At 40.0% G+C, this 467,288-nt stretch overlaps 4 protein-coding genes and 1 long non-coding RNA gene across 18 annotated transcripts; 2 read left to right on the top strand and 3 right to left on the bottom strand.

The window, feature by feature from the left end:
• Positions 1-29,342: 29,342 nt before the first annotated feature.
• NEK7 (NIMA related kinase 7) lies at positions 29,343-97,478 on the bottom strand. The gene is given in 13 exon segments (XM_077182093.1): positions 29,343-36,541; positions 42,795-42,908; positions 47,335-47,429; positions 54,508-54,615; positions 56,853-56,961; positions 70,380-70,490; positions 71,057-71,119; positions 81,767-81,907; positions 86,648-86,732; positions 95,655-95,804; positions 95,806-95,847; positions 97,254-97,303; positions 97,305-97,478. Coding segments are annotated over 13 exon segments (1,341 nt in total). The 5' UTR covers positions 97,467-97,478; the 3' UTR covers positions 29,343-36,430.
• A 41,415-nt stretch (positions 97,479-138,893) lies between these two features.
• Positions 138,894-164,741, bottom strand: LHX9 (LIM homeobox 9). Of its 12 annotated transcripts, XM_077182086.1 has the most exons (9): positions 164,604-164,741; positions 159,797-160,203; positions 158,452-158,549; positions 158,076-158,193; positions 152,479-152,597; positions 150,586-150,788; positions 149,472-149,827; positions 144,051-144,253; positions 140,086-142,892 (listed from the first exon to the last, which is right to left on the bottom strand). In XM_077182086.1, the coding sequence occupies exons 2-9, from the start codon at positions 159,918-159,920 to the stop codon at positions 142,635-142,637; spliced, it is 1,479 nt and encodes a 492-aa protein (XP_077038201.1). In that variant the 5' UTR covers positions 159,921-160,203; positions 164,604-164,741; the 3' UTR covers positions 140,086-142,634. The 12 variants fall into 12 exon arrangements, with proteins under 12 accessions (XP_077038202.1, XP_054494116.1, XP_077038201.1 ...); XM_077182087.1 differs by lacking the exons at positions 140,086-142,892; positions 159,797-160,203; positions 164,604-164,741 and adding exons at positions 138,894-139,577; positions 159,493-159,765; XM_077182084.1 differs by lacking the exons at positions 159,797-160,203; positions 164,604-164,741 and adding an exon at positions 159,493-159,765.
• A 40,127-nt stretch (positions 164,742-204,868) lies between these two features.
• On the top strand, positions 204,869-355,916 carry DENND1B (DENN domain containing 1B). Of its 2 annotated transcripts, XM_077182083.1 has the most exons (23): positions 204,869-205,340; positions 208,160-208,224; positions 244,327-244,370; positions 259,652-259,701; positions 267,741-267,860; positions 276,983-277,052; positions 278,050-278,130; positions 280,716-280,775; positions 282,555-282,608; positions 285,626-285,736; positions 298,851-298,951; positions 304,495-304,540; positions 306,051-306,152; positions 313,913-314,038; positions 321,961-322,062; positions 325,852-325,942; positions 329,894-329,934; positions 330,787-330,855; positions 333,017-333,073; positions 333,870-333,980; positions 346,033-346,112; positions 347,163-347,376; positions 348,597-355,916. In XM_077182083.1, exons 1-23 carry the CDS (start codon positions 205,324-205,326, stop codon positions 349,146-349,148), a joined length of 2,364 nt encoding a protein of 787 aa, XP_077038198.1. In that variant the 5' UTR covers positions 204,869-205,323; the 3' UTR covers positions 349,149-355,916. The 2 variants fall into 2 exon arrangements, with proteins under 2 accessions (XP_077038198.1, XP_054494303.1); XM_054638328.2 differs by lacking the exon at positions 280,716-280,775 and having other exon boundaries at positions 204,870-205,340.
• A 12,142-nt stretch (positions 355,917-368,058) lies between these two features.
• CRB1 (crumbs cell polarity complex component 1) lies at positions 368,059-465,283 on the bottom strand. 2 transcript variants are annotated; one of them, XM_077182078.1, is made up of 12 exons: positions 464,541-465,282; positions 437,347-437,931; positions 431,125-431,320; positions 426,391-426,530; positions 424,823-425,002; positions 402,453-403,400; positions 398,478-399,028; positions 397,920-398,085; positions 394,888-395,794; positions 393,508-393,636; positions 390,444-390,570; positions 368,059-368,777 (listed from the first exon to the last, which is right to left on the bottom strand). In XM_077182078.1, exons 1-12 carry the CDS (start codon positions 464,614-464,616, stop codon positions 368,562-368,564), a joined length of 4,221 nt encoding a protein of 1,406 aa, XP_077038193.1. In that variant the 5' UTR covers positions 464,617-465,282; the 3' UTR covers positions 368,059-368,561. The 2 variants fall into 2 exon arrangements, with proteins under 2 accessions (XP_077038193.1, XP_077038195.1); XM_077182080.1 differs by having other exon boundaries at positions 368,771-368,912; positions 464,541-465,283.
• LOC143694635 (uncharacterized) lies at positions 443,591-459,878 on the top strand. Its single transcript, XR_013183225.1, has 3 exons — positions 443,591-443,958; positions 450,534-450,696; positions 459,805-459,878. It is a non-coding gene; the product is annotated as an uncharacterized LOC143694635 (long non-coding RNA).
• Positions 465,284-467,288: the final 2,005 nt, after the last annotated feature.

The following is a 467,288-nucleotide window of genomic DNA, read 5'->3' as shown; positions in this document are numbered from 1 at the left end:
GCATTTCAGGTGCTTACAGTATGGGGTGCTGCCTCAGGTGCGCTGTGGTGCCAGAGCCAAAGCTTGTCCTGACTCCTATGCAAAGCTTGGAAATCCCCACTCACAGAGAGAAATTTGCTGCCAAGGCCAGCTTCCCCTGCCAGCTCTTCCATAAGAGCAGGAAAAGGGACAGGCTCTTCCCTCATTGGGGCTGCTCAGTTTCAGATGAGGTATGGAGATCAGCTGGATGTTTGTGCCAAAGCCCACCCCACTGCTCAGCTGGGCCAGCCAGCTGCTGCCACCACTGGCACAGCTGGGACAGCCACGGGGCATGGCTGACTGCCCAAAACACTCGAGAAATCCTCCTCAAAGCTGGTACAAAATACACCTGCTCTCCTCTCACACACCAGGAAGTGTCTGGTCTTGGCAAGGCCAGAGAAGGGGATCCTCAGCATCCTTCCTCTGCCGTTTGCCTAACACTGCCACATACAGCCTGACTTCCCACCCTCCCCCACAGTACTTCTGCTCAAGTTTCAAAAGATGATATTATTTGCTAAATTGAGCTGCTATCCAGAAAAAGACACTCAGAGTATTTCTGACGCATCCTTCAATTTCGTCAGGAAGTGCCCTTTTGATTTCGCAGGGATTGGGGACATTTAAAAATGATTAATTCCAAAGACATGATAATAATCAGATAATGAAAAACAAACAGCATCCAGACTTAAGTCATTGAAAAAAGAATTGTCTGTAGATAGATGAATGTATTCCAGCAAATTTGATTGTTGCTTTTATATTACTGTCATCAACTCTCATACTTTTCTGGAAAAGGCTTTAAAATAATGCAGCAATGAGCCCTTAGCTCTATATCTTTTCATTTTAACAGTATTCCCAAACCTTTCAACTCAGATTCCTCCTCCCAAATCTTTTTTTTCATTAAACAATTTGTTACAATACCAAGGGGGATTTGGCAAAATAACGTATTTAGGAGTCACTGTACAAAAAATATGAACCATCTCTTTGATTTGCTGTGTAAACCTACAAAGATGAGTTAATATCAACATCACCCAGCCATTTGAATTGCAGTAACAATGCTTCATGAGAAAACTCTAAGACTAAAAACAATTTGAATTCCTTGGTTTAATTCACATTTTAAATTGGGTTTTAAAGACAGCATAAACAGTTTTTTGCAGTTTTGTTATGAGCAAAAGACAAGAATAAATATTATAGTTAGAAGCTTTGTTTTAGTACAATCAATTTGAACTAGTTTATAAATGAAGCATTTCACATTCTTGCACAGAAATTTAGGCACTACACACAGAAGACATGTGTTTCTTCCCCCCTTACCACATATGAGCACCATACTGTGTGTTTACCCCCTTTCATTGTGCCTTAGACTCCACAGCTTGGCTGTCACACCGAAAGGACAATACACATCTGTGTGCATCACAACAGCCTCATCAATAAGGCACAGAGTAATGCCTATGTGTACCTCCACTCTGCACCTCCAACCATTTCATTTAAAGAACAGGATGGGACTCTGTCACAGTCCCATGAGTAAAGGAGAAAGGCAGCATGAGAATTTAGGAGTTATACATATCTAACCACAAAAAGAAATCAGCTGCTAAAACACCACTTCCTTTTCTAATGAGCAAATTTATACAGCAATGAATAAAATAAATTTGAGGGCTGCTATTTATTACAAGCAAATTAAAAATGCTCAGAGCACACAGAAAGTGAATTTATCAGGGTAGACACTGCATCCAGTTTTCAAATGTATTAACCCCTGACTGAGACACGGGAGAAATGTTCAGCTTTTTCTTTAACCAACCTTGGTCCATGTTATTAAACACTCCCCACACTGTTGATAAAAACCAGTGGCACAGGAGACCCCACACTGGCTGTCCTGCCTCTTTTCCACCCCAAGCATGGCTCTGCCTTTGGGAGGCTCCCAGCCGGATCCCACACTGCCAGGAGCATGTGTACGCCCGCTCTGCTGCCAGACACACAAAACCTCATTGCAGCTCCTTTGATTCTGTACTTTCTGTCCCTGCCTAGATAACTTTTCAGAAGCTGACAGAGCCTTTACAATTTAATTGGTGTTGACACCTTTTGAAGCAATGCCTTGAGGCGCTGAGGGTCATTGTCTACTTTATCCTGCTTTTCTGCGGCTGCCTCCATTTGGCTACCTTGCAGCCTGTGGTGCTGTGGTGGCCCCTGCACTCTTCATTCATGTTTGTACTTGTACTGAGTCCCGTTACAAGGACCCTTGTTAAACGCCCAGCAGGCAGCACTGAATAGAGATTTTGACTATCTGGGATTTGAAGGCCTCCAGCAATAAGGGAGAAAGGCCTGTAAACACAAAAGTATCCCAGTAGCAGTGGGGCGTTAACGTAATCATGCATTTATGCCACAGGACCTCAGGACCAAGCTCCTTACTATCGATTCACTGGCTATTAAGCCTTGGTAATTAGGTGGTTTCCCGTGACTTTTCTTTCCTGGCATTCACCAAATATCATTTTCCATATGTCCCTTTTTCCCAGAGCAGCTATACACCCTCACACATTCAATAGGCCAGGCAGATGGTACCACGAACCAGGCTCTGAGCAGCCAAAGCCAATTCAGAACAAGAAAAAGGATTCAGCGTGGCATTCCCAAAGCTGCCCAGGAAACCTGGATCCAAAAATCACAGAGGTCACACAGCCTTGTGATGGCAAACTCATCTCTCCAGGTTCAGCCCTGCAGTGCCTGTAACCAGTGAGAGATGTCTGGGCAGTCACAACCCTAAAGCAGCACTAGCACAGAAGGTGAACAGGACAAAACACTTTGGGAACCACACTTCATAAACAACATTTAACATTAATTTCTCTGATGTTTTCCAGGTTTAGATAATTAAGTCTCACAAATTTCCTACTGAAAATGCAAAGGACTCACTCATTTCTTTTGGACCTAAGTGCCAGTCATCTTGGGGCCACATCTCAGTAAAACTCAGCCTCAAACACAGTATTAAGACAGTGAATGATGAAGACCATAACCAAATAAAACGGAAAATAATATTTTGGTTAAGTAAATATTTCAGTTAAGCAAGGTATTAAAGCATGGCCAGAATTACCTCAGTGGCAATTTCCTACTTGAAAAATTCCCTGCCCTCCCAAAAAAAGTCTTGCTCATCAAACCCGATGGCTGAGCTTTGCATTTTCCACCATTCTCTCTGCCACATTTCAGACTCTGCTTTTCCACAGTCACTCCAAACTCCAGCACTTCACCTAGAGAACTCTGACAAATCAGACCTATAATTCCACTACAGGGCTGACAAATCCTCCCACATTCAATATCATTTGGTCCTTTGCCATCTGGGGGATGCTTGTCCCTGTATCCAAGATCCCATCAACCCCTTGTTTCTATTGTGGAAAAAAGCAATCAGAAACAGGCCCCGTGCACACCTGCATCCCATGGAAACTGGGATCTGACTCCACATCTTTACTCCTTGTTACCCTGCCCACCCTCCCAGCCTCTCATTTACAGCCCATCTCCTTCCCTCTGTCCTGCTTGAAAGGAAGCTGCAGCTCTGGGCTCTGTATCTGAACCATGCCACAATGACATATTTCCATTTGCCCAGTTAACCTGTGACCACAAGTGACCAAGATTCAGAACAAAAGCTTTTCCACACACAGACAAAGCTGCATTCAACTGCCATAAAGGACTTACCTGTCCCATGCTTTATTAAATCCCTCTGCATCTTTCCATGTGCTTCTCCAGCACAGCACATGGAGCTTTATGGAAGTACCTCAAAGTCCAACAAACAGGGCAAAAAACACCCTGTGTAGGCACAGTGGAAGAAAGGAGCAGGCCTGGAGAGGCCAGGCTGGCCTGGCTATGAACACAGGATACAGAGATGCACACAAACCCCCTCCAGTGACAGATGTGCTCATTCAATGAGCTGAATGTAAGTAATGACAAGAACAGCTTCCAGCTCAACTCACTTCAGGCAGCTCTGCCAGAGGAGTTTTTCTTTGGCTGACAGAGGCAAATGCCTGGTACAAAGATGAGTGTCCACCAACAGCATGAGCAGTGACACTTTGCTCCCAGGCAGCAGAGAAAGTCACTGGAGGAGAGTTGGTTACACCCACCTGTGCATCTGCTTCCTTGAGGGCTATGGTCAACCCAAAATTCATCACAGCTGAGAGCACATGTTGGGGCAGCCTTTCTTCTGTTTTCATCATCTCATAGAGTCTGCAGGCAGGGATGCTGGCTAGGAAATAGAAAGTAAAGAAGGTGCTCTAGCTGAAGTTTACATAGTGCACAAGGTAGCTGAAGTTGTCATTTGCAACAATTAAACCAAAGCCCTAAGTCTTTCTTCATGGAAGCTAGGGCTTTACAGAGTCTACTGCAAGGTACAGGATATTATCTGTGTACAGTAACAGCCACATGTCTGGCCAAGGGAGAGGCTAACCTCCCTTTTTCTGAGTGACTTTTGTGCCCTTCTATTTAAAAAACTTTAGTGATGCTTGCCTTCCATTATTGCACTCAGACTCTTTCCAAGTCCCCCTACTAGATACCCACCCATTCCAGAATTATGATGCTCATTTAGAATATTTGGTGTTTCCCTAATGATTCATTCAAAATAGCACAAAGCACAGGTACTGTTCCCTCAGAAGAGTTTTCTGTTGTATGCTTATCTTGTTACCAAAAGACTGTGGAGAAAACATTAATCGTATTTCTGAAACATTCAATATCCCTATTTTGTTGCTTTTTCCTTTGTTTGGTTTTGGTGATATTTTTCTAAATCCCCTGTATTCTCTCTGAGATGGGAAGACTGTGTTCTGTTCAAGGACTTTGACACACAGAAGGTGTTGAGCCAAAGGAGTCCCCATGTTTCCCCTTCCTCCAATACACTTCATGTGGAAGCTCTCTCCCACACCTTCCATGCCTCAACCACAGGCAGGCAGGAAGGGCTATCCCTGCTCTTTTGAGAGCTAGCAGGGAGAGGTTTTACTGAGGTACAGCCCACATCCAGCAAGGCACAAAGGCTCCTCCAACATCTGCTGCTCAGACTTATATCCTTGGGGCTAAATAGTCATGCTGATTACAATGAGCTCCAAAATCTGCTCATTTTAGGGAGAAAAGAACTAAAAAAGCCTAACTACATTTACAAGGGGACTTTACTCTCCTTTGGGTTAGATTTATATCTGTCCTGGTTGTTGTCCAGGAGTTTACCTCTGATCTCCAGCATGCTGAGGATGAAACTGTCCATCTGACTCTAGTTACCAAAGAAAGCAATACTGATCCTACCAGGCGTCAGAGGGGAGATTACAAATGAGAGAAGGAGACACCCCAGCTGATTGGATACACTTCTAAATCCTTTCCTTTCCGCATCCTGCATTTGCTCTTTATTAAAGCAAAAAATAATAATGCACTGTTTACATAGTGCACAAGGTAGCTGTAAAATTTAATTAATCACTGTAGCTTAGCTTGCTGAGATTTTTCAATGAAAACCACTATAAAATGTAATGCTTGCTATAAAGAAAACCCCTCAAAATTGCCTGACTTCCTGCTTTGGTATTGTACCTTATGGGACCAGAGACAGGACACTGCTGACAGTCCTGATTCAGCAAATTGCTTGGAGGTAAGAACATAGCTAAGCCAGTGGACACCAAAGTGTGCATTGATATGGTTGACTTGGGATGATTTAAATTGGTGCCCTATAGACTGGCTGCTTCTGAATTTCCTGCCCCCCTCCAAGGGAGTCTGAATTACCAATGAATCTTTCCTTTCTCACTTCCAGATTTCCAAACACAGAGTCAAAGCATGACCCCCTGTTTAATAGTACCTTACTTCATGAATATCCCATAGGTCTGGATGAGTAGGTGCTGTACAGTTACAGTGTTATTGTAAACAACAACTATATTTAGGATTATTGACCTAGGAAAAGCAAGATTTCTGACTCCACCTCAGCCTTGTCCCTCCCCAGAATTTGCCTGTGATTTGCCCCAAGGTGTAACATAATTATGCACATGGCGGTACTAAATATCAATGCTGTATCTCAAGTGCCTCTTTTGTCTTCTGGGTAATTCAGTTTTATCACAGGAATACATACTCTTACAAGCTGATAATCTCTCCAGATCTCCCTTCTTCTAAATCACATATGCTAGAAGACAGAAAATATTCTTTTTTTTCCCCCTAATTTACAGCCTTAAATAAAGATAAGGACATAAGGATGGGCTGAACACACAATGTTTCCTCCCCCTGCAGGTACTATTTTCCCTGTTCCAATCTGAAAAAAAAAACACCTCATGGGTTAATTTTTTCAGTTACAAAGAAAGGCAGAAAAGAAGAGGGCCCTTAGTGAGGTACAATAACATGTGCGGGTTTTCTTGGATCAATTGCCAGCATTGACACTGCATCCTTCAGCTAGCAGTCTGTGATGAATGGTACCCTGTAGCATTGGAGAGAGCAGCAGCAGCCAGGCAGCATGGGTGACTACGTGCCCTCCTAACTGGCTGATGAATCAGGAAACTCAAGAGAGACTCTGAGTGTGGGAGCTGGAGCGGTAAATGTTTTCATCTTTCTCTTTTATGATCTTCCCTTCTCCATTTATATAGGACATTTTAGAGATTGAGCTTTGTTACAAACTATTAGCCCAAGGCAGTGGGCTGGGGACGTGAGATCTCATGGAAAGACAGAGCACAAGAAAGCATGAACAACTGGAACTACATGTGATATTAGTGGTTTGTTGTTAGAGGAATTTCTGTTTGGATTGTAGTTCAGACAGTTGCCTTGATGTAACTGGAATGAAAATCAGCACCCAATGTGCCTAGAGACAAACTACAGAACTGTCAAAAAATACTTGTCTTTTTATCTCCCAGAATCTTCAAAATGAAAATTCCCCATTCACCCACAGCACAAAAAACACAGCTTGGTACTCACAGCACTGGGCGGTACTAAAGGAAACAAGAAAAAACAACAAAAAAAAAAAACAACCCCAAGAGCACCAAGATGAGACACTGGTGTATCTCACTGCCCACATTCCTCTGGCACACTCTGTGACACCAGAGAGGCCAATTTCAAACAACCCCACCTCTGGTCATGGGCAAGAGCCAGGGAAGCACCCACTCAGATTGACCAAATTTTAATTTGGAATTCAGTTTTTGTTCTGCATTTTCCTCCATGCAGTAGAGAATACACTATTTGGTAAATACATCATGACCCGTATGTGAGCAAGGTTTTAACCTGTGCATGACCAGTTTGTTCATCTGTGTTGCAGACTCAGCTCAGGCTGGTGTAAACTCATTATTCCCTGGGAGCCACAGATCCACACAGGCAGAGGGTACAGGCTGGTGCTTGCACACCAGGCTGAGCTGGAAGCAACACCCTGTTTGTCAGGTGCTTAAAACACCCAGCTCCAGCAGAGCTTGTGTATGGAGGTTGTGCAATGGTTTCCCAGAAAACAAAAATACCTACACAGGTGCTCATTTAAATAGCTGTAGGCCCCCCTATGAGTGCTAGGAATTTCTCTGGCCTCTTAACTAGCAAGATGAGAGAGTGGGCACAATGAGAACAATAACTTTCCAGGCTGCTGTGTGCTTGGGATGGCCACACAGAGGCTCCTAGAGAACACAAACACAAAAATCTACGTGGAGTATCCATAGAAGGAAAGGAATACCTGGGGACACCCCAGGAACATTTGATTTCTCTGATGGTATGGCAACCTCATTCAAATACTTTAATTTAACTGAAAATTAGTAGTGATACAATGCTATGAGGTAAAATATTTCCTTGGGTTTGCTACCACACGTCAAGGTGGGAATTACTGTGGAACTGAGCTCATTCCATAGGCACATTACAGAACTGTGTTAGATGGCTGATAAGTATTACAGGAGCTCTAGTACTGACAGAAATTAAAAATATTGTCTATAGATTGTTTTAAAAGCCCTTTTTGTCCCTCTAATTGTGAGATTAGTTGTGAGATTTCCTTCCTGCCAAATGAATGGTTTGTTTTCCACTTGAGGCAAACCAAACTGCTTACTGGGAGAGCCCTGCAATGGAAATGGCTGAGGATCAGAATTCCCAGTTGTGAGGAACCGAGGGCTGTAACCAAAGGGAATTGTTGCTTCCTTATTATGTTAGTCAGTTTACAAAATATGAGACCATAAAAGAAAAGGGGAGTTCCCCTTGTTAAATATTTACCACTAAATCTCTGCAGGACTCCTACCATAAGCCAGAGAACAAGAGAAATCAAGTCCTTTGTTTCCTGCTCCATGGTGTACATGATGCCTGCAGGATGGGACCAAAATCTTCATCCTGAAGGGAGCACTAAGGATGGAGCTGTCTTCTCCTTCTGAGTACATCTTTGATAGGTGTAGTTTCCTCTCCTCTTTTGCTCTCCTTCATTATTAAATTACTTCATAGGAAAACTTGAGATCTGTGGACAAAGCTTTTAATGATGGGAAACTGAGTGAAGCAAGGCCAGGTTGGATGGGGCTTTGAGACACCTGGTCTAATGAAAGGTGGAAGGTGTCCCTCCCCATGGCAGAGGAACTGGAACCAGGTGATCTTTAAAATCCCTTCCAATACAAATCATTCCATGATTGTGTGAATGTTCACATTTAAATATAGAATTTGATTTTCAAAAGCATAGGCTAAAATTAATGAATGTACTAATGCAGCTTTGTTTTCTAATAAATTTATTTTTGCAATGATTTTTAGTTTGTTTTTTGAATATTTTTAATATTCAATTTAATATTTTGTCTGCCCTTGCTTATGGGAGTGGGAAATTTTGAGACAACTGAATAAAAGTAATTCTAGATTAAATTGAACATGTATATTCTACTGGGGAAAAAAAAACCAAACTAAGTCACAAAACTACAAGGAAAACCACCATTTTCACACTTAGGAAGAAAAGCATTTGAAAAATTGTGATAGTAAATCCCCAGGGATTGGAACAACCCCCAGGGTTGTCAGCAATTTAGGAGACATTCAGTGATGGACTCTTGAGGGAGATAATCCCACATTAGAGATTATTTGACTGCACAGTCAAAAAAATCATACAGGAAATCCTTTGAGTCCATGAGGATTAATGACATACCTTTCTATTCTACCTCAACAAAAAAAAAAATATAACAAGGAAAAGTCTTCCTTGGTCAACCACATCCATCAGAACATTTTCCCATCACCTTCCTAACACTCTAACAAAGAACCCATTGACCAACTGTGTTCATCCAGTGGAGCAGCAGCAAGGAGATGGAATGAAGACATCAGGGAAGATAACCAAGGACAGGCACAACATCCAGTGGCTTGGCCTGACAAATTGCAGGTCAGACTGCCTTCAACAAGTCAGTATTCTCACTGGTGTGGGTAACTCCAAGTAAAGGTCATATTTTGTTTATTTCTACTCGAAGAAGTGTTTGCAGAGGCCAACAGAAGAACCCGGCAAGAGTGATAAATGTTTTGGTTACAGCTGCAAGTTGCTCTGACAACCATGGGACATTCCAGGAATGTTTGCCCATAACAAAGCCTAGACTTGTCTGGAATATATTGAAGTTTCTTATAGTTCAGGCACACCTCATATGTAAATAGTCTGTGTCACTGTTAATAGAAATACTAGGGAAACTTGTTCTCTAAACAAGGCCAAATAAGGTTACCAGAATTACTTCAGACAGGATAATCAAGCTTTCCTATAATTCCAGTAGATGGTAAAATTCTGTGGCCTTTAGCCCTCAAAGTCTGGTCCCTGAAGGAAGTCACAGTGCTGCAGCACTAGGGTGATGAAAGTAGCTGTCAATGGTTGAGTCCTGGAGTGTCCCAACAGCCACAATGCACAGAAGTTCTGAGCTTACAACACAACATGAGCTTAAGAATCAGTGCCAGACATGACCCATCTCCTCTAACCTGACTTTTGCCTGGTGGTACCCCACCTACTGGTTCAGTCTAGGAGCCAGGTGAAGTCCATGTCTCTGTTAATTAACAAGAAGGTGCCACAAGGAGGGAAAAGGTGAAAACATCCTCATTGACCTTGTGAATCTCTGTTACTGTGATACAAATCCTGGAGAGAGTAGGGTCAAAACACACCACTGAAAAACTATAAATTTCCAGCTTTGAACTTTAGCCATGCAAAGACCACCTTTTCACCTCCAGCTCTCTACAATTTCCAGCCAGAGGAGCCTGGTTTTGCCTCTTGAATGGAGTGGACAGAAATTCATATTGAGCAAAGCTCTTATGCAGAACAACCAGCTGTCCTCATGGCCTAGAGACCCAACACAGTGCATGTGAAAAATGCAATAATGGCACCATTAAACAGTCTCAAAGGCTCATTATTCCAAAGCAAAGATGAGGCAGAGTAAAAAATGAGTACTCACTATACTTACTTTAACAAGCAAAAGATATCAGACTTGGCAAGGTCAGTCCTGGATCTTTTCGACGCACTTGGAGCTTGATTTTTTCTGCTATGTGTCAATAAGATCAAACTTCCAGAGTTAACCTCTCAATTTGCATGGCAACGAAACACAGGAGATGTCATACATTCATCAATATAGCTTAGAAAAGATGATATAATAGAGAAATATTCGACACTGAAAGTAAAACAGAAGGACTAAATAAAAGGACTCCACCTGCTTTTAATTTGAACCCATAACACAAGGGAGAAGTTAAAACTCAAATAGGTACATACGTTCCTTTGAAAAGCTAGATCTGTGCCTGAACAAAAGAAAGAGGCTTTTCACTTACCTCCTGTGGTATCAAAGAGCCCATTAAAAACCAATAAAATATTATGAAGCTTTTTCCCTTTGTGAAAAAGTGCAATTAATATCCTTCAGCAGATGATTATTGATTTTTATAAAGCAATTTACAGGCTTCTAAAGTCATGATTATTCAACCCTCTGGGGGCCAAAAAGGAAGAGTTTTCAGAAGTAGGAATCATATTCTCATTTCCACATCAGCACAGCCAGAATTTACAGACTTCTTATTAGGTTTTTTTGTTGTTTTTGTGGGGTTTTTTTGCCCCCAGGATATTTTTGTTGTTGTTGATGTTGCAGTGCTCCAGCACAGGATTAACCCTTTTATTCTCTCCCACCTGAGACAGATTTCTTTCGTGATCCGTTCTTGAAGTATATTGCCTGTCAGATATTTATCCGCTGCTCACGGCTGGTGGGTTGGATGCTCAGCAGAGTAGACTTTGTGTCAGAAAACCAGCAGCTGCTCATATATCACAGTGGTCATTAGCAGAGGATCATTCTGGACCTTTGCCCACAGCACCTTGCTATGGCAAGAGAAAGGCTATAAAACCCTAGGCCCTGTCAGCTGTTGTCATTTAGGTGAGAATTTATCAGGTCTCAGAGTGCCCTCTGACTGGATTATTATGAATAATGAATGAAGCTTTATGCCACACTGAGGCATTAATAAGACTGGGATGACTGGGAGAAATTCAGTACAACATCATAGCAGTAACTTTCTGTGAGCGAGTACACAGCTGGTGGGCTCACTGGATTCAGCCTGTGCTAGACACTGCCCCTGAAATGAGGAGCTCATTTAATTATTGAGCAAGGAGCACAATGCTTTTAGTTTAGCCTATGGGTGGTATTACTGACCTGCTCACAGAAAGCTTGCAACAAAAGGCTTTCTACCCTCTAACCAAACTCATTTTCTGCTCTTAAGAAGCTGCATCACTGAGCCCTCCCCAAAATAAAAACAGTGAATGTGAATCTTCATATTTACTATTAATCCAGCTTTAAAAAAAAAAGGATATGTACGAGCAACCAGCTAACAATAATGCCCTAAAATGTCCTGACACAGAAGTCATCTAACCTGTTGGTGGTAACTCTGGTGATATTAGCCAGGATTACCAATTTTCTTCCTTGCTTTTCCTCAGTTCATTCAATATGTATCCCTACAGTGCACAAATGAGAAACAGAGAAGGAAGGAAACAAAAAAGGCAGCCACTGACCCAACTTGGAGGGGGAAAAAAGCAACAACAACAAAAAAAGCAGATGCACAGCAGAGACTATTGGCAATAATCTACCTCCTGGTGTGGCAGTTCCAGCTGCACTCCAGAGGAATGAGCCCACAGAGCTGACAAGCACTCGAGGCTGTCATTTATCTTGGTACCAGCTCCACTAGAAAAATTATTTTATAGGGCTGGACACACTTTTACAGACTCTTTAATACCTTAGGTGCATAATATCGTTAAAACCTTAGGCTCCCACTATCTCATATTATTGTGCTCTAAGCAAAAACAAAAACTGCATGGCTTCTTTTGGATAAACATGTTCTCTAAACTAATTTTTGTTTTATTTTTCTCCCTTTAATTTAGCATGCAGTCTGCAGGAAATCCTTGATAATATCAGGCCTAATCTTCATTCTTCCAAACGGCCCTAAATAAGGAGGCAGGGAAGGAGGAGCCAGCCCGAAGACCACCAAGAGGTCAGACAGAAACCTGTAATTCAGGAGGAATATTTCAACTCATTCCTCACACACAGACAGTGCTAGGACCTGGCCTTACTCTCACATCAGCCTCTCCTTTAACTGTTTTTACAGCAGAGCCACTGATGCACAGCCAGATTATGAACAGAGAGAAACTTTATCTTTTTCAAAGGGAAAATGCCTTTTTGGCAGGGGCTGGACATAGGAAACACCCATTTGAAAAGATTCAGTTTCCACCTTGCTCACACAGTGACACCTGTAGAGCAGGAGAACCACAAGGAATGGCAGAGTGGGCACTGACACTGACCATGGGCAGCTCTGAGAGCCAGCCCCTGCCACCAGGGACAGCCTTGGGCACACAGCCCAACAGAGCTTTAACAGCAAACATGGCACACAAGTGTGAGAAGCTTTTCTCCAAAATATTATTAACTTGGGTACGATATTAATGCTACGAATTTTAAAATATATTCATACAGTAGGAACTCTCAGAGCAAACATTAGGTAAATTAAAAGGCCTTAACTTGTCCCAGCTCAGTTTCTGCTCTTTGATCCCAACTGTTTTCACCTCACTGACTCCCAGGTAGGACTCATTTTTGAGTATAATGTTCAAGATTTTGTTATTTAAGAAAAATCTGACCAGGAAAAAGGGGGAAATACCCACAAATACAATTTTTTTGAAAGAGACATAAATTCTTAGGACAGCAAATTTCATTGTAATAAAGGAATTCCAGTTCAGTCTCTATTTTGTAGTGGCAATATGGCCCTTTTCCCACACTTTTACTACTTTTTTGAGAAAAGCAAATTGTCAAAAGACAGCAATCTCTTAATTCCTTTATTACAAAGAAATAATGTAAAATGTTTCATTTTCATTATTTCAGTGCTAGGCAACTCTAACTAAAAAAAACTTGGTCTAATCTGGAACTCTGAAACCCCAGTGTACAACTACTGAAATAGCAAGATTCCTATAGACTTTTCACTTTACTAGATTAGAAATCATTACTGTCACTCACTGTATATTTTTTAAATAATATCTTCATATTTTTATGGCTTTGATCTAGAATGCCTCATATTTGCATCCTGCCACTTTTGTTATGTATAGGGAATTTAAAGATGACAGTGCAGTCATGTATGGTTTTTTAACTTGTGGATCTTTTCATTTATCAGTCTTTCTCACAATGAGTTAAGAATGTAAATAGTCTATGCTTGATTCACATGGGTGAAAAAGCTTTAGAAAGCCAGGAAACAAAAAACTGAGTTTTCTCCTTTTTTTTTTTAAATTTAATTGTCTTTGTGTCTCATGGTAGTTTTCATCTTAGTAAGAGGTTTTGTATAGCATTTCTTCTGTAAGGACCTCCTGTTTTGCTAAAAACAGACACCGTCCTATTTTGGAGGGGGTAGCAGCATGAATGGGAATAAAAAGCAGACTCCTACAATTAACTGAAGCTTCAGGCAGTGGCTGGGGCACTAACAGCACATGCTACTTTTCTAAGATTCTTAAAAGACAAACAAAAAAAGTGTTTGCTAAAAGCATATTTATAAATGGGGTTACCTACCCTTAAAAGACATCATCTTTCCAACAGCAGAATAGAGTCAGGAGAAACCTGCCCAGTCTTGGCAGCCTGAATCCTCCCCATGTCAAAAGAAAAATCACCAGTGGCAAGCATGTTTGCAGAACTTCCAAGAAGTTCATTTTAGTTACTTTTGTGATTTTTAAATAGCCATTTGGTATTATAGACGTCCTGCTGCAAAGTAACAAAGCCAGTTACATTTAAATTTTAAGAAACTAATGAAACATAACTATGCTTCTTTTTTTGACTTCTACTTCTTTTCTTTTTAAAGCTACTGGACCATGGTAGCAGTGCAGTTACCTGTGCAGTTACTCCTAAGCAGTTGTAATGCTTCAAGCTGTTCTCAAGTTTAACAAATGATTACCACAATTCACTGGAAAGTGATGTTCAGAGGCAATCCATCCCCCACTCTCCTCCCTGGGGTCTAAATGTCTAGGACTTACACGAGGCAAAACAGACTGATTCCTGAGGAAAGAAGGGGAGGAAAAAAAAATCTGTTATTTGTAACTAATGGCCAAAAATGCAGCCTTAGAAGCAGTGAAAACAATTTGTGAATTCAGCTGCATTTTGACAACTGAAAACAGCTGAATGCATACATAAATATATAAACAACTAAGCACATAAATTTAAAGCTGCCTCCTCTGAGCAATGCTGAATTTCCACATGGCACCTCTCCCACCTTTTTTCTAGTGTGCCATTATAATGGCAAAAACATTTTGGGGACAAAAACCCCACCCTCTCAGCAGAGGAACCCCAGCTCAGATGCCATGTTCACAGTAAAGTGTTCCATACAAAGTCAACCCTTTTCATTCCTTTGAGCCACCCAAGATTTGAGTGTGAGCATCAGAAACAACCTGTATGTCCACACATGCACCAGGCCCTTTGGAAGGAAGGATCCACTGGTGAAATTGTGAGAGCCAGGAGACAAACCTTCCCTCAGTCCCCATCCCTCCACACAAATCATCTGGTCCCTTATAGCAGGGGTGCTGCAGCTCCTGGCTCTCCCCAGGCTGGTTTTTGCTGTCAGGGCATTCTTCATCATTCCATGGGAGCTCCATGGCTTTCCTTCCCTAAAAAGGGAAGGAAAAAAAAAAGGCCAAAAAAATAGAGATGAGTCCATTTGAGTTTCACAGAATAACAGAGACACAGAAGGACCCTGTTGGAAGGGAACACAGTGGGTCACACCTGGTCCCACCTCCTGCCCAAGCAGGTTCACCCCAGAGCCCATTGCAGTTTTGCAGCCAGAAGGCTCTGGATTATCTCTCTGTTGTTGGACACACACTCCAGTTTTTGCCTTGGATGAAATCTACAGGCAGCCACATTCATTTTAAAATGGGACTCTGCATGCAAGGAAACAACCGTTTGTGTTGGCATTTTTTAGGTGCATAATCTAGGAACACTGTTATTTCCTACCTTTTGATTGCAGCTGAGTTAATGGACACATGTAAGAACACAAATACTGCCTAACCAGCTTTATTTTATTATCAGCAATAATGAGTAGCAACCCATTAATTTTAAAAGTTGAGGTATACACTGTAAAGTTAATGAGAACCCAGAGTCAATTAAAATAACAACAATTAGGCCACTTTATTGATTTTTCAGCTATCTTTTTCTGTAGCAATTTTGTAGCACATACCACAGATCATCTGTGTTGTATATTTCAATGCAGATGATAATTTCCATTTAAAAACTGTTTTACATTACTATGACTGAACAAGACATGCTGCTTTAATAATTCTGGTTTACTCTTATATACCTAAACTACGCCATTTATATGATTTTGTAAACCTTTAAACCATTTTTCAAGCTTAAAATTTCTTAAAAGTTGGATTAGGAGAGTCTGGGATAGGTAGAAGAAGAGAACAGTCTTTGCCACCCCATATTTTGTATGTGTTAATTCAAGGTTCTCTTCTAGAGAAGAACTTTTTTCCCCTAAATTTATTTCCAACTACTTTTGTTTTCCTTGAGGGACCTTTGAAACACTATATTGCTACTTTTCATGTTTTTTATTTGCCCTCTGGAACAATAAAGGCTCAAAGGTTCATAAATATGCATTCTGTAAATGTATTATGCTGACAAAGTGTTGCTCAGATAGCTGCTTTTGCCTTTAGGGAATGAATAAGTTTACAGCATGCTTAAAAAACAGTGTTAGAGGAAAGAGAGAGAGAGGGAGAGCTGTGTCAGCGTGTGGGCTGAAAATGGAACAAAAGCATTATCCTGAATGCACAGAAAAGAGAAAAGAAAGTTAGTTAAGACACAACAGTGAGCACCTTGCAAGCTGCAGGGGTGGGGATTTGAGGGTGCTGCTCATCAGTGATGCGCCTGAGAGGGCATCGTACCTTGTTTGCCAGGAGGGCTGCATGGACAAGACTTCATAAATCAAACTTTTTTTGCTAATTTTGGTACCTGAATCAGGGTAACTCCTTTGTTCTTCCCAAAACCTTCAGTTCCTGGCAGAGTCCTTGTCCTGGTTGGTTCTTATCTGATCAGACACAGATCTGCTTCAGTCACCTCTGAGCTAGAAGCTCAGGGCTGGTGCTTGTCAACAATTTTGGCAAGAAGAAAACATTTAGCAATTAGAAATAGCATTTAAACACATACTTCCAAACTGGCTTATTGGTGTTGATGTGACAGTAGGCTTTGACAGATGAGACTCCAGACCTGGGAACTGGGTTTGCTCAGCAAAGTTTTGGTAGGGAGACAACAGGTGGCTCCTGTGAGAGGCTGCTGGAAGCCTCCCCCGAGTCTGATGAAGCCAATGCCAGTCAGCTCCAGGCTGCTGGCCAAGGCTGAGCCCAGCAGCACTGGCAGTGCCATAACTGGGATAACAAATTTAGGGGACAGGCAGGAACTGCACAACAGAAACTTCAGCCAGAGAGAGAAGAGAGGAAAGAGAAAGTAGCAGCTCTGCAGACACTGAGGTCAGTGAGGGGGGAGGGGCAGGAGGTGCTCCAGGTGCCAGAGCAGAGATTCCCCCGCATCCCCTGGTACAGCCCATGGTGAGGCAGCTGTGCCCCTGCAGCCCAGGGCGGTCCATGGGGGCAGAGATCCACCAATAAACCTGGAGACAGGAGCATTGCACAGGGTTTCTTCTTGTCTCCCTGGGGATGCAATGCAGAGCTGAGCCAGCCCAAGCTGCTTCCATTCCCACCTGGATGCACATCCAGCAACATGCTCTGCCCCTGCCTCAACTCTTCACACCATGGAGACTTCTCCAAAAGTCATTATCTGTACTTGAGGCTGAACAAATATGCCAGTACTGCAAGGCTACAGGTGATCTCTTAGACCTACAAATTGTAAGTCCCTGACAATTCATATGAATAAAATCCAAAAGGATAACATAGCCAACCAGTTGCTACCCCCAATGTTTTAATAGTCTTTGAGTTACTGGCTCAATGTCTCTTAAACATGTATATTTTCCTACTTCATTATCTAGCTGTGTGTCTGGTTCTTTTCTTGGGGACTGTCATGGGGTCACCTATTTTAGACACCAATACTGCTACTAAAGTTATTCTTTGTGACCTGAGATTGTCTTAAGCTACCTTGGTCACTTAAAAACCAATTTTTCCTGTTCTCCTTCACTTCATTCCTTTATTTTATGTTACATTTCTCTTAGGCCAGCATTAAATATTTAAAGCTTCTTGATATTTTTTTCATAAGATTTTTTTCTATTCTTGCTTTGTTTCTTCTTCTCAACAGTAGGAAAAAAACAATTTCCATCTGAACAGTCAAAGGATGCTCCTTTAGCCATGTAAACAATTAACAATGGTCTAACGTAGACAGACTACAAAATCCCCATCAAACAACGTCAGGCATGTTGTATTACACTGCTCTCAAAAAACCCCAAAACCTCTTACTTGAAACCAAGTTAAAAATCTTGTATAACTACATACCATGAAGAAAAGTCAAGTTTACAATCTAAAGTTGTTCTCTTCAGAGAAGGCAATTCTTGGCAAAAATAATGACCAAGCTGTGCCTCATCACACCCTTCTCCAAATGCTGCAAAGAGAGGATTGCAAGATGTGTTTCTGGTACAGCTCTCAGGATCCATCAGTGGGGTGCTCAGCAAACCCCCAGGCACTGCTGAGGGCACGCCAGGAGTTTGAGAACCCGGAGCCTTCCTTAGCCCTCTGATGATCCCTGTGCCCGGCCAGCAGGGAGAGCCTGAGCTCAGCCCGTGCCGCAGCTCCCGAGCTGCCGTGAACGAGGCACACCCGCCCGCAGCCGGGGAAGGTGCCCGTGCTGGATAAAAGCTCCAAGGGTGCAGCCACGGCTGTCTGGAAGCTTTGCCCCCTGAGTGGGGATGAAGAGGCAGACAAATAATCACATCTTCTCCTGTGAACATGTGAACTGGTGTTCTGGCTTTGCCCCTCTCACACAAAGCTTCCAAGAGAAGCAGCAGGGGTCTAACAGCCTACAAAGCCTCAGCTTTAGCCTGAAACTCTCCCTGACAGGAGAGTAAAGTTTGAAACAGAAAATATAATTATTTCACCAGTCCTCTCTGTTCTTATGACTCCACTGCAGCCTAGCACAGCTCTGGCCACAGGCAGACAAATCCCCAAAACCTGAGAATTTTTCCTAATCTGCATCACAGGTCACTATATTGTTCCACTGCCACTTTTACCATCCCAAATTTGCCTTGCTGAAAAGCACTTCCTCTGTTTGAGCATATATTTATTTCTATAAAGCTCATTTTTTCTGATTTCTGATTAAAATGGTCATCTTTGATATATACTGTGTTCCTATATCTAGAATTGGAATGTTCACCCAGTTATTTCTCAGCCCAATTCTGGCAGAGACTCTGGATTCAATGCAAAATAAACTCACAAGAAAAAGCCTACTTGCAGAGCACAGAATTTAAAAAAAGAATTTCACTGCTTGAGACTGGACCAATCTCCCTCTGTCCCAACAATGCAGGACCAGTAAGTTTCTAAAAAGTTTTTCTCAAAACAATTATGAGATTAACTTGCAGAAATGGAGCACAGCATTCCAAGAATAAGTCTGGGGCAAAAGCATTAAAAAACTCCTGGTAAATATATTATTATTAAGGATAAGAGAGTAATAATCTATGTTTTCAGGGCAAATCTCAATACCCATTCAAGTGACAAATGAATTTAATACCTCCTAAACTCATGCCAAAGATGACTTTGACCCAAAAGCGGTTGCTGTGTAGACAGGATGTCACACAGATGTGTCACAGCAATGCAAGGGCCCTTTCCCCATGAGCCCTGAACTGTGCCAGGCACCTTCCCTGAGCCCTGGCTGCAGACAAAGCCACCATGGGCTGGGCACCTGGCATGGGCGTGTGCCATTTATTTCCCTGAAATGGCACCGATGCAAACAAGTGAACAAAGTCAGATTGTTGGCTACCAGTTCGATCATACCCCTGGACTGTGAAAACACATTTTCCTGGTATGGACCAGGCTAGGTTTTAAACTGAAATTGAAAGCAATAAATCTCTGGCAATCAATTAAGGATGAGGGAAGGGGGGATATAATAATCCAGTTGTCAGCCAGGTTGTTCAGTCTGCAAGCATTCATTGGCAGAAGAAAGGTGAAAGTCATAAAATGAAGAGGGGAAAAAAAAATTGGCTCCTGGGCTATTCAAGACAGAGACAGACACAGTGTGAGGGTTTCCAACAGAAAGATAACAGATCAAGACAGGGGATACAGATGCACACATGTTCTGCATCTCTCCCATAGATCTAGTTTAATAAAGCACAAATGATGATCATTTTTTTCCTTTTTTTATCTATTATTAGGGTTTTTCAAGTGTGTAAGTGTGTCTTAATCAAAAGAACAGTTCCATACAGCTCTTGACATCAAAGAAGAGCATTTCCAAAGCTATTACAGTATCAAAGTAATATTCTGTGCAGAATCTAAGGTGAACCATTGGAATAATCCTTCTGGGATAGAGATGAAAAAATGCTGCATTCAGTGTTGCCCAGAAGCATCCAAAGCAATCTATCAAAAAAAGACATAAAAATATTGGGCCACACTTACTTGATGCATGTACTCACCACTACTATTATTTTCCTCCATTTTCTCTTTGTCTGCTTAGCTACTAATCTTACCTTTGTCTGAAAGTTCCTGCTGTACATATGAAAGTACCGGAGCTGATTAGTGAGTCACAGGAGGAAATGACCTCTGATGTGCTTCAAATCCATGCACCTTTTATGTATTTGAATCACATTATGAAAAAAAAAGTGTTAAGGCAAAAATAGCATCATTGTAGCAGCTCTAAGGTGAGAGTGCTGGACATGAGCAATGCTTTTCATGTGCCCTTAATACATTTTCACTCTGCTATTAGAGACTTCTCTTCTGCTTATTGAATATACATTTAAAGGTAAACTAAATTTAACTATAGCAATTTATCTGGATAACCCATTTCAGTAAAAGACTTTGCTAATCTGAGCAACCATTGATTTAATTATATGCCCTGTACAATACAGAGATTTCTCCCTTCAGCTGTGTGAGTGAAGCAGCAGTTTCTTTGCAGAAGAGATGGGCAGTGTGGTTGCTGCTGTGGTCAAGAGAACAGAGGGGGTGAGGGCAGAGGGGGAGAGAAGGTAAGGAGAAGTTACCAAACACAAAAAAGCTCTTCCATCTGACAACAGTAGTTAACTTGCTCCTTGAACTTAACATCTGGTAGCATTTCATCTTCTGAAAACTTGTAAAACCTTATGGTACTTTAGACAGTGGGAGTTCCTCTCCAAAAGAAATTTTAACAGTACAAAGAGACCACAAAATCCATTTCTTACTGGGTATGGGGGTTTCTAATTCTCAACTCACAGCTTACTTCAAGAATACCCTTGAAGTTCTTCCTTTACATTGTTTTTTGAGAGCAGTTTTAGCATTAATTTTCAGCAGAGAAAATATGCATATATGGAAAGGTTGCCTCTATATTCCTCTTTATTAAGGATAAACGTGGGTAGATATAGATACTTTTTCTCCTTAACTGCCCAATAAGGCCAGCATGGGAACTAGAGAAAACTTCATTGCTAACAAAGAACATCTAAAATTAATATCCACAGAGGAAGATACAGTATTTTGTGAAACAATGGTTCCCACCTTTGAGTATCCGACTGGCAGTGCCAAGGGCCTGTAGGGGGTAAGGATCAGCTTCCCATGCCCTGGAAGGGGGCACAAGTGGCATGGATGCCCTCCTGCTGCCACAGGAGAGGGTGGCAGTGTTGGCATGGGATGCTCTGCCCCCTGTGCAGGCAAACACATCCAAGGAATGAAACCAGTTAGATGCTGCCACATCCTAATTCCTTCTTCCTTCCCTCACAGTACTGCTGAAGCTATGCTGGAAATGGAATTTGGGTTAAATGAAGACAGCAAAGATTGATAGTTTGGTATTGAATGAGCTCTAAAGGAACTCCACCACTGCCAATGTGCAAGAAGCACCAAGAGTCACCCAGCCGCAAAGACCAACACATCCATGCTGGGTTGTAGGAACTGTTTGCAACCAAGTTTCACTCACAACACAAATGTAAAAAAATCCCTTTAAAAGGGTTTCTTTCTGACACATTTGTCTATTGTTGCATGATGGCTGTCCTCAATACATGGAATTAACACCTGATCCTTTTGGGAAAGATTCTTTTCAAACAGCAAAGGATGTGATTAAGTGAGGATGCCTTGCTGACTACTAAGTCTCTGGAGCAGCAGTGCACTCGGCATTTGCCTCTCTAAATCAGCAGCACCCCAAAGCATGAAACAAGCCTGTGATCATAAGAAAAATGCAATCCAAACCTGCTGTGACCCAAAATGCAATGGTTTTGCCTCAGTCTATGAGACAGCATGTAATAAAGAGCAAACCTGGAATGAATACTAAGCTTTGCATAAACACTACTGCAATTAAAATAGGGTTGAAGTCCTTGCAAATACTACAGATTCATTAAGAACCATCAAATCAGAGAAAACTGTAAGGAATTGCAAAATTCATTTATCAAAAGAAAAAAAAGAGCAACATATACCAGAAGAAACAAATATTTTTTCACTATGGTCAAACATAAAATAATGCATTATAGAAAAAAAATAATGAAAAGCAGAATTCTTTTCCTTCCAATTTAGGTTTGTTCCAAAATTTATTTTAAAGTAACTGTAGAAGTAGACACACCTGAAGACAGATCATTAAAAATATTACGCTCCTAGATCAGATGAGCAAAGCTTCAAAATAAAGGAACCAGAGAGCAGTTTTAGCAATGCAGATGCAATCTGCAAGGCATAGATTCTGAACAATCTCAAGTACATAACAGTGTGCTGAATCCAAAAGTAGGGCAGGAGAAAAAGTCAGGAGAAAAGTTACCACACCAACTTTTGGAGGAACATTTGCAAGAACTCACAGACAAAACCGTCCTTCGGAATTTTCTACCCTTAGTACACAAAGGAAATCCTGCTTCTCAGCTGGGCCCTTCCTTTTCCTCAATATCATAACTGTATTTTCTTTAATTTGAAGTTTCATTTGAAGAAACCTCCCAGTGTGACCATTCCTGAGGCGCTCGGGCAGTCCCATTCCCAAGGCCGGGGCCCCTCAGGGGGCGACAGGCCCCATTCTGTTCCCGCACACCCTCACCCGCTCCGGCCCTTGGCAGTGCCTCAGCCTCCTTCCATAAAGCCATTTATTCACGGCACAATCACACAGAATGTGATTGCCCCAGCTGGGGAGGGGCACCCTGGGTTTTATCCCCTCACAGCCCGAAGGCGGGAGAGTTTTGCTTTTCCTCCTCACACCTGGGCCCTGTCTCCCTCACCTGGCCGCACCACCTCTCCGTGCCCTTTGTCATGCAAGGGCTCGGCAGCCCACGGCCTCTCATCTGTGCTCCCACCCAGAGCTCAACCTGCATCCCAACACGTCCCAGCCTGCATCCTAACCTGCATTACAAGCTGCATCCCAGCCTGCATCCTAACCTGCATTACAAGCTGCATCCCAGCCTGCATCCCAAGCTGAGTTACCTGCCCCAGGTGTGTCCCTCAGCCGAGCAGAGCCGGGAGGGGAAGGCACGGCCCTGCCCTGGAGCTGCCCCGGGAGCACCAGGCTGCTCTCGGCAGGATTCACAACCCTGCATTTGCTCCTTTACTCGTGCCCCTGCACACACACGTGGGAAAAACCATGCTGGACAAACAGAGGCTGCTCTTCCATCTCATCCTGTTTGCACCGATGTCTTGTGATGCATTTCACAGAGCTTTTGTAGAGCTCAAACTTCAGGAGAAAACAGATAATTTGAGGTAGACATTTGCTAAGTATTTGTCACCATGCTGCCCTAGAGATCAAAAATCAAGAAACATGCTCATAGACAGGTCCCCATTAAGTCCGTGCATACTTATTTGTACTTTTGAACAACTGGACAAATGATTGAGGTATGGCTCTGCCTGAAACAAAAAAAGAATAATCCCAGTAGGTCAAAAGCCAAGCAATCCCTATGAAACTGCAGTGAACAGAGCAATTCTTCAGAGCAGGCTATATGCTTATATACTGTATTTAGCACAGGCTGTAACATTAAAGATCATCATTTACATTTTTACTATCTTTAATGGGCTCTCATTTGCGCTACAGAGAGCAAAAAAGAATCTAAAGAAAAGTGAAATTATACATGGAGCTATTTATTACAGGTAAAATGTATTCCTTACTCATTTACAACACCTCAAATATGGTGTAGATAGAATACCACAAGAAACTGCAACATTCTGGGGAAAAGATGGAAGAAGGCAGTTCTAGAAAAAGATTTCTATCTTATGGAAGATGTCCCTTTTTTGCCTGCATATTTGAGAGACTCGTGTATTCTCTTATTTCCTCTGCCTCACTTGTCTACAAGATGACAAGTGATGCCCAACTACTTTGGCATATCATATTGCATTGTGTCATTCCACCACCTGCCAATGCCAGTGGCCCATCAAGCCTGAAAAATCAAAAGCAGCAATTTGTTAGAAACTGGGAAAAGGAAAAAAACCCCACCAACCCACCACATTTTAAGCCAAAAATAGAAACATTCATTTTGTATTAGTAAATAGACCATGAAATATTGATCCACAAAAGTAAGTGAGCATGAGTAATGTATCAATCTCTTAAGTAGATTCAAGGATTTAGAAGCATTTCAGTATTTGTGTATTGGTAGCTGTGTGGAAGACAACATCCATCTCAGATCAAATATGATTCTGCAAAATACTGCTGCTCTTTATATTTTCCTTTAAGGGCAGCAGATCTTGTGATGAAAGAAAAGCTAAAGAAACTACATGTTCTAATAAAAATATTATTATGGAACAATAACCAAACATGCAGTTATCTTTCCTGGCAACAGAAAAAGGCAGAGATATTAAAAAAACCAGTCTGCCTGGATCCTCATTTGTTCTTAAAGATTAGTTCGGAATCAAAGAGAAGTACATTTGTTATAGAAGCACAGAAAAATCCTTCTTTTTTATACAGTCCACATTTATCAACAAAATCATCTCTCAGGAAAAAAGAAATCACTATTTGCTTTGCTCTGCAGTGAATCTTAATGGAGACAATACAGACAGAGAAAACAGCAAGTTTACCAGTACTAGCCAAATTATAGCAATTATTTTGAAAGGTGCTATCCTCTGGGTAATTGTTTTGTTCCTTGTAATGCTGCACAAATACTCTTCACAAGAGTATTTGCATAAAATCCAATCCCACACTGTCCTGGAGCACAACTTGAGATCTTCACTCAGGCAAATTTTCAAAATCCTCCATACTGTGGCCTCTCAATTTTCTCAACAGCTGCCATGTGCAAATTGTTTGGTGATCATCCTTTGTGCTCAGCTGAGCTAACAAAGCCTGCTCAGAGGCTCCTAGCCCAGCTTCTACAGGACTCTGGCAAAGCAGTTTGCACTGTTGCCAGATTCCCAGAATGGAAATTGATTTTTGTGTCCCACTAGGAAGGGAATGACCAAAGCCATCTCATCCTCAAATCACAGCAGAGGTGGGTGAGAAAGCAAGCACAAAATTACTGGAGAATAAGAAAAGGATACAAAGCCAGGTGCTGTGAAAAGGGCATGACATGGAAAGAGAAGATTCTCAAAGCACAGGGTGGAGCAAAGCTAAGGGCAAAATGCAGAACCCCCAGCTAAGCACGGTGTCAAATGCAGGATCCCACAGAAATTTGGAATGCTAAAAAAAGGCCAGAAGCACTGTAGGAACTGGCTCCACTCCAGAAAGAGCAGGGACCAGGACTCCTGCTCACTCAGACAATTTGCTGTGAAGTGTTCTGCCTGGGAACATCTGTGTGGAACATGATGGAAGCCTGCACTGTGCAATTGCACACAAAAATGAAATGGAAAGTGAGACATAATTAGAGTCAAACTGTACAACACAGGTCATTAGGGTAAAAGTGTGCCATGTTTTTCCATCCTGAGCAGCAGATCAGCCTTTCCAATGACAGACAAATGATTTTCTCAGATACCCAGTTTAAAAGCATCTGCAACACCCACATCCACATAATAAATGCTCAGTACACGTGAATAATCAAGTCCCTTGATGATGGTCCATGGAGTTCAATGGAGCAGGTATTCCCATGTCACACCCCTCAGTGACCCAGCCAGCACTTCCCTGCCTGCAGAACAGCCCGAGGCCAGGCAGGAGCCGGGCAGAGGCTGCACAAGCTCGGCTGCTGGAGGGGGAGCTCATCCCACAGCCTGCCCCAGATCAGCCTCCCTCTCCAGGGCCCAGTGTCTGGTAGGGAATGGTCACACTGACAGTGCAGATGGACAGACCTACTGGATCTTAACTCTGGGCAGACTCAACTACCACTTTTACTCATTTAAAACTGAATAAAATGCCACACGAGCCAGAACACTGAAGGGACAATATTAATTCATGCAAGCATGATCTGTTAAGAGTTTGATAATTTTTAACAAATATGGCAACAAAAAGTAGTCCTTGGACTATGACAACATGGTTTTCATATGGCAATTATATAGCTAATTTCAAAAGAGGCATGTATATGTTTCCTCTCTATGTTCTGGAGCAGAGCAAAAATTATTCTGAAATACCTACAGCAGTCTGTGTTCATTTTAGGGGACACGTAAATTATTTTAAGGGAATAATACATCTCCAAGGACATTTTAATGGATTAAATGTCAGGAATGAAATACTGCATTTCAACTTAGCTAGGACCTTAAAGAATGAATATAAAGACAATTATTGAGAGGTCTGAAGAACACGATTGATTTCTTGCAATTTAAACTCTGAGGCACTTCATGCACTCAAACAGAATTTCTATTTCAAGTTTTCATTACATAAAACTATGAAGTATGTAAAGATATAATGCTGACAATATTTTAAAGTTTATGAGAGAACTGCAGAGTCTCTGATTTAAAAGGAAGTTGTGTTTTAGGACTGCATTTTAAGCACAGAATTTTATGCTCAATTACTGTGAAATAAATTACCATTATGATCTACTTGCTTTTTCTAGTTCTTTTAGCAGTAGCTTGATGGCCCTATACAAAGCCAGGAATTCAATATCATGAGGAAATAAAAGGGCCAAATTCCAACAAAAGCCCCATAAAGCAAGAAGTTATACATTTGGAAGGTGCTTTGCTGCAGGCAAATGGCTGCCAGCATTCCAAATCAAGCTGTGAGGCAACACACTGCAGATGTACCTGTGCTCAATACAGAAAATATTCTCACACACACACACCACTTAAGTTACAATGGGATTCTGATCATTATAATGGCACTTGGATACTACTCTTACTTTAAAAAAAAATCATACCACGTCTAATTTAACTTTCATACAGAAAAAGAAATATAAATCATTAATTGCAAAATATGCACTAAATTCTCATACCACCCTGTGTCAGAAGGCACAGTGTATGTGTAGGTTGCCTTTATAAAACCTGTGACAGTTTTTAGAGCTATCAGTGCTGTTTAAAGAAAACATCCAAGACTGAACGCAACAATAAATGGGAAGAATATGGTACCTATGAGAAGTAATATCTTCAATTTCATGGATATTACCTGAACATCCATCTGTTTCTATCCATTTCGGACTGTTGTCATCAACATGTGCACTCTGAGAAAAAAAATAAAGCAATTCTCCAATAAAATATAGTTTTATAAATAGATTGCTTACCATCATAAACACTTACTTAGCAGGCAGAATTTTTCTTAAAAAGCATTTTAGCTCAAAACCATCACCACCCTTTTGTATCATTACTGCTGTAAAGATGACAGCTTTCCAGTTATTGCACTGGTGGAGTTTCACAAGGTCTTCTTGGGATTTGTGACATTGTGAGGGATGGCCCAGGTTACAGCAAGAGAACACCAGCAACAGATAAGGGTCACCCACACAATCCTCTGCCCTTCTGCTTGAGCTGACAATTGACAGTGAACTGCCCACTGCTTCTCCAAACCCCATGCAAGTGGGTCATTCCTTCCAACTGGTTATCCCCAGGGAGGAGCAGGAGCTGGGGGAGGACAGGCAGCAGCCCAGAGGCCCTGTGCTGGCTGCTGGATCAATGGGCAGTGTCAGCAGGCTCCCAGTTAATGATGCTGGAGCCAGCGCCAGCCTCGCTCCGGGCCAGGCTTACCACAGGTACCCACACACAGGGCACGGGGCTCTGGAAAAGCCAAGTAATTGCCTCATTTTGCAGTATGAGGAGGTTTTTGTTAAAGGCACACACCTTGCATTTTATGTTCCTGGGATCAGCCCTTAGACTGGAACAAAGAAAAGATGTTCACATTCACAACGGTGCCATGTGACAGCCAAGGGCAGCCAAGAGCATCTGTGTGACTGCAGATCCACTTACAAAGGTTTGCTACAAGGAAGAATGCAGTGTTTTGTAAGCCTTGCTTATGTGTGTGAAAACGTATATAAATTTCACATTTATGGAACAATTTTTATTATCGTTTTAAGGAGAGAAGTGTTTGGCAAACACACAAAACCCACCAAAAAATAACAACCAACAACAAAAAAACACACCACAGGAAAATACAACCACAAAACAGGGGAACCATTGTCCTATTCTGTGATAAAAGGATGGAGCAGTTGAAGTCATCTCTGTATCCATGTATGCTCTGGAGTGGAACAACTGAATTATGGAAATGGGATAACTGTACAAGGTTCTTCAAATTACTGACTTATTATTATTGGATGTTCCATGCAAACTACCTACAAAAACTCTCCCACTCGAGGCAGGAGTGTTCAGCCAGGCTGTGTTTCAGCCCCAAACACACAGTCCAGACCTCTCAGCTAAAGGAGAAAGGACAAGGAGCTTTTCCTTTGAATTCAGCCCAGCGCATTCTCCAGCTGGAGGACCCCATATTTCCAAAGCCCGTCACAGAGGCCACAACACTAAAAACACTCTCCACAGTAACAACATTTTAGGATCCCTTTCTACCCTGCCAACTCAATAAAAGTTTTTAAGGCAGTCCTCAGAAAGTTGTCTTATGCCTGTCTAGCAGTGCTTCTGCCTTCCAGCCATAGGCAGCAGCATTTTAACTGCTCACCCCAGACTCAAGCAAGATATTCATCTTTGGAGGTTGAAATCAGTGCAACTCCACTGCCCAAACTTCTGGAAAACTCTTTCCCAGTAAGGAAAAGTACAGCAGGAAGAATTTTACTCCTCTTACATTACATTACGCAGAAATCAGAATCTAAAATAATGACTAGTTCCAGAATGAGGAAGAAAAATTATCATTTATAAAAACACATACTGAATTTAAAAGCAATTAAAAAGTTAAAAATGCACATCAGATTTGGTAATTACCTTCTCAAATATTCTCCCACAAGAGTAAAAGCTCTAAATCATCTGCCACTCCTTTTATTTTTTTTAACCTTTGAACACTTTTTTAGAAAGTGTTCAAAAAATAATTACACACAGCCACCACCACCCTCCTGCCAGACTGGTAACTGTTAAATGATATTTTATAACATCAATAAATTATTCCTAATTTACAGAAATTTTTTCCTCAAGGAACTTGACAGATTTGAAACTGAATCTATTTGTCATATTTTATATTTGCTCCCAAGAAATTTGTTGTCAGAAGTTTCAAGTTCTCATTTAATACAAGGCAAAATTTACCAAAAAAAACCCCTACTGCTCTGAAATCTGACCCTGCTCCAGTCATTTTCCTCCTCAAATTTCAATTTTGATAAATCTCTCCAAGTAAGTTTCCACCAACACTTGAGTTTAAAGTAAGGTTCCCATAACCAGCAGTCATCTGACACCTGCTGGCTTCATCCTCTTCCCATCCCATCCCAGTGCTAAGCTCCTCCCCCAGAGCAGGCTCCAGAAAACAGAGTTATCTTCAGGATCCCAACTTCCCTGCTTCACCATGGTGGGCACAACTGTGATCTGCCAGGAAACATTTAACAGATTTGAAAGGTAAAAACTGAGAAAATCCAGGCCATAAACACCAAGGAACATTTGTACCAAGTTTTACTGCCAAAAGTTTTATTTTACACTCGAGTTGCAAATGAATATGGTGTACACATCATACAGGAGCAGAAGTACTACATGAACATACTTGTTAGCAATAACAAATTTTCAGAAAATAAAACATCCTAAGTTCTCTCTTTGTCCCAGTACCTGACTTACCTTTTTGCAATACAAAGAATATTTGAGGAGTGGCAGAAGAACAAAGAATGGCCACAACACACAAGGCAAACAAAGTTTACAGCAAGGCACTGGAGCAGGCTGCCCACAGAAGCTGCTCACCCCTTGAGGGTTTCTGGATCTTGCTGAAGTCTGAAGCCTTGCTCTGAATTCAGCACTGACTCAGCTCTCAGCAGGAAGCTGGACTAGAGACTTCTCTCAATGTCGATTCCAATCTGAATTATCATAAAATTTTATTCAAGCACAATCGGCAGCCAAATACAAAAAAATCAGTGAATGCCTCCTGATTTCCCCACTCCCAACAAAAAACAACACTCATCTTTAATGAATCATCTTCACAACAGTCCAGCATGACTGAAATCAAAGGAACAAGCAGCAAATTAAGTCTACTGAAGACCAACACCACATTAAAAGGCCTTTGCATAATTTAAAATTCTTTTTGTAACAGCAAATACAGATTTTTTCAATTGCTCTTTACACATTTGCAATTACCAGCCATATAACAATACCAAATATATTCCTAGTCATCTTCAACTGGGAGATCTCCTGTCCACAGTGAGAAAGTTCCTATTGGCCCTTGATACACTGGCAGTGCCATATTCCCTGCAAGTGTCCCAGGGAAGCCATAAAAACAGGGACTGGGAGGTGGAAATGAAGTGAGGAATCCTAGAACATGTTTTGTCCTGGGGACCATTTCTCTTCCTGGCTGAGACCTCTAACTACTGCTAGGGTTTAAATGAAAAACAAGTGAAATTATCAGGAAGGACTCAGTAACTTACTATTTTTAATTCCATATGACAGAAAATTGCAATTAAACAAAAGAAGTAAGGCCGACACCCATCACTAAGGCAGCTGTAGAAGAACTAACTGCACAATGTGATACAGGCAGGCAACAAGGAATAAATATAAAACCTGAAAAGTACTAGAAATTTTTTTTTGTGCCAGCAAACACCTGATCCTCTAAAGCAAAATAATTACCCAGGTGTAAATAAAAAGTCAACAAATGTGTGTATACCAACCCCAAATGTGACATTCAGCTCTATAATCCCTAGATGCAAAACACCAAACTTCTCAGTTTTACAGAGATTTTCATTTCTCAATCTGTTCCAACTCTACAGTACTGAAATAAGATCAGATTTGTGGGATTGAGATCTGTTTAAAACACAAAACAAGTAGTAATTTGGTGGAGTTCCTTCTTCAGCACACAAAACAGTGAAAGACCAGTGACAGTTTAGTCCTGTCAATTTTGATACTTTGAAGGGAGAAAAGAAGCCAAAATGACACAGAGGTTAAATCAGTGAAGATAAAAGATAAGAAAGAAGATATAGTGAAGAGGGCTGGATTCTGATACATCTAACTCTGAGACATTTGATACGCAGGCATGGGAGAAGTGCCAGAGATAGAAAGGTTGTGGCCTTGGAAAACAGGCAAGTAAAATTGCCAGGGATGTTAGAAAATAGTCTAGAGGGAGTCAGAAATAAAAATTAGATCTTTGAATCTGAACAGGTCTGAGGCTGGCTGGATCCTAAAGGAATAATCCGGAGATAGAACCATGGGAGAACCGGACTAGGGGGGAGAAGCACTGGATTTTTGGGGCATTCAAATGAAGTGCAACATTAAAAAACCCAAAAACAAACCGGAGAGAGGATGTTTAGGTACATGAAATCAGATGACAGGGAGAAATGACAAAGTATTAAAAACCAGAAACAGTTATGATGATGGTGCCACCCCCTTAAAGATAGATGAAAAGAGAAACTTAGTTGCTACTGAAGGAAGTAATTCAATGAAAGGAATGAGAGGCATAAAAGATACAGAAATAAAAGGGGCAAACTTGAAAAGTTAAGAAGCAGAGAAGCTCAGCTCAGAAACAGATCCTGAGAATAAAAACAACTATGAAAAGGATCTTGTCATGCAACAAAATCAGGATTGAAGATTTTGTATAAAGAATGAATGGAGAATGAATATGAACAGCAGCTCTGCAAGCAAGCTCAACAAGAAAACAAAGGTGAGATAAAAGCGGTTTAAAAGTCCATTTGGGAAGGGCACTGAAGCAGGTAAGGCAAAGATGAGTCCAAAGCCGTGTTGTGCTGACACACTCTTCAGATATTCAGAAAGGCCAGAATGGAAATTAAGAAATTACAAGAGAATACATCTAGAGGGAGGAATGGAGACAGGGCAGTGTGAGAAGCAGCCAAAGAAACCATGTACAGAGAAGCAGATAGAGATAAAAATAAAGACCAGTGAGTAAAAAGAAGTGAGGCCAATGAAGGAAGGAGGCAGCAGTGAAGACGAAGGAGTCAAAAAGGTTAATAGACTGGAGATCCCAAAAGGAGTGAGTGACAGGGTAGAGGAGAGAGAAAGACAGATATGCTGAAAGAGAGCAGGTAGTGATCAGAGAAAGGGAATTTAGAAATGAGAGATAATAAAGTGAACAGTATTTAGCAAAGACAAGGTCATGGGAATGATTGAGGCAGTAAGAAAATCTATCTAAAATTAGAAATCACAGGCATTGGGCTGGAAAAACAGAATGAAGAACAAAGGATTAAAGTACTGATTGGGGAAAGGAACTGGCCTTGCCCATGGGGATGAAATTTGAAAACACTGAAATGGGCTGAGTTTAGCAAACACACAAAGAAAGATGCAAACTAATGACCACTAGGAAAACTAGACAGAGGACTTCAAACCAGGAAGAGAGTAAGGCTCACAACAGGATTAATAAAGCAGAAGCCAGGGGTTACAGAACTTTAGTGGTTAATATGAATGGAAAATACTTTTTAAAAAGCATCAGAGAAGGGAATAAAGTTTAAAAAACGACTCTAAACATCTATATTTGAGTAACATTCAGAAACGTAAGTAGCACCCCACCAAGCAGGGTCCACACCTCTACTTCCCTCCTTGCCAGAAAGATTTACTCACCCAGATCAAACCAGAGATCAGAAATTCAGAAGGCCACTGCCAACACTGCCACTAGCTGGGTAATTTGGAGAGATGGCTGGGTTGGGGAAAATTTTGACTGTTGAAGTAGATAAAGACTATTAAAAATTATGAAAAACCAGTGATTTGACCTCTGCCATCCAGCACCTTTATGTCTTCCCAAACAAGACCTGAAGGCTTTCACGGGCTCTCCCTCACATCACCTCCTGCTCCTACAGCTCACACAGCCAATGCAGCATTCACCAACACTCCAACTCAGCTGCTAAGAGTCTCACCACACTGTGTAACAGCAAAGATAAGAGATTAAGCAGACAGATTGCTGCAGACAAACATCACTGCGATTTTGGGTCCCATTCAGAGTTATCTGAGAACCACTGGCATAGAAGTTCTTCTCCATTTCCAAGCCTCTGTCAAGAATTTCACTCTACAGCTTTCTTAATCATGAGCATGAATAAAACACCAGCCTTCTCAGACACTTCTAATACTGCATTTCATCTTCTGCTATACTGGCATGTTTTTAAAGTTTCTGCTCATTACAAAACGACAACACACTTCTATTGCCTGCTCATACCATTGGGAGCTGGATCATTGGGAGTGCAATAAAACAGGGGAAAAAACCCAAATTATTCCCTGCTACCAAACCAGTGACACACAAAGAATACAAGAAGTGAGCTGGCACATCATTTCTACCTACCCTACTGATTACTGTTTATTCATGTGTGTAGATGTGGTTCACTCAAAATTACTGAAACTACATAAAAAACAGCTGAAATATAAACAAGAGCTCACAGGACAGGGCTGAGGCCATAACGGGAAATCTTTGTTATTTTGTTGCTTTATCGCATATTTTAGTATTGAAAATTATTTTAAATTTAGCTTAAAATTTTAGTTTAAAATTTCAATTTAAAACACACAATATATTGGATGTAGTATTTTTAGATAATCTTTTAACAAATAATACAAAAATGATTTTTTTTTAGTGTACTATCTTTTGTACACTATCTTACAGTCAAGAAATCTCACCTAGAATCAGCTACTGGAAGCAGTAAGTTGTCCACATGATAGGCAGCATCAACTGTAACATACATATATATCTCTAAAAAAGAAAAGTTTGAAAAAATATCATAGAAACGCTATAATTTTTACACTACATTTAATATTTGTATGTTTTATTTCTATTGGATTACGGCACAGCAGGTGAGCTTTTGAGACAAAGGGATTTATGCAATGTCATTCAAAGGACAAAAAGTTCACTCCTGACACAAGTTAATACTGGAGCATTATTGAAATAAAAGGAGGAGCTGGTCAGACATTTTGGGTAGAAATGTAACATTTTTTCTTAAAAGAAAATAAACACATAATGCCATAGCTTAAAATAAATAATGCCAAATGTTATCATCAACATATGAAAGATAGGATGGTGGCTTAGTAAAGAAAATATTTTATAAGCACTTAGCATACATTGGAGTGTTATAACAAGACTTATAATTTTCATGTTACCAGGTATTTTACTTTAGGGAGAGATTCTACAATCCTCACCTATATAAGCAGTTCTATTAACTCACATTGGCTTTTTAATTACAGAGTTTGGTACCAAAGTCAGGTGCACCATTCATTTCACATATTTTAAGTCAGGAACAACTATTTCTTTTCCTCAGCACAATATTTAATCATAAATACTAAAAAAACTCCACATTGCTAAAAAAATGTAAATGCTTAAGTATGCACATTTGCTAACTCTTAACTCATGATTCTTTTACTCAACATATCCTTCCAGGGGAGGGATGTCTATCAGCAGTTTCTGGCAGGAACAGTTCAATACTTTATGCATAATATTAGACACAAATAACCTCCATTGCATTTGGGGGCTTTTCGGTGACTTTTAAATGTTCTAGCACATTTCAGAAAAAAAAAATTGACTACTTGTGCATATTAAGAACTAATTGTGTGAGTCAAGCAAATATTGTGCTGCCTTTTTCAATATAAAGCATTTTGTTCTATGACATGTGAAACATTGTTACAGAATATAATCATCATGTTTTAAATTATATAACCATTTAATAAATGAAAACAATTCTAAAGGTTGCTAAACACAAACCAAAATTTCTCAAATGCTTCTTTCCAACAAACTGTTCCACTGAAGTTCTATAAGGTTAAGAGCACACAGAAGTGAGAAATAAAACTACAGTTTCATACAATTCATCCTGAAAAACCTGGAACCAAAAATTTTAAAAATATGTATTAAGATAAGCTGATGATCTGGCACATACCATCTAAAAACGCCCCTGTTTTTTTTTTTTTTACAAACACAATTTTCATAGTATTTGTAGTTTTAAAAAATACAAAACCGAAAATAACCCTGACCCCTCCCTTGAATACAAACTCCACAAATGTTTTTTTATTCTTTGAGCATTATATCAAATAAAAATTACAGCTGCATAGAGAAACAAACTAGGAAACAAAAAAAATCTGAGAATGCAGGGATGTGACCGCATCTAGAACCTACATATGTATGTACATACTTCTGCTTTTATCTGAACTAACTTTTTACCCACATAAAGAAAAAAACTGACACTAACAGCTCCCTAGCTGCTATCACTGATAACAATTACCTTTTGACAGTCCTGTAAAAAAAAATTCAGTCTTGAAACTCAAGGAATTTCATTTCACTCTCCATTTTTACCACATTTAAAAACAAGACACATTCCTTCCTTAACAATGAAAATATTATATAAGCATACCCCAAAAGGCACTAAGGTCTAAAAAATATATTCAGCATTTCCTTTTAAACTAATAAAGTATCTGTAAGATAGTTTGCATATATAATTATTTTCCAAATTAAGGCGTGGCAACTTTCTCTTAAACATAAAAGCTATAATCTACTTCTGCTAAATATAAAACTAAGTGTCAGGATATAGTATACAAAGATCATATATTTATGTAGAATACATTTTGTGTTATACTAGACTATTATATCTTTGTCAAAACATTTCAGTATTTAGAAAAAAAATTTAAAATTTAAATATACTGTAAGGTCACTCAAATTATTTTAACACAAAAATCTACAAACAGTGACATATACACAAACAGCTGGGAAGTTGTAACTTAAAGATCACATCTTTTAATCAGACCTGCTCAAAGGACAGCCACAAAAGAACCCTATTGGCTACAAGAAGCATCTGCATGTTTTTAAGACTGAACTATGCAGACTCCCATTGCCCCAGGGCAGTGCTGCACAAGTCTATTGAAAACGACCTGATTGCTGAATCAACACCTTAAATTTTCCCAGAAAATCTACAACAAATGTTTCGTATATTAAGAGAGACTAACAAAACAAAAGGGGATATTACAAAAATTTCAGCATGACAATTTTTCCTGAAATTATTTTTCCATTGCATTTGGCAAGCAGAGAACTAATTCTATTCCTTGTCTACTCTTACAGCAGCAACTGCAAACTACAATTCAATATAAAATACAATAAGCTCCTGTAATAATTATGTTCCTCTTGAAACAAAGATTAAAATAAAGTTAACTGTGCTGATTCATACTTTCCATAAATTACTAAAAAGGTGAGAGATTCAGACATTTTGCTTCTCGATAATAAGCCTAATATCTGTATCATGTGCAAAAGTGCAACTGTGTTTTAGAACGGAGGCCCAACTGAATACAATTTTGTTATTACAGAAAGTATACTTGAACCCACTAACATGGAAACAGCGGTTCACAGCATCTTAAAATTACGCTTTACATATTTAAACCTGTTGTACGACCACAAGTTAGTAAAAAATACAAAACCCAGAAATGAACAGAAAACAACAAAGCTTGTATATAAATCGATTTACAATTCTAAGCACAACAGTAAGCTTCAAATAATTACATTAGTGTAAGACACACAGGGAGGTGGGATGATTTATTGCAAGCCCTTGGTTCTGGCTGCTCCGTGTGGGGCTCGCAGGCAGCTCAGCTGCTGGCGGTGTGTGCGTGCATGCGCTTCGCCACATCGTACACGTAGGTGATGTCTGGGCGCTTCTCCGGATCCGGGTTGATGCACATATTCACTAATTGTCGCAGCTACGAGAGGAGAGAACATGACAGGAGCGTTGGCCTTCTTACAAGCAGGATTTGTGCATTATCAAATTCAAATTAAGAGAAGTGGCAACAATGAGGCAAACGGCGATTCTGCACAAGCACACGGGCAGCGCTCCCTCTCCGCTCACACGCTGCCTTATGCAAACACCTATGCAACGCACTCCCCTGATTTCTGCACTTTGCACTGCTGGCCAGAAAAACTGATGAGCAAATTGAAGTTCTAATGCTTTTAACATACAACTTTAGACATGCATTTAGTCCAATCCCATGTAATTTACAGGAAATTCCCTGTGTTTCTGGAGGGCTGTGCCTGCAAAGCCCAGAAGACTGAAAGGAGCACAGAGCGAAGGTAAACAAGGGCTGCTTTGCTCATTCAGTCCCCATACAGGAGTTAGCCAGCAATAAATGGCATTTCTTTCTGACAGGGCCCAACAAACAAAAGGCAGTGGTGCTCCATCTAACACACAGTTAACCCCCAGAACCTAATGCTGCCAGGAGCTACCAATACACACACATTCAATTCAGCTACTGAACAAATTAAACCCACTGAGGGCTACCTGTTACAAGGACTCCACCCTTGAGGAAATACCTGAACATAAAACTGGAAGCTGAGAAAGTATTTTGGGCAAGTAGCATATTATGCTGGCCCACTATGTTACTCCACTTGTCCCCTGCTGAAGACATGATACTGGAATAAATAAGCTTTGGGCTACATCCTGATATATATCCTTAGGATTAGATTGTTTATAGTGTTCTTTATGTAAAGAAGCACAGAACTAACAAATATTCACAAAAACCTCTATCTGGGAATAAACAAATCACTATGACCAGAAAATCCCATGTTTCCAGAAGCACCACAACCTTTTGGGTATTTTTAATAAACATATTGAGCATAGGCAACCCAAAAGAGCTTCCACAGCACCTCCATACTTTGCATTCCCTTCACAAACTGTCAAGACATTTGCAGGCTTTTCTCCCTCCAATGATATGCCTAAAAATTTATGACATTAGAACTTAATATATTGTATGGATAACCTTGTGATAGGGCATCTATTTCAAATTGTGTGCATTTCCTAAGCATTTTGCAATGTGGAACAAATCTCTTTCATAGTGACTTACTAAAATGTTCACAGTGCTTTGCAATAACATTTTAACCAACTCTGAAGATTTTCCTTTATGCCTTTAAGTAGCTTTGCCAAATCCTCCTGGACCTCCTTACAACATTGGGGAGGGAGGGGGAGACTCCAACAAACACATTGTGATCCAGTCTTCTATGACAATATATCAAATTTAGTTTGGTATCCCAGCCAGTACTACTAGGTAGGATTATTGCAAAAAATCTGTAATTATTGCAACTAACACTAAGTGACCTCATCACCCTCATTATTCAAAACTAACATAGGCTGCCTCTTTAAACCTGCCATTGGAGAGTTTCCTTCCTGCTTTTTCGAAAAAGAACAAGAAGGATTTTAAATTATAATTATACTCCTTTCGCTTTACTGAAGATTAATTTAAATGCACAGGAATAGGAATTCCTGAAGTTAAGGAAGAAGCACTGCCTACCACTCTATAAAGCTTTGTCCATTAGCCCTTGCAGATAAACTGTACATAATGTACAGTTTTTTTGTATTCAACAGTATAAAATCTATGTCATTAGACATACCATTCTTTAGTAAAAAGAGCTTAATATTTAAAAATGAGCTAGTTCTGAAGATAGCGGTCAGATTACTGGATTGAAAAGAAATGTATAAAATCAAAATAATCTGTAACATACTTGCTATTTGCATTTTAAATACATTAAGCATATTCTGACTAATGGAGTTATAAAAGCCATCATATTGCTTCTGGCAGTCAATAAATAAAATACAATGCCAGTGGCAATAAAAACTATTAGCCTGCAATAACTCCCAAACATTTGAAGAACAGAATGCTGGAAATCATTAGCTACTGTAAGAAATAATAATTGCCAGCATGTAATACCAACATGCAAGCCAAGCAATCTCCTGCAGAAGAAGCAGGTGGGACACAGGGTAAGCAGGAGGCACAGTGTAAGCAGAGATGAGCAGCTTGCCATGCAACACCTCAGACAGGCTGCACAGAAAACAGGAAAGACTGAAGAACATCCAACACCATCAAGCCTGAAATTAGAATCAAATAAGCAAACATTTTGTGAAGAGAATACAGGTATAATTTATCTGCAAAATACATCTAATCCTGAATGTATACGTTCTCTTTCTCTGTGAAGACTTCCATCTGTTCAACAGAACTGCATACAGTGAACAGTTTTAATAAAGGACCTTGAAGGGTTAAAACCCACAAAGCCAGCATCAGAGGGGAAGCAGAGTGGTTTTTCTCTTGTTTTTTTTTTCTAGCTGTTTATCAATACTTTACTGTTTGCAGAGCAGCAGAAATAGATCTTCAAGAAATTTACCTGTTGAGCACTTGAGAAGCCTTGTCCGACCTCTTTAAATGGCAGTCACTGCAATTACTGCAGTATCTCTATGCCCCTCTTCCCCTGGCAGGTCAGAATCTCACTGGTAAGGCAGGAATGCTGAGCTGACCATGCCTGGGACACTGCACAACAATAGTGCAGATTCCTGAGTAATTTCAAATTCCTTGAGCTCTTTTGAGCCTTGTAAGTGAACAGCAAACCCTTGGAAGAAGGTGAATCACTTCTGCTATGCAGGATGAAAAATTACATGGGAACACAGCTTTCAGTACTGAAACTGGGACACTGGATAGCACTGGTTATAGCACTGATCCTTTACTCCTACAGGAATATCCATTTCAATAAACCTGAAATCCATCTGTCAGCCCCTCCAGTAGTAATAAAATTCCCAATGTATCAGAAAAGCTCACCAATGTCATGGGAAGAAGCACTGGCAGTCTAAAATCAGACTATCATTAGAGATAGAAGTGATTTTTTACTACCTGGCACAGACTGGCCAAGAGGCAGAGCAGACTGAGCCAGAGGGACCTCCTGTTGCCTCCCCAAGCTGCAAACTTCTTTGTCTGCTTATTGTTCTTAACCTCCTCTGTGCACTTAGCACAGTGACTGGCTTTAGCCTGGAGCTTAGCCTGACACTGGAGCAGTGGGACACACTTTCTTTAACTTTAGCAGGTTTTTCAGCCATGAAATAAATAATTATCACTCAAGTCAGGAGGAGTGGGGAAAGACAGAAATATGACAGGCAAGTACTTTGCATTGTTAGCCAGGTGAAATAGAGAAATTTTCATATAGGGAAGTCTGGATTAAAAAACCACACGCAACACCATTCTTACTCTGAATAAAACCTTCTCGAAGTGTTTTTCTGAGTGCTTTTCTCAAGACCTGCTGGCAGCTAACACTACCATGGTGGACCTGCTGGCTCCTTCTGCTTTCACATCTGGGTAGGAGGTTGGCAATGGACTTTAGAAGAAATGCACCTCAATCAAAGGGAAGATTTTAAAACTTCATCATGAAAGCAATGTGATACTAATATTAGCTGACAAGATTTTAAGAGTATTGATTGGAGGTGGCAAGGGAGCCCCAGCTTTGAATTCCCAAAAGCAGCACAGCTTTCAGTAAATGCTGAATACTGACTTTGAATACCAGATGTTTTTGAGGTATATTAAAAAATTGAGATATCCAAAGTTATTAAGCATCTGAAAATCTTGGTTTATATTTACCACTGAAGCAATAGTTTGTGAAAATGCATCTCAGACTAATAGGATTTCTAATCAAAGGTTTTAAAAACATTAACCATCTGTCCACCTAAAGGTGCATCTTTCTGTCACACTCTCCTCTGATGACACAGATGTGACACAATTCTAACACATTACTCTTACAGGGATTTCAAAACTTAGAAAAAATGTCACACATTAAAATTCACTAAAATCTACTTACAAAAAGTTTACTGAAAAAGTACTTGTCTTATATTTCATAATGAAAGTATTTACACTTCTATATTACAGGATGCAGAGATCCACTCAGTGAAGTTTTAATTTCAGAAAATTCTTTTTCATAAAAAATGAAGTGGGTTTTAATATTCAGTGATCCTTAAGCTTTACTGCTCACTGAGTATCCTTCCCATCTAGTTAAAGGTTTGACATCTATATTTCCAGTACAGGTGAAACATTTAGCACAGTATTCTAATATGACAGATCACACTTGTTTGTTTCTCTTTTTTACAGTTCATGCCAGCACAAGCTAAAAATGGTTAATAGTGCAATAGGTAATAAATGTATGTTTTCCAGGTACCTTAGTGAAGACACAAGTCGTCTTAGCAGAACATAAAAAATATTCCCATTACAGTTTCCATAACTGAGGGCTTCTTTCAAGAAACTGTATTCTTACCTATCTTAATACCTATAATAGCTCTGATTCTCTCATTAAGAGTAACTTACATGTATTTTGCAGATAGCTGCCTTATCCAAGGTGCAGAAGTACATGTCTGCTTTGAAATAAATAAAAAGTAACATGTGGTGCTTTGCGTGTGTTTGCAAAACAAAAAACCTATGCAGATGTAGGGAAAAGCTGGAGCCTCTCTCCCCACCCCAACTCTAAGACCTTCTATCTGGGCCAGACTTTGATATTTGCCCCTTGGCTAGGAATCCACATCTCCCAGTTCACACTTAGCTGCAGCAAAGTAGCCTTGCAGGCAGGCCAACTTCAACGAACCACTAGTGGTATCATCATTAAAATCCTGCTGAAGGTCACCATGGAAACCGCCTGCTGAGGCTTCGCTGCTGCATTCGGCATCTCCTAATCAGCTACCATGTGAAATGCAAATTCAGACAGTCTGAAAATTAGTCAAGAAGAATAGAGGATGAGGATGCAGATATGTGAAATATTCATGTGCTTCATGGAAAAAGGAAGACAGCATGAATGACACAACAAAGAACGGCCCCTGACATTCTCGCTATCATTTTGCATTATTGTTCACACCCTACTGTATTTCCAGGCCTCCAGTTCTGAAGTTGGCTAGATGAACTGCCATATTTAGAGTCTACAATAAATAATAATTAAAAATGGCCAAGGTAAAATGACTAATCGGCAAACCCACAAAGAGCTAGAGTGTATAAATTACACAATAGATCATTATTTCATCCTTTGTAACATCATCAAATTATCTTTTTAAGTCCAGTTGGTTTCATAAAAGGGGAAAATTGTCACTATAAATACAAAACAAAACACTGAGCAGTAATCTTTTATTAATAGTCCAATCACTGTCTGTGAATGCAAGAAAATTTAAGGTTCGGAATTACAACCCCTACTCTATAAATTGTATAATGCCTTATGTTTATTAAAAGTATTTCAGTGCTTGTGTTTATTTGGGTTTTCAAAGTAATCTTTAATTCATGTACTCTGAATTCAGTTAGAATTGGTTACTAATAACTGTTCTTTGGTTTACAGCTTCTATCAGTTTGCCCTGTTCTTTTCAAAGTGGGAAAGTATTTCAAAACTGGCATCTCAGAACATTAACAAGCAAGCATTTATATTTTTTCATTCTGTTACACTAAGAAAAATATTTATTTTGTTTAGTTTCTTTTCATTTTAGAGCTTATAAAAGCAAGTACTTCCCCTTAAATACACTAATGACAGTAAGAACTGTTAGCTCTCAGCTTAAAACAAACACTGCTGAGATTTGCAGGAGTATATTGTTCAAATTCAATTATATTATGTCTGCTTGTATTTCTCTGAAATTTACTCTTAGTCTTGTCAAGAACCACTCCTTGCAAAAGAACTGCTGTTCAATTGCACCAAATAGCACATCCGAGTTTTATAATGCAGACAAATGGGACCTGAACAATTTGTTTTTACTACTGAGTTACATTATATCTATTTTAATGCAGGCCCCTAGAGGAACGGGGCCAGTGCACTAATTTACTGTGCAACATAAAGGTGTATAGTTGTGTTTTTAGAAAAACACCCTACAGATGTAAGGCTCTACCCCATCCTGGCATGTGGAACATATCATTGTGCATTCTGGGAAAGGGAAAGCATTTTGTCATACTTGCAAGGAAGCCCAATGAAATTAGGAATCTAACAGTGTGACGTTTCCATCATTAATACCCTCAAATATAAATCATGAGAGACTTGTTTTGACAGCAACATTTGAGTGAGTTCAACAAGCAAACACTTATAGGCATAATCTGCAAATAACATAAAATCACACAAGTTCATTTACTTCCCTGGAAGCGTGCCAGCTTACATAAACTGGGGATCCAGCCCATGAAAAGGAAAATTACTTACTTCCTCTGAATAGTGATCTGAAGGGAGAGGTGGGTAGTCACACTGTTCTATCTTCTTGCACAGAGAGTACAAGTTCATTTTATCACCATAAAAGGGACTCTGCAGTGCAGCCATCTGTTTAAAGAAAATGTACAGTTTTCTTTTGCGTTTTTAAGTAAAGCTGTTTTGTCATAAAATCTGTAACAGTAACAAATCAAAAGTGATTCTTAATGACTCTCAATGCTCTGCTTAGAGGGAGCCCTGCAGTGATGATAACAGAAGTTCCAAAACTATTCCTATAACCACTGTATGTACTTATTCAATGTCATACAACCATAGCTGTCACAATCCTTACAGTGCAATATCTGAATTGCACACTGTTAGTGTTTTATTAATAGACTATGAGGGGAAATTCAGTAGTTTACAATATTGCTGAGAGTGGAGGGTCCTTGCACCACAAGGGACACCAAAAAAATCCAAACCTGTGCTTTTCCTCGGAAGACCTTTTGTAAGAAAACACGTAACTTACAGGAAAACATTATCTAATCTAAAGCAATGTATTGTGTAGCTAACACTAGATAATCATAGCAGATTTTGTAACCTTCCACAGCCATGACACTTGACTTCAATGTAATTGAGGGTTTTGAAAGCAAGAAAAAGCTATCATCTATACTTCCAAAATCTCAGACCCAAAATCTTTGTAATTCAGGAGGTCATTCAAAAATCCTTAAAAAAAAAAAATCCCTAAACTTCCATCAGAAGCGCAGAACCAGCATCTATGGCAATAATCTACAATTACAATAGAAAACTGAGAAAATCTGTTGCAGAGCACTTATGTAATTGATCAGCTTAAAACCAGCATTAATAAACCTACCCTTTATTTCCTGACAATGTTACAACTTGACATTTGAGATGGAAACAAATGCTATGGCTAGCTGGATTAGAAATTTAAAAATTCATTTAAAAACTCTCCATTCTGTTCAAAGCCTAAGAAACCTTTTATCTGCAGCAGCACGAATGCTGCTCTGAGTGCAGAGCTGCCCCAAAGTCAGTCACCCTTTTCTACATGTGCTAATAAGTTTGATTTTGGAAGGACAATGTGTACATTCCCCAGACAGGCAGAGTGTGTGTGAAACACGCTAGTCCATGCTGTGCTACTCAGTGAGCTTCAGCAGGGACAGGACAAGCTGAAAATGGCTCTCATCTGTCTTGTGGTCTTCCAGATAGAAGTTTAACTCTTTCATGTCTAAGCATCAATATCACTGGGGGAAATGTATGAAAAGAATTACCAAAATTCCCTTCCATTTATTTTATCTCTAATTTGCTCTCAAATACTTCGGGACTTTTTCATATTACCTTCAACTAAGAAAAAAATTTTAAAGCTCCCGAAACAAGTATTATGCTGCAGCTCTATCCTACACTCCTCCCAATCTGTATTACCAAGATAATGTTTATTTTTGTATTTACATGACGTTGTCTCTTACCTTAAAAAGAATGTTAAAAATGCAAGCTGAAGACCAAAAAAGAAAAGAAGGAAAAAAAAAAGAAAAAAAGAAAAATCAACTGCAGGGTCTGTACGCATGCAGAAATTCTAAATAAATGCACAGATAGTCATTTTCATACTCTAGGTGTTCATTAAAAAGTACTTTTGTTTGAATGCTGCCGAGTGTTAAAAAAATTCTGAATGTCCCCTAAGGAGTTAAAACAGGAATACTATATTTTCATGCATCTCCTGCTTTGACAGATGAAAAATGTCAACTGTCCTGTTTTTATTTTCAAGCTTTTGCACTATTCATCTGGTTCATTAGTGCATCTCGCTGCTGCCCCTGACAGCTGCTCGCCCTCTCCTCCCAGCAGCTGAATTTTTCAGGCTAATTTGATCCTCCACACTGAGACGATCGCTAGAATGATTGACTTGCTCCCTGACCTCCAGGGTCTGACTTTGCTGATTAGTATTCTGGGGGTGTCTGAGGGACGAAAGCCCACTGTCTGTCTTCAGGGCTGGTGGCAGCTCGCTCTCTCTCTTTTTTTTTCCCTTTCTTTTTTTTTTTTTTTTTTTTTTTGAACTGTAAGCCACCAACCTACAACCCTGTAAGGATGCAATTGCTACGATGAACAATAAAAGGAAATGTGTAAGACCTACTTTTCCATGTAAAGGTCCATGTAGCAAAAGCACAGCATCTTGATTTTAATTAGTAAAGTCTACTTTGTTGCATATCAATTAAAACTCCACTGGTAGTGTTTTTGAGGTTTCAAAAATACCTGGGGCTCTAAAAAATTCAGACTTTAAAACATACTTCTGCAAAATCTTACTGGCCACACAGTTAGCATTGAATAATAGATTGCTATACACATGAGAAATAATAATTCTTAAAAACAAGTTAGTTTAAACCTAAATTAAAATGTAACTGAAGAGTTTAGTGACAAATAGGCATTTACTGAGATGCGATAAACTTGCCACAGCTTTTTTCCAATTAAGCTGGAGACAATCCAGAGTACATATGAATACACATCACCATGAAATCAACATAATAAAACATGCTAAGATGCAGGCAATAGACAAATCATAGAAAGACACCCAGCACAAAAGTGCACAGATTAAAAAAAAAACATTCATTAGTCCACACAAGTCTTGAAGAACCTTAAGTAACCACCTTCCAATAATTAAGAAAAAATACTAAGTGAGAAAAATGCTGAGCATATATTTTGAATTTGCTGTAACTGAAATTTCAAAATTAGAGATAAATGCTCAAGATAAACTTCCAAAACCAAACAAGAAAATCCACCACAAATATCTGGTATGTTGCAGAATCAACTAAATGCACTTCTAAAAGAAATTAAAAGCTATAGTTGAAGACAATGCCCAATACTGCAGCTATATATCAACAACAAGGGTCCTAATAATTATTCTATTCTTGCAATAAGGAAAACAAACACTATCCCATATTGGCTTAAATAGCATCCTGGTAAAACACCTAAAATCAAAGGAGAATGGTATTTCAAGATGCTGAGTTAATCAATGGGACTGAGTTTATTTAGGTATTTTGGGATTATCCACCACAACAAAGAAAAATGTAATAGTCACATTGGTGTTTAATATAGTCTACCAGCATTAAGGCAGCAAGCTTAAAAAATTCTTCAGAAAAGTAATATTGATTTATATCCAGCAATTTAATTTCATATAACATAAAAGAAAAATTAACCTTAAACTGTGGGGTTTTATATAACAGTAATTCAAAGGTTTTATTTATTTCCAGATTTTAAAAAATCCTCAAGTAAACCAACCAGAGGCAAAGAAATAGTAATACTGAATAATGCTCATCTACCTTTATGCTACCTTAGGGCTTGCACAAGAGTGCAAAGCAGAGCACTGAGATTCAAGGCAGCTGCCATGGTCAGTATTGAGGAATCCAGGATTAAGTTTTAGCTCAGGATTCAAACTTCCAAATACTTGCTAGCAGCTGGACTTCCTTCCTTGAATGATCCCCAATATTTAAAGCAACAGCTATACACACGTCTGTAAACTGCAGACTTGCAGTATAGCTATTTTTCCTTTTAATATTCAAGGCAACATGTCAGTGCTCAGAAGTAAACAAATATTACTGGAGATGATTCACCTGGCAGCAACATCCAACCTCAACAGGCTGCCAGTGTCTTCTACACAATCCTAAAATAAACAAGGAGGTGCTGATACTGCTGAGTGTGTGCTGAATGAGTTCTGCTGACCCACTGAGGCAGGTGGCTTGTAGGTAAACAAAAAATGACTTGAGTAGATTTGTTTCTACCTGGAACATGACTGGGGAGACTTCACTGCCACTGCTGGAACCATTTTTTCCCCAGCATCATTCAACACAAGTGTTACTTCTTCTAATCAAGAAATTAGATGTAAAGAACTTGGAATATGTATTTGTTTTAGAAGCCTACCTGTTCTTCACACCTTCATTTGCCTTCATTTCAATAAGCCCTGTACCTTTATTTTCTCCAAAATATAGCATTTAAAATTGTGTGTCACCTACCAATCTCGACTGTACCAACATAGAAACTAAACAATTGCAGTTTAGCCATCACAGGAGAATAACAGAAAAATTACTTGTGTTTGCAGCAGAAGTTGTTAAACTGAGAATTCATCCAAGTTAATAGCAGTAAGTACAACAAATAAATAAACTTTTTTCATCATTTTACTTAAGTTTAAAGTCTTTATAAAAATAAGAAATTTGTATTGAATTATCTATATTGCAGTTTTTGAAAGTATTACTTACATATTCAAATCAGTCCTACTACTTCTCAATGCATTTATTAAATAACCATATAACCATCATGGGCCATGAAAACACCTAGAACAATTTTTCATGCGCTTGCTATTATTCATTTACTAATCCTTCAGTCACAGCCAGTCCTCAAGCAATTGCTGTAAAATCTTTGTAGCAAACAGATTTAAAGGAAAGTCCAAGTAAAACACAAATAAAGGTATTTCACATGCTTAAGTTCTGTAAGGGGAGGAGGGCAGGGGAAGGGGGAAGTACAAGAGTGTTATTAAGTTCACTGTATATATCAGTATTACCTCATACAGCAGACAGCCTAGAGACCAGATGTCAGACTTGAAGTTGTAACCATTTTCATGTATTCTCTCTGGAGACATATAATAAGGTGTACCAACTGCAAAAAACCACAAGTATTTTTGAATGAAAATTTCTGTTGTTGTGCAGTAGTTAAATTACCATTTTCCCAGTAGAAGAATATTTTTCATCTTTCCCATTTTGCTACATTTAAAACTTCAACTCATACTTAGGACACTTCAGTTTGACAAAAATACACAAATTTGTATCTATTTCATCCAATGCAGCTTTATTTTCACTGCTCATTACCAGCGCTATGCAGCTGTAGAACACTTCCAAATTTTGCTTTTAAGGAACCTTATAAGTAATTTGTTTCTCCTGAAGAGAACCAAGGGCAGGTACTACACACAAACACACACACATCCCTGCTACTTTTCCAAACTGTTAGCACTGTGGCTAGAAACAACACTAGAAATTCTCTGCCACAGGCTGAATTTTTTGTTTCAAAAATTCTGTTCTTCCTTTGAGAATACATAAATCTGAAAAAGCTGGTTTTGGAACTAAAAAACACAGGCACTTTAAATAGCTGAAATTAAAGCTGAGCCTGAGATTCAGGCCCTTCAGAGATGAGGGCAGGAAAACCAGCATGCCCAACAGAAGCTGAGGTTCCTAAGGGCAACTCAGCCATCAGCAGGAGCACCAAATTCCACAAGGGCTTTGCAGCTCCCAAACCTGTGCCTGTCCCTGCTTAATCCTGCCTCAGAGCTGTGGGCTCTGGAAATGTCTGCTCTTGAAAAGCAGCATTTATTGGGGCTGTCCCAGAGTAAATTTATGTTAGATACTCTGGAACATCTCTCCCTTTGATTTTAATCAAACCCTACCCATCTGTGTCACAAGTTACTTGGAACAGAGAAATACTGGGAGACGTTTCAGCTCTTTAAAAAATGTTATTACAAGGAAGTAGCTGAGTGATGGTTTCATGTATGACAGAGCAATGAGTAGTTATGGAAAATAATGGTAATGGCAATTTTAGTGCATTGTTTCTGGACTTTCTCCCTGTATCCCCCAAAATGACTGCTTAACAGCAAAAAAAGGCACAGATCTCTACGGATTTTTGGTTTGATTTTGTTTGAATATTTTCTTAAGCACTGAATCCTGATGATAAAAATCGGCTGATTTCTGTCAATTCAAGTTGATTTGATTTTGAAACCAAACATCTTGCAACACCATCAGTGATTAAAATCAGCAATTTTTCATTTTTGTTCTTTGTGGTATGAACCTCACATATTATTGTAACACAAGGATCTGGTTTCACTTCTGGTCTTCTGAATAGATGAGGCTAATTCAGAATTGATCTCTGTATGAATACTGAAGACAGAGATACAGTGAACATATAAGTACTTCTACATCTGAATAATCAGGTTAAATAGCTTTAAGTAATCAGACAGATAATTTTACTCCCATAATCTCCAAAAGTTAAGGGGTTTGTTTGGACAGTGGAAGTAAGGAGGAGGGAGAATTACCTTCCTACTTGAAGGGCCCAGCTTAGATAGGGAAACCCAGAACCACCTATCTCAGGTCAGGCCACTGCTGCTGGTAACTCATCACTTCACCTGATCTGCTCCTTGGCAAACAACGTTGAAAACCCATATAAACTACTCCTGTAACAGGCAAAGATAGAGGTCCCCATGTGGTATCCTCCAAAGGATCTGGCCCCCTAAACATGCTGGGGGAGATTTCCAGTTCTGGAAAAAGCTGAGAGTGCCAGAGCCCCTGTCTCTCAGCACTGGGCTGAGCACTCAGTGCACCTCTGAACTGAGGCTGCCAATGGTAACAGCTTAAAAGGAAAAAGGCTGGGGAAAGGCAACTCCAGAGAGTACTGTGGGAGACATTTACTCTCACAGGATGTTTGCATCCACCTACAACTGTGAATGGTCTTTTCCCTGTGAAACAATATAGGCAAGCAGATAGGTAGACCACAATGCCAAAGTAACTGCCAAAATATCCAGAAGCAACTCTGGATATATCTGGTTTTCTAATGTATCACCATCAGTATTTTAATGGGCACTTAATGACAGATATCTTAAGATCAGAACTGCAACTAAGCATTTGGAATGACACAGGTTTCATATTTTTATCATCTTACTGGTTTATTTCCCTCTTCAATTTTTTTTTAACACCCCAACAACTAGTGAGCTTGGATACCTCTAAAAAATTTCAGCTGCATTTTGTATCCATTAATTAAAGCACTGGTTTAGTACATTCTGATGCTTTGTTGGCAGAATGCATCTAACAGAAATAAGTTGAATAGTGATGTGTTTGTTCAGTGGCTGCAGCAGCAGTGCCTCTGCTGCTCTGAGGTATCACACAAGTGGCTGGCAGTGAGTAATGTGCCAGAAAGAGGCTTCACAGAATCCACAGGGGGCAGCTGAAAACACTGAGGTTTGAAGGTTCATAGTCTACCAAAAGCAAAGGTAATTTTAACCAGTAGCTCTGGGAAGCCTGCTGATACATTAGGGGTCTGATATGACCGTGAAAGATTGATGATAGTGAAAAGCAAGAACAAATGTTCCCATTTTACAGCGTTTAGCCTAGTGTAACACCTCCACTGCAATGCAACCTGCAGCCCCCCATGGCCAGCTAGTGAGAGGAATTGAAATTAGTTCTGTTACTCATGGAATCACACAAACAACCTGAAGATTCAGACATCATTACTACTTGTAAACTGATTTTAACAGAACATGACACTAAAGATTCATTATTCTGACATTCAGGAACTACTGAAAGCATTGCAATGATCCTTTTAACACAGTGAGCACTCTCAGGACATAGCTGTGCTGCTGGTAAGTAACTACCAGTGTGATTCTATGTTTTATTTGCTTCCTGGATCTTTTTTTACTGTTAAGTGAAATACAGCATCCCAGTAGAATAGAGATATGCAACTTCCTCACTTCCTTTACTCATCTGAAGACATAGAAGTGGGATAATACAAGAAAATGAGCTAAATCATTGAGGTGCCTACATTTTTAAGAACAAAATAAGTAACTTCAGTGTTTTGCTTGCTGCATTTGCAGACCTGTGATAACCTGCAAGTCTGAAGAGTAAACTCCTTGAAAGTGGTCTGAGTCACATACAGTGTCTCCTTAGAATCTGCTGCTGCTCTGGAGCTCCTTGCCTCTAAAGATGCTGTAGATCCAAAAAGTGTTGATTCTTTATGCAAGCTTCATGTTACTGGCAGAGGGAGTAGATATAATGGAATTGGGGTTAATACAGAGCAGGGAGCTGATTTGAAGGATCAGAGGCAAAGAATCTATTACAGAAAAAGGAATTATGATATCAACAGTCCATCTTACTACCTGGATAAACATATAACTCACAATTCACCTGAGTGAAGTTAAACAAGTGCATCAAGGAGTGGAATGAAATACAGTTAAGTTCTGAAATAGTTACTAGCTCTAAAAGCTATTAAGCATTTTTAGGCTGGGAGAAAAATCTGCCTGGTAAATGTTAAATCTACTCATACAAAACAATGCAGTGGTTCATTCAGGACAGGTTTAACAGACCATAGTTTTAAAAATGGCCACATAATCATTACTGACATTTCATGCATTGGCATACATAACTATCAGAATTCAGGAAGGGGGCTAAAGAGACCAAATTTCAGTAACCAAAACACATGGTTTATGGATGACTCAGTGTCCATAAGACCACAGCAAATTTTTAATATAGAGTACAATACAACATGCCTAACAAGATGAATGTGGATGCTGAACACAGACAAACCTAAATCACAAACCAGCAGCTTGGAGGTCCTTTTCAACCCTACCGATTCTATTATGTTCAAGGTTTTGTACTTATTTAATATAGCTATAGGAGATGTCCAAGTCAAAATACTGCACTTATCCAAAGTAACTCTGCAACCTAGCCCACAATGTGCAAACAGTCCTTCTACATAAGTCAATCTATAAATATCTTGAGTTATTTTATAACAAGACAATCATTTCTTTTCAGCTTTCAAACTACTGTAAGAGAGCTCATGTTTCTGTACATAAAATTCAAGAGCTATTTTAACACAGCTTCCTTGATGACTGCAATGACTCAGCTGCAGATTTCCCTGCCAGCATTACTGTGCACTGAGGGTGCAGGTTCTGAGTATGGCTGGGTATTTAAGTGGAGTTTATTCTATTCACAGAATGGCGCTGCAAACCACCACCTCAGCACAGCCTCTACTGCATTAGAGACACATATGGGAGAGGAGAGTATCTGCACACATTTTCACAAGGTATTTTATACCCCACAACCTGTGTGAGTTTCTAGTCAAACCCCTCACATAACATAGTCTGTGCTGGGGACAGCAGTATCACAGAAATGACAGAAGATGTCAAAACACAGAAGACCAGAATTCCACACAGATGATTCTCTGCATTTGAGCCTTTTCAGAAGATTGCAGATCTGCTCCTTTGCCCTGCAAGAAGGGATGCCCATGCTGGTGGACAGTGCCTGCCTTACAGCACAGCCACAGCAGAGAGATCAAGTGATTCTTTTTGTAACCAAAATATGAAAAGACTTTTCTTTACATCCACTGAATGGCTAACAAAGAAAAAAACACATATTCAAGAGCTGGCCTTAGAACTGCCATTTCACCAAAGAGCATAAGGCCTGGCATTGAGCCATTAAACAACAGCAGCAAGAAAACCCTAACAGAGTTGTAGGGAAAGGAGTAGGAAGTCTTTGTTGGACCATATTCCCCTTTCTAATATAAAGTCTTCTGAAAACAAGACATTTTGTCAAGTTTGTATCAAATCAACAATGCCTCCATTTCCTCTGCCCTTTTGTAAGAAATATTTTCCATTTCCAAAAAGATATAGGCATGACAATAGTAAATTATTGATAAAGCTGTATAGAAAGAGCTAAGAACATGAAAAAACCCTGTCCAGTGCAGTTTTTCATTTGTTTCAAATGGACCATCAGTAAAGATTGTAATTAAATCAGTATTATTCATAATTAGCAGTTAGAAGCTGTAGCTAATTAAAATTTTAGTACATTTCTTTATCTCTGAAAGCCTGAATCTAGTTTGCTACTGAAATTTTTATAAAGCCTGTAAACAAGTATAAATTGCTACACATATGTTTGCTATTTACTAGGTTACGTGCACCAAAGGTTTATGAAATCATAAAAAGATACAACTTTGAAAGAAATTTCAAGAAAACCAGCATCATAAACTGCAGAAGAAATCAATTTAAGAAGTGGTATCTGCTAGTGACGACAAATCAGAAAGTCAGTCTCCTCTGTAGCCTAAGTTAACAGCTGACACAAACCTTTTTTCTAGGCTGAATTCTGACATTAGGCCATAATTAAGAGGGAAATAGGAAAAGAAGAGATAGGGAAAAAATAAAAAAATAACAACTCCTCTACCAAGACACAGCCACCAACAGAAGAAACAAAGATGCCATCCTCCCCTTTTTCCCCACTCTCTGGATGATTCTTGGATCTGTAAAAGATGAGCTTTAAAGGGCTCAGGGGTATTACACTGTTCTTAAATCTGGCACAGTCTTCAGCTTTTTTTAATTTCCAGCTCAGCCTTCACAACAATTCCCCTGTGAGGAGCCAAAATAATCCAGGGTTGAGGCAGTCTGCTCCTCTTTATCTTCCTGGCTTGTGCCTCAGAATGCAAGTCTGCACTCCCACCCTCACTGCTGACCTGTGCCTTATTCCTGAGCTCCTACTCCTCAGATTAGGATTTCCAGCTCCCTCTTCACAGCCTCCTTCCATCTGCAGGCAGGAGCAGAGCCCACCTGCAAAAAGCCAACCCAGCCTCCCCTCAGTGCTGCCAGAGATGGCCCCTGGCTTCCAGGGGCAGCAGGAAAGCAGCACTTTGGGTGCCACGCTGCGAGAGCAGCAGATCTTCAGTGTCACATGTGACTGACCCCCAGTGTGGAAGCCCAGAACATTTCCAGCCTGGGCTCTGCACCCCTCCTCAGCCTCCTGCCAATGTAGGGCTGCAATCTGTGGCTGGGGCTCCTATTAACATCTCACCACTGACTCATGGGTTTGACTTCACCAGTCTGCACCAAACATGGGAAAAACTGGGAGGCACATAGGAGTGACCAAAGGCTTTTTGGAGGACAGGGAAATAAGGAGTGTCAAAAGTTTCCCATCCAAAATATTATATTTTTAGCCATTAACACATATATCACTCACATCTCAAATGTGGTACAAACATGCAATCAAAAAACAGGCTTGAGTGCAGCAACCACCAAACACAGACAATTCACTGAGGGAAAAGAATGTTTTTGTATCTAAAAAACCTAACTTAACAGTATTATGAACAGTATTTCCAACATTTCTCTTTAAAGCAGATGTTACTCTATTTACAAGGTTTTTCTCTTCTACAGACATCCTCTTAGATTCTGTCATTCATCTGTTACCTACTTTTAAACTTAAAATATATGCCAAATATTTAATTTTTCTTCTCTAAAGGCCTCTTAATCATCCTAGTATTCACATGCTACTCAAAAGATGCACATTACATGAAAATTTTGTTTGGATAGAGATAATGTCCTGCTAGTTTTGTGTGCTAGCAAAGAATAAACTGAACATTTCAGAAAACTTAAAGACAAGAATAGAAAAAAGCTTTCTGGGAATTGGTTTTGTTAGTTTTATCTCCCCTCAACTACCTAAGCTTACATTGAGAAATGTCACCTTAAAAAATGGAAACTCCTCTGAGAGCCCTTCGAACCCACATAGCCAAGAGGTCATTAATGCTACTCATGCAGGCACACACAGAATTATGAGACTCCTCCCAACACTGAATAAAGTTCAAGTCAATTTTTTAAAAATTCATCCATATTATCACCTTATTTTTCCCTAGCATTTCTAGGCAACACTATTGTCTTAAAGACTTGTTCAGAGGTAGAAATGTACACTAAATTATGCAAACAAAGGAGGGGAAATACCCAAAGTATTCTGAAAGAAATGCCTCAGTGTTACAGTGTTTCTGTATTTGTCCACGGTGCTGACCATTTTTTTTATTAAGAACACCTTTAATATTTTTATTATTACTTAAGAACATCTTTAACTGGTCCTAACCCTTTTCTTCTTCCTCCTGAGTGGGCACAGTATTTCCACCATGTAAAATACTCTACCTGTCCAACACCTGTACCTCAGAGAAAGCTTACCTAAAGAATGTGCAGCTGTGGTTTTGGAGCTGAAAAATCGACCAAGTCCAAGGTCTCCCAGCTTTACTACTCCTGTAGCTGTAATGAACACATTTGCTGGCTTTATATCTGGAAGAAAAATAAATTTAAAAATTTAAAAGTCACAGTGAGGTTGCAAGAAAATCTACTCTTCTATTAATAATAGACCCAAAGTGGATTTTACTTACAGGTAATATTGGTAAAATTTGACAGTGCTACTCAGAAAGAATGGATCCAGAATGTAGAATTTCAAATCCACTATTTTATTAGTACAACTATCACTCAAGCAAAGAAAGCCTAGAGCCACAGAAAGTTGTTGTTTTTTTTTTTTTAAACAAGCAAACAAACAAAAAAAACCCACACCCCCAAAGTCAAGAAGCATATACAGGGGAGTTCATTACAATTTTATATAAGCTACATAGAGAGTCTTAGATTAAAACTAGAGAGTCTCTTTTGTTATCTCCTAAGTAACAGCCTAAATATGTTTTCAAGAACTATACAGCATTTTTCATCAGTTTTGCTAATCAAATTAGCCACAGTGGCATAACGTCATTTACTTGAAATAGATAACTGACTCTCTATAAGAGCAGGCATTAAAAAAGAAGCGAGTTTACTCAGGAGAATGGTTATTTGAACTCATCAGTGGAATTGGGCTAATCAAGTAGAAACAAAGAAAAATAATGATGTATACCCCAGACAGTTATTTTTCACAAGTAATATCCAGTTTAAGTTTTAATCCAATCCCTTAGAGGCAACACCAGAGACTCTTATTCTATGATTTCTAACAAGATACCTACCTTGTTAGTCTCCTAAATAAACTGACCTGTTATTTGTTTGGCAAGGGAATTTAGCTCTTACTCTGCTGAAGAGCAATACACCCTAGCCTTAAACTTAGAGAAGTCAGTTCATTTAGTAAGAGGGGATTACAGTTTGCATAAGATACAGGCACAGTAAAAGGAATGGTTAATAACCCTTCAAACACCAGCATTTTCAGGTTTCCAGTAAAAAAAGTTACAAAACCTTACAAGCTTTAGAGGAAGACAGAAGCAATTATGTTCTCCTGCTATCTGACCCAGTTTTCAGGAGTTTGGATAACCCTTTGTGTAATAATCCAACACAGATTTAGCTCAATTTAAAAATAGCTTTAATTGCCATTGCTTTTGGCATGTAACCATGGAATCACTAGATTTGCCATAGGTTTGCCAGAAGCTCTGAACTTAGTACTTCAGTTTAAGGAACTGAAATCCTTTCCTTATGAGCTACAATATACAGAAATTAACTGATTTAATTATAAACATATTAAAGGAAGATACTTGCACCCTATGGAAAGAATCTGTAATTTTTGTCCTCGTTTTATCATTCACACTTGCAGGCACCTGTACAAATGCACAAAGGGGGAAAAAAAAAAAGTAGAATCACAAGGGAAAGGCATTTGCAGGGGCAGGAGTACCTAAGCTCATCTGCTATGGGTGCAAAATTTCCAGCTGCAAATGACAGAGCTCAGCAGACATCGAGGGACTGTTCCTATCAGACATTGATTGAGCTGCATTCTAGCACAGGGAGCCACCAACCTAAGACAGGCAATGTCACCTGAACCTAAAAAGTGACAGCCCACACACAACTCACAATGCCATAACCAGAGGGATTTCAGAAGGGGGAAAAAATAGCAGATCTAAGAAGAAGCTATACTATGATCTGTTTCCTTTGACTCAAGAGTTATGAGGTGAAATGAAGACCACATCCAAGAAGACAGCAGCAGCAAGGTTTAAAATGGGCCAAGGAAATTTAGTACCTGACAGGGATAGCTGGCAACTACAAGGGCTGTTGGGACACAGAGATTGGAAATAGTGGAAAGGAGCAGAGAACTGGAGGAAATGCTCACACCTGCACATAATCCAATAGAGAAGGGTCTAGGAGAGGGGCCTGTACATCATAAGCAAGCAGGGCAGGAGCAGATACTCTTAACCAGGTGCAAGAGCTGTAAAGAATGGACTGACAGATCTGTGCAAGGCAGGTGGCAGCACTTGGGCAAGACAACAAGCAAATACAGAAGAATAAATACAAGGCAGAAGATAGGAGCCAGAAAAATGAAGTAGCTATGGCAGGGTATCCATTACTCACAGAACTATTCTTATTTTGAAAAACTTGCTATCAAACAAATGCCTACCACAACAAATGCACATCCACATACTTCTCTCAGTTTTCTATTACTTGTAAAATCTTACAGAAACATGCAATGTTTCAGCTGTCAAAATTTATTTCAGCCAGTTTAATTCTCACATAGTCAAAGGTATTGTAAGGACAAATCATCTTTGATCTTGTATTACCTCTATGCATAACACGACGAGAGTGCATATGTTCCAAGGCACTGCAAAGCTGAACAAAGTACTTCCAAACTGTTCTTTCAGGAATCAACCTCTTCTGTTTCTTAAAATGCTTAAAAAAAACATGGTTAGTGAATATTAAAAATTAAAACTTGCATAAAATTACTGAAAAAAGACAGAAAATCATTAATTAAAAAATAAAAAAAAATACAAGAGGCTCACAAGCTAATAAGAAAGGTTTAATAACATTTCTTGACACAGAAAACTTTCCCTTTAAATATTAATATATGTACCATCACTGCATGTGAATAAGTCATTCTACACACAGAGCCACAAATAACATTAATGAAATAAAATTCCTACCCCAAAAAAGGATTTATACAGTATTTAGCACTCCTCAGTGTTGGATTAATGTGGTCAGAGTAATTTAGTATAAAGCAGCCACAGAACAAATAAAGGCCAGATATAAAGCTATGTGCCACAGAACGTCCCAAATTAAATACACTTCCTTACACCAAAATTGATTTCCATACCCTCATTTTCTAAAACAAAGAAAAAAAAAAAAGAATAGCAGTATCACACAGTCACAAAGATCATGTAAGAAGAATTGGTCACATTAGTTTTAAAAACTTCTGCAGTACATGAAAGGGAATTAAAGGAACTGATTTCTGAAAATTTCACCGTGACCTAACTCCTGTTCAAATATTTTCTATCCTGTATAAAAACCCATTCCTGATCACTGGTAGCAGTTCACTGGCCTGTTAAAGCTTACACAAAACAATTACACTCTGCTCTACACATCAGCTTCAAATGTGGTATTCAGGCACTGAGTAACAGTCCTCCAAAGACACCTACAGAAAACCTGGAATTCAGCCAATCTTAAAATGTAAAAGTTTCATCATTATAAATTCTTCAGCTAAAGGGAAAAAGATGGAAAAATCGTTGCTTGTTTAGCCTGTGTTTCCAAAGAAATTGTATCGTGTCAGGTTTTGAAGTTCCACACAAGGAGAAAATACACAAATAACATTAAGACTAGCAAAATTTTAGATGGAAAGCAAAGCACTTGATGTATTTTAATTGTGGGTACAGACAGACTTCACACTCATGCACGCTTTAAGAAAGTTCACGTAACAAACATTTATTAAATTGCAAAAAAAAATTTCATACTATGTTAAAACATGCCAGTGAGAAGTTGACAGCTGCATCTGCACATTACAGACACACAGGAGCGTGAGAGAGAGGCTTTTAAACTACCTATAGCAAAATGCATCAGTCGTACAAAGGATCTTAACATTCCACCAAATGTTTTTCGTTATAGGCATTATTTCAAAATGCATTTTCATTTAAATGAGGCAAAGCATATAAATTACGTCTTTAAATATAATTTTTTTTCACTCTTGGACTGAATCCAAACAAACCCTGTGTATCTGTTCTCCCCATAGCTGGATTTGCATATCAGAGGATTGTTTGATGTCAACAGGAAGATGGAGACCAGGTTTCTTTTCATTTAAAAACAAATACACAATACATCTAAGTATGTGTACATGAAAGCACAGTTCCTTGATTTAAAATGCATTCTGAAATTATCATAATTATAACTAGGCACTTTATTTAAACATTCTGAATTATTATTTTTTTAACTGGGATGCGGTGATGAAATGCCATTCACAAAATGCCTGAAATGGGGAGATTTTCAATCACACATTCCCATTCCCATTTACCTAAAGTACAGCAGTGTACTTTCAAAGTATTTATGTACAAGTTTTCTTTTAACACTTTATTCACTTGCCATCTCTAGCACTGTAGCTGATGTACACTACAAAATTGGCTTCAGTTCTTACAGTGCAAGGATGCAACTTAAAGTGGTCTCACTCTGCTGAAGGCATTAATAATTTTGCAGGACAATAATTACCTCCTCCTGAAAGCATCAAAAATATTACTTAACCCCAGAGAATTTATCCATCTAAAGAGGATAGACAAGAGAGCTGCCACATTTGCTAACAATGTTTAAACAAAGAAACAGGCAGCATTTTCATTTCTATGGGCTTAAAAATAATTATATTATCTTTAAAATAAACTCAATTAACATTGTGTTGTTCGGTAATTAATTACTTTTTTTCCCTCAAAAATGTTCTCAATTTTTTCTTAGGCTGTTGTCTACCAGTAGGCAAAACAGTGATGAAAAGCCATCACCAAAATGATGAATTTTGCAATAACAGCTATTGAAACAAGTTGTACACTTTTAGGAAACAATCCAGCAGACACCGTTAGTTCTGAGGAAAGTCAAAATAAAAACTCCATTTCTGTTTAGAACCTTACCTTCTAACAAGAAATGTAAGTTGATGGAAAACACAGGCAAACCTATTTTTATGCCAAACAGCATAATTAAATTCATATAGCACACATGAACTGTATTCAAAGCAGGATCCTGTCCTTTCTCCTTCATTTTAAAATAGTCCACAATGCAAACTGCAGTTCTAACAATTGTGGTGTCTGCTCCCTCCCTACAGGGAAGCCAAAATGCAGAAGATAAGATGCTGTAACAATAATTTTTCACCTCTGTTGCAGCACAGCAAAGCAGCAGCACAGTCAATGCTGAACTAATCCACTGCCTGGTGCCTGAAGCACCCTGAGGTCCACAGCACCCAGTTAACCTCCCAGAGCTCCCTCCCACTGTACACAGGCTGGCATTACCTGCCCAGAGGAGGAATACAGCCTGACATACAGCCCTCTCTGAAGTGCTCTCATCTTCAAAACTTCATTATTCTCCTTCTTCCACCTGTCTTAGGCTCAAAGCACAGTCCTGATGTCCCTCAGACCACTGACCTTCTAGGGTGTGACATTAAAAAAACATGATCCTGTCTGAGGTGAAAGATCAATCTCAAACAAGCTGAAACTGGGCAAAAAGGGAGCTGCTTGTACATGTGCATTAAAAATTTGGGCAGTGCTGCAAGCAGTGCTTTGTCAGGTAAACAGAACACCAGGCATGCTTTGGCAGCAGGCTGGCTCCCTGAAACAACTGTTTGTTTCAAAAGGCACATCCCATGAAATTTCCATCTCCATCTGAGAATAGAATTACAAAAATCTAACTTTGAAGAGTCACCACAATGTCAGTACATTGTGGATAAAACTGCAATTCAGTCATTTAATACAACTAGACATTTTGGTGGTCATAAATTTGCTAATCAGATGCCCTAAAGAGCTTTAAGGCAGGCAGGCTGTATCACCAGTTCGTATTTTTATCCCTTTTACAGAATGACTGAGCAGTTTCATCATGGAAAAACAGAACTCTCCTGGTTCTCTAATGGATTGCTAAAAGAAAAATTAAATATTCTCCAAATGTTTGCATAATAATGAAATTAAACATAGCTGCCCTGCACCTAAACAGCAAATGCCATTCAGTTTCTTGACAAACAAAACAAAGGAGAGATGGAGAAAAAAATCTGAAGTCAACATAAAGGCAGGAAGTTATATTATACTGAGTTTCTGAAGATGATGCTTTAAAGGTCACACTCCAAAAGTAAAAGTGACAGCAGGTAGCAGCTGGTCCTACCTGGGCTTAAAAGGACAATTCAGACAATACTTACAGCAAAGACACAGGACTATGTTTGGATTTTCTAAGAAAACTAAGATTTCCTGCAGGTGAGTAGAGAGTGAACCCAGATGATTTCCACACAACTAGAAACTCAGATATGACTGCCTACATCTCAATAACCACGCCTGGACAAAATTTAGCATTCAGTTCTGATGTTGGTGTATTGAAGGATTTTAAGGTGTGATTTAGTCTGGTTTAGGTCTCACTGAATAGAGAAAAAAAATAGGAATAAATAAGAAAAAAGACAACACAATGAGTGTTAAGAAGCTAACTGAAGTAAAGTAAGCAAGATGTTTATGAGCTTCTCTTGCAGAGAGTTGATAAATTGATCATCTAAACAATTTTGCAGAGTCATTATTTAAGAAAAGAAAGGAACTGTGGAACTGTCAAACAAGCCTACAAGAACATATATCTGAATTTTCCCCTGCATATGCTGTAGCCTAGAGCTGTTTTTGAAAGATAGTATTTGGAAGAAAAGTAAAATGAGAATGATGATTTCATTACTTTAAACAGATTCCTTCCTTTCTTTCACAATTCCATTAGAATCTTGATCACATCTTTTTGTTCTCATGACTTCATTTACAGCTTACAAAAATATAAAGCACGGAAGGTTTTATACTTTACTGTACAAACTTATAACACAGTGATTCAATGACCAGATACAATTAGGAAGAAATCTGACCTGCATCAAGAGGAAAGAGATGCAAAATGATTACACAGAAGTTCTGAGTAACACAATAAAGCTCTTGACCACTTCTGACTGTGCTTCTTTGGGAGCTTTTTTTAATATGGACAAGCAGGAAGAACAAAGAGGAAAGAGGAGGTCAGGCAGCCATAATAGGAAATTATGGATGCACAAGCAAAAGCTTCCACTCTGTGAACACAACAGAAACAAACCACAACAGGCAAGGGCATCAGGGTCAGCAAGACAGGCCAGTGAAGATGGGTGGCAACATCCCAAAGTTCTGGAGACTCATAAATATAGAGAGGAAGTCTGTACCTAAGTCTTGTTTTCTATTTTAAAAGCTACATAATTCTAGCAGCAACACAGCATCCCAGGAGTTTTGTCTGGTTCTGTTCTTTGATTGATTCACCTGCCCATCTGTTTAGACCATGGCAAGTTTTCTGCCATTTTTCTTTGCTTTCTATGCAGAACAAAAATAGAACTTCCCACCACATCCTGATTCATTCATTCAGTTTGATATACAGTGTCATCAAATTTGCCTACATTTCAAGAGTAGCAGCTGTCTCTTACTTGTAAAAAGAGAACAAATACCAAAAAACCCACCCAAACTATTTTTCATCTATCAACTGAACATACCAAAAGCAGCCAATAAAGTGACAAAAATATTTATTCAGCCAATAAAGTGACAAAAATAAAAATATTTACCTGGTTTGTTTTCCAACTTGGATTAACAGTTGCTTATATCCCCCCTTACTGAAGATGCTATACATTTATTTTTGACCCTTTCAGAACTCACAAGAAAAAGAGGTTAAAAAAATTAAATCTGCCTTTATTAAGTCATCTTAGTATACTGCAAACTTTATTTCATGAAGAAGAACAAAAGACTAAGATACTGTACAAAAATTAACACACAAAATGATGGTACTAACAGAAGTTCCTATTAGCATCAGAAGGACAAGTCAGTAGAATTGAACTGTGGTCTTTCCTTTAAAAAAAAGAAAAAAGGAAAAAAACCCCAGAAGAATGCTGCAGGGACACCACAGGACTGAGACAGAAGCATCTTCTCAAACAGAATCTTATTTCAGACAAAATCAAAAAAAGGACATTCACTTACAAGAAATTATAAGCCTTGTAAAAAATGCAAGGAAAATTTTTCATGTTTTCCATTTTAGCATATATTCTTTCATGCTAATAATCAGACTTAGTAATACTTCTGGTTAAACTCATATTCCTTAGAAAGCTCTGGACAAAGTCACTTTACATAAAGGTATTTTTAGCCAACTTTCTCTGCAAGGATTCATTTCATTTTTCCTTATTGAGCAGCCCACCTACAGTCCCTCTGTTCCACCTAACATTTTTGCTGATGCAAAACAGCAAGGACATAGAGTGTTCAGAAATAGAGATCACCTACTGAAATCCGATATACTTGCAGAACCACTAATATAAAATTTCCAATACTGCATCATTTTCCTTGTCTCTGCTGTTACTGCTGAGTGGGGCTTCTTGAAACACACAGCCACATGTTTAAATTCAACAGTATTTGTTTACATGCATCTCTCTCCCAAAAAAATCCCCTTGGGGAAACTGGTACAGCATGAAGAGGTGAAACTCATGCTTGAATCATTAACTCTACCTCCTAATAAAAAACATGACACAGTATAATACAGAGGCTATCATCTTAACTTTATTTTTCTTTTCTCTACAAACAAGGCAGACTGATTTGAAGTCTCTACTCTGAGCAAGTTATCCACCTAGTGCAAACACTGACAGTGCTAATTTTTCAAATGCGACTCTGAAAAATGAAAATTAGTCCCCAAGTATTGTTTGCAGGTCATTTCAAACAATAAAAGTATCCAGAACTATTATTCAATAAAATCTTCCAACTCTCCCTGCTCTTTAAAGGCTCACAGACAATTTTAGAACCAGTGGGCAAAGGTGGAGATGAAATCTCCAAAGCCTGTGTAAGTTAAACGAAGTTTACTGTCAGGTTAATTTTTCATAGCTGACTGACACCATTATTCTCCTGTGTGTACAGCCCACTTCAACAGCTTCAGGTGTGATGTCTGTGAAGACAACTGACCACAAGACAAAACACTGCTGATTGTCTAATTATTTTAGCAGAAAACCTGCCCACTTATTCTTATTATTCCAGCAGCAGCAGCCACACACAATGGCTGACTCACAGCAAAACTAACAAGGCTGCCTGGCAATTACCCAGCCCAATTATCCCACTGATTATAAACTGGGGGACCAGCCAGCTCCCATTCTGCCAGCACTTGTATGTAACACACCCAAGGTAAAATGCTCCTGCTGCTGCTCTCACTGTGGGCACTGGTGGTGACAGCAAAGGTGACAGTGGAGCACCTGTCAGACACCCCAGTGACACACATGGATGGAGGAAAAGCTTACCACAGGCAGCTCTACCACCCTGCCAGGGCTCTGTGCCTTCACTTTTTCTTTTAAGACTTCACAGCTCCATCCACAGAGCAGCCACTTCCTCTCAGAACACCCCACCCTGCTTTTTTACCTGCTACACAGCTAACTAAGATACACAAAGTTGAATAGGATGAACTATTTTTTAATTACAGGACGTAAGAAAAATTTTAAAAAAGAAAAAAAAAAAGGTTTTTAGCAGCCTTAAAAAAGGTTAGTGGCAAAAATTAGCCTGACTGGTTCAAAGCCCCAGGTTCCTCCCTTAGGAAAAGGCACATAAAAATAGTTTAGCTTTGATCTGTAATTAGCACACTCTGTGTTACACTATCCTATTATATTAAAGGCTTCTTCAAGCTACACTCTATCTTTTGAAGCTTTTTTTCAAAAATGAGTAAGGAAAAAAGCTAAGGTACAGGCGATACAGAAAGCAAAAAATAAACCACTGAGGAAAAAATATTTTGAAGCTTTTAACATATATCAATGATGTAACTTCAGCAAAGTGCCAAACTGTTCTATATTATAAAATATAACCATATGCTCAATAAAAATACTTTGTATGAGGAGGTTTGGCGTGGGGGTGGTGGTACTGGGGTTTTTTGTTCTTTAATTTAAATCTAGCAGTCATGGAAAGAAAAAAAAAAAAACACGAGAGACACGGATACTGCTGAAAGCCAAAAGAACCAGATTCCATGTTTTAAAATCTGCAATTATGGATCAAGGTAAACCAGTATCGTGAAAAGAAACAAATTACAGAAACGTGCACAAAAGACTGCTTTAAAAATCCTTTTCCCAAAACCATTTTATCAATTATTTGGACATAAATATATGTATAAGAAAAATATCAGAATTAGAGCCACAATAATTTCTCCCCCTTGAGAGTGTGTGCATGCAATTTTCAGTTCTGTTTTCTTTATGTTAGAAGACCCTTTACTCATTCATTCATGACACTCAGCTAATGAGCAGTTTGAAAATGTCTCTAGGCTTTATTTACTGTGCACTATTCATAACCTATTATTAAATATAAGTTTCAGGGAGGGATACAGTTTCCTAGTATGCATTGTTGGAATATCAAATTAATAAAATATCTTCACAAATGGCCTTAGAAATGATGAGGTAGTAATATCCCCATTTTACAGATTAGAATGTGGGCCAAGAATAGAGATCAAAAGTGTTAATTAATTCTGGCACCAATTTAAGCACCTCCTTCTCAACATATATAGCTGTATGAAACAGTCCATCTTCAAAGCACAGTTTCCACCCAGAACGAAGCTGTGAATGCTCAATACTTCTACTAATCAAGACTCAGAGTTTTGCCTTGAATGTCAGAAGTACAGAATAAGCAATTAGAATTATCCCCAAAAAGCAGTGGTCAAAGTGGTTTATTCAGTATCCCTTAGGTAAAAAACAAGTAAAGATGGTCTTTGGAAAAACCTTGAACTGTACTAATCACAAAACCTTTGTCTTTCAAATTCCCTGCCTAGTAAACAACTATTAAAGCAAAGAAGGCAGCACAGCTGCAACCATGTCTACACAGAGTAGCTGCACCCTTAATAGAGTGAAATCCCATCCTGTTCCCAGCCAGTCTGACTTAACCCATCAGGCTCTCCCCCTGCAGACTGTCAGTTTGTCTGTCTAAGGGATCCCTGCCCCATCTGTCCCATTCTCTGACAGCAACACATCAGCTCTGCTCCAACCTCCCTGTCCCCATGTCCAGTACTGGAAATCCCATTTCACAATTTCCCAGTACACCACTCATTCTCTTACACTCCTCAGCCTCTCCTCCCAGTGGTACAAATTCCCTGCCTTCTCCCAAACCCTGCCAGCCAGCCCAGGTGTGCTTGTCCTCCTCCTTCCCAGGCAGAGGCTCTCTCTGCTCCTAAGGATCACTTAGCTCCTTGTCCCAGCCTACTCCTCAGTCTGCCTTGTCTTCCCTCTTCTCCACATTCATCTCAGATTACTCCCTTTCCCAGGTTGTTAGAAAGAATATAAACACCCTCCAGACACAGGAAAGCTTCAGCCCATCCAAAGCATCTAGAAAAAGCTATTTCTGGCAGTGCCACTCCAGTCACCCACCCTACTCCAGGTCTAAGCACTGACAGTCACTCAGGTTGTGTCAGCACCAACAGACACAGCAGGTTCACACAGCTCTGCATGTACAGAAATTCTCCATTTCTGGAATTATGCTCCAGCAATTTCTGTTAAGGACATATGTTAGAAGAATTGAAATCTAGGTAAATTTTCACAGCCATTTCTGTAAGAAAAATCCCCCGAGTTTTACATTTGTTTCAAGGCACAAAGGGGCTTAGAATATTTCAGATTCAAAGGCTGCAAGATATTATAATGAAGCATTGGCATCCAACATTTCAGTAGGAAATTGCTATATTTTGACAAACTGAAAGCATTCTCACACAACTAAATATTTGGCAATCCTAGCAGCAAGCAGTTAGTCCTGCTGGACATGTGTGTGCATGGCAGAAAACAGTTTCTGCAACACTGCCATTCAAAATACACAGGAAATAGCATTTTTCCCACCAGCTTTCAAAACAGGAACACCAACTATCTCCTACAACTGCTCAAGTTTTAGATCAATGTTTTGGATAATAAAAAGACAGATAACCAAATAATAATCCTCAGTTAATAGCTGAGGGTTACCCAGAATCCTGGGAAGGGCATGTAAAATTTAACACCTGGCCTGCTAAATTCTGACACTGCACCTCTTCACTACACAGATGCTTCCCTAACTTCATACTCCCAAAATTCTTGCAAATATCACAGCAAAAGAAAATTACTGCTATTACAACTAAACAGTCAAACTATAGCTACCATGAGTAGCAATACTTATCAGAAAATCCTGCTTTCTGCCAAAGCATCTCTACATTTCTAGCACATTCCCAGGACAGCAATCCATCAGAAAACAGTTGGGAAAAAACCAAGTGACTTCTCCATTCCCAGCAAGACAAGCAGCTTCACTGCAGAGGTGATGGGCAGTTCTGGGCTCTGAGGCTCCCAGGACAGCTAGCCCTCCCCAGGTAAGCCAACCTCAGCGGGCTGCACACAAGTCTCAAACTCCAGAGCTAATGTACTTTGGCATGGGAAGCAGGGGCTGCATTCCAGACCATGTGGAGAGGAGAAACTGCCTGATGCAGTTTCATACAGTGAAGCCCAAAATATCTACCACTAGTGAAACATTGAAATTAGAATCCATGAGATTTCAAACAAGTCTGAACAGAGCTCCAGCTCCTGCAAGGAACAATTTAGATCTGCATCAGTTACTTGGGAAGAAGTGACTATTCCTTCATTTGGTCTATCCTATAAAAAAAATAAGTTCAAGGACAAAGAATTCACTGGTCCTAGCTATAGAAACTGGAGATACCAATAGGACTTGCATACTGAAGTTTTAAAATATTTGTTATTTTACCCAGCTAATTATAGTAAGTTTATCTTTATTTAAAGTTGAAAAAATACACACAAAAAGTGCTGTCTGAGGAGTGACTGAAGTGCCTAGGTGACATTTTGTACAATTCAAGTTCTTTTCCATCTATCTTGAGAAGGCTGCACACACATTTTCAACTTTTCAGATGAAAGCTTTTATGCTTGTTTCCAAAACATGATCAACTTCCTTAAGATCTGTATGACATATTCAGTTTAAAGTCTGCAATTTTTTTCAGTGCACTAAGATTATTTGCCAGAAGAGCCTAAAACCTAAAAATAACTGCAGAAATTAAATAGACTTTGAAGTTTAGTGCTGAGTTAAAAAACCTCCAGGATTTTAGTGCCTCGATAACATCCCTTCTTGCAAGCCTAGTAATTTTTAACCTTAAATACTATGCTAATTATTCTGCACAACAATTCAAGTTCTCTTGTTCCAACATCTTCAGGACAGACTTTATGAACTAGCTCTTTTTACTAAATTATCATGTATTTTCCTCATTCAATTAGTAGATTCTTCTTTATCTGTGGCAATTTCTTTATCCAATATATCAACTGCTGCTTGAAAACAAGAAAACAAACTAAAAAACGCACAGAAAATTTTCACTTTGTCACTGTTTGTGGCAGAGGAGAACCATGACTAACAAGAAAAGGGACCAAGCCTCAAACTTGCCTTACTACATATTATTGTATTGCAGAAGGAGGTTGTATTATGAGGTAACAGCAGTTCTCATGAACTACCCTGAACCTTGGCAGCCATGCACTATCACATGTTCTGCAGTGGAGACCACAGACAAACAACAGACCATGAGCAACTGGGACTTAGCACAATAGCTAATAATGATTTACTTGTGATATCTTGGAGGTAATAGTATCCAACAATCTAATTCACTGGCAGAAAAATCAAGAGTTTTTCCTTCTTTCACCATGCCCAGAGAGGGGTTACACAGTGTTGAGGCACTGCAGTGCAAAACCAACAGAGTCAAACACAAACATTTCCCCTCACTCATGTTTCCCTCTCAGTTTTACTGATATGCCAATATGCCACATTGAAGAACCCTAACAGGCCATTAAAAGCTGTACAGTAAGAAATCCTCAATTTTGAACTCTCCTGCTTTTGAGAATGGAGGCTATATTGAAACATCTCCCTGTGACAGAGACAATTAAAAAATAATGAAGGTAAAGTGGATTAAATCTGTGTATGTACATACATAAACACAGAAGCAGAGAGAACACGAAATACCTCTGCTTTCATTATGTGATATGTAAATGCCAATGCACAGCTGCTTTTTTTTGGACATACAGCAGATTCTATGAATTCTATTAGAATACATCTGAATGCACCAAGTGATTTTGCTCAGTTGCCTACTCAATGGGGACAAAGAGAGCATTATCTGCAGGTGACAAGAGGGACAGTATGAAAGCTGGGGCAGTAGGGATGTCGTTCATTAAGGGAAGAACTAAAGAATTCATTAAGGTGCACTGTGAGGCAGGCAGCCTTGTAAGTATTCTCTGATGTGCCAATAATGTCATAACAAATACCTAAGTAAACTAATTAAGCAGTTTTCCCTCACATTAACATTGGTTTTAGTGTCATTCAAGCTGTGGTCATTTACAATTTCAGAAACATCCTTGATCCCCTCTACAAATCACACAAGCCTGGTACCTAAACACTGTTCTGAGGGTGTCTCCACATTCCCCAACAACTTAGAGCAACATTCTAGGAAGAACACTGGAAACCAAAGCAGATTGTCTTGGTAACACAACATAGTTATTTACCTTAATAGTGTGACAGGCAGCCACTCTTCTAGGAAGATTCTATACTACTACATATCGTTCATTTTCCAGGCAATTTTTAAAATACATTTTTAAGACTGGCGAGCCCCACATTTAAACTCATATTGTCAAAGTAATCTACCAAATCATTTCCTCCACCAGCAGCATGAAGACAGTGTATTGTGACACCTCATACATATTTAATAATAGCCTGATAGGCTGTCATTAACATCAAACAGCAATCTAAGTTTGCTACATTAAACATGATCCCTGTGTTAAGAGGACAATCACAAAGTGCCTCCAAGATCGAGCCTGTAAGAAATACCCACCGACTTGAACAAGGTGTAATGAGGCCAACTGCACTGAAAAAGCCACACATTGGATTTAAAATTAAATAATAAAAAAAAGCAAGGGAAAAAAGAAAAAGCTTCAGTGGGTCATAAGACCAGACATGCCATAAGGCAATCTGTCACAGAGTACTCATATTAGTAACTGTTGTGTCAAAACTGAACATTCAAAAGAAAAGACAAACCTTCCTTTATGTTTTATGAAATGTAAGCCCACAGAATTATTAATTCATGAGATGAAGAAAAATATCACATTTGGCTATAAATATTAACAGATGCTGTCAACCTGCTTAGAACTAAATTTTGACTGTCCTACCTCACAATTATCAATTTAGAAAGGAATATTCTTCAAAAGCTCAAAAAAAAAAATCAGCATGAAAGTCATTAATGAAGAAATTAACATTCTCTATTCACGTAGGTCCCAAGCAAAACAGCCCAACTGTGTTCTGTGCCTGGTGCTGCTGAGTGAACACTAATGGACTGGCATTGTTTGTGCCCACAGTGGTGCTGTGCTGTGTTGACAGCAATAATGCTGGTGTGCACACAAGGAAAAATGCTGAAAGGACATACTATACCCAAGACACAGTGGAAAAGGAAAGGGAACAAGAGGAAGTAGTTGTCAAATGACAAAGAAATTTAAAAAGGCAGTTAAAACTTCACAGAAGTTTCAGAACACAGAATTTTATACAATGGGTCTTGGATAAATTTTACTGATTAGCTAAACAGGCATTTAAATATTTAAAAAAAGCTGAAAACAACCCATAATGCACAACCACATATCAGTAAACTCACTTCATGCCATCTCAAAGAAATATGGAATACATTTTTAGCAGTTCAAGATCTAGAAGACACTTCTGCTGTATGGTCACAGTTCTCTGCTTTCTCACTGCTATTACTGAGAACAGAATACTGGAGCACAAAACAGAATTGTGCCAAAATATCCAGAATGTCATTAAAATGGATTGTTCTAAATGGTGACAGTGCTTTTCCTTACAGGCTTTTTCTTCTTCTCCCCAGCACTAATATAACTTCAGTCTACTTATGGCCCCATCTGCACTTACATTCTGAGCAAAGTGTTAAAAATACTTACATAAGCCTCAATATTGGCATACACTAAAAAAAAAACAAAAGATCAGGCTAAACACCTTACTTTTCTCAGATCCTGACATTTTTATTGCATTTCACCCAGCGATGATCACACGGAATGAAAAGTCAAAGCTGAACATTACAAGCTCTTCATTTTTAAAAAAAAAGATAATCCCTACCTTTATCATTCTAGAGAGATCTCCAGCATCTGCTAATTCCAACACTATGTTCAGTTCATTGTCTTCAATGAATGAGGCATAATATTTAATTACATTTGGATGATTCAGTTGCTAAGAAAGCAAAATAGTAATTACATTTTAGCGTAGAGCACACCACATTTTAAGACTAACATAAGAAACATTCTTATTTAAGCAAACAAAACAACCCCTAAAATCTATTTCACTATGATACAAATTAGAAAAGTATATGCTGATAAGAAGCATTTACAAATATTCTGCAAGAACAAAATGGCATTTTAGGATCTACATGGTGACTGACACTGCAGTTTTAGAGGACTTTTGCTTCAATGTATATATCCAATAGCATGCTAAACTTATCTGGAACAGTGAAGCCAATTTCTGAAGAAAACAGCAAAATCAGTTTCTGAAGTCAGGATTTTACTGTACAAAGGACACAATATTTTAATTTTGGCAAAAACTTTTATTAGAAGCGTTACTCATTATTCTATCAGATTACTTATCAATATTAATTTCTAAAGTAATAAAGATCACAAAATTCTTTAAAGTGAGGCATTTAAAAACTCTAAGCAAAAAACAGTGGACACCTCAATTATGTCTATGAAAAACATACCACATTTTTTGATGACAGTTGCACATTTTCTAAACAAATCTTTTACCTTAAGAAGATCTATTTCTTTGATGCAGTCAGCACGGGCTTTGGCGTCCATTAAATCAAATATCTGTGCACAAGAGATAAAACATTTTTATTAAGTGATAAAAATATAGTAAATTGAGTAATCATTATCATTATTTCATAGCATCCATAAAGCAACCTGAATTATGCATTTCATGGCAAGATGTAATATCACAGTAAGAAATATTTCTAATGCTCTGATGCACTGATTTACTGCTGTGGCCATTCTTTTAGCCCCCTCATAGGGAACAAGTCCATTTTAAGTACAAGCTTTCCAATGACTTAATCGCCACCTCTACATATCTGTTCCAACACACAACAATAATTTAGCACACCTTATACATGCTTCAAATCTCAGGCTCCTACCCCATTCTGCCACACCTTTTTCACAAACTGATTCCTCAGTACTGAGCATACCTTTTTACCCCTTAGTCTTGCTACAGTCTTCCATTTCAATTCTAAAAAATGCATATTATTTTACTCTCAGGATCAGAACTTCATTGTCACCTCCAACTCCTTCTCCCCATTTCCTTCCCTTCAGCCAGCAAAGAGAAGTGACTTGGGTTATGCTACCTGTATTAGAGCCCTTTTTTCTAAGCCCTTATCTGTCACCTTGATTTTATAGGCTTTTACAGTTAGACATCTTTGCTCTTCATTTTTCCCCCCACTTCATATCTACTCCAGATTATTTTGCAATGTGTCTCATTTTTGCCTTCTCCAGTCAGCCCGGAGAATTAGAATTACTCTTCACTAATTTCACTTTTTGTTTGAAGTACTTTTTCCCGCCATTAGAGTCTTTGTCCAAATTCTACACATCTATATTTAATGTAATGTCTGTTTTCACTCCCTTTTTCACCATCTCTGGGTTTTCACTCCACTAATGTGCACCTCCATACACTGACTATTTCCCTCAAAAATGACCAAAATGCTACTTCCTCTGAGAATCCTTCCTCTCTCATTTGTGATTACTTTGTGACTTAACAAAACAAAAATCTCCAACTTCTTTGTGGTCTGCAAATTACATTTGAACTATCCAGAAGAATCAGACACCCTCAGCTTTATTCATCATCACAACACTTACAAAATTACCTTTTCCAGTTAAAACTGCTCACGCATATCATGTTTCTAAATAGTCACCAAGAAAAGATATATTCTGTCCTGTGAAGATCACAAAAGCTCCAAAAGCTCAGCTCCAAAAGCTCAACAGCTGACAACTTCTATTTAATATCTTGCCACTAACTCCAGAAACCAAAACATGGATTAACAGCAGTGTCAGTACTGAATGTCTATGAAGAGGTCAAACAGACTGCCTAACTCTCAAACAGATTGCCTAACTGCTCACACCAACCACACCTTCCTTCCCTCTCCCCAAAGAAGTTCAGACACATCAGGGAGTCTGCAGATGATTTGCTGAACCTCACCTTCATTTTCTACACCACTCTGCACAGTGAGTTTGTCATTCCTTTAATCAACTGAAAGGAGAGGGCTGGAAACCTCATGTATGGAGCACAGACCTCACAGAGCACAGATGTGCCCTTGACTAACCACTACTTCTCTTTACACATCCCATCTTCTGTCCTCAGAGCTGGTATCAGAAATAAGAGTCTGTAGTGGATACCAGACTCACTTTTTGAAGAAGGGAAAGAAAAAGTAATGCAAAAAAAAATTTAAAAATCAAATACCAGACTTGCAGATAGTAAGAAAAGGGGTAGAAGAGAAGAAAGAAGAAGACAAGAAGAAAACAAAACTACTGAACAAGAAAGAAAGGGAATAAGCCACCACACAATTACTTTTATACTAATTCCAGGATGATTGGAAATAAAGAGAGTTAAAAGCAGATATTCAAGCAGGAGACTGGGGGGGACCTAACGAACACATGTTAAATCACAAGAAAGGAATGCTAACACAAAGAAAAATAAAGCAATTTCACATGTAGTAGAAGAAAAGAGTACTACATGTGAAATTACAGGTACAAGTATTAAAAGATAAGTAACACAAATGAAAATAAAAAAGAGCTTATGAGTTCAAGTTGGAAACTTAGGAAAGGAGATGAAATAGCCTGTATCTGTTATAGATCTGCACTTTGAATGAAAAAGCCTTGCTCTTTAATAATTCTAACAACACATGAAAGTGCTAGGGTTTGGTACAGTCATGAAGGAGTCTAATGATTTTCCTAGGAAACATTTTAGTAAAACCTAAATATTACAGGTGCACATTAACTGAGGAAATACTGAGAAGGCATGAAATCAAATATTTTTCCTTATAACCTGAGAGACCAGAAAACGGAAACATTTATACAGCATCTCCCAAAAACAACCAATGAAACTATACCAGGAAGCAAGGGAAAAAAGGGAACAGGTACAAGGGAGCATCTTGAGGGTTCAATTTTTCTGAGTTCTAGACAACAGTGAGATAAGATCATTCCTTATAAGTGATACAGAGATTCAACTCCAAACACTCTGGAAAACCTAATAAAAACTGGGGACAGAATTCCAGATTAAAAATTGTACACAAACTATCTCTTCGAAAGATTTGGAAAATGACCAGAAACAAAGTTTCAAGATTCAAACCAAATGAGCTTCATTGTGTGACAAACAGGGTAGCTTGCATCTGTTCATGCGTGTTCCAATGTGCCAAGTGGCACACTAATATACCTATTCCAGGAACAACCCCTACACACCTAAACAAACAGGTCTTCCAAGAAAAGCTTTTTTACAAGCTAAGCCTCTGCTAGGGACATAATTCAGTACATCTCATACAGCAATAACAAAACAACAAAAATAAAACCCTAGACCCAGGCCTGTGAAAAGCAGAATCAAGGCACAGGAAAGAAAGACAAAATTTTGTTTGCATATTCTGGATAGTATTCCCAGTACTTCTAATTTGTTATTAAACAGCATGGAATAGACTAGACCAAGCAGCTGCTCTCCCCAGAGGACAGACTTAAGTTTTATAAACATGACTCCCTCTACTTGAGTTGCACTTCATAAGCATCTTTGGAAATTTGTCACAGCTTCAGCTAAACTGAGTATTTCAGAAATTACCTAAATTAAATATAGCAAGGCAGTAAAAATAAGTCTTATCTGATCCATACAACCACAAATACAGATGATCTTAAGATTTACTGTTTAGCATTCTTGTGGTGCTTAGATTTTGATCCAGATCTAACCTCAAAAGACTATAAATAGCATTTCCCAGAAATCTAGAACTTCAGTTTCATGGACATTAACTTCCTCCACCAAGATATTTTAAAGATAAACAACTAAAAAAAGGTGAAAATATCATTCAATCCATGGCCTCTGAAGAACCTCTGAATCACACCAGATGCAAAAAGCTTTCAGAGATTTTTTTTCTCTGAATAGATCATCTTCTATTTTGCCAAACTGCTGCAGTTCAGACCAGAGGATGCCAGTGTAACAAGCCATGTCAGCTCACACAAGGAGGTTACTGTAAACACAAGGAAAAAACCTCCGTGTTCTTCACCAGCAGATGACTCAACACTGAAGAACGTCTCACCCTGAGAAATGGAAGTGGCAAGGAAGGACTTGAAGAACACCCTTTCTGTGTCAGCACTGCACAGGGCACCTGGCAGCACTGAGGGCTGCTCAGCAGGACAGGCTGCCCTTGGCCTGTGGTGTGCTGCACACTGGCCATCAGTGTAACACTGCAGCCATGGGGCAGCTGGTGTGTGCTGCACACTGCCATCAGTGTAACACTGCAGCCATGGGGCAGTTGGTGTGTGCTGCACACTGGCCATCAGTGTAACACTGCAGCCATGGGGCAGCTGGTGTGTGCTGCACACTGGCCATCAGTGTAACACTGCAGCCATGGGGCAGTTGGTGTGTGCTGCACACTGGCCATCAGTGTAACACTGCAGCCATGGGGCAGTTGGTGTGTGCTGCACACTGCCATCAGTGTAACACTGCAGCCATAGGGCAGTTGGTGTGTGCTGCACACTGGCCATCAGTATAACACTGCAGCCATGGGGCAGTTGGTGTGTGCTGCACACTGCCATCAGTGTAACACTGCAGCCATGGGGCAGTTGGTGTGTGCTGCACACTGCCATCAGTGTAACACTGCAGCCATGGGGCAGTTGGTGTGTGCTGCACACTGCCATCAGTGTAACACTGCAGCCATGGGGCAGTTGGTGTGTGCTGCACACTGCCATCAGTGTAACACTGCAGCCATGGGGCAGTTGGTGTGTGCTGCACACTGCCATCAGTGTAACACTGCAGCCATGGGGCAGTTGGTGTGTGCTGCACACTACCATCAGTGTAACACTGGAGCCATGGGGCAGTTGGTGTGTGCTGCACACTGGCCATCAGTGTAACACTGCAGCCATGGGGCAGCTGGGGTGCTGCACACTGCCATCAGTGTAACACTGCAGCCATGGGGCAGTTGGTGTGTGCTGCACACTGCCATCAGTGTAACACTGCAGCCATGGGGCAGCTGGTGTGTGCTGCACACTGGCCATCAGTGTAACACTGCAGCCATGGGGCAGCTGGTGTGTGCTGCACACTGGCCATCAGTGTAACACTGCAGCCATGGGGCAGCTGGTGTGTGCTGCACACTGCCATCAGTGTAACACTGCAGGGATAGGGGAGTTGGTGTGTGCTGCACACTGGCCATCAGTGTAACACTGCAGGGGTGGGGCAGTTGGTGTGTGCTGCACACTGGCCATCAGTGTAACACTGCAGGGAGGGCAGTACTTTCATCACAACTGGAACACTTCACAGCTTTGCTGGCAGATTAATTCCACCTTCAGTTCCTATGACTCAGCAAGTCCAGCTGAAAGGTCAGCCTTTGCTCAGCATGGGTGTTGCACAGATCTCTCTCTCACACACACAACTTTCACTGCACAGACAATACCCCCAGGGCCATCAGCAGGCCACAGGTCTCGCCCACCCCAGACACACACTGCCCAAGGACCTGTAACCTTTTGTCCAGCCCTCCCTGGGACTGCACTCATTTTCTGAGCTTGGTTTTAGCTGCAGCAGCACATGCCCTGCAGCTGAGTGACTTAACTGCAACTAAGTCATTGCAGTCAAATGACTTGTGTCTAACCCAGTTTTAGATCCAGTTCGGCTCTGTGCAACTGCACGGCCTGGAGGAAATTACAGCATATATAACCAAAGCCTAAAACAACTTTGGATTTTTGCATAGGCTTGAACAGTAAGCTTTTGGATCAACACAAACTGACTGCTTGAAATCACCCAGTAAAAAGTCTCACATAAAGACACCACCAGCATCTTCCTCCCAGCAGAGCTCAGGTCACTGATGATGCTCCACACATTGGTTACTGGAAACCAGCAGGAATTGGACAACCAGTGTTATCATCACTGTAATTGGCTAACAATAAAAACTGCTGTATTTAGATTAGACTGCTAGGGTACTCATCAGATTAACAATAATTCCAATTCTTGACTCCACTTACGAGGTCAGGACCACAGGGTAATTCTGTTTGGAGGTAAGCTCCTCTAGTCAGCACCAATTCCACTCAGCACAAACTGCACAGTGTAATTTATTCTTATTTAAACTTTTAAGTCTTTCCCCCCAGTTTCTATTTTCAAGGACTATAATAAGATCAACATTTCTAAAAATGAATTAGGATTGTTTTAAAAAAACTAATAAGCAGCAAACAATAGAGTAAATATTTTTATGATGTGACAATTTTCATAAAGAGTGTAATCAAAAAGTCTAATAGTGGTAAGCTTTTTACTTTAGTTAGCAATTACTGTGAAACTCTTGAAAACAATTAGGCAAATACAGCTGAAGAGATTTAAAGGAGCATTTTAAAAGCCCTTAGCAGTTTTTTCCCCACTTAGCAAGCACACTGAGTGACATAAACCTTTTTAGCTCTCAGTTTTTCATTTCATCCTTCAATCATCTGTGTACAAAGGGAGAGTAGAAGGACAAAGATATATTGATAGTTATCACACTTCTGTGTGCTATGCAACTAAGGGATCTCTGGTAACTTTGCACTCAATCTCTTCTCTAGTACCTTCATGTGAGCACAGATTATAGCCTTTTCTTTCAGCATTCCAGAAATGTCAGTTGTAAGTACTGTCAAGAGATACTGGTATTTTTAGAATACTTTCTAAGCTGTTAAAAGCTTCAGAGAGGGAACTGTTCCTGTGCAGATGTGTAAACTAAACAGAGGAGTTGCAATACTTGAGTTTAACTTCCTGAGTGAAGTTCTTATATACACATCCCCAGAAAGCTACAGGCATAGCAAAAAGGTTTAGAACCACATGGAACCACCTGATGGAGAACATCAAGGCCTAGCTTCTAAGTCCAGACTGTACCTGATCAATTACCAGCTACCAACCAAATTCATCATCTGAAGTGAAGAGCCAAGTTGGGAATCTACCCGACTCCACTTGCTCTGGACCATCACTTTTCCAGATTTTCCTTTTCAGCATCGAAAAGGATAAATTTAAAGATTATAAACCTACATCCGTACTGTTCAAAATTCTGTATACAGTAAAAAGAGCAAAAAGCATTTCCAAGCCAAATCACAAGCATGACTGCTGTAACATAAACCTTCAGAGAAGCAAGCAAAATAAAGACCCAAATGCACAGAAATATTAAGAGATACAATACTGAACAGCAACAAGCATTAGAGTATTTTGCCACCACAGCACTGCTGTGCTGAGACAATAGTGCTTCATAAAGTGTGAAATTACAAGTGCTTTTCTAAGATTAATTAACTGTAATTCAGGCCTGAAGTAGCAATCCACTGACAATGTACAATGAATAATGAATGTACATCCTAGATAAAAGGATTCATTGTCTGAATCTCTAACATGGGGCCTCCAATTCTGGAATGAAAGAAAAAGAAAGATGGAGCAATGTAAGGCAGAAGTGCAATTTATCCGAAATTTTGTTGAAATATGCAGCTTTACATACTTGAAATTTTGAGTAGCTAAGGTTTCCTTAAAAAATAGCTCCTAAAGTGAACTCATCCAGCCTTACAGTCACTGACTTAGATATTTACCACTCTTTTGCCATTTAAAGATAATTTGTGACCAGTAATTGCTTACTCTGCCCTTGGAGTGGCCCTTGCTCAGAACACTGCCTTGTACCCCAGGTGTTCTGCTGCAGGGGTTACCCAGAGCTGCAGGAACAGAAGCACTGCTGCTTCCTCAGGCATCATCTGCAGCATAGTTTGGATCTGAAACTTAGCACCTGTTAAAAATCTTACCTAGAAACTTTTCAATTTATACTGCTACGGTCATAGCTTACTTAGCACTGACCCTTTCTGATGTTTCTTTAACTCAAAATATAGCTTAAACATTTGTAAAAGTTCAGTAGTGAAGATATGATTTTATTTCTGTTTTTATTTAGGTAATATTTTAACAGCATCTCAGAAACACAGCTCCTTGCTGGAAAAAGAGAGAACATAATTATTATCTTCCTAATTACAAAAACACAAATCAGACATGGGAGGATGAAGCACAAAGAGTACAACAGGAAGAAAAGACCCAATATGCCATTTTGTGAATTCTGCTGGTTAAGTTACTATTAAAAAACCTGAAACAGTTCTCACTATGCTACATACCCTAATAAAAACCAAATCAAGAATACTACTTCTTGCTGTCATCTGGACTCAGCAGCAACTACAAATTCAGGAAGAGTGGTTTCTGTCACCATCTGCTTGTCCTTTCTCCCACAGCATCTTACTGCTACTTGCTTCTGCTCACATTTTATTCCATAAACATACATTTTGTACACATTAATATAACATTTATCAATATTGTACATATTTCAGCCAAATAAAATTTTATTAATGAAAAATAAACATTCTTGTTGGAAAGCTTTGTAAGAACCCAAAACTGGCAATCCTTTTGGAACAAATAAAGGCTGAAATCCTGCAACTCCAAGAGAGGATAACTGAAAGATTCTAAGCCCCACAAGCCCTTGACAGCAGAGACACACATGGGGTACCATTACCAAATACCCTTAAAGGGAACAGGTACACACCTAACCCAGCCAGGAAAACGAAATGGGGAGGGGATGGCACAGACATGACTTGCAAGACTGGAGAGGAAGGAGGGCATGCAAGATGTGAGAAAACGTGAGATGAGAATGGGCAGATAGTGAGAAAGTAGAAGTTCACATCTCAGTTATGTTACTTAACACATTGTAGAGCATTTAGAGACACTGTCTTAATGCAGAGAGTGAAATCCATGCACAGGTGTAAAACAGAGAGAATAAAGCCCCTCTCTCATAACTGAAAGAAGCATTTCTCCTGTTTTGTCCATGCTGAGCTTCTATTTAAAAGGCATCAGAAAAAAGGAGTATTTTAATTTCAATAAAATCCAACATGACTGGAATCAAAAGGAAGAAGCACTATCATAGAGCAGACCCATTTTTCAGCTCCTCTGAAAAGTAATTACTTCTCAATAAAAGACATCTGTGAAAATAAATTTTATAGCAAAATTACGTATTGTGACTATATTTACTAAAAATATTTCTAGACAATCTTAAGAAAGGTCACAGGAGCACAGTAACAATTTAGATGGTCTTCTGTCCAAAAAAAAACAGCTTTAGAAATCAACTGTGCAAGCTGGAATGGCTGTGCCAAACACCCTGTGCTGCCTTCTGAGCTGTCATTATGTGCTTAGGAATTTTCTCCCCTTCCAGGTGAAGCAAGTCTCACTTTCCATTCAGACAGCAGTGTCCTACACACATCCAGCCTCCACAAGGAAAGTGACTTTTCACAGAACACAGCCCCTCCTGATGTGCCCTAGGTAATAACTTCTACTGGAAAACCAACAACCTACGTTGGACACTTAAAGACAATTGGAACCCTGTCACAATGAAGCCATTTGGGAAAGGCACAAATTTTTAACACTATTTCCTACCAACAACCAAGTATATTCTTAGAAAATTATTAAAGGATTAAATAAAAATTAAGTAAGAAAGCTTTTCTGCTGTAGAAAGCATCACCTGCACAAGGACAGTATGACGTCATTTTCAGACATCCAAAAAATCTTCTATCAAATGGGGAAGTCTGCTGTGAGAATACAGCTACACATACTGACTTCTGAAATGCTGCTAGGAGTACACATGCTAAAATGCCTCTATTCTTAATGCAAGCACTGTTATAAAAATTTCATGGTTGGACTTTTATGACTTTCTTCAAGTACCCAGGCATTCCACATCCACCTTAATTGACATGCTTTTTAAGTCACATTTGACCTTTTTGGTTTCTCACACGCTGAAAATGAAGGAAGAATTAGCCTAATGTTTTAAGACTGTTGATCAAAGTTCTTAGAATATATTTCAGCTTTTGAAGTAGTATATATCTGGCAGTTTTCCCAGAAGGGGGAACCAAGTCTCCTTTTTTATGACTGCCAGGACTAGCCCTGCCTCCTGGTGCTGCAGCACACAGGAAATCACAGAAAGCGAACAGCAAGTCAAGATATGACAGAGAAATTTACAGTGCATGCATTTAACTCAGCAAAACCAAAACTATTAAAATGCAGAAACTCTAGAAAACAATCTACAGAATATTACACATATTGTCTTGCAGTCTATAAAGGTAAAAATACCCTTTCAGATCTGATGGCAGTACTTCTTCAAGTATTATACTAAACTTATCTCAAGATCAAAAGTGAAATGCCAGTTTAAGTTCTGATTTCAAAATTAAACACGTTGTCAGAGAACTTTCATAGTAAATCCAGAGGGTAATGGTCTTAAAACTAACATCTCTGAGTAGCTCCAAACAAAAATAGAGACTGGAAATGAGACTGGAGAGAGGCATAGCTCAAGCTGGCTTTTGCCTGTGTGACAGTAGAAATGTTTCAGTCTGAAAAGCTGTTTCCATTTCAACTGCTGCTTTTGATTTAAACATTTTAAAAATTGCTAGTTGCTAAGACAAAGTATCTGAACAAAATTAGTCCATTTCTTATGTTAAAATTAACAAGTGCTGGGCTTAATGTTTCTTGGCCACAGTAACTTAATTAGCCCGCTGCTCTTCCATCTTCTGTGACAACTGCTGTTTCACTACTGGCTAAATCATGAACCTTGGAAACACTCAGGCTCCTCAAGAAATATTTTTGACCAATGCAATTCACTTAGATCCACAGTGCACTTGCATTTAATTACCATGTAGAGTCCCACACAGATGTATTATTCATGAAGATGATCATATGAACTGAGCTGTATCCCAAAATCTGAAGGAAACTCTGAGCAATGGATTCAAGCACAGTTTTGGTTTGTATTTGTCTCAGGTAGTTTTCAGCCTCTTGAAACAGTAACTCCCCTCCTTTTCGCTATTACAATTTTCATTACATACAGACCTTATTTGATTTATGCACTTTTGAAGCACGGCTACTTAACTGAAAGATTACAGATGTTTATTCAATAAAAAATGCATGGATTTGAATAAAATATTTTCACATTAGACACCACTAAATATTCATATTATTTCTAGATTCCAAGCTTTGGTTAGGAAATACAGCTCATTTATATGTGTTTTCTTTTTCAGCAACTCTGGACTTTACTTTCAATTTCAAAACACTGGTTTGTGGAATACTATATAAAGTCACGTATGAATTTTCAAAGTTCTTAATTCCCTACTATCTCCAAACATTTAAAAATTTATTAAAATCACATCAGAATGCCACATGCCTTTCAAATTTAAGTGTACCAATCCTTTTAATATTTATACAAAAATCATCCTTACCTGAACCTTCTTCAGAGCCACAGGTACCCCATCCAGCAGGCAGGTTGCTCTGTAAACTTCACTGAACTGCCCACGGCCAATCTTCTTCTCTATTCGGAAATTGGCAAGGGTGTTGTAGCCCATGTCAGGTCGTAAGGCTTTCTAGAATCAAAGATATTGCAAAGAAAGTTTGCATTTAAGACTTAAATTTCAGTAAGACTAATCACACCAGTGTAAAGATACATATGAAGGAATATGGTTTAAACTATTAAAATTCCTCCATTTCAATGCATTAAAACCAAAACTGTTCCTGACTAATCACAAGATGTTCTAAAGAAAACATTCACTGTACATTTGTAGAGTGAGAATTGAAAATTATAAATTCTTGAGTGTATTTAGAATATTTTCAGCTTGTCAGGAGTTTGAGACACAGAAGAGAAGAAATCCTATCAGGCTTAAATTTGCCATGGTTCCTAGGTCCTAGCTCCTGCCATCCAAAAATTAAAAAAAAACCCTACCCAAACCCATAATAAAGCATCAGCTTTATGACAGTATTTTCATGTCCCTCTTTCAGTGGCTATGCAGTATATTTTTATATATCCTTCTGTTGCTCCAGAAATCAAAATATGAGAACTCTCGTTTTGACAAAAGTGGTGCAGCATTAATGCTCCAGTGCATCCCAAAGCGCAGGACCCAGCTTAATGAGGTAGTTATAGGCCTTTTAGGGAAAATGTCTGAAATTACACTTCAAGATTTTAAATTCTCTACACAGAGCTGCAAGATACAGACTCTCTAAATAGGCTATATTTAAGAAGTATTGTGTACTCCCCATTAGATTTGGGAGTTGCAGCCTCTGCACAGCAACTTGACAAATATTATCGTGAACTACTAAGGCAGTGTGACAACCGCATGCTGAGAGCAAAGTCTCACTAATGTGTTTTGGCATGCAGGTTTGTAATCACACATTTACATATGCAATGACCTACATTTGCATGTCAGATCACACACTGTCTTGCTTTATTAAGACCGGGCACCTCCCTGTGCTTGGCGGCCAGAGTGGCGAGAGAGGGCCAGAGGGCCGTGTTTTTTGGCAGTTGAGGGATGAACTGCCACCAAGGATTAGGCTGATATGGCCTGAGCATTAGACACTTCATTAGAGGTAATCTGTTTAACAGTGGGCAGTGTATGTAAACTTCACAGCCCATTTGCGGCACCTTTTCCCCCCCATGGCCCTTCTTCAAAGGGCAGCGTGGCTGACTGACAGCTTGTCTCATCTGCTCCCTTGTCCTGTCACACAATTTAGATGTGGAGATTTGACATGAGAAGCAACATAGCTGCACATCTCCAACTACCACTGGGTCTCTCCTCACCACAATGCAATTTGTGGGGAATAGGCTTGTGCAGGATAAAGATTTCCCTCGGTCTGAGACCATAACAGAACAGATTATACACACTTGGCTAATGATCACATTACATTGTACTGCCAAGGAAATCACTGAGACTCACAATATTACAGCTTCCATGGAAGAGATATCTATCTGACAACATTAAAATAACCAGAGTGGCTCCCTTTTTTCAAATTTATTTTTTATACTTCTGGCCAAACAATGTATTAAAACTGCAAGAATGTTTTTCTTTTTCCTGTCTGAACAGACTCCTGTAAATTTCAGATCTCAGCCATACATTCAGTTGTAATCCTGCAGAGAGAAGAAATGTGGGGAGAGGAAAGATAAGCTTAAACATTCCTACTAGAGGAAAGACAAACATCATAATATACTAATTAATTAATCATGGCATTAAGAGCTCATTTATACAACAAGCAAACAGAGACAATCTCAACAGAAACCATCATACTCCTTTTCAGACTTGTTTCAGTCTCAGAAAACAGCTGATAGACAATTTAGCAGAGGACTGCCAGGGAAAGAAAGCATCCACAGGAAGGCCACAGAAGTTAGCAGAAGGCATTCAGAGTTAACTTCTAAAAATATACCAGACAGTGGCTGTCACTGTAACCACAGCTCTCAATAGATGTTCTACTTCACTCTTTCTCCAAAACTTTCTATTTGCACTCAGTTACCATTACCTTTGAGATTTACATTTTCAAAAGCATTTCATGCCCCATAAAATACCAATGAACTTCAGTACTGACCTAGACAGGCACAAAAAAGACAGCCCGTTTCTCACATCTGTTAAGACAACACTGAAGAAGCCACCTAAGACTTTATTGACCAAAATATCCCAGTGTACATATCGGTGAGCCCAGGACACAGCACACCTCAGTTTCTCCAGTGAGCAAGACTTCACAGGAGGTCCTTGTTCTCTCCCACTGCAACCTCCCCAGTATTGCTCCATCGCTGTATGCCAGTGCACTATATCCAGCCAAAAATTCATCTGGATTGTTAAAATAAAGCTCAAAATCAACTTGATCATTTCTTTTTAATTACTTACAGATTCAGTTCAAAAACAAAACCAAACAAACAGTTGGATTGAAACAATTTAGAGATTCCAATAAGCAGTTAAGAGTGGAGTCAGACAGGTTTTTCCTAACTGGGCTTTTTTGTTGAAGAAATCACACCACACATTTCTAAAAATGTTAAGCCAGGTTCCTTCAGTGAGGATTCCTAAGCTATAAAACTAAGCTCACTCCAGTTGAGAGAGAACATTAAGGAGACTAACAGCCAGCTCCAAGATGAGAAACAGCAGCAGAAAAGTTATTTTCTTGGAGAAGTTACCAGTGAAATTCCAAAGGAAACTTGTCTATTTGATGCATATAATGCTGCAATAAAATTTCTTTAGATTCCAAATTTATCCAGAACACCAGCTGAAAACATGGCTGCAAACCCTTGCAGAAGATTCCCTTAGATTTTCACCCTGCTACTCAATACTAACATCTCAAGGTTACCAATCCAAAACTTAATGGGAGATACCACCCGAAAGACTGTGAATCATTGCTTTTACATTAGCTATTACCACACAGGGAAAAGATTTACACAACACCATGGAAAAACTTCCACGAAAAGTTAAACTGATTGGTCAGTTACCACTAAAAAGCAAGTCAGACATCTTTAGGAAAAGCAATTGAATGAAACAGACAAAATGTTTCACTACTGCAGTCCACTGTGTGTGCACTGAATACTGCACAGGGCTCTGAGTCCTCATTTTGAGGAGAATACAGGCAAACAAGGAAACAGAGCAGAATAGCAATGCTGAGCAGAGATATGCTTCCATATAAGAAGAGACTTAATAAACCACTGTTCTTCAGCTTTGGAAATGCCAAAACAAACAAAAAAACATACCCCAAACAAAAAACAAACAAACATACCCCAAAAAGTAAGGGATGTATAAGCTGCCTTCAGTTTACAGTTTTTCAGCTCTAGCAAGAAATTAATGCTTTTCTCTATTTAGATGCTAAAATGCTCTCATTCTACTCTCACAAAAGTTCTGGAATTTAAGAGTCTACTGCCTCAGACTGCTAATCCACATTTTTCTATCTTCCTCCATAACCTTTTTATAATGTGTAAGCAGTTTGGGAGTACTATCTGCACTCCCAAAACATCCTTGTGATGTAAGGGAATACAGTGTTTTAACTTCATAGATAACAAACTCTGATGGAGCTTTCAGGCACTTCATTCCAAATAGCAACTGAGTTTCTGATAGCACTGACTGTGGGTGGAGGACTGCAGCTAGCAGTGTACCTCAGCAATCAATAGTGGGTTCAGTCCAGTAGTGATCAACATCACCTGAAATGATCTGGATAATGGGGCCAAGTGTGATCTCAGAAAGTTTGCTGATGACACAAACTGGGAGGACTGGATGTACCAGAGGGTTGTGATGTCATCCCAGGGGACCCTGGCAGGCTGCACAAATGGGCTGCCAGAAGCCTCACACAATTCACCACAGGGAAGTGGGAAGCCCCATACATGGGCTGTGATAACCCCAAAATGCAGCAGGAACGCTGGACACTGACCTGCTGGAAAGCAGCCCCACAGGCCAGCCCTGGGGTCCCACTGGACACCAACACAAACAGGGGCCAGCAATGCACTCCAAGGTTGGACAGGGATGTCCTGGGCTGCATTTGGAGAGTGGTGCCAGGAGGAGGAGGAGGGAGATCCTTCCCCTCTGCTCAGCGCTGGCAGGAGCACACCTGGAGTGCTGCATCCAGCTCTGGGCCACCCCTAACACAGACTACTGGAGAAAGCAACCAGGGCTCAGCAGCACAGATCACAGGGGAAAGGCTGACAGCACTGGCAACATCCAGCCTACAGAAGAGAAGATTCAGGGGGAATCTCATCAATGGGCTCAAATTCCTGAAAAACACATGTTAAAATACAGAGTCAGGCTTCCTTCAGCAGTCCCTGTGACAGGACAAGAGGTGATGGGCACAGGCTGAAACACTGAAGGTTTCATCCAAACATCAGGAAAGATTTTTTTCACTGTGAGGGTGACAGCAAAAGGGAGGTGGCCCAGGGAGGTTGTGGAGTTGAAACCTGATGCCTGGTTTCAACCATTACATTTCTGTCAATGTAGTGGCAGAAATTCATACAGTATCACTGTCAGGAGGTGTAAGAAGATGTGGGTAAAGCCAACAGTCTGAAATAAATAGGGTATTTTGGACACAATTTTGAAACATAGTGTTTAACAACTCAACATTTCTTAAGGAAACAACTGTATTCCTCTTTGCTTCCTCCTCACACTACAACTCCAACTTCCCAAAGTCAGTGAAGCAGCAGGAGGCAAAAATTAAAACCAATTATTTTCTATGGATTACTGGACTGATATTGAATTCATTTCAAAAATCATGAGAATACTTCTATGTGTTCACAGTTTCACTGTTACCACAAGAAACAATGTTATCCCTATTTAAGAAATGATTTACAGTTGAAAAAACCCAGATACATGTACCTGTGGCTGAAATGGTGGAGCAGTAGGCCCCTGCATTCCTTGTGATTGTTCATCCATTCTATCAAGCAGCAATGTCCCTTATGTCCTGAAAAGAAAAATACAGTCATTACACTGTAATCCAGCCAGTATTTATGATTAATGAACATCAGCAGAAGAACAAAGGAATTAATCATCTCAATTGTAGCTTGAGTTTAGGAATTTAACTAGCTCTGCACTGTTTGGGGAAGGAGGTTTTCTTATGTTTAGCTGCTCTATGAAATTTAAAAAATCACTATAGGCACCTGAATTTATTATTAATAATGTGAATTAAAACTGCTTGCACCAGACAAATGACTATGCCTGATAAAAGCTGCATCTTCCCATTACTGTTCAGGGGCACCAACCACGTGTTTAACTATGTAGATGCCTGATCTACAGGCAGCAGGGCAAATAGCAGATCAGCAGAAGAGTTACAACTGCAGCACACATACTGCATTGCATTGATTTATCTGTAGGTTTTAGGGAATATGCAAAATTAGTTCCATCCAAACAGGAAAAAAGCTAAACATGTACACAGTACATTCTGACAAGCTAGTTAAGAGGCCTTTGGAATACTGTGAATTTCTCATTTCCCATTAGTAAGACGGGAGGACAGATGCCTGCCATTCCCAAGACAGACACACAAGGCTTTGACCAGTAGTAAGAGCTGCAAAATGCACTGAACCATTAGCAGTAAAAACAGGAGAGACAAAAATGCAAATGCTGATATGATTTTTACTCCCCTCAACTAAGGGCATCCTTTCTTAGGCATCCCTGAGGGCGAGCCGGTGCAGCAGCCAGTGCTACTGATGCCTACAAGGGCAAGCCCTACTCAGATGAAGACAACACAGAAGTTCACTGGCAGCTTCGAAGCCAAACAATGAAATAAGCTTTCATACAAGCAAGAGGCAAGGCCTGAACAACTTTTTCATCACACAAAGATGAAGTATCCCTGCCTATTACCTGGTCAAACCTGCCAAGGCCTTCAGAGGAACAAGAATCATGTGTCTGACAGGGGTGTTATCCTTGCTTTTCAATTTATTGTTTTCTTATTCCCTGCTCCAAATCCTGAATGTTCTGGAGACAGACAGACACAGAACTTGTTTTCTGACACCATTAGATGTTTAACATAAGGAAATTTCCTGTAATAAATTTATTCTGCTAAACCTATGTACTTCCACATACAAAGCTATTTACACTCCACACAGATTCCTACAGCTGTTAAAACACACAAATCTTCCCAATAATTCCTCTAGACTATTCAAAGGGTTAGAAATAACTCTCAACAGAAGACAGAAAACCTTAGAAAAGCTTTTCAAAGGCAATTGCAAAATATTCAAGAAACTAATGAATGGCTTGTGCTCGCTGCACTGCTGCCACTCTTACAGTATTGTTGTGGTAAGATCACTAACAGACAAAGGAGTCACCAGGCAGCTCTGCAGTTTCTCCGTGCTGCCCTTGTGCAGTAAGCAGTGGACAGCATACACAAACAAATCATTAGTGATCTGCTCTCCCTGGCCCATTGAAAGCAGTCACCCACATGCCACCCCAGCTCCATCAGCAATTCCTGACACCACACCACAGCCACACTCAGAGCAACCAAAGGTCCCCTTAGGCTTTGCCTTCCCATCCATTGTACTTCCACACAAAGCACACAGGCTGGGGCTTCCTGTTGTTCTGTATTACCTGTAACTGATTCAAAGGCAAAGGAGATCCAAAAAAAGCAATTTCAGGCAGGTCAACAGAAAAAAAAAATCAAATATCAAACTACAGTGAGAAGCAGAGAAGAGGAGGTAGTAATGCCAAGATTTCCAAGACTGTCAGAATGACCATGCTGAAAAAGGGAAGTCAGCTGCCAGAACCAGTGCACACCACCAACCAGGCAATCTTCCAGCCAGCACTAGGACACCAATACTGGGGATACAAACAACAGGACCAATGTTTCATTTGAAATCACAAGAGCACAGCAACTCCTCTTACTCCACAAGGCAGCAAAGGAGCCCTCACCAGTAAGTCAGACCATCAAACCCCAAGTGCCTGAAATGGGAGTAACACCTTTTCCTTCCTTCACAAACAGGCCCGGCTGTCCTCATTCACTTCCCCATGGCCACCTGTCAGAGCTCTGGCTCTCTGCCCACACATCTGAAGATCACAGAGATATAAAGCAGCCCAAGAGGCAAGAGCACACTCCCACACCCAAGCTCCCATCCCACAGGCAGCACTCAGCTTTCCAGGTGCTTTCCAGCAGGCTGCCAGAGGAGAGGCAGGACTGATTACCCACGGCTGTCAGGGCAAGCAGAGCAGAGGAGCCACTCCTGAACAGGAGCCAGAGCTCATTGCTTCCATTCTACTCAAATGTATTCTAAAATAATATTAAAAAAAAAAAAAAAAAAAAAAAAAACAAAAAACTAGGAAAAACTTGAAACCCTTGTGACTTAAATCTAGCAACTATGTCTTTAAAAACATGATCAGACTATTCCAGGAGAAAAAGATTAAATGCACTGCTTAATCACATGAAACATACTTTTTAAGAACTAGTTTCATAGCTCCAAGTCCATAAAGCATTCACACTTAATTCATACGGTATTTAGGCAAAAATGTTATTGCCTTAACAGATGGCAGTTCTTCAACAACAAAAAAATACGTTTTCCTGTAGAAAACACCATTAATAGTCCCAATATACATGGTTTCCATTAGCTACTTGCTATGCACTTGTTTGTCAATTTTGCATCTTAAGTGAGAACATACAGTAATCAATGTCAAAGCAGAAACAGCTATACTTTAGGAAAAGAGCATATACTTAAATGAATGCTCAGAATGTTACAGTTCTGCTGAGAATCTGAGAAGCTCAGTCCTTTTTTTTTCTGCAAAATATAGCTGTAGCTACTGCACATAATTGCTAACACAGAGTTACACTGGTTCAGGATGTGCTGATCAGGGACACAGTCAATTTGGCTGTTCTCAAAGAATGGAATGTACTATGTTTACTTCTGGATTACACCACCAATTAAGGCAGATATTTTCAGTTTTTACTATAACCATTTTTTTAGTTAAGTTAGAGACAAGGCTCTTCAGGACCAACTATTTTTTGTAAATAATTTTCTTGTAAATTTTGTGTAAAGTTAGATTCTTCAACCTAACATGGATTTAAAATGAAAATTTTAGATCAACAAACTTCTCATCTATCTTTACTGAATTTAAAGATAAGGATCAGCCTCAGCTGTGGGGTGGGGGGGAAGCCAACAACACGTATCAATTCTATGTTTCCATGTAAGAATACAAGCTAAAGAAATATTTCCATTTGCTTATATCACATGTTGAGTCTCAGCTACCCAAAAGCACAATTTAAACGCCGGTAGAACATTCAAACAGTGCCCCTGGTTGAACCTAAAAAAAGCAGAGTGCTGTGGAAACAGGGGTTTAGATTTCCAAGTGCCTTCCTGAGCAGCCGACACCCAATTCCTGTGCCCACCGCAGTAGTGCTAATCCAGCAGGGTGTGCCAGGGAGCCCAGGCGTGCCAGCCCCATTCCTGCCCTGCTCTCTGTCACCTGCAGTCACACTGCCACAGCCTCCCAGCGCCACAGACCTGGCGGGGGAGACAAACTTCACACCCAGCAATAACAGCGTGGCACTTCGGGGTAAAAAACAGCCACAGAACTGCTTTGTAAGGCAGACTGTCTTAAGTCATTCTCTACCTCTTTAAGGCAAAAACTTGGCCACTGGAGAAAGCCTGCTTGGTGGTCAAGCCCACACTTTGTCAGGTCATCAACACTGATCAACACTCTTCAGCACCCACTCACTGCTGGCAACTCAGGAGCAGGCTGCAGTTTATAATGTTTATATTTACATATATTTTTATAGGTGTGCATTAATAATGCAAAATGCATTTAAGCTGACACCCACTTGAAGTTAGTCTGCCCAGACTAACTGACAAGGGACAAGGCTGGAAGACCATGTAGTGGAAGACCAAGTTCACCATTATCACAATAAAACGTCACATATCCCTATTAGTATACATACATATACATTAACATATATATATGCATATTAAGATATATATGTGCACACATCTGTACACAGATTATGTACCTATACCTAACTGTGTATGTACATAGAATATTTCATTTTTACCACTGTCAGCTAATAGTAAATACTTGCTTCACGTTGTCCAAAAAACCCAAAATATCTTCTAAAATGTGGAAAACACATAGCATTTGTCAAATTCTCTGCAGAAGCATCCAAATCGGAGAGAAGCTGTATATGCAACTTTAATGTACTGAAAGTGATTCAGTTGGGATCCATATACATCTATATTCTAAAAGGATTAGTTTTAATTTTAGAAGCAGTTTCTAAAACCCAGATCAATACTCTCCACAGGATGCCGAGTCCCCTCTGTAGGCACAGCCTTGAATCTGAACAATACAAATTCCCAGCACTTGTTAATCTACAGGTAGATATTAACCACCTAATTGAAAATACTGCATTTTTAGCAAATTTATATCCAAATTCCCTACTCATGGGCAGTCCAGTCAAAGCAGTCAAAAAACACATGGAGAGTTTATCTGGGGTAAAAGTTGGTTTTAGCAAGAGCAGGAGTGGCCATATACAAATAACCCTTTTGGAAGAAAGTAAGGGAATACACTAAGAGTTTGTACACAATTTTCTCATCCATTTGGCCCAACTCACCGGCTTATTTTCACTCCAGCCCTGAAAACACACATGCCATTCACTGTCATTCCCCAGCTACTAAGAGTTTGCTCTGTCAGTGCTGTCTGATTAGAAGATGAAAGGCAAAGCTCTCCTGCTTCACAAGCCTGCTTCCATTCCTCTTCATTTGCACAATTTAAAAAGTTAGTTTGTTTACTTCTCCCTCTCCATTTCAGTTGTGTCACTCAAGTAAATTGCTTATCGGGCAAGGTGCTCCCAAAGGGTTATACATGCACTGACTTGCCCCTTATTAAACTGTTTGTTTGTTACTTCTTATGAACTGAAAAAGAAACAGGAACTGAAACTGCTTGAGCAGCAAGCTTCTACATTCTTCATTTAGTTTCTATTCACCTGAAAGAAATTTGATAACCCACTTCTTCATACTCAATAGCCAATTATAAAGGGCACAGGTAGATGATAACGTCAGAGTGAGAAGTATTGCAGGGAACAATGCACTGTGTTTAACCATGATACCATCTAGAAACAAAGCCCCAGCAGACACCACAGCAGGCTGTGCTCCTACATCTCTAAGCAAGCAGCTCTAAGGGTGAACAAATGATGTGATGCTGCCCCTTCCCTGCCTTCAGCCATGACTCCCAAACCCTCTTCCTTCCAGTGGGGCTGCTGTGGCTACCCAGACTCCTGGTAAGCAAAGTGAAACTCACTGAAAGCTACCCTTGACAAAGTGACTTTTTCCCAGTTCAGTTCCCAGAATGATAGCATTGCAGAGACAAGGACAGAACTGTGATGGCAAAAGACAGAGAGGAAGATACAGGACTGCTCTAGCCCCAGCTAACTTGGATCAGCTGAATCTACTGCCAAATTACATCTCTAACATGAAATTACACAAGTCAGTCTAACAGCTCAGCGACACCAAAGATATTTCTTTCTCTCACTTTCTCTGCCACATGATCCCACTTTGCCATCCTGAACTCTCTGGCCCTGTTGCCAAGCTGATCCAACTCCCTGGTGCAGCTGGGCTTCTGCTCTGCAAGCAGAGAGCAGAACCAGCACGTGGGGCACTCTGCTGAGCACCAGAGAAAAAAGTAAGAAGGGGAAGTTCAGGGATGGGAGATGTAGGAAAGGGACTGCAGAAGAAACAGAACATCTTCCCTGTGGCAACAGTGTGCTAGTAAGTTAGCTCACCACATTTTACTGTGCTTTGTCCTCTGAAGGGAGGTGAACGAGCACTTCAAAAAGCTGCAACGGCAAGGCAAGTGCCAGAACAGAGAGAAGGCAATTCACAGAGAGAAGGAAATTCACTCAATACCAACCCAAGAGTTTTGTCAACAAAATACTGTATGGGAAAGTAGAACTAAGAAACAAAATTAACAGAAGGAACATAAACAAGAGTAACAAGTTAAACTGGAAAAAGGAAAAGAAACTAAAAGGAGAAAAATCCCCAAAAACTAAGATGTTCAGATAAAGGAAGCTAAAACATTATTTAGAAACCCTTACAGGTACAAAACCTCACAGCTCTCACACACAAGAGAGGGAGCCTTAATGAGGGCACAACTTTAAACACACCTATAAAAGCAAATCATTCATAAAGAGATGCTTAAGAGATTTTACTAAAAGTGTAAACAGCTGATCTTCACACAAGAGTTAAAAACACAAGACAAATGAAAAGACTGGAAGCATTGTCAGATAAACCCATTGTGGCTAAGCACAGGGAAAATACATCCCAGTTAGAAGACTGGGTGGACACAAACATGCAACAACTCTGGCTGACAATGTCCATGTTGCTACAGGTGGAGTAGAACACATTTAATAATAAATTCCACACACTCCTCAAAAATCTCTCATTATCTTAGAAAGCAGAGCAAGACATCCTACTGCAGGCATTAGATGCACATTCTCAAGCTGAAAAAATTTATCCGTAATATCTAGTTTAAAATCTGCTACCCTAAAGATGAGAAAATGAATGAAGCATTCTAAAGAATCAGAAAAGAAACACCAGCCACATTTAACAGGCTTCCTGTGAACCTCTGAGCAGCATTACCCTTGACTCCTGAAAGCAGTGAGTAATCCAGGATCCCTGGGTCCAGAAGCAAGGCAGGCAGCAGCCAGCACACTCACTTCAGAGACAAGCCAACACTCCAGTCTGCAGCTGTTTCTATGTTTTACATCAAACCACCACTGTCTAAAAGCTGCAAGATGCACATGTGGCTGTGGAGCACCCTCAATGATCAGCACTCCATGGGACACTGTCTGCAGGCTGCTCCTCAGGTCCTGCAGGTCTCTGCAAAGCTCACACACAGCCCACATACCCAACACACAGTTCTGAATCTCAGTCAGGGCAAGGACTGGAAGTTCACTGCTGCAAAGACAACTCCTTTTTTGGATTTGCTCTCAGATGAGGACAAAAAGGGTACAGAAGAAGGGCCTCTACAGGGCAGGAGGCTATGTGTTTTCCCACCAGAAGTTTTTACTTATTTTTAGAAGTAACTTTTAGTTCACCTGTTACACTTTCGCCTTTCTGCTATCAAAGAATGAGTAATTTTCTAAACTCTGTTCTCTAACTACAGAAAATTGCTATTAACTGAGAAAGAGTGGTTCGTCAATACTTCACAGCACCTAATTCAAATATCTCCCAAAGGCTTCAGCAACAATCTCATCTACAAGCTCTACATGAACTTTTATGACATTGTAAAATAATTCATCTGGTCCAACATAAACACAGCTATTAAATAAGACAGCAATAACTTTGCTATAAATCATTCCAAGCAGTTTGAAGAGGTTTGAATGCACACTCCCAAATGCCACATGATGCAAACAGTCTATTTACTTTGTCACTATAAGCCAATACAAAAGTCACTAATATCACAAGATTAACCACATGCAATCAGGTTTTAACATGATCGTTCACAGTATTTTCTTACAAATTCCTCTTTTTAATGTGTTGTTTAAAATTTTATTTATGCAAGGGAATTTTTTATAAGTGCTATATGCCTAACACGTTACAATGGCACTTGAAATACTGCACACTTTCTAGCCACAAAAATCACAACTGAATCACAGATTTGTTTTACAATGCACAAGAGTCTGTTCACCAAAAAAGCAACTCATTTCCACAGCATTGCTTCTCTGCAGCTTTTTAAAACTAATGTGACAGGAAGAATCACTTTAATACTTATTAGGGAAACAAAAAGTGGGATTATGTACTTCAGTCTAGGGCTCAGTTCCTTCCCATTTGGCTAGGGAAGTGAAATGATTATAAATACAGCAAATCAGTGTTCTAAAGGCTGCCCATATCAGCCCGTATCACCACTTTGGTATTTTGGTCAGTTATTTTCATCTCATTTGCAAAGCACATGGAACGCAGATAAAGTGAACAAATTCTCTGGAAATCAGTCAGTTAACTCCTAAAACTATCTCCAGTATTAACTTTCACAGGATAATCTCATCATCTCTTAAATCCTAAATCAGAAGGGATTTTCAGATAAACACCAATTCACGAAAAAAATTCCTGGGAGGTAGAGAAGAAGTTAGTGCAGTTGGACTTTTCCTAGGGGACTTTCCAATGTAAGGTGAACTCAACCAAGCATCCAGCACAGATGTTTGGAACAATGTCAAACTTCAGAAGGCAGCGAGGCACTGATAGTGATAAGCTGAATTTAGCATCACTATAAAGACAGAGAGTATTGCACTAAGTTTATTACACATGGGGGGTGAATTTATGAACAAACTGCCTCAACAAATGTCACTGTGCACAAATACACAGGAACTGTTTTGTGCAACTGAGCTTATAGAGGGGTTTATATGGCTCTGTCTTACAATGCAGCAGATACCACAGGTCACAGTAAAATGAGCAACTGACTTCCTGCCTGACTCTATTTTTCATTTGACTTTCTTATTTCTTATTTGTTCACAGGCCTTCCAATGAACTCTAAAATCTTAGATTTTTTTCTTCTTTTGAAACAAGCTTCCATGGTGAGGATGGGAATCTACTTATCTAATTCATGTAGACCCTGGAAGACACTGTGATAAGTCCATCAAAAAAAAGATTTTTGGTTGAATAAAATTCCTTGAACTCAAATATTTTTTTTACTGCAATGACTATCTAGTATGTTGAATAAAAGATATATATGACAAAGGCAGTATCTCCATCCTTACAGTGAACAACTTCTAAGTGTGCTCTGATAAGCCATCTACCCAAACATCAGGTATTTCTAAATACAGTATCTTAATGTTTTGAAATTAAAGAAAGAACAAGTGCTCTCAACATTATTCTTAGTATCAAAACATTTAAAAATAACAAACATGGCTTTAAGTTCTTACTTTAAAGCTGCCGGACTTGCTTGTAAGTTTCCTTCTTTCCACCACAGTTTTCCTTCCTCTGCCTAAGTTTTCCATAGGCCATGAACTAATGACTGTTTTCCACTGCATTTCATCTCTCTCAAGACAGTGCAAGTCTGTAGTTTAAACAGACATTTCTACAGCACTGCAACACTTGAGTTCTCTCCTAAACTGCCTAGGGAAAAAAACCTTTTAAATTTCATTCTTCCCGATTTAGCCAATCTGTGAATCCAACCATCCGATCTAATAATCCAAAGTGTGTATCTTATGCAATTTCTTCATCTCAGGCTTGTAATACAACTTTATACAGGAAATACACCCAGTACATTCCACAAAATTACTGCTCACACGTAACCTTTCCTGAGAAGTGATGCCACCATTGCAATCTGAAAAAACACCTCTATCACTTCAAAAGGTGACAAAAGTTACCATTCAGTCGGTGCAAGAAGGGAAAAAAAACATTTAGAAAGATTTTATCTAATATCAAGAATTAAATAATAGTGTGATTAATGAAGAACACATGTCCCCTCATCATATTTTATTAGAAGTACAGTGATTATCTTACGTTGTTTTACCAGTACCCTCAAAAATGCAGAGCAAACCAAAGCACACTGCACTCCAAGAACTGCGTTCTGAAGCCTAAAACCACGCAGGATCAGTTCACACGAACACTGAAAGGAACTCGGGGCGGGTACCGGGATAAGCGAACCTGGATGCTCGGTAAACTGAAGGAGGGGACACTCACTCCCAGACGGAGAATGCCTCACTTCCAGCGTGTCCCACCAGGCCGCAGCTCTCTCCAGGCCCGCGGGCCAACCCCGCACCCGGCCGGGCAGCCCCGCTGTCCTCCCGGGACAGAGGCCGCCGGGCCCGGGCTGCCCCCCCTCACAGCCGGTGACAGTGCTGTTGTCACCGCTGCCGTGTGACACCCCCAGGCTGGGCTGTCCCGGGAGCATCTGCCCGACACCCACCCCCAAGCGAGAGGAGGGCACGGGAGCCTGGAGGAAACCCGGGGAAAGTGACGAGGAACACCAAGGAAAGCAGCTCCGCCTGCGGCAGGCACGCAAGGAGCCCGGCGCGGCAGAGGCACGGGGGCCGGCCGGGCCGCAGGCAGGCTGGGGCCACAGGCAGGCTGAGGCCGGAGGTGGCGAGGCCGCCGGGCAGGGTCCCCGGCCGCCCGCTCCTCTAGCGGAGGCGGCGCGGCAGCCGCCACCGGGCGAAACAACACCGGAGCGCTCAGGGCGCCGCTTGCCCTGCCGGCACACGGCGGCTCGGCGCCCCTCCGGCCGCGGGGCAGGTGCCGGTGCCCCGGACGCGGCGCAGCCCGCTGCCGTCCCGCCCCAGCGCCGCGCACAAACTTTCTCGCTCCGGCCCCGCGCCGCTCCCTCCCCGTGCGGCGGGCGGAGCGGCAGCCGCCGCGGCCAATGGCGCCGCGTGCCGCAGCCCCGCGGCCAATGGGCGGCGGCGGGAGGCGGGACCGCCGGCAGCCCCCGCGGCGGGGGGAGCGCGCCGGCACGGCCGCCCGGACCCCCGGGACCCCCCGGCTCCGAGACCTCCCGGCCCCGCCGCGGCCCCGCTCACCGAACAGCCTGGCTCCGTCTGCTCCTGGCGCGGGAGACCGGGACCGGCCCCCCGCTCCTCCCCGGCTTCTCCGGCGCCTCGAGCCCGGGGCCGCGCCGGCGCTGGCAGCGGGCGCCTAGCGGGGCTCCTGGCGGGCGGCGCAGGCACCGGCAGCAGCCCCGACCTGCTCTCCGCCCCCCGCCGCTCCTGCCAGGCCCGTAAACATCCCGGCATCCCCGAGGATGGGGCGGGGCGGCCTCCCGGCCCCGCCTCGCTCCGCTCCCCCCGCCCGGCCGGAGGCGCGGTGTCCGCTCGGCCGGCAGCGGTCGGTGCCGGCGGGCCCGGTCCGGCTGTGCCCGGGCAGCTCCTCTGGAAATGACCGGGCTGTACGTGCGGTGAGGCAAGGAGTGCTCATCGCAGCGTGCTCGTGCCGGGAGCACGGCGGGGCCCGAGAAGCTCTCCCGGAGCAGGAGCGGGAGGAGCACCGGCTCCGGCCTCTGGAGCAGGGACTGGCCCTTCTGCTCTGAGCAGCACTGCTCTGAGGCTTGGGCCCTGCCAGATTTAAAAACATGTCAGACTTGCTCATTTTGTATTTGAGTTGTGATAGTCAATCTGTGAGACATTGGATATTAACTGAGTACATCAACTGAAAGTGACACAAACTCCTTTTTGCTATGCTGGGAGAAATAAAAGTGATGGCAACAAAAAATACCAGACTCTTGCTGAGTCCTGTTCCACCAGCTTCTACTTTGCAACAGCACTGGGTTTAAGTAGATAAAAAATACTGAATTCCAGAATACTACTGGTTTTCAAGTTCCTGAAAGTCTACCCTGCTTCAGTGCAGGGAAGGGTAATTACCTACACAGAAGAGAAGTTTAAAGAACCAATGATGGGAGACAAGTACGAAAGCTGACCAGTTTCCCCAGTAAGGTTATGGATTACTGTGATCAAATTAACTTTTTTTCCTCAGGTGTAGAAGCCCTCTGTAAAAGGTGCTCCAGTAATCTACAAAGAGAAAACAGTAATTGAGAATTACCTTGAATCAGATGTACTTGATTTTTCCAAAGCAAAACTTAAATTCTCATAAGGCTTGGAGGTTTTGCTGCAGTTTTTCCCTTGTAACAGGTATAGTAATACTTGATTTAAGCCTTGCAAAAGAAGTAGGAAATGGGCCAGTGTGTCTGAAAAAAGTCTATTCACTTCCCTGTGTACAAAATTATATCTGCTTTTGAGGCAAACTTTTCAGCTTTGAGACATCTGCAGTGTTGCCAGTCATACAAAGTCTAATGAAAGTTGAAAGGAAATTATTTTTGTTGGCTCTCATTTCTCTGATTTGTTACTCTTTCTGCACATTTCCTCTGTAATAGCATTGGGTCATTTGGTGCCACTGGCCAAATACAGTGATAAGGTGACCACCCAGGCCTTCCCTTTTGATGTGCATTTTGTATTTCTTTAGGGTAGTCCAAAAAAATTCATTTGAATCGCGATTAAGAGAAATGGGGTTTTTTTGATAAATTATGTTGTAAATGCAGTTTCTTGAACAAGAATTCACTGGATAGTTTTTTGCAGAAAGTGCAATACATTAGGGTTCCCCACATACCACAAAGTGAAAACTTGATAGATCTGCCATACAATGTTAAGAAATTACTTTAAAGAATTGCAATCAGCAAATTCCACTGACTTCCATCTCCAAAAGTCTCTTCAGCCTCAACCAGAAATGGAGTTGTGTGAGGGCAGTCACCTATTAGCAAAACCTCTGATGGAAAAAGGAGAGATTGTCACTTGGTGTGTAGCTGACCATAAAATACTGAGTCTTATTAGGTCTCATGTTCCCACAGGTAAAGGCAATAGTACTGTAATACCCAGCTATTGCTATTTTCTAGCCTCTATTAGATGGAAAATGAGCAATTCACAACCTAGACTTAGGTAGCATTTGAAGGTTTCTCTACATTCATGCATAAAAAGAGAAGACCCAGGGCTTGCTTGCTTTTTTTTACAGTAGGTTTCTCACAGTCTCCCTTTATTTAATCTGATTGTATTTGAATTTTTTCTTTCATCCTATTTTTATACTCACTGCTCTTTCACTTTCATTAATTTTTGTTTGATTTTCTCCATGCTGTAATTTCACTGTGCAGTTCCATAATATTTTGACTTCTCACTTTAGACACCTGAATCCAATGGCTACTTTAGCTTGACATTACCAGTTGATGAAGCATCTTCTCTTTCCTGTATTCCAACCTTATCTTTCTTAGAAGACGGTTGTTTCTATTTTATTCTTGATGCTTGGGACTCAGAGATGCTAAAAATGAAGAATCTGCTTTAGTTAATTAGTTCATCATCACAACCAGGCAAACAGGCTTTCATATAAATGTGACTAAACACTGCCCCCATTAATTTTACATTTGCAAAGTGACACACCTTCCACAGAAGATCCTCTTCAGCCCTGAGTTGTACAAATGTTTATTCATAGAAGGATGTTTTTCTTTGCTTTTCAATGCACATTTACAGTTAAATAAATTTGTCTAATATTCCCTGTAATGGAGACTTTATATCAAACAGAATCAGAAAGGCAGAAGAGGCTCCAGAAGATCCTCAGGGATTGTTAGGGAGCAGGCTTATCTCTGGCTAAAGCTTCTCTCCGAGGCCAGAGGGGACACTGCCTAACCAGCTAGCAAAGGATTAGAGAAAATGGACAAAGACATGCTGGAATTGGGGATCTGTGAAGGACAACGTGGCTTGTTCCCTAAGTCTGCCAACTTCTGAAGGTGTTGGCAAGAAATGCTTTACACCTGGAATTGAACAGGCCAGAGGCAGAAGCAACAAGGACCTCACTCTTTGTCAGTGGATGCTAAGCTTTATTAGCCATGCTGTTATTAACTTATTTACATTTCAGCAGTGATTTAAGAAAGCTGCACCAATCTTTTTCTGATCATTGAAATCTGTGAATATACATAACTTATAAATATAGTCAGGGTTCAAGAATCTAAAAAAATATCCAGTGACGACAAAGGATATTACTTGGAATGGCAATGTTGCACCTGGATTGTCTCTGAAAACAGTGTCCTTTGTGAGGACTAAGCTGCTAGACTTGAAAGCACCTAGAGAGGGCTTGGTAACAACATAAAAATCAACCAGGAATTCAAACATTTAGCCCACCTTGCTGGATGGTTCCTAAGTTGCTGCCACTGTTATCCAGGGCTCTGTGCAGCTGGAGACTCTTGAATGTTCATTAACACAATAAACTGAAAACTCAGGAAAAATATAGATTTGAAAACTTTAAAACTTTCAGGCAGAAGAGCTCACTAGGACAGTGGAGGATGGGGATAGATGTCTTCGAGGTCACAGAGATAGGAGCATAATATAACAGCTCACTGGTTAACAATTCTTCAGGTTCTTCAAATCAATAAAGTACAGGAAATTAATCAAAAGGAGCAACTGCTCTGCTCTAAGTCCTTGAAGCCTGAAAAGTCTCCCTCTCTCCTGGTTCTTTGTTACTAACAGTAAAAAGGCTAGGATAGCTGCCTGTGACATGGATGTGGAAATGAGAAAGGCTGTGAAGGCAGTAGTAGAGAGATCTCCATTATATTTGCACTGGATAAATATTATGATAGGGCTTTATGCAGAACTTAATATTTTAGACAACATAAATCAATGGAGCAATCCAGGGAAGCTGGGAGAACTGATTTGTATCAAGCAGGGCACCAGACCTTCTGAATTGCTGTATCAAAGAACTGTTTTAGAATTTTGATCATATTATATTCAAATTCAAAAACCTTTAGAAGTGAAAAGTGAAATAAACCTACCATAGCAACAATGTTGAAAAGAGGACTATATAAAATCAACTAAGTTTGTTAATAGTAAGTTAGGAGAAAATGATCTGTATTAGTGTTTCTGAGTAAGTATCTATGATCTGTCAAAGTTAGAGGGTCTCCAAAAGACTAGCAGAACTCTATATGAGAATAAAGGATATTATTAAAAAGAAAAAGGAGCTCCTTAAAAAAAAGGGTGTTCAGATGAGAAAAACAGAAAATAGGAAAACCTCTGGCAGGCTACATGTGAAACTGTAAAAGGCAGACCAAAAGCATATGAAGGAAAATGTTAGTAATGGTATAAAACTTTATTGTAAAACCTCTTCCAAACACATCAGAAGCAGGAAGCCTGCAGGATAGAAAAACTGTTTGCTTATGTGGATATTATGAGACGTTCCTACAGGGAACCCCTTTATACCACAGAAACCTGTGAGAGTTTTTGGAAAGGTATGTGGAAACAGGGAGCTTGGATGACAGGAGATTCCTGTATTTCAGTAAAACTTCTCAACAAATTACTAAAATTGCTTAAAGAAATTAAGCTGCATTGCAATACAAAGAAAGGATCAGTACTGAGCTATACTGAGTGCTGTGCAATACCTTTTCCTAAAATTTGGTTCTATATACATAATATATAGATAATAATATAAAATAATCACAGTTAAATCACAGGTTTTTTTTCAAATTTTTTCTATGTTCTAGCACACTGATATTCTCATATATTATCATAATACATGTGTTATTGTTTAACTGAAGGAAGAAAATATTGTATATTTGTATATGTAGTGAGCACAGTTAGCCTAACCTAGCTTACTGGTAATAAAGAAAACTACATTTTGGTGCAGGTTAATTGAGCACCAGCTGATCTGTCTATCCAGACTCCCACTCCACTGCAGCCTGTTGAGCAGGCTTCAGGTTTGGCATACCCCAGTCCATCCACATCTTCCCTCAGCATGTCCTGGCATTCCCCACGTTCTCTGAGGGCCGCACTGCTAGCCCCCATTTTAGCAATGGCAGTACCAGAGCACCCAGGCAGAGAGCTCAAATGCAGTTTAGGAATAGTTCTGCCATTCTCACAGGATGGCAGAGACTGTTCAAGAACCAGCAACAGACATGTTAATTTGTATTATGTCTTACCTCAGTTCTTCCTGTTTAACAAATATTTGTCATAAATCCCAAACTGTTCTTCTCAAGAATTTTTTTTGCTAAGTCATCCTTTACATTTATCTAAAGGTCCAATCCATTTTAAACATCACAAATGTGACAGTTTCAGTAAGTATGTGCAATGAACTGTGTGACTACTCAGTGATGGCAAGGAATTCCCTTTACATATTTGTCAGTTGTTCACCTCCTAGGTTGATTACCCTGTTCTGAATGCCAGAATCTGAATATTAGTACATTTAATAATGGTAGAAGCTATGTCTGGTCATGGTCCTTCATGCATGAAGTTCTTTCACAGAAGCATAATTCATCTAAAAGGAGCTCCCACAGAAGTGGGTAAGACTTTCAGTTTCCAAATGATTGTTCTGTCTGTTTGTCCAAGGTGGTAGTGTTTACGATATGACACAGGATTAGAAGCTGCCTTCAAGTCTATAAACATGTACTTGCCAATAAAACTGTACACTGTACATCTGGTGTCACTGAAGTTCAGGCGCTTACCCAGTGTAAGTTGGTGTAGCTGCTCTGCCTTCAGTGGAGTGAGTCATGCTGATTTACACAGCTGAAGACCTGGGCCTTAGCTGTTGGATCTGAGTATTTTAACAAATAAAAAAGAAAATTTAGTCAAGTTCATCTTTTCCTTCAGTAATTTATAGCTGCTAGCAATTGTGTTATGCTGGAGACATTATTATATAATACTTCAAAACAAAAATGCAGTATTGTGAATGAAAATTCACAGCAATTACATTTTAAGCTAACTAAAGGAAGTATCTATGCATATGGATCCAAATGCAGAATCCCATTGGCTCCAGTCTGCCTAGGAAAGGAGGATGTAATATCTAAAAAATTACTAAAACCTTAGCTATACTTTTAATTTTCCTCTCCCACCTGACTACATTCCTGGGTAAATCAGACATCCATGCCATCGTACCCCCAGTGTTGAAACTGTGGGGTATCCACAGAAGCACCCTACCTTACATAGTAGCACAGATAAAATTTACAAGTTTGTTAAATATATTGGGATTTTTTTAGTGGAAAGTGATAGGTAAGATAAATGCATTTCTTGTCTATTTAGCACACAAGTCAATGAAGCCACAGACCTCATGGAGGTGCATATTCAAATGTGTTGTTATCCACTATCTCATTCCAGATATACACCTGGCAGCTATTCTAAATACACAGTTTGGGTCTTACCTGAGCTCAATAAAATGTACACCTTTGGGGAAAGGCAGCCTGAGGCTCATGATCAATTAAACACCATTTAGAGGCTACATTTAGTCCTGACACTAAACAAAAGTGTACATACATGGCACGCAGGCACTTTGCCCAGAGTCTAATATGACTTTGACCAATATGTTCTCAATTCCATTGTTACTTGATAAATTTAATTCAAATCATTTTATTCATTCTTTCCATATAAGCTTGACCAAATTTCCTAATCTCTCGTTCCAACCTTTCTGATAGAAACAAAATGAAGATAAACCAGCATTTGTTCTGCTAGCATCCTTTCTCTTAGCCTGTGTCACAACTGGTTAGAGTGCAATTCTTCCAAACAAGAGTTGTCTCTCACCATGTCTTTGCACTTTGCCTGGTAGAATGGAGCCTATGCCTGTGCTGCAATGCAAATGAATAATAATTTATGGTGATGTTGGAAGAATGTTGACAGAAATGAAGCTAACTGCATGAGTGGGGAATAACTGCATTTATCCTAAAAATAACTTGTCAGTCAAAAAAGCAAACTTAATTTCAGTGTCTAGCCTTTTTTAGCTGAAACCCCAGAAAGAACATGATTTTCAGTGGCAATTTTGCTAGAATGAGGTACAGACTTCAGAGCCAGCCTGAGACAAGAAAAATGCACAGAACAAGTGAAATAAATATCATTGGCATTTTACAATAAAATGGGGGTGCATTTTATAGGTGGCTAGCAGCTTGTAATTACCCTTAATAAAACTAATCCTTTCCCTGTGCTTATTAAAATGGTTCATGTATCAGCAGGCCATGAAAAGGACTCACTACCAATCTCTTAACTTGCACTAAAAGCGAGATGCCCACCTGAGTCATAGTTCCCAGTACCAGTCCTGTTTCTCTGCCTGCTACTGGAATTCAAAGCCTCTGAGGGAATTAAAACTAACACATTAGTTCCTAATTAAATCCAAAAGGGCTGTGAAATGTAACCAAATAACTTTATAGTATTTCTTGGGAACATGATCTCAGGAGGATAAGGAAGGAGCAATGGCTTTCGATTAATGATTTTCCCTCTTCTAACACACAGGAAATGTCTGCAATGTTCTTTTGACCCCTTTTAATTTCTTCAAGGGGAGCATTTGACTCTTTAAGCTTCTTCCTACAAATATATTTTTAAAAGTTCCTGCAGGTTTGTAATAATTTAGTAGGATAAAGAAGTACAGTCATTACTATAGCAGTCCTTTTTTCTTCAATTAGTATTTCTAATCACATTAGACATGTTTTCAGTATCCAGAGAGGATGCCTGATCCCTACAGCTATCGTGAACTATTAACTTTAATTGAAATTTACAAGTCTAATGTTGTTACATCTGCTAAAAGCATTAACTGCCATGTTAATTACCAAAATGTTAATGTTGCGTTAAAATATGAATGTTCCCTTTTGACAGTTCATCTGTGGTTTAATTATTTATTTTTGGTAGAATATCTCTTCAAAAAAAAAAAAAAAGGCATAAAAGCAAAAATGCTGACTGAAATAATGAGACATAATGGGAAAACTTCATCTAGGAAGAAAAATTAATACTTTAGAATACCAGTTGCTAGCAGAAATTCATTTGCATTCCTTGCTATTTCAAAAATAAATACATAGCACTTCTGTCATGTCTAAGATGTTATTTATAATTGCAGCACATTCTTCAGCTTTTACTTTTTATAGGGCTATCTAATGTGCAGGACAAGTTCTTAAGTCACCATAGTTCAGCAGTGTCATTGTGTTGGTGCTACAGTAGAAACTCCCCCCAAAAAGAAATTTCAGGGCTTCACATCAAAAACTTTATTGGATTTCTGAAGGTTTCCCCATATAACTCATTTGAAAATAGATTTACAGAAGGAAGTATCTCGAACTCAGTCCTGAAGTTACTGTACTCCCTATCCCAAGAATACAGGATCCAAGTGGAAGTCTTTTTAAATCAATTAGTAACAAGCATAGTGCAGTAGCTCATCAAAAGGGAACAGAAATGGCTGGTTAAAGTCAAGATGTCTCTGGCTATATTTCATGGTACAATACTCCTCTATCATATTATTCTTAAAGGCATTGTCACTTAATAAACGAGAAAGTTCTGACAAACCAATGTTAAATATAATTGTTACAGGTTTCTCTCATGCTGAATAATTATTTTAATAGCACAAGTTAACAGTCCACCAAGTAATTTCTTAATGTGATTGTAACTAGGTACTGTTAGATTTTATGCCATCCTCTATTTTTTAATTTTGCATGAAGAAACCTTAATTTTGCCTGTAGATCTTCTATGGTACATGTCAGAGGCACATTCCTTACTCTGTACTCTGTTGAATGTTGGAAGTAGGCAGCTGTTTAGTGGCAAGTGCATAATTGGGTTTGTGGGTGGAAGAAAATATATTTTTAGAGATCAGATGTCCAGTTCACAGATTTAGATGGTTTATTAGGACAACAAAAAATTTTTAAATCCCCAAGTGAGACCGCTGCAAGTTGTCAATGGACTTTGAGCTAGCAAGACAGCATGCTTAGCACCTCTTGCTTCACCACAGCATGACCTCTTCTATGTCCAGACTTTCTCTCCACTGTATAGGAATTAGTTCCAATCATAAAGCAGGAGTTTTCATATAACATATTTAGAGCTCTTGTTAGAGGTAGGTATTGTACCATGGTAATGGAATTCTAGATGAAAAGTTGCACTCAGTTGTCTTTTCAAGTTAACATTGTAGGAGAGTGCTGCAATAAATACTTACTTGTTTTCCACAGAGTTTGGAGAATTTGCCTCCAAATCCATTTGCAGGGCCTTTAATAAAGAAGAGCTATTGAATGAACTGGTCTGAAGCAGAGAAAAGCTCTGCAGTCTCCCAGATGTTCAGAGCCCAGAGTGGTCAGAGTTTATAGAATATATCCACACACAATCCCACCTTCCTTCCCAAAAAGCCCCAAACAAACAAACCCACTAACCCACACGTTTAAGCACAGATGGCTGGTTATGTTCTACGAGCCCTACTGCAGGCACATTCAGCAGGACTAGTGATAAGATTTACTCTGGTGTGCTCTGATCCTGAGGCTTTTTAAAGTACTATTTCAAAGAGAAAAGATTTCCATTTAAAAATAATAGTGGTTATTATTTTGAAGAATGTAGCAAGTTGCTAAAGAAATGTTTTCTAATAGTCTGCCAGAAGGCAACCTATCTCCTGGGCTTTGTTTGCTTGTATAGATTTCATTGCCTGCAGCAATACTTCTTTAAGTCAAGTTTACAGAAACTTGTCTCTCTTGGGGAGATGAATATCTTTCAAAGCTCATTATTTATTTGGGAATATTCAAGCACTCTAGAGAAGACAAGGAAATAATTCAAATGATTCATTTGCAATTAATCTGATACCAACTTTTGTGCTGCAGTGCTCAAGCTTACATAACTTCTTGCAAAGGTCTGTATTACCACCAGTCTTGGTGCATGGAATTCATCCCTCACTTTCAGTGTCACAGTTCTTACAGCATGGGGAAATTACTTAACTCCTTTTCTAAGCCAAAAAAAGAAACAGGGTTTTTATCTCATGGCTGGTAGCTGCTTGTTTGACTGTCATTGTAAAGCAGAGTGTGAAGGGTAATAATCCTGTACAGCCCCTGAGACACACAGACAAGCCAGAAGCCTCCCTATTCATTTTCAGAATTTTCAGAACTCCTTTTATTTTGTGAAATGGAAATAAATAAATTAACCCCATTGTACCATGCCCACTGAGTAGCTCCAGCAAAATGTTGCCTTTCCTCAGTTATTCTAATTAAGGTGAAACCAGATCTTATTCAAAGATGTAGCATTAAGGAAACACAGTTCCTCCATTCAACAGGTTTTGATTTGCCACATAAAAAAAAACCCCTAAAATAATTTGTGTTTAAGATCAATGTTTGCCTTATAATTTGCATGTCTTCCTTTATAATTTGCATATCTTCCTTCTCTGCCTACATTTTAGTCTTTTTTTTTCTGTAGTGCATACACTATTAAACTTCAAAATATTTCTGTCATTCCTTTCACCAAGCTTTTGGTGAAAGATGCTCTAATAGCTGGCAACTATCCTGGCACGTCATCCACTGAGAAACTCCTGTTGGACTCAAACAGTGCAGTCTTATTATCAATAGTTAATCAAAAGGCCAATGTAAGGGTATTATTTTATGTTCTCTTTCAAGATGTGTTCACAACAGTTTTTATCAGACAGAGCATCAAGAGGCAAACTGCTTGGTTTGTGCAGAACTTTTTGATAAGACTGACAGATTCAGCAGTAAACCTTTTTTTGACCTTTTTTGAAGACTTTATACATTCTTGAATGAACATGAGAAAAGCACTGCATTCTTAAAATGACAGCAGAATTCTGGAGCTTTACTTCAGAATCACTGCTGTTATAAGTCTAGATTTACTTTAAAGAGAGCAGTATTGACCTCACATACCTGATCTCGTCCACAGAGATCTCCATTGTGTGAGTATGTAAGATCATACCTAGCATCTAGGAGCTGATTTGTAGAGGACTACGCTATTCACATATTTTTATTTGGGCACATGATTTTTGTACCTTCCAGAACATTACAGGTTTCAGGTTCACTATACATATGGATCTGTGGGTGTATATATATAATGTATTATATGTAAATTCACAAATCAGAAGTAAATACAATTAAAGGGTTGTTTCAGGCCAAGGAATGCTGAAAACAAGACCTTAAATTTCAAATGTGAAATCTTGGCTCATTAAAGCTGAGGGAAATTTTTATTTATATCTCTGTGACCCAGATTTTCCTTTAAAAACTTAATTTCCACCTACCATCATGCTTTCTGTTCTAATTATTTATTCTTCTGCAATTATCCACTATAAGTAATATTATAGTAGTAGGGAAAAAAACCTGGTAACTTGATGCTTAGCAGACATCTTCCATCAGTCATTTTTAGATCTGAAGCTTATGCAATTGAATTGTAATTTTGAAAAACATAGCATCTGCTTAATGAGGCAGTGTTTTAATGTTAAAATCTAGTCTTTTAGATTATACAAAAATTTGTTGTTCTACATTTCTTATCTGAAGCATTGAAAGCTTTGTATCATCTCCTCGTCTGCCCTAAGCTGTAGAGACTCTCAAGGCTGTATGTGGGGTATATACCATGCCTTGTTTGTGTGGTTTCACTAAGGAACAGTGTTAATCACTCTCCTACAAGCATCTTACACCCAGTGTACTAAAAAATACTCTTGGTCTGCTCAAAGCTTCTTAGGAGATATTCAAGGACACATAATCCATGCATACAGTCCATTCACAATCTTGCTAATGGGGTACAGCAGCATTAATGAAACTGCATTGAACCAGGGCACTATTTCACTACCTGCAAACTGAACCTGTCACTAAGGGTGTTCCTGTTATTTACTTACGACAGATTTAATGTAGCAGAATGCTCCTACATCTGCAGTGTTTTAGGTAAACCTACACATACAAATTTAAAAGATGTCAAATACTTACTTTACAACACGAATACAAAAATAGGAACATACATATTATTACTAAATATTCTCATTAAATATCTAGAAAGGTACCGTTTCTTGTTCTATAAGCTTCATCCCAATGATCCCATTCCTAGTGCTTTTATTTCTTTTACCTAGCCAATCTCCCCCATCTTTGGTTTATTCTTTTAATTCCACCCTACAGAAGGAAAAATGGCAATCTGGTGGGGTTTCCTTTGTAAGTAAAAAATGGAATAATAGTTTTGTTCCAGGTACTCTAGAAACTACTGCTTCATCTGGCATGACATGACAGCTGAAATTGAATTTGGAGGCTTCATGGACTGCTCTCCCTAAAAAAATACAAGAAAATATGTATGAATGAAAACTTTGTTCCAGACTATCCAATTTACAGGAAGTCAGAGCAAGCCAACCATGATTCTCCTGCTCCTGTTGTCACTCACTTTTCACCTTTTTCCTAATAAAATAGTCATTTCAATTACACACAAGCTGGCAAATAAAATCTATACAGGTACACTGACTATCCCCTGCTGTTCACTCATGTTCAAAGTACACTGTTGTTAACTCCTTAGTCCATCTGATTTCATAAAGTTTGCAATAACATAGTCAAAAAATATTAGATTGACAAATGTAATTATTGTAGCCTATTAAATTACTAAAATATGAGTTTAGATCTATGGATCAATCCTTAATTAAGCAAACATCAAAGAACAGAAACCCAGAGGAATCAAACAGGGTACATTAATTTCCCCAGAAAAAGACTTTGCTGTTGTCAATATTTCCCGCAAGTGAGAACAAGTGATAAGTTCAGAAAAAAAAAGTTGCACAGAAAATGCCCAGTCCCTCAGTTACACTTTTTGCAAAACTTCAGCTAAGTAGGTAATTCAACAGCAACATGAAAAGGGTGGAGGAACCATCCTCATGTTCAGCTTCTAGGTCTTCTACAAGAATAGAATGAAAGGAAGACACAATTTTGGGCCGAAAGTCTGATCATCCTAAGTAGATCCTAATTGCCAGTGTAAAGGACTGTGTACAGAGCCTTTAATAATAGAACAGGGCTTTGAAGAAGCATGGGATGCAGAAATATTGTTTGTTCCCTCTAATGCTCTTCTACATCTCCCTTTCATACAGATTTGCTGTTACTGTAACAAACAGGACAAGTTTCTTCCTTTTGGAATGCTGCTTACAAAACCCCCCTCCAATACTCCTGAACCATTGCCACAGACTTAATAAATTCCAGAGACCACTGCGAGCAAGGTTTGGAAACACTTCAGCAGATAACCACTTTCAGAGAGAAAGAGAACCACAACCTTTGTTTCAAAAACATATTCAATACAAGCTGACTCACGGGAGGCCTGAAGTCAGAGCCTCCTTTTCTCTTCTCCAGACTCAGTCCAAAGAGAGAAAACTTGGAGAGAAAGGTTGGTGTAATGATCAGGATACAAATAAACAAAACATATAGGAAACATTGGTATGCATCTGCACAGGTACGAGAATAAAAAATTAGCATTCATTGAAAGCTGCTCTGCTTTCTGACAGGTAATAATGATTGTTAATGGGACTGACATTTCCACTGTACAATCAAAACATATTCTTCAAAACCTATTGCTTAATTAACATTACTTACACACAATTCACATCAAATAACATCAAATTAGAAAGACTTATGGGGCTGGTGAATAGCATCTTGAAAAACATCTTGTCCAGGTGTTGACTGAGCCCTGCTAACACTCACAGGGCTCTGCTGGGTTCTTCTCTCAGCCAGGCAAGTCCTCAGTATGTTCTGCCACTGCAAAGAGTAAAAGGCTGCACACATCAACACAGGACTCACAGGGATGCTTTTTCTTCCTGCACATTGTCCTGACAAGGACAGTGATTGATCAACCATACAGGAGACATGTTCCTGCTCTGTAATCCACATGAAATAGCAGAGAGGCAGGAACAAGGTTCCTATCTTTACCCGCCTGATTAATGGCTTGGTGTTGCCCAAGATTAGGTAAGACTATAAAGGAGTTCAGATTTTTAATTTCTTTATATCATTATTAAATCAGATACTTGATGCAAATTATATTTTTCCTCTCAATAAGCTTCTCACTCATTTTCTAGAACAGAGACATCTATGCACAGATGTTTCCAGAAACACTGCACCTACTACATATGACAGCTGTGTCCTCTTGGTCAGCCAGAGTTAACCATGCTCTCTTTGGTGAACTAGAGATGTGATGGTCTGCAACATCTTCCCAAAGAACAGTCAGGGAGAAAGAAAGCCTAATTACTTTTAATGTGATGTTTAGTCACTACATGAATGCCATTTTGAGCTGTAGTGCCCAAAAACATGAGCAGGGGTTTCCAACCTAGAGTTTGTATGGTTGGCAGGAACCTTGCAGACAACAACCCAATCATTTCCTCTTCTTGTCTTAGAAGAAACTTGACATATTTTGGGGGGTTGCAGTGGGAGAAGGAGAGGGAAAGGAGGCTGCTATCAAGCAGTTGTTAAAAACATGCTAAATAAAAGGTCTAGATAAAAAAAAAAAGAACCTTCTTATACAGTCTTTGATGTTGCCAAGCATTGATTGTGAATTGAACACGAAAAAAATAAAACAAGCTGAAAATGTGCTGTCAGGACTTTTATAACACCAAGCTTTTTTATGATTTTTTAATGCTCCAATGACAGATATATGAAAATGAGTGCAAAATGCAGAGAAGAAAGAAAATAAAACCTCAGTGTAGAAATTGCACAGACAAAGAAGAAAGTGTAATTTCCTAGCACTGACGACAGCAGAAGCATGGAGTAACTTTCAGGAGAATTATTTTTGCAAAACACCAGTATGTTTCACATGCTTTGGTTTCTAATATGTCATTGTTAAATCAAAGAGTATTTTTTTTTCCCCAGGAATGTAGAAGAGTTAAGAAATATGAAACAAATTGTAACACTACCACTAAGGCTTTAAAAAAGAAAATAAAGTTACCTGTTTATATTATTCATTTAGATCACACCAACAGATAAAATGGCCTACAGATTTCCAGGACAGTACATGAGCATGCTCAAAATGTGGTAATTAAATCTTGCATCAAAGTTTATGTAAAGTGTAATTGTACCTGGCATTTCAGTTTCTCAATTTTTGAGGATTTGTGCAGGAGATGGGTGGCACACAAGTCATATCGTCCTACTGAATCTGAGCAGGACTAAATTCCACTCCCTTTAATCTTTGTTACCACTTCTCATTTTGCATATCAGGTACTAAACAGCTCAAGCTAAATTTTAGGAAAATTGCATACTTATGCTTTCTTAGATCTTGTCTCCAAAATGTTTTTTCCAGTCTACCTATAGTGGAATAATCCACGTGTGGATCACTCAAGAATAAAGGAAATTAATTAGGATTCCTAAATAGGAAGATATTTTGGATTTTGTTATTTAAAATATTGCATTTATATCACAGAAATAGATCTAAACATATGTTTTTATTTGGACTTCAACAATTCACCTTCCCAAAAAGAAATATCCCATGCATCTGACCTCAAGTTGCCACTGGCAAAAACCAGCAAGTAGGTCGTAAGCAGGTTGCCAAACTCCACCTCCTGGATATTGGGAATGAGAAGTATGAGTAGCTACTAGAGTACATCACAAGTATATTTTTCAAACATTTCTAAAATTAGAAGTAGTTATATAAATTATAGAAAATAAATTCTCAATAAGGTAGAAACTGAGGACGATTGAAAAAGTTTTGTGCTACCATGAAGAAGAACAAACTTTTCTACTACTGGTTTTCTGAGTTTTAAACTGTCAAGGAAAAAAAAAAACTGAAATCTGTGGCCCAGGTCTACCTTCCTCAAAACTATCATTTAGTCTGTTTAACTAAAAAACCTTTTAAAACTTAAAGAAATTTTGATTTTTAGTGCCTGTGAAATCCAGTCTTGCATACCTGTCAGCACTCCAGGCTACCTGAAAAACTTGATGTAACAGCCCAGCCATAGCAGTCACTACATATCAGAATTAGCTATTTCCAGAGTGATTGAAGAGGCTCCAATGTAGTCTAAGCCCAGAAAGAAGCTAGCACAATGACACCTTAGTTTTTCCCCACTTTCATTTTTCAACACTTTCATTTGTGTTGTCTTATATTTGCATTTTTAACAGGAAAATAACTCCAAGGAGAAAATGTTCCATAATATATTTGTTGGCTGCCAAAAGAATGATTCTAGAAATTCGGTAATGAAAAGGATATAAATTCCAGAAGCAGCTTCTTGTAGTAGCTGTCATAGGTTTCAGTGTGGTAAAAACAAGCTTGGAAGTACTTAAGATCCACCTTTTGATTATGTGCTGTATGTTTCTCCTCCATGGCACTTCTCTTGCTTTGGGAAGCCTGGATGGATGGTCCAGTCTGTGATGGATCTCCCTGCCCAGGAGAGTCCCCTGCAGTAAAGGTCAGTCCTGTCCCTCAGGTCCCCACAAGCCTTTGTGATCAACAGCACTGTCCACATTCTTCACCATGACTTTGGTGAGCAGTCATCATTCTCTTGTCCTGTTCTGGTCCTTGGGAAGGGAACTTCCCACCATCCTGGCTCCAGATCAAGCCTTCCTTCCGAGAATCATTTTCCAAAACAGAGGCAACTCCTTATAGATTCCCAGAAGAAAGGAAACAGGTGGGCTGGAGCATAGCACAGAGAGACTCCAGAGGGTTTCAGCAAGCTGGGTCAGCACTGGGATCAGCCAAGGACTGAGTGCAGGCTCTTGGAGCCAGTCTCTGCACAGGCACTGCAAAGATGAGTAGTCAGTGATGTGTGGAGGCAGCCTGGCCAGGCACTGCGCTGTGACAGGCGACAGAAGGACCCACTCTGTGCTCTGTGCCTCATCTGCCTCATCACCCACAGCCACTTTGCCTCCTCCCCTCCTCAATCTGGCCCTCATTATGAGGGTGGGTTTTGGGTTTTTTTTGACAGGGAATGTTTTTTCACAGGTGAAATCCTGGATGTGCTGCAGTCAACAGTAAATCTCCAAGCTCTGGGCATTCCAAGTTTTAATTCTATGCATTCATAAAGAGTTTAGCATGGTGAGGGCCCTACTTCAGTTTCTAGGTGCAAACAAATTATACTTCTAAAGGATCTGTTAAATCATAATTTTAAAGCAAAGCAATGGAATCTTTCATAGGTAGGAGGGTGTGTTTATTTATCCATATATTTAATTAAATCGCCGTTACCGTAGAAAGAACAGCAATTTTTTTAGTCATAAAAAATATACATGAAAAACAGTTATTACATATTTCCCTTATCCCCTGACTAGGCACACATCAGACAGACCAACAGCATTTATTGGAAGCCAGATGATGTGAGGCATTTGGAAGAGGGAGAAGAGAGGTTAGGAAAAAGGAGGTAGGAAAAGCAGATCACAAGTTTGGACAACATTTGAGTAGTTTGGAATTGCTTTGCATTTTCTACTCTGAGCTGTTGAGGTATGACAAATTTGGGTTTTGTTGTAAACTGGCGTAGTCTGCTGTTACTGAGAATGCTTTTAATATTTCAACTCAAAGGTATCCTTTAGGGTGACATATTGCAAACATGCTTTCTGTTTTGTTTGCAATTTTGCTTTGTTGTTGGAGTTGCAATATAAATATGCACCATATTTTCCTCTGCATATTCCTCATTATATTCATTTTAAAGTCTTTTCTATGCAGTATCTTCTTCCCAGCACCAGAGCATACAGGAATATATTGTCTCTATTCTGAGTTTGGCAATGAAAATATTCTTACTGGTTTAATTATACAAGGGTAGAAATTGTGATGGAGGGCAACAATATCTGAAATTCATTAGCAAACATCTGAGATGAGTTCCTGAGTGGGCCACAATGAAGTGTGCAATGAGTAAATGATCTGCAGGGGTGGCAGAGGGGAAGAATTCCCAAGTATGATAAAAGCAAAGAAAAAAATGCACATTTGCTAATACAAATGTTTTCTTCACCATGATCCTGGTTTCTTCTGTGCAAGTCTCTTTTCCCCCTTTACTTAACATGAAAATTAAGAAACCCAGGATTCCTTTAACAACCTATTGCTCCATTTCACTCAGCTATCAATTCCAACAAGTTCAGTACCACGATATGTGCTTCCAGGAAAGTTGCTTCCTTATTTTTCTTTAATTTACTCTCAATTCACCCACTCAGCACTAACCTGTACCATCCTATTTGAAATCCAAAGATGAATTCATGATTCATGGTGGCTACCAGAAGCAAAAAAACCAGAAGAGTGCTCTGTAAGAAAGGAAACTGATATTATATTATGGTTTTATGCCATGTTTTTTCTAAATCATGCTCTTTAGACTGCAGCATTCTTCAATAGCTGTTATGTTACCATAGCAACTGCAAGTACTGGCTGTGGCCAACTGTGCCAGGGTCTCTACAGAAATGGTCCTCGTTGTTCATTCAAAAAAGTTTTAAGAGAGGCTCACAGATGCTTGGGAAAAAAAATACAGATTTTTGATACACAAGGTAATATGTGATATCACCATAAGAGCAGCCCCAAAGCTGGCTTATTTATTGTAGATATCACAGTGAAGGAGAAGTTTAATGAAGGATGGAGCCTAATACTGAAAAATTTTGTGTTATGCCTGTTAAAATTTATCAACAGTTGAGGGTTTCCACAATTCTGCAAAACTTTGTATCACTATGACCAAAAAAAAAAATCAAATAATTATTCTACCATACATTCTATAATTTGTACATTAGACATTACATTGACTTTAGGTGTTGAAATGAGGTGTGTTTTTTTTGTACTAGAGCACTTGTCATTGCTTTCCTGAATTTAAATTTGAGCATAAAATATCTGTCATTAAATTTTTAAACATGCTTAGGTTATTAAATTTCAAAACAAAGCAAGAACTGAATTAACTGCTAAAAAAACCAAAAAACCCAAGTGTTAATTCAGCCTGTCAGTTCAGAATTGTCAAATGCATCACTCTAAGCAGCAGTGGCTTTGCCATTTTCCTGTTTGTCTTTAATACTTTCTTTGAATAATGTTCAACTATATTTTTTCTTTTATTTTATTTTCTAGGAGAGACAAACTCATCTTTTATCTTGAATTTATGGGTACAAATCAAACAAATCTCATTGCTCAGGCATGGCATAGACAGAGAGAGGTTTTCAGCATCCCACTGCTAAATTCAGCAAATGACAATGTGTTGCATGTCTCAGGCTGAAATACTATCCATATATTTGTTTCTGCATTTCCTGGTCCAATTCTACTTCTATGCAGAGAGTAACCAAACTTCAATTTTTTTGAATGTTGTATTAGAATAGCCACTTTAATTTCCTGTGAAAACCAATGCTAATTTTAGTATCTGAGTTCTTGAAGGTAAATGAGACTTGCACTGGAGGTATGTTTTCCAACAAATTTCTTGAGATGCTCACATCTCTAAAGAAGCTGTTTTAATTTTTGGGGGGAAGATTAGGGGAGCTAATTAGCCCCTGCTAGCAGGTAGTTAATTTGTACTTACAAAATCATTGGTTACACACAGAATGTGGTGGGATTTTATGTTGTTGAGTTGGATGAAGCTTTTTTCCAAATATACACATTTTGAGAATTGAAAGTACAAAGTTTTATCTAGATTCTGACTGTTGTCATATTTGAGCAACTGTTCAGATGTGCCAGTCAGACTTTTGGAGGAAAACTGGCCACATTCTCCCACAGTTGTCATCTATCTGTCACAATGACACCAGCTAGAAAAATCAAATTGGAACAATTCTGTTCCAAGCTGTGAACATCCTTTGCAGCAGTGTCATTTGCACCACAAGGGCTGCTATTGTTTGCAATTGTCAATATTCATTTTAAATGGAATGAGAAAGGCAAAGCAGTCTTTTGTTGAAAGTTCCCCAATCATGAGTGCAGTGAGAAAACACAGACTGAGGCAAAAAGATCAGATGGTATTTAGATCCTTCAAGGGCTTCCATGTACCTTCAACCAGGACACTGTGAGTAGATACAGCTCTCATAAACTCACCAACTCTCAAAACACCAGCTAGCCAAAAGGCATAAACAGACATTGACAATGAAGAATTACAGTCCAGGAAATATCTACAGTCACTGATTTAATTTTTAAAGTGGCAAGTACTGCTAAAAGTCTTTCCAATGCTTGTCCTTTCAAATACCCATCCTTCAATCTATGTATTTAGAAGACAATTCTGTAAACTATTCATTCTTCCACCACTTAAGGGTTTTTTTCTCTTGATAAAAAAAGGACATTTTTAAAAAATTGAATAGATAACTTGACACACAGGAACAAGATAAAAAGTAATTCTCTCAAACCAGAGAATACACTGAATCATTTAAGAACTCTGCAGCAAAATTTGCTTCTTGGCATATTTCTATGACAGTGATTTGTCTGTATTCTTTCCACTGGCATTCCAAGATATGAATGGTAGATTTCTAGCACTTTTTAGTGTCTGATTGTTATGCTTCTTTATCATTACAATATAGACACACTAAGAAGTGTGAAATACTTGCTTGTACTATTTTCCTTCAATATCTTAAATTCAAACAGCTTTTTACTACCAGATATTCTAATAATTTGCTCTCACACCTATTTTTTTATTATCTCATGTATTCTAAACATTATTCTACCCATCCTGTCTGAATTCCTACTGCAGCAAAACAGCCAGGTTCCCTAACACATGATTCTGAATAACAGAGATGTATATTATTTATATGCAATATCTGGCTGTATTTGACAAATAGAAATTGCTTTCATGATCTCATTTGAAACTGGGAACTACCTGAAGATTGACCAAGGGTGGAACTCGAATGTTATGGAAGGAGGCAGCTCACGTGGTGTGAGGGAAAAATGACGTTAGGTGGATTTAAAGATTTGAGTCATGTGAACAAAATGAGAATGAAAAACATTTAACAGTGCATTGAGCAGACATAAACATGACAACTGAAAAGGATATTGACACAATTGAATATTTTAATTATATGTTCTGGTTGTGTGAATAAATTGAAAAAGAGAAATCTCAGTTATGGAAAACACTGCAAGATTCTACTATCACCTAAATCTGCAGATCACAAAGAGATGATGATAAAATAATTACTGCATAAGTGACAAAGTTTAATTTTGTTCACAGTTATTAAAAAGGAGGAAAGGAAAAACATGATGAAAGCACTAAGGGGTTTAGTCATCTTACACACAAAGTAAAATCCAAACAACCAGAAGATCATGTCAGAAGAGCTAAAGCTGTGGTTTGAATGGAGGAAAACAGGTGTGAAGATGAAAGAGTGAGAAGATGGATCTGCATGTCATCTCCACAGCAGCAATTGTGAAAAGACAGATTCCCTGGTTTATGAAAAGGGCTTAGACAGCACAGAATCAAGAAGTCCAGAGAGGAAAAGATGTAAAGGAAAGACATCTGGCACTTTCAGAAGGATAATACTACCAGTCATGAGATTTTGCTTGGATGAAGTAAGGACTTTGGCAAAGGTTTTTTCAATTATGGTTAAGGCATAAAGTATACTGGAGGAGGACTAGGATGAAATAGATGTGTTGTTCTTGTCTTTTCTAAGAAGAACACTTCTGGGTATCTTTCTATGCAAAAAAACTAATCATTCTCACTGTCTGTCTCTCAGATTCCCTAATCCCACAGCATTATATTGGAAGTTGGAGAATCCAAGATTAATTTTTATTCAATCCTATGATTTTGGAGTTCATTTATGATGAAAACCAAAGTCTGACTCTGAACTTGGCATTATTTCCAATGGGATCTCTGTATAGATGTGACAAAGTATACCCAAAGAATTTTACTGCAGATTTTAATTTCTAATACCATTCAAGTGCTCATTTGCAGGTCTAGACCTATAATGCTTAGTTAGCTTGAACAGCTGTGTTTTTATGGCTGGAGTAGGTTTGAATGAAAGTTTAAAAGCTTGTGTGTACTTATTGTATATATGCAATTAATCTTCACTCTGCAAAACTGAGGTTTTCCCTTCTTTTTTTGCTACATCGCAGTTCTTATGCTTGCTTTGGACTGCAATCCTGGCTCACACTTCAAGTTAACAAGGCTGTGGTACTGCCTAATAATCCCTAACATGTTTAAACAGATGTTTATAGCTGCTGGTGTACCTAAGCTCTTGTTTTAATTCGTGAGGTTGCTTGTTAAACCTGAGTATGACAGAAGGTTTCTGGCGATAAAGTGGGATTTTTGCTATATTTGATGGATGATATATGAATGCCAACACCTGAAGCATCTCAAACTCTTCAAAATAAATGACAAGTACAGAGATATGGGGTTTAAATCTCATAGCAACACAGCAGAATAATTTTATCTCAAACTGGAAGAAAACATCTAAAAGGAACATAATCTGACCAAGATCGCCACCATGTAACAAGATATTTTGTGATAAATTTTGAAGGAGGCATATTTAAAACTCCTGTTCTGGATTTATAAAATCCATACGAACTGGCTTATTCCAAAGGGGCCAACAGAAGAGTTTTGTAACTCCTCATTTAATTCATCAGATTGCTCTGCAGATGGCGGTAAAATTTATTTTCTATTTAAAGAGCGTCTCGCCTCATCATAATCAAGGAAATATACTTTCCAACTTAACAAAAAACTTGGCAAAGACAAAGTTCTGCACTGGCACCAAGTAATCCCATACAAAAAGCCTGTCTCCCATCTTACTTGTTTTGCTGTGCCAGAAATATTTTTAAAAGACCACAAAGTAGACCTTTCATATTCTACTGTGAAATATTCACACTCACTTTAAACACACACATGCTCTCAAGATCCCAGCAATTGGCTCAGCCTGGCCTGCACCACATGAAATAGGTGTTTCCCTTCCCCACAAACTGGTCTGTGGAAAGCCAGAGCATCTCCAAGCTGTCAGGACTGGGGCAGAGAAGCAGAGCTGGATAATTGCCTGCTCACACCTTGGGGTGTGAATGGGAAATGTCCTGAGAGGAAACCAAGGTCTTCCAGAGCAAATTCACACAACTCCCATCCAGCTCTTGAGTCATTTTTCCATGAAGGAGAGAAGGAAGAGGGCTTTCCCAGGAGACTAGAAAATCAGAGCTATCAGTACAGGCGTCAGAGAATCCAAGGCAAGGGATGAGAAGATAAAAGGGGAGGAAGACTGCAGTTAGCTCCAAGATGAGCACAGATCCACTAGGACATAGCACCCCATTTCCAACAGCAAGTGACGGTGGACAGCAAACCTGAAACATTTCCATGGAGCACTGGAGCAGCAACAGGCTGCAGACAGGATAAAATCTGCATAAATGGCATTATCAGAAAGGTAAACTCTGTATCTTACTGCACTTCCACACTAACACCTGACTGCCTTTTCTGGAAGTTCCTCTGGAGAAAATGGCCACAAGGATTATGCAGGAGATATATCAGGCTTGGGGAATTTGCTTCTTAGCTGTGTTATCAGTGCCAAGTGGTTGGAAAAAGTGTACTTCTCCTTACTTACACTTACAAGCTATTCCTGTGACTGTGAATTCAGGACATTTATCATTCAAATATTTGAGTAAAGCTGAAACTCTACTCAGGACTTGTCATCACTTGGAGGGAGCTACCACGACTCTTATTTGTGCAGCTCTCACTTTGCAAAACATTTTCACAGTAAAAGTTGGTGACAACTTCACGTGCCCTCTTGAGATTGAAAATTAGGTAGTAAGCTAAGAATCAAGATCTTGGAAGACTCTGAAGCATTTCTGGTGACTCTCCAAAAGAATACTTAACTAGATTAATTCATCTGCTCAGCAATTCAGCTACATATTTTCCTAATCAGGTGGTTCTTGGCTTTAAATGGATAAAAACTTCTTCATTAAATAATAAAAAAGATCTCAGAAGTAATTTTTCAAGTAATTCACAAAATACAACTATAAATAAGATAAATATTTCCTCACCTCCAAAATTGTTTCAAAGGCATATTTACAACTGCAACACATACAGCAGGAAAATCTTTATATTATAAAGTTTTCTAGCTCCAAACCTGCTGCTTGGAGTGAAACTCAAGACAGAATCAAGGCAGATCTCTGGGGAGGTAATGATAGGAGTACATATTGAAGGCTGGGAGCATGAATATGCATAGCTCAGTGAGGGCAAATGACAATGGCCTATTATATGCAGCTGAAATGGGTGCATACGTTTGTTCTTTCCTCATAAAAAGCTGAATTCACAAAAAAAAAAAAGGGCAACTAAAAACTAAATACTTACAGCTCTTTATTTAAGTAGGTTTCATCTCAGACTTTGTCATTGAATGTATTGAGATTTGAGGAATCTTGTCAGGTTTCATTACTGCAATATGGTAGCTTCTCCTATAGGGGAGATAGTTACAGGGGGATAGTTACAAACAGAACATAGAAGTACATTTTAAATTACATTTACCAAGCTTGATCATGAAGGAGGAAGGAAGGAAGCTAAGGTTAACACCACAGATCATAAGCTACATTGAAATTTAATTACTATATAATTTTATAGTATATAAAATGTTTACTTGACTTAAATGCCAAGTAATTATTTGCCAGTATCTAGCAGTTATTGGCACAGCTTCTCTTACTCAGTTGCTAAACAAAATGCAAAATGATAACCCTTAAGATAAAACGAGGATTACAGATGAAAACTACTCTTTTGTTAAAAGTCTGTATAATTTTAATTCTACTTGGTTTAAAACAACTTGAGAGATATAGATGCTTACGCCTGAGGCAGCAAAGAATCACAAACCTTGCTGTAAGGGTACTGCTGTAATACAGCAGCCAGGCTTCAGTGGGACTGTTTATCATCAAATATACATGAAAGACCAGGACCCCTACTTGACTAGACATGACAATTTAACTTTGCCTCTTCCACTGCAGTGACATGATCATAAACATATTATCAAGTCCTGTAGTGTGATCAACAACAGATGTAAAATTAAGAGTTGACAATTTTTAGCAGGTAGCTGAGCCTTATGTATTTTCTGCCTAATTTTAATTTCCAAAAATCTTCCAGGCAACTCTTTTTTAAAGACTTCAGAAACCACTCTTATTTTACTCTTCTATTCTTGCAATTAGTATTAGTGTTCTGAAAAGATAGGATTCAGTTGTGGTTTCTTTCAGGACAATTTGCCTTTCCTTTTTTGTTTGCCCTTTTTTTTTATTATTATTTTGTACAGAAAATAAATCCAGGAAACAGATTGCCTATATTTTTATTCACAACCTGAATGACAACAAGACTTGCTGTGGCAAGGAAAGCAAACAGGATGCTGGGTTGCATCAACAGGGGCATCACCAGCAGAGGTAAAGAAGGCATGATCCCACTCTACTCTGTGTTTGCCAGGCCACAGCTGGGATTCTGTGTTCAGCTTTTCTCCCCACTATAAAGAAAGATGGGGGTAGGCTGGGCAGGGTCCTGAGAAGGGCAACAAAGATCATCCAAGGACTAGGAAGCCTTCCATAAGCAAAGGCTGAGATGCCTTTGTTTATTCAGCCTTGAGGAAAGAAGGAGAGACCGTGTGTGACCATGTTCCAGTATTTAAAGGACTACAAGACTTGACTCAAAAAGTTGGAGACTGCCTTTTTACAAGGAGTCACATGGAAAAGAGGAGGGATAATAGGTACAAGTTACTCCTGGGTCAATTCCAATTGGACACAAGAGGAATAATTTTCACCATGAGAGCAATCAGCCATTGGAATTATCTCCCCAGGGAAGTGGTGGGTTCTCCAACAAAGATTTTGGCTGAGTCATCTTGTCTTGGCTTTTGCCAAAAACATCTGGACCAGAAAACACTTCAGGTCCCTTCCAATTGGATCTTCCATGGTTCTATGATAATAAATTAACAATAAGCCGTGGCAGGTAATTCACCTGTCATTTGAGAGTTACTCCCTTGACTTTGTAAAGTGTAACATAGCAATGTATGTGTCCTTTCCCTTTGGGTGCAATTATATTTCCAAAGCCATTTCCTGGAGTTGCTGGTATAGCTTCTCTTTGGTGAAAAGCTTCTCTATCTTCCATAGATTACACTCATTTTTCTGGAACTGTATACTATGATTGGCAAGTGCTGACGTGATGATTTACTTGTGCTATGTCAGGTTCAACGCCTGGTGCTCAACTTGATATGGCTTAACCATGAGAGCATTATATTGAAACATGAACAGCAACCTTCTAAACCAAGCTTTAGTCCAGAGACTGAGCATCATTCATCCTAAACAGCAAAAACTCAGAAACAGACGTTTCTGATCACTAATTCTTCTCCTGGGAGTTCACAGTTAAACCCATGCTAATAGGGTAGGAGCAATGGTGGTATAGCAATCACATCCATGAGATTTATTGAAGGTCTTAAATCTATTCAGTACCACTGTAAACGGTCTTTTTTCAGTTAAAAAAAAAAATCCAAATCAGAAGACAATCATCTGCAGCATGGTGAAAATAAAGGAGAAGGCCAAGGAGAAGGCTTACTGCCAAATGTTTGGAGCATTTCACCAAAAACATTATTAACACTTAAAACACAGCAGAAAAATGAAAGATGGACAACTATATCCCTGGATGATTTAAGTTAAAGTGAATACTTACCTTAACAGATAACATAAATATCTACTGTGGTTGATGAGGATTTTTGATGTAAATTCATTGCCTCTCAGTTAGTTTATTTGGATTTTTTTTTTAACTGAGATTCTTCATGTAAATATTCCCTGTCTTTGAAATTTCTATTTGCAACCTTGTATGAATTCTCCTGGTACATTTAAAGAAGTAATTTTTAAACTTGAAAATACCTTCTGTGCACTACCATTAACTGAGTATTTGCGAGTTGGGCCATAAATAGAGTTTAATGAATGTTTATGCCATTTAAATTTAAAATTTTCAGGAGTTTGAAAACAAAGCTCAGTTTTTTCATAAGGAAAAACAATTACTATTGTGTTATAAAGTACAGGTAGTTAAGTACTAAAGCAGATCAAAAGGTTATGAAATCAACTGTTATAAAAACGTAGTGATAACTACAGGCAACTAGGAGAGAATAGTGGAATGAAAAGGTGATAATCCAGCTTAAAAAGCCTGGAACAAAAACTCAGAATTGCAATTAATGAATAAAACAGAATTGAGGAAAAGGGGGAAGGGATAGCCATAAAAATCACATAAAATGAGTTTGTCACTTCCTCTAGTGAGTGATGGGGACTCAGACAAAAAATGTTAGGTTTGATCTGTTTTGCTATACTTTTTCTTCTGAAAAACAAAAACAGAAATCCTGCTGACAGATTCAGGGCACACTTCACAGCACTTAAAAGTGGTGATTGCTCTACTAATATTCCTTCCCATTTTGTTCTATTCAGCTATGACTTCTATGACCTCTGTCTACACCTTCCAAAAAAGGATTCCAGGACACCTAACACAGAAAAGCAGTCCTAACCAAACCTTTTATATACAGTTATTAAATAGCAGAACCACTACAACTACCTCAACATTACTATTCTTGTTTTTAAATATTGTTATACTGTATCAGTTTGTTCCTTCTTACTTCTTTTTCCTAAATTAACCGTTCCTGTCACTTGTTTTTTATATGCTTCCCTCACTTCTAAAATCTGGCATCATACCTCAATCATTCACTTTGATATCAGTAGTCCACAATGGAAAACTGCCAGCAATACTCTTGTTATTTTGAGATATTTCACTTCTTATATCCTAAATTAAATATTTTGGGCTTCTGCATTAATTTGGAAGATTTAATACAAGGGAAGTCTACCAACATCTTCATGATACTTTTCTTTCTCTAACCAGAGGCCTGAAAGTCCCTTCTCCCCCATGCCCCAAAAAAAGAAATTTTGTTTTCATTTCTATGAAACTATTTTGAAAAAAAATCTTTAATTTTTCCACCTTTATTTGCCAGATGTTGACTGCTCCAAAACTTTCAGTGTTACTTGAATGACAAATTTGTCTCAATTCACATTTTCCCCAAAAGAGAACTCAGATATGCCCATATTTGGTATTACCAAATTGAATGAATTATAGATGAAAATAAAGTTGCTATTTTATCCTTATTATGTTTAGGTTTTCCCAGTTGTTAGTAGTTATGGAGAAGGTTACGCAGATCTCAGACCTCATGATCTACCATGAGTTTTTATTTGTAATTCTCAAGCAAATGCAGCAAAGAGCACATGCTATAGCTCGTCTGCACATCAGGAGTTCTGTGAGCTGAGTCAGGTTTGTGCAGAGATCATCTCTCAAGAATCTTGCACAGAACAGGAATGAAGGGTGACAGAACACTGCTGTCCATGGCACGACAAACAGCATTAGTGAACAGCAACATTTCAACCACAGTGCCCTAACAAGGCAAAATCTGTTTACAGCAGCAACTCAAAAACACTCAGAGCATGGTTGTACCTTATAAAACCCATTCAGTTCCAAACAATAGGGTATGCAATATTAAATATTTCATTTCAATTTTCATTTCAATTAATTACATTAATATTTTCCTGCTGCATACAATTATGAACTTCAGTGACCTTAGTGCAGATACCTTAGAATCCCATATATTCTGTGACAACAGGCTTCATACACTAACAGACATCATGTGTCAAAGCCTGTATGATTCATTCTCTTAGTCTGTATTGCAGAAATACTCTTCCTACCTATACTACATCTTACAACAAAATTAAGAATTTGGGTTTTTTTCCCCCCCACCAAAAGTAAGCAAAAATACAGAAATAAGACTTGACAGTCTGCAATGGTTGCATTTTGAGTTTGTCTTATATAAGAGAGGGTTCTCCAAGAAGCTCCTTACATGTACCTGCATGTCTGAAGAAACTTACACTGTGGCTTAGTGTACAAGATAAAGGAGGTACATTTTCAGCATTAAGTATATTTTTTATAGAAATTTCAGTCAATAGCTTGATGGGTTTTTTTTTAAATAATACCTTCTCCACAAAAGCAGATAAATGTGTCAGATTCATAGCATGAGGGTTTTTCTCTGAGAAGTTTTCCTTCTGCTAAACTACCTTTTTAAAGTCTTTCTTCTGCCTGAAGCTGGATGTGGCTGGGAAAAGAAAAAAAAAATGGAATAAGAACAAAAAAATGTGTTTGTTGGGCTTTAACGTGAACCCCAAACAAATAAGTAAAAACATATTTCAAAATTCCAGTTCATCATATACAAACATGTTCAGAATTTGATACATTGTCTTACCATCTATTTCCTCTGGCACTTCCATAAGTCAAAGCCTGACTAAAAGTTTCAGATTAAGTTTATATGACAGGCATGATTTTTGTGATGTTACAATATGATCCAAAAATATAAAATAAAATCTAAGGTTTTGGAGTTACCCCCATTGTGTCTGTTTGGACTGTTTGTGTTCTGCTGTCCCAGTCATTATCCTTTGCTTACTGAGATTTCTCTCTCTCCTCTGATTCCTTAGACATTTGATAGCTGCTGGTTAGATGCTATTACCATGTGACATGTTCAACCTTTAAAACAAATAATTTACTGTGAAAGTTGAAAACTGTTAGAATGATGAATTTGAATGTGTATCACTGAGTTCTTCAGGCCTGAAAATACTGTCAAACTCTAAACCAAACAAGTATAATAAAATTATCCTTCTTTTCAAGGTCTCAGAAGGTGGATGGTAGGGTTTTTCCTGGCTCTTTGCTCAGTGCTGTGTAACCTGTCTGGAGGTGCAATTTGCAAAACAGCATTTTCAGCTTCTAACTGACAGCCCCATTTGAAATTAACAGCAATGAGCGCTGTGCTGCTTCCTGCCATTCCCACTCACATTTCTGTGGAGGGAACATCACATCAGCTAAAGCTGGGGCCAAGCCACACGCACAGAAGAGACAGAGCTTAGACAGGCAAGCAAAGTTCCCCAAATCCCAGAGCACCAAAGTGCCACCAAAGCAACAAGCACTTCTGTTCCAAGAGAGCCTGAGAAGCCGCTTTGCACAGTAGAGGACATGGAATGAAAGAAAAAATGGTGCTTAAGTGGCTGCTTTGACAGTGCCAAGCACCTCCTGCACACTGACACCCAGAACCTGGGCTGCTGAGTATGGTTTAACAGAGAAAAGGGCCGCGTTGGAGTTCAGGGGCCTGCAGCCCTCAGTGGGCGGCCGCCTGCTGAAATCCCACACAGCACAGGATGTGTCCCAGACCCAAGCTGCCACCATGTCCAACTCGAGCTGTCTTGACTGTCCCAAATGTCTCCTGCACACTGACACCAGGAACCTGGGCTGCTGAGTTTTGTTTCCCAGGGAAAAGGGCCAGCACTGGTGTTCAGGGGCCTGCGGCCCTCAGTGGGCCTGTGGCCCTCAGTGGGCGGCCACCTCCTGAATTTCTGCTAGCCAGTAAAAGTGCTAAAAGAAACCTAAAACCAGCCTTAACTGAGTTACTAATCTGAAGGAAACTGTAAAAAAAGCAGAAGCTCCTGGTTCCAACCAACCACCCCACAAGTAAAAGGTGAGTTTCCAGAGTCAGGCCTGGGCAGCTCATGCCTTCTACCACAGCCTGACAGGCTCTCCATGGCCTGCCCGAGATGTTTCTACTAGTTTTATCATGTTCATCTATTAGACAAGTTTAACAGAACCAACCCTCCCCTAAAACCCTTTTCAGGTGTCATACAGATGAGGTTTTTCCAGCCTCTAGCCTTTAGATTTGAGGAAAAGCTAGCAGCAATGCCTTCAAAACTGAGAGGGACCAGGGTTTTTACCTCAAGCTTTTCCTAAAATCAAATAATGGCTCAACTGAAGGGACCTTTCTGCTAACAAGATTTTGACACTGATAGTGTGGTTAAACGTAATGAGTTTAGTAATTGAATTTGATGTTGGGTCTGTCTCTAAGCCTTAGAAATTAGTAGGTAGCTAAGATCTAGTGGTGTTTCTGTAATGGAGGGAGATAAAAGCTGGACAGATCTCCAGTTTTCTCAACTATAAAAACTATGTTCTATGGTCCAGAAAAAGACTGTTTCTGTTGGATTAATGAAAACTGTTTGGATAGCTGCAAATCCTAGAGAAATCATCAAGCAGAAAGATGTTGAAGACAAAGTAGAATAAGGAACTGTGCTAAATATGCCAGTATTGTAATAAAAAAAATTATTGTGCTTTCAGCACTTCATACTTTCCATTCAGAGTAGCAAAACAATATTCTAACTGATTGTTCTGTGCATTTTTGTTTGTGCCTCCCAGGAAAGCTTTTGGATAGGCTTGAAGGTTAAAATTATTTGATAGAGCTCAAAATATCTTCTTCTGAAATGAAGAAAGCAACCATTGCCTCCAACTGTAAACGCTCTATTACTCCTATGGTATTTAGGACACTAAAAGAAAAGAGCCCATAGAAAGGGGCCAGGGATTTTTAATGTCAGCATGAGAGCATTTCATAATTTGTTTCCTTTCAGTTAAAATCCTAAAAAACAAAACAAACAAACAAACAAAAAAAAAACCAACCAAAAAAAAAAAAAAACCAAAAAAACCAGTAAGCATTCATTGCTCTACTAATGCCTTATTTAAAAAAGGGTAAATCATTCCACAGCTTCCCTGAAGTTACATGAATATTACACAAGAATCAAGAGTAAACCAACATTAACAGCAGAATTAAGGTAATGTTAAAGAGAAACCAACATGTTCCTAATCCCTGTTTATTTCAACAAGGTTCAATAAAGACTTGTTCTATACTTTAAGTAAGCAGGCAGCAAAATGTGGGTATGCAGCTAAGCCTGGGCATGAAGAGTTTTCAGGCCAGAAAATGCAAGTCCTGCATGCAACTTCAAACTCAAAGGTTAATTTCCCTAAAATTAAAATGATGCTGATAAATACAAAGCACTTTCAACAAAATTCTGATCACTCTGTAGCAGAAAACTGTAATTCCTAAACAAAGATTAATGCTGCCCTTTCCTAACTAGAGTAGAATCTCAAAATTTCACTCTAATTCTTGCCACAATGATTCACAGAAGCTGAACAAGTTACTAAAGTCTCTCAGGCAATAGTGTAGAACTGTTCATGATAGTTAATGTTTTCTTCTCTTTTGCCTCTTCTTCTACCACCACTTAGTAACACATCATTTTGTTTCTTCTGACCCTATACATGCCCTTTAGGATTTTTACAAACTCAAAGTCCTTCTTCAGGAAAAAAAGGAAAGATGAGTTTGGACCTTCAGATTGCTGAAGGAACAACAGAGTAACAAGGCAGCAGGCATTGTCAAAACATATTTAATGACAGAATTCTTGAGAGAGCTTTGCGAGATCAAAAAAGAAAAAAAAATACTTGATGTTACAATTCCCTGTGGGACTTGTTTTAAATTGGGATATATTGTTCCTGAAGAAACAGTGTATTGATTTGTTAAATCCCTGATTTGAGTAGCTTTTTAAAATAGAAATGTAAATGGCATCTTTTCTTTGTGACTTGAACTCTTCAGAAAAAACAATCTTCTAAGAGGATCTGCGAGCATCAAAACATGACTTTTGTAAAACGTTTGTAAAACATTTAGTCAAGAAACATTGGACTAAATGTTTTACAAATAAGTAAAACATTATGTTAGTAGGAATTAGTGCTTTTTGCCAGGACTAGATGCAGAGCCATACTAAACTACACAAAACAATTTATCTGCATTTCTGAAAGATACACCAGGGCAATGGCATCAGACTGTCTTGTAGTAAAAAGAAATAAACACTAGAAAAGCCAAAAATCTACAAGAAAACAGGTAAAATCTTCAGTATAGATAGTATAGTTCAAATGCAGCTAGACCCTTTTCACTAAAATGAACTAATTTTAAATAAAAAATAGCTCTTTCTGAAGCAGAACATTTTGATTTGGTACTTATATGAAGATCAGAACCTGTTTTTATAACTATGCCTCCCCAAGGTCCAAAAACCTATGGTTTAGATAGTGAGTTTTGTTCCACTGTTGTTAATTATCACAAACTCTTCCCATATTTCTTCACAGCTCTGGATTTAAGTATAAGAGTGTGTGCTGGGCCCGTGGTATGCTCCCTTCTCTCCTCAATACAAATAATCAAGGTCCTCTGTGCATATTAACTTCCTGTATTTGTACCTTCTGTAGGAAAGAGTAAGCCTTAAGTGTTTGGTTTGTAGTTGTCTCACCCTCTAGTGGCAGAGAGGCTTTAGTTCTCAGGGATGAAGAAATGGGAGATGGAGTTTTTTTCTTCTGGTCAACTGTGCTGTGTTTCCTATTTACAGCAGGCTGATAAAGAACTGAAATTGTTTTATTTGTTTATAAAGCCACAGATCATTGTCTACAATATGTGCCCATCACCTCTAATGGAGCAATGCAAAATATGCTGACCTACAGGCACTGAAATAATTAAAAAGGTGCTAATGAAGGGTGGTTGTATGCTCAGATGTACTCCTTCAGTTATGTGAAATGACTGCTATAAAAGCCTTCCTGTGCCACCACAATTAGTAGTAGTATAATGCTGCTGCCTGAAGACTAACAGAGATAGAACCTCTATTTTCCTCTAAATTCAAATTCCCTATTATATTTGCATTTAAAAGCAGAAGACAGACACCAGATCATTTTTGTCCCCAGAAAGACTTAAAATCGTAATGCACAGCTTTTATAAAACAACATGCTGACCAGATATTAGCTGACAAATTAGCAGTTTTCCTATCCTGTGTTTGGGAAAAAGAAACAAAAAATAAAAAGGGATAAAGAGAGTATTGAGTAATGTTGACTTTTGCAGAAATTTATCTGCTACTTTACAAGATTAGATCCTTAGAAACAGAATTAATTTAAAACTGTATCATTTAAGTTAAGTTTTGCTATTGCTATTTGGTCTGTACAGTTGAACCAAAACAGAAGAGAGAAAAAACTATGAGGCATTGCCAGCACTTACTGAGAGACAGCCCCTAAGTGAATGGAGAACTCTGGAGATACTAATCAGCTGTAAGGAAAAGCCTTTGGCCATATTTTAGAGGAGGATGTATAAAGTACAAAACTGCAGGGAGCAGCAGCTTAGCTGCCAGTACAGCAGCACATTTGTTAAAACAATTTTACCATTTTTAAAAAGCTTTTTGAAGGAATAATTCTTACTTGTAAATATGCTGTTGCTGATAATCAGGTAAAGTTCTAATGTCACCACTAGCTGTGATTGTTTAATTAACAAGTACAGATTATGGTGCATCATTCTGACTGTCTGAATTCTCCACAATGATATTTCTTACACTCTGGTCTTCTGCAGTTCAGCCAAACTTGGGAAGTTTGATTTATTTTTCACATGGCAATACATGACAGGTATTTCTGAAAATTGGGGTACAGAAAGCTACAGTATGTTTGCTACATCCAAAAATCCTACTGGCATTAAAAATGAGAACCCCTCCTAATAGAGCACAGAAAAATATAGCCATATTTATAGGACTGTGAAACACCCATAAAAGCACAAAATGCCCTTATGGTTGCTCCAAACACCAGCATCCTCAAGCAATTGCATAGAAATGTGAGCAACAATAGATTTGCTATATCCAAAAAGCCCAAATTGTAGAATTATGATGAAAATAAGTCTAACAATCCAAGCACAATCCCATACCAACACTACTATTTTAATACCAGCCATGAAGTAGCATTTTTATAAGGAAACCAGCCCACATTTGCAGTCATTTTGTAGATACAGAGATAACCGTGTCTTCCGAAACACTTGTAGAGAAAGCAAACCTTCAGAGAGAATAGCTGACAGTCACAGGGTGCAATGTTCAGGCTTCAGAGTGAATCAGTCTTCTTTGGTTACAAAATCCGAGTTTAACCTATTACCATGGAGCTTGCTGCAGTCTTTGCAGGAAAAATCTGAAATTGTGCAGCCCCACTGTCTCAACGTCCGAGACAGGGTGCAAATGCTGCCTTGGGTACAGCAAGCTCACTTAACCTACTGCCCTACACGGTCAGTACTTTCTCCATTTTCTTATGTACTTTAAAATGTCTAATAAAAATATTTTACTTAATGTTTCCTCATATATAGGTCTCAAAGCATACATAATGGGAAACAGATGACGTGAGCACATACAAGCAGGCTCATTTTGTATATATGAGAAGTAGCCTTCAGAAAAGAGATTGAATTCTTGTGAGCGGGATTGGTTTAATTACACCACTACTTTGATCCTGTTCACAATTCCAGTGTGAATTTCGGCAAAACTTAACTGAAATGTACAATTACAGACAAAATTAAAATAAGAAAAGGTATTTCACGACTCAGGGCTGCAATAGAACATCTCTAGCAAAGAAGATGCTATTAGACAGGGTGCAGAGGTCATACCTGTGTACCAGCCTACCACCCTTATTTACTGCAAAGTCCACATAATGCATATTCTGGTCATGTAAACAAGTCCCTTAGGAAACAAGAGTGCACAAGGAACAAAACATATAACAGCATAATAATAATGTTTTACATGTGTTACATTTGTCACCATATTAAGCATTTTTAAGGAATTTTGTGTAGAGTAGTGCTTTTTACCACTACTCTACACTGGATTTCACTTCCACTAGTAAATAAATGTGTTGCAGCAGTAGCACAGCAATGCCCACATCCCCCAGCCACCACTCCTTGCTGTTAAGGGCATCAGACAAACACCAGGTTAATGCCTGCTGCACTCCCTTTGACGGGCTGCTGAACCTGAGGGTAGCTGCAAATGACATTGATGAATTCCAATCACGTGCTCCATGTGTGTGATGGCAAATTCTCACCCATGATCCTATTTCCCTTTCAAACAAGGGGCAGTGCAAAATCAGGGCACATGGATGAGCATCACAGAGGCTGCAGTTTGGAGCCCACAGGTCTGCTCATCCTGAAAGTTGCTCAAGTGTAGTAACTTCCACTGAAGAATTCACACACTAGACAATACTGTCTTCTAAGGAGCTGAGCCACGAACCTTTCAGTTCATCACATGCTGCTGTTTGCATTTAAATACACAGCGTATAGCACTTCCTTCTGTGGAACACACAGATACATTTACCTGTCAGCCTAGTACTGCTATTCCTCATTTTGAACTTTAACAGTAGGGGATCAAAGTTCACCCTGAATTCAGGACTGACTTAAGTCTGTAGAGGACTCAAACCACCCATTCTGAATTCCATCTGTGCACAGCACAGTGCAAGCAGAACATGACAAAAGGAAACGGTATACACCCATACCTTTTTGCCTTCTGCCATTGGTAACCAGTCAGTTATCCACACAGTGCTCCTCAGGAGGAAGAGGAGCGGCTTTCTGGCGGTGTGCAAAGACACTTCTCTGAACAGGACTGCCATTAGCACTCCATTTGAAGCCCCAGCCAAGGACACAATGCCCATTAGCCGGGGAGGGGACGGCAGCCCGGGCTGTGACACCTGGCAGCGGCAGCAGGGAGCAGCGATGTGGCACCAGCCTGAGTTCCAGCACTGCCTCTGCGCCTGCAGGCAGCCGGCAGTCACCGCAGCAGGGATTTATGCTGGGGGCAGACCACTGTCCTGCTGAGCTGACCCTGTGGGACTGCATGTGGGGCATGGAACTGGGGGTTACACGGCATGGCTGTGAACACGTCGTTAGAGCCTGCTCCCCTTCCCTCCTCAGGCTTTGGCTTGCCTGGATCTTTTTACCTAAAGGGAAACCACTTTCACCTGTGAGCAAGAAACCACATTCACCTGTGAGCAAGGAAATGAGGATCAAAAAATCCCTAGAAACATCATAGGCCTGAGTTTGAAACAGTTTTCTTTTTTCTGCAGCTATCTAAAAGCTTATACTTGCTTATTCTCTTCATGGTTCAAACACAAACTAAAAACCCTGGTCCTTTGTATTTATATACTGGCAGTAAACCCCAAAATCTGGGCAAGCTTTATTGCTATCTCTGCCTCTCATATAGCTACTTTAAAGTTGTGCTGAATATTAAGCATCATAATTTGGAAGCACAGAAGAAATAACATCTGTTGTAACCTGAAATACCAAAAGTAGGCCTTTTCATTCCATGCCAGTCAGGAAACTAATAACATATGTGCAGAATGCATTTCATATATGGCAGTGACATATTTGCAAAACATTCAAATTATAGTTTCATCCTTTGACCGTTTGTATTCTTGACCATTAATCCATCTGCTTCCATTCCTTCTAGTGCTATTTCCTAAGCAAATGTAAGTAACTGACCACCATCAAGTCAAAATTCAGAAATTGTAGGGATATTTCACTGGTATTCTACTGACATAGCTGAAAATCTTCTGAATCATTAAGATAGAAACAGAGTTGGTATAAATTATACACTAAACTGTTATTTCATACCTCTAGTTAAGTCCAGTACTGCAAATAATCCCATTTAAGTACATGTCCTGTGTGATACAGTGGTATCACACAGGACAAGAAAATTCAAGACAAGCATAAATATTTTCACTACCAGGATCATAGCATATGGATGCAAGTTGGAATTAGAAAGTTTATTAAAGTAGTTTCTCCTGTGAGGGTTCTGGTGCCCATTAGCGCTAAGGTGAGTTGCATGGGATGGGTATCCCTGTTACTTTTCTTAGGAAATAAAGAAAAAAAGCCCGCACTTTACTCTTACTTCCGTAAAACTCTTACCTCCCTAAGATTGTTTCTTTACAGATGCTATTCACTACTTCATTTTTGAGTTTTTCTAAAGATCAGAAAGTGCAATAGGCTATTATAAAACTGAGGTTTTGTTTCAGCAGATCCAAATAAGGAAATCAAGAAAATTTAATCTGAAAGTTCCAGATTTCACCAGAATTCAGCAGTCCATGTTGGAAATAACAATTAATTTAAACAGTTTGAATAGATTCAAGAATGCAAACATACTTTTAAGCTCACTAGTTTTAATTTGTTGGTGTTATAATACAAGGGGATAAAAAGATCTCAGAATCTGGCTGTTATTTTAAAAAGGTCTGAGCACTACAAATTGTATAGTCATTAATGGTACTGTTTTAGTGGTAAATTGTGGCTTGAAGAGCTTCTCAATTTTGATCCATCCACACAACAGAAGTAGTTACAATTAGTGTTTTGAGCCACTGACTACTATGTAGTTGCTGTCAGGTTAGTGCTCTGTTATGGGTTAAAAAGGGCAGAAATTGATTAATTCCAGCCAATTCTAACATTAATGTATGTGCAGAGCAATTCTGGACAGATAAACTATTTCTAGTAGATCATAATGAACAAACTTCTTAATTTATCCCAGCCAGATTAAAAAAAAAAAAACATATCCTTCTCAAGGGTTTGATTAATAAGAGATGTTTTGACGAAATGGGGTAGGTAATTAATTCAGCTAATGTAGTTACAGCTTGTCTGTGTAATTTCAGATATAAGAGAAAAGGCATCTTCCAATTATAAAGCAGAGAGAAAGCAATCATATCAGTCTGTAAGACTGATTGAGTCTCAAAGCCGCAGCATTTTATATCAAAAGGGCCAGCAGGGACATAAAAGGCACACAGTCTCATTCATGTACTTTTCAGTGTCCATTTAACTTCCTTTTCTGTAGCCCACTCTTTCTTATAAAGTAAAAAATATTCTGCTGGACAGCCAGAAAAGAAAATGAGAGGCATTGTTAACACTTGTGGCTACAGCCCAAGCAGTAACAATGCAAGTTTCTTGGTGCATTAAAATATTCACCTCCAAGGTGCCAGCTTGGTTACTTTCTAGACTGCTCTCAGCTGTCCCTACTGACATTACATGCAGGGCTCCTTACTGTGATGGGGTAGGTATTTGTTTGGTGGAGGTAATTATCATCTAGGAGCTAAACAGAAATCACGAGCCTGCACATCTGTCTAGCTAAGATATAGCAGTAATCAGTGCTTTCAGCTTTCCTGAGGTTGCATTTGATTTTACTGATTTTAGGACCTTGGGCAACAATTTTTTTTTTGCTAGATAATAATTCCTGAAAAATTCTTGTTACACATTGTTCTCTATTGCATCTCAGTTCTGGAATCAAGGAGCATGTGGCAAAGCAAGCTACTTGAGCATTTACTCTGTGGAATGTCCAAATTCCTCAAAGAAAATGGTGAAATAAGAATTCATAGGGCGTTAAATAAAAAAACTACAGCATCTCTCCCAGTGACTACTTATATTTGCAACTTGATAACCACTGCTTACCTTATTCTTTCCCTTATTATTTACTTGCTATAAGCAGCATTCTCACAGATGCAAAATGCTATATATCTGTTCTGCCTCAAAAATCTATTCTGAAGTGTGCAACCGAGGTGCAAAAGGGAAGACTTTCATTATCTTGCAATGAAATAATTAACAGTATTTTTATTTTCTGTTAAAGCCTAATTTGAAAAGAGAGCAAACCAGAAAATAACACTGATTTTTGTCAAGCCAGAGCTGACCTTCAGTCTACCCTCTGTTCCTAGCAGAAACAAATACCAGAAATTTCAAAGGATGCTTTTTCACAATCTTATTTCCAAAAACAGAGGCAATCTTGAGCCAGAAAGGAGTACAGCTAAAAAAACCTATCATTTATAATATTAATCATGTTAGTTAAATTAGAATTGTCTATATTTTACATTGTTTGCTGTGATAAAATCCATCTGCAGAGGGGAAGACCTTACAGTAACATGCAAGCCAGGAGTTCAGCGATTACCATAGATTTGTTTTTCTAGATACTGCAAGAGAAGCTGGCAAAATAATCTGTACATTTAGATGCATCAAGCACTACAGTTGTGGGGTTTTTTATCCAAAGCTATGAAAAGAAAAAAAAGAAAAATAGACTATACAAATGTACAAATTTCTAACATAAAACCTACTCCAGAAAAATGTTTTACAGTAAAGGAGCATCAGAACAAAAATTATGACAACTGCCTTTGCTAGAACGTGGAAGCACGGAGAGTTGCTTCCTGTAGGTTTGAATGACTTAAATAAATATGAAAGTACTGGTTATCTGAAGGCAAGACAAGGATATGTGTATAGGTATGTGTCGAGATAAGTCTGTGTCAAGTGAGAAGCGCAAAAGAATTGTTCAACATTGCAGAATAACTGAATAAAGTCTCTGACACTGCAGTAGCTTCTGGAAATTCCAACAGTATAATTTGTGTCCTGCATTTGGCTGAAGGAGGAAGAAATATTTTGAAGTCAATTTAATGCATGTGCCAGGTGCTTGGATTAGCAGCTCTGAAGGATGAAGTCCAAAGCACAGAGCAGCATTGCTGTCCCATATATTCTGTCTCATTCTGAAGGTTATGCTTTCTTTAGAGACACGAGTGTAATTTAATCTCCATGTTCATTCAGCTCCTGGCTCAAAGCCCATGGAATCGGAGAGAGAATATTTCACCAATTGCAGGGGGCTGTGGTGTCATCCTTCTGTCACTTGACCTGCTCCTGTGAGCCGTTTCTCTGGTGAATAATTCTGAGGGAGATGTTCTAGGACTGAACAATTTGACTTCTTTTTCAAGACCAGGACAGCAAAGAAGTGCTGTGTCTAGACATGGATATGTATCCACTAGAAGGACCCCCAAGACATTTCTCACTTGTAACAATATTGAAAACCTACCTTTGTCTTGCGTTCTCTCAAGCCTTGTCTGAAATGTTTCCTTTTCTTCTTTCTCAGGTAATGCTTCCCTTCCAACATGTTTGCTTTCTTAATGCAGGAAACAGTTCTGTATCTTTAAAAAAATTTGGATTGTCTAGTCCCATTTGTCAGGTCAGAGCACTATGTGCAGGACTGTCTCCAAACAAAGCTAAGTGTTATTAAAAAAATCAAAATTTAATGTCTCGAATCAGACACAGAGGAATAATATTATTCTGGTTTTATTTTAGATTTTGCCAGTATGTCACCAGGATCATTTAAATCATTTATTTTTCTAATTTAAATGAAGTGAAAAATGCAGCACATGAACAAGACTAGAAATATCTCTGTTAGGTACTAAATTAGGGGGAGAAGAAATCCAGCTTATTGAAGAATGCAGTGATTTACAAAAGAAAAACTAAAATGCAAAAGTTTTTTCTTGGTCCTAAGCACCACCAAGTTCTTTACTGATTGGAATAATTAATGGCTGTAATATTTTCCTAAGGATAACAGGAGGAAACCACATTGTGGCTGTGACACAAATAATTGCTTTCCTACATTTACTTACTTTCTGCAGTAATAAATACACATAAGGCTCAGCTTAAGAATTTCACAATATACTTAAATTTCTGATCAAGCTGATTTGAATTAAGTCTACCATGCTAACCTTTTTCAATAGAACTTTACAATATACTATAAAATTGTTGTTTAAACAATTCTCCCCATAATTACCACCAATAAATGATACCTTTTTATTGCCATTAGAACACTCTTAGTAACTGGTTTCCAGAGATTGCTGCAGTAACCTGTACATAACTTTGTGCTATGTTGTAAGTAGTTGTATGGTTTTCTTTTTAGAATTCTGAAACTGGAAAGGTTTAAGAAAACATGCAAAATGCTGAGGATACACGTAAGTGAAATATTTAATGTCCATCATTCATAAAAGTTACATTGTTTACATAGGGTTCATTAGTATATAATAAAAATGTCATCTTAATGAAAGATTTTCTGGCAAGTCTTTTATATGTTAATTTGTTTAACATATGCTTTGGCTATACAGCTAAATAGGAATATATTTTAAAAAATCTTTCTGCAAATAGTTGCTTAACAGTTACAAAACCTCATTACTAAGAATTGGTTATTGTTACACTTGCTTGTTGGCTTGTAAAAATCATGTGTTTTGGACAGGGAATCTTAGGACCAACTTTATGTAGCAAATGTGCTCATTGCATAGTGACCATGTAAACAGCTCAGGGACCCACAGATTATATCCTTGTACTCTAAAGTCACTGTGTAAAGTACACACTGTACTGCTCGTGTTTTCTTATATTGATGAAGAATTTGGGGATTGTTTTATTGTTGATGCTGATGGGAATTTCTTTTTAAAACAAGTCAGTTTTATACAAGAAGTTAAAAAATTAACACCAAAGGAAATAATTTTACACTGTGCAATAGTATTGCTACCTCATTCTTTTTGATTTTAGATATATATATATATATATATATATATATATAGCATATTGGAACTGCACTGTACTGCTTCCTTTCAAAAGAAAAGTTTAAGTTAGTGGGAACAATTAGCTATGTGTTTACATAAAGTTAACTATGTTTGCATCAAATAAAATGTTTATTAATGAAAGGTATTATACAAGAAACATCAAAGAGAAATTCATCATACAGAAATGTACACTATATGTGACAGATGGAAAAGTGCATGCAGAGTTGTCTCATTTTAAAAAAATTAATTCTGAAACAATAGTACTAAAGTTACTGGGTTTTGATTCCTATGATCTCGGATGAGTGAAAAGTTCTCCTTGAATTTACAAAAATCCATTTAACAGATATGACTAGTACACATTAGCAAGCAAGTGGAATGAATGCACTCAGATTTTATTTTACAAGTACTTGTGCTTGACAAATGTGATTTTTTTTTTAAAAAAAGAAAAGGTTTCTTCGAATATGGGCTGGGTAGATTGCTGCCAGGTTGCTCTGGTTTTACACATAGGTTCTCTAAATTTGTTTTTGATACCACACAATTTGTTGAAGCCTTCAGTTCTGTTAATTAGACACCATAAAATAACGTATGTTTTGTTAACATTCAGGAAATGACATCGAGTCTTTTGTTTTTATTTTTGGCTCAATAGATTTTTAAATGTATGATTATCATAACCTAATATTGTCTTTGTCTTCACTGCAGTGGATTTCCGATCAAACTTTTCCCCTTCTTTTAATACTTTAGGGAATTTTCAAACGTCGGGATGTTTGGCTGTAATGCCCCATGATTTGTTCTCCCTGAAAGAAATCATAGTGACAATTTATTAAACTACAGAGCAACCTGGCTTTTCGGGGTCTGCAATTCTATTTTGTGCTCAATATACCTAGCATTAAATCTTGATTCATTTCATCATACTATTTAGGTTATATTTGTCATGCAATTACTTTAGCTCCTAGTTTTCTGGCTCTTTTAGAGGGCTAAGACAGGGTTTCAGTATCAAATCAGTGGGGCATTACTTTGCATGTTCAAAAAAGGAGGTTAAAAGGCTAAAATCTAAATTGTACCAGCAGTAGCATATACATTGAATATGAAGAAATTGAAAACCTAAGAAGGAACTGTACTTTAAAATATTTAAAAGGCTGTGTTTCTGTGTTTAATACCAATTGTTCATAGGTACTGTAAAAGCAAAGAGACAGACGGGTACATGTAGACCTTAAATTTTAAAAAAAGAAACAAAACAAAAAACCCCAACCAAAGAAAACCCCAACAAAAACTGATGGGAAATAAAACTCCTTAGATTCAAAATGGTTTATTCACACAAATTTAATAGGATATATCACAATTGTTTGGTCCATAAATATTTAGGGGAAATAGTTTCTATACAATGCATTTATCAATAAACAAAGAAACATGGACAATTTTGCTAGACCACTTACTGTACTATAAACACGAAGCTCAATATATAAGATTATTGGATTTATCAACTATATCTGAAAGAGTGCACAACTGCTTTCTATGACATGTTTGTCCCCTCTAACAGGATACACCATAAAAAGAGTTTCAGAAATAAGAGGTAAAACAGTACAAAACTAGTGAGGTGTCAAAAGGGCTTAAAACAGTTAATTTAACAAACAACACATATATCCTGATTTTTCACAAACTTACTCCCAAGGTATATCATAAGGCACATAGTAGAACTGAGTTTTAATTAGTCTACTTAATAAAGTAGATCTCTAGTACCATATATTGTTCTGTCAAAGAACAAAATTTATAAGTATCAATATTTTTACCTGTAAAAGTGTATTAATAAAGATCTCAGCCTTACCAAGGTCTTTTGGTCTGGTTAGTGGTAAATGCCCATAAGGTAATAGAAATAGGAAAAGTCAAGATTCAATATCCGTAGAAGATGATAACCATACTTGCTAAATATATAATGGCAAACACACCTTTCTTCTATTACAGTGTTAACATCTCTTCCGTCATCTTTTTTAAAAATAAGCTACTTTTCTGTGCTAATTTTCTAAAAACCCTGAGCAAAAATTACAATAATGCACTTTAATGTGGGCAGTGAACTGTCAATATGTAACCACACATTTATACAGCCAAAAAGGACACCTTTAAAATATATTAAATAGCCACTTTGACCACCAAAAAGAGATTTGATGGTGTCTAAAAAGTGGGGTATATGTGCAAAGTTATTCTTAACAATCCACTAAAAGCAAGACATAGATCTTGACTGGTTTTTGTTCGGTTTTTTTTCTGAGACTCTCCACAATCTAATTGGTGTTCAACTACAATAAAAGGATACAAATGAACATTCACCACTGCCCAGACCATTCAGACTTTTAGCTTAAATAAAACTAAAAAAAGAAAGATCACTATTGTAAACTAAGAAATGTATTCAGATCAGCATCCACAAGGCTTCTGAGTTTATCGGCTTTGAAGTTATTCACTGCCAATTCCTGGTTTTGTGTGATTTTTGCCAACATTTTTTTCTTTTATACAAAGTTTAAAAAGTTAAAGTATATGTTAGAGATATTAATTAACTAAAGATTTTAAGTTCCTGTGTTAAACAAAGTGTCTGATACAATCTCAGGAAACATCTAAAGAAAATTCAAAATAGTAATGAATAAATTGTACTGAATTTTTTTTTCCTTAAACATCTTAATAAATTATATTTTGCTTATTTCCATTTCCCTGAAAAAAAAAAAAAGGTAGGATTTGTCAAAAGTTCATTTGAATAGTACACATGCATACACCTTTTTGAAAATTATTTTTGTGCTCCCTAAAGTAACTGGGCAACCTCTTGTTTGTTTTGGAGGTACGGCATCGAAGCCACATCGCCAACTGCAATTTTTATCTTTTTTAATTCCAAAATTTCAGAGCTGCTTGACAGACAAAAATTAAAACCCCTCCCTAGGCAGCATTTCAGATCTGTAGGACTCTCCACTTGCATTGTTACTCTGCTATTGTTACTTTAATGACATTCCTATAGGAGTGAGTTCACTCTGGAGGGTTTTTTCCAGATCTTGCCTCCTTAATGTGGGGCACAAATTTGGAGACCAACGGCCTGGTCCTGCCATCCTCACCCACACGTGCTCTCATCTCTGGGTCTCTCTCCAAGTCCTCCATCAGGAATGGCTTTCAGTGGTGGCCAAGGACATCCCAGCTGGGTGCAGAACTGGCAGAGGAGAATTTAGCTATCCCAGTGAGACTCCCCAGTGCTCAGGGAGGAGCAGCTTGTGACTACTGCATTAGTAAAGAGCACTGGTACTTCCAGTCTGACTGTTTCCATGATTACTCTAATTCACTTTGTATTTATTTTCCAACATTTAAAAATAAATAGTACAAAACTTTTGGATGCATTATGAAAATAAAATTGAATTTGGGGTTCTTAAATGCTGTAAGTGAACATACAATCCTGAAGCAGCATTCTTTTGGCTATAATTAAAATGTTTTTTATCTGGTTATCAGGGAGGAATAGAATCTTCTTTTTTTGGGGGGAAACAATCAATTTTTTTCAAGGTTCTGGAAATAAGTAACATACAATTTTAAGAGGCACTTATTAGAATGATTCATCACCTTGTCTTCAGTCATTTGATAAATTTAAAGAATTTGAGTACAATTTACCAACAATAAATGTTCATATATTATAGCAACATATTACTTCAAACTCATTTGCCAGGTGGCTGCAGATGCTACACATCAAGCTGTTTATTTTCCCAAATATTTTGTGGGTTTGTTTGTTTGTTTTTTTAAAAGGCTTGAAAATAATAATAATTATAATAATAATAATTATAATAATAATAATAATTATAATGAAGAGTAAGAATTTAAAAAAAAAAAAGGAACTGTTAGAAAAGGTTCGTTAAGGTAGTTTGTGAGGGGCTCCCGGATTCGTGGCTGTCCAAGTTAGAGGTCACTGATGTCACTACAGTGATAGTGGGATTGGTCAGGTCTGTTAAAGTGGTCGCAGTGCCGGGTGGAGTGAGTGCGCCGCTGTCTGCTGAGGGCGGTGCCGGGAGCGAGGTGCCATCAGCTTTATCGACACCCCCATTCTCCTGCCGCAAAAGGTTCCTTCTGAATTTGGCTCTTGCGTTTTGAAACCAAACCTGCAAACCAATCCCAATGGATTTCTTTACCGATGCTTGTTTTGCTTTGTTTATTTTTGTCTTTGTTCTCGCTTTTTAAATTCATTTTTGATGTTTGATTTTGTGTGGCACATCACCTAAGTCATTCTATAGCTTTTCTTGCTACTGGTGGTACTGACTCTCTGTGTACAGGCCCAGTGCTACAGGTGCTTACAGCCCTCAGAGAGCAGCCTCGAGAAAAATCTGCTTGCTCACTTACCCAAAGAGAGCAACTCTCTTGATGGCCACATAGTGTTTCTTGAGTTGGGTAGCTTTGAGGTCAGGACACACAAAGACTGAAGCAAAGAGTGAGTGAGCAGATTTTTGCCAAGGCTGAAAGCTTGCCTTGATTATTTGAAAAGGCTGGAGAGGAAGGAGGGGTAATTACACCGTCCCTGTCTTACAGATTGTTGATATGGGTCATCTAGTCTTTCTGTTCTGTAAGGTTCACTGGCAGTGTTTGAGGTGACATGTAATACGGACGGGAATTGCCGCTAATAGATTCTCCTTCTACCTCACTCACTGCCCTTCTTTGGCACTCTGCATGTAATACACACCTCGTTTAAACTTCACTGAGCTATCACAGACCATATAGGGATTTTTAACATAATTTCCTAGGCTGTCCTTCACAGGGACTTTTGACTATGCAGGCCCTTAAGGAAAGCAGTCATCTAACAAGCATTGGGAGGGGGAGCCAGCTGGTCCTGGAGGATCATATTGGTCAAAGTTTACTTCAAACACATCAGGGATCTGCTTACTGAGGGGCCACATTAACTCCTTCAGAGGAGCCCAAAGGCTTCACCCATAAAATGAGTAGATTTGCCACCTCTATCCTTAGTGCAGTCACCACAGAAGAGACCACGCACCCCGGGAGTTCTACTGGGTGGGTGGACTCTGAAGACATTCTCTTCATGGTGAGGATGCAGCTAATCACAAACCACAGTTTGGTGTTTGGCTGCCTCGGGGCAATAAGGCACACACATTTGGCACTTCTGCCACGTAACACCATACCCCCCTGCACACCCACTAGGGACACACCCAGCAGAAGTATTTCTACATACATTGCTATAGTTACATATAAGGGAAAGGCTATTCACTAGCAGGGGAAAATTCTGTCAAGCCTATCATGTGGCTTCTTACCTGCAGAACTCTCTTGGTCAGGCCTGTTTTCTGGGCAAGCTGCTTGAGGTCCTTGGCATCTGGGTTGTGGTTGATAGCAAAGTAGGACTTCATGGTACGAAGCTGGTGGTGTTTGAAGGAGGTACGCATGCGCTTTGTTTTCTGGGATGGGGGATAAGGCTGCTGGTCTCTGTCCAGGTGATCTGCCTCATTCTCATTACAACCTGTCAAATAAACAAAGTGGAAAAAGGAGTTAGTGCCATGCATCATGTAGGATAAATTAATCAAGGCAAAAATCTTGAGTAACAGGAGGGAAGGCGGGAAGGAAGGCAGGAAGGCAGGAAGGCAGGAAGGCAGGAAGGAAGGAAGGAAGGAAGGAAGGAAGGAAGGAAGGAAGGACTAAGATAGTACAAGGTACAATGTACAGATGTGATAATTGATGAGACCAAAAGTGATCCAGAATATTGTCATTTCCTATACTTATCCTATGTCCCCCAGGCCTGTACCTACTGAGGGAAGACTTTGAAAGTTCTCTCTCCTTTGGTATTTATTTCAAACAAGTCTTTTCCCTGCGGTGATGGTTTTGCTTTGGGCACTCGAGTCATTTGAAATCTCATTCAGATTTTGAAATCTTACTCATTGAAACATTCTTAGCTTGAGAGAAGAGTTAAGGTCAAACCAGCATTTTGAATGTTCCTGAGCTTTTCCCCCAAACCACAAGCACCTATAAAAAGAGATGTACAGCAGGGAAGTTTGTTATGACAGTTCATCAAGAAAGCTGAGTTTCTCGCTGATAAAATGAATGCTTTTGGACTCTGCCTGGGAGTTTATATGAACTGCTTGAAGCCCTTCATCCATAAAACATATCCAGGAAGCAGTTGCATCAAGACTTGATTCAGACCCCCAATCCCAATCAGCAGTAGGTCTTAGTTAGTGCTGGTTTAGGATATTTCTACAAGCAAGCAGCTAGGAGCTCAAAACTTGAAGAGTTTCTCTTTTTTTCCTGATTCAGTATTTTCGAAGTGTCTATGACAGATAAGTTTGTTTCAGATTACACATTTTTGGGTGTGAATTGTACACAAGGGTTGCAGCTCTTTGGAGATGGTGGCATCATTACTTCATATTGGAGAAAGAAATTACAGCATTAGCAAAAAGAAAAGTAAAAAGTGCATCTGTGCTTTTCTTTTCAGCTTAAACAAAAGTGTTAGCAATTTCTAGGATCTCATTTTATAAAGATAGTTCAGTCACACAGAAGAAAATTAATGGTGTCATCATAGCAGGAAATATTAATTAAAGAAGAGCTAATTAAAAATGTTTCAGAATGTCTGCAAATTAGACAGTTTCATTAGTTGCTCATTTTGATTTTTGAACTGCTTTCCAATAGTTACTGGATTATTTGCAAGGCCTAGCTGATCCCCATTCCTAATTTAGAGAAAGAGAGAGAGAAGAGAAAGAGGGAAGGCACACAATACAGAGAGACTGATGTCAGCAGTGCTGAAAACAGAGGCAAAGCAACTTGAAACCACAAGAAAATAAAAAGCTTCTTGAAGGTGTTTTCTCTTTTGAATTATAAGGCAAGTCAACATGAACAGATGCTGGTAAGACAACACTTTGACAGAAAATCAGGTGAATATTTAATTATAGCTAGCTTTCCTCCTAGTCTTGGTAAGAAGTGTATCTGTACTTTCAAACAAAGTAAGATGACACTTCTGAAAAGACCAGGAGTTGAAAGTTGCCTTAAAAACAATTTCAGACCAGATTTGGATTGTATTTACTACTTGTTTTCACAAGCAATCACATTGCCTTCAGTCAAACTGCGTGGGCTGTAACTTATGAGCTGACATAAATCAGAGTACCAGAATTCAATCCTCAGGTTTTACTTCAGAGTTGCAAATCTCTTGTTTGTGTTGTTTTCCTTGGGCCACTCAGGCTTTTAGCATCAACACAAACTTCCTCAGGCTCCTCTGTCTTGCTTACTGCCTTTGTTTCTGTACTCTTTTGTCTTCTTTTTCTTTTTCTTTTTGTAGGTGGTCTACTTTATTTTGGTTTTTATTTTCAAGAGAAAATGAGAAGAGGGCTCCAAGTATCTTCAGACAATCCTGGTTTATACAATGATCATAGCTCACTCTGTTTTATACAGTGTTGTGTGGTTTGGCCACATCCTAGAGCAGAGTCTTAAACTATCTCCTGGAGAACTAAGGGAAAGCACAAAGTCAGGCAAGACACTGCTCATTTCTTTGCTGCAGGATTGGAGGGTTGTTTAATTTCTGCTTTCAAAAGAGCTAGAACAGTTTGATTCTTATTGCCAAGAATTCTTTAAGTGAACTCTTCATAGTTTTTCACACACACACACACACACACACACACACACACACATAATGAAATAAAGTAAATAGCTCTTTGAGGAACAGATGTGTAAAATATTTTCCTAAGGAAATCTTCTTCACCATCTTATTTCCATATCCTCTAAGCTCTAAGTCAACACAGTTTCCCTTAAAATATATATTAATTATATGATATAAGATGTAATATAGAGAAAGCCTTGAGTGTTTTAAGTACTTTTGAATAGTTTCTTCCATTTTTCACATTAATTCCAGACAGCTTGCAAGTATGAGTGATTTCTACCTCATAACATTTTGAGTTATTTATTGTTGTGTTTCCACTTTACAACTGAGGGGCTGTGAAAAAGAAATTAAACTAGCAAACAAAATGCAGAATAGGAAAGCTGTTGTAGATTCTGCAGCAGAGTCTGATTTTCCATTCTGGACCAGGGCTCAGCTGCCTTGTAACATAATGTGCACACAAATCTAAGCCAGGGCCTGCTGGATGGCTGTGAATGCACACATGCTCATGCTCAGCTGGGTGAAACTGTTGGCTCCATCGGAGTTTCGTTTTTAAAGCTCGGGGTCGTTTTCCATAATGGCTTGGCAATGGTATGGACACCGCGGCTGGGACTGTTTGGGAGGGAACTGGGCTCACTGGGGAGGTCACGGCCGCGGTGCCCCCAGCCCCGGAGTGCCCGGGTGAGGAGCTGCGGGCGCGGCTGCGGGCGCGGCGGTGTCCGGCTCGGTGCGCTCGGGGCGGTGTGCGGGGCAGGGCTGTGCCCCTGCCCGTGGCTGTCCCCATCCCCGCAGGGACAGGGCGGCGCACCGCCACACGGCCCGGACACCGCCGGCGGCTGCGGGGCCCGCTGCTCCCTCGGAAGGCGGCAGCCGCGCATCCGACATTGAATTCTGCGGACTGCTTGCCCTTTGTAAATGATTACGTGCAAGAGCAGTTACTGAGTCACAGGGCAGAGAACGAAAAATGTGTGTAGGGAAGTGGCTGCCAATTAGTTAGAGACTTTTTTTTCTCTCAAGAAGCGGCTTCATCTACTGCAACTCATTTCGTAGCTGTTCCAGATTCGCTTTCCTCCTCCTGGATTTGGGCCGCAGTGGGTCAATGGTCTGGAGCCGTTTGCACCGGATGCACGGTTTGGCTGCAAACTTTCTCGAGACCATGTGTCAACCCTGGACATAGCTAGATAATGCTTATAAAAAAGAATAAAATCACGGCCCTAACAGAAGGGATTTCTCAGCCATCTACCCTGAGTCCAAAGCATCAGAGCGTTTGTTGATTTGTTTTGGTTTGTTCTTTTTTCTCTCCATTGCCCGGAGGATTCTGTGAGTTCTGAATGCAATGAGCTGTGTTTTCATAATGGGTGGTGCTTTTTCATCTGATTTGGAGTCAGTGGTACATCTTATATGGCCCGTTGTTGAAAAGAAGGGAAGTTTTAAGACCAGCACACAAAGATTATGTTAGCATTCGCAAATAATGTCTCTCTCGAGTCCTGATCTGAAGTTTAAGGGGAGCTTTATCACATCCACAACTCTTCATTTTACCATAACTTCTGATTCTAATTTTAGCGCTAAATTGTCCCTAGGATTATTTCCCTTTAGAAATCTGAGGAATAGGGTGATGCTGTGTGGACCAGGGATAGAGACCAGAGCGGAGAGCGGGCACACGGGAAATCCACCATTGGAAGCTGGGGCTGAATGAATCCTGGCTGCGCTACAGGTTCCCTTTTCTTTAGCAGCTTTCAGGATTGATTGGAAGCCGCTCCGTAGCCAGGGATTCCAATGTCATCTTCAATTAACAAGGAACAATTAGCGCAGTGATTACCCTGGCTCCAAGGTCTACGCATCAGAGGAGATGAAATCGCCTTGCAGAGCCCCCTGGTTCCCAGCTAAAGGCCGTTTCACGAGCGGCCCCAGAGGAGGTGCCGGGGGAGGGGTGGCGAGGGCAGCGGGGCGGTGGAAGGTTCCTTATGGATCTCAGTGGCAGCGGGTTGAACTTGGTGCAGGAGAGAGAGCTCCGGGCCGAGAGCGGGGCACTGTTACCGACCCGCGACTGTCGGAAGGGAGGCCCTGACCCCTCTCCCGGCTCCCCGGTGGGGCCAGCGGTCCGCAGCCCTGGGCCCGGAGCCCCCGGCTCCATGGGGAAGCACACCTTGCATCACTCCTGCTTCCCACGGCTTTCTTTCCTCCGTTACCGTCCATGGGAAGCTTAAGGTTCCCCAAAACGATTTTGGAGTCGGGAGTTTGCCAATTCGTATTTACCCTTCCTGCTTTCGTCCTTAATCTAATGAAGCTCTGCCTCAACTGCTTGGTCATACCTGAAACTCCTGTACCTCTGGCCACTAGCACTGTTTATACACGATTTGGGTACTCAAGTGACTGGAGTTATAGAGGATATTTAATACAGGGCCACACTTGTTCCTTTCCTACTGTTGAGAGAACAGAAATCATTCTCCTTAATTACATTTGTTAGGGTTTAGTACAGGAAACAACATTTATTCGTTGATCTCTTGTACAGTTTGATCATTTATGTGTCAGTAAAACAGAATTATTCAGCCTGAAGAATTAATCACTATAAATTCAATATATAAATTGAGTTATATGCATACTACATTGGTGTTGTAGGAACCATATACTATAACTTTTATTCTAGTTTTTCTGATTCATTTAGTTACTCCTAATTTGAGGTTTAAGTGGTGAATATTTTTAGCTAATCAAATATGAATAATGATAACTGCATCTCTGAGATTCCAGCAGAGAAAGCTATGTGGTTTTTGTGGTTTTGGGGTTGGTTTGGGTTTTTTGGTTTTGTGGGGTTTTTTTTTTTCTTTTTTTTTTTTCTTTTTTTTTTTTTTTTTTTTTTTTTTTTTTTGTCTTTACCCTGGGAAGTGGCTAAGTTTGGGTGTTTGACATTAATAGGCAAAGACAGCCTTTGAGGAGGGCTGCTGTTAGCTTTCCTGCAAATGCTCCAACCCTCAGAGGGCTGTTTGTTTGATTTTCCAATGGTTAAGCAAGATTTGGCCTGGCTGAGTTATTCACGCTAAGGGGAAGCCCGAGAACGCTCTGTTCGGGGGAGCGGGAGGCAGACTCGGCATGTGTTTCCCACCTGAGTTGTAGCTGACGATGTCCACTCCCAAGGCAGGGCTCTTTCGTTTCCTGGGCCTCCCCTTCTGGACCGTGCCAGTGCCGTTGAAGTAAGGCAGGGCCAGCCCTCCGCTCTTGGCAGCCAGCTCGGTGTAGCTCAGCTGAGGGGGGTATTCTCCTTGCAAAAGGGACTCGAAGTGGGCCCTGCAGTAAACCAGGTTGTCCTTCATGCCAAAGTGATCGCCCGTGGTCAGAGTCTTGTTGCAGGTGGTGCAGGTGAAGCAGCTCAGGTGATAAACCGATTCCCTGGCTCTCATGACCATTTCAGAGGCTGAGATCCCAAGGTGGCAGCGGGCACATCTCTGCACGGAGAACCTTCTGAAGGAAACAGAAAAGTGGGCATCAACTAGAACGGCGAAGGCAGACTTGCCCCGGTGCCTCCCGCCTTCCCTCCCCGCCACGTGAGGGAGCCTGTCCCCGACAGAGTCGCGTCCCCCGGCCCCAGGACGGCCCGTGACACCGGCTGTGGCCCCTGGCCCGTCTGGTGTCGGGACAGCCTCAGGGAACCGGCCCCGAGGTCCCAGGGGAGCGGCTCGCCCTCCCCGCCGAGCTGACCCGTTCTCCCCGGACTTTGGCGAAGGCGCTGCCGCTGCCCGTGCGCACGGGGCCAGGCGGGCCGGAGCGGGGGGAATAGGGCTCCGCTCTCCTGGCGCTCCTGTCAAGACGAGGAGAACCGCGGGGCGCTGGCCAGCGGGACAGCTCTAACACACACGGACCAGCGGGGCCCGCTCCCCGGGCCCGACCGCGGGGCTGGGCGGGGCGGCGGGCTCCGGCCTCGGGAAAACCGGCCAGCTGCGCCCGGAGGGGAATTTCGGTCGGGTCTTTACGGAGGGAAACCGCCGAGCAGCGGGAGAGCCTTCGCCTGTTTGTGCACCGCCACACATGCTCAGTCAGCGCGGGCCCTGACGGCCCGTTCAGTTTGGAAACGTGCGAGACTTTTCTGAGGGAACTAAGGATTAAGGAATCGCTGACTGCGAAAAGCTACCTTTGAAAGCCCGTGTGGAGAAAAGAGCGTTTCTGTTCACAGTGCCTTTTGAGGGGATGTGTTTTGAACCCATGAGGACTGATTGCTGTACCTGTAGTAATCCTCCTTGCAGTAAATACTGCCGTCCTTGGCAAAGCAGGTGAGTTCTGACTCCAAAGCCAGTTTACATTCACAGCACTTAAGACACCTGAGGTGCCATTGTTTGTCAACAGCCAGCAGGTAATATCTGTCTGAGATCTTCCCTCCACAACCAGCACACAAAGCAGGCTTCTCGGGGCTCATGGGGGGCATGTTCTGCAAAACAACCACACCACAAGGGATGAGACAGGGAGAGAAAGGCAGGCAGGCAGGCCGGGCTGGGGACGGGTCCTGCGCAGGGCCCGGGGCTCGTACAAAGGCACGGCTCTCTGGGACCAAACTCCTGGCTCCCGGCGGGAAGTTTAAGGGAGAACCGGGACCATCCCCGCTAGTAAAGTGTTTACCGTGATTCACAGTAAACCTCTCCTTACGATCTCGTGTCATTTCAATACGTGAAAGCAACGGATTAGGCCGCAGTAGGAAAAGCAGAGCCCATTCTTTTCTGAGGTTCTGAACTTAAAGTCTGAGGCTTCCCCGTTTTTTTAGCGTTGTAATCTTAAAGCACTTCACAGGAACAGCGTTTTAAAGTAGAAAAATACCGGTTTGCTGTTCCTAAAGTTTATGGCAGAGGGTTCAGGCTTGTACTCATTCTATGGCAAATTTTCACCCGTATTTAAACGAGCCGCAACCGCGTCTCTAAAGATAGGCCTTTTAAAACAGGAGTAAGAGAAAGCAGACAGGTGGATAGTGTAAAGAGCAGCGAGTATGAACGCTCACCAGCCCGGCCAGGGCCGTGGGCAGAGCGGTGGCACGGGCTGGTTTCAGCTCAAACCAGTATCTTTTTCTCCGTAAACTTCTGCGAGTTCCCATTGATCTGCTCCCCACGAGGAGTGCCGGTCGGGACAAAGGGAGATGGAGGGACGGCGGAGACAAAAGCTCGGCCGTGAAACTTGGGGCAGCCTTTGCTGATAAAGTTACAGGGGAAAAAAATCCCAAACATCTTGTTCTAATGTCTCAACTGTTTTAAAGTGGTAACTCTGATTCGTTTTTCAATCTTTGGAAGTTGTGTTCCTCGCTCCCTTTTCTTTTTAGCAATGCAAAGATGAGTTAAATTTACATTGCAAATCCTCATGTAACAAAGCATGAGTTTATTTAAGAGAGGGGGTAAAGGACCCTCTGTCCCAAAACCTTAAAGCAGTTTTCCAGGCCGTTACTTTGTGTGCAGAGCCTTGTGCGCGATCGGCGGAAGCCCTACAAGTTGGAGAAAGGGAGATCTCGCTTTGCACAAAGCACAGCGTGACACTCGATTTCTCCGCCATCCCTTAGTATATATCCGAAAACTTTTGTCCTTTTGACTAAGTAAAGAGGAGATGTTACTTTCTAAGCAAAGTAGTCGGCCGGCAAAACACTCAGAGAGAGCAGTGCCTCTGTATCAATCACACACTTCAAACCAAAGACAGTTACGAAAAGTAAGTAGTCGCGGTTTGAGGTTTAATTTAGGAGGTGCCAGAAGCGCAGAATAAAAATAAAGCACACCTCGGGAGCTCCAACTGCAGCTCTGCTCGCAGGGGCAGAGCGGCCGCAGGCAGCCGCGGGGGCAAAAGGCTGCTCCGCCGCAAGGGCTGAAACCCCGTCCCTGCTACGGTTTGGAACAGATTCCCCGCTAATCCAGAGAGCACACGCAGCGACATGGATTAGACAAATGTACAACCGAGCCTGGCCAGCACAGCACCCAGCGGTACGGGTGGGTTTACAGGGAGTGTCGGAAGGGATTCCACAAGCAAGGGGTGGCAGGGAAGGGACAGAGGGAAGCAGCATCTTTCTCTTCCCCAAAGTCAGGGTCTGTCCCGATGCGGGTCCATGCTTGCAGGGATTCCCTTGCACAGAGCGCCAGCTCCATTCTTACCGTATCTCGGCCGTTCATCTGTCCCCCTTTGGCCAGGCGGGACTCGGTCTTGGATCGCCTCTCCATCTCTTCCATGATTCCTTGGATGTGGCCTCCGGAGATCCCGTGGAAAAGCATGGCTGGGGGACGGAAAGGACAAGTATTTTCTTCTGCTCTGCACCCCACTATTTCCATATACAGACCCCAGAGTCTTTAGATCATCCAAAATGTTTACACCGAGGCGCACAGCGCAGGGAGGGAGGTTGCAAATAGGAGCTTCTCTTTGCGCAAGCACTGAGGGCTTCCTGAAGATGTGCAGAAAACAAACAAGGGGGAGAAAATGTAATAATAATTAGTTTAAAAAATAAAATAATAAAAGCTAGCTAAAGGATCTGTTACTGTTCTGGAGAGCTGGGGGCTTCTGACTGGAGAGACTTGGACCTGGGGCAGTAGAATCAGTCGGGAAAGGATATAGTTTTGAATACAAAGAAAGCAAAAAGAAGTGCTATTTTCAGCAGTCCCTGGTTGCTTTAAAGTTCCCAGTGCCTGTAGGTTGGATTTGGGACTGCTGCTTTCCGGAGCTCTGTCCAATTTGTTAAGAGACTAAAGCCAGCCCATTTTTGATAATTTAGTAGGAGGAGTTCTCTCCCTTGAGCTGCCACTGATTTTTATTCAGACAACAAAGACCTGTCATACTCCTCTCAACCCCTAGTGATGGGCAAGCAGTGACAAACATTACGGTCGGGGCTGTGGGTGGGGTGGGATTTATTACCTCCCCCAAACACGGAGTCCCGGGAGTTGGCGGCGACGGCGCCTGGCGAGGGGCAGGGTGGCCCGCTCTCCCCCCCGGGGCCCCGCTCCCCCCGGGCCGCGCCGCGGGAACCTCCGTTCGGCGGCCGCTCGGGCTGGCCCCGCCGTGCCTGGCTCCGCCGCGGGAGCGGGAGAAGGGAGAGGAGCGCCGGTGCCGGGCAGCCGAGCCGAGCCGGGCCGGAGCGGCCGCAGCGCTCCCCGCGCCCCGGGCCCGCCGAGGGGCGCTGAGCTTGGGGGGAGCCGCGGAACAGGGGCGGCCCGGGCAGTTCGAGCGCTTCCCGGGGCGCTGCCCGCCCTGCTGCCCCGCGGTGCCCCCGCCCGTATCCGCAGCAGGATGCGGCCTCTCCGCGGGGCCGGTCCCGGCCGGCCGGGGACGCCCTAGCAGGACCCTCTCCCCTCGCCCGCTCCCCGGCCGCGGGCTGCGAGCGATCATTGTGTGCAGGGGACCAGGCGATACATTCCTTCCAGGCTAATCTCTCTGTCTGCTCTCCCTCCCCTCCGTTCCCGGTTTTCCTACTTACTTTTCACACCACTCTTCCTTGCCTTTCCCTGAAACAGCTGCTGGCTGTTTCCTGACACCTCGATCCCTACTGAAGGATCTTCCTGGCGGCAGTCCTGCGCTCCCTGCTCCCTGGGGAACACTCCACACCAAACCCTAGCGCGACTAGTGAAAGAAGTACCCCAGCCCCCACTTCCTTTCCAAAGCATCCCAGAGACATCCTCAGGGGCTCCTCGAGTCACCTCTTCCATGTAACCCAAGATTCAGGCAGCAAGTTTCCTCCCCTCTCTTTCCCATAAGTAGCTAAAATTAATGTTATTTGCAGATTGAATGTTGTTACATTCCTCCGAGTGCCAGAATACAGCTCATAAAACACAATTTCACACAAAGATGAAGTCAATCAAGTGAAATAAGCCGGGATTTTTTTTCTCTGTTGGCACACTAGACCCTGGACAGCAGGGCTGCTATTTACTGTAAGTAATGTAATTAGCCCTTTTGGATGGGAATCAATGTGTTGTATATATGTGTGTGTTTTAATAAGAGAGTAATAGCTATAAAACCAACGAGTCTCAAAAAGGGCTGAGGGAATCTCCCTTGAAAAGGGCAGATCCCTCCAGAAGCCGTAGTCTTCTGCAGAGCACTCCCGGACTGGAAGAAAAAAAGTATCTGTGTGTGTGGGGAAGGAGGAGGAAAAGATAGGCTTTCCTTGGAGAAAACAAGTCAATTAGCACAATAAGACATCAGGAAAAATAAACAAGGTGATTCAATCCGGGATACAGGAGCTATTCGCTCGGGATCCCCAATCCTCCTCCTCCTTCCCGCCGCCGCTCCGCGACGCCCCGGCTGCCCGGGGAGACAGGCGGAGGTGCTTCCCTGTGGCCCCGCCGGGCAAAGGGAGCGCGGCCGCACCCCCGCGGGGCTGCGGGGCCCGGGCCAGCCCTGCTGCGGGGCCGGCGGCTTTGTCGAGCGGCCCGGGAGGAGGGAAGGGAAGGGAAGCGAAGAGAAGGGAAGGGAGGGGCGGCGGCGCTGCGGGCGGGGACGAACCCCTGTGCGGGAGGGTTCGCCCCGCTCGCCCCGCGCCCGGCAGGTACCGCCGGCCTGCGCCCGCCTGGCTCGGGGAATCGCAGCGATGGCTGTCGACAGAGGTCAAAACATCTCCCTTAGAGACGAGTTTGTTTCTAATCGTTGCAATATAGTCTTTGCGCTCCACAAGCACGTTCAGGGTTTGTTCTGGGTGTTTTCCCCTTCGAAGGAAATTTTTCTGTATTCTCCTCCAGTTCTGTTGTCGGGGTAACTCACTCTGCCCCTGTTTCACGTTGCATGTGCTCTCCTGGAAATGGTCTGCATTTCCTGTGGCGTTCGGGTTGCCAAAGACACCGCGGCGTGTGCCAGGCAGGACCCTCGCCGACCCCCGCCCGCCCGGGCCGGCCCCTCAGAGCCCTCTCGGAAGCGCCGCCGCCGTCCCGCTGTGACCGTGTCCCTGCCGGGCTGAGCACTCATCGTGCCCGCCGAGAGCGGGGAGGGGTCTGGGGCAAGCCCCCGGCTGCCGCTGGGCCCAGTCCCATCGGAAGCTAAAGCGGGGATCCTGTGCCCCCCGAGCAGGGTGTGCCCCCGCCTCGGGTGCCTCGGGTGCGGGCACCGCTGCCCTCTCCCCCCACTTATCTCGCGTTTGCTGTCTCGGGTTCACCGAAACGCTCTGCAGGTGCGGCGTCAAAGCATCCAAGGCAGAGACACGGAAAATATTGCTTGCTAAATTCCCGTCTCTACCTTAGCTCGACGGCGCCGTTAGGAGTAATTGGGCAAACTCATAACAAAACTCAGAAATGACTGAGCCTCCTCCGGTTAGACACACTTAATTAATTAGAGGGTCCTTTCTTTCTGCTCCATCAGGTACGGTTAAGGATACGCTACTAGCTACTGCTGCTCCAGTAAAGGAGGCCAGGGGTTTCCAAGGCGTTTTCTGATTAACATCCTAATGCTGGCAGACCACTTCTTACCTAAAGGGACACTAAAAGTTTGTTGCTAGCATCAAACGTGACTTCTCCGTTTCCAAAAGGCCTGTAGGAGATCAAGGTAAATCTATTTCAATGTTCCTGAGATCTCATTCCTCGCTGTGAACTGGAGCTCCTCTGCTCTAAGGCAGGCTGGTAGCGAGAGCTTGCCATTATAGCACGAGGGATTCCGTACAGTTTTGCTGGTTTGCTTGGGGGGTGGGGGAGAGAAGAGCTCACAAAGAACACGACAGGGAACCTAAAATCCAAATCTACGAGCCTGCCCCTCATGAATCCATCGGCATTAGCACTTTTCCTGTGAACGACAGTTTCTCATCGCAGGGCTCTTTTATCTCTTTTTGCCGTAGCATTTGAGAAAGAATTTCTGATGTGCAATATTCAGAATATTTTAGTAACGTGATAGGCGCTCTCGGTCTTTTCCTTTCTGTAAGGCTCTACCCGAACTCCCCGAGCTAACGGGGAGCTGATGGGGAGGACGGGGGATACATCGCTGTGGAGGTTTCCACAGGTACAGCGTTTGCCTGCCCACACCGGGCTGGAGAGCTCCCGGACATCCCTCTGGCCGGCTGCAGCCCTGCCCGCAGCTTCGCGGGCGCTGCTGGAGCCCCTTCCACCTCCGCAATTATCGTGTGCCCTGGGAAGGTTTCAGCGTGCGGTCCCTGCCATCCGCTCCGCCACCGAGCCCGCGCTCTCCCTGGCCACGGGCTACGGGCTAAAGCCCATCGCAGCGTGAACCATCTCGCGTTTAGTTCGGAGGATTTAGGACAAGGTCTATATGCAAATTAATAATTGACCAACAATAATTAGGAGAAGGGGGAGGGTGTTCAGGCGGGGGGTGGGGGTGGGGAGGAGGAGGAGGTGTTCTTTGAGGAGAAGCGGTTTGGATTTCGCCTGCCGCATTTGAGGCCGTGGCGTGTCCGGCTGCAGGCGCGGGGCACTGCCCGGGCCAGCCGCCTCCCGCCCCGCAGGGCACCAGGGCTTCACACCCTCTCCGTCAGCACCTGAACTTTTCAAGACACTTCCAGTTTAATCATTTCCAGAAATTTAAAGCGCGTATTAATAACAGCAACAGGATTACGATCCTGCTGCCTGCAAGTCGGGTGGTTAAAGCCAGGTCTATTTTTAAATCCTAACGCTATTTTCTGCTCTACGAGCTTGTGGTGGAGCGCAGTGCTATTAATGATCAGTCTCATCTGTTTGTAAAGTCCGCGGGCACTGCAACCAATCTAGACACAAAGAAGGGAAATCTGAATAGAATTACATCTCTTGGTTGTGGCACCAAATGTAGCTAATATAGTTTTCAGTATTCAAATAGGTTGCGGTTTATTTTATCTCAATTTTTAAAATTATTTTTTATTTTAAAATACATTATTTAAAATTCCACTTCGGAGTCAGATACAACGTATTTTACCATCACCATCTTTCTCCTCCCTTGAGTCCTCTCGAGTGCTCTGTAAAGCAACTTTCGGATCGCTGCTGCGCTAGGGACGCGTTAAAGCCGGTGCATGGCAGCCAGGCTCGGGCACCAGCCCCTCTCCTCCCCTGCCGGGCTGCGCGGGGCTGGCGCTGCCAGGGACACAAGCGCAGGGTGCCTTTAACCGTAACCGGCATCGGATTAAAACTCCCCAAACCTCCAATGTGCTGTAGCTCCCGGTAATCTGAAAACATGTCAATTAAGACACGTATTCATCTGCTTAGGGAGATGATATTTAAATAAGAAACAACTAGGTGCTTTGCACAGTAATCCCAAACACCTATCTTCCATAGCCAAGCGCTGTGACTGACCACAAACAAGTGATCACACAGCCAGAAGAAAGCAGGAGAGGCAGATTATTGTCTAACATGAAACTGTTCACCGCCCAGGACCTCAGCACTGTCAGCTCCATAGTTGTCTGGTATTAGCTGTAATCGTATTTGCACTCCGCTTGTAATTAAGCCATTGGAAATTATCATATTTTGCTGCTTTTGAAAAGGAATCCCTTACAGACTGGATTACAGACAGGTGAAAGAAGCCATTCCATTAAAAAAGAAAAAAATAAAAGAAGCACAAAAGAAGGGGCATTTTTTTTTAATTGAGCTGAAAGGCTCAGGCTTCCCAAGCTGAGCTATTTTTCTAGATTAAAACATAGATGCATGAAATGTTATCTGCGAATACACCTGGGGAAAGTACCGTTCTGTGTTGTTAAAAAAATCCCAACCAAACAAACAACACAACGACGCCAAAGAAACACCCTGCAAATTACATCCGTGAGGTCCAAATAGCTGCATTGCTAGCAAAGACTCATGCAGGAGCTTACCTTGAGACCTTAGAAGCTTCTTCCAAAATGTACCCTCCTTAATGAGTGATGAGGGATGGGTTTTGAATGGAGAAGAGACGCAATGATCTAGCCAGTAGATGGAGGTTGTTCCTTGCTCCTAGCAGAGGATCCCTATGTTAATTAAAATAAACAAGCTGCTTGGTGGAAAGATTTTTTTTTCCTCCCTTCTCTCCCTCTCTCTTCCCGCCCTCTGCATAGCCTCTGATACAGAACTGACGTGAATTTCTAACCTCTGACCTTTCGCCAATATGCACTAATACCTGCCTTTTATTTACTGTTTGTTTCGAAATATTTCTGAAAACAAAACAAATAAATAAAGAAGAAGCCTGAATGAAAGCAAAAAAATAAATCCCACCTCTCGATTTTGGCTGGTTTGCTGGATTTTCTTGATTAGCTGTCTCAGCTCCTCAGTAATCAGGTGAGGTGTTAATGGGGAGCTGGTTGTAAATAAAACTAATAAAGCAAAGAACATATTAGGAAATTAAAAAAAGGCGAGGACCGAGAGCCTGTTAAAAATATTGTAGCGAGCTGAGCGCTTCCCCATCACGTCGTTTTTTTCGTTCTGTGCTTATTCACAGCTGAGCAGCAAACCCCGGGTTATTGCCATCTCTCCACATTTTTTTTTCAAATCGCATTGAACCAACCATGGACTGCATCAACCCTTCCCACTTTCATAAAAAGCCTCTCAAATGGAGTCGCTAAACAGCAAACTTCAGCCTGATCTGATGTGATATGATATACGGATTCATGGAGCAACCTCGCTTTGCCAAACCCGATGAAACTGTGAGTTGTCATGCAATACTACGCAGTCAAACCTGGGATAATTGTAAAAGTGAACCCAATTTAACCCATTAGAATAAAATCAGATGCCAAGATGAATCGGAATCATTGCTTCTTAGGTGACAGTACTGATGACAATTGATCCACCGGCTCAAAACAATAGAAGAATATAGAGTCGGGAGTCATTTCTCGTACTTCCTCCCAGGGGGAAGCGGGGAGCCGGCGGGGAGGCAGGACCCGGCTCCCGGCCGGGCTGCGGCCGCGCCTCCCGCCGGCCCTGGCGGAGCGGCTCTCGCAGGAGGGAGCTCACTGCGAGGACCCTGGGGCCGGGGAGCTGTTTCTGCAGCAGCCACACGAGATGACTTCTCGCTTTGGCTTTGTTTGCCCGTTCCTCTTAACTCCTGCGACAGTTTCTGTCCTTCTCCCCTGAGCCATGTGACCCTCGGGTCTACGTGGCCAGCTTGGTAATCTATCTGGAAAAAAAAAAAAAAAAAAAAAAAAAAAAAAAAAAAAAAAAGGCAAGGGATGCTAATGATCTTCCTTGGAGTTTGCCAGCGGAGCCCCGGCGGCGAGCGGAGGAAGCGGGGCGGGCTCGGCTTCCCGCCGGGGTGCGCACCGGCGGGTGGGGGTCCGGCCGTGCGCTCTGGGCAGAGCGGCGGGTCCCGGTCTGCTCCGGCTCTGCCGGCGGGCCGGTAGCTCGGCAGCAGCCGGGGAGCAGCACGGTGGCACCGGGAGCATCTCTCCCCGCCCCGGCTCCGTCCCGGCCGGCGGGGGGAGGCCCCGCGCCCGCCCTCCCGCGGGCAGGGCTGGGGAGCGTGGGGAGCGTGGGCAGCCCGGGCGCCGCGGCGGGTCATGCCCGTGGTCCCCGTGAGCGCGGGCGGGCAGCAAAGGGCGCATCCCACGCAACAGCAGCGGCTCACCTGGAGAAACCGGCCAGGGACGTGGGTCAGGGGCGTGTGTGTGTGTTTGTGTGGGTACTTCTGGTGGAGAACCTAAAAACCTAGTATGTCTCTGCAGGAGGAGTGGATTTAGGGCAGGGACCATGAGCTTTCATCACGCAGGTCTTGCTGTGCCAGCTCCGGGGCCACTGCAAACCCGTCTTGCTCCCGTGGTTCGGATGGCGAGAGCTTTTAGAATAAGGTTTCGTTAAATCCGCTGGCGACCAGGAAGTTTAAAGACATCCCGAGCAAAAGCGGGAGCAGCTCCGAGGCAGGGGTAGCTGAATCCGTCTGTCTGTGCGTGCCGGGAAGCGGCTGAGCGCGCAGGGATAGAGCGGCCTTCATGGGACTTGCTGTCTTCTTAACCTCCCTGAGAGAGCAGCCGCCATCTGCCCAAGGTACAACAATAAGAATTATTAGTATCATAATCACCACGGTTGTTGTCGCTGCGACTTTGAGGGAGAAGCCCAGCCCGGCTCCGGCTCCGGCCCGCTGGACGCCCCAGCCGCAGACTCTGCCCCATTCCTCCTCTTACTCTCTAAATCGCCTAAAATATATGTATTTTTCCCCCAATTACCAGCGCTCTGATGGGAGCAGGAGGCAGAGGAATATGCAAGGCTCATAATAAGCCACCTGCTGCGTCGTGCCTAACTAATGTAATGTTTTATTTCATGACTGCTGCCGCGGCAGCAGCACCGGCCCGTGCGTTACCAATTCCTCACGCAGCACGGACAGCCGGGACAGGACCCGGCACGCTGCGGGGCCGGCGCTCGCTCAGCGACCCGCACCGATGCTCGGATGCTGCGCACGGAACGCGGAGCCACGGGCGGTACCGCGGCGCGGGCCCGGGTCCCGCCCGCTGCTGCGGGGCGCGCAGCCCGCTCGGTCCCTCCAGAGCGGTCTCTCCCCGCAATGACCGACCCCCCTCTCCACCTATTTGCATGCCCACGCGAATCTATATAAACAGCAGTAATAGCCTCATACATTACATCAGTATTTGTTAGCACAACCATTCCGAGTCATTTCAGATATTTGGACTCGGTCTGTTCAGTGTAGCTTCAACCTATTGACTTGCCAGACGAGATGTTCATGTGGACCCAGTTGCTAAAACCATGAAAACAGACTTTAGCTCTAAACTGTGCTACTCTCCCATCTGACGGATGTTAACACACAAATGAAATCCATTTCGATGTTTTTTGTTACCAGAAGGCTGCGCTGACGTTCAAATGATCTAAATCTTAGCATCTGGAAGCCTGTACAAGCATTTTTACTTTTTTTTTTTAATAGGTTTCAAGACATTTCGTTCAACCCAAGCTGAGGAGGGATCAAAATGGGACACCAGGAAACTGGCAATAGCTTCCCATCTAAATGAAACTGTTTCATTTGAAAGCACCAAAAAGAAAGAAAAACAAAAAAAAACAAAAAAAAACCAAAACAACAACAACAAAAAAAAAACCCAAACCAAAACAAAAAAACCCCCTCCTATTTCCATTTACTTCATTCCCTCTGGGTAACCCAAATCCCTCCCAGCCAAGGTCCATCATGGAGCTGCTGCGAGGCACCGGGATGTCCCGAAGGCCACCAGGGCCTGCCAGTCACCCCGCTGGCAGAGGGCTCTGCGGGGACAGCGGACCAGCCTCATCTCAGGAATACTTTTTGGGCTGGGGATTCATTTAGTGTTTTCTAGGCGCAGCAATTCATCGACACTATGATAGAACATGTTGTGTGAGTGCCATTCAGCCTTAATGAAGATCTGTGGGAGAAGTCGTGCGAGACAATAAATACAGCGGTCCGGATGTCGGTGACTTTAGCAGGAAATAAAGGAGGGCTCCGTGTTAATGAAACAAAGATGTGGGAGCTCCTGGCAAGGGCCTCGAATGTACAGGAGTGCTCAGTACCTCCTGGGTGCTCATGAATATCTGCGGTGTGCTTTACACTTCGTATTATGTTTGCAAACCGAATTCTTTTGTCTTTCTAAGGTTTTACGAACTTGGATGCCAAACAGACCGATGTTCAATCAAATACAAAGAATTTAAATTATTCAGGAACCCAGGCGATTCTGTGGAGCCTTTCTTTCTCCCATCCCCCACCTCAGTGCCGGGGATTTAATCCTGTAGCAAGTGTGTCAGGGAGCCGCTTCGGCCCTGCCCCAGGGCGGCGGGATCATCCCCCGGGGCCGCAGGGCGCGGAGACCCGCGGCGGACCCGCGCAGCCCGGCCCGGCCCGGCGGCGGCTTCCCCGCCTCCCCTCGGGAGGGCTCCGCGGCCGGACCCGCTCTGGTGCCTGGGCATGGCCGAGCTCGCTGTGCAGAGGCGTCGGAGCATCCTCCGGAGCAGCCGAAGGGGATGGGCTTATCCCAAAGGGCGGATTTTCCCGGTACGCGGCGGGAGCGCTCCGCCAGCCCGGGCATCCGCCTGTGCCGGTGAGGAGCGACAGCCGGCCCCGGCCGTGCTCACAGCACACACAGAGCACACAGAGCACACAGAGCACACAGAGCACACAGAGCACACAGCACAGAGCACAGAAACACACACAGAGCACACAGAACACACAGCACAGAAACACACACCCACACAGAGCACACAGAACACACAGCACAGCACACAGAACAGAGAGCACACAGAACACAGCAACACACACCACAGAGAACGCAGAGCACAGAAACACACATCACAGCACACAGAGCACTCACAGAGCACACAGAGCACACAGCAATACACAGCAAACACCACACTCCACAGCACACAGCAACACAGCGCACAACACCCAGCACAACACACAATGTTGTCTGTCCCGGCTGCCCTCACCTCTCAACTGTTCACACTCCTGGGTATCAACGATTTTTGGCCATCATGTTGCTTACAAAAGTAATGTTAGATACACCTGTGGGATTTACAGATGGCATATGCTTCATTTCTTAGTTTCTTTTAAAGGGAAATTAATTGTATTATGGGATTGTAGCCCGTTACTTGTAGCACAAAAGAAAGTGAAAGGGATTCACTGATGCGCTGTTGAAAATACACGTTAGCATATGGTTCAGTTTGTGGTTTATGACAATTAAAACACATTCACTGGGAACCAGGATCAGGTACAGCAAATGCTACTAACCCAGCAGTGGAAGCCACAAAGAGATTATGGGCTTCAGTTTCGCAGCCACTCTCACAGAATGAAGAAAGCTAATAGTCATTTATATTAAAAAAAAAAAAGAAAAGAAAAGAAGAAGAAAAGAAGAAAAAATAGTGGAAACGCTTCTTTTTGGACTCATTTTCACATTAGCTTGCTCATATGGACACTGCAGAAGAAATAAAACAAGTCCTTATTGCATTACTTGGTAATCAGTATGGAAAAGCCCAACCCTGTTTATGGTTAACAAGAATTGTTAATGATATATAAATCATTTGATCTATCGTGCCCTCCAGTCTTAAAGGATAATAATGGCAACCCCAAGCAAATGGTCCTAATTAGTGTCCAAGAAACCACTTCCTAAATGTATCCTTCCAACTCATTCCAGTTTGACTGTCCAGAACAATCTTTTGTTCTTAAATCCCTTTATTTTGTGTGTAACTGCAAAAATGCTCTGCATACCAGTGCTCCAAAAATTGCTCATTTCAGGGTACAGACCAACACTGGGGGCACAAGGAAGGACGAGATGATCCCAGTCTCTTGCTGTTGCCTGTAAATTGGTCCCAACCATTTGAAATTATATTTCCCCGAAGCCTTGCCTCCTGACAAGTCTCCTTAGAGAAGTACCAAAGGGGAATTCATCAAAAAATCGAGTCACTGCTGCCACTCGGTCTGCAACACAAACTTTGAAAAGCCAAACCCAAAACCGGATCCAGGACCAAACCGTGCATATTCGAGCTGCCTGTCACATACTTTCACCCACTCTTTCAACCGTTTCCAAGTGTGATCTGCAGGTTAAATGTACCGTGGTATAGCCATAGATACCACACCTCATGTGGTACCCAGGTGAAGGTTCAGGCACACCCTGGAGGAGGAACAGAGCTTGGCCACTGGGTTATTGTGGCCTCGGTCTTGTGAAAGCAGCACAACTCTCACTGTTTGCTCCCTCAGGAGGCCTCTTTCTCGGATGTACAAAATACAAGCTGCCATTTCTCATTAGCTGGAGTACCAGATCCTGTTGCTTCATGAATATAATCCACTCTTCCACCGAGTCCAGCATCCTCTGCCACTTATCTATCCCATAACTACTCTACTCTATCACAAAACATTGTTCCTCAAGTTTGAAACACAGTGCTGAAAAGCTGAACTACATTGGACACAACGAATCTTGGTCCCTTGTATCTTGTCATCTTGTTGTTGATTTGGCGTGGTGGTGTGGGTTTTTTTCCGGTTCTTTTTTTGGGGGGGGGGGGGATGTGGTTTGTTTTTTGGCGTTTTTTTCGCTTTTTTTTTTTTTTTTTTTTTTTTTTTTTTTTTTTTTTAATGAAAGCTGGAAGGAAACAGGCATTCTGGCACGGGTTCTCTTCCTAAACGTGATGGACTTGCCAAGGGAAATAGAACTTCTATAAAACGACAGTCAATTACATAGTTGCTGTGTAGTGCTCTTAATGCTATTTCCAGGAGATAACGCTAATGGGAAATGCTGCAATATTTTAACCAAGAAAATCTGTTAGCGATCTTCCCTGGACTTAAAACGTCCTTGACTCATTTAAAGTCACGGTAAAACACATAAGATGGGTTGCCAACTCTTACTACCCCAGCATAAATAATTTTACTAAGTCGCGGAGACAACACACAAGCTGATGCCGAGAGGTTTCTTACTCACGTGTCTGCACGCAGAGCCGCAGCAGTCACCCCTCTGCAAGCGGGCAACTTCGGAGAGCACCACAGCCCCAGAAACTGCATCCATTGCGCTCTGCTGGCCAGCCTGAAAGCAAAAGCAACCAACCTCGGCTCTCTGGAGCCTTCAGCTCTTTCAGGTTTCATATTGCAAGCGAGTTTGATTTTGTCCTCTTTTAAGCGCTTAAACGAAACACGCTTGTTTGGTGATTCGTGATTAAATGCGTTTATACAGATATAGTCTGGTATTCACAAAGACTTGGCAAATCGGTGGACGGGGACAGGTTACAGAAGCGATTGCGGCAGCTCTAAGGTAACGTTTGAGTGCAGCCACAGCCTCGCCGTTGCCCCCGTCCCCTGAGGACACCTCGCAGTGCCCCGGCGAGCCCGAGCCGTCGGTGCGGCGGGACGGGGACGGCCCGTGGGCCCGGGGAGCAGCGGGGCTGTGGGGCGGCCACAGCAGCGCTCGTTTCGCCGGGAACCACGGGACATTCCCACCCCTTTAACTTGGGACCTTGTCCCCCCGCTAACACTAGTTCCTCTTCTCTTTCCAAATTTCAGCTCCTCGAATTTTACTTGTAAAACATTTCAGGCAGAAATACTTTCATACCAGAAAGTATTTGACTCTTTTTACTGCTTTTTCCTTGATCAAAAGCAATGTTTATCCCTCCAACCTCGCGCTCTAAGGTGCCCTGCGGTGCCCAGCCCGGGGCCACCGAGCCACTGCTGCGCGCAGGGGAGCATCGAAGGCGCCGGGGAGCGGGAGATGCCACCGGGGAGCGGGACCGGAGTCACTTAGCACATCTGCAAGCTGCTGCCGGGCGATTATCAGGTCATTTCTTCCGTAATGCAAACCATGCGCTCCCGTATCACATCAAACCGCTAATTGCAAATGATGCGTTCCGTGTCGGAGGTGAGCGGCTGCCCCCGGCCGCGGCTCGGGGAAGCGCCCCGGGCACAGTTTGCGGGTCGGCCCCTTCTTCGAGCCGCGCCGGCGGCTCCCGCGGAGGCCTGGAGGTGCCGGTGTGGATATCTCCGGCTGGGCACAGGCAGGCCGCTGTGGATATCTCCGGCTGGGCACAGGCGGGCCGGTGGCAGCCCGTGTCTGTCCCGCCGGCGCCATCCCCAGCCGCAGCTCCCGTCCGCCCCGCTGCTGCTCCCGAGGGAAGCAGCGCCCCGGAGCGAGAGTGACGGAGCCCCAGCCCAGGCCCATCTGTGGCCCCTCTGTCGGGGGCCAGTGGCCGTGCTTAGGCGTGTCGGGTACATTTTAGTGATGGGGTGTCTAAGGTAGCTGTGCGTCCCTGGGATCCAAATGCCACACATCTCGAGCCACTGCTAGCAAGGACTCCCTAGTCGGGGTCTGCCTGAAATCAGTGTCAGTGCAAACTTAATTTGTGCTTTGGTATATTTCGGTATCCCTTTAAACTGTACAGTCACACAGTTTCTCTTTTCCCATACCTGCCTCCTTAACCTATTTGTTCTGTGAGTCCAGTGTCAGTTTTCAGCACAATCCCAGACTGCACATGGTGTTTCTCAGGAGATACACTCTCACCTTCCAGATCTCCTTCTCAGGCCTTTTGTCTCAGTCCCATTCCCAACCGTAATGCCTGTGATGAAGCATTTCCTTGTCCCAGGTTTCTCAGTCTCAACACCACGAGTTTCACCACAGACAAGCATCTCCAAAAGCCCAGAGCAGGAACAGAGCGCCTCAGGCGCCTCGGTGGGATTGAAGCCCTGCAGCTGGACTCTTTGTCACCAAACTTTTGTTCCACCTTTTCTAGTTACCTACATGGATTTTGACCTTTCTGTGAAGTCGTGGACTCAAGGTGACCCAACTCCCTTTCTGGTTCCTTTCCTGTTGCCCATTCCGATGTAGTGATTACCTCCTCCCTCCTTTATGTTTCTTTGCCTTCCCAGACTTGATGGTTCTTCGGGAACACAGCTGCTCCTCAGATGTCCCTTTATTCCTCCTCCATGCTGAGTGGCAGTTTGTTGCCTCGGTTGAAGTCTACCCTCTGTTCTCTCCCACTAAAGTTCAACCCTTTCTGGTTCTGTGTGTAAATCAGACGCTTTTCTCTCCCACAAGCTCTAAGGCCAGCAGGAAGTGCAGACAGCACCAGAGAAAAGGCTTCTTTCACTGATTCCAGACCCAGACAGCATAGGAAGACCCAAGAAAAGTCCAGAAGAAAATCTGCAAATAAAATCGTGCTTTACCCTGAATCTGAGCATTTCCACTGGAAAAATCAGAGGATGTAGCTGCACGTAACCAGCAGGTACAACAGGACTCATGGGCACTTGCAGGGCATGGCTTGTTATGGTTTATGACTTGGTTAAATTAGGATACATTTTCACATATTTGGCAAAAGTCTTACTGCCAACACACAGAGCTCCTAGCACAGAATCTTCCTGCCAAGTGTACAACTGCTCCAGAGGAGGGGACACAAGTGCTGCTTAAAGTCCTCAGAACTACTAACATGAACATAACAAATTACTTATTTTTTCAGTCTTATATAAACTTGCATGTGCATGTGTATGTATATGTAAAGGCTATATCTTTCTTGGCTAAATTTTTGCAAAACATGTACCTTAAAGCAAAGAGGAGTCTGAAAAATAGGAGCTTAATTTATTAAATTATACCAGTTCTCAGGAGTTGAAAACAATGCAGCTTTACAGATAGTGAGATACTGACTACACATAAAAATTTATGAAAAGTATATTATTCAGCAGCAGTGAATACATCTAAATAATTCTCTTTATGATTGAGTGGCTGCATCAAATTGGTTTCTAGCATTTCTTTTTATTTATAAATTTATGTACTGTTCTGTGTGGTGCCTTGCAGGATCCAAAAATGTGTACAATATTGTGCCCAATCTGAAAGCTTATTTTCTTTCCTAGCACTGTCTTTACTTGCTTGATGTTTGCACCATCACTCTAGTTCATAATTTATATAACTCATGAACCTTCCACCTGATGTCACATTCCATGAATTTGTGTCCTTAAAAGTAGGCTCTAGGAAAATAATCAGGGAAATCAACATTTAACTCAGTGGTGCAATCTTAATTCACCTGACATTAACATCTTAATTTCTAAATGACTGTTCAGGTTGCCCTTAAGCACCCAGTAACCTTGCTGATGTAAATGCTGCAGTGGAAGATGTGACCCAACTCTCCAAAGCTGCAGCCCCACAGGAGTTCCCTGTGCCCTGCGGTTCAGGGGCACTTCTGAGCCAAAGCACTACACATTTTTACCTACTTTTCTCATAGTCCAGTTGCTTTCCCCTTGTTTGGCAGCTGGAACTCCTGTTCCTGACTTCAGTGCACACATCTAGTTCTCAACAGCCACAGAGATCTCAACTAACTGAAAATCTATACCTTGTACACTATATTATTGGGATTTATTTGGAAAAATGGTATTCAGGAGAAGCAGCTGAGTTTGGATGATGAAGAGAAGATTGAGAAGGCATCTGGTAGAGGGGGTGTTGATGGAGTGATGAACAACAACTGCTTGTTTTGTGCTTACAGAATGAGTTGGTGGATTATGCTGTTTAGCAGTTCTGACCATAACAACAAATAATGATTTAAGAAAATCTGTACATACTAAAATGCCACAAGCTGAAGAGACATTGATTTTCCAGCTGAGTAGCCTATTTTATAAGTGTGTGAGTTATATATTTCAGTTAACTGAATGCAGTAAAACTAAACCCACTTTTGCAGATGTTGGTCCCCGTTCCATCATCTTGGTAGGATTCAACTTCAGTAGCAGTTTGATAAATTCTCATTTTCTAATGAAAAAAATATTATAAAAATGAGGAGCCAGTTTTCTTCATTTGTTCCAAACCATCAAACCTCTACTTTATGAAATAGTTCAAAACACTCAGCAGATGTAGTCCTTATTTGTCCACAAGTGTCTGGAGGAGTGAGCAAATTGCTTATTTTCAGAGAATAACTGCTAACCATGTTCTGGATATACAGAGCAGGCTCTGACTGACTGGTGCTGACTTCAGTTGTTGCACAGGCAGCCCCAAAGGTGGGAAGGCAGAATGCTCTGTCACAGGCCTTAGCTGCAATTGGAAAAAATCTCATGGAGGAGAGTGCTTTGATAACAAGGATTTTAAATCAGTTTCAGTGGAGAAATTCAGAAAGGAGTGTTGTGATAAGAATCTGAACTCTTAATTTCAGTGCAATGGTGGTGCTGGAGCCTATTCTCACATGGCCATATATTCCATTAGGTTTTTGTTGCTGCACATGCTGAGATAGTTTTTAGGGCACAGGAAAGGGGCCCATACAAAAGGTCATATAACCCTGTATGTCTGAAGAATATAAGAGAATAAACTTTCTTTTGCAGTCTACTGAGTCCTCCAAGATAATGGGAATTTTCAAGAAAATTGTGTGGAATTAAGTCTTTAAAAAGCTGAGCTTCCTTAGACATGCAGCAGAACGTGCCACCTTTGCAGCACCTTTGGGAGCAATGGGAATCTGCGTGGCCTGTCAAAAAGAGCATCCTCTGCAGAGTCTCTGGTAGGGCACATTCATGGGAACACATCTTGCTTTGCCTCTTGGTACTTCCACCCACAGCCCAGAGAGCTGGCAGTTGTGAGAGCAGTGAACAGCCCCAGGTTTAGTAAACCCCTTGAACAGAAGCCTGGGATGCTGCGATTTCTCAGTGCCCATGGCAGGGGTTACTCAGGCACGAGGTGTGCAGTGTTTTGCTGTGACTAGTGCATGTTTATGGGCTTTCCATACATGTGACTTCTGAGCCAAAGCACTACACATTTTTACCTACTTTTCTCATAGTCCAGTTGCTTTTCCCTTGTTTGGCAGCTTGTCCAAGGCAGCAGTCCCTAAATAAGGACATGTTGACATGTTGCACATCATTCAGCCCTCTTCTCTGGATGTTAGGAGAATTTCAACCCTGAGTAATAGGAGCTCTTCCTACAGCTTTGCAATTTACTTGGTGGAGTCTGTTCCTTTCTAGTGGCTGGCTCTAATTTCCTTCTGTATTTTTCCTGTGTTCTGTGGAACACAAATCAGTATTTTTTTTCAAATCACAATTACAGACAGAAAGCCATCTGTGACAGACATTTGGAGAACATGCAATGTATCTTATTGAGCATCTTTTAATAGACTCTGCATTTTTGTATGGCCTAATCTTTCTTTGAAGAGAATTAGAAATTTTTGTGAAATGCTTTCTAGTGAACCTTCTCACATTCTCAGCTGTCTACGCTAGATAATATAGTCAGTTGTGAGCTTAGCAATGTCAGGTATTTTTAAACCCAGAAAGGAAAACAGCCTTTTAATTTCTATGTGCTGATATATTAGAAAAGACGTTATAACACTAAATGTAGCATGTACTACTGCATGGTGTGTGCCATTGTGACATCTCAGCACAGTAACAACAAGGTAATTAATGAGTGTGCAGACAATATGCAATTTAGCTTTATTTAAGATTATCTCTGCTATCTCCTGGTGTTCCCCTCATCACAACTGCATTCTTAACCAGAGCAAAACCAGGCAGCTACCCAGCTATAAGAACATGATGCCTGCTGACATTGCCTTACTCTATCATGATGTAAGGCAACCTTAGCAAAAATGAGAATTAAGTCTTGAATATCATCTCAGGCTCTCTGACTATATCAATATAAATCCTCTGCACAGCTCCTCATGAAAGATAACAATGTCCAGTGCCTACACAGAGCACTTTGAGGTCAAGGAAACTGGGGAAGGGAAGCAGTCTGAAATGCTGAGGGGTGTGAGGGATTGTTTTAGTGTTGAATTCTCCTTAGCAGTAACAACCACTGTGATTTTTACAGTGAGCTAGCAAGGAAAGGAAAGAGCATAGTAGTGAGACTGCCATTACATACATGATTACTCACTGCTGTGCCTTTTCCCTTGACTTATTTTTTCTTGTGTTTTGTAAACTTACCTCCTTCCTCATTTATATTAATGTACATTTATGGTACTTAACTGTTAATAGGAAACTACAATTTTAAGATCAAAGAGTAGCTGGTGAGTCAGAAGCACTTGTTCAACAGTTGGTGATTGCAGTAATTTGCTGTTATGTATTGCACGTGCAATCACCAACATACAAAATTATAGTATCAATATTAGCTAATTGAAATGCTGGATATGGTAGCATTTAATGGGAAAGGGTTGCTTTGCTTTAGCCTCTGTTTCCCTCTATGATTCATTGCTTTTTTTCTAGCACATATGGTGGGAGTTCATTGCAAGAACTACCACTGGCATTTCAATTGGCAATTTTGTTTGTACAAGGCATATAGGAATGTTAAGGGTTCCACTTGAGAAGAGAGTCTCTTTCCTCTGCGAGTTGGATGAAGATTATGCTCTCTCACAGGAAAAAAAAACCTTCTAAAGCTGTTATTTAAGGATTATAAATGAGGACACAAATATTTGAGGGTACTTGTAGAAGACTTAGAGTTATCATGTAGTTTTATCTCCAATAAGGAAAAGATAGAGCACTTAGGTTTTTCTGTCTTTCCTAGAACAAAAGAGTTAAGGTAATTATTCAAAATTAATAATAATTTAAAAAAAGCTAAAATCAGCATAATTCAGTCTACTTCAAACTAGCATTGAATTTTTATTTTCTTTATCTGTGACCTGAGGTAGCAATCAGCATAAACCAGCATTCACATAATACACAGGCAGACAAAACCCCACACACTTGTTTTTGTGATATGAGGGGGGGATTCTGTCAGGACTGATTTCTGCCAAGCTGGAAAGACCATTTAGAAGTGCAGACAGTAGACACATAATTCATGTGATCTAGAATCGGTTGGTTGAAGCCTCTTTGCTGCTGCCTGTAGAGATTGCCTATATGCTTGTCCATGGTTCCTTTCCATCCCTGAAGGCAGGAGGTGGGAGTATCCTAACACACCTTCAGACTGAAGGCTTTGTTACCTGTCTCTACTGTGACCTAAGGACACCAAGAAATATATTTTTACCAAGGGGTGATAGTTCTGCTGAAAGCTCCAGTAAAAAAAGGGATTTCTACCATGTTGTTCTTATTCCATACCACACATATGGCACCTCACATATGGCAGAAACCTCCAATTATTTGGATGAAGTCACTGACTGGGCAAGATAGCAAAGGCTTTCCTACAGGACAGAATGCAGGTGTATTGGCTGATTTCAATGATAGGCAGAGCTGGAGAAAGTGCTCTGGGGGATTATTCTATGTATGTATATATGGGATAAATATGCATCTTCCCCCTGAACCCAAGGAAGATGATATAAAGGATGTTTGGCAGCTAAAAGGAGTAGGACTGATTGCCTGGTCCCCCCCAGGGAACCACTAAAGCCTTCATGCCCTGAACAGCCCCACCTGGGCACCCTCCCACACCCTGCCCCTGGGCCCAGGGCTCTATTTAAGCTCAGCCCAGGGGGCCCTCTGTGTCTTAGCTCTATGATCTCTGGTGTCATCCTAAAGGAGCCATGTCAAGATTTCTACTACTAAGGCTGTTTTTGGTTAGTGGGCTTCTTTTTAATCACATTTGGAGGAGTAGAATATGTGCGTTGGTGGGTTTATTTCAGGAGAGAAGGTTTTGGGAGTAAAGTATTGTAAAATTATCATAAATAACCAGTTGAACTGAGCTGCCTTCTCCTGCAACAGGTGTAATGGCAGCCTACAACTGCCTCATGCATGCTTTTTGCCTTTAAGCAAAAGAATCTGGTAAATCCAGGTAAAAATACCAAGCATGAGGACTTTCATCTCAGCAAAAAGCCAAACCTTTTTCTCAGCTGCTGCCTCCAGTGGTAAGTTTTGATGGAATAAGTTTTCTTCAACACTATAGGTAACTTTCTGCATTGAACATGTGGGTACCCTCAGCAGTTGCAGGGAATTAGCTCTCTTTTCACTGGGTTTAACTTCCTTGCAAGACTGCTTTTCCCTTGCTGTAGCTCTGATGCCCTTATTCAAGCAGTTTATCTCTGCTGACACTGGAAAAGAAGAAAAATATCTTGAATGATGCTTGAAGCAGACTGATTGTTATGTATGAGGTGCTGCTGACTGTGGCTGGCACGGATCTGAACTGAGCTCTGAGGGAGCTGTGCCTCACACCTAGGGGGTATGGAACACTGATCCTGTCAGCAGTGGGACACAGCTTCTGGTCCCCATTTTGGGCTGCTTTTACTTTTGAGTAATTCTTCCCCTAATATTTCTGTGCTTTAAAATAATGAGTAATTAAGAACGGTTGCCTTGAGATAATTATCAGGTATTTGCTGATGACATGGTGATGATGAAATTATCGACAGTCATGCTGTTTTCACATAGCTCATTTTAGTGGGGATGTCACTTTTGAAGCCTTAGGAGCTAGAAAAACGAGCACAGAGCCTTTTCTGTAGCTCTCTTCACCCAGCCCTGTGCCAAACACCAGACAAAGGCTGTATGTGCACTGCAGGCTGTTGAGTGCAACTTCTTTTGAGTGCTTGTTTATGACTTAGCACTATAAACAATCATCTTCCTGTCACCTCACTTGATCAGTATTAACATTAACTTTTATTGCTTGTGCCTGGGAATCATCTAATAAAGCAAAGCACTGCTCTTGTACCTTCTTTTTTTTTTTAGTTTAGTCAAACTATAACAAGGAATTTGAAGGTTTTTTTTACTCTACTCTTCAGAGACCCAGAGTCGCTCTTGGGATGAAGAGCTTTGTTTGGGGTCTAGAGTCCTTTTATTCTTTCTGTGGCAGCTCTATTCATGCTTTCTCAGTTGCTCCTGTACTTAACTTGTGAGTCTAGGATCTGGCATATGCCTCTTCCCTGAGTTCTACCCATGTGTGGCAAGAGCTTTACAGAGCAGCTGAATAAACAGATGAAGCTGGGACTGTCAGGTGTCCTTTCTCTCTAGCCTATTCTGGATCCTTGTTTCTAGAGAGCCCTGCTCCCTTTCCTCATTGCACACAGGATGATAAGCCACCTGCCTGATTGGATCAGTGAAATTCACTTAGCTCTTGCTCAGAGGGATCAGTATTTGCCAGTAGAGTATGAATTTCATATGAATTTCATGTGCGTGCTGCCAGCTTGATACAGAAGAGTTTTTTTGCTTGAGGTAATGCTCCAGGGTAGTGTGCATCACGAGCTCTCTTGCTGTGTATATGAAGAAACCCAAACCAACCAGTTTTTCACAGAAATAGTATTGTATAACAGCAAAATAGGGAAGGAATCTTTAACTGTAAAATTAAGATTGTTGTTTTCCTGAGAAGCACAAGTCCTACCTTCCCTACTGCTTGTCTCTGCTGGTTTAAGAGAGCTCAGGCTCTAAGGTAAGGTTTGATTTGTTATTAAGAAGCACTACTGCATTTGTAATTAATCTTTAGCCTTTCTTTTTTCTTTTATTATTAGAGAACAGCAAAAAAACCCCAATTAAATAGAAATAAGTTACTTTATTTCTTATGCTGCAGAAAAAAACCCCAAACAAACAAAAACCCAAAAACCCATCAGGGTTAGGAAGAAAACAGCTCTCTATTTGCTTTCGTAACCAACTAAAAGCATCTACTAACCAGTGTGACCTCCGTAAAATTCCCCATATAGGGCCCAGTTTCAACTCCTCCAAGACCTCACTCTCATTGCCTTTAATGGGGTGAGCATGAGGAAGGACAAGGCCAGGCTCAGCACTGTGCCAAGGCACTGAGGGTTTAAAAGGATTAATGTGTCAACTTTGAACATCCCTTCTGTTTCTGGGCTCTGCCTCTTCATCTGTGGGACAGTGCCACCTTTGTATGACAGAGTTGCTGAAGAATCAGGTTTTGAAGAACCTCTTGATTTTTCATATCCAGTTTACTGTGTAGTAGCTAAGAACTGTTGTAAGGTTATGTTGCTCATAGCATGAACAATGTTACTTATTCCTCCTCCATAGAGAATGTGCTTTAAAAATGTCCCACGAGCATTTAAAAGCAATAGCCCAAATAAATTCATGTTTGATTATAGTCCAATAGATAGCATTCCAAAGCTGAGTTTTTAGTAACCCTGACTCTGCACATTGCTTAAATATGCAAGATTTGGACTCATAGAAATCCTGGATTACGCAAGTATTTGTATCCCTTTGCTAAGTGCTAAGCAACCGACTTGTAAGTGGGAAGCCTGGTGCTCTCTGGTTTGTGTGTTGTTAACTAAAGATATTTGATTTTAAAAGAAGTTCTCATTTCCACTATGCAATGTGTTACTGTATTACACTACTCAGAATGATGGGGAAAAATTCCCAGTAGAGAAAAACATCTGATGTGCATGCAGTGCAGGAGACTGAGCACCTGAGCTGACTGACCCTGTGTCCCATGGGGGCTCTAGCACTCCCTACAGCCAGGTAAGGCAGAGATGAGACACACTTGAAAATCTTAAGAGATTTTGGCAGTGAATGAAGTAAAGACTTAATGGAACACTTCTAAAATCAGCTCCCTTAAGTCTTGAAATGTGTGAGCATTTTGAGAGCTGGAAAGTCTTGGTTCACTTGCTCTTTAAAAGCACAGGTCACCCCCAGCATGGAGTTCAGCCTTGTGGTCTGGTGGGATGGGGCCTGTGTGGGAGAGCAAGGAGCTTCAAACTTCCCCAGAGATGGAAGAGAGAGGCCACAGCAGAGTGTCACCAGCCTGCTGGGAACTGGGGAGGGCAGGGGCTTGGCAGGCTCTGGTGTAACAAGATGGGAACGTAATTTTAAGAGAGATAATATTTGCTCTGTCACAAAAGCAAAGCCTTCATTTCAGATCTAATATTCATACTGGGCTGGTTGAAGACTTGGTGCAATTGGCTTCAGTATCATTATCTCCAATAGCAATGCATTCACAAAGGGAGAGACCTAGGACTACATACCTCAGTCCTGGAGCAGACTTGCCAATGATTCTCTTATCCATCTAAAATTATTACTGTTACCCATGGCAGATAAATACTTACCCAAAAAAAGAGATATTTGTATGTGCTTTTGAACTGCAGCTATCTCTGCCATGAAATATGATTGTTTAAACACCAAAAGCACAATAGGATAATTAAAATAGAACTTGATCTCAGTTCAACTTGGACTGCATGAGGAGTTGCAATGCAAAAAAACCCAACTGACTGCTTTTCAGAGGTGCTGGACTCATGCTTTATAGATGGGGAAAAAGGTTCGTTGTATTAAAATGTATGAACAAGGACAGGAGATGCTTGGGTTTGGTTTGTTTGTTTGTTGGGTATGCCAGTGATTCAGCTGGAAGGGGCCAACCTTCCTAAGCAATCTTCTCTTTCCAGGCAAAGGGAGTTGTCAGGTAGATGGAGGCACTTAGAACAAAGCAGCCAAAGTTCTCTTTCACAAAGGTTTGGGATGGAGTCAGTCATCCTTTTTGACTGGGTTTTAAATTCATACCAGAAAGATATATTAAAAATATGACAAGCTTTGAGAACCTAAAGGATCCAAACAAGTAAATGAGCTTATAAAAAGTTAAAAGAAGCAGGGATCCTTCTATATGAAAGGTAATGATTTCAAACTCCCTAGACTTCCTTCAAAACTCAGCTGTGGGCTTTGCTCTTGCTCAGTTCCAGAAAACAAACCTAGATGAGGTTAGAGTTTCTTTAGGACTGGGATTTAGAATACTTCTGTGTAGATTAACACTGGCAATTACACATGGTAAACTGAACCATAAAGGAAGTGTTATTGCTCTCTGATGAAATAATTTCAAAATCCATTCTTAGTTTTAAAGTTTTTAGAGTTGGCAGCAAAACTGCTTCATGGGATGGAAACATAATTTCAGCCTTTGAACTACATTTTTTCTGAGTTAGAAGTACAAATACAGTTTTTCTAGCAGAATGACATCTGGCAAAGCAAAAGGTCTGATCTTCCTGGCCATCTCTAGACTTGGTATATAAGGACTGTTTTAATGAAGATGATTTTTGAGCCAGACCTTGTGGTCAGGTGTTTTAATGTGTTGTTTTAAAGCATCAGGGCTAGTGGTTTTATTTAATATACATACTGTTCCCTTTGAGTACCATGAGCAGAATTGCTCCCTATTTAGGCCTCTACACTGTAGGTGCCCATACCTGACCTGCCAGCTACTCTCTGTGTAGTCGAGTGACTTTATTCTTCTGAAGTACAAATAATCTCTCTGAAACATCTCCAGTCAAGTTATTTATACTTTTGAGGTGCTTCTTTCTACCCCATGGATGATAGACAGATTCTCTCCCACTTTAGATGTGGGTTTTCTGAGTTCTGTATTTCAGGGAGATGTGATTCCACCCATCTTGTCCTTCCTATTTGTGCCAAGTGTGCTGACAGCCTGCTAATTTCAGTGTGCTGGATGTTTCAAAATATGCTTTTTTTGCTGCTGTAATTAAAACTTCACATGAAAATGAATATATTTGGTCCCCTATGTTACTGGGGAACTGTTTTGACAGCAATGCTTCAGCTGGGCATTGAGGCTTGGGATGAACATATAAATGGCCTCAAAATAAGCAAGATATCTTTAGCCAGTGACATTTTCTGCCTGCAAGGTTCCCTGGTTATTAGGGGTTCATTGGCCTAACTTCTTAATTAGAGGGTTGTTTTTTTTTTTTTTTTGATGCCTTGGAAGTGTCTGGAACCTAGGTAAAAAGCAGGGGCACATGAGCCAGATGGAAGAGCTCAGGAATGCCATGCCATCCATAAAGTGTGGGACTTGGAGCAAATTGTGGGACAAGCACAATAATGAACATTCAAGGCTTGCATCGTGATGCAAGAAGGAAAAAAATAGGGTAGGAAGGGAAGACTCATAATGGAAAAAGCAATATACTAACCTGCCAAAGTTAGCTTAAAAGGAGTGATTTTACAATGGCAAATATAACTGCACAGCAAAGCAGATTTCCCACTCTGTGTGGGAGGTTTCCATGCTGTGGTGAGACACTCTGAGCTGCATGGAATTACAGTCTGGATACTGTGTGTGGGGGGATTCCTCTAGCCTGTATTGGTGGGACTGAGATGATCTGGAGGAAAGACATACTGCTCTAAGTGTATATTCTGGGAGTCACAAACCGGCTTGTGAGTGCATGACTAGGACTTCAGCATGCCTTGACAATAATGAGAGAGACAAACCATGATTCAGCTCTAATTTATGCCAGTTCTACATTAATAAGTCAGCTGACAGCAGTGGACTTAGTCCTGAATTTTTGTGATATAAAATGAAAACTAAGAATAGTTTATGATCTTGCAATTTGAGCTTCCACACTCCATCAATTTGTATCACAAAGACTACATTATTCAGGCACGAGTTGTTTCATATTTAATATCATATTACATATGTCCCTTGATGAACAAAGGACTGTAATGTAATTGGGTTCAACCATCAGGTTAAACCCTCAAGAGAACAGAGTTCAAGCTGTTAATAAATTACTGCAGAATCCTGACATAAAATTGAAGGTTGGGAATTCCATCTGTTGTTTTAATAGAGAGAGAACGATTACTTAAATATTTTAGAAAGGCTTGGCTGAGTAATAACCAGAGAGATGAGGTAGGATAGTATTTACAAGTCTGAGCTACTGACTCACTGTGATAGCATTTTAAGACAAACAACAGGAAGCTACTAAAAAACATTTAGTTTTTCTTTTCTCAGTTCTTCAAGCTTCCCTAAAAATTCTCCATCCTGGAATAAGACATAGCATTAAAAAAATATGAAGTTGACATGGCCTTAGCTTCATTTCTGGAGGCATTACTGCTGTAAAATTGCAAGGTCTAACCTTGATTTAAGTGTCTTGAATCTGAAACATCTTGGTCTGAAGCAGTTCTATTGCATGGTGATGGAATGTAGGAAATGGCTGGCTGCTTTGAAGTTGAGTGGTAGGAGCTGGGTAGAGAAGGGAGGAATAATTGGTTGAGCAAGCAGAAGAAATTGTGGTATAAGACAAAGAAAAATACTATTAATGAGAGGACATGCAATTTGGGCATTTTTCTTATTCTCAGAAGGAACTAATGATGAAATCTGTGCCTAATTCAGCTTTGAAAGAGTATAGAACTGCTTCGATATGCAATACAGAAACTGGAGATGCTGCTCATAGAGCTGCTGTAGCTTGGCTGAGGGCTTGGAGGCAGCTGCTGATCCTTTCCCCAGCCTTGTCTTTGCAGAGGCTGTCACTGGAGCATTCAGAGCTCTGCGGGGTGCTGGGGACTGCTGGCCCCCTCTCTCCCCTTGAGCTCCTCTTTTGGGGTCAGCAGCAGCTGCTCAGCAGCAGGGCCCGGAGAGCAAAGGAACTGTGGGGGTCAAAACACCTCTGTGGCCATCAGCAGGTGCTGCTGCTGGGCTGAGACTGGGCAGGCAGCAGTGGGCACTGCCCAGCCAGCCTCGGAATGCCAGCTCCATTAGGACGTGTAAGCTCCCTTCCTGGGAGGAGGGTGTCAGGATTCCTTTCAATTAAACCAAACTCGTGTTTCTGTGTCAGAATGTGTCACATTTTGCATAACAGAAGGCTTCTTTATTGAAGTATATTCAAAGTATTAACATTGCAAGGTTTAAAGATACTTAATATTGAATTTTTTAAAAAGCATCACATTTTTGTAACTAGGTCATCTATCCATTAATTCATATCCCTTATTGCTCAGAGATATTAATATAGATATTTTTTCATAGCATTAATCTCCTGCAATATGAATGTCCTTATTTCTAAAATGAAACCCATTAAGCACTTGCTGGTTCATAAAAGAATACAATAATCTGATAGCCTGATTAGATGTTATTTAATTTGATAATGGTGTACCAGTAGCTGGGGGGAAACTGTTAAATAAACATGGATGCATTGCTCTGTTAAATAACTATTAAATGATCCTCTTGATCTATCCTTAAACAGCTCTCCCACTTTCTTAGCATTTTTAGGAACAGATTAATGAAATCTGTGTAATAACTTGCATATGCAAATTATAAATGCAATTACTTTTTGCAGTCACAGCAGACATAGGTGACAACACAACTGCCTTTGAGTTTTTGCCAAAATGTAGAGGTGTCCTATTGCAGTGGTAAGGTAATGGTCACATCTTCAGCTCCTCATGTCCAGAGGGAATGAACAAGAATGGCAAAGACATTCAGGACAGAGGCAGCACTGGGAAGGACTGCTCCATGTGTGAACTGCCCCTGCCTTGGCTGGTCAGGCTGGGAGCGCGGAGCTTTCCTCCCTCCTGTGCATGTGGAAGTGCTCATATGGTCTGACACCACCTCTGAGTCCCAGGAGGCTGAAAACATTGAACAAAAAGATGAAAAACCTGCTGTTAGTCCTGCCTATGCACGGGTTTAGGAAGAGGAAGGCTGGGAAGGAGGTGGGAAGTGGAGCAGGAGGAGCTGGCACAGGTGTCACATAGGATCTCAAGGAGAAGGATTGCAGCTTGCTTTATGGTGCTGGAGAAGTGATCCTAAAACAGGAGCTCTGAGATGTGTCAGGGCAATTTTTGGCTATTGCAGTAACTTGCTGTCCTTGCAGAGAGAAGTTGCTGCTGTGAAAGAGTGAGCTGGGATTGGTGTTTGTCACCATGGGTGGTGCCAATCCAGGGATAAAGGTGTGGGGAGCCTTTTCCCATAGCCCCAGGGGTTCTCCAGAGAACAGAGCCTGTGTGTCCATGTGCAGTGTGTGCCTTGGTGAGCCCTGCAGGGCCCAGAGCTGCAGTGTGTGCATCCTGTGATACCTCTGCAGCAAATTGGATTTGCTTCAGTGGACTTGCTCCAATTTATGCCTGAACAGAATTAGGCCTTCTACATGGTTTGGATTCAAATTATTTCTTGTCACAGCCACCAAAGTCATCTGATGTTAATTCATTGGAGTACTGTGGGTTGTCTGTGCTCTCATCTTCTCTTACTGTCAAAGAAACATCCCCAGCTGAAATGTACCCAGGCCTCATGCACAGCAGCTCTTCTCTTTTTCCTGCAACTCTGAGGAAAGGAGAAATCTTTTGTAGTACACAGTGACCAGAAACTAGCTTGTAAGTCAGGTATAAACTATAAGAATATTAAAATAGTTCTGTGCCAAAGAAATAGCTTATAAATACTCCTTGTGGGGATTGTGTATGAAACTAGTTAGCAGGAATTACTGGGTTTTAGGCAGCTGGAAAACATTGGTGTATATATTAAATGTTTTCTCTTGATTAAGTGCAGCCTCTCTGTAAATATCTCTTCTTATCTAGCTTGCTGCTATGTTGCTACTTTTTGCACTCTGCTATGGAGCTGCTTTTGCTCTTTAGGTTTTTTTTTATTTTTTAATTTTTCAAATTTTTTTTCCTCCAGTCTCTTGTGGGTGACTAAGAAGTCTTGGGAAATGACAGAATGTGATTTGTTTTACAAATCTGGAAGAGCTCTCTGTAGAAGGCAAGATGGGACCTGGAGTAGGGTCTTAGTTTGAGGATTACAAATACCATGTATAGCACCTGAAAACATATGTGGATCTCATTCAGTATGAGAAAATGTGGGATAATGATTTATTATTGCATAATAATAAATCTTTTTCCAAAAAGTGAAGAATAACTAAACTGGGAAGGTTGTTTTGATCCTTTTTTAAATTTCAGTTGGATTAATATACAATAGTTATATACTTATTTACAGTTTTGAGCTTATGCTTTGAGAAATTGTAAAATTCAAGTGTATTTTTTTATGTAAGTCTTTTCAGACATTGCTTCTGTTGACATTATCATTCACATGCCCCTGGCATGATTTAAGGGACAGTGGCTTGAATCTCATAAAAGTAAAATAGTTTTAAATGGCAAAAGACATGTCAAAAATGTCTATTTTATTTCACAGTGAAATAGTCTGATTTTCACAAGAATTGAAAAATTTATTTATTAGAACATATTGCTAGCTAATGGAGAAAAGGTTAGGTTTTTTATTACCTTAGTAAAATATGCTATTCAGATTAAAAAAATAAATTAGTGTATGTTTCTCAGACATGGATGAGAGAATGGCAATTTTGGATGGCTTTATTGTGCTCTTTTTGCCCTTTATTTCAGCAATAGGGTCTTGTGGCTTGAGCAGGTAACTCAAATATATAACAAATCTAACCTAGAATACTGATGAATGACATGGCCTTTCACAAGAAATAAAGAAACAAAAAAACAAAAAAAAAACCCCAAAAAACTTGTCTCTGAAAATTATGCATGCCAGGAGCTGGAACTTTGTGAAGGATGATCAGCTTTTTGTAGGGAGCACTCAGGTTCTTCTGCATAGCATTCTGTAAAGATGCTCACAAAATTCAGGGTGTGAGAACCTGGAAGCACTGCTCCAAAAAAGCTACTTTGAACTTTGTCATTACATGAGATGTGGAGAAAATGCCAGTGGGATCATCCAAGGCACAAACCTCTTTTACCTACTGACTTTCAAACTTCTTTTAAGGATGTTGTCTAGGAGATCCTGTATGTTTAAAGGTACAAGTGAATAGGATCCTGTATTTTGGGAGTTAATGCTTATTTCCAGCTTGGCTTAGTCCTCATCCCATTGACTTTGTGAGCCATTCTGTCACTGATCTTTGAGTTTTCCCAGAGCAGTTAGTTCTGCAGAATTAACTGGCTCTAGTTTGCTTTAGGCTGAGGTAATGGAGGTATTTGGTTTCTTGAATCCCCACAGAAGTTCACACAGAAGCATTGCCACTCTTGGGAAAGGTGAATCAAGCAGAGCTCCATTTTTTGCACCTCTCTGTTTACTTTCTCCAGTAAACATTGAACTTTAAAGACTGTAGTAACTACTTGAAATAATGGAATGTTTCAGGATTTGAACTATTTTGGCTGGTGGAGTTCAGGAGTCGAATTGGACACTCAGCCCAAGTATGATCAAAGCTAAGGTACCTTTTGCTGCTCCAAAAAACCAAAACAACAACTTGGCTTAGGTGATCTTCTCTCAGTGAAAGAAGTGCTTTCAAAAGCACTCACACCTCTGTTTCTAGGCCTTCTTTTGCTGAGCAATTACCTGTCTGAGTGGGCAAGCAAGGCCTTGAGAAACCAAGTGCCTCATGCCTGACTGTACTTATACTGTTCATCTGTCCATGAAAATAACATGGTATTCTCAAATATCTAAAAGCTTGACAAAATCTGTTTGTCAGGCCTGGAGCCAATGGGTTCTTAAGGTGGTTTTTTTGAAGCATCTTACCTAACATTAAGTTGTCGGGTGGAGAAAGGCTGTCTCTCAGGAGATGAGAGAGGACAGGGAGCTGTACCTTATCTGTGAATGTTAAAGGGCTATGGTGGTTCTGGGCAGCAGAAGTCAATAAGGTTCAGACAGCAGTATTCATTTCGATGTTCCCATACCATCTGGGATTAATACATGCTACAGAATGAATCATAAAACTGCACGGAAATGATGTATGTTTATCCAATACCTTTGGCACTCAGCACTATTCATAAAAGTGTAAATGTTCTGCTCCCTTTGAAATAGGGACTTGACAGTGTATGGGGTTCCCTGCTTCTTGTTAGCATCTCATCTAAGCTAGGAGTGGACAGGGAACATTTTAATTTTCCTGTGTCTCAGGGGAAGAGCAGATCAGTCTATTCTGCATTATCCTGCCTACCAGCAGTCCTAGCTATAAAATTATAAATGGTAATTTTTCTGCTAAAACTGTTCTTGGATGAGTTGAATATCAACTATGCAAAAGAGTTTGGTATTCACTATAGAAAAAAGTAAAACAACAGCACTAGAATTCTCCCTGGACTGTATTTAAGCCCTTTAAAACTACCACAAATGTTACTGAAACAATCAACCCCAAAACAGCCCCCAACATTTTAAGGCAAAACAAGCCCTGGGCAAAACTAAGTAGAGCCTCGGCATTCATTATACATTACAGGATGCTTATTCCTATAGCTGCAGGTGATCTAGGTACTCCATAGCAACAACCTTGAAGCATTTTAAAAAAAAATTGTATCATTAAAAAGTAAGAGTTGCTGGGACTCTTCAAACACAATTTTAATACTTGACAGACTATTAGAATTTTGGAAACTGAAGTTTATTTTTGTAGTTACTTTCATGACGAAGATTTTTAGCAGAAAATTTTACTCCAAAAAACCCATAAAATAATACTCCCCAAGTGAACGACTGGGGTTTCTTACAATGCTTTTTCATGCAAGCTAAATCCCAGAAGGAACAGCTACCCTGTACCAGAGGCAGCTTTGAGCAGCGGAGCTGGGGGCAAATGGCTGCACAACCTGTTGGTGCATTCAGACTGTGATTAGAAAATTGAATGAAAACCTAAAACTTGTCTGAATTAAGAATTTATGGGAAAGTCCTATCAAAATGAGCAACTCAGCTACAGAGTATTTCTGAAAAATCTCATTTTACAAGTCAAATTCAAAATCCCGCTTTACAGAACCACTTATGTTTACCATGGACGTTAAAAGGCATTGAGGGCCCTTTGTCAATAGCCTCAGTAAACAGAAGTGGGAGATTAGTCTCACACTTGCATTCCATACCCAGGGATCCAGAGTCACACTCAGCCTGACATGACAGTTTTCTGGTACCTGGTGACAATGCAGGAGCTGCCCTCAGGGTAGCTCTGTGATCCTGAGCTGTTTGGTCACTCATCCGGGATGCAGGAAACCGACTGCGACATCTCTGCAGTGGAACAAAAAGAAATGGGGGAAACTTCAATGCCTCTCATGAAATAGTTATGTTCTGCCTTGCTATGGCATCTGCTAAGCTTGTCCTTCTTCATTTGGAAAGTATGGATTGCTCTGCTGCTGGGGATTGAATTGAACCTGGCATGAGTCCACAGTATCCACCCTGGTAGGTGGGACTGGGGCTCTTCCTTGTGCATTAGTCCAGACTCAGGAGGCTAAAGTGGACACAGCACAAGTAATTGTGTGTGTGCAGAACAGCAGAGCTGTGGTCAGCTTGTAGCATTAGCACATGTTTGGTTTTAGTATAGGTGAAGGGATGCCAAATCAAGTGAGCATACCTCAGGGCCAGAAATAGGATCCTGCTGCTGGGCTGTAAGATGGCCTCACATAACAGTCATGTTATTGAGGGAAAGAAGAGTTTTTCTCCCCAAAAGTTAGATGTTAGGGAAGCAACTGCTGGAGCTGCATTGCTTCTGAAAGCACCGGGAGGGCAAAACCTCAGTGGTGGTGGCTCTGCTCATGAGGGCTGCCTCTGGTTCAGGTGAGTGGGAAAAACTCATCTGGAGCTGGTTTCTGTGATGGAGGGAATGGGGCCACCTTCCTTTCAGACTTACCTCCTGCTCTGTTCACTTCAATACATTTCTTTTTCTAGCATTAGTGTGCTGGACAGCCGGGCAGGGACGTGAGCACAGATTTTAAGTGTATTCAGTATGTACAGAACAGCTGCAGTGAGCAATGCCAGAGCCAGGCCACCAAGCAGTGACCCAGAGCATCTGCTCGGTGCCTCCCCTGAGCACCAGTGCTGTGCTGTGGCAGCTCTCTGGTACTGGGAACAAATGGCCCTTTTCATTGACCGAGGGGCTGATGCTTCCAGAAAGCCATGTGTGGCCTGGGGGAGACTGCAGTGACCTGGTACAGGTCTGAGAGGGAATGTTTGTGCCAGTGTCTCATCCCGCTCCTTAGTGTGTTCCTGCTTGCTTGCAAGCAGATGCTCTCTCTGTGCTTGCATATCCTGTTTGGGAAACTAATTCAGTGTCTGTAGGGTGGAAGCAAAGGCCTGAGACACTGAAATGAGAATGAAGGCAGTAGCACCTCCTCAAAGGAAGCGTGCCAAATGGACTCTTAATCCCTAAATAACTGGTCTAGTAGAACACAAAATAAGGTGCTCCTGAAACAGAAGTTCAGCTGTTGCATCAGAAAATTATCATTTACATGTTTTCTAAAGAAATCGCCATATACTGGGCCATTTCTCTTCAGCTTGCACTTCTCAGTAGCTGAGTTATGGTCCCTTCTAGCTCCTCTGGAAAACTTTCCCTCACCTCAGAGGTGGAGCTGCTGGCGTGGCCACTGGCCAGAGGTGATCCTGCTCTTCCTCTTCTGCCAGCTCTGGAAATTGCCTCACCATCTGTGGGGCTTGTTCAGAGCACTGAATTGGCAGAAAACTACCTCCTCTTTAAAAACGGAGCTTTTTAAAGGTTCTTCCAGATGAGCATGTTCATTTGCTACTAGGAAAGGTGTAATTTCCCTGTCCCTTGGCACTGTATTGTCTGACCAGGATGTGGGTGCCAGCACAAGATGGATGGGCAATGGAAGATATACAAGAACTCATCAAAATCATCCTTTTTCCAGACCAAGATGGGACTCCTTACTGAAGCAGCCCATAAGGATGGTGGACTGTAATATATGTATTGGTGTAATGAAAATCCTTGAGAATGAAAGATGAAATCCTGGCATCATTAAAATCAGTGGAAAAATGTGCTGAATGCCATTAAGGTATTTTACAATAAAAAGTAGGGGTCTCTGTTAACTCATCAGGCTGTTCATACCTTCAGCCCTTATGACTTAAGAGCAACTTGCTGGTGCAGGTTTTTATTTTGTTTTCTGGTATCTTAGAAAAATATCAAGCACCATATCCTAGACTGATGCTTCCCCTCACCTTCCCCTTTGAACTTATGAAGCAAATGTTGCAATCTATTGTCCCAGGCCCATAACAAAAGGAGGTGCTCTCTCAGTCAGGCACACTTTAAAAGTGAAATATCAAGACTTAAAGAGAAATATTAAGAGCATGTAGTTGTCACATAATGCAGAAGTCTGCATCTCTGAATGAATCATTATAAACCTTGATGTTCTTGCAAACCACCCCTTCTTTTCCCAAATTCAGAAGAGAGCTTGTCTCTTGTTTTCCTGTTAGACCATGGGATAAGACATGCTTACCCATGTGAAGTTTAGGTTTGCCTATGTTGCAGTTTGAGGCCATGTAGAAAATGTGGTCTTTCTGTTTTTTTGTTTAAAAAGCTGCACTCTTCCCGTTGGATGGGCTGGAGTGCTATAGAACCAAAGACACTCCAATTTCAGCTTCATGGAGGCTGTGGTGACAATGCAAATGCAAAAACCTTTTGCAGGATTTGAAATGTAGATTATATTGGTATTATATAGGACATTGGGGACATAGGAGTCATTTGGCATTGGCTTCATACTGGCATATTTATATTCACGTTTTTCTATTTATGATGGTTTAGGAATAGGATCAGGAAATGGATATTGAAGCATTACTTGCCAAAAGCAAAGACGACTGAAACAGATGACGTGATCTTTAGAGTAATTTTGTACAACTGGGGAAAGAGAGGAGTAAAGGAGAAAACCAGTTTATATGTCAACTCTGTGAACTTCAGAATAGAAAGGCCAGAAACTACAGTGAGAAATGATCTGAAACAGTCAGCAGCATTGCTTTATTGTGAGAAATGATGATGATAAACTTGGCTACAAAGACAGTGAGAAATTTTGTGGTGTAAAAGATCATAGTCCAGAGTTACCAGGTTCACAGGACTGAAATCAGAACTGAAACTGGATGCCAGCAGAATCAGACACTTTGGCTCCACAGAAGAAAACTGGGCAAGAATAAAGATTTTTTCATCCAAATGCCATGGCTCCAGTCCCTGAGTCTGAGTAAAACATGCAGAAGAGCTGGGTTATTGTTTTCCCTGAAGATGTCTTGTACAACTTGATAAAGCACAATAAATTGCATTTACTTATTAGGGTGTTTAGAATAGGGCAAAACTCTAGGCTAAAGATAGGAGCATGGGCTGTAGGTTTGGAGTGACCTTTTCAATTGCTGTTTTCTGCCCTGACACAAGAAGCTGCACTGTCATTATCCTTTTATAATTCACTTCTCTGAAAAGAAACCTTATTTTCTCTTTAAATCTCCATGAAGACTACTTTACTCCTTTTTTTAGCCCAGTTCCTTGAACTGTTGCTATTATAACTTAGCTAAAACTTTTGGTAGCAGCAGCTTCAAGGATAGTTGGGAAATTGGATCAGCTGCCCTCCTAGCCTTGGTTTCCCCAAGCTAGATGAACCACTTGCTTCTTTCTACCAGAAATCTCATCTGGCATGAGAATCTTTTGTTTCCTCTATTCTGTGTTGGCTTTACCAGCTTCTGTTCTTACCAGCTGTATCAGCTTGTGTTCTTAGTCCTAAAATACCTTTGGAAATGGTTATCCTGTGGCTACTTATGAAGTCTTTTCCCTACAGTTTTCCTCAAGTTATCAATTCCAGATAGTTTCAGCGAATTTTGTTTTAGAAAGTTCCAGGACTCTAGTGTTAATATTCTGGAGGACTTCAGGAAATTTTTTCACTTAGTTTCCCTTCCTTAAAATTTGCTCTTATGAAATGAAAATCATAGATACCAAAATTTGTTTCTTTATCCATTTAACTAAACTTAAGTAAGTTATGATAACTTAATTCAAATTTATTTTGCATGTGCAACTCTCTTATAGCATGATTTCTAAAAGTCTGATGTAACCTTGATTGTTAGTTTGATAATTATTTCATAAAGAAATCTGCCAGCTGCCACACTCAGGAATAATTTTTTCACATAATTTGTAGAAAACACTGGTCCATGTGAGCAAAATTAAGATTGCTCACAATAGATTTCTTGTTAGTGTTCAACTTCCTAATATGAGTGGGTTTCAGTAGTAAGTTATTGAAGTGATCTTAGCAGAACCTCTTCTCATGCTTCTTCTAGAGCATGGATTGTGGCCATAACTATGGGCAAAACAGAAGAGTTTATTGCAGCAACATTTTGAAAAGCTTTATAGCTTTAACTATGTTGGCCTTGCTTATCTCATTATAGTTTTTTACATCATTGATAAATAATAATTCTACCTCGCTGTAATAGGTTTCTTACACATCTTTTGTTTCTTAATGCTAGCTGTAGGTACCTGTACTGGGATGAGGGTGAGGGTTCCTTGGTTCTGAGTGCCTTTATAATGTCTTCAGTCAAACATTAGCAAGTTTCTCTTCATTTTTCTGTTCAAATTTCTTGTATTACACGAGACAGTAAGGGCAAGTATCCATTTTTTGCTACATGGAAGCTTTACACGAATATAAATTTGGATGTTTAGTGTCTATGGAGCAGTTGAAGCAGATTTCCACAGGTCCAGGACTTTATATGCCTGGGTGTATTGACTCAGAGTGCAGAGTGGTTGTGCATGTCCAGGAGCTTTGCTCTGCAAGTGAAGTGGTTACATCAGGCCTCTAGCCTGCTATCATCTGAAGTGCCCTTAAATGAGTAAATATTTATGTGATAATTAACTATTTCACAATTACTATTTTATGCCTTTTTAAAAAAGCCCAGTAAAGAACTAGGATATTGCAGAAGGATGGCTTGTTCCCTAAGATCTGTTGAATTGGACAAAACTGTCTTTAAACCAAGCAACAGACCAAGATAGTATTTGATCTGCAATACTAGGGCAGTAATGTTATTGCTGAGGTCTGAGGTTGCAAGTGTCTTGCTCAGTGCTATGCAATAGGTTATTTAATCTTCCAGGTTTTAGTTCTCTGCCCAGGAGATAAAGAATCATGTTTAGTGTTCTCATAATGGTAGCTTGTTGGGATTAATTTCTGCAGGCTGCTGAATTTGGCAGATGAGGATCTTCATAAATCAGACAATCTAGACATGAATTGCAATCTGGACTCCTCCTTTGGGACCCCTTTGGAAGGCAAGTACATTGAGACATTTTGTCTTGGATTATTCTACGGCAAAACTGCTATAGAAATACTACTCAGTTTAACTTTTTTAGCCTTTTCAGTATGTCCTGTCTCTTACAGAGCCTATTATTCCTGACAAAATGATCAGAAGGTTGCATTTTGAAGTGTGGACTGTTTGTTCCTCCCCACAGTTGTTCAGGATTCGTCCTGGCTTGCTCATGTGATCGTCTGCCCAGAGACCAGCTGCAGTTTCAAAGTGGATTTGCTGTGCAGCGGTAGAAATCTCTTGGAAAATAGGTAATCTGATATATTAGTTTGTATCAAACCATGAGGACTATTATTCATGCTGTTCCTGGTCTGCATCATCGTGGCTGTCAGCCTGATATCCCTTCAAATCAGCTGGGTAGACAGGGTTTAAAGCCTCAGGCATGTATATGAAGCGGAGAAAGAAGCTTCACTCCAAGGCTGTCTGGCAAAAGTATCCTTCTCTTGTCAATGGGGACAAAAAAGAGAAGGATGGAAGTCACACTGAGTGGTTTTTTTATTTTGTTGGGGGGGGGGGGGGGGTTGTGTGTTGATTTTTTTTTTTTTTTTTTTTGAGGGGGAGGGAGGGGAAGAAGGACAGTGGTGTAGCCTTTGCCTGTGTTTGATTTGACTTAAGAAAGTGCTGCGAACCTGTAATGTACCTCTGTGTCCTAAACTGCAACAGCAAACTGAGATAGTGCTAAACCTGACCCTGGAGATGGTTCATGTGGGACTGCTGTCACCCAGGTCCATTTCTTAGAAATACTGTTAGGAAGTGCGATTAATGTAGCTAAGTTCTTGATGATCTGAGCTAGTTGATTCTTTTTTGTCAAGTTTTGCTAACCACAAAATCTGCCAGTCACCACCAAAGCACATGAAATGCTTTTGAAAGAGAGATACATGCCAGATTATAAAGGTAAGATTTTAAATATGAAGCTATCTAGATAATTTGGAATACCGGAAATATTCCTGAAAATACTTATGCATATACTTAACCTTAAGCATACACATAATTCTATTGACTTCAGTGGGACTATATATATTTCTAAAGTGAACCACCTGTGTATGAGAAGACAAAGCCATTAAGCTTCTCTGCATGCAGAATTTGATCCTGTGACTAATCTTTGTGTATCATGCTGTAAATTTACCCTGAAGCTTGCCATAAAGTCAGTGCTTTTAAAGAGTATATTTGAAGAGCTCCAGTAGAGTCTCAAGGCAGTTATAATAGTGTGTATTTGATTTACAGCATGCCATTGAATTAGAAGGGTATTTGAAAGAGGATTTATGTTAAAATAATGTAGACAGTGATTTAGAGCATGGATTGTGGCCATAACTATGGGCAAAACAGAAGAGTTTATTGCAGCAAACAGCTCATTGCCTTCTGCGGGAAAAACACTGAAGTAGAAAATTTGGAGATTGTCATCTTGGCTGAGTATATCTGTTAACTAAAAATACTGGTCAACACATGGCTTTTCAAAGTACAGAGGACTTTCAACAACATTTTGTGTAACCAGCACTGGATAGAATTATCAATGAGCTGGAACAGTGATTTGGAAAGGAGAGCCATGGAATCAATAAACCAGCTGGGACAGCAAATCCAAGAAATATACATTTCTTGGAAAATGACAAAGCATTTTGGCAATAAGTGCTACAAAAGAAAGTCGATCTGAGAATTTTGCCAAATTCCTCAACAATACTGAGATGACTCCTGAATAGACACATGCCTTGACCTGATTAGTAAACATTTGGGTTTTATACAAAAATCTAGGAATTAAATCTTAAAATAATAATTTCAAATCTTTTTTATAACTCTCTTGATTGCTCTCAGTATTGTTTTCCTAATTTCTTATTGGAAGCTTAAAATGCAAGGCTAAAATATCAGCTGGTATAAATTACCTGACTTTTGTGAAGATGGGCTGGTATGAATGATATGGAGCTTGATCTGTCTCCTTCAACATGTCTGTTCCCTGCCTTTAATTACAGTCTGTTATTTTGGATTTAAGTGGATTTTAAGATACACGAGGCTTCTCTGAGAAATGACAGCTTATTTTCAACATAATGCTGAACTTTCCATACATGTGTAAGGTTAAAACGAAGAGAATCCCTTTGGACTGGACTTGCACTGGCAGACAGGCAAAGACCTCATGCCTCATTTGGTGACAGCTCATCTGAGTGAGCCCAGAGCGCTTCCTGTGGCTGGGCTGGAAGTTGCGATGGGTGGAAACGCTGAGATTGCACCACTTCATGGTTTGGATTGCCCTCTGTAATTCTGATACAAACAGCTGATTAGGGGGTTGCCAGGCTTATCAGCTGAATTCTCAGGTTCTGGTTTTGGTGGTTTTTTTAATGCTAAAACTCGGAAAACAAACCAGTGATGATCCTCTATGGATCTTCTATCCTTTCTATCCTCAGTTCCCTGCTGAGCAAATCTGGTCAGGCTGCTTCACCCATGGAAAAGATCATATTCATTCTTACAGCCTGAAGCCCATGGTAAAACCTTCCTGGATTCACTGGGAGAGGCAGCAATGCTTTCTGTACCAGCAGCCTCATGGGTGAAGTTACTGCCCAGGACTGTAAGGATCCAGCGGATAAAAACTGATACAGGACAAATGCCAAGGACAGAAAGGTCTGTGCAGTGAAATGATGCATGAAATATTAAGAGGGCGGTGTTTGGCAGCTTCATTAGGCCAGGGGAAGCATTCTGCACACCAAGAAAGGATGAAGGCAACTGTGTCTTGGAAACTTGACAAAGAGATCTTTGTGTTCTCCTCTCTTGTTTGGTTTAACATCGTCACACTCCTCTCTCTTTCCGGGAAAATGCTCTCAGCCACAGCAGAGGACTCTGTGTTTCTGTTTGGGTGGATGTGCAGGTCTCCCTCCATCCCCTACCCCTGACACACTGAATCAGTCTCCTGCTGGATCCACATGGATTCACACAAACTATGGGAGTGGACAGAGGGAGCTCTCCTGCTCTTGTTTCAGTCAGGCTGTATATTCAGCCAGACATTTCAAGATCAATTATTCTCAAATTTGAGTTTATATACAAGCTAGTGAATGAAAGGTTTTGAAAACTTGAATGATTTTTTTTTTTTAATGGGAAAACATAACTTTATCCCAGTGCTCAAGGGATGATGTGTGCCTCAGTCCAACATGGAGAGAGTTGATGGCAAGAGCACAGATGATGAAGCTCATAGATAAGTGGGAGCAGAGCTGCTCAAAAATAGCAAAAATATTGCTGGACATTGAAGAAAATTAACTTCCTGCAAAAAGAAGAAACTTGAAAACATAATGTGGAAGAAAAAAGTAGTCTGAAGAAAATTTTTTTGATGATATTTGGGAAAATAGAATAGATAAGGTTGAACTGGATATAATCAGATCACAATTCCTTTTTTGGACATGAAAATTCGAAAATTTCAAAACCATTTAGTAATATAAAATTCTTACCTGAATATTAAGAAAATGTTCTTTGAAACATAGAATTCTACTTAACATTCTCAATGTACTCTATTAACATTATAGACAGAAAAAATTTACAAATTGTAACTATTTCATAGACACAGATGAATAGGCAGTAAAATCTAAAGAGCTAAGGACAGAGAAAACCATTTTTAAAGCAAATTAATCATAATGCATTGAAGGTATTTTTCTATTTCTGTTGAAGCAGAAGTAGGAAACAGCATTGCTGCTGCTTGTCACAGAAAAGCATCCTGTTCATACGGAAACAAGAAAGTGCAGAAAGGCCTTTTTTCGTCAGAGGCCTTTAAGAAATTTCCCACCACTAGGACTCATCCTTCAGGCCCCTTTGTCTCTTTCTCAGGCACCTTGTTAGCTCCTTGATGGTTCTGCAGAGGTAAATCCCTGTGTTAGAAGGAGAAGACAGCAAAGGAAGCAAGGCAGCACAGTGACCTTGCCCGTCACAGCTCAACCAGTGCTTGTCCCAGTTGTTTAGGATCCTATTTGCCTTGCAATCCAGCTGCAGGACAGATGTTTTCAATACAGCCTCTTCTAAAGCTCCGAGAAGATTGCAGATTTCAATTTTAAGCTATCAAGAAGAGTATTCTCTGTTGGCAGACATTTTCATGGTCTGGTTCTAGAATGCTTTCTTTTGGATGCATAATTGTGAACGGTCACCAGGAAACAGGGATCCCTCACTTGTCCCTAGTTAATGCACCTGGGCTTAGTGCTTGGTTTTCCAGTGCAGGATGAGTTCAGCAAAAGAGTGACTATAGAAGCAGAACTGCCATACTTCAGTAATTATTTTGAGTGATGCAGATCTCCTGTGTAGCTGCATACAGCAGATGGACTGGAGGGATGCTGTTTGTTGCTTGCATTAAAGGTGGTTTGTGCTGATTCTTCTGCTGCAGGGAGTGAAAGCCTGCAAGTGTTTGGTTTGAGAAGTGCAGTGAGCTTGCTCTCTTTGTTTCTGAATGAGTCCAAAACAAAATAGGTAAGACAAACATCTTTACTGGCAGTGGATGACTGCTCATCTGCCATATGTGTGATGAAAGAAGATTTATGTCATGGGTAATGCCCAGATTTGTTGAAAATATTGGTTGACTTCCTCAGCAGGCCAGAAATCATCTTGCAATAAAACACAGTATGTTATTACTTCTCTGGGTTTCTGCTGTTACAAGTTGATGACTGCATGATGAGGAATTTAAATTTTTCAGTGATAACATTTAACAGAGGCAGTCTCAGGAAAACAGCAGAGGCAATTGCAAGCATTTGGGTAAGTGCATGGGCACTGCAGTTAGACTATTTCAAGAATCCCCTACTGTATCCATCATAAAAACAACCTCTATAATGTGAGATGATTGATAACACACTCCATACTGTAGGTGATTTTCATTCAGTCTGTAGATTCCAAAAGTGAAAATAAGTTGCATCACATCAGAATCACAGTATATCATGTCTCCAGGCTAAACTAGAAGTCTTTTAAGGAGGCTCTTCAATTCAAAACAAGTTTTATTTACTTCACTAATGCCTAGAAATACCCCATAGTTTTACTGTGGAAAGGAGTTCTTTCTTATCTATTTTTTTTTTAAATTTAATTTTATTTTTTAAATTTAAGTGTACTGAATGCTTGATTACACCTAATTGTCATCCCAAGCTTATACACTGAAGAAAGAAACTCCTTTTGCAAGATTCTGACTGTATTGTGTAACACATTAGAGGAACTCTCATATGGATTACATCTCCTGAGTCTGCTGGTGCCTGACATATGTTCTGTGAAAAAGAAAAATGACATATTGTTCTGTAAAACTATTCCCCGTGTCTCCCCACTTGCCAAGTTTACTATACATTATGTGAAGGGAAAAAAATGTCCAGAATATTTCAGAAAAAGTGGAACAAACAATTGCAGTTGATTGTGACAGCAATGAACATACTTGTAAGTGTAATTGCTGGTATCAGGAATATTCTTTAAGCTCCTTAAAATGCTTTCACTTGACATATTTCAGATTGCCTGGTTTGTACCCTTAAAACAGACCCAGCCCTGTTTATAGATATAAATTGAGTGTTATTAAGGAATACTAGGTGTGATGAGCAGACCATGAATTATAGATAACAGCTTTCACAATGCTTTTTGACATGCACACCAATGATGCTTTGCCATAGAAACCTGTGTACAAAATACCAAATTTAACAGCTGGCATTAAAGAAACTTAGGAGATGGAACAGAAAGAACATGTCCTTGGACTCATTTTTAGAGTGCAATTACATTTTAATGTGTAAAAGGTCCTTGAATGAGGAATTTTAGCTTTGTTTTCTCTGGAGATTGCAAGAGAAATAAAAAAATTGATCCTTGGAAATGAGGATTTCAAGACTATTGTATTCCAATATAGTCCATCAGATCTCATGTGCTACTTCTGATGCTGTTGGGATAGAAACATGCAGAGATTAACTACTTCAAGAAGTGGAGGTGATAAGGATGTAGTGATCCTCTCCTTCTTTAGGGTCAACACCAAATTCAGGACTTAGGGTGATGCCCTCTTGCTTGGTGTCTTGAGGTTTTAGGCTCAGTCCCGTGTGTCCATTCCCATTGTCTGGCTGACTGCAGTTGACCACAGCTCTCAGCTGCATTTGCCACCCATGCTGTAGTGTGCATGATGAGGTTTCTCTTTGGTATCACATGTGTTTGCAGGGATACTCGGAGTCTAAGCATGTTGTGGGCATGAAGATGAATTTTTGTTTAGTCCTGTTTTGAGTGCTTCTTTATTCCAGGCCTGGCATTCACAGAGAATTTCAAATGCTGTGTCCACTAGAACAGTGACAGGATCATGCACAACCAATCCAGGAGATTTTTGAAGTATACTGAGGACATTTTGTTGTAGCAGGTGATGACTGAACTGATTGCTGGACCCATTACACACAAGGAAGGAAGAACTGGTAGAAAAGGTGAAGGTCAAGGGCGGCCTTGGCTTCAATGACCATGAGACTTGGCAAATCCCCATGTGAGACAGACTAGGAGGAATAAGGGGCCCAGGAGAGTGAGTCAGTCTTCAAGGACAACCTCCTTAGGGCACAAAAGCAGTCTATTGCAATATATGGAAAGTAAATCAAGAGTAACAGAGGAGAAGCATGGGTGGAGAGGGGACTCCTGGCCCAGCCCAGATGCACACAGGGAGCACTGAAGGAGGAAGCAGAGGTGGCAGCCCAGAAGGTATTCAAAGACACTTCTGGAGCATGCAGAGAAAGAACTGCAAAATTCAAAAGCTCAAGCTGAGTTGAAATTAGCAAATGATGTAAAGGGTATAAAAGGGCTTCTTGTGCTTATATGCCTGGAAAGAGTGGCCAGTGTCAGCCTGGCTCCAGTGACCACACAGCAAGTCTGTTGTGATGAGGCAGGTTCAAGGTCAAGGCAGGGAATCAAGCCAGCAGGTCAGGATCAGGGAGGCAGGAGACTGGGCACTGACACAGCTGCAGCACAGCTGTAGTGTCACTCAGGCAGAGGCCAAGTGCAAGAGCCTCAGCTTGAAAGCAGCTCCCAAGGGAGGAAGAGGCAGGCAAGCCTTTGCTGAGGTTGTCTCTAGCTTTATTCCCAACAAATAGCTCAGATCAGCAAAAAGGCTGACCTTGAACTCAGTCAAATAAACTCCTGAACCAACTAAAATCCTGGCAGGGGGAGTTGAATCAGGGCCCTGATGCACTACAGGCTGGGGATTTGCTGTGCAGAAATCAGTATTGCAGAATAAAACCTGGGGGACCTGGTGGACAGGGAGCTGACTGTGAGTCAGCAACATGCTCTTGTAGCAAAAGGAGGCTGACAGCACTCCAAGCCCTGTGAGCAAAAGGCCAGGCAGGCTCTGAAGGGGAGGCATTAGTCCCTCTGTTTGTTTACTCTGCCCCATTTTGGGCTCCCCATCATGAGAAAATGAAACCCTAATGTAGGGCCAGGGGTGGGCTGCCAGGATATTGTATAGCTGGGGTTTCTGAGACAGGGAGGAGCAGCTGAGAGAGCTGTGCTTGTTCAGCCCTAAGGAGAGGTGGCTTCAGGGAGAACCCCCCTGGTGTGGGCAGCTACTGAGGGGGGGTGAGGAGAAGATGGAGCCCAACTTTTCCCAGAGGTGGACAGAGGCAGTAAAGATGTGTTGAAACATGAGAAATTTTGACTTGATACAGTAATTTTCTTTTTTGCTGAGAGGGCTGTTGAACACTGGAGCGAGCAGGATGCCCAGAGGCAGTGTCCCTCACCCTTGGAGATGCTCTGAGCTAACCTGCATGAGGCCCCAAGCAGCCTGCTCTGAGCAGGAACCAGAGGGGAGGGAACCATCCCACAAGTGGGGTTTCACATGGCAGCAAGGTGCTTTGGTGTGGTGTTAAAATGCAAGTTTGAGGACAGAGGTTTGTACTTAGCAACACTTCTAATTCTCAGGAACACGTACACATTATTCTGCTCCAACATCTGTTAATAATAGCATATGAAGCAATATGACTTTCTAATGGAACTGTTAAGAAGAGGAACAGATGGAAAATTCTGTGCAAAATAAGTCATATCAATATGATTTAATTTTTGTGTTTGCCAGGGACTCTGACAAGAAAATGGCCTGATTCTGTGGCAGAAGTACAGCAACATTTGAGAACTGCTAGGAGCCCTGCTCCCTCCACCACCACTGAGGAGCAAAGCCCTGAAATAAAACAGTGAAGTGGCTCCACAGGCTCACTGCTGTCATCTTTCTGAACTCTCTCAGGCACAACCTCTCAAATGCCAAACAGCATGGTGTTCCTACCACTCTTCTGCTCTTAAACTGAACAAGCAGCTCCAGGGGTTAGGGTAGGCATTGGGACTAACCCAGTAAATAAAGGAAGGCATCAGCTGTGTTAATGCACTCGGGCTGTACTGTCCCAAGGACAGCCCACTGGCCTTGCTTTCTAGAGCTGTCACTTCCTTCTTCTCCTCTCATTTTACCTAGCTATTAAACTCAAGAATTTCTTCAGCAAGCATTCTGATAAATAAGGAAGTTTATTGTATTAGTTAATTACTGGGATTATGTTCCATCTGTTGTGCTGAGAGCCCTCCCATCCACTTTGTGTCTTTGGGATCTGATGCAGTGGTGAATCAAAAAGGCAAATGCATACAGGGATAACCCATCTGCCTGAAGTATTTGTAGCTATTTAGCACAATGGCAACTGGGTCTGTGGTCCTTACATCTCTGAATGAAGAAACCTGCAGAAGATGAATTTGATATTTCAGTGATTTACCTGTGATCCAGTTGCATAACAAAGTGTTAAAAGAAACAGCAGTGTAGGAAGTCCTCCTTAAATACCTGCCATATACCTACATTAGGATTCATACACTACACAGGGGTAGACTTTTTCCTTTACAGAAAAAAAAAATAATTTTGTTAGAGGGAATTTCCTTATTCCTAAGAAGAAAATTTGACATTGCTGAATTACCTTATGAGCAAATCACCCTCAACAAAACATGAGGACAAATCACTGGCCCAAGAACCTGGCACTGACGGCTCCCCATTATATCAGCCACAACATTAGAAAAAGGCCAGGGATCTTTTGATAGAGGAAACCATACATTGATTTTAATCTTTTAATGCAAGCAAATATAAAAATACACTGTCTCTATTGGCTATTTGTAAATTAAGTACTGTTTGTAGAGCTGAGAGCCTGGCTTTTTTATAACTAATTTTCATATAAAACTTCTGTCAGTATATACTCTTTTATAGGTATGCCAGTGCATAAATAGGGCCTTAATCCATAGCAAGTAAATAGTGGAAACTGTTCTTTTAATATTTAGGATTCCTTGATTTACTGCTTGAAATTTTTTGGTAGACATAGCAGACAGTTTCTAAAGCAGCCTAGAGACTTCTAACACATTTTCATTTCAATAAAGGTCAGTTCCTAATTTTGTGTACATTTGGCCTTACTACATTAAGTGCACACTCAGAAGATTACAAGAGTATGAAATTTTTATGTCAGATAAAAAAAATCAGTTTCATACTGCTTCGAATAGAACTTTTTAAAAAAGCTCCATCATAGTTTTAATGAGTACCAGATTAATCAGGTAGCCTGCAACCTGCAGCATTTAAAATATACATTTGAGAAGTATGAGGAGTATATTCTTGCCTAAAGAGAAGAACCGAATTTATTCAGCAAGAAAGCGTTCAATCTGGTAAGAAATTTTTACTTGCAAATGATTTGAATGAGTGATTTCCTTCTCCTGAATCCATGCATATTGAAAGATGCTGCCTGACCCTGCTGCTTCACTAAAAAATTATTCCTTAAAGCAAACTGTCTGCTGGGCAGAAAAAATCTCCAAAATAATCACTAACCGTGGGAAAGAATTGGGTATATTCCCTTAATATTGCCAGAAATGTTTCTTGAAACTTTCTTGGAGTTTGTTGGGTTTTTTTCTATGCAGAGGAAAGAACAGCTTCTTTCTTTTTTCCATCTTTTGTTTCTCTGAAGTTCCTAACAGGGAGGCAGCTGCAAGGTGTCTGACTCGCATCTGAACTGGAACTGGGCAAAGACCAGCCCTTGTTTTCAAACACTCCCATGAATAATCAGCATCCACTAGAAAGCATCTGATATTTGCTGGCTGAAGGCTGGATTTGGGCAGCAGACCTGAAAGGTGGCTTATTCTACTGTTAGATTCTGCCAGCGGTCATTTCTGAATTAGAAATAAATTAGAAATAGAAATTAGAAATCCACCCAAATTCTCTAAATTGTCTATGAATTGAAGTTAATATGCATAGAAATATTACTTATGTTTAATTTCTAAATTAATTTGCATCAAAACAATTAATAAAGCATCCAGATTTCACAGGTAAAGCAAATGTCTGGTTAAATTTTACAAAGGCTTGTAAATATTTACTAAATACATACTACATGTCTTCTGTAGATTATGATGCAAATCCATCTAACAAACAAAAGGTATTATCAGACTGCAAAGATTTGCAAATACTACCAATAAACCAAATGCTAAGCTGATACAGCCGTATCATAAACATTTACATTTTTGAGTGTCTTATCTTTCAAAGCTCTGTAGTTTGAAGTGATGTTTATAAAAGCTCCCCCATCTCCTTTGTTAAACTTGTAATTAAAGCTGACCTGATTATGAAGATCTGCTATCTCGGTCTTGTTGGGAGAACGCATTGATTATAAAATCAAGGAAACCTCATTTCCATCCAAGCAATGATCTCTGCCCAGGAGTGCACTGATTAATTAATGAGTGTGTTTACCTGGGTGTGTGAGTTTGGGCAGGTTAGCCTTTGCACATAGCCTGGCTGCATGGACAGTGACAGTTCTGGAATGCAGCATCCCTGAACCTTAACAACAACCTAGCACAAGCATCACATGAAAGTCCTTACCCAGCCATGGCAAGGTGTCACTTTCGGTCATGTCCACCCTAAATCATCATCTGCTCTTAAGCAGGAAAACATAGAGCCCTTTACAGTGCATTTTTGGATAAATAACATTGAAAGGTTAAAAAAGATGTTTGTATGATCATGCAAGGAGTCAATAAAAATGTGGAATACTTGTAGACGTGCATATTCTATATATATTTAGTTAATAAATTAAAGTTTATTTATTTAGTATAAATATATAAATAATATAATATAAATATATACATTATTTGTAGTATTTAGTTACTAAACTCTATAGTTTACTCTCATTGAAAGAGACCTATTTCAAATCTTGAAAGAGAGTATCTTTAAAGAAACTGAATGATGAAATCACATAATGTAGGTATGTGGTGTTTTTTTAAAGTACAGTATTTTGTCTTTAAGTATTGTCTCATGACAGTATTATGGCTACGGAGTTTAATGGGGAAATTGATGTTTGTGAATTTAGTAGTTTGGAAAACTTTGCATAGGGGAGATGACATAGTCACTCATTTACTACTGGGAATGGGTGTGTGTAAGATTTAAACAAGGTGATAAAAATCCCAAGCCTCCAACCCCATTAAAATGGGGCTGAGAGCAAACTCTCATTGTAAGAGATGCTTTTCAAGTCTGTGAGGTGTGACAAGGTGATTATGTTGTTAGGAGATGTACTGATAGCTGCTGAGATAACATAAACCTACTGTAACTTATTTGAAGGAACAAGGGCTAAAACAGACCCAAGTACACTCAGGGCTGAGTGGAGAATTCTTGGTACAAGGTATAAACTGCAGATCATATCAAAGTATTCTAAAAAATACTTATTATGGCCATAGAGTGGGAAACTCAATAGGTTTTGATTTTGCCATTTTTGACAAACCCATTGGTGTTCCCAGAGGAGAACATGTCTTTCAGCAAGCTTTGCTAACAATGTTCTGAAGGAAATCCCTTTATGGATTTCAGGAGCACTTAAGAGGAAGATCACTTTATCTTTTAGTATGCTTTACTATTAAATTAATCGTACCTGGCTAGTGAAGAATTCTGTGATACTCAAGATTCCTTAACTGACAATATGTATGCTCCAGCTTATGGTGATGATGAGTGTTTTCTACTCTTAAAGCCTTGCTGGAGTTATTTGGGATGGGAGGCTTAGATCTGTACAGAGCTGGATTCAGTCAGTGAACCCCAAACCCCTTCATAGGGTGGCATTTGTGTGTAGGGTAAATTCTGTTTCCTGTGCTCCCTGTGAATCACCCTGCACAAAGCATGGGTGCTTGCAGTTTGCATTAGGAGGATTCAAATTCCCCCATGCTAAATACTGAACAGAATAATTTTTGTCTTCAGAGGATATGTGCTTTTGCCTTCCCTCTGTCCCTTTTATGCCTTCTGTGCCAAAAGAAAATCACTACATGTGTGAATGTAGTGGTACCAACTTGAAGAAAGTAATTGGCTTTGCATGGAGCTTCTCTGCCTTGCTCTGCCATTTCCAAGTGAGAGGATGCGTGGCCAGTTTTTGTCTGTTTCTCATCTCCCTTTTGGAGATTTTAACCCTGCTTTGCACCACTTTTATAGACCCAAACCCACATGGTTTTGATTTGGCAGAGAAAGGCAGATTGCTAACAGAAATGATGTGATACTTGTTTTGGCATTTTGCTTGGTGTTTTTCATCTACATCTCTTGTTGTGTCCATATTGAGCTTGGTTGTAAACTACAAACTATGCTCTGTGGGTTTTTGGGACTGATAACAAATCTCATGAGGTTTGGGAATCCCATGATGTTTAGTAAGGCCAAGTGCAAGGAGCTGCTGGAGTCCAGAAGGAGACACCCAGCTGATCAGAGGGATGGAGAACTTTTCCTATGAGCAAAGGCTGAGAGAATTTGGTTTGTCCAGCCTGGAGAAGAGAAGGCTTTGAGGTGACCTAATTGCACCCTTCCTGAAAGGAGCCTACAAAAAACATGGACAGGGACATTTTACAAAAGGATGTAGTGACAGGGCTAGGGGGAATGGCTTCAAAATGAAAGACAGTAGGTTTACAAGTGTTACAGTAGGTTTAAAAGTGTTACGAATAAATTATTTGCTCTGAGGGTGGTGAGGCACTGGCACAGGCTGACCAGAGAAGATGTGCATGCCCCCATCCCTGGAAGTGTTCAAGGCCAGGTTGGATGGGGCTCTGAGCAGCCTGGTCTAGGGGAAGGTGTCCCTGCCCATGGCAGGGAACTTGGAATGAGATGATCTTCAAGGTTCCTCCAACGTAGGCCGTTCCATGATCCTTGAGTTGGAGCGGCCCTGATGGCACTTCCATTCTCCTCTTGTCCAATTCAGATGAAGTAGATTTTCGGATATTTTTTCATTTGGCCTTTTACTCCAAAGCATTAATAAATCTGGGAGAAAATTAAGGCTTGTAGGTCCAATTCAATTTACATGAGATCTCTTTTACTGCCAGTACATAAGAGCTGAATTGTGTAAGTATCTGTATCAGTTTTAAAGCTCCTTTTCCTTATTAGACTGGTAAAAAGATGACTAATGAATATTCCCCACTGGTAAACTGCAATGGAAGACTGAGTAGGAATCTTCATCTCTTAAGTTACCTGTTTTTCAGTTGCTTCTATCTACAAACCAAATGCTCATCTCCCCCATCTCCTGCAAATCCCCTTATATCAGTTCCTACGCTAATCTGTGGGATATAATTTAGGTGGAGGTCAGCCATTTTCATGTTATGCAAAATTTAAAGAAAAAGGCTTTGTGTCTTTCGGATTATGCATAGAACAGCTGATTCTGAAAAGTCCAAGTATCAGTTGCTTCATGGCTCTAATTTGGAATGGAAAACCAGAGTAAAGTAAACTACACTCACAGCTTCAGAATATACTAAATTAATCCATTTTCTGCATGTCTAGAGGTTTTCAGCTTTTCCTTCTTCCTTGATTCTCTTCCAAGGAAAAGATGAAACCGAGGCAGTAGCAAGAGGTGGTTTTGAACACTAATACCTTTCCCAAAACATCATCTTTCATTAAAAGCTGCTGTGGTTGCAAAACAGTCTTGAAAACATCAACTAAGTGTAACCTGGGCAGAGATGTCTGCTTAAGCTTTCACAGAGTCTGAAATAATAGCTCTGAGAGATGTGAGCCTCATCTCAACAGGGTGTTCTCTCATATGCCTTCTATTTTCAAGTTGAACTTTCTCTACTCTTCCTGCTCTTCCAGGCAGGCAAAGTTTAGTCACTGCATGCAGTCAATTTACTCCAGTGACAAGGCATGTATTTACTTTGGGAAAGAAACCCTACCTATTTTTCCTCCAATTATGATAAAATGAAATCTAAGGGACCCAATGGTCCTATCTGCCAAGACAGACCCTAGTCCAAGAGTGGCTGGAACTGCATGGTAGATCAGCTTGACAGGCCGCCAGACTGCAAAAGTGGCAAGCATCAGCAGCTTAAGAGAAGAGAGAAATAAACATACACTAGACTTATAAAATATTTATTGTAATTCAAAATACAGATTTACTGAAATCCCGGGTTTTTTTGGAGGTGGGGTATTGGGTTTTTTGGCTTTTCTTCTTTCTTGTACACCTCAAGTGGAAATTTTCCACAAGTAAAACATCTCAATATTTGGGTAATCATCTTATCCAAATTCAATCTTGTTAAAGTATTGGCCTTTTTTTTTTTTTTTCAAAAGAGACTTTCAAATTCTGTGTGCTTTGCAGTAGGTCTGAGGGGAGAGATGGAGGGCAGAAGGGAGGCAGGCAGAAAGACAGAGGTACAGACATGACTGAAGCTGTGCCCCAGATCCTTCCCCGAGTGCTTCTTCTCCTTTTGGTTCTGTAACATCCTCGGGTGCTGGATGCCTTACTCTCCCCATCCCCTTGCTAGAGCAGACATGGGCACTGTTCCCTTCTCTCCAGACTGATCCCACCAGAAAAGTTCAATTTAACACTGTCTGCTGTGAGGGCCTCTCATGTACACAAAAACCCACAGTTAACTGTTTGGGTTTTTTTTCCTAAAAAACCCCTGAGCTACATGAAGTGCATTGTTATATGTTAAGCCCCAAGGAATTTCATTTTCTTCAGTGGGAGTTGCAAATACTGGCTGCTAAAACACAGCCAAAAATTACCACAGAATGAGGACTGGGAAAGTAAGTACTTGAAACCCAAGACAATCCCCAAGCTAAGGTTACTGCTACAACATTCAGTTCTTTTTGGTGCACATCTCTATGGTTTATTATTAGTTAATCTATGTCCTGTGAGGTGTGTAGGATGTGCAGTGAAGCCAAAACAATATTGGTTTGGAGAAGTTAATATTTGTAATTTCCTGACTTTTGAATATTTGATTTTTCAGCCCCAGTAATGCACTAATGCCATTTTATGTGTTTAATATATAATTGGCTTGAATTTTTTTCATCTTTTCAACTGTTGATACGATGATTAGCTTCTGGAGGAAGAGTGAAAAGAATGACGTTTTTTCTTTGGCCCAGTACCACAGAATCTATTTTATGCACTTTTTCATTACAGTGTTACTATGTTGGTGAGGGAAACTTGGTGTAGGTGGGAATTTGGCTGCTCAGTGCCTCTCAGATGAATGAGACTTGGAAGCCTCTCAAGGACGGTGTTATTTTTATTTCCTTTCCAAACTCGAGGGAAGCACTCGAAGGTTGAAAGCTTTTTATGTGTGTTTACAGCACGGTGGGTTTGCTCCAGCCGTCCCTGCTGCACCAGCTCTTCAGCAGTCTGGGATAGTGTTTGTTTAGCACTCGATAAAACAAAAAGCTAAGCAGATTACAGCAGGTTAAATTAACATTTATGACCTTTAGCACGAAAAGCTCCCCTTTCCTGCTGCGCATATAAGAACGTGAAGGAGCCGCTACCAAGTGTCAGTGCAAACACGAGCCCGAGCCATGCCGTGAGCGGTTTGAGCAGCGGGTGCAGGTGCCCGTGAGGGGACACCTGACGGTGCCCACGCGCTGCTCTGGCCCACCCGCCGGGGCTCGGGCCGGCTCCACAGCGCACCTGCCGCGGAGGGCACGGGCTGCCGCCCTCCCCCGCCGCCCTCAGGTGACACCAGCCCCGGCGGCTCCCCGGGCCGCCGCGGAGCTTCCTGGTTCCCAGAAGGTGCCGGAGCGGCTGCAACAGGAACTGAGAGACGGGGGAGGAGGCGGTGCCGCGCTCCGCCGCAGTCGCGGCCCGAGCCGGGGGAGCGGAGCGGAGCAGCCATGGGCCGCCGCCCGCCGCGGCGCTGAGCCGCCCCCGCCGCCCAGCGCTCCGCGGCCGGCGCTGCCCCTTCGCCCCTGCCGGGCGGGGCGCTTGTCCCTGGGGGCGCCGGGGCCGCCGCCGGGGCCCGCGATGTGACCATGGACAGCAGGTTCAAGTGAGTGCTGTGTGTGCGGGGCCGCGCCGGGGCTGCGGGGCGCGGCGGGCCGGGCCGAGCCGAGCCGAGCCCCCGCGGCGGACAGGCGGCGAGCAGGCCCCGTGGCTGCCCCGGTCCGCCGGGCCCGGCGTGCGGCGGGCGGGGACGGGAGGAGGGGGAGCCCACCCGGCGGGAGCGTGCGAGGGGCCGGGCGCGTCCGCCGCGGCCGCTGAGTGACAGCGGGAAGGGCGGGCGGGAGGCGGCGGGGCCGGAGCCGGGGCGAGGCGGGATCCGCGGAGCGGGGGGAGCGGCGGCGCCCCCCGACCCGGCCCGCGGCGGCGGAGAGGAGGAGGAGGAGGAGAAGGAGGCGGCCGCAGCCCCGCCGGCCGCTCCCCCGCCCCACGCCGCCTCCCGGCCCCGCGGCGGCCCTGGCATCGCCCGTCCGCAGCGGCGCGGGGGACGCGCTCGGCAGCCGCCGGCCCGGCCGGTCAGAGGCCCCGGCGCCGGTCGGGCTGTGCCCGGTGAACGGGGCCTGTGCGGGGGTGGCAGCGCGGTCCCGAGGCCGCCGGGCCCAGCAGAGCTGCCCGCAGTGCCCCTGCCCGCCGCGGGCCGAGGATGTTACAGACATCCCTCTAGGAGGTCACAGAATTGTCAGGGTAGGAAGGGAGCTCTGCAGATCATCCCGTCCTCTTGCATTGCCAAGGCAGGGTCATGTAGAGCAGGTGACACAGGAACACTTCCAGGTGGGTTTGGAACGTCTCCAGGCGAAGACTCAACGACCGTCCTTGGGCAGTCTGTTCACTGCTCTGCCGCCCTCAGTGTGTAAAGGAGTTCTTCCTCACGTTCAGGTGAAACTCCTTGTGTTTTAGCTTGTTACCATGGTGGTTGCAGACCACCCTTCTGTCATTACGGCCTGGCCGGTGCAGAAGAGGTTCTTGGGGTGTTCAGGAGCACTGCCGTCCGGGCTGCCCTCCGGTAGCGGCCGCCTGCTCTGGTGACATTGAAAGTGACAAGATGTTACACACGGGTTTCGGCAATTGACAAACACTCCGTGTCTGTACGCTCTGAGCAGGCTGGCACCGCGGAGCTGGCAGGGAAACGAGAGACGAGAGACAGGCTCACAATTCTCAGATTAGTTTGACACATTTTTGACACTTCTGAGTGTAGTGGGATGTGAAGAGTAAACTTAGAAGCATTTTCCTGCAAAAGCAGTTTTAGAGTACTACAGTGAAAGACAGAAGGCAGTATTACTTTAAAGACCTTTTTTGAGTGTAACTCATCTAGGAGTTGAGTTAGAAGCACTCATTTGGTGATTGTAACACAAACCGATTCACATTAGAAAACCCCAGCCTGAGAGGATAAACCGAAGGCCTAAGCTAGAGCAATGTCATGGGGAGATGTCATTTTTTTCAAATGAAGGATCTTTGTGGTTCACTTTTCTAGGTGACTCAACCAAGCCTTATCAGTTTCATTCTGAACCTGCTCATCAGCCAGAGGAACAATGGACAGTTTAACACCAGATCAAATCTCCAGTGTCCTGGATTTATGCTGTCCTAACTCAGACCAGAATTTCATCTCGTATATGCAGGATCAGTAGATAAAGGATTTCCCCAACAAAATGCTTTAAAATGCAAGGAAAGAGTGTGTTATGGACAGGTTATGTCTTCATAATCTGAATTAGACGATAATTGTGTATCTCAATTGATGATGGTGCTGAGGTCAGTGAGCACATGTACTGAATCAATTAATTTGTGACAGCTGAGTTTTTCCCTGGCTCAGCCTTTGGATTTCATTCAATACTTTATTTAAAGAAACAACAATGTTTTAATTTGCTGTATGCTTTATGTGAAGCATTCTAGAAACCTGGAACCAAGTCTTTTTTTTTTTCCTATGCTTAAATCTCCAGCTGATTTCAGTGGGAGTGTTACACAAGACAGGAGTTCCACTGTGAGCCTTTTATGTGGTTAAATAGATAATTTATATGGGTGCGGTTATACCTCTTGTTTTTAATATAAATAGCAGTGTGCTTGGTAGACAGAGAGGGGTGGATGGCGTGGTAATGGCATTTAGGCCCATTTCAATGAATATGTAGTTTGGGATTAGGTTGAGTGTTAATTGCTGTTGGCACACGCAGTTTGTTATTATCATCAGGTGGAAGAGGCGCCGGCCGTCACACGCAGCTGCCCTTGATGGCTACTGCAGATAGGGAGGCTCCTCTTCCTGGCTAGCTCGGGCTTGTGGCCGTCCCCGCTAAGTGCACTCGTGTTGGCTCTCGCAGTGAATCACGCCTGAGGTTCAGCCTTTAGAGGCCCAGCTGGCGATCAATATCTGGTGAAACAGGAAGCCAAACGAGTCTCGGCCTTGGGGTGCTAATCAGGTGCATTTAAAGGACAGCGGCTAAACACAGCGAATTAAAATGAAAGTCTAATGATGAGCTATTCCTACTTATTAGAAATAAGACATAGCTTTAGAAAAGGCTGCCTGTGACTCCATTAATGTTGCTGATTGATTGATTGATAAGGAGTTTAGTAGCTCTTTTTTCTCAACTGTTAGATGAGGTATGGTGAAGTGACTTAAAAGCTATTTGATATATAAGGCAGTGACAATAAAATGTAAATAAATCACACAGTTTAGCTTGTTTATCTTTCTTATTCCTTTCTTAAGGCTGTATAGGGAAATGCGACTTTTTGGTTCTTACTTAGAACTAATCTGAGTACTAATTTTGTTTTAATAATATTTTAATTCTATTTATTATTCTACAAAAAGAATGGAAAGAATATAACAGTAGAAATAAGATCTGAAATATGTATATGATAATTGGTTGTGTTTGTTTCTTCTAGGGAAAATCCAGAACGTACCTTTGATTTGGTACTGAAAGTAAAATGCCAAGCTTCAGAAAACGAAGGTAATACACTGTGCCTATGATATTTATATAGAGAAATGACAGCTGGAAAAAATACTTGGCATGCCAGTCTAGTATTATTTTGTACTTTGAATTGCTTTTGGACTGACATTGTGTTAGAATGTGCCTATGATTATTTTATTGCTTTTTAAAATCTATTACTTTGTAGTTGTTGTGGGGTTTTGTTATGTTTTCATTTTAGCTGTTATAAAAATATTTTTGTTCTCCATGATATATTTGCAAAACTTGGACTTGAAGTGTATTTTCTACTCTTAAAATATTGATTTTGTGTAAGATTTCATTTTAGAAGAACAATTGACTTCTGTCTGTCAGGGGAATGTTAATTTTGATCAGTGTGATAGAGAGAAAGTAAGTTATTTTCTGAAAAACAATAGAAGAGACTTTCTTTGTAGCTCATGTTTGGCAGCTGCCTTGGCTTGCTGCACCATACAAACAGCAATGAGAGCTGCCTTGAGCTTGTATCAGCCGTCACTTTCACATCTCTATAAACACGAGGTAAAAGAGATGTAGTAGTGCAAGAGTTGTCTGAGAGAGGCTTTTTTTTTTCCTCTTGGGTAAAAAGAAGATGGGCTTTCCAGTACTGAAATTAAAGTGACCTCTTGAAAGTCCACTGGGGGAACTGGGTTCATGTTCTCATCCGAGGTTGTTGGCCTTACAAAAGCAAAGGGAGAGGAGGAGTCTTGTTGGGGTTGTATTGTAGTCATGTAAGTCTGTGACAGCTGTGTCTTAATCACAACTATAAAAACAATAAACTACATCTTAAAATAGACTGTATTTCTTGTCCTACTGTGCTAATGGATACTGTTTCCAGAGTTTGCTACTTTAACAAGTAAGAGGCCTGTAGAAGTTTATAGCCCCAAACTATTCCTTGTTTTTTTATATTTCAGACAGCGTTTCTGTTAGTGTGAGTTGTAAGAATGTGCCTAATGTGTTTGGGAAAAAACCCCTTTTGGTTGAAGCTAAACAATTGTAGGCCTTCGGGTCTTTTAATTATTTTTGTTACCAGCCAGCACCCTCCAGTTTATCACCTGCTTTTTGATTTGCTCTTGGTATTGTCATAGTTTGGCAAATCGGGCGGACTTTCCTAACTATGATCATTGTTATTGTTGTGGCTTGAATCATGTGGCACTCTGCCTACTTTTCTCTCCCTTTTGCAATTTTTGCCTTAGTGATTTCATAGATGATGTCTGGGAGCCCTGCTTAGCTACTTGACTTTGGATTTGTTTCTCCTTGCATTGTTTTTTTAGTCTCTGCCCCCACCCAGTATCCCTTCCTGGGGGCCTGTTCATGTCTTGGCTTAGGCCCAGCTTCAGGCTGCAAATTCTGTTCCCTTTCTTCCTTTTCTCCCTGAGAACTAGACTGATGGTAATCTTTCCAGATCTTCATCTTGAAATCTTGAACAGTGTGGGCCTTTTCCTTCTGTGATCAGAACATGGATCTATATCCTTTTTATTTCTTTTATCTTCTGTTTGACTTCTCATTTTTCTTGTGCATCTTTCTGCCACTGCTGCCATAAGAAACCACTTCTCATTGCGTGCAGCTCTGTGAATGACTGCCTACACCTGAATTTTGGTCATAGGCACTTCCCTTGTCTCTCTTGCTTGGTAGTTTTGCTGTTTATCACTTGTCCTCATGGGGAGAAGCATCTTTAAGAAATCTGTATCTCCTTGCACTGTGACCCGAGTTAATGTGGGAACTGTTTGTGGCTGTATTGTGGTTGTATTCCCTGCTATTCCCCTTTTTGTCACAATTGCTTCTATGCTCTGTGGGCTCAGTTGCTCTTGGGTCATGGGGTGGCCAAAGATAGCAATGGGTTTGATACCAGTAATTTTTTTGGAGTCTGCAGTGTGGAACTGGTGAGGGGCTTGGTAAGGGTCTTTAGCTGGCCTGCAGCTTGTGTTGATTCTTGCATGCATCCAGATCAGGACAAAAGTACAGTCCCCTTTTGCCAATCTAACAGTGCTGGCTGAATATTCCAGTTACCATCCTGTTGTACTTGGTGACCCATCTGGGATTTGTTTTAATGTCTTTCATATCATATCTAATTCAGATAACAAACTCACTCCAGTGAGGGCTTGACATCATATTTACATATGGTATTATGAGCACAGTGATGTATCAAATTAATATATCTGAATGTTAAAGTTATCTAAAGGAAATTCACAAGGGACAAAAGTGTATTGTCTTCAGTGCCACTTTAGAAACGGAGCACAGGGCTTGTCATGCAAAACAGGGAGCTTTCAAGGTTGGTTTATTATAAGGCCTAACAAATTTGACAGTTACCCTGTATTGTAGGTCTTGCCTTTAAATAGATTTTCATGCTAGGATAATCTTTTGAATATATCATACTTGAAAACATGATCCATTCACCTGGTTCTTTGCTCATGCCTCTTTCTTTCTTATGAAAGAGATTTGTGTTTAAATAGGGGCTTTCTCCCTCGCATCCCATCTGCTCCTTGTACTTGATCCTGAAGCTATGTCAGGACTGAATTTGTGACATCACTGTCACCAGTGTTGCCGTGGAAATATCACAGCACAAAATTATGATCTCCCTGCATGAGTGAGCAGCAGGAGAAGCCGACTTAGGAGCGAGGAAGACCTTAATGTGACCTGTGTATCTCTAAGCTTTTTCTTTTCAAGCTTTGCTGTAGTCTCTGTTCTCCTGTATTTTAATTTCCCTGTGCCAATGTATAACTGTTTTTACAAATCAAAATGGAGGTGGTTCTTACTGCATGTGGAGCTCTTACTAAGATGTTTTTATGAGGATACTGAATGCCTATAACAGTCTGACATGATTAAGCATTTTACTGTTAAAATTGTTTAACACTTTTGTAAAAGTATTTTTTCATAACTTCTTAATTACTACATAGCTCTCCAGGAATATCAGTTTTTCAGACTTTACATTGTCCTAGGACTGTTCCAACTGTAAAGGATCATACGTACATGAAATGCAGCAGCATATAATTTCTTATATGTGTTAAGAAATTTGTCCTTCAATTATTCTACTACTCATTTTCAACACAGGTGTTTACATTGAGTAGAACCCAAAGAGGTTTCATTTAAGTTAGTACGAATTTATCACTTCGTGTTTGGTAGGTAGCTCTTGAATTGGTTACAGGCTCAGTTGTGCTAGCATGTATTTATTTATGGGTGGATCAAAATTCTGTTTCCCACTGGATACATGGTTTCTGGATTTTTTGTGATTTAAGAGTAGCTTACATACTTGAATATTTGTTACTCTGTTTTAAACTACAGGAATGCATAGTAGCATTGCTAGAACAGTGATCTTCTAACTCTTTCCGCAGACAGAAGAGGAAAAAAAAGCATACTCTCTACCTAAATAGTCTCATAATTCCCTTAACAGTTTAGGATATATGCTTACTACTGTATTTTCAGAGTAAATCTCCAAAGAGGAGACAAGAGCCTTAAAACCAACATGAGATTGTAGCCCAGATCATAACTTTGTGTCCTTTGCAGTGCTGAGGACAGTAAAGATCAGTTAGTAACTAGTTGATGTGACAGCTTTTACTTAGGAAAATTCATAACCCATTTCTCACAAGACTTTTGAGATGAATTAGCTTCTGTTCAGCAGAGTTTGCTAAGTGACTGGGACAGAAGTGCTAAGCTATTCTAACAGCCTGGTATTTGCTAATTGTGTATTTGGCTTGCAATGTTAGTAGCACCTTACAGAAAAAAAGTTTTACACTCCCTTCCAGGCAGTTGCATATTTTTGTAATTCTTTTCTGTGTTATTCCTTAATGAACAGCAAACAAGAAATAGCAAAAATGTGTGCTCAATTTAATATCAGCAGCAGGCCTTCTGTATTAAATTTTCACTTACAGACCCATAGGGCAGCTTGATAACAGATATTATCAAAACTGCTGTGTTATTTTAAGGACAAGAATTTCTCTTTAGCTTTAGGGTGAAAAGTTTTTTGCACTTTGAGCTGAGTCACCCTTACTGGGTATCAGAAGTGAGCAGTGGTTCAGTTGTCCTAAGTGCACAGTCTTACATAAGGCTATTGCTCAACAGCTGCACCTACAGCAGCTCTACTCTCCTCCTGGCACTCTTTTGTCCCTTGAAAATTACATTGCAGCTGGCACTGGAAGATGGGTTGGAGTCTAAGAATTGTCTGAATAAAGCTGTCTGCAGCTTTTTTTTTTTTGCCATCCAGATCCTTCTATCATGAAAAATAAATTGAATTTCTGAAAGGTTGATGTTTCTGAACTTTTCCACATGGACGTGTCCAAATGAATAGTGCCATTGTAATCTCTGTAAGGAGTGTATATTTATCTGTGTGTCTATGAGCACACAAGCATGTACAGGTTGTACATACACACCTCTAAGTCTGAGCTGTGGGTTTGAGTTAAATGGGCAGAGATGAAGCTGGCAATTTAACTCAGTCTATACATTTTATATCCATTGATTCTATTAAAATTGCATTGCAGATGCAAAAAGCAGTGCAGATACAGCAGCCAGCAGTAGACAAGCAATATGCAACAGCTTCTGTGAACATAAAGTTTTCAGCGTTTCTGTCCACAGTTTCCCGAGAAGATGACTCAGATTGGTTTCAGTGTGATTAAGAGAGTGCTGTTTGCTAAACTTTTTTCTTTGATTATAGCACATTAAAAAAAACAACAGAAGGGTTCCTCAGAGGCTGCAGGTAAATCCAGAAAAGTCAACTACTGAATTGTGGTTTGAGTCTAAAGCAGTCCTGACTGTTCAAGTTTTACTTGAAAACCCCTTTAAAGTACCAGTTCATTTTCTGTCCTATCTAAAATAATTGTTGGAACACCCTTGAAATTTGGTTGCTTTGTCTCTATTTCTTTTTTAAATGCTAAGAAGTCTTATATACCTCTAGGGCTAGATAATGTGATTTCCAGAGAAGGTGTTAAATAGATTGTGTTGAATTGCATGAATAACTTCTGTAGTTTATTTTCCTTCTGCCAGAATGATAATAAATCTTAGTGATGTGTGATCTCCAAATTATTTTTCTTTAAAGGGCCTTAAATTAATTAAATTTTCAAGAAGCCACAAATCCAGTTTGATTGTGTGTTGGTAGAGTTAAAAATTGTATGCATTAAGTCCAGAAATTAGTTTAGAAATGCAAAATTCTTTGTATGAGGTTTGATTGCTCTCTGTTAAGGTATTAACAAAATACCTAAATCGAGAAAGGTCCCAGTTCCAAAACCAAATTTACTGCAGTTGGTAGTTTTGTCCAAGGGTAATCTGTCATGCTTTGGTAAGGTTTAGATTTAGAGTCTTCTAAAGCTGCCTATAGGAGGTGGACAGAGCAAGCACCACTTTTTATTCTGTTTTCTCTTCACTCTACAGAGTTGTTTGTTAACCACATTCTCTGAGCCACTGGGTGTAACATGCTGATGAAGATAACTTCTTTCCTCTGCTCTACATTTTTTTGTACAGCATCTCTTGAACCTGATGAAAAAGATAATTCTATCAGAGTAACATATGAGGAAGTCTGCAGGACTTTTTTTAAGAGCAGTAAAAACTTTTGATGCAGTGGTTATATACTGCTAACCTTTTTCCCTGTTGGTTTTAGCTGGAAGGGTACTAAATAAGTACTGGCCCACAGAAAATTAGGTTATCTACTTTTTTAAAGTATGCTCTGTTCTTCAGGTGACTGTGGAGAGCAACTATATGTTGTTATGAGCTAGATAAGCTTTCTTAAAGTATCTCATTTATGTATATATTTTAGTCTCAAATACTGTATTAACATATTAGTATTTTTCAATTGGTAAAATATCATTTGACAGCATTGGATATCTGCTTATAGTCTTGGCTTAGATGCAGTTTTTGTGTATTAGAAAAAACCAAAAAATATTAGAAAAAACAAAAAAATTTTGGTTTTATATTCTTCAGAAGTTTCATTGAGCTTAACATCCACTCCCCTGCCCCCCTGCCCCAACTCATTAACTCATATGTTATTTAGGTTAGTGCTACTTCCCTGTAGTGGTTTCTTGCTATTCTGTTGAAATTTCAAAGTTAAAAAGTTCATTTAATCTAGCCTGGCTTCTCTATAGGATTGATTGATGAGGAGAAGAAAATATCACAGTCTTTTGTTGAGGGTTGTGTAAATGCTTTGAAGACAAAAGCAGGTAGTATATGAAAAGCAGGTAGAGCATCACTTGTGTCCTTTAGACAAAACCAAGGAATATGAGCCAGAGTTTGGCTGAAGTTCTCTAGTGTACAAACACCAAGCATAGCTGTAAATCCTTCATAAATTATAATCTTTAAACCCTCCACTTGTAGCTAAATGAGTAATTTCATTGTGTTCAAATTTCTGGCATTTAATTGGAAAGCCCCTGAGGGTATGAACAATATCTTCTGTGTGTTTGGACTGTCACTAGCACAGAGTGGGTGTTGGAAAATTATGAACAACAAAACCAATTAAGACAAGAATGATTTTGCATCTAAGATAAAAATGGGCATTTTGATGCCTTTTACCTTTTCCTTCTTTTCTCCAGAGACTGAGAAATGCAGTGTAGTCTCTACAGCTTTCAGCTTCTCCACAGATGCAAAAATGTGGAGGAAAATGTTGCCACTTTTTAGTGTCTCATTTCCTACAGATCTTTTTTTTTCCACCAACCTCCAGAGATTCTTGGATGTATGTGTCATTTGGAGGTGGGTGCAGATATGTGTGTGTAGGAGGGGAAGGGGTGAGAGCCGCTCAAGAAATAGGTCAAGGAAGCCCTTTCTCCTATCTCGCCTGCATTCTTTACCAGGGTGAAGAGACCTCGGTGGGGAGGGCCGACCCTGCTCCCCAGCAGCCAGGGGACAGTCCTGGGAGGAGCGGCAGGCTCTGCTCTGCTGCAGGGATTCCAGCTGCAGGGATGTGGGGGCAGGCTCTGTGCTATCACTGCTGCTAGAGATGAAGCGTTCCCCTGCAGGCACTTGCCCGGCTGTGTCATTTTTTCATGTAATGCCATATGCCACTTTCAGCGGTGTGATCGGGTTTTAGGCAGTGAAATTAAAAGGGAAAAACTTGATGAGTTAAGGGATCCAAATTCTAAGCTGGTATAAAAAGGATTTTGTGTAAAAATGAGTAGAATGAACCAACTAGTATTAGTATAACTATAAGTTGAAAACAGTAATGTGTGTAATGTAGTCAATCAGTATGAAAGTTGATGTTCTTGTGCTTTTTTCAAATTTAATTTTAGTTTCGTTTTAGTACTTCACTATTTGAGATGGCTGCCTGGGGGATAGTTTGTGGGCTTTTAAATTGCTTGCATTCAGAAGTGTTAAGAGTTTGCATATTTTCCTAAGCTAATGTCAGCATGCTTCAGCCCTCCCACACACTGAACAGCCAGCCCATCATACACAGAGATTTATCTTACTTCAGTGGGGTGTTTTATGCTGCTTCCTCTCTTTATATATAATGTTATGACTTTTATTTTTTTTTAATATATGGAGGATTTAAAATCTGCTTAAAAAACTTTGAACACTGGTTCAACTTCCAAGGTTTTAAATTCTTTTTTTGCAAAGCTGTAAGACACTTCTCTGTCTATCACTAATTTGAAGATGCTGAAGTGTAGGGTTTCCTGTCTGGTTAACAAAAATAGTTTTTAAATTCTTTTTCCTTTGCCACTGAAGATATTATCTGGAGAATGGCAGATACGTGTAGATGCACATGATCATCATCTAACTGTTGAAATAGATACTTCTGTGTATAAATAAAATAAAACATGATCAGGGCTACAAAGGGAAGAGTTACACAAGTTTTTGTGAAGGGCTTAAAAACCCCTGAAGCCAAGTAAAAAAAGTGCTATTTTTATTCCCTAAAGTAATGTAGTAAGAGTGATTTGAGCCTAGCATTGCTTTGCAACTAGTATGTTAAGAATCTATATTTTTCATGGCAGGCTGATGTGTGGTAACTCCAAGATCCTGGTAAAAACATGATATTTACAGGCAAATACTTAGGATGGAAGGTTCTATGTGACTGACAGATAAAGTAATAAAATGCTGAAAACACTAACTTCTGATATTTGCCTTTAATATTTTTCCATGTATTTTGGAGAATTGTAGCTTTATGCTTAGAACTGAATAATCTGGGTGAACAAAGACTTTTTATATTTTGTGAATCTGGTTTAGGAGAAAATTTTAAAACTTAGTACTAAACTTTATTTGGAAAAAAGAAGAGAAAAAGCAGAAGTTAAGAAAAAAGGCCTGAACAAGATTTTGGGTGTGGTATCTGAGCTTCCTGCAATGGGAAAGCCAAGGCAGCAGTTTAGTCATACTGTGTTCCTTTGCAAAATTCTCAATCCTTGTTTGGAAGGTTTTGTCCAAGTGTTAAATCCTTAATTAGAAACAAGGTTTGAACAACGCCCTTAGGTTATATTTCCTGAATCTGGTTTTTTTATGCATTTGAATGGGTATTCAGATGTAGATTGAAACCTAGCTAAAATTAAAAACTTGTGTCTGAAAAGAGCATATTGCTTAGGGTTTCAACAGGGCATATTTTAAAAACTTTCTTAGTTAATGGCAAGTTTGATCATCATAGAGGCAAAATCATCATAACCAAGGTGTGATTTTTCTGTGTTTTAACACTGCATTGCTCCTTCAACTCAGAACCACAGAATGACACAAATACTTCCTGTCCATCTGACTTTAGATGCTGTTCAATATCAAGGGTTTTATTTGTTGCACCACTTAAACCTGTATTGGAGCACATATAAATATTGTTGTGTTGTTATTGTGTGGATGGGGTGAAACGTTTGCTTTTGGGAGGAGGCAGCTTTTTGCTGTGTCAAAGGGCTAGCTAAATGCAAAAATCTCTTTAGTAGTTAAATACTGGATGCTAAATATTGAGTTTAACTGTATTGAGATAGTTGCACTTGACACTGAGAAGCCATGCTGATAATGGTTATAGGCACGGCATTATTTCCTTCAGAAGTTGCAAAGAAAAGCTTAACATTTTAAGGCAGTTGTTTCCAGGAATGAAATTGAGTTATTACAGAACAGTGATACTTTTTATATCCTCAGGTTAAGATGCAGTGCAAAAAAAAAAAGTAAGAGTGATTTGTGCTACATTGAATGTGTTTGTGTTCTGTTTAAATGCAAAATAAAAAAAAAAAAGTGCAGCATAATGGTAAAGGACAAGGGTTGTGTGGTGATTGCAGACTTACCTAGAAATCTGGAAGTCTATAATGAGTTTGAAATAATGGAATAAAACCACTGTGCCTCTAGAGTGTCCAGAGAGAAACAGTTACTGTAACGTAGTCTTGCTGGTAGGAGCTGATCCTTTATGCATCCCGTTCCCATCTTCTGGAGGTCCTTTGGCTCCTAAGCTGTGTTTGCTGTTTGTGTTTCACTTCAAATAGCTGGCACTGCTGAAAGCATGAGGGAAGCATCCTTCCTGCTTCTGGTGGCAGCTGGCAGTCTGGCTCCATGGGCACGCTCACCATCCAGCTGCTGGGGCTGCCTCTGGAGCTGGCAGGAAAAGTTCATTGTGCAGGTCACATAGGGAGGGACTGATGGGATTTTCATGCCATTCAATGTAGTATTGGCTGTTGATTCATCCCTTAGTGTTGATTTCAAGTATTTCAGGTTTGTTAAAGTAAATCTATTGCCAGTTCAGGAAGTTAAACACAGCTAGGTATGCCCTTACTCTGTTCTACTATCTTCCTGTTGGCTTTGTGTTGGAATCTGTTTGGGTTTTGTTAAACTCCTGTCCTGTTTTTGAAGGAATGGGTTCCACAACTGTGGTGGTTTTTCCCAGTTTTTCTGTTCACAACAAAATTTAGCTCCTAAGAAAAAAAACCACATACTCAAAGTTAGATCCCTGTCACCTGTGGGCACTTTGAAGCATTGTAGATTTGGAGATAGATTAAATTTTCATTTTGTGTGAGCAAAATTCTGGCTAAAAACCACAATTGTATTAATTGGTATCATGCAGTAATTCATAGAACTGAAAATAGTTAACAGCATTGTGACACAGCAGAGGAAATTCTGATGAATTTTGTGTCCAGGAAAGACTTTTGCAGGTATTTATCCTCCAGGTAACTTTTCCCTGTAAGAATACTGCCAACTTAACAAGAACTTCAGTTTCCTAGTAGCTGATGAACTTTGGCTGTCACACAGAGGAGGCTGTGATGTCAGTGGTTCTGTGCCAGGACAAGTAAAGCTCTGAAACTAAGTTAGGTGAGGTTCTGAGCATTCGGTTTCAGTTTCAATCAGGCATTTTAATTGGTGCATCTGAGTAAACCTGTTTTAGATTCTGGGAATGGGCATGTTGCATGCAGTGTAAGTATGTGTTTCCATCTGCTTTAACTTGGGATTGGAGCCCTCTAGCACCTTACTAGTTCTAGTCTAAAAATGCTTTTACAAGTGTCAGGCAAAAAAAAAAAGTCAGAACTAGCAAGTGTAATTAATAAGTAAGGAATTTATAAAGAACTTTTCTTTTTTTATTCTTGACATAATATGCTGTATTATACAAAGAATTATTTGAAAGATATATTCTTTTGTATTCTGGTTGTGATGTTAGAAATCAATACTATGACACTGCTTGACCAAAAAAAAGCTTGAGATGACCACCCCTTAAGTGCCTGGGTGAAAGTATTTTTCATTTTCAATAAAACCATTAATAAGCTAAAGCCTGTCTTAAAACTGTGTGGCAGCTAGTGATGGTGACTCTTATTTTTAAATAAACAATGTTGTGTGATATTACTGGACACTGACAGATACGGCAGACTGTCATTGAGAATACTTGTGAGGTCTTGCAGTCCTTGGAGGGAATCTGCATTATGTTTTCAGCAATGAACAAAGCAGAAATCATCTCAGCTCTTGGTATTGGGGAAAGTGATGAAGGACAGGGTAAACCAGATCAAACAATAATAAAAATAAACTAAACTACCAGAATTTTCAGTGGAAGTCAAGTAGGATGAATTTTGGAAATAAGAAGGTAGTGAATTGTGTTGGCTGTGGTCAGCAGAGCTCTTGAAGCCAGTGAGTCCATGAGGATGGGCAGATCCCAAGCACTTGCTCTGTAATTGCTTGGGAGCATGAACTTGGTCTGCTTATATATGATCTGCTTCATGCAGTTTATATAGATGAGGAAGATCTGAAACTGCAGCATGCATTGAAGCTCTAGAAAGAGAAAAAACTTTGCTTCCAGCCCAAAATTATTTCACTTCAATCTGTGAGTTTTCCTGACCCTCCTGATGTGGGTTTGCATGTCTTTGAGCTCTGAAACACTGATTTTCTCTGCACTTCCCCGAAAACTTTGTGATAGCAAAATTTGCTGTAAGAGAACCCATCTGTGTGGCTTCTCCTATCTTGGTGTTTTGGATGGTGATGTTTTCTATGGCTGCTGAAAAATACTCTGTGTTAAGGTGTGAAAATAAGGATACCTTGTTATGAGATGTTCTCTGCAAAAGGAGAGTACCCCGTAGAAATTTTAGCTTTCTGGTGAACAGTGGCTGTACTTAATACACTCTCCAACTTTTCAAATATTCACCAACCCATCTAAAAGGAGAGAGAAGTACTGACTATAAAAATTGGAATGTGTATTCAGTCACTTCACAAGTAAGATGTGGCCTAGGATTGCAGACTGATCTATGCATTCAGCAGTTAACATTATCATTAATGACTTTAGTAAAAGAGCCTGGAATTGATTCAACTCAGGAAAGTTGCAGAGGTGCTCATTACAGCTGTGCTGTAACACGGATTTAGAGCCAATCTGTGTAAAGTAAATATTTACCCTTAGAAGATACAGTTCTGGATTTCTGCTGAGAACATAACTGGGCTCTGTATGGACCCAAATCGGAATTTCTCACATTATGTCCTAGGAACATAAAGGGATTTTATGATCTGATAAAAGAGCATTGTTTGTTTTGTGTCTCACCATGTACATTCCTCCTTTTATCTTAATAAACAAGGAAACTTGATAGTGGCATATAGTACTGGGGACTTCTGCTACTGAAGTTCTGCTTCTGTGTATTTTAACACTAGAAATTATTCATCTAAGCATGACCAGTGTGTTTTAATTGTCAGCACATCTTGAAATATTCATCTTTCAGGGAGCAAGACAAAAAGTCTTGCTAGGACAGAAAGTGCCAGAACAGCATAAACAATATTTGCAAACAATGTGATGTTTGGAAGCGCTTTGTATGCAGAGAGATCAAAGTGAGTTTGGTCTTTTCTTTCTTTGCTTTGTTTTGTTTTAAGAGCTATATTTAGTAAATGTTGCTTTGGGTATGTAGACCAGTATATTACTTAGCATAGCAGTTAGTATAGCAGCTTTGTGCTTGTGCATTGAACACAATTCAAATAATGAAACAGATACAGATTTCTTAATTTGAGATAAATGTTGAAAGTTAAGTGTTACAGAAACTGAGAAAGTGCCTATTAATCAATGTTCCAGAATCTATTTTTTTTCTTTTTAAGTCATAGCAGTATATAGTCAATTAATATATTTAATAGGAATGTTAGAAGTTCTGTCATGTTTGTAAGCCAAAAAGAAATTATAGTGTATGTTATCTGAAATAAAAATTCTTTTCAGAGAGCAATACTGATCTATTACAAGAAAATAGTATGTTTTGAAAACCAAAGAAACCAAATTTGAAATATATATCAATCGTTCTAAAGTTTAATTATGTCATGTTTATATGTGGTTCACCAACATTTATGGAGGCTTTTATTTAACTTCACAGGGTATTAACTAGATGTACTGGAATATTGCAAATATGCAGGGTTAGGCAGAGACAGTTTTTGTTCCAGGTCTTCTTTGAACACCAATGGCCAAGAGAGATCAATGTTTTCAACTTCATTAGGTTCTTCTTAAGAAAGCGTTTACTACAGAGCAGCATTGGAAAATGGTGTTTTGTTGAGATCTGCTAATTGACTCCTCTTATCTGAAATTCTTAAAACATTCTAATAAAATTTTTAGTTGTCATAAGATAAAATATGTGAGCAGTGAAACAAGAATTCTGTTTCCTATGTAGCTGTGTTAGAAGTTATGGGCATTGATAGAATGCACAGATGTGGGGGTAAAATCTGCTTTATGTACAATGAACTGCAATCCTCCCCTGTAGAACTATCTGTGCTTAGAAAACTGATCACATACACTAAAGATAAGGTAGTTCAAAACAGTGTTGTACAGGATACCAGCCAAGTCTGGTCCTGAATAGTGCTATGTCAAGAAAAGAAGAAAAGCACTCTATAAACAATAGATGAAATACCTTCCTAACTTGTGGCTAGATAGCTCAGTAGTTATTAATAGGATACAAAATCTTTCAGCTTTAGAATATGTTTACAGAGCTTCAGAGCTCTGATATTTTCTTCCTACTTCTTGTGAGTGTCCTGTTATTGTCTTTGCTTCCTCCTTTGCATGTGTGAGATTTATTTTTTCATTTGACTTAGCAGTGCTAAGGGAAAAGGATGAAAATACCCCCAACATTTTAAGGGCCATACATAATCCTTAAACCTTGTTGGATTTTGCCTTGTTCAGCCAAACAGGGAACGGTTCCACAAAGGTAAAACACATCCTCTGCTTTAGTAGGAAGTGCAAGCACCAGTCAGTGTGAAGGGAAGTGTGAAAAGCCCAGTTCATGGTGCTGAAAGCTTGGCTGATGCTTTACTGTGGGCCACATCAAGGAGCTTTACTGCCAATAAGTGTCCATTAGGCAAGTTCTGCAAAAAACCACAGGTCTTTGAATAGCATTTTGCAGGAAGTAGGTGCTTCAAGCTTTAAGCAAGTGACTGAGGACAGTGCATTTCTTGGTAGTACTTCTTTGGTGGTAGTGGGAAGTGTTGCTGTCAGGTTGCTCTGCAACCTGTCTTTCCACAGGCAGGAGGGAGAAAGCAAAAGCTCTCTCAGTTACAGAAGCTGTGTTGGTGGAACTGAAGTAAAAGTGAGTGGATGAGTAGTCCCGAAACTGCCCCAAAGAAGATGACATATACATGCTGGAATTCAAGATATAATTGCATTATAGAGAAATTACATAATTTTCCAAAGTGCTAGCTTTTCTTGTGTCTGGAGTAGGACCCTCCCAGTGTTGCTTTGTTTCTCTAAACTTGTTCTGCCTGAGAGAGCTGGCCCAGCAGAGCTGGCGGGTGTCTGTGCCTGTCACGGGGTGCAGGGCTCCCCAGAGAGCAGCAAGGAGACATGCAAACAAAATCCAGTGACCAAGGGCTGATTTCAGGGAGGGAGCAGATTAGGACTTTGCTTCTGTGTTGCATCACTTCTCATGTCTTTGTTTTTAGAGGGGAGGATCTTGCTGAACTCTGTTCTTGGAGTTCAAGGTACCCCACAGATGTGTTACACTTAAGATAAGAGACTTTATTTGATTTCTTTCTTTTTACTCAATAAAAGCAATATGCAGAGAGTAGTTAAGTGGACTGTGAGTCTGCTTCAGTTCAGGCTGAAAATTCTGTCACATTTGTAGTGAGCTTTTAGCATTTCAGGGCATCTCATAATTGTTTCTGTTAATAGCAGATTGGTATTGCTTTCTGTGGAAGCAGACTTGAAAACAGATCGATGTTTTAAAGAACCATAAAAAAGGGATGAATGTGCTATGAAATTTATGAATGGATGAATCTGTTCTGAGCTTCCTTTTTGTTGCCAAAGCCTTCCTGTATATTTAGCAAAGAAAAAACAAATGCTGAAGTTTATGTTTTGGGGTTTTTTTTAAACAAACTGAGAATCTATTGACTCTCATTCCAAAAGCAAAGCAAAGAAGTTATGTGTTCACTTGCCCTTTATTAGAACCTTTTTTGGGGAAGAAAATGAACAGTTTATAATCAGAATTCTCTTAAGTAATTTACAAGTGTTACTGGAGGATTATAATCAGTAGCCTTTGTCTTAAACTTAGCTGCTGGGCTTTGTGGTGCTTGAAATGAATCATACACTGTACAATGGCTTAAAATCTTACTCATTTGTAAGTAGATCTATAACTCCCATCTTTTGAAGGAGTTTTAGTAATGGAATAATTGAGATTAAAATGACTTGTGTCCAAAGTGATGGTAGACAAGTGATTATTTGTGTATCTGTTGGTGTTAAGAGGGAGTTTAGATGTACATTTGTGTGTAGTTCATTATTCTTCCTTAGCTGCTTCTAGAATAGTGCGTATCGTATAATTGTTAGAGGTTCATTTACTATATCCTTGAAGGTCAGGAATGAGAAACATTTTAAGTGTAAGAACGAACAACATGGTAAACAAGAGCACATAGATGAAGACAAAGGTAAACCAAGTTGTCTATGCAAGGTGGTTCTTAAATATGCATTGTGTGTGTTTGGTTTATAACTGTCTGTAAAAGAAATTTTTCATGGTACATCAGATTGATGTGAGATTTCAATATCTTGCTCAGTAGCTTAGTGAAGCAGCCCCTTATCACAGTGCAGTTGGTTCCCTGGTTTTCTGTCTTCTTGTTTTTGGGATTAATTCTGGGTGCAAATGTATATGTGGGGAGGAATTGTGACCAAGGCTATTTGTTAAGAAGATGCTCTATAATTTGAAGAACAACAAATATGTATTCTTAAATTAGACTTCTGTGTTAAAAATTTAGCTTGCTGAAGTTTTGTGCAAAAGAAAGGTGTTGCTTCTCATCATCAGGGCAAATAGAGATTCTGGAATTTTATTCACTGCAGATGAGTTATGTATGCATTTCTTGATGTTTAATGCATACATGATCCCTATTGCACGTTCTCTTTCACATAGCTGATAAAACACTGGTTAATAAAACCAGCTGAAGTTAATCACAGCGGGTGTTGCAGTTCAGTGCTTTGGTGGTATTGGCCAGCACAACCTGAAGCTGACTCAAATATCCAGGAAATGTCTTCTGAGAGATGCTTAACTCTTCTTTCCAGATCTGACAGCTTAAAATAGGTCTGATGTTGCTGCAAGGAGCTCAGCGTGTGGTCTGTGGAAATAGGCTGCCTGCTTGGAACAAAACACCTGAACCCTCAGTCTCAAATATGCACTGTGTGAAGCTCTTGCCTGCTCCTATCCCAAACGAAACCATTACCCATTTTTAGTGATCTCCAAAAGCATCAGGTCTCCCTTTTGCATGTGTGAAAATGTTCTGTCCTTCCTCATTGTGAATGAAAGGGGATCAGTCTGGCTAGGGAAGGGCCTGGAGGGCTGCCCCTATCACCTGCTCCATCCATTTGTGTCCCTAGTGAGACTACATTCTTGTATTTCTAACTGAAAGAAAAATGGGAAATGTGTCAGAAAAATGATTCTGGCCTTCAAGGCAGAGAGGAAAAACTGGGAGGAGGTTTTGCAGGAGTCATTCCTCTCTCTGCCTGCGTGCAGCAGCTGGTGGTGCTGGCTGTAGGCACAGCAGGCTGTGTGCCCCTGCCCAAAAACTGCCTTGGTGGATGTCACCATCATTGCTCCTGCATGGGTACCCATGGTCATGCTGGCTTTGGAAGCTGCTGAGAGCAGACATTTTCTCTCAGGGTGAAATTTGGGCCCATCTTGTGCAAGCACACTGGGGTTTGAGCACTCTTTATACCCTTGGCCTCGGCAGCAGCCTTGAGCAGTCCTGTTGGTGGCTGTGGTTCAGAGTTTGTGAGCAGAGTCCTGGTTGCTTCTCTTTGTTTTAAATATACCACTGTTGATTCCCTTGGATTATAGTTTTTGGGATTTAATCCCAAGAAATAGGGATTAATTTTTCTTTACTTGTTCCATAGTTGATGTTTTACCGCCCCCCATAAGCTGTGTCTCTCACCTGTATGTATAAGTTATTGAACTTGCCCATGAGTGGATGCTTTTCCATACCTAAGTTATAGTATTTTATATTTTTCTCTCAATCTTTTTTGGGTTTTGATGAGAGGTTGGTCCAAGGTGGTGTTGTGCTGTGGATTTCTGCAGAAGCTACAGGAAGAATTTCAAAGTGTTCTGCTTTTTAAGTCTCCCACGTTAATATTTTTTTTCCTGTCAGTAACCTGGTGTAGAGCTAAAATTAATAACCATAACACAATCAATTTCAATTATCATGTTCTTGAGTTAATGCTCTGTATTTCTTACTTCTCAGACATTTTGTCTTTCTGAAATCAGTTTATGTGTATCCTCTCTGACAGGCCTACATATGTGTGAAAATGTGCATCTTGTTGAATAATTCTCAGTCAATAGCTGACCTGCATAAGCAAGTTCTTTGGTACCATGAACAGAATTAGAGTATTAGACCCTCTGTTGTTTTTCTTCCCATGGCAGCTGTGTTGTTTCGGGGGGCTGACTTAGGTTCCTGTGAACCACTGGTGAGCTTCAGAGAGTGCTGACTCCCCCCAGGAAGATCTTGTGTGTGAGAAGGCAGATTGCAGTGGACCTGGAGCAGAAATGTACCTGGTCAGTGGTGCAGAAGGCAATCCTTTCCAATTTAAGTGCAGTAAATGCTGTAGTGCTGTGTTTTCAGTACCACTTCTGGAGATGGGTGGTAATTGGATGGGGTTGACACATGGTATCTCCAAGGAGAGGTAGTTCAGTGCAAGGCTGAGGGTGCCTGTGCTCCAGTGGCAGTGCAGCAGGTATTTATTGCAGGCACTGAGCCAGTGTGCAGTTCATCTCTCCTTGGGAAGCAGGCTAGGCAGTCTTGGGAAAGATCACAGAGCCTAAAGCATCAGAAGTTGACTTAAGTACTTTTATAGCTAAAGAGTTTAATACCCAGCAGTCTCTAGGTTTGACAGCTATGCTGTGTGGGGATTTTTTTTTAAGGGCATTACAAGGAACATTAAAATACTTCCTAAGCATGACTGACCTATGTGGTAGAGAGAGATGCTGGCATGTGCCTGATGTCAAAGGACAGAAGACAGAGAAAGTTCTTTCCTTCTGATTTCTGCTTCCTTTGCAAATCCAACCTTGTTTGCCTGTTGAGAGAACTGAGGTTGTTGTTAGGCCCTTTCTGGATTGTTGCATTTGTGTCCAGACTCCCAAATCCTGTTGCTTTCTGCATGCTGTGGCCATGACCAGGCACTGTGGGGTGCTGGTAAAGGATAAACGTTGTTGTTTTTTTTTTCCTGTTATGACAAGGATGATTTCACACTTTCTTGTTTCAGCACAAAACACTTTAAAAAAAAAACAAACAACCCCCCCCCTCCAAAAAACCTAGCACACCCCCTCATGTTCCCCCAGTCAATCAACCTATGCCAGACAGTAATTTGTTTGCCTCTTATTTTGAGACACTCTGGCTCTCTTCTCAAAACAGATTGGGGAAACTGCTGAGAGAGATGCATTTCCTCAGCTGTGCCTTATTCCGCTAGCAAAGCCCAGGGAATTCTTTCCAAGTACACACTCAAAAGAGGCCATAAGAATTCCAAGAAGATGCAAACATCAGTTTTTTTGCAATAGCAAATTATTTTCAGAGTTTCAAAATATATCCTATGCTTAGTCAAACATTAAAATATTGCTCAGATCTAGATTTTTTTCCCTGGCCTACTTGTTTTGGTTTTTTTTCTCAAGATGAAAGAATAGATTTTTATTAATCTAACTACTGTTAGTACATTTATTAATGTAAACTGACCTGCTACTGTGGATTATTCATGCTACAGCAATGCAAGTGTTGCAAAGAAACAAATTACAAGTCACTGCAATGTGGGGGTTTTTTTGTTGTTGTTTTTTTTTCCCTTTGTTTTTTATTTGGGTTTTTTTTTCCCCTGGAAAATCCAATGGTTTGTTTGCACTCTAACTTTATGGATATGCTTTCTTGCTCACAGTTTTCCTCACAGGTCTTGTTTGATACAGCAAGGCATAAAATACTTGTGTTACCATACTTTTATTTTATTTGCTGAAGATAACCGGGGCAGTGGGCAGTAGTGACTCTAAGCTTTCAGTTAATTTTGGAAGATACAATTCTTTTTGTATGTCTCAAGTTCTGCTTTAGTGTATCCATAGTGAGTATAAAATTAGGCTCTGCAAATATCCAGAATGCTGTGTGCTTGGGTATAATTTAATAATCTGTGTATTATTTTAAAGACACACATAAGCAATGGCTGCTTGCTTATAAAATGCATTTACTGACCCATGAGTTAATTGATCCCTATGACTACTTAAACCTCAGGGCTTTAAAAGTTTTTCTCTTATCTTTATGTTAAACAATGGAAAGTTTTACCGTATGTTCAAATAACGTCTTCATCAGGTTCACAACAGGATACCATAGTTAATTTTCAGTTGAGTGCTTTACAGGATTTTCTTTTTGCTGGCTGGTTGGGTGAAAGTCTAGACACTGAGAGACGAGGCGTTAGAGGGGCCTCACAATATAGTTATTATGAATGGTAAGTAGGAGCAGCTTCCTCTGATGTACGGACTCCATGCCCAAACCAGTGGTACAAAGGCATAGCCTTTGTTCAGGGGGATAGGGGCTAATCCAAATGCTGCACACTGTGAAAAACCTTTTATGGAAGGGGGGAAAAACTTGCCTTGAAGGTGAGAGGTCAGCAGTTTAACCTCTGACTACAAAACAAGAGACCAGCAAAGAATGGGACGAACAAGGGGGAAAAATACTTCAAGTACTCCATTCTTTGTTTATCAGAAATGGGTCAAGCAAATGAGTGTCAGGAATGGTTACAGGAGTTCTGATGGGCTGCAAGGAAGTCTGAAGATGTGCTCTGACTTAGTTGTGCATTGCTATAGAGTTTGGAGCTCACATAGTTCTCTCTTAAATGCTTGATAAAGAGATCCCCCAAACAAAATGAGATCCTGAAAAGCACAGACACTGCTCTCTTCCTCCTTAGCCCATATCAGGTCCTTTTGTTATTAAAATTTTTTATTCTAATTTTCTTTTGTGTAGATTAACATCATTTACTATTTGGCCCACTAACTCTTTGCACTGTTTTTGGGCTGTTTTTTGAAATTTGTAAAGAAGCATCACAGTAATCTCATGCTCACACGTGTTCAACAGGCAGTGAGATGGGTCTCCTTTAGCTAAAGCCATGGATCTTTGGGTGGTCAGGGCTATTGTACAACAGCAAGGGAGAGCTGTTTCCAATCTTTGTGCAAAGGGAATATGGAGGCTTTCCCCTCTGATCTCATTTTGGTATTATCAGTGCTGGGAATTTAGTCACAATCCAATTAGAAATGATGGAAGTTATGTTCACCAGTGGTTAAGCCTCCCATATTCTCAGGTTGCACCTTTTTGGACCTATGGGTTGTGCTGCTCTTGGCTTAGGCTGGGAGAAGATACCAACAGTGATTAGTACACTTGGTGCACTAAAGCTCCCTGCTTGGCATACAACCATTCCTTGTGCTTCACTACATCCAGCCCATGAGAAGCACTGCTCACCTCCCTCCCGGCCTTCTCCCAGCATGCAAAAAAGCAAAGAAGACATAATGCCTTGCTTGGGCACCTCTGGAAGTTTTATACTTCGCTGGACATAGATGTATTGTGTATATGAGGTAAATTTCTCTTCCTGCTTCACACAAAGGGATTAAAGCTAGGCTTTGTTGTTTAAAGCTAGGCCCTCTTCACATGTCACATCTTCAAACACTTGCTTATGACCTGGACAGCTTTAGGCCACTTGCATTCAGAGAAGTGATCAGGAACCAGCAGTGTTCCTCAGCAAGTCAGTGACAGAGCCTCTCAGCACCTGGGGAAATAGATTTTGGTACAGGCTTGAATTTATTTGTGCTTAGAAATAGCACAGTCTCAAACATTGTGCATCTTCTGACCTTTGGCTGAGTTTAATCTTTTGTTTCTCAATTTCACAGATACCCATCTTTCTTCTTTTTAAATATTTTAGAGGTAAATTCCTCAGAAAGGTGGTTCTAAGTATACTTCCATGACCTGACACATCTGCAAATGAAAAAAAGAAATAGACTTCATTTTTCTTGCATTCCCTAGGAACTCTTTTGGGTTCACTGATTTGAAAATACAACATTTTAGCGGAGACCTTGTTAAACATACAGAGTTGTTTATTATGTAAATCATAAATGAAAGGCTTAGGATAGTGGCTGTTGCTGGAATCACCTGAAGGTGATTTCTATAGCTATTAAGTGAAAGTAAAATGAGGAACCCTTTATAGTCTTTTTGCCTCTCTCCTAATAGGTTAGTTTTGTCACTTTATGAATTGCAAACTTTTCAGTTTTCCAAATTTGATGGGATCAAATGGTGTTCTCAAGCTAAATGACTAACACTTTTGCCCTTGGGGAAGCACCAGAAGTTAAAATATGGATTTATTTTAGAGTAGGTACCTTTCATTGTATTCTATCAACATTTGGAAAATAAGAAACAGAGGTTTTTTTCCCCCCATAATTATTTCTTCTGCAATCTTGAAAAGGACTCTAAACCTCTTCTTTAATGGCCCTTTAAGATCACTGAGTCCAACCCTTAACCCAGCACTGCCACCTCCACCACTACACCATGTTCCAAGGCACATGTCTTGGAGTACCTCTTAGGATGGTGACCTCCTCACTTCACTGCACAGCCTGTTCCAGTGCTTGACAAGTTTTTCTCTGAATAATTTTTTCCCTAATATCCAATCTAAACCTCCCCTGGTAAGACTTGAGGCAATTTCCCTTTGTCCTTCTTTTCACCTGGAGGAGAGACAGACCCCTTACTTGCTACACTTTGCTGTCAGGCGGTTCTAGAGATCTCTAAGGTCTCCCCTGAGCCTCCTTTTCTCCAGGATAAACAACCCCAGCTCTCCCAGCTGCTCCTGGTCAGGCCTGTGCTCCAGACCCTTCTCCAGCATCTCAATGCCCCTCCTGAAGTGAGTGGCCCAAACCAAGCACAGAGTTCAAGGTGCTGCCTCGCCAGTGCCGAGTACAGGGGGACAATCCCTTCCCTGGTCCTGCTGGCCACACTATTCCTGATCCAGGCCAGGATGCCCTTGGCCTTCTTGGCCACCTGTGCCCAGCTGGCTCTTGGTCAGCCACTGTCAACCAGCACTCCCAAGTCCTTTTCCACCAGGCAGCTTTCCAGCCACTCTGCCCCAGCCCGTAGCATTGCACGGGGTTATTGTGGCCAAAGTCCTCGCCTGGTGCTTTGCTCCAACTGAACCCCATACTGCTGGCCTCAGCCCATCAGTCCAGCCTGCCCAGGTCCTTCTGCAGAGCCTCCCTGCCCTCCAGCAGATCAGCACTCCTGCCCAGCTAGGTTTCATCTTCAAACTTAGTGAGTGTGGACATGATCCCCTCATCCAAACCATTGCTAAATACATTAAACAGAATTGAAGAAAGGAAGATACACTTTACTGTTTCAGGCAGAATGTTATTCTGTGGATTTTGCCTAATCTTCTGTGGTCTTGATAGGAATAAAGAATTTAAACAATAATAAGTCATTTGGGATAACTTGTTAAAATTGAGATGTGATATTTGCACATCCATGATTCTTGAAGTCTATTTTTATTATTTTCAGAAATTAGTGGATTTTCCCTGCTCTGGAAAGTTCAGGGATTTTGTTTATCAGAGTGATGGAAGACTCAAGATAAGAGAGGAGTTATCTGAGGCATGCTTGAGAGAGAATGTATGTCTTTGTACTTGAAAAGTGCAGCAATATTTTCATATCCTGTGGGGTTTTTTTACTAATTATAAAAACAATGAATTAAGAAGGTGCTATAAGCAGATACCTTATTTTATGCAGACATATTTTACAAGTGCATTCTATCCCATTGATTATGAAATTTTCAGCATGAGTGATTATGATTAGTCTTTTTTATAAAAAAATGGAATTAGTTATTTTAAAGCAACTTCTGATTTCTCTAGCTGCAGATTGAATTGTTCTTGGTGGGAAGTATAGGTGCATGGGTAGTGATTGCTTTTTGCTGCAGCACAGTGTATTTGAATGCAGGAACTGGCTCGTCTGAAAACATTTTAATGTTTTTTCCAAAAATTCTTTTGCATTTCTAATGAAGATGGGTTGACACCTGTGATTCATTCTTAGCTTTCTTAATTCTTAGCCTTTCTTGCTTTCCTGTTAAATGATCAATGTTTTCTTAGGCTCATCCAATCATTACTCTAATTTTCTTAGATCAGAAATTATTTTGCTTTCAGCTTTTAGCATTGATTCCAATTGTACACTGTGCTGGTCTAGGATCTTACATGCATTTATAGAGCTCAGCTGTGCTCCTGGAGGTAAATGTCTTTCATTTTCTGAAACATAACAAAGAATAAAGAGAAAAGCTCCATGTGGTTACCAGCTTGTTATCAAACTGTACAGATGCATTGAGCTCTCCTCTTAAGCCTTCCAGTAGTGAACCTGCAGCCATGGCAGCAGCACTTTCTTACTGGTGGAGATGGAAAATGTGCAGGAGGACAGAGCATGGGTGTGAAATGACTAGAAGTGATTAGTGATGTGGGGCTTGTAGGAAATCTGAGGTTTCTTTAATCAGCTGCGTCAAGGAAGAAGCTGAAGTCCATAGAGAATGGAGCCAGAACAATGCAGCCCTTCCAATAGCATCAAACCCTTCCATGCAACACTGAACATGGAGAAATTGGGCAGTGAGAGAAGGGCAGTGGTTGAGAGGAGAACTTTTAATGAAAATTTTCATACAGATTAATGTAATAGAGTGTGTAATGTTACATGTAGCATGTCTATCTTAGCTCCTTGTTCATTCTGTGTGTAGACAGCTGTTACTGTTGTTCAGGTTTATATGTGCATTCAGAAATATTAGCACCAGATTTATTTGGGAAATTGATATTTTCAGATGGGACAACTTTAATTTATGCTGTTGTTGATTTAGTTGATAAGTGTTTCCTTGTTCTTTCACATCAATAATAATACTATTATTTTTCACCTTGCTAATTTTTTGACTGCTGGGTGGTGCATACACAGGCATTACTCATGCTTTCCCTGGCTTCATCTCACTTCTTTCTGCTGTAATGCTTTTAGGAAGTAAAATCATTACTTAAGAGACAGAAATGTTCAGTTCAAGCATATGGACGGCCCATCATTCTGCAATGTAGTTTTTATTTTCCCATCTGCAACCACCTCACTGCTTTCCCCAGTGTGTACAGGTCTGTTTTCTTTCTCCTTTCTCCTGTGTGTGGTGGGAAGCACTCGCTGGGCTGCTGCCTTGCCTCTGTGAGGGGGTGATGGCCCAGCTGGAGCTGCTCTGCCTGTCCTGGCATTGCAGCCAGCCAAGCAGCCGGCCTGGGCTGGGCTCCCACCCACCAGTGGAGCAGTGTTACCTTGCAGGGTGCCTTTGTTGAAGGGGCTGCTTCTGACAAAAAAGTTCTTGTACTTTTCGAACAGCTAGTTTGAATGCAGCCTGCTGAAATGGGAGAAGGCAGCTTCTGACCTTGCCTTCTGGAAAGGCTCAATTTACAAAGGATGTGTTGAGTTCTGACCCCTCATGGGCCATGCGAGTGAGCGTGTTGTTTTGAACTTTAGCTTTTTCTATTAGAGTGAAATATATTGTCTGCTATTATCACACTGTTAAATTAATTTTCACTGTTTTGTGCATGATTTATTTGAGATTTCACTGGACAAAGCAGGCATCAGGCATTGAGGTTTTGTAAGATAAACAGCATTGCACTTTAACCACATCACCTTACTTTGTGATGGGGATGTAAATTAAAGTCATGCATCTACATCACCCTTCTAGTTTGCTATTCTGAATGAATACTATTCTGTTTATTCACTGAATTATGTGATACCAAGAACCATCTTGGAAAGTTTCCCAGTTACATGTGCTATGGGATTACTAACTCAGAACCCAGATCTCATGCCTCAAGGGCTGCAGGACACAAGACTGTTCTGGTACAGCCTCTTCATGTATTTCAGGTTGCTGTTTACATCTCTGGTTTTGCTGACCCCTCTCCAACACATAATTGGAAATTTTGACCTTGGTAACTGTAAACACCTGTGAGAAAACCCTTTGACTTGCCTTTACTTGTTTTATGTGTTTATGTGGCTTGTACTTTAAAATAACTAAACTTGCCCCCCATGGAAATGTCCCTTTAAAAATGCTCTTTCTTCTGAATTTAAAAAAAAAAAAAAAAAATTTCAAAGACCTCATGATGTTTGGGAACCTGAAATAACTGACTTGAGGTCAGGCAACAGGTAAGTGGCAGGACTGAGAGAACAGTGTGCTTCTTCTAATTCCCAGTGTGCTGTGCTGCTGGTTGGGGCTGTGTTCAACCTCTGCTGAAGCAGAGAGGGACCAATATTGTTAATGCAGCTCAACAACAGCCCTCTATATCCACTTTGTGACTCTTCAGAGTTTTGAAACACATGGAGAGAAGGGTGCAGAGACTTGCAGCTATGTCAGAGTTTATTTTACTAAAAGATCAGTATATTTTTCAGTGAGAAAATGCTGAGGAAATAAATTGCATTAGCCTTCCCTGAGTGGTGTTCTGTTTTAAAAGGCTTAGTAAAGGAAAAGTGCCCAGTTTGGGAACATCCCTGGAGGTGTGTGACATGCAGTCACTTCTGGAGTTCTGGGATGTCCTTGGTGGGGTTTAGAATGATCTGTGTTCCCTGGGAAGTCAGGTGCTGAAGCCACGGTGCCTCTGCCTAAGCCCCTGGGTCTCAGCATGCATTGTGAGTGGTTGCTGCCTTGGCAATGTCTGGCAGACCTTTCCAAATGTTTTGCTTGTTTTTTTGTGGAAGAAACTCAAGGTTTGGTGATTTTGTGAGTGGTTTGGTAAGTGACTGGTATGTTTTCATTAGCTCCAAAAACTAATCCTAGAGAGGACTCATAACATAAATGCAAGTGTAAAGGTTGTTTTCTGTAGCCTTTTTTGTGGGCATGGCCCTTGAATACTAAAGCATGAGTGCTTCATGACAGGGGAGATCTCAGCTGTTGGTGTAACACTGATCTGTGAGCAGCCTCTCTTAACCTGCTCTTAGTGTTTTGTTCTTATCAAAAGTTTAGTGTTGACTTTTAAGGATTGGTATGGGAAAAATGTCAAAACACTGATTTTCAGCTGCATGCTGCCTGCCATAGACATATCAGGGCTCAATGCATGTGGGCCAGCCTCGAAAATATTTTGTTGCTGATTCTTGCTCACGTGGAGGGCCCTTGGGACAGATGGCCCCTCGCCGCTGATGGTTCGATTACAGCGATCACCCACAGCTTCTGAAGAGTGCGAAGAAAAGAAATTGCTTTCTTTGTCAAGGTGTTTTCATTTCAATTCTCACCCATTAGCCCTGTTTGGTTAAGTTTTGAATTACTCCATCAGGTGACTGATGAGTTTTATTTTTCCCCCTGATGATATTAAAATAGATTTGGGGTAAGATAGAAAGGAAAGGCAAAAGAAGATTTGTGCTTATTGATTAGTGCTCCTTCATCTTTGTTCTGGCTTAATGTGTCATGAACAGCAAAGATTAAAATGAACACTGAATCAGAATATGCTAGAAAATAAATATTTTAAAATGAAAGTCTGTGAACTGTTTACATATATATAGGAAACTATATTTACTATTGGCTAACCAACATGGTTGTTAGAAGTCTGGAGCTTTGTGTAACTAAGGTTTGTGATTGTTTTAATTTACATATCTAAAATTATGAAATGTTGGTTTATATAATTACAGCTTTTGAAGTTGGATATGTTTCAGCTGTAGTGCTAGAGATGTTCAGAGGAATAGGAATCCTCCAGGCCAGGTCCTGGTTAGCAGTGCTGTTCTACTTCCATACCTTCCTACCACAGCCAGTAAGCAAAATGTGAAAGGTTTGAATTACATGTAGAAAATGCTATTTGTAATTGGAGAATGAAAAAAGAATAAAGAATTTGTATCTATGCTGTTATAATGTACTATTATGTTCATTCTTTCTCATGCATAAGCAGAATATCATTGCACAGTTCATAATCTTGTTTCACAGCATAATCATAGAGATGGGGTGAATATATGATACAGTAGTATCTGTATTAGTTAAATAAAATGTCATAAATAATCTAGACTAGAACAATGAAGAGAGAATCTAACCCCTTCTCCCTGTAGCTGTCCTTGGTTGTGAAGACAGTGGCAGTGGGATTGCTCTTAGAAGATGTTATGTATTCCACTATTGCTCTGGCTTTTAGGTAATTTCTCCCTGTAAGTTGTTGAGTAATAGGTAGTTACTTACCAGTTAATTATTGAGTAATACATTTTGCTGCTTGTGCTAGTCAGTATTTAAGGAAAGGCGTATAATTTAGTGGAAAGTCATGCTGTCAAGTACCAGCAGTTGGGCTGTGCCCAGGATGTGGTCCTCACCAGTGGAAAGTGGAAGGAATGTTGCTGCACTGTTCAGGCAAGAAGTGATGTAAATAGATAGTCATTATATCATCTTTGGCCAAGAGGGAGTTTGAGGGAGTTCCCCTTCAACACTCTTTTTTTTTTGAAGTAGCTAACGACTGGACTAACTTCTGCTTAGAGAAAAAAGCTTGCAGAAGGATGAAGCTTTTGGTTTAATTTTTTATTGCATTTATTTTTTAAGGTTAACTCTAATATAAGATTTATTTTGTATTATTTTTGGAAAATCTCTGTCAAAAATGGCTTGGATATCACTCTGTGTTTTCTGCAATCAGTTTGCTTTAGAGGGTTATATATATCCCTGGTTTCATGTTCAAGCTGATACCAAATTTGTTTTTCTTGGAGAAAATCAGGAGGCAGTAACTCAGGTATTCATAATGTAGTGAGATGTAGTTTTTGTCACGTGCCAAAAGCTTTTTTATTTTTCTATTTGCAGTGTGTGTGGGTTCCATAGAGCAAATATAACAGTGTAGTATGTGAGTTAAATGGTTCTCTCTGGTCAGACATCACTGATGTGGAAGAGCAAGTGATGGTCCAGCCCTAGTGTACTTGGCAGGGCAGGAGTTTTGCTTCTTCCTAATTTACTTGGTACATATTGCTTGGTAATAATGTACTTGAACTTTTCTAGATCTTTCTTAAAATCAATATTGCATATTTCCTAATGTTGGAAAATTTTATGTAGCCCATAATAGTTTTTAAGAACTTTAAGTCCTATATCTTCATTTAAAATGAAGAAACCCCTGTGTAATGTCTCTTTGCAAGGGAGCATGGTAAGTTGCCTTTTCATTCTTATGGGGAGGGTGTAAAACTTGTGTTTGCTTGTGAAGGTGAATGCTCTTAGTCTTACTCTTTTTTGTTATTGTTCATTTCAGTAGATCATAGCACTGCCTGTCTCCTTTAAATTTCTTTGAACAAGAGACCCAGGGACAGTAAAAGTATTTTTTTTTGTAAACCCTCCTTAAACATTAGGAATGACTGGAGACATACGTGGTGCCCACTTGCTTCTTCTTCTGCTGCCTTAGTTCTTAGATCCTTGTTCTCATGATTCACTCATCATTACAACTTAGAAGTAGGAAAATTAAGACTAAAACAGATTCTAAAGGTATACAGTCGTTGCCATACTTTACAAGGTCATTCTAAAGACTTACCAGGTAAAAGAAACCCCTGCTTATCTTGTGAAGACACCAAATAAAGGCTGAACATACTCACTTTATCTGTGCACTGTCTGTGCAGTGAACTCTCACCCTGATTAAGGTTTTAGCCTGAAGCATGGCTAATAGCATTGCAGCCAAAAGGACCCTTTCTTTCTGTCTGTAGTAAGCTGAAATGACTTACTGCTCTGTTCTTCAGTGGGACAAATTCTTGGGCAAAAAGGGATTGACCTGCCGCTCTGAACGAGATGTCAAGTTGTGGCTAGAGATTTTAACCATCTCTCTGCCTGTAAAAGGGGAAGAAGTACTTATTTCCTAGTTCAAGTGCCTTACAGACAGGGAAATCTGAGATACTGGAGGAAATGTTGGGTCCAAAACCTGACAAAAGTCCTGCTTGTGTACAATATACTTTGCTGAACCTTGCATGTCATTAGTTAGGAGGTCAGTATTTGCACGCTGTTCTCACCTTTCTGAAAACCTTGAGGGACCTTTGTCACAAGTTTAAAAGTAGAAATATTTGAAAATAATTCTGTGATAAACTGTACAATCAGCAAATCCTGTTTGTGGCTTTGCAGTGTGATGTAGAAGTGTCAGATTGTCACACTTCAGTCTGGATGGTGACTTGCTAATGCCTCAGTGGGGCACCAATGGCCAGCACTTACAAGCTGTGGAGTTACAGGACGGGATGGGGCTGGCTGAGCTGGACCCACTCACCTCAAATGCGAGTGGTTTTTGTAGGGAGTAGAGAACATCTTGGTCTGTGTGTGTGTGGTTTGTATTAAGGGCTGAGTGACTCTTATAGATGTGGATTGCACCTTTTTTTTTCATGTGTGGTAGAGACGAAATTCTGGATTTCCACAAACATGGCATGAGCACTGGGATCTTGAAATCATTTGCTAAGTATTATGTGTTTATAGGAAGATGTAATTAAGTTCTGAGCGAATTGATAAGTCCATGAGTAATTTGTGCTACTTGTGACTGGGAGCATTTTTCAAGCAAAGGTCCTACAGAAATTACTTCAATTGCAGGTATTATTACTACAGTTAAAAACAGTTCCTTAGGAAAAGATTCCTCATGGAAGGAAGATGTTTTCATCTTGCCAGTAAGGTCTCTGTAATTATGTTTCTGAACCTGATAAAAAAATCACATTTCTGGTTGTCATATGTGCAATCCCAAAGACATACAGATAATAGGTACAGTGACTGTAACTGAGGGTAGTAAAATTTTATTTTCCATTTCCCAAAGGTCAGTATTTAGCATGTGTTTGTTGACTCTGTTGTCATTTAGTTCACACTTTCTATGAGAAAAGTTGGAAGGAAAAATGTCAAAAGTCACACACTCCAAATATCACCTTTGATGCCAGTATGAAATGGGTACCTTTGATGCCTAAATAATTTTTCAAAATGAAGCATAAGCTTTCCAATCAGTTGAAGACAAGGCAGAGGCCACCAGTGTGGGTGAGGGAGAAGGGACAGGAGACACTGGGTTGCTGTGCTGTGGCCCTGCTGTGGCTTCTTTTGAAAGGCAAATCCCATCTAGAGACCCTGAAGAATCTCAGTGTATTAATATATAGCAGGAAAAGCTGGCAAATATAATTACCGGAATTTGTTGATATTTTTCTGTAACTGATGTTGTCAATGATGTTGACATTTTTGTCTTGTTCCTTTGCTGTTTGCTGAAGTAGGAACTGTTTGAAATTGTGGAGACAGTTAAGGAAGTCTCACTTGTGAGTAAAGTGTGAGTAAAAGAGTTGATGGTGCTGGATTGTTAAGATTTGATACAGCTTTGTAAATACATTTTCTTTTGCTTCATGACTTGTATGAAAGTGTACTTTAAGGTATTTTCTGTAGTGGCACCTTCATTTGCATATTATCTTTAATCTGACAGGTTTTAGGTGCCTGAGAAGTTAGTGGCTGTTCCTAGTTTTAGTTTTTTAAAATCAAATTGCTTCAATGTATTTTTCTCTTGTTCTTTCTTTTGGTTACTGATGCTTGGAAAATACTGTAACTCCCTTCTTCTCCCCTTTTCCATGGCATCCTGCTCTTCTTCCTCCTGCTCCTGGCTGGTGCACCACTTTGATCCCCAAACCAGGGAGCTGAAGACCACAGCCCCTTCTGGCAGCAGGGCCTCCCATTCTACTCCATTTTTGGCACTTCATGTATGAAACTGTGAACAGGCGAATTTTAATATGATATACAGAAGTCTTTTTTTGCAAGAAGTTATTTTTTTTATGTGAATGCTGCTTTTTTCATCAGATGATTTCATCTGTAAAAATCCTTGGGTTGCACGTTATAGTTCATCTCTTATTTTGTTTCTGAATCACTGTTGTAGTGATCTGGTGGAGTATTAAATACTATATTGATACAAAAGCTAGAATCACTAGAATTACTGTTGAGTGTTTCTGGAAAATTATTTTAAGTATGTAAGAGACCTTTGTTTGTGAACAATAGCAGTATCATAAATTTAGAGAACTACTTTTTTTTATTGCTGAAAACTACTTAGTCTAACAAAATCCATTCTACTTATTGTCTAAATGTGTGTTTATAAAGCTATTCCCTGAGATAATGATTGTAATTAATAAATCTGAAATTATCTTTCTCATCTTCATGTAAGGAAAAAAAATGTGGCCTTTTTTTTTTCCAGACAAGAAAGAGGAACAGTCTGCAATAAGTTTTGCCTTGCTACCTTCCTTTTCCTCATTTTATTTCTTTCCCATCCCCTTAACTCCTGGCCCCAGTCTCTTCTTTCCTTTCTGCTCTGACAGCTCTTTTCCAATGAAAATCTGTACAGTATCAGAGAAAATATAACTGGAGGAATACTGAGCAGATATCTAGTCCATTCCTCTGTCCCAACCATGAACAGCTCTGCTTGGCAGTCTTTTTGTCTATTCTGCTCAGTACAACCAACAGGGATGAAGATTCCTCCTCTCTCCAGAATATTGAACTCCTTAATTAATCTGTTTCATTTTACCTTAGCTGTGTTTTCCTGTCTGAAATATTCTCTGTGTTGCTATCCAAGAGAATTTCCCAAGATGATGTTTCTCAGCATGTGTTTGTAATTTCTGTTCCATTACCAAATTGAATGTGTGCTAATTACTTTATCCTATTGTATTTTTGTGTGGCATTTATAATCTTCAAGCTTGATGATTTTGAAGAGTATTTTTAGAGTGTATTTAACTTGTCAGTTTTGGGGAAAATTACAAGCCAGAAAGCATTCTTTTTTTTTTTTCATAGTTTAGAATGTACTGCTTCTCTAATCCACTCTGTCATGAGAAATAGTACCTTTGTATTTTCTTCGATTTGTTACAGAAGTTAAACTGTTAGAAGTTGTTTTCCTGAAAATACAGATGACATGCTTTATGACCTTGTCTCTACAGGAATAGATTTTTGGAGAGAAATTACCTTGAGGATCTGCATATGTCTTCCTCTTGTCTTACTGGGTGTCAGAGTTGCCTGCATTTATCTTCCGGAGCAGTTCTAGATTACATCTTGAAGCCTGTTTTTTTAAGCATTGCATGTGACTTGCTTTTCTCCTTGTAATTATACTGCACTCTTTTGGTACCTCAGCAAACCTTTCCATGATTGTCTCTCATCTGGCTCGTACCAAGGGAGATGTCCTTTCCAATGCTGTAGGATATTTAGCAAAGGAATTTTCAAGTGTCACTGGCAGGTGCTGAGATGTATGTCCTGGATGTGGCAGGCATAGAAAAAGTGATGTTTGTACATGAAAATATCCATTTACACATGCAACAGTATATATACATTTATGCATGTGCCACACAAACTATTTTATGTGTGCACTTGACAATTTCCTTTTACTAATACATTTACTTAGAATTGGTGCAAACCATTTGTCCTGAAAAGTCTGTTAGAAAAAGTGAATGAGGAGAAACTCAGTAGTTCCTAAGCTGACTACAACAACAGCTATTTCTGAGTGGTTCTCATCCTCTCACCCATAAAATCAGCATAAAATTGACCTAACATTGCCAGATCAGAGAGACTATCTGGAAAGTAATCCTCAGGGAAAAGAAAATTCAGTCTTTGTAAACCTGAAGATACCGTGCATACAGTTGCAGAATCGGATTATGCTTTCTCTTTTTATTTCTGAATCAGTACCCTTTTGTTTCTTCCTCTGCAGCCCTTTTGAGAAGTTGTCCCAAAGATGTGTCAGATGCTTCCTGAGCCTAGCTCCAAAAGCAGGAACCAACATAATCTTTTGAAAACAACTCCAATCTCAGACTTGGATAATTATCATAAAATCCTGAGGCTTTTATAGGTGTTGGGGTTTGGTTTCAGAGAGTAAAGGCATAAAAAGAATATAGTAACTTTCCTTTTTGAAGCACAAGTCACATCAGATTTTCTTACTTAATAAATGTATGGCAAGTACCTACTAAAATAGCCAGTTAAAAGCCAGTAATAACAGCTGCAAAACCCAGCTCAAAGCAGTTGGACAAGTCTTGGAAGGCGTGTAATTTTTGCTGAGTGTAGCACCAATGTTTGTCTTGGATTGAATCAGGAATTTTTTTTTAATGTTGGCTCTTTTTTGTTTTCCTGAAGGAGTATTAAAAGCATTGTTCTTCCTGTTTAGATCACACAAATTTAATTATCCTCTCATGATATAAATATCCTTTCATGATAGGAAAGTAAATGTTGTTATACCTATAGTTGAGTGAACTGGAATTTACTTTAGATTTGTTTTTACCATTTCAAGTGAGGCCAGAGTAGTATGAGAGATCCTTAGTATGAAGTGAAGACGGCAAGATGAGCAGGACACTAAATTCAAGTTTTAGGGGTTTTTTGTCTGTTGTGATATCAGGGCACCAAAAGAACTTAATGTAGCTGTTGGTCTTGTCTGTAGATAACGGGTGGCCCTGTGAAATGCTGTTAGCTCTGTTGGCACCTCATTGATGTGTAAATTTTACCCATGTTTGGACCCCAAGCCCAAAGTTTTGCTTAATTCTGAGATTGTACTTTGCTCATGACTGTCACCTTTTAAAATAACACCCGGAGGTTTTGCTATTGCGATCTGCTTCCTATTTTGAAGCCTGGCAGTTACATTTGCACTAAGGAGAGTGAACAAAAGAAATTACCTTTCTGTCAGATTTCAGAAACCTCAGTGATTTTGTTACTGTGTTACTAAAGCATGCACTGTACTGAATGTTTCTCATGTAACTGTACTTCACATCTGCCAAAATCATCTGCCTGGCTTGGCTGCTGGGAAGAGGCGATGCTGCTGAGCTCCTGGCTGGCGATGCTCCGGCAGCCTGGCCTCACCACAGAGCGGTCCCCTCATCTCCTGGCAGGCCGTGGGCTGCGTTTTGCAATAGAGGCAACTATAAATGGTACTGCAAGCTTGGGAAGTTGTGAACAAGAAATGGGTGATAAGAAACGGAACTAGAGGCAGCTGGTAACCAGCTTGTATTGCACGAGCTGTAGCAAATGCTTGATGCTGGAGTGCTGCCGCATGAAGCAGTCCTGCTCTTTTCTCACCACAACTCCCTATTCCCTAGTTTTAATTCCTTTTTTTCTGGTGCAAACCCAATGGTTTTGGGGAACTGATCTAGTCAATGCTGCCCTGGAAAGTTTCAGACAGTTGGTTTGATCTCGGTCAGTTCCCTCATCTGTAGCTGTGACAGTCTGCACCAGCAGGAGACAGACAGTGCTACAGCTTCACCAACAAGTACCTGGTAGTGGGAGTACAGAGGGATTGCTCTTTCAAAGAGAAATTGATGCTTGAAATGTTTGTGGACATATGGCAGTAGATTTGCAAGCTATGCTAAAGTATTTTTTGGATTCTGCAAGTTTTTAGTGCTTTTGAGCAAGTAATTTATGAGTTACTTAACGTCAAGTATTTGATATGTTACTGTACTTGCTGCTCTTTGGATTTATCAGAGATCATTGTTGATATGTAGCCGCTTTCCTTTTCATGATACTAATTTGGAATAAAAGCAACAGTTCCTTTACAGGATAGTCAAACTGCTCTTGTACCTCATGATTATTGACATTTATTTGCAATTTAAATATGTGCAAAATAGATCAGGACAAAAAGGTCTTTGTTATAAGTACCTGTATTTATTTGCTTTCATATTCTTATAAACGTAGCATCTTATGTCTTGTTTTGTAGAAACAAGTTCAAAAGTTCTTGCTCCCCATAGTAATGGAGGAAGATTCATTGTGCAAAATACACATATTTTATTAAATAATAGCTGTAGAGCCCTTCCTGGATGTTCTTAGGAGAAAAAACAAGCTTGTCCAACAAGTAGAGTCGAATGCCTCAATTTTTATCAAAAATGTCACTTAGATTTGAATTGGATACAAATTAGGTCTAAATTGCATTGAGTTGATTGACAAGTTCAATTTTGTAACATGTTTGAAATGTATGTTCTGCTATTGGCTTAAGATCTGGCCCGGGGTCAAGGGGGAATGCTGACTTTGGATTCCAGCTCCTGGTGGTTGGGCCAGCAGCAAATGTACACGTGCGACACCACCATGCTGAACAGCAGGATTTGAGATCAGCAGCTGGGAATGATACCACAGCAGTGGCATTTCCCTTCTCATTAAATCTCCAGTTTGCACCAGCAAACATGGAGCCTGAAGAAGAGTAGAAACCTCTGTACTTTGCCAAGAGTGGAAAACCCTGTGGTTCTGATAGCAAACCTAGCAATGAGAAGGAAGTTTCTGAGTTACCACACAGTGATGGTATTAGAGCCTGAAGTGGAAATCTGAAGTTTCCCAGACATTGGCTCCTTGGAGGACAGGGATCCAGCAGCTCCTGAGGCAGACAAGAGGTGGCAGTTCCCATCAGGCAGTGTCCTGGCACTTAGTGTTTTGTTTCTCCTTCATTTTCCTGCCCTCGGGCACCCCGAGCTGCTGCTGGCTGCGTGGTCAGTGGCGCAGCTGGGACACGAGCAGGAGGAATTGGAGAGCTCTGCCTCTGGTCCAGCTCTGGCACTGCCCTGGGTCTCCCTGGCAGGAAGGTGGATAATTTCACTTGAAGCAGGTGGACAAACATTGCTGCTAACCTGTTGTTTAGAAGCCTGTGAGGCTTCGTGGGTGTTTGTGGCTGTGTAAACAGTAGCACCTCAGGAAGGGTTTGTGTCAAAGGAGATTAACAGCTTTGGGGGTAGGCAGGGTGAAGCTCATAGTTTGTGTTTTTGTTGAAAGGTTATGGTTCCAATCCTTGTGACAAGGCTTTCAAAACAATATTAAGTGAAGACTAATATGTAGCCTAAATAACTGATTATTTTTATAATTAGAAGTTTGCAAGTGGTTAATGAAAACTTCGAGGTATTGAAATGCTGGTTTAAATGGGTCTGAGGAGAAAACACTGAACCATGCTAGCTTGTCTAAACTCTTCCTTGAGTGTGCTGGTTACATTGGTACTATCTTTAAAACCACAAAGGATGTTTTTCTGTACTTTCATAAAGGCCTTTTTTCCCCTGTTATAATTTTTTGTTCTTTTTTCCTGTGATGAAAAGAGGTTTTCTATCTCTTTATTTCTTAATTGAATTAAAAAGTAAAAATTAAATGTGCTTAAAGAATGAGGTATTTCAGGAATAAAGAATTGAATATGAAAAGAGTTCTTTACCCTATAACCTGCTGCCATATGTAAAACAATAAACATGCACTTTCATAAATATGAAATAAGTCTTTTTAATAATCCAGTATCTTCCTTAGTTTTTAGATATATTTTTGCACTTGCCTCAAAGCTTGATGCTAAGCTGACCCTCTCTTTAATATTAATATACTCTGACTGTAGTACTCTGTTCCTTTGCCTCTGATTAATGCTGTCTGTCAATTATTTACAGATCCAGTGGTACTGTGGAAGTTCCCGGAGGACTTTGGAGACCAGGTTGGAAACATGAGATTCAACTTTTTTTTATGTTAGAATAATAATAAAAAAGCTCTTCTATTCAGCTGCATGGAGGCAGATGCTAATGATAGCAGGGTGGAAGCCTTCACCCAACTGGTGGCTTGGTGATTAGATTGCCTCTGTGACAGGAATACTCAATAGCAGTTGTAGAGCATGGAATCTCGTGCTAATTCTCTGTATCACTTTATTTTTGATATAGACTATTTTATCAGCTGGTCCTGTTGGACATGTTGTTTTTTTAACTGTTTTGGGATTTAAAATGTGGGAAAAATTATCAATAGAACTTCGCTGAACATTGATGTTATAAAAAACCACCCAATCAAAAAAGTTGAAGAGCTACCCATGTATGTCCTCTTAACGTGTCAATTCCTTTAATCCTTTTCAATATAAGATTTTAGGTAGTTATTTAATAATATTTTGGAGATACCCTAGTTATTTGCTTGGGGAAAAAAAAAATCCTCAGACCCTTATAAGAGACTGATCTAAAGTTACTGATTCTGAAAGTGTGAAAATCCTATGTTCCATCTATAATTAATCCTCAAAGGAAAGTTTATACATACAGGACTGATAGATTATTTCACTGTTTGTAGTGACAGCAAGCTATTAATTAGTGTGTTGGGTTTTTTGCCCCATGACTATGTTATGAAAGTTATTAATATTAAAATCTAATGAAATTACTAGATTTTATTATTTCAGCAACTTCTACAAGAGTTTCTTGCATGGGAATATTTTTATTTTCATAAAAGAAAATATATAAAGCAACAAAAGATAATAAATATCTCTGTCCCAATGGCTTCTTTGCATCTTGTTTTTATACTAATATTGAGGCAAACATATTCTTCATTGGTAATATCACCACAGTGGATGATCTGAAAGTCTTGTTGTACAGCAGGTGTTGATAAATTGTTGATTTTTTTTTAATCAATAGTACAAGATTCTATATAGACAGCTATAAGGTGATTCATGATGAAAGGAATAAATATACAAACATAGAAAGTAGAGTGTGTGGTTCAGGAATAGCATCAGTCAGAAATGTGCAGCCTGTAAAACAGTGACAAATGAGCAAAGTGTGTTGTTATATGTTCTCAGCTAGGCATTCAGCAAGTTTTGATAATTATCCTGGCTGCAGGATGATCATCTTCATTGTCATTTAAATTCTTTTTTTCTAGTTTGTTTTGTTCTTTTTCCCTAAGAAAGACTTGATCTTAAAAAAAATGAAAAGAGAAATTATGTATGAAGAAAAATGGGAGCTTATTGAGGAAGTCGAAGGTTATTCAAAGAACAGCTGGTGTAGAAAAATGATTAGAAGATGAAGCCCACTAAAGACTGGAGGGGAATCCTACAAAGATGCAGTAGACATACCTAATCTATAAACACCAGAGGCCTCAGGCAGCACTCTGCCTTTGGGCTCTGAAAAACCTGTGCCTGCACACAGTGTCTCAGTTGTGTAGGGTCTCTGGCATTTCAAGTAAATTGCTTGTGTTCCTGGAAAAAAGGGTATTTTAATCCTCCTTGCAAGGGAAATTTTCCTATTAAAACCGCTGGATTTAAACAGAATATATAGCAGCTTCTGAAGCAAACCCCTTCTGAGCCAAGTCATGAAGTGAAATCAGCAGAAGCCTTCTCTGCATGTGTGCATGTTGAACTGGGTAGGTTAGGATTGCAGACCTGAGTATCCACCAGATTTAATCTCTTTAAAAATCAAAACCCCACTAAAACTATCAGGTCTAATTTCCATGAAAGCTTGTGGGGAGAATGTTAAAGAAAAAAAAAAAAGAAAGAAAAGAAAAGAATATTCTCTGTTCTGTTTTTCAGTCATTTCTATTTTAAATGTAAAATGTGTGAGTTAGTTTTTGGATGTATCCCAAAGAATCATCTTTCCTAAAATTGAAGGGCTGTCTGTTTGCACAGTGATGTGATAACAGTGGGCAAAATATTTTCCTCTTTTCCTGAATTTTTCTACAGTTTATCATGTCACCTTTTTGTTGCTTTCATAATCCAAAGAAAACTTGTCTAAGCCATTTTGACATTTTCTTCCTCTTTCTCACATTTCTCCTCTAAGTATGTCTGAACTTCACAGTGCTTGCTCTTCTCTAATCTTCCGTTTTTCTTCTGCCCTACCATTTTCTTTGATGCTGGTCAATATTCTTTTGGTGCAATTTTTTCTTAAATATTGCCTTTCCAAACTCCTGTTTTGTTAAACATCTGATCTGTTGTGGATAAGATGTAGAAACTAGAGTTGATCAGGAGGAAGACAAGACCAGGGATTTGTCATAATTACTTACAGTCTGTCAAGTAAAGGAAATATTAAGGCATGGTTTTGGTACCACAAAAGAATTTGCAAGATTCATTGTTGATTTCCTTATCTGCCCTGACTGCAGGGAAACCACTTATTTTCTCTCTGGTAATTCCTCAGATGCCAGAATAAGAAGGAAAAGAGAAAAACATGGAGTGGAGGAGGAAAAAAAGTAATGCTTCAAGGCAGGAAATGAAAACACTTCTCTTTGCCAGGAGTGTTTCAGAAAGTGTTTTTGCCTTTTTTTTTCATTGAATTTTATTTTATTTTTTGAGGTGGGTGTAGTTCCATTTTTAGTAACTCTCAAAACTGTCAATGAAAAAATGAATTCATACCGGTTAGAATTCAAAGTACAAAGAACCACACTACCATTTCAAAGGAAGTATTTATTAAAAAGTGCCTCAAGAGCCAGAAGAACTAATCTGTTTGAGACATCTTAGAATTAGAAGTTACTGTTGTACTGGCATTAGTGCTATAAAAATGAGTTTGACCATGTGGAAAAAGTTGTGAATCATCTCAGCACCGTAGGAAAAATGTGAAGATTTCTGATTTGAGCATATATAGGTCTTCTGTGGTTATCCTCCAATGCTCAAACTTGGATAAAGAATGAGCTGTAGCCATTTAATAGGATTTTTTTTTCTTTAAAATGTATTTTGAATGTATATTCAATGTATATTCCTAGAAGCACTATCTTGTAGTATGTTCAAATATCCCCTTCATGCAAAATTTCCCATTATAAAAGATCAGTATATTTTAAATCTTCACATTTCTAGTTTGTTTATTCGGACTGGTGAAACTAGAGTTTCATTTCAGCCTTACAAGCCCATTTTTAAATGGAAGGCTGTAGAAAAAATATTAATGCTATGATATCTGGAAAAAAAAGTCCACTTGTTTTTAAGGAGAAAGTATTTTAAGGGCTTTAGAAAAGCAGCCCAAATGAAAACAACACCTTGGCTTCCAAACAGAATACTTGCTGGCTGTTGAAGAAGAAAACACATTCTGCAGAAATTGATGTCGCCGGGCAGAGCTGCGTTCTCCTGGCACTGGCTTGTCTGCTCGTGGCAGTGCAGTCAGCAGCAAAGCCCTACTGATGTCACACGTGTCCACATGTCTCCACTATGGCTTTGTTCGTGTCTGTTAGCAAATAAAAACACTGACACTCCCACCAGCTTCTCTGAGTTGAAACATTCCTGGGAAAAGAGTGGTGTTAGCATAAGGAAGGAGGAGAGCACAGTGCCGACAGCAGCAGCAGCAGGTAGTGCCTGGGCAAGAGGTGGCACTGCCTCCTGTGTTGGCTTAACCTTTGGGGCATGTGAGGTCAAACATTTCTTATTAATTTAGTAATTACAGGTATGTGGGGCATTATTTTTAGCTGTGTAAGAATTCAGTAGCTTTTTAATCTGACCACCTATTGATCTGAAGTGATTTCTACCTGTAGTATGTGGTGTCCATTGAATAGTTCTCATTCTTTGCCCTTTAATCACACAATATTTTCTAATTTCAGTCTGCAACTTCTCTGCTGGTGAAAAACATCTCACCAGGAAGGTGACATAAATAGCCAAAATCAGGAGATGGTCTTACCAGAAGCCACTTTAGTACTAAATATGTCAAGGGGTTATTAACTGAAGATGTGGGTTAAGAAGGAATTCAGACTCTGCATTAAACTGTTGGTTGTGTTGCAGATTTCATTCTATCTTCTCTTGCTCTCTAAGACAAGCAGTGTAAATCTGCTTTTCCATGTCACCCAAACCCTGCAGATGAGTAATGGGTAAGGGATATGGCATCCCACATGAGGAATTTCTGCTGTTTTCTCTGAAGTTAGGGTAATGCTCTTTATGTTACTATCTCATATTTTACATAACATCTGGGTTTTAGTTTTACTGTATCACATTATGCAGATGTCATCACTGAATTGTGAGCTTTGTATCCTGCAGTGACCCAAACTTAAGTCTGATACTATACATGTAAATCTACCCAGTTTGAGTGAAAATATTTGTCTACATAAAGATGTACAGGTGCCTATGCAGTTGTTTAAAGGATAAATCCTCAGAAGTACCAGTGTGTGGGTCTTCCCACAGCATAGCACCAATCACACACTTGACTTTCAATGTATGTTTTAACTACTGAAAGTTAAGCCTGGCTTAAGAGAGCATCTGATTGGAGACAAAAGGCTCGGTTTCTTTCAGGATGGAATATTTAATTAAATGGATCATGGCAGCAATTACATAAATGAGGTCACCATTAAAAAGATTATATTCTTTTTTTAAAGATTTAAATAATAGCACAGGTTGGCTATTTATTTTTGTTGGTTTTTTTCAGTATTCTCCAGAAGCAAGCTAAAATCTGTTCTCTGGGTCAAACAAATGTGTGGAAGCCAGCAGTGAGATGTTGTGTTCCTCTGTGCTCTGGTAAGAGAGCAGCAGGAGCCCAGGAGGTATGAGGCTGTTTACACTCCCTCCAAGGCTGCAGGCGTGCTGTTAGGGGATGCATCTCACCAGGTTTCTGCATGAGATGGCTTTGTTCTTGTATTCTGATGAGGCATTAAATACATGTTTAAAAATGTTTATGCTAACTAGATAGGTGCTTGCTTTGTGGGATTGTTTTTATCAGGAAATCTTACAAAGGGTTTGGTGATTTTTTTGTTTGTTTATTAATAAGTATGATTGATATTTGGGTGCATTGGTATGAGAAAGGAGGAATCAATCTAATGAGATTAGTAATTTTCAGTAGTGTTTTTGTCTAAATGTTGCACATTATATTTAGTTAAGGGATATTTTCAAACTTGAATCTTTGTGGAAAGCAATTAGCCCTGCTGAGATGATGGCAACGTTACAATTTTGTACATTGCAAGAGAGCTTTATCTGCTTAAGATAAAGTTTATCTGGTTAAGATAAAGTGATTTTCTGACACTTTGCATTTGGAAGACACTGTTTTTATTGAAAAATACTGTGTGTGTAAGGCAGTAATGCTTTTTGTCTATGCAAATCCCAGCTGATGGATGATCAGCAGGAAAACATTCAGAGGTGTATTTATAGTTGCTAACTGCACTGTGTGAACAGAAAAGATCTGTTCAGTGCTGATAAATATTCTGTGGAACAACTGCCCATGAAGACATGCTGGGAACACCCAGAATCACCGAGACCTTTACATCATGCAAGATGTGAATATTCCAAGATGCTTTCTCAACTTTTTCTTTTAATTCTTCCCAACAGAGACAGAATAAGTCCTTGAGACTTTTAGTTTTTAAATTTTAAAAATTATAAAAGACCAATATAAAAAACTTGGTATTTCCTTGAAATTTTGAGGACAGGTGGCAACATGAAGTATGCTTGTTCTCAGAATTGTGGGAGTTTTGTTTTATAGAGCTTTTAAGTTAAAAATGTTGAACTTGATCAGCATATGGTACTGGCTAACCTCATCTCTACCAGCTCTTTTGTTATCTTGTTATTGTTACAGGTCTTAATGACAGTTGTAAGCCATAGTTCTGGATGCAGGGGTTAGTCCACCCTGGGGAGGAGAGAGAGAAACAGCAGTGTGGATTATGGAAATATGAATTGATCTAAAAAGCAGCTCTCTTGTAACAGAATGGGACTCAAAGAAAGACTGGGGAGAAGCTGGTGAAAAGACGATGGAATATGATGTGAAAATGATCATTTGAATGCTTTTCTTTTCATTCCCAGCTGCTGTGTTCTGGTGAAAAGGCACACATTTGTATATCTTAAGGCTGGGTGAAAAAGGGCCAGATGAATGGAATTACTTGTTAGATATGTTTTCATTTTGAGTCAAATAAATTATGTGCATTTTAATAGACTGTCTGCATATGTTAGCCATTTTTTAAAATCATACAACTGTGATATTGGGGGACTACGTTTTGTAGAAGTAGTTTTTTCTCTGTTTGCTCAAATAAGTATAGAATTAGTATTTGACTGTCCTTCAGATATTCTCTATCAGCCTATCGAAAATAACTGTTACTGGTTTGGATTATTTCAAAGCCAAATAAGATTCCAGCCTATGCTGATGTGCCAAACCAAAGAAGAAAAAATTAACTGATGGCTGAAGTAGTGATGACAATCATTTGGAACACCTTCCAGAAAGACAGCCAAATTGTCATGTGTGGTGTCATTGTTGATTGACCTCAGCTGCCCTCAGAATATTCCAGTCGAATATCCCCTAATTCCTTATTCTGGGATACCGTATGCTTTCTCCTCTGCTTCCTTAGTACCCTCATTCCATTTCAGTCTTTGATTTGTTGCCTCTCTTACTCGCAGCATTTTGTGCCTCAGGCTTACTCTGCTGCACTTTTAGGAGCTTCCTATCCTTTCTGTATTAAATAGTGGATGTAATATTCCTGAACCCTGTGTTTGGTTCTTGGCTCTTCTTCTGCCTTTCCTGATGATAGTTTTCTGCAGGACTTGGAGACCATTTGAGGTACTTTGGTTCACTGTTACTGCTACAGGTATTTCAAGTGTCACTTCAAATAATTTGTTGATATTTTGTTAAATAAAATACTCTTTAACATATTGCATATATTAGGAAATGGTTTGGGATCAAAGTGCATAATCCACATGTGATGAAATCAAGGAACCAGGAAAAGAACAAGACTTGATGGGACTAAAATCAAGAACAGGAGCAGCAATGCAAGGGTGATTAGTGGGCTGCAGCTGGAAGGATCCAAGACACTTGGTTTGGGATCTTGGACCAGGAATAAGGGAAGGTGAAGCAGTTCCAGGCAGGTGATCAGCAAAGGAAATACCTTAATCCATCAAAATATAACTATTTCTGGTGCTCAGTACTTCTGTATAAGTTTTCAAGGTGTGTGAACTACCTGGCTGGTAGACTCTACTTGTTTCTCCCCTAAGCAGAGGTGTTGAGGTTTTGGTTTTTGTGTGTCTGTTTCTGTGTGCAGTCATTAATTAATGTACAGTTGGTAATGAAAGGACCACATATGAGAAATCATCTGTCTCTGAGGGTACAGTGCACGCTTATTTCTGCCCTTTAGCCTTCACTAGGCACTAATGACAATGATTAGAGAAAATTTACTGGGCCAATGAACACTCACGGCACCCATTCTTGAATTTTAAACTAAATTTTGGAAGAGGGAAGACTTCTTTCAATTGATAGAGAAGTTCTACTGTAGGAACATGAGTTCTGCTACTTTTTCAATAAGCGTCATGAATGCTAGTTTAGATTTATGAGTGTCTCCCCTGAGAAACACATGGGCAGTTTCCTTCTTCTGATCAAAATGAAGGAACTGAAAAACTTCTTGGCTGGAGCTGCTTGTGCTGCCTGGCTTGCTGGTGAAAGCTGCTTCCCTCCTGTCTTAGCTGTTCAGAGTTGGCTTATGCTGTATCAGAGGTCGGAGCTAAGCTGATTGGCAGAGTGCTGAGGTGGCTGACTGATGCTCACGTGCAGCAACACCAGCCTGCAATTGTTGCAGAGTAATTGCTGGCAGTAAAGCTGCCAGAGGCTTTGTGCAGGGAGCCAGAAGGTCTGGACAGGCTCAGCTATAGGTAAAGTGAATGTACATTGCAATCTTCTAGGGAAAAGACGCCCAGTTGTATGTCCCCTGCACTTTATTTTTTGGGATAATCATCTTTCTGCATTGGGTAACACTAGGGGCAAGTTAACACTTTAAATTTATGCTTGTTTGCTTCTTCCCTTTCTCTCTTTGGTCTGTAGTTGTTTCATTTTCCTTCCGTTTTTCAACACACTTGATAATATCTCAATTTAGTACTGAAAAACTATTACTGCAAGCAATTCTTACTGAACTGCACTGTGATGAAGCTTAGAATGTAACCTCTGCTGAGTGTAAAAGAAGAAATGTTTCCTTTATAAAAATGTCACAAATAATTTTATTTAAGGAATTACAATTCTGACAGGTTCCTTAGAAGCTGATTTCCTTTCTCAGTTCCTTTTCTTTTGGCTGTAGATTCTTGTAGCCCAAGAAAGTCAGCCCCACATGTCATTGGTTTCAGTACCCTGTACAAGGTGATGTGTGGTTCCCTGACTTCCCCTGCTGCTGACCCAGCCATGGGAGCCAGCATTGTCCCACAGGGCTCCACATTTAGGCTTGGATGAGCCCAGACAAGGGTTTGGCTTTTGGACTGTCTCACCTTGTTTATCTGCATAAATCACTCTCTGCTACAGATGCTTTCTCTCAGCGTGGCACTCAGGTTGTTCCCTAATTTACCTGATGCTCGGATTTCTGACTACTGAATTGCCAGTGAAATCAGGATTTCTTCATGGCCTGTGCTGTGCAGCCATTTTATGAAATAACCAATGGGAAGTTGTGATTCTGGAAGAGCATCTCCTGGTGCTTACAAGACAATCTCTTGCCCATCCTGAGCAGGAGCAGTCTGCAGGGCTGGTGCTGACCTCTCTGTGTACACAGTACTGGGTATTTACTGGGCTGGCCAGCTGTTCACTAAAAGCTTTGTAGGCAAGGAATGGCATCCTACTATTTACAGACACTCTGTTTCTGGACTTGTCTTTTAAGTAACTAATGCAGTACTTAGGGAAAAAATATTTGGAATATATTTGGAACAAAATATGCTTGGAATTAAAAATCAACTTGAAATATATCAAGTCACATCTGGAGTAGAGTTTGTCGTGCTTGAAATGTTATGATTTTTTCAGTATATTTCATTTTCATGCTAATGCAGATAGTCATTATCTGTAGTGTTTTTTATAGTTCATTTTATAAATAGCCTTTCTTGGTGGCTGAAAAGGAAATCTTGCAAATAGGAGCCTTTTGACCAAAGTGTCAACTACACTCTACTCATGATATTCTTTGATACTGTTTTGCAGACATTTCTGAGACTGCAATCTTCACTTTAAAGCATTATATTGAATAGATAGAGTTGGGTTTATTGCAAATAGGTTCAGTTCTGTCCCTTGCTGTCAGCATATTCAAAGGTGGAATGAAAAAACAACAGGTAAAACAAATAATTATGAACCAGTTTTTCAATTTGTGATTTCTTTGACAGTAATTATTTTTTCACAAGTGGTGAAACAGCATCTGAACAGGATGTGCAGGAGGTTCTCAGCACTGCTGCCAGACTTGCATCTTAACTGCTGTTGTAAGCAGGGGGAGATGTGAAAAAGTCTTGAGTGAAACAAATATTGCTGACCCCTTAGCTGTGCTGGATGACTTGGGGATTTTAACCTGACCTTCTGAGACTTACTTATTTGGATTTAGAAAATGATGTCTCCTGTGATTCTAGTTAAGAGAACTCCTCTGTTGAGTTCCCAGATAGTGTTAGAGATATGGAAAGTATTTATTAATAAAAGGCCACTTTTCACCTACTGCATGGTGAAAGAAAGTTGTGTGCCATACAGTGATACAGTGGTGCCCTTTTTTCCTTTTTTTTTTTTTTCTGCAAAATGTAATTAATTTTCTTAAAGGTAGTAAATACTCTACCACCTTAAAAATTAAATACTCCTCACATAGTAATCTCAAGAGTGGAGATGGAAAGACATATTTCCTGTTTTTCCCAACTCTGATACTGCCTAGGGAATGATGATCTCCCTGACATGAGCCAGGGAACTGTGGGAAAACTATTTTTTGCTACGTGGAATACTAATATTACATGCATGCTAGAGATTTGTGGTGAAGTAGTATTTATCTTGTTTTTGTTTGCCTTGCTAATAGTAGAGGTAGATGGTAACATTTGAATCTAAACTTATTCTAAAGGGACCTTTCTTTCCCCTTAGAAGAAGGGGAAAGAAGAGCATTGTCAATTTTTATGTTTTTATTATGAGTTCCAGGAAATTTGAAGAGTTTTTTCTTTAAGCAGGAAAATTAACCTGTGCTGAACCTCATGTTGGTTTTATTCTGCTATTTGTAACTGAGCTTGTTATTTTAATTGAGTCCCTGTATACTATGCTGGACACACCTGTCTGAAATAGGCTTTATTTTTGTCTGGTTATGTGATGAGATTCAGGAGCAAATAGGCAAGTAGCGACTCCAAGAATTTAAAATTTAGTAAAATCTCTGAATTTTAAAACTTACTCTGTGGTAGTTTAGAAAGTCTTATGCCTCAGTCTTGTAGGACAGTGAGATTAATCGTGCAGGATTAGCTTTCCTTCTTGTGAAGTGCCTTTGAAAGCTGCTGTGAGAGCAGTAAAAAGTGTGCTGCCTGGGACAGCAGCCTTAGTCTGCTCTACAGGGCAAGAACATTCTGTAGCATACCTCCAGCTGGAGTGCACCACACCCTGGTCCTTCACTGTTCCAGTCCTTAAGGTTTTTCTCATTCCTTTTTGTGTGTATTTTACATGCTGTTGGTTCTCAGTGATGCTGCAACAATCCACCTCCAAGCTCAGTCACAGGGACAGCTGACCTTGGGGCCTCCACTATCACCTCCATGAGTTACTTGTTGATGTGATTTTGCTTCTCTGAGATCTCAAGCTCATCCCATTACCTTGTTGTCTAAAGTCTTCCTGTCCTGCTGCCTCATCTGTCTGTGTGCTTACCTGTGCCCTTGTTGCTGTGTAGAGCACAAAGTTACCAGACAAAGCTACTAAAAATCTTCAGCTGCCTGTCTGGCATCTTCTCCTGAGGCATGTAACTGAATGGTGGCCAGGTGGAAGCAGGAACAAGAGAAATTAAATCTATCTGAAATTCTGTAAGTGATCTCATCCTCCTTTGCAGGTATTCAGCTTCTTAATCATTTTACACAATGGATATTTCTCTGAATAAGCTTTTGAATGATGCAAACACCTTTTAGAGAGCAAGTAGTCACAGGGCTCTGTGCTTAAGTGTTACGAGCAACCCGATTCCTCTGAATGTCAGTCATTAGTCTGTAGGGCCTTTTCAGTTGTGGTTTACATGTTAGCCAACTAAATGAGGATCAAAAATTGTTCTCAGCAGTGGAGTGGAATTTGTTCTGTGGGTCAAAACAATCTGTGGTTGTAGAAATGTACACGTAGCTCAGTTTAGTGGAATTTTAATCTTGCTTGAATCCATTAGTGACAACTTCTGCTATGTGGTCCAGAATCTCCTTCCTCTTTGCATGTTTGTCAGGGATGTATGAAGTGTTACGTGGCAGCTGTATTGACATAGAAAGAACTGTCAAAAACCACAGCGCTATCTGCAAGTTAGTCTGAAAATTGTTAGCTGGAAAGATCTTGTCTATTTTTAGGGAGCTGCGATTGCACAAATTTTCTTATCTGTCTTCTGTGAATAGAAGTGTTGCAGCAGGTGGAGCTTAGAGGGTGCATCTAGGGCTCTGTGTTTTGCCACCCACACTGAGACTCCCACGTCACACAGTTGTGTTACACCCATCTTGTGGTGTCACACTGCAAATGAAATGGTGAGATGTGCACAGGACTTTGGTGGGACTGCCCTGTGGATATGAATAGCAAGACAATTAGTATTAATTTTTATGTAAAACAGTTTCAGGAAATTCTTCATAATTTGTCTTTAGATCTAGAGGAAATCTGAAATATCTGAAGGCAAAAGTGCCTTAACTGGTCAGTTAATTACTGACCATGTTTCTTTCTAGACTATGAAGTTATCAGAACCATTCTTCCCACAAAGCTGGCATGTATGAATTCAGAAGCATTTTCTACTGCTGTTTACATTGCTTTATAAAATGCTGATACACAGAATTAGCTGAGCGGGTACCAAAATGAGCAAGGAACACTAAATAATTCCTACCTTTCAGGCTTCTGTAATATCCTCCTATTGTAGAGGCAGTGAGCATGACCAGGCCAGGCTGGAGTTGGACAGTGCAACTGATGAGAGTGAATTAATAAACCATTGCACCATAAGCCTGTGAGAGTGCAGGGTTCTGCTGCTGTGCTGTAGGTATAAAGCAAATATTTTTGTAAATTTCAGTCTTTGTTTAAGCTTTTTGCAAGGGAAGCAGCATGTCACAGTTCACATGATATTATTTTTATGATTTTTCTTTTTTCTCTTGGAGTTTGCATGAGGAATGAGATAGTTATCCTTTAACTTAGCAATTAAACACAATTTTGTATGCACCTGTAGATATTTAGTCAGTGTTTAAAAGCAAAAAGATAACTCTACTTGTGTGGGTCTTAATTTTTTTCTTTTACATCATTATCATCTTCCCCCTGTATACACCTTGTTTATGACACAAGGGCCATTTCTGAAAGTGCTAATACTGTGAGAGCCAGAGGAGGAAATAATCCTGGGACATGTGAATCGAACTATTTTGCTTTTTGAAGACCTCTACAACCTTTTGCCTTAAGAAATAAATACATTTATCAATTTTTATACAATTTTATCAGGCTGTGAATGTAAAAGACAACAAATAATGTTATTCTTTTTCTGAGAGTGTAAATATTGACTCAGGAGGAAGTCCTGGCTGGTTAGAGAGCCTTGAAAATGATGACCCGTTAGGAGACAGAGCTCCAGTTTTATCCAATAGAGAGATTGCTGCGAGTACCAGTTGTAATTGTACACAAATATGTACACAAATGTGTCTGTATAATATCACTTACATTTTAAATTCATCTAGAAGCACCTTGGGGGCTTCTTTTTTTCCATTTGAAAATTCTGACTAGCACCTGTAATTAAGGGAGAAAGCGGAGCCCTGGAAGCTAGGTAGGACTTCCATCTATTGATCTGTGTAAACCTGGCTTATGCTGTCAGGGGAGAAGCAGTCAACTGCTGAGCTGCTTTGTCACTGACATAAGCTGAGAGAGGATTTTTTTTGTATGTGTGTGTGTGTGTGTGTGTCTATACTGTTTATACACCAGTCTATAGACCTGCTGGCTGGTTGAATTTTAAAGAGTGCGGAGGCTTAAAGACTTGTCCCCCGAGGGATGCTCCTGCCAGTTGGGAAGCGGGCAGAGGCCGCTCCGCAGAAGTTGAGCGCGCGCGGCCGCCTGGGGAGGGCCGGGCGGCACCGGGGGAGCCCTGGCCTGTGCTCGGCCCGGGCAGCGCTGCAAAACACACCCGTAATTTTCAGGTTCTTCCGTCAAAATATTGAGCTGATACCTTTGGTTTTTTTGTTTTTGTTTTCTTTTCCTCTCGTGATAATTTATTCTAAGAGGATACAATGGGGAACATAAATGAATACATTTCCATACCCAATTCTGAGTCAGTGCTAAGCTCACCAGGCAGCAATTAAAATCCTTGTTAGTGAGGAGAAAAATTACTTCCTATAGTGTGAGAATAGGTGCAGATTTAGAAAAATAATAAAATACTATTTCTTTGGAACAGGAAAACAAGCTTTATGAGCCTGAAGTGAGAGAGACTATTTGGAAATGTTTAGGAAGTTTCTGAGAAGTTTTGATTAGCCTGTTCTGCTTGCTCTCTTTTGTTAGAGTTTTTTATTGTTACTACTGGTATTGTGTGTGCTTGTTCCTGACTGCAGAAATCAAATGCTTACCTGCCCTGTTTATATTTTGCTTCTCACCCTTCTGCAGTGGGCACTCAGAGCAGGTAGGATGGTGCTTGAGCAGTTCCTTTTGAAGAGTATTCTATGTACTGCTGTTGTTGTTAATGGAGTTCATAACCTTTCCCAAAAACACATCTGTGTCTTTCATGCACTGTATCAACCAAGTAAAAGTTCTAAAGATTCCTTGAAATCTCTTGTATGACTTGCAAATTCTAAAAACATTGACTTCTTGATTGAGTATCACATAAAGGTTTGCTGAGGCACATCATATACCCTTAAAATGTTGCAGCTAACATACGCATGTTGTAGTCACAGGTGTCTTTTTCCTGAACTCTTCCTCTCTTGCTGATTACCTGTGTGGGCTCTTTATATTTTACACTATCCACTGAGCCTCGTGAGTATTTGAAGTAAGTAGTCATTGTAGTGTGTAGGAATTGAAATACACAATTTCCCCTAATGGGAGTTGACTGTCCAACTTGCAGTAAACAGGGTGTTCATGCTGCAGTGCTAACACCTTAAATCAGCTTCTTAAACCCTTATGTTCAGCCCTGGAAATTTGTAATCAATGTGCTCTTTTCTGAAAACAAACCTTGCAGACCAGCTCTTGTATACAGAAATAGAGGTCTGTTGGGCTGCTACAAAAAAGGAATTCTGCAGCTTTGACCAACTGCATGGATGTCAACTGTCTCTTCTTGCTGAAGCATTTCACAGGGGGTTTGTTTTCCCAGCTGGGAGCAAGGAAATAAAACCTATTTTCTAGGATCTTGTAAAGTCGTCGTTTAATATTTGCTGCTAAATGATCTGGTAATTCACTTTTTTTTAAAAAGAAAAACGTTGACTAGTTTGAGAGCATTTTTATATTTTAATTAACACATTTTATTTGCCACTAAACAGCTTCTTAAATAAAATTCTGCACGAAAGAGAGACATTATCCTTTCATACTGTGGTATGAATGTAGATCTGGTGGATTTTGCTCTCCCCCACCCCCTTTCCTTTATTGATAGCAAAGCTTGCTTGTGAGACCCAAAGGGTTAATCATATAAATTTCTGCTTTGGACCAGTAGGCGATTTCCATCACTTTCAGCATTTGACTATGGAACATGTATAGAGTTGTTATACCTCTCTGTAATTCATTCTGCTGCCAACTTCATTCCCTTTTCTCTGCCTGCATTTTAATTGAAACAACATTTGTATTTTTGAGCCAGGATCTGTCAGAAGTCCCTGTGGCTAGTCTGTGGTACAAGTAGCAGCAGACGTGGCTTACCCATATGGTGTGGTGCTTCTTGTAAAATCCATATGGCCTTGTTGAAGGGAATCCCAGCGGGGATGTGAAGGGTGTTAATACCCTTCAGGCCAGGCCTTTCCCTCCTGGGGCTTCTATGGCATTGTCTTTGCAATCTGCCAAAGCACAAACCTAATTCCTTTTTAATAATCAATTATTTCAGTCCAGGAACGTGTGCTGTATTTTTTCTAATCATATATTCCTTGAACTTATGATTTGTTATGAGTATTTTTGGCCATTTTTTAAAAAAGCAAACCTTTCAAAAGCCTTTTCAAAAATCCCCTAACTTCATTTCTTTTGCTTGTATTTTCAGGAAGTGCTGAACAGCGTTCCAAAGTTCTGCTTTCCTTTTGACGTTGAAAGGTATGTGCTACAGTTATCATTTATTTAAAAATATTTCATAGAAAATTATTTTTAGCATAATTACAAGGAAGGATTTAAAGAAAAGGCAAATGTAATGTATTCCCTGAGCTTGCACCTGCCGATGAGAAAACGTACCCTTTGTTCAAGTAAGTATGAAGTCACTAGAAGGAAACTATCACAGCAAAATGTAATCCTTACAGAATTTTAGGAATATCTCTGTCCAGGTAGAGCTACATTCCAGCTCCCAGTTTTGTACACTGTAATTGTGAGCACCATCTGTGTTAGTATAAGGATATAACACAGTTTCCTTTAAGCAGCTTCATTAAAAATGTTACGGTGCACCAGGATATAAAAACTCACTGAGCAGTACAGAAAATGTGTTGTTTGAGTTCAAAGAAATTAAGACTTTAATTACATGGAAGTAGCTGAATATACAATTGATTTTTCTCAGAGAAGAATCCAGACCATTATTTATAATTAATTAGTCCTTACCTTTCTGGTATCAGTTATAGTCTGGTTTTTATATAATGCTGCCAGTCATTTAAATTGTTAATATAAAATGTTTTTATTAATGAAAATATTTATTTGGTCTTGTCAAAATGATTAATGTAATTTATTTAATAGATTGAACTCACTTGGTTTGGAAAACCCTTGTTGTCCGAATTGGCAAAGATTGAATTAAAAGCTTGATTTGCATAATTAATGAAAGATACACCCAGGTAATGTGCTGGCTGAGCCAATTTCAGAACAACATGAGCATCAGTTGTAGATGGCGAGTTGGAGATGAGAAGCATCTATCACATGCACGAAGCTGCTGTCAGTAGAGGAAAAGCTGGTGTGTGGAAAGAGGAAAGAAGAGTGTCTTTGCAGCAAAACACAGTGGCAAAATAAAGATCTTTATAAACACAACTTCCCTGAAGTAAACTAGGCTTATTTAGTCTTTTATAGCTGAATTTAATTAAGTTGTTTGGGTTTTGAACTGGTTAAGCTCACTGTCCTTTAAGCTGTTTTAATGACTTAAGTAATATGGTTGTCAGTGATTGGCTTTAAAGCATTAAAGTCTTTAATGTGCTTAAGATATGTACAGAATTCTGTTTAAAATTGGTAATGAAGATGAATAATGGAAATAAAATTTGAGGTTAACAGAAAAAGGTGAGGTTCTGTTGCTGCCATCCAGTGGCAAGAAGATAATCAGTGGCAGTGAGTAATTATTTTCAAATAAGTTGTCTTACTGTAACTATTTCTGTTGAACCATTCAGAAGGCACTTAGCTGCTGGTATGAAGAGAATGAACTTAATGAACTGTGGGAATACTTGAATTTCTAGCATAGCTAAGTATGTATTTTAGCTGATTATATGTAGGGGTAAAAAACAAAGAAAAAGGGGACAAAAAGGAAAAAGTGAAAGGAAGTTTGTTGTTTGTTAACCCTGTGCCCTCTCCCTGGAGATGCTTTTTGACTGTTGGCTTCATGCTTGACTGTAAAGCAGTGTTCTCAAAAGTGCAAAATTTCTACGAATTTCATAAAACTTGTCAGCTTTCAGGAGTGGAGGCTGCTGGAAGCTGGGGCTCTGCTGGGAGGAGTGAGGCTGCTCAGTCTGGCCTGCAGCCTGCTCAGGCAGTGCCCCGGTGCCTTTAGAACGGGCGCCGCACTCGCAGCTGCCTGCGGAGCTGGAGCCGAGTTCAGAGGGATTGCAGGGAGAACCAAAGGCAACGTGGGATCATGGGAGTGGAGCAGCATGGATGAGGAGGGACAGATCTATTGTGGAGCAAAGGACAGATATGCTGGAAGCTCAGTCAGGAAAGTGGGGACTGTTGCTGGCGAGTTGTTTGTGTGAACAACTTCCTGGCTGCATGATGTGTTTGCCGTTTTATACTCAGCTCAAGTGTTTTCTATAGTGTAGACACACCTTACCAATTGTTTTAAACATAACTAGTTGTCTTCTGCTTTCTCAGTTTAATGATTTTTATTTTGACATTTGGAGTGATAAAGAAAAGGATTGAGAAAAACACTGCTGAAGTTCTTTTTTATAGGGCTTTTTTCCACTGGAGATTTAAGATCTTACAATCATTTTAGTGTTTGTCTAGCCATAAATATGCTTTCCCTTGTCTGATGAATGTATATATGTATATATAGTTTTCCTCTTGTATATAGGGTCATGATAGATGGTGCACCTAATACTCCCAGGGATTTTACAGGCATTTTCAATGACAATTTCTGTACAGAAACATTTGACCTGAAATAGAAAATACCTATTTCGTTTATTGAGTGTATTGTACTGCAGAGAGCATAGCTTCTCAACCTGTAATATATGTATATTTATATACATATATGTAGGATATGTATATTTATTAATATAAAATACTTCAAGCATTGTCTGAACCTATTAAGAGCTAGAAATTACTAGTGCAAAAGTAGTAGCTTCAACTTATATGATGGAATTAAGTATGATTCTGATACTTAATTAAAAAAAAATTTGTTCTATAGATTTCTTCTGGGTTTCTACTACACAGCAGAGTTATAGATAATGGAGTGTTAATTCTCTTATCCAGCTAAATAAAACTAAATAAAGTAAAAAATCTATGTTCTTCAAATTATGGAGAAAGGAAAGTTAAAGCACCAGTAGTAAGATCACTGTCACCCATTTTCTTTCAAGTCGCCTATGTTAATTACTTAAGGAATTGAAAAAGAAAAGAAATGAGATAATCTATTGGATTTTCTTTTATCCACTATCCTGCAATGATCATAGAGATCCAGATTTAGTTCTCACTGTTTGATGCTGCTTGCATCATCTCACTGGGCATACCTTATGCAGATGTTATAAGTAACTGTACACTACTCACACTAATTATCAAAAGTACATACTGTGAATGGTAATTAAAAATCTAAAGGAAACTCCCATTAAATTGAAACTGAAAGTCAAGCCAAAAGAGGCACAATGGTGTAAAAAAATTTCTTTGACCATGACTTAAACTTTGAGTTTTATATATATTTTTTATTGAAAACAAACATGTAAATTGTTACTTCTGGTTATGGCTTACATTTTATTTTAAAGGGATTAAGAAATTAATTACATCATAGAAGTTCTTGAGCATTTGCTCCAAGTACCTATGTCTCTTTTCTGAACAAATTATTTTCTATTTAATAATGGCACAAGTATATAATATTCTAACAGTTTGCATGTATGTATTTACAAAGAAAGACCCTTTTCTTTGGTACTCCATTTATTTATTTTTATATGGTCTAGGATGATTTAACATTTGAGGACAGAGATTTTAATTTCCTTTCAATGTTTGCTAAAGTAATATTAATGCTTCAGATAAAAGCATTTTGTTCTCTCTTGTTGCTTGAATCCTCTGTGCAAATCCTGCATGGCTTGCTTCACTTTTCTTTCTCCAGCAGTCTTTTGTATTTTTCCTCTCAACCCGGAGCTCAGGTGTGACTTTGCAGAGTCCATAGCCCAATCTCCACATCCATCAGTTATGTAACTGGGTGATGACTGGTGAGGATGCAACTTCTCTTGTTCTTTTTGGAGCCATTTCTGGTTCAGCCTGAAGTTGTGCTACGTCACTGCTTGACCCCTCATTTTTATCTGTGCTTTGAACCTCTGCCATTTCTCTCCACCATAAGTACTTCCCTTGCTCCTTTCATTCCTCAGTCTTTTCCCTTTCAGGATGCATTTCTTCTGCTGAATGCGAAGCACGCAAGCCTCTTTTAGCTACTCTTTTGGGAACTGCCTGTAGGAACAGCATGGAGACAGTGATGTGTACCACATTAATTTCTCCATGGTGCTCACCCAGTCATGGGGAAGTGTTGGATTTTGGAGAATAATCAATGATGATGCTGCTGCTGTAGACAATTTCTCCTTAGCAGCAGAATGTCACTCGAGTATGGGAATTACCATGCAGGTTATTTAATTCATAATGTTTTAGGGTGAGTGAGTAATGATAGCAGGAATGACATCAGTGTCATTCTCCTGTTCCTGGCTGATGCCTTTTCTGTTGATATTTGTGGTAAAAGTCTGTGCAGAAACACAGCTATTATCAAGAGAAGTGCAAAATGATGCCTTGAAATCATTGGATTTGTAGATCTTGTGAAAGGCAGTTATAAGATATCTTACACAAAAATTTTGCCTTCAGAGTAAATAGTTGAGAAGGAAAAGTAAATAATGAAGAAAGTATTTCAAGCTGTACAGGTGAAGATAAATGAACTGTAGCATTTCCTGTACCCTTCAGGCACTGCAGTCAGTTTGCAAGGGGGATTGTGAACTCAGAAATGTAGCAGCAGTTACACACAACTGAGTTCTTTGCATCTTGTATCTCACTGTATTATGGCACATGTTTGTGTAATAGTGAATGTGTGTGAGACAAGTGTAAGGACAGGCTGCAGTGTGTGCTGTGAGGAGTGTGACTATTGATTTCACACAGGAGTTGTTTGGTTTCCATGGGTGTGCAGAAGTGCACCTGTCTGAGAGGAAACCTGGATGCTGAGGGAGGCGCCGTGTCCTCCCATAGACCCTTGGCCAGGTGTGATGGGCAGGGTCCTGGGACAGAGCTTCTAGACAGGCTTCTGTTGCAACTGAAATACTCCCAGTGAGACTCTTTACTCAGTAGTTGTGGTTTCTTTAAATGCTTCTGTTGTTATGAAAACATGACCCCATTAATAAGCTAACTGTGCTTTTTATTTGTGGGAATTTTCTTAATTGGTGGTGGCATTGACCACCAATTCTGCAGTTTTTCTCCTGTTTCTTTCTTTTCTTTTTTTTTTTTTCTGAACTGGGAGGCAGAGCTCAAATCAGACAGCTTGGCTGGAACAGAGGAGCTCTCCACACAGGGAACCTGAGCTGTGGACTTATGGATCCTGGAATGGGCATGGAAGTGAAGAAAATAGTCCTTGAAGCTTAGATTTGGGGATAGCAATTAGCTGAAGGAGAATGCCCAGCCTGGTGCCACTGTCTCCCCAGTCTCTCCATCAGCTTGTACCACCCCCTTAACACCTGGTTTTCAAATTCCTGCTTGAAACAGTTTCTATTCTGTTCTTTGATTTGGGAAATTAGGGTGACAGACTGGTGACTGATGGGTTTGGTTTTCCCTATCAGTTTGAGAGTTGTAATACGTGTGAAACTTTCAGGTTTAAGTAGCAGCCATGAAAGCTTCAGTCAGAACTGTGTATATTATTTATATTGGTCAAGGACATGTACATGATATAAGTAACAATAACATTAAGACTTATTTTTAAAAGAAAACAGAAATCTCTATTCCCATGTATAAGGTCTTAAATTTTTTTTAAACTCCTCAAAAATTTCTAAAATTTGAAGAAAAAAATAATTTCAAACATCTTCTGTATCCTAAACAAAATAATCTGGAAGAAGAGCAGTTTTTGTGGAGAGCAAAGGATAAATTTAGTGATTAGATATGCTGCTTTTTGTTTGAAGGAGAGATTCAGTTTCCTGCCTTAATCAACTCTCTCAAGGCTCCCTTAAAATAAGGCCTAAGCAATGGCTGTAGTGTAAACAAAAATCTTTAAAATTACTCTTTACCTACTCTATGTGTACTAAAGAGCCTTTTCTGCATTGTGTAGGCACACAGAAAATTTTAAAACCTATTTTTATTTCTATAGTGAACTGTAATAACCTTGAAAGAGCCCATTGTAGTCTGCAGGGTTAATAAGTATTTACACACATTCTTCATTATTAGTGATTTATTATTATTGAACTAACATTAAAAGTGAGCATGCAGGGCAAGAGTTGAAAGTAAGTCAAAAGCAAGGCAGAGGAAAGAGTGAGGAGAATGTCAGCACTGGTTGGGAACGATTTGTGCCTGCTCTCCCCTTCAAGGGAGCAGATCATGCTCCCTTCAAACAGCTGACTAGAGCGGCATTTTGCAGAAAGGTTTTGCAGCTGGGCTGGTTTATCTTGTGCTCCAATAACAAGTCTGGAAAACATTTTGTTGAGGGAATTCTGGTATATGATAATTTCATTTTATCTGTGCTGGTTTCCATGCTAGGAAAACTTGAGAGGCATCAATGCTGTGGTCCAGGTACCAGGGCCAGGAGCTGCTGCCTGTTGCTGGAGGGGAGACTTGATTTCTGAACAAGCTGAATGTGCTGCAGTGAAACAGAGAGGCACAAACCCCAAGTCACTTGGCCAGTGTCTGCAGGATGGAACATGCTATATATGTGTTAAAGCTGTAGTGCTAGCACTTGTGGAATGTTTTATGTATCTGGTTTATACATTGTGGTCATCTATCGATTGAAATCCCCAATTATCATTGGTTTTTCATGGTAGGGCTTACATATAGTCAGTTTTAATTCTGCTGAAGAGGAGTGAAAAAACAGGCATCCTTGCTGCCCCCACATCTTAAGTGGAGCTCTCAAATTAGAAACTCAGAATTAATTCAGTATTTTAAACTGAGCAGAAAATGTAGTCCAGATGGATGGTTGGTCACTGGCTTCTGTTAGCTGTTCTTTTGAAGCAAACGGGACCAAATGCAAATTTTTGGGTTCTTGTGGAAATTTAGTTTTAGCCTTGGAGTGTTTCTCAAATTGAAAATCTGGGACTTGCTGCTCACATCTCTTTCTAAATTGTGTGGGAAGTGGTTTTCAAGCTGGGCCGCTTTTATGCTGCGTGTCAAACATGGAGTTGCCTCTCTTAAAGAAGCAAAGGGAAGATTGTGATTTGGAGATGGTGAGGTGGCATCAGAAATGCTTCCCACTGAACTCATAACTTGGCTGGGCTATTTTTAATAGAAAATATCAGAATTTATATCTCACTTTTAAAGTGGCCCTGTGTACAGACATTTTGCCTGACATAGGTGTACACAGTACATGAAAATCAATTTGGGTTAGTATAGTTGTGCACAGAGCCTCCAGCCTAACCCTGCCAGGTGTTCCATGGTGTGAGGAGAAGCCAGGACTGGCTGCTGGAAGCTCCAGGGCTCAGAGTGGGACATGGCTGAGCTGAGAGAGGGTGGGAGCAGAGGCAGCCAAGGTCACTGCTCGGAGCATTTCCAGTGCTCCAGCTGAGCAGCTGCTGCTGGTTTTTGTGGGAGCCCCAGGGTGCACAGGGGTGCTGAAACCACACAGCACATTCCATGGCAGTCTGCTCTCTGCAGGAAGGAGCAAAGTGCAGAGATGTGGCAGAGGAAACCGCAGGGGTGGCAGGGGAGCAGTAGGGCCAGGTTATTGATGGCTCTGTGGTGCCAGGGCAGCGTGCAGCATCCCAGCTCCCCAGAACCTGAGCAGGGAGGGACTGGGCACAAGCCATTGAGTATTTACAGTGGTTGAAGAGAGCACTAGATTGTTCCAGGCTGCTGAAGGCAGCTGAGGAAAGTGCTTGTTTTAATGATTTGAGATTAATTACCTAATGAAAAAAGGCCATTACTTATGGATGATTATATTGGAGTAAGTGTATCTTCTAATGTTGTATGCTCAGTACAGGCTTTTGGTTCATTTTAGTCACTTTATGTTCAAGAGGGGGTAAAATAAACTGAAAAGAGTGGGAGACTGTACAGGCTGGATAGTGGTACCATGTACTTAATTTTTAAACCTTTGTCACGCACGTCTTAAACAGTAAAAAATCTGTGTCCTATGTAGCTTCTCTTGCCCTTTGATCAACTGCTACTTTCTTTTTTCCCTAGGGGGGAGATTTTCTATATTTTATTTTGCTGGAGATTTTAAAAAAACCCAAACGAACCCGCAAAACCTCAACAGACCCCTGCTCCATATTGCAGGGGATAAATTAAATATTGGTGCTCTCTGCCTGGTAGACTGGGGTCTGTGATGATTTTTAGCTTCTCTGGGAATTAATTTTCAGCATGGTCATCTAAGATTGAACCAGAAATAGCAGGTGTTAATCATTACTGGCAGGTTCTTAGGTATTCTGCTGTAGAAGATTGTGTAAAAACTGGAAAAGAACAGCAGACAATAGAATTGTATTGAGGATTATAGTGAGGATTAAGCATGAAAATAATTGAGGCCGATGAATTAAATGCTCATGTTTTATGTGATTTAATGGTTTTATGCTCTGTATCTGTTTTTTCAGGGTGTCCCAAAACCAAGTAGGACAGCATTTCACCTTTGTGCTCACTGACATTGAAAGTAAGCAAAGGTTTGGATTCTGCCGTTTGACGTCAGGAGGCAAGGTCTGCCTCTGTATCCTAAGGTAAGGTGGCACAATAAAAATTGACTCAATGAGTGAATATGGAAAATACAGGAAAAAAATTATCTTTTCCAAGTTCTCTGCTAATGTATTTAACTTTGCTATCAGGTATTATTTTTCTATGGCAGCGTTACTATTGCTTTCACATAAAAAGTGGCCTCAAGCCCCATATGATGGTATTCTTCTGTGAACTTAATAATTTTATTCAAATAACATGAAATTTCTGCTTAAATGCAGAGAACAATACATTGCAGCCTTAGAGGCTTGGACTGTTATGTGGATATTTTTACTTTCTAATCAGATCTTTGACAAGCACTCTGTCAATTCAGCAATAAAGTGCATTATTCTGTATTCCTGTCCTTGGAAAGGAGATTTTTGTCTTGGAACTTGTCTGTTCCAAGTTCTTTGCCTGGACAATGGCTAGTATAAGAAACAGTAGATCCAGAGAGTTCACAAGAGCATGCTGTTTTATTGCAGAGAAGATACTGATGTTGGGGAGAGTGACCCCAAAGAAATACTTTGTTTCTCTCTCTGCTTTTTCTTTCTTCTCTCTTAAAATAATTGTTTTGGTAACAAAAAACCCCAATTTGTTTAGCTGTCCTAAAACCATTGTAATTAAATTAAAGGCAGAGTGATCTCATTAAAGGACAGATTTGCAACTTCAATTAAGAACCTAGCAGCCTGCAAGCCCAGTAGAGGAAATACGAATGTCCAGTTCAGCAGCAAAGAGGAAGAAAAAAATTGAATTTAAATTGCTTTTAAAGCAAGAATCTGGACAAACATAAGAGAGGAGGAGCCAAATGCATTGGCAGCAAATGGGAAAGAGAGAATTTTGGAGAATAGGATAGGAAGAATATGGAGAAAAGCAAGTTCTCAGATTTTTGGGCAATATGGAAATCAGGTAGTTGTGGAGGATGTCCCTAGGATAGACCATGTGAGTTAGGGAGAAAAATCCAACATCAGCCTGCAAAAGGATTATCAGAAAATGAACACTGAGGGAAAAAAGAGCCAGCCAATATAGAGACTTGTACAGTAGTGCTTAAAATTATTGGAAAGAGCACATCAAGATTTTAATGAACTTTTAAACAGATGCCAAACTAATGTTGAGAGCCAGTACGCTGAATGTTTTTGGCAAGTAATTTTAAAAGAAGGTTTGCTGTAAATATTGCAAAAAAAAAAAAAAAAAAAAAGAAAGAATACTACCATATAATGAAAGTAGCAAAAGGGAAATACTACATTCTGGAAATTATTTTGCTTTCTGGGATCTTTGAAATATGCCTTTAGTAATACTTCAGAAGGATTTAAGTCTTAGGCTTTTGGAATGCGTAATATTTAGCCATTTTCTCTGTGATACCTTTTTTTTAATATAACTTATTAAAGCCCAGAGTGAAAATATATGTGTATGCTTTTAGCTCTTTTCTCTGAGTTAATCTTTTCTCCCCTCATCAAGCTAGAAACAAAATTTTTTGCATTGTTTCTGTGGCTGTAACAACATCTAATCAGTTATGCACACTCAAGTGCATTTAAGTACTGCATGGAGTGCTGCAAAGCAAAGGATGTAAATTCTCAGCTGGTGTAAACTGGGTATTTCTTTTAACATTTCCCCATGGACGTGCATCAGCTAAAGATTAGTCAATGGTCTGTTACTTGGTAGAAATAAGTAGGAAAATGAAAAGTGGCAAGCTATAATTTTTCACTGAACCGTATCCAAAGCATTGCCTTTATTGCTTTTATTGTGACAATTTCAAATTTACAATGCACAGCTGAATGCATAACAGCACTAGCTTCATAGCACTGTTCTCGTGGCTGGGTTCTCTGCTTATCTCCAGAATGTGTGTGTTGTGTTGTGTTTAGCTGGAAGGAATGCATCACTATTTCCACCTGATATGTTCTAGTAGCCAGTCTGTTTTTTTCTCTGAATCCCAAGATTCATTAGAAGTGACCAAGTGAAAGAAGACTCACTAAGCAGATTTCTTTGGGCATTTTATCTCCTTTGCATGTTCTTATTGTTCTTAAATTAACCAAAATAATAAAAAAAAAAGGAATGCTGTCTTTATATGTAAAGAATGTGTGTGCATGTTCAACCTCGCTTTTGTCCATATATCAAAACCACATAAAATTATATTTGCTATGTGTATACACATGATGGCTGATGTATGGGCAATTCAGACTTCTTGTTCATCACAGGTGTGTGCGCTACAGCCATGGACTTTTCTATAAACACACAGGTGCACGTGTACAGGAATGCCGTGTCAAACTGCCTTCTCCTGTGTACATGGATGTATCCCCTTGGACAAGAGGACTATAATAAGATTACTGACTGAGGCTTTGACAAAGACAATTAGAGATAGTTAAATACAGAAAACTTAGTTGAATTGTCATAAATAACTGAAATGTAACTAAAAATCTCTAAAGACAAGCAGGAACAAGCCAGTCAAAGTGATTGGAAGGAAATGCTTTAGATGTTTGAGTGGGCAACAGTTCACAGCTTTTCCCTTGTAGGTGTCCTTTGTGGATAGTACCAAGCCATGTGTTAACCTCTACCAGGGCGTCTAAAGAGATAGAATTTCAACTGCTGAATGGGATTCTTAACTGAAAGCTGAAGTAAAGGCTGGTTGTCCTCAGGTTTTACACCAGCAACTCAAAGCTGCATGTAAGATTAAAGTCATTGTGGTTTATGGGACTTTGCTCTATAATTCATTGTCCATCTGAAACATTAATTAAAGGAAATTATCTCTGAATTTGCAGCCACATGGTCCTGCTTTAAACTGGATAGTTTGAAACAGAAAATATACTTGTACATACAAAATTCATCCATAAGTTTTATGGAGTTTTTTTGCATTTTATATGCACATGTATATGAATTGTGTAAATAGGATTTTCTTCCAAATCAGAACGCATTGTTCAAATGCTCTCTATGTTTATAAAGTGAAATAAAAATTTCCCAAGGTAGCTTTCTCAGGCATTTTTGTTTGAAAAACTTAATTGTGATGTTGTATTGTCTAGAATGAATGTGCAGAGCTTGACTGCAGTTGCCGAATTTGAAGTGCTAAACCATAGTAAGATGAGAAAATGACTCTTGGATTATTCTCCAGAAATGCTGTGTGATTCCTTTGCAGGTTTTATTTAATTTAGTGCTTTTCATTAAGCTGCATGGCTGCTTCATGAAGCTCTCGGTGTGAATCCTGCTGTGTCACCTCCTCCCTCTCCACACAGTGTTGAGCTAATGCAGCCCTGTAAGACAAGGGATACACAATAGGCATATTCTACAATAACTTGTTGAGCTCATATCCTATACTGCATCTTTTATCCTAGTTTTACTTTACCTATTTTTGGGAAATAGTTTTACTAGTTGAGATTTGAAGTGGTGCAGCAGAAACTTGATTGTCTGCTTTTGAATAATAGTAGACTTAATTCTTCTGGGTTTTGTTTCTAAGTATCACTGCTGCCTGCAGTAGAAATGATACTTTCTGGGTTTACATGAAATTGATTTTGAATTACCTGAATGGTTTTAGTACAAAGTATAAATAAATTGAAACTCTTGATGGACTCTGAAGTTGACCTTAGGTATGCAGAGGAATACAAAATGCATCATTAAAATGCTCAGTCTTAGATTTTGTTAATTTTATGACTGTAAAATTGTCACCTACGTTTCCAAATGAAATGCTCTAATAAGGAAGACAGGTTTATGTGGTAAGGCTTTGTAGTTCTTTAGTTCAGACCACGCTTGAAACTTTTTCACTCTTCCTTTAGGCAAATCCCTTAGAAGCAGAATGTTTCAATTTTACACATTTTGTGTCAATTTTCCAGACAGAAAAGTAGCCCCTAGACATTAGACATTTAGCTACGGAAAGGCAGTTTCCTTAGTTTTATTTGATTACTAGAAGTTAGATTCCTGCTGATAGTTCAGGACTGTTAGTGGTTACCTGACTATTTGACAGAAAACATTTCCTCTCCTTTGTTTAACCTTTGACTCATGAATGTAAAAGTTTTATCAGAGCTGTAGTAGAAGCACCAGTGAGGTGGAAGTCTACTTACGGCAACAAGGGTTGTGTGTGACTTTGAATAAAAGTCTGAGCTCCTGCCTCGTGGCTCATTTGGATTAAGAGAAAATGCTAAGTATGTTTTTAATTAACCATGAAGGATCTTGGTCTCTTGCTTTTGTGACAGACAGGGGCTATACTTTTAAATAAAGACCCCTGTATTCTCCATCAGGGAATATAGATCTATTAATATTGTTTATGCTTTTATTGTTTCTCATTATTATGGAAGAAATATTTAGAGAAATTGTTGTATGTTTCTGGATGTTGTCCTATGTTTGTCTTACATGTTTGTTTGTCTAACAGTTTCTGATGGTAACTTGAGGAATGCAAGGACAGTGGCTACAATTAAAGAAAAATAAATAAGAAACCATTAGTGGTCTCATAGTTTCAGAACTGAAATTAATTTCGGCTTCCAAATACATTAAAATTGATCATTTAAAGCCCTGATTTTTCTCTGCTTTCTGTACTGTAAAGGGGCTTCATTGATAACCTTTAGAAGTTTTCATAAGACAGCTAATTAATTATGAAATGTACTGACTGCTCATAAATAGTTTTATGAATACAGGTATGGTGGTGAGGTTTTTCTGGTCATGGACCTTAATTTTGATTTTTTTTCTGTTGTTAAGGTACATATTAGTGTGTACCTTAACACATTAGGGTACACTTTAGTGTGTAAGATACATATTAGTTTGCCAGTTCTTAATTAGGAGGAGTAATATATTACAGGTCTCCTCTGTCAAATTCAGCCACTTAAATACTATGTGCTTCAGATAATGCATTTCTGTACTGTCTTGAAAAAAAAATAGTTACCCAACTAGTAGATGCTGATGGACTTTTGCATGCTGGATGAATTTTCTCTACATAGACGAGTTCTACTGCGGTAGCAAAGGCTAAATAATTTTGAGGATTTGTTAACAGGGCAAGGTCAGAAGATCCTTTGACCTGAAATGCTTCTGGATTTTAGCTGTCATACAAACAAATGCCAAACAAGCCAACAAGGCCAAGTGCTGGGTACTGTCCTTGTGTCACAACGGCCCCATGCAATGCTACGGGCTGGGGCAGAGTGGCTGGAAAGCTGCCTGGTGGAAAAGGACTTGGGAGTGCTGGTTGACAGTGGCTGACCAAGAGCCAGCTGGGCACAGGTGGCCAGGAAGGCCAAGGGCATCCTGGCCTGGATCAGGAATAGTGTGGCCAGCAGGACCAGGGAAGGGATTGTCCCCCTGTACTCGGCACTGGCGAGGCAGCACCTTGAACTCTGTGCTTGGTTTGGGCCACTCACTTCAGGAGGGGCATTGAGATGCTGGAGAAGGGTCTGGAGCACAGGCCTGATCAGGAGCAGCTGGGAGAGCTGGGGGTGTTTATCCTGGAGAAAAGGAGGCTCAGGGGAGACCTTACAGCTCCTTACAACCACCTGAAAAGAGGAGGTAGCAAGTGGGTGTCGGGCTCTCTCCTGGGTAATACATCATGAGACAAGAGGAAACGGCCTCCAGTTGCACCACTGAAGGTTTAGACTGGATATTAGGAAAAGTTTCTTCATGGGAAGGATTGTTGAGTACTGGAGCAGGCTTCCCAGATGGATTCACCATCCCTGGAGGGATTTAAAACACAGGTAGATGAGGTGTTTGGGATGTGGTTTGGTGGTAGATTTGGCAGTGCTGAGTTGATGGTTGGACTCAATGGTCTCACAGATCTTTTCAAACCTACAGGATTCTAGGATTCCATATACAATTCTTTGTCCAATATGATATACAGGATAAAGATGTAAAGCCTGTAGGATCCAGTGTTTATCTACCAAGAAATCTGTTTACTAGAGCAGTCCAAATCAATTAATGGGATTATTAATAAATGTGCTTCCAAAATCAGCCTTTGATGAAAGAGGACAAAAGTGTTGCTTGACAGCCTTGGGGATTTAACAAATTGCAAAGAGCTTGGACTTGGTCTTTGAGTTGACAGTCCATAAAACCACCTGGTGGTGTCTTTATCATGACCAAAGACACCTGTGTTTACTTTGAATGCAGAGATGCATTGTGTATGCACACATGCAAATGCACTCTTTACTGTTTATGAAAAAGCAGGTATAACAATTCTTAATTATGTTGAATGAATTACAATTAGCAAATACATAAAAGAAAAATATAAAGGGAACTTTGTCGTTTTTCAATAGATCTTTGTAATATTTTGTTGAAGCTCATTATAATTAGAAATATTGACAAAAGCTTTACCAGTCAGGCTGTGCTATTGAAGAACTGAAGATTATGTAGTAAAGAAGCAGAGGACAGGTTCTGGCAGCCTTTGGTTTCATGCCATATAGTGTAATGGAGTACTTATTTTGATTTCCTCTTTTTTTCAGGTTTAAGAGACACATTAAAATGCGATTAACCTTGTGTCTGTGGTTATAAGGCTTAAAGCAATTCTTTTACTATTCTTTCAGCTCATGAAGGAAACTGACTTTCATAAACTATGGTCAAGTAGGATGTTTTCCTTAGTGGTTCATTTGCACAAAGACATGGAAAGTGTAACATCAGCCTGGTGTTGCTAAGGGAAGAAATTTCTATGCAAGTACTCTGGTCAGCATGACTTGCTCTATGAAATAAAAATCTCCCTTGGCTTTCTGTTAGGATTCATAATTTCAAATAATTAATTTGACCTTTTTAAATGCATAAAAATTGCATTTAATTTTTCTTTTCTCACTAATAGGGTAGCTGAGATCATGCATCTAGAAAAGTATGGTTAATATTTTACTGAAATATAATTTATTTTTATAGAATTTTGTTCATACATGTTCATTATCAAAAATGGATTATCAGATGAGATTTCAGAGTATTCTACAGCAAAATGTGCTGGGGTCATGTATACTGTTAACACAGAGGTAGCAATAAAATGGAAAGCCTTTAGGTAGTCTTGCCCATTTGTGTGTGCATTGTTATAAAAATACTTTGCAAGTTATACCCACCTTGTACCTTGTCTTTGACAAAATGCTAGGACAGTGTTCCAGTCCGTGCTCTAATTCTGAGTAATTCTGTGAAGCTGTTCCACAGCTCTGACATTTGCAGAAACTCTGAACACTGCAGCGAACAATTAATTCTGTTTGCCTCTCTGTGGTGTGTTTCAGTGATGTGTAAAACCAGGTGAGCATGATTTGAGAAGATTACAGAACAGGAGTCCTAGGTGAAAGAATGTTCAAAGATCAGATGTTTTAGGTGCTGATATGGTGGGTGTTTTATGAGGGCATGGAATGTTCACACCTGTAAGCAGCCTTACAAAGGTGCACTAAAGTAAATTTTATGATTATATTAAGAAAATATTGAAAAACAAATGTAGTAATGTCACACCTTAACCACTGTCAGCAATACCAAGCATTAAAAACGTCTGTGAGCATTAAGAGGTTGATGTTGTTTTGATTAGTAGCCAATACAATGTATGGTAAAGTGTGATAAAGACATTAATATGGTGGAGTTAAAGGAAATCATTAAATCATTGCCGCTGTCTCTTTGGCTTGGCAGGAACAAATTCATGATGGATTTTTGTGGGGTGTTTTGGTCTTTTTTGGTTTTTTTTGCTTGGTTTTTTTTGGGGGGGGAGGGGGTTGGTTTTGGTTTTTTTAGGAGCCAGTAGTTAAAGCATTTATAAAGACAGCAAAATTCCTAGAAAATGCATTAACTATAACTGTGTTTGGATTTCTGCTGTGCTTTTCTTTTCCTTAAGAATCAGGATCTGTTTCTAAAACCTTGCCAGCTGCATGCTGAGAACAGAGGTGTTACAAAGAAAACATAACCCTTCACTGGACTCGCTGCACAAAGCAGTACTTGGCTTCTCTACCAGCCAGGGTTTCCCCTGACAGCTTTCCTTTTCCTATCAGGGAAAGCATTTTGGTTCTGCCTACCTGGTTTTTGCAGTTGCAGTTAGCATACTTCCTGGAGTATATACATTTGCAATGTAAGGTCTGTCCTCAGCATGCACTAAAGCCTTTAAGAAATGCATGTCTGTGGATTTACACTGCATTGAAGAATGAAGTCTGTAATGGTGTTATATATGGGTATGAAATGTTCTGAAAACCTTTCAGGCACTATTTCCTTTCCAGCTCCCCCTTCTAATCTCTAACAACTAATATTAACCATAATGTTACCTATTCAGTAATGTTAGTGATAAAATTCTAACAGAGATGAAAAAGTGTGTAACTTGTAAATAAGGCATAATTTATTATAATTAATAAATTTAAAATAAATTTATAATTTATTTTTATTGTTATTATTTAGTTTATCAGACTTAATAGCTTAAATAGTGATGGTGGAAAGTCCTGTAGCATGTGGTCACTGATGATATCACTGTTAAAGAGAACTTCTGTCAATAGAAGGCAAGTTGGAACTAATACCACTGTGTTGGAGTTTCTTTTCTTATACTCTTCAGTTATGTCTTATTTGTCTTGGATTCTGTTTAAGTCAGTGAGAGTACTGTGCTCAAGGGCTGCAGGCTTGTGGTAGAAGTCTCTTAAGTATAGATGTATTAATGTGTTTGTGTTTGCAATATTGGTGAATGGTTTTATTTTTGGAAGTTAATTTTGTCTATAGAAATGACTTTATAGGGAGACCAATATTCTTACATATAATGTGACATCTCTGCTATTGCTCAGCACTGCACCACTTGTCAAACAGAGGGTACCTGGTCTGCCCAAACAAAGTTGGTTTTCATTCTCCAGGGAAGCAGCAGGCCTGTCAGCCCACCGGGTGTAGGAAGATGTGGAATTTCATAACTGCAAATAACTTCTGAAATCTGTAACAATTAATGATAATGGCAATGAGATTAGAAACTGTTTCAAATGGGGTTTTGGTGCCTTGAAAATACTAAGAAGTCTAATTATTATGAGTTAATCTGCTCTTAATGGAGCAGCATAAAGAAACCATCTATCTATACCGTCTATCAGTGATGTGCCATTGAATTTTTGGGGAAAATGTTGATATGCTTTTTATTTGTATGTAGAGATGTTATAAAAACGTGCAAGTCAGATCAATCATTGTAGTGGTTTATAAGCACTGGAGAAATACATTGATATTTTATTAAAATATTTTTTTCCTTCTGTTTTAGTTACCTACCATGGTTTGAAGTATACTACAAGCTCCTAAATACCCTGGCAGATTATTTGGCTAAAGAACAGGTAATTTTACATATTCTAGTTTTTTGTGTAAAATATTTTCCTTGAAACATTAGTCACCATTTCAAATACTGTAAAGGGATTCTATACGGTTTAAAAGTTTAAGATTTTAGTAGGATTTAGAAGCAAGTTTTATTCCTGTTACTGAAATTCAAAGACTTTGAACATACAGCTTCCACAGTCACTTGAATCCCACATTATTCTAGAAAAGCTGCTGAAAATATACCTTTATAATGTGTCAGCCTCAGCATAAACAGGTCCTGTGTGAAGTGTGAGCAGTGTCACATCACTGGAGAGCTGCATGATGTATTGATTGTAAACTGTAGCTCTCTGGAACTATCTGATTATCAGCTGCAGACACTTTTGTTCAGAACTGTATGAAATACGATGTACTGTTTCACCCTGCAGATTAACTAAAAACTACCTCTCGTAATTCTGACATCTCAAGTAGCAAGACAGAATTACTTGCAGCATTTGGTGAAGAATCATGATAGTTTAGTTTGCATATTCATGAGCAATTAGATGTATTCCAAGATTCCACAGCAAAGGACCTACTGGCATCTGTCTTTCCTGACAACATTAAAGCTGTACCTTTCTGCTTTATATTAGTGTATTAGATTTCAATTAAAAAAAAAAGCATCAATATTTAGCCATATGCTGGAGACTGGAAAAGCTGACATTTCAAAAACATATGAAGTATAGAGTAAGCAATAATTATGCATTATAGTAAATGGACCATGGCGAATGATGATATTGTATGTAAAAAGATAAATAGGAAAGTTTGGTATTAGCTGTGTGATTCAATGAAGTGGAATATATGTAAGTCTTACAAATGCTATAATTAGACCTTGGTTTTGGTCTGTATTTCACTGTAGTAGAATTACAATTGTTTTGGTTATTAAATATTTATATCTCTTTGTCAATATGTAGTTTGATGTGTAGTAAATAGTAATTAGTTTTTATATGATAATTAATTAACTTTAAAATGTATTCCCTATAGGAAAATGACTCAAATGATTTGTTGAAATCATTGTACAGCCATCCTGTGCCAAAGGCAAATGCTTTAGTCAGTTTAAGTGTGGTAAGTATTTTTTCTGTTTTATTCCTACTGACTATGAAATAGTAGGTAAAGTTGAAAGAAAAAGAAACCTCAACCCTTTGAAAGAGTAAATTTGTGTTGCTTCCCATCATTAACTGGCTTGGGCAACCTCTTTTTTTCCCCCTCTGTGCAGGGTAGAGACTGTCTCTGTCTCATGTTGTTTTCTAAAAGTCATAGTCATAAAGAAGAAGAAATTTGAATTTTGCTCTATGGATGAGAAAGTAAACTGCAGTGGGATCTGACAGTGCTAGAACTACTTTTTTGTGTTTCCAGCTGTTTCATGTAGACAATTTTGGTTTCTCCTGCTGTGCATCAGGAGACACTAACTCAGTTTTATTGCCTCTTATGTCTGAGTAGGTACAGTTTCAGGATTGGTCAGAAGTCTGTGAAAGCTGGCTGCTTTCCCATCTTTCTTCCTCTTTTTCCTAGTTTTGCTTAATCATACAAAAATGTTGTAGGAAGAGCAGTAGAAGTACACCCTGTTAAATGGAACTTGAAGCGCATCTTGGTGAAATAACATGTCCAGGCCTCCTTTGCTTTTGTGCTCCAACTTTTTGTGATGTGGGATGGGATGGTGGTAGTGGGGCAAGATGGTGTTGCTGCAGAAACATCAAAAAGTGGATATGTCATTGTTATGGTTCCTCAAGTTTTAACCAGAAAAGCTTGTGAGTGCATGTTTAAACATATTTGTAGAGCTTGCATGAAATACAAATCCAGTGCAGAACTTGTGCTGCATGTTCAGAGCATCTGTACCGTTACTGCACTTGCCACAGTGTGCAAACAGCTGGGTCTTGGTTGAGCCATCACACATTGCAGGACACAGGAAATAGAGATTTTGTAAAGGCTTCACTTCCACACACACTGAAATATCATTAGGTTATTTATCTTGACCTTATTTGTGTGGTTTCTTGTGACTTTTAGCTCATGTATCTTAGAAATAAGCCCCATACTTCAACTGAAGTAAGCACAGATTCTAGAGAAGCATCTGGCCTTGTTATGAAGGCAGGAAAAATGGAGTCTACCACTTCTGTTCCAGCAGTTACTGATCCTAACTGCTTAACATAATACTACCTTTATTTTATTTTAATTTTTCATATTTCAGATTCCTTGTATTTTCACTAGGCTATAGAGACCTAATATTTTCCCACCATGTACAGTGCTAATTGACTATTTGGAAGTCATTCCAGTCTTGTGTGTTGTTTTTCACCAAAACAATGAACTGGATTTGAGGCTGCAGTTGGAATTGTTCCTGTTGATATGTTTTTTCTTTCTGTTGTCAGTGTGACGTTTCAGTTCCTACCACCTTTGCCAAAAATACTTCTTTATCTCAAATAATATTTTGCTATCATTAAAGGTAGTATTACAACCAATTATAATTTGGCAACTCCAAAATGCTTTATAAAATATCCTTTAAAACTCCTGTTTTAAAGAGGAAGGACACAAAGAAGTTTTAAATATATTTTCCCTTGTATTTCTCACAAAGTTCATCTTGTCCATAAATTGCTTACCTCAAAATGAATGTTGTGGGGAATGTGGACATGGCTGTCTTGGTGAATACAGCTGGCTACGCTGAAATGACAGATTGCTTGCCATAAAGTCGATACTTGTTGGTTTTATTTCAATGTTGTCTGACTTTGGAATTGTTTTTCCTCGATTATGCCTTGTTCACAGTTATATCAAGGAGTTTGTAATCTTTCTTGCTGAACAATGGCTATTGAAATGCAAACCTCTTGCCAAATGCTTGGCTGCAGGGACAGTAGAGCAAATACTGTGGGTTCAGATAGGACAGAGCAAAGAGGAATGGGTCAGGTGGAATCCCAATGCTTGTTGGATCTAAAGGCATCTCTGTTTTTGTAATGCTGCAGGGAGCAGGGAAATATTTATTGCCACTTGCTGTTCTAGTCTTTTGTATTGATGTTTCTTTCTTGGTCCTCAGATATGGTAAAAAAAGCTAGACTGGAACCATCAGTAGTCATAGACTTAAAAAGAAATTACAGTCTAAAAAATAATTGTTGAAATGACATCCTGAGGTGGCTTTTCCTTGTGCCAGCATCAGTCTGGTTTGGATTTCACTCAGATGTGCTGCAGGGTAAAGGCTCATGGATACTGCAGCAGGGTTTGGGTGGCAGACCGCAGTGGTCCTTAGGATTGTGTGTGCATAACCGTGCATAACTAACATCCAGTATCTGGATATGTGGTGTTTCCCAGCAATCTTTGGTCAGAATGCCTTTGTCTACTTAGGGGCCAAGTTGTATTCTCACCTGTTGGTCCCAGTAACAAATAGTCTGCAGCTGAAATTTATGAGGTAGTCATGTGTTCTGTGAAACCTGAGCTTAAAAATAATTTAGTTCACATTTTTTTTGTTTGTTTTAATTTATTAAAAATGTTGTCGTTATTGGGAAGGCTAGCTAAGTCTGAATTCAAATGGGGGAGGAATAAAAGGAATAAAACTTACTTTCAGCCAGTATTTTAAACATGGGATATTACAAGCAGTAGAGCCAGCTTTGGCCTTTCTTGTTGGAAAACTCAAAAGTCAACTGTTCAATCTTTCTCTCATCTTGCATAAGAACCAAGAGATGATTTTTGCAAGTGAGCAAGTTTTGAAAAAACAGCCTTGTCTTGTATCGGTGAGTTTAAAAGGCACTGACTATCTAAAAGCTATAATAATTAAAGAAATAATCACTTGCTATAGGACATCTCTGTTGATTTGAGGCTTATTTATCCCTGTCCTTTGGGGAGTTCTGCTTCTGTCTTTGGCCTAAATGACCCATCTTATATTAATGTACCTTTTCTGTTTAAATCCAGCTTCAGAGCTATGTGTGTGTGTCATAATCCTTTGGTAAAAAATTCTATGAAAATCAAACCCTTGAGCTGATGAGCAAAACTTGCATTTTACAGTGTCCTTTTTAGAGAAAAGTTTATACAGGACAACAACTATTAATTTAGTATCTCTTCCAAGGTCATTCATCTTCCTAAGGGAGTTCACAAAGATGTGCAAGGACTCCATACCACAGTATTTTTGCTGCTTTATGACTCTTAATGACTGCAGTAATAGCTTTTGCTTCTCATAGATTTGGCTTGCTTTTCTGTTTAATGAGTGAAATATTATTACTTTTTTAATTAGAAATAATTACTTCTCTAAGTTAATAACTTCATTACTGAGAAATCTTTTGATAAATATTCTGTGACCTTATTACATATAGGGAATAATTTTCTGTTCTCAATATACTTCTGAAGAATGCAGACATTCTATCTGAATTTAATCTGAATATTTTCCTCTTCTTGAGCAGAGAAAATTTTTTTTTCCTGTGTTGATGGTAAACAATACCTGTGATATTTATTGTGCAAGTGGTATGATGTTTATGGGATGCCTTTTTTAAGCCATTTTTTTTCCTTAAATTTTAACTATTGCCAAATGACCTAATTTGTGGGGAAAATTTTCTATTAAATGTATCAAGCTGGTTTAATAAGTCTCCTACACAGACTTAATAGTATTATTTTTTCTTGAATGCAAGACACATTTAAGTCTTATAGTCTTAGTTTTGGCATATCTTTTTCAAGTTTGACTTGAGAACTATGAAAGCTATGTCTTTGTGTTGCTAATTACAATTGTAAAAATATACTGTAAAAACAAAAAGTCTGAAAAAACAAAATTCTCTAGAAAACAAAAGCTAAAATCAATAATTATTTATTTAGCATGCAGTTATTTTTTTTCTGTTTCAAAATTTACATTAACATGCAAAAATGCCTTAAAATTACTGAGCTAAATCCATGTCTGATAACTAATAGGAGCATTGGATTAATGAGAGTTAATTTACATTACATCTGGTTTTAGTTTAACCCATTTTATATTTACATCCTAGATGGCCTCAAACTAAGATGCATAAAATTGTTAATGTATTTCATAAATGATTGCAGGATCTCAGGCTTCAGATCTTGCTTGCATTTTTGTTACCACATTTTTTGGTTCAAAGATGTTTGGAAAGAGAATTTATATCAAGTAATAATATTTCTGTTCTAAATATTTTTCTCATGTGAGTAGTTTTTCTTTTCCATTCTAAATTTACATTTTGTCCTTTAGCATTTTTTGTTGCAATTTTTAATTCAATGCTTAATTTAATCAATGCTACTCTCAGGCTCTGACAACATTTAAAGCTGGCTTAATTTCAGGTTTGTTTCAAAACTGCATTTTGTTCCCGTGGTTTTGTGCTGTGCAGAACCAGAGCTTGTCATTTCATGTCGTGATCTGCTTAATTCTTTGTCTAGCAGCAGTAAGAATGTTATTGGAAAAATGGCTATTTGCTTAAACACAGATGGGGTTGGAAATCCTAAATGCTGGGTTCTTAGGAAAAGAATCTTTTTTTCCTGTGTGCATAAATTATCAATTATTTTTTCCCATCAATTAGCACTCGTATTTCATTACTCCTGATATAACTGGATTGCCAACTATCCCTGAAAGTGTAAGTATTCCATTTCTTATTTAACCTCATTTTGGGCTAGGCTGAACCTTTGCTTTTATCAAGAGATTTTTTTTTCTAAGACTGTTTTTAGAAATGATTGATGTCTATTATTGCAACCTTTAGTTGGTACTTACTGTTGCATTCATTAACCCATTTTAAAGCATTAACAGGGCATTTCTGACCACTGCTGTATCCACCCTTTGCTCGTAGTTACTTGGCTTCTTTGCATTTACTAGGATTACTTCCATAAAATATATTCTACTTCTGCACCTTGTGTTTTATTTGCATACTTGCCCTTTAAACACTGCATTGCTCAGCAGCAAATTCACCCATCAAGATATGCAGTCATTTTTTGTGCAAGAAGGCATTGTTTCAGGCTTTTTGAAAACATGCTGTAGCTGCCTACACTTGAATGCAAACCAAGCACCAGGAACAGGGGGTTTGGGGCTTTTTTTTTTTTTTTCTGGTTGTAGTTTTTTTTAATTTTCTTTATGAAGACTTGTATCCTGGATGGTGCTGTGGGTAAATTGGAAATGGGAAACCTCAGCTCACATTTTCTGTGATGTGTTTAGCTAGATAGCATCTCATAAAAGAGCTTTGAAAGGTCCTTTTTCCCCTCCTCCAGCTTCTAAATCTGGAATTGTGCATGGCTGTATAGGTGTGTGTTTTCACACTTTCAAACAGTGACTTCCTTCTGGAAGTTAAGCTGTGGGGGCTCCCAAAATCACGCAGTGCCCCAGAGCTGGTTCCTGGTGGATGATGATGTTGGGGCAGCAGGGAGCTGCTCCCCTTGGCATTGGGGTGTGCCAGGGAAGGACACAGGGGAGCCAGGAAACACCAGGGGAGAGGAGCAGGAGGGTGCTGGTAGCAGAGAGGAGGCCTAAGGGTACATCTGTAATGGTGGAAAACTCTGAGGAGGTGGCATGGACCATGTTACAGCTCAAGAAACCAGGGAAAGTTGCTGGATGGAGGGATAAAGGAGAGGACTCTTGTTGCTAGGGCTCATTGAGCAGGACAGGGCTTAGTTTTTAAATGTATATTTTCATCTGTTTCGCCTTATGTTTTGAATGCCTCAGTTTTTAAGGGATCTCTTATTACTTGATGTTCTAATAAAGTAGAGTTTTGGAGGCTAGAAGGTGTGTTATGGGCTTAAATTGAAGAAAATATGGGAAAGCATCTAGCTGGGCATGTGGCTGACCAAGGATCTTGCTGTGATGCCAGTGTAGATTTATTTTCCTGGTTCGAGGAAATTAAAATAATTATAAGGTGCCTTTCTATAATTATTTTTTATTCCACTAATAAAAGTCTAATCCTTTCAGTATGAATCAAAATATTAAGGTACTAATGGAGAGTTAGAACATGCAAGGAGTGAAGAGATGAGGTAATTACAGTAAATTAGCAATAAAATGAATTTTTTTACCTTTTGTTGTAAGGTTCATGTATTTCAGGAGCAGCAACTTTTCAACTATAACAAAGAAATAACTGTGACTGTCTCCCAAAGATAAATTGATCTGTAAAAGATTGTGAACTGGTTTTTAACACAGCTTTTTCAACACAGAATCAGCGCACCATTATCAACTGCAGTGTTAGAGAGTGTCCAAGGTAAATTGGACTGAGATTCTCATGGTGCATCAGCCTCTGACAACCCCTTAAAAGTAACATTTGAAAGACCAGAGGTTTTTTTTCCTAAAAATGAGTGTTTGTAGCCCTAAATCTCTGTTTTTTATCTCTTCCAAAATTCTATGCAGTGTGGACCAGGAATAATTCTGATATTCCACATATTGAAATTAATAGTGGGTTTATGAATTTGAATCAAACTGAATTGACCACTGGATCTTTGTCTTTTCAATTTTATTTTTTCTTTAATGTTGCAATACATTCAAAAAAGAAGTCACCCTACTCTGAAGCTTTTGCTACTTGCCCTGGCTGTTTTTTGGGTGGGTGTTTGGGCTGTTTGCCCTGGGTGACCCTGCTGCTGTGTGTTGGCCACATGCAGAATAGAATGTCAGTGTACAATTCCACTTTGGATGTCTGTCCTTCTGCTGAGGCCTATCCTTGATAGACTTCCTACATGAACATTCAGTAGTAGTGTTGTCCCTGTGAAGAGATGAATAGCAGCTCTGGTTGCAGATATGATAATGAATTTGTGAATTAAATATTGTGCATATTGAGGGCTGTATTAGTATATTTTCATATGTGTTCTCTGGTGTTTACAGAAATTTGCTGTCTTCCTGGGCAATTTTGCCGGTAGCTCTTTTAGCTTATTCAGAACTTGTGTGTCTCTGGTGCTGTGCCCTGCAGAAATAATTGTTACATTCAGCTGGAACACAGAGATCCCCCCACCCTTTTTCTCTTTTTCCCCCACTTTTCTGGTGTCTGGACTGTTAATGGAAGGTGCTGGTGACTTCGCCTCTGATGAAGCCCCACAGTGGGATTCTTACCAGGGGTGAAAAGGATGGCTGCAGGAAGACCCCAGCACCTTCCACCAGTTCTGTGGGATGTTTGATGTCCTGGCACACGCAGCTCAAGCAAAAGCTTGGTATTGTTCAACAAGCTGTTTTGCTGTACTTGAAATGGAGTAAAATGTGTTGACTTTGGGAAATCCTGGCAAAGGAGCAGTTTTATTACTGTAGCTGTGACAGAATAGTTACCACCATGGTGGAAGATCTGTTCCTGGGCTGGAAGTAGTGGTCATCTTAAAAGCATATATTGATATAATACCCAATCTCATATTTTTTTGAATTTGAAAATATGAAAGGGCAAATCTAAGTCACAAGCCTAATGAAATGAGAAAAATATTAATGACTTACACCACAGTTAACTTTTCATTTGCTTTAAAACCCAATTAATTATTTTTAAAGCAAACAAATTTTGGTGCAAAGGGATTTCTTTAATAGTTTGGAGTTGGTTTTTTTTCCCACCTATTAATTAGACAAAAATGTTCGCAAGTAATAGGCATCAAATGTTCCACTTGGCTATTACTGTTGCTACATTGTTAACATTTTTTATTCAAACAGAGAAACCTCACTGAATATTTTGTTGCTGTGGATGTGAACAACATGCTGCAACTTTATGCCAGTATGTTGCATGAGAGACGAATCATTATTACCTCCAGCAAACTAAGCACTGTAAGTACTTCACACTTCTCCTTCTAAGTAGGATATATTGAACATTTCACAAAATGACCTGCAGGCCTTTGTGGTTTTAGATATGTTCCATGTGTACTTATAGGACAATATCTACATGCTCTTCTAATATATGGTTTTAGTCTGGCTCTTGAAGTACAAAAGTCTGATTTATGTAAGACCTACTCAGATACATTAAGTCAGGTTAATTATTTTTCTTATCAGGAGATGAGAGTTCTTTAACTCTCCCGAGGTCATTTCTGTGCCTTCTAACCTAAAAAGAATTCTTAAGAGCTATTATAAGATCTTTATTATTCACTTGTGGCTTATTCCATTGGAGCTACTTGAAAGAAATCAAGGGTCCCTAAGAATAGCTGCTATCCTAACCTGGTAATAGGTAGATTCATCTTTGTTAGAGTGGTTTGGGAGTGCACACTGTAATATCTCTGATTTGGAGCAGCTCTTGAGACTGTCAATAATGTAAAACTCAAAATAGCAGTTTTTTAATTAAAGGTTTTGAGCTAATGCCCACATTAAAATGTTTCTTTTCCCTCCTTATGCCTGCTTAGGCTGCTTAATAAAAGAATGTTGCATTTTGTTTGGAAAGTATGCCTAAATATTCAGATGCCATTTTATTTTACTCTTCACAGAATCTTACAGATTTTTAAAATCCCCTGTATTTTGAAAATGCTCCCAAGTCAATTTTGCATCAGTACGAGACACTCACTTTATAACCAAGTTTTAATTACAGAGTATAATTCTTATGTAGAATCTTTAGCCTATTAAGCACAATTACCTAAATTTTTTTGAAGAATGCTGCCTAGAACATATTGTGTAATATGCTCTCTGTGATGGAAAATCAATTCTGTATTTCTGAGCACTGCTCATTGCACTACCAAATAAATGAACACATGGGTACAAGGTTGGATATAGTACTAAAAAATATTGTTTTCAAAGACTTGAAGGTGCTGTAAGGAGTGAGAATTCTTTGATTATATATAATGGATAAAAATCCTTTCCATTTATTTTGAGTCAAAAGTAAATTGAAGATAGAGAAGGTTCAGAATTGCCGTAAAAGGCTGACAGGTTTTACAATTCTAGATGCAGTAGCAATTATTTAATTGCCTTATTATTTTTTTAAACAGCATGGTGTTGGGCCTGTGAGCAGCGCTGCAGTTCGGGCAGTGCACAAAGGCAGCGCTGCAGTTACAGCAGGGCACAAGGGCAGCCTTTTACCAGTGCTCTGCAGGCCATGGAGCCAAGTCAGTCCTGAGAACTGGAGTGAAGCAAACATGGGGTTCTATAAGCAGAAGCCACATGAACACCTGAAAAACAGTGAAATAAATACTAAATTAATTTACACAATCTTCACATTACTAGTCTGTTATAGACTTTTTAACCATCAAAGATGTTGCTTTTTCTTAGGAAATTTCCATATTTGATTACAGGGTTTTTTTTTTCCTCCTCTCCATGCTCCCCTCCCCTTCCTGAAATGGATAGGGAAAGAATTGTACATTACAACATAGTAATAAGACCTGAATGGGCAAATAGATTTTGAAGGGAAAGCCCTTTTAAGGAAGCTCACATGATGTAGCAAAACTGTGGAATCAGAATTTTTTTTCACTTTGCTAGTCTGAAACAGAGCTTGCTGTATTTAAAGGGGAAAAAAAAAAAGGGGAAAAGAAAAGAAGAAATAACCATTAAAAAAGCTCAGCTCCAATGATGCCCCAGTCAGCCCTATTTTACTGCTCCAGTAGAGAGGAGATAGGAATCCTGATGGCAGCTCTGAGCTCGTGGAAAATTCATTCTGCAGGTGAGCACGTGTCCGTCTGCTTGGCACGATTTAGAATTGTACTCAGCCTACATTTGGATCTGCTTAGGACTTGTTTTTGTTAGGCTGAACATCTCAGCTGGTCTCTAGTGCTGTGATGTGACAAGAGGAGAGGAAGTACCAGAATTAGACTGTGCTGATCTAGACCACCTTATTTAAAGGATCAGATTTCTCTTTGGAAGTCATTACAGAACAACAGATAGAATATTCTGGTGGTGAGAATTTTGTTTACCTTTGTTTACCTTTGGCTGTTTATTCCTAACCTTTTAATGAATTAAAAGCCATCTTGCTGGTGTCTTCACTTGAAAATAATTTATGTCACTTTCCAGACATTTGTAGTGGTGTTTGGATGTCCTGGAGAGTGTCCCCAAGCTGTGAATGTAAATTGTAGCTTGCAAGTCCAATCCAAAATGAGGGAGCACATCAGCTTCACTTTTTCTCTGATTGCTTTTTCAGTCTACTGGCATTACTTAACTCATAGCTGAACAAAATTACTGCCACATCATGTTGGATCCACTTTTGATACAGGATTGGTTAATTTTCACTTGCACTAGTGAGTTCTGATAAAAAAAGAAGTAGAAAAATATATCTGGCTTCTTAAGAGCTTTGGTTCACAGCAGTGCTGCCTGCTCATCTCTTTCTTAAACAGAATAGGGGTGATGCATGGCTTGCTTCTTTGCAGAGCAATATAGCTTAAAAAGTTAATGAAACACTTTCCAGTATTGCCTGTAAGAATTTAATTGAATTGCCAAGAATGATTAAATGTGTTTTTGGCAAAAGATATTTCTTCTTTAACATGGGGATTGCTTGATGTAGTACAGTAAGCAAATGGAGTGTATTTGGGCATCATCCTTTGCGCAAGTCTTGTGCTGTTTTGCTGTTGCATACAAAACACAGCAGACTGGTACAAAGTTCCTATTTTGATATTCCTAAATTACAGCTTGATACTAGACAAGATTATTTGTTCAAAAAAAGTGCAGTCAAACACAACTTTCTGTTAAGGGAGTTGTGTCTTATCTTTGGGTTTAACTGAATATCAAGTGTTTATGTCAGTTCATGGAGACTGGGTTGTGATGTCACCTTCAAGTTATCAGCTCTGTTTCGGTTCACTATCTCAGGGCAGTGACTGATAACAAAAGGCATAATTCAAGGCCTTGCTCACTTTCTCCTCACCCTTCTTGTGGGGCCAGGAATGGAATAGTGCACTTACTTATGTTCAGGAATTCTTTGTCTACCATTTCTGCCCTGTTAATTTCATACTGCCATTTTATTCAAGGAAAGGATCAGTCCTAGTACGGAAAAAAGGGGGCAAAACACGATGCTATATTTAAAAAGGTTTACTGTAGAGGAAATAACAGAAGAAAATAAGGTTGCCTATTTTAAGTTGCTGAGTAGAGTTTTTTTAATTAAAAGAAACCCTAAAAACGGAAAAAAAAAAACCATCTTTAGGGTGTTTCAGCTTATATTTTGTTTCAGCCAAGCAGGTTTTGTTTTATGTACATCTTCAGAATATTGCAGTTGTGTTTTCTGTGCATCTCCCCTTAAATTGATTTTCTGTGGGTTTATCCCTTTTAAAAATTTGTTTGGTGTAGATATTTGTCTGCTAGTCCTTCCAATTACAACCAAGATACAAGTGGAAACTTCCCACCACTCCATTCTGTTGTAGCTTCTGGGTCATTATTTGCCCTAACTGTTGATTCTTTTATTAGCTAGACTTTCCAACCACTTTAATAATGTGATTAGCACCAACCTCACAGCTTGCTTCAGGCTTAGTGTTAGAACGAGGTGGATTCAGCTTGCTTGAGGATTATGCTCTGTAAGATCTGTTTGTAGCAAAAATTACCATTTCTGGCTTTTGAACAGTAAACTATGAAAGAGAAACAAATTATGTGGCTTTGGATTAAGCGAAAGGATGAATGAAACAAAGGGATTGATCTACTCACAGAGGTGGCTGTTAGTTATTTCACTTTAGCAGCAAAAGGAAGACCTTTCCTAAACATCAGGCTGTATGTTCTTTCACAGCACTGTTTCCTCACATGTCACTGCATCTGCATGTATTCTTATTAGTTGCATGGAGCTGTATGAGTTTCAGTACAAATAATTTTTTAATTCGGTCTTTCTATAAATTATTAAAGTGCTGGGATTGGCTTTTCTAGGAAGGCTGAGCTACAGCATTGATTTTATGCATGCTGGAGGCAGGCCCTAGATGTTTTGGCCCCAAGTGCACCTGCTGTGGTAGTCTACCAGAACATCATACCACACTCTCATGTATTCAAAGCAAAGGAATAAATCATGATTTTACAACAGTGCATCAGTTGACTTATTGCTGTTTTGTGACCGGAGGTAGGAAGGATTGCTGTTTAAAGCCATGTCATCGGTTCTCAAGTCACTCAAGCATGAAAGCTTGTCATATGCCTCTGTAATTGTACCTCTGCAGTCTCTCCCTAACTAGTCAGCTGGGGCTGTGCGCTCCGTCTCAGCACCCGGCTGGCCAGTGTCTGACAGGAGCTTTCTCAGCAGCCTGTCAGGAATATGCTAACTAGATTGGATCTTCTGCAGCCAGCACTGGCAGGTGGAAGGGATGCTACACTTTAAAGCAAATGTCTAAATGTTATCTCTGCTTTGACCAGTATTTGTTTTGGGAAATACAAGCCTGGCGTGTCTCAGAGCACGGTGCTTACAAGTTCTGCTTGGCGCTGCCTCTGGCTTTCTTTGGTAGCCCTACAAAACCAGACATAAATATCAACAAAAGATACAGATTTATTTGTTTTGGTGGTGTAGGAGCACTGAATTTACACACATGCATATAAATTTGCACAGATACATTTGTGGAATCACTTTTACTGTCGCTTCCATGGGAAGACAGCTTTCTACAGTTGCCCCAGATGAATTGGGGGCATTTCATCTGGGGCAACCGTAGTGAATTGGACTCTTGGCTTTATTCTCTTTTCTCATTAGTCGTGTTCAGCTCTTGTCACACTGTCCACAATTGGAAAAAGTATTACAATTTTAAAAAAAAGTATTGGAAAAAGTATTACAAATTTAAAATTTAATTCATATCTCAAATTCATGTGACCTGGAAGTGTTCAAGGGCTAAATTTAGTTCTTAGAAGTCAAGAAATGGATGGAAATTTATCATTAACTTGCAAGGCAGAATGGATATTCTGCTGATACTCACTGTGCTCCCAGAAGCATAATTAGAATTAATTTTGGAATATAACCTCAGATAGGCCATTTGGTATGGAACTAAATGACAAGTGGCATTTAATTTTTTTTTTGTAGCTCATGTGTAGGCAGTCTAAGATAACTGGGCAGGGGGGTAAACTGTTGTAGGTGCAGTTAAGTTCCCATTGGGAGACCTGCAGGGAGCACATTTCCAGCAGTGAAGCTACGGGATGTCATTAGGAATAAAGTGGGGTTAGAATTCACAGCCAGATCTGGAAAGCTGTCTCAGTTTTGGAAACTGAGCTGTCTTGAAGTTTTGAATAGTTTTCTCATTACCACAGGAGAAATAATTGCTTAAGGAATTTGTGAAAAGATATTGAAAGATGTGATTAAAAAAATTGTTTAATGAGAGCTGGAGGGAAAAAGCCAGTAAATAGTTGGAAATTGCTATTACCTGCCATCTATGTAAAACATGAAGAACTCCATTAGTGGGTGTTGTAAAAAAAAAAAAAATTGAAATCCCAAGCCTCAAAAATCCATGCTGTAAAAAGAAAAGGCATGTAGACAGACAGATCTACAAATTAGCTCCAGAATTTAATTTTCCTGTGACTTTTGGCAATTCAGTAGAAACTGAGGGAACTAAATGCTGTGTAGAGCCAATGTGGGCACTGCTGTGAGACTCAGAGAAGCCTTTAGGAACTGAGTCCTTTGTGGTTGGGCTGAAGAGGAGCTGAAGGGGAAATAGTCCTTATTCTGTTGAGCAGAACTGTCTCCCCCCCTACGGAAAGTACCACTGAAGTCATTTGGTGGTTGTGTGAAACAAAAGCAATGAGGAGGAATTGCTGAAGGGTGAGTGTGTAATACCAGCCCTTGGTCTGGTGTGCTGGTATGGCAATATTTCCCCTTTTCATACTTGCTACTGCTTTATCACTCTTATTTCCCTCATTTCACCAGTGATAAGATGAGCTATAGCATCATTGGTGGTTGTCTCTACTTTTACTACAGTAAATTGTCTTAAGTAAGACATTCACAAGGAAGTTTGTCCCTGCTGCTTCTTAATTAGTGGATGGCAGAAGAAAGTGCCATGGATTTCCTTTGGAGGAAGAAATGTTAATAAAAATGATTTTCCTGGATGCTCTCCTTTCAGAGGTGAGAAACATTTGCAGAATCCCCTCATTTTATGGCAGGGTAGCTCTTCCTCCATGGAGATGGGTCATAAAGGAGGCATCAAGGCCAGGAAAGGGACACAAAGATGTATATATTTGTGGTGTTCTGTGGTTTTGTGAGTGAGGAACAGATACAGAAGTTAGGCAATAAATGAATGTCAAAATAAGAGTAAACAAATCAAGAAAATACAGAGGTGAAATGAAGAAATGTGAGGAAACTGCAGTTTTTGAGCAGATGATATAAAGAAGCATAGTTTATTATAGGATCAAAAGAGACATGCTATTAACCCAGTCTCTGGTGTCTTAGGGATAAATACTGGTGATTTACTTCCAAGAGTTTCATTTTCAACCTATGAAAAATAGAAAAAACCTTTGTGGTATGAAAACAGTGAGAAACTGAATGAAGTTACATGGGTTTTTTGTCTGTACCCACACCTACTTTGTTATATAGATACCTCTGATTATCTTTGTAAGTGCCTGTGGGTCCCTGGTGTAGGCACAGTATGTCAGTGGTATTCCTTGTAGAGCACTCACCTGTCTACTACCACTTCAGTTCTATTTTCTGCTCAGCTTCCGCTCTTGGGCAGCGTGTCACTCCTGGAGCCATGGGCAAGGAACAAGCCCTGTCTGCAGCCTTCTCTTTTCTCTTCCAAGCTAATGCACAAGAATGATGCCATAATGCTGCTTTGTGAATCAAGAACTGCAAGAAAAGAATGAAATTGATTGTATATGAAGTGCTGTCAAAATCATGAATAACACTCATCTCTTCCTTTTCCTTCCCCCAGAAAGAATGATAAAAGGAAGTGAATAATCCCAAAAAAACCCCAACAGCAATTCAGGGAGAAAATAAGTTTTTTATATAAGTGTTTTCTTTTACATCTTTAATTTTTAGAAGGGAAAAAGTTAAAATATTCATCTGTGAATGGAAATATATTTCCCTTTCTCTTTCCCTTCTGTGAGAGAGGAAAGCTGGATTTTCATCTTGCCAACAGGAGGAAAATGCATTATGGCTCATTTAAGGTCCTCCCTCTTTTTCTTCCTAAAGATTATGGGGATGGCAGATGGAAAATGATTGGCCAGGAGCTAAATTAAAGAATTGCATGGAAGTGGCTTTGCATATCATGGCTTGGACAATATATTCTGTTCTGTTTTGTTGCTAAATTTTTCTTCCTCACTGATATCTCACCAGTGCTGGCAGAATCAGCTAGGTTTATCATTTAGTCTGACTGTTTAATCTTTAGAGCTGGGAATAGATTTATGCTCTCTTGTAAACTGGCAAAAGCAAGATCTCCCTTCCCACTTTCCCTCCCCAGCAGTCTTCCCCTGCCCTGCCACCCATTCAAGAAGTGGATGGAAAGGTTGGTCTCCACAAATGTCAAGCACCTGTTACAGGTTTGGGGCCTGATCTCATTCTCAATCAAACAGGATTTAGATGTGTTTGCCCCTCTAAGATAAAGTTGGTTTAATTTAGGAGTTGCAATAATGTAGAAGAGAGGCTTCCTTTCACCTATGCAACTGTTCCCCTTTCAGGAAGCAGAAACAGTGTTTCTCAGTAATTCTTGTGAACTGGGATATTGGGGAAGGAGCCACAAGGGTTGGTCCAGCCTGATGGTGACTGCTGTAATTGTGGTAAAACAGTGACCCATCCCCTAGGGTTTGTTGCTATAGGTATTAATGAGTAGATGAGATAACGAAACTAAACAGAATCTTGGGCATCTTTCAACATATGTGTGGTCAAGGCAGTGGGAGGGAAGCAGTTCTTTGGCCCATTGGGACTGTGAGGGAGGAGGGAGAGAGCACACCAGTACCCATTTCTGGACATGGTGTTGACAGAGATTGACAGTGTTTGACGATTTTTCAGGAAATGCTTTTATCACAGTAGTTCTTTAGTTGCTTGCAGTAGATTTTGAAAGGTTCTATAGAATCACAGGTTAATTTTACTTTAGCATTTGTTTAACTTCTGTTGCTGTTTTTGGCTTTCTGACAAGATTCTGCTAATCAGTTTCTGTCTTTCTTGTTTGTGCATTGCAATGTGTGCGAATCTTGCCACCTATGCTCTTCCTCTCTTTTTACCTTTGATTATAAAAAAGGCTTTGAAGAAAGTAATTTATATCGATAGAAAGAAATTGCCAGTAACCTTTTGTGCAGCATACAGGTATTTTTATGTTACTCATAGAAATTGTGTGAATAATAGGTATCAGATAAGTATTATTTGTGAGTCTGCAGAAAATGTTTCAGCTGAAGTAGTGTGGCTCCAGACATGTTGCAGTGTTTTAGCAAGACCTGAAATGAGGAAAAGGAAGAGACATGAACAGAAAAAGGGACCAGTCTCTTTGAAATACAGAGCAGAAAGATTCATTGGTAGAAGTGAGCATTGAGGTAGTAGATACAGACATCAGAATTACTGCATCCACACGAGGGAAGGGAGGGGAGGAGCTGCACTCTTTGTGTTCCCAGGAGCAGGTAGGCCTGCTTTGATCAACTCGAACTAAAACTTCTCCTGGCTGTTCATGTTCATTACTGCATAGATTTTGAACAACAGCCTTCTCAACTCTCTGCTTATTGCCATAAGGCAGAAAGGAGTTCATCATTCTATAGAATTTGAGCATTGTTTCAGTCTTGTTGAGATTTGTTAGTAATCAATTTTCTTTCAACCAATAATGAATTTTGCAATTCATTAATTTTTACAATTATACAAAAATACAGAATTTTAACAAACTCTGTATGTGGTCTCCTGCTATTTGGAGAGACTGTATTTTCACTGGGCATGTAATTTCAGAATTTTTTTTACAGGGCCAAAGATAAAAATTATTTTACGAGAATCACTGGAGTACTCTGGAGAAAACACCAATTACTTTCTTTGCAGTATATGAAAGCTCACATGTTGATTCTGGCTGCAGCATCTTATCAGGAGAGATCAGAAACAGACTAGAAACTTTCAGTTGGACTCAGTACTATTAATATGCCTATTACTGATGGAAAAAGACATAAAGCTTCTTATGCCCAGTGTAAATGTTAGAGAATTCAAATTAGATGTGTTTATTTGTTAAAAGGTTGAACATTAAAATTTTGCTTTTAACTAATTCAAATAATTTGACTCATGCTGTTCATGTAATTTAAAACCACATTATTAAAACCAATTTTGAAAAGATAATTAGATTTATTCCTGAAAATAAAAGTTGTTTAACTTGAAGACATTCTTTGAAATGGAGAAAAACAGTCTAAATATCAAAATTGATGGAAGCAAAAGTATTAGAAGTTCTGTTGAGTGTTGGCAAATGAGTTTCAGCTGAAAAAACTTTACTTAAAAACTGTCTTATCCATTTTTTAATGGATAAAAACACAGCTCTAGTAGATCTTCTGTAGTGAAATGAACTACAGGAGGATGTCTTGACATCATTTATTGCCTCAAACCAGGAAATAAACTATGAGATTTGCAGAAAGTAGGTTCTTCAGCACTTGTCTGTTATAATTTGGGTTTTTCATCAAACTGCAGAGTTGTGCAATGATATATCTGTGTGCATACATAAACTTGCAGCAAATTTTATTGGACAGAGGCTTTTGCTTTTAATGTAAAACCTACCTGTAAAAGGAATCACAGTTCACAGCTGGTGTTTATATCCAGTTGTCAATGGAAGGTAGGGTTGGACACAGTCTTGAGGACAACTTCAAGATGGTTTGGGAGAATATCTACTGAAGACAACTTCAAGATAACTTAGGAGAATGTGTACTCATTTGATTTTTATGGTCCATGACATATCTTTTCAAGGTAGTTCTTGATAATTCCTTTTGGAATAGGTAGCAGCCAATTGACAGACTCCAGAGAGATTTGTGCCTAAAAAGTGTAAGGAATTGCTTTCTGCAGAAGACATTCCCACTTGGTCAAGAAGCAGATTTCATTTCTTTGCTTGGGAGCCTGTGCTGGGTGCTCTGTTTGAGGATGTGCCCTGTAGCCTTTGGCAGGTGCCTGCCAGGCTCTGCTCCTGTGCATGGACACTGTTGGATGCCCCCAAATCTGGTGTCACCTTTGTGGAGCTCTGATGTAAATGGTGGAGTTCTCCCTGGTACCTGGTTTTCTGATCTCCTGAACTGCCTGGTTCCTTAAGTGCAGCATTGTTCAGGGCTCACAGCAGTTCCCATTCTGATTTGTGGAGTGGATGTGTCAGTTAAAGGGGAAGGTTATTTAAATAATTAATGCATTTGAGAAATGCAGTCACCGTTGAAACAGCAAAAATAGCAAAAAAGAGATTTTTTTACACCAAGTATGCAAATTTTAATATGAAATCCATAATTATCTTATCAGTATTTGCTTAAAGGCAACATTGGCAGAATAATAAAATGTGGCACGGTTTGAAGAGCAGCACAATCCCATAGCAACTTGTGTTACAGGCTGTAAACAGGAAACTATAAAACATATTCATGGCATGCTAAAATGTTTGGAAACATACTGCAACAGCATAGAGGGAAATGTATAAAAAAGATGTTATTAAATAGAAAAGTGATCAACAGCACAACAAAAGCTTCACACATAAGTTATCAAATCTTTGCCTTTCCTGCTAGAAATAAAAAAAAATAGTAGATTAAAAAATTATAAATGGTAAATAGATGCTAATGGGAATGCCACACTAAAATACAGATTATAAAACAAGTTAATAAAACTTCAGATGTTTTTAAGGAATTCCATAGTTCCTCTGTTAAAGTGAGAATTAAAATATAACAGACATGCATAAGATAGGGAAATTTCTTCATGCAAATAGTATAGTCATCTTAATTCATAATTTAAGAATGCCTATTAAGAGGAGGAGGAGGCAACTGTATACATCAGGGGATATCCTGAATAACTGTAAGCTCAGCTTTATTGCAGCCTCTGATTGAAATACAAGAAATGCTGATTTTTTCTATAGGTTGTTGTGTTTTGAAATTTATACACTGTGTACAAAAGTATGTGGACATAATAATAATACCATATCTATTCTGAGTGAAAGAGCAAAAAACAATGCTGAACTGGACTGTGCTAACAGTAGTGTTAGTTCAACTACACAGAGAGATAATATGGAAATAAACCTCATAAATCCCACTGTGTAGAAGAGGGAGAAGGTACTCATTTATTTCTTCCCCAAATCAATTCATAGTAACAACCCAATAATTAATAAAATACCCATTATTATAAGTCCAAAATGAGAGTAATTGCAGAAGTGTGGTGTAAAGCTAAGAAAGGAGATGTTAATGTGCAAGGAAGAGTTTAAATAGGGAATTATGATATCCTTGGCTTTCTGCTGTGTAGCTGTCAGGCTGGGGCAGCTCGCTGGTCAATAGTGACATTCTGTGTGTCAGTGAGCAGAGTCTCCTGATACCTTAACCTGCAGTTCACACATTACTGAAGCTCCAACTGTCGAACATTCAAGTCCCTTGGTACCACTGCAGCTTCCAGACTCTCCTGACTGGCTCATGTTTCATTCTTTGGCAATTTGCCCTAATGATATCCCTCAGGAGCTTTCAGGCCCTCTTCTTTTCCATATTTAATCGTGTTATATTAATCTGAGGGCTGAGCAAACTAGGCTGCACAAATTGTAATTGTCTGTGATTTCTGTTGCAATGGTCTTATAACTGCTTTTTTCATTTTTAGTGTAAAAATACGTGTACAAAATTGTAGTGTAATTTTTTATTTACAAATCTAAATGTCCAAGACGGCCAGGATGTGAACACTTTAACTGCTGATCTGTTCCACAAAGAGGGTTGTTTTTTTCCCTATAAAATCCATAATGTTTTAGCACTTGCTGTATGAGCAGGATTTACATTTTATTTTTTGCTCTTTGTTTTGTTACTGTGAAAGTTCATGTTTAATAAACAGTGCTATTATCAAGTTAAACTTGGGTAGTAATTTTGTTGCGATATAAAACATTAGACAGCCTCTTCTTTTCCATTAGCTTGGTAGCTTCTCCCTGGGTCATTCTCTTAAAATGTTTTTCCCCTTTTTCTATGAGGTTTGTAGTGCTACATGGGATGGATATGGGCTACCATGTTGTGAACAGTCTGGATTTTTTCTCATTCTGTTGTAATTCTGTGCCTGCATATTAAAATAATGAAATTTGAGAGACTCCCTTACAGCAAAGATAGATCAAATTGGAATTCTTTACATATTGCAAGATTATTTTCTTCACTTGTGGAATGAACTTGGCCCCATTTCTAATGAATTCCACTCTTCTTTGTTTCTTTGTTTTGGGGGTAACGTGGTGGTTGTGGTGTTTTTTTGTTTGTTCTAGAAAACCAGAGATGTCTATTTGGAGTGGTAAGCAGTTTGTAGCACCTCCTTTCTTGGTCAAGGAGTTCATTTTCCATGATCCTTGTGTCAGGCTTGGAAGTCTCTGCTTTGGGAAGGGAATTTTGGAAAATTGTAATTAAGATGCTTTTCTGTTACAGGGAATATTCACTTCAGATTTTTTTAATAAGGTAGTTTGGAAATCAAGATAGTGACACAAACAGGAGTTAATCCTGCTTCTGAGTTTAGTGCTGTTCTGTGGTTTCATGCAGCTTCAGATCAATTCCAGTTAAAAATAACAGGAATGGGGACCAGAAAACTCTCCTGAGTCTTTCCCACTCAGTGGAGCCTGGTGAAACTGGGGTGCACTTCAGTCCTGTGTGTTCATGGCAATGCTCATGTTTGACCACGACTGCATCAAGCAATTCATGATTATTTCCCTTTTTCTAAGGGAATAGCTGAGCAGGGAGGGCTGACTTGTTAGCCTGCCTTCTTGCAGATGTTGTGCTTGTTTACATACATCAGAGTTCTTTGTGGATGTGTTTTTGCAATTCAGAGTAATTTACAAAATTATATAAGAGGTGGTTTGGGGAGGTTAAGATTTTTGCATGTCTAAAGTTAATTTAAGATTTTATATTTTCTTTTTATTCATGTTTTTTTTTGTTTCCAATTCTGTGTGTATATTTTTATTTTTAGTTAACTGCTTGTGTTCATGCGTCAGCTGCATTGTTGTATCCAATGTATTGGCAACATATTTACATCCCAGTGCTTCCTCCACATCTTCTGGACTACTGCTGGTAAGACAGCTAACCTGTTATCCCCATTTCTGAGATTCTCACCTCTCTTAGAATTCTGAGTAACTGATGAAAACACTGACTCTTTAGTGTGGCTGAACATACAGGATCCAGTTTATGAAAGCACTTAGGCCAATGCTTAAATGATGACTTGACTAGGGGTATTCCAGCATGCCTTAATGTAGTATTTGGATTGGTATCTTGAATTACTGATTGCTATTAGTGCAGCATTTAGAATCATGTTTGTAAGAACTGTTTCTGTTTTATTGGTAAGATAATTCATTCAATAATTTGAATGCAAACATGTTACAGTTTTCTTTTATTTGGCTTTTATTTTAAGTTGAAATACATTATACTTCTAGAAGCATTCAAAAAACCCTGATCATTTTTTCCAGAATCAGATGTTAGTATTCATCAGTGATTTAGGATTTGTATTTTAACTCAGCCAGGCTCAGGATTCTAGCCAGCCCCTTCCCAAAAGAGCTTAAAAACTCCTTTTGGGACTCCAAAATTTTTATTATAAGAATTCTGCTTTTCCTGATGAGTTTCTGTTCACGTGACTGATTTTGTGGTTTTGGCATCTTTTAAAGTTGAACAAGAATTACTTTTTGATTTGCTTCTGATCCTTCCTAGGGGATGATGTTTCCACATGCCTGTGTTTCACAATTTCTTGCTTTTATTCAGAATAGTGGCAGAGATAACAAATGAGAGTTTCCATTTTCCCTTTAAGCAGGAATATCCATCCCTAGAGATTTTCACTTTACCTAGACTCTCTGGGTCTGTTATGGAAAATGAACCATTTCAAGCCATTCTAGAGATTAGGAATTATTATTATATATAAAACCTGAGACCCAGCCAGATACTTAACTAAGCAGAGCTAGGTCTGTGTTTTCTTCATAGAAGTAAATTATGCTTATGTGTTTGCTGAGCTTTATGTTGTTGGTTTTGGTTTCGGTTTTTCCCCCCTCAAACCTACGAATGTATTGCTGTTCTACTGAACTCCATCTAGTCTAATGAACTTTTGTTTTCAAACAAATCCTCACTATTTTTCCTTAAGTGTCTTTGATAGTTTTTCCTGAAGTTCACAATATTTGTCCATGGTATATATTTTTTCTGTGGTAGTTCTTACAATTCATGTGTATATTATTTGTTTTTTTAAAAAAGAAAACAAATGTTTTTCTCCAACTCCTCCTTTTACTTACAAGTACAGCTAAGCCTTTTATGTTTAATGATAGTCTTCTTTTGAAGAAACTCTGTCCTAATTGTTTCCCCTCCTGCCTTTGATAAAATATACCAGGATGGGGTAGAACTTGAGTGTGTTTTAGTTTTACTTGAGCTTACTGCCAGAACCTTTGTGATTTTTCATATATTCCAAAAATGCTGTTCTCAGAAGGCAGATCAACACCTTTATGCAAGCTGTACCCTCTAGAGTGCATCCTGAATATGAGATTTTTTTTTTATTTCCCCTTCTAAGCTCACATATGTTTGCAGAAATAACAATATTAGATGCTGTACACAGCTCCATGTGATGATGACAATAGTTGGGATTCTAGGTCACTGTGGTATGACCTGAGAATTTTTTTTACTCATTAAAAAGGAGCATGGAGTTTCTTAAACTTGTAAAATTCGTTTATATGCCTTATTCTTTTTCACAGTAGTGCAATAGGATGGAGTAAAAAGTTCCCCTGTTTTAGAGATGTTCAAAAGGAAACATAAAGTTCATGAAAAGAAATGCACAACTGATGAATTTATCACAGTAATTCAGACCTTTTGACTCAGATTTTTGTGCATTTACGTTTCTCTTTCTGTTCATCTGAATGGTTCTTTTGTGAGACAGGTTGGAAAAATGTAATAAAAACACATAAATGACTTAGCTTTCTTCATGTTCTGATGTATTAACAGTAAATATATGTTCTCCTCATAGGTATATAATATAGCAAGTTAAAAAACCTTGATGAATTCTTAAGGTCAAAGTTTGTAGTAGGCCTGACATAGTTTGCAGTCCAACAGGATCACGCCAATTTAAAATTAATAAAAGAATTCAAAAGTTATTTTGCATACTTCTCTTTTTTATGTCATTTTTATAAGCAAATTTCATTTTATAAAAGTGCCATTTTAGCTCAACGTGCCTAGAAATTTCATTGTCACTGTTTCACTTGGACTTCTTGGAATGTCTCCTATGAAGTCTCATTTTCTTAGTGTTGTCCTGAAATGGCATTCAAATATATGAAGTAGGGGAATATCAATTGAATAATTTGTTCATTCTGTGGAAGTAAGGCTTTTTTTAAACAAAGATAAAATTCATTTAAATCTATTAATTTAAATATAGGCCTCATTCTGTAACCTTTTTTTTTTTGCACATCAATCATATAGCATATTTTGAGAGAAATCCACTTTTTTTTTTTTCCATTACTTGGACTAAGAATCTTCATAATGTCATCAAGATAAAGGATGCAATTCTGTGGGGTTAGACTTTGATAAATTACATTAAGTGCCTAACTGGTACATTTTGTAAGCAAGAAAAAAGAAAAATGTATCTTTGAGGAAAACAAGTCTATGTTAAAATGATTTCAATTCTTTCACTTGCCTTTTTAATTAAAAAATCTATTAATTTCTATCCTGCTGCCTGATTTACAGGCTGGATTTAGACCTAATATAAGAGATGATGCTGGAGTAGCCCAAAGCAGAGGGTCAGTGTGGACTGCACCACCCCGAGGAGTGGCAGGCTGTGAGTGCCAGGCTCCAGGGGAGAGCACAGGGTCTGTTCATGGCTTCAGGAGGGGCTTTGTGCCTCCATGAGCTTAGCTCAGCCTGGAGTGCCATTATGGGAGCTCCACTGTGAGAACTGGAGTGACCATCCAAAAAAGGAGATGTCAGAAATTTATTTTTCCAGAAGGTAGCAAAATATAGGCTGAGAAAGTAATACTCATTGTAGGTGCAGAAAAAAATCCACTGTGCAGTTCATAAAAAATTGAGTTTTATATTATGTCGTAAAAAATTGATTTCTCTTCTACATTTAAGTAAGTAAAAGGAGACTGTTGCACTCAGTGGAGTGGGTGGCTGGTTTTCAAGAAAACTGTTACAAAAATTAAGTTTGAACATTGATACAGTAATTATATTTGAAGAAAATTATTTTTTGTGAAGAAGAAAGCTAATTTAATGAAATTTCTGTCTAATATCTTGGCAAACTGAATCCCCAATATTAGAATATATGCCAGTTTTGTCTGTGGATGATAAAGCATCTGTTATACTGGTGCTCTGTTGAGAATGTAATGCAATCAGAAAATTTGAGTTGCAATTGCAATAGGTCTTTATGAGATCTTTAACTCTTCTGAGTTAGGATATACATACGTCTGTTTTCGTGAGAATGGGGCAATTATTTTCCAATTAACTTGGATGTTTTGCATAACATAGTAATTATTTTGGGCAGTGATACCACTGATTGATATTTTTGGTGATAACATGCATAAGCAAGATAAAACACTATAGCAGCTCCCAGTAGTATCATAGTAAGCATTTTCATGTGCATATTACAGTCCTCTGCTGCTAAGGCTTCAGAATCCAGCAGTAAGAAAATTACTTTTTGCTGAAAACAATTAAATTGACTTTCCATGCCTGCAGTTTTTATTTCATCCATTTTCAAGATGTGCTTTGTAGCTTTATTCTGTTAACTTCAAAATTGAAATGATGTAGCTGTTGCTTTGTTCTGTAGAGAAAAGAACTACATGCTTCCCTTTTTAATGGCAGATTTATTAATGGAGCAAATCATCAGCTATCTTAAGTCAGCACAGGCGTGGTGAAGCTACTGGCACAGTGTTGATGTATGAGAAAACAAGTGTGCATAAAATCCATACATGACATAGCACTTGTTTTCACTGTAGTTTTGCCTGTTCACATTATTTGTAGCACTGAGATATCCTGGTAGGAGGAACCTGAGGATCTGTTTTGCTGCATATTCTGCAGCAGAATTCTCAGTAACATGTCAGCCATAATCATTCTTAGTGGCTTGGTTAAATATGTTACATAGTACAAATCATTCTTTAATCTATAGAATGGTTTAAAGCTGTTTAAATCCTCTCTGAATATATATGGGTGTCTGCTCTGGAGTGACACTCGTTTACAACTCCATGTAATTTGTGTTTAGTTCACAAAGACATAGGGATTAGCCTGGATGAAGTCATCAGGAAGTGCTAAATTTTGTCAGTATTGGGCTAAGAAAAAGATGTGTGGAAAAATAGAGGCCTCTTTTCCTTTTTGGAAGCCCCATTGCCTAGAAACCTTAAGCCATGATAGTTTGCAATTGCAGCAAACCTATATTTTGATATCATAGACAACATGAAATCTTGTTTGGGCCTCAGTCAGTCTGAGCTTTTGGTTTTGTTTGTTGGTTTTTGTTTGGATTTTTTTTTTTCATTGATCCTCTCCTGTGGGACATTGTTAATGAGAGCAATTGGCTAATCCATAGGGTGTACAGATTTTTCTAAAATGGGCTGTAGTTGTAGGCAGGTGAGAATTGCTTTTTCTGGTCCCAGAGGTGGGACCAAATGGATGAGACCACATGAACTGATGCAGTGAAACCTTGCCCCATCCTTGGGAAGTCAATCACCAATCAGTCAGTGCCACTGGCTCAGATCTGTGATCAGATTATTGCCATGAGAGAAATTACTCTGAGTTGTGTACCCTCGTATGTTATCTTGCCTTCCATTATTTTTCAGGGATTATTTTTATTTAGTTTTTTTTCCTCTGTGGTCTGTTAGTGATTCCTTTCCCACTGAGTTGCCTAAACCAGCCTGTGAAATTGCTCACTTCTCTGAGAGTGAATATTGTCAGTAATCTCACAGTACCCAAAAGTCTCATGGTGATTGTTGAGGTTTTTTCCTTCAGTGCTGGACACTGAGTATATTCTCGGTCAGATGTTGCCAGAACAGAAGATTGTAGGTAACCATGATAAATAAGCCTAATTCAGTTTCTTGCTTGCATACTGCAGGTCTTACTGCAGCAGCTTTGTTCTACTTGGAGAATATGGTTCTACTTGGAGAATATGGTTCTACTTGGAGAATATGGTTCCTTGTCTTAGGGAAATTGGAAAGGAGAATTGGAAGGAGATTATCTTGAGTTAAATAGGATATTATACAGCTTCCAAAGGCTTGCCAGGGGAGGGTTCAAAACCAAAACTGGTGGTAATGATGTTTGTGTTGCACTGTGGTGATGGTAACCAAGACCATGTCCTCCAGCTGGTGTTTTAAAACCAGCCCAATTTGGGAACATCTGCTGGGTTAGCTCAGTGTGGTCAGTTATTGGAAGTAGGTCTGGAGGTGCCTCCTTGCTCATGCCTCATAGTTTGCAGCAGTATCCTTTATTTGGTCGTCATCCTCACTGCAGAGTAAAACAAAATTTTCCTTGTCTAGTAAACATTCCTGTAACAACTGTATTCATTTAATACTGTCTTAAACAGTGATTGTCTACTAGGGTCTTATGTGCCAAGATTTAAAATATTCCATTAGTGTTATACTTAAAACTTGATGTTTTCCACTCCTTTCCTTCAGTGCACCGATGCCTTATCTAATTGGCGTCCACTTAAGCTTGATAGAGGTAAGTTTACTGTCCTCTTCAGTGTACTGGGAAGCATGAGGTGTGTGTGCCATAAAAAAAATTGTAATGGAAATGTTTTAGAAAAAATCCCTGTATTTTAGCATGCAGAATTACAAAATTTATGCTTCGTATGCTTTGCTAAGTAAAAAATGTCACACATTGAAATCTTACTTTTTAAGTATTTTAGGAAGACATGTAGCTCTACATCATGATTTTCTCTGTCTTATTAATAGCTCAGTGGTAGCTATTTTCCTGCATTTTAGCACTTTAGCATCAGATTTCCCCAATAATGAGGAAAAATTTATTTTTCAGGAACAGGCAAAATTTATTTTGGAGTCGCCGTCACTCAGATTTCGGCATTACTGTGATTTCCCAGATAATTTATGTTCCTGTCCCTCTGAAAACTTGAATCTAACCTACATCCCATAACATTTCTACCTATTAATTTAGAAATGGTATTTTTTGCCAAAAAACAAGAGGTGGCTTTTACAGATTTGAACATTAAGCAACACAGCAGAACTCAGCTGACTGGTACATTATAGCTGGGTAAGAAATAGTTTTGCCTTTTTCCATAACCATTTGATTATGCTGTGGAGCCTACATGTGCCATCTGATTATCATGCAGAGTAGATAATTGATTTGGGAACGTTATTTGATTTGCACTTCTGCTAAAGCAGTTTCTAAGGATCAATTCACATCTGCTAAGGTGATGGGGTGGGTTCTTCCCTGAGCCACCAGCACTTCTGTTTTTCCAAAAAAAAGCCTTCTATATCATCTACACTTCTCAACTCCAGGCACAGCCTTCTGTGCTCCCAGATCATTATGACCTGCATGCATCAGTTGTAATATCTTGATTAGGATGCTTTTTCTTATTCAATAAGGAAATAATGGAACTGAAAGATCTGCCCTGAAAAAAGAAGTCAGTTCCTTCAGGAATTATTTCCTGCACTGCATTATTATGTATTATTGTAGGACCATATAGAAAAGAGTTCTGTCCCTTTTTCCTGAAAGGAACAAATTGTTTAATTCTTAGCTGCTAGCCAAGCACACTGATGAAAAAGCATTTTATCCATTTTTCTGTGGTAATAGTAGGCATCCTATGCTTGGTACTTACATTAATCTGCAAATAATTGTACTTTTTTCTGGTTTTCATCTGATTATATGATTAATATCTTATCTGATTTACAAAAATATGAGAGAATGAAATGTTACAAGGTATGTGTAGTTCCAATATGTATTTATCCAATATATTCAACTGCATTCTGTATAAATGCCTTTCAGAGATTATTAATATAACCTTAGTGTTTGAAAAATAGGAAGTATTTTTAAAAGCTACTCTGAATGCTGTATCTAGTTCCCAAATTCTACATCTAAAGCTCCAACTGTTTTTTGCCATTACTGTCCTTTGTATAAAATCATCATTTGTAATTTAGCACAGTATAAGAAAAATGTACTTCAGGAGGACACCGTAGTAAATTGTTTTTCAGTATTTTTTTTTTCTTCCTAACAGAGAGTAAAAAATAGATCACTGGAGGATGTGGTTTTGCTAAATGTTGACACAAACACTCTAGAAACCCCTTTTAATGACCTGAACAACCTACCTGGTGAAGTGGTGAGTCTTAGACATTTCATTCTTTCTTATATAGGTGCTTGAATTACTCGTAATTATTTTTGCCTCTTTTTGCTAACTGCTGTAAAAGGAATAAGGGGGTGAAAAGCACCTAGTGCAGACCCCTACATTTGAGATTTTTACCTTTTTGACAGCTGAGGAGACGTTGAATGGAACATCATATTCCTTATTGTAAAAGTAGGATCATAATTATAAAGCCAGCTGCATTCATTAGGCAGAGCTGCTTTAAACGCAAGAGTCTCTTCATCTCATCTTAATCATTATATTACAAAGTAGGCATTTCTGTCTGCCTAGTGGCATGTCTTGCAAAAGAACCAGAGAGTTTTTGAAGGCAAAAAGAAGAAGGGGGCCAATTATCGGCTTCTGCTTCCCTGCCACCTGCCAGCGCTTTCCTTTTAATTAATGATCTGATGGCACTGGTCAATATAATAAGAAATGCTTGTACAGTTGGGGTCAGAAAATTCAGGCTTTGATCTTCTTCAACTTTGTGAAACATTTATTTGTTTTTTCTAAATTATTTCAGTTTTATTTTAATCTCTTCTATCCTGCTGAGGGCTGCGTGAATGAAAACCTATACTGTTTGTCATTTGCTTTGGCAGAGCAAAGACTGCTTACTTAGAATTCTATTTGTAAATTAAACTGCAAACCCAGTTTGTCATAAAAGACATCTGATCCTTTTGAAATGACGAAAGCTGTCTTTTGTCTGTAAAGGATGATAAATTAAGTGCCAGTTCTTTCTGGACTTTGATCTTGCAGAGGGTGCCCCCCCGCTTTTTTTTGCTTTTTTTTTTTTCTTTTTTTATTGCCTATAGGAGAACATACTCTGTGTATCATTTTAAACAGTCACAAAATTCACTTATCTTGTTTTTCCCAGTAGAGCTCTAAAAGAATATAATTGTGAAACCACTGTTTTCATTATTCAATTAAAGATGCACAAGCTGTCACAAATAGTTGTCAAGACAAAGAATTTTATATCAAAATATGAAATCAAAGAGTTACATTTTCTGAAATTGTAAATCATAAAATACCCCTGTCGTAATCAAAGTAATATCCTATGGTGGCATACTGTGTCTTTTGTTACTGTTGATAATTTGTATATATTTAGTACAATAGAAGTCAAACTCTTGATGATAGCATTCGTGACACTGCCCTTTGATTTTAATGATCTAAAAATAAGTCTAAACATTTTTAGAGATCATCTGGTCAGTCTTTGGACTCTGTATCAACTGTAGTTCAGAAATGTAAAAGACTATAAAAATTATTATGATGTTCTTTGGTTTACATTAGCATATTTATTATTAAATTTTGTATATTTTTGTGATGTTTTGTGATTTACATATGCATGGATACATGCACAAGCATATATACAGTAACTTTGACTGTACTCTGTCATTTGAGAGTATAACATGTTAAATAAAGAAAGAGTCATTTCCTGATGTGTCAGGAGCTTTAACTGGACTTCCACTGAGTGAACAGGGTTGATATTATAATGTCATGAAGGCCTGCATGTTAAATAATAGCTGGATGTGGAATGGAGAATTAGGCATCATATTCCATGAGATACTGGAGTTACAGCTGGAGGTCCTTTGAACGGCCAAAATGGATCTTTGTGCAATAAGAGGCACTTGTCATGTGTTTTACAGGTGCATATCAAAATGATCTCTAAATAAGCAGGCTAGCATGAAGGAAATAGGGATACAGATCTTCCTACTTCTAGAAGTTTCTTTTCTCCCAGAATATATGCATGTTATTACTGCAAATCTTAACTTAGGTTATCCAAGTGTACAGACTAGACTTAAAATATTTTTTCCATATCTAACATAAAACAAAAAAGCCAGTTTCTATGCAAAATTTACTTGCAGAACTTGAGGATTTTATACTGAAGCTTTTAATTTGAATAATCCCATCTCTTATTTCTCTTCAATCTGTAAGGCACTTTAATTAAACATTTTGGTGGAATGCATATACAATTACAGTTGAAAAACCTGGAAACAAAAGGCACAGGGCTGTGTTTGGTTCATAAGGTGACAAAATGCTTGTCCTCCTTTTGCATTCATGAGGGGCAGTGCAGCTGCTGACATCTTGGGGAAAAGTATAAGGCACAGGAGTGTAGAGTCAAAATGGTAAGTCAGGCTTAAAACATTAAAGGGAATGTCAAAGATACATGTGTGAAGCATTTTGACTTATATAGAAAAACCTCATAAGCATACATACAAAAGTAGTAAAACTTCTGATGAAAAAATATAATGAGTACCTCTGAAAGGCATTAAAATAGAATGAAGAACTGAAAATATAAAAGAAGTTATAGTCTTACTGTCCCTTTCAAAAATTGATTCCAGGTTGGTTAACAGCCTAACAAAAGAAATGCAGTATTTTCCAAGTTTTCTAAAACTGTTTCTTGTGTCCAGAGGGAACAGAGTAATTATTTTCTTGATCAATAAGCCTGATGATGTCCTCACAGCATAGGTATTTAATGGTTTACCCTTGTATATATGCTCTGATCATGAATTTTTTCAGGATAAATTTAAGATTGAAAGAAACATTATTCTATGGCGTTGTCTAATAAACTGTATAATAAATTAACTGAGATTTAAAGGCATTTTTAAATCATTCACTTAAGCATTTAAATTATAGGTACAGGCTAGATGACTTTCCATGCATGTGAACTCTATTATTCTGTCAGACTGACCAGTGGTCTTGACTGTTCAAAGGTCAGTGGTCACAGTTGTCCTGAATTACCAGTCCTTTTTTCATGAGGACCCTCTGCTGCGTTGCATGCTGTAATCTTCTTAATGGCTTCATTCCAATATTCACACATAATATTTTAGATTTATTGACTGTTAGAAATACTACCATGCCAGTAGCAGTTCCGCTACTCCTAAGGTATTTAAAATTGGAAGAATAAATCAGGGCAAGACTTTCAGGAATCCTTTGTTTTCTTGGAAGGGGGAAAGCCCCTCTTTTTTCACTCTTCTGACAAGAAAGCTTGTTTTTAAATTTCATCATTTCACTCTGAATTTGTCTATTATTTTTTAATTAAAAAAAAAAAAGAAAGTAAGGAGCTACTTCTCTGGGAGTAAATTTCCTAATATAATAATACTGAGATCACCACTTTAATAATATAAGGCACTTAGAAGAACATACGTGACCACAGACTGAAATTTATAAATTTTGGGCCTGACCCTGCAATACCTGCTTGCACTTAACTCTGGCATAAAGACTTCTCCTTTGCTCAGATGTGAGCACTTTCCTAAACAGCTTGCAGAATTGACAGCATCACTTCTAGCAACCAAGTCTCAATGACTTGAAATCATAGACTGAGCAGAACTTTTATAAATATGATCTTCAGAAGACAACAGACTTTATAGTCTTTTAGCTTCTTCTGTGGTGGTTAAATATTGTCAACTGCAAAAGCTACAGAGCTGTTAAAAGATGTGCAGTGTTTGTACTGCCTGCTACCTACACACTGTGATGCAGTACAGAATGTAAACTGGACTTCAGAGATTTAGTTTTGAGATTCCTGAATTTAGAGGATTATAACACCGTAAATTTGGCATATGAACATTGCTGTTCTAAAGTAGCATTTGAGAATTAGGCTGTAATTCATGTAAAAAATTGGTTACTTTATGCAGCGATTACTGGGAGTGCAAATTATTTTGTAAAATACGATGATTAATGGTATTACAAAGAAATTAAAGTCAAAGTATAACAGTGCAATTAAAAAGATTTTTTTTTCAAAATATAAATAGCATAATTTATGATGGTTTTTTCCATCAGAAAGTATACAAAAATATATTTAGAAACTCCGCAGTCAGCAGTGCTTGCAGTGTTATGAAATGACTATTTATTGTGAACTTAGAGTTGAGATTCTGTTGAACCTTGAGATAGTTTTAGAAGCTAGCATATGAGATGGAAAAGTACAGCTAGTTTTGAAAACATTTGCATTTAAGTAGCTGTTTTTGTCTAAATGAGGACATTTTTATTAAATGCTGGAGGTCTCCCTGAGATGCCTAATCCTCTGTGTATAGATAATATTCAAATACACAGAAGCCCTTTACTAGAAATGGTGATTTAAATATCAGACTCTGGTTTGTTTTGAGGTTTTTGTTTTGTTCCTTTTCTCTGTGATCTTCTCTTACTTTCTTGTTTTTAAGAGTGACCTTCTACTTACTTTTGTAGTGGTATCATCTGATGGAGAACAACAAAAAGTAGTTCAAAACATAAGAAGTGTTGCTAATACCAGAGAAATAACTGGATATATTTTTCCAGAGATCTAATAGTCCTTCAGAACTCCAGCGTATGGTTCTGTATTTCTCAGATAACAATCAAATACAACATTATTCTTCTATATGTGTTTAAATTTATATATGATTCTTCTATTCACATGGATATTGAAGAGGTATTAGTCATATTTTCTGTCTATCAGATATTTAGATTTTAGGAGACCTAGAAAGGATGTATGCGTAACCATTTAAATAAATTCTACTTTTTGCTTCAATGATCAACACAGTGTATTTCTGCATTTTAGATAACTTAATTACACATCAGTCTCATTTGTATCTTTGAAAAACTATTGTATTGATTTAGACCTTTCTGAAGTTCTGATTGCTCTTCACTGGCAGTTTAGCAGTCCAATGAAGTCACCTTCCTATGAGAAACTGTTGCTAGGAGAAGATAAAAACAGTTTGCTTCTAGTGTAAATTAATAATACAATTTCTGCAGCGGATCACTGGTGTCTTTCAGGAATAAATTTTACCAGCATTCTAACCCCTGCAGTTTGTTTCTTGCAGTTCTTTATTTTTAAACTATGTAAAAGGTTATTTCTGCAAGAGAGATACAAAAGAAAAAAGGTTTAGCATTCTTAATCATAGTTAGGTAAATGAGTTAAAATATAAAATATGAAATATAAATGAAGAAAAGATTTTGATACAGATGCTGCTTGCTGTTTTTTTTGGTTGGTGTCAGAATAGTATAATTTTAAAATAATTTCAAGTGCTATTAATGATGTCACCCAAAGGGGTCTCACATTTCCTTGGTTTGAGGTGCATGGATGTAAGCAATCACAATCCTGCTGTGTACCAGGTCCTTCCAAGGAGATCAGTGCACCCTGTCTCTTACCTGTGCCTGCTATCCTGGCTGTAGCAACTGCATTGTCACTCTGACTTTGATTCACATGTGGAACTGGGAGAATTTGCCATCAGCCTACCCAAGTGTGCCTGGGCTGAGCCCTGACTGAGCACGGTCCTGTTCTTGTGTGTTCACTGGCCTCAGCTTGGAGGACGCCATGGCAGGTCCCAGGGGCACTTTGAGGTCTCCAGCCAGGGTCCTGCTGGGGACAGCAGGCACATCAGGGCTGTGCTCACACACAGCTGTGGCTCCCATGATCTCTGCAGACTTCTTCTTGAGAGCACCACGCTCCTGGTTCTTCTGCAGAATAATCTGATGGAGCTCTTCTCGCCTTTGAATTCTGGCATTGCCTTTCTGAGGCTCAAACTCTCTCCAGGACAGCACACAAAGATGTGTATTTGTCTAGGGTGCCTGCCTGCAAACTGCCAGCCATTGGAGGGTCTTAATAATGCTGAGCTAATAACACACTAGCAGAGCAGGAGATTGGTTGTTTTCTGCTGTTCTTTTTAGCACATTTTTTGCCTAAAGCATCCTGTTAATCAAATTTGCAGTAGGGTGCTTAGGGTCTGCCTGAACTGAGAAAATTAGAAAATACCTTTTTCATTCATGTTCCTCATTTGGTTGTGTAATCCCTCTGCTCTGCATTATCTTTACCCTCCCTCTTCTCTTAACCTGTCCTATCATCTGCCATAATTTCCCCAGAATCAGAAGGTACAATTTAGAAGAATGTAGATTTAAAAGAGTCTAGAGATTTTTTTATCTTTTCCCTCCCTTACATTTAGAAGATGCTTTTCCCTCCCTTACATTGAGAAGATGCTTTGCCTGTCTTGACAGAGACAAAATTTTAGCGGTGACAGTTCTTGTCGAATTAATGGTATTGCTTTTATTTTAGTCAAATTGTGCTACTGTCTATAGGCAGGTCTTCCTTGTATGCATTTATTTTCCCTGCAATGAAGTCTTATTTTTTACAACTGTAAAATAATTGTACAATACAGAACAAAAGAAAAAAATCAAACCACAAATCCAAGACATGCATTTATTTTTTCAACCTTGAACTTCTTAACCGGTTTTTGTACTTGGACTTGTACTTTTTTTTTTCCTTTTGAGGTGTAAGGCAAGAACGTAAATGAGCCTTGGTGTGTGCTTTCCATGGGCTAAACGAATCAGGCTCAAAACTTTTATCTAGATCTGTGGAGCTTGGATATAAATTGAAAAGATCACAGCTATGGGGAAAAGACCTATACTGTAAAGGCCTTTCTGCATAGATTATGAACATCATAACTCAATAATTTTTTTTTCCAAACTATAGTTATAATTGGACCCAATGGGGGTCTCTCTCTTTGATCAGATCACAGTAACTGTGACTTTACACTGGAAAATGTCACTACTGTGAAGGTTTATCACCTGTAGAGCTGGTCTTTTCTCTGATGCCATGTTCAGTTCTCATTAGCATTATTCAAAGTTTAGTTGTTAATTAGGTTGACACTTCAATTACAATCATCATCTACAAGAGCAGTCAGGACTGCTTGCATAAAGAAACAAAAAGATGCTCATTCTTGCATATATTTCCAAAAGAATGAAAGCTGTTTTGGTGATAAACTTGTATTTATAATATTTCTTTTAAATAGTAACTCAGAATGTTACTTCATTTAGAGACTTAAATAATGCTCTGTTGGGGACATGGCAATACAAAGGGATGTAGAAATGTGTATTCTATGTAAGTAGAGTTGACTTATTTTCCAGATGTCCCTCATGATGGAAATTAGGAGAGTATAGACTGTATCTGTGTATAATTCCACATATCTTGTAATAATTCCAGAATTATATGATTTTCCTCCAAAATATGTTGAAGTAGCAGTCACTTAAATTAAAACTTCCCCCCTTTCTTTTTTTGTTTTTCTCTAATTCTGTCTAACCAGTGGTTGTTATTTGCCAAGTAAAAAACAGAAACCTCCTTTAGAAAGTCAAGCACTATAATCAGAATGGTCTTTTTTTCTTCTAAACTGCAGGCACTTCCTAATTACTGGGTTTTTTTTCTTCCCTTTCACATTTATCTTCAAGGACAATTCTGTAGGCAGTGTTACACCGAATTTACAAAAAACTTTTCTCAACTATTTGTCTGGTAGCGGGTACTCCCATGTTGCATGGTAAATGATATAAGCTAGGAATTTGACCTAAAATAAGAGATACTCCTTGGCACTGACTACTAAGTGACCATTAAGAGTCCTTAAAAATAAGCCTTCATAGCTTAAGTAAAACAGATCCAACTGTCTACATTCAAGCAAGCAAATACATATTATGCTGGAACAAAAATCTGCAATGAAGTGACTCACATGCATTTTACTGTAAAATAATTAAGCTTATTTATGTCAAGAGGCCTTGGGAAAAAAAAGAGAGCATAAACCAATCTGCATTAGCACTCTACCATCATCCCCTGCCTTCATTTCAATTAACAGGCCAGCAGGTGCTCCTTGCAGTTAAAAAGATAAGCTATCAAGGAGGAGGATGAATTTTTGGCTGACCTATAGACACCATGGTTTGCCTGCTGATTGGGTTCATACCTCGCTGTACCAATTTCTGAGGTGTTAATTTAACTGTTCCACTCTGTCACGCAGGTCTCGGCCTTGAAAAATAAACTGAAAAAGCAGTCGACAGCTACGGGCGACGGAGTGGCCAAGGCCTTCCTTCGGGCACAGGCAGCGCTCTTCGGATCCTACAGAGATGCACTGAGATACAAACCAGTAAGATGGCTGCCCTGTTGCTTTTTTCCTTGAATTTATAAGAGCAGGGTCTCATTCTTTCAAGGAAAATGTGAAATGTTTTATGCTGGTCTGGAGTAGTCTGTTTTAAATTTCACTCTGTGCTAAGGAATTGGAAGATACCACCATCTCTCAACAGTGAATTGAGCTGAAAATACTCATCCAAAGTCAGATATTTTCTTATTTGTATCAATTTTGTTCTTTGTTAAGTATAAAATCAGATTTTATTAGTGAAGCTGCTCACACAGAGCTCACATGGTTTAATGTGGTGAAGAACTGAAGGGGCTGTGCCTTTCAGACTCCATCGGTTTTCCAAAGGTTTTGCTGTGCTGGAGGGCAGAAGCTTCTTTCCTGGCAGAAGCCACATATGAGCCAAACCATGTATCTCTCTATTATATACTTACCTTGATTACACTTGGAAGACAGGAGAAATGAAAACCCATTTCATCTCATCAGAACCTCAGAATTTGTATTTTTCACATTTTGCTGGTATTCAGTTGATTAATGTTTTATGAGCTTTCATAATTTCTAAATAATGAGATGATACATATTGAGTTGGAGATAATTAATCAGAAAAATCTTAGAGATTAATTTCATCCATCAGTCCAGATTATTTTTCTTGCAAACTACTGGTAGTGGTTGCTTTGATCAAATGCACTGAAATGACATTGAGTGAATCGAATTCTGAGGATCAGATGTTTGGTTGTCTGATGGATTCAGATAAATTCCAATTTGACAGGAGAAAATCATCCTCACTTGAGGAGTCAAGTTAGTAAAGCTGGTAGGTGTGTGGAGCATGGGTGGGTATTTGTTTGGAGGTAAGAGCACTCTGAGGAGCTATGGTATTCCTTGATGGAAAGGATAGGATAGTTATTAATTCCAGAAGAGGGCTTCACTGGGGGGATCTTTAAAATAGAGTTTGGCCCTTGGATTTTCCTTCTCCCCAAGTGGTTCTCTTCCAGGCAGTCTTTTGTGCCGTGGGCATTTTGCAGAGCAGCTGCAAAGCTGTCTCTGAGAGCCACTGTTGTGAGAGGGCAGGTAACCTGGGCAGACATGCAGTCATGTACAGCTTTAGTTCATGGGCTGGTGTTTAGCAGCTCGCTTACAATATGGAAATCCCATTTGCATTTCATACAGAAAGGGCTGCACCTGTTTTAGAAATCACTGGATTTCAACACACTGCTTGTTTCAGTAAAACAAATCATTTCAACAACACAGATAGTTATCCTTTTTTCCATTCTGCCATCACCTGAATGTAGTTCTCTCCTTAGTCTTAAGGTGAGGACACTAGTCCATGCCAACTCATGGCAGCTTGCAGTAAGAGCTGTTCAGTCAAAAAGTGTCTTTTGGACACTTAGGATATGTGCAAACAGAAGGATGTCAGTCTGCTTATGTCCTTAGCTCTAGTCTGACCAGAAATAAGCTTCTGTCAGTCCTTTGTTTTGGTAAATGTGGAACTGAGAGTGCAAGTTTTTTAGCAACCTGGTTAGCATCTCTTTTGAAGTGAGCTCTCCTTTTAACTGATTCCCATTTTATTTCAGTTTAGCTGTTGGCATATCTGAGATCTACATTTGCACTGTATTGGAAACAGTGCACTGTGCATCATTTCAGCTGGCAAACATTTGTCAAAATGACCTTTGAAGTCTTTCTTTCTGCATTATTTTCTTTTGCAGATTTATCTGGGTTTGGCTCCACTGATTGCATATAAGAAAGATATTTATGAAACCATTGTGGCCTGATTTTTTTTTCTTAAAGACAAGTTATTTCAAAATATCTTAGCAGGCAGAAGTCTGCTGGCAAATACTAGCATATCTTGGATTGATATCAAGTTGTTCAAAGACAAAGCATATTTAAAAATAAATAAAGCCCCCTTGTAACTGTTATTTTGAGCAGCATTCACATAATCTTAACTAATTCAGTACTTCACAGTATTTTTGTGAAAGAAAAGTTTAATTCACTCTGGATTAGTAGAAATTAAGAAGATTTCGTATGATTAATCAGCTCATTCTGAATTTGCGTTTTCCATTGTGAATTGGAAAGCTGAAAAAAATCAAATCACATTTGGCTGTATTAGGAATATTTGTCAAGAGTGTCAAATCTTGATAACTGCTATTGCAAAGAAAATATTTCCCTTTGTTTTGGAATCTGTGGTGCCAGGTCTAATAAGGTAATTTAAACCACAGCTACAGACTGAATTTACATTCTTTCAGGAACTCAAGTAGTATTTATGTAGAAAGTTTGTAGGGATAACACTTAAATAAAAATATTTTCCATATATATTTGAAATACTTTTGCTATAAATAAACTTATATTTTCAAAATCAAGATCTGAGGTGTTTTGGAGTACATTTCTGAGGATCACAAACCTCCTGGTGAAAAATAAAATAATGTATTTGGACAGTTATCAATTGCTTGAAAGTTGAAAAACATGTCTAAGTGAACTATTTTCCTTGCAACAGTGTGTCCTGTATGATTTCAACTTGAAACATGAAACAACTGTCATTAATATTCACTTTGAGTAAAGAACAGCTTTAATAGTGTCTGTACTCATCCAACACTTCACTCCAAACGCTGTTCATCACACTGAACACTCATTCTGTGCAACTGTTTGTTTGCAGCACAGGACAGATTCTCCCCGGTATAGCAATATGTCTTGGACAAACGTCTAGCAATTATTGAAAAAAATGATTGGTGAAAGGCAAAATGGGAATCTTCAGGGGTCTTGCAGAGAGTTCGTGGGCCTCCAAAGGACCATATGGAAAATCTGACTACTCCAATACAGACAGGAAATATGACATGTAATAGGGAAAGTTTATAATAATTTTTTGTGCATATTAAATGATAATGAAACACTTAATCCAGTAAAAGAAAAGAAGAAATAGCTGTTTTTTCTGATTTAATCATTACTAAATTAACCTGTCACATTGATATAACTGTTAAGAGTACTTTTTAATATGCTACTTTACATTAGCAAATATTGTGTAATAGGAGTGGATCTGTAGAGCAAAGCAGCCCAGCTAGTGCTAAGGACCTGACATTCACACAGTGTGCATTTCTGCCTTCACTGGGGTTCTGGTTCTAGTCTGGTGTTGAATGCTGAATACCCATGACTAGCTGGAACTCTGCTTTAGTTTAATCCAGAAGGAATCCATCTCACACATGGTTTGTGGGGATGATTGAAAAAATTTCTTTAGTGTCATTTGGTAAATGACCTAAAAATAATCCAGAAAAAAGTATTATCAATGGAATGGTGAATTATAATAGTTTTGTATATGGTCTCCTTCACATAAAGGACTGCAATCCATTTTGAGACATTGTTTACTTTGAGTGCTCACAACTTGGCCTTGAACCTTGTGTTGCTCCTAATTTCTTTGAGTAGTCCAGCTTTTGGGGATTTCTCCTGGATAATGCTGCATGTTCCATGTTTCAGAATTGAGGGCATAGGTGGGACATAGACACAAATAGGGCAGTTGTGAAGTTTGTGTCATTTTGTTATCAGGGTTGTGTGATGTTGTGTTTTTCCCAGCTATTTTACTTTACACGTTCTTCCTGCATGTCCATGGGCAGATGAAGGCAAAAGCTAGTACATGTTTTTCATTAATCATATGCAATATAATCAGTTAATAAAATAATATGTGACATAAAGAATTCTTTAAAAGAATTCTATTGTCTGTCCCAGTCTATGTCTGGAGAGGGAGTGGTAGATAAGAGAACAGAGAAGGAGTAGAAAAAGATTGAATATAACAATATTTGAATGATAGAGAATAATTTCCCTTCTTTTGGGGATAAAGGCCTTGAAGCTCTGGATGTTAAAAGAAATAAACCCAGAACAGCTTGGTTTCAAGTTGTGATGGCTGTAACATCACTCATCAGAAATGAAATGAAGAGCAAAGGCTGCTGGCTTGCTCTGGAATGTTCAGCTGTAGGAGTTCAGGGGGGGAATAGGATAACCAGGATTACCTTCATGGTGAAGATGGCACAGCCTGTCAGACCTCTCTTTAATTGATTGTTAAATGGATGCTTTGGGCCAGTACTGACAAGCAGTGACTTCAGCTGTCCAACAGATGTTGTATTCAATTACAATGAATCAGAATAATACAAGAAAATAAATAAAATTTATATTGGAAAAAAAAATTGAGATTCAGAATGCACTTGAATTATTTGAGGGTGAGGAGATAGTAAATGATTATAATTGAGTTTCAAAATTGCAGATATCTCTTGCAATGGGGGATTTTGACTTGTTTACCTTTCCCCCAAGAGTTAGGTAGAAAAAGTACAGCAGCATACAGTAATGAAATGGCAGAACATCATTGGTGTTTAAATCCAGAACCACCCTTTGTAATACCTGTTTGACTATTTATTTGATTTCTATAAGAATTCTATTTTACATGCTGAAAACCATAATTTTTTTTTTTGTGTCAAGGACTGTTATTGGTCCTTTTTTGAATGTAGATACTGTGCTAATAGGAGTTGGTTTTAGGTATAGTTTAACTATACCTAAAATAAGAAATATCAGTGTATCTGAATCTTGTTGGGTTTTTTGGCTGATTGCAAGAAATTTACAAATTTTGGAAAAATTTGTTTGTAATGGTACCTTCCTGAGAAGAATCACAGCACATGCTCAGTTACCCCTCGGCCATTATGTCTGAATGTTCTGACAGAAATTTTTAAGAAGAGGAATTTTAATATCAAAATGAAATTATATTAATTGTTGCTGTAGAATTAATAGTTGGGATGAGTCATGCTAGAGTGAGGCAGTGTTTTCTGCAATAAAAAAGTATTTTTACTTCTTCAAGTTAAATACCACTAGATTTAGAAAGCACAAACACACCTTCTAATCTAGGGGTTTTCATTCCTTTAAAATGATCACACTGGTTTAGCTCAGTTTTCATGTTCCATTGAGGTCTGTATAAATAGCTTGCTTAAAATGTGAATGTAGCTTAGACTCAGAAATTCCTGCTGTGTGTGGCAAGCTATGAAAGGGGAAGAAAATTCTATAGCAACTGTTGTTAGAAGGACAGATATCATGTTTGGGCATAGATTGTTTGGTGTGAGTATTAGCTGTCTACTTTTCAGTACAGAATCCCCACTGGGCTTAGATCGAACTTGTTTTGAAAGTACATTGTAGATCAATACAACAGGGGCCAGCTGATGGCTGAGCAGTTAAATATCAGTGCAGCATTCCTCCAAAACTCTCTTTCTAAAGGTAGTCAGCTGTATTTGCTGAAACAGGAATGGTACAAGCTTTATGTATGAAAACATTGAGAGCTGCTTTTGTTTATAGTAATTCAATAATTCACTTGTTAAATAGCACTTCAAAAGACTTTGTGTTTGCAGTAACAATCTTGAAGATTTGGAAAACAATTTTGTTGGTGAGAACCTTGAACAAATAAAAGAGCTAGGAGTTAATTGTGTTATTTAATGCAATTTCATTAAAGTTACCACAGATACCCTGAGAAACCTTCCATGTGGAATTTCTGCAGGTTTCAACAGATTTTCTCATTTTCATGTGCTGAACAGGTAGGAGCTTTAAACCTACTCAAATTTTTAAATCAGTCTCACAGTCAGCACGTTGAAATAATATGTATGACATTTGGATGTGAACTCCTTATAGAATTAAATGAATTTTCAACAAAGAAATAGCTTTGGTTGTTCTGTCTGAGCTGTACTGATAAGGGAACAGATGCACCAGTGCATGCATTCTTACTAGGTATCTGAAACATTCAGTGACTAAAGGAAAGTATTTGGGAAAATATTACAGCCATGCACTAAAAAGGAGTGTTGAACTATCGTTTCCTGGTGTTCTCTTAGAAGGCTCCACCACAAGCAGTGCCATCAGGAGAACTGGCTGGCTGCTCTCTCTTCCCTGGCTGGTGTGAAAGGGCAGAGCCAGCATGCCTGTTTTCTCTCCTGTAGGGAGATAACCTCTCCTTTTTCATCTATCCCAGGAGAACTGGGAGACTGGCACAGGGAAGCATAGCTTAGTTTTTATTTTATTAAATAGTTTATTTTGAAAATATTTTCTCTCTTTATACCTTAATTTAATGCATGTCATGAGCCATCATCTAGTCAGAGCTGCACTCCTATAAAGCCTCTGTATTTCCAGAAGTGCTTCCTTTGTGTAACAACATCAAATAATTAAATAAATATGATACATGTGTGTGTGCGTGTGTATGTATATATAGGGAGTTCTTTTAATTTGCTGCCTTGAAATTTCTTGGAAGAGCAACAGAACTGAGAAGAGAGTCTGCCCTCAGGAGCACTGTGTCTTATACCACCATGTGACTGTTCCATTTGTTTTGATGCACTTTGATTTGCTAAGTAGCTTGGGGTCATCTTCTTAAGACAAGAGTCTTTAGGAGCTCAAGAATAAATATCTAATGCAAAGTGGGTCAGGAAGGCAGTGCCATTTAAAGTACTGCGAATATTTCAGGCTGTTTGGCAGATCCAGCATGCCCTGCATGTGTAGAATGTTCATCAGCTATTTTGGGATGAGTTGGGGGAATAACTTGAATGCTTCTGGAGATTTGATGAACACAGTGCTGTGTATTGTACTGAGCTGGGTTTGTGTTTCAGAACACTCAGCTACCCTGGGACAGGGCAGTGATTGTGCAAATCTAAGACTCAAGTTCTTCCAGTGAGAGAACTTTTTTAAAATCAGAGCTTCCATAAAGAAGTAAGGATGCAAGACTTGTTGTTGTACTTAAATACTTTGCTGAGTTGGAAAGAAAAGAAAGATTTTGGGAAAAGGGAAGTTTTTGATAGTATAAGAATAGATTTTAAAATTACATCACAGTGGTTTTACTGCAACATTGCCTTAGGTCACACTTGAGCCATTGAAAAACAAGGTGTAAGGAACAGTTGAAAATTATTTACAGCTGCTCCAGAAAACTCAGCTAAGTCTCCTGGAGAAAGTGCTTGGTGACACTCTGGAAGGAGCTCCCTGCAGTCAGCTGGAATGATGGGCAAATGCAGAAGTGCCATGTACCATTGGAGCTAAACAGTACTAGGAGCACAAAGCTGGGGTGATCATGGCCGTTAAATTTGTCTTTAAAGTGGCTGGAGCTGTTGTGAAGATCATTGTAGCAGCTGCCTTTCTTGAGTGGCTGAGGTATCTTTTATTCTGTTGTGGGATTGCACTGGAGATGTAGCTTCTGGGTAGTAAAATTTCAAATGGTAGATTTGGGTGGGGCAGTCTGTGGCATTCCAAGTTTTGTGTCTTTGAGATCTTTGATAATTGTTGCTAGCCTGGTAATCATTTTGGTTTTGTAAACTTGGGTGAGAGGCCTTTCAGCTTTACAGTGAAATCTGATTGTGTACCTTCACTGCCACACAAACTTCATAATTACTTGTCCAGTTATGCCAGATAGCTTCTATCACAAAGTATGGACAAGAATAACAAAACTGGAGAAATGCTCCTCAGTGGAGGAGCATCCAGTGGTCTGTGCACACTGAAGACAGCAAATTTTAAATGAAATTAGGGAATAACAGAGGGAAGAATTTGATTGTTTATGAAGATTCTCAATAACATCTCCTTCTTTCAATGAGTGTTGTTTTCAGTTTTTTGCAACAAGGTCTGACTTTTCAATGAATACTTGTTTATCTTCTTTCATCATCCAAGGGTTCTGCACTTTTCCCATGTGGGAGAATATGTTTTATTGTTTAAGTGTTAATGTTCAGACCTTTTTCATTACCATGTTTCAGTTTGTAGCCTTTGTTTTGTGTAAAAGTAAAATAGATGTGCGTTTCAATCATTTCCTGTTAAATCAGCAATGTATTTATCAATCTTCTCATGTCTTGGTAGAATAAATATATAATTAATTTGATGCAGACACATATTTTTGGACTGAATTACAGTATATGTGTACACTCACCATCCTAACTTTTCCTGTTTGGTTTTTTTAGGGAGAGCCTATAACTTTTTGTGAGAATAGTTTTGTGAGGCATCGTTCCAGTACAACGAAGCAGTTCCTGGAAACAGCTGTTAATCTTCAACTGTTTAAACAGGTATAAAGAGTGTAAATGGCCCATATTTAAGGATTTTCTCTTAAAACAGATCTGTGTTAAAATACATTTTCCTTTCTGTCAGCCTACAAAAGTCTGGACTGAAATCTAAATACAAGTACTTTGGGTACAGTCATCCCAGATTTGTTGTATTTTTATGTCTGCAGTTATAGTTCAAAGGAGTGGTGGTGAAACTGAACAAAAAAATAACCCCAGGGTGCAGAGCCAGTGCAGCATCTCTTCAGAGCCAGTCAGCAACCCAACTAAACAAGAAAAATCAGGAATCTCCCAGCTTGATGGTTGAACTTCGTTTTCAGCTCTCTTGGTTCATGCCCAAAGAGCCTGAACAGCAGAGTGCTTAACTTAAATTGGAATTCACTGGTCTTTATTTAAAAACTGGATTCACCCTGCAACTGCAGTTTTGTTGGCTGGGCTTTTTGAAATATGCACACAGAGAATGTCACAAACCTGAGCTATAGGGGTGGCCTGAACAGTATTCTAACTGATCTCTTAAAGCAGAATTTGAATTAATAGAGGACAAATTGTTGAATATCTGGGCACAGCTCAGTTATAGTTTGATTACAGTCTTTGAAATGGATTTTGTTCTTTGATTTTATTCTGTAACTCTTCTCTCTTTTCATCAGTTGACCCCATTGCATGAAAAAGGTGTTAAACTTATCATTGGACTTTTATGAAAATCAAGGAAAATGTGAATGAAATCAGAAGATTCATGAAAATATATATTTGCCTGCAAATGCCTGGAATAATTGATACACAAGAGTTCATGTTTAAATAATCAGGGGGACTTCTTTGAAGATAAACAACCATGATAGATTAGGGAAGTCTATTATATGTAGAATCTTCTAATTTTTAAAAAGCATTTGGTGTTAATCAGAGGTTAGTGTCTATTGTAAAGATTTGGCTGAGGATGGTATTTTATACAAGCCCCCTGAAAATGTGATCACAAAATGGGGCTCCTTCAATTTTACTGTGGTTATATAAAATAAGCAATAAGAAATCTGAAACCTTTTGAAGTCTGGTTGATTGGATTGAAATGGGAAGAAGTAACTGATTGAAGTGTGGCTTACTCTGTGCAATAAGGTAGCATGAAATTTTCTTAATAAAAAGCTGCTTACAAGCAATGTTTCTAAAACATTATCACACTGGCAGTACTGAAACAACCTTCAGCTACCATGAATGGGCTGGCTCTGTACTTACCCATTACACTTTCATGTGTTCAAATAAACAGAATCAGTTTACAATTTGTTTATAGCTTGTTTTAATTTTATTTCAATTGAAGGAAATAATAGAGGATTAGGAAATAGTAACAATTTTGATGATGTGTGTGGTTTAATAGTAGTAGTAGTTTTTTTTTATTCTTCTGGTTCTTGTTGCAAAGGTTACTCCTACTTATTCAGTTAATCCTCAGCCCAGCTGCATCTTCTCCAGTTTTTCCCGCTCACAAATGAGCTGTTTTCAAAGTTGTTTGTATTCAAAGAGACCAAACTGTATTTTACTCTGCTCTGAAAGGCTTTTAACAGAAAATAGTTCTTAAGGGCAGCCTTAAACCTAGACCAAGCATAAAAATTGGTACTTTAAATACACCCGTTTTGCCATAATTGACAAGTGAGCTTTATTTGTGCTGTTCTATGAAATCCCTCCTTTGTCCTTTAATTTGGCTATCATGGAAGGTAACTAACCTTTGTCTCAAGCTGCAAACATAAGTAATTAATAATTGTATATAATGCATCAAATAGTTCTCATGAGTGTCCAGGGAAAATATGAATTCATTCTTAGAACTAGCCTGAAGCCTAATGCCAGACTATCTCCTTAAATAGTGTACTTGTATCAGCAAGGTAATCTGCAATGTTTGTTGGGATTTTCTTTCCTAACATGTTAGAAAGTGTTACTTAAAAAAATAATTAATGAATGCAGAAATCAGAAGCCTTTGAAAATTGTTAGTAATTCAAATTTCATTTACCATCTTTATGACCTGAGCTCTTTTGTGAGATATGTGCTGTTATTTTGTGGAAATCACATTTATGATGTTTTCTTTGCTTCTAAAAACCTTTCGGTTTTAAAGTTGATAAAATTACTTGGATATTCTGAATAGATGTGGTCTCTCTTTTGGTTTTAGAACTCAAAATCAGTTGAGGATAATGTCTTTAGTCACCTTAAAATCCAAGGGTAACAAAATTGCTAGTTTTTCATTGAAAGAGGTAGTCATCCAAAGGTTCTTTGGATCTCAAAGTGAATATATTTCTTGGAAGAGCAGGCCCTGATTTTTCAGTCTGCAGGTTTGAAGGGTGTGGGTTTGAAAAATGGAAAGAGAAAACCCATAAATTCTATGTGTAATTCCACATGCTATTCTTTTCATGTAGCAGTTTAAGTGCAACCATTAACAGTAAATTACTCAAAAGTACCAGCTACTACTACTACCACCACTACTAACACTTATCATTTCTTTTAAATAATGTCTCCAGTATCTTTTTGCTAACAGTTCTCTTTGTCAGTATTTACATTAAATACTCAATTGGTGTGACCCTCTCATATTCAGTCAATGTCTCAGCCTTCTGTTGATAGGATTTTAGCAGATGATGAGTATGTTCATAAATCTTATGCTAGTTTATAGTATGGAATGAATTCATAACTTTCCCCAAAGAGATAATGTGGTACAGTTCAAAGGAAAGGATGGGAGTGGAGGCTGCTGGTTTTGGGGGGCTTTTTTCACAGCAGTAGCTAAAGGTGCTCTTATCTCATTTTCTTACTGTGAAATAATCCAGGGATCCCACAGTGGTCTGACCATGAACCAGCCTATTTGGAAAAAGGCCAGCTTGGAGTAAAATGAAAAAAATAAGAAGGAATTTAGACAAGGAAGAGAGAAATATCTTCATGCTTACCTTATTCTTGCTTCTGGAATTTCTGTACTCTGAGAAAGTTGTTTTTTCATGTCACTAGTCTGTTCATTGGCAAGCATCAGATTGTCACTGACATAATCAGTGATAAAAATGATAATCAGTCATAAAAATGATACAGCCAAATAATTAATTCTGGTTCATTCCTATGTACTGTTTAGTACCAGTGAATAACTCATAATTCTTGCTAGAAGATGTAGTGTATAATTGGAAAATTGCTTTCTCACTTTATCTGTCAGACTTGAGTTAGCCTTTCCAAAACAAAAAGGGAGGGCTTGAAAGAATTTTAAATCTATAGGAATGTGCTTGTTCTACTTCCTTGAAGCCTGGTAATTCTTGAAAAGAATGTATTCATCCCTTCTGAGTGGTTTAATCATTAATTTTCTAATTTTGACTTTTTCTGACACATTTGGATCATTTCATCTATGTATGTGCACTTATTTGTAGCTGCAAATTCATGTGGTCTTGCAGCTGAAACCTCTACATGAGGATAGCTGTTGGAATATACATCTGTAGATGCACCTAAATAAGGGTTAGTGCTTAAAAACACCCATGATTTCACAGCAGGACCAGGGAATGGCTTGGTGACCTTTATATGATTATGATAAAAAACCCAGAGTTACTATTAAGTAAGGAAATAAATTCTTTTCTTGCCATTAGAAAAATAAAGAAAATATTAATAACTTTCCAGATCTTTACACCTGCTCCTGTGTAAAGGTGTGAAGTCCATCAGAGAGCAGTGTATTATCCTTAAGACATATATGGTGTTGAACATACAGATTGCATTATAATGGACACATTTAAAACTCTAACACTGTGAAGCAAGAGAAGAGACAACAAAGTGTAGTGTATGTGACCCTTTTTTTTCCACCTCCAGTTTATTGATGGTCGGCTATCAAAATTAAATGCAGGAAGAGGATTCTCTGATGTTTTTGAAGAAGAAATCACAGCAGGAGGCTTTTGTGGAGGTACAGAATTAATTTGGAAGTACTCATTGGCAGTTCTTTGGGAACTGTTTGACATGATGTCCTCATGATGTTTTGTAAGTCTTAGATGTCATTGATCTTTTTACTGTTCTATTGTTCCCCCTCATTCTTGGAAAGGTTTTAGCCTTTAACAAATCACTGCTGGGATACACATTATTATGTATCTAGTTACACCAGTGCATTAAATATGTGATATTAGATATGTGTGTAATATTAGGTATGTGTGTTTAATACTGTAAAGTAATATTTATACTTCAGTATACGATGAGATATCACTATAGTTTTACATTTTTAACTGTGTATTTACAAATATGATGCATTCAGTGTAAACTGAATTTTCAAAATAATTTTGACATTTGTACTGCTTAACTTCTAGATAATTATGTTTTCCATAAATGCTTCATTTTCTTTTCATATCTGCTTATACCTGCAGTGTAGAAATGACAGTGATGTCCTGAATGTTAAGGGAAATCTGCTTTCTACGATGAATGTGTAACTCTAAAAAAAGTGGAAGTTTTTTTTACTTTTATATATGATCTGAGAAGGGACATGGAAATTTATCTTCTTTGTAAACAAAAATGTAATTCCTCGTGTTTGCCTCAGTTGTGTTCACTGACAATTGTTACAACACTTTTCACATCAGCTAACCCATGTGGAGGAGTGCATCCTGAATGCAGTGCTGATTTTTACGGGATTATGGAATGGTTTCCTGTTAAACGTTTAGGACAGGTGTATTGTTATATTACATATTGTCATGTTTTAAGCCCAGCACCACACAGCTGCTCACTCTACTGCTGCCAAAACCAGCCCAGGTGTAAGAGATGATATCAAAAGATGGGATCAATATATGCATGACTGTACAAATACTATTTTATGGTCAACCTTGAAAGTTGTGGAGAAGCTTCCTCAGTAGATGGAGGTTATGTGATTTGAGCAACTCCACTGAGGTGCAGATGGCAGCTTTGGATGGACTTCCTTTGCAAGACTGTCCTTGAATGGGACACATTGAGGGGAGGATTTGGCCCCACAGAGAAACTATCAAGTGCTGCAGAGCCATCTGCACCTCATAAAAAAATAACTTTTTTATTCTCAAAGTGCATAATTTCTTTTGTTCAAGATTTTCACTGCCTTCTTCTGCCTTCTGTGTCTTGTGCTAGGATCTAGCACATAATTTGAGGTTTTGTTCCTTGATCAAATTGTGGTTAGTTTTACAGAGATTTACTTCTTCCCTGCCATTTTAGGGTAAGTTATGCCACCCTGCAAGCAGATTTGAGACTTTGAGCATCCATTATTCAGATAAGTGATGTCAGTATTCAGAGCTCGTTTGCTGACTGCAGTTAGGGGTCAGAGGCTGCAATAAAACTGCAGTGGAAGTTAGATAAAGCTTGTTTCTTGGCTGTGCTCTGGCAGGCTGTGAACTGTGTCTCACCTGGCTCTGTTCAGGAGGGACCGCTCAGCTCTGCTGGCGGCGCTGGGCTGCCTTGCACTGCCCGTGTGCTTTTCAAGTCAGACAAGCTGATAGTGCCAGGCTGTGGACAAATTGCTTAGGGCACATACTCAGTATTTACATAACTGCTGTCTCATTATTGTTATGAAGTGCAGGGCTAACAATATGTGTGCAATTGAAGGTGACATTTTGTGACGCTAATGGGGTAGAACTATGATCTCTTTGCAAACTTAACTCCTGTCAGCTTCAGCAGGAAGCCCAGGGTTTGAAAAAACCAGGTGAAACCCAGATTTCAGAAAAGTCACAGAAAGTTACTGTTAGCTCCAAGCTGTTAAAAGGACAGGTGAACACATTCTTAGTGTAGACAGTATAATTTAAAAACTACTGAATCAAATTCAAATAGAAAGTGTTTCTTTAAGTAATCTCTTTCTAAATTTGCATTTGTCCACATATGCAAGTTTAACTAAACCAGAAAATTGAAGAATTAATCTTAAATTTCTTTTTTTTTATGATTTTCCTTAAACAAACAATGAAAAAAGTGATCAAAACTTATTTCTGTATCTGCATCTGAAAATAAACTTGTGAGGCATCTTCATTACAGTTGCACTTTTTATAATTGAAATTTTATTTTCTCTTATTTTTTTTTCTATAGAAGTATAGTTCTCAAGAGCTTTTCAATACAAGTATATAGTGATGGATTGATTTAACACTCAGTTTTCTTGTAGAATATGTTAATTAATTTTTAATTACATTAATTTTACCACAGCAGCCTTTTTTTTTATTGGTCTAATATCATTGGTGCTAATAGAAGGAAAACTGAAAAACAACCCCAACATTTCAAACTCCCTTGTAATGGTAATTTGTTTTAAGGATTCAGACTTTTTTTGCTAGGGTTTCAGGAGGTTCAGCTCTAGCTGAGGGAATGCAATATTACCATGGTTGTCTGTAGATAAGTATCTGTTTTCTGATTATCATCCCTGAAGAGTCACTACATGACTAGATGAACATTAAACTTGGTCATTTGCTCTGATCCCATTTATTTTTTCTATTAATTGTTTAAGTCAGATTGTGACAGAGAAAGCTCAGCTGTAGAAAGTATTAAGGACACCTCAAGACAGGTGATACATGAACATTGTTGACAAGAATTGAAGCGACGAAATACCATGTTAAAGAAAGCATTTATGGTTCATGCAATATCCTTAACACCCCAGCAGTGGTTAGATTTCACCTTGTACATGTAATTTATGTGCTTCCTTCCCTGACAATTCTAGGGAGCCACATCAAAGAAGTGAGAAATGAGTTGTTTCTGCTTTAGGTTGCTCTTTGCCATTCTGAATGGAATCAAAATGATCATGAAGGTCCCTGCTCTCTAAGCAAGCACTGCTTCCACTTGTGCCATCATTCCTGAGAGTCCGGCTGTCTCAAAATTGCTTGTAAAAATTGAGTGGAATGGGTTCAAGTACCCATTATGAGCCTAAAGAGTTCATGTTTCTTCACCTCATCTTGAAAACTGGGAATACCTTTTCCAATGATCCAGTTAGTTCTCAGAAATGTTCTAGGACTGTGTTTGGCTTTCATTAGCCATTGGAATAATTCTAGCCACACCTTAGTTAGTGGAATATTGGAACACTTGAGGAGTTTTGCAAGCTGTTAAAAGTCTGTAAGGTTACATCAGTATGGTCCTTTCAACGTGGTCAAACTCTGTTTGAAGCTGGAGTGTTCTTTTCAAAGTAAATGTTGTGTATGGGGTCAGTAGCAGCTCTCAGTACCGGAGTATTCCAGTGACTGGTATACTCTAAAAGTTTCTCAGGGATCATGGACCTAATCTTGTTGTTCAGCTGATGCACCTTTGGGAAGTAGCATTGACTTCTTCATCAAGTAGAATTTAACGTGCTCCTTTGTGGCAAGTTTAATCTTCAGTGGTCCCACAGAACTCAGTAACTCTCACTTTCCTTTAGAGGTTTTCCTTTCTGAAAGAAAGTAGATACAGTTTATATTCCTGTGCAGAAAAAAATCCTTTTAAATTATTAAGTTGTTAGACTTTTCTCATGTTCCTACTTTGGTATGGTACCTTCTGGAGTCCATGTCATTGTTGTGTTTGAAAGTTTGCCCAGAGGGATCATTATGCTTGAATGCAATTAATACATTATTCTTTACTTTGAGTTAGTGTTTTTCTTCTTATACTTCCTAAAAGCATGTTACCTTATCATCGTTTTAATTTCACTTTTACCTTAATTGGAATAAAAAACTGTATGGTGAATACATAAGCTTTTACAAAGGAAAGAGAAAACAAGCAATAAGAGATTTCTGAGTTTCTTTCTTAGTGTACACACAGTCTTATCTTTACATTCCATGTCTATCTGGAAAGAATTAATTGAATAAGTAATCCTCTAAGTACATTTTTTTATTCTGATAATGGAGAGGGTTGCAACATTAAAAATGTTGAATATATGTTTGATTGCGTTAATTTCACATTTCTCTTTCAGGAAATTCAAGATCTTATCAGCAGTGGATGCATACAGTGAAGGTATAAATTTGGTTAAATAATTATATAGAGTGAAGGTATAAACTTGGTTGAGTAATTATACTGGCCACCTTGTCCTTTAGGTCTCAGTCCTTTTCCCCTACTTCTGTGTAATGGTAAAAGTTTGTTCATTTGTGAGAAAGACATAAGTACATTCTGTAAGAAATACCAAGTCATAGTATTTGCAAAAATTGTTTGAGTTTTTTAATTGAAGAATTAAAAAAAAATTCCCATACACAAAACAAATGCCAAAATACATAAGATTTTTATGTCTGTATAGTCAAAGATTTCATTGCTTTCTGTATCATGCTGCATTCCATGGCTCTGAATTAGGTGTGACAATTTGATATGAAGCTTATCCCTTCTAGTAAATAGCAATTTTGTTAATATGGATTTGTGCAATTTGACTAGCAGAAGACCCTTGGTATAACCTTGTTATTCTGCAGCAGTAATAAAATACATTATTTTAGATTAAGAGAATTCTTGTTTGATTAAATGAGATAGTTCTTCCTGTCAGGTCAAAGTTTTTTTAGTTGCATAATAAATATGATAGGAACACATGAAAAATAGCCTAACTTCTGAATTGATTTTGAAGTGGTAACAGTGAATGAAGACTGAAAATCCATCATTCTGTTGGAGTGCCTTGATAAATGTGTCAGCTGTGGAATGACGTACTGTAACCCTTGTGTAGCTGCAGACAGCAGGCTGGGGAGGAAACACAGCTGTGCTTGCTCTTACCCATTTCAAAGGAGGGTTGTTACTTCTTCACAGCACACTGTTTATTTTTCCTTGCTGTTGTCTTAAGGTTTACCTTGTGTTAAAATGTTACTAAAATACATTTTTTGTGTATTTCAGAAAGGCGGTGCACTGATCAACACAGCAATGACCAAAGCCACTCCGGCTGTGAAAACAGCATATAAATTTGTAAGATCATTTATTTCAAATAAATAATAATCAAAATACTGCAATTTCTGACAACCTCGCATTCTCTCTGAATGCTGAAAAACCTAAGCATTTTATAAATAAATTGCAAAAAGGTACTTCAGCCTGTAGAAAGTGTTGAGGTTCATTTGTTTTCTCATATATAGGATTTAGAGTTGTTTCAGAGTCTTCTAGATAGCTTGTACATAAAAATAGACTTTATCAAAGCATCAGTGTGCTGGTTTTCTTTCAGTCCTCATACACACTGGAAGCTTATTAGAATATCATTTAGGTATTTGATACACAGCTGTAATTTCACTTTGGCAGTAAGTGCTGCACTATTGAGATGTGGTAAAGCATCAGTAATGTGTGCAGCAAATCATCTGCTCCTTTTTAAAAACGATAGTGGAATGCTCATGTTTAACTGGATTTAATGCTTACACTTTTCATCTTAAAAGATCTTGTTTTTCAAAGACTGCCTACCCTGTGATGCATGTGAGATTATTCTGTATTATGCAGAATGGTAAAACAGCATTAGAAAAAAATGAACTGAGAAGTGTTTTAAAGTTGCTTTTATAATGCAGAGGAAAAGATTTTTGGCTTCCTTTTTGCTTTTCCAAATATTTCACTAGCTGGATGCATTATAAATAATCCTGAATAAATCAGTAAATCAATGTGTACTAGAGTATTTTAAGTAAAGTTTTCAAACAGAATTTTTAATTTTACATCACTTTAAAAACACAGCAGTCGTGGAAAGAAACAGGTAAATAAATTAAATATACTTCATATTCATGGACTCATTTATAATTTAAAAAATGGTTCATCTGCAGATTATTCTTCTTCATTTGCACTGTCTTAGACTGTGGTTCAGCCTTCAATTTTGATAATTATGCCCTTGATAGTAAAGGTTCTTCAAAGTGAACTTCTGTATATGCCAGGAAACTGCAGTAAACTTCTGAGGGTCTTTATGTATATGATATCTATTTTTCTACCCTATTTAATTTCTTACATTGTTGTCCTTTATGTAGCCTACTACCAGAGGACTGAAATATGCATTTCTTAATTGCCACATAACTGTTTGGGAGCTTTGAGTAATTTCATTGGTGCCATCCCTGAGAGTTAGAACAGAGCACTCCAAAATTCATCCAAATGCTGTGAGCAGGATCTGGAAAGTTTAAAGTGGCTTTCAGGTTAGCATCTGGTACATGGCACCCCATCGTGCTCTTACTGAGCTTATGGATGTATGATTTAAGGATCAAAAAGACTCTATGACCTCTTGATTCAAGAATTTTTTTTTCTGAATTTCCATGTACAAAAAACTACAGGAAAATAGACGGCTTTTAGATATTTATGCTCTTGAATGTATTTTAAAACTCCTGTTTTCAATACAACCTTGAAAACTTTTGTATTTTTTTCCCATTTGTTTTTAGAAAGACAACTTTTTTTCTGTTAGGGTTTTTGATGTTATACCCTCATATTTTATTTTGTTTCTTTCTCCCCCCTTCTCTCTCTCTCTCCCTCTGTCTCATTTTTTTTTAAGCCTAACAACATGGTATTCCATATTGATAATTCCTTTCTGTATTGAAGAATATTCTTGGCTGTTTTCTATGCAACAATGATTCTTGTCTGTCTCTTTTAATGCATACAGAATTCTCCCCTAAATAGCAGCACTGTGCTGTTCAGCAACACTGGGCAAAATCTCCATCTGCATATGAAATCACTTCATTTCTCTTAAGGTTGATGTTGCCCTGCAAGTTGCCAGACTGGAACACTGTAGCAGTCATCTTAACAATCTTCACATTTTTCAACATGCTTTATTGCTAAAATACCCTTTCAAATCAAAAGGAGCATTTCAAATAAAGGAGTTATATAGATGACCATTCTTAGCCTGTCCCTAGTAATAATGGAGAAATTTTGAGTATGTATGTTTTCCCAGCACTGGCATGGATGTACTGAAAAAAAAATCCGTAAATTTTTGGAGAAAGCATGAATATAAAAAAAATACAGTGGCAGTGTGTATTTGAAATTTGTGATAAAGATTATTGCCCTTTTCTATATCACCAGGTGTTTAAAAAAAAGGCAAAATAAGTATGGCATCATAAGGCATGTTCTGTGACTATAGCTAGTGTCCTGCAGAGCAATTCAAGTCCTTTTATTTTTCCAGGCAAAAAACCAGGCGAGGCAAGGAATAAAAGAAGTGAAGAGTAAGTTAAAACACAAGGTATGTAGGACACTTTATTTACTTTCTTACACTGCTTCCTGTACAGTTTGAAGCTTATACTTTACAAATCACATGAGATTTGTGTTTTTAATGACTTTTGAAATATGCTTAGCCCTTTGTTCAACAATACATTTTTCATAACGAGCCCTCTGGCAACTATCTGTCATTCTATGCATCCACTGAATAATCTCTTTATTGTTTGCATATTTTATCATAGAACAACAGAGGTCTTCAAAGATACATTAAGAGGATGTATGTTTTCATAAAGTTGATTGCTTTGATATCACAATCAAAGCCTTTGCTTCAAGCTGAGAATTTGAGAAGGGAGAGTCTTGCAGTACACTGTATTTCAGGAGGTGCAGTTGTCCAGTTTTAGTTCCATAAGATACATGAACAATAGCAGTGTTTCAAGGTGAATGAATAGTTTCATTTTGCAAAAGCAACCTCACAAACTCAGAGTAGGTGGTTTAGGCATTTTGCAGCTGCTTTTCCCATTTGGAATTTTGCTTCCATGTAAGATTTTTCTGTGCAGAAAAGGAACCATTTTTTGGATACCTATCACGCTATTTTAAGAAAAATTTCAAAAACATTTGAACAATTCGACTTTTAAATGACCATGCTGGTAATCTGGCGTTTTGAAAAGTTAAATTTGATTTTCTTACTACAGATGGTATTTTCATGACAGTAATAGATTGTGGCAAGATAATTTTGAATGCATTCTGCATGCATAATATGGAGGGTATGTTTGCAGATAATGATTATAAATAAAGGAATTTAAATCTGTTTTGTTGCATAGGAGAGTGAGGAAGAGTGTGGAACGTGCAGTGCTGGTGCAGTACAGACTGTTCCTGTCTACACATCGCATCCTGACAAAAGAACAAGCTCAGAAAAACGAAGGCTGGCACAGGTAAGACACCTGAAACTTCTGTTTGCATTCATATACATATAGGGAAAAAATTTTTGCTGCTTACAGTCATGTGTCTGTGAATCTGTTTCCAAGATGATTTTCCTGTGTTAGGATAGTGTGACTAAAAGGCTATGTTTATATAAATACTGCTACACTGCATGTGTGGACAAAAAAAATGCTATTTGTGTTTCATCCCTGTTGAGAGGGGAAAGAACAGGAGATCTGTAAGTATGGATCTGAGATTTAATTCTTAAATACTGGTTTTGAGAAAGATTAATATATATCTATGAATAGACCAGAATGTATTTTTGTGAGAAGCCTATCTCATTTATTTTAAGGCATATTAATTTTGTGTTTCTAATAAATTGTTTTGGCAGTCATATGGCCTTTAACCTTGCTCAGATGGTTGTGATTTATTATTTTGTTAATAAGTCAGCTAGTTCATGCAGTGCCAATGTCTTGGCTTTTGTTCTCTAATCCTTCCTAGTCTAGATTTGAAGTAACAGGTGTAATGTCTCAACTTTGGCACGTATTTTAATGTTTTCGGATTCATTTTGACAGTTTGATTTCAAAATTATAAACAAAGTAGGTTTTCTAACACTTTTTTTCTCCTACAAATATTTACCTGCATATGTACTTATCTTTAATGTATAGGTATTTATTTTTATGTTATATTGTTATTGCATGTTTTTAATATATGTGGATTTTTAATGCCTGTATCTTCCTAATATGAGAATTAAGTATGTAAATTCAGTCCAACCAATCTAGCAACATTTTTTTTTGCTCTAGGTACTGCAATAATAAAAATATGGGTTTTCTATTTAATCAATTTGATTTTGAATTAGTTTTTATCAGTAATAAATACAAAGTTTCTGGAATACAATTTAGAACTGATACAGATGACTGCTAAATGATGGTGAAATTGTACATTAGTATTAAGTCATTATTTTAAGTAGGGTTATAAATAATACAAAGACTTTCTGCTTCACTGATATGGTAGTGCTGCCTATTGTTATGTACAGGAGTCTAGGGATACAAAGGAATATAATTCACCTTGATACAATTAAAGATTTCTTTTGAAGGCATGTGTTCAGACAGAACAATTGAACTTTTCTGTGTTTTTGTTTGTCCAGCTGTACAGTGCTGAATCCTGTAACCATTGCTGTTTCTACCAGTTGTCCTTTAGCTTTGCAAACAAGGCAGGAGTGCAGATGTGAGCCTGACTTTGTTTCCATGCATCCATACACACATGTGTTAACGGATGGGTATGCAGACGGACACGTGTGTGTTTCTGTGGGGTGAATTTACCAACAAAGCTGGGAACTGAGAGCCTCACAGTTTTGCCCTGCTCCAAACCAAAGGTGTCTTCTCCCCAGCTCTTGTCCCAAACATCACATGAAGCCAGTGGGCAGGAAGGGGCACGTGGGGATTGCCCTCCAAGAACTCCTTCACCTCTCACTCATTCAGTTCTCTTTTTCTTCCTCCCCAAAAGCAAACGAACCAAAGGACTTCTGAAAAATAAGTCTGTTGTTGCTACTCTTGTTTTTATTTTTGGTCTTGGTGTTTGAATAAGATAACAAATTCTTTATTAATAAGTGGTGATTTTAAAGTTTACATCCAAATGAGAATATATGTTAGTATTCACAGTGCATGTGTATGAGAGACCATGTTTGATCTAGTACTGAATCTACTGTTTAAAAGAAGTGAAATTCAGTGTGCTGTTGCCAGATTTAATCCTTTTGCTGGTAGTCTTTATCCTGCAAATGAAACTCTTCACCCAGATCTCTAAAATTATCTTTACCAGTGGCTGTATCAGTATAAGGCTAGTGCTAATGTGGAGTTCAGGCAATTTGATACACATTTAAAGGAAGGACCAGATACTGATTAGGTTGTTAAATTGATGTACTGTAATACCCACCCCAAACCTAGATAAACAATAAAACAAGAGAGAGCAATTGCTTTTAATGGTCATCCTGCTTCCAAAATAGAGGCACCTCTGCACTTTATTACTATCTCTTCCATACTGAAACATTTAGAAAATTGTAAATACAAAGAATTTGGTGTCATATTTTATGTTCTATCAGAAGTATGTATTGAGCTTCTCCTTCTCCTCTTCCTGGAAACAGTTAATTATTAAGAGTTACCTGAGATGCTGTAAAACATACTTTGAAAAGTTATCTAACATATCAAAGTTTGCTTTACTGAAAAATATAATTTTAAAAATTTGTTCATAACAGGATTTGGGGGTCTGAGAGAACGTTTCCTTTACAATAGGAAGTGAGTCTGCTTTTACCCCAGCAAGCAGGAGTTTGTATATGGGTCTGCTAATTAGTATGGTTATTTCCTGTTTTGTTGATGAGGCTTTAATAAATGTCAAGGGTACAGCCATGAAGATCTCCCAATTAGGCTTTGCGTTTGTAATACCCAGCCCCTCTGCTTTTGTGTGAGGATGACAGTTCCAACTGCAGCCTCAGCCTAACAGGGCTCAAGGGAAAGGATACTTCTCTGGTTTTATTGAAAACACAGCCAGTTTGGCCCAGGGAGAATACCAGCACTGGTCACAGTGCGGAGCCATTTTTAACAATGAATATTTACTAAGCTTTATCACTGCTGTCAGAGTGGCTTTATTGTATTTTTTCTTTTCCAGATTGGCAATAGGCTTAAGAAAAAGCAGCAGTAAATTAAAAAAAATAAAAATTATAGCATCTAAAATAGCTGTCAAAACCTAACCAGAGGATAAATAATTAAATGTGTTATTGCAAACTGAAGCACTCGGCTTGCCCTCCTGTAATTTGCATTTTGAAAGTGTTTCCTAGAAGCTGGAGCGGAGTGCACTGGTTGGTGCCCGCGTGCGTGCGCGTGTGCGCACAATTAATCCGTGCCCAGACGAGCCGTTCCCTCTCTGCAGCGTTCATCTGAGCTTGCTCCTGCTCAGGTTCGCTGTTCTAGGCTCTTCAGACATGTGTGAGCTTAGCTATACTGCAAGTCAACATTAACAGATGGATTGCCCTAAGCAAGGGAAAACCACAACAACAAAATCTAGTGAAAGTGGAGGATTGAAGCTTTTTATTGTTAAGCCTTATTAAAACCTTGGCATGTGTACTGCTGTTAACTGTTTCATGCCTAGAGCTAATAATGTGTCTCGGATATGTTTCATCTCTTACATTAATTAGGAATGTAGAAGATACAAGAAATCACCAGCTAAAATTTTTGAAATAGAAGTTAATGCAAGCATGAGATTGCTTAGGCTCTATTTGCAGTATCTTGTGAGTGAAACCACTGAGTTCCTTTAGCTGTTGATGAGCAAGGTACAGCAGGGCATGTTTTAGACTATGGAGCATTCAGTATTTGCATAATCTCTTTTAATTCTGTGCCATGTTATGCTCCCAGGTAATGCAGATTTCTGGATACACAGGGACCTAAATGCAATAGGAGCTTTGTAAAATTGTTCCAAATTAAAATATAATTAAAAAGAGAGCATATTTATTATGATCCTGCTTTGAATGCCAGGAAGATCTGTTTGATTTCATTAATATGATCTTTGTAATTTTACTGTTACATCAGGTGTTGGGGTAGCTTAGACCATGTCAGGATCTCAACAGTCAAAATGTATTTCATGGCAAATAAAACACTCTGGAAGATTAGCAGAATACCAAATAAGTACTACCAGTTCCCTTTGCAGTTATTAAATTAGCAATGTCCCTTGTCACTCAGAAAATGTATGTTCTACCTGTACCTTTAGGCACCTACTACTTTCCATCTGTAATGGAAATAGGCATGTTGATTCTAAGGGTGGATTTACCAATCACTGTGTCTCAGCACTGCTTTAAATGTTCCTATATTGAAGATACCAGGTGAACTACTCACCATGACTTTGCAGAATTCAAATAGAGTGTCTAAGAAGGTTTTTAAAACACTTTTAATAAAAATCAAGTTAGACAAAACTTTTTTCTTGATGTTCTCAAAGAGAAGAGAGTTTTTTATATTTTTTCTTTCTTTCCTTTTTTAAAGAGTATTGCAAATGGAGCTTTTTCACTTTTATTGAAGTATGTCCTAGAGACTATACAATATATAATTCAGCTTGCAGTAGGTGTGCTTGGCATCTGTTCAACAAACACAGCAAGTGTCAGGCAGGAAGATGTGTTCAGAATAACCTTACCTTCAGGAGTGCCCCATTTATCAATATCCCTACAATGGCCAGTAAAATAAATGACATAATCATTAGCTACAAAGGACTTCTAGTAACTGATTACCCTCCTAACCTGAAAAAGGTGATGAGAGTGGCTATTCTGAAAAGAGGGCTATTCTGAAGAGTTTTTATTTTTCCTGAAAAATAAGAAAGGAGATTGTGATAATGTAGTGCTGAATGTACATATTCTGTATAAGATGACTGAATGTCTTTTAGAAAAAATATCCGCAGTCAGTCCCACAGTGATTTCAGAAACATAAATCTGATTAAGTACATTTACCTGTATTTGTATTCAGACAATGTGCTTGAGATCACATCTATGACTACCAACCACAAATAACACTGATTCTCTTGCTGGAGGTTTCTTCCACCCTCATTGACTGAAATATTATAAATTGAAAGATGTCATAAACAGTACGAGCTAGTTTTTAATATAAGTCACATTTTGCTTCTGTAAAATACAGTTTTGAAGTAAGCATCAGTTGATCAGTAAATTCTGTTTCTTTAGCTAATGTGGTGTAATGTGAAAATATTGAAATTACCATTAGCTTCCTTTAATTTGGAGAAAAATCTTTTGTCTTATTGTGTCAAGTAAGATCTCTTCATTCTGCAAAACAGTCAGATTTCCTTTTAATTAAAAATGAAAAAGCTAGGCTGTCAAAATTCAAATTGCAGATTACGAGAGTGCCCTCTTGTGGCTCCTGTTCCTTTCCAAAGTGGCAGAGCACCGGGATCCTCTGCCTGTGCAAGCCTTGCCTGCTGCAGTGGAGACCTCTTACAATCAAGGGGTATTTCCTTTATTTGTGTTAAGTGAAATTGCCCCTGGATTTTGTGCAAATTAAGTGTTCACATGCTTTTATGTATCATGCATGATACTATTTTCAAGAACAGGGAATAGAAGCTCCCAGGCAGAGGTGTAATTGCAGGATTGCTGAAACCTGTCCCTGCTTCCCACTGAACAGGGACAGTGACTGTCCTCACCAGAGCTGTGCTGTTTGTGCTGCACCCATAAACCACTGTCAGCCACTGTTCTTGGCCTTTTGCTGTAAAAATCAATTGAGAAATCTCTTCACTAATTACCTTGATTCCAATTTAATTTAACAAAAAAATAGATGGGGTAATGGTCAGGAAGTGGCTCTGAAATTTTTTGTCACCCTGTGGAATGCTTGGTTTTTCAGGGCAAAGTCATCAGCATATCTACCTCTGATTTATCCTACTCAAAGAAAAATTTATACAAACAAAAGGTTTGTAGATACATTTCCTGGCTATTGTAGCCCTCCTCTTTAAGTTTTATAATAAATAGAAATGCAGCCTTTCAGAGGGTCTTTCTTCTGCAAACAAATGAACTATACTGGTATGTGTAGCACTGTTTCCTTTCTCTGAAGAATCTCAGAGAAAAATGCTCTCTCACAGAGTATCTTCAAACTGGGTGAACCTTTCTGTCCTCAGAATTTAATTGAAATAACCAGATTAATTTTTTCATCAGGAGAATTTATCGACATCTTAATTTAGCAGTGGTATCTTTTACTTTCTTTTGCTGTGTATCTTCTGTCTTCCACGAGTCAGAGTTTTGCTCCACTAAACCAGGGAGCCAGGAGAGCCATCAGACAACAGTTGGAATCTGTGTCTTGAAGGTTTGAAGAGCACCACTTTACATCTAAATCTTCAGCTCTAATACTCTATGTTCCCTAGCATTTTCTTCCTCTCTATATTCCTACAAATGGAAAAAAAAAAAGAATAAAGAAGTTCAATTAATGAAAAAAGTTTGTCTGGAGGCAAAAGGAGGGAGAAACAGAAGAAACAGGAAAATCCTTTCCTGCAGGGATCTCAGCATCTCTGAGAGTCCAGATTCAGCCTGTCTAATTTTAGATACTGCTGAAATGCTGCAGTTAGCAGCAGTGCTGCCTTAGGCTCTTTCTGCAGTGAGTGGAGAGAGGGGCATGACTGAAGGGCAGCTCAGCCCACCTAGAATCTCAATTGCATCCTGATGATGCTTCTGTCTTGCTTCTAATTGTCGAATTTGGGCCCAAAAATAGCTGAAATCAGTAACATCCAACTCCAAGTGCCAGCCAAATTCCACAGCACCTTTTAGAGAAAGACCTTATTTGTTGAGCAGAAGACCCTTACTGGTGTCAAACAGGAGGAGGGACTCCTCGTTGTTAATTCTTCTGCTTGGAATCCTAGGCAGTGTGGAAATGTGTTTAGAGTCAGTATTTCCAAGGCACAGTCTGTTTTTCCTTGCAAATATGATTAGTCTGTTTTCAAGCTTCCTATGGCACTTCCCTCAAATAGGATCTTCCACAGTCCATTGGTCTGATGGACAGGGCTGGTGCTGCTGAGGTCTGGATGTGTAGGGTGTTTGTGTTTACCATCACATCCACATTGTCCATTTTAATGTATGTATTTTTGATAGATTTTCCTCTGAGAAAGTCACACGTGATCAGCAACTGGTGCTCTCAGCAATGACTGTAGCATGAGACAGTTCTGCTGATGTAAGGGTATGATGCACATTTTACCCAAAAGATCAATTTAACCAGTAGTCTCTCTTTTATCTGCTTAGGAATTGTATCAAATAGCACATTTCAGCCAAATAAACTGGATTTACAACTGTCCTGGTTCACTAAAGTCCCACACTGTGCACCTGAGTTACTCCCACATCTTTTGACTTTCTTGTTACCTCAAATCCATGTTCCTTTTTCTGGTTTTGTTCATATAAACATTTGTATAGCTTTGGACACTGATTAGTTTTTCTTTTCTGACACACATTCTCCCTTATCTTCCTGCTCTTCTGTCCACTGTGACCCTCTGAGTCCTCCATTCTGTAATATTCCGTCCATCTAATCATTGAGTGGACATTAGGACATTAATCACCATCAGAAAAGGGAAAATAAGTGATATATTTCTCCATTCTTGTAACTGCAAATTCTGCCTGGTGAATCTGATTCTTAAAATCATGCACAAAAAAAATGAGCTGCTGGCTTTGGTTGTTGCAAATGGCACTGCAAATCTCCACATCCTATTTGAAAAGACTAACACTTGTGCTTGTTGCCAATGAAAGTGGAGGGATGGTGCACTCCCTGCAGCCAGGATGGTGTGTGGCACAGTGCCACGGTGCATCATCAGCTGAAAACGGGAGGGGGTGCTAAGAATATCCTCGGTGCCACTGAGAAAAGCTGGGTTTGGCTGTGGGGAGCTGGTGCCTCACTCTGGGCAGTGTGGGACCTCAGGCTTCCTGAGGATAAAAAGGGGCTGCAATTCCGCAGGGAAACTGGAAGGTTGCTTGTTGTTTTGGAGCAAAACAGAACTATTCTGAAAAAATATTTGTGGAAGCATGATTAATTGTAAAAAAGGAAGAGAAGCATTACACAATTCTCAAATGATACCTGGGTTCAGGAGTCTAGTGTGCATAAATGGTAGGGAGCTGAGAGCTTGTTCATTTTTCACCACAGTAATTCAGAACAAAAGTAATTACATGTGCTATCTGTGACTAAGTATCTCAACAAATTTATCATCTGTACTTATAATAAATCCTACCTCAGCAGAGGTATTATGGTTTCCTATAACTGTACAATAGTCACTGGAGATCTCTGTGGCATTAAAGTGTACTTGGCACTTTCAAAGCACTGTGCCCATACACATATTTCTGGTAGTATCTATTTAATTTATATCCAGGACAGTTTTCTGATATCAGAGCATTCTTGATTAGAATCTGTACTTCTTTTCTGTCTCTGCTTTCCCTCTTCTTTCATCAGTCTCAGCTCAGGGGGAGTGTAATGAGGAGTACCTTCCTGTGAGTCATGGCTTTAGGTCACAGTGTTTAACCGGAAAGGAAGGCGACAAGTTGTGCTTTACTGGAAAGTCTGATTGAAAGATCTTTTGCTTCCCTGCTGGATGGAGCCATAATTATGTCTGTGATTTGGTTGTAGAGGAGGATGGGTAAAATAAAATACTGAATAATAAATAACAGTGGGGTTTTATTTATTTTTTCTCATGCTGAATGAATAATCTTTAAATTTTTAAGAAAAAGGAAGCAGTACTTCACAGTTTTAAACCATGGGATATATTTTTCTTTTTTTTTTTGAAACTTTATATGTGTTGATGTATTGAGTAGCCAGTAAATGTGAAATTGTATTTGTGCTGCCATTTATCAAAAGATTATTTGTTTTTCACTTTGAGTGTAATTAATAGCAGCAGCCTTGTTAAACTTCCTGCCTTAGTATCAATCAATACACACTCATTACCAAAAGCTGGACATCTGAAAGGTCTAGCATTATATAAAAAGCTGACATTTCAAAGATTGACTTTCATGCCCAATCAAGAATATAACCATCTTACATTTAAATCCTTTTTCGCATTCATGTATTTTGGCATTTTTTTTCCAAAGTAGTACATTTTGTGAGGCTACCAGCAAGAAGAAGAGAACAGTTTAAGGACTGAGTCTCCCTTTATTTGGTTCTACTGTATTTATACTGTTAGCTCATTTTCCTTATTTCAGTGATCAGCATTGGATCAGGTCTGTATAGGCTGCAGACTACTTGCAGAAGGAGATTTTGAAGCAGGGCAGCAACCAGAGAGGATGGATATGGTGAATAAAAAAAGGATATATAGCCTCACACCAGCTTGTGGAGAACATGAGCTTGTGTTTAAGTGTGCTCAGCTCTTACATTCCAAGCGAGATGAGAGATGCCATGTGCAGGAAAATGTGAGAAATTTGAAACAGCAAAAGCTGAATCCCTGTTCTTGTTATGATATAAAGTAAATACATTAAGTAATATATTTAATATCTAAGCAGAACTGTTTGGAAGAAGCAAAACAACCAGGTACTTTAAAGAAGTTTGTTCCTTTATTTTATAGAAATAAACATGACAGCAGTCTATTAAGACTTTATAAAGTTCTGGTGCAGCAAGAAAGGACTGTTGCCATATCATTTCTGGTGGTAATAAATTTAAATGGTCTGGTTGTTATTAGAATGCTAATCAGGAAGGAAGCAGAAGTCTGTCCTTTTTTCATAAAGGGGTATAAAAAAGGTTACACACTTCAAAATGCAGAAAAGACAGAAATTAAAAGCTTAAATAACTGCAAACAGCAGGGTACGTCAGTAATGGAAGGACTTCTTAAATGACTCTGACAGCTTTTGCAGGTGCACATACTCTGTCACTTTGCCTAGCGGAGCATTGAAAAAGTTTTATGGCTCTCCTTTTGAAATTTATTAAGGGTTTCTTTCTTTCTTTTTCTTTCTTTGCAAAGTAGTCTGGACATACCCCTCCCTTGCAGTCGTTTTTATTACAGCTCCTAAAGGAAAGTCACCTATTCAAAAACATGTGTTGCTTGTTGTCTCCGTGGTTAGCTCACAGAGCAGTAAATGCTGGAGAAGGTTGTTATTTACAGCCAGATATTTTCCTTTCCTTCCCTTCCCCCATATCTTTTCCTTTGTATGTAAATCCCATTTTATTTGGTTTAGTTGTTGAAAGTTTCCCTGTATAATTTTATAGTATAGCCCATATCATTTAAATTGGTAACAAAAATATTTTTTTCAAAGAGTTTGACCATCAGGAGCTAGGAGTTCTTGTTTTGGAGGGAGGTTTTAGATTTATCAACTTGTCTGTTACATTTCTCTATATGATTATTCGTACTTTCACTCACACACTTGCATATTACTGGTCATTGATGTTCTGAGGGGTCACTGCAATGCCTGCGTTGTTCGCTGATTCTACTTAATTTTATTCAGCTCCTGTTTGTCAAAGACACAACTTTTTTTCCTTTTTTCCCCTTTTTTTCTTGAAGCTTGATATCTGTCCTCTTTGAAATATTATTTATTATTTCAGCAAATCAGCAAGTGTTACCTTGTAGAATTTTATTCCATTGGCAGAGTTAATTCCTCTACAGATGAACAAGTGTCAGCTTCCATTTTGTTTTCTGCAACTTCTCAACATTTAAAAAAATCTTCTTCCCTGCAAAATCTCATATTTATGTTAGTAGGAGTACATGTGATGGCAACATCTAATTTTGATGCCAATTCAAAAGAAAGTGAGAGAGGCAGACAGGATTTTGCCCTCCAGGAGCCAGTTCCAGGTTAGAGCTTGAATTACAATGAATGTCGTGTCAGAATTTTCTTGGGGAAAATTCTGTGTTACCAAAATTTCTAGTGTTACCAAATCAAAGTATTTCAATTTTCCCAGTGAAGATAAGGACTTAAAGCTTCAACTTTTAAACCAGAACCAGTGACTGTGCTTGTGACAGGGATCAGTAAGATAACCAATCACCAGTATCAGTTACCAGAGGGATTCACTTCCCTTTACTTACAACAGGAGAGTGATTGCTTGCAACAATGGTGGGAACAACACTATGAACTCACAAAAATATGAAGGAGTTAGAAATAGTTTGTTTCTCTGCATTCCATCCTATGCCTTTTGCTCAGAATGAATCTTAGTTAGGGTTGTTTGATGGGTTGTAATACTCTAATAATTCTCTCATTTTCCGTCAACTATTAACTTGGTTTAACACATAAAGAACCACGTGTTTCCTCTTTGAGGGCAAAGAACTGTGGAAAGTGTTATCAAAACTTGCTGCTTTAATTAAATTCTCTCTTGTTGAACAGAAAAAATGTCTCAGTCTCTAAAGAGTGAATTCTGAGACATTCCTGTAAATAATGGGGGGGTGGGGGGAGTTACAGAGAGCGTCCTGGTATTTGTAGAACGCTGACAACATCTGTAATAGGTAACATACTGAAATCCTCACAGTACGAGATTTTCAAGCTCCTTGTAGTCTGAAATTAAGGCCATATTTCTTCCCCATCAGGGGCTGGTTGCAGGTTTAGGCATTTGGTGAACTGCATGATGAGATGTGGGCAGTAGCACTTCTTACTTGTGGATGATTTTCCTCAAAGTTAGCTTATGCTGTTTTCCCTCTGTAAAAATTCCATCCATATGGAATTAAATTAAATTATTAGTGGTTATCCATGGTTCACAATATCTTCAGTGCATTGATTGCCAGTATAGTTAAACTTCCTATATAAAAAGTTTTTGATACAAAACAAGTATGAGAGTTGTATAGTCCTGAAGACAGTCATTTGCAGAGTACAAGTGATTAAAATTCCTGATTTAAATGTTCTCGTCAGGATAGAGACTTTTTTTCCAATTATTGTGGAACTTTTTAGACTATTTTTGTTTGCTGAATAATAATGTGATGTAATAAGTGAGTACTCTGTACAGAAACGTGTGAATTTACAGCATACCAGCTCCACCATGCAGAGTCCTCTTGGGGTGCTCTGAGTGTGCACTGGGTTGGAATTAATTGTAATCCATAGTAAATTATCCTGCACAAAGGCATTCCTAGTGCAAAGTTCCTGAACTGGATATTATTTACTCTGCAATCCTGTACAGCACCATAACATAAATGTAGCTTTATGATGAGACTCCCAACTTCCTTTGTATTTGCTGCTTCAAAAGTCAGTTTTTCCTCATGCTCAGTAGACCACATGAACCAAAGCTTGGCAAATATTTCTACCAGAAAGTATTAAACCACGGTGCTTTTTGTGATGTGCTTTCAAGAAAGGGTAGCTGGTAGACTTGAGTGATGCTTTTCCTCCAATATCCAGTCTTCTGCTAATCAGTGCTTTGCATAAATAATAAGGCACACCAGGCTTTGCATAAATAAGGAAGGGGGGCCATGAAGAGAAATGGTTCTCTTTAATTGGTGATGCTTGAGGACTTGGAGCAGCCTTTACAAGATTTGATCAATATGTGGTTTTTCTCAGCAAGTGCTCAGAAACCCTAATGAGTAAAGTGGCAGCTGGTCTCCAGATAAGTAATGCTGAAACAGAAAAAATAAACAGAATTATAATGTTAATTGTCCTTCCTCCAGACTCGTTTCAACCAGCGCCTCAGTAACCAGGATGATACCTTGGATGAAGATGAAGATGATGAAGTTGAGAGAACAAGCAAGTAAGAAGCCTGTCTGGATGGGTTATGTATGTATAGCAGAGAGGGTAACAAGTGTTATTCAGCAAAGTGGAGTTCAAGTGACACATTTTTCTCCTGTCCAGGCTGCTAGCTCAATTCTTGATCTAGATAATGTCAAGTAGTTTAGGATTTAAATCTGCTTTAAAAAGAGGGAAAGGCTATTATATCTTTTCATTATTTATAGTGTCCAGAAGAGCTTGACATAATCCTCAGTTTTCACAGCCTCCAGATAAAAAGACTACATACACAAAGAAATACACAAAGAAACAGCAAAATATTCATCAACATGGTGGGGAGTGACCTCAGCCAATCTATTCTTTAAGGCTTGTGTTGTAGCCCTGACAATGGGACATTTTTTGAAGTGTCTGAAAGACATATAATGTCTTGGGGATTTTATATTGAGGTCTTCCTATATGAGAACTAAAAGAAACGTGTAACTTGAGGCTTAAGCTGAATTGAGGTGTTTTCTGAATTGAGGAGTTGATTTTTGATGATGAACATCTGGATATAAACCAGAAAGGACATTGAAAGCAAAATCAAGCAGTTTAAGCTGTGATACAGTAGGGAAGATGAAGCTAGTGAAATGTTAAAAGGATATAATGAAAACAGTGGGCCATGAAAAACAGCCTTTGTAGCAGTACTGATAGACAGAGATAGAAAAAGACCATGGTAGAATGGGGGTCTGAGGTAAAGATATTGCAATGAACAAGAAAGGAAATAAGAGACAAAAGCACCAGTTGTCCTTGCAGATAGGCAGTACTTCAGTAAATCTGCCCATGTGATGGAGGAAGAGTAGCAGTAGCAGTCTTGCCACTAGAACAAAATGTTTGGCTAGGCTAGGAGGCAGCTAATGGTAACTGCATCTCCATCAATGCCATATATCTGTGCTCAGGAAAATTCTTGAGTAGAAAGATATTCCAGGTTGATGTTCCCATTCAGAGCTCTTGAAATGTATTCCCCTATGTCCTTTCAGAAGTGGCTATAATGAAATGGCTTTTATGTTTCTATCTGATGGAAAAGTTTTGTTTTCAGGTTATCATCAGAGGACAGTGAAGAAGCTTCTGCTTACTTTTATGATAGTGATGGTTCTGGTGAAACTGGAATAACTCATCATCAAGGAGAAATGGACTTGCTTGGAGAGATTCTGGACACGCTGAGCACACACAGTTCAGATCAAGGAAAACTCTCAGGAGCAAAGAGCCTGGATTTCTTCAGATCAATGGATGACATTGATTACAAGACTGAGGTTAGTCTTCTCCTTTCATTTGAAAACCAACCCAGGTCCATTTACAGTGGAATCCTGCACTTGTGGAATGAACAACATACAGCTCAGACACTGCAGCACAGTTCTTAGAATTGCTGATGTCTCTTCCTAGGGCTGTATAACAGTACACTCATGCTGGCCACTGCATGATGGTTTTTCACCAGCCAAGAAATTCTCCAGGTTACTAAGTCATCTTGGAGCATATTTTTCCTTAAAGCAGTAACCACATAGAGAGCTGTGAACAGTATAGTAATTTACTTAATCAAATAGTTTAATACTATATTTATAATTTTTTTCTGTTAAATCTGATATGCCTTGAGCTGGTTTGGGATTTTTTAATGTGGTTTAAAAGGCATTTTTCACCTTGTAGACTGAGACTAGTCATAGTGATACGATGATATTTCCTTCTTGATTTAAGTCATGGGATCCAGGTGGTAATTGCACCTGAAACACTGCTAGAATAGTACTCCAGAGTTTTCTAAGAGGGCTCCTTGTTCTTATTTTAGGTAGAGTTGCACTGGTCCTTTAGTGTAAACACACTGCTTGCCTACAGTTTTAAAACTTTCACCAAGTCACTGCTGTGGTATTAGCCAAAAAAGCTTAGTGTTTTTGAATTCCAGCGCATGTCAGCTGTCCAACACTTACTTTTGCTGAAAGGGATCCTATAGTAGAAGATTTGTTACTGGAGCAGCAAATACTGATGCAAATATTTATAAAGCTTGTAAAATTTTATATTATGAGTGTCACACAGGGGTTAGATTAATAAAATGCCCGGTTTTGTTTGACCAAAAAACTTTAATATTGAAAATTGGTATAATTAATTACTGAAGCAAAGAGGAAATGCCATCTGGTTTTAGTTTTAGTCCCCCTCTCTCTCATATTATGGGTACAAACGAGAAAAGTGTGTCTTTGTTCGCTGTCAAAACTGCTTGTGCCAAGACTGAATGGACAGAGGAGACAGAAATCCTTCCTCTTTGTGGTACCAGAGGCAGTCCTTAGGCTAAGAGACAGTGTTCTGTGAGGAAATGTAAAAACACTTGGCCTTGCATTGTGTCTGGGATAGTTGTTTTGTAACGCTGAGCCCCAAAGGGAATCCATGATTTAGGAACATACGAAATCCCTTCCAGTACTTGTGTTTCAAAAATACCAGTGTAGAGATGTTTCTTGTGACATTAACTATGAACACATGTTTTTTCTTTCAGAACAAGTCAAATGCACCTAGTGAGAGCAACCTTACCCTGCTCTGCAGCAGTGCTAATGACCAGGCAGAGTGGAACCTTGGCCAGGATGACAGTGTCCTCCATGGGAAGCAGCTACCCCCATCACCAAGGAAGCAAGTTTCTTCTGGTGGCCAGAGAGAATCTCTCTCAAGGATGGAAGAAGCAAAGAGTGGCAAAACCTTTACTACTGACAAGATGGAGACCACTAGTTTGACATCCCTGTCTCCAGTACGACCAAGTGCCCAGTTTACTTCCCTAGAAAGTTTCAAAGCAGGCTTCTCTTCCTGTCAGGATGCAAAGCCTAATGAAACACTAAGCAATACCTCAGAAGATCAGCTCCCAGCAGGTCTTGCTCAACAGCCATCTATTCTGGTCCCTTGGGAGAAAGGTGGGAAGGAAGGAGATGAAACTCCAGAAGAAGGTGGACTTCTTCAAGAAGTGGTGTCATTATGTAAACTGAATTCTGCTTTTCACTATGGTTTAAATATTTCAAAGGATAGCTTATCCAGCAGTAGGAGTGGAAATAAAACGTAAGAAAAGTATGAAAAGAGAAACTTGACTCCCATCAGATGTTAAAGGGAGACTACTCAGGACTCCATGTAACTCCATATAAGATGATAACCAAAAAAATGAAAAGGAATAAGAGATCTTCAGTTATAAAAATAATTCTCTTCAGTTGAGTATGCATTTTCTGCCATTGGACATCCGCTTCTACGTTTACTCAGTTCATTTGTTGGCTGTAGTTAGGTCCACGAAATGGAACTAAATGTATGAATGCACTCTCAAATCAGGTACTAGTTAGTCTCTATGTTTAAAATACAGCAAGTGTATGGTGCTTCCTAGCATTTGCTTCCTCTAAGCAGCCAAGGGTGTCACCTAAAGGTAGCCAGGTTTTGAAGGTACTATGTTAATCCCATTAGCATGAAATGAACCAAGCAATCTGATTTGTCTGAAATGTACAAATGTTAATATTTGTAATGAATAATAATTGCCTTAATCTTTTGAGAAGGGGTTTAACTGTCTTAGAAGATGAATGCAAATCTACAAAACAGCAATAATGATTTTCCATGGCAGGAATTTGCTTCAGCAAAGGTGGGGGGAGGAAAGGAGACTTTTTATAGATTAAGGAATTTCTTGTGACTATAACTTGGAACTTACTCCAGACTAAAACTGTGGCTCTGTCTTCCAGACTTCAAAAAGGTAGCACGTGGTTTTCTCTCTTCTATAAAGTACATGAAGTGCTGAATTATAATGTGACGTTTATTATTCTGTTTACAACTAAGACACTTTAAAAACACATTATCAGTTTCCCTAGGTAGACTAATTCACCTAAAATTCTCAGAAAGGAAAGTGTAAGTGGAATTGATAGATTTATATTATTTTTTTATTTTCTGCAGTTTAATAGTTGGAAAACTAATTTGTGCCTGATTTGTAACACTAGAAAGCAAAATTTATAGATTCAGTTTGAGACTGCACATGTCCAACTCTCATTTTAGTCAAGTTGGACAACCAAAAACTTCCTTCTAAATTCAGTGAAGAAGACTAAATGGTCCTGATGTATAATGTATTTAGAACAAGAATTTGTCCTCCTTCTGGCAGTATTCCTGACAAATATTTGGATGTTTAAAGTCTGAACATTTTTGATACTCTATGAAGCAGCTCTTTAATTTTTAAAATTTTCTTTGTCTTTTCTTTTTCCATCTCACCATACATACCCCAACAGCTTAGGACAGAAGAGACATTTAATCAGTTTCAGCAGACTGGAATTGTCAGCTTTTAGGGGTATTTGTGGTAAAGTTGGTAGAAATAGCACATGGGTATAAAAGGAACTCTGCCTGAGAAGAATGTTCTGCTGCTCTTCTAAGTCATGAAACCTTTTTTCTTTCCCTCTTTGTCATGAATGATTTCTGTTAATCTCAGCCTAGACCTGAATGAACACATTCCTGGGGTTGGTATTTGGATCAGATTGTACTTTAGTACCTTAATAGTAGTTTGTAGCAGAGTTTCATATCAGTTGCCTCACTGAGATTTATTAATTCATTTTCCATTTCCTGACACAAATGGAAAGGGGGTTTTTGGCTGCTTTCTTACAAGGTAGCTGACCTAAGGGAATTGCTCCATGGCATGGCAGAGGCACTGTTTGGAATCTCACCAGAGAGGCTCAGTAGAGTGAGACCTGGGCTTAGTGCAAAATTTCATAAATTTCATCTTGCTCCAGAATGAGAAGGGCTGGGCCAGTACTTGCCACTGAGGATGAGCCTCCAGAATTAACTTTTTTTAATCAGTGCAACAAAGCTAAAACATAGTAAAAGTGAAAATCTTGCCAAAATATGTGTGTCTGATCAAGCCATGAACATTCTGGAGGGCATCTGCATTGCTGGAGAATCTCAGTGTTCCAGAGTTAGCAGTTGTACATCCAGAACTCTGTACTCCAAACTATTTGTTTATTCTTTGGTTTCCTCTTGTGCATCAACATGATATGTTGTGAACTTTTGCAATAACAAAAAATGTTACTTGGCAAAATATTTTGCACTATTAGAAATCAAAAGTATCATAAAAATAATTAAAATCTTCACTCTCAGTGTTCCAAGTGGGTCAAGCCAAGTGGCTCATGTGCTGTTCAGATGAAAAAGTTCCAGAGCAACCTGATGGTTCATTGTTTAAAGCTGGCATTAATGACTTGAGGGCATTCTTCTCCCTTGTGGGTAGTAAACATTGCCCAAGCATGGTGCTGCAGTAGGCAATACACAGATTTTGGTTCTTGTAGCACTTCTCACTCCTTCTCATTCATCTCCTTGCATTTTGTGGTGAGAATTTCAAAGTTCAAATTTTCCTTTCCTCTGCACTTCACGTGATGTTTCTATCCATGGTGCAATCTAAGTTGCTTTGTTTCCTTCATTTATTAAAGTTAGTAAACAGTATCAATGTTTTAAGGAAGAAAATAGAAAAAAACCCAGAAATTATGGCCATTATTACTTTAAAAACCATCAAACACCTAAGTCCAGGAATGCTGCCAGAAAATGGTTTTCAAAACTTACTGTCTAATACAGGCATAAATCTTACTGGCTTTACATGAGGGTTTGATACTGAACAAATGATCACATAGGTTGTTCCATTTTCACCTTTGTGGAATAAATATGGAAGCCATGTGAGACTGCCAGTATTCTTAAGTTTTTATAAGGATCATAAAATTGAAAGTTTGATAGTGGAATCTTTCAAAATTGAGGCATTGTAGTAATAATTCACTGCTTCATGGAGTGAAAATGCAGGCAGAAAAGAAGTAAACAGATTTAATAGAAGATGTAACATTCAATTTAGAATTATTTTAATTTCAGTCAAAATGTTTCTGTGCTTATGCTGCATTGTTTCCTTACTATTTACAAAGCTCATAGTTTGTTTACAATCATTAATAATATGTCTTTTTTGGTTTTGAACCTTGTATGGGTTCAGAAATAGCTTTGTCTTATATATATGTTGATTTTAACTGTAGGTACATTTTTTACTGTGTAATATATAGGATCTTTTCCACTTACTATCAGTGATCTTTTAAAAAGGCTAATATTTGTGCCTTATTTGAATAGAATTGCCAGTTACCAAATAGATAAGAGTCCAAACTGATATTTCTGGTTCAACACTCTTGTTCTCTGTCCTTGTGATAATATAAAATTGTTTATTGGCTACATATGCCATATTTTTAGTACCACAGTGGGTTCTATATTAAGATAAATTTTCCAGGTCCAGTACTTTGCAAGTTTTATACTTGTATGCTTTTTAGTTGTGGAAATCCTTCTAGTGTCTTTGAAAATCATCAACATGGATCACCAGCTTCTGGTGAGAACTGAATTCTGCTCAGTCAGAGCTCCTGTGGTCTTCTTCAGAGGCATGTCTTTTCTTCAGGATCTCAAAAATCCTCCTGTTTCTCCTGTTTAAGGGAGATACCAGGTTATTTGATTAAGCTTTTTGGTCTGTTAGTTACACATAGGAACAAATTTCCGATGTTGAAAGTCAAACCAGGACTCAAGATTAATATTTTTGCATTTATTTTGCATAGATGTCTGCCTAAAATGAGCCGTATCACTCATCTGGTTTGGGAGGAAAAAGTAAGGGCAGTGGAAAGACAAAGGGATTCCTGGATTGTTCCAGTGCAGAGTGGTGAAGCAGAGCCTGGAAGTCCACAGGAGAGACAGTAACTTGGAAGAATTCCAGATTTCAGTTCTAACTCAGTTACAGTGCTTCCAGCTCAGTCTTGTAGGTAAAAGTAATGCTGCCTGTGGAGTTAAATCCCTGTGGGATTTGCAGAATGGATAATATGTTGTCCCAGTCAGAGCCTTCCCATTCACGTGTGTAGAGATGAAACGAGGAAAACTGCAGATACCAGGGAAGGGCTATGGATGCAGAGGTGATCCCTACCCACCCTCTATGCATGCAGAGGGCAGTCTGTGTAGAATAGGCAGTGGTTTGCTCTTCCATCTCACATTTTTGGGCATCATGTAGTTCTGAAAAATAGACTTGTTCTGAAGAAAAAATGTAGTTGTAGAAGTTGTCATAGAAGTTGTCGACTGAACCCTTCCTTGTCACTTAGCATTTCAGTGGTGCTGCTGCTGTTTGGGTGGGATCATCAGAAACTCTCAGTGCTGGCTGAAGTCCCCTCTCAGGCATTGTAACACAGACTTCAGGCAGAGTTTTAGACAAGTGCTGGGTGCTTCTGAAAATCCCACCCAATCTATTAGAAGAGTGTTTTAGACCTTAAAATTCTGTTTTAGATGTCTTCTCAGGTTTTAGGATGAGCTAGTTTACAACCTCGTGTTCTTGTAACCAGTGTAAAGTCTAGGCAAAAGAACAGTTAACCCAGGTGTTTAAAACAGCTTCTCCTTATCCACCTGCAGTCAATGATACTCAGTTCTACAGAACAATGTTTTGTTGGTGCAGCTGTCTAATAGAATTGCTAGGAGCATCTAAAATACTTTCTCTATGCATGTAAGTCATCAAAGAAACATTTCATGCAATAATCAAGTGCCAGCATGAGGCCCTTTTGCAAATGCCCCTTGTGTGATCCTGACTGTACCCTGTCCTGCAGGAAGAACCCCTAACCATGGACCTCCCTGACTCCTCAGGGAGAGCTCAAGAGGAGCTTTATTTCCAAGTTAGCATCTCCTGCCTTGGCACCAGCCTCTAGTCCAGGTGCTGTGAGACTCTAGCCAGTGTATTATTCCCAACAGCCTGAAATTTCAGGCTAAACAAATGTGGCTAATAAACAGCTTCTGTATTGCAAAGCTCAGGATGGTGAAGGCTGTCTGTTCCCATGGTATTGCAGTAAATCTTTGAAGAATGAATGTAGAAATAACTGCACCAGCAAAACCAATATGAATAGTGGTATGACTTGTCTTCAGTAACTTCTTTGCTGCCATTAGGCATGTGTGTCTCTGTTTGCTTGTTAGCAGAATCTGAGCTGACGAGAACATGTCCTCATCTTCACCCCAGGAGCATGGACCACAGCTGGTCTAGAATTCATGGTCCTCAGGGTGTTGAAACTAAAGGAATGGAAAGGGATGATATGGTTGGTTTGTGCAAAACCTCCCTTGATCCATTTTGTAATGTCTGTTCCACAGTTCAGTCAGTGGCCAGTTGAAAGTACTTGACAGGTCTTTCTGAAATCTGCTTCACTTATTCTTTTAGAGTTTCCTGGTGAGTCCACAGCCACCTCAGTCTAGAGGGACATCCACAACCCACATAGCTGGTAGGGCCATTGCCATCCCCTGCTGGGCTGGGGTATGAAGCAGGTAACACAGCTGGAAGTTACTCCAAGGTGTACTGTAGAAAAGGGTACTCAATTAAAATGTACTATTACTTAGCTCAATACTAACAACACCTGTATTTAGAATCCAGTAACAGTATTAGCATTTGGAAAATAAGTTGAGTTCAAGTATGTTGACATTTATTATGATTCTGTGTGAATTAATGTTCTTTCTGTTAAAAATACGGGAGCAACGTGGTTGGAAGGGGGAAATGTGTTGACTTTCAAATCTTCACTGAATTTTGTGCAATATTACCCCTTGTTTCAAAGTAATTTAGTAGTGCACATCTGCTTTCAAGCAGACTCATGAAATTGTATTTTTTAGAAATGTGTAAAATTACGTGTAACTTTGAAATACAGTTGTATGATAAAAACATGAAGAAATCTATTCTAATGAGGCAAATGTATATTTCTAGTGACTGGGAATGATTGTGGATGTCACATTCTGTAGGAATAATAAGGCCTAAGCCAATTTTCACATACCAGTAGTTGCAGGTAACTCTTAAAAGTAAAACCTGGTTAAATTAAAGTAAGGATAACTCTTAGAATTTATGATATTTAGTTTATGCTTTGATCACTTGTTAATCATAAAAAAGGTGAGGTGTTAAGCACTGTTTTTCAGGACCAGGACCAGCAATGACCACAAGAATTTAGTTTGTGACATCCATAATTATCATAAGTCATTACTTAAAACATCTACTAATGTTGCCAGTATCCTGTTAAGTTTTTGTAAATTAATTTCTTTGTATATTGATGTACATTTTCTTTTAACCTTTGATTTTCCTTGAGACCTTCTTTAAATTAATATACTTGAATGAGGCAATAAAGCACTGTGGAAGAGCTAATCTTGGTGCAGCTTGCACACATGCACATCACATCTGTTACTTCATGATTTTTGAGGAGGAAGAGCAATTTAAAATGCTTAGATGTTTGGCAAACTGTCAGTTTGTGTTTGTTAATTTTAAATCTATGCCAGATATGATGAGAAATGCCTCGACATGGAACAAAGCAACACCATGTAATCTTGATGCTTCTAATTTTTTTTTTATAACATTTTTTTGGTGACCCTTGAAAACTATTCCCTGTAATGTCCCTTATTGTGCATCTTTAATACTTAAAAGAGAGGCATAAAGTACAGGATACATTGAGATTTTATTGATAATTTTGAGATTAAAAAAACTCACACACCAAACAACCAGCATTGTCCTTACAGTTTTGAAAATTTAGTTAGTTACTGACCTTTTAACAAAACTGGAGCCAAATTTACTCCATGCTTTTGCACCTTCTGGACTACTGTTCAAAGTCATCTTGAGAACTGTAATTCTGACCTTAGACTACTGTGAGTAGTGCACTGTCTAGATGTATTAAGTGAGCTGTGATGTGTGCTGTGGTTTGTTTTTTCTTTTTCCTTCCAAAGTTTGTGGCATCAGTAGAAGTTTTTGGTGAATTCCACGTGACCGTAAAGTGCCCAACACTGTACTATAAAATAAAATTTAACAATATCCAAATTCTTTGGGTGATGCAGGTTCTTGTTTGATGGGTTGATCTGAGGAGCATTTTCATGCTTATCAGGCATAAAGATTGAAATGATCCAGTATTAGTTTGGAATTTTTTCTCCATTGAATGAACATTTCATTTTCTCAAATATAGAGAAAGCAAAATGTGTTTCCTTGAATGCAATAATGAGTTGATTAGTGCAAATGTTAAATGTTGATGTCCTTTGAATTTCCAGTGATATTTTGAATCTTTTAAAAATCTTAGCTAATAATTCTTTTTTGTTAAACAGCTTTTCTTGGGCTCTAGATCTTCAAATTACTGCCAAAGAAGTAGGTATATTATCTTTTTTCATAGTCAAGAAATCAACATATTAAGGAGAATTAAGCAAGAAGGTACAGTAATAATTGATGGGTTCTCTGGTTTGAACCTTTCATATTAGATGTTAAAAAAGGTAATAATAATTGTGATCTCAGCAAGTATTTTTGTACTGCTTAGCCAAGTATTCCCATAGAGCTCTTGGGGATCCTGCTGGGAGGGAGGAGGGCTGCCTGACCTCCTGTGATAGCTGTGGTGGGATCTGCTGAGGGTCAGACTGCGCTGCTGAGAGCTGCTGGGGCCTCCCCTTTAACAAATCTGGACAGCCCCTGCTCCCCTGGGCCTGGCTGCAGCCCCTCTGGCACCTGGTGGCCCTGTGTGAGCCCCTGGCACAGCTGTGCCCTGCCTTCATCCCCTCCCTCTGCTCTGGGGAGAGGCTGCTGCACAAAGCACCTCTTGGCTTCCAGGGAGGTGGGAGCAAAATGAAGGTAGGTTTTATCTGTAACTTAGGGGAGAAAAAGGACATGGAAGGGGTGAGGTGACCCTGGCTGGGTTCTGCTGCTCCCTCCTTCTCAGGGGAGGGCTCCTGACTCTTCCCCAGCACCAGCATGGAGGAGTTCCTCCATGGGCTGGGGGTGGATCTCTGCCCCCATGGACTGCCCTGGGCTGCAGGGGCACAGCTGCCTCACCATGGGCTGCACCAGGGGCTGCAGGGGAATCTCTGCTCTGGCACCTGCAGCACCTCCTGGAGCAGCTCTGGCACCAGGAACACCTTCTGGAGCACCTCCTGGAGCAGCTCTGGCACTTGGAACAGCTCCTGGAGCATCTTCTGGAGCAGCTGCTGCCCCTCCCTCATCACTGACCTCGGTGTCTGCAGAGCTGCTGCTTTCTCCTACTCTCTCTCCTCTCTCTCAGCTGCTATTTATTGCACAGGGTGTTTTCCCCCCTTGACTATGTTATCCCAGAGGTGCTGCCACTGTGGCTAATCAGCTCAGCCTTGGCCAGCCATGGATCTGTCCTGGAGCTGGCTGGCATTGCCATCCCATGCCCATCAGACATGGGGGAAGCTTCTCACAGAAGCTTTTTAATGTAGTTCAGGTGTATCGCTGTAATTCAGCCGGAATTTGCCATTGAATGGCTATGCAGTATAATCTGTTATTCACTCTTCTATATTAAAGGCATTTTGATACCTTATGCAGGCAAACCATAGACACTATGGTTTCAATATTTATACAGTCAGTCCAAACTGATGAGAAAGCTACAAATTATCTTGATACAAAACAATGAGGGTGTGATTTTAACACTTGCTGTTAGATCTGTGCTAGCTTACTGCAGCCAGCAGTGTGGTACCAGCTGTGAAGTGTGGTAGCAAAGGGGTCCTCATTGCTAGATTAGCATGGCACATCTTGTAGTCATTCCTTTGATTTTCCAGTAGATGTGTTGAAATTCAGCTGTTAAAATGATAGCTATGAAAATGAACTTTTTGTTGTAGGTCCAGATTGAGTCCATTGAAGACTTTATAAAGAGAATCTTTGCTGAAGGAGCAGGGAGCTATGAAGTCTTTCAGGTAAAGTTCACCTGATTTCCTTAGTTTTTATCTCAGGGCATTTGGGAGTATGGTTGCAACTTGCCTTCTGTGGATGTTTGAGTTGGGTTCTTTCAAGCCCAAGAATGAGAAAGGACTGAAAAAGAGAAGGTAGTACCAAAAGGCAGTCTAAGTTAAGTGGGCAGATTTTCCACAGATGGTGCAGCAGGACTCTTCCTGTCAATACAGTACCAAGTGTCTGAAAACTCAGAGGGGTTTGGGGTACCAGCCCCATGGTACCAAAGCTGGCTTGTCTATTAGCAGTTGTGTCATTTGAGGGAAAAATGCAGCTCAAAGCACCGATTTACTGAGGACTTACTTAGAAGGAGAAATGAAAGATTCTCCTATTCATTAGTAAGTTCTTGGTTGTGCTTCAAAAGCAGATGAGAATTGCTCTTGCAACTCATTTTCACACAGTGCAGCTGCAGCCGATCCTGAATGATGGGCAAAGCATTTCATTTTCATTCCAGAACTCACTGTGTGTTAACCTCATGTTCACAAAATGAAAAATAACTTTATCAAATTCAGGGATTTAGATTTTTATTTGATGTGACAAGCAATAACAACAACAACAACAAAAACCTAAGCAATGCCCGGAGTGTTGTTGTGGGTTTGCTGGTATTCAGATAAAGCAGAGTAGAGTCTGTCTGCAGATTTTCACCAGTCAGAAAAAAAATGCTAACAGCTTCTTGCACTTCAAAAGCCCAGAGGCAGTCAATCCTGTTGGAAATCATGTATGAAACATAAACAAGTACTAGTTCTAAAAGCAAAGTTTGGGAAGCACATTTGGAATATGCTATGGGCTGTATATTATTTCCTTTCTGTGACTGCCTGTTTCACATTCCTTCTGAAAGTTGAAGGGCTGGGCTCCTGATGGTGTACTGCTCCACTGATTTTTTATTTTTGGGTTCACTTCTTCTCTCAAATAATTGTCACTGAAAGATTGGGAAGAAAGCAGCCACAAACCTCCACCATACAACTCTGAAAAAGAAAGGTACAGTGTGGCCCACAAGAAATCTACTAAACTTGGTTGCAAGGCTTTTCCTATTAGGTCTGTTATGTGTTTTTAATTGTTAAGTCCTAAACTACTCAGTTTCCTGGATGAGACACAGTAGAGATGTACTCTGTCATGTACAGCTTACACAATCACTTGCCTACAAAAGTTTGTTCTCCAGCTGTGTATAATTCTGTGAATAACTCAACTAAATTGTGGTACTGTGCCTTGAGATGTGCTTTAGAAGTGGTAGCTCCAGCAGAAAGTTCTGTCCTGCCTTCAGACCTCAGCTCAGTTCCATCCTTGCATTGGCTCCACATTCAGTAATACACCACTGCATGGAGTCAGCAGTGTTCTGTTCACTGCTCCTTTTGAGAAAATAACCTGTTAATATAGTGCCACCTGTTTAGCAATGAGGAGGATTATGTACCTAAAATGTTCAGCTGAATAATACATACAAACATCTGACATTTGGCCTGCTCTGAGAATAGGCGACATGCTTATTTAACAATTTCGAAAATGTTAAAATGGTGAGGTAGAAATTAAAATGTCATTTTAAAATATTTGTATTTAACTTATCTGATTCAGTCCTATTCTACATTTCCCCTTGGCATATTCGTACTGGGGGTCACGGCAGCAGTCTGACACCACAGATCCTCTGAACGATATCCTGAACATTGTTGGCATTTCAGCCTAATTAGTTGCATCCTATTTTGTGATTTGTCTTTGGTCCTTTGGGTTGCTGGCCCAGGATTTTTTTTTAACCTTTTTCTTTTTATGCTCATCATCGTCTCATTTTAAATGTCAACAGACCAGTATTTGTGTAATTGATTTTTTCCCCTTCTTTTCTCCCCGACGTCAGAAAATTTGACAAGCAATTTCTACATCTGAAGCAGGCTACACAAGAAAAATACATCCCAGGACTGAGTGACAAACACAAACTAATCCAGTCTGTGCAGGTCCTGAGCGCAGCCACATATTTTTCTGGCCAGTGCTCACAGTTACCCATAGTTCTGAAGCAGAATGATCTTCTCTGGGACTGGTTTAATCATTTGTGCTAGCACTGGGCCACCCCCAAAGGCAGATCTGCATCTCCTCTGTTGGGCTCTTTTCTCATGCAAAAACCTGCTGGAGCTTCCTTCTCCCTGGGGTGAGGTTTATTACAGTAGTCTATGATCTGCCACAGATCCCACTGGAGGAAAAGGCTTGGCACTGGGCTTGTTCAACTGAACATTGAGGTTTTATACATTCCAGAAAGAAAGTCTCCAACTGCTGGTTTGCTTTAAATGACCCTCACTTGTGGCCACAGGAATATTTAAATCTCTGGAAGAGCTGCAGTCACTGACACATGAGGATGCACTGCCAGAAACTGAAGAACAGGAGCAGGGCACCTCTTGCTCTTCTGGTTTGCTTCTTTTCCTGCTTTGTCACTGGGATCTAGGTCGAGGTTGCTCCTTTGTGGGTGTTTCTAGGTCCTTGTAGCCAAGGTGTGAAGCACTGTTCCCACAGTGGTGCTGCTGGCAGCCAGGAAGGAGAGCCTGATGCTTTTTTCTCCAAAATATGCCTGGGCTCCTGGCTGGTCCTAAAGTAGCTGTGGTACAGGCAGGGTGCCCTGTGTCACTGGATGCCCACAGCTTGTTTTATGGGCATCTTCTCCCTGCTTGCTGAGGAGGGATCAGAAGCAGTTAAGGCTGCATTTATTTGTTTAAACTGTTCTGTCCTTCAAGCAAAAATGTGTGGAAACACTTGTCACGTCTCCCCTGAAGATTTCCACTTCCCTAATCTGCCTAACAATTGTGAAGTTACCTGTGCAGAACTCCTGTTATCTGTGCGCCAGCTGCGTGGGAGACACTCAGTTGTTTATTTTGGGGGGCAGAAAGCAGCTCTGTACCCTGAGGCTTTCCATGCCCTGACTGCCTGGGCACTGCCAACACACAGCACAGGTGACAAGGGCCACAGCCACCATGGTCACATTGCCTTAGGGTGGCCCTGCTCTGCCCTTCCCTCCCACTCCTCCCCTGCTGCTGCTCCTGCCGAATCTCTGCTGCCAGGAAGGGTTAGTGCAGGTGCCAAGTGAAACTGAGTGGGTTTAAATTGGAAACACACATTTTTGTCAGCGCTGGTTATTACAGTGCGTGCCAGTGGAAATTGAGCTTTTGCTGGAACTACAGGTGGAACCTGAAAGGTCACACACAATATTGAGCTGAGGAGAATGGCATGCTTCAAATGGTGCCATGAGGAGCATGGAACCAGATGAAGGCCCGTGTGGCTTTTCTCTGATCAAAATAGATGATTGAAAGCCATGATTTGGACATGCCTGTCTCCATGGTGCTTGACAATGTTAGATGGATTGCTGGGGAAGGAATTGCTTTGTCAAATGTCTCTGGGGAGAGAAAAATCATGGCCTCATAAAATCAGAAATTAAAAGCAAGGTTCGTGAAACCAAGTCAAAAACAACAAAGCCACTCAAATTGGTTGCAATTTAAAATCTCCCGATATTTTTTTATCCAATAAATATAATTTGAAAGAATGTAAACTCAGAAAAATCACAACTGAATTGAGACCTCTGCCTGGCCTTCAGTACTTCACCTGTGCCTTGATTCATAATTTATGCTCTGGCTTTTCACTGTGCAAGAGGTCTTCACACCTCATGGCTTGCATTATAGATGGAGGAGTTTAGGTTAAAAACATGCTTTTACTGTGAGGCTTGGGATGCTGCCCGCTCTCCACATCAAATTCATGTGTGCAATTTAAACAAGACCTCACTCTGCTCCCAATAAATGCACACCAGATGTATCTTTTATAAATGTTAGGTTTTGCAGCATCTTGACACATGCCAGTAGTTTGAAGGCTGTGCATGCTTCAGTGGGGCATGAAAGCCCCATCCATTCATTCAACTGTGACATCTTGCAATAGGCAAAATTCTAGTGGTGTCAGCTATTCACTGCTCAACTTTATTGAGTTACAATGCCTAATCTGATGCTCTTTTTTTGAATTGTTTTCAGAGGTGTCAGTTTTCTTTAGCTGAGAGGTGATTGAATAGCACAGGAAAAGGAACTTGGCCAAAATCCTCTGATCCGTGATTCCTGATGTTATGTGACATTACACATGTAAGGTTTGTCCTGCAGTGAGACTTGGGGCTTGTGTTAAATAAAACATGGAGCAGACATTTGGGGCTGGGGAAAAGACTTTGCTGTCTCTTATCTGGAGACAAGATTTCTGCTGTAGGACTGTATTTATTATGGACATTTTAAAAAGCGTTTCAACTATTTTCTCTATTTAATACTGTAAATTAAATGAAGTTTATTGTTAATTAGCATCTGTGGAACAATAATCACTAGCCAGATGTAGACAATGACAAAAATTGTGGCTTGGCTTATCACTGGCCAAAAACCTGGATGGGCCAGATGCTTACTCGTGTCCTGCAGGAGCAGAAGGTGTATTTTGGAGATGTGGGAAGGGAGAGGATTCCCCACCTGAGAATGGGCAGCTGCAGCTGGAAAGTAGCGTGACCTATAGGTGTAAGTCTGTGAAATGTACTTTGGAAGTTTCAGATCACTCAGTTGTACTCAATAGAAGGATAATTCAATTTTGTTGAAATGAGTAAGAATTTTTGTGCTTCCTTGAGTGAAAGAAAGTGAAACAAATCCATGGTGGTGGTGGTGTTGGTGTTCCTCTTCCAGAGAACACAGAAAAGCAGTGTTTTCTATTTAAACACCACAAGGTCAGATCATGATCATCTTTGGAGAATGAGGTCTTAGCAACATTCACTTACTAAAATATTGGCAAATGTGAGTTTCATGGTTTTGGAGCTGTTCCTCATGCTGAGGCTTAAGAGATGCTATTGATCTAGGCAGTGAAATACTCTTACCCAGAAATCCCTTTGGCACACTTGGATTCTCCTGCTTTAACTTGTGTTTTTGAAGAATACACAAACTTTTATTTAGATGTCTGAAAAACAAAAGGATTGGAAATTTTTTTTTGTAAAAACCACCTAATGATGCTTAACATAGCCTGTGGCACAGAGTTCCTCATGGGGAATCTGTGACATGGAAACAGTGGCTGGCACACTCTTATCAAAGGAGGAGATAAGAGTAATACCTTGAGGGATTTGGATTCACCAAAGTACTCTGTGGTTATTTGGCAGTGCTCAAAGTGCCTTGCCCTGGGTGCACAGTGCTGCTCTGGCTGCAGCACAGGATGCTGCTGCTTGAGTTTGGTTGGTTACATGCCAACATACTGAGAAAAAAAAATTCTCACAAAAGTTCACATTCACCTTCTCTCCTGGGTGTATCATTTTTACAAAATGAGCTGTAATTGTTGCCAAGAGAATTTTCAGCAACCTCTTTGCCTTCCTGACAGACCTTTAGAGGGCTGGGGTGAGCACAGATGCCTCTTCCAAGAGGATCAGAGGACAGGGCTGTGGGAATGGCAGGCCTCAGCTGGGAAGGAGACTGCAGAGTATGGAAGGGACCAGAAGTGAGCCTCAAAGGCATCTTTTCACTGTTGGGAGTGGTTTCTTTAGGTGCTGCCTCCTTAGTTTCTGCTATTTGGGAAGTCAGCTGCTCCCAGGCCATTGGGGAAGGGCTGGGCACTGCTCAGAGGGAAGGAATTGTGTCTTACCTGGAGGTGTCCTGTTCTGCAGCCAGGCTGCAGAGGAGCTGAACTGCTCCCAGGGTGCCCTGTCAGGGTGCTGGTGCTTTAGAGGCAGTAGGATTCTTGGCTTCTGAGGTTATTGACCTTTACTGAAAAGTAACAGAAAGGCTTTTGAAGAGAGCAGAAAATGGGAGTTCCATTAAGTGACGCAAATCCTTACAGCTCTGCCACTTTTCTGCCTGTGCTCGTCCACAGTGCTGGGAAGGCAGCAGTAATTTCAAAACCAGAGCATATACAGCTTCTCAGCCTGTATAAATTAGCATCTGTGGGGCTGTATTGATTTGTGCCACCCTGGGACCTGGCACAAACACATCCTTTTGATGGCCCAGGACAGTGGGTTGGTGTGGCTGCAGCAGAGGATGGTGCAGATTGCAGTGCTGAGGCTGGCAGCTCCCACTGTGCACCTCATTCCTAAATATGGAAAATGTTTCTTGATCACTTTATTTCTAATGGCAAGCATGACTTCTTAAACTGTAAATATTGTTCTGATCTGGGGACCATTTCCTCTGTAATTGCAGGATGAAAGAATCCCATAAAGCAAAAGTAATACAGGCTTTGATATAATCCTTATTTATTGGTCATTTTGATCCTGCACAGAGCAAAACAGTAATAAGAATAGAGCATCTAAACTATGGCCATATTATGTACATCGAGAGAAGGAACAGTGAATTTTACATAAAACAGAGAAGGCACATAATGCAAGGTAATGCTCACTGTTTCACAGGTTGGATGCCACCTTTTTCCAAGGCAAAGGGAATAGACCATGAAAGGAGGGTAGGTTGCTTCATCCTTCCCCTGCCTCTGAGTATCTTTGGAGGGATTTGGTGCAGGGCAGACTGTGTTCTAGGCTATCACCTTCTCTTTCTTTGTAGAAGGCTCTTAGACATGAAGAGAAGGTTAAATATGTAAGGCTTGGGAGTATATTGAGCTTTTTTTTTTCTTTAATGGATAGGTTGCAAGTGGTCATAAATAATATATTATACTTCAAGCTTTTGAGTCAAATAGTGAGAGAGATTAAACAAATGGAATTTTATGTGGAGATCCCACCACAGTAGTAGAGGTTACCAGTGCCTTTTTGGAAACCAGAAGCCAATTTCAGTATTTTTTCCTTATAGCAGCACACATGCTCTCCACAACTCCTGGATGTTACTGCTCCTCCCTGAATGTCTGTGCTTCTGTACATTCTATTAAACCCCTCAGCTGAGAAGGAGAAAATACCTTGGCATCTGCTATCTCTGTCTTAATCTGTGGGTTAAATTTCATCAGGGATGTTATTAGACACTCTTTAAAATGTATTCTCTTTTGTTTTAGCTGTGGTTCCCTGGTTGAGACTAGGCCCAGAAGGGTCAGTCTTCCTAACCATGCATATTATGGTTACTATGGCATGTTCATGATGCAACAGCTTGGGGACTTTTTGTGCTTCTCCAGGCTGCCACTGAGCATTTCCAGCTGCAGCATCTACCTTCCTGCTGCCTTTGGATGTTGCTTCATTAATTCAGATTTTCAGGAAGTGTGTTTGGGAATGACATTTGTTGCCTTCTGGGCCTTTTTTTTGTTTGTTGGTTATAAGATCATAGACTTTTGAATATTTCACATTTTAATTCCTCTTTGAAGTAAAACATGCTCCCTGTGAGTTCCTCTACACAGACCTGTTTCAATAGGTAATTCTCATTCCTGACTCACCATCATCCTCCCACTGTTTCCTTTGGCCTCACTGCTGTGAAAGTCCAGCTTCACCCTTGCTGCGATCCAGCTTTTGCCTCCACCTCCCTCAAGTGCCATTTGCTTTCATTTCCTTTTCTTCTCTCATTTTTCTGTGAATTTCCACCATCTTACTTTTATCACTTCCTCTCCACCGAGGCTGACAGCAATCACAACTTACTCTAATCTTAGTTTAAAGGTTTTTCCCCTGCCTTCTGTCTCCTTGACTTACTTTCTACAAACCACATTCATATTTCACTGTGAGATTTTTCTCTTTGTTGTGCTTTTATGGGTGTCTTTTTAATTCTCTAGGAGCATATTCCTCCTGAACTCTCTTTGGTCTGTATGAAAAGTCTTCAGGCTTTCATCTTCTCTGCCTCTTCCTTCCTCTGTACACGCTCCTGGGTATCTTGCTCAGCCCTAAAGATTCTCTCTGTGGCAACACTTTCTGGAATATTTTATTACATCTCTGCAGATTGTTTTTCAGCTGTCTCCCAAATTTCATCCAGAAAGTCAAACCACAGAGAAGAACAGATTTACTTTTCAGCTACTTCCTTATTCTTGTTCTGTCTTTCCTTGTGCTTTCCTTCAAGATAGTTCTCCTGGCAAACTGCCTCCATCTTCAGCTGCTTTCTCCCTTTTGTCATTTTTCTTTGGATGAGGTGATAATTAAGCCTGGAAGGGACCTGCTGATGTCATCTAGTTCAACCTCCTGCTCAAATAGGGGCAGAGTTCAAAGTTAGATCTTTATTATAACCATTCTACTGCTATTTCTGATATGACCTAATTTCTCTTTTTCTTTCTCTATCTCTGCTATTCCCTGACATCTCTATCAATTTTCTCAGATGACCAGAAAACCAAAAGCATAAAACTGGTGTGTGGAAGCATCTTCTTTGCATCCACTTTGTTAGTCCAGTGCTGCTTCTGCTGCTTGGGCCTAATTCATTCTTCCAGATTTGCCCTGGTGTGCAGTTTGCTGTCCCCAGGCTTTTCCCAGCCTCCTCTTCCTCACTCACTCATAAACCTCAGCAGCAAAGCTTGCTCTAAACCTCTGTTTGCCCCCTTGTCATCACAGCCTCCCATGTCTTTGCCCACTTGGCCACTTTCTTGGCATAGTTTGTCTTTGGGTGTCTCACAGCTTTTTTGTGAGTGGGGCAAAACCCATGGGTATCCACACAAATAATTTCTGCTTCCCTTGGGGTCTCTCATCTTCATGTGCTGCTGTTCTCTGCTGAATCAGTTGCTTCCTTTCCCCCTGCCCAGTGTTTATGTATCTCTCTAGAAATGATCCCACCTAACACACTTTATGGGGTGCTTTATTATGCCTCAGCGGTGCCTCATGGGGCAAAAGCTGGGCTAAAGAAAGTTTCAATTAAAGGCTACTGCTTCTGTAATTACATAAAGCCATGATTTGAAAAGATCCAGAGAAAAGAATTTCTGCTCTCTCTTATCATAATTTTAGTTACTTCTTCTTCCACTCTTTCCTCAGTTGTCTTTTGAACTCTCTGAATTCAGACTGCAGCTGTACAACAGCGATTGCATTTGAAATAATAAGCTTCAGAAGTAAAGCTGTAAATTTGGCTGGAATAAAACGTGTCATGCATTTTTCCTGTGACTACATTCTGCTTCTCTAACTCAGCTTGAATCCAACTATCCACTCACATTTTCTGTAGAGCCTTGTTTTGAAAGATATTGATGAGGACTGCATAAAGTCCTGAATGTGCTTACTATCATAGTTACTGCTAATCATCTCATACAAAAATGAATGTGAGTGGCATTGATCTTCAGTAATCCCTTAAGGGGTCATCCAAACTCAGTTATGAATTGATCATTAATTGAAAAATGAGTTAAACTCTAGGATACTGAGTTGCATACTCTGTTATGTAACTCCTGGAATAATCATCTGGGGGTTGATGTGTTTGTCTGGGAGGTTTCACCACTGTGGGCACATGTGAGCTGAAGTGCAGAAAGAAATGCCTGCATGCACTTTCCACTCTGTTGCCTCCTTATTGTGGGTTCAGTTTGTGTGGGAGAAATGTTTGTGATTTAATTACTTGACTACATCTGAAACTTGACTGCATGAGTTATAGCTCAATTTGGCCTCTACGTTCCAAAAACCCCTTTGACCTGGGAGCATTTTTGGCACATAGAATCATACATTTGTTAAGGCTGGAAAATACCTTTAAGATCATTGAGTCCAACTGTTAATTTACATTTTCAAATGTCTATTTCATTACAAGATGTCTTCGTATCAAATGTTTGTTTCATTGCATTATGTGTCAATGTGATTTTTATTACATCAATGTAATTGTCTGTTTCATTACAAGATTTCTTCCAAGCTTCTCCATTACATTTCATGCATTTGTTTCTTTTTCCACAAAGCAACTCTTTTGCTGCTGAGGTTTATGAGGTAGTTAAATAGGATTATTCCTGTTTTAAAAGAGGAAAATTGAGGCATAAAAATTTATTTGCCTATGATCTTATGAGAAGTCTGAGCTCCAGGAGAAGGACCGAGTTTGTCCCAGTTATTTTCAAGCCAATCTTCTACCTGTAGGCCACTTCTGCCTCTTCCCTGGTATTTTCCATGAGCTTTAGGAAACATTTCTGAGCATGCTTTTTGGTGGCCAATGTACGTTTGCAATGTGAGAAGCAATAATTTTCTAAAAGGGACCATTGGGTAATATTGTAATAGGAAAAAGGCAGTAGGGTGGATGCACACAATTTGTTTAGGATATTTAGATTTCATGTCTCCTAACAGGTCAGGTTGTGCCCACTGGGTATTTTAAGTCACAGTCTTTTATCCTAAGAGAAATATATGCTTTTGTGGAAACTGAAATTCATTTCACCTTCATTTTAGTAGAAGGTGGAGGGGCAGCAAGTAAAACGAAAGAACCAGAAGAAAGAAAAACAAATTTGAAGCATTTATTTTGGAGAATTTTCACACAGCTTCCTTTTAATCCCTGATTAACAGATGAAAGAAGATACACCGAGACACAGCTCTAGCACTAAACCCTTTGATAAGAGAATTACATTGTCTTTATTGTACAGGCTTAGTTGATTTGTCTGCATCATCTTCTGCAGCAGTGATTGCCAGGCAGCCAAAGGAGAGTGCAGAGGAGAAGCTGTTTGCTGTGTGGTGTTCAGGACAGTTGCATTTATCCCAGGAGTCATTACTGTCCATAATGCCTACTGCTGATTATCAAGGCTGGAGTTCCAGTGCAAATAAAAATTGTCCTTGGATGGTCCAAAGCAATGATAAATGTCCTTGGTTCACTATTGAACTTAAAAGGAAAGCAGTGAAAAAATCATTGTCGTGTTTATCAGAAGGAAGATGACTGTATCTAACATATGTACAGAGTCCCCTTTCAGCCAGGTCTGAGGGCGGAGCAGCAGCTTTGCCTTCTCCTAGATGAGCCTTTCCATGGGCGGTGGCTGCAGCATGTCCCACATCTCCAGGCGGGAGCCGTCCTTCTCCTGGCGGCTGGGGCTGTAGGTGCCCTGCGTGGCGCGCTTGGTGGCGGTGGCAGCGGACACCGCCATGGCCAGGGACAGCAGCACCAGCAGCGCCAGCGTCACCGAGCCCACGGCCGCGAACACGCTCGAGAGCACGTCCCCTGCCAGCTGCAAGGATGGAAACCACTGCCAGGTCACTGCCACCAAGGAACACGGAGACACACCCGGGCTGCCCCAGAGGGAGAACAGAAACCACTCTATGGACAGGCTTCACGTGGGTGATCACTGCTGGAGCACCATTTACTGCAGGGAATTAACACATTAACTTCACTAACCCCTCCACTTCATCCTTTGGCCTCCTAGAGTGTGACTGCATGCTTAGTGTTCCAGGCAGATGAATTTCCTGTAAGGACCCACTTCTTTTGACAGCTTCCTTACCTTGAAAATAACCTGCAAGTTAATATGTCTGTGGGCTGCACTAGTAATTCGGCAATTATTAACCACTTCAGTAAAAATTCATTATTCCTAGAAATTTCCTATATTATTATATTTCCTATATTCCAATATTTCCTTCATATTTCCTAAAAATTCACTATTTCTATCATTCCTATGAGCTAATTTGAACATATATTGAGTTACATTTCTTGCTGGAGGAGTAAAATTTATATGAATATTTTTACATATATATATATATAAAAATATATAAATATATATATACACTTACTTATATAGAAATTTCTCTTTAAATATTGTGAAATGTAGTATTTCTACAGACACTCCTACCAGTAAACTTTTCTACCAGCATTTTTGCATGAAATAAGCATTTAGAGGCTGCACAATAGTGCATAATCAGTATATTTTCACAAGTAAGTTTTAAAATATTCAAGCAGCTCTTCCGCATACAGACTTCATAGGTTCATGTACAGGAACATGAGCAGTACAGTACAGGATGAATGTAAGGATGCTCTGATTTTTTGGGTTTTTTTCAGTTTTCATGTGGCAGTGGGAAATGTAATAATGTCAGAAGGCAGAGTGCACATAAACCAATCTGTCAGCTGGAAAGCTTCAGACCAGAGAAATTTTATAGTTGGTAGATGAGCATTTTGTACACATCTATGTATGCACTTTCATGTGTAAAAAATGCTTATGGTGAGGAGAGCAATGAAGTGGTTAGTGTGGAAAAGTGGTCACTATGGACAGAATGACCCTAGCAGGAATTGAACTTCTGGGCAGATTGTGCCATCCATCATCATCTGATTTGTATTACAAGTGACAGCTGAACTGCCCGAGATGGATGCGTGCTTGAGGCTGAACTTTCAAATCTCCAAATATTTAGAAACAGAAAACAGCAGGTCAGAGCCTGTTTCCCAGTTAGCTGCTCCATGTTCAGGATATTTTAGTGACCTGCTTACTCGTCATTTCTAAGGAAGGGCAGTCCCAGTGCAGAGCATGGGGATGATTTTGCACTCAGGATGGATGTGCTGGAAATGGATGCTCTGTGTGTGCATCCCTGACTCGTGCCTTTGCCAGAGAGCAGCAATGCCAGAGGGAAAACAATAAACCAATCCTGCCTCTTTCTTCCTCTCTCCAATTCCACACTGATGGAAAAGGTCCTGCTATAATAGTAAAAGCAAGTTTGGCTCAGGGGTTCTCTCCAGGGGATAAATGATCGACTAGGATATTTTCCTCTGTCCTTGATGGCTAAATATATGGTCCCTGGGATTTTAAATACATTTTTCCCAATAGGACTAATATAATGCAGGTGTCAGACCAAATGACTACTGCTCTAAAACAAGGTGGCATGAAGCATGTTGGTCTATTAAATTGTATTGAATTGGGAAGGTTATTTCATCTTTGGATGGTGTTACAGACATATTTGAGATCCTAGTTTTGCTCTGTACTCTGTTGGACTATATGACCCTTGTTCCTCTTGTCTCAGAGAGGCAGCAAATTTTTAATGGAATTTTTGTTCTCAGAAGCTCTCTTTTATTTTCATTGCCTGCTCTGGGAAAATAAGGACTAAGATAGTCCAGGTTAACTCTGATTCTGGGGTTGAACAGGTCATTTTCAAGAGAAATTCACTACCACAGGCAAATGGATGGTATGGCCTCGCCTCTGATATGTGAAATTTCTGAATTCAGTCTCCACTCTTCCAGTCCATACTCTTTCCATTCCTGTTGCAAGCATGTCTCTCTGTATCATTTCATTTATGATAACCTTCAAATTAATTTGATTTCTTAAAGAAGAACTTTTTGCAAAGAATTGGGGTGAAGAAAAAGCTTGTGACTTGCTACAATGGAGTCACACATCTAAATGTCATTCTCAAATTAAAATCATCATAACAGGCATTTTTAAAATGTTGCAATAGTTACTTTTTAGAGAAACCTTACCCATCCTGAGCCAATATGTAAAAGAAGTTACCCCACTGATCAGTGTCTGGAGAGCTGGGGGTTTACCATGGTAAGATACATAAGCTAACTTTATTTCTATGTCTGTATTGCTTCTTATTTCTAAATGTGAAAAAAAAAGGCCTTCATCTTTTAAGGTGGATTCTATTGATCAAACGCCCCTGATGTTCCAGTGCTGTCCCCTGGGTTATCACCCCACAGCTCCCTGCTGAAGTTTCCAATACGAGGTACCCCCTTAGCAGTTGCACTGAACTGGTAACAAGAGTTGCCAGAAGGCTCTGCAGTCTGGTCCCATCAAAATCAACTGCTTCTTTAGTAATTAATGGCTGAATTGTTAAATTAATTTGGAAAATCAGCTGGCTGATCTAGAAAAAAATATCTGAAAAGCTCTGTCCCCTGTCATCTCAGAGTCTGTTCACTGCGTGTTCGGTGATGATGATAGACTGAAATAATTGTAACTGGTGATTCCAAAAATAAAAGGGTTGAGCAGCATTTTTAGTAACATTAGTGCTGCTGAAAGAGTGGGAAAGAGGTTTTCTGACGCTGACCATACTTGTACTTTGCATGATAGAAGGGAGTGGTCACTAAAAATGCAGTTTGAAAGGAAAGGTCCCATATCAGTGCTTCAGGCTTTTCTGGCCAGTCCTTGCTGGTGCTTCCACCATGGATGGGTCTGAGCTGTGAACCTCTGGGATGTCTCACAGTGCCCTGGGGCTGCTCTCGTGTGTGTCTGCTCATCTCAGTGCTCCACCCATGTCCCAGATCCCTGGCTGAGGGTCTGGGGCATCCTAAGGGGCTAGGACTCATTCTAATATGAATTTTCAGCTTCATACCACCATTCCTTCCCCACATTAACTGGTGAAGCCCTGGCTGCTGAGCGGAGTGCTGAGGTGGCAATAGACAGATTTTTGGTGTGTTTGTCACAAGGCTGTTACAGAGTACCCAGCAAGAGGTGCTCTTTGGCCCAGAGCTTCAAGAGCAGAAAAAGAAAGCTCTAGAAAGGAATGGACAGAGCAAGAAAAACTTAATTTTCTCTTGGCACAAAAAAAAAAAAAAAACAAACCACCACAGGACACCTGGGAGCTTGTGAAGAGAAACAAGTTCCCGAATTTTTTTGCTGAAAACCTTTGTTATTAGGGAAGCCTATGCAACACCCCTACCCCCATACTTTGTGATTGTCAGAAAGAATCCTTGCTAATAAATAACACATTTTTTGTGATCACAGCTATTACTGAATGTAACTTCAGCACTGCTTATGAATAACGAAATATATGCAAGGTAAATGAAGGAGGGTTAATTAACTGGCTGGGCAGTACCTTAGAGATTCTCATTACAGTTTGAGGCTGGACTGAAAGACCTCCTGAGTGCTCTTCCAACCTGAATTATCTTATGAGCCTGTTCAGAAGGTATTTGGTGACAGAACAGTTTTAAGAACCCCTAATATAGAGGAGCTGCAGTAAAAGCTGCATCCTTGGTGGAAATGGATGTTGATGGCAAGATGAAACCAACAAAATGGGGTTTGCTACCATTGGAAAGCCTATCTGCTTCTCACGAAATTGTTTTTGTTTTTTTTAGGATGTTCTATTTATATACCTTTAGACGTCAGGTGACAAGTTTATTTTGGCAAAAATTTTTAAAAAGGAAAGAAAAAAACATGGTGGAATTTAGTTTTCATGTAGTGGATGGCTTCATTTGCAAAGCCAGGAGAAAATGCAGGTAAAAAAATCTTTATCTTTTTCTAAAGTCAAGTCTTTTGGATTTTGACTAGTAGTTTGCATCAAAATGGATTATTTTTTCCTACGATTTAATTATTAAATTTAAATTCTTTTTTTAGTATTTAGATTGCATAAATAAATAATTGAATAGAGTGACATTTCATTATAGCTCTGGGTTTTGCTTTTCATTTGGTTATGGAAATAGATTTATTGTTCTGCTCTGGTTCCTTGATGCACTTTTTGAATGAGAAGGGCCCAGTTCAGAAGTCAGAATTAGAGGCATTTATCAACCCAGTGTATGTTTGGGGTGCTGCTGCATGGGGAGGCGCTCCCTGGAGGTGTCTGTGGGGTGTGTGATGTGCTCTGGAGGCAGGAGCTGCCTGCCTCTGTGCCTGGGCAGGAGGGATTATCCCACCTTCATTTTAGCATTGCTCAGAATGTGCCTGGTTCTGGATGCATCTCCAGACAGAGACATCAAGGCAGGCTTTAAAACACAGGGACTGACAAACCCCAGAGACTTCCCTTCCCTGCCACGGGTGGGGCTTTTTGGGATTTCTGCAGCTGCTCATGTGCACTGGAGCTTTTGCTGGGCAAGTCTCAGATCCCGAGTCCTGACACTGCTCACAAGGTTATCAGCTCATTCCTGGTAAGAACATCTGATCCCTGCTGCCCAGATTTACTGCTTCCAAATCACAGCCATTTGCTGTGGTAACAACTGCCTTGAGTAGTCCTAATCCATGGCAGAGTTACTTTGAAAGGGTTGGGGGCATATAGGGATAATAGGGAGCAGCCAGAGAAAAGCCATTACTTGATTAAAAGGCCCATAGATATTCTGAGCTCATTTCACAGAGGATTTACAGCCATCTTATTGGAACTTCTTTCTCTTACAGGCTGAATTCAAATAAGAATTTGTGTAGTTCAAGGAGAAATCCAGTCAGGCACACACAGATCTGTTATCATGAGGTGCATTGATAACCCCAGCCTGTGAGGCTACAGTTTATTTTCAACAGCAATGAAGTGGCCATAAATCTATAGATTGATTTTGTTCTAATAAAAGTACATTAAATGAAGGCACAGGAAGTCCCTTTTTTCTGTGATTTTCTTTTTTCACCTTAGCAAACTGTGGCCTATTGCTCTCCCTCATATCACCTGCAAAAGGTAGCTGCTCTGTTTGTGCTAAACACCAGCCACCATGTTCCAAGAGCTGTTGGGCTGTTGAGTTCAAGTAGTAGTAATAATAATAATAATAATAATCATCATCTCATGTTTGGGACTCATTTAAGGAGCACAGATTCATGTGAAGCCAAACACTGCACAGGCCACTGGAAAAGGCAAATTATTTTTAAGATGTTATAAACATCACCTATTTTATTTAACTGCTGTATCCTTTAAAGGTTTATCCTGGGTTCCTGCTTCATGCTGTTGTCCATGTGGGCACTGATCTTTGAATGTATCTACAAACAGTTATTTTTCAGGTCCTTGGATAATTTACTCCTTGCTGCTTTGGCACCTGTAGCAACAAAGGAAGCAGGACTTATTGCACTTTAGCTGATTTTCCACTCTTTATCATGAGTGAGACCACCAACTCCTTTTCCTTCTGCAGACCTCAGAACTCTTCAGTTCATCTTGTGGGCTTCAAAAGTGGCAGTTGCATTGTACAGACATTCCTCTTGTCCCCTGGAGTGATTCCTGAGAGGTGCAGTATTTGCTGTACTGTGAACCTGGTGCCTAACAAGTTTCAGGATTACATGGTAAGAAAAGTATTTGAATTCTCTCAGATTGAGAGGCAGAAGGCAAGAGTTTAAAACAGACCTAGGAAGACTGCTGCAAGGCTTTTCTCTAGTTTTGCATCCTTTATGAGTAAGGAAAGGACAGTTTGTAGGACCAGATTCAGCTGTGGAGCCTTGAACACCTGAAGATCTCAGTGGCCTGAGGTGTGGCTGCCTCTCCTTGCAGGCAGCCAGCCCAGAGCTCCAGATCAGGGGGGTCTGTAGGCGCCACAAACTGGCTCTGGTGCCTTCTGTATGCAGGGCAGCACCCCAAGGGAGCATCACTGCTTTTTCCTCTGTATCTGAGCAACTTGTGCTGGGCCCATGTTCACTGGGAGGAGGCTATCCTGTTGTCCCTCATCTCCCTCTGTAGCCCTCTGAAAATATCTCTGAACCTCAGTATCTCAAGAGCTGTAGATCATCTTGAATTTCCAGCATTGCTGTTGCTGTTTCTGCCATCAGCCCCTGAGTTATTTTCCTGATAGCTGTAGGGAAATACAATCCCACTGCCTGGAGGGCCTGAACGAGGCTCTGAGTCCTGTACCTGCCCCTGTGGACATGGCTGAAGAAAAAACTTAGGTGACTAATTCTGTGTGCAGAATATCCACAGTATTTAGGCAGTTCATCTTGAAGGAGAAAGATTTTAAGTAATCTTTTAGATTTCTTTTTTGTTTTCTGGTGGGTGTTATTATCTGAGTATTTTCTTGAAATGTCTCTGAAGAAATTTTGTTCACTACAACCTCTTTATAGTATATGTTTTTATATAATGTAGTTTGAATAGTTTGTCTTAGCTGACACCTGACAGTTTTAATTGATTCCTTCCTGAAAAATGTCAACTATCAGTTTTCTGACAGTTCTTGAAATCAAGGAAAAAGCATGGAGAGAATTCATGTTAGTTGCTATAATGATAAATTGGTCATCTGGCTTGACCAGCTATAGATCAGAAAAAATGCAATCTTTACTATGAAGGAAGAATTATGTCTGTGGCAGTCTGTGAGAAAATGAAGATGGAGATGATTGAAGTCTAGGATTTAGCTGGGCTTGCAGAGAAAGCACCTCATTAAGAAATTCTGACAGCCTCCCTCCTGGCACGTGAAGTTGCACTGTTGTGACACTACAGAAGTTAATGAGGAGGTTTGTTCTAATTATAGTGGAGCAAGAAATTGGAGATTGGAGACGGAGCTCTCTGAAGTGTTGCAACTAAATTGTAAAGCAGACTGCAGTGGAACAAGGGTGTTGTTCACATTAGTCCTGATCTCCCAGTCAGACCAGCTTACCCAGACCTCCTCCTCCCCACACTGGGCTGCAGGACCATTCCCAGATCACTTTAAACAGTGCTGTATTTAAATCAGAGCAATTTGCCCCCTCCTCAGTGCTGGTACATGCAGCAATACATGGCTTAGGTGGCCTTGTCTTGGCAGTATCAGCCTTTTGGCCACAAAGCTTTTCCAGCTTGGAAGGCTCACTTTTAGGAATTAACCTTTAAAGAACAGGCTACCTACAGTAACTATAATTTCTTTAGCTATTGTAGTATTGATATCTGGTTTGTATGAACTGTTTAATGCAAGCAGTCCAGACATGGAAACAGAGGAGTTCAGTATGTCTGGGATGGTCTGTCAGGCAGAAGGAACAGTAGTCCTGGCTTTGGCCACCACACTGTGCATGAGCTCAGCCATGCACCCAAAAGTACATAAGCAGCCCCTTAAAATCTGTATCAGCTGTTTTGCTGGATCAGTATCTCCCAGATTGCTGAATGCCTTTTGGGCAGCAGAGTGTTGATTGCACAGGGAGCAGTGATTTGGGTGCCAGTTTGGGAGGGCAGCTCTCATTGAGCTGGGGGCTTTGAGAAGGCTCCTTGATAGTGCTCCTGCAGCAACTGCCAGTGCTAATTTTGTCAGTGTTCCAGCTCTTTTTAAGATCATCTGAGTGGTGCAGCACAGATTAAATGTGCAGCTCCAATGTGTTGTTATGAGATGCCTTTTAAAATTCTATTGACAGCCTCTGGTGTAGGAACTTCACCATCTGCTGCACTCTGAAAGGAATAGAGGGAAAAATCTATAGCTGGTGCAAATCCAGGCAAACCATGCTGAGGAGGAGTTTGTCCCATAGCTGCTATATCACAGACTAGACAAATGTTTTAGTAAAGGTGTCAGTCTCTGGGGTGCAACATCCTTTTCCAGTTTGGGAAATGCTTTGGGGCATCATACAGAATTATTTTTGTGCGTGGCTGCCAGCACAGTGTATCAGGTGGTGTTTCTTCACAGGGCATAACTGCTTTGAGACAGCAGATTCTGTGTGAGTACATCCTGGTGGTGGATAAAAGCCTCATCAGGCAAGCATCTTGCAGGAAGAAATGGGAGATATTTAAACTCAAGGCTATCACTGAAAAGGCTGGCTTTCTGTTTTTCCCTGCATGTGGCCAGGTTGAGTTTACTGCATCCCTGGAGCTGCTACAGTAGAAGTGGCACATGAAGAGGGATTTGGAAGAACACACAGGCCCTTTTGAGGAAGTCTGCTGTCATGGGAGAGTGAAGTGAGTGTGCAGGGGTCAGGAGGTTAAAGCCCCAAACAGGAGAAGAATAAGAAAAGATGCTACAGTGCTGAGGATGAGGGCAGGACAGTTTACAAGGAAAAGAGATGGAGAGAGGTTCAGTAGACAGAGTGAAATAGTTATAATTATAAGAAAGAAGAATGAATTTCAAAACTGCTTTTTTCATTGATTGCACAGGTGTTGGTCAGAGCAGCATATGCAGAACAATGTTGTGACACTAATGATGGTAATGACAGCATTTGGAGAAGAGAATGGGGCAGAGAAGGGTAATGTAGGCTATCAACAGCTGAGTCAAGGAAGCACCTAAACCATTCCTGTTCCAAACCTCTGCTTTTCTGATTTTTTCCATGTATGTTTTATCTGTCATTCTAGATACCAATCTCTTCTGTACAGGGGGAAAAAAAAGCAAGAGAGATTTTGCTGAGGTATTTGCAATGTTGAAGTACTGTCTGAGTGAATACTTGCTTGTTGTTTCTCCTCACTAATGTGTTTCCTTGCACATTGTTTTCACCAGATAGGATTTGCCTGTGTTAGGAATTGTCAGCCTAATTAACTGTAATGGATTTGCACAACCTGACTTGTGCACAACGTGGAGTTGCTCAAAACTCCACTTTTCAGCACGTGGCAGCTGAGGTTAAAGATCTCTTTCTGAATCAGTGATGTTAGTGGTAGGTGTCCTTTTATTTCTTAATCAGGTCTTTGAGAAGAGCCCCAAGGAGCCATCAAAGCCCAGCCTGACAAAGGAAGCAGCCATCTCCTGTGGGCTGAGCTCCCTGCCTGTGACCATGGGTAGCAGGCTCTGCTCCTCTTCCCCCAGGTCCTGGTTCTCTTGCTGAAACTCGGTGCTGAAATTGAGAGCCCTGCCTCTCCCTGCTTTCTGTGGGAATGAGAAACTGCTCTGTCCAGTGCTGCACAATAAACAGGTGGGTCAGCTGTGTATGGCATAGCACAGCCTGTTACAATTCCTGCCCAATTTTGTAACTGCCAGACACTTTCCATCCCTGCTTCTCTGCTAATAAGCGAAGGCAACGATCTCAAAACTGTTCCATGAAATTCTTCTCCATTCCTGGTGCTGAGCTCCTGCAAACCAGCCATGTGTTGCTACCTAGCATTAATAGGATGCTGTCAAGTGGTGCTGAAGTAAGGAGCACTGTGACTGTCTCACACTGTCAGACAGCAAGGTATCGAGTCAGCAGCGAGCCTTTGCTGGGAGCAGCACTTCGATTGCAGCCATCTCCTGCTTCCAACTGTAAATATTAATAGTGTAAGATAGACCTTCACTGGCTACATAACATTGCCTTAGCATGCTACGTGACACTGTCACGTTACTTGCTAATTATATTCCTGGATAAAAACTTTCAGTATGTTTTTATCCCACTGGCTGGGGTTTTTTTTCTAGTAGAAAGCTGATTTGAGACAGCAAAAATCATTATGGTTTAGCTTCAGGAGAGACTTTGGAAGAGGTGCATGTAGGTAAAGTTTAACAAAAAAAAAATCTAAAAACTGCTGTGTTAATAATAATTCAGTCTTGATTTAGACCTTTAATTTGTTAGCAGAGTTAGTTTTTATCTTTTTTTAAGTGTTGTCTTGTTGATAGAATTGTGTGAGTGTGAGTCTACCTCTGAATCTCACCACTGTCCTCAGGGATTCTCGGATAGGACTGCATACCTAATATGGGACCTATCATTGTATCAATGTATTAATATTGTATCAGTATTGCTGGCATTCAACAGGTTTGCATCTGAATGTGAACTGGATGAAGCCAACTCTGATAATTGCTTTTTGGGTATCTGCTGAAGGTGCAAATGTTTTAGAAAGTCTCTTTCTGTGTTATAGCAGCACAGCACATGAGAGAAAGGTCTCTGAAAATGGAGTAGAAATTTCTTTTAACTTTCTACTCCACGCTTTTACCTTACTGCCACCTAAAGATAACTAACAGAAAATACATTGTACTACAGATTAGAGAGTTTTACCCTGGTATGCTGGGAAGGAATGGCAACCCTATCAATGTCTTTCTTTTAAGAAGAATTCCTGCACTTTCAGATTTTGTTGAATATCATACTTCTTGGAAATAGGAAAGAAGTCTGCTGACTCAGCTCACTGAATTTACCTCTGGTCCTCCAAGGCAAGGAGTGCTGACTGTGAGGCCACCTCACCCTGCTCCTGGCCAGGTCTGTTTAACTCAGATGATTAACTCAGATCTCCTCAGTACAGGCTGAAAGTAGCACTTTCTACAGTGCATGTGGTCAGGTCACCTCTGCATGCAGGTGTAAGGTATTTCTGGTAGAGCCCCTCTTTGACTCCTCGTGTGTCAGATGTGAGTGGCTGCTGTCAAACAGGCAGCCTGTTCCTCTCAGCTCCATCCTGGTGCCTTATTTCTTATTCAGTAGTTTTCAGTTTGGAGAATGCCTGCCCTTAAAGCAGCCTTTGGTCAGAGAGGGCAACTGAGGCATGAAATAGAAACACAATTAGCCCATGACCAGTCAGGCAGCCCATGGTGGAAGCAGTGATTGAATTTAATCCCTTCCCTCTGCCCCAGCTCTGCCTGTCAGTCCCACCCTGCAGCACAGCCCTGCCCAGCTCCAGCACTACCAGTGGCACTGCTGAGGTCTGGCCCAGGGGGGCCCTCCAGGCTCTGCCTTGCTGGGTGTCTGTGCAGCTGCTGGGGCAGGAATGCAGGAAGCCCTGAGCAAGAGAACCTGGGCCTGACAGATGATCTTTCATGGAGCTGTTGCCATCCGACATTTTTGCTGTATGACATTTTTTTGGAGTGAAGTATGGCATTCTCTGTTGTTTAAACTGCAATATTGCATTTACACTGGTAATAAATCCCTCATATGTGCCTACTACAAGTTTAGAGTCTGCTCTTGGACTAAACTCACACTTGCACATCAACTGTCCTGTGGTTACTCATTCCCTGAGCACCAGGACAGATGCTCTTTGCCAGGATGGCCAGGCAGGACTCCCCTCAGGCAAACACCCTGGAGTGCAGTCCTCACTTCTCTCTTCCTGAGGGTCAACTCCCTGCCCCATGGGACTATTACAGATTTAAGCCTGCTCTGGTTTTATATATTTTCAGGTATTGGAAGGATCTGGCCCCCAGCATCACTACTGGTAACTGCCTCAAGCCAGTGATGGCCCATTTTGTTAAAGTACCTGGCTCTGGTCATGTTGCAATGTTCAAGATGGTTCATCCTCTGTCAAAGTTCCATTCTGAAGTCTCACAGACCTGACACTTTGCTTGCTGTTTATCTGTATTTTTCATACCACAAATAGGACATTTAATTCAAGTAAAAATGTGATCAATGAATTCCAAAATGCTTATGTGTATGGCTCTGAGTTGCTCTTCTGATTGATACTTGCATCCTTCCTTAAAATATTCCCAAACTCATATGCATTAGCAAAGTAATAAGAAAATCAGACAAGTTTAATATATTTTGGCAGAAGTTTCATACATTAGTGTTTTCTCCTGGAAGAATACTTCTGCTTCCTCCTTCATCAGTAGTTTTTGGAGAGGATGGAAAGAAACAATCAGAAGCTAGGAATCTTTGCCTCCAAATTTTCTGGAAGTGAATTAAGTTGTTTCAGGTCTCTGGGTCCAGGTCAGTTGCAGTCTGAGAAGCCTGAGTGCTCCTCTGAGGCAGAGTGGGTAGCTGATACTGAAGGGAAATTTACCTTTCCTGCCTACTCCATCTAGAGAACTTCACTGGTTTGGAGATTATTGCTTAGCAGCAGGTTCTACCAATAATGGTGTTGTAGATTTAAAGTGTTTAAAGCATCCTGGGGTAGACTGTGCTCACTCTCTCTCTCTCTCTCTCTGTCCACTTCCTAGTAAAGGACAAGATAATAACACGTGGGCACCTTAAAGAGGTGCTCAATGCTGTCCCCATCTGTTTGACTTTTACAAATCCATTTTACTTATGATTTTTCTTATTTGTGTGATTTCATTTCCCTCAGTATCACTTTGTGCCTCCAGGATCTCCTTCAGAACCACCTTTTTTTGGTGTTTTCCAGAAATGGCAACACTGGCAGCACTGAGGGGTTTTTGGGACTCATCATTCCCCAGACAGACCCACAGCTACCACTGGGGTTCCACTGGCAGTATCACCTACTGAAAGCACAGGTGACAATTTGGGTGGGATAATGACTTCCAAACCTATAAAAAGTGACAGAGACTCTACCTTTACTACTGGCATTAGGTCTATCTTGAAGGATGGGTTACATTTTCATATGTACAGAAACCAAGCATTTTCTTTCAGCCTGGATGAGGTTTGTGTTTGATTAAAGGAAACAATAAAATAAGAAAGGACCAGGTGCCATTTTCCATGAGAAACAGGAGTGTCCTGCCTGATTGTTATGTGCAATATTCTGGTTAGTTCACAAAATGGTAGCATTTGGGATGAAAAAGGCAACAGTGAAATCCCTGTGTAAAATCTGTGCCTATGCTGCCATTTCACTGTGGGCTCAGAGTGAGCCTAGATAAAACCAGACATGTGTATTAGCACTGGTGAATACCAAGTGAAATTAGCCCTGCAGAAGAGGTGGTGTTGCCAGGCCCTCCCAGAGCTCAGTCTCTAGTTTGTCATTTAATTGGGAGCAGGTTTGGGCTTTTCTTTGGAGTTTATTTTGGCTTGGGTAGGGGGTATTTTTGGGTGTGCAGTTTTTTGTGTGTGTGTACTTTTGTTTTATGTTGTTGGGGTTTTTTTGGTTGGTTGTGTTTTTTTGGTGTGTTTTTTTGTTGGTGGTGTTCCAAGACTATCAGCTCCCAGGTGTCAGGCAGGCTGTGCTCACTCCATGCCTCCTGTTCCTGCATCACTGATACAAAGCCAACAGGGGAGAAAGGGTCTTGTTACAGGCTGATCTGGGAAGCAACTGCACCTTTAATTCACCCACAAATGGTTACTGCTTGGAGAAGAGGGAAAAGAGGGTCCTGTCCCTTTGGAGAGAAGGACAGCTTGTGATGTTACCAGTGCTTTCCCCAGAAAGAGGAGTATTTCCATTTATTTCTGTAATGGATAAATTAGACCCCAAAGTATTCATGTTTTTGAGAATCCCCAGAATCCCTACCCTTCCATTTCACAGGGACCACCAACAATCAAAGCTGTCTCCACTGGTGCAAAATCTGTTCACTCTAAATAATTACAAAGATTTGTAAAGCTGCTGATTTCCTTGTCCTTTGAATTACAGCAATATCACATTTTTTACTTCAGTGCTGTTATTTTTTTGGAAAACTGAATAATTTCTTCTACCAAATATGATTTGAATGAATTCAAGGACTGTTGTGTTTGCTGCACATTTGGATTGGTAGAATATTCAGATATTTGTGTAACAAGCTCTGCCTCTCATTTAAACATTTCTCTGTATCAAAATAGATAAATGTTATTGATCATTTGAAACCAATTTTTTTTCAGATTCTCAGAACAGGAATTATTTTTATTCCTTTTCAGTGGAGTAATATTCCATAAGCCTAGTAAAGTGTGTAATTTTTTTCAGATGTTATTAGGAATGGAGTTTCATACCAAGAAGTGAAAAATAGAAGAGAACATTAGGTCTCATGAAGCATATAAGAAAAAAATAGGACATAAAATTTAGTATCTGAACAATGCAGGCACAGACTGCATGAATGTGTTATAAAGTGAGCAATGACTGAAGTAAATACCCATGTGATGTGGATGTGGGTCCACAGGGAAAACATCAGAAGGTGAGAATAGGGAAGACAATGCCATTGCAACAGAAAGGATGGTGTACAGACAAAATGTGTTAATCTGAATACTAAAGTGTTATGTGAGCACTGTGCTGGAGCTGATTCTGTACTGCAGAGTGTTATGCTGTCATGTGTCATCTGGGCTCCCTTTTCTGCTTATATTTACCATGCACATTAAATATTCAACTGCTTTTCACTGATGCATGCAGTAATCCTGGCCCTGTGAAGAGCTTTCTTGTCTTTCCCAGCTAGGACATGTTAGATATCCTTATTGTCTTTGCATCCTAATGCTTTTGTACCTTATGTTGTGACACACATTAAATGTGTTTCATCCAATATCCTTTTAGAAGTTTTAGTTAAATCCTCTGTCCTGAATGCAGACTAATACAAAATAGCAAAGGGTATTAAGGCATTGTTCTGCTCTGAAAAACAACTGCAAAAATGGCATTGTGACATTTCCAGTGACTTCCAGAGCAGAGCTGCTCATTTTATAAATGTAGAGATGTTTCTTCTTACCCCACATTTGACCTGGCACTGGAATAAAGCTGAGCCCTGTCTGGCTCCTACCATCAATGGTAATGATTCTGCCATGGTGGGTGATCTGCAACCACACAAATGATGTGAAACAAATAAACTCCAGCTTCTTCCCAGCTCAGTTATGCTGATTCTGCTGGGCTAATAAAAGTATACATTTATTTCAGTCATTGAAATAATCTCATTTCAATAGACTACCATCAGACTGTAAAAGTTTACTTCTTCTGTACAAACAGTTGCCCTGATGAAGGTTTTCTCAAACCTAGTAAGGTACTACAGAGAGTAAATCAGAAGCACCAGGAAATGCCCTTTAAACTTCCAGGAGCAGCCTTGCAGGATGTAAGTTACATAGCCCAGAGTGTTTATTTCCCCCCTGCAGGTCCTGGGAGCCTCAGGAAAGCTGACAGGTGAGAGTTGGTAGCTCTGCTGACCCAGGGCTTGCTCCTGCTTGGGCAGCAGTGCCAGCAGGAATGTCATGGCACTGTGGCAAGCAGAGGGCATCAGTTCTGAGCAGGGATTCAGTCCCCTCTCCACTGCTCCTCAGGCACTGCTGGGTTCAGTGTGATGTCAGAACGTGCTGGTGAGGGGTTTTAAACCCCTCTGATTTCCTCAGGTTCTATCACTAGGGGCACCTCACCCGCAGTGGAAATAGGACAGAGCCCTTCAGAGAATGGTGTCATTTTGGAAATGTTGCACTGTCCATCCATACCAGACTTTTCCAAGAGGCTGCCAGAGCTCTGGAGAAGACAGAAGTCCCAGCAGGTACAAATGTGCTCCTCATTAAGGAGCCTGCTGCTCCCCAGGAGCTCAGCCTGACCTTGCTGCCCCGAGCCCTGGGCTGCTCTGGGACTGTCCAGGGGAGCCTGGAGCTGAGCCCACGTGGGGAGAGCCTCTGCTCCCTCCTGCAGGCTGGGACAGCTGCAAGGAGCTTCTCTGGGACCTGGGCACCCACAGCTCCTCAGCTCCTGCTGTGGATGAGCAGCAGGTGAGTGGCCTGTCTGAAACTCAGGCTGGCAGCACTTTTCAGTTGACTTACCCAGCTTTACTTGTTCATTTTACCACACTCCCGAGACTGGCTGCTGAGAATCACTGTCTTGGTGTTGTTGTTCAACATTGGGCTTTCAATCTTAGGGTAAGAATAATTTAAGGCAATAAATTATCTTATTGCCTTAAAATATATTTTAATAAGAATTTTATTTTATTTTTTTAATTTGTGTTTTATTTATATTTCTCTATTGCTCTCAAGGGCTTCTCTTGGGAGGTCTAGCAAAGTATCTGCTTATGTGGAGGCTGAAATATGTGTACAGGAGCAGAAATACCATATATCTAGGGCAGAATTTTTCACTTTGAAGGTTCTTCAAATATAGCTAACCTAATTTTCCAATTTTTTTCAATATTTCTACCCAATCTCACAAATTAAAAAATTCTAAAGTATGAAAGTGTCCTGACCATCTGCAGTAGGAAAGAGCAAGAACAAATCTGTACTGATGGTGAAGAGAACAAAGTACTTTCAGAGTTTTGCAATCTCCAGACAGAAACTGATGGGAATACTGGCTGAGATCTGGTGCAGAGTGGAAACTTAACCTGCGTGGGCTGTAAATGCCATTAGATCACTCTGTAGGCCTTAAAACCAAAATACTGCTGATGTTTCTGTGTACAAGGTAGAGGTGTACAAGAGCAAGGCATGCAGGTAAAGCCACAGTGAGACTGGGGGAAAACAGCCTGGTTGTTACATTCCTGATGTCCATGTCTTTTAGTCAAATGGTAATTATCCATTAATAGCCTCATAAGTATGAATATGTAAATAGCTATGGAATGCATTATTCATGAATCACCAGGCATTAATTATTGTAATTAAGTATCATTTGCTACGTTCATATTACTAACCTTTCCAGTTAATGAATACATTAACTAATCACTGTAGAGCAGATTCAATCAAAATTCCCTGTGTCTGTGCTATGGAAGCCTGAGAGAGTTTTATTGAATTTAGATTCAATATTGAACATAACCAACATGCTTATCGGTGTATTTTTAATGACATTAAGTGTGACTCATAACCTCCAGTGCATGATGCTTGTCCTTGTGCCCAGGAGGATGGAATGGTACCAGCTGGAAGAGAACGTGGAAGCAGCAGTGGTGCAGCACAAGGCAGCAGCTCTGTGAACCAAGGGCAGCTTCAATGCTGGGACATGAAATCCACCTCCCTTTTCAAGTCTCATGTATATTCACACGTACAATAGGAGAGGGGGTGTGTTTTGTGAGGGAGTGCTGTCCCAAAGGTGCTGCTGGTGACAATGTTCAAGGAACAATTCCAAAGCTCAGCTGGAGCTGTTTGCCAGCACCAGCAGGACCCAGCCCTGGCAGGATGTGCTCCCAGTCTAATGGGGCTCAGGGCACTCCTGAAACACGAAGTAAAATGAACAACCCAACCCTGGGTTTTGTCTTTATTCCCTGGAGATCCATTTCAACTAATGGTAATCTCAGTACCACAGAAAGAAGATTTGCTGCAGCTTTTATTTCACTGCCTTTTTAGGGTTATAGTTCTCAGAACCAGGCCTTGTGGGTTTTGAAGTAGAAATTTTGAATAATTTATTGCAAACAAGAGTTTCATTATTTTAGGGAGAATCACTAACTCAAGATATAAATGTATAAGTTCAAGTGCTGAAAGTTAATATAAACAAGTAAAATGCCCTCTTGGCTGAACTTTTGGCTGTCAGGGCAGAAAAAATATTTGCAAAGAAAGAATTAAATCTTATTTCATCACTGTTAGTTTGAAGCAGATTTTTTCCTATTTTTAGGTTCACCAATGTACTGTAGTCATGTGCAGTGAGTAAATGATTATTGGATCTTGTTTCCTCAGTGATCTGGGAGTAAGAACATCTAAATAGGCATATATCAAGGATATTTTCAAATTCACAAACACATGGGCTCTTTGTAGTTAAAATTGTCATAATTTTATGCAGCTGCAGAGAGGGCTCAGTCAGAGCCTGGATTTTTAAGAGCCAGAAGTAAGAACAATGGTCAGAAAAGACAATCTGCCATTCCCTGGAGACACCTACTCACTGAAAACCCCCTTGTGTATTTTCCAAGCACAGTGAAGAATATGCTTTCACTCATCCCACAGCTGATGCAAATCCCTTTGCTCTCCCTTCCAGTGTCTCCATCAGTGCTGTCTTCCCCCTCTTTTCAGAAATCTAAATTCTGCCTCAAGCCCAAACACTGTTAGTTCTCATTACCCAGCTTTATGAATGACAGTCACTGGCATCTGAAAACCAGTCTGAGTCTCAGTACCACAGAGGGATCCATTACAGATATTACCACCATGGAGCATCACAAGCCATGCCTCCAAAAATCATGACCTTGTTTTTTGGCTTTCTTTCATTTGCATGTCTTGTATCCCTCCTCTAATTCTGAGTATATTGAGATGATGTTTTCCCAACCTCTTCTCAATGCCCAGATTAGTAGGAGTGTGTTTTAATATTTCTTTTTTTTAATAAATACTGATTTTCCACAAAAGCATGAACTCAGCAGGGAGTTTGTGTATTTTAAAAAAATTTCAATTATTTATAAAAAAAAATCAATTATCAAAAGATTTGAAGTACAATTGCAACACTGGAGATGTATGAAGATCTTGCTATTATATCTTAATATTAAACATGAATTTTCACGTTTCAGCCCCTTGAATTCTAAAAAATCTCAGCAATTGGATGTTTTTCCAAAAAGGTTAGTACCCAGTGCCATTATTCATCCAGCTATTTTTTTCATGTTTGCTTTTATACCAGTTTCCCTTTATTTCTCTGACACCTGCATCTCTTAAAAAAATATAGAAAATTATTTCACTTAACCTGGCACTTGTTTACTTATTTTTTGACTTTTAAAACTAGAAATACCAAGTCTGCAGGAGTGCAGCTGGGGTGGTTGGAGTGGCTGAAGAGCTTCAGTGGGAGGCACCTGCCTGACCCTGCCCTTCCAGAACTCATGGAAAACCCTGGGATGAAGCAGCCTTGGTTGGTGTGTGGTGTTCCTGTGAAGTGTTCAGAAAACATGGCACACTGAAAGCAAATGGACAGAGCCATCAGCAGGAAATGAGGAGCAGACATAAAGAGACAAAGGCAGAAGGTTTATTTGGTGTATAAAGGTAGGAAATTTATGTACACGTGCACAATGAAGTTGAGGATACAGAAGTACAAAGAGGAAGAGAGCAGCATTTCTGAGGCCAGGGGATGTTTCATGATGACAAGGCATTAGAGGAAGGAAAGAATTCAATTACAGGTGAGTGTTTTTAGTAAAAGAAAGAAAGAACTGATGCCCTGCTAATTGAGTTTAGAATAATAACTTGCATATTGCTGTAAATTAATATAAAACCTGTGTTTAATATTGCATAAACACTCATATCAAGTGTCTAGTACTGAGTGGAAAGAGTATTGGAATCTCTACACAAATGGATTCTTATTGTTTTCACATTTTGGATATAGGTCTAATGCCAGACATACTGTTATTACATTTATTGCTTTCTACCTTTCTTCATCATTAAGACCATGATGAAATTTTTGCTTAATGTAGTGCGTCCTGTTGTACATATTCTATAAAGTACATAATGGTTCAATTTAGTTATGTGGAAACTGAACTAAAACTAGTGAGAAAATAAAACCAAACTAAACTTCATTATTTTCTTAATTATAGTTATAATTATTTAAGAAAAAAGAAATGGTTTGAGCTTTGATAAGTAGCAGAACTTTCTTCATTTGAATTTTTAAAATTTCTTATGTCTTTGTCTTTAGTTAGCATTCTGAAATAGGACAGTTTTTATTTCAAGTTATTTCTGATTAATTTTTCATTTTTCACTTCAATAATACTGAACTGAGAAATGATTTTAGCTCTGATTAAATGGCAGCTAGTTTGGAATCAAATTCCCAACATAAGATGCTATTATTTTGAATTTCCCCACATGAAAGCAATTTTCCAAAACTATTTTCACTGGAATAAAAAAATCCAAAATGTAGTCTGGTTTTGTTTTTTTCTCTTTGCCTGTGTTCTGTAATTCCCAGTATTACACGTGATTGCAAGTAAGATAACTAAACTTATATCTGATGGTATATATAGTTTTCTTCCTGACACTGCTACATTAATTTCATATCCAGTGCATTCCCATCGAGTGTTTATTGATTGCTTACAAGGAGGAAAGGATTTTTAAAATAAATTTTTATATATAATACAAAATTATTTATAATTATTTTTAATAAGAGTTTAACAAAAAAATTTCCCTCATCTTTTTCAGGTATGATAAAGCCAGCAAAGAAATTATCCTTGTGTACAATTCTTGTAGGTAAGTACACAGTGCTTTATTTTCATACTAAGGCAGATGCCAGGAATAGGAATATGTGACAGGGATGAATCATAATTTTTTTTCCACAAATGTGCAAAAGTTTGTTTGTTCTTTTTCCTCCCCCCTAAAACAGGAGTAGGGTTTTTAACAGCAGAAATGTTGCTGCATTCGTGTGCTGAGTGGTACTCAGAAAAATAACAGACTGGGGGCATTCATGAAAGGTGGAAAATAAAAAATAGTCTTGATCCACTGTCTGATCCATATTCTGCTGTGGCAAAACAGAAACCTTAAAATCTCACTCAGACACATTTCAGGGTGTCCTAATGTCACTGGAGATTTAAAGGGGGATTTGCTTTTCCTGGACGCACCAGGTCCAACCTGCAGCGAGTTAGGGAGAACAGGGGCAGGTTTGAAGTGGGGGAAGCTGATATCAGTGATTTCAAGGACTTCTCCAAAAGATCAACTGTCCCCTCTGGAGTCAGAAAACCTCCCAGTATGGTGTTAGTCTTTAAAACTCTGCTACCTGCCATACAGCTGATAAAAAAACACCACCCTATACACACTTGTTCTTTCAAATCCTCTCTCAAGGACGCTATTCAAATGACTAAAAGGGATAGAGAATCTCTGCAAATATAATAATGAACGTCCAAATAAATTATTTCATCATTCATAAATGAGGTTTTTGTCTTAAATAATGGTTAAAAAAGAAAATCTCCTCACTTTTTATGAAAGTTTAGTATTTAACAATGTATTTCAGTTATGTCTGCAGTCTCAAAGGTACCTACAAAGATATTTTGCTATAATATTTTTGTTAAATCTCCTGGCATTCATAATTTTCAGGTCCTTTTTTCATCTTTTAAGAATCCATGGACAACCAACCCAATTACCTTGCTTGCTTCTTAAGAAAGAAAACTTCCTTTTTTTTTTGTCTGATGACACTGATCTACTAGTAAGTAAAACAGATTTACTTAAAGTTATAAAAATCTTTAGACAAAAAACAAATCTGTGATTTCAAGTCTGAGACATTTACTGGGCCTTTCTTGAAAGGGGAAATGTTGGTAAAAATTAAGCTGGCTGTATTTTATCTCAGTATAGTACGTTGTACAGTATAGTACATCTGTAGAGGCTACTGGAGCAGAGGATCAGGATTAGTGATATCAGTGCAGGATTGACACTAATTCAGATGGATGTGGGAGCCTCCTCAGCTTGCTGTCAATTGCTAATCCAAACCATTACCTAATTATCCAAAAATATCCCTCACGATTTCAAAGGTGTGAGGCCTAACTGCCAAAGGAACAGCAATAAACATGGTGTGTGATGTAAGAATACTGACCACCTGCAAGATTTAGTTTAAGATTAGAATTATTGAAAGCAGTGAGTTTGCCACTCATTGCAATAGGGTTTGAATGCCACCCTCAGTAAATGTGACATTTGTGTTTCCTTTTAATCGTCCCACTGTCACCCACTGGCAGTGTCCATGTGGTGAAATGCTCTGGTGAAGGTGGGGTGAACTCTTTAACATCTGCTAGCATTTGTTCTAAAACTAAATCTATTAACTAAACCAGATCTGAAAGGATTCATAGAAAAACCATTCAAAGAAATATAAAACAAGTTTTAAAACTCTGATATTTGTATTGCTTCACTAAGCTGCTTAGTCAAGGCATCTTCTGCTGCAGTAAAACACAAAAGTTTAAAGACAGCTCAATAGTCTTCCTGATCACCCCACTCGACTGCTGGCTCATCATCCATTCGCAGAATGAGATAGGAGAGGAGCTGAAAGAGGTTCTGCCACAAGAGCAAAGAGACAAAGAAGGAGAGGTCGCTTACATCGATCTCACAGCGGTCCCCGGCGAAGTTCACGTCGCACAGGCAGTGGAACTTGTTGAGCAGGTTCTGGCACAGGCCCCCGTTCAGACATGGGTCAGAACTGCACTCATCAATGTCCTTCTCACACCTGCAGGAGAGACTGCAAACAGTCAGCCTCGGGAACCAGGCACCCAATGCTTCCAACAGGCACCTGTTTAATTCAGCCGCTTTCGGGGGATGGAGATGCTCTGGGGTGGGTTTCCACACGTGTTTATGGTTTTATTAACTAGCTGATGAGCCCCACTCAAACTCTGACCTTCCTGTATGGTTTCCAAACACAGGCAGTTAAGCAGGTAATTTCATCCCTGTAAAGCACTTCACGGTTACTGGTGCTTAGCAAGGTGCAGTGCAAGTTCTTGTGTGATCTCAGAGCCAGCTCTGGTGCGAGTCCTGCTGACAGCTCGCTTGTCCTTGTCATTGTTCCAGGAGCTGAGGGCACAGTTTCCTTCTCAGTAATCTGGATATGAGTCAAACAAATGTGTGTTTTTGCCAGCTGAGTGCTCCTAGAAATATTTACCTGCTTTTTGGGTGGGTTTTCCTAACCTTTTAATTTCTTCCCTCAATTTGGAATGCCAATAGATCCCAGCACAATTTCCTATCCAGTTGCTTTGAGATGGGTCCCAAAAAAGGTAAGAATGGTGCAGGACAGGTTTCATAAGCCTTAATATGTATCATTAAATGGTTTTGAGCTAATTCTGGTGATACAAGAAATCTGAGTTATAATTTCTCAAGGCAGCCAATGGAAGGGTAATGAGGGATGTGTAAGACTGTTTGAAAACTACTGATTTGGTGATTTTTGCTCTGAAAATGTTCCCTTTTATTCCCTGCTCCCTTTTATCAAATAGTGCTAACAGTTAATCCTATTTTTTCCAGGTAAAAATGCAGGTTTGTACTTGGAGAAAAATGTGAGAAATTCTCTCTGAATTATAAGGAATTGCTTTGTTCAGTCATATTCATAACCAAGCAATAAACATATTAATCTTACATCAGAGAAGAGCATTTTTATATTAAACACTCTTACTCTATTCTAATCTAAACTTCTTTCAATAGCTTCCTTAAATATTGAATTATATTCATATACTTCAAAGACCTAAGTTATTTATCCAATGTATAAAAATTGTATTGCTATGAAATTACCTATGCAAATTTTTAAAAAGCCAAAAACCTCTCAAATCTTCTGGGGAATGAGGTACCTGAATCCAACTGAGTTTCAGGAACACTTAAAAACCTGACTCCCTTAATATAATTTTGAAAGTTCCAGCCTGAATTACATTACAAATTTGTTTTTGAGAGAGAGCTCTATCTTCTTTTATGGAGATCAATCTTTACACATTTCCCTTTCCACCTGCTATTAAATCCATTTGGATTTTTTTAATGTGATCTCAAGTCAATTGATTGGCATAGAATTTCTCTATACTGTGCACCAGTGGCTTTCTGAAGGCTGAAATATTGACTTAAAGGAAAATGCCTGCTTTATCAGTCTGATACATAAATATACAAAGAGGTTTGGTTTTAATATTCTTATTAACAGATATATTTGAATTTGTTCTGGAAAAAAAGCAAAAAAAAAGGGATGAAATGTTCTCATTTGATCTAGTGAGACCCCCAAGCATGGAAGCACTGCTGGTTTATGGCTTGGCAGCCTGGAGGAGCAGAGGCCAAATGCTCCATTTGAGAGGAGAGAGCCTGGCTGCCACAGGCAGCTCCCTGCAGCTCGCCGGGCACAGGCTCCACACGAGAACCTTGGGAGCTGTAAAAGAGAGATTACTGCCAGCCACTGGGATGGATGGAAGGAAGGCTCACTCCCAAAGCTGCAGTTAGCAGGTAGGCTGGCAGGGGAGGGAGAAGGAAAAAGTGCTTTCCTGCTGCCTCAAAGTCCCAAGAAATACACACAGTGCAGAAGTGGCTATGAATATGCTTTTACGTCTTAAAATTTTATTTTATTGTATCGTTTCCCCCTTGTTGAATATTGTGAGGTGGTACACAGGCGACCTGGCTGTTAACAGTGCAATTCAAGTGTGTCTGCCAACCACACTCTGCATTGAGTGGGTGGAAATCTTCATTTCATGTCTTTTATAGCCTACTGTACTCTTTCCACAAAATCGGTGGGCTCATAAGTTTTTGAGAGAATGAAAACCTTTTGTTGGTAACTTCTCTGTGTTACAGCTTGGTCCTGTTGAACTTTTGGATATGATATTCTGACATAATGCTAGTTTCACCTGGAGTATGTACAGCTTCTCCTGTCTCTCTATCCAAAATGCCCTTACCTGTTCAGGCTATGACTGGGACAATGCCTTCCTAGGTTTCTGCAGCACCTGATGCCTGCCCTGAGGCTCTCAGCCCTCCCTGCTCCAGAGCTCTTTGAAGGCCAGTATTAAGTGTGAACTGGGCTACAAGATACAAATTTCACTGTGAGGAAGGTCCCTCTGTTCCAGGCTAAACAATAACATGCACAAAGTGTTCCTTAATAATTTCTGAAAGCATTCATTCTGTTCTCACACTTCAGCATTCAGTAAGAAAGCATGGTACACCATGCCACTAGGTGTGCCACCTCTTACTATCCCTGGAATAGAATAGATTGTATATTCACAGCACAGACATGTGAAAATGGAACAGCTTTGCATATTCATGTGCCAGAGCATGCAGCTGGTTCAGGTATATGAGCAGGATATGTGTGTGTCCACACCTATGGAAAGGCAACATTTTAACTTGTCATATGAAGATTTGGCACAGAAACAAAAAAAAAGGCACAGAGAAGCAAGCCTGAAGTGCTAATTAAGAATTAATATCTGGGACTGGATTACTGGTGCTGCATTGGACTAAACCTTGCTGCATTCATTTGTGATTTTTGTCCAAAACCACAATACTCCAGACCCTCAGAGTCACTCTAGCAAGGAACTCCTGCATTATAAATCAGCTGCTCTGTCTGTATTTCTGCCAGAGGGCTGGCTGTTACCCTCTGGACTCTTTTGACCAGCTTTTGGAAGAGGTGCTCCCCAGGGATGGGCAGGACAAAGGCTCTCACCGTTCTCCCACAAAGCCTGGCAGGCAGGCACAGCTCAGCTCCCCGCCCAGGTCGCTGCAGTTGCCGTAGTTGAAGCACGTGAGGTTCCTCTCCTCATTCCCACACACTGTGTAAGGTAATCTTCTGTACCTGGGCACACAAGGAGGCAGCAGCAGTTATTGGCACTGTCCTTGTTCTGGATGTCTCCTGCTCTCTCAGCTGAAGCAGGGGAGCAGGGTATTGCCCAAAGGAATGACAGCTGGAACTCAGATTTAAGACTCCCAGAACATGTTTTGCCAAACTTTTTTAATGTGACGGATTTAATTTTTCTTTTCCAAATATTTACTGGCAAAATAATGATTCATTTATCATTTTAAAAAAAAGGACATCACTCTACCACGTTACTAATGTGGTTCTCTGTGATAGCTTAGTATAAGAGTTCAAAAGAGATAGACTTAACATACAAGATAAAAAATATTGGACCACCATAAGGCATCTTCAAATCTGAGGATGTCCTTACTACTCAGAAAAAGTCAACAAAACCTGTCAATTTTAGCAATTATATCCTAAAAGATAAAGTAATTATATCCTGTAATTGGATAGTGTAAAGATGATTGTCTGCATCCTTTGGGCTGCAGCAGACTGGATTTGTTGGAGTCTTCTGAAGGAAGGAGAAGGATTTTGCCTTCTTGGAGAGGAATTGGACATGCTTAGAGGGCAGAATTTCATGGGTATGCAGAGAAGGGCAATTAAAGGGAAAAGCCTGCAGCCTTTCTAGAGGACAGTCTGGGAGGAATAGGAAATAGCATGTAAGCAGTGTCAGAAGCAAGGGCAAAAGTGGGTTGTGTGGTGTTTGCAGCCACCAGGATTGAGAATAAGCTGGGAGGAAAAGACCAACCCAGAAAAGATGATGTTAGTGGGGAGAAAAGCAACTTATTTTCCTATTGGTATTTTCTCCTACCAACTCTGAATTCCTGCCTTTATAGCTATAGAGCCATATTACTGTAATAAAATATAGTTATAGAGATTTAAAAACCGTAAGATTTTTTTTCTGAAAAGAAGATGTAGCACATGTATTTTCAAGCTCTGGAAGACTTGTAATCTTGTCATCAGAGAGCTCACAGGACCAATGCTGACAGCAGAACAGGGCAGCAGAGCTGTGCCTTGTTCCTTCAGTCCTTGTCTCATCAGTCTCTGCCTGAGCTGGCAGCTCTCCACTGTCTCAGTCCACATCTAATTGATCTGTACAACTTTCTGTTCTCTTCATACATCGACTCTGCAGTCATGATTAATACAGAGACAGATGCAAAACATCTGTGTTTAAAACAAAGACATCAGGGATGTAAAAGCCCTTCAGAAGAGACTTGACAAAACCTTACAGATTAGCCTTGTTTACAGTACCTGCAAAACCTCCCAGTGAAGTTAGCAGCACACAGGCAGGAGTATCCATTAATCCCATCAACACAGGTGGCCCCATTCACGCACTGGTGGCCATGGCAGTCGTCTATGTCCTCCTCACAGGTCTCCCCAGTGTAACCAGGCTCACAGCTGCACTCATAGGAGGCAATCCCATCTGAGCAGTTCCCATGGACGCAGGGGTTTGAAGAGCACTCATCAATGTTGACTTCACAGTAGGTGCCAGTCCATCCGTCGGGACACACACAGCGGTAGGAAGTGTAAAAGTCCTCACATATCCCCCCATGCATACAGGGGTCAGAACTGCAGAAATCTACCTGCAAACAGCCAGTAAGAGCAGGGTTTGCAGATATTTTGAGAAATTGCTCCTCTTGAGGTTTTTTAGTAGGGATGTCAGCATTTTCAAAGTAGGAGAGATAAATGCCACTGATTTCTATGGTGCTCATGCACCCTCGCAGGCCATCCAGGCTGTCAAAAGCCTTGTCAGCCACGTAGATGTCTGTCTCTTCTCTTAAAAAGTTGAGGTTTCCTGCAGCAGCTGTGCTGGTTGCTGTGTCTTTCTTGTTGTCTATATCCATGTGCCATCTGGAGGACTGGGACAGGGGCTCCACCATAGAGACCATCACTCGGTGCCATTTGCCATCGCTCACAGACTCTGAACTCGCCAGGGTCAGCCTGTAGAAGCTGTTGCCACTTTGTAACTGAAACAGGAGTTTGGAGTTGTGGATGCTGATGATGACAAACTCAGGCTCCCTCTCTGCATACAGCAGGATCACATCAGTGTCCCTGGTCCGAAAGCCAAAGATGATATTGGTGAGGTCTCTGCTGATTTTCCCATTGCTTCTGTAAAATATTGCGCTGCTCCGGCCGCTGAACACTGCGTTAGCGAGACCTGTGCAAAGACAGCAAGTGAGAAACCAGGCCAGTTTTACACCAATACACCTGGAAAGATGTCTCTCCAGTGCACATGCCATATAACTGCTTTTGGGTTTGCTGGGAGACAGTCGAATTCCACCAGTGTTTCAGTTATCCTGTTCTGCCCCTTGTGGCTGTGGAATTGACAGGGCAGTGCCAGCATCAGCTATAATCAAATCAAGACTGTACTGCTTTGCATCATCCCAGGTTATCACTCTAACACACAATTCTACATTACTGTTATCTCTGTAGTTCAAAAACAGACATACACTTGTCACTTTATGATTGTTTCCTAAGTACAGGCAGCCTAGTTATTCCTGTGACAGATCTGGATGGGGCGAACATTTCTTCCCAATTCCTTTTTTCTTGGGCAAGTCTTAAGGTGTTTTATGAAGTATTTGATTGGATCCCAATTTCATCTCACAGATGCAAAAGGATGTATTTAATGGAAGCCAGTTGATGGAAAGCCCCTTCAAAATCCCTGTGAGCAGTTGTGCCTGTCACATTCAGATCCAGCTTCTCCTGGTGGGCGGGCACTGCCACAGCCCTGTGCAGGTGGGACTGGGAGGGCAGCAGGACTCAGCTCACTCTGCTGTGAGTGAAAATTGATGGGCAGCGTTGTGGCAGCTTTATGGACATCTTCACAAAGGTATTTGACACCTTTCATTAGCATGGTTTCTACTAAAATGCACTTACTCACTGGGCTGTAAATGTAAATGTTCTGAGGTTTCTGAGGATTTTAGAAAGGGAGGAGGGACAGGAAGGAATGTCTTCTGTCTGTACTTAAAAAAAAATAGCTTTGAAAGATGTGAGATAAGATGGGTTTCTGAGGGGTTTTTTTGTTTTGTTTTGTTGGTTTTTTTTTTAGCAGAAGACACAAGCCAGAGAACTCACTGCCCAGGAAAGCTTTTATTTTGTTATCCTGTATTGAACAAGAAGTTTATCCTGTAGCTAATAAAACTAGTTTAGAATGCAGTTCTGTAGTGCAGGAATTTTTGAATATCTATTAGGGAAGCTCCCTACTGTTGCCACATAAACCAGCACAGAAATCTATAGGGGGTGACCTTGAATCATTGAAAGTGTAAATGAACTCGAGTTTAGCAGAAGGAAACAGTTCAGGTACGTTTCATTTCACTGTCTCTAAGTGTTTCTGCTCTACCCTAATGTGCAATATTAAATTTTATGAGAGAATGTATTTTGATGTTATCATTAAAGACACCTCTGGGAGAAGGAGCAATTATTTTAATTTCAGTTACAAATTTAAGCCATCCTGCAATGCTGATCCTAACAGTCTGCATAAAAATAGTATCATATTGGTCTGTCTATGACAGAGATCTTTAGTTGACCAGCCTTCCCATTCCTAAGAGTCAGCCATTCTGGCAGCTTCCATCAGACTGAGTGGGTATTTACCTTCCCTCACAGCTTTTTATTAGTGCTTTCTTCAGCAGCAAAATGAAGAAATATTTCGTAAAAATCCCGACTTGCTCTTTTCAATTCCACTCCAGGGTGGGAAGGAGAAGGAAAGTGGAGAAGGAAAGAGATGTGCAGGGTAGCTAATGATCCTAAGGCAGCTAATGGTGATCAGTTTTCAAATGGATTGCTTGGCATGCAGGTGCTTCTTACGAAGGCACTGCTTGAACAACTGAACTGCAGGTATTGAGGTGACTTTCTCCAAAGCTATTCAAGACTTAAGAAAATCAAATGATGCAATGGAAATTATGTAGCTTGTCTTTTCAGGAAGATGGAGAACATTCTAGGGTTAATCCAACACTGGATATGCTCTTATCTCTTTGCACTGGAAGTGTGAGGCAATGTACTGATCTATGGGACAACCTTGACTAGTTGAGCTGTGTAAGCCAAAATCAAATGTTCCTTTGAACATCAGTGCCTGACTCAGGGGTCTGGGGGAGATTTTCTGGGTTTGGTAGGGCAGACTCTTCCCATTAACCTTACTTAAAACTGACATGACTATTATTTTAATACAGAAGTAACATTTGAATGAACTTTAAAGGCAGTGAATACTTTGTTTCAAGGAAATGCTGCTGAAAATGTCTATTGCTGCCGATCTCCAAAGATGATAGGAACAACTGAAATGTACTTACATTCAAATCCTTGGTGCACCAGCTGGCATTGTGCTTCATGAGGACAGGGCCCAAGCTCACACCACTTAACTTCCTCACATGCCTTCCCCACTGTGTTAGGAGGGCAGGTGCAAGTGAAGTCATCCCAGATGGAATAGCACACACCACCGTTGTGGCAGGGGCTGGACTACGGGAAAGAGAAGAGAGAACCTCAGTATGAATCAAGGATGTTGGTCACCCAACTTTAGGCACGGGGGACTGTTTGGCAAAACGAAGTTTTCTTTCTATTTCAGATGGAAAATTATAAAGACCAGTATTGTGACAGTACAGCATGTTCAATTATTAGTGAAAAACAGTATTCCAATCTCAAAGTAGTTTCATTCTCCCCTATGCAAACACAGTTTGCTAATGCTATTCATCATATGTAGCATAGCTTAACAAAACCTGCTCTTTCTAGCATTTTTCATGTTTTCCTAATCTGTCATTATAATCAAACAACGTGTGGGAATGTACTAAAAACATTTTTAAAAATTCCCCATTATAAGCATGTGAAAATGCTCTGAAAAATGTGATTCTTACCTTGCAGAGGTTGTCACCAGTGCAGCCTTGGGTGACATTGATCAGGGTTGGGTTGATAAGAGAATTTGGTGGATTAGTGATGGGGAAGAATTCCAGCAGTTGGTTATTCACTCTTACATCTTGGATACAGCCCTTGAAATACCTGCCATTTCTGTCAGTTTCTCTGTTATCTGGTAGGCCTCCAATGTAAAGAAAATCCTTACTTTGGATGGTTAGTGCTGGAGTAGAAATAAAGCCTAGGTAGTGAGAGGACTGGAATAACTCCACCTTATTTGGTTCTATTTTTAAGGTTATTAAGTAAAAGTTTCCATCGTTCACTGAGTGCTTCCCTAATAACTTCATGGAATTTAGAGCAAGCATGGTGAGTTTCCCACCTTCCAAACAGACTCTTAAGTAGAGGTAAGTGCTATTTCTCAGAGCCAGTAACAAGCCAGAAGGTTTGCGTGTTCGGACAAACATTGATATGATGAAGTTCTCGTTCTGAGTGGAACCAACAGGAAAAGCAGCATAGCCTGAGGAGTCCTCGGATCCAAACCGGCCTGGGATGTACTCTTGAGGTTAGAGATAGGGGAAAAGGTATAAAAACAAAAAGAAGAAGAGAAGGAAGAAAAATAAAATAGTTAGGGTTAAATGACAAAGGAGCTAATTCAGTGATTAAATAACTAGTTCTGGTGATATTCATGTATGGTAGTAAGATATGCTTCTATTTATGGATGAACAAAGATTGTAAATAGCTTCTGTTTCAAAACTCCTGTTGGCTTCCATGGCTGTAGCACTAAGCTCCATTGTTTAACCTTTATATAACCCTATGTTATATAATTGGGCACATTTTTCCTCTTTATCATGCTCTGTGTAATTCTGTGTTTTCGAGTAGTTAAACAAGGACAGATTTCTACAGTTTCCTGAACTGGTCCTCAGGAAGGTCATTTTGGAAAGAACCTACCTGCTTTGATCCTCTGATGACCATGGAAGTTAATGCAGTTCTGGGACTTTGTGATATTTTTTGCACATTTTCCAATCACAGAAAGCTGCTGGGCAAAGCCCTTTTCTGTGAATAGATCACCTGTGTGGTGCTGCAGGGGCTCCCCAGTTCTCTGACAGACTTTTTGCTGCTGGGGCTCAGTGTATGCTCACCTACATCAACTTGTATCCAGCCATGAATCTGGACCAGTCCCTGAGTGCCCACAGAGCCAGGGGAGAAACATGATCCAGGACTGAGTAAGTTTTCTCTTCTTTGTGCTTATCAATTAAAATGATTAAACCAAACCCATCTGTTTGTCCTTTACCCCTTATTTTCAGTAATGATTTTCAGTCTTTTAAGGATACAAAATACGTAGCCAAAACTGTATTTAATTCTAATGAATCATCTCTTTAAAGAACAACAAAGTGTTTCTATTTTTACACTGTAAGTTTTGTGATCTTGTCCTCAATATTACTGCCTAAACAGTTTCAGGAGCTATTTTTCATATATCAAATTCCTAGAAAAAATAAACCAAGTTTTTTTAAAATGCTCACACAGCTGAAGATTCAGTTGTCTGAATCTTCAGACAAAACTCCTGGAGCAGGATGTCATGGGCCAACTTTCTGCCTGCAGAACTATGTTTTTTTATGACTGCATTAAAAAATTATGAAAATAAGGGACCGACCATGAAGCCCCAACAGACCCTTAAGAACCACACTGCACTGCTATGGGGTATGGTCATATTGTTTAGCAACAGGAATAAATCCCATACTTGTTCCTAAACAGACAATTTCTTAATTTAATTGGAAATAGTTTATTTCTATTAATAAGATTGCCTATATATCTACATCTATTTGTTAAACAGACTTAATGTCTCAAAACACCAATTTCAACAAATAATTATTTCTACACACAACAGTTTTAAGTTATATCTTCTCTTGAGGTGTAACTGGAGACGGAGACACTTTTTTCATGAGGGTAAAAAGAAGAATTCTGCTGAACTGAGGGTTCCACAACTGCAGTATTAGAAAGAAGCCTTGATCTCCAGAAAGGCATTTCATATTTACAATTACCTTGTCACATTTCTCTCTATTTATAAATACACACATTTATCATCAGCCTGATCTGTTTGATGAGATGCCTAGCATCACCTTAGTCAATATTAACCTCTTGGGTCACAACATCTGGATGTTGATCAAAATGAGTCAACATCTGTTTGTTATTTTGTATATGTAGAGAAAATATTGCATCTTGTCAATTAAATACTTGGCAGCAACTTTTCTTCAGAAAGACACCAGCATTTCTTATGCCATCCTTTACCACAAGCCTCCCCCACTCTGCCTCTTTAGAAACCTGCCACAGTCTTTTACATGTGACATATATCTAGAACCTATGTACCAAAATGGCACGGTGCCATGATTAGTAAGGAATATTGTGGTCAGCAGGAAAGAAAAGAAGCATGCTTTCTAATCATTCTCAACAGTTCTAATGCCAGTATAAGCTGCTCCTGGCCCTGAATGGTTTTAATTTTGCTTCATATAAGAAGGCAAACTTATTTCCCAGATGTTGTCCTATACTCAAAAGTTGCCTTCCAAATCTTTGGATAAATTACAGCTACACTTCAAAGAAGTCTGTTACAATTACCTCTCTCACTTTGTCATTTTGCAATAAAACCAAAAGGAAAAACTATTGAAAGGTATTGATAAGTATTAGGTAGAGCATGCAAAATGAAGTTGTATTCAAACATTTGAAATGTATTTGAAGGCCCAGCTTTCTGCAGCAATGCATTCAATAACCCCTGAGGCCAGTTGTTCAGCTGATGTGAATCAATGTAGCTTCACTGGCAGTACTGCAGCCACGCCAGTTTGCACCAGTTTAGGATCTGTCCATTCCAATCTCACCATGGCTCTGCTGCTGTGTTTAATTTTTTCCAGTCCACTTGGTAAATATATCTACATAAATATACTTATGTGTGTATACATGTATACATACATATTTATAGATGTATTTCTTGCTCCCTAAAAATTGCTCTGCTGACTGTGTGTGGATGACAGAGGCAGAGGGAAGGGCATGGTGAAAAGACTTAGTCCTGTGCAATTTTCTTAAACAAAACTGCTTGTTTGAAATCCCTAAAACTTTGCCTGGGGAAGGATTACACAGCTCACCCCAAAGCATTCCAGAGGGTTGCTGTGTTTACAGCTCTAGGAGATCACCCAGCAGATGCAGCTGGACAGGGACCTCCTGTTGTCCTTCCACTTGGCCCCTGCCCGCACTGCAAAGATCATTTGTAGCAGGAGAAGTGCTGCAGGCATCTGCAGCTTTTGTGTTCCTGCTCACCACTGCCATGGAAGCTGCTTGCTGAGATGAGCTCTTCTGCTCACCCAGACAGGGCCATGTTTCCCTCTGGTCCCCAAGCAGCTCTCTGGGAACAGCAGCCTGCACTGGGGATTGTCCAGCCCCACCTTGGGACCAGCTGAGGGATGAATGGATCCTGCTTCCAGCTGCTGAAGGCCTGCCTGCTCCTTGGGCTAATCAGATTAAGCTAAGAGTATAATCTCATTCATTTCTTTTAAATTGGAATCTGTCTTTTTTTAGCTTACAGTACTTTTGCTTGCCTTTCATTGCCTTAAATGAATCTCTTTATAAAAGCCTAGAGAGCGTGAGGATAAAATTTTCAAAGAATGCTTTGAAAATAAGTCAAACTCCAGGTGACTTACTTGCTTTCTAAATTTTACTTAGCATCCAGAAAACTTTAAAACAAGAGGAGTGGAATCCACCAGTTTAGCCTTTTTTTTTTTTTTTCTTTTTGTCAGGCTGAAAAGCAGCCTTCCTGGGAAAGTAACTGGAAAATAACAAAGGTGTGCCACTACTAACCTCTTGCACTGGCTTACCGCTCGACATTGAGCCTCAGAGATGCTGAGGGTGACGCTGTTTCACAGCCAGGTAACCAGGATGGTTGGTGGCCATGCTTTCAGCAGGCACAGCAAAGCCAGACCCCAGCAGGGCTCCCTTACCTGCTGCACACTCTGGCCCCGTGTAGGGCCGGTAGCAGTCGCAGTGGTAGCTCAGCCACAGGTTGATGCAGCGTCCCCTGTTCTGGCATGGGTGGGGGTCACACCAGTCCCTTTTAGCACATCCTGTCCTGACATTTAAAGATGACCCAGATGACACATTCTCTGGGGTAATAACATTCAAGTCTATCTCAATATCCTGAAGACAGCCTACAAATGAAGGTGCAGAATGTGTATTAAAGGTGTTCTGTAGAGAGTTGCTGTTCCCCACTGGTAAGCCGCCCAAAAACGTGCTCTGAAACGCAAACATCACCAGCTCGTTATCTATCTTAGCAGACGTTTTATTGAGACAGGATTCTACACAAGAGCTGTCAAGCAAATTAAGAATAACAGCTCTTGCCAAGGTTACCTCCACTGAATGCCATTCTCCATCACTGACATTATGTGGGATATGCAAAAGAGCCTGTGGCTGATTATTGACTTGCACGGATAAGTGTAAGTAGCCGTTCAGTAATTCCAACTTTGCAAAGGTGTTTTTCTCCCCTCGGTGAAACAGAAAAGCTGTGGGTTGCACAGTTTGAAACCTCAGGTTTATATTATAGAAAAAATCCTTTTTATGGGTCTGGGGATTCTTCAACAAAAGGAAACTGTTTCCTTGAAAAGAAAATGTGGTTATGGTTTCACAGTGTATTCCAGTATACCCAGGTGAACATATGCAGCTGAATCCGTGTTGGCCATTTTTTAAATGTGGGATACATATTCCATTGTTTTGGCATTGATGATCAGTACAGCCATGCAGAACTTCTGTACAGTTCCAGCCACCATAAAAAATCCCTTCTTTGTCTGCAGGTGGGCAATGGCAAGTGTAATTTCCAGGAAAATTCTCACAGATCCCACCATTTTGGCAAGGGTTCGTGTAACATTCGTTGACGTCCTCATCACAGTGAGTACCTGAAGAATAAACAAAGAATTAGGCATTCTGGTTTGAACAACTGGAGCCCAAAATAACACTTTTAATAATGTGTTTCATTAAATTATCTTTTATTAGATAAATAGATGATGGACAAGTAAAAAAATATACTTTAAATATAAATAGGCCATTCAATTGTCACGGCTTCCTTGTGCGAAATATTATGTAAACACGTAAGTGATAATCACATTTTGGAGAAAAGAACCAAACAAATGCACAGTTTTGATATGGATAATGTAATGAAATTAAGATAAATGTCATCAGATGGGATCAATAATTGTTTCCTATGTACCTTATGGTAGCAATTTAGAATGCTTTGTAAGGAACTGAATTATCACATACAAAAACCCCAAGAGTTATTTCTTAATTGCTATCCATAATATTGTATGGGCATCAGCTGGAGGATGATCTGCTGGTCATTCCTTCTTTTAGGTGTTCATTCAAACAGTGTAAGAACTACAGACCATTATTCCTGGTCCCACTGGAAACATCTTGGAGCAACACTCTTCAAGTGACAGTCACAGGACTTACAGTGATATTTGACATGGTGGGTCAGGCTGACAAGCAGGTGAACACGCCTGAAAAATGTATGTACTGCAAAAAGTATGTACTACAGAGGAACTTTTTTACCTCTCCTCTTACAAAGTATAAAGCAAGAAAAGATGAAAGGAATACTCTCTCAAATGTATCAGAGGTTGATTGGTGATGAGAGAGCTTCTGCAGGAGATTGTCAATACAGTCTCATATTTCCTCTTCCAAATAATGCTTGGCTTCTGATATATCTGGTAAAAGGAGAACTCCTCATCTCAACCCCATTGTAATTGGATTGATGTGGCCTAAGTGGGTCTGCTGGATCACACTTCACAACAAAACCAAAGTTGTTTCTCTTGTAAAACTAATCTGTTTACCCCTCTGCATTGCTGTTCATTTATAAAGCAGTAATCACAGTAACCTCTCCCTTGAGGAATCAAGTGGATATGCATGCAGTGGATCGGGGAAAATCTGTTTCTCATCTCCCTTGAAAGCAGTCAAAATATCCAAATACTTTTTTGATAACTCACGCTAACTGTAACTCTTAACATTTCCACTTCCCTTCATAGTTATCTTAGAGAAAAATGAGAAAAGCTTTGCAGATAGTTTTCAAACTAGTATCACCAGCACAAATTAAATAGATAGCTTTTCATCCATCCCCACTGCTGCCTATAAATAAGATAGTGAGATGTGCTGAGGATCATGGAGTGGCAGCTGTGAGCACCAGGCACCACACCTAACTTTATGTACAAATTGACATCAGGCTTTATTTCTATAACAAAGCACATTTCCATTCCTCATGGAAAATTACAGAGCAGCATTCAGCCACAATGAAATGCTTCAAATGGCAGCAGATAAGTGTAGTTGCTCAGGCTAATTCTTTGCTTGCCCACTTTATTCAGTCACAGATGTAACTGGGCCCATTTGGGAGAGTGGTAAGTATAGGAGAGCCAGAAGGGAACTGAGAATTGGGAAAGATTTGTTTAAAAGATTAGCCAGAGTGAAGTGATCATAGCAGGTACACAAAAGACTCTCTGTGCAGCGACCCAAGTCACTCATCAGTCCTCAATTAAAGCATACACTGACTTTCCCCTTGAAGCTTCAGGCTCTGGAGCACAGCTAGTGCCACCTCCCTGGCCTGGCAGTGGGGGTTTGCTGCAGCAGTCTCTCTCTGTTTTCCAGCCAGGCTCATCTTTATTCCAGTGAGAGGTGTCTGTATATACTGTAATGTACAGTGGCATCTGGCAGAACTGCCACTCATTGGGGCTGACTTTCTGCAAGTGAAGTGCAGCTCCCAAACCATTCCTGACTGGGGGCCAGTGCCATGTCTGCTTTGTCCAGTTTGTGATAATTTCAGTGTTAGCAACTTGTCCTGCTTTTGCTATTCCTGTACATGAAAAGTGAAGTTACTGTGAGCTGTTTCCTGTTTTGGTCCATGTTTTAGTACATCTCCTGCCTGATACTGCTCCCTTCCCTGCTCTGCCATCGAGAACAATGTGTCCTTGGGTCTTTTACACAACTCAGTTTTAATATGATGGCTGTGGAAATGAAGGTCTCTGTGGGATTTTTGTGTCATAGATAAAAATTAGTCCAGCCCACAAGATCAGGTTGTGCTTAGCCTTGTCATAGGGCTTCAGAGTGGACAGACTGTGCTCAAGCATTTAGAGACTGGGAGCCTCCGTGAAACATTTCATAAAAAAATCAGCATTGTGAATGGCCAGATCCTTAGCTGTTGCATTTTCAGTAATGTGCGGTGATTCTCTGTGTGTTACTTTATTATCCCACAGCACCTGCCAGACATTCCCTTTGCCTTGTAACTTGTGGTCCCAGTCACACTTTGCAATTGTGACTTCCCTGTGGAAAGGATGACACAGATTCATTTACCTTTACAATAATCTTTAGTGTCTATGTTGTTCTCTACTTCATCAGATAAGACATAAAATTAACAAAATTATTGAATGAGAATGCTGATTTTTTTTAAAAATCATGTCTATTTCTATCTTTAAATTTATACAAGAAATTTGATAAAATAAATAATAAATGTCCAACAAAGTAATAAAATTAGTTTTATGAGGAGTTATTATTATTATTATTATTATTATTATCATTATCATAATTATTTTCTTTGTCTATAGAAAATGAATAGTATCAGTTATTAAATATAAAATGAATCTTAATGAGCCACTTAAATATATAGATTTCATCGTCATTTCAGCTTATTTTTTAAGTAATGATATTAAAAATACATTGCAAAATAAATATTTTATTGGGTTGTGCATATAGATATACATGTGTATGCAGTTATATATAGGCCTAATATTTCATAATAAGATTAGCACAAGCACAAATATAGGTCACACCAAAAGACAAATAATAAGTCATTTTTTTCATATCAAGAATAAATAAATCAGCTGTTCATGCAAGTGGTGTTGATACTGCTTGTTATCTGCCAATTGCTATGCAAGCAAAGACCACTGTCAGTCAAGATAAAAGCACTCTAGATAAAAGGATTAGTCAATATTTATAGAACTGTATAAGCAGTTCAAATAGCTCAGGTTGGAGACATTAGCATGTAAAAAAGTATTCTCAAAAGATGTAAGGCATACCAAAACAAGTGCAAAGGCAACCATTTTTTTCAGTGATTATATGCATTAACTCAGCTAAGCATATTCATGTTTGTAAGGGAAAAAGTAAAGTAGAATCATACAGCATTTTCTCTTCTAAATATATATTACACCCTGACATAAAATTTCAGATAATTTGAATATTTTTAAAGATTATTACTTTTCCCATCTGTGAAGCTTTTTTTTCAAAACAGAGATGAAACAGTTCCTTTGATTTAGTTTGATAGCATCATTCACCTGTCTCCTTTTTTCACTTACACATTAATACTATATGGTGGCTATTTTCTAACTGTCAACCACTTAATTAAATTCTCTTTTTCAAATTTAGCAGCAAAGATTTCCTGCAGAAGCAGGATGACAAAAGCAATTATTTAAGCACAATTCTGCTGAATGCCACTGATTTTCCTTTGGATTAAACAATTATAAAAGTGTCATCCAAATGACACTTTTGATACACACCTTTGGTTAGAAATCTTCTTACAACCTTTTGCCTTTCCAGTCCCCTGACCCTAAATAAATATCAAGAAACTACAAGCAAGCAATCTGGATAAGGTTCTACACATTCAATACAGTCTAAGTACACATTCAAATCCACAAAAAGAAAGATTTACCTGTAAACATTGTCATTACAATGATGTAAACTTGTATCCTAGTTGCAACCATCTTTTTCCGCAGGAAAATTTCCGAAGGAAAAAGATTGTTTAGCACTTAAGCAGTTGACAGAGTAAATTTCTGTGAAATTCACAACAGTTCTTAATATAAAGGCTTCCTTTCCAGGATTAGCTTGCTCCACTTCTGTACCTGCTGATGTAGTCTGATGGTGTATTTTGCCCAAGCCAGATCAACAAGGCTTAAAGTAAGCCCCATTAAACTGCTTACACAATAGATATGTATCCTATTTCAATTCTTTTTTTCTTTTTTCTCCAAGTTCGTGCTCACACTGAACATTGTCTGTTTCACAGAAATGTGTATTATTAGGATCTATTCAAAACTGATTTGTCCCTTTTTTTGTTGTTGTTTTGGTATTGTTTTTTAAGCCTTTTTTTTCCTTTCAACAGGTTTGTTAATCCAGATCAACTCTGTCATGGTCACTGTCATTCAGAGAAACTGTACATCTCAATAAGCAGATAGAAAGGATCTAAAATTTGATCCTGTTTTTTTATTTATAAAGTATTTTTGTTCCATTTGCTCTCTCTACTTAATGGAAGTCTGTGTCTAGATTTTTGAATGTGCTAAAGACATGTAAAAAATAATTTACTAAAACATTTTTTTCTTGAGCTCTTAAGCAGCATATTTTGATTTAGACTAAATTTAATGAGGGGAAAATCAAGTTCAGGAGATATAACTACTTATTTCTGTGATAATTTTATCAGCAGACATTATTTTTGTCACTTATGTTTATCAATTTCTTCTTCTAACTAATTTATTCACTAATTAGGAAATTTCTGACCTTGTGTCACAGTTGGGTTTAGGTTCACCAAAAGACTCATACACAGAACACAATTTTGGATTCATTTAATCTACAGTTCACAGTTGTTTTTATGGAGATGCTCAGAAAGCTGCTGCTTCTTCCAGCCTCTGACACAGGCATCAAGTGAGTTTTCCTAGAATACATTTAAATACTAAAGGGTAAAAATTTCACCCAAACTCTTGGAAAGGTGAGTAAGGTAGCTTAAAAAAAAAAAAGTTCATTTTGATAAGTTAGTGTGAATGCACCTGATTAGTAGTGCTTATCAGACATCTCATGCTGCAGTTTGATATTTAATGTGCACTTTATTTTGAATATTGCAGGAAGAAGCTGGAGGTTCTCAGTAGCTGTCATTCCTTTTGCAGTGTGACAGTGACAACAGGACTCTGAGGGAAGGTTCTGAGCAGACACAGGGGACAACAGGTGGGGACAGACATCTGCTCTTACAGCTCAGTGACACCACGGGGCTGGTGGCACACTGAGACAGGGCAGCTTTGGAGCAGGGTATGCAGCAAATGGCCCAAAGCTGTGCCAGAACCACTGGTGGGAGTTGGAACAAACCTGCCAGGAGCAGAGACTCTAATACAGTCAGATATTGTGTTTAATAACATTTTCATATACAAACCAAAGAGAAAATTCCATGAGAAATCACCATAAAGCAGGTATAAAACTTGTGTAATCCTGCCCAGAAAGTAATTGTCAGAGGTTCTCTGTCAAACTGGGATTTGCTTATGGTTTGGGATTGCCCTGGCTTTGCTTTGGTTGGTGTTTTCATAAAAGATGTGGATATTGGCTCAGAAAGCTTGCCTAGTAAGTTGTCTGATGAAACAGGGTTAAGTGAAACTTTTGATTTTTTACAGATAAAATGACCTTTACAGAGGAACATAAGAAATTGGAGAAATGGTCTGAAAAAGATTGTATTCAATTCTGGAAGAGCTCACTCTCTCAGGCCAGAATAATTAGCAATCAGGTGGAACAACAGTTTCAATCTACAATGCTTCAGTTTCACTGAGTCCAGTTTTAGCTCTGCACTGAAAGGAAGATTTGGATCAATTAGGAAGAATTTAAGGAAAGTAATGAGAATGACCACAGGTCAACAACAAATGGCTTATGAGAAAAGGCTAAAAAAGTAGGGCTGTTCTGTCAAAAGACAAGCAGAGGAAATGGGACATGGTAAGAGTTTTCAGTGTAGAAAAGAGAGCACTCTGTGCCATGAGACCACAGTAAAATGGTGAAAAAGTCACAGGTTGGCCTGCACAAGGAACATCCAGGTCACACTCTAAGAAAATATTTCTAATGGTAATAAGGTGACAAAGCTTTTGCATATGATGCCCACTGGGAGCCATAAACCCTACTGTGGATCCTTAAATCTTGGTTAGAGACAAAAATGCAGTGAGACACAAGCCAGCAAATGCTACCTTAGACCCACAGACAGCCCAAATGATACCTGTATGCCTGTCCCTTGCACATCTATTTTTCCATGGTTTTGTTCCTCCCTAGAATGAAATCATTCCCAGCAAGTGAGCTGTAGGTGTGTCAAACTATACCTGCACGTACAGGTTATCTCTAGACATCCAGCTATCAAATGCAAGCAGGAGTAAACCTTAGAGAAACTGAGAATTTAGCATCCCCTTTAGAATATACTTTATGAAAGACAAAGAGTTTGCAATAGCACCTCCTCCACCTGTATTTTAGACCTTTGGAAATACTTGTTAAAAAATCCTACCCCAGGTGCAAACAAGTCTCTCTTCAAGGGACTCATTAATCCTGAGGCCTACAGAAAGATCTGGCAGAGCACATATTCTTCAGGGCCCCAGGTTTTAGCAGACAATCATGAAAATTCTAACTTTGCCACATCTGTGCAGATAATTGCAAAGAGATAATTACTTTTTGCTGGAAGGAGGAAGTGCATGTTCATGAGTGGGTAAGCACAAGGAAATAAATTGACCATCTCTGTGTCATTGTAATTAAACCCCATGCTTGTGGGTATAAATCAGTCACCATGCAGGTCAGGAAGGAAGTTTTACTCCTATGTACATCAGTGGAGAGCAAGGGAAGGGTATTTAAATGGATTCTTTTTTCACCTATTTTTTCTTCAGTAAAGAACTGGCTCACGTTTGATACTGAACTTCATGTGACCAGTGCTCTGATCTTGCATGGCCATTTCTGTTTCTCTCCTGGCAGGAAAAACTTGTGTAAAATGAAGGACAGAACACAGAGTAGAGCTGGAGCACATGGAAAACAGGATTTTTTTAAATGGTAGGCTAATAAGCATTTGTTAACATTGGGCTAATTTGCACATGATACCTTTCACACTGAACTCTAATTTCTTAAAGTTTTAAGACCTTGCTAGTTATTCCTTTATTGCACACAAATTCACTATTCTGCTATTTTTCCTCATGCCATTTGAAATGTATGTATAAAGTTAATACTGGCTAGGAAAAAAATTAAAATAGAAATAGAGTTGAGTGGCTTGGCTTAATCATTAAATATGTCACTCTAGCTGAGGGATATGGAATTCATAATGTGCTACATTCAGAATGGCATGCTGTAATTCAATCTTTTTAAATGTTGCTGGCCCGAAGCTTCATAGACTAGTTTGAATTTTCAGTAAAAATTGATTTTTTTAAAGTAGTAAAAACCCCCAATCCCTTAATCTCTCCAATCAGTAAAGGTTTCTGAGAGCAAAAGTACTTGGAAATGTTTTTCCACTTGTTTCACGTGTTTTGTCACACCTAAAATAGTTTTCATTTGAAAAGGAAAAAAAAAAAAAAACCCAGAGAAGAAGAAAATCATGTACATGCCATAGGTGATTAGTTGTTTAGTGAGACCTGGCATGTTTATTTTATTTTAGGAATATTGGAACCAGCTGTCTGGGCTGGCCCTGGCTGCAGCTCCGGGGCAGCCGCAGGGCCACGCGCGCAGCACGGCCGGGGTCAGGGGACACTGCCTGGCAAGGGCCAGCCCCGTGTCCTGCAGGGGCAGCACAGCCACGCTGCTGCCTGCAGCCTACCCCTCCAGCCCCCATCTCAATTTGCACAGCCAGCCATGTGGATCCAATTGTGGGATTAGGGGCTGAATCTGGAGTAAAGAAAAACCTGCTGAAGAAATACGTCCCTGCGTGGCACTCATTGTGAGTGATGAAGGCAAGGAAGGAAATCAAATGGTGGCAGCCCAGTTTTCCCAGGCAGCATCCTTCTGGAGTGGGTTTTCTGGCTGCACAAATGTGTTGTAGCTATGGCCATGCTGATGGTATGAGATAGGAAGGGGAGAAGAGAGGAGGGACAGGGCAGCTACAGAGTGTGACAGGTTAGAGTAGAGAAAGGTGATGGAAAAAAGAGTAGGAAAGATTTTGGAGACTAAAGAGATGAAAAAGTAGTGAAAGATGTGTCTGGGGAGAAGGAAATAAAACTATGGGAATCAATGGTACCCCTGAAGATTCCTGTGTTGGTATTTAACACAGAATTCTTGTTGGACATGCGGGCATTTGGGGGTAGAAAGAGAACAGAGTATCTGTGTAAGGCCATCCATCTATATAGGATGTGTGAGGGGTGCTAAGAAAGACTGCAGATCATAGATAATGTCTACACAGAGATCTGGGCTAAAACAGAGAAGAAGGGAAAGAAGGGAAAAGAAGGCTGTGGGAGTAATACTAGAGACAAAAAATTTAGGAAAAAAACAGCCATAGAACAGCCATGTGAACTGGAGCATAGAAATCAATTCACAAAATACTGAGAGAATTAGGACAGACTCATAGAAAAATTTACATTGAAAGGGACCTTCAAAGGTCATCATCTGGTCCAGTGGTCCACTCAAAGGGTCAGGACGTCCAGAGAAGAAATTGTAATAGCAGATTTCAGAGAATTTGTTCTTTTATACCTGATTCTGGACCAGATATTTAGAAGCCAAAGAAGGATATTTGGTGTTCTGCTTCCAGTATGGGGTTTTTCTTGTGTGCTCTGTAAACTGGCAAAAAAGAGTATGTGTAATCCAGGAAGTTTTCATGTATTACCTTTTAGAAAACAGTGCAAGCCTGTCAAATTCAAAGCATTAATGATCTAATTTGCATTTTCTGTAGATTTATGAGCTTGTACATTGAGATGATGTGTGTGCATTTGAACAGAAGTTTATCCAGAGGGATCTTAAAACAACCAATACCTTTGAGTTGTTTAATGAGATCATACAAGGTCATGTTTCATTGACTTGAAAATCTGTTTGGAGCATATGATTCACTTTGGAATTAGGAAACAAATTAATTTTCTGTCCTACAAACACTTTAGGGCTTTAAAAGAGTACTGGCTGTTGATGAACATACCCATTGAGAAATGTACTCAGTGTCTTGTCTCCCCTAAAAGGGATTTTCTTCCTTGTCTCTTGCTGGCTGTTTCCTATTTGTTTTAACTGAGTTAGGCAAGCACAGCCACTGTGCTGTCTAGTGTGAAACGGCTTCTGCCCTGGAAATGGCACTCTGGAAAATTTCAGTCATTTGCAGGATTTTCTCATTTTGTTATAACTAATGTGAATTTCTAGAACATGCAAAAGTGACTGTGTTTACATAACTTCATTGTCAGTCCTTATTAAAACAAACTGAAACAACCAGAAGGCCGGAAAATCATAATTTTAATAGGGCCTATAGAGCTTAATTGATAATGGAGATATGAGAATAGAAAAATATAAAATATGAATGGGTGAGTGCACAGAACGTTTATGCTGTATTTTGAGCTGTGCACAGCATAACTGTATAAAAAGCATGGCTATGCTGTGTATAATCACATTTCTCTATTCCTAGAGTATATATATTTACATTATTTATTATCACTTTGAATATAGAAAAAAAAATCCAAGCTTTTTGTGCTGAATTAGCCACTTATTATTTTTTTACGTGTGTTTTCTTTCCTGGATGTGACCTGCTCTAGAGCAGATGTAGATGCAGAAGACCTGAGATTTTGGGCTGTGATCCTTCAGTCCCGCTCTGTGTCAGTGGGAAGGGCAGAGGATTGTACCTCTTTTCACTTCAGCAGCAGTGTTCATTCCCCTCATTCCCTGCAGTGTTAGTGTGAAAACTCATCTAAATGCTGCCTTTGTTCATCCTAGGTTTCATATGCTTAACTCCTCTCGAGGCTGGAAGATTGAGACCCAAGCTGGCTTCATTTTAGCCTGGTCACATTTCAATCCATGGACCTCAGCTAGCACGGTGTGTGCTTGCCATGGAATCCTGGCTGCCTGCTGTGGGATTTCCTGGAGCATATTAGAGGTATGAGATTCAGCTAGATTAAATCTAGTTTTTCTATGTCTTTATGTTCTACAGTTCACTTCTGTAGCTGTGCAGACTTTTTCACAGTACAGCATTTAAATAGTTTTCTTTATTTGGTACTACAGGCAGTGATTTACCATGATGTTCTGGCCTCACCAACAGGTCTAGTAACAGATTCTGAACCCTCTTTGTTAAGAAAAAATAGTGCCCACAGGACAGAGACTAAGCCATAATTGTATTGATCATTATAATTCTCTGTATTAGTGTCATGTGGTTATCACAGCGAGACTTGAAGAATTACAGCAGTGGGAGAGCAATCTGAATCAGATCCACCAAATCTACTTCTAGCAGTTAATTATCAGCATAAATTAGCTGTCTATACCAGGATTCTTTTCCCTTTCTCCAAGACTGTTTATTGAAAGTGCAAAGTTCATTGTCAGCCAGGAAAGGAAAGTGTTTTCCTTACGCAATCAATAGAAATCCTTTTCTAAGTTAATTCAAATATTTTTAAAGGGATCAGCATCCAGGTCATCAGTAAAAGGCTAGCTTAACTTCTTTGAAATTCTCCTTGTACCTGAAAAAATCAGTCCAGGCACCTAAACAGAAGCAGGTTGTGCCTTACTAGAGTCACCTCTGAGTTTATTTCAAACAGTGCCAATGAACAGGCATAAAAATACTGGGCTTTATCACCTGTTCCTCTTATTAGCAAACACTGTATAATTAAGAGCTAGATGCTACAGGGAACAATTAATATAAGAGCTTTTATGTAGTATATCACATAAAATTAGTTTCAGTACTCACTTTATCAGCTTATTTTTATTACTCAAAATCCCAACATATTCTTTCTGTCCTTGAGAAGACCTTAGATCTGGGACTCATCAGTGCTAATTAATTGCCAGCAAACTGCAAAACTCCTGAGTCCAATCCAACAAAAGCATTAAAGCAATAACTTTATTTATTAACAATTAAAATGGGAACTGTATGTGTGTGTGTATATATATATATATATACACACACATACATTTGTGTATACAAGATTAGAGTTTTTTATGCCCCTGAGAGTTTGTGCTGGGGAGATAGGTAATCTTCAGGAAGCACTAAATTCTGCAAAGGGATTCTCCCTCCAAGTCCTGCACCTAGGGACAAAAAGCCCATGCAGCAGGAGAAGCTAGGGCCAGCTGGCAGGAAAGCAGCTCTGCCATGCTCTGAGCAAGCTGGGCATGAGGCAGACGTGGGCCTGGCAGCAGAGAGGACCAACACATTCCTGGTCTGTGTTGGGAATTGTGCTGCCACCAGGTCAAGGGAGGTGACTCTTCACCTCTGCTCAGCACCAGGGAGACACTGCCAAGCCCAGCTCTGCTCTCCCCAGGTACAAAAAAGGAGCAGTGACACTGGGGCAGGTCCAGCCAAGGGCCCTGAACGAGTTGAGGAATTGGACAATCTGTCAGGAGGAGAGACTGAGAGAGCTGGGGCTGCTCAGAAGTTGAAAGGAAAGCCAGTTGTAAAGGCAGGAGAATTAAAATATAATATATAAACTTCACCCCAATTCACCTGTTCCTTCCCTTTGAAGAACTGTGTATTGCCTGACTTTGTGAATGTGGTTGCTCTCATGGATGGAATTCTTCTCAAGACACGGTCACATCAGTGTGACTCTCAGCTGTGTAGATGTCCTGCTTTCAATTTCAAAATGCTGCATCTTGTAAATAATTCTTTTTTATCAGCCACAGGTGGGAAATCTGACACATAATTGTACTGTAGAAGCTAAGAGTTAATATTAGGGGTCCTTACTCCATTCCCCTGTACACAGGCTTGGCAGTGTTAATCCAGGAAGGTTTGGAAGATTATGTGTACATGACAGCCTTGAGGATTTCCATCATCGTGATTTTCCTTCCAACTCTTTTTTCGAAGAGTGTAATGACCTATGACAACTAAGTTTTATTCTCTGAGGAGCCTGACATTGCTTCTGTTTAATGGATCAGACAGTTTGTGATACATCAGCTCTAGACACTTTCTTCCCCATGTCAACCTGGGGTACCTCTTCAATATTTCCCATCTGTGCTGACCTGTGTGATCAAGAGGTCATGTCCTGAAGTCAAACCCAGAATCCAAACACTCACTCCTACCACAGGCCAGACTATTAATGCAACCCATTTAATTTACATCAACTTGGAACTTGACATTCAATTTCTCAGTCCAGAAGCAATTATTTTTAAAGGAACATGCCAACAATATTGCTTGGCTTAGAATGGTGAAAGTTCAAAAGGGTAAAAAACATTTCACACCATAAATAAAGAATTGATTATACTTGAAAACAAAGTTTGTAATTACTACTGACATTTCTGAGCCTAGATGAGGTGCCTTTTATGCTTTAAAAACTGATGTCATTCCTGCCACTGGCATTATGGGAACCTTATGTAAGGGTCTGAAATAGTCCTTTGCTGATATTTTAAGTACAAAGAGGAAAACATGAACATTTTGCACAATTCCTGGGTCAAACACTTTTTTTTGTCAAGAAGGGGTGCAAAATTCTTTCTCCCTTCAGCCCAATAGTCTGTGAACAGGACCACTGGCATAATTAGTAAAATTCTTAATTTGTTGTTCTTGTGTGAAAGCCAAGCCTACAACGTGCTACGAAATTTTAACTAGGTATAGTCCTGTTTGGATCATCAAATTACTCTTTTTTACTCAAAACCATGGTGCTTGTTTTCTCCATAGCTTTTACAGCCCTGGGTGGACTCTGCATGTCTGGCTGCAGAACGATATCCCTGAGCTTCCCACAGAAAATCCTGCTAACCAAACTGTGTGGTGCAAAAGCTGAAAACTGCCACTAAGAATTTGGAGCAGCAAACAGGGCTCATCACAAAGACCTCGGGAAGCAGCAGCTCCCAGATCAGGCTGCAAGGAGGGGCAGCTCTAGCCAGAGCTCAGGAATGTCTCACGGACGCTGGACACGGACAGCATTTCCTGCTCCCTCTGCTGGCTCACAGGTACAGAAGGGGTACTGAGCTCTGGTTCTCAGAGCTCCGTGGGTACCAAAATCCTGATCCCAAACCAAACAAATTCCATGTTTTCCCGGCAGATTATACTTTTTTAGCAAGGTAACACAAGGTCATGCTAAGCTGTGTAAAAACTTTAGTTTGTAAACAAAGTGATGAATGGCATGATACCATTTATATTTATATTATAGCAGTTTAACAGCAGCCTGCAAAATTAATCTCAATGTAGGTCAATACTGTCAACATAACAAACTTATGCAAAGATCATACATTTCCCACTGTCAGAGGCCAGGCATGCAAAATAATTATTAAGTAGTGAAGACCAACAGCAACTCTCCTTATTAGCCAGCATGCTGCAAATTTTGCAGAAAGGAATGAAGACAAATCCTTGATTCTCACCTCAAAACAATCCAGCCAGAAAACTGCACCCTTCAAAATAGCAAAAATGAAAGTTGAGGACCTTTTTAACTAGTAAGGCTTTCTATAAGCAGAGCAAGTACTCTGAATTAGCTGTTATGGATGTGTTTACACATGTGTTTACACATTTCTTTGTGTATTAGCTCATATGTGTGAAAACACATTTATTCTATGTGCACATGGTTCAGAACTACCAGCCCATGTGCTTTTTCCTGACTGAACTCTACCAACTTCTCCCATGCCACTCATGAGCTCCTCTACTATGTAAGGAAAGAGAAGTAATGCCTCTTAAATGTTTGGCTGTATAATTTAGTGTATTTCCAATAAACTGGATTTTAATGGAGTTCACAATGGTGACATTATTAAGGCTTGTTTTGAAATCATCTGTTGAACAAAACACTGAACTATTAAATCAGGTAATTTTGTTTATCACTTGACATTTGACCTTAAATATGCCATAAATTTAAAAGTATTAAGAAAGGAAAATGTATTAGTCCTATAGCACAGGTCTTCTTTTTACTGTCTACTTGCCAAGCATTTTCTCCTGAGCAGTGAAAGCTGGATGTGTAGACTTAAAGAAAGCTCCTTTCTGTTTGGGCAGAAGTTGTCCATCTGCTTAACTTTGCAATTTGCCTGTAACTGAACCAGAACAATGCAATCTTACACAAAGCAGTGCTAAAAAGCATATTCTGTAAAGTAATTCCTGAGATGGACAACCCAATTCTGAAGGAGATGAGCAAAGTTCTGCTGTCAGTTTGGTGAGGTCCTGCAGACCTTTGATTTCACACAGGTTTGTGCATGGTTATCACTTAGACCACACTTTAAATTCAACTCTCATTAGTGGTAGCCTGTGCCATCAGGGGAAAAATCAAGAAAGAAATAAAAAAGCCAGAGAGATTCTTCAATAGAGAAAGACAAAACTAAGCAGGTTCATAAGCTCAGTCAAGAGGTGGCAAAATTGGATTGTAGAGAGGCTATAAATACATGAGTTATGCCAATTAAAAAGGCTAGGAAAGGTTTATCCAGAGATTTAAGAAAGAAATCAAAAAGGTAAGTAGGCAGTGCTTGAAGAAGGCCCCAGGAGGAAAATTCTTACTGGATAGACTTGATTTAACAAGTAGTCAATCATATGATGGAATGACCCACCAAGAATGAGTGTCAGGAAAATAACAGGTGCTTAAAAAGCATTATTCCTGATGCCAAACAATATCCAACTGCCTTATTTTTTTTTTTTTTCTTTAAGCATTTTCTTCCAGGTACTGGACATATGAATTCATTAAGTCTAAGGACATTATCTGTCTGTGTGTTGCAAGATCTGGGAGTTTATGGATTAAAAGCCATTCATCCCCTCCTCCCTCCCTTCAAGGAAAAAGCTTTTCATGCTAAAAAGTGTTTATGTGCAACACTGTTTAACACAGAGAGATGTGCCAGATTCAAAATACCCACTGCTTCCAGGCTCTGTCAATCACACTGGACTACATTATACAACTTAACATATCAGTGCAACTACAGAAAATAGATCGTAGTAATGATGGGTCAGCTGTCAAATTTTAAAGCATAAAACTCTATCCATGTTCTGAAAACAATAATGGTAGATGCTTCCTAATGTTTGAATAGCATATATTTCTAACTAAAAAAAAAACAAAACCCAAAGCATCTGACCTTTGTGCACTCCTTTGGTGCTGAATAATGCAGAAGTGATGGCTGACATGTCCTTGCATTCCTAGTTGCAACTTGCAACAAGGAGAGAGATTGTAATACATATTTCTCATAAAAAATATACATAGGTATATCAGGGCTCTAAATATCAGTTCCAGTGCTACAAACCAGGTTTGGGAGCTAATTCTGCAAAGAGTTGTCATGAAAAGCTTGAGAGCTCATTTCCTAATGATCATGGTTCAGCTTTTACTAGATTTTAACATAGAGCAGCATTACCAGTAAAAATACTTTTCTGTCAAAAACTTCCCTTGTATAACAGAAATAATAGGGACAAGCTGAAATTCTCAATAAAGCCAAATTTTATTTCACTACAAGGAGTCCTCTGCATAGTCAGTGCTCATGCTAGGTGCATATTTTTTTTCTAGGGTCTGAAACTATTAATCTCTACTTGGAGCACATTAATTGGGGTAAGTGGATCTGATAATGATGCACAAATACATCCTTCATGATCTGTCCATTACTTGGACTATTCATTGAAGTAATGTCATTCATTATGATCCTATTAGACCTTATTCTATTTTTCTGAAGTGCAGATAATACCCAAACATTCCAATTCAAGTGAGTGAAACCCAAGCTGCAGAATACTGTAACCACATAAATGTTTTCAGGTGTTATTAATAACACTTAGGGACATATGATACTCTTTTCTGAAGTGTCTTCCACCAAATCAGGATTCTTTAACCAGTGGTAAACACTAGGTAACCATTACAGGTAGAGTCAATGCCTTCAAGCAATCGCTCTCACAATCTGCTCTCATGCAGGGGGCAAGTTAAGTCATAAGAAGATTAATTTTTACCAAAAAAAAAAAAAGCTATTAGGCTTTCATAAAGTGTCTCAAGATATGGGCTGTTAAGGAAAGAGCTGTCATGAAAAACACAAGTCACTCTTAGTTGCTGTGGTGATTTATATGGTGAAAGAATGTAAAAATTACACTTTCTTTTACTAAATGGTATTTCTTAAAATTGTTCAAGAGGAACACTACCTGCAGTAGAAATGCAATTGAAATGTCCCACTAGAGTTCTGTAATGGTAACTGATAAAGGAATGACAGATTCATAAATTCTTCCAGCTACAACCCAATTTCAGGGCTACCCACAGTGTTCTGAGGTATTGCTGCCCTTGCATGGCCATTACCTTACTGAGTGTGTGAACTGTGAGCTCAGCCTTGGCTTTCCTTCTGGAGAACGATCCAGAAAGAGTAATCACACTGTGATTACTAACAGAGTGCTTGGTCTGGGACCTGAGCGTGTGACAAATCATTAGTGCTTATTGCAAAGAAAGCAGTTTGATTGAGAATGAAGAGACAAGCAAGAAGCCAGGGAGCATGCCTCATTCTTGGGGCCTGGAAGCATTTGCTGCCCCCTGAATAGACCACAGACCAGTGGTAAACTTTGTCTTTCTAAGAGAATATTCTGATCATTTCCAAAAATTAGGAAAAATGGAGAGAAGGAAGAACTCTGTGGCAGAAGTAGAGGAGGAGCCAACTGAGAGGGGATCAATTCTGATGACAATGTGAACATCTCCTTACCAGGCTGCTAAATGAAGAAATGTTAAATAGTATTGGTGGGTAGAATCATTAAAAGCTTGCCCAAATGCTCTTTCAAGATCAGAGACTTTAGCAGAGTGGGGAAAGCACTTTAAAGTGCTAATTGTCTGTTTGGTGTAGGGTTTTTACAGGCAGTAGGCGCCTGCCAGGCCCTGAGGGCATCCTCTGCTGGTCCAGCCCATGCCCATGGAGTGCTGGAGCCGCTGGAGACTGGTTGGGAGCAGGGACAGGAGCTGCTCCTCCTCCTTCCCCCTGTGCTTTTGAACCCAGGGACACCTGGACATCACGGGGGCTGGGACAGAGGTGGGGCAGTGCTGTAGGAATCTGTCCAGGAAAGCAGCCACGGCCACGCTCAGAGAACAGCCACATTGTTCATGTTGTGCTGTGCATCTGCCCCACACCACCGAGCTGGTTTTGTAAGGGAACATTTCACAGCCGCCCAACAGTGAAAAGGGGATCCTATACTGACTTTCAATGCAGTTTGGGCAGTGAAGAAATGTGTCTGCATGCCAATTACAGCCTCTCTGTGGTTCCAGAGTGGTAAGAAGTCCAGAGAGAGAGAGAATTGCAAGCCCTAATTCTATTTTTTCAGTAATTTATGTGTGTAGTACACAGAAATGTACTTGGAATTTTTCCTTAAACCAGCTAATTTTGATGGATATTCCAAGGTATAGACATTTTCTTTCTTGAAACTTTGCTTGTATGGGAATAATAATTAGCAAGCAGTACCTCTGGACCTGTTAATTTTGAGTGCCTGTCTTGCCTGTGGGAGAAGCTTGAGTCCCACTGAAAAGAGGAGTGGTGCTCTTGAAAGCTTCTTAACTTGAACATTGCTTTTTCTCTCTGTATTTTCTCCTTTTTTACCTTCATTTTTTCCTTGATCAATTTTGTCTTACTCTAAAGTCTCAGAATCAAGAGAAAATAACCTTTTAAACTGTGATGACAGGCCATGACATAAAGTGAATTAACCTGATATAATGGAGGAATGATTGACTACCATGGTGTGAATGGCTGAAGGACAGATAAAGAAATAAATGAAAATATAAAAACTTGGACTTTGGAGATGAGATCTTTATTATTAATCTGCTTGATTTAATTTTTGTAAGTCATACTGCTTTATGTAGCTGAGGATGGCAGCTGTGTGATCATTGTGCTGATGGTAAAGGTTTAAAAAGTAAAGATGATGCATAATTATTTTTATAGTTAGAAAAATATATGTATGCATTCTAAGCATTCCAAGTTAGTGGTAATGTGCCTATGGTCCTACCCACTACCCACAATATTTATGTCTGTCCCACACTGTCAGAGGCCAGGGGAGAGGAGGATGGCTGGCTCAGTCTGCCCTGCTGTCTGGTGGTGCTCTGCCCACAGCAGCACCTCCAGACATGCAGGGAGATGGAAACTCTGTGTGCTCTGTGGTTCTGTCACCCTGCCTAAGTGCAGAGTGAGACCCCAAATAATTCATAATTCAGTTTCTAATACTGGTCCCATGATGGTCCCAGTTCAGTGTCTGGCGTGAGATTTTCTTTACTCAGCTGAGTGTTCAGCACTCTCCCATACTGGCCATTTATCTGCCTCATCTTCTGGCTCTGGGAGACAGTTTCTTTCCCCCATGCATATGGCAGGAATTCAATATGCATACGACACCAGTCTGATCATATCATTTTCTCTTGCAGTAGTCCAACAGGCTGGGAAAAGGGCCAAGGAAATTTAAAAGGGAAAAACAGAAAACAAGACAAACGAAAAGGCCAAAAACCATTTAGGAATTCCTGATGCCAAAGCAAGCAGCAGTGCTGGTGGCACAGCTGGCACACAGCAGAGAACGAGACAGCAGCAGTGGCCAGGCCCTGAGCAGCCAACACTCATGTGTGACTGCAGCCAGGGGAGAGGGCTCTGCTGCTCTCATCCTCCCTGAGCTGACAGAAAATGCATGGACTTTATCCCTGCTCCCAGCACTGTTCCCTAGCCTGGGGACCATGGGCAGCATGGATTTTTAGGCACAGGAGCAGGACCTGCCTGCCTGGCACACTCCCTGCTCCTTGGGTTGTTTCACTCTGGAATGTGTCACTTGGTAGACCTTGCAAGTTCAGGAGCTCTCTAATTTTGACATGGTGTTAAGTTTATTACAACCTGATGAAATGAGTCACTACCAAATCCATAGCTCTGCCTTTCTCACAGGTTTTCATGAGCGGAGTGAAAAGTTTAACCTTTCAAATAACAGCCTTTTTAACAAAGGTGCAGTGCTAGAGCAATACAATATATCCACAGTATGAAAGGACACAGTTCTAGGGTAACTATTGCCTTTACCTCGCAGCAACAAATCACAAGACCTTTAAATGAAAGCCCAATTTATTAAAAGTACTGTTGTGCTAGGGGGCCAGCATGCCAAGGCAATATAAAAAAAGCTAGGGCTTGCTACTGCAGAAGTACTGAGACCTCTTGAAATCTGAGTATCCACAAACACTGATTTAAAAGGGAACGGGAGAAGTTTAACCCTTTGTAGAACCTGTGCTAAAATTTTCTATCTTACATCTGGATAAGGAATATCTAATGGCCTCAAAGAGTTTCTAGCTGGAATAAAGTCTCCAGACTGGGATTTATATATTTATTTTTAAAATCAAATTGTCTAAATAATTTTGCTTGCAGATTTGATCCTTTTAAGACTTTCAGTAGGACTACTGACTATTTTTCAAGTCCCTCAAAAAATCACTATCTGTAACAAGATACTGCCAGGTAATATTTATTCCTTTCTCCCAGTTTGTGAGGGGAATATTTTATCCTGACATAGACATGTGTTTAAGTTCCATTATCTCCTGCCCTTGGATTTAAAACTGTAGTCCAAAAGGTGGAAATTGTCAGTTTTTCAGTTCAATAACACTAATTTGTTTGTAATCTTATCCAGTAAGTTCAAAGATGCTTGTTACATATTGACAGCAATCCCTAGTTTGATTAGATCTTTCCACTGATTTCAATGGCTTTTGGATCAGGCCCTTGCAAAGCAGGGCATGTGGATTACTATTTATTCATATAGCCTGCTTTGGTGAAGTATGTTTATAATGTTATTATGAGTGTTTTACTGGGGATAGAGGCATAATAAAATGAATGTGGTTTATTAAATAAAACCTCTCTCCTGTTGCAATATGAATCTGAGGGGTTATATCTGAAGCACATACAAAAATTCAGGTGTTAAGGCTGGAAAAACTCCTGAGTTTCAACTGCAGAAATGTAGGATTTGAGGTGTCAGAGAAATATGCTGATATCCAGATGAAAGGATCTGACCTTTTTTCCAGGTGGCTGTTAGTTCATCTCCATTAGATAAGCACCATACAGTAAATGGTCTTGATCAAGGACTCACCTGCTACCTTGAATCATACTACTGCTACCAACTCTAATCTTAAATCTTCTTTAATTCTAATTTAAAACTAGGGGCTTATTCATAATTTGGCTATAATTGGAAAAATTGCTTGTCCAGATCGGAGGTGAACACTTCCAGTCCTGCCTATTGGTGTTTTCTGCTGAAGCTTCTGACATCCAAGGAGGCTGAGGCTCATTTTGAGCACTTTTTATTTTCAGGCTGCATGGGAGAAGAAGAAAGGCCAGAGAGAAATGGGAAGGGCTACTGCTATAAAGTGTCCTGTTGAAGATTAATTATGGTCTTCCTGCCAAAGTGTGGGCAAATTGTTTAGTAAGAATAACTGTTTTGGTTTGGTTTTTTTTTTCTCATGAAAGCTATATAGATAGCAACAGGTTATGTATGGAACTAAACTTACTAATGGTTTCTAAAAATGTAATTTAATTTGCATACTGAGTTAGTAGAAAGTTCAGGGTCTCCAATACTGTCTCCCTCATTCTTTGGAGAGTTCTGCATTGTGAATGGTGAGATTATAGATTAAAAAATTGATTCAAGATCGATATATTTACATACATTCTGACACACTTTTTTCTAGACCAGTTAAGAGTTTCAGACTGGGAGTAAGTCCTCCATACGAAAAAACCCCATAGAATGATGACCCAAATCAGACAAACAAGCCAGGTGAAGGCAATTAATAAGGAAATGAGAGGATAAAGGATGGTTAATCAACAAAACGCGCCTTTCTGTTTCTCTCAGAGAGCTTAGAAGTTTCCCCATTAGGACAAGACAGAAGGCAAAGAAGCTGGAGCTCTGGACATCCCTGACAGGAGATGAAGAGAGAGCAGCGGCACGTGCAGAGGTGAAGGTGCGTGGGACAGCGGGGAGACGCTGAAAGCCCGGCTGAAGCCTCAGACCGCGGTCTCTCAGCAGAACAAAAGAACAACAGCAACACTTAGTGACAGCATAGGGAAGGACACTTACGGGGAAGGGCTGGAACAAAAACAAGTCTCGATGCCACTTTGAAGAAAAACAAGTAGAGGATTCAGAGTGAGAACTGTGGTCTCCGTAAGTTTTTGTACTTGTTATGTTGGAGACAGCAGCCATGTATTTCACGTGACATTAAGTTTGTAAGTTTCTCGGGAGATGAATGGAATGAGAAATTGAAGGCTGGATAAGTTAATATAGCTATTAACTATTTTTTATCTTCAGAAGGAACAAGCGGGTGGAGTTAGAACAGTACTGCAGGCCCACAATCCAAACCCGAGCGGTTTGCGGCCGTGCTAAACAGTGCTGGCTGCGCTGCAATAAACGCAGGTCTGGACGCATCTCTGCCAGGATCACGGCTAGCTGTAAATCCGACTCTGTTTGCCCTGTAAGGACAGAGCTGTGCACACAAGCGTTGGTTGTTTTGCCGCGGGCGGTGGAGCGGTGCCGCTCCGCTGGGCCGCGCTCGGCCCTGCCCGGCGGGCCCCCCCCGGCCCCGGTCCCGGCCCTTACCGGCGAAGCCCGGCGGGCAGCGGCAGATGTAGCCCTCGGCCCGGTCGTAGCGGAAGGCCGGCGGCAGCCCCGGGACGAGTCCGTAGAGGCCGGCCCAGGAGCGCTCCACGCAGTCGCCGCCGAGGCAGGGGCTGCTGCGGCACTCGGCTATGTCCTCCTCGCAGCGGGAGCCCGCGTAGCCTGCGGAGATACCGCCACAAGGTCAGGGTGTGACTCTGGGGCTCCAGCCCCTCAGCCCGCTAGAGCAGCGTGCTCAGAGCTCCCTCCGGCCTGGCCTTAAACACTGCCAGGCATGGGGCGGCCACAGCTTCTCTGGGCACCCTGTGCCAGGCAGGGCCTCACCATCCTCACGGGAAAGAATTTTTTCCTAATACCTAATTTAAGCCTACTCTCAGTTTGGAGCCATTTCTCCTGGTCGTGTCACCAGATTCCCTCTCCATATTTCTTCTCGGTGCCTTTTAGGAGCAGGAAGGCTAGATGGTCTTTAAGGTCCCTTACAACCCAAACTGTTCTATAGTTCTGTCATTCTGTGCGCTGTTCTCCTCTTCCCCTGTTCTACAGTTCTGTCATTCCACGTGCTGTTCTCCTCTTCCAGACCCAAAATACACCCTGTGAACAGCAGCTGCACACGGCTGCAGTTTGCCTCAGCTCCTTGAAGCTGCAAGTGTTTGCTTGCAGCTCCCTGCCAGGCCTTGGGAGCAGGACATTGCTGTGGCCACTCCACATCAGTGAGCTGAGCTGTGCCATAAAGGATTTGTTTGGGTCTTTTTTAGGCAGTGATGTGGAGATTTGTGTGGGTAATAAGGCACTGCATTGTGGTGTAATTTGTTCTCAGTTGTGGGAAGGCGGAGGAGGGCAGAGAGTATAAATAATTTGGTGTTTTTAAAGTGTTTCATCTGGAGGTTTAAGTGATACAGTGATCCTTGAATTCTGGAAAATGGGAAGAGTTCTGCCTAATTTTTCCTGATCTGTTGCACCCAGACTTGTGTAGTGCAACAACTTTGAGGCATTTAGGGCTCACAGTGCTGTCTGTGCTCACAGACAAACTCCTTAGAGAGGCTTCTTGTAGTTTGTGTGCTGATAGAGTTGTGTGGTCTCTCTGGAGCACAGGGTCTGTGTCCCCACTGGGGTGTGGAGCCTGTTTGCAAACAGCTGGTAGAGAACACAGCCTGTGGGTTTCACTGCCTACTGCCAGACAGAAGTTTTTAGACTGGTTTAAAGGTTGGGTTAATGAAGACTAAAACCAGCATCAGCTGCAGCAGTGATGCACGTGGCACACAGTTTGAAGGATTAAGTTACTGGGAGATGGCTCCCAGCTTTGACTTATCTCCTGTCTTGGCACATAATGCCTTTTGTTTTGCCCACTTCTGCTGTACAGAAGAATCCATTCTCAGCTGAAAAAGCAAGCAACTTACCCAAAGGGCTCTCCCTTATGATGAGTGAAGCCCATGTAAACACAAGGCCATAGAGGACTGTTGAAGTTATGGAGCTTCAACCTTTTATCATATCGGGGGGGAAGAGTCTCTACTACTACTCAAGGAACATGCACAGGAAAACTTGGAGCTTACCTGGCCAACAGTGGCACGTGTAATTGTCAGCATGGTCCTCACAGGTGGCATTGTTGTAGCATGGCTGTGACCAACACAAGGGAGTGAGGGTCTCGCAGTGCGAGCCCATAAATCCAGTCCCGGTGCAGTTGCAGCTGTACCTGCAACACAGAATGCAATGTTCACTCAGGCTGGAAGTCAAGAGATCTGGGCTTTGTGCCCAAACATGCACAGGCTTCTTGTGTAGCCTTGGCTCGCAGCTTACAGGGTTGAGTCCAGCTTGAGACCACCATCTGGTGCTTTAGGAGAAACCACAGCAATTGGGAACCAACAATGAGCTTTTCCCTGAAGTATGTGGTTTTGTCCGGGGAAAAAGAACTGCTTGTGAGTTGGCTTTGGCACAACCCTGAGAATTATTGACCCTTCTTTTTTCTTCTTCTTTTATTAATTTTTGGGAGAAAAAAAAAATTGTGGCGTTTCCAATGCTTTTAGAAAAATTTTATTTTGTAGGATTAACATTATTTACAAAATGAAAAGGGAGGAGAAAGTAAGTGTGTTAGTATCCCTTCCTCTTGGACTGGTAGAAATTGCATTGGCAGAAAAATAAGGAAATTTTTTTTCCTTGACTAAATGAATTTTTTTTCCCTGCAAACCAGCCTTTTATTGTTAGAGCAGAACAAAAATGTCAATTGCTTGCTTAGTCCCAATAACAACAGTAATACTTTTGACAGCAGTGTGACTACAACATAAGTAAACAAACTAGTGTACATATAGAAATTAGCAACGTGCAGATATCAGTAATGTCTGGGAAGTTTTGTTTGCCTTTTTTTTTTTTTTTCCAGAGAGCTGAGTGCTATAACAAGCATCATTCCTGTTCTTTGGTCATCAAGTATAAGGGTAACATGTACATGTCATATAAAAATACAGGCTTTTGCAAGATACAAGTTAACTGTGCAGTCTTGTATGATCCTGACCTAAAAAAATTATAGGAAACAAAAATTTCTTTTTCTATTTTCTTTTACATTAAAGTGATACAAAATTATTGTGCAATTACATTCCTAGGGCATCTTGCTGAGCAAGATATAAGTATACTTGATAATTTCTGTGCTTAATATCCAAGTCTTAGACTTGGAGTAAAGATATGAAGAGAAAGTGAAATTGTTGAACATAAAACAACATCAGAGAACAACTGGCTCCTGCAGTCTAACAGACCAAAAAGTGTAAACTTTTTACTACACTGTTTAAGTGTGTGCACAAGCAGAAACTTCTGGCTGGCCAGTTTATTACTGGTGTATGGATTATTCCTAAATCAAAACCAGAGATGACTTGGACCAGGTGGCATTTGAATTTCAGATATAAAAAGTAATGAGGAAGATGTGAATCAGAAAAGTAATTTTCATTCTGAGGTGTGTTCTCAAACCTGAAGTCTGCTTCTTCTGCTGAGTTTTTCACACATTTCTCCCATGCACCTTCAGTGTGGTGCTGTTCAGCTTTGGTGAAAGTGGTTTTTTCTGCCTGTGTTCCAGCTACTTTTCCCTTTGGTTCAGAATCATGGAGCAGGGAGGAATATCCAGAACTCATTGCTTAATGTGCAGCCCCACCTGTGTGCCTTTTTCTTGGGTATCTTTTAGCATTTGACATTGCTGTTGACCTTCAGGGATTCTGGATGGTGCCCTGCTTGTGAGCAGGCTACAGCTGAGCAGGCAGATGGCTTTTTATAGTAAGAGTGATAATTTAGATACCTAGCATTTTTTTTGACTTCTTGTTTGATGTTCTCACAATATGCAAAAAGCAGTACATGTAGGCATTCTTTCCTATGGAATCTCCTCTATGGACATTAGAGCTCCTGGGAATATTTTCTATGGAAAAAAGACATGGATCATGCAGGATATCCTCTATGCCTAGGCACACTAGGTTTTGTAGTCCAGCTAAGTCTGTAAACTATTGAGTTTAAATAAGAATGTTTACTTATGTGAAAATGTTTTTTTTTTCTTTTGTAGCTCAGCTTGTACTTCGTTGCAGTCATGAAACATCACTGGAAGGTCAGTCTGAATTTGTGAGAGAATTTGTTTGATGTTTGTATTTACAGCTTTTTGTGTTAAATCGGTTAGCTTGTACACATTTCTCTGAGAGCTGATGGCAGACCCAAAGCCTCAGCTGTACTGTAGATTAGTCAGAAAAGAAAAACTCCTGCTTAAATACCACAATTCTTCATTTATCCCCAAAAATACACAAAAGAAAGGAAGTTGCTGGACACCCTTCTGTTTTGAATAGCTTTGTTGTCTGTTCCTTTCCATCACATAACAAATACAGAAAGAGCTCCAGTTGTTCTCCAGATATCCCGCAGTATTACAAGCCAATTAAAGTTGGTCTTGCATGTACCTCAGATTTAAAAGCCAGGAGAAGAATGAGCAGGATTAAGTCTGGCCTGAATGAGCATCCCAGTTGCTCACCTCACACGTGTATCCTCAAAAGCTTCGAGGTTACCACACAGGTCTGAGTGATTCAGGTCCAAGGTGACCCCCTCTCACTGCTGTCATGCTTTAGCTACACTGGGAAATAATAAATTGCTTTGTCCTGCTCAGAGCCATTCAGTGCTGCTGAAAAGAAGCTCCACAAGGCTAGTGCCATGTCACCACACTGCACAAAAACTCATTCCCAGAATCGGATCTCTTACCCCTTCACTCAAGGCAAGCACATCTTTTGCTGACATGACTTCTGGACTGATTTTTGGGGCACCAGAGTCTTCAGAAATGCTTTATAAAAACTGGAAAATACACAATGAAGGAAAAATCCTGTACTGGCAAGAGGAGCACCTGCATGAATACACTGGGGAACTTCCAGACTGAGCTAATATACATATGTGTGTTCAGGTTGGGAAGCTTGTGCTGAGCCAGAAAATCCAGTATTGGTGAGTGAATGCCAGAGCTCTACTTGGACCTCTGTGTGGAGCCAGTAGCAGTGGGGGGAGAATCTCACTTTTCCTTTGCCTTGTATTCTCTCTTTTTTTTTTTTTTTTTTTTTTTTTTTTTTTTAATTACTATTGTTATTTTTTTGCCCATGGGACTGCAGGTTGTTAGGAGCAAGTAGGTGTTGTACAATATACCTGTAAAGTTTATGACACATTTCCTAATGATATCTATTACTATGGTTACAGTTACTACAGTTTTTCTCTGCCTCTCTTCTAGTCCTTCTATCTGTCAGTGTGGGTAGCTGCTGTCAGCAAATTCAGTTTTGTACAGTCTCACATATTTCTTGGAAACTAAAGTTTGGTAAGCATTAGAAAGAGAATTCATATCTAAATGACAATACTAACAGCCAGCAAAACAATGTATTATAAATATTTAAAGTACAAATACAAAAAATACACTTCTCAGTCAGTCTTTGCCATAAATGCTTTGTTGTCCTGTTGGCTCTGACACCAGATTGGCATTCTTTGATCATTTTCAAATCAAAACTGAGATTAGTGCAGGGCCAAGGAGTGAAATCTAGAATGTGGAAGGAGATGAGCTACCAGGCCAGGCAGGCTCCTGTAGTGTTCCCACCTGCAGAGGCATCCCAGGGGCACCTTGCTGAGCCCTGCCCAGGGCTGGCCCACCTACCCATTGGTGCCATCCGTGCAGTGTCCCCCGTGCAGGCAGGGCTGGCACACCTACCCATTGGCCCCATCCGTGCTGTGTCCCTGAGCCCTGCCCAGGGCTGGCACACCCACCCATTGGCCCCATCCGTGCTGTGTCCCTGAGCCCTGCCCAGGGCTGGCACACCCACCCGTTGGTGCCATCCGTGCAGTGTCCCTGAGCCCTGCCCAGGGCTGGCACACCTACCCATTGGCCCCATCCGTGCTGTGTCCCTGAGCCCTGCCAGCACTGGCACACCCATCCATTGGTGCCATCCGTGCAGTGTCCCTGAGCCCTGCCAGGGCTGGCCCACCCACCCATTGGCCCCATCCGTGCAGTGTCCCTGAGCCCTGCCAGGGCTGGCCCACCTACCCATTGGTGCCATCCGTGCAGTGTCCCTGAGCCCTGCCAGGGCTGGCACACCTACCCATTGGTGCCATCCATGCAGTGTCCCTGAGCCCTGCCAGGGCTGGCACACCTACCCATTGGTGCCATCCGTGCTGTGTCCCTGAGCCCTGCCAGCACTGGCACACCTACCCATTGGTGCCATCCGTGCAGTGTCCCTGAGCCCTGCCAGGGCTGGCACACCTACCCATTGGTGCCATCCGTGCAGTGTCCCCTGTGCAGGCAGGGCTGGCACACCTACCCATTGGTGCCATCCGTGCAGTGTCCCTGAGCCCTGCCAGGGCTGGCCCACCCACCCATTGGCCCCATCCGTGCAGTGTCCCTGAGCCCTGCCAGGGCTGGCCCACCTACCCATTGGTGCCATCCGTGCAGTGTCCCTGAGCCCTGCCAGGGCTGGCACACCTACCCATTGGTGCCATCCATGCAGTGTCCCTGAGCCCTGCCAGGGCTGGCACACCTACCCATTGGTGCCATCCGTGCTGTGTCCCTGAGCCCTGCCAGCACTGGCACACCCACCCATTGGTGCCATCCGTGCAGTGTCCCTGAGCCCTGCCAGGGCTGGCACACCTACCCATTGGTGCCATCCGTGCAGTGTCCCCTGTGCAGGCAGGGCTGGCACACCTACCCATTGGCCCCATCCGTGCAGTGTCCCCCGTGCAGGCAGGGCTGGCACACCTACCCATTGGTGCCATCCGTGCAGTGTCCCCTGTGCAGGCAGGGCTGGCACACCTACCCATTGGTGCCATCTGTGCAGTGTCCCCCGTGCAGGCAGGGCTGGCTGGAGCACTCGTCGATGTCGGTGCCGCAGAGGTCCCCGAGGAAGCCCCGCGCGCACGAGCAGGAGAAGCTCCCCAGGGAATCGTGGCAGGTCCCCCCGTTCAGGCAAGGCTGGGACAAGCACTCGTCGATTTCCACCTCACAGTTTGTACCTTCAAAAGCAGAGAAAATAAACCCCAGGCTTAGGAGACAGCTTTGGAAATCTCAGCAAGAGCTGCCTGAAGTACAATAGTCACATAATATTTTTTTTCTTCATGCAGTTGCCTGTTTTTAAAGGCATTTCCTCCTCAATGTGCTTTGCACAACTAGTTTTTTCAAGGCTTGGCAGAATTTACAGAAGAACAAGCCAGTTTCACAAAAATAGGTAAAATTACTTTTTCTGTTAGCTTGAACATGGAGACAGGACAAACTAATTTTCAGTTTATTCCAACAATGCTACTATCCTATTTACATAATACAGAAGAGACCAGCAGTTTATTGATCTCATGAGAGTCCATTTAAAGTTGGCCTTTAAATGGACAATGCACAGGTTTTTTGAATTTATTGGGAAGTGTCTTGTTTAGCAGTGGATTATTGCTTAATTTTTTTTAAGGCTTATCAATGTGCAAGTGAATGGGTCTGGGGTGCTATGTTTGTGGCAGGTCAGAATCTTGGAGCTGCTCTTCAGAGATAATTGCTAGAAATAAATCAGTTCTAATGTGACTTTACAGCTATTTGTGATAGTTGGGAGGTTACATATACACTCCTTTTTCTTATCTCTAGCACAGACCAGGAGACACTAAGAAAATTTAATAACTAATGTCTTGCAGCTTTGATTTCAGGAGTTTGTACGCTTATGCACTTATTTAGTGTTTGGAGAAATAGAGTAATATTTTCAAATAATTTTCAACTGCCAAGTCAGGTTTTTTCAGCAGCTACATTATCAGCCACAAAACAGATGCAAAGTGGCAAATTATAATGAAGAAGCTGCTTTGAAGTGAATTTCCTTATTTTTTATTTGGCTTGTTGAAGTAGCCGCAGTATTGGAAAATTTACAGGGGAATTTCCTGCTTGAAAGAAAAACTGCAGCCCTGAGAATGGGTTCTTTTTTTTTTTTCTTTTTTGGTAAAAGTGAAATTTTCAGTACAAGATGATAGAGTACTCTTTGAACAGAGGGAACAGGCATGTTTGATGATGGGTATCACTCTTGCAATTTATTTAGGAGCTCATCTCTAATTCTTTATTTGTGCTCCTTTTGTCAGCTCTGTACTGCTATGAAACTTGTACATTATAACTTTGAGCATCTTTCTTAAAACACAGAGATTGATAATATTTAACCCTGCCACTTCATGAATAATTTATTTTGATGCTTGTGAGCATCTTTGCTTTAAAAGAATAAAATCTGTACTATGGATAAGTACCGGGCAAGATCTTAAAATGCCAACCCAAAAATTGCAGATGTTGACTCATAACTATTTTTCGTTGTCTTTAAACATTAAGGTGCAAGTTCCTATTTTCAACAGTTGAGAAATAGTTCCTTGAGACCACATAGTGGATGGGGAAGCTGCCAGTGGCATGCCCCCAGTTCAGGTTCACTGCTCAGCTAACCACTACTTTCAGCAGGAGCCTGCCACGAGAGCCCGGCCCAGGAACGCTCTCTGACGGCTTTATGGTAATGTACATTACAGGCAGATATAGTAAGCAGTCCCTCTGTGGTCATTGCCCTGTGAATTCACTGTAATTATAAACAATGTGTTTGCAGAAGTGTGTCTAGTGACCGTAAATCTGCCAGAGCTTGTTAACAGCTTACTGCGAACACTAAAAATCATGTGACAAAACAAGCCCTGTTCAACTGATCCTCAGCTCAGCCAAATTTAAAACTACAGGCCTGAGAACAGCCTGACAATTAACATGAGAACATAGCGTTGTTGTTTTGGTTCATGTCTTTAATCTATCAAGCCCAGTAACCTGCCTTCGGCAATGTTGCCTCAGAAGAAAACTTCTCCCTGTATAATGCATCCAGCCAATGCGATCTGCCATGCAGACAGGGGGAATCCCTTCCTAGCCTCTGCTGAGTCTGCTGTCAGGCTTTCTTAGATGTGTAGAAGAGAGATGAAAAGATTAGATCTGCATTTTCACCTCAGTCTAACATTCTGTCACAAATATGCTGTATGCCAAATATCATATGCCAGGCGGGAAGGAGAGTGCCAAGGAGCCCCGCCGCAGTTATTGCACAGGGCTGCACCACCACGAGCTGAGGCACCCGGGGTGTCCTGGAGCAGGCTGAGCATCCCTGCATGTACCAAACCACACAAATGGTTTGAATTGAAATGCAGGGAAGGTGGGGAGAAGTCACATTCGTAACTTTTGCAGTTTCTCTGAAGAATCAGGGCTGTTTCTTATACTGCTTGCTTCTCCACTGAGTCTTACTGTGCACTGCTTTCTACAGCCCCAGTCAATAAAAAGTAAATGCAAGTGAGGATGAAGGATACACAGCCAATGTTTTCAAACTTGCATGCCTACAGAGAGAGTGTAAAATCACTTTCTGCTCAAAGATACTAGGGGTTTGCAGGCTCAGTGTACTTCCATGAGGACCTGCACATTCTTAATATGGCTGGAAATTGGTAAGCAGGTCACCCTTTCTGCTGTCCTGTGCTAAAATGCTGTACTCAGGTCCAGCAGGTCCAGAGGGCTGTCCCCAAATTCCTCATTCTGTATAATGTAATCTTGTGTGCCATTATTTGGATGGAGAGTGTCACATGGCTAATTTATAGGCACCAGGATTGAATCTACAGGAAGAGAGTTACATCAAAAATTAGACAGAGGGAGGAGTTGTGTTTCTTTGATCAAGGCTTGTCCCTTTTCAGCTTGGGCATCTCAGCAGAGCTGAATTCCTGGGCTGGCTAGGACACTAGGTAGGGAGTGCTGGTTTGAAACTGGAAAGCTGGGGAAGGAAACAGGCTTTGCACTGCTGGCAATTGCTGTTGGATAGACTGTTTGGTTCGCTGTTACATCCACAATGACAGAGACGTGAGCTTGTTGGGAAGTGAGATCTCTACTTGAGCTTTTCCATCCAACGGTAGAGCTGCTGTGCCTCTGCTTGCCTTTAAGTGCCTAAGACTTATTTATGATGAATCTATTCTAAATATTTGCATAGCACGCACATTATTGATGAGAATATTGAATGAAAGCTTGGAGATCTATCAGGAGTAATTTCCTCAAATTCTAAGACGTCATCGCAGCGATGGTTACCTCATCGTAAAAGGTATTGCACAAAGAACAAATCCAGCTCCCTGCACCTACTTTGTCTGCCACTGAAATGCTATCTCTTGCTGTCTTAGCCTGAGAATGGGTTTTGGAACTGCCATGCACTGCTGAGAGCTCACACTGGAATGTTCAGTGGCAATAGAGGACTGGTTTCAGCAAGGTAATTAATGCACGTAGCTGTGGGTAATAACAGGGTCTTACACAATGTTTTGTTGGGGTGAATTAAAAGCAAGTGCAATTAGTCCAATGGAGGAGAAAATGCAATTGATTAGGGTAACCAGCAAAACTTCAACAAACCAATTGGACTTCATTATTTAACAGCTGTGTGACACATGTCTTGTAAATAATTTCACACATGCAGAACATTATCATAGAAACTGCAGATTTCATGCTGAATTTTCCAGTCTTTGGCTCTTGGTGCATTCTAACCTCTTCCATTTGTGTAAGAATTATGTGTGACATTTCTCAGCTATTTTAAGAAGTGCTGCAGCATACCAATCACACAAAATAGCAGTCATAGTCCATGGAACAAGTAGCAGCAGCAGCCAGTAACTCATGCATTTGGTTAACATTGCAGCTATAGATTTACTATACCTTCTTTACCTGCATATCAAGAGATACAACCTGTTTTCACATCTTAGGGAAATGAGATGAGGCTGGATGACTTCCCACAGTAATTCATGGTGTCAGGCCAGGATAATAATGGTTGGCAAGATCCCCTGACAGGGTAAATGAGGAATTTTATTGCCACTGGGGACACCTCGAGGCTTTCATCCTGTAATCCCTCTGGCTTGTGCATTTAGCACAACTCACAGCAAGGCGCAAAAAAACAACAAAAAAAGAGTGCTTCTGATAAATCATTTTGTTAAGTAGCTTTTTAAAGCTGATGTTTTACTACTGGAGGAATGGTCTGCTACTCCTCTATAGAATTCCTATGGTTAGTCTCTTTTGCTGCTGGAAACAGTGTTGGAGCTGTATGTCAAAACACTGCAGCCCCTTCTGCTGTGTATTTTAGAACTCTTCTCATTCCTTGGTTCTCTCCTCATTTCTTAACTCTACTTGTGGAAAGTGTGGAGCTTTGGTGACTTTTTTTGGTGAGAGAAGAGAGCATCAGCTTGGGAAACAGCAGAATTTCATGATGGAAGAGGAGTGACTCCAGCAGAGTGAGTTTCCATCAGCAGTTTGTGTTGACTAAATTTTTATTTCTTTTTGTTTGGGCTGTACTATTTCATTATGTTTTCTCTCCCTTTGTCTCTAAGGTGTATATTCCAGCTCTTTCAAACCAAGTTTCTGGGCTGTGGATCCAGGCCTGGACCCCACTAACAGCGCCAGTTAAACAAATACAGTTTCCTGAATACAACAGGAGGTCTGGGCTGAGTGTGATCATTGCAGAGTAACCATGCTGGTTGTTAATAGGTTTTTCCTTCCTTCTGCTCTTTGGCTTTCCCTCAGTTGTGTAGTTTTCTCCTCAGCTGGCCTGGGCTCCGACACCCCCTGGCAGCAGCGGGGTGGCAGGAAGGTAACAAGCTTCCTTCAAATAACATTCTCTGTGCTCATAAGGGATATTAACCAAGGGCTGCCTTCCAACGAGTGCTGTGTTAGACACAGGAAAGCTGCTTTTTACCTCTGACTTCCCCTCCTGCATGGGGATTTGGGGATGGAGCTGTAAACCACATCTCTTATTTCTTATTCATTTGAATCACTTGAAGCAATAGCTGTTTTTTCTCCCCTTTTTGCTGTATGACTATTTCTTTTCCTTTGCTTACCTGACTGGCAGTCTATCACTAAAATGCCTCCCCTTTTCTCCTTTTAATGATTCAGTGTGCTACCTTTCACAGTCCTAGCCCTGAATACAGCTTTGAAATTTGAAGGGAGCTGTCTTCCAACAAGAATTATATGCTTTCCAGTAGAGGAAGTAGGGAAGAAAAATCACACCTGTACTTCAAAAATGGAGCTACATAAAATGGGATTATCAAAAAATGGGCAGTTTGGGAACATAACACTTGTCCATGTAACTTACATAATGTTCTATTTGCAAATGAGTCCCTTGTTTCTGGGAAGGGCAGATGAGAGTAATTTAATGTGAAATGTCTTAAGTTTAGAGTAGAATTTGTCTACTTGGATCTAATTTTTAAATCTGTCCAACACAGGTTTTGACCCTCAGAAAAAAGCTAGATATAGCACTTTGAAGAGAGCATTTTGAGAATGTTTCTTTTAAAAGCAAAGTCCACCTAGCCCCCTGACATAGCTTGGTGTTCACAAAACTGCTATGTAGATTTTGGTGGATGTGAGATTTCTTTAACCCTTCTCTTTCTGGTATCAGTAGTTCACAGTGATGTGGTTATCCATAATGTACCATCAGCCACTGGTGCTGAAGCTGAAGGTAAAGTGGTAATGCAGATATGGCTAAATATTGTGTTTGCAGGGATTCCCGACCAAGGAAGGGATGATGAATCTGACTCCATGTTCTCAAAAGGCTAATTTATTATTTTATGATATTATATTATATTAAAGAATACTAAACTAAACTGTACTAAAGAATACAGAAAGGATACTTACACAATGCTAAAAAGATAATAATGAAAACTCGTGACTCTCTCCAGAGTCTCGACACAGCTTGGTCATAATTGGCCAAAGAGTCAAAACAACTCTCACCAGAAACCAATGAAGCAATCACCTGTATGTAAACCAATCTCCAAACACATTCCACATGTGAGCACAACACAGGAGAAGCAAATGAGATAAAAATTGTTTCTTTTTTCTCTGAGGCTTCTCAGCTTCCCAGGAGAAAAATCCTGGGCGAAGGGATTTTTCAGAGAATGCGAATGCTATAGCTGAATACATGTGTGGGTGAGGGAGCTGAACCTGGATTGTGAGTTATGATGGTTCCACACGACCCAGAGGAAAAGTTGCTTTAATGAAAAGGGCTTACCGGTGTAGCCAAGGGGACAGATGCAGTCGTAGTGCCCGATCTGGTTGAGGCAGGTGGCCCCGTTGAGGCAGGGGTCCGAGGCACACTCGTTCACTTCCAGGTCGCAGTGCTTGCCCTGGTAGCCTGGCACGCAGTAGCAGGAGTAGTGGCCCACGCCGTCCCGGCACAGGGCCCCGTTGCGGCACGGCTCGGAGCTGCACTCATCCACGTCCCTCTCGCACAGCCTGCCCGTGTAGCCAGCACTGCACAGGCACGTGGGCCCCTCCTGGCTGCTCTGGCACGTGCCCCCGTGCTCACACGGGTTGCTGTCACACTCACTGCCAGCTCGTTCACAGGCAGGGCCATCGGACCCAGCAGGGCACTTGCAGGGGAAGCTGAGGTTCCCAGCAGAGCCCAGGCAGGTAGAGTTTTGCAGACAAGGGTTGGAGGAGCAAGGGTTGGAGGTTTTGTTGCAGAGTTCCTCCACACTGTCCACTGATGGGTCTGCACAAAGGCAAGGGTCATCTTTATGACCATCAACACATGTAGAGTTCTTTTGGCAAGAGTTTGACAGGCACCTGGAATCATTCCTCATGCAAAGCGATTCTAGGAAAGAAATACAAAATATCCTGAGGAATTCCACAACACTGGGAGTAACCAACAGTGAAAGAAGTGTAGTTCTTAACACAACTGTGCTTGAAAACCCACAGCTTCAGTCGCTGGCTATTGAGAAGAAAACGGGACTGGCAACTGTGTGATGCGTTAGTGGACTAATGAATGTTAAATGAAAACAATTATGAAAACTTGAGTAAGTTGTAATTTCCTGTTCTTGCCTCTTTCAACAACCATGATCTGGAGTGTCAGGATTGTTTAGCACTTTATTAATAGCATAGTTGAGACAATATTGGTTGTTGTCAATGGATATCCAACAATATGGAAGACATTTAGGTATATTTTAGGTTTTTGTTTCTGTTTTTGTTACTACAGAAAGGAGATGGACCACCTTTTTTTAGTTCAATATCACTTCTGTGGTGGTACCATTCTTTTGTAGTGGATGATTTTTTGCATTGGGTTTCACAAGCTAAATTACTCAGATGCAGTTATAGCTCAAATAAACAGTTCAAACCATCAGGCACCTTGATTTTGATTTGCTGATTATAAATAGTAATTTCACAGGTGTACGGCATCTCCACCACAAAGAACCTACCAAACACCTGAGATGCAAAACAGCCCTGTCAGAGCCATCCAGCCTCCGAGGCTGGAAGGACATGGTGAACATGGTGCAAAGATGTTCCTTACTTCCTTACCCTCTGGGAACTGAGCTTCTGTCAGAAATTAAAGGCCACTTGGAGTTGCCTTGCAGCTGTGAGGAATAGCAATAGCAAGAGCTACTTCTCACTTCCCAGTCAAGGAGGGTGAGCTGTTACCAGCACTGTTCAGAATCCACCTCTGGGATACACTGAAGCAGCTGTATCTGGGCCAAGATTGTGAAATTAAGCTGAATGTTTCTTTAGGAGAGAAGGCAGTTTGTAAAAGAAAGACTCATGAGCTGGAGCACAAAAGTTGCATTAAATTATCTAAATGTGAGTGCTGTAAACATCTTTTTTATTATTATTTGTTTTATACTTTTATTCTGGAGTATTGTTTGGCTATATGAAGGGTATGTGTCTTCTACAACAGCAGAACAGTGTGTGTTTGTGCAAGCAGGGTGTTGTGCATGAGCTGAACTTCTCAGAGGAATTCAGACACATTTACCAGCAGTCTCTAATTTCTTCCCAGTTCTTGAACTGAGATTCGGGAGAGCAGACACAGTAGAGATGGAGATGGGGCACTGAAAGAGAAGAGGTGAGCAGAGATGGAGACTCCAATAACTGGGGTCAGACCAATGCTGATAAAGGCCTGGGACAGATCCCTGGAAAAGGGAGAAGCTAGGGTTGGTCCCCTGAGGATACCAACCAACCAACCACGGGGGAGTGTCAGAGAATACAAACTGACTGGTCATGGTGTGTTTCCATGGTGTGCATTTTAATATATAATACAATTTAATCTGTTTTTCTCTTAGGAGGGGGAGGTGGAGGAAGAAAGTATCAGAAGGCTTAACTACTTAGGAAAGACTGCTTGTGTAGGTTTGACACTAAGATAATAGATGGAAAGGCTTAAAATTTATCTGTGCATGACTGTTGTGCTTTCTGACTTGAGGTGTACACAGGAGCAGCTGTGCCTCTGAGAATTAGAAGCACCAGTCTGAATGAACTTCATGTTCATGAATAGGTACATTTTCTGAGCCAGATAACTAATTAATACTTGTTTGAGCAAGGGGAATAGAGATTTATGTAGTAACATTGATAGCAACAGTGACACCGTGATTAAAAACCAACAGTGGTCTTAAGGATTACATAGAAAGCAAGCTAACATTGATTAGCAGGAAGAGAACTGGAGTGTTACCTCATGTTCTCTGAAGGAAAACAGGACAAAAATAGTACTTTTGGATTAGCCTGCCTTTAAAATGACCCTCCCCAAACCAGTTAATAATCAGTTTTGGGAGGAGGTATTTCATCCTGATGCAGTGATGGTTGCACTTGCTCCAGCTGAGAGCTCTCACTGAATGCAAAAATTCAAGACATTGGTCACATGTACTGATCTGCACCACTGTCAGCACTAATTCAGACCTTTCTCTTCCTCAGCATACTCTCATGTATGTTCTGATGTCCTGGTTTACATAATTTTGTGCTTTGCCCATGCATTTAGTTTTTTTCTTTAGCATGGATAATACAGAGTTTACTGCAATCTATTAATTACAGTTAAAATGAGCAAAACTGTGCTCCTTAGGAGCTTCTGCATCCTGCGTTTTCCTTGCACAACTTTAGAGAGCTTTCCTTTCAGTCTGTGTACCTATTTAAAATTCATTAAAGTGCATGTTTGGGGAAACATTGCAAATTTGAAGAAATTAATTACGATCAAGTTATAATGTTGTCTAACTGTTGTACTGTGTAAGCTACAAGAGGTGAGGTCAATCATTCGAGTGCTTTCTTACACAGGACCACAGTGACCTGAGAAGCAATTTAGTTAATTATTACTGCTTTTCCAGAGATAATTTGCATGCAACAGGCTGAGTTTGTTATAATGACTGTGTGAGGACATGATGTGTTTGCTAGTCTGCAGTTTTGATAGTAGGAGTGAGCACTGGTTAAAAAGCTTCTTAGCTCTCTGAGGCAGTAAGAGTAGAGGGAAAATGAGGGAAGGGGAAAGACAACCCTAAAAGCACTGTCTGTATGGAGTGAAGGCAGCCAATTTGTCTGCAGGGTGACATCACTATGGGAAAAACACAGAAAACCTTTCCTGGATTTTTTTAAGCAGTGTTTTAATTTCAACTTTTGTAGCTTTTATAAAATGAATTTCTTATGCAGAAATCTCCAACAGACAATTCAATAAATCCAATATTCTCTAGAGGATACTCTTGTCTGATTTGTGTGACAAGTTTATAGTGAAACAGCAACATTTTTGGTGTTCTGTCTTTAGTCTAATGCACTGTGCCATGGTTTTCATGATTTGTGTAGTTTTTGAGGAGCACAGGAGTTCTGAAGGTCTTAGCAGAGATATAATCATGCTGAGTTTCAGCTTGGTTGTAGTTTAAAGGCTGGGACCAAGACTTTAAGGGTTCTCTATAGTAGTTTGTCTCAGCAGCAAAACTGCATGTCAGAAAGGTGATCATCAGAGGTATGCAGTTGGCACACCGTGGTTATCAAATGGTAGGGAGTTCACCTGGACATTTCCACGATGTTTTTATTTTAAAAAGTCATGTTCCTGAATTAAGTGAGTGTTTCAGCTAATCCTTGGATTCTGGACTCCTAGTTCTAACACCATTTCCCACCTGTTTCAGGTAAGTTATTTGCACTACCTCCCTTGCTGCCCTGTGGAAACTGAGTTTCCCTGCTGCTCTGGAGTGATGTGGAAGGAGGGATTTGGGAACCTCCTGAGCTCAGAGCTGCATGGAAGGAGAATGAAGAGTATGGCAGGTGGAAGCTCCTGCATGCCCTGTGATGCAGTGTGATAATTGATGCAAAGACTGTCTCAGTTTGAGCAGATGCTTAAGGAATATTCTCTTCTGCACTCACAGAAAGAGCTGCAAAGGGACAGAAATGTTTCAGTGGAGCTTGGTTTTTTGGCCAGGTTGCAGGAGGATAACGAGGAAAAGCCTCATGCTCTACCTCAGATGTGCAGAGGAGCTGTTTTTCATTCCTAAGCAATTAAGGTCACTTCAGCAGTGACTTGTTCTGACAGAGTCCTAAAACTCCTATGTAACTTAGGAAAAATGGAAACAAAATACTGATTGCTTTGGATTTACATTGACTGACACTTGAGGTAATTATCAGTCTCTTTATAAACAGTGGTACTTTAATCTAATTACAAGAGGATTTAGTGCCAAGCGTTTTGCCCCATGGTTAAATCCTTGAGATGCAGATGAGATGGTTGGCAGTGAAATTCTTTGCAGTAAAGCTTGCCATCTACTGGCACAGCATCCATACTACCAGAAACATGGCCATACCTGCAGCTATTACAGGAACTGGCACTCATAAATTAATATAAGAAATGCCAAGAAAAAGACAGTTTTAGCTTTGGGTTTTTGCTCTTGGATAAGATTATTTAAATTCATTGAAGTGATCTTGTTAGTGTATAAATAATTGAGCTAATAAGCACTAAAAATGCATGATTTTGGCTGGTAAAGGCTTCTGAATGATCAGCAACTACTGTAGTGATACAAAATAATTTTTATGATGTTAGAAATGCATGTCAAAGAGGATAGAAGACCAAAATTGAATTAGGAAAATTTGTCATAAACAGGGCAGGGATTTTGAAATGGCCAAAGCATTTTGGCACAGATAATCTGATTATTGTTCCTCAGTAAAGCAGATAATTTTGAAAAGCTTGTCTGCATATCTTTCCTGACGATTTCAAGTGTTTTTTTCCTAGATCTTGTTTGAATAAGAGATTTAGTGGGTTCATGTCCATTTTTCAAAATATTCTTCTTAAGTTCTGACAATTCACAATGTCAGCCACTCAAAGCCCCCAGATAAATCCTTTGCAATCTGTTTTGGGCTCTTTGTGTCAGAAATGTCTTTCAGCACAGACTTGTTCTTTCAGGACACAACTCTTTGTACGAGTTGGTAAAATATCATAATCAGTGGTAGCATTTAAAATCAGATTTCAATCACTGCTAATCACACTGTTCTGAACCAGAGTTCACATGGCTGTGGCCATGCCTGCACTTTGCTAATCATCTGATCGTGCCTGAAGGCTGCTTGTAATTTGCAGTGCTGTTCTTCAGATGTGCCTTCTGCCCCTGAAGGAGGACTCTGAGCTTCACAGAAGCTCTCAACACTAACAACTTCAGAATCTTTTACATATGCTGCAAGATTTTCTGACCTTCTTAACAGAGCCAGTCTATTTTCTAAGGGGAAAAAAAAATCTATGATAAGATAGAGAACTCCTTGATACCCATATATTCACCATCACTGATGATTTTACTGTGCTTGGAGGGCTTTTTTCCTTTCCTTTTTTTTAAACAATGAGTTATTACTTTACACATTTGAATTAAAACTAGGAAGCTACTCCAGCCAGTGCAGATAAGGCAGTTCACAACACCTGACTATTTACTAAACTATACATTTTGGGGGAAAAAATGGATAGCAAAAAACCCCTGGTCTATGAGTTGAGAGATTAAATTTAAAAAACACTCTTTAGGAAAGAAGGATTGAATTGCAATAGTGAGATGTTTGGCTCTATAAAAAAACCCCAACTTCAACATCAGAAAATATGTTACCTGTGAGTTTGGTTTTGGTTTTGTTTTCTTTGCGGGGGGGAGGACTGTTTGTTTTGTTTTTTAAAATTTGTTGGAATGGCATATATAATTGACATCTTAGTGGTGGTCAGTTGCTAGAAAGAAAATTAGATCACAAATGAAGCAACGACTGCTTCTCTTAGTGCTGTTACTTCAGTCTGGGTTCTATTGAATAAAAACCAGCATACAGCATTTGTTCACAGCTAAAGGCTTACATTGTGATCAAATCAGCTCACCAAAAAAGTCACAGGATAACATGATGGTAGCAAGGATTTGGATAGCCCAGTGGCTGGAGTCAGAAACATGAACCTTCAATGCTCGTGCTCATTACTTGTTTGAAACCTGCCCCTGGGATTTTAAAACAAGAGTGTGAATCTGTGTCACTGAAATATCAAGCTCTGTTACTATACTGAGATCTTGAAATAATTATCATTTAACTGGAAATATTAAAATATCGCCCAAGGCATTTACTGCTGCATTGAGGAGCCGTGGCTTTGGTGTAACTAATCCTCTCTCCATTTATCTGCAGTGCATCATGACACAAAAAATACAGTTCATCACTCTGACAATAACTTCCCTGCAAAGACAGCCTTAGAAAGGTGTGCAGATAGATGTTCAATCTTGATGTATCATGAAGAACTGGGGAAGAGATAAGCACAGCTGCATAATCAGTGGGGACAGAGATTGGAATCAGGTGCCTTTACCATGGACTGAAAGGCAGAGATGTCACTCCTGCATTTGCCAGATGGGGAAGGAAAGGACAGGAAACCATGTTCTGGATAAAACAGAGCCAGGTAAGGGGCTGTCTAAGCCCTCAGAATAGCTTTTCCACGTAAACAAATAATTCTGGTTTTTGCATGGTCTCAAACTTCCTAAGTATTGCACTAATACCATTTTACCCCTTCCCATCTCCCAGTACATTTGTATTACCATCTTAATTATTCACTGTGCTGGGCAGCTTGTAGTCACTGTGGTGCCATTTGTGTTTGCATGTTTCACCTGTGAGGAAATCACCAGCCCCCAGGCCCTACCTGCTCTATCCACAGCTGGAATCATTATTACTCAATCTGCTCCATGGAAAATCCTGCTTTGGGCAAGGATGATCAAACTTTTGCCAAACAAACAAGCACTTGTTGTGTCTGCAAATACTGTGGTCGTAAAGAGTTAATCCTGAATCTTTAACTTCAATTGTGTGTCCAAAACATCCTAGCATGTTGTTATAGAAACCACTTTCAGGCTTTAAATCTTGAGTCACGTTTATTACCATAGTAACCAGCACCACACACAGGCAGGAAAGAAAAAAGGTGGTTACACAAATATTCCATTGCTATCAAAAAAGCCAAATTCGGTTTTAGGTACATTTGTATCAGCAAAATCAAGGAAAGTAAATTAACTTATTTTCTGAAGAAAAGGTATGGTATATTAGTGTAAGAGTAACAGTGGAATGGCATTAAAATTTTAAAATCTTGTTTAGGCAACACTATTTGTGATTGAAATGACAGAACTGGTTATTAAACCAATGTCTTCATTTCACTCTTCTCTAAACTTTTTGGTTCACACTGACTTGCTGAGAATAAAGGCAGTTACTGCTTGGCTGTCATTGTCCTTCACTGCCTTTTACCATTTGTGCCACCCCAGACTCCCTTACCCCATGAGCAGTGCAGCAACCCTTAGAGCTGCCCCCACTGCCTGCACTGAGCACCACAGCAATGGCACCAGCTGTCCCAAATAAACAAACAAAAATGAGGTAGATACCTTCTTTACTTCTAAATGTAAGTGATTTTTTGGCTTTCACTTTATTTGGCAGCATACCTAGTGTTTGTGCTGGGAACAGGAGGGGAGTCAGGCCCAGGAGCTCAACAGGGCTCCTATGCATTGAATTTGGAGGATTTTTGGTTCAATTGGACATCAAGGCACATTGCTACCAGCAATGCAAGTAGACTGGTTTCTAATGACAATGAAAGACTTTATGCTCTGCTTCTTTACCTTTATGTTTAGCACTACAGCACTGCAGTTTAAGGTGGTAATGTGCAGTGATCATCCTGCTTTTACTGTGCACAGATATTTTTCTTTGTGTAAGGTGTAGAACAGTGGCTGATCAGGCCAGGAGGCAGCTGATATCCATTGTAGTAAATTATGTGGACTCAGATCTGGAAACTGAACTGATTTCTGCTGTGCAGTCCTTGTACACACTCTCTCTGAATGTAGCTCTCCCCTTTAAGATTTTCATTATATTTGTCCTCATTTTTATCTTCTAAATCTGCAGAAGAGAAGCAATATGAGTATAATGAGGTATTCTTTGTCCCTGTAGAAGTGCTGAATTTATTTTTTTTTAGTTGAGGTCACACAGCAGAATTTATTCTTAATAGTACAGAACAGGACTTGTCCCCACAGGGACATAGGAGATAAACAGGTGAGCAGCAATGGTAGTGGGCGAGCTTCAAACTTGCCAAACCTGCTCTTCAGAGGTAAAGAGCATAGAAAATTAATTTTGCTCAAAATCTGAAGCAATTCTATTTAGGTAATAAACTTGATGGCTTATAGGAATGATTGGTGATTTTGTGGATTAAATTTCTTTGTCCCAAGGATTCAATCAACAACTTTCCTGCCTGAACTTCTCTTAAGGCTTCATTAAAGCTGGGGACATCCTCAGCATGTAACTCAGGATACAGAGCCACAGGTGTAAAGTTCTCTCCTGTGAGATGAAAGGTCTTGCCAGAAATAAAGAGAGAAAACCTTAGTAGTTTAGTTAGGCATGTGAATTATGTCTTACACTTTAAAATGCCATCCTGGATTGCCTTTGGTGAGGTTTCTTGGCATGCCTAGATGAACTTGTTTGGATGGGTGCATTTGTGGTGCCTTTGTGCAAAGTGTTGCTGCTGCCTTGGTCCCTAAAGCCACAAGCATCTACATTAATGTTGTGAAATTAATAGAAGCACAATCTGCTGTTTGTAAACCTGGTATCAGAACACACTGAGGGGTGCAAGTGCTGCTGGGGAAGAGGAAAGATGAAAGAGTGCTTGCAGTTGGGAAGATACCAGCTGTATTTGCACCTGGGCTAGGAAGGAAGGATGAAGTGTACACCTGGCAAAATAACAAGGGAAGTGGTGCCAGAGCTAGAAAGGGTTGCAGAAAGACCAGAGCATGGTCTCCTTCTCTGCATTGGGGGGGATTTTCAGGAACACAGCAGGAGCAACACAGCATAAAACTGTCAGTTTGTGAGTTTGGGTGAAATCCAGTTGCTCCTGCTTCTGTATTAATTCCAAATAGTGGAAAATACAGAGCAAAGGAGCAGTTTGTCTCTTGAAAAGGCCAAATCTCACCTTGAGAGACACAAGGTCAGCTTCTCTGGAGTCTGGAGAGAGTTCAAGGCATTTTTGTAAGACAGAGGCTTTCAGCTGCCACTGAGCCTCTGGCTCCTCCTGAATTGAGCCTCAGGAAGGAGCTGGGGATACTGCCCCTCAAGCAGACCAGCTACTGCTGACTTGCAGGGCTGAGCTTTGGTTCAGGTGGGAACATGCAGCTGAGCTCCCTCTGTGCTCAGCCACTAATGCAGGAGAGAAAAGGCACTCAGAAATGCTGCCAAATGCTGCTAAGAATCCCTCCAGTAGAGGGGCTAAAACTGAGTACAAAATCGATTTCATATCCAAATTCTGAGTCTATGTGTTGTTTACATTTGAAAGGCATTATAAGACATCCTCTTCAGTCTCCTTCAGTTGTGGTTCTGCCATTCATTACTTCTTTCCTTTTTTAATATGAAAAGAGCATGAAGTAGTGATTCTGATAGTACAGTGGCACATAAAGGTGCTGTGATTTTAAAATGTAGCCTCAAATGTCTGTAATGCTGACCCAGGTATGATTCCTTTCTGTGAGTCATAACTGGATAAGCTTAAAGCCCTGATTGTTAGAAATGTATCATAGCAGCCTGTAACATGGAGCAACTCTTTTAAAGTCTCTGGGTGTAAAGCCAAGTCCTGATGTGTGCAGATGTTGAGATTGCCTGCAGTATGTTCTCAGTAACACAAATGAGGACAAGATGTTCCTGATGACATCAAACTACAGCATATCAAAATCATGATGCTGCTTTTCCTGTCTCCTCAGACTTAAAAAAAGTAATCAGCTCTGGGACAGATAGGCATTATGTGGCTGGAGATGCAGTGCACTGTGCTTTAAATGCCACAGGACTCAGAAGAAAGCTTCAGTGTGGCTACAATGGGCAGTAAGTACACAGAAAGCAAGGCCGTGCTTTTCCAGCATGAACTTTGTAGAAGAGTTCACATTCCAGCCCTTTCTGTTATGTGCTAAATTATTTTCAATAGAAATCACCTACAATTAGCTCTGCATGAACTAATTACCAACTGGGATTTCAAGACTGCTTGGGAAAAGCCACGGCTCCTGTGTTTTGGGACAGGCTGGAGTGTCAGGGGGAACTGGCACAGCCTGAATTTCCTCAGCTCTCCTGCTGAGCCCCTCTGCTGAGGGCAGCTTCCCCTCAGAGCCAAGGCCATGACACATCATTGTGATGTGTCTGTGAGCTGCACAAGTTGCCCTCACCAACTTCACACAGACAGAAATCAGTCCCAGCAGAAGGATATTATCATGTGAACTTCTGCAGAGGGCTGGCCTTTGGAACACTGGTTCCAGTGACCCATGAAACTGAACACAGTCATGGCTCTGACACAAAATCTGTGGCAGCTTTCCTGACCTGCAGACTGTATTGTAGCATCCTAAAAACTCTACTGTCTTGTAGCAGAACAAGAATGAATTTGTTGGTTTTACCACTTTTTATTTCCAGAGCAGGCTCAGAAGCACTGAGGAGGACAGATTGACCCAAAAGAAATGTAGGTGTTGAAAACCCACTGTATAATTAGGGATACTTTTCTCTTAAACATTTTTAAGATGCTTCACTGTAGAAGTAAAACAAAACCAGAATATTCACCAGCATCAGGGTATTCCCAGGAGCCTTCCTTGGGGAATATGCTAAGAAATAAGCCTTCCATATTAGAAGAATATCACTAAAAGTCAAATTGCTAAAGCTTAATGTGATGGCATGCTTTAGAATAAAACCAACTGCCACTAGGGCATTAAATATCTGCTACAAATGAAGAGGTGTCCAGCAAGCATTTATCTAAATTAGATCAGTACCATTTTTGCCAGTAAAATGATGAAAAATTTTAAACTATGAATAAATGAATGAATGTTTATTCACCACTAGCAATCAGTATAGTAATTTCTTGAAGGCTTTTTAAATTTCTATTTCCCCATTAATAGTCTCTTTTGTTAATGTGGGAAGAGGTAGATCTAACTCCTCATCTCTCATTCCTTTCCCAGTTCTCCCATACCTGCCTCAGATTTTCTTTCCATGCATTCTCCTTCTCTTCCTCTGAGGCCTGATCCAAAGCAGACTTGTGTTTCCAGGGCAGGGATGGGAGATTACAGTAAGTTGGTGTGGCTGGTGAGTGAGCCTGCAGTAATTGTAGCCCCAGGACATGATGCCAGCGGTGGCTCCACGGGGCAGCACTGATGCCTCTGTGCTCTGCTGAAGTGCTCACACTCCTCAGGATGATCCAGAGGACAGTGATGCTGCTCTGGCCTGCTATTCCCCTGGATATGAGATTCAGCCATCCTGTTGCAGTGACAGGGGTTTTTTGATTCACACAAATCTGCTCTAAAGATGCAGGGAGAGCTCTGGCTGTTGGTGGTGTGGTGGCTGGGGAGCGGAAAATAAGATCAGCGAGCAGGAGCAGGGAAATAAAGCCTCCACAGCTTGACATCCAGGTGCTTAGTCTATCTCAATAAACTTTGGTGCCATACAATAATGATAAAACAAAAGGAATACCCAATTTTGGGGGAAGGGGCCTTCCTCACAATACCAGTCCAGACCTGCCAGTACAGGGTACATTATAGGGCAGCATCCTGCCTTGCTTTATATTAAATTATGCTAAATAAATAAAGGAGATCTGTGTGACAGTAAGGGTCTGGCCAGGCAAAAAATTAAGAAAGATTTCATGGCAATAATGAATAAGTGATTAATATCTAGTGACTATCTTGCTGGGAGCAGTTTTTTTCAAAGAGATCTATGATGGGGCTTGTTTTATGATCCCAAAGGGCATCACACATCATAGTGTGCTGAAAGGCTGCAGAACAGATTGGGAAGTAGTTCTCAGTACTTAATACCTAGGGATCCTCAAAAGCCATTTCCTCTTAGGATCACACTTCCTTTGATCATTGGGGTTATTAATTATAGATACCTTGAACAGAACAAGGCACTCTTACTGTACTCCTCCAACAGTGTCTCATTTAAAAGGAACAAAATATTGTACTTAATTAGGGGTTCAGCTCTGGTGTCTTTTCAAGGCACTTTGGTATTGATTTGACCATGATAGCCTACTGTAGCAAATATTATGCCATTAATAATAAAGGGAGCATGTAGACATAAAAGTGTAGGAAGGAAGCACCAAAATGTTTGTCATTCAGCTTGCCAGAGTAGTTGCAGTATAACCACCCAATATAGCATTTAGAATAAATGCTATATTAGAATAAATATTATATTAGAATATTAGAATAAATGCTATATTCTATGGTTCAGAAGTGTCTGCACTTAGTGGAGACTTTTCCTTTGTGCCATTTTCTTAATTGTATCAAGACCATGCTTCATCAAGTGGCTTCAGGCAGAAGCATTTGAAGCCTAATTTTCTCTCTGGATAAATGGGAGCATATTGTTTCTGCCTTGACTCTTTAGACTAATTTTGCCTCTCTTCTGTTTTTTCTTACCTGTGCTTTTGTTATCATGATTAAACATATGAAATTAGCCATAAAGTTAACCAGGTGAGCATCAATCTGCATATGTGCTCGTTCACTTTACTCTTAGCATGTGTTGATTCATTCTTGTAATCAAAAATCGTATTAATTGGCTGAGAGAGGTTTATTTCTGTACGTTCTGGTCTCATAAGAAGCTTTCACTAACATTTTCCTCACACTGCAATCTGCAATGTGTGGCAGAGATCTATCCAGGATTTCCTGACTTGCACTCAGGAAGCAGAGGGCTTCTCTCCCCAGCCATGTGGGTCCCATTCCTGTTGGGCTGGGTGTGCAGGGGTAGGTCTGTCAGCAAGTTACAAATCAGCACCTGCAGGGCTCTGCTCCTGCTGCCTCAGGGACCTGCAGGGGGACTGGGCTCAGGCTCATGGAGCCCTGCAGCCTGTGCCCCACCTCATTTGGCTCTTGGATGGCCCTGCAGTTTGGGAGGTGTTGGGGAAGAGCCTCTCTGTGAGGAGAGGGGCCGTGCCTGGCCACCAGCCCTGCTGTCCCCAGGGCTCTGAGGCAAAGGGAATAGGCTTCAGATGGCTTCTCTCCCTAAATTCTTTAGGGAGAAGACAGGAATCTGAGGTAATGGAGGAGGAGAGGAGAGAAGATGCTGCTCCTGGAGAAGCAGTGCTTGTGTGACCTGCAGGGAACACTGCAGGTGCCCTACAGAGCAGTGTTGATGAGCTTCTACTTTGCAAGGGATGAGCTTTAACTGCATTTTTCAGGTAAGATGTAGATTGTATGCATGCAAGATAGTATAAAGTAAATTTTTAGGTAATTTTTTATTACCTAGGTGTTCTTGTAGCTACAAAGAATTTGAACTAGTATCAAAACTATATATGCTTTTCTAAATCAAATGAACAAACCACAAAATAAAACCCATCAACCCTCCCCACATGGTTTCTGATGGTCAGAATTCCTACTCAAATCAACAGTAATTTTGTCAAATTGTTGAATCACAAAGCTTAACTTGTCAAGTACAGCACTTTAGTATGTCCATACTGTATCCTGTTAAGGAGTTGCTCAGAAGTTTAATTCAAGCAGAGAAATAGGTACTAAACTTACCCTGGGTTTTGTGCTGGGTTTTTTACCTGTTGCCAGAACATTTGGCATTTGTTTGCAATGCTTTCTTTCTAGGCTTCTCTCTTCTAATTTGTGAGCCAACAAAACAAAATTTGATTTAATTATTAAAAGGGAACTAAAGCTCCAGCTAGCCTTTTTTTTTTTATCTGTGGCCACCTTTCTTTTCTGATTGCTCCCAAAAGGGATCCCAGTTTGAATGGCATACTTGGGAGAAAGTGTATCTGGAGAGTCCCAAGGCAGCATTTCACAGTAATGCAGCATCCCTGCTCCCCAGGATGTGGGCTGAAGTATCTCCCACAATGAACCTGACCTGATGGCAGTAAGAGGGATTGTTACCTAGGAAATCTGAATTTCAGGTACAGAATCCACAACTGCCAGATGACTTTTGAGGTGACTTTTGCCAGCCTTGGCTGAAGACTTTCTTAAGTCAGCTTTTTATTGAAAACTCACTAGGAATATGGTTTAGAAAAAGCAAAATCTTGTTTTCACTAGCCTGTAAACCTTTGCAGTTCCTCAACAATTTTCATAACACTTTTCCTTTTTCTTCTCCACATTGTCATGGCTGTTTGCTGCAGTGATTGAGTTTTCTTAACTGTCAGAACAATGTCAAGACAATGTGAAGACAGTGTCAAGGCAAATGTAGAAGGGTGACAGTGTGAGGGAGGGAAAGAGAAAAGAGCTGTCAGTACTCAGAGTGCTCTCTAGAGAAAATATTTCCACGATAAAACCATTGTCACCATGCGCTGAGCAAGAGAGGATAAAGTGGAGGTAATTAAGTTACTGCTCTAGGAACATGTCTGGATGACAACTTGGAGGTAAAGAAGAACTTAGAAAAGCAGTTTGTGAGGATGTCTTTTGTCCATTACTCTTGTCCCATGTCACCTCCTCAGTGATGCTCCCTAACACTTCTTTTCTCTTTCTAAGCTGTGTACCTCAGGGAGGAAAGATGTTGCATTGCCCACTGAGGGGAAGGTGAAGGGTTTTCCCACTTGATGTGATTACCAGACACTTTATTAGGTGTCATGAGACAAGACCTCTGCTTGTGGACAGTCAGCACTGAAAGGTGCTGAGTGTCCTGTTCCCAAATCAGTTCAGGGTTAAGGCACAATTTACCTCCGCAGTGTATTTTTTTCTGAAATATCATTGGAAAGGTGACACATTGTCACAAGGATGAGCAAAGTACAGAAATGCAGCTCATCTGGGGCTAAATTCTGGTACCAAAGCCCTGTACTACAGTACATCTCTACTGAAGGCTTGTGCAGAGTGAAGTGCTAACCTTTAGAACAGTTTTCAGGTTTTAAAATTAGGTGCTGGTCTTGCAGAAAAATCTGTGAATTTGGTCTTTGTGCATGTGCTGTTCCTTCCTCCGCTGCCTTAGAGATGGAGAGAATAAAAGGGTTTTCTACTATTTCTGTCCTTTTTCTGGACATCAGGATAATTGAATGTAAGAGGGTTTAGTTGGATATTTGCCAATATATTGCAGTTCTGGAAAAATAGACACCCTGTTGTCAATGATTTCTAATAACATTTTAAATCCCACTGGAGAGGTTTAAGAAAAATCAAATCATAAACAGTTCCATAAACTCCACCAAATACTTCAGGGATTATAATTTCAGATACAAGAATTAAGTTTTAACTATTCAACATTGAAAAGGTCAAGTATTTTCCATATATTGCATTTACATATTTATTATCATTTAGTGTAAGGAGGTAGGTTGAAAAGTTAACAGAATTTTTTATTTGTTGCGTATGAAATAACTGAACCATAAAAATGCTTGCTTTTCTACCATTATTCTATTGCTGGTTTATGCTTATTTGTAATTCATAACAGCATTTTTTTATTAAGAGTAAAAGCATCAAGCCTGGGTGACCTGGCAAATTTTATCCCCAGCTGCAGCAGCAATGCTCAAAGGAAGTTGCTTAAACTGATTGTAGCCTAGGTTATGTATCACTGAAGGCTGACTTTTCCCCCTTGCCCAGTTAAGGTTTTTTAACCTGAAAATAGTCTGCCATTTTGGATTGAGCATCAGCTGGAGAAGAGTGTGATCCTTGCCTGGGGCTCAGATGCCTCCTCCCATTAGTGTTCACACCTCAGCCATCATGCGGCTCCAGTAATGCTGGATCTCTGCAGTCCTCACACAGGAAGGGCTGTGGGATGGCAGGTGAGTGACCTGGTCCCTTCAAAAGAGGCAGCTAAGAGTGATCAATGAAAGGAGTGATATGTGAATTCTTACAGTCAGCAATGGAAATTGCACATACCAAAAGTGCCTCCATTTGTTATAAGAGTGAGTAAACAGTAATGCCATTATTACAAAAGAAATGCTTGCCATATTACAGATCTCAGGCACAAGAAGAATCTGGAACACTCTATGTGTGTCCTCCTGCTAATACCTATCTATATTAATGTGTGTGTATAGCAGATGAAGGGAGAAACACAAGATCTAAATTTAGTGATTTGAACAGGGAGATCACTTGGGTTGTGTTCACAGCACTCTCACTGCAAGCAAGGTGTTCACCTTGCCTTTCTCAGCTCTGCATTCTCACTGATACAACTGTCACGTGCCTCCTTGCAGGCTCTGAGGCCCAATCTGCTGATGTGTTGTAAAACATGCAAAATAACTCACAAGGGAAAAGCTGAAATTATTTTAATGAGAGAAATTTTCTCTGCATATTTGCAAGGAAGAGAAAGAATCTGAAAGAAGTCTGTTCCTTCACACTTGTATGACTCTGCTGGGCATGACCACAGCTTTAAGGATAACTTTAAAGTCAGCAAATGTCTTTGACAGAGTCTAAACTGATGTCTAAACTCAAACTCAAGGTACAAGTGTAAGTGCAGGGAGGACAAACGAGTTTTACAAGGTGAAATGCTGGACTGACCTTGAACATGAAAGCAGAGCCCTTGGTATTATCACAGGAAAATGTTAGATTCTAAGACTTCACTTGAGAAGCAGAACTAATTAGAGAAGATTAACAGAAATAAGGCATGTAATAGCTAGAATAGGGCATGACTGCAGTTTGAAAGGCTGAATCACTGGACCTCTCACTGAGGTCAAGATTTTAAGAACACTAGACCTTTTTTAAAGGCAAGTGGCAAGTTTTACAGATGTCCCTGTGGTAGCTGAACATTCATTATAGAATTCAAGCTCTGCACATAGGAGTTTTCTCTGTGTTAAGACTGTTTTCATCCTTAATATCTGGGTACATTTCTGAGCATGAGGTCTTATTCAGAGCCACATTCACATTCCTACTACTTTGGAGGGAGTACTGAAGTGAGGACTAAGTCCCCACTTAGTCTGCACTACAGTGGTAACACAGTGGAGACTTCTTTGTTGTTTTGTTTTGTTTTTGTTTTTTTTTTTAATGATTCTAGTAACTGATTTTTTGTTTGTGGGGTTTTTTCCCCCAAAAGGAGTCTGAAGCATATGTTGCAGTCTCTTCCCTCATACTTTCCACTTGGCAATTTTTCCTGTCACTAACCAGCATCCAACAAACTCTAAAGACCTTTTATTGCTGAATAGTAAAAAATGTGTCAGAATTGGTGAGACAACACTTCTGATCCACTCCCTGAAGTGATTGCTTTGCCAGCATTATAGTAATGGGCTCAGCTAAAACCCAAGTGGTTCACATGGTACAGAAAGCATTGGAAGGGACTGTTGGTGCTCATCTAGTCCAAGGCATTGCATCAACTAGAGCAGAAAGCTCAGCACCCTTTGCCTATGATGTGACTACTTCTCGGAACTTTCTCTAATGATTTAGTACAAATTTCTTATCTTTGGAAAGCCAGGTTTACTGTAAGCATGTGTAACTACATGCCTGTGGTTAATGAAAGTGTTGGTGCTCATCAGGGATTGTAGAAAAGAAGCAGTCACCCATGAAGACCCAGAATTCTTCAGGCTGATTCAGAGCCCTTGCATAAAAGATGAGCAGATTTAAAAGAGGAAAATCCATCTCTCAGCTCTCTAGGTGTTTGCAGTTATGCTAATAAAAGTAAGGAAAGAGTTCCCCTGTCTGTAGAAATGTTGACACAATCTGTCTGAAACTGAAGCACAATTAAATAGCATTGGCAGTTGTTGTTTGAGTGCCCTCTAGAACATGTTTTTATGTTAGCCCAAAGAAGAAATTGTGCAATTCAAGATGCAAACACATTTGTGATGCTGCTTATCTCTTGTACAAAAACCTCAGTAAGTGTAATAACAGTCTCCATTTGCTTCTAATAGTATTGAAGAATGCAGTTCCCTCAAAGTTTAGTTTAAGACCTGGAATATAACAAGCTGAGTAATTGATTGCCAGTCAATCAAAGTACCTCAAAATCTCAAACATCTCAAAAAACATGATTCTCCATCTCTTTGAAAAGAAACCACTCTTGATTACAACCCCTGACTTCCTGGTTTCATAAGCAAAGCCATGCTGATCCTCGCTGGACATAACACAAAATGAAAGGACTTAGGAAGTTAAACCAGAAAAAAAACCTCTGAAATCAACTCTGCTCAAGGTTCTTTGTGGAATAGCAGAATTCCAGGCAACAAATGCCTGTGTGACTGCAGCAACCCATTGCCAGCTTGGAGGTGCTGGCTGGGGATACAGGAGGGCCACTCTAGGGTATTTTCCTTCGTCCCTGGGCAGAGAGAACACTGACAGAAATCTCTGGAAACACAGAGTGCCTGCATGAATCTGTGGACAATTCCCCAAACAAAATGAAGAATGGAGTGTTTATGGCTTTAAGGCTGTAGTAGAAGCACTGTAAAAATAGATCTGATTTTGTTGCGCTGTCTGCAGAGAGCTACATTTCTCCCCTTTTTATTCCTTTCTATCATTTGTCAGATCATTAGGTCAGTCTGTTTGCTGGAAAGATTTTTATATCCAGATCCTTCAAAGGTGTTCAGTGTCAATCCTGCCTTCTGCTGTTTAGCTCCATTAGAGGTTTGCTCCAAACACCTCTCAGTCTTGTCTCTTCACTACTGTGAAAAATGGTGGCAATCCCAAGTTGCCCACTTGTTTTTTTAGGAAACACAATATTTTTTGGAAATAGCCTTTGGAATGTGAAAATGGCAATTGATTTTAGTAACTTTAATCTTCTTGCACTTTTCCATGAGCTCCAAAATGGGAAGATGTTAGACTAAATTGAATCAGACATTTAAGACATACTCATGAGAAAACAGAATGGATAGTTCTTGTTGTATCAAACTGAGGGCATTTTTACATGGGTTGAAGCTTGCAAAATGTTCAGTACCATTAGTCTTACAAGTTGAATTACAAATGTCAGCTGTATTTAATAAGAGAGAAGGGATGGGTTTAGTTAGAAAAACTGAATTGGTGAGTCCTACAAAATGATGGGCAGACAATTGCTTTTTGCAGCTGCATTGCAGAGGCACCTACTTGCATTTTTCTCCAAATATATATACAGATGGGGATCAAAAAGGCTTGGGTTATCATTCCACAAACACATATTTTCCCACATTTTATGGTGGGAATCAGTGGAGGCTTGCTTTCAGAATTCTTTTTAAGATTGAACAGAGAAAAGAAGAGTTTACAAGGGCCTTGCATATTTTCATCCCATTTAATATCTCTGATGCAATCTCTGATACATCAGTGTCATTCCCTGGCTTCTCCTCACTGGCATTGCACGTTTCTTTTGTTATGCAGCCTCTGATGGCTTATTTCACAAGATTGGTGCCTCTTCTCTCTGTATTTTATTTATGGGGTTATCAAAGGAAATTAAGGGGCTGTTGGAGAAGAGCAGGCACAGTTAGGATTTCTTTACACCATGTCAGACCTCTGTAGTGTTTTGCCTTTCTTACAGCCAGCACAGCTGCACCCTTCCTGCAACAGGAAGGAGCTGATGCCCAAGGAGCAGCAAGGTGATGTGTATTAGTTCAGACACACTCTCAGGGGCACTCTTTCCAGCTGTTGGGAGGGCAGTGAGTTGCACTGCAGGCTGTTCACTGCAGATATCAGAGCCTGATCTCTTCTTTCAGCTGTGTGGGCACTCAGGGATGGTTTGCCATACCAGGAGTGGTACCAAAGCTGCTTTGGAAGCACCTACAAATTGCCACAAAGCTTGGCTAAACACCTCTGAAGTACTGCTGTATACAAATGTCTTTTCAAGGCTGCATGATTACAGTGAGGGTTTTGGGTTCCCTGCTGTCAGTGCAGGTTACCTAAATTGCAGTTGCTTGGATCCTTGCAGACTGATAACTGTCTGTCATTCTGTGTCCTTGCTTTGGCTTCCTGTCAAATTATGTTGTTTTCAAAGTCCTCTAGCTCACATTCAAAGACACAAAGAAATGTGTCACAGTCAAATTCAAAGCTAGGGCCCTTCTTGTGGAAGAAAGAGCTAATGAAGTGTTCTCTATCATCCTGTTGGAAACCCCAGCAAGGGAGACTGGAAGTGTCAAGAGAAGAGTGTGGCCAGTGTACACTGCCTCTCATGCTGCCTGTAGCCTCCCTGGCAGTCTGGATGTGAATTAGAGCATCCCTGGCCTTTGTTTCAGAGGACAGTAAGATTTTGGTAGCACCACGCTATACAACAACATAGTTGTACCTCTCAGAAACCCCAGCAAAGGAACTGTCAGGCCATTGTGTCCATGGCTGAGCTCTAAGAGAGGAGTACAAAGTTTTGTTTGTTTACTCACAGCCTTGATCTCAAGCAGTGTGATTGAGTGCACTTTGAAGGAATGTGTCCTGTCTGCAAAGCCCCTGGCTAATGCAGATAAAGATGCTTTGTCTGTCTCATTATTCAAGGAAAAGTTTAAGGCACTAGGCTGCCAGTATGCTCAGCCTTGGGCAGGCAAGCAGGAGCAGTAAAAAGAAGCAAGGAGTTTCTCCCCTTGCCTGCCAGCATAAACCCAGGCCACAATTACTCAGGCACAGCATTTCCCAGCACAGAAGGATGCACCAGGCAAGTGCCCTGATCCTTGGCTGCTGGAGAGGGGACACAGTGACGGGTTAGCAGCCCATGCCCCTTTTCTACCCACAGAAATATTTAGCCCTTGAAATATTCTGATTTCTGTCCCCGCTGATAAGATTCCAGGCAGGCAGAAGCTGCCTAACCCTGAAGTTGCAGCAGCCTTGCTTTGTTGATGCCTGGAGAGGGATGTTTTGCTGGGCCTGGAGGAGCCCTGCAGAGCTGCAGTGGCAGCTGCGTGGTGCCCGCCCAGAGGCCCTGTCAGCTGCAGTCTTTGTCAAAAGATGGAAGCAGCTTCCTGTTGACCCATTTTATGGGTGAGTAAGATATAATCAATATGAAGTAAAGATAAGAATCTCATTGGAAAAGGGTTTATCTGGGTTGTTGGGTGTTTTTTGCTGTTTGCTGGTGTGAGAGGGCTTCCACAATTCAGCACTGGTAATGGCTGAGGAAACAGAGAAGGACAGTGAGAACTGACAAAACATGTCAGTCCCTAAAACCAACAGATTAATCTGTGAAATCAATCTGGAAAGTAATATGTATCACTTATCTCCTTGCTCCAGATGAGTCAATTAGTTTTAAAGGCTTCTCTTAGAAAATGGGCTTTTGTCCATTTTTGGGCCACCACAAAGAGCAAAGGGAATATTCAAGTTTGCCTAGAGATTGAGGCATTGTCTAAAAGATTTTCTTAATGTTGGAATGTGAATTATAAAAACAAACCCAAAAGTAGAAGTATCCCTGGGAGGTCTTTGGCTGCAAACCCCTGTAGACAGAATCAAAGGCACTTAGGTTGCTGTTTCTTTAATTTACTTATTAGAGAGACTTAAGTGACATAGACTAAGACATATTTATTTATTGCTTTGTAGCTGGCTGGATACATATATATTTAAACCTTGATATTTCATAAATAAGTAATTTTTGCTGCCATCAAAATCAAATGTTAAACTTCTCTTAGATGAAGCAGAACTCCTACTCCAATGTAAATTTGTTGCACTGTATCCAGAATGGCCAGTTGGAACAGTTTCCTAGGAATCTACTGCTATTTGTTTTTGTGCAGTAAGTTCCAGTCTTGCATTGCTTTTTTATATGAAGTGAGAAGCTGACAGGTTCAGCAGGCAATCCATGTTTTTCATTCCTTCTCAGGTTTCTGCCTATGAAAATTTTGGTATTGATAATACATTCATTAATTATATTTTCTTGCTTCATACTGTCAGCATATCAAGTATACTCAAATTGCAAGTGAAAATGTAAGTGATTTCACTGCAAAAGCCAGAAATCAAACTACATTATCTCTGGCATGGAGGTACTTTCTGTTCTCATTGTAATCAGTGCCTTCAGTAGCCAAAGTGCTTATTTTAAGTCTAGAGTACCAAAAAATAAGAGGTCTTGATGTCTCAAAGAATGAGAGTAAGCTATTTTCTCATTGAAATTTAGGCAATAATTCTGTTTTTGCTGCAACACAGGGGGCTGAGTTCAGGGCTGCCTTTGTTTGGCACAGCACATAATTCCCAGTTGTGCAGAAGGGAAGGGAGCCATCTGCTCAGCCTGCCCCAGAGCTGTTCCTGAGGTGCCCTGGAGCCTCAGTGCCACCACAGCCCTTGGGACAAGTCCCCACCTGGGCCTCTCTGGGGCTCTGCCCTCTGAGGCCTTCACAGATCCCCCAGGGTGGTGCTGGGTGCCTGGGGTCTGTGTAACACCAGCTGTGAGACAGCAGTCTAGACAATCTCTGGGAGATATTTATCTGACCCATTCATTAAAAAGTTCTGATAGAGTGTCCTAATTATCCTTCAGTTGGGAAAGTTCACACAAATCTTTCCTGATGTACATGGAATCTATTATTTTCCAGAGCCTGCCCTTCTAGAGGTGACAGAGAGCAACTGATCTCATCACCATCCTTGATTGCCATTCTCTTTTGTGGAGGTAAGACTGTAATCATGTCTTCCCTCAGGCTTCCCTTCCTGTGACCCTTTCTCAGAGGGCACATCTTTCTAAATGTCTTTCTATTTTTGCTGTCCCTTTCCAGCATTTTCCTAATTGCCTCTCTCTTGCTCACAGCAGCACTCAAAACTGGATACAGCCAGTACTGAACAGTGCTTTGATTGCTCTCCTGTGTCTTGCAAGTCATTTTACTGTCAACACACAACAGCAAAATATTTGCCTTTCCCTGTAACTTTTCAGTGGGGAAGTGCCCACTTTGGCCATCAAAATTTGAGCACTCTAAACAGCACTGGGTTTTTGTCTGAGCTTCCTCTAACAAAGAGGAAAAGGTGTAGAGATTTGCACAAGGAAAAGACTCCCTAGGTGCTTTAGGTTTATCAAAGTAACACAGGGAGAACAAAAAACTGGAGAGAGAGAGAGGGAGATAGACAGATGATTGGATGGATGGATGGATGGATGGATAGATAGATAGACAGATAGATAGATAAACTTTGTGTGAGGACACCTTTGAAGGGTTTATGTATATACTAAAACATTAGGTTTATATCCTCTGCTTGTATTAAATTAACTTTCCAGCCTCAGTTTCTCCAGTCCATTATCATGGATACAGGATAACATACACCAGTATTTCAAGATCAGTGTGAGGTCTCTGCTGCTGGTTAAGCATGAATGATAAAACACCTTTTTGCACAACCTCCTTTCTTGCCCCTCAGACTCTTTCCTAATAGGTCATTAGTCACAAACAACCTGCTTACAGAGATTGATCTGTGTCCTTGCTGCAGAATTCCCTTTTGGCCTGTGACTGTGAATACATCATCCAGTGGCTTGTCCTGTATTGCCAAAATCACTGTCATTTGAGGGGTAAATTTTTGAAGAAGCTTTTATCTTGCACTGTAATTTCTGAGTGACAAAATGGGATGTGGGGAAATGTTTAATCTCCAGAGGTTCTCAGTGGTGACAGTTCCCAAGTTACAGAGCACACAGAGAGAGAGGGGTCTGTAACCTGGTATCCTTCTCTAATCTTGGAATGGTAGGTGTAGCACCATAAGGATGCCTTGTAAGAATTTGAACTGAGTGGCTCAAGTACAGTTGTGGCTGGGATGTTCTTAATGTCACTTTTACACATTTATCTTGCAGTAGTTACTGCCTTTTTCTTAAGTTACAGGGCTACTAATTTTCACTCTTAGGATTTAGTTTCATTCCAGAGAAGGAGATGTTATCCATAATAAAATATATACATGAAAAGGGAAAAAAAAACCCAACCCAGCACAACTGTGTCTAGGAGCTGTTGCTTTTAACTTTCTGGAGATGATGGCAGACATCTGAAGGATGTTTCATTTTTGCTGTGCTCCAGATGCCATGTGTGACAGCCAGGAGGGAGGCAGGGCTGCAGGGCTGCTGAGTGCAGCTCTGACAGGCTCAGCTCCACGGAGGGCTAATGAGGAGCTGCCGAATGGGCTGTGAGCTCATCAAACCACACTAACAAGACTTTGCTGGAAAGCTCCTTACATCACCCGGGTGTGCATGAGGCATGAGCAGTGTGAGCAAAACCACAAATCTCTTTATAAGCAGAGCTTTATTCCTAACACAGTAATTAAGCAGTAATTAGAAGTTTTGTGAGTAATGGGAATAGTTGTGTGAAATTAAGAGTTTTTGTCCACGGGGAAAAATTGCATAGTGCCAACATCTCAGAGGGGTAGAAAAAGACTGCAAGTAAAGCTCAGATATTTTGCTCACATTAACAGCAATCCCAAATGAATTTCCATTCTTAATTTATGAACATTTGAACAATTTATGAAGCATTGATTTTGAAGTAAATAATACATTTTTTCAGCTCTGCTGGAAGGTTACTAAAATGGAGATAAATAGAATCACAGAATGGTTTGGGTTAGAAAGGACCTTAAAGATCATCTAGTTTGAACAACCCTGCTGTGGGCAGGAACAACTTCCACTAGACCAGGCCTTGAACCCTTTCAAAGATGGGGCATCCACAGTATATATGGGCAATAATTTTGACCTTAAAATGTTCCTTGTCTATATTTTTCCCAAAATGAAGACAATTCTGCAGTAGTGATAGGTAATCCATTGTAAAACTTGTTTAAAAAATCAGTACTTAAATGTTGAATGAAAAGATTTTGAATTTGACTTCAGATAGAGTCACTTCCAAAACTGATGTGTAAATGTACCTGTATTAATCAGAATTCCTCTTCCTCTATTTCATAAGCAACTCCCTGCCCACAGTTTCATGCTTGTAATTCCTGTTAGACAATAGTACGGCAGCAGTGAGTTATCAGTGCTGTTCTGGCCTTGGGACATGCTTCCTGTCCCTGTTGTACATAATGATTCTTGGTCCCTCCTCACACAGAGCTGGGCATCTCTGGATGCCCCCAGATTAATTTTCTGTGAGTGGTTCATTTAGTATGATTTGTAGACACAACTGATGTTCACAAAATGCCATATAAACCCAACTTGTATTGAATGCTTGCATCCGGAGTTCTTGGCTCCTAAATACTATTTATTTTCGAAATTGTTTAGAGTTAGAAGTTATAAAGAACATTCTGCCTTTAAGCAGGACTTAAGATTAGAATCCTCTGGGAGAAGACAAATCCAGTAAACTGATTTTAAAAACATAATGGCAGATACAACTTCTATAAATAATATCATCAATCACCTCTGTTCCATTTTATCCTCAGCTTTTCTGTCTTGGTCTTTCTCAGCTTTAATTTTTAAGTAGGGAAGTAATTGCAGTCAGTTCTGCTTCTACCTTTGTCTCATCTGTTCACAGTTATGATTTTATTAACAGAAATTGTTAGCAGTTTCGGGGGGGGTACAAGCTTTCTAAAGAGAAAACACCTCTCAAGATCATTAAATACACTGCACTGAGAGGTAGAGGTATGGTCCTGAGCCTGATTCTGGTTCCTGATGCAGCTGCTCCATCCTGAGATATCAATTTGTGTCACACTGTGACAACAGCCACAGTTCCACCTGAGAAAGTTCTCCAAGACTGAAAAGCCTCTTGCTTGAGACTGGCCATATGGCCAGAACCCAGAGAACACCCATTGCACATCCGAGCTGTCATCCCAGGTAAGTGGGCTAAGGAAAAGGCATAAAATGACACACAATTACTTTCCTTGCCTTTGGCATCCTGCACTGAGCAATGCTCACCCGAGGTGAAAGCCAAAACTTGTATTTATCTTCTCTCTTTAAACTGATTCCTGGGGGCTTTTTTCTTGTTTTCATTCTAGTGATGTTTTCTTTGTGCATGATGTTTTTAATGTGATCTTCTTAATTTATAAAACTTAACTTTTCATTTCCCCTTCCCAAAGCTTTTATATTTTGTTCTGATTTGCCTGCCTCGTAGAAAAAATACATTTTCTTAACTAACACAACTACTATTATGTTCCTTTACTTAGATAGCAGTCTCTTTAGAGACTTTCTGGCTGTTCATCCTAGAGGATGAACTTTGAAAATTACTTTGTGAAAGTTAAAGGTCCAGTTTTTTGTTGTTTTGGTTTTTTGTTTTTGGTTTGGTTTTTTTAGGGTATGTCCTGTTGTGAATTAATTTAGAAAAAGCCCTTTGGTTTCCCTGATTCACATCAGTACTTCCCCAAAAAGAAAATTACTAGCATAAAATGATGTTTCTATGACATTCTGTATTTTTCTTATATTTTCAAGCGTGGGATTTTTTTTTTCAGTGCTGGTTGATTCAACTGCATCTGTTTGCTTTTTAGTCTTTAATTTATGTTGGGCTGTAAACTGTCCAAGTAACAATTTGAGTGATGCAGCAACAGAAGGTGACCCAGATTACACAACACTGAACACTAATGCCAAGTCTTCTTGTTTAATGGCAGCTGCTCAAAGCTTTGTGTTATTGCTATTCACATGCAACAGACACAAATCAAACAGCCTCCTCAGGCACACATCCTGCAGATCTTCATTTTAAACATGTTCAAGAGCTGCTGCTTTTCACACACACACAGCAGCCTCACCAGCTGAGGCCATTTAGCCTCCTTGGCTTGCATTTACTTGCAGCCATCTGACACAAAATTATCAAGGAAACCCATTGTGACTTCCTCTATTTTGCACACTTCTGTTTATGTGGAAGTTTGCCGAGAACATTTTTTCTCTATAAAAGTAGTTGGACTGTCATGCTCCCTCATAATGGTAATATTTTACAACACTAAATACAACACAGTTAATAACTGCTTTCTCTAGAGGCTGTAGTTTAGAAAGTATATATAATAAACCAATACTACTGGAAAACATAACATGAACAGTTTAAGCAAAGGATAAATAAGTCTAGATTTAAATCAGAAAGGTTTAGATTTACTGAATGAGTGGTATCAAAAGGCAGACTTTAAAGTATAGGTACAGTTTTAGCAAAATAATTTATTACTGTACTTTGAATATGCGAAGCAACAAAATGCTTTCATTCCTTATTTAAAAAAAAAAAGTCGAAGCATGGAGATCAGGAAAGCTATCAAACAACGAGTTCATACAACTTAGTTTCATGGACCAAATTTTTTTGGCATCTCCATCAAATTTTTAAAGCCTTCTGACAACACAAGCTTTCTGCTAGAAGTGCATGTCTAACCATCTCCCCAGAGGACATGTCAGAACAATAAGAAAAAGTGCAAATCTTACTTTTTAAATGGATGAGCAGCAAAAAACTGAGGTAGAAGATGAGTAGAGAGTTAATTCTTGAATGAGCCATATTCATCCTGATAGGACATCCTCTGCCGAGTTGCCTGTTGTCCAAAGGGCTGGTGCTGATGCTCACTGCTTTCTCCTCGTGTCTGAAGCTAAGGGCGCACCCGGGGCACCCGGCTCCCAACCAGCCATCCCTGCCCGTGCCCCTCCTCAGCCTGCAAACCTGCACACTTGGATTCTAACGGCAGTTGTGCTTGTCAAGGTCTTACTTCGGCAGGTCCGAGTGGTTTTTCAAACCCGGTGCAGATTTGTGTGGGAGCTGGACCGGAGTCTGTCCCCGGCCGTGCTGGGGATGAATGGTGCGCTCTGCTCCGCGGGGGATGAATGGCGGGCTCCGCTCCGCTCCGCTCGGCTGGGCTGTGCCTGCCCCGCAGCGCAGCCACGGCCCCGCCGCCCGGAGAGCCCGAACCCCAGCGCTCCTTATCTGCACCAAACCCGCCGCACTCATCGTGAGGCTCCCCTCATCAACGCTGCAAACACTTGACGTCTCCTTGCACTGTCAGCTCACAAACACTCTCTGCTTTCTGAATTTTTTCTGTTATGTTACGCCGTTAGCACGTGAAGTGAAAAGGTGAAACATCCACATTCTCAGTCTTTTTAGTTAGTGAGATGTTAGCCCACTCTCTTCCTCAGTACTATTTTTTTTTGTTTGTTTTGTTGGTATTGTTTAATCTGGAGTGGCTGAAAAGCAGACTCTAGGAGCTGGCACAGGACCTCTGAGCTTCATCAGCTTGTGTTACAATCTTGAACTGAATGGAGGAACCAGTCACAGAACCAGGAGGTGTCACAGCAGGATTGATAAGAGAAGGGGATGGTGGCAGGGCATGGTCTCCATTTGGTTTAGCCAGGGCTGGTATTAAACAGCTGCTATTAAGTGCCTTCCCCAGCTGCCCCCCATGGCACAGGCAATGTCTGTTTGTGCCCAGCACTCTCTGTGCAGTGCCTCATCTGTGGATCACAGCTTTGTTCTCAGATGAAATCCTGGTCCTGCTCTAGCAGAAGGGAAGGTGAGGGCACACAGCAGCAGCCCCAGGGGCTGTACTCCTACCATGATCCAGTACAACCTCTGGCACCTCACACACCCAGTCTAGGTGTCCACAGCAATGGGTGCCACAGCACCAGTCTGGCTCTGAGGCCAAGACAGAGATGAGCTGCCTGTTTGGCAATGAATCTCCTCTTTCCACCACCTTCACCCCTAGCAATCCTCCTTTGGCTCTTGGCACTTACCCTCCTTGCCTCAGTGAAAATCCAGGCATTCCCAAGCCTGAAAAATCTGCCTGGTCATTGCTACGTTATGTTACTGTCAAACAGGTAACACTCAATACATTTGGTATTGTGTTTGTCCTCCCCAGTTCAGCAGAATGCTAATCCCCAGTTGAGGAAGCCTTTGATACTGAGTTTAATTTTACATGTACACTTAACTGAACAAAGTACAATCTGAAAGTCAAGTATATGCTGAAAGTCTCAGATGAGTAGGGAGCAGACTGGTGATGCCAACATGAATTCACTAAAGCTGTTTATAATAGGTAGGTACTTTCACATCACTCATTAAGCTCAGTAAACTGATTAATTTAAAAATTTCTCCTGCAGCAAAGCTCCTCCTTCTTTCCCATCTCATTCTTTTATGTGTAGCTGCACTCACCCACTGCTGACCCTGTGGTAAACCTTCCCAGACCCTCTCTCCCTTCTCCTGGCACCAGCAGTCCAAGCAGCTCCATCATCTGCTTCCCAGGAAGCCTCCACCCTCCCCTGAGCCCCCCTGTCCACTCTCCAGCTCTGATCTCTCTGATGACAGCCCAGGCTGGATTTCCTGGCCAAATATCATGGGCTATGAGCATTATGATCAATGGGGGTCCTAGTGGAAAGTACTTCAATAACTATCAAGTTAAATATAATTAAATGGCTAATTGTAGTTCTCAGCTCTTTCACTTTTTGTAATCCCCTTTCTTTTATATTTACATTTGTAGTTGTTTGGATGTTTTCTTCTCCTTGCCATCTGTCTACTTTGTTTCTGTTTGAAATTATGTAGTAAGATATATAATCATTACAACGTGAGCATGAAAATACCACTGTCATCAGGGAATTCCTTTGTCAGGCTAAATTATGCAGTTCAGCTCAGTGCTGATTGCCTGCTTTAAGTGCATTATTATTTAAATTTGTCACCATATAACTTACTTAGAACAACAATATTTTCTGGATTCATATTCTTGTCAATTTGAAAAAGAAATCTTGTGAGTATTCTGAAAGACCCCAAATTTAAGCAAATACAACGTTTTCAATTCTGAGGGATATATGTTAAGTATTTCAAGAAAACAGTGACATCTATTAAATCTGGATATTTTTTCTGAAAAATACACAAGTACCTGTAAAATCTGTACTCTAAGGAAACTTAGGAGTTTTCAGATATGAGGATATGCCACCAGTCTGAGAACTTAAATGTATTGTGTTAGCACATGTTGACATTGGAATTAAATACTGTGTAGCTTTGTGGTAATTGCAAAACATACAGCAAGTATATGAACACCTCCTAGGTCTTTCTAAATTTATTAAAATGTAATAACTTTTAGAACCAAAAGAGCTTTTTTTAACCTGTTTGAAACTTAGCTCTGCATTTCCCAAAGCCTCTTTTCAAATATTTCTTCTTCTTCGTGAGCTATTCATATCCCAGGATTTAATGGGGAA

The sequence above is a fragment of the Agelaius phoeniceus genome, chromosome 8 (genome assembly GCF_051311805.1).
Source record: "Agelaius phoeniceus isolate bAgePho1 chromosome 8, bAgePho1.hap1, whole genome shotgun sequence".
In the NCBI taxonomy this organism is placed as follows: Eukaryota; Metazoa; Chordata; class Aves; order Passeriformes; family Icteridae; genus Agelaius; species Agelaius phoeniceus.
The sequence above is the reverse complement of the archived record's forward strand: the minus strand, read 5'-3'. Positions and strand labels throughout refer to the sequence as shown.

Excerpts from the sequence above, each read along its gene's own strand:
- LHX9 (XM_077182084.1), bottom strand. The coding sequence starts at position 159,730 with ATGACCCGCCGCGGCGCCCGGGCTGCCCACGCTCCCCACGCTCCCCAG. Across the intron at positions 152,598-158,075 it reads GAAGCTTCTAAGGTCTCAAG|CCATGCTTTTCCACGGGATC; the intron begins GTAAGCTCCTGC and ends TCCGTCCCCCAG. Across the intron at positions 150,789-152,478 it reads AGATGAACGGCCGAGATACG|AACATGCCCCCCATGAGCCC; the intron begins GTAAGAATGGAG and ends GTTGTTTTGCAG.
- DENND1B (XM_077182083.1), top strand. Across the intron at positions 298,952-304,494 it reads CATCTTCTGGACTACTGCTG|TGCACCGATGCCTTATCTAA; the intron begins GTAAGACAGCTA and ends CCTTTCCTTCAG. Across the intron at positions 322,063-325,851 it reads ATCTTCAACTGTTTAAACAG|TTTATTGATGGTCGGCTATC; the intron begins GTATAAAGAGTG and ends TTCCACCTCCAG.
- CRB1 (XM_077182078.1), bottom strand. The coding sequence starts at position 464,616 with ATGAATATGGCTCATTCAAGAATTAACTCTCTACTCATCTTCTACCTC. Across the intron at positions 403,401-424,822 it reads CTGCCCGCCGGGCTTCGCCG|GTACTCACTGTGATGAGGAC; the intron begins GTAAGGGCCGGG and ends TTTATTCTTCAG. Across the intron at positions 390,571-393,507 it reads CCAGGCTTTGTGGGAGAACG|GTGTGAGAAGGACATTGATG; the intron begins GTGAGAGCCTTT and ends TCTCTCCTGCAG.